Here is a 525,514-nt window from a genome sequence, read left to right as displayed (position 1 = left end):
CTCTGCTGATCGGGGGCTTTCGCTTCCATATTTTTCCCCGCACCTGAAATAAAATACACAGAGGGAGCGATTTTCCTGCTTGAATGTGCTTGCGTATTTTAAAAAATAAAATGCATCCTAGCAATGCATCCAGGTTTTAACCTATTTACTGAATTATAGGTGCAAATCTTCCTGCTTGGGAAACCTAGTCTGGGAAAGGGGGGGGGGGAGAGAGAGAGAGAGAGAGAGAAAGAAAGAAAGAGTGAGACAGAGAGAGAGAGAAATCAGGATCGGTCAAATCCAAGGTTTTATTTAATTTTTTTCGTAGAGAATGAAAAAATAAAGCCTTGGTTTTGATGGGTCCTGATTTCTCTCCTCCGCCAAACTAGGCTTCCGAATATCACCTCTCTAGAGAGAAGATGGCCAACTCCTCACGCTGCACCGACGTAGTGTGATTTTTGGAATATCTTGGCGTTTCGTAGGTGTAAACCTTCCTCCTATCGCGGAGACATCCTGCGTTTTACCGCATCCCTGTCCCACTGTCGCCACCCCGCGAAAATTCGGCCATATGATGAGTGTTTTTCGGGACTGAGCCGCTCTGCTTGCATTGCAGGAGGCACATTCTAGAAACCTGTGTAGGCTGAGGGGGTGGGATTGGAAATGTTGAAACAGCGAGATCCGTTTCGAGGGGGCTGGTGTAAACGCGGGTAGGATCCGTTTTATGAAGGCAGGAGCTGACTTTTCCCCACTCTTCTTAGGATGAGGGCCGTTTCTCCCAGGCGTCAAAACGGACAACAGGACAATGGACATCATGCGTTTTAGGTGATGGGTGGCTACCAAGGCAATCTCCCTTCCCCACCCTGAATACAGACTTGTTGTGTCTCCTCAATATGGACCCCTTTGCCTGCCATAGAACCGACCGTGTCCTTGCCAGACGTTCTGTGGTAGCGAAGTGTCCATTAAATGGACTATTTCTAAGCAGCTGGGGATTCTAAGCATTTCTGAGCAGTAGGGGATGCGTGGAACCTAAGCACGCTCCACACATCTCTTGGAAACTCTGGCTAAATCCTTGTAGAAATAAGTTATTGTCTACCCACATCTTAAAAAACAAAGGGGTGAGATGTAGGATGTGAAGACAAGAGTCAAATCAAAAGCAATCATCGTTTGTATAGGGTTAACACATCAGGGTTAACTCATTCACAAGATCACGGGTGTTTCCAGACAAGGCTTTTCCAGTGCCATTGCCTTGCCTCATTCACGGAGTTTTATGGGAGTCCAGACAATGACGTCTTCTACTCATATCCCATGTTTCCCCACCACTTCTTCCATCCCTTCCCGCAGATAATCCCTTAGGGGTGCAATCCTATGCATGTTGAGTCAGAAAAGTCCTGTAACTCTCAGCATTCCCCAGCCAGCCATGCTGGCTGCTAGGAGTTGTAAAACCTTTTTTTCTGTCTAAAAACATGCATAGGATTACACCCTAAGAACGAAAAGATGCACAGTGTCTTCTCATTGGTAGAACTAGGAGCCCTCCATCTTCTTTCACACTAAGAGTGCTTTCAGAAGGAGGGCTCCTATCGCTAACAATCAAAAGGTATTTATGCACACATTCTGTTTCTTCTTCCGTAGGGCAACAATCCTATGTTTGTTTAGACAGAAAAAAAGCCCTACAACTCCCAGCATTCCCCAGCCAGCCAGTCCCCATGCTGTCTGGGGAATGCTGGGAGTTGTAGGATTTTTTTTTTTTTTCTGTCTAAACAAGGATAGGACTGCATCCTTAATGGACTTTTTCTGTTAAGAAAAAAAGACCAAAACATGGTGGGTAAACATGAGAGGGCAACAACATCTGGACCACAGTAACTTTCCATGAACAAGGCACGGCAATGGCATAATAAAAGCCTCACCTGGAAGCATCCTTTGTTCACCCACTGTCTACAGGGCATGTACACAACACTGGGTGCTTCCAGGTGAGGCTTTTATTGTGCCATCATTGTGCTTCATCGATGGAATTTTATTAAGAAGAGGGTTCCAGATGAGGTCACTGTCCGCTCATTACCCTCTTGTGTCATCACACACACCACTTTTCCATCCTTTTCTTATTGCAGAAAATTTATTAAGGAAAAAAACAAAACAGAACAGGCGCACAATGTCTTCTGATTTGTAGTGCTTGGAGCTCTCCATCTGGAAACACCCTTTGTCATCAAATTGTCAGCCTCCTGTATTTTCCCCATTTCCTCCCCACCATATTTAGACAGCAGATGTTTAGCCTTGGGGGTGGGTGGGGGGACAATGGATCAGTAGTGCAATCTTCCTGAAGAGAGCAATCCTACCGGGATAGGCAGCTGCCTCCGAACTCGCAGGTGACCGCCTATCTAATGTAGGGCAGGAGAAGCGCAGCGGGGATCATCTCCTCTGAGCCTCAGCTGCCCTGCATTTGCAGCTAGACAGCGAATTTCGATTGTCTAGCCGCAGGAAGGCAGAGCGGGGGAAGCGGCTGTTGAACGAGTCGCACTGGCATTTCTGCCTTCCCCACCCCGGAATGCCTCCGGAACTCCCTGTTTTCGCTGCTCTGCACTCCTCTTTCGAGCACAGGGCCATTCCAACCTGCCTGCGAGGCAGTGCGGGAGTTGGGGGAGGTCGGTTCTCAGGGAACTGACCTTGGAGCGTGGGCTCTGAGGTCAGTTCCCCCAAACTGACATATCCTATGGCCGTCTAGCTGCTGTCTAGCAGCCATAGGATTGCTCCCTTAGGGCACAATACTATGCATGTTTAGACAGAGAAAAGGCCTACAATTCCCAGCATGGCTGGCTGGGGAATGCTGGGAGTTGTTGGCCATTTCTCTGTCTAAACATACATAGGATTGCGCCCTTCAATCAACTTGGCTTCCATCTTTTTAAAAGAGGTGATGTTTTGATATGTGCAGTGATGTGGGGGGGGAGGGGTGTCTGTTCCTTTCACCCTGCCTCTACTTAATGTAACTTTCACTATTACCTTTCCTAGCTGTGCCATTTCATCAGCATACTTTTTTAAAAAAAGAAGTGCTAAAACACCTTTTCACCTCTATATTTTTAAACATTTGTTGACTTATTCACACAATAGTTCTTAAATTAAAAAGTGCTTTAGCACAAATTTAAAATGTGGTTATTATTTCTTGAAACACCACAACACACTGTCTTTTCTGAACTTTCCTGTTGGCATCATTTTAGCACTGTGTTTTCCCCGATATTTCCTCAAATCTCCCCTAGAACATTTTAAAGTATATATAACAAGTTCCTGAAGTAATTCAGGGGGTTGGATTCGATGGTCTTATAGGCCCCTTCTAACCCTACTATTCTATGATTCTATAATTGCACGATTGTGCTTAAATATAAAACCACTTCAGCACAAGTTTGAAAACTGATTGAAAAACATTGTTCTAAATTTATATATTTATTTAATTTATGTCTCACCTTTCTGCCAAAAAGTGGCGCTCAAGGCAGTTAACAATAAAATAATTTTAACAATAAAATTTTAATTTAAAATTCAAATTAAAACATAACATTAAAACAAATAAATTAAATTAAAATACAGCAATAAAAGAAATAGCATCCAACCGATTAAAATGCCCTTCAGCAACAGAGCAGTTTATACACCAAATGCCTGTCTGAATAAAAAAACATATTTGCCTGGTGTGCTTAGATGAAATGTCCCTTCCTTGCCGAGTGACAATATCACACCCACTAGTGTGGACAGAAAATAGAAAAATGAACATACTTCCTGAAGTATCAAAGGTTTATTGCAATTCTGCGTGTAGCTTACAGCAGAACAGCAATCATTGGGTAGCTCTGGGAGCTACCAGTCCAGAAGCACCCTTTGTGTTCACTAATCTGGAATAACCACACACACACATGCACAACACAAACAGACACACACACAAGTGTTATATTCTCACAGCCCAACTCAACAGTATGACTTTCTCCCATGTAAGTGTACTGGGGTTTGTGGCTTCAAACCGCTAATCTGAATACCCACTCCTATTCAAATGCATGAAAAATGGGTTTAGAGTCACATTGATTCCCACTGCATTATAACTTCCCTGACTGGCAGTAGTGCAGAGTGGTTAGTTAACTGTATGGAACAGTATGTATTAAATAAACCTGACTATGTACCTTATATTGTGAGCATGTCAAGCAGATCCCAGGCAGCTTTGGACACAAATAGATGAGAGAAATTATGCAATTCAGAGAAATTATGGAATTCTCTTGGTGCCTTCCAGATGTGTTGGACCACAACTCCCATAATTCCCAGTTATTGGCCATGGGAATTATGGGAGTTGCAGTCCAACATATCTGGAGGGCACCTGGAGATTGGGGAAGGCTGACCTATAGTATATCTAGAGGCAAATGCTGCATATTGCCAGATACAAATAGCAAAGTGTGAGAAATCTGATCTTTGGAAATTCTGATACTACCTAACCTAAATCACACTTCCCAGACTAATGTGTAGATTTCATCCATTGTAAAAATGAGATTCTTCATTTGCCCCAGCTGGTGAGAGAGTATAACCAGAGATGGCCAGAGGCTATTGACAGGGGCAATACATTTGAAATATTTATTTAAATCATAGAAGATAAACAAGGAACCAGGCTTATGAGATAAAGACACAATGCACAAGAAATTAGATGAAAATAAAAGCACTCTGTATATCAATGAATTTTAGAAAAAGTATAATGCAGTAATTAAATGAAAAGTTAAATGTAGAACAACTTGGATTAAAGCATAAGGTGAAGAGCTATTACATATAAGGCTCGCAACATGCAAAGTTATCTTTATTAAGCCTTACACATCATATTTCACACTTCTTCAAATGTTGCAGCACAATTCTCAGCTCAAAAGTATATCAAAATGTATTTTAAAATGGGCATTTTGACAGAAAATACATGTAGAAATGTGTATTTTGATAGGTGCAATCCTATGCATGTAAAAAATCCTATTTTTAAGGTGCAATCCTATGCATGTTTAGACAGAAAAAAAAGTCCTACAACTCCCAGCATTCTCCCAGCCCTTAGGCATTCATATTTAAATATGTATTTAAATGCATGTTTTGGTGCAGATTTTTTTTAAAATTACAGATAATATGGATATAGGATAAAACAAACTTATGAGTGAACACTTGTGAAAGTGACACAGACTGTAAATATACTGATTCATCCATCCCTAGATTAAAAAAAAACAAAAAAAGTATAGGTCTCAAAGGTTTAATACAGTCACACCTTGGCATCTGAGAAAGAAAGGGAAAAAGAGGAGGGTAGCTGAGACACAGGTGCAGACTTTTGGTGGCAAAGCGAGAAGACAGTATAGCATGAGGAAAAGGCACGGGGGAGAGGGGTGAATTCACAAGAATTCAGAGAGAAGTGGCGGTGCAGTGGGAGAAGAGAGAGAGCAGGCTTTGGGGTTCAGAGAGAAAGGGGAGGGGGTTAACAGATAATAGTTTTAAAAATAAAACACTAACAGTGCAATCCTATGCATATTTAGAACAGTGCAATCCTGAGCAGATGTTAGGGGCCACTGGCTCCCTTTGAGGCTGTATGCTCATTGTATTTAGTCAGCCCAAGGCAAATGGATGTCTCTAATCCTAGTTAGCATGAAAGCTTATTTTGAATTCTGCATTTCCCCCAAGAAAGTAAAGACAGCAGCAGTTTGGTCTTACAACTGTACTGTGAGGTAGGTTAGGCTGACAGATACCGACTGTTTCAAGACTGTGGGATTAACAAGCTCTGCTTCATAAATCAGAGCTTGTTAATCAGTTTTCTTTAAATATAGGTTTTACAGAGCTCCCTCAGTCTGTACGAAGCCTCTTCCCACACCTCTCAGGCCAGTGGAAGTGGGGCTTGTTGCCCTTAACTAGTTCCCCAGATCCTCCCAGGAAGCACAACACACTTAGGGCGCAATCCTATGCATGTGTAGACAGAAGAAAGTCCTACAACTTGCAGCATTCCCCAGCCAGCATAGCTGACTGGAGAATGTTGGGAGTTGTAGAACTTTCTTCTGTCTAAACATGCATAGGATTGCACCCTTAGGCTGTATCTCTAGTGGCTCTTTCACGTTGTTACACTGACTAGACTTGACCACAGTCTTGCATGGAGGGCCATTTCACACATTCGCAGAGGCAAAACGGTATTGAAAAGGATGCTGGAGACCATTTCAATTCATTCATTAAAGAATTTCTAGACTAGTCTTTATCACTGATTCCAGAGTGGTGTAGCATTTGTCGCCTAACAAGTGTGCTTTATAATACACAGAGGGAGCAATCCTATGCAGATCAACAGTCACCTCCGAGCCCGGGGGCGACTGCCTATCCAGTGCAGGGCAGGAGGAGTGGTGAGGAGTGGATCTCCTCCCAGCTCCTGCTGCCCTGCTTTCACAGCTGGACAGTCAATTTTGGCTGTCTAGCCATGGGACCTCGGAGTGCAAGAAGGGGCAGCTGGATGACACATAGGATGCGTCGTACTGGCACTTTCGACCTCCTTGTCCTGCCCCGGGGAACACCCCGTTTCCCCCAGTCCGTGCTGTTTTCCTGAGCACGGGAGGGGGTGGAGGTCGGTTCTCTGGGAACCGATGTCAGAGCACAGGCTCCAAGGTTGGTTCCCGGGAACTGACCTATCCTATGGCTGTCTAGCTGCTGACTAGTGGCCGTAGGATTACAACCTTAAGGTACAATCCTATGTGGACACCTATGTGGATGACCTTAAGGTACAATCCTTTATGTGAACATCTAAACTTGTAAAGTATGAATGTAACAAACATGAGCTCATTAAAGGTACAATCCTATGCATGTTTAGAGAGAGAAAAACCTATAACTCCCAACTGGCTGGGGCGTGCTGGGAGTTGTAGACCTTTTTCTCTCTAAACATTCATAGGATTGCACCTTTAATGAACTCATGTTTGTTACATTCATACTTTACAAGTTTAGGTGTCCACATAAAGCATCATGCAGCCTGGAGCTTCCCTTCCCATCCCCTTCTTGCAACCCCTTGCACAAACCCTGTATCTGCTCTGGTGGGTCCCCCAACACTCTGGAATAGATTTGGGGTGGAGAGGGGGCTGCAGGGGGGAGGGGAAATTTGATCCGCTGGTGGAAGGATCTCATTGGATACAACCCAAGGAACCACATAAACAGTTTAACAATGCAGTCCTATTAGGGTGGACTCTTAGGAATTGCCCAAAAGAGGAAAAACATCACCAAAAAGTGGACACCACTTTGCTTATCACTTGCATATGCTAGATTATATGTAAAGATGCACATTTAGAAATTATCATTAAAATGTAAAAAGAAATGTCGTACATCTCACCATAGTGTGGAAGAATGTGACCTACATGCCTTGCTCAGTCTGCTTCTCAGGGGCAACTCCATAGCCCAGCTTTTCTTTCTGATGGTTCTGGATCTTTAAACCAGACTTGGGCTGGACAACCCTTCAAATAGGGGACTGTTTTCTGTGAAAAGGGACACATGGCTGCCCTAAGTCCTGTACATATCTACTCAGAAACAAGCCCCATTGAGCTCAAAGGGACTTACTCTCAGGGAAGTGTATATAGCTTGCAGCCAAAGAGTAAAATAATAGAGGTGCAGGCGAAAACCCTGTTCATTAAACCAAAGAATCTGCTTGTGTGAATGGGGTAGGAAAAGGAAATATCTCTCAGGGAGGGGGTGACTAGCTGTTTACACTTGTCATTGTAGCATCTGTGTGGCTTAATGAACTTCAGTCATTAATCTAAACCACAAGGCATGTAAAAATCACCTACTCGGTCTTGATTAAATCCCCTTGCTAATCAGCAACCACCATCTCAATGTATGTATGAAACAGTTCAGTTCTTAAGACCTTGTCGTTTTTGCTGGAGATACAAGTGCCGAAAGACAGTTGGGAAGAGGAGAGCTGTTGTTCTGGACCCTAGATGGGATTCCTTTTGGGAGAGGGAAGGTTCTGAGAGATGTATAGAACAGAAGGGGGAAGGAGTACCACAAATGGCCCCAAGGAAGAGGCTGTTAAAAAAAGGCCTACACATAAAAAAATAAGCAGGTTAGTGGCAATGGAGCTGTAGAGGAAAGGATTATATCAAATCCCACTTTCTGTGTCATTGTACCTTCTAGTGTTCAACATATGAAACAGATTATATCCTACTTTTTGAAACTGTGGCCCAGGGAACCTTGGGGATCATCTGAAGCTATCAGGTGTTTCTTAAAGAGAAAATCCGTAATGATGGGCACGTTTTTCTGAAAGTCATCTTGTGTGCAATCTGCTATCAATAGTTCCCTGCAATGTGCAGCCACAAGGGAGTGGCAGCAGGAAGGCTCAACTGTCCTGCTGGATAATCCAGGTAAACTGAGTATGTGCCCCTAGAACAGGGATGGACAGTAGGTAGATCTCCAGATGTTTAGGACTTCAGCTCCAAGGAGCCCTTGCCATCATGGCCAATGGTCAGGAAAGCTGGGAGCTGAAGTTCAAAACATCTGGAGAGCTATTTTCTGTCCAACCCTGCCCTAGAACACCTAAACATCTTCTGAAACACACAGAGGTTGTATTCGGATATGCAGGACTTTTTTGGGCAGACTAGCCAATGTGGAAAGGATTTTTTCAAGGCAGAAAGCTTGAAAACCATTGCCCTAAGCCAGGGGTGCACAGAAGGTAGATATTCAGATTTTGGGACCAACTCCCAGAAGCCCCTGTCTGAATGGACAGTGGTCAGGGATGCTGGGAGTTGAAGTCCAAAACATCTGGAGAGCTACTTTCTGCCCAACTCTGCCCTAAGCATCATGGAATTATCAGAACATAAAATAATGGCCTAACTACAATAAGAGAGATCAGGGGCCTTGACAGTTGCTCATCAACAGTTAGCACTGGGACATCAGACATGCAAGCACAGAGGTCACAGTCTTCCCAATTACCGTGAGATGTATTGTATTTCTATTTAAATTATAGCAATGATTTCTACATTTGCATCTATACACATACAAATATTATGTGAATCTCTGCTCTCTTTGGTCCCCCTTTTTAGTGACGTGTTTCCTCATTTTTAATGCATAAGTGTCCACCCTAGCAGCAGTCCAGGGGGAGAAGATTTAAACCTTTCCTGATCTAAATTGAACTCCTTCAAGCTGCTGGTTGCTCTGGAATTTGTATTTTTCCCCCAGCATGGCAACAGCAACAGGGACGTGTGTGTGTGTGTGTGTGTGTGTGTGTATTTTAGACTGGGGAAAACAGCCTGAGGGGGAAAGAGTTAAATCTCCTTTCTACCAACACCCTTTGAATTCAGAGCCTCTGACAAGTGTTGTTAAAAATGTTGGAAGACTCACAGATCAACCATTCAATGTATAGTTCAGCATTGAAAACCAGTGGTAAAATTACATGTACTGTTAGCTAAATTTGTCTTTATTCCAGGAGTGGGCAATTTGTGCCCCATCAGATCTTTTGGCCTGCAACTCCCATCACTCCTCACTATTGGCTATGCTGGCTAGGCCTGATGGGAGTTGTAGGCCAAGAATTTAGAGGACCACAAGTTGCCCACTTCTGATTATTCACAGTGAAGACACTGACTGGACTGATAATGTAAACTACGAAGGATAAGTGATTATCTTTATTTTACCTCACCCTTCAAAAGAACAACAATCCCCATTTTAGGGAAAAAAGACTGTCCACTCTTTTTCCCTCCCCTGGATCCCCCCCCCCAGCTTTAAATGTATGCATGTGAAGTTTTAACTGTCCCAGTTTCCATAACGACACAATACACTCGTTCTTCAGGACTGCAGCATCAATTTTTAATCATATCACATTAGTTTGGAATTTGAATGCATTGGTATAGAACTTTGGTTGCTATAACTACTGTGCAGTTAAATATACGTTTGATTTTGTGGTCACATATTCCTACCGCTTAAGATATATAACAGGTTTTGTTTGTTTGTTGAAATGTGCAGTTTACTTCATCCCTAAGGATCACGGTAGGTGACTCTAACACTCTCATAAATTTATGTTTGAAACCAGTTTTAAAAATGGAAACATTTGCACAAAACAGCGGGTTAGCAGGAGAACCATGTACATAACCTAAGGTCTTAGGAAGAAGAGCAGAATGATGTGGACAAAAGTCCACAAAAGCTCACCCCATAATAAATGTGTTTGTTTCTAAGGTGACACAAGACTCTTTGTTGGGTTTGCTGCAACAGACTAACGGAGCAACAGCTACCGTTCAACTCAGCATCGCCTGAGCTCTGCAACTGTAGCATTCTCCCGAATGAAGCACAGAGTGTTCGAGGATCGGGACATTCGCAGGGAGACCAAAATGCTTGTTTACAAAGCCATTGTACTACCAACCTTACTGTACGCCTGTGAAACACAGACCATCTATAAACGCCACTCCCAACTTCTCAAAAAATTCCATCAACGCTGCCTCTGAAAAATTCTGCAAATTACCTGGGAAGACAGACAGACTAATGTGAGCGTACTGGAAGAAGCAAAGACCACCAGTGTTGAAACAATGATTCTCCAGCATCAACTTTGCTGGATCGGCCATGTTGTTCGAATTCCTGATTATCGTCTTCCAAAGCAGTTACTCTATTCCCAACTTATGAGTGGAAAATGGAATATTGGTGGACAGCAAAAGAGATTTAAAGATGTTCTTAAAGCTAATCTAAAAAAAAAGTAATATAAGCAGTGAGAACTGGGAAGCTGTAACTCATGAGCCTTCCAACCGGAGGTCAGCCTATATTAAAGGCACTATGGACTTTGAAGAAGCACGAGTACAGAGTGAAAGGGACAAACAAGCTCAGCAGAAGGCACGTCAAGCAAACCCTCATCGTGACCGCCTTCCACCTGGAAACCTATGTCCTCACTGTGGGAGGCTGTGTAGATCCAGAATCAGACTTTACAGCCACCTGCAGACCCACTGCTAGAGATTAATGTGTTTATTGACCTATCTTCTATGAATCTGTCTAATCCTTTTAAAGAGTTATCTATATAGACTCTGTCTTTGGAAGACAATCTTACTCGGTCACGAGTGATCGCCATAATGATGATGATGACCCTTCTGGAAATCGTTACAACACAATAAAAGTGTTCATCATTGTCATTACATGCTTGTGTTGTACAGGCTTAACCCCAGCCATTCAAAGTCAGGCTGAATGAAAGTGGGGTGGGGTGGGGTGGGGGGAGTCTTGAAATGCTTGCAAAGGATACTGAAGCTTCATCTTTGGTAATCCTTCAGAGTCTTTAGGATTCCTACCTTTTAACCTGTCAAACTATGTCTCACTATATTGGGGTTGGGAAGGAATGAGTTGTTGTTGTTCAGTCATTAAGTCGTGTCCGACTCTTCATGACCCCATGGACCATAGCACGCCAGGCCTTCCTGTCCTCCGCTCTCTCCCGGAGCGTGCTCAAGTTCATATTCATTGCATCGGTGATGCTATCTAGCCATCTCATCCTCTGCTGTCCCCTTCTCCTTTTGCTTCAATCTTTCCCAGCATCAGGGTCTTTTCCAGGGAGTTTTCTCTTCGCATTAGGTGGCCAAAATATTGGAGCTTCAGCTTCAGTCTCTGTCCTTCCAATGAGCACTCAGGGTTGATTTCCTTTAGGATGGACTAATTTGACCTCCTTGCAGTCCAGGGGACTCGTAAGAGTCTTCTCCAGCACCACAGTTTGAAAGCATCAATTCTTCGGCGCTAAGCTTTCCTTATAGTCCAGCTCTCACAGTCATACATTACTACTGGGAAAACCATAGCTTTGATTAGACGGACCTTTGTCGGCAAGGTGATGTCTCTGCTTCTTACGATGCTATCTAGGTGTGCCATAGCTTTCCTCCCAAGGAGCAAGCGTCTTTTAATTTCATGGCTACAGTCACCATCTGCAGTGATCTTGGAGCCCAAGAAAATAAAATCTGTCACTGCTTCCATTTCTTCCCCTTCTATATGCCAGGAAGTGATAGGTGGTGCTGGGGGATTATTGCTCTGTGCCATGGCAATTGTGCCATGGGGTTCCACAGGGCTCTATTTTATCCCCCATGCTGTTTAACATCTACATGAAACCGCTGGGGGAGGTTATCCGGAGGTGTGGGCTGAGGTGCCATCAATATGCGGATGACACCCAGCTCTACCTCTCTTTCTCATCAAACCCAGGTGAGGCAGTGGCTGTTCTGAATCAGTGCCTGGGCACGGTAATGGACTGGATGAGGGCCAATAAACTGAAACTCAATCCAGACAAGACGGAGGTACTGTTAGTGGGTGGTTCGTCTGCCCGGCTAGGTGATATTCAACCTGTTCTGGAGGGGGTTGCTCCTCCAGGATCAGGTTCGTAGTTTGGGGGTGCTCTTGGATCCAGAACTGTCACTTGAGGCACAGGTGACCTCAGTGGCACGGAGCACTTTTTATCAGCTTAGGCTGGTATACCAACTACGCCCTTATCTGGACAGAGATAGCCTAGCTACCGTGATCCATGCTCTGATAACTTCTCGTCTGGATTACTGCAATGCGTTATACGTGGGGCTGCCTTTGAAAACGGTCCGGAAACTTCAGCTGGTTCAAAATAGGGCAGCAAGATTGTTAACAGGGACTGGCCTGCGAGCTCATATTACGCCAGTACTTTTCCAGCTGCACTGACTGCCAGTCCATTTCCGGGCCCGATTCAAAGTGCTGGTGTTAACATTCAAAGCATTAACGGCTTGGGGCCAGGTTACCTGAAGGATCGCCTCCTCCCATATGTGCCTGCCCAGACCTTAAGATCATTATCAGCGGCCCTTCTCCGTGAGCCCCTGCCAAAGGAAGTGAGGCGGGTGGCTACTAGGAGGAGGGCTTTTTCTGTTGTGGCACCCCGGCTCTGGAATGAGCTCCCTAGTGAGTTTCGCCTGGCACCTACATTGTATTCCTTTTGGCGCCAGGTGAAGACCTTTTTATTTTCCCAGGCATTTTAGCATTTTAGCTTTCTAAATTTTTATTTTTGCTCTTTTAAATCTGTATTTTAAACTCCTGCACTGCTGCTAGGTTTTATTGTGGTTGTATTGTTATATTGTGGTTTTAATGTTCTGTATATTTTAAATTGTTTTATTGTGTGTTGTTTGGTTTTAATTTTTGTGAACCGCCCAGAGAGCTTCGGCTATTGGGCGGTATAGAAACGAAATAAATAAATAAATAAAATGGGGCCAGATGCCATGATCTTCGTTTTTTTAATGTTGAGTTTCAGACCAGCTTTTACACTCTCTGCTTTCACCCTCAACAAGAGGCTCTTTAGATCCTCTTCGCTTTCTGCCATTAGGGTGGTATCGTCTGCGTATCGGAGGTTGTTGATAATTCTCCCGGCAATCTTAATTCTGACCTGTGATTCATTCAACCCAGCGTTTCTCATGATGTACTCTGCATATAAGTTAAATAAGCAGGGCGACAATATGCAGCCTTGTCATACTCCTTTCCCAATTTTGAACCACTCGGTTGTTCCATGTCTGGTTCTTACTGTTGCTTCTTGACCTTCGTACAGGTTTCTCAGGAGACAGGTGGGGTGGTCTGGTACTCCCATCTCTTGAAGGATTTGCCACAGTTTGTTGTGATCCACACAATCAAAGGCTTTAGCATAGTCAATGAAGCAGAAATAGATGTTTTTCTGGAATTCTTTGCTTTCTCCATGATCCAGCAAATGTTGGCGATTTGATCTCTAGTTCCTCTGCCTCTTTGAAACTCAGCTTGAACTTCTGGTAGTTCTTGGTTCACATACTGCTGAAGCCTAGCTTGTAGGATTTTGAGCATCACCTTGCTGGCATGCGAAATGAGCGCAATTGTATGGTAGTTTGAACACTCTTTGGCATTGCCCTTCTTTGGAATTGGAATGTAAACTGACCTTTTCTAGTGTTGTGGCCACTGCTGAGTGTTCCAAATTTGTTGGCATATTGAGTGCAGCACTTTAACAGCATCATCTTTTAGGATTTTAAATAGCTCAGCTGGAAGACTGTCATCTCCGCTAGCTTTGTTGTTACTAATGCTTCCTAAGGCCCACTTGACTTCACTCTCGAGGATGTCCGGCTCAAGTTCAGTGACTGCACTATCATGGCTATCAGGGACATTAAGATCTTTCCTGCGTAGTTCTTCTGTGTATTCTTGCCACCTCTTCTTGATATCATCTGCTTCTGTTAGGTCCCTGCCTTCTTTGGCCTTTGTCATGCCTGTCTTTGCACAAAACATTCCCTTGAGATCTCCGATTTTCTTGAAAAGATCTCTAGTCTTTCCCATTCTATTGTTTTCCTCGATTTCTTTGCATTGTTCATTTAAGAAGGCCTTCTTGTCTCTCCTTGCTATTCTCTGGAACTCTGTATTCAGTTGGATATATCTTCCCCTTTCTCCCTTGCTTTTCACTTCCTTTCTTTCCTCAGCTACTTGTAAAGCCTCATCAGACAGCCACTTTGCTTTCTTGCATTTCTTTTTCTTTGGGAAAAGAAATCTTTTTCTTTCTATTAGCCTTTGTCCTGCTTCATTTTGTACACCAAGGCCATGCTTGCCTGTTATACTGGTTATTTCTTGAATTCCTACTTTAGCATTCCAATCCCCTATGATGAAAAGGACATCTTTTTTTGGTGTTAGTTCTAGAAGGTGTTGTAGGTCTTCATAGAACCGATCAACCTCAGCTTCTTCGGCCTCAGTGTTTGGGGCATAGACTTGAATTACTGTGATGTTAAATGGTTTGCCTTGGATTCGTACTGAGATCATTCTATCGTTTTTGAGATTGTACCCCAGTACTGCTTTTCCCACCCTTTTATTGACTATGAGTGCTACTCCATTTCTTCTAAGGGATTCTTGCCCACAGTAGTAGATATAACGGTCACCTGAATTAAATTCGCCCATGCTTGTCCATTTTAGTTCGCTGATTCCCAAGGTGTCGATGTTCAATCTTGCCATCTCATGTTTGACTACCTCCAGCTTACCTTGATTCATTGATCTGACATTCCAGGTTCCTAAACAATATTGTTCTTTACAGCATCGAACTTTTTTTTTTTTTTACCACCAGACACATCCACAGCTGAGTGTCCTTTCGGCTTTGGCCCAGCCGCTTCACTCTTTCTGGCACCACTTGGAAATCCCCTCTGCTCTTCCCCAGTAGTATATTGGACACCTTCCGACCTGAGGGGCTCATCTTCCGGCATCATATCTTTTAGCCTTGGGATACGTTCCATGGGGTTTTCTTGGCAAGAATACTGGAGTGGGTTGCCATTTCCTTCTCCAGTGGACCACATTTTGTCAGAATTCTCCGCCATGACCTGTCCATCTTGGGTGGCCCTGCATGGCATAGCTTATGGCTTCACTGAGTTATGCAAGCCCCTTCGCCACAACAAGGCAGTGATCCATGAAGGGGAAGGAATGAGCAGGAGGACGTTAAGGGCTTATTGTGACCACAGTACAATCATGGGCATTTCATCACATTGTTGTCATTATTTTTATTATTAAATAAGGAGTGGGGAAAAAACATGTCACTAAGGACTAAATTACATGCTACGTTAAATATGTAGCGGCAGCTGATTTTCGTTCTTTTATTTACTTCTGTGTAAGCACAAGGGCCCCTGATCCAGATCAGGGCCACCAAACACAGGTAGGGGAGGTTTAAAACCTTCTTATCCAGCCACTTTTTTTCTTTAAATTTGCACCCCTCCCCATATGGGGGACTAAAAAACCGTCAGTGGGCACCGTTAGAGGTTTTCTCTCTTTTTTTAGCCCCCGCATGTTTTCCTAAAGGTGAATTTAAAGGGGAAAAAGCAGTTGGGTGGGACAGTTTAAATCTCCCTTGCCCATGAATCCAGATCAGGGCCTGGCATGCTTACCCAAAAGTAAATAAAAGAGTGAGATCAGTGACACGTTGTGTATTTAATGTTGCATGTAATTTAGCCCTAAGCTTATGCTCATTATAGTCCGTTGTTATCGTACACAGCAGTTTCCATTTTCAGAATGAGCAAGACCTGCAACAAAATGTTGCAGTGTGGAGTGCACTTGATCTGTGTTTCAGCTAGACAGTGCAGCATTTTTTCAGGATACTTCATTCATTCCCACTGCCAGTTTTCTGCCCCATCCCAAGCATTCTGTGGCCACTGAGTATGCTCAGTCCTCACTGGCAGTGGAGGCTGGTGGCTCGGATGTCAGTGGGGCAGTGAATCTGCTCCAGGTTTCAGTTAGAACCACTCAGAACTCTAAAGGAGCTATCCAAGGTATGAGGCATGTCTGCCTTTGTGAAGCACCAGCAAGAGTGTTGGACTAGGAGTCAGGAGATCCGGGTTCTAGTCCCCACTTGGCCATGCAAGCTCACTGGGTGGCTCTGGGCCAGTCACAGACTCTCAACCCAACCCACCTCACAGGGTTGTTGTTGTTGTGAGGATAAAATGGAGAGAAGGAGGATTATATATGCTGCCTTGGGTTCCTTAAGGAGGAAAAAAGGCAGGCTATAAATGTAAGAAATAGATAGATAGATAGATAGATAGATAGATAGAGAGTTCTGACTGAAACCCAGAGAAGATTTACTGCCCCACTGACATTGGAGCCACCAGGGATATAGGATGTCTTGGGGTTGTTCTTTGACCCCTTAGTTTTTTCCTTAAAGATTATTCTCTATTTCTGCAAACCTTGGGGTTCCTCAAATATGCTGATACTACCGTTTTAGTTTTGGCTACGCAGCTGTTATTACTCAGAACCTGGGTGGGCTAACAATAGAGTGAATATGGTATAGAGAATAACACCATTCCACAATTTTTTTTTCATAAATAGCATCATCATTTAGATGCCAGGCTAAGCTGAGTTCACTGAGTTTTATGGCAATAACGCTCTTTCTTGCAGCGACTACCTGTTAGCTGTCTTATAACTGTTATTTTTGTATATGATGACTATTGTCTGTTGCTTAATATTTATTAATACCATTTGCTATCTGAGATGCTTTAGTCATGTGTGTAAGTCATGGAATGACAGAGTACACTTTTTAAAAATATAAATCTCACATTTTGTTTAAAATATGTATTTTTGCCATTATTCTTTGTCATTTCCAGAATTCTTTTATTCTCATACCCATTTTTTTTAATTGTACAAAAGACTAGTTAAAATAATTTTGAAACAACAAAAAACCTTGTGGCACCTTAAAGGCTAACAAATTTACTCCAGCATAAGCTTTCATGTATACTGTCCACTTCACCAAATGCATGGTGTCGACCTCCAATTGGAAGATCTGTACCTATATTTGAGGTTCACACTTCATGCATCTGCTGAAGTGGACAGTGTTCACAAAAGCTTATGCCAGAATAAGGGAGCAATCCTATGGCCACTAGACACTGTCTAGAGGGCCATAGAATATGCTCTTTTCCAGGAACCGACCTCGGAGCCTGTGCTCCAAGGTCTGTTCGTAGAAAACCGACTGCCCCCCACGTCCACGCTGCCTCTGAGGCAGCGCGGAGAAGCCCCGTCCTCTGCGCTCGGAAGAGGAGCGTGGAGCGACTGAAAAGGGGTGGGGCTAGGGGTGTTCTGGGGCAGGGACCACGGAACTGCGTGTACGACACATCCTATGTGTCGTACAGCAGCCTCCTCTCCTGGTTGGCCCCCCTGAAAATGGCTGTCTAGCAGAAAATAGCAGGGCAGGAGAGGCGTGGAGGGAATGATTCCCCCCCGTACTTCTCCTGCCTTGTTTTGGATAGGCGGTAACCTCTGAGTTCGGAGGCGGCTGCCTATCTTGATAGGATTGCACCCTAAATTTGTTAGTCTTTAAAGTGCCACAAGACACTGATGTGGTTTGCTATAAAAAAGAGGCTTTCCTTTTGGCCAGTACTTCTCTCTCTCTCAAAGTATTGGCCAAAAGGAAAGCCTCTTTTTTACGAGGCACATGCTTAATGTATTTTAGTGTTCCTCAGATTAGAACATATCATTTCAGACAGTTGTTAATGCACTATACAAAATGAGAGAACTATATTTAAATCAGATTTACTTCCTAATCTACAAATCTGAGAATGCTTTTAAAATATGCTTAGCATGAAAGTCCCCAGCACCATATTTAATTCAAACGCAGGATTAACACATTTTATTGTGACGTCTCCAGATTTTGGAAAGGCTCTTGGGCAGGATACCCCCAGTAGGCCTCCTCAGTGAATATTCCCACCCTGTGCCCGCTCCAGATTTTTGAGGGTCCTTGGGCAAGGCACCCTTGATAGCCTCTGCCCCCTCAGGGAGTCTACCTTCTCACTGCCATGGTCACCAGCTACTACTGCTCCTCATCCTCCTTCTCATCACTGCCACCACTTGCTTGCTTGACGTGCAGAGAGCCAATGAACAAGTAGGCAATGGCATCTACTGCGCCTCCTTCTCGCCACTGTTGTCTGGGCCGGAGTAACAGGCAAGTGAACAAGGAGGCTGCAGTGGTGAAGAGAAGGGGCAACTCCAGAGGACTCTTACCAGTGGGCCCCTGCCAGGGTGTGGGCCCCTGCCAGGGTGTGGGCCCTTGGCAGGTGCCTGACCATGCCTACCCTTGATGATAGCTCAGTTCCCACCTCCTCTTCATTGCTGTTGCCCATCCACTTACCCTCTCTCTTTGGGCCCAATCTGCAGTTGCCAAAGAGAGAGAGGACATAGCAAGCTGGGGCTGCTGCTTGTTCTCTTTGATCCTGCCACCACTCACTTGCTTAGAAGGGGCAAGTCAGGCAGTGAGGTGAGGAGGAAGAACAGCAGAATCAGTGACTCCAGAGGTTGGCAGCGGGCCCCAGGAGGTGACCAGCAATGCTGGCCCTGGATTGCACCCAGGTATGCATGAAGAAAACAGAGTGGAGGACTGGGAATTTGGCATTAAGTTTTGGGTTTTTGAGCAGAGCCAGAACAGCAGCACGTCTGTGATGATCCAGTATACTCCAGCCAGCAAGGCAACTGGTTTCTCTTGCCTGGGCATGGGTCCAACTCACAATTGGCCATTTACATGTCCCTTCCAAAGCACATCTTCTGCATCAGTGGGCAGTAGTAATGGACATTGATCCAGACAAACAGGAAAAGAGTGAGGTGGCTTTGGATGTTATACAGAAGTGCAGATAAAAGGACACGCAACTGATTAATGTACAAAATGTTTCACATTTGGGGGAAATGTTTAGAGCAGCGGCTTGCATTTCTCCATACATGTTGATAAACTAGATGCCTAGGTTAGCTAACACACCTCCTCGCAAGGGAGATGCAAAAGTTGTCACTTTCAACATGACCTTGAAGCACAGAAACAGGATGAGTGACTTCCTCTCATTAGCATTTTAGGTAATGTCCAAAGTCACTCTCAGGCGCAGTATTCAGAGTCCCAAGTCCTTGAGCTTCCAAGCCAAGTCAGATATGAGCAACTTTGTCAGCAAAGCTGGAGGCAAAGCTGTGACAGCAGGCAAAAACAGACTTCCTGAATTCATCATCACAACAGCTCTGGTAGATGGCGTTTACAGCTTTAGTAGCACTACCCCAACAGTTGCAACATAGTCTACACCAGGATCCCCCAACCTTTTTGGACCCACAGACAGATTTGGGGATTTGAGAAACTGCTGTGGGCACCACCATAAAAGGGCTCCCAGGGAAGATGTGGTGCCCACAGCAGCCAAGTGTGAGCTAAAGAGGTGCAGGGGTGGAGGAGAGCAAGGCTAGGGAGGGAGGGGGAAACAAGAAGTCAAAGGGGTAGAGAAAGAGCCAAGCTAGAGACTAGGAGGAGGAGAAACGGTGAGCTAAAGAGATAGGGAGAAAAACAGTGAGGCTAGAGACCGGGGAAAATAGCAAGACAAAGGGGAGAGGGGAGAGAAAGAGCAAGGCTAGAAAGGGAGAGAAAAAAGACTGTCCTAACATTTTACAAAGTTTTAATTAAAAACAATATTTGGAAGGGGGCAGGAAGTGTAGAGCTTCATGACACTTTTGGAGGTCCCTGTAGGTGCCCCTGGTCTACGCAATGTTATTTATGTGACAAACTGGTCAAACTTGGCACAACCTTAAGCAATTTATGCTTTAATAACCTAACTTCCTGCTCCATCTGCCTTAGTTTGTCAATAAACCGGATGGACTTGTGCTGACAAATCCATAGAAGGTGGGGAAAATGGTAGTCATGGCTGACCTATTGTTCCTTGGTTCAGCTTTTGATATGACAAATGCAGATGGAGAGGGCTCAGGAAGGAAGCACAAGCATCTTGCAAAAGTTGCCCACCCAGGAGATGAATAAGCCTTCAAAATCAGTGGGAAAATTCCTCAGAGTTTTGGAATCCAATTGGCTCCATGAGTCTGCAGGGTTGGACTAAACAACCTGGATATAGGATATATTGGTTATTGGTTTGACCTAGAAAAGCTGTCCTTATTGCAATATGTACTTGATGATAGTACTCTTCTACCATACTTGTCTTAATGAACAAAATTACATACAATAGCATTCTTATTGTCTAAGTCTGAATGTATTGCAATGGTTTTGTATCCAATTCACTGTGTTATCCTCTTGTAGCTTTAGGGCAAAGTAAATAGGCTTCTCATTTATCTGAACTTCTCACTGGAAAATGACAGCAAATATTGCTGGATGCACTTGTAAACAGCTCTAAATACAATGGAGCTTAATTATTGAACTGTTGATAAAAACATTACAATGTCATATCACTAATAATTATAGTAAGAATTGATAACATATCATCTTGTACTCACCATACATTTACTCAAAAGTAAAATATGGGAGACATTGCCACAAAAAGAAAATAAACGTTACAGTCACTTTGGGGCCAAGGGACAGGTTTCAGTTGTCACCACTTTAGAAACATACAATGTGGACCATAGAAGAGCTGGGAACAGACTGTAATTTAGAGTCTAGATTCTAGACTTCCACAGGTTGCAGAACAATTTCATAACACTATTTATTTAATTAATCTGTGACCTGCCTCTGACCTATAGCTGAAGTGTAACTGAGGCATTAAACCAACACCAAAGAAGAGTGAGCCAAAATATGGTTTAAAAAGGAAAATTTAGAAAAACAAGGCCATATATTTAAGGAAATGGCATCAAAATGCCTCTTAAACTAGTGCAGGTCTGTGGTAAAGGAGTTTTTTAAAAATAAAGAATCCTACCAGAACCGGATTTGTTTCCATTTCTGCCTATTCCACATGAAACAAGAATATGCACAGCATGTGACCATAACATATGACAGGCGTGAGGAACCTCAGGTTCACAAGCTAAATCCAGCCCTCCTGGATTTCCCAGATGGCCACACCCCTTTCCTTTGGCCACACCCCCTTTCCTCACCTCCACCTCCTTTCCTCCTGCCATTTGGTGTTTCCCAGCTTTTGTGCAGTTCCCTCCCCCTTCTAAAAGGCTGAAATGCCTCTCCTAAGGCTTAGGTGCTGGTAGTCAGAGCTTTAAGCGACACTTTACTGGTATTTGTTTGCCCTTGCCCCTGCCCCTTTTGCTCTTTGCTCCACCCCCTTTGCCTTCGCCCCCCCCCCCCACTGGAACGCAACTCCTGAGAGCTTCTCCAAAGCTGAATTTGGATCTCAGGCTGAAAGCAGTTCCCCACCCTGGCACACAAGTTCACCCATTGCCCTTTTAATAAGGAAATGTGTAGGTGTGGGCCTTTCTGTGTGGAGGGTTTTGAGGAAGGGTATGTGCGAGTGTCCTTCCATCAGTCTTCAGAACGATCAACACCACAACAGTGGTGTGTCACTGCCTGGCCCAAAGCACAGAGATGGATAGCAGATGCCACCAAAACCCCACCCTAACCCGTTCCCTTCATTAGCTGTGGCTATCTTTTTGTTGCAGCAGTACCTCATTCATTCTGGCACCTGCTGACCTCCCACAATCCGACAAAGCTAGCTACTGCCACAGGAAACAAAGGACAGCTGTTTTAAAAAGATAGCTGCATCTGCGAAGGAAGATGGGTTGGTGTGGAGCAGCCGCAGCAACTCCCGCTACTTTTCCCTTTCTGAAAGCATTGGGGTGGGGGAGAACAACATGCCAGCTATCTCGGCACCGCAGCACCAACTGTTCTCACCGCCGGTGGAAGGTCCTCTCCTCTCTCAGAATTCCAGAACAAGCAGAGGACACCCCATTCTCACATTTCCTCATTAGATGGGCAGCTTGTGAATTACGACTAAGCTTGCCAAACCTGAAGCAGAACAAGGCGACACGCTACAGTTTCAGCTTTCTACTTCAATTTCTAATTCTGGACTGTAATTCTGTGTTGTCTTTTTAGCACACAGAACAGCACCATGGATTGTAATACAGAAATCATGACTTTTGCATTAGCCAATTTGTCATTGTAATTCTGAATCCCATTTTACTAACTTTACAATGATATAACAATTCAGCCTCAAGGGCATCTTTATTAAGCATTCCTGAATTCTGTTCTTCGTTTCAAGCCAAATTGTTAAGCTTTTATCTTTTCCTCTTTGATTTATAAGCAAGCAGTAATTACATGTGCCAACTCAATCATAACTGTTCCTTCAGAGATGTGAAAGCATTTGTAAAAATAGTTTCAGCCCCTTCCCTCTTTAGTAAAGTGGGTGTTCCACATACAGATATCCTGGGTTGCCAAAAAGGGCCAAGGAAGAGGGGCAAGAGTGGGGACCCCCAAGGTCTGCAAGAAACTCTTGGGTTTTGAAAAAGGGCTTCAGCTTTCCCCATATCTATTAGGGAGTGAGGGCTTCACATGCTGCCTCTGAAAGTTGGCAGCAGAGAGCAGTGCGCAGGAGTCAGCTCTCAGGCAGAGTTGAGAGCTATGCTGGCTGGGGATGAGGAGAGTTGCAGTCCCAACACATTTGGAGGCACCAGACTGGGGAAGTCTGTGTTAGTATGTCAGACTTGGAGTAGGGAGATGCAGTTTCAAATCACCACTCAACCATGAAGTTCACTAGAAGACAGAGGTTTTTAGCAGAACCGTTTGAAAAAGTGTAAGATCTCAAGTTTGTTCACTTTGTTCTGTTGTTGTTTTGTACAAGTGCAGACTACTCAGCTGTCCAAGATGCTCCTGACCCAACTATAAGAATGTCAATGGATCAAAGGGGCCATTTTGTCCAGTATTCAGTCTCCAGTAGCACTCAATTTCATGTGCCTTGGAGGTTCACTAACTAGCGCAGTGCACAAATGGCCTCTTGAAATTCTCTATGCTATTTCTGAGCAGAGAAACTAGAGGGACCATTTCACCAAATTTCTCCAGTGGGAGAAATTCTGCATTGGGGGGGATGTGGCTCACCATTATCAGTGGCGATAGCACATCTTTTTTCCCCTATGCTTTCTTCTTTTGGGTGTGTGTGTGTGCGTGTGTGTGTGGGGAATGGGGGTTGCTGCTGAATGTGGCAGCAACTATGTTGGCAGCCTGGCCACCATTTCGCATCCTTCACTATGACTCGAAACTAGCACCATTTGGCGACAGTGTGTGTGTGTATGTATGGTGGTGGTGGTATGGCAGCTGCCACAAAACAGGTAGTTGGAGAAAGTTCTGCAAAAATAAATTCTCCGAAAAATGCCTTCGGAGAACTTTCAACTCAGCTCTGCTCACAAACAGAACACGAGAGAGATTACCACCCTCTCCTGTTTGGCCCCAAGAGGTGGCAATTGGAGTCATAATGAATATGGAGAAAACATTTAGTAGTTGTGGCTAGGAACCACTGATACGGGTAACCTAAATTTGTCTCATATTTTTTAAAGCCATTATTAGCTCTTATGGTAACGAATGCTGTAAAGAATGCCATACATTGGGTCACATTGGCCTGTAATGTTAAGCCATATTATGTTAAGTGCATGCTGGGTCACCTGTTCCTCTGGCAGTGGCACAGCTCCTAGATCAGGAGTGTTTTTGTCCTTCTTGAAGCCAATGGTCAGCTTGACCTAGTGAAGTACTCACATCACCCCAGAACGTTTCCCTACTAATGTTCTGCATACTGTTCATGATTTTATAGACTTCTACCATGTTTTCCCCTTAGCTATGTTTTTCTGTAAACAAGGCCCTATCTCTTTAGCTTTTCCTTGTAGAGAACATCCTGCAACCCACTCAGCCATGAAGCTCTCTGGATTACCTTGGGCCACTCACTCTCAGCCTAACCACCTCACAGGGATGTTGAGAGGATAAAATGGTGATGCAGAACCATGTATATCACCTTGAGCTCCTTGGAGGAAATATAATCAAATATAAATCAATATACAACAAATTAAATAATACAGTTCAAAGACATTAGCTCCCAGGTAAGGGAGTACAGATTGCAGCCTTAGGATTAGTATATAGGAAACTATTTATTGTCAAGAAAAACTGGATACAAGCTGTTAACTTGTGTTTTGCCTGGAGTTCTGAATCTTTTCAGTCAGAAGAATGACTTTCTGGAACCCCACAAGGAAATCACTCATAGTTATGGTTATAGAACTGTCCTTACTATGTTAGGATTCTCCATTTGGCACACAACGCTTAAGCAAGAAGTTCACAGGCTGGAGATATGCCTGTATGTTCCAGCTCCAAGATGTGCAGCCTGTGATGTGGTCTTATTCTTGCTCTAGTCACCCAACTGAATTACCAGTGTGCTTAATGTGTGGCTGCCCTTGATGAGTAATTGGTCTAGAATGCTGCAGCCAGAGGTGCATTTTGGGGCTTACCTAGCAGGATTGCTCATATGCCTATTCCTTGGCAGCATCATGAGTTGCCAATTTCTTTATAGGTCCAAGATGTTAGCTTTAGCCTCTGAAGCCCTAGACTGAAACCACGCTACTCTAGGATTGCCTTCTTTCACATGAACCTCTCAAGAGATTCAACTCCATCCTTTGTTTCCCAATTTTTATGTTTTGAACTATTTCAGTGGGCATTCCTTCACAGCCTCTAAACAGCATGCTGAACAGCTGTTTACCATTTTTGGTTTTAGGATTGTATTTTAGTGTTTTATTCTTTGTTTGCACACTGATTTGAGTGTGCTTATGCACAAACGAGTGGGATAGAACTTCTGAAACAGTGCAAATAAAAAATAGTGTGGAGCCTTGATCAATGCTCTCAAAATGGATCAGCCATTAAAGACACAAACTCCTTGCTGATATCTCTTATTATGACAAACACAGAATGCAGAGAGTGCGGTAAACATGACCCTCCCTTTGTAAGAACTACCGATTTTCACAAGCTTTGTTCACTTTAGACTACGTTCCCACTCATTCTTTTATGTTGTCTAGAGAAGTTTTGGTATTAGGCCAACTTCATTAACCCCATGTACATATGGTTCATCTTGAGAGATACATAATCTTGATTTTAAAACTTTGTTAAATATAAATTCCAGGTTCTACACCTCAGTAGAAATGAGATTGTTGATGGTTTACCAGTGAAGAAGTCATCAGACCTGCTGTTAAGCATCTTGCATAGGTTACGCATCCCGTGGAGCACTAGTGGGTCCACAGAAGCTACTGATTAACTCTATTGACCTGTGCTATCTATATTTAGGATGAGAATGTTTTTCCAAGCCTTCTGAAGCAGATCTGCAGAAGTGGGCCTAGTAATGTATTTAGAAAAAAGTGAAGTCAGCTTTATGATGATTAGTTTAACTAAAAAGAGGCCTTTCCATTTCAGTGATAGATCACATAAGAAATTCAGTAGCTAACATGTGTAGTAGACCATCATCAGGGCTGTTCTCAATACACAACAGCCCACCGTGGGTTACTTAACCCACAGTGAGGCTGTGGCATGTGCAGCCCACCCTTTTGAATATACAACCCCCATCATGTCATGCCAATCTGGTGAATGTGGGTTATACGAACCCTTCGATGACCCATGGCCTGTTTTAGGGTTACACCTGGGCTGTTTAACCCTCGCATAACACATGCTCACTGGGTTCACGTGACACAACCCCGAAGTGCAGGTTGCATATTCAAAGTGGCAGCTGTGGGCACTGCAGCTCATCCAAACCTCATCATCGTTTAGGACATTTCCCATTTCCTTTTACTCAGAGCTATGATCTGTCTATTCTACAACTTCATCTTCCAAATAAAGCTATACTACAATGCAAAGATCCGAGTCACTGATTTAATTTTGTACAAGTCAAACTACACATTGTATAAAGATTACAAGTCTGTGCTAATATTCTGCTATCGTTGCTAAACTGATTTGATACATACAAGGGACTTTGGGATTTGATTCCAATTCAGTTGCATAAATTGCACTGGCAAGTCTAGTTTTAGTTAATCCATTAAGACTAGAACTTTAGCTCCAGTACATTAAGTTCCCATGTTGCCATCAATTTTAGGACAAGTAGTTGAACCTCGTATGTAGCAGTAAGAGGACAGCAAAAAGAACCACCAAAGACCTTGGGAACCAGAAATTCACGTGGCACCTGGAACCTTGCTCAAATGAGACAACTCTTCATGTTAGCATTATATTGTTAGGCAAACTGCACCATGCAAGGTTAGAGGACATTTTTTATTAGGTTGTCAATACTGCCTCAAGATGGTGAGAAAAGAGCAGAGAGGTAACTTTTGGCAAGTTATTATACAGCACAGATGAAGTTTTCCAATTCAAGCTTAATGTCAACTTCAAATTTAATCAGCTTTACAGGCATCTCTGATCAGTTCAAAAAGGCTTCCACGCACTTTTAGAAGCAAGCCATAGCCCATTAAACAAATTTCCATAATTTTTAAATAATGGAAATATTTAGGAAGAATTACCCTTTCCCAAAATTCTGCACTCATGTTTTTATATAAAACCCATTTTCCATGTCACAGCAGATTATTTCTGCTGCAACACTATTAAAAAATCAAAGATTTGCCCCAATTTCTACAAAAAGAGGATCTTCTCCTGCTCTCTGCCACCTCTGTACAACCTCACAGAAAGTTTTAGGTATTTCAAACCTTTGCCTTATTTACTTGGTTTTTAGGCCATTTCGTTCTGCAGCCAAACAGGCCAGCTTCTCCAATACTAACATAAAAAGACTTCTGGCCTGGCTGGCGTATAAATGTTCCATAATCACTTGAAAAGGGAAGAGAGTTCCAGTCTTAATCTTGTGAACTGGATCTTGAATGTGAGCGGGATTTTGAATGTGATCGTGACGGGGACTGTGACGCAGCTCTTTTGGGTGGGGACTCTGAACGAGCCTTTGCAGGTTGGTGCTGCAAAGGTGAATTGGAACGAGATCTGCTCCTTGATCTCGATTTAGACTTTTCTTCTCCTTTACCATTTTCTTTGGGTGATCGAGACACAGACCTGGATCTGCTGCAAGACTTCTCAGACTTCTCTTTGGATCTGCTGCGGGACTGTGAACCTCTGTCAGACTTCACCTTAGACTTGCTCTTTGATCTAGACTTTCTACTTTTAGATCTGGAACGTGAACGATCTTTGCTCCGAGACCTAGATTTAGAGCTTTTCAAAAGAATATAATTTTAATTAATTGCAATCCTACACACAAAAGCATCAACTAAAAAAGGTCAACTAGCTGTTAAAAATACCTAATGTACTGTTGGCAGTAAAACACTAGTAAAACTAAAGTTCTCACCGTGATCGGCTTTTTGAGGCACTACGGGATCTACTGCGGCTGCTCCTACGACTTCTACTACGTGACCGCCTTCTGGAACGTGACCTGAAGAAAAACCCAAGGTGTATTCCAAGTCACTATTACAGATAACTGGGCACCATACATCCCATTTCCCCTCTTAAAAAGCAGCACTATATGAACAGCTTTTTCTAAAAATTGGTAGTATATGAGAAGAATCATCTGGTTGTCTACTTTCAAATGATCATAACTTATTACTTAGTACTTCCTTTTATCTGTTCTGAATCTTCCACTAATCAGTTTCACAGGATGACCCCAAGTTCTAGTAATACAAGGGAGAAAATTGTCTCCCTATTCACTATCTTCATACCATGCACAGCTTTGTACATGTCTATGTCTCCCCTCACTCACCCTTTCTCTAAGCTAAACAGTCCCAGATGTCATAACCTTTCCTCGCAGGGCAGTTGCGCCAACCCCTTGATCATTTTAGTTGCTCCTTTCTGGACTTTTTCCAACACTACAATATACTTTTTAGATGTATTGACCAGAACTGTATACAGTATTTCAAGTGCGGTCACACCACAGATTCGTATAAGGGTGATATGATATTGGCCATTTTATTTTCGATTCATAGAATCATAGAATAGTAGGGTTGGAAGGGGCCTACAAGACCACTGAGTCCAACCCCCTGCTCAATGCAGGAATCCAAGTCAGAACATCCCTGACAGTTGGCTGTCCAGCCTCATCTTGTATGCTTCCAGTGTGGGAAAGCCCACTACCTCCTTAGGTTCCCTTCTTAACTATGCCTAACATAGAATCTGACTTTTTTCACAGCAGCCGCACACTGGGTCAACACTTTCACCAAGCTGCCCACCACAACCAAAGATCTCTTTCTTGATCAGTCACCTCTAGTTCAGATCCCATCAGCTTATATGTGAATTTGGTCTGCTTGTGTGAGCAGTGTAACACCTGAAGTGGTGACCACTGGAAAATTTTGGTAGCCACTTAGGAAATCTTCAAAAGGCACCAGCACCAACTCTAAAGATACCTTGATCTACTGCCAGAATAAGATCGTCTGTGGCTTGATCGTGGCTTGTCTTCAACCAGTCTGATCTTTCGTCCATTTATCTCCGTACCATCCAATTTGTCTAGAGCACGCTTCATGTCGGAGTAAGAACGGAATTCAATTACTCCTTCATTTGTGCGTTCTTTGTGAGCATCCGCATAGGTTACCTCACCAGCTTGCCTCATGAAATCCTTAAAGAGTAAATGAAATTATTACCCCCACTTTACAAACACCGGTATAATACTGTATTTATTTAAAACTCAGCAGGTCCAACTAACACATTTTAAAGTGGTCTTCCACAAACTTTATGAGATTCACAAAGAATTGCATGTCATAACTTGCTTTTTAAAAAGGCTTATATGTCAACCTACTTTCAAATCCTGCCAACTACATCGACTGGAAAGGTTTTCAACAATTAATCTGTATTCTGTACGAACAGGCGGTCCATATTTATCTCTTCCTGATGCTCTCCGACTGCTATATCCTCCACCACCTTTATCATACAAAGATACAAAGTTAGTAACCTTATATAAAAGCAAGTAAAAGTTAGTTTACTTTAACTTACAAACTGTATTTACAGGAGGACTTTAGCTTTCTAATCCTGCAACAAAATTTTCAATTCGCCATATTCTATATATTAAGGGCAAATCAAAGACTAAAATCCTACAAGACTGTGCTCCTAAACTCTGTTAGAGAGTGACTGCTCCTTTATTAGATTTACCTTGCTAAGTTTTATTTTACAGAACATTGTAAAATATAAAACTTAACTGATTACATGCATTTCTACATTTTACAAAAAGTTTACTAGTTTACACTAAGTACTTACATCACAGTATGAGGTATTTGGTGGTGGTTTGGCCACAACACACGCAAGGTAACAGTCACCTAGTTCAGTTTAACCAGTTTTGTCTAACCCTTGGAATCCTCACCATCACCCTGCGTCTAATGGCAAAAGGCTGCTGTCGTCATGGCTTCCGGTAAGGTCAGCCAAAGGGTCATAGGGCAAGGGTCACACAATGTATGGAAAAGCCATGGCCAATCAGGAAAGGCAGTCATCTTAGCCTCAGTGGACACAGCCTCAGCCCCACTGGTCACTTTTAAATTGAAACATCAAGGACTTGTTAAAAAGTTTGAATTGAACATGCAACAACTTTAAAAACAAACATACAAATTTGCAAGAAACCCACCCCCACCAATAACAAGCCATCAGAATAGAACTTTGTCTACCTTACTGCTCTTAAACTTCATATAAAATTCAACTAAGTTTGATGCATCCCAAATTGAGAAAAAGCAAAACAAAATGGGACATCATCACCATCCATTTTTCTTTAAAATCTCCAATTCAGTACCATCAGTATCTGTGGTGGTTAGCTACCACCTCCCACAAAACTTCAGGTTTGAGAATATGAAAGAAATTGTTTCTAAAGAGAAGCTTGTTTTAAAAGCAGCTGTAGGAACCTGTTTTAATTAGCATCTTTACAGCATGACAACTCTTTCCTCCTTTTGGGGGGGGGGGCTAATAGTTGTGCCAGATATGTTTAAATTAAGAGCAGTGAGATTTTAATATAAAACCCCCACCCTCTCCCGTGCTTTCAGCCCCAGTGATCTTTGCACTTTTGAGTGCAATCGGTTTGCTTAACCCCCACAAGAAAGCTTTCTGGGCTAGAGAAATAAAAGGGAAGTTTAAGCCCCTTCTGACAGTACAGCCCACCGTAACAAGCCCCTCATAACCTAGCGAGCCTTCTCCCAAGACACCCCTCCTACGAAAGTCGTCCCACGGGGCCTGTCCCTTCCGTCCCCGCTCCCACACCCGGGGCAGCCAGTCCCGCCCTCGCTCCGCCTGCTCGCCGCCCCCCGCCCGATCGCTCTTCCCTCCAACCCCCTTCCCGTCCCCTCCTCCGCGCGCCTGAGGCAGGCCGCGCCGGAGCCACACTCACTGCGGCTGCTGTAGCTGTAGCCGTCCCTGTCCCGGCGGGGGCCGCGGGCGTGCTCCACGATCACCCGCTCCCCGCACAGGTCCTTGCCGTTCAGCTCGTAAACGGCATCCTCCGCATCCCGGGAGTCCTCGAATTCCACGAACCCGTACCTGAGGAAGAGGGGCGGGGTGGGCACAGGGGAAAGGCGCTGTCGGTCACTCGGGCAGGGCAGGCCCGTGGAGCTCGCAGCGCGGCCCCGTCGCACGGTCCTCGCCTCAACGACGCCCGCGCCTCAGCCCGGGGACGCCGCTTCTCCACGTCCAAAGGAAGATACGCGCGTGCCTCGGGGGGAAGCCCTCACCCGCGCGTCGCTCCCTTCCCCTTTGTTCCCCCCGCCCGCGGGACAATGGGGGCAGGCCCCGTTGGGCCGCCATTTTGAACACGACGCCACGCGGCACGAGGGAGGCTCTGACAGGCCAGCCGGCGCTCATCAACGGCTCCCCCCGCCCGCCGGTGCCGCCTTCACGCCTCGGAGTAATCCGCGCGGAGCTCTGCCTGCCGCCTTTCCCTCACCCGTTTTTTAAGTCGACCTCGAGCAAGCGGCCGTAGCCGCTGAAGAAGCGCTGGATGTCCTTTTCCCGCACATGGTAGCTTAAGCGGCCGATATAGACGCGCGGCATCTCTGCGACCTAGAAAGGGAGAGAGGAAAGGGGGGGAAAGGGAAGACGTGAGATCCGAAAACAGTTAGCGGGACAGCAGCCCTGAACACTCACGGCTGCGGCCTGCTCCGCAGCACAATGGCGCCCAGCCCCCGCGCAGGCTTTTATATTGGTGGGCGGGGCCTGGCGCTCTCACCTCACCACGGTCAATAGCGTGCAAAAACGTCACAAGGGAGCCGGAGGCATGGCTGGGGAGAGAGAGGGGGATCGAGCACTGCGCACGCGCAGAGCCCCGCGCACGCTTGTCTTGGACCACGCGATGTCTCGCGTTGTCGACCCGGAGAGAAAGGAAATGTTGAAAACCACGTGAGGTTGCCGGGCCAGTCTTTTGCACGTACGTGCGCGCGCCGGGGAACACAGGCGCTGAGCTGTTAACATTTTTCCGTGCGGGCTTCGCTGCTGAAAACAAAGGCGGGAAAAGGAAAAATGTCTGGAGCGGCGACCCTGTCGTTTTGTTTTTGTTTTGCCTCCGAAGTTACTTATTTTAGCTGTATGGCTGCACTAAGGAAATCACTACATTAAGGAAATATTTCTCTAACCAGAAAGTCCTTGGAGTATATTTTAAGGATGCTCCTCCTTGCACTTACTTCGCTCAGGTTATCATCATCATTATTAACAAACTATATTTATGAATTGCATATATGAAATACATTTCTAAGCAATGTACAGAGGACAATTTTACCGTTATGGCAATGCCTGTTGGAAAACGTGGTTTTACTTGATGCCGAAAACCCAGGAGGTTATAATCTTGTGCACAGTTACCAAGAGAATGTAAAGAGGAGCCCCTGCTGAATCTGACCAAAGGTCTATCTAGTCCAGCGTTCTGTTCACATAGGCCAATGAGATGCTTATATGGGAAGTCCAGAGCAGGACATAAAGGTTATAGCAACCTCCTGCTTGTGTTCCCCAGCAACTGCTACGCAGAGGCATGCAGCCTCTGATACTGGAGGTAGCATGTTTATTATTTATTATTAACGTTTATACACCACCTGATTTGCTAAAAAGTCTTAAAGGCGATGTACAACTATTTAAAACAAATTTTTGCAACAATAAAAACAACATTAAAAACTACACATTTTCAAAGGCTAAATTTAAAAGATGGGTATTTCTAAAAGGGGTGCATTCTATAGCTTAGGGACAACACAGGCTGGCTAGGTAATGCTGGGAATTTTAGGACTTTTTTTCTATCTAAACATGCATAGGATTGCACCCTCAAGCTCCAAAAGTTTAGTGAGCCAGAACTTACCTTTGCAGGAGCCATGTTGATTCTTTTCCAGTAAGACTTGTCCATCTATATCATTGATAATTTTATATTTAATAACACTTTCCACCAGATTACCTGGAACAGGTGCTAAACTAACTAGTCTGTAATTGGACTGGACTCCTCTGGATCCCTTTTTTAAAGCTGGTATTACTTTGGCCACTTCCCAGTCCTGTGGTACAGAGGCTGATTTTAGGATCATGTTACATATTTTTGTTAGAAGATCTGCTATTCCACTTTTAGGTAAGAACTCTGAGATAGAAACCATCTGGACCTGGTGATTTGTTTGCTTTCCATTTGTCAATACCATCTAGAACTTCATCTCTTGTCACCACTATTTGTCTTAGTCTGTCACTGTCAGACTCTTCCTGTACAGTGAAAACACACACAAAGAATTCATCCAGCTTCTCTGTAATCTGCTTATCCTTGTTTAGTATTCCTTTAACTCCCTTGTCATCCAACAGTCCAACTGCCTCCTTAGCCAATTACCTGCTTCTGATCTATGTAAATAATGTTTTATTGTTGATCTAATGTTATTAGATATATGCACCTCAGAATCCTTCTTTGCATCCGTTATTGTCTGATTGCATTTTTGTGCAAGCTTGTGTTCTTTTTTGTTCTCCTTGTTGGACCTGACTTCTGAAAGAAGTCTTCTTTTCTTTACTGTCCTTTGAGAAGGGTAACTTCTTCCTGCTCCATCCTACTAGCTCATTTCCCAAACTTGAACAAGTGTGTTTGTGACTCAGTAGACCAAGAGAGGAAACTGCGGCTATATGGCCAGACCCCACTTATCAATAGATGTATGAATCTGGCTGAGTGTTTTGGGCTTCAAGAATTAATTTATATGGATTATGGTCCCTGAAACTTATCTCAGGTCAAATAACTCAAAGTGGTACAACAAAATATACATTTATTGCTCAATCAGTATTAGAGAACAAAACTATGCAATGATAAAATAAGCAAAACACATTATCTACAATGCAATTAACATGATCAGAATCATAATAGATATCGTGGCTAGCATGTTTCTCAGTAAAATTAAAGTTCTATACCTCTCAACCAACAAAGCAGCCCCCAAGAGATTTGACCCTCCTGAGTTTTCCTTTCAACTTCCTTTTTAACAATCCCCTCATTTGGGGGGCGGGGGAGAGAAATTTCATCTTTCAAAGTCAAATGTGACTGTATTGGACTTGCTTGCCAATTTTCCACTTATATATAATTTAAATTTGACATTCTTGTGGTCACTGTTTCAATAGTTTCAACACTGACTCCTCATTTGGCCTGCCAGCTCCTTGCTCAGGCCTTATCCCCTCTCCAGGCAGGGAAAAACTCTTACTGCCCATCAGTAGCTGTTTGGAGATAAGAGCGTTTCCCTGCTGGGAAGAAGTTGAGGGCCTGGGGAGGAAGCTGCTGAGTAATTCAGTCCTACTTACCTTTGAGGGTTGTCCTGCTTACTTCTGATGGTTGCTATGTAAAGGCTTGCTCTGCTAACTTGTGAGTAGACAAGCTGCTCATGCCTGTACTTCTGAGTAGATGTGCAGAGGCTTGGTATCTGGGATGCTATTTGAAAGTGCTGCTGAGTTATACATTCCAGCTTACCTCTGAGTACACATGTAGAGCTTGTCCTGCTTACTTCTGAATAGAGGTAAAATGGATAACAATAATATTTTGGCCATCCCACTTTTCCTTTGGCCCTGCCCACAGATGGAATGCAGCCCCTGAGACCTTTCCCAGATTGGAATTTGGCCATTGAACTGAAAAAGGTTCCCCATCTCTGCTTGCTGTTAGAGTACTGTCTAATTTGCCCATGCAGAAAACTTAAAAGATGTCAGTGTAAATGTAAGCTGCATTGCAAGACTGAATCTTCATAGACCTAGAAATTATATTGGAAACATTTAAGCCAGATATCAGTAGTTCAAAAGCTACAGGAGCAGAGCTAAGTGCCCATTATGAAATATCAGGTAGAGCAGGGATTGGGCAGAAGTTCTGTCATGACCTGTGATGGACCTGTGGCCAATTTCTGGTGGACCAGGAATTACTGGTTGCTGGGGGTCATTGCTGGAAATATGCAAAAGGTACAGAAATCATGAAATCCACAAGTCCCACCTCCTAGTTTTCATCAAATCACAATTCCTTGCCTTAAAAAAAAACAAAAAAAACCCCAGTTGCTAAAGGTGGATCCCAAAAGATAAAGAGGGTTTACTTTTAATTGGAGTACTGGGTGGGATTCTTTAAAAAGTTGAGCATGTAAAACTGAAAACAGCTCAGCCTCATATACTGTAGATGATCTAGCCTACCTCCAGAGTGTTACCCATTTTCTGTTCTTCTCAAAAGCAAAAGTGACATTATAACCCTTTTTGTTTTCATTCAAAGGTGCCTGGGTGTGGGGGCAGGGGGCAGGTTCCCATCCATCTCCATCTGTGGCTACAGACCAATGATGAAGTCCCCAGTTCTAATGTCTCCATCACTAAGCAGGCTTAGCTTCAGCCCCCCTCTCCCTGCCTGCAATATGGGAATGATAATAGTCCTGGCTTACTTTACAAGGCTAAGGATTACAGAGATAATGTGTGTGACATACTTTGAACACTTGAAACGTGCTAGATACGTGCTAAGTAATATGTCTACCTCATGAGAGCAGCCTAACAGAAAGCAAACCAATCCATACCTTGAAAGCATATGTAGGGTGCAGGCATATAGGACTTTCCCCCTCATACACTTTTGGATTTGGGGAGGGGGGATGTGTAGAGGCAGCAAGGAATATGCTACACAGAATGGTGGCAGAGTTTCCCCCCCTTATTTGTTAGCAATCCTCAGAATGAGGGTGGGTTGGGATGGATTTCCAGTGGCAGGAAGGAATGTAACTATGCAGGGTGTGGCTGAGACTTCTCCATTAGCACACTTCAACAATCCCCATATTGGGAAAGGAAGGATTTCCTCTAGTGACAACTAGGAATGTATCTATGCTTGTAGAATGCCAGTTGTACTTGCTAGATCTCTGTCTATAAAGCATTGTACAATCAGTGGTCCAACACCACGCCTGTCAGCCTCCATTGGCTGTGTTGGTTGGGGATGATGGGAGTTGTAGCCAAACAATTACTTGTAGTTGTTTTTTAGCTGGTTTAAATTGTTTTTAATTTTTTATATTAAAATTTTGATAATATTTTTTGTTATGTTGTATTTTTGGGTTGTAATTTTTATGAACCGCCCAGAGAGCTTTGGCTGTTGGGTGGAATAGAAATGAAATGAATGAATGAAACATCTGGAGGACACCAAGCTGGGGAAGGCTGCAGTGTAGCTTATTTAATTGGCTGATTGAAAGCTCAGAGCATTGGTGGTGCAGGAGGTAAGCTACCACACAAGCTGGCCATGAGAGGCCCTAGTTTGAGACATCTCTTGGTGTCTTTTATAAGAGTAGCGGTGAGAGTTTTTGACAGCACAATGTGGAAGAGTAGCATATTAGGATTGGATGGTAAGTAGTATTTTTAAAAGCAAACTATGAGTCCAACTATCCTCCCTGTCAAAATGAATTGTTTTCCGCGTGAAAAATGGATGTAGCTCCACAGTAACTGCTGGGTAAGATATTTGACCCTCCAGTCTTTGAGTTTGATTCCCCTTTTCTAAAATTTACAGCTTTTGAACTTTCTCCTGCAGTTTCTCTCCCTCCTTCCCACACACACACACTTTAAATACTTAAGGGTGCAATCCTATGCATGTTTAGACAGAAAAAAGTCCTACAACTCCCAGCATTCCCACCAATGCTGGGAGCTGTAGGACCTTTCTCTGTCTAAACATGCATAGGATTGCTCCCAGAGGCAGCAGTCCTATGGCCGCTAGTCAGAGGCTAGATGGCCACAGGATATGTCAGTTTCCAGGAACTGACCTTGGAGCCTGCACTCTGAGGTCAGTTCCTGGAGAAATGACCTCCCCGCACCCCCACTGCCTTGCAGGCAGCTGAGAATGGCCCCGTGTTCCGCACTTGGAAGAGGAGCATGGAGTGGCGAAAACAGGGCATTCCAGGGAAAGCGGAAATGCTGGTACGACACATCCTGTGTGTCGTCCAGCAGTCACTTCCCCCGCTCTGCTTTCCCGTAGCTAGATAGCCGAAATCAGCTGTCTAGCCACAAATGTAGGGCGGCTGAAGCACGGAGGGGATGATCCCCTCCGTGCTTCTCCTGCCCTGCATTGGATAGGTGGCCACCTCTGAGTTTGGAGGCAGCCACCTATCTCCATAGGATTGCACCCGAAACCTCTCTTTATATCCTTCTTAGTATTAAAATGCACCCGTCACTATCTTTCTCAGACATGCTGCTTCGTTTTGAAAATATGCAGCTCCCTTGGGTCTCTCTGTTTTTGTTTGTAACATCCAACTTTCCCTTTCCCAGAAAACATTAATAGAACATACTTTTTAATATCCTTCAATTTGCAGGTTTTATAGTTATGCTTCTAATGCTTCTTGGCAAATCTATGTGTATTAACTTCACTAAGAAAACCCACCAGAGATTCCCACAATTGTTACCTAAACCTCATAATGTGACTCCTGTCTCCCTGTTAATCAGCAACAACCTAATTGCTCAGCTCTGGAGAAAAGAAACCTGCGATTGGATCGTCTGGTACAAAATATGCTCATTTTGTGTCACACATCACAGGGAATGAGCAATTTACTAGCCTCAGGAGGCTTTACCAGTAATCTAGATTGGTGCTGTGCTATGAATAATCAATGTTTTCATATTTTCTGTATTACTTCTTCCACCCACAAACACTTTTACAGAGCAGTTATTAGTGGCCATAAGTTTGTAGCCTTATATGAATAATAAATACAGAAATCTGATTTTTCTTGCAGTCCCGTACATACTTATTGTTGGGGCCAAGGTCAGATTCATATGAACATATTTTACATATTGAAGGAACAGGAGTTTGCAGGCTGAAGTCAATCTAATCGATTAAGCCTGCAGTTCTACACTTCAGTTATACTAGATATAGGATTGGTGGAAGTTCTGCTATACTGGCAGTACATGAGTTATGCTGCTGACATGAATGATATGCTGGTGCAATGCTACACCAGCACATATGCTATATGTATATGCTTCAGCTCTGCCAAGCATAGCAGCCAAAATGCGATGGGAAAGGGGAGGAGCAAGCTTATACCCTATATACCTTCAGAGCTGGAACTTGCCCCAAACAACAGCAGAACGTCTTTACAATGACCACAGACCTGTTGTAAGGAAAGTTTCTCCCATTCAACTCAGTGGGGAGCAAAACAAAACAAAATCACTGCCTTCCCCTGCCTGATTGACGTCTTCCCCACACACATCACCATGACAGAGTATAGGGTATGGCACAAATTAGCATCCAATCACTGCACACGACCACAAGTAAACAACTTCCAGAGGGGTAGCCATGTTAGTCCATTGCAGCAAAAACAACAAAGAGTCTTGTGGCAACTTAAAGACTAACAAGTTTAGTCAGGTGCATCAGATGAAGTGGACAGAGGGACTACGAAAGCTCATGCCACAATAGATTTTTGAACTTTAAGGTGCTGCAAGACTCTTGTTTTTGCCACAAGTAAATAAACCCACACAGGAAGATCATCACTCAGATAAGAGGCATGCGTCATGGGCCTATATATCTCATTTTGAGACTCCAGACATGAACACTCAGAAGGTAAACCCCACTCCACAGCCACAACTGGGTTACCAGGAGAGAGTACCCCACACAGGTAAGCAAGGCAAGGGCAGGAACCATGCTGCAAAGCATAACTCTCCCAACTCCTTTGCTATATGTGAATATTGTGTCTTTTCTGAAATGTATCACTATGAGACACTTTTCTCCCAACAGCTAGGAGCAGTGCCTTCCATACAGGTTAAGCTCACCCTCCCACACAGGTAAGCTCTCTGTTAGCGTATGGAAGACGCTCCATTCTGACCATTGCAACTGCTGGCCAAGTACTTATGAGCACATTTGCCTTGCAGGATCACAGTCCAGAGACTTGGAGTTGTATCAGATGTTAGTCTAATAACTTAAGTCCCATTCATTTCAGTGGGTCTACTCTAAGTAGGACTAAGACTGGATCTAATCCATGGAGTGGAACATGCTGTTCTTGCACGTATAGAGTTCCACTACATCCCCCAAGCAGGGGTGGGGAGTGGGTGTCCTTACATCCACCTAAAAGCCTGCCGCGGTGGCTTAGTGGTTAAGACGCTGAACTGCAGACTGGAAGGTCGGCAGGTCAGCAGTTCGAGACCCGAGTGCTGCGTGATGGAGTGAGCTCCCGTCTTCAGCCCCAGCTTCTGCCAACCTAGCAGTTCGAAAGCAAGAAATTGCAAGTAGATAAATAGGTACTGCCTCGGCGGGAAAGGTAACAGCGTTCCGTGCACCTCGGTGTTCAGTCATGCCGGCCACATGACCACGGAAGCGTCTTCGGACAGCGCTGGCTCTTCGGCTTAGAAACGGGGATGAGCACTGCACCCTAGAGTCGGACACAACTGGTTGGGGACACCTTTACCTTTAAAAGCCTGCACTTAAAAAGGGCCTTTCTGTTTCCATTTTAAATGCAGGATCACAATGACTCCCTTTTTCACCCGCTTCCTTTCCCCGCTCCTTCTCCCTGTATCTGAGTCTTCCATTATCTTTCATTGATCTCGCTCCTCTTCTTGCTGCTTTTCCTCTTTTCAGGGAGGGAACTCAAGTGGAACACAACAGGGTAATTTGATAGCTCATTATCTGCGATCTATTTAAAAACGGAACAAAGGGCATTTAGTGCAGGAGATGCCCTGGAGGGTCTCGGCGTCATGTAAAGAGTCTGCAAATGTCCGTGAAGGAGCCATCTCAATTGCAGGATAAAAGCTCCCTGTGAAGAAAGCCAGTCTGGCTTCATTCACTGCAGTCTCGCCTTCACCTGTGGATGGAGAGGCTAAGACATGAGCACTGGCTGATAACCCAGATGGCAACACTCACTCTTCTCTCTCAGCTCCTCATAAACGCATGCTTTGCATCCAGGTGCAGGGACTGTGTTCTCCAGCTGTTGCCTATTATTTCTTACTCTCTCTGTATCCTTTTTCTCTCCACAGGCCTCTCTCTCACAAATACAGGACCTTTCCCCACAGCCTGTTCCATGCGGGCCATGAGGAAGATCCACTCCATGACATACAGCAATATCCAGGATGCTTCTGGCTGTTCTTCTGTTGCATTGTTAACCTACTGGTGACATAACACGCTCCTGCACCCTTGCACACTCCGTGACTGTCATCATATTTATAACATAGTGCCTAAACCCATTTAAGTCTGTGGTAACGATAACGATATCCATAAAACTACAGGCCCAGAGGTCCAGCATCCTTGTAAATGAACAATTTTCAATAAAAATGCTACAACTGTTCAGAAAGAAAACAACATTGAAACTGCTTCTTAAGATCCCCACTTCCTAGGGAAGAAAGAACAAAAGAAATTATTTCTCCTAATTCATGTTAACTAAGTAACACAGTCTGCCTGCACTTACTAATTTCGTGTATGATTTATACCTGAAGCTACTGTGAATGGCTGAGGCAACCCTCACAAATCTTGTTCTGATTAATGCCCTATTTTTCCCAGTTTCCTGGCATGAAAGTTAGTACCTCATTAAACATTTTAGAGACACTAGCATTCTACAGCATCAATTATATTTGAAAAAGGCCTTCTTTCTAGCTGTAGTCCCACCCCTATTCCTCCTCCACAATCGGGCCCTTTCAAAAATTAACGTGATTGTACGTTTGTGCAGGTGGATGAGTGGGTGGTAGAAACCATTTCTTGCTGTGCTGTTTTCCCGATCTAAACTACTTACAAAGTTGCTATTAGCCCTGCTGGGGCAAACATACACAACTATTCTCTCCTGCCCCCAGTGGGGTTAATAGTAGCTGTGTGTGTGATTGGGAGAGCAATCCTATACACCAATTACACGGGAGTGGGTGCTGATGTACACCACCACTACACCATATCCTCTGTGTGCTTAGCCTGTGGGAGGAGGGAGAAAAACACACAACCTGCAAGTACAAGAAAGGCATAAAAATGGCAGACGTCTGCAGCATCCAACAGGGCCGAGGCCATCAATCAGGGACTGTGCTAGCAATGATGGGTACCACACACAAAGGGAGCTAATGAGCTCACAGCAACAGGGGCACGCCCTCCACACACACCCCTTCACACACACCCCTTCACCATCACCATACACAGCATGCAAAACGATGCCACAACCTTCCCCTCCCATCAGTCCCAGTGGCTCAGGCAGCAATGACCCCACTACTGCCAGTTTGCAGGCCATCCTCACAAGCAGTGATTTGAGTTCCCTTGTGCTGCTTGCAATACCCATTTTGGAGCACATCACACAGGGAAGGAAGGAGAACCCACACAATGTAACACCTGCACAGCTCCCAGAGCAGGACCTCTGCAGACTAAGGGCTCCTTCACACGGAGCTTTTATCCTGCGATTGAGATTGCTCGTTCACAGAAATTTTGCAGGCTCTTTACATGACCCCATGACCCACCAGGTCGTCTCCTGCACTAAATGCCCTTTGTTCCGTTTTTAAATAGTTAGCAGATAATGACCTATCAAATTACCCCATTGTGTTCTGCTTCAGTTTCTTCCGTGAAAAGGGCTAAAGTGGCAAGAAGAGATCAATGAAAGATAATGGAAGACTCAGATACAGGAAGAAGGAGGGGTGGGGGGGAAGGAAGCATGTGTAAAGGGAGTCAGTTGTGATCCTGCATTTAAAATGGAAGCAGAAAGCCCCGTTTTAAATGCAGGATTTTAGGCTGATATAGAGATGCCCACAGCCTTCCTGGGACAAGGGTTCAAGACCCATTCAAGGAGGAAAATACTGTTTTTGACAAGCAGACAAAGGGTAATGTGGGGAAGAGAGACACAGCAAGACCAGCCACAGACAAATACTGACAGCAGCCACCACCACTGGCATGCCTGAAGAGAGGCAACCCTAGGGAAGAAACCTGCAAGCCAGAGAGAAAGTGCTGGTGGGGCAGGGCGGGAGCTTGACTCAGGTTGTGGGACTTGGTGGAACTCCACATACCTGCTTGGGGAGTTGGTGTTGGCAGCAGCCGCTCATTAAACATATAGTGCTGGGTACAGGCATCTCCCAGTTAGTGCTGGCTTTCAGGCATAGGGATGGGAGAACCAGGGATGTTTGAGCTCACTGAGATTCTCTGAACTTCACTTGGAAGCTTGGTTTGGCTTGTTCCGGCTTCATTTGCAATCTGTTTTTCGATCATTCTAACAGGCAAAGTGCACAATTGGACGGGGAAAGGTGCATATTTTGTGCACATTTTTTCAAAAGTGTCCCCCCCCCCGACTAAAGCAGGAAAGTGTGTATTTTTTAAAAAAGTATTTCAAAGTGCACATTTTCAAAAAAGACACTTTTCGAATGTGATTGCAAGTTCAGAAATATGCAAACATTTTCTGAAAAAATGTGCTGCTGTTTGGGATTGTGAATCGGGCATGTTTGGTTGATTTGTAAAATGAAACGAAATCCTCATACATCCCTATCGAGCCATTCCTGGAAGCCCTGAGTATCACCTCTGCTGCCACAGAACAGTCACTTGCAAAACACAGTGAAAACACAGGACCAGCCTCTGAAAAGCTCCTTCTACATCCCTCCTAAGAGCACTGTGATTGGAAGAAAAAAAGAGAACTCTTCACAAAACTCCCCTCCCCTCCTCTCCTCCCCTCTCTGCTCTCTCTGGCATGTTCCTTATACGGAGACCTTGTGGCTTGCAGACAAACTGTGTTTCTACCCCCCAACAAATTCCTGAAGTTTCAGGAGCACCCACATTCGCTTTGGGGTGATTTGGTTGACCCTTGCTTTGCTTTGGATGAATCCCAGTTCAGCCCAATTCAGCCCAGGATGCATCCAAACCTAATGCACACCCATATTTGGAGCCCCACCCACCCTTCTGATTGTTTTAAAGTTTTTTTTAAAATTGTGAGATCTGTGATCAAATATCCTGCATAACCTGTAGTTTGGCCCTAAGGAGCAACTACACGTCACATTGCTGCTGCTTATTAAACCCAAATGGTACATTCTCCCTTGCAAAGTGCCATTGGAGGTGGTGATTGGTCTAGGAGAAAGGAGAGAAGGAAATGCTGAACAATTCCAAAACCAAGAAGTGAATGCTAAGGTTCTGAAAAATGGCTTATTATTTTTAATAAAGCACACAAAACTCTCCTATTTCTTGTTTCTGATGTTTCTCGGTCATTGATTAGAGATAACAGAGAACGTTCCTCTTAGCACCCTGCTCACCATCTCAATTGGGAGGGTGAGTTGTGTACTAAGTGCTTTGCTCACCCTGCTTCCTCCCCAGCTGGGGAAGGTGCAAGGCAGGTGAAGTTGCCCAACCAAGGTGCCAGCTAGAGGAATTTCAGCTGGGGAATGAATGATGGCCGGGTGTTTGGCCCTGCCCCTGATGTCCCAGTCCTGACCTGCAAATATCCCAGTCATCTAGCCCCCATCCTAAATCAATTTCCCACTGATTTGGGTGAATCCTTCCCCTGCCGGTTTTTATTGATTGATTGATTGACTGCATTTCTATACCGCCCCATAGCTGAAGCTCTCTGTGCGGTTTACAGAAGCTAAAACATTAAATACAATATAAAAAGTTTAAAAGCCATTTACGAAAAAGCACATAAAAGCACACAGGCAATATACACAAATAACATATAACTAAAAACAACATTGAACTATCAGTCATAACTAAAGACACATCCAGGACCGATTAAAACTCATAATGTGCTGCCAAATGCCTGGGAAAAGAGAGAGGTCCTAAACTGGCATCTAAAAGATAATAATGTTGGCACTAGGCGGACCTCATCAAGGAGCTTGTTCCACAGATGGGGGGCAACCACTGAGAAGGCCCTCTCCCTTGTTGTTGCCTTCAGAAAATTACCTTTCTGCTGAAATTTATCCCAGATACCTTTACCCCCATCAGTGCAAGAACAAGTCTGGAGTCTTGTGGAAGCAAGGGATACTGGGTCAGGAGTGACTGGCAGGGGAAGCGATAAGCACTCTATCCCCTCTCTAGATGCAAATCGCCCCCTCCTGGGGATGCTTTGCTAGGGTGAGGAGAGCTGTCTAGGGCTTACATGTGCCTGCAGTTTGCTTCTAATACATATTTTATTTCCATTCATAGAGAACAGAATATTTCTGTTCTATCAATATGGGGAGGATATTTCCGACTTTCTATAACCATGGCTACTTCACAGGAACATAGGAAACTGCCTTATACTAGCTCAAACTATTTGTCTATCTAGTCTATGCTGACTGGCAATGGTTCTCCAGAGTCTTGGCCAGAGGTCTTTCCCATCACCTGCTACCTAATCTTTTTCTTTTAAAACTGGAGATGCTAGAGGTTGAACCTGGGACCTTCAGTATGCAGAGCATGTGCTTTACCACTGAGCTGCGATCCACTTCGTAATCCCATAGACATGTCTCAAAATACTCTCTCTCTCTCTCTCTCTCTCTGCACTGTCCACTGAAATTATTTATATCTATAGAACTGTGTAGTAGCCTATACATATATTTAGTGCTTTTTTCTTTTTTAAATAATCCGCCCCCCAAAAGCTTCCAATTCCAAGAGAAATAAGTGCGTATTATCTACTGGAAACAGATAAATGGCAGAGGGATACTGAACAGCAATAAGGGAAGCGCAAAGGGAAGCATTGAATGGGGCCGTTGCAGGGTATCCTTGGAACCCATGGGTTACTCATCCATCTTCACAAGGATTCACAGGCCTGCTGTTTGGGGAATGTCCAAATAAATTAATGGTCCCAAATCATTGATTAGTTCCACAGCTCTATTTGCCATCCACTGAATAATGAGTTCTGCTCTGCAGAACTATAAATTGCAGATCTGCAGCACAAACCTTTGGCCTGTGTCATGTTACAAGAGAGGGACTGCAAGCGGCAAGAATCTCGCAGAATAGGAGGAGGCTGGATGACTACAAGGATCATAAAAAGGAATTGCAATCTATCTCTCCGTTTCCTCTTAAAGGTGAAAGAAAAGCTCTGTCTGATAGCCAGCTGCAAGGCTGTGGAAGTCAGTAGTAAATCATAATTTGCTAGGCAGAAACAAGTGGTCTGGTAACCTTTATTAGACTCTCTTTATTGTCAGACCAATAAAAGATATCTCTTCCCCTAATTTGTCTGTTCTGCCAAGAACTAATATTTAGCTATAACTTATTGCTTATAATGTATCGTCAAACAGGGCTTCCTTGTAAAATCGAAGATCTTTTTTCCAGAGCTTGCCAGCTGGGAAAATATCCATTCATATTAGTACATCAGTACATTTTATATGAACAGAATATCCTTTATTTTCTCAACTTCTGCTATTTAGCCAAAGACAAATTTGTCAAGATAAGTGAGAATGTATTTTGAAGTTGCTTCCACTTGACTTTTAGGATTTTCTTCCAAACTGCAGTAGCTTTGGGACTGAAACTGGGCCACACACCTCGGGGTCAAGTTATTTTATAACATTAGCAACTGGATTCCTGCAGTTCGCTGAATGTTGGGCTGCTTTAGAAGATGGTACAAAATATGATGGCTAGATTATTGACAGGAACTAGTCACATGGAACATCTCTCACTAGTTTTAAAAGATCTCCAATGGTTTCCTGGCTGTTTCTAGACACAATTCAAGGCACTAGTGTTGACCTTTAAAGCCTTCTATGGCTTGGGATCTGGGAATCTGATCCTGAGTATGAACCTGCCCAAATACTGAGATTTTTGGAGGTGCTTATCTGGGTGTTTCTGCCTTTGGAGGTTGGCAGGTGCTTCTTGGAGAAAGGACCGTCTCTGTAGTAGCAGTCTAGTTACGGAGCTGCTTCTCCAGGGATGTTTACCCAATGCTAACCTTGTTAAACTTTAGGCGCTAGGTACATGTGTGTGTGTGTGTGTGTATGTATGTGTATATATATATACACACACGCACACGCACACACACACACATCCATAATTCTTACCAAACAGTGATTGATTTTTAGTGCCACATTTTTGTTTGTTAGTTTATTGCTGCTCTTCATATCTTATGCTCCTATATATAATTGTATTTAGAAATCTTGATTTTATGCTATTTTTAATAATGCCTGGTTTTTTATCTGAATTTGAAAGCTCAGTTGAGAATTTTGTCAAACTGAAAGGGAGATATAAGCGTTCTGACTAAATCTTCTGTGAAATTTCACAGGCAAGATGGGATCTTTGACTGCTCCCAGACACAAGGGTTCCTAGCATAAACAATCAGAAGGCATTGTGCAGCAGTAGTGTCTTCCTCTCCTTAGGGTGCAATCCTATGCATGTTTAGGCAGAAAAAAGTCCTACAACTTCCAGCATGCCCCAGCCACCATGGCTGGGTAGCGCATGCTGGGAGTTGTAGGACTTGTCCCCCTGCCTAAACATGCATAGGATTTCACCCTTAATGGGTTTTCTGCAGTAAGGAAAATATGGAAGAAGTGGTTATGAATGGAACACAGGAGGGTTATGAATGGAAGATAATATTCTCTGAACTTGCCTTAACTTTCTGTGGATGGGGCTGGGCAATTGCAGAATAAAAACCTCATCTGGAAGCACCCTCTTAAGTATGTGAGAAGGGATATTTTTTCCAGCCTCTTGCCCTGTAACTCTTCATTCTGACCCCTTGTCTCCCTGCTCCACTATACGTGGAACTGGGACAATATCACCTCCCTGTACTGCTGTACCCATACCACCACTGCAGGCACCTACTCCCTTCCCAAGGAAAAATAATACTGGGGATTCTACAGGTATCTTGAGATATCATTTGGTTTCCTCTAGTATGGTACGTACGCACATAGTTGGTTTTTTTTTTTGTCATGCTCAATTCTACAGGCATGGCAGAAGTGCCCTGGCATTGCTGAAGTGAGCCAGCTTGCTTTTAAATGTAGCCTAGCTATAGGCCTTGCTAATAACAAGGCAGCAGGAGATGATGGTATCCCAGCTGAACTGTTTAAAATCTTGCAAGATGATGCTGTCAAGGTGATGCATGCCATATGCCAGCAAATTTGGAAAACACAAGAATGGCCAACAGATTGGAAAAGATCAACTTATATCCCCATATCAAAAAAGGGAAGCACCAAAGAATGTTCAAACTATCGAACAGTGGCACTTATGTCACATGCCAGTAAGGTAATGCTCAAGATCTTGCAAGGTAGACTCCAGCAATTCATGGAACGAGAATTGCCAGATGTACAAGCTGGGTTTAAAAAAGGCAAAGGAACTAGAGACCAAATTGCCAATATCCGCTGGATAATGGAGAAAGCCAGGGAGTTTCAGAAAAACATCTATTTCTGTTTTATTGACTATGCTAAAGCCTTTGACTGTGTGGATCATAACAAATTGTGGCAAGTTCTTGGTGGTATGGGGATACCAAGTCATCTTGTCTGCTTCCTGAGGAATCTGTATAACGACCAAGTAGCAACGGTAAGAACAGACCACGGAACAACGGACTGGTTTAAGGTTGGGAAAGGAGTACAGCAGAGTTGTGTACTCTCACCCTACCTATTCAACCTGTACGCAGAACACATCATGCGACATGCTGGGCTTGATGAATCCAAGGCTGGAGTTAAAATCGCTGGAAGAAACATTAACAATCTCAGATATGCAGATGATACCACTTTGATGGCTGAAAGCGAGGAGGAGCTGAGGAACCTCATGACGAAGGTGAAAGAAGAAAGTGCAAAAGCTGGGTTGCAGTTAAACCTAAAACCCCCCAAGATTATGGCAACCAGCTTGATTGGTAACTGGCAAATAGAGGGAGAAAACATGGAGGCAGTGACAGACTTATATGATAAGTCTGTATGATAAAGGACAAAGAAGGCAGGGACCTAACAGAAGCAGATGAGATTAAGAAGAGGTGGAAAGAATACACAGAAGAACTATACAGGAAAGATCTGAATGTCCCTGAAAGCCATGACAGTACAGTCACTGAACTTGAGCCGGACATCCTCGAGAGTCAAGTCAAGTGGGCCTTAGGAAGCATTACTAACAACAAAGCCAGCGGATATGACAGTCTTCCAGCTGAGCTATTTAAAATCCTAAGAGATGATGCTGTTGAAGTGCTGCTCTCAATATGCCAACAAATTTGGAACACTCAACAGTGGCTGCAAGACTGGAAAAGGTCAGTTTACATTCCAATTCCAAAGAAGGGCAATGCCAAAGAGCGTTCAAACTACCGCACAATTGCGCTCATTTTGCATGCCAGCAAGGTGATGCTCAAAATCCTACAAGCTAGGCTTCAGCAGTATGCGAACCGAGAACTACAGGAAGTACAAGCTGGGTTTCGAAGAGGCAGAGGAACTAGAGATCAAATCGCCAACATTTGCTGGATCATGGAGAAAGCAAGAGAATTCCAGAAAGACGTCTATTTCTGCTTCATTGACTGCACTAAAGCCTTTGATTGTGTGGATCACAACAAACTGTGGCAAATTCTTAAAGTGATGGGAGTACCAGACCACCTTACCTGTCTCCTGAGAAACCTGTATGAGGGTCAAGAAGTAAGGATGGACGAAAGTCCCTTACCTTATCCCGCAGCTTGCTTCACGGTGGGGGGGAGGCGCTCCATCCCTCCCCCCAAAATTCTGGGCGGGGTGGGAGGCGCCCCATCCCTCTCTGCCGAAATTCTGGCTGGGGGGGAGGCGCCCCGTCCCTCCGGCCACGAATCTCGTCTCCTGCCGGGATGCAAATGTCGGCGGCTGTAGCTGCCGCCATTTGCGTCCCTGCAGTCAGCCGTGATAGGCTACATAAATCCTTACGTAGCCTATCACGGCTGACTTTGGAAAAAAAAAAAAAGCGCATACACAAATGGCGGCGCCCATGGGCGCCGCCATTTGCGTTCCTTCTTTGGGCACATGTAGTCTATGTAAACATTTACGTAGACTCCGGCGAAAATAAGGGCAACGTTATTTGCGTTGCCCTTATTTTCGCCGTAGTCTACGTAAATGTTTACGTAGACTACATGTGCCCAAAGAAGGAACGCAAATGGCGGTGCCCATGGGCGCCACCATTTGCGTACGCGCTTCCCCCCCTCAAAGTCAGCTGTGATAGGCTTTGTAAGGATTTACGTAGCCTGTCACGGTGTTTTTTGAAAATCTAGTCATGATAGGCTACGTAAATCTTTACGTAGCCTATCACGTTTGTTGTTGTTGTTTTTTTACTGGGAAACGGAGGTGGTGGCAGCCGGTCGGAAGACCGGCTGCCACCGCCGCTGCACCGCCGCCGCACCGCCGCCACACCGCCGCCGGGAGCCACCAGCACCAGGGACATTCTACAAAGGTAAGTCCCATTCCGGGGGGGGGGCAGGGGGGGCAGACCGTTTCTCCACCAATTTCGGGGGGCCGAATGCATTGGCATTTGGCCTTCTGGAGATTCGTGGAGAAATTCTCCGACATCCCTATCAAAAAGCAACAGTAAGAACCAGACATGGAACAACCGATTTGTTCAAAATTGGGAAAGGAGTACGACAAGGCTGCATATTGTCACCCTGCTTATTTAACTTATATGCAGAGTACATCATGAGAAATGCTGGGCTGGATGAATCACAGGTCGGAATTAAGATTGCCGGGAGAATTATCAACAACCTCAGATACGCAGACAATACCACCCTAATGGCAGAAAGCAAAGAGGATCTAAAGAGCCTCTTGTTGAGGGTGAAAGTGGAAAGTGCACAAGCTGGTTTGAAACTCAACATTAAAAAAACGAAGATCATGGCATCTGGCCCCATCACTTCCTGGCATATAGAAGGGGAAGCAGTGACAGATTTTACTTTCTTGGGTTCCAAGATCACCGCAGACGGTGACTGTAGCCATGAAATTAAAAGACGCTTGCTCCTTGGGAGGAAAGCTATGGCACACCTAGACAGCATAGTAAGAAGCAGAGACATCACCTTGCCGACAAAGGTCCGTCTAATCAAAGCTATGGTTTTCCCAGTAGTAATGTATGGCTGTGAGAGCTGGACTATAAGGAAGGCTGAGCGCCGAAGAATTGATGCTTTCGAACTGCTGGAGAAGACTCTTACGAGTCCCCTGGACTGCAAGGAGGTCAAATCAGTCCATCCTAAAGGAAATCAACCCTGAGTGCTCATTGGAAGGACAGATACTGAAGCTGAAGCTCAAATATTCTGGCCACCTAATGCGAAGAGAAAACTCTGTGGAAAAGACCCTGATGCTGGGAAAGACTGAAGGCAAAAGGAGAAGGGGACGGCAGAGGATGGGATGGCTAGATAGCATCACCGATGCAATGAATATGAACTTGAGCACGCTCCGGGAGAGAGTGGAGGACAGGAAGGCCTGGTGTGCTATGGTCCATGGGGTCACGAAGAGTCGGACACGACTGAACGACTGAACAACAACAAGAATGATAAGGCTAGAATTAATAATAGGAAAGAAGATATAAAATAATATATTTGATCAGCTATAGAGTGGGTTTAATCTTAAATGCTAATGTTTGATTCCAGACAAATTCTGAATTATAGCAAAACACTGGAAGATTTTCAGAAAATTATCACTTTACTTTGACCACCTGAAGTTCATATACATTTACTTTGTTAATCTACCAGTTGCCAGCAGAGAGCGCTGCAGCCAACACGTCATATAGTTCTATTTTCTGAATTGCTGGCACTCTGCAATTTTAGGGTCTGGTTATTTATTTATTTATTTATGTGTTCATTTAATTTTATCAAAACATTTATTAACTTCTTTTCAGCCATAGCTCCCAGAGCAGCTTACAAACTAAAAACATAAACATACAATAAAATCTAACAGAAATAAATTTGGCTAACATTTAAAAGTCCAGCATAAAAGGCACACATAAAAAAGGCCTAGGCAAATATGTTTTCTTCTCCAGTGGACCACATTTTGTCAGAACTCTCTGCCATGACCTGTCCGTCTTGGGTGGCCCTGCACGGCATAGCTTATGGCTTCACTGAGTTACGCAAGCCCCTTCGCCACAACAAGGCAGTGATCCATGAAGGGGATCCACTGGAGAAGGAAATGGCAACCCACTCCAGTATTCTTGCCAAGAAAACCCCATGGAACGTATCACAAGGCTAAAAGATATGACGCCGGAAGATGAGCCCCTCAGGTCGGAAGGTGTCCAATATGCTACTGGGGAAGAGCAGAGGGTATTTCCAAGTGGTGCCAGAAAGAGTGAAGCGGCTGGGCCAAACCCGAAAGGACACTCAGCTGTGGATGTGTCTGGCGGTGAAAAGAAAATCCGATGCTGTAAAGAACAATATTGTTTAGGAACCTGGAATGTCAGATCAATGAATCAAGGTAAGCTGGAGGTGGTCAAACATGAGATGGCAAGATTGAACATCGACATTTTGGGAATCAGCGAACTAAAATGGACAGGCATGGGTGAATTTAATTCAGGTGACCATCATATCTACTATTGTGGGCAAGAATCCCTTAGAAGAAATGGAGTAGCACTCATAGTCAACAAAAGGGTGGGAAAAGCAGTACTGGGGTACAATCTTAAAAATGATAGAATGATCTCAGTATGAATCCAAGGCAAACCATTCAACATCACAGTAATTCAAGTCTATGCCCCAACCACTGAGGCCGAAGAAGCTGAGGTTGATCGGTTCTATGAAGACCTACAACACCTTCTAGAACTAACACCAAAAAAAGATGTCCTCTTCATCATAGGGGATTGGAATGCTAAAGTAGGAAGTCAAGAAATCACCGGGATAACAGGCAGGCATGGCCTTGGTGTACAAAATGAAGCAGGACAAAAGCTAATAGAGTTTTGCCAAGAGAACAGGCTGATCATAGCAAACACTCTTTTCCAACAGCACAAGAGGCGACTCTACACATGGACGTCACCAGATGGTCAATATCGAAATCAGATTGATTATGTCCTTTGCAGCCAAAGATGGAGAAGCTCCATACAGTCAGTAAAAACAAGACCTGGAGCTGACTGTGGCTCAGATCATGAGCTGCTTCTTGCAAAATTTTGGCTTAAATTGAAGAACGTAGGGAAAACCACTAAACCTTTCAGGTATGACCTAAATCATATCCCTGATAAATATACAGTGGAGGTGAGGAATAGATTTCAGGGATTAGACCTGATAGACAGAGTGCCTGAGGAACTATGGACGGAGGTCCGTAACATTGTTCAGGAGGCAGCAACGAAATCCGTCCCAAAGAAAAAGAAATGCAAGGAAGCCAAGTGGCTGTCTGATGAGGCTTTACAAGTAGCTGAGGAAAGAAGGGAAGCGAAAAGCAAAGGAGAAAGGGGAAGATATATCCAACTGAATGCAGAGTTTCAGAGAATAGCAAGGAGAGACAAGAAGGCCTTCTTAAATGAACAATGCAAAGAAATCGAGGAAAACAACAGAATGGGAAAGACTAGAGATCTTTGAAAATTGGAGATCTCAAGGGAACGTTTTGTGCAAAGACGGGCATGATAAAGGACAAAGAAGGCAGGGACCTAACAGAAGCAAATGAGATTAAGAAGAGGTGGCAAGAATACACAGAAGAACTATACAGGAAAGATCTGAATGTCCCTGATAGCCATGATAGTGCGGTCACTGAACTTGAGCCGGACATCCTAGAGAGTGAAGTCAAGTGGGCCTTAGGAAGCATTAGTAACAACAAAGCTAGCGGAGATGACAGTATTCCAGCCGAGCTATTTAAAATCCTAAAAGATGATGCTGTTAAAGTGCTGCATTCAATATGCCAACAAATCTGGAACACTCAACAGTGGCCACAAGACTGGAAAAGGTCAGTTTACATTCCAATTCCAAAGAAGGGCAACGCCAAAGAGTGTTCAAACTACCGCACAATTGCGCTCATTTCACATGCCAGCAAGGTGATGCTCAAAATCCTACTAGCTAGGCTTCAGCAGTATGCGAATCGAGAACTACCGGAAGTACAAGCTGGGTTTCGAAGAGGCAGAGGAACTAGAGATCAAATCGCCAACATTCGCTGCATCATGGAGAAAGCAAGAGAATTCCAGAAAAACGTCTATTTCTGCTTCATTGACTACGCTAAAGCCTTTGATTGTGTGGATCACAACAAACTGTGGCAAATTCTTAAAGTGATGGGAGTACCAGACCACCTTACCTGTCTCCTGAGAAACCTGTACGAGGGTCAAGAAGCAACAGTAAGAACCAGACATGGAACAACCGATTGGTTCAAAATTGGGAAAGGAGTACGACAAGGCTGCATATTGTCACCCTGCTTATTTAACTTATATGCAGAGTACATCATGAGAAATGCCGGGTTGGATGAATCAGAGGTCGGAATTAAGATTGCCGGGAGAATTATCAACAACCTCTGATATGCAGACGATACCACCCTAATGGCAGAAAGCGAAGAGGATCTCAAGAGCCTCTTGTTGAGGGTGAAAGAGGAGAGTGCAAAAGCTGGTTTGAAACTCAACATTAAAAAAACTAAGATCATGTCATCTGGCCCTATCACTTCCTGGCATATAGAAAGGGAAAAAATGGAAGCAGTGACAGATTTTACTTTCTTGGGCTCCAAGATCACCGCAGACGGTGACTGTAGCCATGAAATTAAAAGACACTTGCTCCTTGGGAGAAAAGCTATGGCAAACCTAGACAGCATAGTAAGAAGCAGAGACATCACCTTGCCGACAAAGGTCCGTCTAATCACAGCTATGGTTTTCCCAGTAGTAATGTATGGCTGTGAGAGATGGACTGTAAGGAAGGCTGAGCGCCGAAGAATTGATGCTTTCGAACTGTGGTGCTGGAGAAGACTCTTACGAGTCCCCTGGACTGCAAGGAGGTCAAATCAGTCCATCCTAAAGGAAATCAACCCTGACTGCTCATTGGAAGGACAGATAATGAAGCTGAAGCTCCAATATTTTGGCCACCTAATGCGAAGAGAAAACTCCCTGGAAAAGACCCTGATGCTGGGAAAGACTGAAGGCAAAAGGAGAAGGGGACGGCAGAGGATGAGATGGCTAGATAGCATCACGGATGCAATGAATATGAACTTGAGCACGCTCCGGGAGAGAGCGCAGGACAGGAAGGCCTGGCGTGCTATGGTCCATGGGGTCACGAAGAGTCGGACACGACTGAACGACTGAACAACAACAACAAATATGTTTTCACCTGGAGCTGAAAAGAGAATAAGGACAGCACCTGGCAAAGCTGTCTAGGGAGGGAGTTCCACAAATGGGGTGCTACAACTGAAAAGGCCCTAGCTCTGGTCACCATCCACCTTACTTCAGGTGGTGGAGGGATATGGAGCAAGGTTCTGATACTCATCTCAGTGGAGGCTGGTGGCTGCGGTGTCAGTGGGGCAATGAATCTGCTCTGGGTTTCAGTCAGAACCAGTCAGAACTCTAAAGGATTTATCCAAGGTGCTTTGCACGCTGCTTTGCATCTTGGAGAGCTGCTTTAGAGTTCTGACTGCTTTTGACTGAAACCTGGAACAGATTCACTGCCCCACTGACATCACAGCCACTAGCCTCCACTGGTTCATCTTAAGAGTTGGGCAGGTTCATGAGGAAGAAACCATTTATTACATTTATATTTATTACGTTTACATGTTTATTCTGTTGTATTTACTATTTTTATAAGCTGCATTGAACTATATAAGGAAAGGTGGAATATAAATATTTTAAATAAATTCTTACATAAATATCCCACTTTTCTTCTATTGAACTCAAGGGGAGGCACATTGGGTTCCCAAACAATCTTCCTCTCAGGCACTGACCAGACCCAAACCTGCTTGGCTACAGCAAGGTCGCTATATCATGTGCTTTAAGACCAGGCACCTAAATGAGAGAACCCCCTTCCCCCTCCCCCCTCCCGCATTATTGTTCTTTCCCTGCTCAGCCATTTTGTCTGGGTGGGAGAAGGGGGAGCTGAAATCCAGTTTTCAGTTTTGTGTCAAGTCATTCTTCTAGGGATTCTCCACAGGCCCACGTTACCTGAATATGACACTTCTGCCTAGGGCAGCCACTTATAAATCACCAAAAAAGAGGACAATGATTTGCATAAAATTTACATATGGTAATACACATTAACAGATGAATATTTAGAAATTATTATTATTATTTAAATAGAAGTACAGTACATCTAATCATTGTGTGGAATAGGGCTGTGCAGGGACCCCCCGATCTGCCTTGGAGGCCGCTTCGAGGCTTCTGAGGTGGGCCCACTTTGCTTGGGATGCTTCGGTGGTGGGTGGACGACCTGCTTTGGCCTCTGGAGCCACAGCGGGGTTCGGATGGCTGAATTCCACTTCGGGCCACCCCAGCCATTGTGCCGTGTGAGTCCCCAGCTCCTTACCTGGGCCCTCAGGATGCGTGCCAGCAGTCTTCCTGTTCCAGGGAGTCACCATTTTTAAAATGGTGACTCCCTGGAACAGGAAGACGGCTGCCAGCGCACATCCTGAGGACCCAGGTAAGGAGCTGGGGGCTGGGCGGTGGCGGTGTGAATGGGCTTCCGGATTGCTCCAAAGCACCACTGAAGCTCTTCGGAGTGACCCGACCTGCTTCATGCCACTTTGTGCCTCCTCCACCTCACCTTGAAAGGGGCACAAAGCACCCCGCTTCAGCTCGGAACTTGGGCTTCAGGCTGAAGTGGTACACAGCCCCAGTGTACAAGTCTGTGACTGGTGTGCCTGCCTGTTCAGTCTGCAGTCCAGGTGCTAACTGGTGATGGGCAACAATTCTTATGGTTCATTGTCTTTAAACTGGACCTGGACTGGATAGCCCTTCAAACAGAGGAAGCCTTTGCATATAGGATTGTCCTCTGGCAGCCCTTCAAGTAGAGGACTGTCCTCCGTAAAAGAGGACACCTGGCCACCCTGCCTCTGCCGCTGCTCATTTCCTGATCAGCCATTTTAATTGATCTGGGAGAAGGAATGGCAGCACAACGAGGGTGGCTTACAGAGTGAGATCTGCTCTTCTCTCCTTCACACTCAGAACAAATGACCAGGTCCAAAAGAACGCAGGCTGCCATATGCCCTATGCCTCCCCCACTGTTGCCACTTTCAGATCATGTATGGCTGCTTCCTTTACCTCAGTCGTGGCCATTTTGCTGGGTGTGAAAGAGAGAAGAGTTGAGCACACAGTCTGTAAACTGCCCCAGTCATGCTACCTGTCCAAAATGGCTGGTGAAGGAAAAAGCAGCACTAGAATGAAGAGATCCTAAGGGTGCTTGCAGATGAGGCTTTTACTGTGCAATCGTACTGCCTCATCTACAGAATTTTAGCGTGTGTGTGTGTGTGTTTCCAGATTATGTCATCTTCAGTTTGTAGCCCTCCTGAGTTTTGCTACCAGTTCTTCCATCTTTGTCTTACCAGAAAAAAAGTCTGTTAAGGAGGAAAAAAGCTGCACGATGCCTTTTGATTGGTAGTGCTAGAAGCCCTCCGTTTGGGAGCACCCTGAATTCCAAATACCCTTTGGTAGGCAATGCAGAAGAGAGGACTGATTACTACATTGAAAAGTAAACTTGGATTTATTTAAACTTGGATTCCATCACATCGATAGGGTGGAGTCAATGGTCCATGGTCTCTGGGTAGTTTTCAGCAGTAGAGAGGTATAAGTAGGGCTTGCAACAAAATAATGCAGTGTACTCTCACCTCCTAGCAGGAATGCTCCTGTTCAGGGTTCCTACCAGCCACCTCTGCCCTCTTCTAGGATAATGTAAGCTGTAAGGTGCTCAAACAGGACATCCCACTCTCCCATCTACTTTTTCATGTTTTTCCCTCCAGCCGACACTAAACATTCTGTGGCTACTGAGCATGTGCAATGCTCATGGAGGTTTTCCCTTGGGTGGGGGTGCAGGCTCCTTAGGGTTTCTAAAAAAATATTTTTGTACCTCTGCAAACCTTAGGGTTCATCAAGCATTCTGATACCTCCCTCTTCTTTCTCAGTGGTCCCATTTTGGCTCTGTTTCCTGGTGGCACTCACCATCTGAGTTTGTTATTAGAGAGAGTGATCGTCTGTTAAGGATGCAGTTCCAGGTTACTGCCATCAGGCGACAGTATATTGAAACAAAAGCAAGACAAAACAAAAGCGCTCCTGGCCCCCACGATTGATGAAGGCAGTAATCCTTTTCTGAACAAAATGTGTTTTTTAAACATTGGATTGGATCCAGATCAGCCATTCCATGAATGGAAAGGGAGGTGATCTTGGCCAGTTCTTCTTGCAGCTTGCTGTATTGCCTCTCATCCTGCTCCACGGGGACCCCTAGCCCTCCAGAACAGCTTTTCGGTTGTCACAGGGGGAAGGAGAAATTGTAAAGATCGCTTCCCTTCCTCCTTCCTCCAGCATGAGTATAAGTGCAAAACATTTCTGGATCCAACCCGTTGTTAAATGAAGCCAATGAGTACATGTTCTGTCTCTCTTTTCTCTCCTGCGCTGAGCATTTCTCTTTTGTCTCCTGCGTTGAATGTTGTCTTCTCCGTTTCCCCCTTTTGCAGCACTAGCTTGTTTCCTTCTTATCCATGTCTGTTTCCCTATCCGTTGCTACATACCCTCAGTTGATGGATCTCTACTGTCTACAATACATCCATGTCACAGGCATTATCCAGTACGTGCCCATGACAGCCACACAGCCACACGCAACTGACTGTGCTAGCAATGGACAGGATGGGTGTCACATTTTCCCTAGCAACATGTCTTTGCAGTTTGAATGCTGGGAAAAGCACGATTGGCCCAACAGACGTACAAGTGTGAAGAAAGATATTTGGATTGTCTACAATATATGAGTTGCGAAGGCACTTCTCTTGCATATTCAAATGTGTGCACCCCCCCCCCCAGTAAATCCCGTCTAGAAAGACCTGATAAAATCAGTCATACAGAATATTGACTCTTTGGAAGAGATATATTCTGGTATATAATGTTATAGGTATATAATGCTAAAATGGGTGAAAATAACATGACTGTATTGGGGTGGGGGCGGGGGGCGGGGATCCATGATCTTGTTCAAAACACTCAGATGGGTTAACAAATTCAATTTCTGCAGCATTGTTGTTCAGTCGTTCAGTCGTGTCCGACTCTTCGTGACCCCATGGACCATAGCACGCCAGGCCTTCCTGTCCTGCGCTCTCTCCCAGAGCGTGCTCAAGTCCATATTCACTGCATCAGTGATGCTATCTAGCCATCTCATCCTCTGCCGTCCCCTTCTCCTTTTGCCTTCAGTCTTTCCCAGCATCAGGGTCTTTTCCAGAGAGTTTTCTCTTCGCATTAGGTGGCCAAAATATTTGAGCTTCAGCTTCAGTATCTGTCCTTCCAGTGAGCACTCAGGGTTGATTTCCTTTAGGATGGACTGATCTGACCTCCTTGCAGTCCAGGGGACTCGTAAGAGTCTTCTCCAGCACCACAGTTCGAAAGCATCGATTCTTCAGCGCTCAGCCTTCCTTATAGTCCAGCTCCCACAGCCATACGTTACTACTGGGAAAACCATAGCTTTGATTAGATGGACCTTTGTTGGCAAGGTGATGTCTCTGCTTCTTACTATGTTTTATTTTAATTTTGTGACCACGGGGCACAATTTTCAGGGGAAGTTACTAGGTGGGTGCCCATCCTGCACTGCTCCTAGGTTTTTTGTGGTTGTATTTTTATATTGTGGTTTTAATGTTCTATATATTTTATATTGTTTTATTGTGTGCTGTTTGGTTTTAATTTTTGTGAACTGCCCAGCTTCGGCTATTGGGCGGTATAGAAATGAAATGAAATGAATCAATCAATAAATAAAATTGAGACTTGGAGCAATAATCACTCAGAGAAGGGGTGTCGAACCTTTTTTGGCCTAAGGGTAGGATCTCATTTTGGAGAAGCTCTCTGGAGACCACATTCCAGTGGTGGGTGGGACCCCAGGCAAAAGTGTGCAGGGTTGAACAACTCCCCCTCCCAACTGCATTCTTTCCAATTTATAATAGGAAGCATGTCTACTCACAAATAAGCAGGACAAATCTATTCATGATTATTCAGAAGTAAGCAGGACTGAATCACTCAGCAGCACTTTCGAATAGCATCCCAAACACCAAGCCTCTCCATGTCCATCAGGCTCCATGCGGGCTCCATACCATCACAAGACTTGGCCCTCTAACCTGCCAACTGCTTGGGACCGCAATACCTGATGGCACACCTCTCCCAAAATGAACTTACCTATACTCTACGTTCAACATCTAAGGTCCTCCTCTGAGTGCCTCCTTCAAGGGAGGCTTGGAAGGCAGCAACGAGGGAGAGGGCCTTCTCACTGGTGGCCCCCCCATCTGTGGAATGAGCTTCCCGATGAGGTCCGCCTGGTGCCAACATTGTTATCTTTTTGGTGCCAGGTTAAGACCTCTCTCTTTTTCCAGGCATTTGGCAGCACATGATGAATTTTAATCGGCCCTGGATGTGTCTTTAGTTATGACTGACTGTTCAAAATTGTTTTTAGTTATATATTGTTTGTGTATATTGTCTGTGTGCTTTTATGTAAATGGCTTTTAAACTTTTTTATTGTATTTAATGTTTTAACTTCTGTAAACCACCCAGAGAGCTTCGGCTATGGGGCGGTATAGAAATGTAATAATAATAACAACAACAACAACAACAACAACAACAACAACTGCTGCCCCCTATTAGGCACCACTGGACTTCATCCCCTGCCTTCCCAGATCTAGCACCTGATCTGACAGGCAGCAGCCCTCAGCTTTCAGGCTTCATTTGCTAGAAGTTTTCACACAAAACCCAGGGTACACAAATGTGTGGTGACTGGAGGTAGTGCTGGTGGTGGGACTGTGCCAGCTGGCCCCAATCCCAGCTTCCACATGTTCATCCAAAGTTTTGCACAGAACCAGTGGACATAGAAATGGAACACATATAGACTCTTTCCAATGTGGGTCTCTGAAAAATCCAAGGTTCAGGCCATAGGTACAGAGCCTACATGTGTACATTTGTAGGTGTGTGGGCTCTGTGTAGAGTTGTGTGAAAAGGGGCTAATGTCTCAGGGCTTGATCCTCAGTAGCAGTGCTGCCTCCAGGTTTTTGAGGGCCCTTGGGCAACCTCAATGGGCCCCGTCCCTCAGTGAGTGTTATCTTCTCACCTCCGCTGTCATCGGCTGCTATTGCTCCTCATCCTCTTTCTCAGCATGGCTACCACTTGATCGCTCAACAGGCAGAGAGCCAGTGAACAAGTAGGCCGTGGCATCGACTGCTCCTCCTCCTCACCACCAGAGCAAAGAGGCCAGAGCAAAGAGGCTGCAATGGTGAAGACGAGGAGCAAGTCCAGGGGCGCTTGTCAGTGGTCCCCTGCTGGGGTGTGGGCCCTCAGCCGGGGCCTGACCATGCCTGCCTTTGACACTGGCCCTACTCAGGAGAATGGGCAACCCCATGCACATCACCAAGCCCCATGAAAGCTTTTTAGACTACTTGTCAGTCCTTCCCAGGAGCTCCCTGCTTGCTTCCCTCTGAAAAACAGAATATCTCCCTTTGACCCAGAGGATGGTTAGGCCTTAGCAACTGCCCAAGTGCAACATATCACAGAGCAAGTCCCCCCCCCCCTCCGCAGTATCACAAAATCAGACAAGGGCAAGCCTGACTTTAATGAGGGAGCAACTAATTTGGGGAAATTTTGTGACATTAAGGACTAGATAAACCATAACACATAATAAACATGTTGCCTCAACCCCAACCCAAGTTAAGATGCCACCTGATACAGGCCTGGATTGGGGGGCAGGATGGGGGAGAAAGCAAATGTAATATCAGCAAGCAAAATATTAGCCTCGTCAAGATGAAAATGTAATTGTTTCCCCTTCTGCGTTGCTGGTGAGGCTACAACCCTTTTCCAGGCAGTGCTGTCACTAACATTTATCATGAGCGAAATGCTAGCAGCACCTTTTTTCTTTTTCTTTTTAATAATGCTGGTGCCGTGGGAGGAAGCAAATGGAAACCAGATAGTTTGAGCGATAACGCGTCATTTGTAAACAAGAAGTGTGTCTCCCCGTGGATTCTTCCTGTGGGCATAAGAATGAAATTAGCCTGTCATGATTAAGATCTTTGTTGTCCCTTGTTGGAAGTAGAATCTGCATTGTCAGTTGCTTCTTGCGCACTTAACAGTGTAAAATGGGGAAATTTCAAATATGGTAGTTGGAAAAGAGAGTTACAGTGCAGTTCACATACACTTGGAAGTAAGTCCTACTATGTTTAATGGGACTTACTCCTGGTGTAAATCTACATAGGACTGAAGCCTTAGGCATTACACACAACGGCACTACAGAGATATCTGGGTTCAACTCGCTGGAGATGATCTACTGGATAAGGGGCATTCACTCTCTTTCAATCCAAGGGCCAACTTAAATTTCAGAAAAGCTCTCTGGGACCCACATTCCAGTGGTAGGTTGGGCTGAAGGCAAACGGGAGAGGGCCAAAATGCCAAAAATACTGACATGTTTGAGTAACTAAGCCTTAGGAGGGGCAGCATGTTTTAGCATGCAAATACCAGCATGCCAGCATGCAAATACCAGCATGCTTTAGTAACTAAGCAGCATGCAAATACCAGCATGCAAAAGACCATGCAAAAGACCAGCATGCAAAAGACCAGCATGCAAATACCAGCATACAAAATGCCAGCATGCGAATACCATCATGTTTTAGTAACTAAGCCTTAGGAGGGGCATTTCGGCTTTTTAGAATGGGGAAAAACTGTGCAAAAGCTGGCGAGGGTGCAATCCTATTGGCATGCCCATCAGCCTCGGAACATGGAGGCTGACGGGCATCCTATGCAGAGTGGGAGGAGCATGGAAGCGATCTTCTCCTCTGTGCTCTTCCTGCTCTACATTTTTGCTAGACAAGCTTTTTCACCTGCCTAGATGGGGATCTGTGGAGCAGGAGGGAAGGAGGCTGGGGAGGCTGGAGGATTCTTCATAAGCCGGCCTCCTAGTCCCCTTCCCTCCCCATCCACAGAACTGCCCCTTTCCCTCCTCTCCACACCAGCTGCACGGGGGAGGGGAGCTCAGACTCTTAGGTCCGAGGTTGGAGTGCTGTCTCTGACCTCAGATCCAGGAATCTGAACTATCCTATGACCCCCCTGGATGCTGCCTAGGGGCCATAGGGTTGCTCTCTAAACCACCAAACTATTGCTGGTTGTGAGGAAAGGGGTGGGACTAGCAGAAGGGGGTGTGACCATCTGTGGAATCCAGACTTGACCCAAGTGGGTCAGACTTGAGTTGAGCGCCTGAGGTTCAACACCCCTGCACTGGATTGTTTTCTGCTGCAGACCCCATTGAAATGAATGAAACTGGCATGAGTGCTTTTGATCAGGCCCCTTCCATTCAGCATAGATTGATCTGAGGATTCAGTTGAGAATCCATATTCCTGCTGGATGTGCTTGCTGTATCTGGTAATAGTATGACAGAATGAAACAATACATTAAAAGTAAATTTGGCCCTCTGGCAGAAGATAAGTATTAAGTGTACCTGCTGTTCATTTCATATCTCTTGATTCTGTACCTTTCAAAAGGATGTAGGCTCAATGTTCAAAATGGGGAGGAGAATGGGGTCTGCTGTGGTGATCCCAGCCTTTGTGCATTCAGCAGGTGTGAGCCGTGTATGGAATGAATACAAATCTATGTATGATCACTCTTCTGTGTGATCAAGAAACTTAATGGAAGGTGTGAACAAAGCCCTCTCTGTGATCAAGCCTGATCATGTGTACAGAGCCTATGTATGTAATGTAGGGGTGTGTGTGTAGGGTTCTGTTCACACCTGCTGAAGGAATAGATGTCAGGGGTGGAGACACTGGGTGCAATCCCACCGCCTCTTCCATGTGTTGAGCCTATGCATTTTTGGAGGTGTAAACAGGCTTGAGAACATAAGAAAAGCCATACTGGATCAAGACTAAAGGGCTACCTAGTCTAGCATTCTGTTCACACTGTGTCCAACCAGATGCCTATGAGAACCTCACAATAGGACATGGATGCAATGGCAACTTCCTCTGGTACTGGACATATTATATAACCTTCATGATGTAGCCCAGAGGTGTAGAACCTCAGGAAATGGCCCAGCTGGCACCCCAATCCAGCCTGCCCAGGTTACCCAGATGGTCATGCCCCCTAACCCTAGCCTCAGCTCCTTTCCCCCAATCACCATTTTTTGGGTAGTTTCCCAGCTTTTGTGCAGAAGCACTTTGGATAGCTCCTTTAGAGTTCTAATTGGTCGTGACTGAAACCCAGAGCAGATTTACCACCCTACTGATGTTGGAGCCACCAGCCTCCACTGGCATATCCTTCTGAAAATGCATTTGCTTCCTGGCCATTGCTTGGGAAGATCCGCTAATAGAGTGTGTTTGAGCCTGGGAGTCCTCTAGGGATCAGCAGATTCAGAGCTATTTCTGTATGGCATTATCAAATTATTTATTTTAATAATGTCAGAAATGCCATTTCTTTAAATTATATTTAAATGTTGGAAACCACCACAGAAATAGTTGCCAGATCAATTCCAGAAAGTAGAACAGAGCTGAAATGGAAAATGTGGCTCCAAAAGGGTTTACATGCCTTTAGAGATCTGTTCCATGTAGACTGTTATTCCAGATTTTTCTTATAACAGAGAGACTGCTTTGGCCAGAATTTGCTTTAAATTTTTCATTGTCTCTTTCATTGTCTGTTATTTCACACATATTACTTTGCCAGATAAGAAGCTCTAGTTATTCTCCTTTTCTCTTTGGGTGTTAAACTGTAAAATACTGTATCGGGCTAAAAATTTCCCCATGAAAATGACTCAGCAAAACTTTGGCACTGTTGTATAAATCCCAGAAAACTCAAAGTTGTTTTAAGTTGTTAAATTCTTGAGCTGAGGGTGGAGGAAAGCACAGATACTTTTTCACACTGAATGTTTGTTCCATTCCATCCCAGTTTCAGTTCAACAACTTCTACAAAAACTTTGCACAGGTACTGCTGATCCTTTAGCCTTAGGTATTCTTTTCATGGCTCAGATTGTGGGCCTATTACAAAACAACACCTGATGCTTCTAAGATCACATTTGTGACACTGATGTATTGTAATTCCAGTTCATGATGTGACTTCACAGTGTAGAATGGTCAAGAAGATGTTGCAATACTTTAACTGAATGGAGACGAGAATGTTGAAATTTCAGTATTTCCATGTGTCCCTCTGTCTGTCTATCATCTATCTATCTATCTATCTATCTATCTATCTATCTATCTATCTATCTATCATCCATCTCATTATTTATAGGGCACATTTAAGGGTGGAACAGGGCTGAATAGATGATTTCTGATATTTAGGTAAGATTGTGAGGCTTATTCGTGTCCTGTTCAGGATGCAGATCCACCCTTCATGGTGTGTGTCTCTAACTACCTACCCCCCAAAGTAGCACTAGAGAGATTTTCTGCAAACATGGCCATGAATCCAAAAGATATGCTTATTACTTAATTAATCATAATGAAGAAGCATCTTCCACAATACAGTTTGAGAGAGCTTTAACATTCAGGTATCCTAAAAGCCATATCAAAGATGAGCTCTTAACATTTTGGTTTGATAGCAGCAATCAGGACTTGACTTTTGAAACATCAATAGAGAGCCCTCTTTAGAACTGAAGCATTGGCATAAGGGGCTTTAACCCCAAATTAGGGTAGGCTCCATTTTTGATAAATCCTAGATTTTGCAGTACCAGAACTCTGAAAATTCAAGGAGTTGATAAAGGATGGGAGTTGGAGCCTGTGTTCATTTCCTAAGGGACGACATGAGTGCATTATAGCTATGAAATCACCAGCACTCAGACAGCAGATTTTATACACAGTTAATATGGTCAGTTCTGTGGCAGAAAAAAATTCTGTAGCAGGGTTACAGTTCTGCATCAAATTCATGCTGATTGATACAAGAAATGTAAATTAAAATGTCCAAGGATATATCCTCATCACAAATTTAAGCTGGTTTAATATAGTAACATGTTGTTAACAATTCCCAGGAAATTCTAGGAACATTTCTTGTATGAAGGATCTTTAACAAATAATTATTGGTACCCTCAACATATCACAATTCCCTGAATTCTTTGCAGGAGGCTATTACAGTTGGAAGTGGTATAAAACTGCTATATATTTCTAATGACGGTAAATCCCAAGTCAGAGGTAGGCAACTTGGTGGTGACCTCAAGATGCTTTGGACTAGAATTCCCAGAATCCCTCATTATTGGCCACACTGGCTGGGACTTTTGAGAGTTATAGTCCAAAACATCTGGAGGGCAATCAGTGCGATGGCAGCAGTTCCATGTGTTGAAACAAGGAATTGCTCCAATCCCATACAACAGGAGTGTTGAACCCCTTTCAGCCTGAGGACAAAGTTCCACTTCTGAGAAGTTTTCAGGGGCTGCATTCCAGTGATGGGTGGGGCAAAAAGGACAGGGCCAACGTATCAAAAATACCAGCATATTTTAGCTTAAATCTCTTACTCCCAGTAACCATTGTTGTGATTTTATTTATTGCATTTCTATATCACTTTTATGGGCAGGGCAACATGGTTTACAAAAATTCAGAAAACAAGAATGATAAACAAATACAAACATAGTAAAAAATTTTTTTGGAAAATAATTTTTATTCTATTTTTTATCTTTATAAATGAAATAAACAGTACCAACTACCTAGTTATTATCTACAGTTTCCAACAATACAATACTCTTAGGAGGACACAGCAATTACAAAAAAGAAAAGAAAAAAAAGAAGAAAGAAAGAAAAGGAAGAAGAAAGCAAGAAAGAAAAAGAAAAAATATAAAAAAGTTACTTAAAAGGATTAAGTTTAAACTCCATTACACACAAACTTCAAATATCACTCTACTTAAAAGTTATACCTATAACATTGCCAATATTACAATTCAGTACAGCATAGATAATCAACCTTACATTTCAGTATCATATCATCAGTCTTATAGCAAGGGAGCAAGCCTACAATCCATTTCCAAAAACCATATATTGCCCTTCAGTTAACATATAATAGTAAAGCTTAACAATTTAACCAGCCAAAAATATTACTAATCAAACTCTCATAATAATGATAGTAATAATAATAAAAAGGAAAGAAATTAAAAAGGATAAGAAATAATAACAAATCACTAATATATTTTATACTATCTATATTTTAGATAAAAAATAAAGGTTGGCGGAAGGATTATAAATAATCTTCGTTATGCTGATGACACAACTCTCCTCTCAGAAACCAAAGAAGGTCTGGAATATATGATCAAGAAAATGAAAGAAGAGAGTGAGAAGTTTGGCCTCTCCTTAAACATCAAAAAGACCAAGCTCATGTCCACTGCGAAGAATGGAAATATCAGCATAGTTGTTGATGGTTATGAGTTTGAATGTGTAGAAGAATTTATTTTCTTAGGATCACAGATCAATCATAGCGGTGAATACAGCCCAGAAATAAAACATCGAATTGTGCTGGGTCGCGCAACAAGGATGAGCATGAACCGAATATGGAAAAACAAGGACATCAGCTTGACGACTAAATGCAGATTAGTTTGTATCACTGTGTTTCCCATAGTTACTTACGGATGCAAAAGTTGGACAACGAAGAAACAAGATAGAAAGAGAATTGAAGTGTTCGAGCTGTGGTGTTGGAGAAGGCTACTGCGCATTCCTTGGACAGCTAAGATAACAAATAAGCAAGAACTGGAATGTATAAACCCAGACATGTCATTGGATGGAAAAATCATGAAACTGTGACTGACTTATTTTGGCCATGTTATGCAGAGGAACTCATTAGAAAAAGCAATTATGCTCAGATTGGTTAGCAGCAAAAGGAAACCTGGCTGCCAAAGAACAAGATGGCTAGATACCATCAAAATTGATACCAACCAGAGCATGGAACAGCTCAAAGAAATAGTACAAGCTCGGGATACGTGGAGAGAGATGATCCATAGAATCACCAAAAGTCGGACACGACTGAATGGATAATATCATCATATCATATTTTAAAAGGTAAAAAGGTGTCCCCAACCAGTCGTGTCCGACTCTAGGGTGCGGTGCTCATCCCCGTTTCTAAGCCGAAGAGCCAGCGCTGTCCGAAGATGCTTCCATGCTCATGTGGCCGGCATGACTGAACACCGAGGTGCACGGAATGCTGTTACCTTTCCCGCCGAAGCAGTACCTATTTATCTACTTGCAATTTCTTGCTTTCGAACTGCTAGGTTGGCAGGAGCTGGGACTGAAGACGGGAGCTCACTCCGTCACGCGGCACTCAGGTCTTGAACTGCTGTCCTGCCGACCTTCCGGTCTGCAGTTCAGCATCTTAACCACTAAGCCACTGTGGCCCCATATCATATTTTAGATAGTGTCATTTCTAAATCTATATATGAATGTATACATATCTATACACACACAAACAGGAATTTTATTACACTGTATATCATGTCTAATATAAAAAAAAGTAGAGGTAAGAAAAAGAGAAAAAAAGGGATATATACTGGCATACTGCCTGGACCTTATAACCCAAACAAATCCGAAAAATAATAGTAGTTGAAAAGTTCCCAGCTCATGAGGCTGGGGAAGATGTCTCCCGTGCCTTACTTTGAATGCCAACTAGTCAAGCCTCCACCGTTTCATGATTTAAAAACTTTTTCATCTGGCCTTAAAAAAAAATGCAAAATATAGCAGGGTATTTGATATGATATTGCAGATTCATTTGTCTTGCCTGATTTCTCACCTTGGTAAATTGCCTTCTTTTGTCAGCGATTTCTTTAGTGCAATCCGGAAATAACGTAACTTTGTCTCGTGTTGGCCCCTGCAAAAGTTCTCCCACTTCTCTTGCCAAGTGCAAAATATGATTTTTGTAGAAACTCTTGCAAATTGAACTATAACAGTATAGGCAGTCCCTTTGATGCCATGAACTGGGCCTGGAACATGGTGTGCATGCTCAATATCGAGTAAATAATCAGATGGCAGAGTGAGTAGCTCATGCAAAAATTTATCCAAGAATTTAGACAGACTTATATCAGCAGGCAGATCTTTGATACCAGGATACGCAGGTTCGCTCTACGAGTATATGCCTCCAGATGGGAAATTCTCGCAGGCAGGATATTATGAGAGGCATGCATAGCCATCTATTGTGCAGATACCTGGTCTTGGAGAGCATTAACCTTCAATTCTATCTTTTGCAAAGAGCTATTAATTAGATCCACAGCCCCTTGAAGGTTAGTAATAGAATCTTGGCCTGTTCTGCTAATTGAGAAGACAAAGTTTTTATCAGAGCCAGCAACTCCTCTACATCTTCGGCATCTCTAGAAACCTTTGCCAAGGGAGGGGCTGGGGGAGGTGGTGGTGTTCCTGCAGCTTTTTTCCCTTCCCCTTGCTGCTGCCATCCTCCTCTTCCATAAAGAAAGCAAGTAAGTATAATTACAAACAGTCACTTCAACAGATTTTGCAGGTCCTCAGATATTGTTGGTATTTTTAATTCATAAATACTTTTGGAGCTCGTCAGCCCTGAAGTCTCCTAATTTAATGTTCTATATATTTTAAATTGTTTTATTGTGTGTTGTTTGGTTTTAATTTTTTTGAACTGCCCAGAGAGCTTCAGCTATTGGGAGGTATAGAAATGGAATAAATAAAAAAAAAATAAAAAAATAAAAAAAAAATTATGTAGGAGTTTCAAAACAGCTTTGAGTAGATGACACTCCGGAAAACTGACCTTAGTGTCCAGCTCTTCTGCTGCTCCTCAGAAGGAGTTGTTCTTCCAAGATCTTATCCAGATAGCACTCTTTTTGTTGTTGTTGTTGTTGTTCAGTCATTCAGTCGTGTTCGACTTTTCGTGACCCCATGGACCATAGCACGCCAGGCCTTCCTGTCCTGCGCTCTCTCCCGGAGCATGCTTAGCTTCCCCTTTTAATTCCATGGGAAGATGAAAAGGTTTTTCAACCTTTTAAAAGCTGTTTGAGGGGGTGACCTGTGGAGCCTCTGCAGGATGCTTGCCAGGGCGACATGGCTCCAGCTGGAAGTCCAAACATAGTAAAATGTTAAAAACAACCTAAATGCACATAAATTTTAAAAGCCAAATAAAAAAGATGCATCTTGTCCTCCTTCCTGAATGCAAAGAGAGTGGGGACCAGTAACTAAGAGCAGCTCTACACCAGCCTAAATTCCCACATTTAAAATGGGGCTTTCTGCTTCTGTTTTAAATGCAGGATCACAATGGACTCCCTTTACATGGGCTTCCTTTTCCCCCTCCCCTTTCCCCCTCCTCCTCCCCCTTATCTGAGTCTTCCATATATTTCATTGATCTTGCTCCTCTTCTTGCGGCTTTTCCTTTTTCATGGAGGGAACTCAAGCGGAACACAAGCGAGGTAATTTGAGAGCTCATTCTCTCTGGTCTATTTAAAAATGGAATAAAGGTCATGTAGTACAGAAGATGCCCTGGAGGTTCACAACGTCATCTAAAGGGTCAAAACATCAGTGAGTAACCAATCTCAAAAGCAGGATAAAAGCTCCATGTGAAGGAGCCCAAAGCCTTAGGAGAAGCATTTCAACCTTTTAGAATGGGGGGGGGCACACACACAAAAGCTGGGCAGCCAACAAGTGATCAGTGGTTGGGGGAAATGGAGTGGGGCCAGGGGAAGGGGGCGTGGCCACCTGGGAAACCCTGATGGGCCAGATAGGGACCCCAGGATGGCTGGATTTGGCCTGAGGGCCTGAGGTTCTGCCCCCCGCCATGGAAAAAGAGTGTTTTGGTGAGTCCAATTTTCACATCAAAAGGAGTGCATGGGTGAGAAATACATCCCCACCACATAGCTCCCCACATCCCTTCACCTCAAGCACTTTTTGATATCACTTCTGGGATCAGAGCTCATCTGAGGAGCACAGCACTCAGTGGGATCAGCTGCAAAGAGACTAACTATGGGGTGGGTCAGGGTGGAGACCCATGAGCACCAATGTGTCCATGGACACTGCTCTTGGTACCCACCAGGATCCCTGGCCCTCTTGTTTTTATTTTATTAATTTTAGATGTTTTAAAAATAAAAATGGTTTTTAAAAAACTGTGAAGCTCTCATGCTGCAAAGTGAAGTGCTGGCCTCCAGCCCCATCTTTATTTCCCAGAAGGCCTCTGGGCCCCAGGGGCCCCCACAGGCATTCTTAGAAAATAAACATAGCGGGTGGCCGCATCCCAGCATTTTGTTTTCAAGTGCACCCAGCCACCCAGAAACAAGAAAAGGTAAGCTGACAGGTGGTAGTAGGTAGAGGGGGGCGCAAGAGGCAGTGTTTTGCCTGTGCTGTATGTCTCTCTGTTTGTATGTATGTTTCCCCCCTGGTTTGGGTGGGTAGGGGGAATGTTTTGCCTGTGCATATGTGTTTGTGTTTCTCTGAGCAACACCAGCGTGCCTTCTGTGAAATGGGTCTGTTGCTGTGCTGTGGGGGTGGGGACTTTGCCCTGTTCCATGGCAGATTCCATCATCTCTACAAGCCAGTGGCTCAAGCAAGGGGACATGGGGGTGTTGGCTGAAGTGGCTCCGGAGTACAGCAGGTTCAGATCCCTGGATAGCACCACGACTGTGACTCAGGGACCGTGTGCTCAAATTCAGGACCACGGAGAGCAGTGCTGCAGCCAGGTTAGACAAGTTACCCCAGCAGCACTGGCTCAGAGCCACTGGCTGGGCTTTATAGCCAGGCCAGGAGGGTCCTCCTGGGAGATCCAGCTCCTCAAACACTGCATCTGTTCTTTTATGGGGCCAGTTCCTTTCCTACAGTTGCCGGCTTCTGGGAAATGAGTGCTTTGTGACTGGCCATACCCACCATGCTCCCCCATGGCACCCTTTTTGAAAGAGTGCCCACAACACTCAAAATTCCAAATGTGCCCACTGACTCATAAAATTTGGGGACCCCTGAACTGTGTGTTGAGGAGAGAGTTCTGCATTCATCGCCTTACACATCTCTCTTGCTGTAGAAAATCAGATCTGAATGCCCCACCCTCACTTTCTATGTGATTGGGTCAGTTCTGGGTTTAAACACATGAAGCTGCCACCAGGATCTGACCTATAACCATATTTAGCAAGCAGTTACCTGCTGAGCTGACATAAATAGTTACCTGTAATAAACATATATTGATTGTATAGGTGGCATGCATGGTCATTTGAATATTTGCATCGTCATATTAATCAACCACAAAGACCATTGACATACCAACAAATAGGGTCAAATCTTCAGAGCTGAACAGTTCAGGAACTGGGTTGTTTGTAACTCCAAATTACTTCTGAAAAGTCTCTTGTCTCCTTGAGACCTCGTCTGGTTCCTCAAGTCCTTTCCAGCTCCTTACATCCTTGATCCAGCTCCAGCAACTTGCCCTAATCCTCTCCCATCATCCACCCCAATCCTTAGTCACTTTCTTCTGAGGATTCAGTTGAGAACTGAAGAATGGCTCACATACATACATTCATTCAAAGTCCAGTTTGGCATCAGCAGTTTGCATTTGTGGTTATGGGGCATTGCTTGGTTGATTATATTTCTAGAGTTTTGTTGTAGTAGACAAGACTAAACTCATATGTTGCAATGTTGTAACAGTAATCTTCTTATCATTCTCCTGTCCAAATCTGTAATAGGATCCTTGTAATGGAATCACCGGGAGAAAAAGCTATTATCTGCGCTGAGCTGTAGGCAGCTAGGTATGTGGAAGCTGAACTGGGGGTTGAATAAAGCAATGGGGAAGATCCACAAGAGGATCAATATGGAGGCAGAGATTGCTGGGAGCCAGAGACAGGTAATAAGCCTGGTCTATTCCCACTGGCCCATGGATTTGGAGTCACAGGCTTATAAGCAAGATGGAAGAGCTCCTTGACTAGGGAGGAGGACTAGTGCTAGAACCAGTTGCTAGGACAGAATTGCTGAAACAGCATGGGAACTTTTCACAAGGTAGCTACGGCAAGGCCATGTTATGCTAGATGAGCACTCCAGGTAGAATCCAACCCAAGTCCTATTTAGAGACCCATTGAAATGAATGGGACTTGTGTTAGTCATGACTAAGTTAAATATCATTAATTTCAATGGGTCTACTTTAAGTAGAACTTGAGTTGGATTCTACCCACCACCGCCTTTTATTTTTGAGATCCTGGGGGGGGGGGTTAAGGTGACAGTGCTCCTGTGGCCTAAGGAGAGCCCAGACACAGGTCAAGGGGTTTTATCCAAGTGTCTGGAATTGGCATAGTCCAGCAGGAGTAACCTTCATAGTTGCTGGCTCAGAGTCCTCACTACAGGGAACCGATTCTTACTGGTCCCAGCATTTGGGGTCTTCCTCTTCCATCCCATCCAACTCAGGCTCCTGGAGCTGGCACATCCTGACAGGTGCCAGATCAGCAATTCCATCACGCTGACAAGCACAGAGAGAACCAAAGCCAGAGTGAAAGAGAGCCAAGATCATCAGTTACGTAGTCCAGGGGTGGGCAGAAGGTAGATCTCCAGATGTTTTGGACTTCAACTCCCAGCACTTCTGATCATTGACCATACTGTCAGGGGCTTATGGGGGTTGAAGTCCAAAACATCTGGAGATTTAACTTCTGGCCACCCCTGATGTAGTGTATCCAAGGAGCAGGTAGTAGGAAATGGAAGCATGGCACCCAGGTTGATAAAGGCAAAGCTCAAGGCCAGGTGGATAAAGGCAAAGACCCAGGCAAGGGTCTAGCAAAGACCCAGACCTGATGTGGAACTATTTACAACCAGGCCAAGTCAGGGGGTGATCTCTCAGTGTAACTGTGTGGGACTCATGAAAGCAATATTGCCCCCTTCTTTCTTCCACTCTTGTGTTCTTGAGTGGCTCACCACAAGAGGCAACAGCACACATACCAGTAAGCTACTGGTTCATATCACTTGACCCTCCAAGTCCCCAGAATCCACGCCCAATTAAACCAATCAGTTTAAGCATTTTCACCCTTTCTGCAAAATGTGTTGTCTAATTTTTTTTTTGCACATCTTGAGAACTTCGAAGATGCTATGAGGCAGGACAAAGCAATTAATCATGCTGGAATGTGCGTCATAGCTTGATGAGTTGGTTGAATCATAGACCTTGCTTTCCTTTTTTAAAACACACATGCACACACACAAGAATTGGGGAAGGATGGAAGTGGCGCTTTCTCAGAGCACATATTTGGGTAAGTTTCTGAATGCCACCTATGACAACCCTTGCATACTTGCTGTTATGTATGGTTGAAAATGAGTCTACAGAATTCTTCAATTGCAGGAGGATTTTTGTTGCAGTCCCATTCACTTTGGTTCTTTCCCAAAGTGCACATTGTTTGTTTGCTGTGGGTATTATATCCCATCCTATAACAGAATTCCCAGGACAGCTAACAAAAGCAGATAAGTAATTTTGAAATATATCTAAGAACCCTCAAACACAACATTACCCAGCATCCTCCAAGAGTCAACTCCATCAAGAGTTGGCTGATCTAATGATTTTTGAACAATAAAGGGGTGTGGCTCACAAATCCTGGGATCTGCCACTCTTTGAGCTCTACTTCTTGGATTACTTTATTTCATGCAAAATCTTGTGCCATATTAAACAGATCCAAACATTTGCATGATCGATCTGGATAGGTTCCTCCCATGCTTCCTTTTCCTGGTGTTATCCTGCCCCCCTTTATTATCTATAGATATTTTGCACTGCAAAATATCTGCTAATTTAGGATACAAATGGGGAAGGAATGTGACTTTTAAAGTTCCTTTTTGTCAAATTTGTCACAGAAAGCAGGGAGCTAGGATGGGGATTTGCATGGTAGCATACCTTTCTATTTCAGCCCCACTGATTAATCAGGGAACAAATTGTAATCTTTAATTAAAGCTATAGTTGATTAATCTACTGATTAAATTAATTAAAACTTGCAGCCCTGCTTTCAATAGGGCTAGCTTCTTTGCAGTTATTAATCTAATTTGCATATCATTTTATTACTGTGGTAGCTGATGAACCATGACTTTTGGACAACGTCCACTTATTCTGATATTCTGATTCTGGAAACAGCCCAAAATGTGCCTTTGGTCAGTCCACTCAGAGGCCTTGAAATCACTATAGAAAACAGATTTGGGCTCCAGTTGATTTGCCTCCTTGTTTCTGGACCCTTGGCACACACTGTCACCAAGGCCAGCATTGGCATCCACCCTTCTTGGACAGCTGTTGGGACTCCGTGTACCCTGGCAAGTCTCCCTGCTACTGGCACCCCTGCTGACATGACCCTCCTGCTAAATGGCTGGGTCTGTGAGGCCATCTGCCTTTTTAATTACCCACAGTGTTGTGGAGCAACTGTACATGGGGGCCATTGTGGGTAAAAAAAAATGGCTGGCCCACAGTCACCTGCCACAGATCAGTCACCTGCCAGCAGCAGATACACCTGATTAGAGGCATAGGGAGCACAGATATAAAAGGGGGGCACTCTAGTGCATGTGGCCATACTTGAAGATGATGCTGATTGCCATGATGGTTTAAATCATATCTGCAGTGATGAGGACTAGAAGCATGAGTATATATATATATATATATATATATATATATATATATATTATATATAAAAGAGGCAAACTGGAATTCCTAGGATTCTAAGAGATGAGTCACCCATAGAAACACATCACTGGCCAACTCATCATGTCCTGTAAACTATCCATGTGAACTGCCTCTATTGGAAAGTATGGTGTTAAAGGTGATGCCAAGATATGAAAGCTCAGCGACAGTCTTCAATCTGTGATGGCTGTTTCATACATGAATGTGCAAACTCTGTCCTAATTAAATCCCACAGATGGCACAAAAATACTTTGAGGGGGCAGTGCACACACATTTTAGGTTGCTCACCGCCAATAAAGGTAGCAGGCATTCTACCACCCAACAATAGAGGAATATTCAGTTATTGATCAACTCCCAGAAATTGTGGTATTGATTCTGCTAGCGGACAGCTGCCAAACACAAAACTTAACAAGGAGTAATAGAGTTGGTGGACTCGTTATATCCAGTAGTGTGATCAATCTGCACAATGCACTGGGAAGCAGGGGAAAGGGAAAAGCAAAGTCTCAGCCCAACCTCCTGACACGTCCATCTCTCACTGCCACATTCCTCCCTGCATTGTTTTATCAGCACATTATAATGCAGGAAGAGTCCAGATTGGTACCTGCTGCTGTGAACAACTTTGCATCTTAATTCCTCTACTTCCTGCCTGATGGATCACTTGAGAATTCAACCTTGTTTGGAACTGAATCAGAAATAGGCTCTATTCCCTAGGGACTTGCTTTTTTAAATTCCAGGATGATTAGGAGGGCTTTCTGGTACTCATGGCATGGACTGGATCTGAGCTGCGGGTTGTTATTGACAGATATACCGTTGTGCACAATCACCTGAAATAGCTGACATTTTGGATTTAGCAGGCAGCTGAACATACAGTATTGCTGAGGAGGGTCCTAGCACCGACTGTCAGGAGACATTGTGCAGCTATCCTGTCTTTGTTTCCTTCACATATTTTTTTACATTAAGAAAAAAGACAACAAAAACAGTGGGCCAACACAGGAGAGTTGCAAGTTAAAGGTGACATCTGGATCCTCACTCCCTGTAAAATGTCTGAAATGAGGCAGGGTGATGGTGCAATAAAAGTCTCATCTGGAAGGACAGAATATCAGGGGAGCTAGATGGAGGAGAGTGATAGAGCACCTGCTCTGCAAGCAGAAAGTCCCAGGTTCGATCCCCAGCATCTCCAGGTAAGGCTAGGAAAGGATCCTGGCTGAAACCCTGGAGAGCCGCTGCTGGTCAGTGTTGATAATTTTGGACTAGATGGACTATAGTCTGAGTCCATATAAGGCAGCTTCCTATGTTCCTAGCTAAGAGACACTCACTACAGCAACAAGTTAGAAGAAATTCAGAGAATTATATCCCCCTCCCCCCCCCGAGGTCACTCCAGTACTGGTGTTTTCAGAGCACATTCAGACCCTGTGGAGGCTGGTGGATCGAATTTTGGTGGGGCTGTTTCAGTCAGAACCAGCCAGAACTCTAAGGTATTCAAGGTGCTGAATCCTATCCCCAAAATAGGTTCAGGACCTTGGATAGCTCTTTTAGAATTCTGGCTGGTTCTGAGTGAAACTCAGACTGCATTTACAGCCCCACTGAAATTAGAGCTACCAGCCTCCACTGTTCAGACCTCCTCCACCACACTTATATTTTATGTTTGTCTTCACTCTTAATTAGAAAATACAAGTGTGCCTTTTTAAGCAAGCAAGCTCTTGTTTCCTCTAACATGCAGAGGGAGGTGACAATAGAGTGACTTCACAGCAGAAGCTCAAGACCCCATTCTTAGCTAATTTCAGAACCTCAATCATAGCATTTCTTAATCCTCCCTCCCTCTTAAGTAGGAGATAAATCAGATCTCTATATTATCCTTAGGTAGAAATGATATTATTTTCACTACAGTATTATTTAGTTCCATAGCTTTTGATTCAGTTTAATGGATCACATAGTTAGACAATGAATTAAGTGAAAGGTATGATGCGTAAATGGACTTCTTTGCTGTCTTGGAAGATGTGACTAATAACAGTTTCCATGGTAACTAATGTATTTCATCAGGGGAAAATATGAAGAGGCGAATAATTTTAAAAGGCAGGACCCATAAAATGCAGAGCAAATAAACAAACCAAAATATAGTTTGGTCTGCTCTCTGTGGTGGATATACTATTTTCATTGCTTAGGAAAATGGATTTAAAGTTCATTCAGGAGGATGCATTTTGTATCTTAGAATGCTACAGGATTTGTAAGGAAGTGGGGTATGAAAAGACAGAAAACTAGCAGAAGCTCTGGAGAACAATTTAGAACAAACGTTTACAAGTATTCTATAGTAATGTAGAATTGAATGGCAGAGCGGCAATGCTGGAAGAAACCTGAAAATCATGTTACCTTCTAATGTGTGAGTTCCCATTTATTTAATTATTAACTAAAATATTTATAAATCACCATTCTGCCCATGTGGTCTCTCAAAGTGATGAACAATTTAATTATTATTATTAATTACATTTTTATACTGCCCCATAGCTGAAGCTCTCTGGGTGGTTTCCAAAGATTAAAAATACAATATGCATTTTTTTAAAGCATACAACAGACAGTATACACAGAGGCAACATATATTTAAGAACAACTTTGAGCAATCAGCCATCAGCCAAACCATAAAACAAATCCAGGATCAATTAAAAACTCAGGAAATGCTGCCAAATGCTTGGGAAAAGAGAAAAGTCTTTGACCTGGCACTGAAAAAATAGCAAGGTTGGTGCCAGATGGGCCTCAGACCTCATCATAATTGGGGGACCACCACTGAGAAGGCCCTCTCCCTTGAGCCACCCTTGGAGTGGCACCTGGAGAAGGACCTTAGATGTTGAGCATAGTGTATGGGTGGGTTCGTGTCAGGAGAGGTGCTCCATCAGGTATTGCAGTCCCAAGCCATGTAAAGCTTTATAGGTTAAAACCAGCACCTTGAATCGTGCTCAGAAACATACAGGCAGCCAATTTAGAACAGTAATACAATAATACAATAAAATCACAACAGAATAAAGGCAAAAATAAAGTGCTGTGTTTATCTCTCACTATTCAGCTTCATGGTATCACTCTAGGTTCCAGTATTATGGCAACAGGAGAAAAGTGTCTTTCTATCCACTTTCTCCACATGATGCATCATTTTATACACCTCTATCATGTCTCCTCGTACTTGCCTTTTTCCTAAACTAAACAGTCCCAGACATGAAACCTTTCCTCAGCGGGAATTGCTCCAGCTCCTTGATCATTTTGGTTGCCCTTTCCTGTACTTTTTCCAAGTCTATAATATCATTTTTGAGGTGTGGTGACCAGAACTGTACCAAGTTTTGCCACACCATAGATTAGTGTGTCCAAATTTTGTTCAGTCGTCTTCAAGGCAAACGTAATGTTCCAACTCTGTCTTGCATACTAATGCCACAGATTAATAATGCAAAGAATGAGGAGGACCTGGAAGCAAAAGCATCAGCAGCATAACTAGCAGAATGACTGGATGATTTTTGTGACATATGGAAGTAAAAATATGGAATGGAAGAAACTATGCTATTTTGCATGGCCAGAATTCAATTGCTTTTACTTCAAGAATGCCCATTCAATTTGAATTTGTGGAAAAAGTGTCTTCCAAGTGATCATTTTTCACAATCCATCAAAAGCCCACTTCATATGTTACACATTTTCTGTAAGTCACTTCCATGTAGGAAATAGAAGTAACCCACCTGAAGGTGCCACAAATAACTATTGTACATGTGGCTATTTTGCTGTATGTAACAGAAAAATGCATGCATCCATGCATGATTATCACACATAACATAAGCCAGGGATCCCAAACCTTTTGAGTTAGTGGCTACATTTGGGATTTTGAGAGAGTGTCATGTATACTCTCACAAAATGGCTGCAGTGGCAGGTGTGGCCATTTACAAAACATCCATTTCACAGAAGTGAGTACTATTATTATTTGCATACTATAGGCTGGCACTGAGGTTAAGGCAGAGGTCCCCAAACATTCTGGGTCAGTGGGCACATTTGGAATATTGTGAGTGTTGTGGGTACTCTCACAAAATGGCTGCCATGGGGGGGCTTGCCCATTCATAAACTGGCTACCATGGTGATCATGACTGGTCACAAAACACTCATTTTCCAGAAGGCAAACTGGTGAGACTAAAAGAAAAGTAACAAGTACAGGAGAGAGGTAGAGGCTGAGCTCCAAAACACAAAAACACTCTTCTGAACCCACCGTTTTCTGCTCCAACACCCAGTTCACTGAAGGCAAATTGATGAGGCTCAGAGCCAAATAACTTGGCCAAGAAACTAAGTGAAAGGCAGAGGTGGAGAATGACCCCAAATGTCAAATCATTTGAGAGTGAGCCCCAAATGTCAAATCACATGTTTCTGGCATGACTCAGGACTGAGAGCCCTCAGACTGAGAACCAGGTCCTGGACCTTCTCAAATGGGGCATCCACCTTGGATGCCAAACCCTATCCTCTTGATCCCCAAAGATGCTGCTGAGTATGAACCTCAGACTCCTCCAGTGAGAAGTGAGGCTCTGGGCAGCATTCTCCAACCAGCTCCTCACTCCCCAGCTCTTCACCACCTAGGAGAAGCCAGCAACTACGAGAAAGGGCACTTGCCTCATAAAAGAACAGATGCAGCTTCTGAGGAGCTGGAACTCCCATGAGGACTCTCCTGGCCTGGCTATAAAACCCAGCCAGTGGCTTTGAGCCAGTGCTGAGGTAACTTGTCTTACCTGGCTACAGTGCTGCTCTCCATGGTCCTGAGTCTGAGTATGGTCCCTGAGTCACAGCTGTGATTCTATCCAGGGATCCAAACCTGCTGTACACTGTAACCACTTTAGCTGCCATCCACCCCCATGTCCCCTTGCCTGAGTCTTGTAGAGATAATGGCATCAGCCATGGAACAAGACAACCCCCTCCCACGCATACACACAAAGCACAAAATCATACCCATTTCACAGAAGGTACACCGATGATGCTCAGAGAAACACAAACACACACAAGCAAAACATCCCCCACCCCCCAAACCAGGGAGGAAACATGCACATGCGTGCGCGCGTGCACATGCACACACAGAGCACACAGGCAAAACATCCTCCATTGCGCCCCCCCCCTACCTCCTACCATCTGTCAGCTTACCTTTTCTTGTTTCTGGGTGGCTGGGTGCACTTGAAAACAAAATGCTGGGATGCAGCCACCCGCTATATTTATTTTCTAAGAATGCCTCTGGGGCCCATATGGGGCCTGAAGGCCTTCTTGGAAACAAAGATGGTTCTGGAGACCAGCACTTCACTTTGCAGCATGATAGACTCCCAGTTTTTTTTTTTAATGTCTTATTCTTTAAAAAAAAATCTAAAACAAAATAACAATTAGGAGGACCAGGGATTCTGGTGCGTGCCGAGAGGGCACCACGTCGGAGACTCCAGACATGCGCAATTCCTTACATAAGATTGGCTTCCCTGTTAGCAATCTATGATGTGTGAAAATAGCCCTCAGACATTGTGTTGTTTCTGAACTTGCAATAAACATCTGAGAACAACTCCCTATGAATGGGGCTATCCAGAAAGCTGGTGCTGACTGTGAGTTAAACCTAATCCTAGGAGAGATGTGTCAGGGAAGATACTCTCTTTCTTGGAGATTCCCTGCATATATAAACTTGATCACTCCTGAATTGTTTCCATATTGTGACCTCTGCCACAATATTTTATTTATTTACTTTATTACTCAGATTTATATACTGCTTTCCAGTGAACTATCAACATGGTTAACAGAAATAATGAAGCCATACCATATAACAATAAAAGCAGAGTGCACAATTGGTTTACTCTGCCTTTACCACAAGCTGGCTCCCAACTTGGACAAATTCATGGACAATAAGGCTATCAATGGATACTAGCCATTACCTCCAGACAGTATTGGAGCCAGTATGCCTCTCAGTCTCAATACCAGTTGCTGGGGAACACAAGCAGGAGGGTGCTGTTGTGCTCATCTCCTGCTTGTGGGCTTCCCACAGGCATCTGTTTGGCCACTGTGGGAACAGGATGTTGGACCAGGCAGGCCTTCTGTCTGATCCAGGAGGGCTCTTCTTATGTTCTTAAGTTCGCATGCCTTTGTCAGTTTCATTTGATCTCACTCTGGATTCAGGCACACACTTCAGGCCTTCCACCTGACTGATGATCCCTTACTTGTTACACAGACAGACACCATGCATTTTATTCCTGCTTGTTTCCCAATCCTGTACTTTGTCCCCTCTTCATTTTTGCCTCTCAGTCTGTCCTCTTTCCTCTAACATTGGTCTCCTGGCCAGTTTGCCAACACAGTCTTGAGCTTGCCCACCATGTCCTTCTCATGGCCTTAGCTTGCTACTATCTCAATTTGAGCCCTAGAAATCCACCTCTAGCCTCTTGGAAGAGGGTAACAATTAAATGGGCATGAATTCTGGAGCATTCATTTTACTCTACAGATGGCCCATTGTAGCTCTGGCAATGGGGAAACTCATATTGACTGTGCTGACTCACATCCACTAAGGTAGGGATAAAGAACCTCCAGCCCATAGGCCAAGTGCAGCCCTCAGAGGATTCCCATCCAGCCCATTGAACCTCTCCTCTTCAGCCCCACCCTGCTCCCACCTTCTTGGTTTCTGCATTGGCTGCTGAAGGAGGTGCTTCTCTTCCTCCCCAGCCAGGATAGAAATGCAGCAAATTACAGGTGCTGGGGGCCTGATCCAGATTGGAACCCTGGTGAAGGGTGTAGGGGGCTTTAACCCTTTGCTTCCCTCTGTGGACCTAATCCGGATTAGGATCCCCATGCCTGCAATGTGCATTAGGGAGGGAAATCCCATTCTCTAGAGAGCAATCAACTCTTCTCCACAGCCATGTATGCATCTGTTCTTAAAGTAAAGCGATAGTTGGTATCAGCATGGCTGCCTTGGTGCCCTAATATAGCAAAGTTGATGAGGGAGAGTGGTTTTCTTGCATGGAGGAGAGGGGAATGTTCTCTCACTGGCACACCAACTCTGCAGGACATTGAGTGTTTTCACTGAAGACTTCCTGGACTGTGTGGATGTAAGACAGTTACAAAAGAAAAATTATTTCACAGGAGCTGCTATGAAGCTTGCCACACCACAGAACTTGAATGCACCCTGAATATCCAGGATAAGGTAGGATACACACTCAGTCAATCAACCCATCAAACCTAACAACTATAGGAACATAAGAAGCTGCCTTATACTGAGTCAGATCATTGGTCCATCTAACCCAGAACCGTCGACACTGACTGGCAGCAGCGGCTCTCCAGGGTTTGAGGCAGGATTGTTTCCTCGCCCTCCCTGGAGGTACCGGGGATTGAACCTGGGACCTTCTGCACACCAAGCAGGTGTTCTGCCACTGAGTTATACCTCCTCCTGAACAACTCACTCAAGGAGGTAGAATTGGCAAGTTTGCTATTCATATGACAAACCATGAAACCTTGCTTATTTAGATCAGGAATGTCTCTTGTTTGGCCCTTGCTGTGACACATGTTCACTTCTAAAATCATAGGACTACGGGCTGGATGCATCAGATCTCGCTTGACAACCTGTGTGATCTGTGGCAACATGGTTATCGCTCCACTAAAACACCTGGTTTACAGAGCCTTCCGTCTTCTGTCTTTTTGCCCAGCGGCAGACAAATATTTTGGCCACCTAATGCGAAGAGAAAACTCTCTGGAAAAGACCCTGATGCTGGGAAAGACTGAAGGCAAAAGGAGAAGGGGATGGCAGGGGATGAGATGGCTAGATAGCATCACCGATGCAATGAATATGAACTTGAGCACGCTCCGGGAGAGAGCGCAGGACAGGAAGGCCTGGCGTGCTATGGTCCAGGGGGTCATGGAGAGTCGGACACGACTGAACGACTGAACAACAACAAAAGACAATGTTTGGGCATCTATGAACTGGGTTGGCATCAGTTTGTAACTGCCATGAGATAATGTGTGACATCAGGTGTTTTATTTCTCCTGCTTTGAAGGCTCTCCATATCTCAGTTTCCTCTTTCCTGTGCAGCTAGATACTACATTCTCACTTAACTGCCTGGAATGATAAAGATGCATTTACAAAACACACACACACACACCCGGCCAGGTACTGAAATACTTCTCTCTCTCTCTCTCTCTCTCTCTCTCTCTGTATGCAGTTATAGCTCCCAGTGCCACTTCATCTGACACAGAGGTGACAGCTCCTTTCAACACTTTTTCTGAGATGCAGCTGGGTTGTCATATTGATGACCCCAGCTGATGTCGCCAAATTATCTCAGCTTTTGTCATGATCTCTTGTCATTTCATGATGTCTTGTCATTTTCTTTAATTTATCCATGCAGATGCCTCCTCCCTTCCCCTTGATAAACAAGAAAAACGAAATATTGATTTCCATGGAACGTTTGTAACATTTCTTAAGGGAGATTCTCCCCCTCTCCCTCCCCCTCTCCCTCTCTCCCCCTCCCCCTCCCCCTCTCCCCCCTCTCTTTCTCCCTCCCCTCTCCCTCTCCCTCTCCCTCTCCCCCTCTCCCTCTCCCCCCTCCCTCTCCCTCTCTCCCTCCCCCTCTCCCTCCCCCTTCCTCTCCCCCTCCCCCCTCCCCCCTCCCCCTCTCTCCCTTCCCCCTCCCCTCCCCCTCCCTCCCCCTCCCCTTCCCCTCTCCCCCTCCCCCTCCCCCCCTCTCCCCCTCCCCCTCCCCTCCCCCCCTCTCCCCCCTCTCTCATTCTTTACAGCTAGCAGAAATAATCAAGCTTAAATGATGGGACTGACAAAATGCATCTGGTCTAAGACTTGGACTGAGTGAACAATAATTTGGACTGGGTTGCAGTTTTCCAGAGAGAAGTCTGTATCTGGTGTTCTCAAAAGGCCATCTGGACCAAGAATCTCTGTGCTAAATTACTTCACTGGGCACAGAGGAAATGAGCTGAAAGATGCCAAGGTCAAGTAACTTGTTTTAGCTTACACAGGAAGCATGTGTTCTGGGCTTTGACCTCACTCCAGTTCAGAATCCTAAAATCATAAAAGTTGCAATCACGATGCATAGTACAGGATGTGAATAATTGGTTTAGAAATGAAGGGCTTTTTAGGCGATGGTGGAATCTTAGCACCCACTTCTGTAAATGCATATTCCTTATCTTAGCCCTTGTGCTTAAAAAAACAAACCTTGGTGCTTACAGCCTCCAAAAGGCTAAAAAAACAGAGAGGTGGAGCTCCAGGGATTTGCAGGGCCCTTGGGCCCACCCTCAGTGGGCCCCCTCCCTTGGGCAAAACACCCTCAGTGGGCCCTCTCTTCTCACCGTTTTTGTCATCAACTGCTATTGCTCCTCATCTTCTTTCTCATCATTGCTACCACTTGCTTGCTTGACATGTAGAGAGCCAGTGAGCAAGTAGGCAGTGGCATCTAATGCTCTTTCTTTTCACCACCACCTTTGACTGTCCAGAGCAGGATGCAGATGAATAAGCAGTTTGCAATGGTGAAGAGAAAAAGCAATGCCAGGGGGTCTCTTTTCAGTGGGCCACAGCTAGGGTGTGAGCCCTTGGCAGGTGCCCGACCATACCTACTCTTGACACTGATCCTGGGAAACGAAACGTTATGCCTAGTACTGCCTCCTGTCCCATCCTGTTTCATGCGATTTCATTCAAATCCCCTTTTCTTTGTTCCTTTATATTGCTGCCCCATATATGTCTCCTTCTATCTGCCAGAAATTCTAACATTACTATACAGGAGACTTCTCTAATGAGAATTAAGAAACATTTGTATACTGCTGGCACCATTATCTGCTTAATTAGCAAGTTTCTCCACAAACTTGGCATATTTGAGACAAACAGGTTACAGAATGTGGTGCTCATTAATGTGGACCTCTTCAGGGTTGGTGCAAGACATTTTGCTGCCTGAAGTAGAACAGCAAATCCGCCCCCCCCCCCCCAAGTCAGGGTGCATGCTGGCTGTTATTTTGGCCTGTGAGACAAAGATCCCATAAACACCTTTGTCTGGGAGTAAAAATACAACAATAATAAATTAAATAACTAACAATTTGCTGCCAATTCATATGACCCCAAAGCGGTTGCCTGAGGTGGCAACCACACTTTGCCTAATGCTAGAACCATCCTTCTTGATTCTATGCCCTACACCTCCTTGACTGTTTCTCCCATGAATCTTCCCAGTTCTTCTAGGAATCAATAAACTAGTTTGCCATTTACTGGTGGAAGTGCATTCAACATATTATTTTCATGTGAGCATAATCCTCTCCAGCAGAAGCTGGCTGTGCACTGTTCTGATTGGCTGCTGGCTTGTGGCATCTTATTTATTTATTTATTTATTTATTTATTTTATATCCCACCCTTCCTCAAAAATAGCCCAGGGCAGCTAACTATCTATATAAAACACAATATACCACATAGAAAACACAAAAATTATGACTGTAAAATCACAAATATATAATCCAATACAATAAAACCATCAACAGATTAAAACAAACAAACAGAGCACTTGCCTACGCCCCCAAAGCCTGCACAAATAGAATCATAGAATGATAGAATAGTAGGGTTGGAAGGGGCCTACAAGGCCATCAAGTCCAACCCCCTGCTCAGTGCAGGAATCCAAGTCAGAGCATCCCTGACAGATGGCTGTCCAGCCTCGTCTTGAACGCCTCCATTGTGGGAGAGCCCACTACCTCCTTAGGTAATTGGTTCCATTGTCATGTTGCTCTAACAGTCAGGAAGTTTTTCATAGAATCATAGAATCATAGAATAGTAGGGTTGGAAGGGGCCTACAAGGCCATCGAGTCCAACCCCCTGCTCAATGCAGGAATCCAAGTCAGAGCATCCCTGACAAATGGCTGTCCAGCCTCGTCTTGAAGGCCTCCAGTGTGGGAGAGCCCACCACCTCCCCAGGTAATTGGTTCCATTGCCGTATTGCTCTGACACTCAGGAAGTTTTTCCTGATGTTCAGTCGGAATCTGGCTTCCTGTAACTTGAGCCCATTATTCCGTGTCCTGCACTCTGGGATAATCAAGAAGAGATCCTGGCCTTCTTCTCTGTGACAACCTTTCAAGTACTTGAAGAGCGCTATCATATCTCCCCTCAGTCTTCTCTTCTCAAGGCTAAACATGCCCAGTTCTTTCAGTCTCTCTTCATAGGGCTTTGTTTCCAGTCCCCTGATCATCTTTGTTGCCCTCCTTTGAACCCTCTCCAGCTTGTCTGCATCCTTCTTAAAGTGTGGTGCCCAGAACTGGACACAGTACTCCAGATGAGGCCTAACCAGTGCTGAGTAGAGGGGAACTAGTACTTCCCGGGATTTGGAAGCGATGCTTCTATGAATGCAGCCCAAAATAGCATTTGCCTTTTTTGCAGCCACATCACATTGTTGGCTCATATTCAGCTTGTGATCGACGACAATTCCAAGATCCTTCTCGCTCGTAGTGTGGTTGAGCCACGTATCCCCCATCTTGTAACTGTGCATTTGGTTTCTTTTTCCTAGGTGCAGAACTTGGCATTTGTCCCTATTAAATGCCATTCTGTTGTTTTCTGCCCAGCACTCCAGTCTATCCAGATCACTTTGAATTTTGTTTCTGTCTTCCAAAGTATTAGCTATCCCTCCCAATTTTGTGTCATCTGCAAATTTGATCAGCATTCCCTGCACCTCCTCCTCCAAGTCATGAATAAAAATATTGAAGAGCACTGGGCCCAGGACTGAGCCCTGCGGTACCCCACTCGTTACCTCTCCCCAGCTTGAGAAGGTCCCATTGATAAGCACTCTTTGAGTCCGATTCTGTAGCCAACTGTGGATCCACATGATCGTTGTTTCATCTAGCCCACTTCGAGCTAGTTTGCTCATCAGGATATCATGGGGCACTTTGTCGAAAGCTTTGCTGAAGTCGAGGTATATGATGTCTACAGCATTCCCACGGTCTACAAGGGAGGTGACTTGATCAAAAAATGAGATCAGATTTGTCTGGCAGGACTTGTTTTTGACAAATCCATGTTGGCTTCGAGTAATCACTGCATTGTTGTCAAGGTGCTTCCAGATGGATTGCTTTATGATCTGCTCCAGAATTTTCCCAGGGATTGATGTCAGACTGACTGGTCTGTAGTTCCCAGGTTCCTCCTTTTTACCCTTTTTGAAGATAGGGACAACGTTAGCCCTCCTCCAGTCATCTGGCACTTCCCCGGTCCTCCATGATTTCTCAAAGAGAATAGACAGCGGTTCTGAGAGCTCTTCTGCCAGTTCCTTTATGACTCTAGGATGCAGTTCATCTGGCCCTGGAGATTTGAACTCATTCAAAGTAATGAGGTGTTCCTTGACCATATGCCTGTCGATCTCAAGCTGCAATCCTGCCCCTTCAGCCTGTACTTCGCCTTTGCCAGGGGGGTCATAGACCCTCTTTTGGGAGAAGACTGAGCCAAAGTAGGAATTGAGCACCTCTGCCTTTTCTTTGTCATCTGTTATCATTTTGCCATCCTTATTTAATAGCTGAACAACCATTTCTTTCCTCTGCCTTTTACTATGCACGTAGCTGAAGAAAGCCTTTTTGTTGTTTTTAGCATCCCTCGCTAACCTCACCTCGTTCTCCGCTTTAGCCTTCCTGACGCCATCCCTGCAATTCTGTGCTACCTGCCTGTACTCTTCCTTTGTTACTTGGCCTTCTTTCCACTTCCTATATGTGTCCTTTTTTGTTTTCAGGTCATCCCTAAGCTTTTTGTGAAGCCACATTGGCTTCTTCTGTTGTCTTCCACCTTTTCTTCTTGTTGGAATTGTTTGTGATTGTGCCTTGAGAATTTCCTTTTTTAAAAGTTCCCACCCATCTTGGACTCCTTTTCTCGCTAGCATTGCTTGCCATGGGACCTTACTGATCATTGTTCTGAGTTTATTAAAATCAGCTTTCCTAAAATCCAGGGTACGCGTTTGAGTACACTCGGCTTTTGCTTCCCTTAGAACCAAGAACTCAAGTACAACATGGTCGCTTTCCCCCAGAGTTCCTGTAACTGCTACTTTATCCACTAAGTCATCTCTGTTGGTTAGGATCAAGTCAAGGATAGCCGATCCTCTAGTTCCTTCCTCTACTTTCTGTAGGAGGAAGTTATCCACCACACAAGTCAGGAATTTCCTGGAGGGGCCATGTTTTGCAGAATTTGTCTCCCAACAAATATCGGGGAAATTGAAGTCCCCCATTACTACTACATCATGCTTCCTTAAAACATTGGCTATTTGCTTTTCAAAAGTTTCATCCTTGGCTTCTCCTTGATTGGGTGGCCGGTAGTAGACTCCGACCACCAGGTTCCTTTTATTCTTTGCTCCATTTATTTCAACCCAGATGCTCTCGATGGGGCTACCAAGCTCCTCCTCCTGTATTTCTGTGCAGAGATATGTATTTTTCACATACAGTGCAACCCCGCCTCCCTTTCTGTTCCTCCTGTTCTTTTTGAACAAGTTATATCCTTCAACTGCTGTATTCCAGTCATGAGAGTCATCCCACCAAGTCTCAGTTATACCTATCAAGTCATAATTTCCCTCCTGTATTAAGAGTTCAAGTTCGTTCTGTTTGTTTCCCATACTCTGGGCATTAGTATATAGACATCGAAGACCATGTGCTTCATAGTCTGGCTTTCTTCCTACATGTGTCTGAAGACTATTATTGGGCGCTATCAGCGCTGTTCTCTCCATTGCAGTGCATGCGCCTACGTCCATTGTTACCCCCAACATTACATCTCCCTTCCCCGTAGGATTCAGTTTAAAGCCCTCCTGATGAAGTTCTTCATGCTGTGGCCAAACACATTCTTCCCAGCCTTTGTGAGGTGCAACCCATCCCTAGCCAACAGCCCATCTTCCAGGAAGTATAGCCCGTGGTCCCAGAATCCAAATCTCTCTCGTCGGCACCACCTTCGTAGCCAGTCATTCACCCGGAGTATTTTTCGTTCCCTTTCTATCCCTCTTCTAACTACTGGAAGGATGGATGAGAAAACTATCTGGGCCCCAAAGTTCTTGAGTTTCCTTCCCAAAGCTTCAAAGTCTGACGTGATCTCTTCGTAGCTCCGCTTGGCGGTATCATTTGTTCCCACATGGATGAGAAGAAAGGGATACCTGTCAGTGGGCTTTATGAGTGCAGGCAACCTTTCAGTCACGTCTCTAATCTGTCCTCCCGGGAGACAACATACCTGGCGAGTCCACGGGTCTTCGCGACATACTTGGGTCTCGATCCCACGCAGCAAGGAGTCTCCCACTACTACCACTCTTCTCTTCTTCTTCTTGTAGGCCTGGGTTTCATCGCCTCTGTTTGACTGACCTTCAGCCTCTTGCTCACTCTCATGCAGGTTCCCCTGTGATTCTTCCTCTGCAGGCTGTCCTCCAGTCTCATCTGCAAGTACCTGGAATCGGTTCCACAGCTCCACCGCTTCCACTGGTGCAGAGTGGCGTCTAGTTCTTCTTCTCCTAACTGTCACCGTTTTCCAAGGAGTATCCTCTACTCCATTTTTCTTCACCTCAGCATTTCCCACTGCCTCATCTTGCTGTTGCTCTTCAAGCTTCTGGTCTGCCCTTTGCTGCTGTAGTTCCCCCATTCTGTCCAAGAACTCTTCGTGTTCTCTTATTCCCCGGAGGGTTGACAGTCGCCGCTCCAGTCCACTTACTTTTTCCTCCAGCAGCGTGATCAACTTGCACTTGTTGCAGGTGTAGGCCATGTTGTTCTCAGGCAAGAAAACAAACATTGCACACACCTTGCAGGTCACCACCACTGGAGAGTCTTGTCCTTCCATAGCCTCTTCTCCCTTTTTGTGTCTAGCTTTGTGATTGTTCTAGACTAGCCTGTGCCTGCTCCTCTACTCAGTAGAGGTTAAAAGCAGAGTCCCACTGGTGTGGAAGTGTGTGTTACAAGACAAATAAATGAAAAAAAGTTAGTAAAAAAAAAAAAATGTTAGGGGCCTCCCCCTTGACCTCCCCTGCCGAACTCCCCTGGCCAACTCCTGTTTGCTCCCCCTGTCCGCTCGCTCTGGTCGCTCGCTCTCTGGGAGCTTGCCTGCTTCTGTAGTCCCTGGACCAGCTGGAGCAGCTTGCTCTGCTCTGCTCTGCGCAGCTGGGAGGCGGGAAACAGACTGAAGCTTCCCGCCCAGTCAGCTGCTGGGAGTACTCAGGCCACACCCCTCCAATTCAGTTGGAGCTCTCAGAAGCTCCTGGTGAGCTCACAGCCAGTCAGAAGGATAAAGGGCAGCGCCCTGGGCTTCCTGCAACCCACTTACCTCTTAGCCTCTGTCTCCTTTGTCTCCTTTGTCTCTTCAACCACTGCAACTCCCCTGGCCAACTCCTGTTTGCTCCCCCTGTTCGCTCGCTCTGTTCGCTCGCTCTCTGGGAGCTTGCCTGCTTCTGTAGTCCCTGGACCAGCTGGAGCAGCTTGCTCTGCTCTGCTCTGCTCAGCTGGGAGGCGGGAAACAGACTGAAGCTTCCCGCCCAGTCAGCTGCTGGGAGTACTCAGGCCACACCCCTCCAATTCAGTTGGAGCTCTCAGAAGCTCCTGGTGAGCTCACAGCCAGTCAGAAGGATAAAGGGCAGCGCCCTGGGCTTCCTGCAACCCACTTACCTCTTAGCCTCTGTCTCCTTTGTCTCCTTTGTCTCTTCAACCACTGCAACTCCCCTGGCCAACTCCTGTTTGCTCCCCCTGTTTGCTCGCTCTGTTCGCTCGCTCTCTGGGAGCTTGCCTGCTTCTGTAGTCCCTGGACCAGCTGGAGCAGCTTGCTCTGCTCTGCTCTGCTCAGCTGGGAGGCGGGAAACAGACTGAAGCTTCCCGCCCAGTCAGCTGCTGGGAGTACTCAGGCCACACCCCTCCAATTCAGTTGGAGCTCTCAGAAGCTCCTGGTGAGCTCACAGCCAGTCAGAAGGATAAAGGGCAGCGCCCTGGGCTTCCTGCAACCCACTTACCTCTTAGCCTCTGTCTCCTTTGTCTCCTTTGTCTCTTCAACCACTGCAACTCCCCTGGCCAACTCCTGTTTGCTCCCCCTGTTCGCTCGCTCTGTTCGCTCGCTCTCTGGGAGCTTGCCTGCTTCTGTAGTCCCTGGACCAGCTGGAGCAGCTTGCTCTGCTCTGCTCTGCTCAGCTGGGAGGCGGGAAACAGACTGAAGCTTCCCGCCCAGTCAGCTGCTGGGAGTACTCAGGCCACACCCCTCCAATTCAGTTGGAGCTCTCAGAAGCTCCTGGTGAGCTCACAGCCAGTCAGAAGGATAAAGGGCAGTGCCCTGGGCTTCCTGCAACCCACTTACCTCTTAGCCTCTGTCTCCTTTGTCTCCTTTGTCTCTTCAACCACTGCAACTCCCCTGGCCAACTCCTGTTTGCTCCCCCTGTTCGCTCGCTCTGTTCGCTCACTCTCTGGGAGCTTGCCTGCTTCTGTAGTCCCTGGACCAGCTGGAGCAGCTTGCTCTGCTCTGCTCTGCTCAGCTGGGAGGCGGGAAACAGACTGAAGCTTCCCGCCCAGTCAGCTGCTGGGAGTACTCAGGCCACACCCCTCCAATTCAGTTGGAGCTCTCAGAAGCTCCTGGTGAGCTCACAGCCAGTCAGAAGGATAAAGGGCAGCGCCCTGGGCTTCCTGCAACCCACTTACCTCTTAGCCTCTGTCTCCTTTGTCTCCTTTGTCTCTTCAACCACTGCAACTCCCCTGGCCAACTCCTGTTTGCTCCCCCTGTTTGCTCGCTCTGTTCGCTCGCTCTCTGGGAGCTTGCCTGCTTCTGTAGTCCCTGGACCAGCTGGAGCAGCTTGCTCTGCTCTGCTCTGCTCAGCTGGGAGGCGGGAAACAGACTGATGTTTTTTCTGATGTTCAGCCAGAATAGGTCTTTAACTGGTGCCTAATGAGAACAGCATGGGAGACAGCCAAATCTCTACCAGAAGAGAGTTCCACAGCTGAGGTGCTGCTACCGAAAAGGCCTTGCCACGTGTGGTTGCCCCACAGGCCACATTCCTCAAGGCCACCACAAACAAAGCTTCCTTCGCTGATCTTAAATCCTGGGATGGTCAGTACTGGGGAAGATGGCCCTTGTAGTACCAGGTCCTGAGCCATTTAGGGCTTTGTACTTTAATACTAACACCTTGAACTTGGCCCAGTAGCTCACTGGCAGCCAGTGAACTATCATGAATCTCCCATCCCCAGAACAGGTTTTGCAGCATTGAAAACGTAATTCCATCCTTTCATTCAAAAATGGTTTGAAAAATTCAACAGCAACAGAAGGCAGGCAGGGAAAGAAAGGAGAGGGAAATGAGCAGCAGCTGAATCAGTGATGGAATTGCTAGTCAGTATGTGCGTCAAAGGCATCGTGAACCTGGGCTTGGAGGGGGGATTAAGAAATACTAAGATTTAGGTTCTGAAATTAGCTAAGGGTGACATTAAGAGATTCTGGTGTGAAGTCACTCTATCGCCACCTCCACCTCCTGCATGTTAAGGGAAACAAGAGCTTACTTGCTTAAAAAGGCACACTTGTACTTTCTGATTAAGGGTGAAGACAAACATAAAATATAGGTGTGGTGGAGGAGGTCTGAACAGTGGATGCCTAGATTTCAGTGGGGCTGCGAATCCACTCTTCAGTCAGAACCAGCCAGAATTCTAAGAGAGCAATCCAAGGTGCTGAGTCTATTTTGGGGCTATGGTTAAGCACCTTGGATAGCTTCTTTAGAGTTCTGACTGGTTCTGACTGAAACCCAGAGTGGAAGCAGTGTCCCACTTGTAGCAGCCATATCGGGGGTCAGACTAAGTAGCCTCATGCAGTCTCATGCGTCATGTTCTTGCTGAGCTCTTTCTCCCTTGAATATATTGTTGTAAGCTGATGAGACACAGGAATTCCTTATCTTGTCAAAGGTCATACAGTTGTATATCTTGTTCTCTGCTGTTCTCTTCTGTTCTCTCCTTATCATGGCTACCCTATAACCCAGTTCTTGTATTATAAACAACGGTGCTGGGAAAAGAAATGTTGAGGACTGCAACCCCACGCGGGAGGGGGAGGAGGAGCGGTTTCATATGTGTCACAATGTCTATAAAAACAATGTGCTGATGTATTTCGGGGCTTCTGGCTCTTTGGAAATGATTCCAGCCTTAAGCCCGCGCATTAAATAAAGAATCTCTTTTTCCTTCACTCCGTGGTCTCTCTGACTCTGAGTTCTGCAACACACTGACATTGGAGCCACCAGTCTCCACTGATTGCAACACAATAGCTTCCGTACTGAATATTTTCAGTATATTCAAAATATTGATATTTTTGAAGCAACTCGAGGGATTTAGGCCATAAATTGGGCAGTCTCCTGGATCAGCCTCAAGAAAATGAATGGGATTCCATAAATATCCTTTTGTGGATATTTATATGTGGAGTGAAACATCTCTCCTATTGACGAGTCAGGCCCATTAAAAATGAGTGTCATGGATGGAGACCTGGAATTTGTGTACCCCTCCAACCTCAGATCCAGCTATGATGAGGTAAATGCAACAGGGAGAAATGAGGATGGTGTGGAATGAGGTATGATCCAAGCTTGGGATTTTTCACTGCCACTAGTCCACTTTAGGCAGGCGTGCAGACCCTCTTTCAGTCTGGGGGGCAAATTCCATTTGGTGGGCATAGCCAAAGGAAAAAGGGGTGGGGCCACACTCACCCACCCCAAATACCAGCAAATTTTAGCTTAAAGCCCGTAGTGCCAGTAACTAAGCCTTAACTAAGCATTTCAACCTTTTAGAATAGGTAGAAAAATGCTACAAAAACTCTACATAACCACTAAACAATCAATGGTTGGGGGAAAGGGGTGGGCCCAGGGGAAGGGGTGGGGCTTTCTGGGGACCCCCAGAGGGCCAGTTCTGGCCCCACAGAGGGCCAAATTTGGCCCCTTTGCTGGAGGTTCTACACCTCTGATTTAGGGCGGCAGTGGTATATGCAACGTCTAGGCAAGGCGAGGGATCTAAAGATGGACAGGGATATTGATTCTGATCAAGAAAGGCTGTGTCTTACTGGCCTTTTGAACTTTGAGTCCTTCTGTCCTAGCTTGGCTTGGGTCTCCCAGCAGAGACTGGGCTGCAGTGGTGGTGCTGCCTCAAAGGGCTGGATCACATTTGGTAACATAAGGTCACATCCAATGAGGCAAGGTCACATCTGGTAAGTTAGGCGATGCAGGTGAGGTGAGGCCTTTCAGGACCACAGACAGATCACCAGCCTGATTTTAGGGTAGTCCTCCACACCACAGCTAACCCACTCAGCAGGGTCTCCTGAGTAGCAATTTCAGGGGGCTAGAGAGACTGCTATGAGGTGCTGAAGTCCACTTTCATCAGTGCAGTTGATTCACCATAAATCTGGATCCAACCTGCTGACTGGAACTCACCCTCAAAGAGCAGTTGTCTCAGCAACATACAGAGGCCTTCTGAGGGCTGGCTGGTCTGGACCTGCTATTAACCCCACCCTCTCTGAGGAGTTGTCTGTGCTTCTTAAAGGGCCATTGCCCAATTCTGCAGCCATTGGTTCCTACAGTGTGGGGGCTGCATTGAAGGGCTGCCCTCTGAGTCCAAGGAATCTAGTAAAGCCACATCCTCCAGCTTGGAAGTCCTGGAGTAGAAGATGATGGCTTACTGAATGGAGCCTCCCCCTCCTCTGAATTCCCCTCTGAGCCAGAAGTAGGGATGTAGAGATAGGGATGTCACGAATGCCTGGCTTGGTCCAGGAGGCTGGCAAACTCCCCCATGCCTGGACCCCTGGACCCTGCTCGCTGAGCCATGGGGCACTGATGAACCCAGTCACAGAGCGCCCCAGAGCTCAGCAAGTGTCTGGGAGCACCCCGGAGCTGTCGTTGCTGTGTGTGCCCCAACCACTCTTGCTATCTCCTCCTTGCAAGGAGTAGATGGCAAGAGCAGTTGGGGTGCGCACAGCACTGGGGACTCATCCTGCCTCCACTGGCTGTCAAGCAAGCACTTAACAGCTGGCAGGGGCAGGACAAGGCCTCAGTGCTGTGCACACCCCAACCACTCTAGCCATCTCCTCCTTGCAAGGAGGAGATGGCTAGAGCACTTGGGGTATGTGGGGTGCCAAGGACTCCGGCAGTCAAGCCTTTGTGCATGTAAAGCCCTTGTGTGCACAAGGGCTTGACTGCCAGAGTCCATGGCACTCAGAGACGGGGCAGCATGCACAACTTGGCAGGTGGAGGTGGGGCGAGCATGGAGGCTCACTGAGCAGGTCTGGGCCATGCGAGCAGGGGCAGCAGCTTGTTGAGCTCCTCTGTGCTCCAGACAAAGGTGAGTCTGTCCATCCCTATGTGCAGAATGTGTGAAATCCATTCTGTCTGTGTTTTGTGGCTAGAATCATAGAATCATAGAATAGTAGGGTTGGAAAGGGCCTACAAGGCCATCGAGTCCAATACCCTGCTCAATGCAGGAATCCAAGTCAAAGCATCCCTGACAGGTGGCTGTCCAGCCCCGTCTTGAAGGCCTCCAGTGTGGGAGAGCCTACCACCTCCCTACGTCATTGGTTCCATTGTCGCATTGCTTTAACAGTCAGGAAGTTTTTCCTCATGTTCAGCCGGAATCTGGCTTCCTGTCACTTGAGCCCATGATTCCGTGTCCTGCACTCTGGGATGATCAAGAAGAGATCCTGGCCTTCCTCTCTGTGCAACCTTTCAAGTACTTGAAGAGCGCCATCATATCTCTCCCCAGTCTTCTCTTCTCAAGGCTAAACATGCCCAGTTCTTTCAGTCTCTCTTCATAGGGCTTTGTTTCCAGTCCTCTGATCATCTTTGTTGCCCTCCTCTGAACCCTCTCCAGTTTGTCTGCATCCTTCTTAAAGTGTGGTGCCCAGAACTGGACACAGTGCTCCAGATGAGGCCTAACCAGTGCTGAGTAGAGGGGAACTAGTACTTCCCGGGATTTGGAAGCTATGCTTCTATTAATGCAGCCCAAAAGAACATTGGCCTTTTTTGCTGCCACATCACATTGTTGGCTCATATTCAGCTTGGGATCGACAACAATTCCAAGATCTTTCTTGCTTGTAGTGTTGTTGAGCCACGTATCCCCCATCTTGTAACTGTGCATTTGGTTCCTTTTTCCTAGGTGCAGAACTTGGCATTTCTCCCTATTAAATGTCATTCTGTTGTTTTCTGTCCAGCACTCCAGTCTATCAAGATCACTTTGAATTTTGTTTCTGTCTTCCAAAGTATTAGCTATCCCACCCAATTTTGTGTCATCTGCAAATTTGATCAGCATTCCCTGCACCTCCTCCTCCAAGTCATTAATAACAATGTTGAAGAGCACCGGGCCCAGGACTGAGCCCTGCGGTACCCTGCTCGTTACCTCTCCCCAATTGGAGAAGATCCCATAGATAAGCACTCTTTGAGTCCGATTCTGTAGCCAGCTGTGGATCCACCGGATCGTTGTTTCATCTAGCCCACTTTAGCTAGTTTGCTCATCAGGATATCATGGGGCACTTTGTCGAACGTTTTGCTGAAGTTGAGCTATATTATGTCCACAGCATTCCCACAGTCCACAAGGGAGGTTACTTGATCAAAAAATGAGATCAGATTCATCTACCTTTCATTCCACTGTCCACCCATTGACGGAATCAGATTTTTTCTGTTTCCAAATTTGCACAAATGTGCATGTGCAAAAATGTGTGAATTCCCCCCAATGTGCATTTCCACACTTTAGCCTATGGGGGAAATGCACATTTTTGTCTGTTTTTTAATTGTGTATTTTTCTATGATGAAATTTTCACAAAATGCAGGAAATTTAGAAAACTAATCCACCAGTCCACAGAATCCGCCCAACAGGGGGAAAGTCATTTGCTGCGGAATCCATGGGTTGGATTCATGAAAATCTGAACTCATTTGGTTCCGTTGCAGATTTCTCTGACATCCCTAGCCAGAGGGGGGATCGAGGCCAGAGAACATGACACCACTCTGTGCACATAGTATAGCTACATAGCACTGTACCTTTAGCAATTAGGCCAGATTTGAAGAGCAGAACCAGCAAGCAACCCTAGATTTCCAAGCAAAACTAGGAATGCTTTATAAAAATGTTATCTATTAGGAAATAGTGAACCATATAACCAAAATAAACAGGAAAAGTTTATTCACTGACCAAATATGCCCCCACACTGAGCAGAAGGCTAGAATATCAGGAGGAGAGGTGGGAAGTGATGCACTGATTTTCTAAGTGCATGGAATTTTGTACAAATATGACGATCCCCCCTCGCATCCTGAAGTGGTTAAAGTTCCCAGAGGGTTGTAACATGTGGTATTTCTGAACATGCAGTGCAGTTCTTCATCTGACAGAACACAGAAAGGCTCATTCATTATCTTCATCCTTTTGCTTCCATCTTTTGAGCTTTTATATTCAAACATGCCCTCAGATCTCTGTTGGAAGGGCCCCTGTTCTGCTTTTAATTTGCTGGTGTGATTATATGTAATTCCTGCTAAATTCTCTTCATTTCTGCAATGTAATTAAGCAGAGGAGCAGTCTTTGTTCTGCATTTGAAAAGCAATTAGTCATGCTTTTTTTTGCCTTCTTATTTGTTCTTTGTTTTCTTTTTTTAATTAGAGCTTTGTTTTTGGCTTTTGTCCCTAAAGCAGACTAGGGCATACAATATGTATCACCTGCAGCCATGCCAGGCTGCTTAGAAAGGGAAGCAAACACTCCATCTGTCTCATCTACATTAACAAGGGCCAGGCCGGGACACCTGTACTAAAGCCCTCAGAGATAATTGGTGAGACTTCTCTGATGGACTACTCCAGAAATAGGCAACCTGGTGCACTCCAGTCACTTTGGACTTCAGCTGACCATTGTCCATGCTGGCTGGGGTTTATCGGAGTTGTAGTCCAAAACAGCTGGAAGGCACCAGTTTGCTTATCCCTGGACTAATCAGTAGAAGGGGCAGATAGTGGATATCAGATAGCACAAGGCAGAGAGCTTGCAAGAAGGAATGAAAGGTAGGGGCCATAGGACCTAGGAGAGCTCCTTGGGAGCATAAATGTTGAGCCAGACCCTTTAAATACCATCATAGTAGGCCTAATAAATGCCCAAGCCATGACCCTCAGATATGAGCTGGAAGGTTCTTAAAGTGCGTAGGCACTTTCCAAACATCATTTTTTCATACACAGTCATGATTGTTGTTGCATGTTTAAAAATAAATACATTGCATGCCATATATAGTATAAAGTTGTGTGTGTGTGTGTGTGTGGGCGGGGGAGTTATTGCAAATCTCGCCCCCTTCTCTCTGAACTTCATCTGCCTATATTTAAAGTTAGGTTTGATAGGGGGTGTCATGCATCTGGGAAAGAGTGGGCAGATAAATCCATTGTAAAGCTTTCTTCCCCTTCAGATCACTGGATTTCATAAGCATTCACTGAAACTCAAGCCCATCTCATCTGTACTTAGATGTGTTTAGCAGGAGGAGTCTAGTCCCTCCATTAATGACAGGCCAGCCAGCTTCTTTCAGAGTGAAAATGGGGGGAAATACACAAGGATTAGCATCTCCACAGCCCTGCTTCCTCATCCATAAAATGAGGACAAATCCCATCTCCCAGAAGTGCTTCTAAGATTAATTAACTAATACCGAGAAAGCTCCTTGAAGATGAATATTGCTAGCTTAGTTTGTGGAATTATATGACACATTCACATACACATTATGGTCAGTGACTTGGGTGCTGTGTAAAGGGGAACTTCCTGTTTAGGGGAAAATAAGATTTTACCTTGAAATGATTAAGAACTTACCCTGTATGTGTGCATATATGTCTATGCAGATGGAGCCTTGACCATAGCATGCAATAAGGCCTATTATGAATTAAAGATCACAGTTCAGCAAAAATGAGCTGCACCTGCAACTGAGACCCAAAACATGGATGATGCGGAACACAGTGCTTCTGCTGAAAACAGCAGTCTTGGGTCTCTCCAGTAATGTTTAGTAGTCAAAGAAAACATATGCTGATGTGAACTCATCTCACTCAGCTTCCTCGACCCCTGCAAATGGCAGCCAATGAAATGGAGTGTGTGTGTGAGCCTACATGCAATAATTGTGTGTGTGTGTGTCTACATGCAATAATGTCACACCATTAAAAAACCTAAATGTTATTGGGAATAGGTACCAATGGCTATTAGGTACAGTAATAGGTACAGTAATGGCTATAAGTTCCTTGCAATGTATAGAATGGGCATATGGCTCTTTTTCATTGCAACTAATGTCTTCTGGGTTGTGTGTGTGTGTGTGTGCACGCACGTGGTGTGTGCATGTGTGCGTGCATACATATTTAGAGTCTCCATGACTTCTGCTGCCTGCTAAAACAGAGGGCAAGAGGAAGACTTTTCAAAAACTAAAAATAATTGACAGCTTGTTTCTTTGATTGAATACAATCCAACTTGACTTTGCACACATTGGAAAATTTGGTGAGAAAATGACAAAGGGTCAAACTACATGCTTAGTCATGTATGCTTTGTCCCTGGTGTTGGTTTGTTTTACAACGTGCAAGTGAGCAGGCTGCAAACTAAAGTGAAAGACCAGCATTGGGGGGGGGGGGTCTTAACCCTTTCCTCTTGTCTATTTTTCTGTTAGAAATTCCTATGCTGCTTTTTACCCCAAAGGGAAAAATACAGGCAGGTTGTAGGTAACTGTATTTTTTCCACTAGAAGCTTCAGTGGGGGTAGAATTTTTACTGGGAAAAATAGTGTGGGGGAAGAGTTATCCACCCCCACCTTCAATATCCCTGCTCAGTTTAAATTTAGATGCAGCCTGAATGAATGAAGTAATATTTCTATTGGCCTTCATGGATGCTCCAAATGATTTTTAGTTTTTTTTTTATCCACCACAGAAAAAAATGTGTGTCCAGACATTTTCAGTCAAGAAAACAATTTTTATGGACCTTAAACATGTTTTCTTTTGTATGGATTTTTAAAAACTCCATTAGAGGCTTAGTGCTCCCCCAGTGATCTGCTCAAGCATGGAAGCACTTGTGCAGACCTTTACTTGTTTGTCTAAAATGGCATACACCTGCACAGCTCGCCTTACTCCCCTTGGAGAAATACTGCACCATTTCATGGACTTTTCACTTTATTTTATCAGCCAAATAAAACATCTTTCTTTCTTTCTTTCTTTCTTTCTTTCTTTCTTTGCAGACTTTACAGACACTCTCTCCAGTGCTGCAGTGTAGAGCTGTCCCTCTTGAATTAACCCCCCCCCCCCACACACACACACCAATGGCAAACTGCCAACACATCGAAGCACTAGCTACAAAGTACGGATTACACATGCAGCCGAATGAGATGGCAGACTCATGAGCTGGTAAAATGGACTATGCCACTCCAGGCTGCAGGTAGGAAATGCAGTTTTTGAATGCCTGCCAGGCTTCTGCCCCCTCCTGATTTTTATTTTATTAAGATTTTTTAAATAAAAAAATAGCTGGGAGGCTGACATGCTGCAAACTGAAGTGCTGCCCCACAGCGCCATCTTTATTTGGGTTCAAAAGAATGGTCTTGTGTTTTGGAGCTCAGCCCGCACCTCTGCCCTGTACTTAGGTTCTTGGACAATTTAGTTTTCTTTTAGTCTCATCAGGTTGCCTTCTGGGAAATGAGTATTTTGTGGCCATCCATGCCCACCATGGCAGCCATTTTATGAATGGGCAAGATCCCCACCCCATGGCAGCCATTTTCTAAGAGTGCCCACAACACCCTTAACATTCCAAATGTGCCCATTGGCTCAAAAAGGTTGAGAGACTCCTGATCTGGCACATCTACATTACCCTCTCCATGCTGTTCTGTTATACTATTTGTGGACTGGTGTTTTGTTTCGTTTTCACACAGGAGAACAATCAAAATGGTTGAATCCCCCAGCAGCACTCTGAAGTGGCCCATTCTACCACCTCAGCATTCTACTACTTAATTTTGCTGCATGGGTAACCCAGAGGCCCGAGTGCATGAAGGCTTTGATCCCTTGTGCAATTCACACATAGGACTATTTTCTGAGTTCAGATCAACCTTGCTGGCACAGGACATCTGGCTTTTGCAATATGATGCCTTCCTTTTCTTTTTCACTGGACCACTTCACAGTGGTGGACAGTGCCTCTTGTTCCAGGATCAGGAGGTCATGGGGAAGCTTACACAGGCTGGGACGTAATGTCTTTTTAAATATTAAAAAAAACCCTCATGTCAAAAATGGAAGTAATCATCAGCAACAAGAATTCTCAGTGCCTCAACTACTCTGCAATTTCAGCAGATCTCTCTCCAGTCATCATAAACCAGTAAGGGGATGATTATCCTGATACTTGTCTGTCTAGTATGATCTGACTCATAACAAATCTTTTTATTCTACACCTAAATTGCATGAAATATTCATTGAGGAAGAGAAAGCGGGATTGACAGTCTTACGTGAAGAGGAAAAACAAACATATAGCTTAAAATGTGTGCAGCCTGTTCCTGTGCATGTTCACTTGGAAGCAAGTCCCACGGAATTCCAAGAGATTTGCTCCCAGGTAGATGTGCATAAGCTTTGAGCATCCTAACCCTATACAGGTCTGCTCAGAAGAAATTCTGACTGAATTACAGGGGACCGCCTTCACTTGTGTACACCCAGCCGCCTTCCTCTGTATATACCCAGCCACCTTCCCCTATATATAACTAGCAAACCTTTAAGAACTCCAGAAGAGGCCTTGCTGGTTGTTCTGTGGCCAATGGAATGTTGCCATCTAATATCTCAAAGGTAGGCCTTCTCAGTGGTGGCACCCACCTCTGGAAAACCCTCCCCCGTGCAGTTCGGGAGGCAGAAAATGTGGTATTGCTCAACAAGACTTTCTCGGCTGGTAAATAATTGCAATTAATCATATGCTACTCCATCTTCCCCTTCATGGATCACTGCCTTGTTGTGGCGAAGGGGCTTGCGTAACTCAGTGAAGCCATAAGCTATGCCGTGCAGGGCCACCCAAGACGGACAGGTCATGGCCGAGAGTTCTGACAAAATGTGGTCCACTGGAGAAGGAAATGGCAACCCACTCCAGTATTCTTGCCAAGAAAACCCCATGGAACGTATCACAAGGCTAAAAGATATGACGCCGGAAGATGAGCCCCTCAGGTCGGAAGGTGTCCAATATGCTACTGGGGAAGAGCAGAGGGTATTTCCAAGTAGCGCCAGAAAGAGTGAAGGGGCTGGGCCAAACCCGAAAGGACACTCAGCTGTGGATGTGTCTGGTGGTGAAAAGAAAATCCGATGCTGTAAAGAACAATATTGTTTAGGAACCTGGAATGTCAGATCAATGAATCAAGGTAAGCTGGAGGTGGTCAAACATGAGATGGCAAGATTGAACATCGACATCTTGGGAATCAGCGAACTAAAATGGACAGGCATGGGCGAATTTAATTCAGGTGACCATCATATCTACTATTGTGGGCAAGAATCCCTTAGAAGAAATGGAGTAGCACTCATAGTCAACAAAAGGGTGGGAAAAGCAGTACTGGGGTACAATCTTAAAAATGATAGAATGATCTCAGTACGAATCCAAGGCAAACCATTCAACATCACAGTAATTCAAGTCTATGCCCCAACCACTGAGGCTGAAGAAGCTGAGGTTGATCGGTTCTATGAAGACCTACAACACCTTCTAGAACTAACACCAAAAAAAGATGTCCTCTTCATCATAGGGGATTGGAATGCTAAAGTAGGAAGTCAAGAAATCACCGGGATAACAGGCAGGCATGGCCTTGGTGTACAAAATGAAGCAGGACAAAAGCTAATAGAGTTTTGCCAAGAGAACATGCTGATCATAGCAAACACTCTTTTCCAACAGCACAAGAGGCGACTCTACACATGGACGTCACCAGATGGTCAATATCGAAATCAGATTGATTATGTCCTTTGCAGCCAAAGATGGAGAAGCTCCATACAGTCAGTAAAAACAAGACCTGGAGCTGACTGTGGCTCAGATCATGAGCTGCTTCTTGCAAAATTTCGGCTTAAATTGAAGAACGTCGGGAAAACCACTAAACCGTTCAGGTATGACCTAAATCATATCCCTCATGAATATACAGTGGAGGTGAGGAATAGATTTCAGGGATTAGACCTGATAGACAGAGTGCCTGAGGAACTATGGACGGAGGTCCGTAACATTGTTCAGGAGGCAGCAACGAAATCCATCCCAAAGAAAAAGAAATGCAAGAAAGCCAAGTGGCTGTCTGATGCGGCTTTACAAGTAGCTGAGGAAAGAAGGGAAGCGAAAAGCAAGGGAGAAAGGGGAAGATATACCCAACTGAATGCAGAGTTCCAGAGAATAGCAAGGAGAGACAAGAAGGCCTTCTTAAATGAACAATGCAAAGAAATTGAGGAAAACAACAGAATGGGAAAGACTAGAGATCTCTTCAAGAAAATTGGAGATCTCAAGGGAACGTTTTGTGCAAAGACGGGCATGATAAAGGACAAAGAAGGCAGGGACCTAACAGAAGCAGATGAGATTAAGAAGAGGTGGCAAGAATACACAGAAGAACTATACAGGAAAGATCTGAATGTCCCTGATAGCCATGATAGTGCAGTCACTGAACTTGAGCCGGACATCCTCGAGAGTGAAGTCAAGTGGGCCTTAGGAAGCATTAGTAACAACAAAGCTAGCGGAGATGACAGTATTCCAGCCGAGCTATTTAAAATCCTAAAAGATGATGCTGTTAAAGTGCTGCATTCAATATGCCAACAAATCTGGAACACTCAGCAGTGGCCACAAGACTGGAAAAGGTCAGTTTACATTCCAATTCCAAAGAAGGGCAACGCCAAACAGTGTTCAAACTACCGCACAATTGTGCTCATTTCACATGCCAGCAAGGTGATGCTCAAAATCCTACAAGCTAGGCTTCAGCAGTATGCGAACCGAGAACTACCGGAAGTACAAGCTGGGTTTAGAAGAGGCAGAGGAACTAGAGATCAAATCGCCAACATTCGCTGCATCATGGAGAAAGCAAGAGAATTCCAGAAAAACATCTATTTCTGCTTCATTGACTACGCTAAAGCCTTTGATTGTGTGGATCACAACAAACTGTGGCAAATTCTTAAAGTGATGGGAGTACCAGACCACCTTACCTGTCTCCTGAGAAACCTGTACGAGGGTCAAGAAGCAACAGTAAGAACCAGACATGGAACAACCGATTGGTTCAAAATTGGGAAAGGAGTACGACAAGGCTGCATATTGTCACCCTGCTTATTTAACTTATATGCAGAGTACATCATGAGAAATGCCGGGTTGGATGAATCAGAGGTCGGAATTAAGATTGCTGGGAGAATTATCAACAACCTCCGATATGCAGACGATACCACCCTAATGGCAGAAAGCGAAGAGGATCTCAAGAGCCTCTTGTTGAGGGTGAAAGAGGAGAGTGCAAAAGCTGGTTTGAAACTCAACATTAAAAAAACGAAGATCATGGCATCTGGCCCCATCACTTCCTGGCATATAGAAGGGGAAGAAATGGAAGCAGTGACAGATTTTACTTTCTTGGGCTCCAAGATCACCGCAGACGGTGACTGTAGCCCTGAAATTAAAAGACGCTTGCTCCTTGGGAGGAAAGCTATGGCAAACCTAGACAGCATAGTAAGAAGCAGAGACATCACCTTGCCAACAAAGGTCCGTCTAATCAAAGCTATGGTTTTCCCAGTAGTAATGTATGGCTGTGAGAGCTGGACTATAAGGAAGGCTGAGCGCCGAAGAATTGATGCTTTCGAACTGTGGTGCTGGAGAAGACTCTTACGAGTCCCCTGGACTGCAAGGAGGTCAAATCAGTCCATCCTAAAGGAAATCAACCCTGAGTGCTCATTGGAAGGACAGATACTGAAGCTGAAGCTCAAATATTTTGGCCACCTAATGCGAAGAGAAAACTCTCTGGAAAAGACCCTGATGCTGGGAAAGACTGAAGGCAAAAGGAGAAGGGGACGGCAGAGGATGAGATGGCTAGATAGTATCACCGATGCAATGAATATGAACTTGAGCACGCTCCGGGAGAGAGCGCAGGACAGGAAGGCCTGGCGTGCTATGGTCCATGGGGTCACGAAGAGTCGGACACGACTGAACGACTGAACAACAACAACAACAACTCCATCTTACTATTCTGTGTTGTGCCTTTTTGTTGTTATTGTAGTTGAAATTGTTTATAATCATGTAAATAGTGATTTTTTAATATTTCTATGTAGACCACTTAGTGATTTTATTATATTAAGTGGTATATGAGTATTATTAATCAATAAAAAAAAATTAATGAGACTTACTCCCAGATAGGTGTGCATAGGATTACAGCCATATATGGGAAAATGTACAAATCTTCCCCCTCCCACAACTCATCCAGGTATGGCTGCTATTCACATCGGTGAGAGATCCTATTCACAGATTTCCTGCATCAAGTCTGTTTGTGCCCTTGCAAACAAAGAAACAACCACAGAGCTAGTAAAATTCTAAAGAACATCTATTTGAACCCCCTGTGCCCACCATTCCCCCACAGATTGGCCGGTAAGCCTCACATAGGGCCAACTCACATAACTTTCACAGGCGTGGATGATTATAACAATCCATTTGTTTTTGCAGCCCCCAGACAAACTGCAATAAAGTTTATCAAAAAGCCACCAGGGCATTTGGCTTGGTGGTCCATAGGTTGTGCAGACCTGGACTACAAGATAAGAGGCTTCAGGCATCCCAGGAGGGCTGGAGAGAATGGTATGGAAAAGGCTGTAGTGGGGTGTTAAGATTGGATAGGGAAAACTAGGTTCCTACTTTTCTAAATACCTTAAAAATTATATCCATCTTGGAATCTTCTTGTCTGACCCTCTCTTTAAATGGATGGTATTAGGTTCTTGGCATATTAAGGCAGACAGAGCTCTTCCCATAATTTTGGCAGTTAGAGAAGTGTGGCATATAATGTCACGTCAATTACAGTTTGACCAATTTTCCCATGCTAAATTGACTTTATGGGGAAATCCAGATTTAAGAATTGGAAAGAAAGTGTTTTTATGGCGGACGTAGACAGATCAAATGATCTTTACCTTGGATCAATTAGTGGGGGTTGATGATGAGTTCTTGTTATTCTCAACATTGCGAGATCAATTTCATTAGCCTGCTACAGTGGAATGGCAGTTCTTGCAATTGAAACATTTGTTGGTATCTAGATTTGGATCTGCTGCTGTTACTGCTTCAGAGTCTCCTTCACTACTGGAAACATTAATTGAAGCTGATCAGATATATCGACCTATGATTCACATTTATAAATATTTATTATCAATGAATAAATATGATATAAGAGGTTTACAGCAGGAATGGAACAGGGATTTGGAACGTCCTATTTTGTTTAATCAATGGACAGCCATTTTGGCATCTGTATCGGATATCTCAGCAGATCTTCGGTTACACCTTATTCAGCAAAAAACGTTTGTTTCGGGTCTATTGAATGACACAGCATCTTTTTAATAAAGATTTGTCAAATTCGGCTAACTGTTGGAGGTGTAATGCAGTCAATGTTTCTCTTATTCATATGTTTTGGAAATGCCCAATGGTTGCTTCCTTTTGGGAGGAAGTTATTATTCAGATAAATTTTGTATTGGAAAGCTTTTTAATATTTACTGATGTAAATGTTCTTTTAAATTACTTACCTGCTTCTTGGAATGTAGCACATGGTCAGTGTAAATGGATTTTTCATGCCCTTTTGGTTGCTAAAAGACTGATACTACAATACTGGAAGGATATAAGCTTACTGTCCATAATGCAATGGATGAAAGACTTAACAACGTCAGTGTCGCGATTCCCTTGGCCCCCTCTTTCCTTAAGCTCTCACAAACACACAAAAGGAGAGGCTTCAGTCTCACGCCTTTAATTCATTATTCACAGGTTCATTACAGATGCAAATCCTTGAAGACTCTCTGGCTATAAAGGAATGCCTCCATGGGATTCAAATGGGATCAACGAAAGTTGCCCACAGTTTGAAAGGGAGGCTTTCTGGCTAGGCTAACTAGGGAGGGATGTCCCACCCTTCCAGTGATGCTTCCCTGCACAGCCTCTCACGCATGGCTAACCGGTTTGACCATCTGAGCTCCGCCCCTGATGTTTCCCTCTTAGGTTTGTGTCTCTGCCTCATGTCTCTTAGGTCACAGTCCTCAAGCCCCTCCTCCTCCTGCTCACTGTTTCTCACAGAGGGGGTAAGGAGGAAGCTTCGTGCCTGGCCATCTGGGAGTTGGTAACCTGAGAAGCACGCCTACCCATATCTGAACTGTCTTGTGAAAAAGCCTCCCCCAGGTCTGGCTACTTCTCTTCTGAATCTGAGCTGCTAACTATCTCCCTGCACTCAGAATGAATCCTGACAGTTAGCAACATTTGAAAGAGTGGCATATAGATGTAACTTGCAAATGGACTTATATGTGGATATTTGGTCTGCTTTTACTGAAGTTTATGTGTAACCTATTTTTTTCCTTTTTAAAATCTTTTGAGAATATTAGTAATAATTCAAAACTGAGGGTTTTAGAATGCTATACTTTTTTCTTTTTGGTTTTGTTATGTTGTTTTCTCTTTGTTTTGTTTGTTGAAATTCACAATTAAAAATTGGTAAAAAATTATATCCAACTTCATCTATCTGTTCAAAATGGCTTGCAGCAGTACTAAAAACCAGTATCATAAAATTAGCACAGTGCTGGGGGAGAATGCATATGGGGGCCCTAAGGGGTGCAGCACCTGGGGATGTCAGAGAAACATGCAAGGGAATCAAGTGAGTTTCAGATTTCTATGAATCTGACCTGCAGATTCCACAGCAGACTGCTTTTTCTGTATTGCAGGGATTCCATGGACTTGCAGACCTTAAAAAAAACAAAAAAAAAACCTTTCTGGAATTTTATGCAAATGTAGTCATAGAAAAAATCTGTAAAATTAAAAAATGCCAGCTGAAAATGCACATTTCCCTCATAGGCTAAAGAATGAAAATGTGCATTTGGGGGGAATTTGTGCATTTTGGGGGGATTTGTGCATTTTCTCAAATGCAAATTTTTGCAGGTGTGAATTTATGCAAATTCAGGAAAATGGAGAAAATTGGATTCCATCAATGAGTGGACGATGGAATGAAAGGCATCCAGCAATGTATGAAACACAGATGGAATGGATTTTGCAAAATCTGTACATCCCTAGCAGCACCCTGGACCTCCACATGTTGCTCTGGCCTGAGCAGCACACTCACCCAGTTGTGTCTATAATGTAAGGACCATCTCCACCTATATTTACCTACCTAGTGACTTAACTCAACATCAGAGGCCCCTTTCTTCATTCTCCTATCATTTGAGACATGGTGGGTGGGTACTTAAGAGGCCTCATGGCACCTCAGTTGTGAAATGCACTCTTGAAAGAGGCCCATTTACTCCTGTTGCTTCTGGCTTTCTGCTGCATCATAAAAATGTGGTTCTTGCACAGAGTGTTCAGTAAGAGGCCCGTAGAATGATGAACAATTTAATACTGGTTAGGTTTTTTTAAAAACATTTATTTATTTATTTATTTATTTATTTCATTTCTATACCGCCCAATAGCCGAAGCACTCTTGATGGTATTTTAATTAATTTTAATGGTTTTTACTGATATTTGTTATTAGAAGACTTTTTTTAAAGACAAAAAGGCAGGATAAATGTTTTTATAAAGCCAACAAACAAATATTAACAGCTGCACAAATCAGCATGAAAATGCCATAATCATTTGACATAACCATGTCATAGAGAAGAGTAGACAGGAGAACATTTGATAGAAATGCTTTAAAAATAAAAATGAACTGGAGAGCAGAATGAGCTAGTTATGATCCTTGAAATACATGTGTGTGTGTGTGTGTGGGGGGGGGAGATACTAATCCAAATGGAAGTATTTGTAAATGTGGGATATGGCAGGGCATAAATGTAAATAAAAATATCATAGATTTTTATGCAACATTTTTTTAAAATAAAAGTCACATACATGTACATACATACTTTCTTTTGCACCATTTAACATTGTTCTTTTGTGTTGCTTTCAGTAATCTAACAGCTATTCAAATTTAAATCTGCCCCAATCTGTGGGATTGTATTATACTTTTATCCATAATTCATTCCCCACTGCCTCCTTCCCTGCATGGTGTACCTCAAGAACGTGAACTGTCACAGGCACCACAATCAATGAAATTGTCATATTAATTCAAACTTGCTTATCTGAAAACCGGATTAGCCTATATATTTGCCCTTAAGGGGGAAAGTGTCAAAGCTGCTAGGCAGATCTAAAAATAGGAGACATCATGGTCTATATTGATCCATTTGCTGAAAGCAGCGTGGCAAGTCAGGTGTTTCATATGTTTGGAGATGCAAAAATAATGACATGGTTAGAATCCTTTATGGGAAAGAGCTTAAATACGAGACAGCTGTCAAGGTAGGTCGAAATGCAGGGCAAACAATCATAGCAATGCCCCTTTAATTGCTAGCTCGGGATGGGCAGCTGACAGCTTCCAAATACTTGCGTAGCAATTTAGTACGCCGCACAACTGCAGGCTGCTTCATAGCCTTTCAACAATGTGTTCCTTGTTACATGGCATTTAAAATTGGGCATGTTTGCTCAGTGAACGCACAATCAGATGTAGGTTTCAGGTCCACCAAGGCGGAAATACTCACACAGTGCTACTTTCTGAAGGAGTGGCTGACCAGCGATGCTGCTGTGCTGCCTCCATTCATTTCAATGGAATCAGGCAGCATGGTGGAAGTCCTTGATGAATTTTACCATACTGCTACTCAAGCATTGTGGGTAGCATGGAAAACATCGTAATGATCAAAATGGCAAATAGAATAGTAGAGGTTATTAGGAAAAGTGACGAGGAAAGCAATACGGAAAACCCTTAATAAGGTTTCACTTCTACATGAAAAACACTTCCATCCAAGGTGTTCAGGATGAACATGTGGATAGGGAAAGTGGGGCTGCACATGTGAGCCCTGCTCATAATGTCCCCATGTACACCAGATCTACTCCTGACATTCTTGTCTGGAGTGGGCAGGTCTGAAGTGGGATTCTTCGCATGTTTGGCAGGATACGCCCAGCCCTCTCTGCGATCAGAACCCCTGCCTAGGGGGTTATCTAAGTGGGTTTAGCCAAATGTGTGAAGAATCCTCGTTTGGGGTGGGCAGAGATGGCAGAGGCAGGGGTTTTAGGGGCAGAGCCATATGCCGGTGGTGGGTGTGGCCAAAGAAGGCAGTGGGTAGGTCCTGGTCTGACGGTGGGTGTGGCCAGGACTGGCATCCCTCTTGCCCCTCCTCTCACACACAAACATAAATACACATGCACAGACATTTCCCCAACTTACTCTCATACATACACAAACACACACAGCCTCCCTGCCCCCAGCTCTCAAGCACAAATACATGGACACATGCTCAAGCCCAGGGCAGATGTTCTGCCTGTTTGCATCAGGGTCAAAAGTGGGGAGGGGGCATGAGCATGCATGCAAACCCTGCCCCCAAAGTCCCCACTCCCACCCACCCAGTCCCAAATTCTCCAGGTTGAGGGGGAGGTCTGAAGGGGGCTTCAATTTGTGTTGGGTTGAACACAAGTAGACGCCTCTGCATAATCAACTTTCTTGTGGGAAGAATCCCAGGACAGAGTGTGGCAGGTGAAGAAGAGCTAAGAGCCTGCAGTGGCTGGATTTTCCCTCATCACCCATACCAGGGCCATCTCCCATCAACTGCCCTGTGGGAAGGATTTTGGGAGAGAGAGGGAGGCAGATGAGGGTGACACCAGACACCTGCTCCTCTTCCATCTGGACCCTCCACACCCCAGGACAATTTCCACCCACTGCCCTGTGGGAAGGATCCTCAAGATCCTTGTAATAGGAATGTAATAAATAAACAAACAAACGAATGAATGAATGAATGAATGATTTATTTGCATTTGTTAATATTGTCTCTTGTGGTCTTATGATGTTTATGTTACATATAAGCCGCCTTGGTGGGATTTGTATCAGGAAAGGCGACATAATAAATGCCTCTACTGGACAGGGATAGCTTGGCCACAGTGGTACAGGTGCTAGTAACCTCAAGCCTGGATTACTGTAGTGCGGTCTGGGTGGGGCTGCCCTTGAGGCTGGTCCAGAAGCTGGAGCTAGTGCAGAATGCAGCAGCTTGGCTGTTGTCGGGAGCTGCCCCTTTTCAGCATGCAACTCCTTTGCTGAGGGAATTGTACTGCCTGCCTATTTGCTACTGGGCCAGGTTTAAGGTTTTAATACTAGTGTACAAAGCTCTAAACAACTTGGGATCAGGATACCTGACAGAGCACCTTCTTCTTTACCAACATGCCTGGTCACTGAAGTCATCAGAGGCCATGTTCCTGGTGGTTCCACACGGACCTATGGACCAACTGGAGTCCACCAGGAGAAGAACCTTCAGTGTAGTGGCCCCCCTTCTGTGGAATTCCCTGCCTTGGGAGGTCAGGCAGGCACCAACTTTGTGTTGCTTTTGGCGCATCCTGAAGACATTGTTATTTCAAGAGGCCTTCCCTGAGTGCCCAGCTGAGATTTATTAAGTTCAGAATCTGTTATTTTAAAATGTTTGAATTGTTTTTATTATGGGTTTTAGTCTTTTATCTTGTTGTTCACCGCTCCAAAATCTTTGATGTGGAGCAGTATATACATATTGTAAATAAATTCAAATAAATAAACAGGAAACCCTGTCTGTCTGTCTGTCTGTCTATCTATCTATCTATCTATCTATCTATCTATCTATCTATCTATCTATCTATCATATTTCTTGGCCGCCTTTCAAGGCAAAAGCCCTCCCGTGATGGAGTGCCCTTTATCAGGGCACTCCTCAGCTTTTCCCAAGACCAATCAGCTGGATGGGGAGTGGGTAGGGTGGTGCTTTGTCTACCTGGGGAGGCTAGTCTGCAGGATGACTCTACCTGTGCTGGCAGGAGCAGGGTCATGTGCGGGGAGGGCCCAAACAGCTGTTTGTTGGGCTGGCAGGAGCTGGATTTACTTTGGGAAGGCGGCACACAGGAGTCCTCATGTGATGAGGAATCCTCATGTCTTGGACTCCAGCTGGGAGTCCTCATGTGCTGAGGATTTCTCATGTGTTGAACTTCAGCTAGGAGCCCTCATGTGTTGGAGTCCTCATGTGTTGGACTCCAGTGAGGTTGTGGTCACCCCAGCCTCTAGCGGAGCAGGGAGGCAGCAAAACTTAACTGCATGTGTGGGTGCGAGGGCCAATGTTCAGCAGTGGTGGCTTGAACACCTGCTTTGGGTCATACTGAAGACCCCTGAGGGGTGAATGCAGCCCACAAACCACAGGTTGCCCACATGAGATACATAGTGGGGTGCTGGGACTTCTGGTTGGAACCAATGTCGCTCTGGCAGCAGCCCACGGGCTCTCTGTGGGAGCTTTCTCAAACAGCTTTTTAAAAGGTTGAAAAACCTTTTCATTCCCCCCTGGAATTAAAAAGGGGGGGCAAGGCAGCATCTGGATAACATCTTGGAGAAAAGTACCCCCATGAGATAGTGAGGGGGCTGGATTCAAGGATTATCTCCCCAGAGCTTTACCAATGCAAAAAGCTGTTCTGAGACTCCTATTTCATAGAAGAAAGCAGGGCTGACGTGTTCCATAATAATATATGCTTTAAGAAATATCAACAACTCCTGAGGCATGATTTAAGAAATATTAACAATATTTGAGAACATCTGAGGACCTGCAAGATCTGTTTGAGAGAAACATGACTACACCGAGGAGAAGAAAGGGGCTGGCATCACCACCAACTCCCCCTGTACCTCCTGTGTCAAAAGTTTCGAAAACAGAAGATATAGGGGAATTATTTACTCTGATAAAGACTTTATCTTCGCAATTTACGGAGCAAGCCAAAAGGTTGGATTTAATCCAAAATTCCATCACCACCCTGCAAGGAGCTGTAGATCTAATTAATGTGTCATGGCAAAAAATGGAGACGAAAGTTAATGAGCTAGAAGACCGAGTGGCAGGGAATGAAACTGTGACACAAGTTTGTTTTAAAAATGCCTCTGACAGAATTTCTCAACTGGAGGCCTTCACGCGAAGATCCAATGTACGTATTATTGGGATTAAAAATCTGTCTAATTATGTAAAATTGCCTATTTTTGTGGATAAACTTTAGCATGAGATACTCCCTATCCCATCTGATTATTTACTTGATATTGAGCAGGCATTTCGTGTGCCAAATGCTAAAGGGACTGACTATACGATCATAGTCCAATTTGCAAAAGTCTCCACAAAGAATTATATCCTGCGTTTGGCAAGAGAGGGTGGAAGCCTTTCCTGGAAACAAGATAAAGTTATGTTATTTCCAGATTACATCAAGGAGGTGGCGAATAAAAGAAAGCAATTTATCAAGGCAAAAAATATAGCAAAACAAATGAACTTACGATATTACTTAAAATAGCCTGCTACACTTTGTATTGTGCCTGAAGGTCAGATGAAGAAGTTTCTAAATCATGAAATGGTGGAGGCATGGCTTAACGTAAAAACGGGTGAGATTTCTGTTACAACCCCACGAACTGGAATCATTAAACAAGTTTTGTTAACTGTTTGTGTTTAGTCTACATGATCCAGGCTAGGTCAGAAGATAAATGATTATACATATATTCATTTATTCTCTTTCATCTTTCGTTTTTTCTTGCTTTTCTTTATATTTTGTATTTCAAAATAGATATGGTATGCTGTATTTAAATTTATTGTTTGAGGGTATATTGTGCACTTATATATTTAGTATAAAATATATTATTGACTGTTGAACATTTATTTTAAGTTTTATTATTATATAACTGTATTTCTTCTTATTATTATTAATATAGGCTACCGGGAATGAACTTTAGACCTATTTATTTGATATAAGATTGATGATATGATATTGAAATGTAAGGTTGTTTATTAAACTGTAAGATTGTTAAGGTTATAGATATAGTTTTTAAAATAGAATGGCATTGGAGGCTGGGGGGTATTAGAGTTTAAACTTAATTCTTTAAAGGAGAGGGAGAATGGGAGGGAAGGGGAAAGAATCTTCTTTTTCTTCTTCATTTCCTTTCCTCCTCTCTTTTCCTTTTCCTTTTTTTTCTTTTTCCTTCTCTTTTTGTTATTGTGGTGTCCTCATCAGAATATTGTGTTGCTGGGAAATTGTAGTATTGATCAGGTTGCTGGTATTTTTGGTATTGTTTATTTCATTTATAAAGATAAAATCAATAAAAATATATTCAAAAAAAGAGAGAGAGAGAGATAGCGGGGTGCTCTGAGCTGGTTGCTGCTGGCAGAACAGTAGGCCAGAATGTAAAAAGATTGCTAGGGCACAGTTGAACAAGGCAGAAGCTTAGCCAATCAAGCGGTGAATCAAGCAAGAGTGGAACGGTAAATTAAACCTATGGTTTTTATTATTATCAGTGGCATTACTTCCCCATCCCTTTTTTTAAAATGCGAGCTAAAATTCAGGGCAGCAGCCTGGATGTCTTTGAAGGAACCTCTCATGCCTCTGGTGTGTTCTGGGATGGCCCTTTATGCACATCCCCAAAAATGGGACTATATCACCCAAAATGAGGGCAAGAGAGGACACTCCTTTGCATGAAGTTTGCACATGCTAATTGATACGCATAGATGCACATTTAAAAATGATGACTATTATTTCAATTGAAATACAATACATCTCACTGTGTTACCAGGTGATGTGTGTGCCTGCAGCTCAGCCTGATGTGCAGGCGCAGCGTCAAAGCCCTGCTCTCCTTTCTTAGGGTTCTTCATCTTTAAACCAGACTTGGACTGGTTTTGTTGTTCAGTCGTTCAGTCGTGTCCGACTCTTCGTGACCCCATGGACCATAGCACGCCAGGCCTTCCTGTCCTGCGTTCTCACCCAGAGCGTGCTCAAGTCCATATTCATTGCATCAGTGATGCTATCTAGCCATCTCATACTCTGCCGTCCCCTTCTCCTCCAATCTTTCCCAGCATCAGGGTCTTTTCCAGAGAGTTTTCTCTTCGCATTAGGTGGCCAAAATATTTGAGCTTCAGCTTCAGTATCTGTCCTTCCAAGGAGCAGTCAGGGTTGATTTCCTTTAGTATGGACTGGTTTGACCTCCTTGCAGTCCAGGGGACTCGTAAGAGTCCTCTCCAGCACCACAGTTCGAAAGCATCAATTCTTCAGCGCTCAGCCTTCCTTATAGTCCAGCTTTCACAGCCATATGTTACTACTGGGAAAACCATAGCTTTGATTAGACGGACCTTTGTCGGCAAGGTGATGTCTCTGCTTCTTACTATGCTGTCTAGGTTTGCCATACCTTTCCTCCCGAGGAGCAAGCATCTTTTAATTTCATGGCTACAGTCACTGTCTGCGGTGATCTTGGAGCCCAAGAAAATAAAATCTGTCACTGCTTCCATTTCTTCCCCTTCCATATGCCAGGAATTGATGGGGCCAGATGCCATGATCTTCGTTTTTTTAATGTTGAGTTTCAAACCAGCTTTTGCACTTTCCTCTTTCACCCTCAACAAGAGGCTCTTTAGATCCTCTTCGCTTTCTGCCATTAGGGTGGTATCATCTGCATATCTGAGGTTGTTGATAATTCTCCTGGCAATCTTAATTCCAACCTGTGATTCATCCAACCTGGCGTTTCTCATGATGTACTCTGCATATAAGTTAAATAAGCAGGGCGACAATATGCAGCCTTGTCGTACTCCTTTCCCAATTTTGAACCAATCGGTTGTTCCATGTCTGGTTCTTACTGTTGCTTCTTGACCCTCATAGAGGTTTCTCAGGAGATAAGTAAGGTGGTCTGGTACCCCCATCTCTTTCAGAATTTGCCACAGTTTGTTGTGATCCACACAATCAAAGGTTTTAGCGTAGTCAATGAAGCAGAAATAGATGTTTTTCTGGAATTCTCTTGCTTTCTCCATGATCCAGCGAAAGTTGGCGATTTGATCTCTAGTTCCTCTGCCTCTTCGAAACCCAGCTTGTACTTCCGGTAGTTCTCGGTTCGCATGCTGCTGAAGCCTAGCTTGTAGGATTTTGAGCATCACCTTGCTGGCATGTGAAATGAGCGCAATGGTACGGTAGTTTGAACACTCTTTGGCATTGCCCTTCTTTGGAATTGGAATGTAAACTGACCTTTTCCAGTCTTGTGGCCACTGTTGAGTGTTCCAAATTTGTTGGCATATTGAGTGCAGCACTTTAACAGCATCATCTTCTAGGATTTTAAATAGCTCAGCTGGAAGACTGTCATCTCCACTAGCTTTGTTGTTAGTAATGCTTCCTAAGGCCCACTTGACTTCACTCTCGAAGATGTCCGGCTCAAGTTCAGTGACCACACTATCATGGCTATCAGGGACATTAAGATCTTTTCTGTATAGTTCTTCTGTGTATTCTTGCCACCTCTTCTTAATCTCATTTGCTTCTGTTAGGTCCCTGCCTTCTTTGTCCTTTATCATGCCCGTCTTTGCACAAAACGTTCCCTTGAGATCTCCAATTTTCTTGAAGAGATCTCTAGTCTTTCCCATTCTGTTGTTTTCCTCGATTTCTTTGCATTGTTCTTTTAAGAAGGCCTTCTTGTCTCTCCTTGCTATTCTCTGGAACTCTGCATTCAGTTGGATATATCTTCCCCTTTCTCCCTTGCTCTTCACTTCTCTTCTTTCCTCAGCTACTTGTAAAGCCGCATCAGACAGCCACTTGGCTTTCTTGCATTTCTTTTTCTTTGGGATGAATTTAGTTGCTGCCTCCTGAACAATGTTATGGACCTCCGTCCATAGTTCCTCAGGCACTCTGTCTATCAGGTCTAATCCCTGAAATCTATTCCTCACCTCCACTGTATATTCATAAGGGATATGATTTAGGTCATACCTGAATGGTTTAGTGGTTTTCCCTACGTTCTTCAATTTCAGCCGAAATTTTGCAAGAAGCAGCTCATGATCTGAGCCACAATCAGCTCCAGGTCTTGTTTTGACTGACTGTATAGAGCTTCTCCATCTTTGGCTGCAAAGGACATAATCAATCTGGTTTCGATACTGACCATCTGGTGATGTCCATGTGTAGAGTCGCCTCTTGTGCTGTTGGAAAAGAGTGTTTGCTATGATCAGCGTGTTCTCTTGGCAAAACTCTATGAGCCTTTGTCCTGCTTCATTTTGTACACCAAGGCCATGCTTGCCTGTTATCCTGGTGATTTCTTGACTTCCTGCTTTAGCATTCCAATCCCCTATGATGAAGAGGACATCTTTTTTTGGTGTTAGTTCTACAAGGTGTTGTAGGTCTTCATAGAACTGATAAACCTCAGCTTCTTCAGCATCAGTGGTTGGGGCATAGACTTGAATTACTGTGATGTTGAATGGTTTGCCTTGGATTCGTACTGAGATCATTCTATCATTTTTGAGATTGTACCCCAGTACTGCTTTTCCCACCCTTTTATTGACTACGAGTGCTACTCCATTTCTTCTAAGGGATTCTTGCCCACAGTAGTAGATATGATGGTCACCTGAAGTAAATTCGCCCATGCTTGTCCATTTTAGTTCGCTGATTCCCAAGATGTCAATGTTCAATCTTGCCATCTCGTGTTTGACCACCTCCAGCTTACCTTGATTCATTGATTTGACATTCCAGGTTCCTAAACAATATTGTTCTTTACAGCATTGGATTTTCTTTTCACCACCAGACACATCCACAGCTGAGTGTCCTTTCAGCTTTGGCCCAGCTGCTTCACTCTTTCTGGCGCTTCTTGGAAATCCCCTCTGCTCTTCCCCAGTAGTATATTGGACACCTTCCGACCTGAGGGGCTCATCTTCCGGCGTCATCTCTTTTAGCCTTGTGCTACGTTCCATGGGGTTTTCTTGGCAAGAATACTGGAGTGCGTTGCCATTTCCTTCTCCAATGGACCACATTTTGTCAGAACTCTCTGCCATGACCTGTCCATCTTGGGTGGCCCTGCATGGCATATCTTATGGCTTCACTGAGTTACGCAAGCCCCTTCGCCACAACAAGGCAGTGATCCATGAAGGGGAGACTTGGACTGGACAGCCCTTCAAACAGAGAATTGTTCTCTATAAAGTAGGACACTTGGCCACCCAAGATTGGGTTCGGTGCAGGGGCCAAAGTCAGTGAATAGAGTGATGATCCACGACAATTCACCTGAAAGCAATACAAGGAGATGAGGAACAACAGGGAGTACTGTTGGTGCCCTGTGCTGTTACACGCTTTTCCAAGCACACAAACCTGGTCTCTTTTGAGCAGAGAACAGGGGTGAGGAATCTATTTGGGGTGGGAGGCCAGATGACCCACCAGCCAGCCCTCTGTGGGCTGCATGGCATCAGGGGGGCATGGGCATGACCCCTAGGGATGTCCATCGCCAGGAAATCCATCTTAGTTTTGGCTTGACAAAATTCTCTGGCGTGCCCAACTCGGCTCACATTTGTGGGCTGAGCCACAGGTTTTTTCCGAACTCTGGGAACTTTTCCTTTATTTTTTTAATTTGCACAAATAGAGATGTGTGTAAATTCCTGCCACAATTTGCATAATTTGCGCAAATTTCAGCCACCATTTGAATAATTTCCACACATCCCAGCTGCAATTTGTGCAAATTATGTCAATTGTAGCTGGAATTCCCACAAATTATACAAATTGCAGCTGCAGCTTGTGCAAATCTCTATTTGCGCAAATAAAAGAAATCCAGAAAATCCATGAACTGGCTGAACCAAAGGAAGTTCGTCAAGCTCCACTCCACAGACGGATTCCTCCAGCATACCTAACGGCCCCTGACTTCATTTGGTGCCTGGCCAAAGTGCAGGATGGACCTCCGCCCAGCGCTTTGGCTGGGGGCCATGCTCCGCCGCATGTGGCTTTCCCAGTCAGGGAAGCCCTGCGTCATGGCTGAGGCACTGGGTCGTGATCCACCCAATATCTGGGCCGCAGTGGCTTCACATGCCCTGAGTCTTCCCCCATTGGGGAGGATGCAGGGCTGGTGAAGATGAACCAGACCTGTCCCCTTTGCACCTTCCAAGGAGAGAAGGGAACCGAGCCAGCTTGGCTTGGCTCTGCTCTACCTGGCCAGGGAATCCCCTCCCCCGGTGGAAAGGGAGGCAGCTCACAGGGGAATCCCTGCTGTGATCTCCGATTGGAGAGCACAGCAGAGATTCCTTTCCCTGCCTGGGAGTCTCCAGGGGGTGGGGCTTGGGGAGTTGAGAGGGTGGGGCCAGGGATGGAGCCCAAGCCCCTGTGGACCAGATAGGGAAACTCTTGAGGGCTGGATTAGGCCCATGGGCTGTAGGTTCCCCATCCCTGGCATAGAGGATTGCAAGCATAAGTCACAGGGCTCGTTTTATATTCTTACATATGTAATGTTTCTGAAACTAGCATCTATACCAGCTATTCCTTCTATAGCAGCTTGGCAGTGCTGGCTGCAACTACTAGCTAAATGTTGTATTTGACACATAGCCATTAACAGATGTAGTATTATTAGGTGGGTGTGATTTGAGCCACTATGCTGGACTATTAAAGAAATCATTTGCAAATTATGTTACTAAAAGACTAATGAAATTCTTTACGCTGTAAGTTCAGCCTGGTAGATGGGTCTCACAAAGCTCAATTTCATCTAGTTTCAAATATTTTGATATGAAACATGTTATTCTGACATCAAGAATGCTGACATTTTTTCATTGTCCTTTTTTGCTCTGAATATTTATCGAATTCAGTGAAATGTGTTGACCTTTCTGCTCTCTGCTCTACAACTGAGATGGACAAAACAAAAAAAAAACAAAAACCAGAATTTGTTCATAAAGAGCAGGCTCTAAGCTGAGCTGGAGAAGGCAGAAAACAGAACTAAAAACATTTTGGCTTAAAGTGATATGTGGTAGTTGAGGTGGTGTGGTTAGCGGTTAACACAATGGGATATGAATCAGGAAGTCCCCAGTTCAAATCTTGCTTCTACCTCACTAAGGCTGCAGTCCAATATGCACCTACCTGGGAGTAAGCCCCATACAACTCAGTGGGGCTTACTTCTGAGCAGCCATGTATAGGATTGCTTTGTAAGTGGCTTTAGGCAAATTGCTCTCTCGTGGCCTCAGTCCCCATTTGTAATATGGAGGTAATAATACAGACCTATCCTCTATGGCTGTTGTAAGGATTTCAACAAAATAATAACTGCAGTGAAACACTTTGGAAACTTTAAAGCACTGTATAAGCGTAGTGTTGTTGTCAGTTGCAACCATCACATAAGTTGAGCTTGGTTGTTTAAACATCCATAAGAATTTGGGTGTCATCCACAGAGCTTTAACTTGATTTTAAACTCCCAAACAAACCTATGCTACTCACTTAAACTGAATTAATATTCATTCCCTGCCATCTGGCTCCCTCTGGAGCCACATATGTGGTGAGGCCTTTGGAGATCGAGACTGAGGTGGGCAACTGCAGGAGGTCCCGGTGGCATTTTCTCTCTCTGCCTCTCTGCTTTTCTGCCTCTCTCTCTCTCTCTCTCTCTCTCTCTCTCTCTCACACACACACACACACACACACGAACTTGCCAATTGGCCACACTCCATGGGGTGCCACAAAGTCCACAGGACATCCCCCTACAAGTAACCCCCCACCCCGAAGAGGGGGAAATGCTGTTTTCCTGCCAAAATGTGGCAGCAAATTTCTCCACAGTGCTATAGAATGCCACAGGGGTTAAATTTAGCTTGTTCACAAGCTAAATTGAAAACTTCTGGTGCTCTGCAGTGGCTAGGGAGTGCCCAAAGGGCCAAATTTACCTTGCAAACTTGAACCCGGATTCCAACCTGAATCTAAGAACAATGGCAGCTTCTTTCTCAGCATAAATCTCAAATACAGATCATATTATCTCTTCCTACTTTTCAGCAAGTAGGAAGAGATCTTGCTGAATCTTGGTATCAATCTTGGTAAAACTATGATTAACTGACAGAAACTTCTGAAAGGGAATCTAACCATCTTGTTTATTTAGCTGTTGATTGAAACCCAGCTGCAAGACTGAGTGGGTGGGATATTAATAAGGTATAATAATGCTTTTATTAATTCTAAATGGTAGAGATGGAACCCTGTCTGCTTCCAATTTGTAAGCAAGTGAAACATGTCAAGATAGCAACCTTTTTATTGCTCCTAAACAATGAGGAGCCAAGGTGATACAATTTAGAATGTCAGGCTGTGGGAGGGATCTTTATAATTACACAGCCAGACTACAGCCCTATAACTGAGGAGCTATTTGAAAATAAGCCAGATCAAAACACAGCTTGAAAAGAATATACTAGAGGTTTTGATCCTGTTGTAAGGACTTTGTTGGTTCTTAAATCCCACTTGTATGCCAATGGCTGTTGGGTCACTAAGCATTATTGGTATAAGAAAAGTGTAATTGTTCTTGTTTTTTTTTAAGTTGTATAACTCCATCCCCCTTTCCAGCATTGTCTTCAGTGCATTTGGGATAGGGTTGGGAGCGGAGGAGATGAAAAATAATCCATTTTAGACTTTACAAAGAAGCATGAAGAACAAGTAGGGTGAATCCAGAGTTGCTGTGAGCTACATGCAGAGGGGATGAACAGAGCTCCAGGGAATTAGTTAGGGTTGGTACTAAAGGCAAGGTTAGTAGGCAGTCCAAAATCCAAACACAGCAAGTTCCAGAGAAGAACTCAGTGATGAGGGAAATGCAGGAGCTGGTACACAGATGTTGTTCTAACACTGCGTGCCTAGAACTGAAGGCTTTTAAGCCTGAGCTAGGGATGTTGGAGAAATCTGTTTGGCAGGGTGGAGTTTGATGAGTTTTCTTAGGTTTGTCCCCCCAGACTTTGTTCTAGTTCTTGCTGCCGCGCCTGACTCAGGCTGCGGTGAGTCAGACCAGTTCATGCATTTTCCAGGGCATTTTATGCATTTGTTTTTGCAAGTTCTGCAATTTGTGCAAATTTCTGAGTAAATTGTGCAAATGTCTATGGACAAATTTGTGAGCAATTTGTGCAAATCACAGCTGAATTTGTGCAAATGGCGTAACCAGCCATGTACCCAGGCAGCCATGTAAAGCAGCCATGTACCCGAGATTACAGGCGTGAATGGACAATTCACACCTGTAATCTTGCGTACATGGCTGCTCTATAGCTGCTATTTGCATGAGACGTCTTTTATGGAAAACAATGAACCGCTATTTCTACCCAACATGGCGGCTTGCTGGGACATTGGGTGCCCACTCATTGGGACCCTGCAGACCACCCAGCAGCTTGCCCAGGGAGCCAAACAGGGGTGGGTAAGTGGCAGTGGTTTGGCAAGCTCAACACGGGGCAGTTTAAGAGAGGCTTTAAGGTGGTTTAAGAGAGGCTCAAAGCTTTAAGAGAGGCATTTCAACCTTTTAGAATTTAAGAATTGCTACACAAACACCAGGTAACCACCAAATGAGTGAGAGTCTAGAGAAAGGGGTGGGGCCAGGAGAAAGGGGGATGGTCATCTGGGAAACCCCATATGCCAGATTAGAACTCCAGGGAGGGCCAGATTTGGTCTGAGGTTCTGCCCCTGTTCTAACATATCAGGGTCTGTGATCATAACATGGGTAGAACTTTCTTTCAGACCTTGAAGATTGAACATGGGAAGGTCTGAGCTGAAGGGGGTGGGACCATGGTGCCTGGAGACATAGGGAGCAGGGCCAGCGTGCATGGCCCCGACTCTCTACCCACTTGAAGCCCTCACACGTTCAGGCAAATGCCTAAACCGGGCTTGCGTGTAAAGAACAATAGACTCCAGTTTGTGTCAAAGACATGGAGAGCTGAATTTGCGCTCTGTAAGCTAACAGCATTGACGGGGAGGTGCCTCCCTGAAGAACTGATGTTTGGCTGCCTGTTGGAGTGTTGTCTCCATATGTGATCAAGCTGTATATCTGTATATAAACTGAAATATTACAAAACACCAAAAGTCTCCTGCAGCTTCCAAAGGAAACCAAACCCAGGTAAGCACTGTGTCCCTGGAATGTCTTATGGCTTAGAGAACAATTTTCCCTTCCACTGAAGAATCTGAACCACAAAAGGTTGATTCCCTGCGTAATTAATTATTCTAAGCAAACAATCAATGATACCAGCTCAGTCAATCAGTGGTAGAAACCTCACAGTCACGAGTGCAATATTATACACACATATTCAGGACCAGCTCAAAGTTCTTCCAGGCCCTGAGCATCGGGGTGTCTGTAGACCACCTTTCCCATAGCCCCCTCCCCATTGAAAGTCAACTTCTCTGCCATTACCAACAAAGAGAATAAAGCTGTGGGGGCCAAAATGCTGGTGGGGATGAAAGAAAACTCTCCAGCACCCAGCTCACAAAGAGTTAGGAGATTACCCATGAAGAGTCGGACACGACTGAACGACTGAACAACAACAACAACTGGGACAATCCCCCCACTTCTTGGTGAGCTGGGTAGTAGCAGATTTTTTAAAAACCTTTAGAGTAGGGATGCTGAACCTCTGGCCCATGGGCCTAATCCAGCCTGCAGAGGTTCTGTATCCAGCCCCTGGAGTCTCCTTGGGCTCTTCCAGGGGCAGGGCTTGGAGACTAAGCCCTGCCCCCTGGAAGAATCCCCACTGTTATTGCCAATCTCAGCCACTCTTCCCAGCATGGTGTGTGCATGGCATGGCTTTGCATGGCATGTACTACTCCCATGGGGATGATGCACACTCTGTGAAGTCAAGGACTCGCCGCCTCCCCACAGCACCAGCCATGTCCCTTTCTCCTTGTTGAGAGAAGAATGGAACACGTGCCTCTCACAGCATGAAGAAAGGCAACATGGGCAGGGTGATGATGTGCATGGGCATGGCCACACCCACTGATGTCATCTGGCCCACCACTGCAATATGGGTCTACACTCCTGCCTGATAAGCTATTAGTTGATTACTGTTTGGTACTTGACTCCGCGGTGCCGTGGTGGCTTAGTGGTTAAGACGCTGAACTGCAGACTGGAAGGTCGGCAGGTCAGCAGTTCAAGACCCGAGTGCTGCGTGACGGAGTGAGCTCCCGTCTTCAGTCCCAGCTCCTGCCAACCTAGCAGTTCGAAAGCAAGAAATTGCAAGTAGATAAATAGGCACCGCTTCGGCGGGAAAGGTAACAGCGTTCCGTGCACCTCGGTGTTCAGTCATGCCGGCCACATGACCACAGAAGTGTCTTCGGACAGCGCTGGCTCTTCGGCTTAGAAACAGGGATGAGCACCGCACCCTAGAGTCGGACACGACTGGTTGGGGACACCTTTACCTTTACCTTTTACTTGACTCCGGCAGCATTTCTCCCCTTTCCATAACATGTCAATTAATTCCTTCATTAACTCCTTTCCAGTCTCTGAGGTGGGGGCGGGGAGGGAAGGTTGTTTTTCCCCTTGCTTTGAGACATAGGTAGATTTTAAAACAGTTTTGCCTTTGCATACAAAACTCTATTGAACTTGCTATACCACAGGTGCAAAAAGACACAAGTTTGCTGTTCAATGGAGGGGTGTAAGGTTCCCAATTGGCATTTGGAAACAGGGCTGGTCATGGAACAGCTCTTCTCTTCTGAGCCTGATCACAGCGCTCCAATGGAACGGAGCGCCCAGTGCAAAGCACTCTTTAAAATTCTATGAGTGTCTTAGCAACAACACGACGTTCTGAAACAGGGTCACTCCGATTGACAGACACATGGACATTTGCCTGTTTCCCACAAAGCTTTGCACCACACTATTGTACAGTCGTGCTGCTGCTAGGGGCCAACTGAGGTGAAGCACCAAGTTCCTCCTGTGTGTGCATGAAACCGTAAAGTTCCTAAAGCACAAAACATTACAGAAGCAAAATCTTCTCTCCCAGACAAGGAGTTCTGCCAGGCATTTTACTACTGCAATAAGTCCATCAGGATAAAGTCAGCTGTAGCCAGTAATTGTCCTTATTTGCAACTTATGTTGGAATCTCCTCCCAGAACATGTAAATAGGCATTACATTTCTCCTAGTTTTCTTTCCAAAATCTACTTCCTTTTCTAACCTAGTTTTTAATACTTCCTCCTGCTTCTTATTCCAGCAATTGAGCAAAGTGTGCATGCAGCAGCTGCTTCTGACAAAACCCTCGAGCTTCCTCTTATTTTTTTTATGCTTTCTTTTGTTTCCTTTCCCTTTTTCTGTAAAACGTATTAACAGATGGAACATAAGATTCTAGACTTCAAAGAGAACAAAGAAAAAGATTCCTATAGAGAAAAATGCCATACAAATTAGGAATCTGGTCAATTGACAGAGATTCCATGCTTTGGTCAAGATATTTGTAATTCCAGTAACCCTGTAATTCCCCCCCCCCCAAAAAAAGCTAACTCCAAATCTAGATCTTTCATTTGCATACGTTAAACATGTCAGTTTGTTTAATTCTAATGTTACATGTGCCTTATCGCCTTCCTTTTGTTGTTTCTCCCTCTTGAACTGCTGTAACTAGAGGAGCCTTCCCTCGGGGTATAAGCTAGATCCAGACAAAAATGAGCACCAAATGCTAAAGTCAAGACTTTGCATGACAACTTACCTCCTGTAGCAAATAACAGCTTGAGGGGGAGGGGATTTTTTATCAGGACCATGGCATGGGCAAGAAGGGTGAAGCCCCTCTGCCTGCACACTGTAGTCTGCATGCTGATTGTGGTGCCCATGGCTGCAATTAAAAACAAACACAGATATGGTAAATGCAACATATAATCCCTTTTCAGGCATTCTCCCCACTTGTGATAACAATTGCATGAGTGGATGTGTGTGTCAGCGTTGTTTCTGAGCACAGGGGGTGGGAAAGCAGTTCAGATTCTGAAGGAGAACCACCAGACATGGGGGAGGTGTTTTCCCAGGCTAGACAGGACTGGCCCGGCTTCTCAGGTTACAATTGCCCAACTGGCTGAGGATGAGGTTTCCTCTTCCCACACCCCTGTGAGAGACAGCAAACAGAAAGAGGGGGAGTTTGTAGAATCGGATCTAATAGACACCAGGCGCAGATGTGGAGCAAAGAGAGAGAAGGCTGGGGCGGAACTTAGTCTACCCAATTGGCATTGCGTGAGAAGCGGCACTCAGAAGCCTCACAGGAGAGAGGCTCCTCCCTCCCCTTAAGTTAGGCTAGTGAGACCGCCTTCCTCTTCAAATGGCAGGCAACTTTCTTAAACTACCTTTCGAATCCTCCTGAAGGCATTCCTTTGTAGACTGAGAGTCACTAAGAATTTGCATCTGTATGTCCTTGTGAAGTAATGGAATTAAAAGCTGTAGATTGAAGCTTCTCGTCTGTGTTTGTCTTCGGCGTTGAAATAAGGTAGGGGCTAAAGGAATCCTGATGGGGGTGTGTGTTTGCTGGCCCCACTTGTGCCATTGTGTCTTCACCACCCCTCTCTCCACCATCCATACACTGGGGGAAGCTCTGATCTGGGGAGCCTGTTCTATGTCCATAGGCTTCCCTTGTGATTTAGAACCCTGATCATGCTGGGTTCTAAATCACATGGGGAACCTATGCATGGGGAACCTATGCATGTAGAGCAGCAGCCGAGGCTGGTGGCTCCTATGGCAGTGGGGCAGTGAAATCTACCCTGTTCAGAACCAGTCAGGACTCCAAAGGAGCTATCCAATGTGCTGAAGCCTCCCCCCCCAAATGGGTCCAGCACCTTGGATAGCTCCTTCAGAACTCTGGCTCATTCTGACTGAAATGTGGATTCACTGCCCTGTTGACCTAGGAGCCATCAGCCAACACTGTAGAGCAGGTCCCACACCTTTGGACCTGCCCTCAACACATGGATGGTGAAGTTAAAGATGTGATGGTGGGGGCAGGATTAGCAAGTGTGGCTCTGTCTTCTCCCACCCCCACAATTAAAACCATGTGAAGGAAGAATACCAGGAAAGGTGTGTAGTTTGCATTTATATTAACAGATTGTACATTTCATGTAACATTTAGTTTGGACATGTGTATAATATAGCTCAATGCATTCATACTTTCTACAAGAAACTGCTGGTTGAGCTCTGGAGGGGATGTCTGGTGTGTGTGTGTGCACGCGCGCGCACGCTTATTACCCAGTTATGTGGGTTGTCAGCTTGGTTTCCCACTTAGCTCTTTTCTCTCCCTCTCACACTAGAGATGTGGTAGCTACATTAGTCCCACCTCCAAGCACATCTGGCCACACATGGTCCTGTGTGACCAAGTGGGAGATGCCTGGTCTTTGAAATCCACCTGCCTGCCACTGGGGAGATTAAGGTAGATGAGCTGAAAATTACTGTTAAGGTGACATGATGGCTGTTGACAACACAAGTGGGCAAGAGGCAGATGCTGCTGAACAGACTCCCATTTAGTAGTAATATGCTTTTGCTGGGCAATAGGGACATGGCGGAACTCTTTGATTAATGGATGTTGCCTGAAAGAAGTGAATAAGCAAGCCTGCCAAAGCCTGCCAGAGTAATAAGGCCTGCAAATCTTCCCCAGTGCTTTGCAAGTGCTCCCTTCCCAGTGCACAGAAGCAGCGGTGGGATCTCTCAGGGACTCCCAGCACTGTGGCTTAGCCTGTCAAGGCAAAAAAAGGGCCATTTGTCTTCATAAGCCACAAAGTCAGGCTCTAAACAGCAGCCGGAGCTTCTCCAAAGGACAAGTGGCCTCACGGATATGATACAGCACTAAAATACCAATATGTCTGCACTCAGCTCTTGATTCTTCCACAGACTGTGAAGTCAAGGTATTTTCAGGTAAGGCACCAAGCTGGGATTTACCCCAGTTCATGTATGTCAGGGGTGGGGAACTGGTTTAAGCCTGAGGGCTGAATTCAGTTTCAGAGAAGTTCTTGGGGGCTGCATTCCAGTGGTATGGGTAGAGCCAAAAATACCCACCCACCCAAAATTTAACACCCCCCCCCCCCAGCATATTGTAGCTGAAAGCTGTTGCTGCCAGTAACTAAGCCTTAGGAGAAGCATTTCTGCTTTTTTACACTGGGGAAACAAACTGCACAAAAGCCGGAAAAATCACTAAATCATTGGTGGTTGGAAGAAATGGAGTGAGACCAGGGAAAGAAGGTGTGGCCAAATGGGGAACCCCGGAGGGCCAGGATGGGACCCCAAGAGGGGCAAATTTGGCCCCTGGGTCTGAGGTTCCCTACTCCAATGTATGTGGTAGTAAAAGTGATCTTGCAGTTTGGGGCACCTATGCTTTGGGTGCTCTACTCAACTGTTTTATATCCAACTGGAATATGAGACATGTTCACCCCTACTGGTTTCAATGGGGCTGAGTTCCAAGCCAAGCTAAGTGATGACTATTAGCTGCAAATAACACAGAGGTACCATTGTTTCTACTGTAGCAGATGCCAACATGGCTGTCCCCTTTCCCACCTGAGGTGGAGGCAGCAGCATGCCGGTTCAAGTGATGCTTTAGTACCTTTTTTAATTATTATTACTACCGTGGATGCAGTTTCCTGGAGTGATCCCACTCAGTCAGGGATCACATAGTTGTCATGTTTGTGTCACATAGCCAAATAGATTTAACTGGCTATATCATGTAGCCGATTAGATTTAATTGGCTACATGATGTTTCTGAGGGCAAACTCTGCCCTCCCTCCTGAGTTTACTAATGGGTGCGGGGGGGGGGGCAGCAGAGGGGATGGGTAATACTACTGAAAAAAGTGCTCTTCCAGCTTCCCTGTAGTGACCTCAGCTGGGCACTGTAACGAGAAGCATTGGGTGAGGTAGCTGAAACCACTGCTACTAACTCCTTATCAGCAGTGCCTCTGGGCTCCATCTTCGGCACAGTGTACATTAGGAGGCCGCAAAGGCATTGGGGATAAGGCTGTAGCTGGCTGGTCCAGCACTTCTCTTTACAGCTCTGGGCCATTAAAAGTGTCAGCTGAGGTGGACCTCAGTGTTTGCCCCACTGGGGACCTGTCTCTGGGACACAGTGCACAAACCCACATTTCAAAATAGTTCCTTGATACTTCAGAGGGACGCTGCCTTTGGTCAGTATTAGCACTTCTGTAGCACAGAGAATCCTATGATAGCTTTAAATGGCCTCTTCAAAATGGATGCTGTGAGTCCCTGTATATATTGCTGCTCTGTGACTGAAGAAAATAGGGGAGCAGGGGAAAGCATTGCTGTTCTTTTGTTTCCAAAGCTGTCCTTTTGTTCTTTTCTTTTCTCTTCCTAGGTCTCCACTCTTTTTGCCTGTTATTCCTTGTGATGAACAACTCTGCAATCTTCGTCTGACTTTCCTTTTACTTCAGCCAGTCCCAGGCAATTAGATGCTGCAAACCCACCAGAGGGCTTGCAAATATCAGCACTCTCAAAGGCGAGGCTGACGCTTTTCAAAGCAGCTGTCATCAGAGGGAAAAACAGAAGTGAAATTTCTGGCCTACTTGCCTGACAAGTAGAACTATAAAACAAACCTGAATCTTAACATCCTTGTTACTTTTTCATCCCTCTTTCGATGTATGTATGTCAAAGACGACCACCAGGGTCCTGTTAATTGGGACGGGCTTCAATGGGCTCCCGACATCTTCTTTCCCTCAAGTTATTAGTGTTAGAGAAAGAAATATTGCAGCCTTTCATTGCTGCAGCTTCCCTTCCCAGCTGCATAATGCAAACTAGGATCAGGTTATTAAATAATATTTTGTTGTTGTTGTTGTTAAAAATATTTTAAGCCTTCCTTCATCCTTATGGATACCAGAGCAGTGTGAAAAGGGCACGACCAAAGCTAATCATACCAAAATAAAATACAATAATACAACAAGAGCAAAACAATTCAGAGAGCAATTGTAAATGCTCTTTATGAGGAGGGTGGATCCTCTGCTGCTTCCAAAGCCCTGTCAGCTTGCCATGGTCACAGTGGTGGTGGTGGTACGGCTATTCAATGTAGCAGATCTTTCCGCCCAGTTGCCCCCCTCACTGAAAGCAGTGGAGGAAAATTAGTTATACAATTAGCTGTTGTTGCGGAGAGGGCCAAACTAGGACCTTCTCAGGGGAATGAAGGGGCTTTGGATCTGTTGGGCTTTCCCAGTGTCACTCTCTCACGTAGGTTCCCCTGTGATTCTTCCTCTGCAGGCTGTCCTCCAGTCTCATCCACAAGTACCTGGAATCAGTTCCACAGCTCCACTGCTTCCACTGGTGCAGAGTGGCGTCTAGTTCTTCTTCTCCTAACTGTCACCCTTTTCCAAGGAGTATCCTTTACTCCATTTTTCTTCTCCTCAGCATTTCCCACTTCTGCCTCATCTTGCTGTTGCTCTTCAAGCTTCTGGTCTTCCCTTTGCTGCTGTAGTTCCCCCATTCTGTCCAAGAACTCTTCGTGTTCTCTTATTCCCCGGAGGGTCGACAGTCGCTGCTCCAGTCCACTTACTTTTTCTTCCAGCAGCGTGATCAACTTGCACTTGTTGCAGGTCTAGGCCATGTTGTTCTCAGGCAAGAAAACAAACATGGCACACACCTTACAGGTCACCACCACTAGAGAGTCTTGTCCTTCCATAGCCCCTTTTCCCTTTTTGTGTCTAGCTTTGTGATTGTTCTAGACTAGCCTGTGCCTGCTCCTCTACTCAGTAGAGGTTAAAAGCAGAGTCCCACTGGTGTGGAAGTATGGTTCAGTTCACATCTTATGTGTGAACTGAAGATTCAGTGAAGTGAAGTGAAGATTCAGTTCACAACTTATGTCTCATCATTTCTCAGTTCCTTTGGGAAGTGTTTGGGTTTATATGTGGTGTCTGGACTGGATTAAAAAAATACTTTCTGTCTGATCTGTTATAGGTTGAATTTTTGTATGGCATCACATGGCTAGACAGAATGAACTAAATGCAATTATTGTTTCTGGTCGATTTATAACTGGCCATTGCTAGACTAGAAAGTATTTGTGGCAAGGGCTTAATGCATGGACTGACAAATAAAACAGCAAAATAGCTAGAAAAGCTAATGCACATTAACCAAAACGTGAATTTGACATCTGCCCCTCCTTTACCCAGGTTTTCCCCTATTATCTATTCACGCCTAGGATAATAAGCCAAATCACTGCCAAATCAGCTGTAACTACTGACTTAGCTAACCTGTTACCCAGCCACAATTAATGCCAAGCATGTCAGATTTATCACTGTTACTGTTACTTCTAATTTAGGAAGTGGATGCTGGCTATTATGTATTCTTGTATGAAGTAGCGTAAATAAAGACCCAGCTAGCACATGGATTTAACTCAGAAAAATAGAATAAAAGTTTATTATTTACAAGATGTCATTAATTAGCCTAAGCCTGCCTCCCTTTCCCTTTAAAGCCTCCCTCCCCATCCAAGATGGCACTCTGTCCAATTCCCCACCCTTTCGCTCCCCAAAACTAACTGACCAAACTGAAAACCAAGCCTCCTGAGACATCACTAGCTCTCCTCTCCCCCCAGGTAGAAATAAAAAAGGCTAATCAGATACAAGGCCCAGCCTGCCCAGAGTTAACCCTTTCCTACCTGTCCATTCATTTCCTGCAAAACTAAATACAGTAATATTAATACAATCAAGCAGATTAACCTAACTAGCAGGTGATTTTGTCACCGTGATCATTTAGATTTGAGAAGTGCGTTCATTTGTATTATCCTGACTAAACATTGAGTGCTCAAGAGATGCCAGTTTTAGGATCTGTTAGTTGGGAGCAATATGCAAAAATGTGCATTTGCCTTCTGGAAATGCCTGGTCTCTTTGCTAAAGGTGAGCAGCCTGGGAAGATCCTGACCACAAATCAGTGGGTCTGTTCTCCTATACCTTACTCTTCCAATGTTATCCTTTGTTAATGCTGCTGCATGTGCCAATACATTACTGTGTTTGACCCTTTTGCCTGTTTGCTGACTTGCTAATGGATTTGTACGGTAGCTGGCCCTCAACTGAACCTGAACCAGTTATAGCAGGACACCCTGTCTATGGAAGCAAGGTATTTCCAGATGTTTTACTGTCATATCCCATGATTAAGAGAGCATGGGATATTCACCTCCTCACATCCCCAGGTTCACTGGCTGGAGGGGATTAGGATAGGGCGGTGCTGGCAGGAGGGGAATGGCTCCCCCAGTTATGCCAGAAGAAAGCTCCAAGGGTGTAGATCTACCACTGGCGGTCTTTCTGCCAGTGGAAGGCCCCCAAACTTGGGGATGTGGGAAGGTCAGAGTTGGCTTTTGATCTGCTCATCCAAAGCCCCTTCATTCCCCTGAGTGCCCCAGGATCTGGCTCCATGAGCCTGGAGCTGGTGTAGTTCGTTCCTCCCAATGAATCTAATGGAACGGACTGAAACCAATAGGGTGGACAAAACAAAGAAGGACCCCCCCCATCTTCTACCTTGCCCCTTACGAAGTGACAAGGTTTTGGAAATGGTGGCTTATCTACCACGTTACAGACAAACATGCACACACACACTTCAGTTAGGATGGCTGGGTCTACACTTACTGCCTTTTTTTTGCTTCCAATGAGGTTTCACCACCCGCCTTTCACACTACACAGTAGCCGCCTCGAATTGGAACCAGAATTTCCCACTTCCATGCTCCCGCTTTCAATACCCTAATATCCCGGTATTTCCCCTTAATGTGCTCTGATTTTCTGCCTTTGCTACCATATCCAGTTGTAGTCCCCTCCCCCGCCTGTCCATATGCAGCGGTGTTTGTATTTCCCTCCTGTCCAATCACAGCTCTCGGCGGCCCCATGTCTTCTTCCGGCTACCGATCGCATAGCTTCCTCAGCAGCCCCTGTTTCCTCAGCAACAGACAAACGGCTGGATGTGCATGCACTTGTCTGATCTCGGAAGCTAAGCGGGGTCGGTCCTGGTCAGTACTTGGATGGGAGACTGCCTGGGAATCAGGCTTCCTGCCCTGAGCAGGGGGTTGTTGTATCCCTTCAAATGAGATTAAGTTTTACCCCCTCCTATCCCCTGCTCCGGATGTGAAGCTTCACAACTTCGAAGCTTCGAAGATCATGCCTGAATTAGAAAAAAAAATCATCATGAAGAAGCCCCGATTCTGCGAGGATAACACCTTAATTTAAAAAGAAAACATCCGAAGCGGGGGATAGGAGGGGGTAAAACTTAGTCTCATTTGAAGGGATAGAACAACCCTCTGCTCAATGCAGGAAGCCTGATTCCCAGGCCCATCCAACTACTGACCGGGGTTGACCCCGCATAGCATCTGAGATCAGACAAGCGTGCGCAGGAAAACAGCACAGCACTCGAGTGTGAACCGAGCTCATGCATTCGATGAACCTCAACGGGGAAAATGGGTGAGTGCGAATAATCACATTTTAATGCGAGAGCATTTAACCCGACAGGACACCGAATTCATTGTGATAGCGGGCGCAATGTAGATCGGCCCAATGTTTCTGCCCCTTGTGTTTTTAATGCGCTTAGCTATGAACTATGAGCTGCACTCAGAGGTAACTACCCTGCTATTGTTTAGATTGGGGTGGGCAGACTTCAGGCTTGCAGGATCAGTTTCATTTTGTCCGAGAACTCTAAGATCCACAAGCATGTGTGTTGTATAGATATTAGGAATAACTGCAAGAATCAGCAAGAATCCTCAAACACAACTGTTCTTTATTCAGCACACACAAAAGTGAGGGCTTAGCAGAAACTCCACTCACTGTTGCTGCTCCCAGTTCTACAGGACCTGCCAAGGTTCAAAAACAATAACTAACCCACTGTACCCCCTTGACTACATAACAATGTGTATGTGCAAAAGAGATACAGTTTGAATTCTAAGCCCAGGAATTTGTTTTAAGTATGACAAATGGATGTTGCCCACAGTCCTTCCACACACAAATCCACTCCTGGCTACCCCAAGAATTCTTCACTTCAGCAGTATAACTTAATGGTGTGGAGTGGGGGAAAAGACATATTGCTATGGTTCTTAAACAATCGGGAGTAAAAAATCCGTACTGATCTACTGCAAATCAGTCAGAAATCTACCAATAGATGCAATAGATTCTGGGTTAGATCTTCCCTAATTTAGGTGCTCACTTTAAATTTTGTCAGAGATAGTTGACCCAGAATAATTTCTACCCCTAATTTACCTTTAAGCTTTGTAAACAAATCAGGGGTTACTGAAATTTCATTTGTTGTTCTTGTTCTTTTTATCTCAGGATAACTTGCTATGTGAATAGGCCCAAACGTCCAAGCCACTAATCGGTGGACCAGTGGACCATCAGTGGACCAGCTCGTTTCATTTCATAGCCTCAGCCACTGAATTGAAAGAGCAAGGCCCCATCTCTATGGCACCACTTTGGACCCCCCACCCTTTTGCAACTGCACAGCAATGCAGCTTCGAATCTTCATGCCCTGTGATACACTCGCGATGTACTGCACACTTCCCTAAGAAACTCGCCGTGCCCTCCTTTTTTTGCCATTATGCTGAAATGTGCAGCTGTGCAGTCCCATGAGTGTGGGGGTGTGACACTTCAGAGGCTGTTTTATATTTGAGGGGCTGTGCTGTGTCTTTCTAACCCCTTTTAAGGTAAAAACTGGGTGTTTTGTTTTCCTTCATTTCCGCACCATCAGTTTGTCAGTTCCCCAGCCTGAGACTCTCGCGATGGTTCGCACTCGCAAGCGTGAGCGCTACGTGCCTAGCCATCACTCTGAAATGGTGTCTGGAGCGGTGATGTCCCCCCCACCTGACCCTCCCCAGCTCTTGGATACTGAGCCCCAAAGCAACCATTGCAAAGATACAAAGCTGGAAAACTGTGCGAAAGTGTGATTAAATATGAAAACGCCCCTCTGTGCCTCTGTAACTGCGCAGCTGCGAAGGGATGGGGGAAGCAAAGGGGTGTCGCAGAGTGACGCAGGCACTACACATGCCTACAACACACCCACTGTAAGATGTGAAGTCAGTTTGGGGAAGGAACAGATGGCCCGCAACTGTGGAGGAACCCACAGCAACCCCCCCAAATCATAGTAAAACGACTCCTTGGCACTCTGCTTTTTCCAGGCGAAAACCACGGATGGCTGCGAGGTCATGACTGTGTCATCTATCAGAGGGACCTCAACTTGCACCCGCCCCGGAGTAAAAGCACAGTGTAGATGGGGCCCAGATCTTCCTCTTTGGGAATGGTATCTTCCTGATTACTAAATCTGATTAAAATTTGCACTCAGGCTTATGTGCAGCTCACAGCACTTGTGTATGCTAATGCTTATGATTCCACCAGCCAAGATCTCTAATATCTTGTTTTATGCTGAGATTTGAAAGCCTCACAAAAAAACAACAGAACAAATGCAGAAGTGTCTTTTTGCTCCACGGAGCTCTTGACACAATTGTCATTCCTCATATGCATGCAGGACGTACCAGTGACTTTGATTGGTTGAGTGGATCAAAATCATTCCTAATAGATGCAATTAGCAAGCATCTTGTGTTTCTTAATTTAGATTGATGGTGTGCTGTCATGTGATATTAGTATTACAATTGACCTACCTTGACAAGCTCTTCCCTCAACATAGTGCTCATCTGAAAGATTTTCTGAACCCATGATTAACAGCTGAATCCTTATGTCTTTGTTCAAGTAAAAACAACATAGGCTTTATCTCATCCTCTCTGTAAGGTTGATTGATACACACACACACTGTTTTTCCACATGATGAGGTGACTTTTTGTTGTCACCTCAAGGTAGGGCTCTACAGGTAACTGTTAGAGGTCGAACATGTGTTTGTATCATACAACAACACAAGTCTGGGTTTCCTCAAAATTCAACATTCTTATGAGGCTGCCATAAGGAGTAGGTCAAAGCTTGAAGTCCAGATAAATAAGTTTCATTCCACTAGTCTAATCTACTAAATGTTTTTCTTTATCCAAGTAGGAGACTGTGAAACAGTTTACACATCCATGCATATGTACCTCTTGGTTCTCCACACTCTATGAGTGACAGCAGAACACTGATTCAATTAAAAACCAATATATCTGAAGTGAAGTGAAATGGAAGTTCTTTCTGTGGTGCTGGATCTGTGTTGGCCCACTAAAGCATGAAAGCCATCAATTGATGTTTCAGTCACCAACTGATGGACATGTATGTGTGGACCAGCCCTGTGTCACTTTGGAATGACTACACCTTGATAAAGCCATGTTATGATGACTAGTAATCACAGCCAGACTATGATACTTGGTTTACTGAACGTGTGTTGACCCACAATAGTAACACCTATTAAACAATAAGACTGGAAGCAACTTAGATTTCCTCTGAGAGATGACAGCAGAATGCCAACTTGCAGAAGAGAAACAAATCTGGCTGACAACCATTGCACAATTTGTGAACAGGAAGCTAACGATTGCTGTTCAGTGATGTGTGAAAGTACCTCTGCAGGTGAAAAGTGCTTTGGAAGAGCTACATGACATTATATCTGCTACAGGGTTATCTTTCCTAGTAGCATGAGCCTTGTAGGTATACCTGCTGTTAACCGTAATTAGCTTCTCTTTGCCTGTAGTTCTTGTCATAGATCTGGCTTACTGGTTTTCATTATCTGCAAGCCCTGTGTTCTTTGTAATTTGAGATTGAATCCTTTATTGCTCTCAACGTTCAGCCAAATTGTCTACTCTGCAACAGCCCACATTTTCTCTCTAGCCCAAACTCCCCGTGGACGCTTTCACTATCGTATATGCACGCTGAAGTGTAAAGGAGAAGCCTCAGTGCCTAACCTCTCAGTTTGATCATTTCTGGAGTGTAGGAAATGCTACACTAAGGATGGAGTAAAAAGATGAAAATATTGAGTGCTCATCCTCTATCTCAGGGGTGGGGAAGTTCAGGCCTGGGGGCCAAATCCAGCCCTCCTGGGTTTCCCCAGATGGCAATGCCCCCTTCCCCTGGTCCCACTCCTTTCCCCCCTACCACCATGCTGGCTGGGGAATGCTGGGAATTATAGGATTTTTTTCTGTCTAAACGTACATAGGATTGCACTCTTAAACTACAATAGGCTGGTGTGTTGTTGGTTTTTTGTTTTTTTGGCCACAACCCCTTTGCCTTCTGCCTCCTGCTTCACCCACCAGTGGAATGCAGACGCTGAGAGCTTATCCAAAATCCAAGTTGGCTCTCAGGCTGAAAGAAGTTCCTGATCCCTGTTCTACTCTGATGATTCTTCTCTGCCTCCTCCCCCCCGCCCACCCCCATGATGGCAGCTTCCCATGTCTCGGACTGGTAGACTACAAGCAGGGCTGGCTCAAAATGTTTTACTGCCTGAGATAGACAAGAAAGTGCCCTGTCCCCACATTGTGTACAGAAGCCAGTTGGATGGGCAATTGAACCTTGCTTTAACAATGGTGGTAGGATAATGTCCACCACACCTAGTTTTGGGGGCGGAGGAGAAGCTGTATGGCATACCCAGCTCTGTCCACAGACATAGGAAAACAGCTGGGGAGTTCAAGACGAAGAGCCAGGAGGCTGCCACTACTGCCTTCCAGCATCTCCCACCTGAGACGATCACCTCACTCTACCTAATGGTAGGGCCGGCCCTGACTGCAAGTAAGCAAACAGTCAGTCAGTGCCTGGCAAACAAGTGGCTGAGACCAAGTAGCCAGGCCCAGAGTTTGCAATGTTATGGGACCAGCTGTAGTCCTATTGGCATCTTGTGTAACATGGTCCCAGCTGAGCTGGTAGCGGCTGTGCCATCCTCTAGCCTCCTGCAGTGTTGTCATTGAAGTACATTGGAAAGCAAACTAGTAGCTCCTTTTCCTGGCCAAGCTATCATGATAATGCAGAGAGCAAGGTCCCTGCATCCTGCTGTTAGAATTCCTAATTCAATACCTTTTGCTGCCTTACACTGAGAGAAGCAGCTCTTCCTTTTGTATTATTTCTCCCAAATAGGGGAGAAGAGAGCCCACCGATGGGATGAGAAGGGAATGCAACCTTGGAAGAACATGCGTGTAAAGCCAAGGGGATATTAACTATCCTTGGGGCCATGGAACCAAGAAGTACTGGAAACTCCCACATTGATATGCATGGATTGAAAGAGCTTGGATTTTGTACCTCTGCATTAACAAGCCACATAAAAGCATTACTTCATTGCAAATAAATTGAAACCTTCTTCAAGACCACTAAGCAATTAAGGGCATGATCCTATGTATGTTTAGACAGAGAAAAGGCCTACAACTCCCAGCATGCCCTAGCCAACAGTGTTGGCTGGGAAATGCTGGGAGTTGTAGGACTTTTTTTCTGTGGGCTCCTTCACACTGAGCTTTTATCCTGCAGTTGAGATTGCTCCTTCATGAGCCAATGTTGTCCTGGCAGCATTCCGCAGAGCCTCCACGGGATGCTATCTCAAACAGCTTTTAAAAGGTTGAAGAACCTTTTCATTTTCCCCTGGAATGAAAAGGGGAGGCAAGAGCAGCATCTGGATGAAGTCTTGGAAGAATAGCACCCTTTGCAAAGCAGCAGGGGGGCTGGACTCCAGGGCTAGCCTGCCAGAGCTTAATCATCGCTCAAAGTTGTTTTGAAACTCCTATCTAATTAGGAGAAATAAGGGCTGACGTGATCCAATGTAGTTTATGGATTAAGAAAAACCAACAATATTTGAGGACTGGAGAGACCTGTTTGAAGAGAAGGATGGCTACGTCAAGGAGGAAAGAAGGAGCAGGATCTCCATCTACCCCCCCACCCATACCTCCCGTGGCAAAGGCTCCAAGAAACGAAAATACAGAGGAGTTACTTGCTCTGATAAAAACTTTGTCCTTGCAATTTGCTGAACAGGCTAAGAGGCTGGATACAATTCAAAATTCCATCACTGCCCTGCAAGGACTTAATTAACACTTCTTGGCAAAAAATGGAGGTGAAGGTTAACGAGCTGCAAGATAGGGTGGCAGCGAACGAGACTGTGTCACAAGTTTTTTACAACAATTTTTCTGCCAGAATCTCCCAACTTGAGGCTCTCACATGCAGGGCAAATATATTATTGGTATTAAAGATCTACCTACTGATGTAAATTTGTCTACTTTTGTAGATAAGCTTCTGCACGAGATACTCCCTGTGTCATCTGATTATTTACTTGATATTGAGCAGGCATTCCGTGTGCCAAATGCCAAAGGGACTGGTTATACAATTATAGTCCGATTTGCAAGAATTGCCACAAAAAATTATATCCTGTGTCTGGCAAGAGGGGGCGGAAGTCTTGTTTGGGGATCAAAACAAGAAAAAGTCATGTTTTTTCCGGATTACACCAAAGAAATTGCTGATAAAAGAAGGCAATTTACCAAGGCAAAAAACCTGGCAAAACAAATTAATTTACAATATCATTTAAAATATCCTGCTACATTTTGCATTGTTTTTGAAGGTCAGATGAAGAAGTTTCTAGATCACGAAATGGCAGAGGTGTGAGACGAAAACATGTGAGACATCTGTTCCAGCCCCATGAACTGGAATTTATAAACATGTTTTGTCAACTGGCTATGTTTAGTCTGTAAGATCCAGGCTAGGCCAGAGATAATTGGTCATATATATTCGTCTTTTCTCTCTCATTTTTTCCCCTTTTCTTTTAAATCCTTTCTCTTTAAATGGATATGATATACTGTACTTAAATTTACTGTTTGAGGGTGTATAGAAATGTGCACACCCATTTATATATCTAGTACAAAATATATTAGTGATGGTTGTAAGGTTGATTTTAAGCTTTATTATTATACAACAATATAAAATGTATTAGTGACTTATTATTTATCCTTTATAATTTCTTTCCTTTTTAAATTATTATTACTATCATTATTATGAGACTGGTTAGTAATATTTCAGGCTGGTTAAATTGTTAAGCTCTACTATTATATGTTAACTGAAGGGCAATATATGGTTATTAGAAATGAATTGTAGGCCTTCTTCCTTGCTTTAAGACTGATGATATGATATTGAAATGTAAGGTTGATTATCTACGTATGCTGTACTGAATTGTAATATTGCCAATGTTATAGATATAACTTTTAAGTAGAACGGTATTTGAACTTCGTGTGTAATGGAGTTTAAATTTAATCCTTTTAAGTAACTTCTTATATTTTTTCATTTTCTTTCTTACTTTCTTCTTCCTTCTCCTTCTGCTTTCTTTTTTCATTCCCCCCCCCCTTTTCATTATTGCTGTGTCCTCATAAGAATACCGTGTTGTTGGGAAACTGTAGATACTGATTAGGTTGTTGGTACTGTTTATTTCATTTATAAAGATAAAAATAGAATAAATGTATTTTCAAAAAAAGAAGAGATTGCTCCTTCATGTAAGTTTGCAGGCTCTTTACATGATGCCGTAACCCTCCAGGGCGTCTCCTGTACTAAATGCCCTTTGTTCCATTTTTAAATAGATCACAGATAATGAGCTATCAAATTACCCCATTGAGTTCCACTTCAGTTTCCTCCTTGAAAAGAGTAAAAGTGGCAAGAAGAGGAATGTGATCAATGAAAGATAATGGAAGACTCAGCTACAGGGAAAAGGACGGGGAAGGGGATGGGGGGAAAGGAAGCACATGAAAAAGGGAGACGTTGTGATGCCCTATCTAAACATGCATAGGATTGTGCCCTAAGTCACCCAAATTTCATTGGAAGGTGCCATTCAGTACCCCGGTAAACAGTAATTACAAGTGGGGCTGGCAACAAAATGTTGCAGCACATCATCCTTCCAAAAATGAGGGCTCCTCTTCAGGACTCGAGCCAGCCATGCCTTCCAACCAAGTGAGGTATTCCCTGTATGTCCAGCATCCACATTTCTGCCATACATAAGTGAGGTCAGCTGCTGCTGAATGAGCTCTGTGTTTCAGAAGCAGTGGGCTATCTTGTGCCTATATGGTATGTCCTCTGGCTTTGCTGGTGTCTTTTAATTTTTTTCTCCTAGACAAAAGGTAGATCGTCCATTACCATAATCTTTATTTCCCAGAGAACTTCACACTTGCACTCAGAGAAAATCATGCCATTTTACAAAGTAACTTGATCCCCCATCTCCCAAGGTGAAAACAGACTTTGTATAAATGCAGAGCTCCTAGAACATTCTTCAGCTACTGTGCAAGGCTGGCTTCCTGACTGAAATGACAGATGTGCATACCAGCGAATGGAATGCTGGCTTAGTCATTGGTTTTGCCCCTCCCCTCATGCTTCAGGCAGGCTGTCCACCTGTCATATCATATGGAATGTTCATGCCTTTATTCATTCATTCATTGGCTTACGTAAAAAAAAAAACTAAAAAAAAAAAACCTTCAGTGGGGCTTGTGGGAAAGGTTTCTTGGTGACATCGAGGCGGGCCAGCCAATCAGCACTGGGCTCAGCCAGCTTTGGCCTCAAACTTGTAGAAATTTCTTTTTCTTTTTTTCTTTCCTGAGCCCAATCCTGAAGAAGAGTTAACCCTGCGCTCCTCACTGCTCTAAAAGTATTACATGTGTGTTAGCTCCCAGCAAACCAAATGAAAATGAATTGGGATGAGAAGAATAAGAGTGGACCAGCTCAGCCATTAGACAACAGCTATGATGGCCAAATGCCTTTTAACAGAAGGTCAAATCAGGTGATCTTTTAAAATATATATTTACCAGGACCAATATCCCTTTTTAAAGAAATGCATCTTAGCCTATACATGCACACAACTTTCCACTGCACCTACACCACTTTTCAGATCTCAGTACAGATGCTGCTTTGGTTCAGCACCATTCCTCAGTAAACACACAACATTAGGAATCATTAATGAAACTAAATTGCTTAATGGCCAACAATGCATCAATTAAGCTCCACCGGAAAGAGATGGTTTTTGAAATGGCCAAAGGATACCCTCTAGATATGAGAGTCTTCACCAGAACAATGATGAAGAGTTCTGTGTCATCTTAAAGATGAACATGTTTATTGTGATGTAAGCTTTTGTAGACCTGGATTGGATTTTCCACTCTCAAATGCACATTGAAAGCATAAAGAAAATTTTACCGTTAATTACTTCCTAATCATGCTTATGGTACAGGAAAAGTGGTAATTAATCTACATTAAATGATCTTGAATATGTACCCTTAACAAGGAAGCCATGCTAGAGGAGGAAAGACATCTATCATTTTGGCAAAATTATGGACTATGTGTTATGAATCTATGAACCCAATGTGTTTTAAAACGGTTCCTTTCACTACCCTGTTGGAATATAAGCCATTATAAGGTTTCTTTGAACTTCTAAATCTATTTCCCTATTTCTCAATGATTGATTATAAGGGCATGATAAATCTCAGATGAAAACATGTGAGTTGTATTCCAGAAATGCTCTCTAAGGGGGAAACAATGGTAAAAACTAACAAAAACCACTGTGGTGACCTCTCCTAAATGGGAGATGCAAAGGTCAACTGCAGTAGATTATATCCCAGTTTCTCCCTATTGCTAGGTAAATGGCCTTATCGACAACAGCATCTTTCCCCACTGGGCAGTTCTCTGGGCCTGTTTCCTCTCATTCTACAACCAACAAGGAACAAATACACCTTTCATTCACCAAAGGCAGCTGTAAAGGACTTCAGTCCCTGGCATGAGTGAATGAGCTCTAAGAGAAGTGGGAAGCCGGCAGATCACCTTGTGGGTACTAATGAGCTTTGTGTTTAGAAGTCTGCTGTTTCCTGGTTAATTATTAAATAATACATTGTGAATGAACAAAATGTGGCTGATGGCAGGGATCCCAGTTGTGCACTCCCCCACTTTCTCTCTCTGTCTCTCTGTCTCTCTCTGGACTGCCGCATGTGTCTTTTAATCTAATGCTTTCCTTTCTGAGTGCCATCTCTGAAAGCTATCAGGATGTAGCTGATAATTCCAGAAATAGTTGCACTTTTGTAAATCCAGTAGACCAAGAGGTGATGTTTGATGCTGGCTTTCCTGAGTGCATTACACAAGCCCAAGAATCAGCATGCAGAAAGAGCATAAACTTGTCTCTAACAGCTCAATCATTTGTATTCCTTACCCAGTCCCAAATCCCCACCAGCGTTGCTACGGATTCTGGTTGGAGCCTATTTATTTCTTTGCAATAAGCTTAAAACTGTTTTAACCCCCTCGTGGTTATCCCAAAATAGTCCCTGGATTGTATGCCAGACTGACTTCTCCTGAAGGTTCTGCTTACTATTATTCCACCATAGCCAGATTGTCATCTTTACAGCTTTCCTCATGCCATCTGCATGCACGCCTTTTATTCCACTTCTTCCTCTCACCACAGAATTTATTTTTCGAGTGAATGATGGATGAGACAGGTTGGAATGCAACTCCCAGCTGCAAGAAGCCTTGAGGTGTAGAAGAATACACTCTGAAAATGCCTCTCTCATTCAGGGCCAATACACACTTTATCTGACAAATCCAGGCCACAGCCCCAATGAGAGTCCAAAAATTCAGCCGGCTGTGTTGATGAACCATACCAACAAACCAGTTTTAGCTGTTTTCATCCACCAGGAGCAGGTCTTTTGTAAAGTTAAGGGGTGTGTAAAGTTTATGAGCCCCTTCATGGATCACTGCCTTGTTGTGGTGAAGGGGCTTGCATAACTCAGTGAAGCCATAAGCTATGCTGTGCAAGGCCACCCAAGACGGACAGGTCATGGCAGAGAGTTCTGACAAAATGTGGTCCACTGGAGAAGGAAATGGCAATCCACTCCAGTATTCTTGCCAAGAAAACCCCATGGAACGTATCACAAGGCTAAACAATATGATGCCGGAAGATGAGCCCCTCAGGTCGGAAGGTGTCCAATATACTACTGGGGAAGAGCAGAGGAAATTTCCAAGTGGTGCCAGAAAGAGTGAAGCGGCTGGGCCAAAGCTGAAAGGACACTCAGCTGTGGATGTCTCTGGTGGTGAAAAGGAAGTCCGATGCTGTAAAGAACAATATTGTTTAGGAACCTGGAATGTAAGATCAATGAAACAAGGTAAGCTGGAGGTGGTCAAACAAGACTGAACATCGACATCTTGGGAATCAGCGAACTAAAATGGACAAGCATGGGCGAATTTAATTCAGGTGACCATCATATCTACTACTGTGGGCAAGAATCCCTTAGAAGAAATGGAGTAGCACTCATAGTCAACAAAAGGGTGGGAAAAGCAGTACTGGGGTACAATCTCAAAAATGACAGAATGATCTCAGTACAAATCCAAGGCAAACCATTCAACATCACAGTAATTCAAGTCTATGCCTCAACCACTGAGGCTGAAGAAGCTGAGGTTGATCGGTTCTATGAAGACCTACAACACCTTCTAGAACTAACACCAAAAAAGATGTCCTTTTCATCACAGGGGATTGGAATGCTAAAGTAGGAAGTCAAGACATAATCGGGATAACAGGCAGGCATGGCCTTGGTGTACAAAATGAAGCAGGACAAAGGTTCATAGAGTTTTGCCAAGAGAACACGCTGATCATAGCAAACACTCTTTTCCAACAGCACAAGAGGCGACTCTACACATGAACATCACCAGATGGTCAATATCGAAATCCGATTGATTATGTCCTTTGCAGCCAAAGATGGAGAAGCTCCATACAGTCAGTAACACAAGACCTGGAGCTGTCTGTGGCTCAGATCATGAGCTGCTTCTTGCAAAGTTTTGGCTGAAATTGAAGAACGTAGGGAAAACCACTAAACCATTCAGGTATGACCTAAATCATATCCCTTATGAATATACAGTGGAGGTGAGGAACAGATTTAAGGGATTAGACCTGATAGACAGAGTGCCTGAGGAACTATGGATGGAGGTCTGTAACATTGTTCAGGAGGCAGCAACTCAATCCATCCCAAAGAAAAAGAAATGCAAGAAAGCAAAGTGGCTGTCTGATGAGGCTTTACAAGTAGCTGAAGAAAGAAGGGAAGCAAAAAGCAAGGGAGAAAAGGGAAGATATATCCAACTGAATGCAGAGTTCCAGAGAATAGCAAGGAGAGACAAGAAGGCCTTCTTAAATGAACAATGCAAAGAAATGGAGGAAAACAATAGAATGGGAAAGACTAGAGATCTCTTCAAGAAAATCGGAGATCTCAAGGGAACGTTTTGTGCAAAGATGGGCATGATAAAGGACAAAGAAGGCAGGGACCTAACAGATGCAGATGAGATTAAGAAGAGATGGAAAGAATACACAGAAGAACTATACAGGAAAGATCTGAATGTCCCTGATAGCCATGATAGTGCGGTCACTGAACTTGAGCCAGACATCCTCGAGAGTGAAGTCAAGTGGGCCTTAGGAAGCATTACTATCAACAAAGCTAGTGGAAATGACAGTCTTCCAGCTGAGCTATTTAAGATCCTAAAAGATGATGCTGTTAAAGTGCTGCACTCAATATGCCAACAGATTTGGAACACTCAACAGTGGCCACAAGACTGGAAAAGGTCAGTTTACATTCCAATTCCAAAGAAGGGCAATGCCAAAGAGTGTTCAAATTACCGTACAATTGCGCTCATTTCACATGCCAGCAAGGTGATGCTCAAAATCCTACAAGCTAGGCTTCAGCAGCATGTGAACCAAGAACTACCGGAAGTACAAGTGGAGTTTCGAACTAGAGATCAAATCGCCAACATTCACTGGATCATAGAGAAAGCAAGAGAATTCCAGAAAAATGTCTATTTCTGCTTCATTGACTATGCTAAAACCTTTGATTGTGTGGATCACAACAAACTGTGGCAAATTCTGAAAGAGATGGGAGTACCAGACTACCTTACCTGTCTCCTGAGAAACTTGTACGAGGGTCAAGAAGCAACGGTAAGAACCAGACATGGAACAACTGATTGGTTCAAAATTGGGAAAGGAGTATGACAAGGATGTATATTGTCACCCTGCTTATTTAATTTTTATGCAGAGTACATCATGAGAAACGCCGGGTTGGATGAATCACAGGTTGGAATTAAGATTGCCAGGAGAATTATCAATAACCTCTGATATGCAGACGATACCACCCTAATGGCAGAAAGCAAAGAAGATCTAAAGAGCCTCTTGTTGAGGGTGAAAGTGGAGAGTGCAAAAGCTGGTTTGAAACTCAACATTAAAAAAACAAAGATCATGGCATCTGGCCCCATCACTTCCTGGCATATAGAAGGGGAAGAAATGGAAGCAGTGACAGATTTTATTTTCTTGGGCTCCAAGATCACCACAGATGGTGACTGTAGCCATGAAATTAAAAGACGCTTGCTCCTTGGGAGGAAAGCTATGGCAAACCTAGACAGCATAGTAAGAAGCAGAGACATCACCTTGCCGACAAAGGTCCGTCTAATCAAAGCTATGGTTTTCCCAGTAGTAATGTATGGCTGTGAGAGCTGGACTATAAGGAAGGCTGAGCGCCGAAGAATTGATGCCTTTGAACTGTGGTGCTGGAGAAGACTCTTACGAGTCCCCTGGACTGCAAGAAGGTCAGATCAGTCCATCCTAAAGGAAATCAACCCTGGGTGCTCCTTGGAAGGACAGATACTGAAGCTGAAGCTCAAATATTTTGGCCACCTAATGTGAAGAGAAAACTCTCTGGAAAAGACCCTGATGCTGGGAAAGATTGAAGGCAAAAGGAGAAGGAGATGGCAGAAGATGAGATGGCTAGATAGCATCACCGATGCAATGAATATGAATTTGAGCACACTCCAGCAGAGAGCGGAGGACAGGAAGGCCTGGCATATTATGGTCCATGGGGTCATGAAGAGTCGGACACGACTTAACGACTGAACAACAACAAAAGTTTATGAGAATTGTAGCTAAGCTCAGAGGGAACAGGGAATTCTGAGGGGGTGGCTGATGACATCAGCATCCCTGCTAATAAAAAAAGTGCCAGCACTGTGTTCCTGTGAGTTCTGACTCTGCTCCACCACTGGACAAACCTGACTACAGTGAGTAAGAACATAAGAAGAGACATGCTGGATCTATAGACGAAAATCCTATAGAATCCAGTATTCTGTTCCCACAGCAGCCAACCAGATGTGCCTGGGAAGCCCACAAGCAGGACATGAGTGTAAGAACACCCTCCCAAGAGTGCAATCGCACCTTTCCAGAGCTGCATACAGAGGCATACTGATACTGAAGGTAATATATAGCCATCATACTATCAGCCATCGATAGCCTTATCCTCCATGAATTTGTCTAATCTCCATTTAAAGCCATCTGTTTTTGACACCCTGCAATCTGGCTGATCCCCTCCTTTGAAACTGCCCTTGTGAAAGTCACTAATGATCTTCTCGCTGTCTAATCGTGGTGGATCAGACTACCAACGGCTACTAGTTAATATATTCCCTCCAGCATCAGAGGAACTATGCCTTCACATGGCAGTCGCTGGGGAGCACATGTCCTTGCACTAGTTGGCCACTGTGCAAACAGAATGCTGCATTAGAGAGGCCCTTGGTTTAATCCAGCACAGCTCTTCTGATGTTCTTACTGTCAAATCCCAAGCTCTCTGCTCTGTCCTCATCCCCTTTGACCTCTCTGCTGCCTTCGATACAGTTGATCACTTCCTCCTACTTGGTTCCCTTTACGACTTAGGTGTCCTCAGGGACTTGTCAAGCTGGTTCTTTGTAAAGTGCCATGTGCACAGATGGTGGTATACAAAATAGAGGTTCAGGAAGTGGACAATCTCACTTAGAGGAGTACATATCAGAGGGTATAGAACATGAAAGTATTTGGCTGTATATAAAATGCTGTTTGTTCCCTTCCTGGGAGCGTTGCAACATTCTTTGTTGATCCACAGCAGTTATATAGCTAATGCTAATAGTTACTCGGTAATGTATACAATGCCACTAAGAGTTAAGAACAACATGGCTATTACCAGTGTTATAACTAAAAATGACAGTATATTATGGATCTCTGTCTCTCTGTCTCTCTCTCTCTGCCTCTCCCTCTCTCATACAAAAATGCTTCCCCTGCATTCAAAAATTAAATCTCTTCTCACAATAAATGGACACTACTGTGTTTTTTTGTCTTATTGTGTCCACAGACTCAGAAAAACTTCACACGTTTCACATTTCCTATAAGGAGACAGCACCTAGCCTGCATGTAAATCATCATGTGTGATATTTATGTACATGGGCATTTCACTGTGTCTATGTGCCTTCATAGCATGTGAGAAAATTGTTGTTCCAAGGGCCATGAATCAGCTTTATCTGATACCATTCCTTGGACTTCAGATTCTTTCTAGAGCCATGAGACTCTCCCAGAAAGTTTTTGGGCTTTGTTGTTACAGAAAAATGAAGGCAGAAAAAGAGGGACATAGGAAGCCAGTTTATACCAAATCAGATCATTGGTCAATCTAGTGCAGTATTGTCTACAGAAGCCTTCCCCAAGCTGGTGCCCTTTGGATGTTTTGGTCTTCACTTTCTATCAGCCCCAGACTGCATGGCTGATGATGAGGATGAGAATTTATTAGTCACCTTTCTCTTAAAAAAGATTCTAGGTGACTTATAACAGAATTATTAAAACATATAAAATATAAAATAGCTAAAACAATTTCCATTGAAAATACCAAACATAATAAAACAACTAAAACGTTAGCATGGACCATAATCCAAACAAAAACCCATCATATGCCTCCAAATTCTTGGGAGTAGAGGAAAATCTTGGCTTGGCATTGAAAAGATGACAATGTTGGTGCCAGGTGGATCTCACTGTGGAGACAGGGGCCACCACTGAAAAGGCCCTTTCCCTTGTTGCCATCCTCCAGACATCCCTTGGAGGAGGCACTTTGATGCTGGGAGTTGTAGTCCAAAACATCTGGGAATGTAGTGGCTCTCCAAGAACTTTTCTACAAGAGGCTGTTAATTGGCGGTTTAATTGCTTTATCTGCTTTTGGTGTTGTCGCAAAATTGAGATCTCAGCACTACATGAGGAGCATTTCCTTTCTTGCTTTTCCACTACATAACCTCTAGGTGGCACTGTGGTATAGCAGAATAGCACAAATACACAAGAAGAAATCACACTTTCTTTTGCTTTCACAATTAAATGCCGCATTTTCTCCGCTCTAAAAAAACTTACTGAAAATGCTGGTTAGACACCGAAGAGAAAATGGAGAATCATAACATCATGTAAAGAACCCATAAACAATTGTGAGTAGAGAATGATGAGTGCATGATAAAAAGCCTTTACTTGGGACAGTGGAAAGGTATCACTCTCAAATTATTTCAATGACTGCATTCACTCAACACACAGTCAGTGTTTGGGTGTGGCTTGTTGTTGAACCGTGGGTTAGCGTGTTGTCCAAACCCAGTACATTTTCCACAGCGTGGCTTGTTAACTATGCAGTGTGGCTTATTTTTCTCAAACAAGCCACCTTGAGAACCCATGGTTTGTTGTTGGGTTGTTCAGGGTGGTTATCAAGCCACCCTGCAGTGGGTTTGGGCAACACGCTAACCCACGGTTCAACAAGCCACACTCAGCCACTGAGTGTGGGTTAGCGTGTTGTGTTAATCCAGCCAATGACTTTTCGTAAGTCTTCTCCACCCATGGACACAGATTGTGATTATAGACATATGATCCAATGGACCACATTCAAGCTATAAACCGTTGTGTTTCCTGCTTGTTTTAATTCCTTATTGAAAACACAAATATATTCAAAATTCAATGTTGCAAAGTCTCTGGACAGAGCAAAGGGTCCACCCCCACCCCCCAAATGATCACCCAGAGAGAAGGAGGTGATGGGGGCAGTGGCAAACAGGCTCGAACCTGGGCTAGCATGAGCATCAGAGCCCACTGGTGCTGATGCTGGTCACCATAGCATCCTTTCCTTTTTTCTTTCAAAGTTTTTTATAGTCAGTGGGCAGCCAGCTGGGTATATATGAGTAGTTCCAGCTGCTCGTTTAATTAGTTTTACTTTAAAAATATATTATCCTTTTCAGTAAGTAAATGGTGCATATTCTGAGTAAATGGGCAGCAGGAGCAAACTCCATTGTATTCCTGTAGTCATGATCCTGCGATATGAAGGAGTTTAAAATGCAATACACATGGCCATCTAAAGGGCCTCTCCATAAGAACATTAAGTCCAGGGTCCAATATTACCTAGCTCCACCACTGCAACAGCCCCTCAACTGCTTGACCCAGGAGCTTAGGACTGCTTCCTTAGGATTTTTTTTTTTTTAAGCGCATTTCTTTTTGCCATTTCAGAGACCTGTTCTGCTGGCTAAAGAAGAAAACCAGGGCTAGCTAAGTAAAATAAAACATGAAAAATGCAAAGCAGTCTCACTTCAGAGACAGCCTTGTCTCTGAATGATGGTAATTGGTCCATTTGTCATGTTCAAATGTCACCAGCACTCAGGCCTAATGGGAAGCACTGTCTCCTGGTTCCATTTTGGTGACGCAATGCAGTACATTAACGCTGGGTAAATCAACATCTGTATTGGCCCATTCCGGCTTTCAAAATGGCAGCTTCTCTCCTTTTTCTTCCTACTTTTGCTGCATTTAGTGCCCTAGATAACATGACAGAGAATCTTCCAACTGAGAAAGCTTTGCTGTGCAGCCCCAATGGAATGCTGTTGTTTAGCTACAGAAAGAGACTGCTGGAGTCTTTTGTTCCCCGATGGGAATGTATTTTAAGCAATATGATTGACTGCTAGAACTTCACCAGCCCCAGCCAGCATGGCCAATTGAGAGGAATGCTGGGAGTTGTGGTCCAAAACATCTAGAAGGCACCAGGTTGGGGAAGGCTGCCTTAAAGTTTATTTCATGCCAGTGATGTGCTAGGTTCTGTACAGAAGACAGAAGTGACCTTTTTTGCCTAGGGGGTTGATATTGCCTATCCACTCCCATTAATACAGGCTCACAGCAAAGTGAATGAAAAGCATCCATACACCTAGCAAGGCGGCATTCCCACCCACCCCCACCCCCACCCCCACCCCCAGCACCAGAGGCTGGTGCATGTCGCTGAACAAAGTGCATAGGAATACAAAATCACAGCCAAAGGAAGCGCTACTCCTCTGAACTCAGCGCAATAAGCTGATGATCCATCACTGGGTTTGCAGAATAAATAGCTATCTCTTTGTAATTTCCTGTATAAATGCCAGCAGCTGTGGGAATGCTGAACCTTCCTGAGCCCTTTAATCACATTTCCTTTTTAGTCACTGGAACTTACATGTATGGGTGCCATTAATATATTCTTCACTGTCAGCAGCTGGGAGACAGAGCTTGAGGACCACTCACTTGGCCAGATATTCACATACATCTGGAGCCAGTTGAGAATCAAATCCATTGGTCTCCAACTGATTGACCAGAATCTACATGTGGGTCATGCCAGTGGCACCGACAGTGTTCTGTCTTTCTGAAGAAAGAGAGACAGGAAACTGAGGAGGAACTGTATTTGGTTTGGTGGGTCACCATTGTGGAGAGCTCTCATCAGGTTTTGGGCATTGACAGACACCTGCCAAGACCAATGAGCCAGATTTGAGTTCACAGCGAATCCCTGCAGCTTGCTCCTCGTCCTCCTCGTCCTCCTCAGAGCACTTTGGGGGCCCATCTAGACTTAATGGTCTTATAGCCCCCTCCACCTTTAGATGGTAATCAGTCCTCCTGCCCATTCTGTCGAGTGGGGCCAGGGCCAGTGTTAAGGGTAGGCATGGTTGGGCACCTGCCGAGGGACCACACCCCAGCAGGTGCCCACTGGCAAAAGCCCCCTGGAATTGCTTCTCTCCACCATTGCAACCTGCTTGTTCCCTTGCCTCTTGCTCTGTCCCAGACAATGGTGGTGGTGAGAAGGAGGAGCAGGAGATGCCACCACCTACTTCCTAACCAGCTTTCTGCCTGTCAAGGAAGCCCATTGTAGCAATGATGAGAAAGAGGAGGAGCAATAGCAGCTAGTGGCACTGGTGGTGAGAGGTGGACTCACTGAGGGGCCACTGAGGGGGGCCACTGAGGGGGCCTTTCCCAATGACCCTCCAAACCCTGGAGCTGGCACTCAGTGGGGCCCTGGGTTTCTGCTCCAAAGTCCTGCCCTCAGTGAGCATCTGCTCTTCCTTGCTATTGCTGCCTGTACACCTGCCATCTCCAAGACAGCAAGCAATGAGAGGAGCAATACCTTCCTTGTCCTCTCCCTCTGGGAGCTGGTGCAACTGGGCAGCAGAAATAGTCATAAGGAGGAAGAGCTGGGACTCTCCAGGAGGCAGCCCCACTGACAGAATCTTTCTGAAGGGCCCCTTGAAACCTGGAACCACACCATGTGCAGATTTGCTCTGCAGTGTAAGCAAATCATGGCACGTGGGTAGGTCTCAAACAAGGGCCTCCAGTGGCCAGCCTTTAGTACCTCTCTCCTGCACCACTGGCACTAGAATCTGGAGGCCTTCAACCAGCCAGTCAGACTAGGCGCCATAGGACAAGGGACCCTCTAGGGTACAGTACTGTCTGAGTGCTGTCAGCTGATGGCACAGCCTGAAGGGGGTCAGATAGCAGGGCTGAGCTCTGTTGGCAGCAGTGTGAGTTGAGACAGGAACCAGGAACTGCACTAGGGAACTGGAGTTGAGGAATGGAGCCAGGAGGCAGGACTGAAGAGCTAGGCAGGATGAAAGGACGAAAGAGGAGGCAGGACTGAAGAGCTAGGCAGGATGAAAGGACGAAAGAGGAGGCAGGACTGAAGAGCTAGGCAGGATGAAAGGACGAAAGAGGAGGCAGGACTGAAGAGCAATCAAAGAATATAAGAACACACCAAAGCTCAGGTAGACCATGTGGCTCAAGCAAGGCATAAGTGAAACAGGAACCCTCTTAAGTGGAATGGGAAGCACGATCTCATGGCCTGCCTCGATGGGTGGAGTCAGTCCAGAACCTGAGGGTACTTCACTGCAGAGGTAGATCCTGTAACTTGCAGTTCAGGGTGGCCATGTGCCCTACTTTATAGAGGACAGTGCTCTATTGGAAGGGCTGGCAGAGGACAGCCCTCTGTTTGAAGGCATCCTCTACTTGAAGGGCTGTCCAGTCCAAGCCTGCTTTAAAGATAAAGAACCCAAAGAAGAGAGAATAGCAGGGGCCTTAAAGTCATCCATCCATAGTTAACACCTGACAGTAGACTGAGTGGGCACAGAGGTCACCTGATCACACTCTCCCCGCATTCCCATGGTGAGATTATTGTATTTCTATTCATTCATTCATTCATTCATTCATTCATTCTATTTCTATACCACCCAATAGCCAGTATTGCTCTCTGGGTAGTTTACAAAGATTAAAAACCAATAAAAATACATTATAAAGCCATTTACATACAAACATATAAACAAACAGCACAAAGGCACACATATATCTAAAACAATTTTAAACAGACAGAGGCACACATATATCTAAAACAATTTTAAACAGTCAACAAAAAGAAACATCCAGGACCGGTTTCAAACCTCATCATATGCTGCCAAATGCCTGAGAGAAGAAGGTCTTAACCTGGCACCAAAAAGATAACAATGTTGGTGCCAGGCAGGCCTAATCTGGGAGATCATTCCATAATCGGGGCCACCACTGAGAAGGCTGTCTCCCTTGTCTCTGTCTTCTGAGCCTCCCTCAGAGGAGGCACCCTGAGGAGGGCCTTAGATGATGAACGTAGTGTACAGGTCAGTTCATGCCGGGAGAGGTGCTCCATCAGGCATTGCAGTCCCCAGCCTTGTAAGGCTTTATACGTAGGTCAAAACCAACACCTATTTAAATTATAGTCATGATTTTGTGGGGTTATGGGTTTCTTCTTTTTTGGCAATGTGTAAGTGGATAACCCTGAACTCCACAGATGCTCTCATCTTTCCCCACAATAATTTTCTGCTATTTTGCAGACCATTTCTAGTTTTCCTTTTTGTTTCCCCTTTGCCCTTTTCATTCCAGACATTTGTCCTCTCCCTTTCCAGTGGTATATGTACAGTACATCATCTAGCGATGTATGGATTTTGTAAAATCGATTCCATCTGCGTTTTGTGGAATGTCAGGTGCCTTTCGTTCCATTGTCTGCTCATTGACAGAATCAGATTTTTTCCAATTGCCCAGATTTGCACAAATGCACATTTGCACAGATTTGCACCTGTGAAAATGCACCGATCTCCCCTCCATGGGGAAAAAACCCTCCAATGGGCATTTTCATACTTTAGTCTGTGGGGGGAATGTGCATTTTTGGCCAGTGGTTTTTTTTTTTATTATTTTAAGCATTTTTCTATGACTAAGGGAGGATCTACATTGTGTCTGCTAGCGCATTGAATTCGGTAGACTGGCAAGTTAAATGCCATCATATTAAAACGTGATTATTCACACTCACCCTGTTTCCCCGTTCCAGTACTTCATCGAATGCGCAAGCACGGTTCACACTCGTGTGCTGTGCTGTTTTCCTGCTCTTAAAGAAGGTGGCTCTTGTTGAAGGAGCAGAAACTCTTCCTGTTTCTGCTAATTCCCCGCCCACCGTCCCTCTCTTCCTCTATCCCTGTGTGTGTGTAGGGATGGCACGAACATCCTGTTGGGGCTTGAAACCCGGCAAGAAGTTGGCACTCCACCTCCCCCCAGACACCAGTTCCCTCAGCAAGAAGAGGGGAAGAAGGCAGCGCCTCTCGTCCTCCCCCCATCATTGCTACAGCGGCAGTGGTGCAGGAGAGGCTGGTCATTTCCTGTAAGTTCTCCTGGCCTTAGGGAAAACGACCAGCTTGTCCCTTGCCACCGCTGCTGTGGCAGGTGGGAGTGGAGGGAAGAAGGAGGCACCTATCCTCTTCTCCCCCCCACCTGCTGGAGGCCAGGGCGAGAAGCTGGGGGGTGTCTCCCGATGCTCTTTTCCCCGTGCCAGCCCTTGACAGCTGGAGAGAGGAAGAGGGGCAGTGGCAACCAATGCTCAGGTTTGGGGGGGGGCTGCTAGCGTCTTCGAAGCTTTGTCGCTTTGAAGACTGGCCTGTTTTTGTCTGCTGCTCATGAAATGACATAAAAATTATCTACGGACATTTTTATTGATGTTAGTCCATGAATAGTGATGACTGGCTGCCTGGATATGTGTGTGTGTTTCTTTCCGTGCTACGAGCATGGAGGGGGCTGTGAAAAAAATTACGCCTGCCTGGGCTTGCCTGGGCAAGTGTGCAGAGAAATTGGGCTGGAGAAGCTACAATTCTTCGAAGATTTGAAGATAATGTCCTATTTTATTTTATTTTATTTTTAAGCCAAAGCAGGGGATAGAAGGAAGTAAAACTTAGTGTCATTTGAAGGGATAGAACAACCCCCTGCTCAGTGCAGGAAGCCTGATTCCCAGATGGCCTCCCATCCAAGTACTGACCGGGGCTGACCCTGCTGAGCTTCCGAGATCAGACAAGTGAGTGCACACCCAGCCCTTTGCTTGTTGGTGATGAAACTTAGAGTACTGAGGAAGCTATGCAATCAGTAGCCGGAAGACCGCATGGGGGCGTTGAGAGCTGTGATTGGACAGGAGGGAAATACAAACACCGCCGTATATGGGCAGGCGTGGGAGGGGACTACGACCTTATACAGTGATGAACATGGAAGAGCAGAGCACATGGGTTGGAAATACCAGAATTTCGGGGTATTGAAAGCGGTAGTAGGGAAGCGGGAAATTGCAGTTCCAATACGAAGCGGGGATGGCGTAATGTGAAAGACGGGGGACAAAACCTCATTGGAAGTGTAAAAACGTGTAAGTGTAGATCGGCCCTAAGTTTGCATAAAATTCCAGAAGGTAAAAATCTGATCCACAAGTCCGTGGAATCCATGCGACTCAGAAAAAGTTAATCCACTACGGAATCTGTGGGTCGGATTAATAGAAACCTGAACTTATTTGGTTTCATTGCAGATTTCGACATCCCTACCATCATCCTCATTTAATTTTTGTAAAGAAAAAATAAGAAAATTGCCTATTCACTGCCCTGCCCCCACAAACAGTTAAATGTCCATTCATTGTGTGGTGTCTTACCTGGGAGTAAGACCCATTGAACTCAATGGGGCTTACTTCTGAGTAGACATGCCTTACTCTGTTTATTGCTAATAATCCATTCCTATTCTTTCATTGTCTGGAAAAGCTCCAATTGTGATTTTGGAAAATTTACATATAATGTCTTGTGGGCATGGCTTCATCAATGTATGATCTAGTGCCCAGTCACACATAGGCAAGGATGATCGGTGTCACTTCTGTAGCTATGAAAGATTCACTTCTGTAGTTACGTCTTCTTTTCTAATTCCCACTCTGTCTTATTTTCTGACTTGAGCATGAATTTCTGCATCAGGAAATAGTGACATTAACAGAATGGTAGTGGAATTCTTTTCTGGTAGAGATCCACCAAAAAGCCTAACTTCACTTGTAGCATGTTTGCAAGCCCTATAAAAGTATATACAGCAGAATATATATAATAGCAGAATAGACTGCTATTCTGTGATCACTTCACAGAAGGAAAGAGAGATCAGCATAATGTTGAATATCTCACCATATTTTATGGAAAAGTGGTCTCCCATATCTCTGGGAATGAAGCAGCTAAAAATAAAGAAGAACACATTTGCCTTATTCTTGTGTGCTCTTCTTCTTTTGCTCTCTTCTAGCAGTTCTCTTCCCTTTGATGATGCTCATCTTCCCTCATTTCCCTCTAACTTGCCTCTTTCTCTATATACAGAGGTCACATTTCTATTTATGCATTTTTTTCCATCATCCATCATCGGCACAGAGTAAGGACCACCTTCCCTCCCCGCCACTCCTGGGTTCATTAGTCACATGAGTGTCACTGGCAATTACAACCAGCCCACTCAGTATTCTGCTGCCCACTTTGCTCCTTGCCGGCTCCCACTGGTCGCACCTTACATGGCTGTTTTGCACTTGCTGAGCGCCCGTTACATGAAAAAAGGGAAGCGCTCGCCTGCCCGTCCCTGTGCCGGGAAAGCGAGAGTGACAGCTCAAGTGCAGCTTGCTTAGGAGGCAGGGCGGTGAGACATGCTCCCCCTTTCCCTTTGGTGCCACAGCAGACGTGCCAGCTGTCATGTCAGGAATGTCCTGGACCCTGCGTTGCACAGTGCATGCTGGGCTTCTTTGTCACTGACTGTATACAGGGGGGTGAAGAACACCAATCGGAAACTGTGTCGAGTCATCTCTCCATCTCACTAAAAGCCCAAGCATTCTTGAGCTGTACTGCCTTGACGTGTCTTGAAATACAGACTACTGTGCAAACTATAAGCTTCTGTTTCAGGGATTGGTCTACAGCCATCTTGCATCACTTAGGGTGCAATCCTATGCATTTAGACAGCAAAAAAGTCCTACATCTCCCAGCATTCCCCAGCCAGCATTCCCCAGCCAGCATTCCCTAGCCATTCACCAGCTCTTATTTATTTATTTATTCATTACATTTCTATACCACCCAATAGCCAAAGCTCTCTGGACAATTAAAACCATAAAACATAGCATGATCAAATGTAATATGGAACTTTTAAAAGTTTAAAACTACAGTGTGAAACCAATTAAAAAAACAACAAAAACCAACCAGCAGCAGTCTAAAGATTTAAAATACAGTAACATTTGAAATATTTGAAATATTTGAAGTAGGGCCGCGGTGGCTTAGTGGTTAAGACGCTGAACTGCAGACTGGAAGGTCAGCAGGTCAGCAGTTCGAGACCCGAGTGCCGTGTGACGGAGTGAGCTCCCGTCTTCAGTCCCAGCTCCTGCCAACCTAGCAGTTCGAAAGCAAGAAATTGCAAGTAGATAAATAGGTACCGCTTCGGCGGGAAAGGTAACAGAGTTCTGTGTATCTCGGTGTTCAGTCATGCCGGCCACATGACCACGGAAGCGTCTTCGGACAGCGCTGGCTCTTCGGCTTAGAAACGGGGATGAGCACCGCACCCTAGAGTTGGACACGACTGGTTGGGGACACCTTTACCTTTACCTTTTTAACATTTGAAAACAACAGAAACTGAAACTTGTGCAAACACAGCCCACGAGCAACTACTGTAGCCTGCCAGTCAGGTAACTGACAACACCTTGAGTGTGCAGCCCCAGGAAGAAAGCAACATCAGGGTTTTTTGTTGCTATTGCACCCTTTCATCTGTATTGTGGTCTCCAGGGCCAGATCTACACCTCATGTCATATTAATATGATCCCATCATGGTGACGCTATATCCCTTTTGCGCATTTGTACCTTGTAGCACACACAATGACATCTATTGTGGTATTTTGGATAATGCGGAATAAAAAGTGGGAAATAACATTAGAAAAGTGGTATACAGAATATGTAATTTGCCTCAACGGTTATCAGGCACTTCAATACTGATAAGAACATAAGAACATTAGAAGTGCCACGCTGGATCAGACCAAGGGTCCATCTTGTCCAGCATTCTGTTCACACAGTGGCCAACCAGCTGTTGACCAGGAACCCACAAGCAGCTCATGAGCGCAACAGCACCCTCCCACCCATGTTCCCGAGCAACTGGTGTACATAGGCTCGCTGCCTCTGGTACTGGAGGTAGCACATAATCACCGAGACTAGTAGCCACTGATAGCCTTCTCCTCCAGGAATTTGTCCAATTCCCTTTTAAAGCCATCCAAATTGGTGGCCATCACTACATCCTGTGGCAGCGAGTTCCATAGTTTAACTATGTGCTGTGTGAAGAAGTACTTCCTTTTATCTGTCCCGAATCTCCCACCAATCAGCTTCGTAGGATGTCCCCAGTGGGTTCTAGTATTTTGACAGAGGGAGAAAAATGTCTCCCTATAAAAGGCACTAGTGTAGATCTAGCCCTGGTGTGCGGTTTCTGTACTGGTGGGGCTGTGCTGTGATTGAGTGTTCAGTTCTATCATCTACACCAGGGGTGCAGGACTTCTGGCCCAGGAGCCAAATCCTGCCTTTCTATGGTCTGAGTTGTAATTAACATGCAATCAACTCACAGCAACAGAAAGGCTCTTTTTTGAAAGTGTCTCATGCATGACAGAAATATAAGAGGCTGGCTACTGTCTGGTTCCCCTGCAGCCACCGCAGCCTCCGCTTTCCACTCATTTCGATGCTCAGCCTTGTGTGGCTCTCTGAATCTTGCCCTTACAGAGTCTATTAGTCCACCCCCTGCCTAATTATGATTTATTACCTGCACTGTGAGACACAGGCAAGCAAAACAGCTCCCAGGCTGACGTGGCGCTCTGCTTTCTCCACCCCACCTTGCTGCACAGAATCATTAACTTGGAGTAATTTCCTTCTGGTAAACAGGGAGTGCGTGACTTTTCCTTTTAACCCCTTGGTGTACTGCACTTGGTGTACTCCGTAACCACGTTTGGAGAAGTACTACAAAAAACAGAAAAAATGTTGCAGCTATAAAGGGCTCAAGCAGGCCATTCTACCAGTAGTGGCTGGTGGTTCCAATGTCAGTGGGGTGGTAAACCCGCTCTGGATTTCAGTCAGGCCCAGTCAGAACTTTAAAGGAAGCATCTTGGATAGCTCCTTTAGAGCTCTGACTGGTTCTGACTGAAACCTGGAGCAGATTCACTGCCCCACTGTCATCAAAGACACCAGCCTCCACTGCATTCTACTCTCCTCCTCTCCCAGGGTGCGCTGTCCAGGCAGGACTTTGGGGCAAAGGTTGAGGCCACCACTTGGCAGAATGAGCCAGAGGGCTCCCAGTCACAGCAGAGCTGGCTTCAATAAACATTACCATCTAAAGAGCCCTCCCCTACTAAATCCACTAAGTCCGAAGTCTAAAGTTATCTCACTGCCCTCCACCTAATTTTCCCATTGTCTTTTCCAACGGACACTGAACATTCTGAGCATGCTCAGTCCTCATTAGGTTGTTTTGGGGCTGGGGTTGCCCCTTTTGGTGTGTGTGTTTTTTAATTATTGTATTTCTGCTAACCTCTGGGTTCCATCAGTCATGCAGATCCTTCCCTCCTGTTTCTCAGTGGCCCCATTTTGGCTCCAGTCCTGTCAGCACGGGGATGCTGAGTTCAGTATTAGAGGGAATAATTATTTTACAATCCGCAGCCATGTCTCCATGCAGCCTGATTGGGGAGTGTTGTGATAGAACTGACATGAGAGAGAACCAGCATTGGTTTTGCCAAGAGGGTAAAGCTTAGTTATTTCCAGGAGCAATTTAGACTGAGGCTGAGATCTGAACTTTTCCCTTATTAATATGGCTGTTGAAATTCTCTTTCTATAATAAGCTTATTAACTGTAGTTAATAAGACGGCACACTGAGACTATGAAGAGAGCCATCTAATAAAGGGCACCTGAGTCATCATATGCAGGGGCGGCTCTGGCTGATGGAGAAACTGATTGCAATTTGCAATGGATTTGCCAAGCGAAATACTACATGCCTCCAAATTAAGAAGCACACTAGGCTAGGGCACTCTAATTTTGTCAAGGTTAGTCTCCTTTTAAGCCTCATTTAGGCTTGGGTGAATGACTGGCTACAAAGGTGGTGCTGATGAGAGAGATTTGGATTCTGGGACCACGGGCTATACTTCCTGGAAGATGGGCTGGGAAGAATGTGTTTGGCCACAGCATGAAGAACTTCATCACAAGGGCTTTAAACTGAATCTTATGGGGAAGGGAGATGTAAAGTTGGGGGTAACAGTGGACGAAGGCTCATGCACCGCAATGGAGAGAACAGCTCTAATAGCGCCCAATGATAGTCATCAGACACATGTAGGAAGAAAGCCAGACTATGAAGCACATGGTCTTCGATGTCTATATACTAATGCCCAGAGTATGGGAAACAAACAGAACAAACTTGAACTCTTAATACAGGAGGGAAATTATGACTTGATAGGTATAACTAAGACTTGGTGGGATGACTCTCATGACTGGAATACAGCAATTGAAGGATATAACTTGTTCAAAAAGAACAGGAGGAACAGAAAGGGAGGTGAGGTTGCACTGTATGTGAAAAATACATATCTCTGCACAGAAATACAGGAGGATGAGCTTGGTAGACCCATCGAGAGCATCTGGATCAAAATAAATGGAGCAAAGAATAAAAGGAACCTGGTGGTCAGAGTCTACTACCGGCCACCCAATCAAGGAGAAGACAAGGATGAAACTTTTGAAAAGCAAATAGCCAATGTTTTAAGGAAGCATGATGTAGTAGTAATGGAGGACTTCAATTTCCCCGATATTTGTTGGGAGACAAATTCCGCAAAACATGGCCCCTCCAGGAAATTCCTGACTTGTGTGGTGGATAACTTCCTCCTACAGAAAGTAGAGGAAGGAACTAGAGGATTGGCTATCCTTGACTTGATCCTAACCAACAGAGATGACTTAGTGGATAAAGTAGCAGTTACAGGAACTCTGGGGGAAAGCGACCATGTTGTACTTCAGTTCTTGATTCTAAGGGAAGCAAAAGCCGAGTGTAGTCAAACGCATACCCTGGATTTTTGGAAAGCTGATTTTAATAAACTCAGAACAATGATCAGTAAGGTCGTTAGGGCAAGTGACTCTAACGAGAAAAGGAGTCCAAGATGGGTGGGAGCTTTTAAAAAAATGAATTCTCAAGGCACAATTACAAACAATTCCAACAAGAAGAAAAGGTGGAAGACAACAGAAGAAGCCAATGTGGCTTCACAAAAAGCTTAGAGATGACCTGAAAACAAAAAAAGGACACATATAGGAAGTGGAAAGAAGGCCAAGCAACAAAGGAAGAGTACAGGCAGGTAGCACAGAATTGCAGGGATGGTGTCAGGAAGGCTAAAGCTGAGAACGAGCTGAGATTAGCGAAGGATGCTAAAAGCAACAAAAAGGCTTTCTTCACTACGTGCATAGTAAAAGGCAGAGGAAAGAAATGGTTGTTCAGCTATTAAATAAGGATGGCAAAATGATAACAGATGACAAAGGAAAGGCAGAGGTGCTCAATTCCTACTTTGGCTCAGGCTTCTCCCAAAAGAGGGTCTATGACCCCCCTGGCAAAGGCGAAGTACAGGCTGAAGGGGCAGGATTGCAGCTGGAGATCGATAGGCATATGGTCAAGGAACACCTCATTACTTTGACTGAGTTCAAATCTCCAAGGCCAGATGAACTGCACCCTAGAGTCATAAAGGAACTGGCAGAAGAACTCTCAGAGCCACTGTCTATTCTCTTTGAGAAATCATGGAGGACGGGTGAAGTGCCAGATGACTGGAGGAGAGCTAATGCTGTTCCTATCTACAAAAAGGGCAAAAAAGAGGAACCTGGGAACTACAGACCAGTCAGTCTGACATCAATCCCTGGGGAAATTCTGGAGCAGATGATAAAGCAATCCATCTGGAAGCACCTTGAGAACAATGCAGTGATTACTCGAAGCCAACATGGATTTGTAAAGAACAAATCATGCCAGACCAATCTGATCTCATTTTTTGATCAAGTAACCTCCCTTGTGGACTGTGGGAATGCTGTGGACATAATATAGCTCGACTTCAGCAAAGCTTTCGACAAAGTGCCTCATGATAACCTGATGAGCAAACTAGCTCAAAGTGGGCTAGATGAAACAACGATCTGGTGGATCCACAGTTGGCTACAGAAGCGGACTCAAAGAGTGTTTATCAATGGGACCTTCTCAAACTGGGGAGAGGTAACGAGTGGGGTACCACAGGGCTCAGTCCTGGGCCCAGTGCTCTTCAACATTTTTATTAATGACTTGGAGGAGGAGGTGCAGGGAATGCTGATCAAATTTGCAGATGACACAAAATTGGGCAGGATAGTTAATAGTTTGGAAGACAGAAACAAAATTCAAAGTGATCTGGATAGACTGGAGCGCTGGGCAGGAAACAACAGAATGACATTTAATAGGGACAAATGCCAAGTTCTGCACCAAGGAAAAAGAAACCAAATGCACAGTTACAAGATGGGGGATACGTGGCTCATCAACACGACAAGTGAGAAAGATCTTGGAATTGTTGTCGATCACAAGCTGAATATGAGCCAACAATGTGATGTGGCTGCAAAAAAGGCCAATGCTCTTTTGGGCTGCATTAATAGAAACATAGCTTCCAAATCCTGGGAAGTACTAGTTCCCCTCTACTCAGCACTGGTTAGGCCTCATCTGGAGTACTGTGTCCAGTTCTGGGCACCACACTTTAAGAAGGATGCAGACAAACTGGAGAGGGTTCAGAGGAGGGCAATAAAGATGATCAGAGGACTGGAAACAAAGCCCTATGAAGAGAAACTGAAAGAACTGGGCATGTTTAGCCTTGAGAAGAGAAGACTGAGGGGAGATATGATAGTGCTGTTCAAGTACTTGAAAGGTTGTCACAGAGAGGAAGGCCAGGATCTCTTCTCGAACATCCTAGAGTGCAAGACACGGAATAATGGGCTGACATGACAGGAAGCCAGACTCCAGCTGAACATCAGGAGAAACTTCCTGACTGTTAGAGCAATGCGACAATGGAACCAATGACGTAGGGAGGTGGTAGGCTCTCCCACACTGGAGGCATTCAAGATGAGGCTGGACAGCCATTTGTCAGGGATGCTCTGACTTGGATTCCTGCATTGAGCAGGGCATTGGACTTGATGGCCTTGTAGGCCACTTCCAACTCTACTATTCTATGATTCTATGATTCTAGGCCCTCTGTCATGAGACTATTTTGAGAGTTTTGGCATGTAGAAAAAGTGGTCTTGTGAATGCTTAAAAACATGTTTGCAAACAGGCAATCAAACACTGGGTTGAGCTAAAGTGCAATGTGTCATGATTTGGACACATGTCATCACTTTCACAAAAACTGTTCCAGCACATCCTAAAAAATCTCTTGAAAAGTCTGTAGATTTCAAATTCAATATAGTTGTATGGACAGTGTTATATATGAATGGGCCCTAAGAGGTACCAATGGCCACTGACTGAACTTTCCGTTTTCCCTCTTGGGTTTTGCATGGAAAAGGGGTAGGTGAAATAATGTATGGGCCTTCACATGAACCCCTCATGTGTTCAATGAACACATGAGGGGTTCATGTGAGGTGTGGGTGGGGTGTGGGATTGTGCCAGCTGGTCACTCCCCAGTGTCAACATGCCCTCTGCTGGCTGTGTATTCAGCATTAATAAGAGAGGAGACCTGTGTATATACAGTCATACATGCATAGGGCTCTTCCATCCAGTCAGAAAACTGATTCTAGATTGGGTGGAGGAGTCCTAGGGGCTGTCCTCATGGGGGATTTGCTGTGAATTGGGAGCATTTTGAGGTCACTGGCAGCAAATGACATCATGGCCAATCTGCAGTCACTGCAGAGATTTCTGGTGGAAAAGCCAAATTTTCAGAGACTACTTTTACTCTTTTGTTTACTTTTACTTTTTGTTTTGTTTTTAATTCAGGTCCTCCATGCTTCTGGTGATGTGTGCCCCTATCCTCCACATTTACTTTGGCATGATATTCCTGCACAGGTGTGTGTCTTTTACCTGGCCATGACCTCACTGAGCCTTTCCAGCCTTCAGAATTGCCCTGCACTCCCATTTTGCCAGTAAGCCTCTATGATGATGCACTTCTCTGATGTTTGCCTAAATTGCATCTCCAATATTGTGTAAAGTCACTTCTTCGATGTTATGTAAAGTTGCATCTCTCATCTGACAAGGTTTTGGGCACCTGTCATTGCAAGCAAGGAGAAAGTGCCCAGAGAAGGAGAAAGGGGTGGTGGTGGAAACAATAACTCAGCAACAGTTTGCTGGAATGGGGCAAAATGGGGGAGGGATGCTCTCAGGGGGAGCCTTCAGGTGCTGCACTTGAGAACTGGGGATTTTGGCTTCTTAAGGCAAAAGTGCACACATTGGGAAACAGGGGAGAGAGGAATAACTCCATGACAGTTTGCTGGAATGGGGGAAATGTGGGTGGGTGGGATGGTCTCAGGGGGATCCTTCAGATGCTGCCCTCGAGAACCAGAGATTTTGGCTTCTCAAGGCAGAAGTGCACACATAGGGAAAAATGGGGTGGGAGCAATAACTCCGAGCAGATTGCTGGAATGTGACAAAATGTGGGGGATGCACTTACGGGGAGCCCTCAGATGCTGCACTCAAGAACCTGGGATTTTGGTTTCTTCAGGGAAATCTGCACACATGGGGAAAAATGAGTTGCTCTCCAGTCATAACGTAGTAGCAGGGGGGAGTCTGGATGTGGGCCAGAAAACAAGCCTGTCTCATTGGTTGAGCATACCCTGCCTGGTTAATGACATTCAGTTCTATTCCCCCCCCACCCAGAAGTATGTTCCTTTCAAGTGCTGTGTGATCCCTGAAAACCAGGTTTTAAAAGTACAGTACACTCGGCTTATCTTGCTTCGTGTGTCCTGACAGGCCAAAGCCAATTCCATGAAAATCCAGATAATATTCCAATGCACTTCTCAGTCTATTGTCATGAAGATCCTTCCCTAGACATGTACAACTATATGTGCTTGGGAACACTTCCTCACTTAATGCTGAACACATGGCAATGAAAGGGTATAGCCAGCAGGCATGTGGCCATTGGAGTCATGGCTAGTGAGTGCCATCTTGGTCCCACCTCACACATTCATTGAATTTATTTATTTATTTATTGTATTTCTATACCTCCCAATAGCCGAAGCTCTCTGGGCGGTTCACAAAAATTAAAACCAAAAAGCGCAGAATAAAACAATATAAAATATAAAAGCATTAGAACCACAATATAACAATACAAACAGAATAAAAGCAGATTAAATGAATGTGCAATGGGAGATTCATGTGAAGACCCCTTGGGTGTGAGTGAGTGTGTGTGCAGAAGGAGTGAGGACCTGCCGCTTGTTTTTATTAACAAAATATATCCACAGAGCAGTGGTGCAGCTAGGAAATTTAGACCCTGGACTTAAGGAGCAAGCTATGCTGGCTGGGGAATGCTGGGAGCTGTAGGACTTTTTCTGTCTAAACATGCATAGGATTGGGCCCTTAATGATCTTATAGGCACCTCCTTTAGACGTTCATTTGTGAAGCACACAGCTAACATTTATCTTTCCGCACCCCAACCTCCATTTCATGCTTAACAATTGCTTCTATGTTCCTGATTTGTAAGCCGTTTGCCAAACCTGGATTTTAAAAAAACAACTTTGAGCATGTGCAGTTTTGCATTTTAAACTCAATTAAATTATAGCACTATCATGTCTACAGGAATAAAACAGAGGTTGCTCCTGATGCCTTCATCATGTTAAAGAGGGACGCAAATGGCGTCCTGGACACCATTTGCTGCCCTGTTTTTTCACGTGATAGGCTACGCAAATATTTGCGTAGCCTATCGCGTGAATGAAAAGCTGGGATGCCATTTGTGGCCATAAAGGTCTTAGTTTAAGCTAAATGCAGCCATTTACGGCTACATTTACCTCAAACTAAGACCTTTATGGCTGCAAATGGCGTCCTGAACACCATTTGCATCTGCACTCAGTCCCCTGCAGCCAGTGATATGGCATGGTGGCTGTATTGCTGGCGCTTCAGAGCCGGCCAGTAGCTCTGCAGAATTGCCGTGGAGCAGAGCCAGCCAAAGAGGATTCTGGGAGGAGGAACGGATTGCCTCCCCCCCGCGGGCGGATTCCCCACGGACTGGCAGGTAGAGAATCCGCCCATCCCTAGATGCACTTCATTCCTATTTAAATCATAGTAATTATGTCTAAATTTGCATCTATACAAATAAATCAGCATATGCTGATTTTATGCAAAACTGTATCCTCTTTTGTCCTCTTTTTTCATGATGCATTTCCTCTTTTTTGGTGATGCATAAGTGGTCACCCCAAATACCAAGAATACTTGTTTGGAAATCAATGAAATTAACTGGACTTGCTCCTGAATAAAGATGGTTAGGATGGGTTCTGATTCTGAATCTTACTTCTACTGACTATAAGGACTTTCTGTTCCTTCTGACACGACTGGCAAGGCTTCAAGCTTTGGGAGAAAAGCAAGGAGCTTCCCCTCATGCTTGGAATTTCTTTCATATTAACTGAAGGGTAGGTGCTCAACCACGTATTGTTTGGAACAGCTGAAGCAAAGACAGTATGGTATGAAAGGCTGCCACATCTCTCCCCAGCATGTTGTGCTGAATTCTCAGTCTCAAAGAAGAAAGGCAGGAAAAATGGAATGCAGTAGACATTGATGGTGGTGGTGGTGATAATTTCCTTGCATGAGCAAATGATCAAGCAAGAAGCTATTTCCATGGCTCCTTCCCCAAGTTCTTGTGGCACAGGTAGGGCAAGCATAGAGCAATTAGTGGGAAATGCCCCAAATTAATGTGCTTTAATTACATAACTAGCAAGTGATTGGCATTGTATGCAAAACAAAACTGCAATCTTATATACCAGCCTTTCCTAACATGGTGCCTTTCAGATGTTTTTGACTACAACTCCTATGATCCACAGCCAGCATAGCTAATGGGAGGGAATTAGAGTTGTAGCCCAAACCATCTGGAGGGCATTACATTGGGGAAGGCTTCTATACCTAGTCACCTGGGAGTAAGCCCCACTGAATTCAATGAAGCTTTCTTCTGAGCAGACATGCATAAGATTGTGCTGTAAACTGCTAAAATTTTGTGAGACTGAGATCCCTAGGGAGGAGGCAGAGATGACTCAGGACAGTTTGATACCTTGGGCAGAGAAATGGTATCCCTCCCCGCCCACCACCCACCCCACCCATGGTAAAAATACAATAGACAAAATAACTGAATTTTTGCTGCCCTTTAATGGTACCCTCAAATCTGATGCCTGAGGTGGGCCACTTCAATCTGACTAATGGTAGGGCTGTCCCTGGGAAAAAGAGATCAAATGTTGGGAATTTGGTGGGTAGGGGGACCAGGGAGCCAGGTCTGGCCAAATACATTTTGCTGCCTGAGGCAAAGGACAAGAGGGTGCTTCATTGCAATCCACATGCAAAAGCAGACTGGACTGGTGGAGGAATCTTGTCTTCAACACTGGCGAGGAGACAGCATCCTCCACCACACCCAAAGGCAGCAGGCCAATATAGGGGGCGTAGAGCAAGCTGAACGGCACATAGGTCTCTTCTCCAGCACTTTGCTGCCACCTTCCCAGCATCTCCTGCCTGAGGTGACAGCTTCATGGTAGGGCTGGCCCTGCAGAGAGCAGAGAGCACCTCCACAGTGAAGCAGCATTTATGTGATGGGAACGGAAACTCAAGGATGGAAAGACGGAAAGCCATAGCTGTCAAACCCTAAAATCAAGGACACACACTGTCAAAATGAGGGAAACATGGACAAAGGACCCTGAAAGGCAGCCAAGAAATATTTTAAATAAATAAATAAGACAAAATGAAGGACACAGTGATGGCACTTTAGTCCTGGGAGAGGAAATGTCTGATTGCTGCATAGGGAACTGAGGTCTGAGGGCAAAATCTCTCATACTGTCTGTAGCAGGGGGAAGCAGCAGTCGTTGCTGATTGCTGGTGCTGTTTCTCCCTATTGCACTACCTATGTTGTGTCGGAGTTGGGAACAAAGGACCTTTCACTGTTTCCTAATGGCTGCAGTGTTCTGCAGCAGCTGCAGGAATATTCAGAGGAGTTTAGTCAGTTTCAGGCACAAACTGAATTGAGGCAGATTCAGGCACTGCCATCTTTGAGGCACAATGTTTTAAAAGGGGCTCAAATCACAAAGGTTCCTTAACATCGGGGACACATGAGAGGCACGCAGGGGGAGAAGAGGTGGTGTTACAAAGGAATGGTGGGCAGCATGTTGCTGTTCCTTGACAAACATGTCTGTCCTACAGTTTTTGTCTTCACAATGGTAACACTGCTGCTTCCCTTCCCTCCACAGAGCGAAACCGTCCAAGATTTCAAGAGAGTTCTGTGAGAATCTCGTTATTACTCTGTACTGGGCTGTGGGATGCCAGCTGCTACTACAGCTTTGTGCTCTTACTCTGCTGAAGTCAGGCAGAGGTTTCCTACCACACTGATAATGTTGTTTAGAAAAAGAAAGAAATTAAGGGCATGTTTAGATAGAAAAAAAAGTCCTACAACACCCAGCATTCCTCAACCAACATGACTGGCTGGGGAATGCTGGGAGTTGTAGGACTTCTTTTCTGTCTAAACATGCATAGAGTTTTACCCTTAAAACAATAAATCATTGCAAAAACAAGGGATTCACTGCATCTCACGAGGAAAGGCTCATCTTCCCATACCACACTGAACCAGATGGACTCTGCAGTCAAGTGTGGTTTTATATCGCCGCTTTTCATAAACACGAGAAATCCTAAGATGATTTACCAAGCAAATTAGCACAGCATTTGAAATCCTGAGGTTGGCCAGATTGATGTGTTTTATGTAACCTATTCATAAGTGGCACAGATGTAAAGATCAATGCCTGATTTGTTGTCAGAAAGTATGACAATAAATGACAAGGAAAATTACTACTTGCCCATTTCTTGAAAAGCCATAATGCTTGTCTAAACCCAGAATGCCTCTTCACTGTGTTACTTGCACCCCCTTTGCTCCTTATAAAAGTCTCCTTTGCTTTTCTCTGCACATGCTCTTCGCATGCCATAAAATTGGTTACCACTGGGTCTGCAGATGTCATTTTTCAGTTTGTTTAAAGTAGGCTTGCCAGATAGAGAGAGGAGTGGGGGGTGGGGGAGGGTAGAAGGGATCTTCTTGTTCATTCATTTGCCCAGAGGAAGCTCAGTGAGTTCATTTGAAAAGTATGTTCTAATGTTGCCATGGGAAAAGTAATATGGCCTGTAAACACCAGTTGCAACCATTTGGACAAGATTGGTTTACTATGGATTGCTGGCTAAATGTCCATTTCTCATGACTTGGAACAAGATTGCAGGGTTGGGGTCCAACTGAGTGAATGGGAGTTTATTTGTTCTATTCCTATTGCCAGGAGATTGTTTATAGGAGTAAAGGAGAAATTGTTTCTGATGAGGTCAATGCGTTGTAATAGCTCATTGATACTATAATCCTAGGACAAATTCACTTGGCTACGTTCCGAGCATTTTTCAGTCCAGGCCACCATTTATTTTTCCTGCATAAATTGAGCATGTATGTGGCAGTGCAAGCTGGCCATTATATTGCTGACTCGTGTGCAGTGAGAAAATCCTCACATCCCGTTGCACTCAGGTCAGTTGATTTTTGCCAATAAATACTTGTTAGGTGTGTGCACTGACCACAAGATTCAGTTTGGACCCTGATTCAATGATTCAGAAAACAGTCTGATTTGGCTCAAACTGATTCAGAGTCCACCCACTTTGACACAGGTCCAAATCTGAATCTCGATTTGGAAATCCAAATCTTCATGTTTCCCATTGTCAGGAGTGCCCTTGCTGCCTTCTGAAATCCTCAGGTAGCCAGAATCAACACACAGACGATAGGGCTCTTTTCCAAGGCTTTATTTCCATTCAACCTAATGACGCTTACAGATGCTAATTGTATGAGCCTAATGAGGGAAACTTAAGAGAGCTGCCTACTAGAGGTTTCTAGCCTTAGTGAATCAGTTGATCTCCGTTTGGAGGGTAAAGGTGGGAAGCCTCTGAACTTAAGGGCTAGGAGGAGAAAGTCCAGCCCTTTCGCGTGGGGCATCGGGGCGCAGCTGTTGACGTTGCGCTAAGCAGGCTGAGCGCCTCCTCTCGGCACCCTCCATCTCCCGCTTGTCCCTGCGCCGGCGCCTAGCAGCCCGAAGCTCCAGTTGTCCCTCCCCTGCCTGCCAGGGTTGCTACCACTCTCAGGAATGTGAGCAGGGAGGGGCTCTCCCTCCAGTAGCGCTTCTGAACAGTGCGTGGGTTCCTCTCCCACGGTTTCTATCTCTTCCTCAGAATCAGAACTGCTTTGGGGCTCTATGGGCCCCGATCCAACCCTGACACCCATTGACTATAACTGGAAATCAACGAATTGCTATATTTTTTCTGTTTGGCAGAACTGGATGAAATTTGCAGGCACAGTAGTGCTTTATGAGGGGATTATGCCTGCCACATTTCATACCAATGAGTACAGGGGGAGTTGTGCTATGTGCCTTTAAATTTTGATTTTATTAAAAAGGGAACGCTGATAACTTTTTTATTTCTTGGCAGAATTGAATTAAATTTGTAGAGATACTTGCTCCTTCTGAGAATATCATTTCTGCGATGTTTCAGATGAATCTATGCAGAGAGCTTTGAGCAAGTGCAGCATTTACACTTCAGAAGTTTTCAGAAAAAGATATGCTTATCTCCCTACATTTTTTGTGGTCAATGGTTATGAAAATGACATGCAGCACAGAGGTTGCCCTAGTTAAGAAACCTGCAAAATTTCAGAAGTTAGATGCAGCATTTTGGGTGGAAGACCGGTGTTCAAGGTTGGGGGTAGAGGTTCACTTTGGGTTTTTTTTAGGGGTATCTAACAGAGATGTCCCTAAGAAAGAAACTTGCAAAATTTCAGAAAGATGGGTGCAGGGGCTAGAGAGTGAATGAAAAACTGTTTGTTTGTTTGTTTGTTTTCTGCTCAATTGTGCACTGAAGTCACAGAAAGTACAACAGGACAGCTGTGGATGATGGATATGGAACAGCAATTGCCAGTTACTCCACACTGGGTTAGATGGAAAATGCTTTGATTTGTTTATGAACATATACAGCTGCCTTAGCATATGTGAACTAGGTTGTTTGTTCCAGCACATCTTTTTTTTCTCTTTTGTACTCAAGCAAGTACTACCAAAATGAATCTCCAACTTTGCTTATTAAAAATGGCTATGCTTCTCTTTACTTTTGCCCTCTGCCTACCAAGGAACCTTTCTGCTTTGAGTATTTGAAAACAAATCCAAGTAACCACTGGAGTTTATATTTTTAAAAATGAGGGATACTGCCATTACATGTTCATTTTCCCCAGCAGTCCTAGCTGTAACTTGAAACCCGCATGACACCTATTAGAGTCTCATCCATTTAAGCCCGCTACTCTTCCTTCATTCCATCTTAGGTCTCTGACCATGAAGACTTCATGACTTCAACAACGGGCTGGTTTGCATTATCACCATGAATTAAACAAGCCATGATGGCGTGCGCTGGAGACCATTTGCATAGTCACCCACCTAGGTGCAGTTTGTCATTTCGTCCAAACCTGAGCGGCATGGCTTTGTTGAAGGGGGGAAATACCCTTAAATAACCCATGGACTGTTGTCATCTAGTCAGCTTTCCCCCCACTTCTCTCCCAATCTGCTTTTTGTAACATCTTGTCTGATGATGAGACCTTGAGATCCTGAAAGCTTGCCCACCATTTTGTGCATATTTGGTTGGTCCTAATAACAGGATTGCCTGAGTAGGGATTTTGGGAATACTAGGATGGTATCCACCCTAGAATTCTTAAAGAACTCTATTATTAAGTTAAGAACTCTATTATTATGCAGATCATCCAGCAAAATCATCCAGCAAAAATATGCAACATGTCCCTAAGATCAGCTTCTGTCCCAGAGGACTGGAAGATGGCCAATGTAACACCAATTTTTAAAAAGGGGATCCAGGGGAATCTGGGAAATTACAGGCTGGTTAGCTTTCTGGGAAAGCATGATTAAAGATAAAATTTGTAAGCATATAGAAGGACAAGCCCTGCTGAAAAAGAATCAACATGGTTTCCACAAAGCTAAGTCCTGTTTCACTAATCCTTTAGAGTTCTTTGAGAGTGTAAGTGAACATGTAGACAGGGGTGGTCTGGTAGACACTGTTTACTTGGACTTTCAAAAAGCTTTTGACAAAGTCCCTCAACAAAGACTCTTGAGCAAACTTAGCAGTCATGAAATAAGAGGAGAGATCCTCTTATGGATCAGTAACTGGTTAAAGAACAGAAAGCAGAGAGTAGGAATAAATGGTAAATTCTCCCAATAGAGGGAAGTAAATCGTGGGGTCCCACAGGGATCTGTATTGGGACCGATGCTTTTCAACTTGTTCATAAATGACCTGGAATTAGGAGTGAGCAGTGAAGTGGCCAAGTTTGCCGATGACACCATATTATTTAGGGTGGTTAAAACAAAAAGGGATTGTGAAGAGCTCCAAAAGGATCTCTCCAAACTGGGAGAATGGGCATCTAAATGGCAAATGCGGTTCAATGTAAGCAAGTGTAAAGTGATGCAGACTGGGACAAAAAATCCCACCTTCAAGTGTAACCTGATGGGATCTGAGCTAGCAGTGACCAGCCAAGAAAGAGATCTTGGGCTTGTGGTGGACAGCTCAATGAAAACATCAACCTGCTGCTATAGAAAAGGCAAACTCCATGTTAGGCATAATTAGGAAAGGAACTGAGAGTAAAACTGCCAATATCATACTTCCCTATGATGTGACCACTCTTGGAATACTGTGTACAGTTTTGGTCACTGCACCTAAAAACAGATATTGTAGAGCTGGAAAAAGTGCAGAAAAGGGCAACTAAAATGACCAATGGGCTGGAGCAAATCCTCTATAAAGGAAGGTTACAACAGCTGGGATTGTTTAGCTGGGAAAAAAGGAGGTTAAGGGGGGACATGATAGAGATGTACAAAATTATGCATGGTGTGGAGAATGTGGATACAGAGACATTTTTCTCCCTCACTCAAAATACTAGAACCCACTGGGGCCATCCTACGAAGCTGATTGGTGGGAGATTTGGGACAGATAAAAGGATGTACTTCTTCACACAGCGCAGAGTTAAACTATGGAACTCGCTACCATGAGACGTAGCAATGGCCACCAATTTGGATGGCTTTAAAAGGGGGTTAGACAAATTCCTGGAGGAGAAGGCTATCAGTGGCTACTAGTCCTGGTGGCTCTATGCTACCTCCAGTATAAGAGGAAGCATGCCTATGTACACCAGTTGCTGGGGAACATGGGTGGGCAGGTGCTGTTGCACTCATGTCCTGCTTGTAGGTTTCCTGTCAACAGCTAGTTGGTCACCGTGTGAACAGAATGCTGGACTAGATGGACCCTTGGTCTGATCCAGTATGGCTCTTCTTATGTTCTTATGTATTTAAGGGTGAAGGAAAACCAGATTAGTACAGTAATCTTTCCCCTGCTCAGAAGCTCTGGAAAAGGAGATATAAGTGTTAGTATTGTTATTACAGGTAATGCACTGAACCTCCTAATTGTAAGCACAGTGCCGGTGTCTCTGAATCCTGAACTTTCAGGTGTGGTCAGATTCAGTCTGCTTTAGACAAGCCCCGCTTTAATTCAGATATCTCCTGCATCTCTCTGAATCAGCCCGATTTGGTTTGGGATTGGGATTTGGCCACTGGGTGCATCAGTTGCACACCCCTAGTACTTATGGCAGTCATGCAAATACACTTCATCCACAAATAGGCACTCTAGCTAGGAGAATCAGCACATTTTCATCCCCTGACATGTTCGCCTTCAGCTGCATTTTGAGGTTTGAGTACTAAGAAAATGTGACAACTAGCAAGGAGGTGAAGTCCTCTGGTAAGCTGCAGAACACCATATTTGGAACATAGGAAGATGCCTTATACCGAGTCAGACCCTTGGTCCATGTAGCCCAGTATTGTCCATGTCCACACTGACTGGTAGAAGCTCTCCAGGGTTTCAGGCAGGAATTTTTCCAGCCCTACATGGAGATGCTGGGAATTGACCCTGGGACCCTCTGCATGCAAAGCATGTGCTCTTCCACTGACCTATGACCCATGACTATTTCCTCCCACACTTGGAACATAGCTCAGTTTATTCCAAGCCCATTGCCAAGCCAAATGAGACCAGTTGCATTGCTGATGATGTCACTGGGAGCATGATGGGGTCAGATGCCTCCTCCCACCCACTCACACTCACATCTACTTGCCTGCCTCTCTCATGCCTTCCAAATCCCTTCCCCTGCTACAGCTGTAAATCAGGTATCAGGTGAGGAACATAAGGGGAGAAAGACACCGCTCTCCCACTAACACAGCAGCAAGGAAAGTAGGTGGGTTGCTGAGAGGGTTTGGAGGCACTGGGTGTACGGGAGGGAGGGGGAGCTTGGCTTCCTTTCCAGCTCAGACTCAAATCCATGCCAGAGAAGAATTCCCAGGACTGTAATGCTTGCCATGGAACTGAAGAAAAAACTATGAGCCACTGACTTTCATATTTCCACACCAAGAAATATGAAACATGGAGCTATCACTAGTGACATTCGAGGAATAGAAAAGCTGCCTGGAGGAAAGACATCTGGAACCCCTACAATGAATTAGTTACAGCTGCATTCATTGGTCTTCTAAGGACCATCTGGGAAGGCCCTTAGGGTATATTTAAACTACAAACATATATTGGCTTTAAACCACGTCAACTGCCTTAGCTTCCTCCAAAGAATCCTGGGAACTGTGGTTTGGAGAAAGTGCTGAAAACATTGCGAGCAATCCTGAACTCCCCTCACAGAACTACAGTTGCCAGGGTTCCCTGACAGGGCTGGTAGAGTGAGGTGACTGCCTCAAGTGGCAGATGCAGTGGGCCGGGAGTAGTGGTAAGGTGTTAGAGAACAGAGCTGTATGTGCCACGTGTGGCTCGGCCTGCACCTCCTAAACTAGCCTGCTGCCCTCAGCTGTGTGGGGGACTTGCCCATCTCCTGCCAGTCTGGCTGGCTTCTGTCTGTCTGTCTGTGGAATGGGGGAGCAGGGGTTCATCTTATCCTTCACCTCAGGCAGCAAAATGTCTTGGGCCAGCTCTGTTCCCTGAGGAGAGGTAGTGATTGTGAAACCAGTTTAGATATTCTTTACTTACAAACTATATGCATCATCACACAGCTGGGCAGTCCATCTTGGTGACAGAATATTCCTGCTCTGTCTAGGCCTGAATTTCCAGTAAGGCCATATTCTTCTGGCTTGCTCTCTTTGGTAGTATTTCTGGGAAGGCTCCCATAGCCCGCTCTACAAAATGATGCTTTCAGATCATTTTCTTGAGTGAGCACAACTGAGTCACACTGACCCTTATGTCAGTGTTTGTCCCTTACATACCACCACTGGCACCATATGTACGCAGCGTAATTACATGTGTGGTCACAAGTAATTGTGTTAATGGTCCAAAATAATTGCCGGGCATGGTCCAGTGACAGAATAAATAACATGCATTTGCATTTCAGATGGATGGTGAAGGAGGCTGATTGCTAGGGTGCAATTCTCCTCTGCGTATTTGAAGTAAAGGGGAGTGACAGGCTCTGTGGTCTGGCCCAAACCTGTGTGGATTGAAGCACTCTGGTGACATCACTGCCCTTGACATCAGCGTGACCTGTGGGCTTATTTTCTGCATCCCCGGCCATTAACCTTTCCCCCTCTGCCCTAATAAATTAACATTGGCTGCAAGGCGTTACAGAAGCAGAGAATAAACCCTAGTTATCTTGATCAGGAGTAGGGATGTACGAAAGTCACTTACCTTTCTGAAGGGTGACATTCACGGTGCGGGGGAGGTGCTTCGTCCCTCCCCCTGAAATTCTCTCCGGCTGGCTCCACTCCATGGAGATTCCGTGGAGCTGCCGGCTGGGACCACCCACAGCTGGACATCCGGCCGCTGGGCAGCCTGCAGGGACGCAAATGGCGGCTGCTGTAGCTGCCGCCATTTGCGTCCCTATATTTCACCATGATAGGCAAAAAACCCACAAAAAACAGCGAACGCCATGGGCAGCGGCTATGGCGGCTGCCATTTGCGTTCTCTTTTTTCTTTGCTGTTTTAGCCTACGTAAATATTTACGTAGGCTATTATGGGGGGGGGAAGGAATGCAAATGGCATAGTGGCCGCCATTTGCGTTCCTTTTTTTTTTTTCCATAATAGCCTGTCTAAATATTTACGTAGGCTAAAACGGCAAAGAAAAAAGGGAACGCAAATGGCGGCCGCCATAGCCACCACCATTTGTGTTCGCTGTTGTTGTTGGGTTTTTTTGCTGTGATAGGCTATGTAAATACTTACGAAGCCTATCACGGCCTCCACAGGGACGCATATGGCGTCCCTGCGTTAGCCGTGATAGGCTACGTAATTATTTACGTAGCCTATCATGGCTATAATGAGGAAGTGAATGGCGGCCACGTTTGCGAGTCAGCGCGGACGGCAGCAAGTAAGTGCTCCATTTCGCGCGCCTTTCGTGGGGTGGGGGGCGGGGGGCTTTGTTCCGCCATGGATTTCGGGGGGCTGAACGCACTGGCATTCGGCCTCACCAAGATCCGTGGCGGAATTCTCTAACTTCCCTAACCAGGAGTGGGGCCAGGTGGCACCGCCCAGAAGACTTATTAGTCTAATTACCTTCACCTCTCCTAGAAGATGCGAGCAACTCCTCAGGCGGGCATATCCTCTCTTCTGTGTTCTTCAAAAACACAGGGGCAAGTCTCTGCATTTAATCAGATCAAACGTCAAGAACAGCTGTGACAGTGCCTCTTAATGCTGCAGAGAAATCACAAGTCCAATGGAAAGCAGACAAACAGTAACTGAGGCATTTCACTGGAATTTGCCTGCATGGAGCTAGCCTATGAGTTTCTATTCCCAGAGCAATCAGAGAACTCTCCACTTCTCCCAAAGCTTGCACCCTTGAAGCAAGCTTCTGTCATGTTTTGACAGAGATGGGTAGAGTTGAGGTTTCTGATGCCAGCCAGTGTGTTCTTATTCCTTGGATTTCTTGGGATATAGAACATTCAAACTACCTGCGGGGAAACTTGATTTATTTATTTATTTGTAAAATGTCTTGAGGCAAAGGCAGACATGGCACATTCTCAGTATGACCGAAGAAGTATGAACACACACATCCTCTGCCCAGAAAACAAAATGCCTCAGAATGCAGCAAAAGTGTGTCTAAATCACTTCTACCACACTATATTATTATTATTATTATTATTAGCATTTATATCCCACGTTTTTTTCCTCTTGCAAGGAACCCAACTCCATTTTACCATCACAACAACCCTGTGAGGTAGGTTAGTCTGAGAGTCAGTGATTGGCCCAAAGTCACTCAGTGAGCTTCATGCCCAAGTGGGGACTAGAATCTGGATTTCCTGAGTCCCAGTCCAACACTCTGACCGCTATACTGCACTGGCTCTATATCATGAAATGTATGTGCATCTCCAGTCATAGCTGACTTTCCTAAAAATAGCCCAAGGCAATGTACACTTTTAAAAATACAACAAATTGATTTTGGTGAATTAAAAGTATTAATTAAAATGAATGTTTTTTCTGGAGGGAATGACTCTGTCAATCATCTGTCATTGATTACTATTGTTTACAAAGCTGGTAGTAACAGGGTTCAGATGCTGAGTCTTCGGGAGTTGGAGTGCAAGGAAGTGGGCATGAGTCCCTGGGAATGAGCCTTAAGAGGAAAAGACCATGCCTGGGTGGGCAGGCAGGCAGACAGCAAAGTATGGGTGGGACCATTGCTCAGTTGTAGACAACTTGTTTTGTATACAGAAAATCCATCAGGTTCAACCCTTGCTAAAAGGATTAGACAGCAGGAGATGGGAAAGACCTAAGGACTCTTGCCTGGGACTCTAAGCAGGAGTTTGGAAGAAGGTAGATCTCCAGATATTTTGGACTTCAGCTCTCAGAAGCCCCTGCCAGCATAGCCAATGGTCAGAATGCTGGGAGTTGAAGTCCAAAACATCTGGAGATCTACTTTCTGCCTACCCATGCTCTACAGCAGGCTTCCCCAATCTGGTGCCCTCCAAAGAAATGTGTTGGATTATAGGTCTCATCAACCCAGCTCATCATGCTGGCTGGGGATGATCGGAGTTGTAGCCCAACCCATCTGGAGGCCATTAGGTTGGGAAGGCTGCTCTAGAGAGCCACTGCCAATCAGCATGAACAATATAGGGCTCAATCGACAAATAGCCTTGCCTGGTTTATTTCCCTAGGAAATAGAGCAAGTCCATACAGGGCTTGAAGCAACTGTTTGTTTGCCCAGCCAAAGCCTTTATAGCTCTACCAGGCCAGGGGAATCCAAAGATCTACCTGGGTGGAAGACGTTCCTCTGGAGCATGGGAGCACATCAAAGCCCAGTTGCTCACCACGGGGGGCAGCAGAGCTCAGATCCATAGTTCTACCTCTGGTGTTTCCTGACAGTGTAGAAAGAATGAATGAACTGATTGCGCGGTTGAGGAAATTCCTCGTGTGCATATGTGTACATGCAACCCATGATTGCACAGCAGTCAGATAGACAGGGGTGGAATTATAGTAGTCAGGGGTGGACCATTCCTGAAGTCTTTCCTCAGAATTACCCATGCAAATTCTTCATTGCTGTGGAGTAGGTAGAAGTATGCTCTTCTCTGAATTTCAGAGCCATTTCGGGGGGGGGGGGGAGGCAGGCTTCTTTAAAGCTATATTTGGTCTAAAAGTGGCCAACAGAGGGAGACAGAGAGCCATTCTATGGGACTAAGTTCAGATCTATCCAACTGATTCTGTCCGGGAAACATCAGCTGAAACATCTAACTGCAGCTGCTGTTGGTTTTTCTAGGCTTCAGGCTATAGCAACTGCCAGATATACACTTCTGAAAGAATGTTGTGATGACAGGCAAGTCCTGCAATCCTAGAACATTGCAGAGTTTCCAGTTTTCATCTTCCCTCATTTACTAATGCCAGATTTAGAAAGTGAGCCCATTCAGCTTTGGATCCTCCATGAAGCACCTAGCTCACTTGGAGGACATGAATTAGTAATAATATCATTCATAATAACAGGAAGCTTGAAGCAACCTATTCTGTAAGTCACATCAACTTTTCCTCCTAAAGGAATGTCAGCTAGTGATGTTGGGACTTACTGATGAATGAACCTCCAAAATTAAGCTGGGTGCATAGCAAGAAGAGGTCCCATATGTGAAACTTGTGTGGGTACCTTCCATCACCTCTTAATCCTGTTTTTGAAAGTTCTGCTGTGTTTGGAATGAAAGCAGCATTGCCCAAATGGAAAAATTGTTTTGTGGGTAGGTTTAGTGTTGCATCTGGATTTAGAACTTATTCTAGTGTTTTGCATTTCCCACTTCTCTGAGTGACTGGACAATCAAGGAGGCAGGTTACACAGGGTTAGTTTCCTTGTGATAATGCAGGAGGGGTTACTGGATTTGTAATATCTGCTGATTTATACATATTCATGATGACCATGGAGGAGGAGGCAAGAATCCAAACAGACAGCTTCCTCCCAAATCAAGCAACATTTCCTTGGAGCTGCCCTGACTCCTCCTTGTCAGCCAAGAACCAAAACTCAGACTTTGGTCTCCTTCACTGGCTAGAAGACACCATATGAATATTTCTCCATAGGTAGGGAGATGTCACACACAATGATTTCATGTGGATTTCTAACAGTCACCATACATTTAATTGCCCTGTGAGTCAGGATCAAACTACACAATGCATTAAATAAGTAGCAGGCAGCTGACTCTCTTTTACTTACTCTAAAGTAAATGTGCAAGACCCAGACTGGATTGGGACAACCATGTGTTGGTTGGGGAGGTTTAGGTCCCCCCCCCCGGCACACGGTTTTAAAAAAATTAAAAGTATCAATTGCTGTCAACGTAGGCTTGGGGGGAGGGGAATAAGTGGCGAGGGGGGGGGAACTTCCATCTGGATTGGAGCCCAAGTCCAACATGCCTACTTTAGAGTAATAAAGAAAGAGAGGGTCACCTGCACACCACATATTTAAAATACTATGCAGCTTGACTCTGAATCTGTGTTCCCCGGGATAATAAGATGCAGGTAGGGCTCTTGTGTTTTGAACATAAGAACACAAGAGTCCTACAGGACTGGATCAAACAGTAATCTAGTCCACCATGCTGTATCCAACAATGGCCCAAATTTACTTATAAAATTGTCCGCAAGGAGCATGTACACCGACATCTTATGTTCAGCCAGTTGAGACGATCTATTAATCATGAGCATGTTTCAATGTAAAGAAGATAAGTGCCTGATAACGGTTGTGTGAATCTGGTGTTAGTGTACTGTTTCTGCACAAACATGAAATAGTGTATTTAATAGGGTATTTGAAAATAGGGTATTTGAGATAAACAATGCATCTTTCCAATTAGCATGTGTAACTCAACCACCCTGCAAACTCATAATAAAATACCCTGAACTGTTTATCTACATTCTACTCTGTCTCAGCCTTTTACCATCACCATGGTTGTCATCACTGTAATCCATCATGTACAGAATACTTGCACTGAATTTTGGTGGTGCCAAGTTAGCAACCCTAGCTCTGTCTGAGATCAGTTTTGGATGTTATAGAATGCAGGGGGGCTGGAAGCACAAGTGTCCCATGCTTCCTGTTCCTCACTGTTCTTCATGAGCTTTCCTACACAAGGCTGTTCATCCGCTGTATCTAATTTCGGTTTCGTCACAGAACTGAGATCTGAGCACTACACAAGGAGTGTTTCCTTTCTTGCTTTTCTACTACATAACCTCTAGGTGGCACTGTGGTATAGCAGAACAGAGCAAATACATAAGAGGAAATTGGGCTTTCTTTCTTTTACTTTCACAATTAAATGCCACCTTTTCCCTGCTCTAAAAAACTCACAGAAAGTGCTGGTTAGACACAGAAGTGAAATTGGAAGGTCACAATGTCCTCTAAAGAACCTGTAAACAACTGTAAGTAGGGAATTATGAGTATTATTATTTATTACATTTCTATACCGCCCCATAGCCGAAGATCTCTATAATTGCCTTCTGTAGAAAAGCCCCATATCAACTAGATGTTGTTCTCCTTCCAAGAAGATGCATAGGGTCTCCCCACATTTGGAGCCTGTGGATCTGACACAGGTTTGTGCTTTTGGTCTGATCATACCCACCCCACTCTATATTCCAGAAAATCTGAAAAAGCTCTCACTAGAATGCAGAAGGAGTCTGGCCATGACCTCATGGATGATGGGAAATCTGCACAGAAATGAGAATTGATTATTATCATTTCCTACATTTATGATCCCCCTGGAAGGAAATAGAATGAGCGCCTGTGAGGTTTAGTAATAACTCACAAAGGTTCTCATGCACCAACAGCCATCAGTTCAATAACATGTATCATATTAGCCAGACATTGAAAAAATATGCCCCCTTCCACTTTTTAGATGAGGTGACATAAATCACTGGAAGGAAGAAGTCCAGGTTGATACAGTGCAGACCTGATGGTAGCCTTCCCACCATGCCTCATGAAGACATTGGAATGGTTAAGGCCTACCAGTGAAAGAGCTTACAGCTATATCAGATCTGCATTGCTCCCACGCTCTCGCTGGCAAGCCACAACTGCCATGTAGAGTAGATTAGGACTTGTGCTGAAAGTGGTGGGGCTGTGCCCCAGACCATGAAGCCCACTGCTGGGACAGGTCAGAGGGTGAATTTCAAATAACATACAATGTCCTAACTGCTTTCTCAGCAGGCCAATTAATGTAACACTTGCTGGATACTTTTAAAAAACAAAATAATGGGCATTGTAGTTTTGGAGTCTCTTTTATAGAACGCATTGAATGGTTGTATGCAGACATCTTAAAAATCCACTTACATTTTTATGAGCTTCTGGTAGTCTGAAAGTATGGCTGTGCTGCTACTTCAAAACTGCCAACATAACTGAAAGCTCAGTTATCTGTGTCCTTTAAACAATAAAAAAGATCCTTTATGTTTCCACCACCCTTTAAACTACCAGCAACCCTGTGGGGTGGTAGAAACCATGGGATATGGGTTCATAAAGTAGTAGTAGGACAGGTGAGGGAGAAAAATGCTTCCCCCAAACTAGCAGAGGGGGCCATAGCTCAATGGTAGAGAACATGCTTTGCATGCAGAGGTCTCTAGTTCGATCCCCAGCTTCTTCAGGCAGGGCAGGAAAATCTCCTGCCTGAAACCCAAGAGAGCCGCTGCCAGTCAATGTTGACAATACTGGGCTAGATGGAGCAGTGGTCTCATTCAGTATAAGGCAGCTTCCACGTTCCTAACATACAGTGCCTCCAGCCCACCAGGATGCATGTTCCCTGAAAAACAGTAACTTATATTTTTAAAAAAGTAGTAGGATTTATTTAACAAGGAAGGGAAAAGGAGGGAAGAGGCAAAACAAACATTCAAATGAATAAACCATTTAACAATTTAAGTCCTTAAACAATAAAGTGGAGGTAACATAAGAAGAGCCCTGCTGGATCAGACCAAGGGTCCTCCTAGTCCAGCATTCTGTTCACACAATGGCCAATCAGGTACCCACGAGAAACCCACAAGCAGGACATCAGTGCAACAGGAAGGGAGTCTTGTAGTTATATGGTCCACAAAGGAAGGTGACTTCTTAAAACCTATCTGTAGCTGTGCAGTCCAGGAGCCAATCTGCACAGCCAATTTAATGCAGAGTGTGAGCACATTAGGGTTGTTCACAACAGACGACGCTGTCGCCAATCTGCAGCCACCCTGCAGCTTCCCTCTGGAAAAGGCGTATTTTTGGAAAGTCGTTTTAGTGTGTTGTTTTTCTTAAACTCGGCTCTGGAGCGGTTCCATTGATATGTGCTCCATCCCCCACATTAAATCCTGGGGGTGCCTATTTTTGTGACCTGGCTGTGACCTGGCAGTGACCTGGTCAAGGGGTGGGACCGCCCCTTTGCCTCCCATTCCCTCTTTTTTGACACAGGCTTCTTCCCATTTAGCACTACTTCCCATTCACAAGCATTTACCCACTGAGAATCTGTAGCGTCTTTTTCCCATTGAGAAAATCAGAGCCACACTGTTTCAACTCTTCAGAATAGTGTACTTCCTGCTTTACCCCCATTGAGAATCTGTAGTGTAATTTTCCTATTAAGAAAACCGGAGCTGCACTGTTTCAAGCCTTCAGAATAGTGTATTTCCTCTTTTTCCCATTGAGAAAATTGGAGCTGTGCTGTTTCAAGCCTTCACAGCAGCGCACTAGCTATCTAGCCTCATTTTCCTATTCACAATAGGGCAGTTTCATTCACAGAGGGGAAGGAGAGGGGGTGGCCAGTAGTGGGAGCCAGCAGCAGCGATATTTCACAGTATCGTTACTGTGATACACTAAAAACTAAAGAATATACAGAGGGGAGGAAGAGGGGGCCACCAGTAGCAGGAGCATGGACAGGGCAGGGAACAAGCCTCTCTCATTCTCTGAGCAGCATCTCTGTGGTTGATGACGTTCACTTCAGCTGGCAGGACTCTGCCCAACCCAAAGTCAGGCAGTTTAAAGTGCTCTTATGTGACTTGTGAAAGTGGGTTTTTAGGCGGTGTATACTCCGCTTTTCTTGCTTCAGACCAAAGCCGATTTCATGATAATCCTGAAAACATTTCTGCATGTCATCATAGGGTTGGAAGGGGCCTACAAGACCATCAAGTCCAACCCCCTGCTCAATGCAGGAAGTCTGATTCCCAGGCGGTGTCCCATCCAAGTACTAACCAGGGCTGACCCATGCTTAGCTTACGAAATCAGATGAGATCAGGCAAATGCAGCCATTTTGTTTCCATGTAGATCTGGCCCAGGACTCAGAAGTAACTTTTGGTCTCCGTTACTAACAGTTGGTTGTCAAGTATCTACTGAGTTGTAACTGTGGGGTGGGGTGGGGAATCAGAATGCTGCTTTCCTGGTGTTTTCTCGGTCTCCTGAGACTCTCAGTCTCTCTCAGGACCTCTCTTTTCTGATACTGTCTCTCTCTCTTCATAATTTCCTCAGAGCTTTCTTCACAGTTTCTCTCTCCTTTTCCCTCATCACAGTCTCCTCAGAACCTTTCTTCACTATCTCTCCTGCTTGAAGGCAACATCTTACTTTATGCTTTGTCAGTGTGAACAAATATACACATTCTGTCTTATGTCATTTGAGAATGGCACGTGTACATTTTAAATGTGTTTCTTTTTTACAGGAAAAGACACAGAAGCTGGGGGTCTGATCTTTTCCTGGGGACCATATCACCAAGAAAAGCTATAATTTAATCGTGTATATGTCATGCTCAAATGACATATGGAGCTGGGTTTTTTGGATGAATCTGGATTCCTGAATACTGAATGTAAAGTAAGAAGTGACCCTAAGTTCTATATGCCCCTGAGACCCAAACTAAATACACATCTGCCACCAAAAAGGGCAGCTCTATGTCTTCCTCCCTCTCCTTCCATAATGTCTGTCTACAGTTATACAGACCCATGATGTTGTGATGTCCCAGTGTTGCATATTCCCTTGCCCCTCACTGGCTGCTGCTGGTGGGCAGTAGCACAGTGGGCCATAGAATCATAGAATAGTAGGGTTGGAAGGGGCCATTGAGTCCAACCCCCTGCTCAATGCAGGAATCCAAGTCAGAGCATCCCTGACAGATGGCTGTCCAGCCTCGTCTTGAATGCCCCCAGTGTGGGAGAGCTCCCCACCTCCCTAGGTAATTGGTTCCATTGTCGTATTGCTCTAACAGTCAGGAAGTTTCTCCTGATGTTCAGCCGGAGTCTGGCTTCCTGTAACTTGAGCCGTGTCCTATACTCTGGGATGATCGAGAAGAGATCCCGGCCTTCCTCTCTGTGACAACTTTCAAGTACTTGAAGAGTTCTACCATATCTTCCCTCAGCCTTCTCTTCTCAAGGCTAAAGATGCCCAGTTCTTTCAGTCTCTCTTCATAGGGCTTTGTTTCCAGGCCCCTGATCACCTTTGTTGCCCTCCTCAGAACCCTTTCCAGCTTGTCTGCATCCTTCCTAAAGTGCGGTGCCCAGAACTGGACACAGTACTCCAGATGAGGCCTAACCAGTGCCGAGTTGAGGGGGACTAGTACTTCCCGGGATTGGAAGCTATGCTTCTATTAATGCAGCACAAAAGAGCACTGGCCTTTTTTGCAGCCACATCACATTGTTGGCTCACATTCAGCTTGTGATCGACAACAATTCCAAGATCCTTCTCGCTTGTAGTGTTGTTGAGCCACGTATCCCCCATCTTGTAACTGTGCATTTGGGGTTTTTTTCCTAGGTGCAGAACTTGGCATTTCTCCCTATTAAATGTCATTCTGTTGTTTTCTGCCCAGTGCTCCAACCTATCAAGATCACCTTGAATTTTGTTTCTGTCTTCCAAAGTATTAGCTATCCCGTCCAAATCTGATCAGCATTCCCTGCACCTCCTCCTCCAAGTCATTAATAAAAATGTTGAAGAGCACTGGACCCAGGACTGAGCCCTGCGGTACCCCGCTCGTTACTTCTCCCCAGTTTGAGAAGATCCCATTGATAAGCACTCTTTGAGTCCGATTCTGTAGACAACTGTGGATCCACCGGATCGTTGTTTCATCTTGCCCACTTTGAGCTAGTTTGCTCATCAGGATATCATGGGGCACTTTGTCGAAAGCTTTGCTGAAGTTGAGCTATATTATGTCCACAGCATTCCCACAGTCCACAAGGGAGGTTACTTGATCAAAATTTGAGATCGGATTGGTCTGGCAGGATTTGTTCTTGACAAATCCATGTTGGCTTCGAGTAATCACTGCATTGTTCTCAAGGTGCTTCCAGATGGATTGCTTTATCATCTGCTCCAGAATTTTCCCAGGGACTGATGTCAGACTGACTGGTCTGTAGTTCCCAGGTTCCTCCTTTTTACCCTTTTTGAAGATAGGGACAATATTAGCCCTCCTCCATAATATCACAACATGGGCAAGTACCACCAAACGTTATGGAGTAGGAAGGCGGGGGGGGGGGTATTTACATCACTGCTGTTTCCTGCAAAGGATGCATGATCAGTGTCTTGTCTAGTCAGAGCCTGAGTCTTGCAGTTTGAGGGTTTTTCAGTGCTTGTTTGGATTTATTTGAGTCTTTCATTTTCCAAATGCTGACTATGACTCTGCATGGGTTGAAAATAATGATGCAGTATCCTCTTTCCCTAAGCTGCCAGGACCCCTGGGCTGTGCAAATTGGGAGAAGCATTTTATATTTTGAAAAAAGCTTCTTGTACACAGAGCAAGTTTTCTGTCTTCACATTTTCTGCCGCCTTGGCTGCTTGTCTTGCTGCGAGGTCATGTGAGCCGCTGTTGCTGATTCAGGGACCATAATGAGCCTCAGGGGAAGGGGAAGAGAAGACAAAGTTGGGTTTGTTTTCACAACCCCCCAATTTCTTCTAGTTAATTCCCTTGTGTTTGTGCTTGGTCAGAGTCATTGGCTCCATTGCCAAGAACACCATCATGGTTGTTGTTGCTTAAACAAAAATGAGGGCGAGGATGGCAAAACTGACCCATCATAAAACTGTGGTGAAAAAATAAAGCGAGAGGATAGAATATTACTGCACAGCAAATATCCTAGCACAGGGGTCCTGTGGGCACATTTTTGACCTGTGGGCACATTGGGGAATTCAAGAAACCGCTGTGAGCACCACCACAAAATGCCTAATCAGTGGATCACCGCTGTTGCATCTATGGATCTTAGGCTGTGTCTTGTTCAGCAAAAACATTTGTTTTGTGTCTATTGGACACCACAACGTCTCTTTAATAAGGGATTGTCTAATTCAGTAATTGCTGGTGATGCAATGCAGCTAATACTTCTTTTAAACGTATGTTTTTGCAATGTCCAGTAGTTGCTTCAGGGGCAGGGGGGAGGTTATTATACAGATACATTTTGTACTGGAACAATCTCTTATATACACTGATGTTCACACTCTTTTAAATTATTTACCTGCTTCATGGGAATTAACAAATGGTCAGCATAAATGGATTAGAGCTGTGCACAAATGGCCTCATGAAATTCTCCAGTCTATTTGTGGGCAGAGAATTTGGGGGCACAATTTCACCAAATTTATCCTAGGGCAGGAGAAATTCTCCAACAATTTCTCACAGATAGGGCTCACTATTGGCAGGGGTTGTAGAACAGGTCCTTTTTTCCCTAAGGGTTTTTGGTTCATTGCACTGCTTCTGTAGGTGGCAACAGCATCAACTGTGTTGAGGCTTCCACTTCTGTGAGGCAGAATTTTGAATTTATTTTGGTGGTATTTTTGAGCTTACCTAATCACTGTGAGGCGGCCGAGGGTGCTGTGTGTGTTTTCTCTCTCTCTGTTACACATCTTTCCATTGCTCTGCAGCCTCCCAGGCCACCTGCACTTTTTGAACTGAAAAAGCCCCATGGGAGGAATTGCCTCCTGATGGCTTTAACTGAAGAGTGGGAAGCTGAGGAGGCTACAGGCTGCCGTAGAGATTATTGTACGATGACAGACAGGTCACTTAGGCACACTCCTCAGTTACCTTATAAGTAAGGTAAGCACAAGAACCCCAAACACAAACCATGAGAATGTCTCCGAAATTTCTCCTCCTTTGAATTTATTTTCGAAAGCAATTTCTTTTCTATCAAATTGAATGAGAATGGTTGAAAAAACTGTGGGAGAAATTTTTGGCACCGCACTAAAATGGATTCTCTGCATCCTTTTGCTAAAAGACTGATATAACAACACTGAAAGGTTAAACACTCACCTCCCGTAATGCAATAGATTGAGGACCTTACCATGCTTTTCATTTGAACTGATGGCATATAGACTCCATCTTCAAATGAATACACCGTTGGATATTTGGTCCACTGTTGTTGAAGCCTATGTATAATTGCTAGAAAGTTGTATGCATTTCATACACATCTCTGTATGTCTATTAAAAAAAACAGGATAAATATATATATACTTAATCGGGAGCCGATGGGCTCCATGTTGGGGATACCTTTGTGGCCATTATTGGAAGTGCCCACAGGTGCAGTGTTGGGGGGCCCTGTCCTAGCATTTGGCCTGTTTGCAAAGAAAGACCCAATGTGGAACCCACCTCAGCAATAATTTGGAACAGAAATGATGTCTAGCTAGATGTATTTGTTCTGGAGACGTGGGATAGGTAAAGACATGACCCAGGACTGTGGTTGAGACAAGACATTTGCTTCTTAAATTTTGCTTGTCAGGAGAGAAATGGTCTACTATTGCCTCCTTCTATGTTACCTTTGGGCTGAAGGAGCAGATACCATGGGGGGGGGGCTTCTTTCACTGTGGAAATAATATGGAAGATCTGGGACATGTGGAAGGAGCTCAGCTCTTCCCAGTGCCAGCACTGCCACTCCCAGAAACTATAGTGATACAGGGTGGGGAGGAGACACAGTGTGGGCTTGGGGGTTTCTTAGTGGCACAGGAAGGAGCCATGCTGGTAACCTTAAAGGGGGACTATAGGTGGAAGCATAAGAACCATGTGAACTAAGAGGAGAGTTTATTTTTAGATATTTCAGTGTATATTCTGCCCTAATCCATAGGCTCTAGGCAGCTTACAATAGGCTGGATCCAGACTTGGTCATAACTAACTGTCCCATTGATTTCAAATCTTCTCTACGCATGACCAGGTCTGGATCTAACCCACTGTTCTGTTTCGCACATGTCATGAAAAATGCACTGTGCTGTTCAATGAAAAGTATTGTATTTTCCTGAATAGAGAGATGATGAACTAAGTATCTGAGACAGGATGAACTTGGTATTCTTTGTGTAGTTCAGATCTTAAGAAGCAACCAAGCACAATGGGCGGGGGGGGGGGGAAGACAGATTAACAACTTGTGACCCTAACCCGCTAAATTTAATAGGATGTGCTTCCCAGTTGAATGTGCATAGGATTCCAGCCCAGCTGTGAATTTCTCATTGTTTTATGAGTTCATATTCACAAGGCCATCTTACCTTATCTTGCACTCTGTCTAATTAAATTCTTCCTTGTTTTGGACACACTATACATCTCTCCCCTCACTACTCTATATTGGTATATTAACATCTTCATTAATGCTATTTTCATTATTCTATTGTGAACTGCCCTGAGTGCAGAAAAAGCAAGATATCAATTATTAAATAAAACTAAATAAAAATGTTTTTCCTTTTTGAAAAGCCTATACCTCTGTTCAATCCTCATTTAACCTTCATATAGGGATCTCTCTCTCCCTCTCTCTCTCTCTCACACACACACACACACACACACACTTTTTTAAACATGGTGGTCAATGCACATTGGCACATTGCACTTGTGAATGCTCCAGTACCTTTCAGCAACAAGGTCTACATCCACCATATCCCGAGGCCAATAAAAAAAATGCTTTGTGAAGCAATTTGGGCAAAATCCACATTTTCACAGAAACAAATTAGCTCTTTCCATGGTACACGCAGTTAGCTTTTGTGGTGTATACAGGAACTGAAGCCGTATTAGTTGGGGGTGGGGTGGGTGAGTCCTGCTACAAGTAGAAATGAATGTCAGCAGTTGAGTAGGTGCAGGGCAGCCAGTGAGCAGAGGCTTGCTACCCCCCCTTGCATGTTCAATGGAGTGCAATGGAGGACTTGCTTACAAGTAGATGTTCATGACAACCACCACCACCCCAACACACACACATCTGTGAGGCAAGCAGGCAAGCAGGCAGCCGCCGCCACCCAGAGACTGAGCAGAATGAGGCACTGAGAACAGCGAGTGGAGAGCTGGCAAGGAGGGAGAGTGACTAGCACATTGTCTTTGATGTATATTAACTGCCCAATCAACAGGCTCCCCCTGCCCCAAACACAGGCTCAGTGAAGTGCTTCTGAATACATATTCATGAAAGTCATCCACCCTGGTGGCATCCACCCTTTCTTAGCTGCACAGCTTCAAATCTACAGGCATCCACCATTTCTCAGCTGTGCTCCTTCATAGCTGCACAGTTTCAAAACAGCAGGGCTGGCTCCCCTTCACCCTCAACTCTCAAGCTCAATGACTATTTAAAGTGAGAGGCAGCAACTGAGCCCATGTTCGCAACAGCGCAGTTTCAAAGCAGTAGGGCTGCTCCTGTATGCAGCAAAGTGGTAATGAAGACAATTAGTTACTTCCGGTTAGGCATGTTTACTCCTCTGCTCTCCCCACTCCACACTTCTTTCCCTCCTGCCAATCAGCACCACTTCTGCCAGCCAGCACTGAAGCCAGCTGAGGTTACATGGACTCCTGAATTGCACTGAAGCGGCTGTGATAGGAAAATTTGACACAAAATGAGTTTGGGGGGGAAAACCAGACTTAGGGCAAGAAAACCTGCTATGGATAGCAGCATGCATCATCTGACACTATTGATCTGGGGATGGAGTAGAACTGGAGTAAAAGCCCCATGTAGATGGGGCCCTGGAATACCTTTGAGGGCCAAGCTATGTGCTATGTGCAGCTTCATGAATCTTTTTTCTGACAGGGGAAAACTCCCTCTACCCAACTGATTTCCGTCTGCGGGGGGGGGGAAACAATACTGGGCCCCCATATCTTTCTCTGGTGGAGTGAAAATCAGCTTGAGAATGGCAATTTTGAGCAGACAAATGGGTGGTAACCCAATACCCTGCTGATCCTCTGTTCAACCTCAAAACAAACAAACAAACAAACTAACTAAAAGTAATGAAGGAACTACATGTAACACAGGGATGCAGAACCTCAGGCCTGTGAGGCCAAATCCAGTCCTCCTCAGGTCCCAATCTAGATCTCAGGGGTTCCACAGAGGGCCATGCCCCCTTCCCCTGGACCAACTCCCTTTCCCCCAGTCGTCTGGTGGTTTCCTAGCTCCTGTGCAACCTGCCCCCTGTCCTTTAAGGGTTGGAACTTATTTATTTGTTCGTTTGTTTATTTATTACATTTCTATACCACCCAATAGCCGAAACTCTCTGGGCGGTTCACAAAAACTAAAACCACAAAGTGCAGCATAAAACAATATAAAATATGAAAGCTTAAAACCAGAATATAACAGTACAACCAGAATAAAACCTAGCAGCAATGCAGAGACTTAAAATACAGATTTAAAACACCAGAGCTAAAAGATTAGGAAGCTAAAATGCTAAAATACTGGGAAAATAAAAAGGTCTTCACCTGGCGCCAGAAGGAGTACAACAACATAGGTGCCAGGTGAACCTCTCCTAAATGCGTCTCCTAAAGCTTAGTTGCTAGGAGTAAGAACTTTAAGCTAAAATATGCAGGTGTTTTTGGTGTGGGAGCCCCATCTCTTTTGCATTTGGCCCCGCCCCTTTTGCCTTCAGTCCCGCCCACCACTGGAATGCAGCCCCCAAGAGCTTTTCAGAAATGGAATTCAGCCCTTGGGCTAAAAAGGGTTCAACACGCTGATGTAACATGTAGTTTGGCTCCAAGAAGTAGACTGAGCCAGCATGCAGTAAATTGCAATGTGGCCATGTGACTCCCAACCCCAAGCCTGGCTCAAAGTGACAAAGTCTTCTGGGAAAATCAACACATGTTCACCCTTAATCAGTTAAAAACTGTCCATGTAACTAATATAACATGAGGTCCTCAAGTCATCCAAGTCCCAAGGAGCATACTTACCTCGTGAAGACCTGGCTGTGGGCGTTTTCTTTGGTTTGCAGTATTCTCCAACTGCGAGAAAACATCATCTCTAACCGTTTATGAACTAAGAAAAAAGTCCAGAGGTGGAATTCTCTGACTCTTTCCCACAAATGGAAGTTCAGCTCTCTCTTTACCCCCATGAGACATTCCTGTCAGGCTTCAGCACTGTTCTAATTGCCGGTAAAGACGGTCGTTCTGTCACTGGAGGGTTTAGTTCTAATCCCCATTGGCCCAGCAGTGGAGACAAACATAATCTCACAGTATTGGCTGAAGGCTTTTCTCATTAACTTCTTCCTAGACTGCCGCTAGCAGATGTTATTGAGTAACACATTCAGAGAAAGGGAGGTCTAGACCTCCTAGAGAAAGGATATCTTTAAAATATCCCCATACAGAGTCTCTCTTACGCCCAATAGCTATGACAGTTTGTGAGGTGCAGCATGAGAATATACCCGTGCGCTGTACAATTTTGTCTTTCCCCCCTTTCCGCTGGAAAAGTGGGTTTTGTCTTTGTCTTTTGCTCCTTGCTGCTTCACTTTGTCTTGGCCCAGCCCCATGCTCCCTAACTGCTGCACAATCAATAAAGAAAAATAAAACAAATGGTCCTGTCCACAGGCTAACGATCTAATGACAGATAAACCAAGAAGAAGGGACAAGAGCAAAGGATGGGTGGCAGCGAAAAATGAAATATTAGCAATGAGAAGAGGAAGAAGAATGAAACATGCAACATTGATCAGAACGACAAAATGAATACTAACACATGATTTGATATTGTGGTTCCATAATAATAGGAAGATGGAATCAATGGCAATAGAGCCGCGTGTGTTGAACCAGCCGTAAACGATTCAGTATGGTTCAATATGCTTCCAGATCGTGACTCAACATGTTTGTGTTCTACCCTTCCAAGCAGGAGCTTTTGAAGACTCAGAAAGGCTCAAGGGCTCAATGTTCACTGGAGCCCCCCCCCCCCCCCACACACACACTTCCTTCTCTTCTCGGTTAGAGTATAGTGGAGGCTGGTGGATCCTATGTCATTGGGGCAGTGAATCCATTCTAGGTTTCAGCCAGAACTCTAATGCAGCTATCCAAGGTGCCAAACCCATTTTGGGGATAGGGTTCAGCACCTTGGATAGTTTTTTAGATGTCTGACTGGAACCAAGAGTGGATTCACTACCCCATGGACATAGGAGCCACCAGCCTCCACTGTTAGAATGTGCAGTTTGCCAGTGCTAATGTGGCTCCATTTTTGTGTGTGGCCTGAGGCAATTGCCCTCACCATCAGCCGCTCCCCTAAAAACATAGTCTGCTTTTAAGAATGGCCTGGCAGAAGTACCCACCATTTGGCCTCGATTAGGATACCGATGTGCGAATTCAATAGCCTGAAAATCCCTGTAGGATTTGAAAGACTAATCAGATATTATGAAGGGACATGCGCACACACGCACACACACACACACACACATACAAGTGCTGCTGACCCATGGCTCTCCGCAGTAATGCCTAGTAAAAGAAACACTTGACACAAAGCCTTGGCATTCAGCTTTTCCCTATCCTCCTGCACACAGCAGCCAGTGAATGCTGAACATGATGTCACATCATACATTTGTTTTACTAGAAGTTAGTGAGGTGTTGCTTGGGGAAGATGCAGGGTGGGGGCAACTGGAGATCCCACATAGTGTCTAGTTGGGCCTGAGAATGTCTACGTGCATCTTTAAAAAAGTAAGTTGCTAGCCCTCATGGTTGCAAGGCAGAACCTTAGGAACTTCCTTGTGCTATCCCCCCTGTCACCCCTTTCCATACCAATCATTTCAATTTACTTGAACTTGTGAATCATGGAAGCAGAGTAAACTACAGGAAACTGATACAACTTCTGAGTTTTAATATTTTTTTCCTGTTCATAGAGTCTAGCCCTATCACACGTTATGCTCTCGTGGAGAGCAACACATGAGCAGGGAACATGGCCTTGCCAACTACCCCAACCTTGACATTGCACAACATGCTAACTCACACTCAGTGGTTGAGTTTGGGTTGTTGTTGAACCATGGATTGTTTGTTGAACGATGGGTTAGCATGTTGTCTGAACCCAGGACATTTTCCACAGGGTGGCTTGTTAACCACGCAGTATACTTATTTTTCTCGAAGAAGCCACCTTGAGAAGCCATGGTTTGTTGTTGGGTTGTTCAGGGTGGTTAACAAGCCACACTGCATGGTTTAACAAGCCACACTGCATGGTTTAACAAGCCATCCTACAGAAATTGTCCTGGGTTCAGACAACACAGTTCAACAAACCACCCATGGTTCAACAACAGCCCACAATCAACCACTGAGTGTAGGTTGGCGTGTTGTGTGAATAACCCCATTGTGGGCGCAATGAGTAGCCCCTCCTCCTGATGTTCTCACATATAATGTGAACAACTGTAGGGAGGGAGGCCTGCACATCATGGGAAGGCTTCCACAGAACCTGAAACCCTGTGCAAATGGGGTTCCAGGTCATGTGGAAGCCTTCATGTTTACAGCTGTATGCACAAATATCAGGGGGAGGGCCTAGTCAGCCCATGTGACATCAGTGGCATGATCCCTGCTCCTGTGTTGCTCTACACAAGAGTAATGATGCCTGAATAAGGCTCCTGAAGATCTTGATGGCAGATATTAGATGGGGGATGGCTTGGGGAAGGCACAGAGCATCTCCACAGTTCTAGAATACAAGTGGGACTAGAAACTAAATGTTGCAGTGTGGAGTGCCCCTGTTCACTGTTCTAGTCAGTCAACCAACTATGCCCACCCTCCAATGATACAACTTTTCATTCCTCCTCCTACCCAGTTTTCTGTTACCCCCCTCCATAACAGTCAGTCAATCTTTCATGGCCATTGAGAATGATCAGTACTTGCTGAGCTGTTTTTGGAGTCCCCCACCCTGCTTCCCAGGCTTTACTCCCCCCCCCCATTTTTTCTGCAAACCTTGGGGTTTCCCCAAGCCTGCTGATGCCTCCCTTTTGTGCACAGATGGTATCATATTGTCTACATACGGATCCCTATTTGGAGAACGAGTTTGCTCTTAGCATATCAGATTTGGATCATTTCAGCTTTCATTATAAAAAGAAAAAGGGGCTGGCCCTGAAAATTATCTGGGTAATGCCTGGTGAAATCCCAGAAGACATAGGAGTGACTAGTCAGGATTTCAAGGTCCGGGCTTCAAGGTCCTGAATAGCACTTTGCCCTTCCCTTGTCACTAACAGAAACAAAATAAATTATGGGAAAAGACCCAGTATACACACATTGGCTGTACTGGTATAAAGTATACAAGCTGCAGAATTTAGGTGCCTTGGTGCACCTACATGGTGAGGAGTTGTGTGGCCAGAGTCAAGTTCCTACCAGTCCAAGAATGGCTAGGATCCTATCAGTGAATCACTGGCTGACATCTCTATTCATATTAGAAAGCAATATCTCCCCTTATTTTATCTACCCTACCACCTGTGGCTGATTTCCTTTCCCAGCCTGCATTCTCTCCATGCCTTCTCCTTTAAATTGTGCTATGAAGCAGAGATCTTAGAAACAAGAGGCCATCATGCTTCTCCTACATTCTTCTGAGCACAGGAAAGAACATTGCTCAGGGGCACAGGTGGCCCTGTAAGCAGCCAGTGCATGTGATGGGTAGATTTTCAGTAGAGATGGGCTAACCTTAAATAAATGCACACTCGGGAGGCGGGGAGAGAGTTTCATGTATACACCCTCTCTTTAAAAGCCTAGTCTGTCTTTCTCTAATGTAATCCTATCATTCTAATCTCCCTATCTCTCATCGCCGTGACCTGCTCAACACGCTGGGCTTAAACTGCTTATTTTTCTATCCTATAAAAGATGATGATTTGTTGGGTTGCACTATGCAGGGAAGAATCATGGAGATCCATTGAACTCATTGGAGTATTATTTGGCAATTTGATGCAACCAAACTCATTTTAGCTGGGTTTACAACACCCCAAGGATGTGCTTTTGACCCATTCTTCCATCATTCAAGAGGCAGGAATGATGCCTGCCGCAAGCCCAAGCTTCTGCTCCACTCTGTGGTTTGCTGTCTCGTTTGCATCCATGTTCCTCGTATTTCTGCAACTTGAAAGACTCTGGCCAGATCTACACCTTGTGTCATGTCATTATTATTTATTTATTTATTACATTTATAGCCTGCCATTTTTCCTCTTTAAGAAATCCAAGGCGGCACACGTAATCCTCTTCCTCTCCATTTTTATCCTCACAACAACAACCCTGTGAGGTGGGTTGGGCTGAGAGTCTGTGACTGGCCCAAAGTCACCCAGTGAGCTTCCATGGCCGAGTGGGGACTAGAACCCGTATCGCTTGGCTCCCAGCCCAACACTCTAGCCGCTACACCACACTGGCTCTCTTATGATCCCATCATGGTAACACGACATCCCTCTTGCACATTTATATCTTGTAGGACACACAATGACATTTCCAAATAGTAGAACGTTCAAGGCAGCCTTCGCAGGGTATGTTTTCTTTGGAGGAAACCACAATGGAGACTTAGGGCATTTCTACACCAGCCTAAAATCCTGAATTTAAAACGGGGCTTTCTGCTTCTGTTTTAAATGCAGGATCACAACAACTCCTTTTTTCACCTGCTTCCTTTCCCCCCACCCTCTTCCTTACTTACTTCTCCCCGTAGCTGAGTCTTCCATTATCTTTCATTGATCTCGCTCCTCTTCTTGCCACTTTTACTCTTTTCACAGAGGAAACTGAAGCGGAACACAACGGGGTAATTTGATAGCTCATTATCTGCAATCTATTTAAAAATGGAACAAAGGCCATTTAGTGCAGGAGACACCTTGAACGATCACGGCGTCATGTAAAGAGCCCACAAACTTCCGTGAAGGAGCAGTCTCAATCACAGGATAAAAGCTCAGTGTGAAGGAGCCCTTAATGGAGCAGCAGAAACATCCAGAGCACAGGGGAAGAGACTGGACATCACCCTCTCTTGTCTCTCTTGGAGCCTTGAGAACTGCACCACCATGAGAGAGTGGAGCAGGGGAAAGATCTGCTGCAGGCTGTAAGAACTCTGGCTGCTATTTTCTGAACTTTTTTTTTTTTTTCCTGGCATAGCTGTTGCGGTTCGTAGTGTTTATTAAAGCCTTAATCCATAGGAAAGGTTTAGTTTACTGGGCTCTCGTTTACACACTACTGAAAGATAATAATTGACATTGTGTTGCAATGTTTGATTTTGCCTATTTTGTAATTAATCTGAAATGTTATTATGTTAGTATCAGTGAAATGAGTTGTTTATGATGTAATGAGGTCCTATTATAATGGTATATTGGTATGCTTTTTTGTTGTTGTACTGCTGTTTTGTTACCCGCTTTGGGCACTTTTTCTGGAAAAGCAGCATATAAATTAAATGATGATGATGGAGACTTAAAGCGTCTTTGTAACCATCTGTTTAGTTACAAAATGGCATCTCCATTACACTTTTGGAGGATACACAACCTCAGGTTCATGTCTTCTGAGCTTAACTGCCATCCCTATCTCCTCAAATTCCTATCCCTCCAAATGTCCTTTATATTGTGGTGGAGACTTGCAATTTAAAGGGGGGTGTGTGTGTGTGTGTGTGTTACACACATTTCCCATTAAAAAAAATAATGGATCCCCACTTAGAACAGGCACAATGTTTTAGGTTCAGATGAAATGACAAGCTGCAGTTAATAAAAAATGGAAGCAGACACATCTTCAGAACTCCTCCTAGCCATGCTAGAGGAGCGGGGGGGGGGGGTAGTGTATGAGCCTAAGGTGATCATAGGCTCATTCCCACCATAATAAACCCTGGTTTATTGTGACACCTGAATGCAGCCATTTTCTCTCTGCCTGTCTCTCTCATTTTTAAAAGTAATTGACTTCTTGCACAATATGGAATGAGCTTCATCCAGTTGACCAGATATTTGTTTAGAATCTTGCCTCTAGTTTTCATAAAGTTCGCTGTTGTGAAAAATGATTCCTGAGTGTGGGCTCAGGAAATCCAGTGCAGGTGAGCCAATTACTGTGGCTACTCAGGTAAGGTGGTTAATTCGCTCCTTTTTCTGGTGTGTGTGCATGCACGCACGCGCGCATGCACACACACACACACACTCATAAAAGGTTTACATCTCTGGTGGGGGCTGTGTGTGTAAGCTGGTTTCTTACGAGAGAAAAACTCATAGGAAAAGTGTAGCCATAACACGGTGACTGGCAAGGATAAAGGATAGGTTTGGGTCCCCAGACCCGGCACTACCAAGTGCCCCTGGCCTTGTTGTGAAGGGCTACAACCATTTCTACTCCCAAGACAGGGCTCCTAAGAAGAGAGATGAAAAACTTACATGCTTTTGAAACCTATTTCTCTTCTCCTCCTTGTCTTTTTCCTTTGGAAGTTTATGCCTTATGATTTTTTTTCTGGCAGGGTGTGAAAACAATGCAAAAAACAGTGGACAAGGCTGCAAGACCATAAGAACTCCCTATGCTAGACCGGAGCATCTAGTCTAGCATTTTGTCTCCAACAAGTGGCTAATCAGGTGCCCTTGAGAAGCTCACAAACAGAGCATGATGGAGTCATCTCTCATTGCTTGCCCCAAAATTTCATAATCAGAGGCATATAACCACTGTCATATATACTAATACCGATCTCAGTTCTTCAAGTAGCTGTTCTTCACACCCAACAGGGAGATTTAGCACAGTGATCATAGCCCAGTGGTAGAGCACATGGTTTGCATGCAAAAGGTCCCATGCTTGATTCCTGGCATCTCCAGATAGGGCTAGAAAAGACTCCTGTCTGAAGCCCTGGAGAGGTTCTGCCAGTCTGTGTAGACAACATTGAGCCAGATGGACCAGTGACCTGAGGCAGTATTAGACCACTTCTGGTCCATCTGAGAGAACCTCATGGTTTGCAGAAGTGCAAAAAATCTTTAGGAAAAATCCTAAAGTGGGGGACCCTCAAAACAGCGCAATGTAGACTGAACAGACTCAGTGAGCATGGAATGTTGACTGTCTATAGCATGTGTGTGTGTGTGTGTGTGAAACCAGGTGAGAAGGGGAATGGAATGGAGTGTCTGGAAACCTGAAGTGAAGCTCTCCACACTGCAACATTTTGTTGCAGGTCATCCCATTTGTTACCTCCCAATATGCAGATTGTATTATTTAACTGTCATGGCTAGGAGCTGTATATTCCCCATGACTATTTGCTCAATCCTTTTTAAAAACCACTGGAGCTACACCTTCTGCAATAAGTAGTTATATTGTTCACTGCTTGGGAATCTTGTTAGATATAGAGCAGTATATAAACTTTGTAAATAAATAAGTAATGCCATGTGTTAAGTATGCTTCCTTTTGTTATAAAAACAGACAATTTTAAGTCTAAATACAGGAATTTGCAAATGTGGTGGTGCCTGTTCAGGACCCTAATAAAGAAGCAGACCAGTCAAATAGCAGACAGAAATCTTCGGGAAGATTCTGTATGTTATAAGATGGAACAATTTATGTATTATGATTAGTTCCTTTGTAGGCATCATTGCCTTTGAAATTATTCTACGTTGACTGACTTGATTGTCTTTTTAAAGCATTTTGTTTTATCACCATTTTTACAGCATGCAGCTTTGACATTTCTTTATATGTCTATGATCTATTTTAAAGGGTTGCCTTTTCGTCAGCTTGTATCGCCACATCCTCAGTTTGGCAGGTATAGTACTTCTGTACAATATCCACAGTGTTACTGATAGTACAGTGTTCTGCTGTGTCCCACTGTCATTAGTTTCAAAAATTAAAAGGCCCAATCTCTTTACCTTTTAACCCATACATATTCTTCATATAGGACCAAATCAGATGTGATGTTAAATGGGTCTTTGCACTTGATATGCACATTTCTTAAAATGCAAATAGCAGCCTCCAGGGAGAGGAGAATGGATGCCAATGGGGGATTTCCTCCCAATGCAAAGATCAACTTCAATGGAGCAGTTTTTGTCAGGGCCACAGTACAAGAGAATAAAGGTAACCCCACACACACCTGTTGCAACCCTGATAGTTATTATCACATGCACACACACACACACACACACGGTTGCTATTTGCATTTTTAAAATGTGTGCATTTAACACATTTCATGCCTTTAACATCACATCTAGTCTGGCTCTCAGTTTGCCCTTGCATGGTGTTTTCCTTCTTAAACTAAGTCCCAGCGTTTGAAGAAGGCTCTGCCTTTGGGGGTAATTGTGGGACTGCCCTGATAAAGTCAATGTGTTATTTTTTTCTGCCCCTCCAGCGAATCTGCAGGTCCCTTGACACCATTCCACACAGCAGTGTGTTCTCAGTTTTATAGCTAGCTGGGATGAGGTAAGGACCTCAGGTGTTCAAAATGTACAGGGAGGTCGCCATGGTTGGTCGTATGTCATGGACGGTATTGCAGAACTGAAAGGTTCTGCGCATAGTTGCATGAAGGGAACTCTGCATGAAGGGAAAATGGAAAATGAAGAGAACTTGCCTTCCATTTGGTATGTAAGCTGTGTCCCTGAATGTTGCCAGTAGGAAAGTGCGCAGTTTACTTCAACAGTGTCCAATTGTTCACTTCAACAGAGTCCAGCTGACAGGCAGTGGCCCAAAAGGAGATAGAGCAATTTCAGGACACCTGATTATTCAAATTAGAGTTCTTCCAGTTTCAAAGTTTAATTTGGAAGTAACAATGGCCTTGAATATAGACTGGGGGAAATGGGATCTTCTGTGCTATACCTTTAAATTATCCCATGCACCAGGCTATGAGGCAGCCATAGTTTCCCTCTGCCTCCTTCCCTATCCACTATGATGAGCAGGGCTTGAAGTGTCCAATACAGTGTTTGAGCAAGGTGAGCGGGCAGGGAGAGGAGGAAGAAGAATAACGGGAAGAAACCACAGCTGCCTCACTTTGTGCTGCATCCACAAAGATCTCTGGATTGCATTCTGGCAGCCCTGTTCCTGAATGATGGATTGGTACTTTCTATCATGTCATGGAGCCTTTTAGATAGGTTAGAGGGCTGCTGCTGGTGGATGTTGATGATGGTGTAACACAGATAATAAGTGAGTAACAGCCACATTATAAGGCAAGGAAGACAAATAATTCCCAACGGTGTCATCCAAATGGTGGGTCCTCTTAGTGCAAAGTTTGTCTTTCACAACTATAGGCTTTTGGTTTAATTCAGTCTATTCTATTTTACAAACAACTCCTTTATTTCTATCATTCTTGATGTTAAAGTAGCAGCCTCTGAACCTTGAAGAAGCTTCTTTGATCGATACAGGAGTCAAGAAGAAAAAAAGGATCTCTTAAATTTTACTTCACTACCTTCTAGTGCCAAACTCAGATTCACTGTAGGTGGTTCTGTGAACACAGGCTGGCAAGTATGTCCTGTCCCAAATGATGGAGGGTGGGGGGCAGATTAGGAAGCAATGTAGTCCCGCTACTTGCCACAAGGTGGCTTGGGCTCCATTTGTAAGAAATGTGCTGCTAAAATTGGGTTTACAACTTTTTAAGTCTAAATACAAGCATTTCTCATTCAGACAAAGGAATTCCTAATTCAGGAGACAAAGAAGCCTCTGGTAGGGAGTGGCTACACTCAAAACACTTAGGTGTGACAACTGTAAATCATCTGCTTTCACAAATCCAACAGCCCTTTTCTTTAGCACTTCTTGAGGGTGAACTTCCGAAAATTTCACCAGCCAATTTTGGGTGTGTTAAGCAGCTAACTGAAGACACAGAAGCAGGCAAGTGTAAAATGTGGCCACTACAAATTATGGTCAGGAGGATTCAGTCTTTAAAGGTGAACTGTAAATTCATGCAAACCAAGAGATATCAGAATCTCAAGTAACAGCAACAACAGAGTTACTTGACATGAAGAGAAGGGTTTTCTAATGAAGACTTCCTCATAGAATCATAGAATCACAGAATAGTAGGGTTGGAAGGGGCCTATAAGACCACTGAGTCCAAGCCCCTGCTCAATGCAGGAATCCAAGTCAGAGCATCCCTGACAAGTGGCTGTCTAGCTTCATCTTGAATGCTTCCAGTGTGGGAGAGCCCACCACCTCCCTAGGTAATTGGTTCCATTGTCATATTGCTCTAACAGTCAGGACGTTTTTCCTGATGTTCAGCCGGAATCTGGCTTCCTGTAACTTGAGCCCATGATTCCATGTCCTGCACTCTGGCATGATCGAGAAGAGATCCTGGCCTTCCTCTCTGTGACAACCTTTCAAGTACTTGAAGAGCGCTATCATATCTCCTCAACCTGGTGCCCTTAGAGGCTGCAGCTTGTGCAAAATATGGCCGCCAGATTGATTGTGAGGACCAGAGGGTCTGAATGCATAGCGCCAATTCTGAGCCGCTTGCACTGCCTGCCTGTATGTTTCTAAGTCCAATTCAGGATGCTGGTTTTGACCTATAAAGCCTTCCATGGCTGAGGATGAAATACCTGATAGAGAGGCTTTCCCGGTATGAACCTACCTAAATACTACGATCATCATCTGAGGCCCTCCTCCAAGTACCCCCTCCAAAGGCAGTTCAGAGAGTGGCAACAAGGAAGAGTACCTCCTCGGTGGTGGCCCCCCAATTGTGGAATGCTCTCTGCACTAGGCCTGCCTGGCAGCAATATTGTCATCCTTCTGGCACCAGGTTAATACTTTCCTGTACTTCCAGGCATTTGACAGTATATAAAGTTTGTATAGGGCCTGGGATTCTTTTGTTTATTGTAGAGTGTTTTAAATTGTTTTGTAAACGATTTTTATATTATGCGTTATACTGTACTTTTAAGGTTTTAATTTGTAAACTACCCAGAGAGCTTTGGCTATTGGGTGGTATAGCAATGATAACAACAACAACAACAACAGCAGCAATACAATAATGCTCCCATAATTCCCCAGCCAGCTTTAGTCCAGCACACGTGGAGGGCACCAGGTTGGGGAACGCTGTTCTAATGTATCACTAATAGGGATGTCAGAGAATTCCACGACGGATCTCAGTGAGGCCGAATGCCAGTGATTCGGCCCCCCGAAATCCATTGCGGAACGAACCCCCCGAACCCCCCCCCACGAAAGGTGCGCGGGACAAAGTCCCCGCTGCCCCCACCCCATGAAAGGCGTGCAAAACGGAGCACTTACCTGCTCCCGTCCGCGCTGCTTTGCGAATGGCGGCCGTCCTGTGGCCGCCATTCGCTTCCTCCTCTTCAAGCCATGATAGGCTACATAAATACTTACGTAGCCTATCACGGCCAACGCAGGGATGCCATTTGCGTCCCTGCAGAGGCTGTGATAGGCTATGTAAGTATTTACGTAGCCTATCACGGCAGGGGGAGGGAAACCCCAGCATACGCAAATGGCGTCGGCTACCGCCATTTGCGTATGCTGGGTTTTTTTTCCCCCTGCCGTGATAGGCTACGTAAATATTTACGTAGTCTATCACAGCTCAATACAGGGACGCAAATGGCAGCAGCTACGACAGCCACCATTTGCGTCCCTGTAGGGCTGCCCAGCGGCCGGAGCTGGCCAGCAGCTTCGTGGCTTGGCCACGCAGCGGAGCTGGCCAGGCAGGATTCTGGGGGGAGGGACTCCCCCCACCGTGGATGCCCCTCAGCGGAGCAAGTTAAGGGATTCGTACATCCCTAATCACTAACTGCTACCTTTTTGTTTCTGCATTGTATATAAAAACAGATACAATTAAAAAGCAGAGGGTGACTAATTGAGTTTGTTGTCCCACACTAGATAACATAGTGCAGATGAAAATTGCTGAGATTTTAAAAAAAATGTATACAGGCAAAGACTGCCAGCTCCAGGTTTTGGAGTGCCTTGGGCAAGGCACCCTCCATGGGCCCCTCCCTCAGTGAGTCTACGTTCTCACCACCATTGTCACCAGCTGCTTTTGTTCCTCATCCTTTCTCATCATTGCTAGCACTTGTGTGCTTGACAGGCAGAGAGCCAGGGAGCAAGTAGGGAGTGGCATCTACTGCTGCTCCTGCTCAACACCACCATTGTCCGCACCAGGGCAAGAGGCACGTGAACGAGGGAGGTGAAGAGGAGGAACCATTCCAGGGTGTTCTTGTCAGTGGGCACCTGCTGGGGTGTGGGCCCTTAGCAGATGCCCAACCATACCTACCCTTGACACAGGCCCTGCAGGCAAATGTAGCAGGCAGAGCTGAATTAATAACTGTGTTGCTCAGTATGCCCTGGGACCTTCCTAACTGGGCTCCATATTTACAGAAATTATCAAAATGCTGCTCCTTTAAAAATAGCACAAGTGGCTGTTTTCTCATCATGTGTGACATAAGGCAGTGGTCAAACAGGATTCTAGTGGCAGGGGGAGTTAGAATACTAAGGGCTCCTTCACATGGGGATTTTTATTCTGCAGTTTACAGGGCCTTCTGCTTCTGGATTCTTTGCAGGCTTAAGATCGGCTCCCTTACATGGGCTGACACAGGCTTGGGGGGGGGGGCTGCCTTTCTCTGCAAGTTCTTGTAGCCTCTTCACCACATGCTTAGAATTTGCTGCCTCTCTTTGCTTGGTCTAGGAATTGTGGGGAGCGGGGGGGGGGAGAAAATGCTGAGGGCGGGGGATGCTGTGTCAGAATTCGCTATGCTTTTTCTTTTTCTTCTCATCCCGCTCTCTCCACTGAGGTAGCAGAGACAGCACCCCAGTCAGAGAGGATGACCCAGAATATGTAATATCAACTCCATATTACGTGTTTATTCTGCTGTTCTCCCAAAGAGCTCAGAGCAGCATACATGTCTCCTTCTATTATAGAAAAACCCTGCCAGGTAGTTTAGGCAGAGGAGAGAGAGGAGCGGGGTGGGGGGCGGGGGGGAGAGACTAGCCCAGAGTATCTTCCCTTCTTCCATAATGGAGTAGCTTATCATATGGAGCCACCCTATATTTACCTCATGGCACTGTGGTTATAACAGAACTGTTCAATTTCACACAGCCATTAAAGTGGATTTACATTTAAATACTGCGTTATCTCTGATCTTTTAAAAAGCCAGATGAAGGTTAAAAAAAAAAAAAACCCAGGAGACACCCTGGTGGTTGATAATGTCACGTAAAGGACCCATAAGCTGCCATGAGTGACCAATCATGAGTGTGCAGTAAAAGCCCCATGTGAAGGAGCCCTAAGAATGTAATCCTATGTACATTTACCTCAGCTTAAGCCCCACAGAACACAATAGAACTTGCTCTGTAAGCCTTCAGTTCTATCCACTTACTTCTGAGTAAACATGCTTAGGATCATGCTATAAGGCTGGCAGTCTAACTGAATATAACTGAAGTCAGTGGGATTTACTTCCAAGTAAACATGCATCAGCATCGTGAAAGTTGCATGAGGACCAGAATAGCTTTGGTCTCTATACTGCAGAAGATTCACGCTCTCTGTCCCTATTTCCCAGGGGGCAATCCCCATGTTCTCGTCCCTGTGACTGATAAATCATGGTATCCATTGTGAACCACCCAAAGAGCTTTGGCTATTAGAAACAGAATATAGGGTGGAATAGAAATGTAATAAATAAGTTAAATAAATATCCCTATTTTGTCACACTTTAGTGGAAGCCTTGTTAAAAATATGTTTTTGTTGCTAGCTTTGCTACTCTTCATGTTTCAGCCCCACTACTCCAGAACTATAGAAATTAAATCTCCACATGGCAAGGTGGATGCATCTTGTCTACCTATGCACATGCATGAACATTAAAGCATTAAAATGCCTGCAATTTAATGTGCTGGTGAAAGTCCTTTTGATAACCGATCTTAAGACAATGACTTTTTTCCCCTGTCAAGTAAATCTTTAATGAAAAGAACAAACACCTTATTGGCTTTGAAATCAATAGAAGATCTGCTGTTGCAGAGTAAAATGAATACAGCATGCAACAGACAGAATAGAGCCTTCAGCAATATATAATGGAGAGTGTAGGGCTCAGGCAGTGATCTCTGGCAGAAGAACAGGAGTCTACTTGGATGTACTCCCTTTATATGTCATATAAATTGTCTTTTTACTCTTTCATTAGGTATTGGGATCTACTTAGGCCATTTTACTGTAGATGTTCCATAAGTGTATCGATTATAGACTAAATAAGGATGATTAGTGAATTCTGTTTTTCTTTAGCGATCTTGATTTATTATATGTGTTCTTTTTTTTGTTGCCTTTATTTTGTTAACTTTATTATGAAATAAAATAACATTTCATGAAAAAAAGAAATGCATCCCTATTTTCATTTGTGAAATGTTGAGAGGGTTTGCAGAATCTCAGTTGACCTTCCCCAACCTGGTGCTGGCATTCTCCAGATGTGTTGGACCACAACTCCTATCATTCCCAGACAGCATGGCCATTGGGCATGATGGAAGTTGTGATCCAACATATCTGGAGGGCACCAGGTTGGGGAAGGCTGCTCTAGCTATGGCGTTAGGGAGATAAAGGACAGATGGCTGCCTCTGAATGACAGCGTGAGTGCAGGCCAAGGAGAAAATGTGATGTTTGAGGCCAAAGAGGTGTCAGGAGGTTATCACAACCCCCTCCCGCATCCTTTCATCCAACACTAGAACTTGGAACAGAAGTGTAAAACATGAAAGGCTGTCACAGAGAGGAAGGCCAAGATCTCTTCTCGATCATTCCAGAGTGCAGGACATGGAATAATGGGCTCAAGTTACAGGAAGCCAGATTCCGGCTGAACATCAGGAAAAACTTCCTGACTGTTAGAGCAATACGACAATGGAACCAATTACCCAGGGAGGTGGTGGGCTCTCCCACACTGGAGGCCTTCAAGACGAGGCTGGGCAGCCATCTGTCAGGGATGCTCTGACTTGGATTCCTGCACTGAGCAGGGGGTTGGATTCGATGGCCTTGTAGGCCCCTTCCAACCCTACTATTCTATGATTCTATGAACATAAGGTGGTTGCAGAATGTGGCTATTCAAGAAGTCTGTCGCTGGTCATAACAAAACATGTACTTCAAAAGCCTAGATTATTTTCCATATGAAAATAAACATTTTAATTCATTGAATTCCTGCAGAGAAGATGGCATAGCAAGAATATTTCTTGTTCTGTAGGCTGGCATGCATCTCCTGGTTTCTTTAAAACTGCCATATCCTACAATTCCAGATGTATGAGTTCACTGTAAAGATTATTCATAATTATACTGTAGTATCATTACAGCTGCTGGCACTATGAGTTCTATTTCCTTGCATTAGAGGTGTGTGCTTGTTTTATACATCATTGCTTTAGATTTCTGCTAAATCCTCATATGTTCATCCATTTCATATTCATTTGTAGAAGAATGTAACTATTCATATGTAGCATTTAATCTGGTGCATTCCCCAGCATGGATTGAACCTCACCTCTGGATCAACAAATGATCATTATCAAGTCAAACTGGGTTACCAAGTTATCAGGGGATGGGAACAAAGCACCACAGCCATTGTGGTGCAATATATAGCATGCTGCACTTGACGATGAGAGATATGAGTTTGATTTCCTAGTTTGCTATCACCTCATTGGACATTGCTCTTGCATAACTTCAGTCCCCATCTGTAAAATGGGCACGTGAGTGATGTAAAAGAGTTGTGAAGATAAATAAGAATGAAAAAATACCCCTGTTCAGGCACTCATTCAACTAGAAATGAATGAAAGGGAGCAGGGTGGGGCAGGGGAACTGGGATGTGTTTGCTGGCCTTGCCACACATGTAAAGGTCCTGTGTGCACAGAGCCGAAGTGTGCTGTTCATTTTTCCAGGGTATGGACTGCATATACAGGAACCCATGTATGTCTGAGTGAATATGCAGCCCCGGTCACCCCCTCTTTCACACATTCCAGTTGGATGCCTGAACAGCACATTGGTGGTACTTTTCATCAAGAGTCATCAAGTAGTGGTCAGAGCATCCATTTGTGATTCTCTGTTAGTAAACAAAACAGGAGCACTTCTTTCAAATAAAACTTCTTCATCATCTAATATGCAGAAGCATCAGCTTCTCATAGCAATTTCTATAATCAAGAGTATAACAATAGGAATTTCTCAAAGTAAAAAGTCCCACCCTTTGGACTATAATTGTGATATGTGCAATCAACAGAAATGTCCTCACCCTATGTGAACTACAAAGCCACCTGCTTTGTTGTCACACATGCAGAAATTCTTTAACATTTACCTCTTATTCTTGATGTAACTCTTGTTGATTGCTGTGAATGACATGAGCAGGCCACTTGACCAAGCAGCCTTTTCTTTTATGAATATTTTCACTACCTGGGTCAATCAATTCTCTTGATTGTTTCTTGCAAATGTTCTGTACAGTTGTTGTCCCCCATCCAAATCTAAAACCCTTCCTTGTTCTTGGGTGTGTTTGTTGGGGCAAAGGCAGGGCAGCTGAATTTCCAGGCTGTCATTTCTAGGCTGACAGCCATGGCTATCATTATGGAGTAGGCACAAGGTAGGAGAAACCAAATGACCATTCCCTGAAGGAAGGACAATATGCATGCATATGTCACCATCAATGCACACATGCCAGCCTTGTGAGCCGAGAGAGTTATTGAAGAAAACCAATGGCTTTTGTCCAATAATTCTCTAAGAAAGCTCATAAAAACAGCTGAGCAAATTCTGCATTGAGCTGAAGAGCGTTTGCTCACCACTAATGCAGAATGGTCTAAGAGACTTCAGAGGCAAGTCATTTTCCCTTTCTCCCTCAGTTTCCCATCTGTAAAATGGGAATAATAGTGTATCATATGTATATTGTGAGGTCCAACACAATATTGCAAAGCGCTATGCAAATCAAAAGTAGAATTTACTTGAATATCATGGAACAGAACCTGCCTCTTCGATTGCAGCTTGACTGGCTTGGAAGATGCTAGCTCAAAACTCAGTTTATCCATGGATGCACTGGGTGGTATTTTATTTTTTAAAATATATATATCACCTTTTCATTTATCAGTAGGGTGACCATATGCATAAGAGGACAGGGCTCCTGCATCTTTAATAGTTGCATAGGAGAGAGAATTTCAGCAAAGGGTAGCTTGCATGACATTCCCTGCTGAAATTCTCTCTTTTACTCAACTATTAAAAGTGCAGGAGCCCTGTCCTCTTTTGCAGCTGGTCACCCTACCTATCAGGTAACCTTGGGTAGGTCATTTCAGTCTTAGTTTGTAAGATGGGAATGTTAATAACCCATCAAAGTTGTTATGGTTTTAAAAGAGATAAAGCTTGCAAAGCATTCTGAATATTAAAAGGCACAGTGGAAATTATTAATAATAACCCAATAGTTTCCCTGTTAGTCTTTCTACCCCAGTGCTGGGCAACTTATGGCCCTCTGTATGTTTTGGCCTCACCATTGCTAGCTAGGGCTGATGGCAGTTTTAGGCCAAAACATCTGGAAAACCACACATTTCCCATCCCTGTTCTACACATAGGGTTGGTTCCAAATTTAGTCATACTTAGACAAGACCCACTGAAATCAATGGGACTTAAGTTAGTCGTGACTAACTTAAGTCCCAACAATTTCAGTAGGCCTACTCTAAGAAACACTAAATCTGGAACCAACCCAATCATTGTCTGTGTTTGTGCACATGTGTAAGAAGTCCACATTCCAACTAACAATAGTAGAGTTTTAGTACCATTGAAATCAGTTGGATGCAATTAACCTGTCCTCAGTGGAACCTTTAAGCATCCCTAACTTTAACTGGATTTTATCTAATATGACCACTTGTTACTCATTGGCTAAGCATGTGACCTTACCTCCTATTGGACAGGAGCTGTGAAATCATTAATGACTGGAATCACACCCCTTCTTCCCCATGCGCACCATGTTGTGACTTTTTATATTCCTTGAAAAGTGATTGCTCTGTTCTTTCTTGCTATCCCCCAACATCTGGATCTCATGTGGCTATATCCAAAGCTGGCAGTCCTCCAGTGCTCATTAGATTGCACAATGGGAAGATAGCACTTCCTAGAGCAATGCCAGAAACTAGCTGAAACTAGTGAGGCAGGTCAATGGTGCTCCCATCTGCAAGCTCCACTGATTTGTTTGTTCTGGAAACGCTAGTCTCCAGTTGCTCTAGGAGGTGCAGGCTTCCCATTGCACTAGCAATCATTCCTGATAGCACAAGGGCAGCTTTGGATACTGCCCCATGTAGACCAGATAGGGTACTATCAGTAATACTGAGGAACTTGCAGAAGAATTGTGCCAAGCAAAAAAGCTTTGGGGGAGTGCATGCTTTACAGCAGGGGTGGGCAACTTGTGGCCCTACAAGTACTGCTGGCCTGCAAATCCCATCATGCCTCACCATTGGCTATGCTAGCTAGGGCTGATGGGAGTTGCAGTCCAACAACATCTAGAGGGCCACAAGTTCCCTACCCCTGCTTTACAGGATCGTGTAGATATGCCCAAAGGACTTGAAACTCTTCTAGGGCTCTCTGGATTGTCCTTCATTATCTCTGACTTTTCTAGCTTCTGAGCCTGAGACTCTACTGCAAAGCATGGAAAATATGTCCACAAATAAGGGTCAGTGAGCGGCTCTCTTCTCCCTGTTGGCAACTAGCTGGAGAAGCTAAACAAAGGGTCTTTTCATGCCTTGTATAAACAATATGGAGCAACGGAAGGTTATTGCATTGCATCATATCTTGAACAAGCAAAGCCAAGGGTTCTCCAAATAGCCAGCTGCCATCAACGGACATGAAATCACCCAAGACTGGGTTTTTAAAGGTGTCCTGTGCTAGTCTAGTAGTGAGATGCAGCAAGGAGAGAAGGTTTAGCAGGACTCTTTCCCAAATGCAGTCATCATGCTGACTGAAGATGATGGGAGTTGTGGTCCAACACATCTGGAGGACAGGGGCAACCAGGTTGGAGAAGGCTGCACTTCTGCATCTGGTCTTATTGAACCACTTGACTGGGGGATTAGGCAAATTCATAGAGGAAGACAAGGCTCTCAATGGCTACTAGTCCTGATGGCTGTATGCTGCCTCCACTATCAAGGGCAGTAAGCCTCTGTTTACCAGCTGCTGGGGAACACTAGCAGGAAGGTGCTATTGCACTCATGTCCTGCTTGTGGGTTTCCCACAGGCAGCTGGTTGGCCACTATGTGAACAGAATGCCAAACTAGACGATCCACCGACTAGATGATCCACCTCTTCTTATGTTCTGACTGCTTTTGATGCAGAGATGTAGTGGAATGTTCTCTGACTAGAAAGAGGCAAGGTGAGAACAGGGACTCTTGCAGTGAAAAAGCAGGCAGACTCCTCTGAGGGTGGGTAACTATGCAAGTCTAAGCATTAGAAGTGGTTGAAGGATTCAATCACACCCAACACCAACAGAAGACAGAATGGCTTATCCCCAGTAGAGGTTGATTGAAAAGAGGAAAGACCCAGAGCAATGAATCACACGCACGTGCAGTGGGCACTGTCCTCTGTGGATGGGCATTCTGGGCTCACAGGCGTCTTTAATGATTTCGTGGGTTTCTTTCTCATGGCACACTAACAGTTTCTTCCTGGTGCACAGTTGGAGAAGTGGGTCCCTGCAATAAAATGTTGCAGTGGATCCGTGGTCCCTAATGGGAACGCTCCTGCTCATGGTTTCAGAAGCCTCAAAAGTGAACTTTGCACACTTTGGGGCTTGAAGAGGATGCTTCACACACACACACACACACACACACCATTTCCATACTCCCGAAACTTTACCCTGCTGCACTATATAGTACTAAAGGGACTGGCTACCAGTTCTGAACCTGAACACTGTGGTGGGGACAGATTGCATGGGGAAAAGAGAGCGGGGTTGTTGCTTTTTGAACCTCACAGCATGCATTCCCTCAATCCTAATGCTCACTTCCAGGAAACAAATAAGTTGTTAAGGGCTCAAGCAAGTCAGTTCCCTCCCTCTTCTCTGTTTTACATTTTTAAGGCACAATCCTATGCATGTTTAGACAAAAAAAAGTCCTACAATTCCAATTCCCAGTATTCCCCAGCCAGCATGGCTGGCTGGGGAATGCTGGGAGTTGTAGGACTTTTTTCTGTCTAAATTATTATTATTAACTTTTCTATGCCATTCCATAGCCAAAGCACTCTGGGTCGTTTACAAAGATTAAAAACCATTAAAATACATTATACAACGTGTAAAACCATTTACATAAAAACCTATAAATAGGCAGCATTCACAGAGACAATATATAACTAAAAACTATTTTAAGCAATCAACCATAAGACAAATCCAGGACCTGATTAAAAACATGCATAGGATTGTGCCCTTAAACTGGTACCTTCAACAATTTATGGCTCAGCTGCTAACAACCATAGACGTAAAGTTTTGACTAACACCATCTGCCCAATTTTCAGTTCCCTTAGCCCCCTTCTTTCTCCTCCCCTGGAATGGAAGTGAAAGCTGCCCATCAAAAACAATGGAGAAATCCAGGATTTAAGTATAGGTGTAACTGGGCAGCAGCATGTCTCACCCCAAACAAAACATAGCAGCAAAGATAAATTTCTGTCTTTGGTGTTCAGTGTGAAGTGAACCCAGAGGTTCCCTCTCCAGACAATGAGATACGTAATTAGTATATTCTTATAGCTGTGCCCTCAATTTTCTATAGGTACTAATCACTATCTTATTTTGGCAGGGGGATGGGGGGGGTGGGAGGGTCTGTTTTCCTTCCAAAAACTAATAGGCTCTTGTCCAACCGAGTTTATTATTAGTGGGAATGATGCTGCTGCTGGCGATGGTTTTCGTCTGTTGAAAGTAACTGGCAAGGAAATTGTCTTGGTTGTGCATACATAGTTTTTGGGAGGAAACGTTTCACTAACTGAGAATGGCATTTTGAGACAACACACTCCCCCCCCCCCCCGTGCAGTAGAAATCTTCATAGCTATTAGGGCATGATCACTATAGAACTGCAATGTCCTGTCCTGACCTAAGAGTGAAATGTAAGTTTGGTAAGGCAGGGCAGGAAGAATGGATGGCAAACGTCCTGCTGAGAGACTTGGAAGAACTTTGGCTTTGAGGTAAGGGAAAAGACAGCATTGGACACGATTGAACGAGCAGCAGTAAGTTCTGCTGGGAATCAGAGGAAGAATCAGCTGATGGCAGCCTTTGGTTCAAAGAAGCAATTGGTAAGTACAGATTGCAAAGATACAGAACGAACTGCAGCTTGATGGCCACTTCTTACAATACCTTTTGTACTCAACAGGATGTCTGAATACAAAAGACAGGCATTGCTCTGAAGAATATATTAGACAGAAGTATGCACGTAGAAATCACATTTCTCTTTGAAATACACAGAAACAGAGGGGTGATCCTTTCCTGCTTGCCAGTCATGTGTATTTCAAATGGATTCAATCATTCATTCATTCATTCATTCAAACATTTTACACTGCCTTCTTTTTTCTTTTCTTTTTTACTGTTTTAAGCAGTTTACAAAACAAGAAAAGTACCATTAAAGCAAATAACATAAGGCACTTCCTCAGTGCTTAAGATGCATTTAATCGATGTACTTAGGTGGGCAATATTTTCATTACGATCAACCAAAATCCCACAAAATGTGCAAGCTTTTGAGTTCTCTTCATCAGCCCATCTGATGAAGGAAACTCAGTCCTTCTGTTGGCAGGGCCAAAGATTGATTTGGTGTGGTGCTGTGGGCAGGGAAGTCGGTGGAGGCTAAACTGTGAGTGTTGCCTTGTGGTTGAAGGGGAATGGAGCCTTTGGTGTGGGTCTCTCTTTGGGGGCAGGGCGAGGGGAGAGTGTCTTCCTGGTGGTAGATTCCTGTACCACCTAACCTAATGAAGAGTTCTGGAGAACTCAAAAGCTTGCACATTTTTGTGGAATTTTGGTTGGTCCTAATAAAGTCATTGCCCAACTGTGGATTTTGATTTGTTTCCCCTCATGGAGCAACATGGCTATCGTTGTTGTTGTTGTTGTTGTTGTTTTATCAATCTGTTTGTGTACCTTGTTAGAAGCATATGATAGAAATGCCACTGCTAATTTTTAAAAGATCAGGTGAATATTTTCAGTGCTCTTTACAAGTGACACACTATCCTCCGCTTTTACTCTGGGTGTCTCTACATGAGCGATTTATTGCACTCTTGTGCTTGGTCACTCACGGAATTTTGCAGGACCTTTACATGACGTCATCAGCCTCCAAGACACCTCACATGCATTTCCCCCTTTACTGTGCTTTCAAAAAGATTGGAGATAAACTAGTAAAAAAAAAAAAAGTTAACGGTGCCATATTGGCAGTGTGTAATGCTGGCTTAGCACCATGAACTTGCTGAGGAAGGACTTTCTTTGATTCAAACCACTGGTCTCTCTATCGCCCCTCAGAGGGAAAAGGGAGTAAAATGCCTTCCTGTAACGAAGGGAGACAGATCTGAAACCCCCACACCATCAAGCTTAGAATCAATGTCCTCTGTTGATTCAGAGCAAGCCATTAAGTTCAATGGGGCTTACTCCCAAGTAAGTGTGCCTAGGGCTGCCGGGAAACAGTACAGCACAAGTTAAGCATGAAAGCAAGGCTCCTCCACCCCACCCTTTTTGTACACATGTCAGGGAGGGAGGGAAATGCTTCCTGTATGCAAACTGTGTGTCTGCTGTGTAAAGAAGCCCATCCTAATCCCACGAAGTACATGAATGCAGAAAGCCCTGGAAAGGATACGGGTTTTTCTGCTCAATATAGAGATATCCTCTGTATCTGTTTGTCTCTGTGTTTGTGTGTGCGTGAGATTGCAGTACTAATCTGTCTTGGAAGTTGAAACTTTCCCTAGTAAGAAAGATACCCTCCAAAAATTCAATAGACTTGTACTCGCAACTAAATTTTAGCTTCTTTTAAATTTAATTTTAGTTTTTATTTTTTATTTTTTAAATTTCTTTTAATTTTAGAGTTTCTCTTTGAAGCCTCTTTGTTAAGTGTGGTGACTTTGAATTTAACTGCAGAGTGGCTTGGAAGACTGAAGTATTCTCCTTACTGACTTCTGAATACTGGCCTTTTAATGTCAGATTTATGTCCATTTAGTCTCCTCAGTAGAGAGTAGAGAGTAGAGACTGGCCTGTGTGTCCTAAACAAATAGGCATCGTTGGCAAGTGATGGCATATATCACAATGGAGGATGTGCAGATGAATGAGCCGCCACTGAGGGTATGGCTGCACGTCAATAGTAGTGTTGCCTGAATAAATATGTGACAGAATTAGCACTGAGGTGGGACGGTGTTGCAGGGCCTAGTCTCTTGGCTTCGAAAGAAGGTCAGCATGGATCTTATAGGTGTAGGAATAATACTGCATGAATGTCTTTTTTAAGAAGTCGCCTGGAATAGCAGCACAACACAATGCTTTGTATAGATTTTGTATAGACCAACCTTCTCCAAACTGGTACCCTCCCGATGTGTGGGATTGTGACTCCATGCTGGCTGGGGATGATGGGATTTGTAGCCTGCTACATTGGGAGGGCACCAGGATAGGGAAACCTGGTCTACACTATTGTAGAATAGCTGAAGGAAGCTGCTTTATACCAGGGGCATCTCTCCACCAGCCTAAAATCCTGCATTTAAAACACAGCTTTCTGCTTCCGTTTTAAATGCAGGATCACGACTCCCTTTCTCATGTGCTTCCTTTCCCCCCTCCCTCTCCCCATATCTGAGTCTTCCATTCTCTTTCATTGATCTCACTCCTCTTCTTGCTGCTTTTCCTCTTTTCATGGAGGAAACTGAAGCAGAACACAATGAGGTAATTTGATAGCTCATTATCTGCAATCTATTTAAAAATGGAACAAAGGGCATTTAGTGCAGGAGATGCCTTAGAGGTTCAAGGTATCATGTAAAGAGCCCGCAAACTTTTGAGAGAGCACATCTCAATCACAGGATAAAAGCCCTGTGTGAAGAAGCCCTAGGTCAGACTACTTGTCCATTGGTCTAGTTCAGTATTATATTCTCAGACTGGCAGCAGCAGTTCTAGTTTCAAGCAGAGGGTTTTCACATCACCTGCTAGTGACCCTTTTTAAACTGGAGTTTTTAACTGGGATGCAACCTTGGGCCTGCTGCATGTATAAGCATCTGCTCTCCCACTGAGGTATTAACCTGCACTTCTGATGGATATGTAAATGTTCCACATGGAAGGTAGCATACGCAGCAGGTTCCCTCTCATTTCTTCTGTTCTGTAGTCATAATGGCGAATCCTCAGTTAATGTGTGGACCATCCTGCCAAAGTAGAAGGGAACAGGATAGTTCCCACTCACAGAGACCTTCATGTCTATGTGAATGTAGTGTGTTGAGTGGAAAACTCCAGAGGGAGAAACTGGTTGAGAATTTAGAATAGCATTGATCCTCTGCTATTTTCCGGCCCAAACCTCTTTGCAATTAGACTTATGCTTAGAAAAAATGAATGAAGATTGCTGTTCAGATTTTTGTTTAATTAACAGAGGAGCCAAACAAGGTTGGTTTGTTAATTCTCCTTCATGCAGTCTCTGTGTTAATTAGAATTAATTATGTTGGCTGTGATTGCAAGTGCAGTCATGTGTACTTAAGTCTCACTGATTTCAATGGAAAATCTAGAAGTCATTGTGAACAGGGTTGCAGGGATTTGGTGTCAAAATGTATCCAACTTTAATGATGAGAAATTTCACATTAGGGCAGCAAGCTTTACAACACAATCCCATACATGTTTACTGAGATGTCAACACCACTGAGTTCAATGTGAGTTACTCGCTTGTAAGTGTGTATTGGATTGCAGCCTTCATTATATCAGCTTCCACATTTCAGGGCAGGAGTATGAGCGCACGTATCCCTTATGTATACTGCACACTAACCCATCTATTGGTTAGCCCACAGCATGCAACAAGGAGAGAGCAGAACTGAGCAAGGCACACTGCACAAAAGTGTTTGTTAAAATGTTAAATCAAATCACACATTTTAGTGTGGCAGCCTGAAATCTTGGGGATTGTTTCATGAGTAAGCTGAAGAAGTGGGTCCTCATTTGGACCCTAATCAAGGAAAAGGATGCTCATCATTCTTCCAAGATTTTTTTTTTGTTTAAAGAGCTTTTGAGTTTGAACATTGGCCACAGAATCTGTCATATCCTATTGGGATACCCTTGGCAAAGCTTCAGTAGATATAAAGGGACTGACTTGTGAAAAGCAATCTGCTCACATTCTACAGGAGAAGCAGAAACATGTGTGATTATCTTCTGGAATTTTAACAGGAATATTGGACTAGATGAAACGATACTATTGACTTCTAGCATCACATCCCAACACTATTGGATTGACTGGTAAGAATAAAGATGATTCTATGCCAGTCTATGGCTACATTTGCCTTCCTTGCAAATTTGCAGAGATTATAGATGAATCATTCTCAGCATTATTTTTATTTAAGCTATTTTATCCTGAGCTTGCATATAATTTTATATCTTAGAATGATTTCCCCCCTTTTTAAAATTTAGGTATGGTTTCATCTTAAACTGTGTGGTGTGTTGATGCATTGATAGCTACAGCTCTTTGTTTTGAACATCTCATTTGTAGTGCCGAGTCTAGTGTGTTTAGGATTTGGCATAAGGGTTTTCAAAGACCCTATGAAGGGACAATTCATCCCCTAGTGCAGAGCCCATAACTTGAGCTTAGGAATACAAGCTGTCTTTGCTGTCCAGTGTATGGTGCTCCATCCCATGCCCTTGTATAGCCTCTTGTGGAACTCTGATGTAGAGTTCTTTCCTGCTCTTATACTCTGGGCCATATTGTCATGCAATAATGGAGACTGGTACACATATGCACCAGCCCGAACTGGTATTGGGGTGGAGTTGGAAGCTTTTGTGTGCCAGTAGGTTTGTCCTTCCTCACCAGATATAAGATCCTGCTTCAGCATCAAACTTGCAAATTTGCCATTACAATTTAAGCCAATCCACAGGATCACATGGTAAAATCAATTTTCTATTAATGTACTGCAGTGTTTGAATCTTGGTGCATCAATCCCAATGGAAACTAGCAGAGAAAAGTCAAAATCCTCACACTTCACCCCATCCTCACACTGTGCTAGGTCAGAATGCAGTTGTTTCATCCTCCTGCTGTAGGCTTTGAAGGAACTCATTTGTTAAAATCTTGCACAGTGGGTGCTTCTAGACTGAGTGCTTTTATCACTACCAATCAGAAGGCATTGTGCAGCTATTCCGTCTTTTTTTCCCATAACAGATTTTCCATCGTAAGAAAAAAAGATGGAAGTAATGGGAAAACACGGGAGGGTTATGAGTGGAAAACAATGGGGCTGCCTTCAGGAGCGATTTAGTGTGAAGTTAGAGCAGTCTGAATTCCTTTGCGACAGATGACATTATCACCAATTTGCTGCCAACCAGCTGCTTCCTTCTTGAAAAGCTGCATTTTCTGAAACTCCTTTTACTCTGACTTTTTTTTTTACTAAAAGCAGCTCCCTGGAGGTTTTACCACAGTGTGGCATGCCCCCTGCTCACATTAAATCCTGAGTGTGCCTCTGTGACCTGGCAGTGACATGGTCAAGGGGGCGGGACACCCCATTCCCGCTTGTTTCCCCAAAGGAAGTAGCTTTTCCCACTGGGAAAATCCCCAGGAGCGCAGCAGCGACCCCTCACATTACCGCAGTAGTGGGGATACACATTTGCCTTAGGTAGCTTGCTTTTAATCTTTAACATACCCCCCTTCTGTGCATCTTTACTCAGAAAAAATAAATCCCACTCCCTTGTAGTGAAAGGGTTAAAGGCTGACTTAAGTAATTTCCCCTAAAGCACTCTTTCACTTCTGTGATGCTCTCTTAAATCGCTATCATTATGTTGTGCTTCTTTGATGTTCTGTTGTTTCTCTGCTCTTATGTAAAGTCCCTTCTCCACTTTATCACAGTAACAATCTTTCAGATTTATGGGAGCTTCTCATTGTGAGCAGGGAAGAGAAAGGGAGAAAAGGGGTGGGGTTGGAAGCAATATCTGCAGGGCAGAGTGCTGGAATGGGACAAAATGTGGGGCAGCTTTCAGGGGGAGCCTTCAGATGCTGCACTTCAGAACTGGGGATTTTGGCTTCTTCAAGGAAATCTGCACACATGGGGAAAATTAGCTGCTCTCCATTCATAACAATGTAGCAGCGGGGGGGGGGAGGAGCCTGGACAGGAGCGGGAAACAAGCCTCTCTCATTGGTTGAACAGCCCGTGCCAGTTTGATGACTTTCAGTTCTGCCCCCCCCCCCCCGAAGTATGTTCCTTTCAAGTGCTGTGTGACCCCTAAAAACCAGATTTTAAAGGTACGGTACACTCGGCTTATCTTGCTTCGTGTGTCCCTGATGGACCAAAGCTGATTCTGTGAAAATCCGGATAATACTCCAATGCACTTCTCATTCCATTGTCATGAAGATCTCCCCAATGATGTCTCTCCCCCCTGTAAAATCCCATGGATCAGGCAGTGCAATGGCATGATAAAAGCCTTGTCTAGAAGTACCCAGTGTGTGGAAGAAGGCTCTATGACTTTGTGTTTTTTTTTAATGGAAGTACATATAGATGAAAAGAAAGGAAATTAACAAAAAGCCCTGCAGACTTGGAATAAGCAAAATGACTAGTCTCAACTTTATCTATAGGCTCAATACATCATGTGAGAGGGCAGGGTGTGAACATTAATACCCCCCCTCCCCAAATGCATAATTTCCTTAATGGGCATGTTATACTCTGGTTGCAGAATGTAAGGGCCCTTAAAGTGAGGAAAGGTCATTTGACTGTTATTAAATCAGCAGCAAGAGATGCAGCATGTGACTGGGTACAATTCAAAAATCACATGCTGGTAGAGAGAGATCACAGTTAAAGTCAGATTCTGTTCCCACATTTCAAAATGCAAGGTGTTTTGGGTTTTTAATGCCTCTTTACAGGGATGCACAAGTTTCTGTCTCATATGGTAGACTACTAGAAAATCCCCTGATTTCCTGTAGATTGGTTTCAACCCATAGGCGGCACCAGCATTGTTCCTGCCAAGATTTGTTGAGTTTGACCTGAACTGCCTACACATTGTTGCTAAACATCAGATCAGCCCAGGTTGTTACACAACATAAGCTGCATTTAACACATTTAAATTATGGCTTATGATTTTGTGCACAGATAAATGTGATATTAGATAAAATTCATTATAACAGGCACTCTGTTGCATACATAGCTTGATAGTTGATCCAACCTTGGATTGCAACAAGAAAATAATAATAATAATAATAATAATAATAATAATAATAATAATAATAATGGTAACAACAATACATTCCCAGATTTACAAGAAAGCATTCCATTCTACCAGTGACATGGCCAAAATGAAGAATATCATGGCTATATCATGAAGAATATCATGGTTTTCAGAAAAACATTCTGAAAGCTAGCTTGGTTAATCCTCTCCTGGAACACTTGTGCACATGCTTATACTCATGCCACACTAGAAATATGCTGCAATCTGAGAATGTGGATTCAGGGCAGGCTCCTGGCAAATGACATTTGTCCACTGCTGAGTATAAGCAACTGTTCTTCTCACATAGAAATAACCATCATTTGCTGATCTATGAGGAATGCTAAAAGGAGAAAGATGGAAGTTGTATTAGACAAATTCATCACAAAGAGTGCTACACTCGGTTGAATACTCAACCTGATGGTTAATCCAGCCTGGAATTATGATGATTGCTGTAAGAGTGAAGACATGCTAGTACAACCATATTGTGTACATTGAGCAATATAAATCTGCATTGTCCTTCATGAAGTGCGTTCCCAATTTAGTTGAGCAATTTATTCATCACTTTCAGATGGAGTACTATGGCATTTTTATAGTGCACAGCAATACTGGGCAAGACTTTTTAGCAACCAGTTGGACCTGCAGGTGGAGTTGGTGGTGTCAGTTAACATTTAACTTATGTGTCAGTTTCCTCTCTAATGCTCTGCTCTAAAGCATGGCTTTCTTTTTTCTGAAGAGGTTTCTACCATCTATTCATTTTTCCAGTTAAGTTTTACTGACTATCATAGCAGCAAAGCAACCTGCTAGAGCTGTTGGCTTAGTGAGGAAACAGAATCCTGAATCTTCTTAGTCCAGATGATCTCTGCCTTAAGGCTCATTATACTACTACACCAAAAAGACAAAAAATGAAATAAACAATCCATCACAGATGGCTCCCCTTCATGGATCACTGCCTTGTTGTGGCGAAGGGGCTTGCGTAACTCAGTGAAGCCATAAGCTATGCCGTGCAGGGCCACCCAAGACGGACAGGTCATGGCAGAGAGTTCTGACAAAATGTGGTCCACTGGAGAAGGAAATGGCAACCCACTCCAGTATTCTTGCCAAGAAAACCCCATGGAACGTATCACAAGGCTAAAAGAGATGACGCCGGAAGATGAGCCCCTCAGGTCGGAAGGTGTCCAATATGCTACTGGGGAAGAGCAGAGGGTATTTCCAAGTAGCGCCAGAAAGAGTGAAGCTGCTGGGCCAAACCCGAAAGGACCCTCAGCTGTGGATGTGTCTGGTGGTGAAAAGAAAATCCGATGCTGTAAAGAACAATATTGTTTAGGAACCTGGAATGTCAGATCAATGAATCAAGGTAAGCTAGAGGTGGTCAAACATGAGATGGCAAGATTGAACATCGACATCTTGGGAATCAGCGAACTAAAATGGACAGGCATGGGCGAATTTAATTCAGGTGACCATCATATCTACTATTGTGGGCAAGAATCCCTTAGAAGAAATGGAGTAGCACTCATAGTCAACAAAAGGGTGGGAAAAGCAGTACTGGGGTACAATCTTAAAAATGATAGAATGATCTCAGTACGAATCCAAGGCAAACCATTCAACATCACAGTAATTCAAGTCTATGCCCCAACCACTGAGGCCGAAGAAGCTGAGGTTGATCGGTTCTATGAAGACCTACAACACCTTGTAGAACTAACACCAAAAAAAGATGTCCTCTTCATCATAGGGGATTGGAATGCTAAAGTAGGAAGTCAAGAAATCACCGGGATAACAGGCAGGCATGGCCTTGGTGTACAAAATGAAGCAGGACAAAAGCTAATAGAGTTTTGCCAAGAGAACATGCTGATCATAGCAAACACTCTTTTCCAACAGCACAAGAGGCGACTCTACACATGGACATCACCAGATGGTCAATATCGAAATCAGATTGATTATGTCCTTTGCAGCCAAAGATGGAGAAGCTCCATACAGTCAGTAAAAACAAGACCTGGAGCTGACTGTGGCTCAGATCATGAGCTGCTTCTTGCAAAATTTCGGCTTAAATTGAAGAATGTCGGGAAAACCACTAAACCGTTCAGGTATGACCTAAATCATATCCCTGATGAATATACAGTGGAGGTGAGGAATAGATTTCAGGGATTAGACCTGATAGACAGAGTGCCTGAGGAACTATGGACGGAGGTCCGTAACATTGTTCAGGAGGCAGCAACGAAATCCATCCCAAAGAAAAAGAAATGCAAGAAAACAAAGTGGCTGTCTGATGAGGCTTTACAAGTAGCTCACGAAAGAAAGGAAGCGAAAAGCAAGGGAGAAAGGGGAAGATATACCCAACTGAACACAGAGTTCCAGAGAATAGCAAGGAGAGACAAGAAGGCCTTCTTAAATGAACAATGCAAAGAAATCGAGGAAAACAACAGAATGGGAAAGACTAGAGATCTCTTCAAGAAAATTGGAGATCTCAAGGGAACGTTTTGTGCAAAGACGGGCATGATAAAGGACAAAGAAGGCAGGGACCTAACAGAAGCAGATGAGATTAAGAAGAGGTGGCAAGAATACACAGAAGAACTATACAGGAAAGATCTGAATGTCTCTGATAGCCATGATAGTGCGGTCACTGAACTTGAGCCGGACATCCTAGAGAGTGAAGTCAAGTGGGCCTTAGGAATCATTAGTAACAACAAAGCTAGCGGAGATGACAGTATTCCAGCCGAACTATTTAAAATCCTAAAAGATGATGCTGTTAAAGTGTTGCATTCAATATGTCAACAAATCTGGAACACTCAACAGTGGCCACAAGACTGGAAAAGGTCAGTTTACATTCCAATTCCAAAGAAGGGCAACGCCAAAGAGTGCTCAAACTACCGCACAATTGCGCTCATTTCACATGCCAGCAAGGTGATGCTCAAAATCCTACAAGCTAGGCTTCAGCAGTATGCGAACCGAGAACTACCGGAAGTACAAGCTGGGTTTAGAAGAGGCAGAGGAACTAGAGATCAAATCGCCAACATTCGCTGCATCATGGAGAAAGCAAGAGAATTCCAGAAAAACGTCTATTTCTGCTTCATTGACTACGCTAAAGCCTTTGATTGTGTGGATCACAACAAACTGTGGCAAATTCTTAAAGTGATGGGAGTACCAGACCACCTTACCTGTCTCCTGAGAAACCTGTACGAGGGTCAAGAAGCAACAGTAAGAACCAGACATGAAACAACCGATTGGTTCAAAATTGGGAAAGGAGTACGACAAGGCTGCATATTGTCACCCTGCTTATTTAACTTATATGCAGAGTACATCATGAGAAATGCCGGGTTGGATGAATCAGAGGTCGGAATTAAGATTGCTGGGAGAATTATCAACAACCTCCGATATGCAGACGATACCACCCTAATGGCAGAAAGCGAAGAGGATCTAAAGAGCCTCTTGTTGAGGGTGAAAGAGGAGAGTGCAAAAGCTGGTTTGAAACTCAACATTAAAAAAACTAAGATCATGGCATCTGGCCCCATCACTTCCTGGCATATAGAAGGGGAAGAAATGGAAGCAGTGACAGATTTTACTTTCTTGGGCTCCAAGATCACCACAGACGGTGACTGTAGCCATGAAATTAAAAGACGCTTGCTCCTGGGGAGGAAAGCTATGGCCAACCTAGACAGCATAGTAAGAAGCAGAGACATCACCTTGCCGACAAAGGTCCGTCTAATCAAAGCTATGGTTTTCCCAGTAGTAATGTATGGCTGTGAGAGCTGGACTATAAGGAAGGCTGAGCGCCGAAGAATTGATGCTTTCGAACTGTGGTGCTGGAGAAGACTCTTACGAGTCCCCTGGACTGCAAGGAGGTCAAATCAGACCATCCTAAAGGAAATCAACCCTGAGTGCTCATTGGAAGGACAGATACTGAAGCTGAAGCTCCAATATTTTGGCCACCTAATGCGAAGAGAAAACTCCCTGGAAAAGACCCTGATGCTGGGAAAGACTGAAGGCAAAAGGAGAAGGGGACGGCAGAGGATGAGATGGCTAGATAGCATCACGGATGCAATGAATATGAACTTGAGCACGCTCCGGGAGAGAGCGCAGGACAGGAAGGCCTGGCGTGCTATGGTCCATGGGGTCACGAAGAGTCGGACACGACTGAACGACTGAACAACAACAACAACAACAACACAGATGGCTAGCTACCGTTTCATTGTCAGGGTTCTACATCAAAGGTTCTCTGTGAGTGGGTGCACTCTTGCACATATGAGACACAATTCCCTCAATGTGTTTCAGGGAGAGAGGCTATACAGTGTGTGCCTCCCCCCCCCCGCATACCTTCCACAAGCATTTATGTGTTTGACTTGGTTGTACTAGATGACAGAATGTTTATTGGCACTGTCCAGCTCTTCCCACTGTCTCTCAATTTTCAGTCAGAGCAGCTCACTCTCTACGCTTTATGGTGTAGAGCAATTATGTTTGTCATGGGTACACAAGTGTGGGTGTTTCTCATCAATCACATTAAATATTGTAATGAGATGGGGGGGCAGACCACCTTTTGGAGATCCCTAACAGCCCTGCGATTCTTGGTTGTAAGACTGAGGTTTGGTCAGGATAAGGTTAATGGACATAGTAAGACTGAGATTATGTCTCTGGCAGAGCGATCAAATACTCTGTGTTTGTTACTGAGATGTCTCTGACTGCCGGGATGGGCTGTTCTGGAAGGAGAGGGCCATTTGGAAATTAGGGTTTACTTTCCCCTCCCACACTCCCTTCTCTGGGATGAGGTCATGAAGCTGTATATCTGTGAAGAAGCTGGCCGTTTTTGGAAGAAGATTCAGACAGAGTCAGATGGCTGAGTATGAGCTCTGCAACAGCATTTTTGGTGCAGGCTTGTCTCCTGGGAGATCCAATGTGGGAGCAATGAACTTTGGGACATCTGTTGGTGCACTAATGCAGCAAACCTCCACTTATGCTCAACTTGTATATATGTGAAAATAAATAATTTATCACAGAAATGCCAGAAGCTTGCAGAAACTCTTTCCATGGAAATAAACCCTGGGTAAAACACCCCTGGAGTTCTCACTGCTCAGAAAATTGGGTGCAAGTTTGTAATGGTATGACTGACATACATGTGTCCTTAAACACCCACCTGAGAGACCTGATCTGGCTGTGGCTCTTTGACACATGTCCATGAGTGCTTAGGGATGCACATCTGTCATTCTTGTGTGCCCGCTGTGGGAAACACTAACATATTCACGGCAAACACAATTAAGAACTTAAGAAGAGCCCTGCTGGATCAGACCAAAGGTCTATCTAGTGCAGCAATCTATGCACACAGTGGCCAACCAGATGCCTATGGGAAATGTACAAATAGGACATGAGTGCAACAGCATGCTCCTGCTCATGTTTCCCAACAACTGTTGTACATAGGCATGCTGTCTCTGATAGTGGAGGTAAGATATGGCCATCATGACTAGAAGTCATTGATAGCCCTATCCTCCCTCCATGAATTTGTCTGATCTCCTTTTTAAAGCCATTCAAGTTGGTGGCCGTTGCGACACTTTGTAGGAGTGAATGCCATAGTTTAACTATGTGCTGTGCGAACAAGTGCCATGTAAGGTATAGAGCTGCTCTCCAGGTTGCTGTGTAAGATTCATGACTGGATCTCCCAATGTGTTTCTTCTTATGTTAAAACACTACAGTGGGCTCCAACTCTGGAGGAGTGATGCTGGAAGAATGTGTGTATCAGTGGAGGCGGGTGGCTCCGATGTCAGTGGGGCACTGCATCCACTCCAGGTTTCAGTCAGAACCGGTCAGAACTCTAAGGGAGCTATCCAAGGTGCTCCCACACCTTGGATAGCTCCTTCAGAGTTCTGACTGAAACCCAGAGCAGATTCACCACTCTGACTGACATCGGAGCCACCAGCCTCCACTGGTATGTATTTAATCCTTTCTGCCTCCCATTATTTTTCTGATGTAAATTTCACCTCCCTGCCCTCCAAGCTACTATTAACCCTGAAGGGGAGGAAATACAAGCACAGCATGGTACAGCATACACAACCATGTGTGAGCCTGTTTGCGTGCAGTGTTGAATGCTGGTACTCTGCACTGGTGGAATGCCCAAATATTATCATTGTTACTTTCTGAGGGATAGACTAGTGTGGCCCTTGTCTTTCCAATGCCCTCCAGGGCTAGGATGAATCTGACCACTGTCACCTGTTGTTATATCACCTTTTATGTATGGGGGGGGGGGGCTGAAGCCATTTTTCTTGATATGGTCTTCTGTACTGGATATGCGTGAATTATCCTCATGCACTTCAGCCTTTTTCTCTTCACCCTTGAACTATTTACTGACAAATAGCTTGCATGGATGCTAAAGGGAATAAACAGTGCAATAAACTTCTTTTACACATATGCACAGATGGCTGTATTGATAGGGTGCTGGAAGCAGAATGCATGGCTATTTTGTGTAAATGGATAAATAATCCCCCATGTTCTGTTTTTGAAAAAAAGGAAGTGATCATTTACTCAAAAGAGGCCGATCCTCATTAGTTTTGGGACCAAATGTATTTAAGGCTTATCTAACGATCTGGATATGAAATTTGCATAGCACTGTGGAAAACGTTAATAAATTGGAATTAATCTCAGTCTATCTATCTATCTATCTATCTATCTATCTATCTCTATTCATGCATTACGATACGTGGTAAAACTCACCACATGATCAGGAACTGTACTGTGCTGTGCTGAGTAGCCTCGCCCCTGATGTCACGGCATAACATAGCCCCGCCCATAGGTGTCTACACATACAAGGCGAATGCCTGCAGCATGGGGGCCTTTGAACATACAGTTGTACACACATAGGCTTCCATGTGATTCGGAAACCTGCGGCCCCATTGCTGCTCATGTGGTGAGTTTCACAACTTACCGTAAAGCGTGAATAGGGCATCCATCTATCCATCCATCCATCCATTCGGGCATTATCTATCTAATGCATGAATTATCTATCTAATGCGTGAATAGGGCATCTATCTATCTATCTATCTATCTATCTATCTATCTATCTATCTATCATTATTTCTAATCCACTTTTAAGATGCAACCCGCTCAAGGCAGCGTACAAGATAAAAACCATACAAAGTGATTAACAGATTGATATGATTAATCATTAATTAATGATAAATGTAAATTGGGTTTTAATCAGCACTGCCTTATTCAGTACCATAGTGCTGCATCCTGATGATGTGGACAACGTGCTTGCAGCAATGCGACCAACCACGTGCCTGTTCAATCCCTGCCCTTCCTGGCTAATCAAAGCTAGCCGAGGGGGTATGACTGGGTGGGTCCAGGGAGTGATAAATGCTTCCCTTCAGGAAGAGTTAGTAGGCAGTAGTGCGGCCACTCCTGAAGAAGGCCACTCTGGACCCGATGGTATTCGACAACTACTGCCCAGTCGCAAATACCCCTTTTCTAGGGAAGGTACTTGAGAGGGTCGTGGTGGACCAACCGCAGGCATTCTTGGAGGATACTGATTATCTAGAACCATTCCAGTCTGGGTTTCAATCTGGTTACGGGACTGAATCAGCCTTGGTCACCCTGATGGAGGACTTCTATCAAGAGAGGGACAGGGGGAGTGCAACCCTGTTAATTCTGCTCGATCTCTCATTGACTTTTGATACCATTGACCACAGTATCCTCCTGGATAGACTCCGTAAGATGGGTATTGGAGGCACTGTGTTACAGTGGTTCCAGTACTATCTACAGGGCTGATTTCAGACAGTAACATTGGGTGATTTTTCCTCGGCCCCTTGGCAATTGAGCTACAGGGTTCCACAGGGCACCATCTTGTCCCTAGTGTTGTTTAACATCTATATGAAGATGCTGGGAGCGGATTTGGAGCCAAATGACACACAGCTCTATCTCCTTGTGACATCTGAATCAGGAGAGGCCATGTAAGTCCTGGATCAGTGCCTAGACTCAGTAATGGGCTGGATGAGGGCCAATAAACTGAAGGAGAATCCTGGCAAGATGGAAGCCCTGTGGCTGAGTGGTTCCTGGGTCTGGGAGATAGGCTCATTGCCTATTCTGGATGGGGTTGCACTCCCTCTGAAAGATCAGGTTCATAGTCTTGGGGGTACTCCTAGATCCATCACAGTTGCTGGAGGACCAAGTGGCCATGGAGGCTCCGAGTGCCTTTTTACCAGCTTCATCTGGTTCGCCAGCTACGGCCTCTCCTGGATAGGGATAGCTTGGCCATGGCAGTACAGGCATTAGTAACCTGAAGACTGGATTACTGCAATGAGCTCTATGTGGGGCTGCCCGTAAGGTTGGTCTGGAAGCTGGAGCTAGTGAAGAATGCAGCAGCTCAGCTATTGTCAGGAGCTGCCCCCTTTCAGCATGCAACTCCTTTGCTGAGGGAACAGCACTGGCTGCTTATTCACTACTGGGCCAGGTTTAAGGTTTTGGTACTAGTGTATAAAGCCCTAAACAACTTGGAACCAGGATACCTGAGAGAGCACCTTTTCCCTTATCAACCTGCCTGATCGCTGTGGCCATCAGAGGGCATGCTCTTGGTGGTCCTGCATGGACCTATGACCTGATTGGAGTCCACCCAGAGAAGACATTTCACTGTGGTGGCCCCCTTCCTATGGAATTCCCTGCCTTTGGAGGTCAGGGAGGCACCAACATCATGTTGCTTCTGGTGCCTCCTGAAGACATGGTTATTTACGGAGGCCTTCCTTGAGTGACCAGCCACGGTTTATCAGAACTAGGTTTGTCAGAACTCTGTTTCTTTAAAAAGATATTAATTATTTTAACATGGTGTTCTTATTGTTTTATCCTGTCTGATGTTCACCACTCCAAGATGTCGAGCAGTATACAAATATTGTAAATAAATGAATAAAATCAGTGATCTGCATTTACCCAGGAGATATGTAGCGTGCAATCCTATGCATGTTTAAACAGAAAAAATGCTACAATTCCCAGCATGCCTCAGTCAGCATGGCTGGCTGGGGCATGCTGGGAGTTCCAAGTAATACATAAGTTCTGTTCTTTATCCAAAAGAAACTGTGGTTTTCATTAAGTATTCTTTGAGATACCATAATATTTTTTCTAGGCAAGGTAATTGATTCAAAGCTCAGGGACATTTTACACATTATGTAGGGCTAACCTGGTTCCGATCCAAACCTGGCTTACTCAACACATGCCTGTATGATACACATAGTTGCAAATATGTTTTGGTCACATCCATAGTTTACATTTTTAGATGTACCCTTAATACATGACTGTATCCTTGAAATATAACTCTACACTTTAAAACTTAATGACCCAGTTCAGATATAACCATCTTGGCATGATAAACCATGGTTTATATTGGACTGAAAATGTGCATTGTGCCCATCTGCTCCTTCCTCCTTTTTCTCACTCACCTTAATGCAAAGCATCTGGGGGTTTTTAAACCATAGTTTCCTGTTACATATGAACTAGGAAACTGTGGTTCAAAATCTGACTACAATCTTGGCTTACAAATCAGCATCAAACTGTGATTTGTAATCCTGGTTTGTAAATCAGAACTCATGGGCACAATCCTATGCTGAAGATCTGCTGGCTGAGGGGCTCATTTCACAGACCTAATGCATAGCGCACTAAACTCGTAATGCATTCCTAGAAGCCAAAGCTAAATACTCAGATGATAAATTCAAATCAATATATGAAATTCTTCCTTAGCCTTTCTAGGGGTATGTGTGTGTGTTGTGTTGCCCCCTTAGGATTACCAGTCAAAATGCTGCAGTGATAGGAGAAGCCATGGTTTGTCAAATTCTAGATCCGCCACTTGAAACCTTATGCCCTTTTGATCCATTATATCAAAGGTAGTTCTAAATATGTTTATGCTCTATTGTTAACGTTAACAGTATACCATTGGAGAAGTGGCACTGACTTAGCAACACCTGTTACTGGCAGCTAGTCAGGAGCCTGAGGCCAAAGACAAAATAGAGACATCACATTTTGCATATCAATTGACAAATATATTATGCAATTGATGCTGCATTTGCATGGCCATCGTCTCCATTTTTAGCACTGAATCTCTCAATCATATGTTTCCAAGTGTCCATATGATTGGATGATATTTAAATTATGTAAATGATTTCTGTGTAAATATAAAATGAAATTCTAGACTAGTGCTGGGCTGTGACATATCTCTCTTTCTCTCTCACATACACACACACAAACACACACAGCAACAATGTTCACATTTGAACACATTGTTCTCTTTGACACCAAAACATGCAAGTGGTACATGAAAATGAAATCAATGGAATCCAAACAAGACACTTGTGAGCAGAAACATATTGATTGGGTAAATGCCCAAGAGTGGAAATGGCTTTCGTTGTATTTTGGTACCCCGAATTGTAAATAAGTGCAAGTGTCAAGAGATCAAATGTAAATATATCACAGAAATGCAATTCTGATGTAAAACTTGAACTATGCTTTTGTTAGCCTTTAGGGTGCAATCCTGTAACTGAAGAATCACTGGTTGAGGGGCTATAGGATTCGGTGGAGAACTTACTATGCCAGTGGAATGCCAGACACACCCCTGCCATGACAGATACACCAACAGAACACATTCCACCAGTGCAACCATTTGTCCAGCGAACATACATATGCAAACAGCTGAAGCAGGGAGAACTGTGGGCAGGATGGGGACACGCACACAGGGATTTGAACACATTGCTAACACTCGTCTGCCTAGATCTCTAACACGTACTTCACCTTGGGACTTCCAGACACCCAATACTCCACTCCAACAACTGGGGGTGCCAGGACAGCACTCCACACAGGTAAGCAAGGGAAAGGGGAAACCGTGCTGCGATGTATGACTCCTGCAATTGTCTCCCATTTATTTCTTCAGCCCTTTTGCCACATGTAAATACTATGTCTTGTCTGAACTGTATTGCTCTAATCCCCCCCCCCCATCAGTAGCAAGGAACAGTGTTCCCTACACAGAAGAGGCACTCATCCTGACATGCCAGCAAGCCCCACTTCACTCCCACAACTGGGGCGCTAAGGTAGAATTCTGATGCTTGACATCCATAGGTTCCTTGCCTGCTTCCCACCCTGTCCCCTTTATTGTCCTGGGCCTCCCCACCAATGTCTGGGTGTGGGGCACATGTGACAAATTTTTCCCCTAAGGGGCAGTGGTGCAGTGGAGCCAGGACTTGCAGGATCCCTCTAAGGTTAGCTGAAATGCTGGGGGGGGGGGGGTTGAGAGGGAGAGAGAGAATTCATTTTCTCAGCAACAATAGATAGCTGTGAGCTGTTCCTGTTGTAATGCAAAGTATTTTGGGGTGGCCTGGTTGTGAATGGGAAATTAAGACCCAATAGCTTTACGAAATACCTGATCTTGATGGCGGATGACAACTTCTAGAACTGGTTTGTTGATATGGATCAACACAGCACCTTGAATTCTTGGCCTTTCCTTGGGGGTGTAGCTATGGGGGCTGTCATGATGATCACCTGCACTTCGACATTTACCCCTATGCCACTGCCTGGGGGTATTTGAACAAGAGTCAACGGGATTATGTGTGCATTCCTGCATTTGTCCTTGCAACTGTACCAACCATCCCCTTTTCAATATTTATGGCAACCAGGAAAGAGAAAACAATTCTGATGTGGATTTGAACTGTGCATTTCTGTCTGCAGACTGCAGACAGAGTTCCCTTGCATGTGGCTGGGTTTTATGTCTTTCTTCCATTGGGGGTGAGGGGAGATAAACTCTCTTGCCCATGGGGAAGCTTAGAAACAGCAGCCTCCAGAATGTGCTTGAATAGACACTGCCACAGGGCACCCTTGACTGTACCCGCTGTTTAGTTCTTTCTGTTTCTTGCATGTTAGGGGTGTAGCAATGGGACAGACATTTTGCTTGGCCTGCATGAGTTGGCGCCCTTTGTGTCCATGCTGTGTGTGGGCGCCCTCACCGGCCTGAGCCCTGATTGGTGGGCTTTCTAGTGTTTTGAGGGCGTGTCGTTTTTATGCGGTTTTTGTATTTTCTCAGCAATGTGTTTTTCCCTGCACGTCCCGGACTCAGCGCACATTTGATACGGCGGACACTCCAATGGTGTATCTCTTGTTGTTGTTCAGTGGTTAAGTCGTGTCCAACTCCAGCATAATGCGAGTATAGGATTCCTCTGCCTCTCATGAAAGGTGGAATAGTAGTACACTTAGGGTGCAATCCTATGCATGCTTAGACAGAAAAAATATCCTACAACTCTCAGCATTCCCCAGCCAGTCATGCTGGCTGGAAAACACTGAGAGTTGTAGGACATTTTTCTCTGTCTAAACATGCATTGGCTTGCACCCTTAGCAATTACTACATTTTACCAGTGGTTAACATTGCTTCCTATTAACCAGTATTGCTTGCACAGCCATGGGTGGCTGTGTCATCCAATAACAGAGGTGACGGAAGATGTGAAGAAGATGGCAGTGCAAATCCACAGAGCTCACTGGGTGGGAACAGATTTCATAAATACGTTTTAACTCGCTTTAATTCTTGTAAACTGCCTCGAGCGTCACACATTTTGAAAATAAAGTAACTACCCTTCAGCGTGACCTACTTTACAGGGTTGTTAGTCTAATAAGGTTGCAGTCTTTAAAAAACAACCCTATTTATTCAGAAGTTTTTTAAAAAAATGCATCCGAGGGAATCTATTTCAGATTGGGATACAAAAATTATACAGACGCTGCAAAGGACTTTTAGGCCCTGAAGAAAGGGGTATGAATGAAACCAGTGTTTGATGGTTATACAGCGGTACATCACCTCGGGATGTAATACAGCACCCCCCCCCATAGTGAGATTCCGCCCCCCCCCCGCCCGTAAGTACGACGGTAACCTTAAGAGCCAGTCACTGAGGTGCGTGTGTGATTTTGGGGCGTGTCCGCGTGCTTACCTTGGTTTACGGAACAATGAGAAAGGCGCTGCTGGGGGCGGGGTTATCGCCTTCGCATCTCTCTGACTGGCAGGGGGGGGGGGGGAGAGGCTGGCAGCGGACAGGGTTCGCCCGGAATCGCATTCTAACCCCTTTAAAACTGTCGCCGCTGCCTTGCTTCACGCACCTGGGATGCGCGAGCGCAGGGCTTGAGCGGGCAGCTCCGCCGGATGCATCTCTCGCAGGTGCGGTGCGAGCTCGAAACCAACCTCCCTCCCTCCCTCCGCCGCTCCGAGGCCGACTGCGTCTCCTTTGGGAGCGGCTCGCCTCCCTACGCAGCGCCGGGGGGACGCAGGAGCTGCTGGCTGTAGCCCGGGCAAAGGCTGTTTCGTTTCACAGATGATAAGTCTCGCTCCCCCCTCCCCGCCCCCCTTCCCTGGGAGGCTGGTTCCGCCGCTCATGACGTGCCTCCCGCGCTGAGATCCCTGCCCTCCCGCTTTCCAGCTCACTCATTCCTGCCTCCTCCTGCAGCTGCTTTGCATTATATTCCCCCCCCTTTCCCCCCTCCCTGCCGCCGCTTTCCGAGACAGCCCGATTCATTTTGCTTGCTGCTAAAGAAGGAAGAGAGCAGCGGGGGGAAGCGGCCGCTTTTATCCCCCCCCCCCCCCGCGCCATCTATTTTTCCATCTGCATTTTTTAAAATTAGCATTGCAACGCGACTGTGGCAGCCCTTGATTCTCCTCGCCAGATGAACGTCTCCTTGGACAGTTGGACATCTTGACTCGCGATTACTCTGGGGGGAAGAAAAGGTTAGCCGTGACGACTATTTCCCCCCCCCGTCATCCCCCCCCCCCAACTCCCGCGATGGCATCGTTTGCTTTGCTTTTCCTCCCACCCTGCTTGCTAGCCGGATCCAGTCGGGGGCAATCGGGTAGACGCCCCAGCTATGCGGAGCCAGACGGGCAGCGAGATCACGTGGAGGTCTCTGTCGAGTTCAGCGCTTGCAGGGGGTGGGGGTGGGTGAAGGGAGAGAGAGATCGGGAAGGAAGGAGGCGATCAGATCACGCGTGTGTTTCTCCCAATTTTATACAATCGACTTCTGTTTTCCCTCTGCCCTCGCCGCGCTGCTCTCGGTAGCCACCGTGTCCAGGTGACATTATTTTATTTGTCACATGCTTGGATTCCTCTCGATCCTGATCCCGCGCCGCCTTTTCGCTTGTGCAGCGCCCCCATCTTCCTCCCTTGCACTGGAGAGGGGTGTGTTCCTTTCTTTCCTCCCTACGACGAATCAGCGCCTCTCCCCCCCCCCCCTTCATTTGCTGCTGCGTGCTAGAAATAGGGCTGGAGAGGAAGAGAATCCGAGGCAGGCATTCAGGTGTAGCGCTGGTGCCCTGTTGATCCTCTCTACCCTTAAAATACATTTTTAAAATCGATATTTAAAATCCTTGATTCCCCCCTTCTTCTTAGGGGTAATCTCTCTCTCCCCCCCCCCCCCCCAATCGACCTACATTCTTTCTTGCCTCTTGAGTCTTGAGGTTTAGGAAGGGCTTGAACGGCCGGGTGGCGAACAGCGTTTTGTGTCAAGAAAGCGAGCGAGCGAGCAAAGCAGCTGTTTGCTGGCTCCCACGACTTCGCCGCCGCTGGCTCAGGAAGTCGATCAAAGGGCGAATCTTGTATTCTAGTCCCTGTGTGCGTTCCCAATTTTTATCTCCGAGGAGGGCGGAGCTGTGCACAGGGGGTGTGTGTGTGTGTGTGATTTAAACCACTGCTCGTTCATCGTGAAAGACGGTCTGACTAATACGTGGAGGAAGTCGGAACAAGGAAACGGGTGTGTGTGTGTGTGTGTGTGCGCGCGCGCGCGCGCTCGCGTGCATCGTCTCGATTTGCAGTTTTAAGCGCGCCGAGAGAACTCCTTTTCTAGATCCAACCGACTCGGTTTGGTTCCCCGTCAGTCGAAGAAAGGGGGACTTGTGGGTAGGCTTCCGCTGTAAGGTCTCGCTGTCTTCGAAGGGCGTTGCTCTCCTCCTCCTTTCTGTACACCTGGGCAGGTGTTCTGCTAAGCGAGTGCATCCCTCGCAAGGTCAGATGGCGCTGGAAGTTCAGTCCTCTTTCCCATAGCTGAGAGACGCCGGGAATCTCAGCTCGGCTGCCACGCCCAAATCCCAGCCTCTGTGGTGGCTGTGATCGGAAGCCTTGAACTCCGCATGGGCTTCGAGCTCCATTCTAGAATTAAGCATCACCTGTTGGAAAGCCGCTTTTCCCCTGAGGTTATACTTTTTCGGTTGGAGGCTTGTTTACTTTTTATGAATAGTCATGATTTAACTCTGAATGGATGATGATGATGATAATAAATATATAGCAATAACAATTGGCTCAAATGCCAACACTCCCCAAGGGTTCCTTGTGGTTTTAAGTGCCCAAGAGAGAGAAACCATCGACTTGGGTAAAGTGGGAACGCTGTAGCGTAAGGTTGTTTGTTCAGAAGTAAGTCCCCATTGAGCAAAATGGGGCTTAGGCTTTGTTTGCAACCCTAGGCTGTAATCCTAGGCACATTTCTCTGTCCGTAAAGACCATTAAGTACAATGGGATTTACTTGTGAAGAAATGTGCGTAGGGTTGGTTTTATGGCTTGTTCATATGCAACACTGGAAGACGATCTAATCAATAACGATGAGAGATTATCATTTCTTTAGAGTTATGGATTGAAACTCGGCAGTGGAGAGCAAGAGGGCTGGCAATTTATTCACCATTCATTAACAGGATAAACTGCTGACTCTTGTCCTTCGGATGCCGCTTCATATAGTGATGAGGTACTGTTGGAGTATTGCTATATGTTACTTGATAAATGCTGTATAACTAACATGTAATTGTGATAAACAACAAAGGGTCTAGTTGCATCTGAAAGATTTAACGCAGTTATTGTGGCAGTGTAGTCCACAAAAGCTTATGCCATAATAAAATGTGTCAGTCTTTAAGATGCCAGTTGCTTTGTTTTTGCTGCTACAGACTAACACAGTTACCCATCTGGAAAATATGTAACATGTGAACAAACCAAGAGATCACTAAAGGCTATACTGTAGGAACTTGCCCAGAAAAAAGACTGAGGCAAGTTGCGGAGGGAGCCAACCTATGGCTGCTAGACAGCAGCTAGATAGCCATAGGATATCTGGTTTTCCGGGAACTGACCTCCCCCCACTTCTGCGTTGCCTCAGAGGCAGCATGGAACAGTCCTGTGCTTCGCTCTTGCAAGAGAAGCGTGGAGTGGCTGAAAAGGGGCATTCCGGGGCAGGGAAAAGGGGCGTTCCAGGGTGTCGTACAGCAGCCTCCTCCATGGCTAGACAGCCACAATCGGCCGTTGAGCCAAAAATGCAGGGCAGGCGAAGCATGGAGGGAACGATCCCCTACGTGCTTCTCCTGCCCTCCATTGTATAGGCAGTCGCCCTTGAGTTTGGAGGTGGTCGCCTATTTGCATAGGATTGTGCCCTTAGTACACTGCAATTCCCTCTCTATCTCCTGTTGCATTTTGACATTCATTTTCCTGACCTGCAAAGCCCCCAGGGCAGGAATTAGACCACACCTCTGTTGTGCACAGCCCCTCATATACTGTTGTAAATGAATGTTAACAAATAATAGAATTTATCTTATGTAAATGTTTAATTTGTTGCTGATCTGTAAAATGTTCCTGAAGGATCTGTTACTGACACACTTCTGATGCTGAGGAATGCCTGAGAATGAATTAAAGCATATCAACCAAGTGGCTGACTTTGCTCTCATGCCACATAACTCAAAGTGGCTATGTGGAAAATGCCTGTGAATTTTGTACCTTGTGCTGTGGGCAAACTGGACAACGTGCAAACAGTCTGGAGAAGTGGACTTGGTCTGAGGTGGTGGTGGGGAATCCACCATTGGTGTTAACATTGAATTGAAGATGTTCTCCTAATGCCTAGTAATAGGCCTGCTGATGTTCAGAAAAGTAATTTACGTGAAACATGAGTATACAGGGAACTAAAAATGGGTCCCTATGTATTTCTGTTTCTTGAGTATAATCATGTGGCGAGAAGTGGAGTCTGGTGATAAGCATTTTCTTAATGGAGTGATTAGGTAGTTGATTACCATGAGTAGTAGACATTGAGCTTTTTCCTTTAACATTTCTGCTATAATGAATTCATTCTGGTTTCCATTATGGCATTATTTAAGGCTGGCATTTCACATATTCTCCCTTGTCATATAACATTTGACAAGGGAGAATATTCATATTAATTTTCTGTGCAGATAAAAGTTTAAAGCAGACAGCATGGTGTTCTATGTGAAAGCAGCTCATGCAGTATAAGAGCTGAAGAGTTATTATGTCACTTGAATACTATCAGAGTTTTAATTTTTCTTTTGTTTCAAGCCTTTGTGAGTTTCACAAGTTGTTTGATTGCAGTAGCTGAGCATCTTCAATCCAGATGTCTTTCACTTTTTGCTGTAACAATCTGATGGTTTTTATTTTGATTCCAGAGACACAAAATATGTCAGTGCCTGAAGTTACACTACATCACTGGACCACTTTAAGAACAAATTTTGGCAAATTGGTTTCTGTACCTTTGATTTTGTAAAATGCAGCATGATGATGGGATCCCTGTGGTACTTGGCTGTATATAGGAGCCAGATCTATGCTGGTTTCTGTCATCACTATGCTCTTGAACAAACAGATTTTTTTTTAAATCGCAGTAGCCATAAAGTAGGCAGACCTAATGAAACAACAGATTTTGAGAATCCTGGTGATTGTAAAAGTCAACTCTCTTCATTGCCTTCATTCAGTATTACATGTCATAAGCATTGCAATCCTATATCTGTCTCCTTAAAAGTAAGCTCTATTTAGTTCAGCACAAGTGTGTATAGGATCGCAACTTAAATGAGTTAAAGTGATACCTGTATCACAGGTAACTGCTATTGGAGCAACTTGTCTCCTGCCATCTACTTGTGTGATGTGCTATAGTTTGCAATCTTATAATTCCTGTTTATATTCTTTGAGCTGATCGGTTGTTTTGGGTGTGGTATGATGGCCTTTGAGGCACTTGCTGGCATTATGGCTTTGTTTCTGGACACCCCTTTGGTGGCTTTTCACTTATTTCAAGCATCATGGGAAGCTTTTGTAAAGGAGAGGGGAAGTGAATGGAACGTGACCTGTTAATGACCATGCGTCCACTGCTAAATAGGCACCCACAGTCTAGAGCCCGATGTGCTATTGCTGCTACTGTGTAGACTGAGCACATGGCATTTCCTGCTTTCTTTTCTTTGTGTCTTGCTTCCCTGGAATCTGTGGAAGACTGCTTTTACCTGTCAACGATGTTGCTACCTTTTCCCTGCTATGGGGTGCGCAGTACACCGCTTCAAGCAAGGATTTAGTTTAGCAGCTCTTGTGGCACTGCCTTTTGTTGTTGTCTTTAAACAAATTAAGAGTTATCAACTTGAGCAGGGGGAGAAGCTGGAGTGTGTGTGTGTGTGTGTGTGTGTGAGAGAGAGAGAGAGAGATTTTTAAAAGGTCGGCATCCTGAGACATCGCCCTACCTGCAGTCAGTGGCCTGGAGCCAATTTGTTTACATAGGTAACTCTTTGGTATGAGCATTCATTCTTAGAAGATGTATGCTTCACTGAACTGTGTTGAGTGAAGAGGGAGCCCTTGGTAGTGGTTGTAGGTGATAACGGCATGCATGTATTAGAACAGGCACTGGTGGTGATTCCTCCTCCTCCCATTTGGACACAGTGCACAGCCAACATCCCACCACACATTAGCATAAAGAAGAAACTGACCCAAGGATGGTTCTGTACCAGGGATGGGCAGAAGGTCGATTGGGATGTACTGGTAGATCTCTAGGTAATTTGCAGTATATCTCCAAGGGTTTCTAATTCCCAATACTTTAATGATAGCAAGGGAAATTGCAAGGGAAAAGCCCCAACAACTCTGCCATGGCTGGTCTTGTGCTAACTGCCAGTCTCTCAGTCTTAGTGCTCCTCATCTGTAAAATGGGAATATTAATTAGTTGCCTTTGAGTGGGTCTTTCTGCAGCTCAGTTGGCCAGTTTTAGAGTTTTGTGTTAGAATCTCTGGTAACTCAGATGTAGATTTGTATATATCACAGTGTATGGTTCATCAGATGTAGCAGATCATTTGCTCGGGCCTCTGAACCACCAGTTTGTGTCTGTCTCTGGTAAGGATATATGAAAAATTTGTTTCAGTTTGTTTTGGATCAGGATTTACCTAGTTTGCACCTCCTGGACCAAACACGGATTCAGACATAATCTGTGGTCAAAGTCTGTACATTTGCAATGTGATTCACAGACCAAAAAATTTGTGCAGTGTGATTCGTGGACCAAAAAAATGCATTTGACAACATATATTCATTTGAAAAATGCACATGGCAAAAAGGAAACTTCTTAAGATAATGCACACAAACACTTTAATCAATGGAAGAAGAATGCTTACATTTCAAAGACGTGCACAATTGAAGCACGCATCTGGGGAAAACATTCATGAAAATAATGCATGCATTTTTATGCGAAAAGAAAAAAGATTGCAATCTGATATGGCCAGAGATGGAACGAGCTTCAAGGTAGAAGCTGGAGAACTTCAAGCTTGAGTTTTGCATGTACACACATCCTTAGGCTCTGGTTGGTAGATCTCAGAATTTTGTTTAAAACCAGAAACCAAAATAGACCTCACAAGCCTGAAGTCTCCCCACCACTCGTCTATACCGCTCAAGGCAAGCTTAATTCTCAGTGGCTTGGGCCACTGTGTGTCTGGGCAGTACGGACCAGGTTTAGCCCCTAACCCATGGTGTCCCTGAGTGCGCTATAGGACACTAATGCATTGAGGGCAAAACTTAGCATCCACATCTGGCAATGGCCTGTCCCTCGCCCTCCTGGCAGGGATGCGTCATAGGGATTTTTCTCTTGGATCAGGGTGCATCTCCTGCAAATTATGAAAGCACATGTATGAATCTGACAGCTTTAGCTGAGCAGCCATTCTCGTTGGAGCAGTTGGATGGCTCATGCATCAGTGGGTTTCCGCTGTATTTGCCATCTCCCTAGGATCTTTGCAGTGGACACACCCTCTTTTTCTCCACCCTGCCTATCATAATGACAGGCATTTTGATAGTAGATATAACTTTGTACCTGGTAGCCTTTTCTGGCTCTGAGCAGAATGAGGAATGTGAGCTACTGTGATAAGCTGCTGCTTCTGCCCAGGCCACTTATCTTTTGTGCTTAGTGTGCCCCCTCTGTCACCTGAGCCATTAATGGTGGTGAAATGTTCCTCTGTTCTGTTTGCAATCTGTGTTGCGTGTATTGCTTTAACAGCAACTTCGGGTAGTAATGGAGGCATTAAATCAGACATTTTCTATAAATAGGGTTGAAACATTTGCGATCATTACTGCTGCAGTGGGAGCATGTGCATCTTGAGGAAGGTGTACCACTGACACCGTGAGACTCTGTAGGCTGGCTTTTGTAGTGAGTACACAACTCAGTGACCGATTAACTCTTGGCTCTGAGATGCCAGCCAGTGGGTCTGTTTTTTTTCCTTTTGTTGTAGAAGAACAGTGATATTTTATGTATGTGTGTGTCTTCTTACTGACCCCTGTGATTTCCAGGGCAGGGAGTTGCATTCCAAGGGCTTTCCCTAATGAAAGAAGTGACTTTTGCATAACTGATTTCCATGGAATTAGATTTCCACTCTTAAAACTGTGGTTTGTCAACTTTGTCTGAGCCATTGGCAAGAGAAATGTTTTGTGCACTTTTTTCTTCTAAGCTACAAAGGTCATTTGGAGACTTAATTCTGATTCTTGCCTTTGGAAAATTTCTCATGATGTGTTACAGTTCTTTGAGAGCTGGGGTTGCTGGTGCTAATGGTATTGGCTCGGCATTCTCACATTCTTTCTTAGGGTAGTAGTAGAATCTCTCTGGCCAGCTGCATAATTTGCTTTTCACCAAATGGAAGTGTTAATGTTTTGTTACCTGCAGAATAATGTCATTGCTCAATATGATCCTTATGTGGCTTTGGGGTATGTTTAGTGTGCTAGAACTTTTACAAGAGAATTTTGTCAGTTCTATATCTGTTAGGCCTAATTATAGGCTTTTCCTCTTTGGAGATGCAAATTCCTTCCCAACATAACAGGATTGTCCCAAATCCAGAGGCATTGATAAATGCATGTGGCCTTCTCTCTTCACACTGTTGAAGGAGGCAACTTTTGTACACCCACTAGTTTCCCTTTCATTGAAATGAATTGGTTATCTCCTGCAAGTGAAAAGCTCTGAGTTGGTATTAGAAACCCCATGCATACAGAAGTTTCTGTTCTGGAGTGATTGTTTGGAATGATGACATAAAAGTAGAGTAGAGATGAAACAGAGAACATTTTCCCCACTGAACTGTGTTGTTGGAAGTGTGTGTCATACACGCATGTGCATACATTTTTACTCCATAGAAGTCCACACTGTGCCTTTTTATAGAGCATGCATAGATGCTCTATAGAAATGTATGGAAGCACATGTATGAATCTGACAGCTTTAGCTGAGCAACCATTGTTCTCGTTGGAGCAGTTGGATGGCTCTTGCGTCAGTGGGTTTCCACTGTATTTGCTGAATAAAGAAAATCCCCACCCAAAACATTGTTGCCCATAATCCTTACAATCTGCATAAATGCTTGCTTGTAGGAGCCCACTGTTGGTTTAGGGCTGCAGTTACATTGAGGAGCCCAGACTCTACGCTGCAGAGAAGACTGTTAGCCATGCTCCTGGGAAGTATGGAATTTGTTAAATCCATTCCATCTGTGTATCACAGGTTGTCAGGCATCTTTCATTCCATTGTCCATTCATTGATGGAACTGGATTTTTAAAATAAGAATTTCATTCTGTTTTTCACTAATTTGCATTAATGCATATGAACACAAATCCCCCTCAAAGTGAAAAACTGGTCTGCCAGTCCACAGGATCTGTGTGACTTGAACGAAGCCAGTCTGCTGTGGAATCCGCAGGTCAGATTCATAAAAATACAAACTCATGTGAATTGGTTGCAGATTTCTCTGACATCCTTACCGTACTCCTTGTATTAAAGCCAATGGAGACAAATGGTAAGCCTCACTCATGGAAGCGAACACTTCAGCACTGGCCCGAGAACATCTCCCTTGGGCTTTTGCTTGCTAAGAAGGATCCCTAGATGAATGATTTAATTCATGCTTGCCTTGATTGCTAGGTACAAAAGTATGGTTCCCCTTCTCTGCCATATGTGTCTTCCAGCAAGTCCCCCCATCTGACTATCTGTAAGTCTTTCTATAGGCAATTCTTCTTCTTCTTCTTCTTCTTCTTCTTCTTCTTCTTCTTCTTCTTCTATACCTTGAATACTTATGAACTCTTACTACCTGGATGGCTGAAGCACTTTAGCAAGTGTTTGCTAGTCATGGTCATAACAACAGTAGTGGTGCACAGGAATAGTAGGGGTAAACTCATGTACAGCTAATTGGCTTTATTCCATGGATGGTAATTCCAGTTGAACTATTCAGAAAGCCACTAATTCTGTCTCTACTCATAACTTAAATTTGACAAATGAGTTAATAAAAAACCCAAAGTACTTGGCAGAATCAAATGCCTCCTCTCATCTCTTTATTGCTCATCATATGTACTCTTCTTCCCATCTATTGTACCTAAAGGGGGAGAGCTGGGGTGTATATTCTCCAGTGGTATCTGGTGTGGATCAGATGGGAGTGCAAATGCAGATATGCAGGGTGGAGCAATCTTCTGCTGCACAAAGGAAAGGTTGTTTTCCTTCTCTCTTCACTCTCCCCACACTTTCCTTTTTTAATTTGAATAAATGGGGGAGAGATCAAAGGCTGTCTTTTTTTTAAAAAGCTTCGTTAGGGGCTCATAATAAATTCATGACCCTGTCCGCCCTGCCTCACACTCTGCCTGTTTCTGACATGACACCTTTCAGTGGATATTTCTAGCTTTGATTTCTTCCCTTGTGCAAGATGGTGAACAGAACTGCATCTTCGTGGATGAAGAGCCATTTGTGGAGCCATTTCGTTACAAGCAGGGAGTGGACAGGAGGCTGAGAGGAACCCCATTGTGCATTTTAACCACACTTCCCTTTGTAATAGATTAATCTTGTTTGTTGTCATTAGTGTTGCTGGAAAACAGGGCTGGCTGAGACAGAGGCAGCCAGGTATGAGCCTGTCAAGGCTGCCTGTCTGTAGGGAAGCATCTGAAGTTGGAAAGATGTGAGCTTTGAAGGAAGAGGGGAAACTCAGCCAGCTCCCTTCTTTTTCCATTGGAGGTCTGAAATGTCAACATTTGCTTTAGGATGATGTAAATGTGAAGAGGCAGACCTGAGGATGCTGAGAGAGCATTGTTGGTTATTTCTGATGCTACTGTTGGGGGAAGATGGATCTAAATGAACAATGGAAGCAATTAAAGTGCTCTAATTAGATGCACTATTGATCTGGCACCATTTCTGCTGGCAAGAGTTTCTGTCGATTTTGGGTAGCATGGCATGCAGCTGGGCACTCTGGGCTTCTACAGGTTTTTCTCTCCTGGAGGAATCTTACAATAAAAAGGGAGTGATAATCCTTGCAAACTCATTTAGTTATTTAACAAATTGTGATAAGCTGCTAACAGTAATGCCTCTCAGGGATGTTTAGTTTCTCTCAGTTCTTTGAAAAAGCTAGATATTTTTCCAGCTAGGCACTAGACAAGAGATAGCTGGCTCATCATAGAGCTAAGGTTTTCTCAAAGATATTTCTCATCTCAATGACTGTCCCCAACAGAAAACGTGCCTGTATGTTGTCTGGCTTCACAAAGAGGACTCTTCAGTATCTCTTCCTTCCTCCCTGCTCCCTGGGTCTTTCCTCTGTTCTTATATCTTGCCCATTCTAACATGAGTAGAACCTTACCTTATCATCTGTAGTAGTATGCAGCACAATGTCTTTATGTGAGGGCTGTTATTTGTGTGCCTTTGAAAGTATGTAATGCAAGGATCAGGCAGGCCTCTTTGGGGTGGTAAAAATTCATAGGAAGCTGGATTTATTGTGAGTCGAACCATTTGGCCCATCTAGCTCAGTCTTGTCAACAATGAGTGGCAGTAGCTCTTCTGGGTTGAACTTCGCACCTTTTGCATACAAAGCATATGTCCTACACAAGGGTAGGCAACCTGGTGCCATCCAGATGTTTTAGATTACAGTTCCCATAAACCCTGAACATTGGCCATGTTGGCTGGGGCTTATGGGAACTGTAATCCAAAATATCTAGGGGGCACCAGGTTGCGTATCTCTGCTCTATGCAGAGACCATTCACCCGTGAAACCCTTCCTTTTTAGGAAATTTATTTTAGCAATCTTGCTTAAATTTTGACAGCACTTCTTTCTTTCTCTAAAATGTCTGTGGCATGGAATTAAGGGTGTTATGTTTTATTGGGGTCTGTACTCTGAGCTACCTCAGTTCAGTTCTGAACAAGGCCAGAGCAAACATTTTAATGAATAAAATGTTTTATTTTTATTTCTAGAGAAATTATGAAGCCATGGATGAAGCCATATCTAGAGTGTTCATACTGAGCATATGTATGTCTGCCAGCTATGCTGCAAACGTAGTGAGGCATAAGTTGTGTGTGTCGGGATGAATGACTGTGGCCTATATACTAAAAGGACCATATCCTGAAATATTCCAGATGATCTCATTTTTACCAGGGCTGGTCAGGAAATTAGTTTGGTGTTTTCCCCATGAAGGAGAGCAATTTAATTTGAAAATTTTAAAAGCGTTCTTCCTGTCAGATTTTCCACTATGTTTGAGAGCGTTTGTTGATTGTGGAGGAACCAGTGCAGCAGACCCAAACACTTCTTCAGACTTGTCCAGACCAAAACTACCACAGAGTTTATGGAACTCTCTCACCCTCCTTGTCAAAATGCTTCGGCTCTTCACCCTGTCAGTTGAAATGGCATTTGGCTACACAGTATAATCACAACAAAGTTTCCTGAGAAATTTGTGTTTGTGATGAAATTTTCATTTCGAAGGACATTTATTTCATTTATAAATTTATATAAATTAGCAGCTGTAGTTATTCCACTATTTTCTTGCTACATTGCACTCGCCAAATGCGGCGCACGAGTGCAGTAGCTCCATGTTTGTATCTTTTTTTCTGTCCCAGGCAAAAGTCATGTATAGTATCCTGGTATATCCTGTAATTTCCCCACAACTGGAAATCTCTACTGACCTCACTCTTGCTAGCTAGCTACTGCAGAGAATTGCCTCCAGAACAGGTAATAATTTCTCATAAAGATTTTCCAGGAAGGCATAATTGTCCCCCCACCCCACCCCCTGGGCTGGTGATCTTAGAAATGTGCAGTTAAAAATTAGTCGGCAATATATTTTTTTTCTCTGTCCAACTCCTCTTTGGGGCCTGTGATGTGATCAAGTCACCAGCCGGCAGCTTGCATGGTTAGCTGTAGCATGGTAAATAGCTATTGCCACATAAAAATAACTACCATGACGTATTCACCACATTAAATTGAAACTGACCATAACAGAAATCACCCTGTAGTTACTTCTTTTCTTGTTCATATCAAAAAAGTAATATGTGAATCAGACCTTGGTGAGAAGAAACAAGATGTCAGAGGTTTAGAAGAAAGTGTGCTTTTAAAGGCATCCTTTATTGCAGGGGTACAGAAGCGCAGGCCCAGGGGTACTAATTTGGCCTAACGGGTTCCCCAAAGGCCATGCCCCTTCTCCTGGCCCCACCCTCTTCCCCCAACCACCTATCTTTTGGTGATTTCCCAGCTTTTATGCAGACTTTCCCCATTCTAAAAGGTCAAAATGCGTCACCTAAGGCTTAGTTACTGGCAGTATAAGCTAAAAATATGCTGGCATTTTTGGCCCTGCCCTTTTGTCTTTGGCCTTGCCCACCACTGGAATATGCCCCCCCTCCCCAGGTTCTCTGAAATGGAATTCAGCCCTGCTGCACCCCTGCTTTATTGTAATATAAATCTCAGGGCATAGTAAACCTGATACCTGAATAGTGCAGAACTGGGTGAAATGTAGAATTTGTTGCAAATACACAACGGCTGGAGGGTTCAGTTCTGTTTTCTTTTTTTGTGAATCACCGAGAACTACCGGAAGTACAAGCTGGGTTCCGAAGAGGCAGAGGAACTAGAGATCAAATCGCCAACATTCGCTGGATCATGGAGAAAGCAAGAGAATTCCAGAAAAGTGTCTATTTCTGCTTCATTGACTACGCTAAAGCCTTTGATTGTGTGGATCACAACAAACTCTGGCAAATTCTGAAAGCGATGGGAGTACAAGACCACCTTACCTATCTCCTGAGAAACCTGTATGAAGACCAAGAAGCAACAGTAAGAACTGGACATGGAACAACCGATTGGTTCAAAATTGGGAAAGGGGTACAACAAGGCTGTATATTGTCTCCCTGCGTATTTAACTCGTATGCAGAGTACATCATGAGAAACGCCGGGTTAGATGAATCACAGGTCGGAATTAAGATTGCTGGGAGAATTATCAACAACCTCAGATACGCAGACGATACCACCCTAATGGCAGAAAACGAAGAGGATCTAAAGAGCCTCTTGTTGAGGGTGAAAGTGGAGAGTGCAAAAGCTGGTTTGAAACTCAACATTAAAAAAACTAAGATCATGGCATTTGGCCCCATCACTTCCTGGCATATGGAAGGGGAAGAAATGGAAGCAGTGACAGATTTTATTTTCTTGGGCTCCAAGAACACCACAGACAGTGACTGTAGCCATGAAATTAAAAGACGCTTGCTCCTTGGGAGGAAAGCTATGGCCAACCTAGACGGCATAGTAAGAAGCAGAGACATCACCTTGCCGACAAAGGTCTGCATAATCAAAGCTATGGTTTTCCCAGTAGTAGTGTATGGCTGTGAAAGCTGGACTATAAGGAAGGCTGAGCGCCGAAGAATTGATGCTTTCGAACTGTGGTGCTGGAGAGGACTCCTACGAGTCCCCTGGACTGCAAGGAGGTCAAATCAGTCAATCCTCAAGGAAATCAACCCTGAGTGCTCATTGGAAGGACAGATACTGAAGCTGAAGCTCAAATATTTTGGCCACCAAATGCGAAGAGAAAACTCACTGGAAAAGACCCTGATGCTGGGAAGGATTGAAGGCAAAAGGAGAAGGGGACGGCAGAGGATGAGATGGCTAGATAGCATCACTGATGCAATGAATATGGACTTGAGCATACTCTGGGAGAGAGCGGAGGACAGGAAGGCCTGGCGTGCTATGGTCCATGGGGTCACGAAGAGTCGGACATGACTTAATGACTGAACAACAATAACAACAACGTAGCCCATGTGCTATAGACGGCTGCCTCTCCATCCATTTAGAGCTGTCAAGGAAGGCTTTTGAGCAGCCAGTGCTCGTTAATCAGGCGCCTGACTTCTACCATTAATGATCTAAACAAAGGGCCTAGGTGAAAACAATTTGGGATTACTTGGCTGAATAAGAACATAAGCAGAGCCCTGCTGGATCAGACCCAAGGCCTACCTAGTTCAGCATTTCGTTCCCAGAGTGGCCAAACAGATGCCAATGGGAAGCTCACAAGTAGGACAACCCAATGTTGTTTTGTTTTTTTAAAAAATGAATGAATAACCTCTAAAATTGCCTTGGGTGCTCAGAATTGTGTCAACATACTTCAGAAATAATCATCAGACTTTCGTTCCAGTACACTGATCAGGGATAGTGTCTGTCTGCATCACATAAAATCATGGAAGGCGAACAGTATAGGCTGTGTTTTCATTCCTGGCCCTATCCAGAAATCTGGTGTAATGGATTGAGGCTTTATTTTATATGTCACTCCCTTTCATTTCTTTCTTGTGCTTTGGTGGATACTGTTGATGTGTCCATCTGTCATCAGGCCTACAAATGCGTGTTTGCAAACTGGAGTAAAATGAGTAACCCACAGAACAATATTTTTACTGCTGTATTCTGTGAGTTGTATGTTAGTATTTTTCCAACAGGGCATGGAAGTGATCACTCATTCAGGAAGAGTGCCAGGCTGTGGCAGCATTTGGGTAGATCATGGTAGGCAGGCAGGCATGTACCAGCCCCTCGCCCTCAAGCTATGCTGCTGTCATTGTCCAGATAGCAGATAAGGCCCTCCAGTTGTGAATTTGATTGTTCTTTGGGGTAGGCCTCCCACTGATCCAGTCACCCAGGGGCTCAATACTTCCCATCCCCATGACTGCAGACCCCTAGAGGCAACAAAACCAGGCTGGGAGTTCAAGCCCATGGTTTGCCACAATACATAGCTGATTGACTGTGTTCAGCTTGATGGATCACAGGCCATACAGGTGACCTTTCGGGAGAAAGAAAATGCATTTGTGTGTTCTGGAGTGCTTTTTACTCCTCTCTGCTGGAGTTGTCAAAATGGCAGCCACAGTTCTGATGTAGAGGGAAGCAAATACTGATAGGGTGACTTGTCTCTGACCCCTCATTCACCGCATTCCTGCATTTTCTTCTCCTTTTGACCCTCATGCTCCTTTCCTCCTTCTCCAAGTTTCAAAAGCTACTTTGATCCTGTGTTGTGCTCCTTTGGAAGCTTCAGCTGCGTAAGGGTGGAGGCTGCCATGAAAGCAAAAGCTCCCCAGCAGAGGCGCAACAAAAATATTTGGGGTTCTCTACCTTCCTGCACTTTGCTGATCACTTGGCCTTTTTGGGAAGTGAGGCTCAAGAGAGACAATTAGCACAGGTTATTAGCCAGTCTGCCTTTGACTGAGACAATAAGTCTCCCTCAACAGGAACAGTGACTGAAGGGAGATGTCTACAAAGAACAATAGCTTTGAAAGGTGCAGCGTTAATTGCAGGTCTATGTGATGAAAGAGTAGCTTGTTCTCCCACTCTTAACACGATCGGGAAGGGTGATAGGAAGAGCCTTTAATCTCCTTCACAAACTCCCATGAGTTATTCCACTACCAGTGTATCACTGAAATCCAGCAAGAGGAAGATGGGCATCCCAGTTTCCACTCAGGGTCACTGCACACGTGACATTAAACGTACATGGCAATAAGGGGGAAAACGTGTGTACTGAATGATGCACTTTCCCCACACTTGTATTTAAGGAAAAATGGGCTTTTGTGTGTTTAAGCATATGGGTATGGTTTCCCCTACACAAATACGCACCCCCCCCCCACACACACACACACCAGGTGTTAACCAGCCATAAGCACATACAGTACATGCATTTTTTCTCATAGTCGTACAGGCCTGGAGTTTGGATATCATCAGCGCACATAAAACATCACACTGATGGCAGTGGCTCTGCTTGTGGTGATGGAGTGTAGTGTAGGGAAGCAGGGTGGTTGCAATAGGTCCAGTTTCAATTGCATCTTGGCCAGAGTATCCTATCATCCCTCCTTTAGCTGTCTGGTAGCTCTTCCCACCCTGTATTTGTAGGCAGATAACTTGTTCAAGATAGACAAGCACCTTGAACATCTCCCACTGACCTAGTTCTGACAAATCTGTTCATAGAGTCTCCTTCACTCGGATAATATCCATGGACCTTGTGCTGACATTTCCTTCTACAATGTGCCATCTGCCCTTCATGAGTGGAAAGTTTGGTCCATACTCTGCACCCCCACTCTTATGTGGAGTGGCCACCTCTGCAGACTCCTTTATGTCAAGGTCAGCTCCAGGGCTATTTCTACTTTGTACAGAAATTCCACTAAGAAACCAGGGTGTCCTCTTTCCTTGATTGGAAAATACCCAGAAGTGTTTGGGTTTTTTTTCCAATCAACCTACCCCTAAACCACACCCACTCAGAAGAAGATCTCCCATTGTGCTCTGTACTTTGTCCTACTGCTGATACGCATGTGGATTCAAGAGTTGAAAGGCAGGTAAAACTGGCTTTCTCAGCAGTTTAGCACAACTTTAAACAAGATTGTTTCTAGGAGTTCACACATGGGCAGCTGCTTACCCCCTATGGCCTCATAAAGACTACTTCAGTTTTTTCGCTCATAATTCTTGAACTGAGCGAACTACAGGTTAGTTGTTCCCCTGCTCCTCTAGTGGAATGAACGTATCCTACAAAAAAACTTGCACTGCCAGATCCAAATAGCAACAGCTGCTGCACTTAAAACACAGGATAATCTCACATAGGAGCATCGCTTTCAACACAATTGCTTTCTGGTGGGCTTCTTTGTCTATGTTTTATGGGTACGAGATTGCAAGGCTTTGGGCCCACTTTAGCCCTCAGTGGATGCATTTGCCCTGCTAAAGTCCCTTCAGTGAATTCACAATCAAGACAGTGTTTGAAATGGGACTTTTGTGCATGTTTTTCTGACTCGGGATAAAGCAGGTTTGAATTGTTAAGGATGATAAAATCCCTTTGGAAAGGGATGGTATCAAACTTGGGTAATGTACGCTTCCACTTTCCCTAGGAATGAAGCTACAAAAGGTAATAGTGGAAGTGGCTCATCAGGTATATACACTTTGGTTGCATCATGTTTCTATACTGGTGCAAACAGACCTGTGTCACTTTACAGAACCTTGTGTCAGTTTTGCACTGACCACGCAATAATGTGCACCTGGAATGCAGACAGAGACTGCTGTGCCGGTATCTTCTCTGCAACAGGTATTTGGTGTAGAATCATCTTGCTCCATGTCATTCCTGCTTCAAGAAGTAAGGTACCTAGAGACTCCTTCCTTTGTTTCCGGATGTCTCAGAGCAATGAAAGCAGAAAGTACAGATATAGTTGTAAGTGAAGGTAATTGATCTTTTAAACTGTGGACACTGAAATATAAATAACATTAAGGATGGTATCTCTTCCATTTTGTTATTTATTTATGTCTCACCTTTGATGAAAGGTGGCTAACAACTGCTTTAAAAGCAACCCAACAGATGCAAGTAGAACAGCAATAAAACCTTAAACGGAAGCAGCGTTCAGGGCAATCCAAATCAGTCATAGCACAAGATGATTAAAGCGTACTGCATCACCCAGTGCCAAAAGCCTCCCCAAATGGCTGTATATTACTTTTAACCAGATGACAAAGATTCACAATATTAGGGCCAGGCAAGCCTCCCTGAGGAGGGCATTCCAGAGCAGTGGCGCTGTGACTGAAAAGGCCCTGTGGCTTGTGACTACCTGCTAAACTTCAGTTGGTCAGGAGACATGTGCAGGACAAAAGGGACATACAGGAGAAGGTGGTCCTTAAGGTAACCAGATCCCAGGCTCTATAGGAATTGAAAGGTAAGAACCAGCATCTCAAATTGATCCCTGAAATGAGTAAGTAACCAGTATGGATGACACAGTACTGGGGTTATATGTTCTGTCCTACCTAAAAGATATTTCCTGTGGTTGGTCGCTGAGTTGAGCCGATAGTGGATGCAGTGTCTGTCGCTCCCTCTAACAGCAAACTCAGTGGGCAAGTGCTGACAGGACTGCAGCCAAAACAAGGCCACTGGGAAACCATATGAAGGCATCACTATGCTCAGGAGAGCCCCAAGGTTTGCAGAAGTTTTATAAAAAATTGAGAGAAATGCCATAAGGGGTGCACCCCACTTAAACAGGCCAATGAGGACTGAGTGGGCCGCAGAAATTTGAGTGTGCGTGTGGAATGGAGTCAGAAATGTTGTTATACTGTATTTTCTTGTCCTTGCCGTGTATGTTGCTATGTTTTTAGAATACAGTTGGCAGGCTTTGTTTGTCCAAGAGAACTGGAATATCAGGAATTGCGGGGCCTGCTGATCAGATAGTGACTTGTACTGCACCTGCCCTGTGCTGTTGTCAATTCTAGGCTACCTTCAGGTTTTTTCTTCTTCACTGTTTTAACATTCTGGCATTTATAGTCAGGGTGATGTTCTGGAATTCTGTGCAAACACAGAATTTGGAGTTGGGCAGAAAATTCAGCATCCTGCAAATTCAGCTTTTTGTTTTTACCTCGCACTTCTAGTTCCTACAGGTGCAAAAATGTGTCAGTTGCACTGATTGAAATATATTTGCAGAGCTTGAACTTTGGAGGTTGGGCAACAGGGGTTCCCAGGCTAGCATCAAGGGTAGGCATGACTGGGTATCTGCCAAGGATGGGTATCCCCTGGAGTGGCTCCTGCTCTTCACCATTCCAACCTTTCTGCTCACTTGCCTCTCACTCTGACAGTGGTGAGGAGCCGTAGATGCCACGACCGCTCGCTCTGGGGCTCTACCTATCGTGCAAGCAAGTGGGAGCAATTATGAGAAAGTGGGGGGGAGCAATAGCAGCTGATGACAATGGCAGTGAAGAGGTAGATTTGCTGAGGGAGGGGGCCCTATTGTGGGTGTCTTGCCCAAAGGTCCTCAAAAACCTGGCATTGGTGCTGCAGGGGTGGGCAACTTGTGGCCAGATATCTAGATATTGCTGGACTGCAACTCCCATCAACACAATGGTGAGGAATGATGGGAGTTGTAGTCCAGCAACATCTAGAGGGCTACAGGTTGCCCACCCCTGGGTTAGAGTAATAAAGAGGAGGGAAGGTCAAATTGCTGTGAGAACAGGAGTGGCTGTGCAAGAAATCCATAGAGGAAGGAAAGCTGATCATGGTTGCACTTGGGATGGATTGTAAGCTGAAAGCAAACATTTTTCCTTAACAGTGGGTTCCTATCAATCTTTGTACATGTCTTTGGTAAGAACACATGACCAGCAAAGACTGGTCTTTGCTTGATAACAGCAATTGTTGGTTTATGTACTGTTGTACCCAGGATGTCATATAAAATTAACCCTTAAAGCTAAAGATATTCTAGTGCAAAATCTATACTGTCCTGATCTTTTGTAAAATGACACTACTTGTTGTTGTTGTTGTTGAAAGTTTATTTCTGATCCATTTTTTGCAAGAAGTTTAATTGCAATTTCCAATTTCTCCCCACCACCCTCCCTCTTCCCAGCTCTATATTCTGTGTTTTCACTTGATGAATATTACCTGTTACAGTCTGATTCTTATAGAAAGGGGGAAAGTGGGAGGAGAGACACAGGGAGTGGGGAAAGGCAAGGCAGAAGAGGGAGTAGAGAGAACATGATGGGAAAGGGAATTGGCTTGTGTGGTATACTCCAGTTGCACAGGTTTTTTATTCCACATACAGCCCTATGACACTCATTTTAGAACTGCACCATCTGGCCTCTGTACAGAGAGAATTTGGATATACAGCCCAGCTAACAGGTTGTAGTTATTCTTTCTGGCCTTGTATAAATTCTCTCCTTCCATGAAATACAGGCTAATGTGAAAATCAGGCCATTCTGGGGTTCTATTTGTATTGTTTCAATCAGGTTAAACTTGTACAGGTTGCAAATGAAAGTGTAAGCTGTGCTGGGAGGCTCAAGAACAAAATGGGGTCCTTTGTGGCTCCTGCATTGGGATCTGTAATGACCCCGCAGGCCAAATGCTGCCTTCCAGAACACTTGGGTGACCACATTGTTTCCCCTGGAACAGCAGTGGTGAAGTTAAAGTATATAATGAGGAGATAATGGCACACAGGACAGATGGCCTGAAAACTGGAATGTGATTAACAGTTCACTGTGTAGGCCAGAAAAGTATCCATTTCATTTGCTGGAGATGATTACTACAGTCAGTCGTGGGGAAACAAATGTATACTTGTATCATTTTCATAAGAGCACATCTGATGGTAAATGTACACAGAGAGCTGATTGGCAGGCTGAAGAAAGTTCTTTTTTCCCATTCAGCTTTTGTCAATGCAAAGTTGCATATTCACCACATCCAGCCATGATTCTAGTGAATTTGCAAAGCTGTAGGAAATGCGGCAGTGGTTCCATTCATGCTGCCTAGGACTTGTGGGAGTTGTAAACCAAAACATCTGGAGGGCATTGCAACAGGAAAAGCTGTATGAAGTGTGGATAACAGCTGTGCCACATTCCCAATGTATGTATGTGGGTGTCCATAGCAGAGTTCCCCAACCTTTTTGGGTTGGTGGGCACATTTGGAATTTTGAGAGTGTTGTAGGTGCTCTCACAAAACGGCTGCCATGGGGAGGTTATCCATTCATAAAATGGCTGCCATGATAGGCATAGCCAGTCACAAAACACTCATTTCTCAGAAGTCGAACTGCTGAGACTAAAAGAAAAGTGACTTGGCCAAGAACCTAAGTAAAAGGCAGAGCTGGGGATCAGAGTACTGAAGCACAGAACCACCTTTTTTGAACCCAAATAAAGATGATACCATGTACTGGAAAGCAGCACTTTGTTTTGCAGCATGCCAGCATCCTCTTTAAAAATGAAATGGATTTTAAAAAACCTTTAAGAAATATGAGAGAAAGCAGGAGGGGCAGAGAGCCTGGTGGATGCCAAGGGAGCTGTCTGTGGGCACATTGGTGCCCATGGGCACCATGTTGGCGACCCCAGGCCTTAAGGATACATGTTTACTGCAAGGGACACTGGAGTATTCATGGTAAATGTGATTTCTGCTTGTGGTGTTCAAGTATCAGAGGAAATCCCTGAACTTGTAAAAAATAAATAAATTGGGAAGCATATTAACAGTGACAGCCTGCACAGGAGACATAATTCTGGTGTGCATGTGCGTTTTAAAACGCATTAAAAATCTTCCAACCTCTCTCTCATTTTCTCTCCCTCAGTGTCCGAGCAGTGTTTGAACGGAGATAAAATTGCCCAGGACAGCAGCTGGGGACTGGGTGAGTTTTCTCTAAGTGTTTAATTGCCCTTCCACTTCCTTGAATGAAAGATCACCAAACCAACCCCCCCCCCCGCATCCCCAAGGCTGAATGGTCTTACTATCCTTTTTAACATTTAAGCAACTGGCTCATAGTTTACTTGTTTCCTGGTAAACTTAATCTGAAGTGCACTTTGTGCAGCAAAACAAATTTGTAGTGTGTATGTACATCAGGGTTACACTGGTGTTTACCTGCAGTAAACATGTAAAGGAGGGGTGGGCAATGTGTGGCCCCTACTTCCCACTACTGCCCCTCAAAAGTTGTTTTACTTAATAAAAAAAAAAAGTGTCCAGAATGGCCATTCCCCCCCCCCCTTTTAACCCCTTTGGCACTCCGTAGCTGCTCTGTTTCTTCGGCTATTGGGTGGTATAGAAATGAAATTAAAAAAAATAGATTTAATTTTTTTTGGTGCTGCAGGGCAGGGGAGCTGCGGCCATCAGGTGCAAGTGTGTAAAAATGGCCCCTGGACCTCCCAAAGTTTCCCTCCCCTGATGTAAAGCATGGATGACATACACAAGTCTTTAAATATTTATGGTTAGGCCTGTGCTGGTGAGGGATGAGAGAGCCATTTCTTAGATTTGGACTATTTCATTTATTTTGGAATTCTGTTCTCTGTGTATGTGTTAATCGCCTTCATCTTATTGAGTACATTCTGAATTACAGCCCTAAATCCTCAGTCAGTACACCTTCATTCTATTCTGTGCATAGCTAACATTTGTTTAGTAACAGCATCTCCTGAACCTTTGATCCACCGCTGTCACAAGGAGAAAGCAAAGAGATGCTGGCAGGCAGCTGCGCACATGAACTTGGAGAGAAAGCCGCAGAGCTTTATGTGGAAGTTGTGTTTTCCATGATATGTTTTGTGTGTTCTGCAGCTTACGTGTGAAGGACAGATGCATGCCCTTAAATGCCCATATCCATATGCCTGGGAGCCCTGAAATGCATGTATCAGGGGTGTTGAACTTCTTTCAGCCTGAGGGTTGAATTCAGTTTCACAGAAGCTTGGGTGTGTGTGACTGTGTGTGGAATTCCAGTGTGGATGGGCAAAAAAAGGGCCAGGCCAAAGGCAAAAGTGGGGGCAAAATACCAGAAATACCAAAAACACCAGCATATTTTAGCGTAACGTTCTTACTGCCAGTATTTAAGCCCTAGGAGTGGCATTTCAAGCTTTTAGAATGGAGGAAAAAAACATGCACAAAAGCTGGGAAACCACTAAACGATCTGCTGTTGGGGAAAAGGGGCCGGGCTAGAGGAAGGAGCAGGGCCAGGGGAAGTGGGTGGGGCTGTCCGGAGAATCCCAGGTGGGCCAGATTGGGCTTGAGGTTCAACACCCCTGGCATATGTAGTGTGTGTGTGTGCGTGTTTAAATACACATGCCTGTGCATCATATGTTTGCTGTGGGGAAAACGCCAGTTGCTGCATAAAGTGTGAAGCTGTTTATTGAAAGAACCTTTCCCCTCAGTCTACAGACCAGCTCTTCCAGGTGGACTCTCGGCACTTCCCAAGTGATCTGCAGATACTTCTCAGGTCTGCCTAGGTTCTGGCACTAAGATCCTCTGCCGGGAATGCTTGCTGAACGATAGTATCGTGCATCGGTATTTACAGTTTGGATGAAACGGAACCTGGCAAAATTCCTTTGGGTACGATGGGGTTTGTGCCACACTTCAGAGCAGGAGGAAGGTCCCACAGGTGTGTGTGTGTGTGTGTGTGTGTGTGTGTGAGAGAGAGAGAGAGAGAGAGAGAGACAGAGACAGAGAGACAGAGATGTAGTAAGTGCAGTCTAGTCAGGGCAGATAAATATCATGCTAGTGACATAAGGGAAATCCATATCTTTGAGGAGAGCTATAAATGGGTCACTGGCATGGAAGGAGATAAAATTCATGTATGCGCCTCAGGGGCTGTAGATTTTTCTCTCCGAACAGGTTGGCTTGTAAATTTTTATAAGCAATTTCTGCTCAATAATTCCAAGGGGCTTGCTTTGTATTACTGCAAGGCTAGGAGGGCATGCTATGTTCTGTATTTTTTCCCCTCAACTCCTCCATTGCAAGTAATGACTGTTATTGTGCCCTTTTCAGGGCAGGGGGGAAGTTGGACAGAATGAAAACAAGGGAGTAGCATCCGTCTTCTTCCATTTTGTATGTTGAGTCACATGTCTGTCCATCTAAAAATTATTTCTAGGCCACCTTTAAGTGTGGAAGCCTCTCAAGGTGGCATACGAGAAAAACACACACGAAGTGGATACACTAAAAGTCAGTAAAAACATATTCGATAAGAATCCATAAAAACAGATTACCAATTAAAATCATTAAAAACCAACAGCCCAGATTTATGGGTCTTCAGGGCTTTCCTGAAGACCTGCGAAGGAGGGGCCTGACAAACCGCATGATTGAAGTTGATTCCAGAGATGTGGGGCCACCACTGAGGAGGGCTTCTCCTTTGTGCTCAGCAGACTAACTGCCCTTGGTGGTGGGCAAGAGAGAAGGGCCTCTGTTGATGACCTCAGAATGTGGGCAGGCCGGAACAGGAGATGCCTGAATGTGGGTCTAGACACTGCATTTCCTACAAAGTTCTCTTCCCTGGGGATGTCATCCCCTAAACTTTGGCTGTGGATGTTTAAATGCACTGAAAACAAGACATACTTCCAGCAAGTTAGCAGAAATAAGAAAAATGAGAGGTAAATCCTAGGAAAACCCTCCTAGAGTGGCCAGGTAGCCGGCCAGATGGGCAGCTAATAAATCTAAGAAATAAATAAGTAGGTTTCCTTCCACTTCCTCTAGTTTTTTTTTTGAAGGACTCTTTTTTTTCTTCCTAATCACCTCTTACATCCTCTATGGTTGTATCTGTCCAGACAAAGTATACTTCGGCAACTTCGTCTTAATCAACCCAAAGGGAGAGACTGATATTTCACTAGAGGTCTCTGACAACCACAGTTCTAGAAAATTGTTGCGTCTCTCCTTTATTGCTATTTGCTAATTTATGCTCACTGATTTTTACCTGCATTTTTACCTGCATTTTTTTAAAAAAATCACATTTGCTCTTGACAATATGTTGCAAGGATAGTCAAAGGAGAACTTTGACGCCCATCTCTTTGCGTGCTTTCTAGCCTTGGTTCAATCTCACACTGTCAGGGTGGACACAGCCCATAGAATCCCAGAGTAGTTCTGATTCTGAGGAAGAGCAGTCGCTCCTGGGAGAGGAGCGCGCTCCTCTTTCCCAGGGCCAACAGCTGACGGAGATTCCTCCCACCAGCATTCCTAGCTTAGATAGCAGTCCTGGGAGTGACAGAGCGCGGGAAGCAGACTTGATGGACGTGCGACGCTGATGCAGAGAGCGGCGCCAAATGGAGGGCGCAGAAAGGAGGCGTAGTGCCCAGTTGGCGCGCAAACAATGGCTGCGCCCAGAGGATCCAAGGGAAAAGGGGAGGGACTCTCCCTAGTCCTTAAGTTCAGGGGTCTGCCAGTAATTCCTTTTCAAACGGGGACCAGCTGTTCCAACGTAGGGCATAGGTACTTTGCTGCTCATATCTAGTTGCTAACAGTAGAGTTGTTAAGTTGTAAAAGAGGAATAAAGCTTTGAAAAGAATCCATTTGTCTGTGTCTGGACTTGGCTACTAGATTAGACTGTGAGAGGTCTCCAAGGAGCCCTTGACACACATATTGTAAGAACCCCATAATTGCATTTTGAAAACTGTGTCTTGCCTCTGACCTGTTCTCAGACCTGTTCTGCTAAGGTTAAGGTGGAGATATAGCACTCTGTGCATCAGTGATCCTATCTGGATAGTGACAAAGCTGAACGATCGTAACGGGGGGGCATTTATTTCATACATGACATTTCCACTTTCATCTGCATGTAGCTCACCACTCCTTCAGATGCTTTGATCCGTCTTTGCCTGCTGCTGAACTTCTGGCTGCTGGCTGCAGGGTTTCTGGCAATGTTGCTGATGATCATATTCCATAACTTTAAACTGAGTTATAAACTGAGAATTCGTTCATCAACTACATGTCCACTTTCTCAGGGGGAAATTGCCACGTTGATTCTAACAGGGTGGCTCCTAAGTATGCCCTGGGGTGGCTTTCTCCCAGCCAGGCTCACTTCCTGAGCCCATGCCCACCTGGGAGAAAAGTGACACTGGGGAGCAGGAAGGTAAGATACCGGTGGGTGAGGGTTCTGCACGCCTTATCTGTGTGTCCCCTTTTGCTCTTAAAATTGGACAGATATGCCTGCTTTATACGTCCTCCTGATAGGTCAGGGCTTAAACATGCAGATCTGCCAACATCAAGACTGGTCTGATGGAAGCTCTAAGCTTATATGTTTGTAGATTTGCATATTTGCAAGCTCAGTTGTCTCAGTGATTAAGATATTTCAATGGTCATATTATTTTAAATTCCCCTCTTTTACTCAGTGTCTGATTGTGTGTTAACTGGGTCAGCTGGAGCTTGCTTAATGTTTGGAGTTTCTCTTTTCCTCAGATTCCAGCCTGTTTCCCGTTGCTAAGGCAAGCAGCAACAGCAGAGGAATACAGTTAACACAATTGTTGGAAGACAGTGTGAAGGAGGGGGAGTCTTTTTTTCTGTATATCTTTGGATATATGAAAAGTGCAGCAAACTCTAAGACTAGGATCCGTGTGTCAGATCTATAATTTGAGCCTGGCTGCAGGCCCTATGATTGAAGTCTTTTGTTGTTTGTAAATTTCCCAATTTGTACAGCGCGCTTAGTTTCACCTCAAGGTGTGAGCATGTCAGCGAGGGAAAGAAATATACATCCACAATAGAACTAATTTGACAGTCACCCTGTCAGCCTGGGGGAACTCCCAGGAAATCTGCCCCAATATCTCAGCTGTTGCAGGAGAAATGAAATATCCAAATGGCCTGAGCTTGTATCTGAGAAGACAGGCTTCCTTGTGTGTTTGGCTTTCCATCATTGTGTGCCTTTGCCATGGTGAAGTGTGCGCAAGCTCTGTGCATGCATGCACACACAGGCATATTTATTTATTTATTTATTTATTCATTCATTCATTCATTCATTTCATTTCTATACCGCCCAATAGCCATATTGCTTCTGTGGGCCCTGCTGTTGTGGAATCTAATGCCACGGGGGCCCCGTGCTCCTGTTTCTTTTTTCCTTTTAGTCTGCTTGCCACCTAGCACAGTGTTTGCTTGGGATCTCTCACTGTGGTACATCAAAGTAGAAACATGCTGTGCAGAAGGAATGCTATTTTATGATAGCAGGAATGTTGTGCAGATCCCCAAATCTGGGGATTTGGAAGGGGGTTCCTTGAAGTTAATTGTATGGCAGGAAGCTTGTCCCATTGGCTGTGTGTGGGGGTAAGGTAAGTAGCAATGTGTGTGGTTGGGGCTCCTATTGGGGGAAAAAAAAGCATGAATTGAACAGTCACCACATTCCGCTGCCTTTAAGGAGAATTGGACAACCTATTCTCCTAACTGGTAGGGAACCACTGTGGTGACTACTAACCTATCTCCAGATAGGGTCACAGTTGGTGTACCAGCCTAAGCTGGTAAGAAGTACACCTGGCCACCTGAACTTCCCAACTTAGCACCGAGGCCAGGAGAATCGTGTGCATCTCACATTGAGGTCCTTTGGTCTTTATATTTTGTCTCTGGTTTGAGTTCACATAAACTTTAATAGGTATTGCATAGGGAAGAAATATCACTGAACAGTTGAGATGGTCTTTATGCTGTACCCCTTTAGGCTGATGGTAGATGATGCTATATTTTAATTAACTCTTATATCAAAACTTCCTCCTTGTGGAAAGCAGATGTGCTATGGAGAAGGTTGGCTTAGCCTTCTCTAGTGGGATAGTTTTCTATATGCATACAGGTTTTGTTTAGGTGCAAGAACCTAGTGTTCAAATGTGGGCCCCACACTCCAGTCTGAAATGGTACAATCCAGGAAAGGCTGTGCCAGCTATTTCTGAAAATGTCTTTCTGTGAAAATGCAGGAGATGCACAGCGTAAAGATGGAGACAGGGTTCACACTGGCATGCGCACACACAACTACATTTGTGCAGTTATAAATGAATTCAATTCCCTCAAAATATGTATTCACTCAACTATTTGCTATAATAAATGTACACAATCACTTGAATCAGAAACTGACCGGACTTAAACTTATGTTGTGTCTGAGGCAGCTTGTGAGAATGTGAGCAAGAAGCCCTATCCTAGTGAGAGATTGGATGTGACAAGGTATGTTTCCCATCTTGATTTTGTCTGCAAAGACCTCATACGAAGCCCGTCTTGATTAGGGTTTTTAAAATCAGCATTTCAGGGTCCCTGAAAGGAGCAGCGTGATGCTTGTATCAGTGTGCGTATGAGTCTGTTTGTTCTCTCTCTCTCTCTCTCTCTCTCTCTGACTTCCTTCTACCGGTCCAGCACAGCTAGTATAGTAATCTCTTATGAATATCTTGTAGAACTTGTGACTATGTGTCTGTATATCAAACTGGAAAGAGGTAAAGAACAGGCCTGAGTCTCTTTGGTGTACTTTTTCCGAGACTGTGTCTCTTGCTGGTAAAGACACAGATGAAGCACTTGTTGTCAACGGAGGTAAATGACAGCTTTGATATCTGCAGTTGGATATTGCAGATTTCCTGACACGGTGGTTGGCGAGATGGTTCTACAGAGCAGTTGCAGGCTGCGGTCAGTGATGTTTTAAGATTCCTGGATTGGTTAGGACGTCTTCCTTTTTAAAGTCTCAAACGGATGCTGTACTTTCAGACCAACTTTATGTTTGATTTACAGGTTCTACACCACTTCCTTGGTTTATGGAGGCTTCTCTTGTAGGCCAGAGTGATGGAAAAGCCCAATTTGGATATAAGGACAGAGGAAGCTTATTTACAGTGAGTCAGACCATTGATCCATCTAGTCCAGTATTGCTGATGGTGATTGCCAGTGGCTGTCCAGGGTTTCAGGCAGGACTCTTTCCTAGCCCACCTGGAGATACTGGAGAAAGGAAAAATGGATGGGGCTGGATATTAGGATGATGTCAAAGGGGCTTTGGGGAGGAATCCCACCCATTGGCTTGGCCTGGGGGGCAGAGTCTAGGACCAGTTTCAAGCAGCCTACTGTGATCAAGCAGCCTGCTGTGGCCACATTTAAGCCACAGTGGGCTGTGGCATGGATGGACAGCCATTTTGAATATTCAAGCCACGACCGTGGCTTGTCATGTTGCCTGAACCCAGAGAGGGTGGGCCGTTGGTGTGGTTAAGAAACCACCCCCAACCCTAAAACAGCCTATGTGTTCTGGGTGGTTTCTTAATTATGCCAACAACCCACGCCCACCAGGTTCAGATGACACAAGAAGCCACAGTCATGGCTTGAATACTCAACAGCTGCCCAGCAGATGCTGGCACGCGCGTGACCCACTCTGGCTTAAATAAGCCATGGTAGGCTGCGGTGATCATGCAAACCCGTGTTTCCTGTGTCTCTTGCCTCTAGGTCTGGAAGACCTCTAACTAGTTGTTTGTAATATAGGGTTGATCTCTGTTGCTGTTATTTCCTTGGTTTACTGAGGAGCACCTCTGTGAACTCTAAATAACTTCCTGCTTCCTGTCTTAGTTTTTTCACTTTTGTGTTGAATTCAAACGTAGGTCTTGAGATGGAATGTTTTGGTGATCTAGTGGTGCTAGAAGTGGTCTTAAGTGTTTCTTAGTGATATTTTAGAAGGGTGTTTTAACAAAACTCCCTATGCCTCGAGACTCTGCCCCAGCCATACTGGCAAAGTGGAAGATCTGTCTCATTACTTATTCTGTTGCCCTATTTATTCCCAAATTCATTCTAAATATTTGCATCGTGTTCTTGAAAAAAAAGTCCAGCTGGTCCGATTTAGACAGAATACACTTTTTGTTTACTTCCAAAAGAAAGACAGTCTTATTGGCATTGGCCAGTTTTGCTCTCACAGCCCAATCGCATAGACCTAATTTTATGACCTTGCAGGAAATTAAAAATTAATATGATTTGTTTGATTTATTTTATGTGTGTTTTATCTTTGTTATTATTTTGCTGGTTGTAACCTCTGGTTGAAACAATAAAAGCTTTGATTGATTGATATCCTGGTGATGAAGCTGTGTGATCAAAGTCCCAGAACTTAATGAAATTCAGAGTGAATCAAACTGGAGCCTGTTGTCTGTATATGCTTTGTAGATATTGTGTAGTATGCAAGGTGTGATTCCCCCCTCCTTCCCCACCCCCATTCTATATGACTGTTCTAGCTGAAGTATAGGGTTAGAAGACAATTTCTTCACTTTTGGGGAGATCATCTACCTACAATGAACAGATATTACTTGCCTGTCTACACGTGGCATTTTTGTGAAAATCTTTAGTTTTGAACAAATAAATGTGGCTGACTGACTTGTCTGTCCTGCTAAACAAATCCACACTCACTTTTGCCCCAGGTCCATGCTGACAGGCCAGGTTTAGATGCTTGCAGCTTCATAAACCATGGTTTACATGCCGGCTTTGGTGCTTTTATTCTGGTTTGCATTAAGCAAGAGTTTCTCATTGTGTTCAAACTGGGACATTCTGGCTTAACAAACTAGGGTAATAAATCAGGATCTACTTTCAATATGTTCTAGAACTGTACCTTCATTAGGTTCGTAGTATGTTCTGCCTTATAGCCCAGCAGTGCTACTGCTATCTGGTTATCTACAACCACAACCTCAAATAAATGGTTGTGGAAGTGGGGTCTTCTGGGATCTGTGTTGAGGGCCACTACCTCTCTACTCCCAGCACCTTTGAGTCCATGGTCTCATCCCTCGAACATGAGCTGTTTGAACTTGGGTCATGACACCTACCTATTTTGAGTTCGTATTTTGCTACAGCTGGTTAGCCTCTTCCAATGGAGTGTTCCAGGATCAGGAGGTGTAAGGGAATGATGTTGCAGTTGGCAACCCAATCTACTTGGAACCATATTATTTTGTTCCCCATAATGAAATTTCTTTTTGGTGCTTGCTAAAAAAAAATTATGTGCTCTCTTTACCATTTTTTTCTGCTACCCACAGAACAAGTTCACATTTTTTCCCCCGCAACTCTCCATATTTGTACTGTGCATGCTGCTTGGGTTGCATTCCCTTCTCGCCTCCCATTTTTTATAACTATTTTGGATGCAAGTGTTTACGTTTTGTTGTGGTATACTCCCCTTCCAATCAGCTGGGGGCTTCTCTTTCTGTTTTTCATGTTTTTCCCAACCATAATTGCATTGTTCTGTAGAATAGCCTTCCCTGACCTGGCCCCCTCCAGATGTGTTGAGGGATGCTAGGAGTCCATCTAGCTAGGATGCTAGATGTCCAGCACATCTAGAGGGCAGGCACCAAGTTGGGGAAGGCTATTCTGTAGTGTTCTCTGTTCTTTATTTCTGATATTTTCTTGTGGACTGTACATAGAGATCCCACTGTCTGAACTTCTAGGCCTTGAATCATGTCTTGGAAGAATTCAGCTGTCCTGCACTTTACCAGGTTTTTCTGCAAAGTTAAATACATTCCCTCAGCAACTACAGCTCATCTTCATGTGTCTCGAATTCCACACGCTGTCTGGTCCCTTATCAATGAATCTTTAATATGTCCAAAATTGTGACTGACTGACAGCATCTATGAAGTGATGCAGTTCTCAGTCAATACTTCCTCCTGTTGTTTGAAAAAGAAATAGTATATTGGTATATGGTATATTTTCCACTGGGGTTGCAGTGAGCATAAAAACAGCCCGTTATTGCAGCCAGGGTATGCTGCATTTAGAGAATATCTGAACACAATGTTTCTGTTATCCATCCTACCCCTTCTCTAATCAAGTACCAAAAACAGTGTAATTTTCACAGCTTCCTCTTTATCTGCCACTGCAGTGTTCACAAACAATTAAACTGAGCTTTCCAGCTCTTCCATTCCTCAGCCAAGTTCTTGTGTTGCAGGTTCTAATGATTGCTGGTAGCTTCAACTGCTCCATTTTTTCTGCTCTTTCAATCTTCTGCTGTATACTCAGTTCTTTGTTGTTGTTGTTGTTGTTGTTGTTTCTTCTGTGAGCACCATTATTTGAAAACTGCTAGATTGATTAGGAAGTCTTCTCCTTTAAAGTATGAAACATACAGTGTATTTTTCAAACCAGTTCTTAAGCATTTATCTTAAGTAAAGGTTCTACAGAGCTTCCGCCATCTGTGGCCTCTCTTTTCCTAAACCAGAGAAAGTAGGAATTGCTCTTAACTGGCTCTTCCCAAAAATACAATACTGCTAGATTGATAGTGGTCCTCTTCATAAAGTTACAGTGGAGCTGCCTGGGTATCTAAACATGGGACTGTGTATGTTAAATCTATTTTACTTTTCTTCCAAGGAGCTCAAGCTAGCATGCCTGGCTTCCACACATTTTATCCTTGTAATAAGCCTGTAAGGTAGATTTGGCTGATAGATGGTGACTGGCCCAATAAAAATTAAAAGGATGCAGAGTCAAATATCAGCATAAATACAAAGCAAATTGCTGAAGAACCAAGACATTCCTTTGGGTGACTGCCTGTTGTATAGTGCTGGCTTTCTTCCTTCTCCCCAGTTACATTTTCAGAATTATACAACAATCACAACACTTCCATAATTTTTCCATGTAAGCAATTGGCACAAAAAAACTTTGAAAGTTTTCCGGTGCCATTCACTCTATCTGAAATGATACCTGGTTTAATATAATGTGCATATTATTTGTTCACAAGGTGTGCACATCCTGCTCTTTGTAAATGTTCAGATTTTCAAAAGTGAAAACATCCTATGCCGGTGTCTTAATAATGAAACTGAAATAATCCTGGGCTCTCTTAAAGCCTTCTAAATTTTAAAAGCACACTGTTTCTGTGTTTTTCGTCTGTGAAATCAATGGGGGCGAAAAGAGATCTTGCAGCCCTTAATTAAAAAAAATACATACTACCTGTAGGCCACCTTTGTCCTATTGTATACTGAAACGTTCTTGGTAGGATGTAATGTGTAGGCCTAAATGCTCCAGCCACACATCTGTTCTTCAGAAGTTCTATAAAATTGCTTTGGCTATTGGGTGGTATAGAAATGTAATAAAATAATAATACTCCAGAAGCAGGGCCAGCCTTACCATTAGGTGGAGGGAAGCAGTCACCTCAGTTGGCAGATTCTGGGAGATGGCAGCAAGGTGTTGGAGGACAGAGCTGTAGACCATGCAGCCTGCCCTGAGCCCCCTAAGCTAGCCTGCTTCCTTCAGGTGTGGGAGACAATGCGGTCCCATTGTCAGTGTTGAAGAAAGTTTCACCTGCCAGTCCAGTCGGCTTTTGTCCATGGAATGGGAGAGGGTGTGTTGTCCCTTGTCTTGGCCATCAAAATGTCTTGGGCTGGCCCTGACTGGAAGTGACTGTTGAGAGGTACTAGGTAATTGGGGGCAGGATGGTTGCTGAGGAGTTGCAATGATTGGCTAGGGATAAAGGTTAATGGTGCGTGCCTGATTTTTAATGACTTACGGGTTTGTTTAAATAATTTGGGACTGGTGTTGCACAATAGAAGCATTTCCTGCATAATCTGAATATTTATGCATAATATGTTCTGGCTTCCTTGACACCAGTAAGGCTATCCTTTTTTGATTAAATGCAAATAGCTAGGAGCTACGAACTTGTCTGTTGCTAGTGGGAAGGTAAGAGAAATCTTCTTGAAAAACATGGTCTGGGTTAACAAACTCAATTGCTTAATTCCCTCAGCCCCTTCTAATGTAATCCAAGTGTCACTCTTCATGGTGTTTGCTTGTTCCACAGCGGTTCCTGATGACAGCCAGCTCCCTATCATGTGGTACCCTACAGGGGAAAATTAGATAAACTAGGGGATTAGCAATAACATACACCTATCAGGCAGGTGCATACATGATCATCCATTTCTGAGCTGCTCTGTTGTTCACTTTCAGGATTTTTTCAGGTAAGTCCTTTCTCACTAACCTTTTAGAGTTCTTTGAGAGGGTTAATAAAGAGGTAGACAGGGGTGATCCAGTAGACATTGTTTACTTGGACTTCCAAAAGGCTTTTGACAAAGTCCCTCACCAAAGACTCCTGAGCAAACTTCACAGTCATGGAATAAGAGGACAGGTGGTCTTATGGATCAGGAAGTGGTTAAAGAACAGGAAGCAGAGAGTACGAATAAATGGTAAATTTCTCCCAATGGAGGGTAGTAAATAGTGGGGTCCCACAGGATCTGTATTAGGACCAATGCTTTTCAAACTGTTCAGAAATTATCTGGAATTAGGAGTGAGCAGTGAAGTGGCCAAGTTTGCAAATGGCACCAAATTATTGATGGTGGTTAAAACAAAAAGGGATTGTAAAGAACTCCAAAAGGATCTCTCCCAACTGGGAGAATGGGCATCTAAATGGCAAATGCAGTTCGATATAACCAAGTGTAAAGTGATGCATGCTGGGGCAAAAAATCCCAACTTCAAGTGTAGCCTGATGGGATCTGAGCTATCAGTGACCGATCAGGAAAGAGATCTTGGGATTGTGGTGGACAGGTCGATGAAGATGTCAACCCAGTGTGTGGCTGCTGTAAAAAAAGGCAAACTCCATGTTAGGCATAATTAGAAAAGGAATTGAGAATAAAACTGCCAATATCATACTTCCTATACAAACCTATGGTGTGGCCACACTTGGAATACGGTGTACAGTTCTGGTCACCACACCTAAAAACAGATATTGTAGAGCTGGAAAAAGTACAGAAAAGGGCAACTAAAATGATCAAGGGTCTGGAGAATCTCCCCTATGAGAGAAGGTTACAACAGCTGGGATTGTTTAGCTTGGGGAAAAAAGGAGGTTAAGGGGAGACATGATAGAGGTGTACAAAATTATGCATGGTGTGGAGAATGTGGATAGGGAGACATTTTTCTCCCACTCAGAATACTAGAACCCAGGGTCATCCCATGAAGTTGACTGGTGGGAGATTCAGGACAGATTAAAAGAAGTCACACAGCACATAGTTCAACTATGAAATTCGCTACGACAGGATGTAGTGATGGCCACCAATTTGGATGCCTTTAAAAGGGGGTTAGACAAATTCCTGGATGAAAAGGCTATCGATGACTACTAGTCCTGATGGCTATATGCTGCCTTAATATCAGAGGCATTGAGCCTATGTATACCAGTTGCTGGGGAACATGGGTGGGTGGGTATTGTTGCACTCATGTCTTGCATGTGGGTTCCTGATGGACAGCTGGTTGGCCACTGTGTAAACAGAATGCTGGACCAGAAGGACCCTTGATCTGATCCAGCATGGCTCTTCTTATGTTCTTTTGTTCAAAGCAGGTATAACATAACTACTGTTCCTTGAGAGCAGAGAAATTCCTTTTTGTTTTTGGCCCAAGTGATACTATGAAATTGTATTTCTTAAAGTTCCAGTCTAATTCCATTTGGCTCCCGTGTATTTTAATGCAAAATAATATGCTGCACTCCAGATCTTTTCTCTCTCTTACGTAAGTTAAAATATTTCTATGGATACCTAAGAGCCTTAGATAAAAGGTGCTGTCAACTGTGTTCTTATTCTTAGTCAAACTAGATGAGAATCGGAAGATCCATGACCAGATCTCCTATCTGTTTCTTTTTAAAGTGTGTGTGTGAGAGCACGCATGCGATTGGGCTCATGGTGCTATGGGAGGGGATATTTAACCATTTTCCTGATCTAATCCCCCACCTGCTATTTGCCCCTTGTATGGACAGCATTTATGTATGTTTTCCAAATGGGCAAATAGCAACTGTGAGTGGGGAGGGGTTAGATCAGGAAAACAGTGCCCAGGGAAACACTTATATCTCCCCATCTGTGACACTATGGTCCTAATTCAATTCCCCCTTCTCCATGCAGCTGCTTTTAAAAAGTCATAGACCCAGTCTCATCCTGTCAGATTTGACATGGGGTGGGGGTTGGAAAATTCCTTAAAATTCTGGAGTCCTGATTTGGGGAACAAGGGTAATTGTGTGCATTTCGCTGTTGATAATAAAGCTTTCCACATGAAATGTTAAAGCATCAGTTCTGCACTTGATTGAAACTGCCTCCATCACTCCTCTTCTCTGGGTATTTGTCCGTTGGTTTTATATTTTTGGTTGAACCAAGCTGAGTGATCCACTGCTGCTGCTGTTCCAAGCTGAAGGAGTCGTAATTGCATCCAAGGCAATCACTTGAGCAATTATTTGCACCTTGGATGGTGCTGATGTTAAGTACTTCTCCATCACACCTCTTTTTGTTTTTGGTGCATGGATGATCATGCCGCTGTTTCTTCCGTTTCCTGCATTTTGGAATAATAGGTGGGAGAGTGCAGGTACACTGATTGTGGGTCAAAGGGAGGAAGAGGGGGCTAACCCATTGAGTAGCAGGAGGGCATGAAGAAGAATGCTGCACAGGCACGAGGCAAAGCTAAAGAGCAGAGGTTTAGCTTTGCAGGCACACTCCTTTTCTCCCGCCTGCTAACAAGCTTGGACTAATGCGATGTGTGCCTCCGTGCCTGCCTCATTCAACGCTCTCTGTGCATCACCCATTTGGAGCTGTTTCTGCTGATTGTAGTCTGAGCTTTGGACTACTGTTGTGACCATGTAACTCCAGTTTCCCTTAGACTAAAACCTGCTGCTTTTGACCTCTCAAATAAGAAGCGGCAAACTGTGGTGATGATGATGATGTGAGATGCAAGGGCACGTCTGTAGGATAAGAGCAGGATAAGACACTAATAAACTGGAGCTGGCTATGAGTACACACTTCTTTAGAAAAAAGGAGCTGTATGCTTGCCCTTCTAACCCAAATTTTATTCTCCAAGATGCCATTTAATCTCTTCCTTGCTCTCTAGACATACTGGCCTCTTGACTATGGAGGCTGGCCACCTGAGGTTAGCTTTTAGCTAACAGTGAAAATGCCCTTTGAGCATTATAGGTATTGGTTTATTCTCTGCCTTCCTGTGTACATACAGGAATAGTTAAGACAAGTGAGTAAAATGTAAAATAGTTAAAGCCAGTGAGTAAAATTTAAGATGACGGGGGGGGGGGGGGGAGGCAGGGTTGGTGGTTTCAACCTTCATAAAATTGGAATGGTTTCACCAATCTTTCTGGAATTTATAGGTGCAAGAAAAAAGAGTTGGTTTTATATATTGTAAACATTTCAGGAAGATTGGTGAAAGTTTGAGGGAGAAAGAGCAGTTTAGGGTAGTTCCTTCCTCTTAGAAGGAACCCTCTGATCTCAGAGGCTTCTGAATATCTGGTGCCCTGGTGGGCTGTTGTCAGCAGGGCAGGAGAAGTGATGGAGGTGATTTTTACCTCTCTGCCCCTTTTTTTTTTACAAATTTTTCCTCTAGATGGGCCTCTGAAATTGTATCCCAACTTTTCCGTTCTCCTTCCCACTCACTAGAACACCCCCTTCTCCTTCCCTCTGAAAGACCGCAGGAAGCATGTAAGCCCAAGGCTGCTTTGAGTGCCTTTGGGAAATAAGAAGGGATAGTTGAATTTCTGTATGGTAGTCTAGGTGCAAAGATTAGGAAGCTGCCATATGCTTTGACTTTCAGTGAATGAACCCTGTTCCCAAACCCACATGCTTATTATTAATATTTTGTACCCCACTTTTTGGTTCGTAGAGCACCCAGAGTGGCAAATCTAAAAGCAAATATGTTGGGGACATATTTGCTTTTCAAAAACCAAGGAAATGCAATGATCAAAAAGCCTGCTGGTTTTAAAGACCAGAGTTAAGGCTATCTCTTGTTGGCTCAAACTCCCCAAAGCCAGGAAATGGGAAGCTAAGGCTGATACCCTAACAGACGTAACCTGTGATCAGTCATGATGTTGTGCAATGTCGCAAATTGTGCTTGCTTACAGCTTACCCTCCATGCACCCATGCCTTTTCTTGATCTTTCAGGCCAAAATCCAGATGGGGCGGATGGGGTGCCTGGAATCAGCAAAGATGCCCCATACTGCTGTGGTCTTGTATTGCCTTATGGAGCAATCATAAGGCAATACAGCAAAACCGGAACAGCAAAATTGCAGTGTAGTGGCTTCTCTTATGTCCATATGAAAAGGATAATATGTGGGTTTTCCTGTTCATAGAAGGGAAGGGGCGAACTTGCATGAGCGTTCTCTTCTGTTACTCTGCTCATGTGAATAGATTATTCACATCAGCAATTATTTACAGGGGTTAGTTGACTGCAATAACATCTGTTCCTGCGACCAGGAAGGGGGGGCATTCTCTCTGGGGAAGTCTGTCAGGGGGGAGTGTGTGCCAGTGGTAGGCAGCACCAAAACCAGGCAGGATCAGAGCCACCATTCTCTCTCTATATCCACACCCACACTCCTCCATTCTCTCTGTAACGCACACCCATCTACTCTACCATTCAGCCATTCCATTCATTTTGAGGCAGGGACATTGTGGGGTGGAGGTACCCCACCCCTTATAGAAACATTGCATAGTATATATTATCAAAAAGGCAGGTCACCAAAAGCTATAGAAAGCATCCATGTTGGAGGTTTTTATTTTTGCAAGTAGCATAACTCGGTGTACAGAGAGAGGAATGTGGAACAGAACTTTACCATGTCTCTGTAATGTGACAGATAGACAGCAAAAAGCAGCTCCTGGTTATGGGTAGAAGCAACGTTCGTCCAAACTGCATGGGAGAAAAGGCTTTACAAGACAAGTTTGCACCCAAATGTCCAATGAATGAGATACATCCCTTTAACTTTTTTTTTTTTTTTAGTTTACCTGGATTCCAGTTGTAATAATGCAGACTTCAGTTGAGTTTATCAGGTGAATTCATCTAACAACCTAACCCAGTTCTGCCAAATTTACCTGAAAGCCAGTATGGTTTGGAGAGAATACTGGACATGGACCAGGGGTAACTTGAGTACAAATTTCCACACTGACATGAGCCTGACTGGGAGATTTTAGCCCTCAGCCCAACCTGTTTCCCAGGGTTAGGATAAAATAGGGAATCGTAGGTATAGACTTCCCTGTGTTGTTTGGAGGAAGGGTGTGATTAATGTACAACCTGTTTCATAATTTCCGCAAACCCGATCTTTCTCTTCTCTCCCCTGCCTTCTTTCTACCGCTATTTAAACAGACCTCGAGCAATTTAGCTCTTCTTCTTTTCTTTTTTTTTAAAGCCATAGACAGTATATTGGGGCAAAAGATTTCTCCCCACCCTTTCAGATTAATTGAGAAACAATGTCATTCTGGTTGGCATGCAGTAGCTTGAAACCGCATACAGAGAGCGGGACACTTGGAATTTAGATATTAGGAAAAGCAGCATGGCTTGGCGGTCTATTTTTATCTGATTCCAGCACTGAAGAGCTGGCATGCTTCACAATCTTCAGCGAATTTTAATTGAACTCAGCACCCCCATGAAGGAGGGATAATGCTGCCTTGCTTCATGTTTGAGGAGCGCAGATATAGAAAAATAACAGTCTGTATCAGAATACATTTCAAGCCTGAGCCACTGGGGTTATCCTTCTCATCCTTTCTTAATATTCACCGCTGGAATTGCATTGCTGTGTGCAGAACTGAGGATCAATTCATACAAAACTGTTTTTGTTCTATACCCCACCTTCCTTGTGAATGCTGTTGTGTGGGCAAAAGCAACATGAGACCAAGGCAATTACAAATCTGGTTAGCAGCAACTTCTTGGACTTCCTCCATTCCCAAGCCACCATCCTCATAGACATTTCTGCTTGTTGTCCTTGCGATAATCCTGTAGTAGTGGTAGTAGTAGTAATTATTATTTACATTTCTATACCGTCCCATAGCTGAAGCTCCCTGGGTGGTTTACAGAGATTAAAAACCACTAAAATACAATATGCAAAGTTTTAAAAAACATTTACATAAAAACACACAAATAGACAGTACACACGGAGACAACATATATCTAAAACAATGTTTAGCAATCAACCATAAAACAAATCCAGGAGCTGATTAAAACTCATCATATGCTGCCAAATGCTTAAGAAAAGAGGCCTTAACTTGGTGGCGAAAAGATAACAAAGTTGGTACGAGGTGGGTCCCGTGGGGGAGATCATTCCATAATTGGGGGGCCACCACTGAGAAGGCCGTCTCCCTTGTTGCTGCCTTTTGAGCCTCCCTCAGAGGAGGCACCTGGTGGAGGGCCTTAGATGCTGAATGTAGTGTACAGGTTGGTTCATGTCGGAAGAGGTGCTCCAGCATGTATTGTGGTCCCGAGCCATGTAAGCCTTTATAGGTTAAAACCAGCAACTTGAATTGAGCTCAGAAATGTACAGGCGCTTCATACATATGTTTGCCAATATGAATACATGTGTATAGATAAGTTCATTGTGTGAATCTTTCCTCAGTTTCTAAGGGATCACTTCCCATAGATTGGATCAGTGTCTTTAGAGTACCTGAGCACTGTGGAGGGAGGGAGGGAGGGAGGTACAGCACAACAGGCTTCCCCAACCTGATGCCCTCCAGATGTTGTGGATTTCATCTCCCAGCCGCTCCAGCCAACACAGCCAATGGTTAGGAATCCAGGGAGTTGTAGTTCAGAATGTCTGAAGGGTACCAGGCTGGGGAAGGCTGCACCAGAAAAATGTTGTTGCAGCCTTCCTCTTCATTCTTTCTTGAAAGGCAGCCCAGTAGTTAAGAATGGTCTTGCCTCAAAGAGTCACTTTGAGTATATTTGGTTCCCCCTTTCCTGTCATAACAGTTGCCCAGAGTGAGGTGGAGATGGACATATGAGAAAGACTGCTCCTACCCCAGACCTGGCTAGCATAGTGAAAGGTGGGAATTGGGGAGGCCATGTAGGCCAAGAACTTCCAGAATAATAGGAAGAAGGAACTGCAGCCACACAGACAGCATTGTAAGAAAGGGGGCATGTGTGAGCGCTGGTGTAGGTTGAATGGAATTTGGCATTCAATTTGACTGATTGCAGAGATGCACGTAGTTGGACTATTTATGACATAAATTGATCCCTTGGCCAGAATCCTTTTACGTTAAATAAGGACAAGCCCTCATCATTTTGGTGGAAGAGCCCATCTCATTTCTAGTGCATTTGAGAAGAAGTGCACACCCATGAGTAAGGCACATTGAACACCAGGAGGCTTACTTCCCAGTAGACTTATGTAGGATTGCACTGTTAGTGTATTTAGGGAAGACGTGTGGACATGTGCCTTTTTAAGAATGTTTTTGAAGCTTGCTATGTTGGGCTTCTGAGGTGTGCAGATCCTGCCCCGTGACAAATCTACACTGCAGCACTCACTCCCCCCTCCCCTTTTTCATATGTGATGTGACCTTTCTTTACCCTGGTTATGGATCTGGTATACATGAAGAAAATCAAGAAACTTCATGCATGTTTGCAGAATGAATGAGAGAATTTGGAGTTCCTTTAGTGCCTTTATGGGCCGCTCCTCTTCATAGTCAATGCACGTGGAAGAGGCTCTGCCTGCCCTATCTACATGCATTCACTGAGAGCTCAATCCTATCTGGATAATCGCCAGCCTCTGAAATCAGAGGCTGTGACTATCCTGTGCAGGGCAGCTGGAGCACAGAGGGGATCCTCTTCTCTGTGCTCCAACCACCCTGCATTTTGGCTAGATGGGCGATTTTGCCCATCTACCTGTGGCTTCGAGAAGGGGGAGGGAAGGAGCCCGGAGCCCGGAAAGGAAGCTGTGTAAAGCAGCTTCTGCGGTCCCCTCCCTGTGCCTGGGACTTCCCCCCTTTCCCCATCTTCACACTCCATTTCTGAGCATGAAGACATAGCTAGTGTGGAGAGAACTGCGCTGGCTACAAGGGGGAGGGGAGTGTGGTTTCTGGGCTCTGAGGTTGGAGCCCTGGTTCTGACTTGGATTCCTGCCTTGAGCAGGGGGTTGGACTCGATGGCCTTGTAGGCCCCTTCCAACCCTACTATTCTATGGTTCTATGATTCTATGATTCTGATCCCAGAAACTAACAATCCTGTGTCCTCCCAGATGCTGTCTAGGAGGCATAGGATTGCTCTGTGAATGCCTAAACAGGCCCCCCCCCCGCACTTGTAGCTATATAGGGGAGGGGGTATAGGTCAGTTATAGGGCATGTACTTTACATGCAGAAGGTCCCAAGTTCAGTCCCTGGCATCTCCATTGTAAAAATTACAGCAGATGATGCAAAAGACGTCTGCTGCCTGTCAGAGCAGACCAGGAGCGGAGAACCTCTTTCAGCCCAAAGGCTGAAATACATTTTGGAGAACCTTTCAGGAGCTGTATCCTAGTGGTGGGCAGGGCCAAAGGCAAAGAGGTGGAGCCAAAAATACCAGCATATTTTAGCTGAAAACATAAGAATATAAGAAGAGCCCTGCTGGATCAGACCAAGGGTCCATCTAGTCCAGCATTCTGTTCGTTCAGTGGCCAACCAGCTATTGACTGGAAACCCACAAGCAGGGCACAAGTACAACAGCACCCCCCCCTCTCTTATTGCCAATAACTAACCCTTAGAGGCATTTTTCAAATTGGGAAAAAAGCTGCACAAAAGTTGGGAAACCAACACATGTGGCTGGGGGAAAGTGGGTGGGGCCTGGGGAAGAGGGTATGGCCATCTGGTGAGCCCCAGTTGGCCGGCTTTAGCCCAAGGGCCTGAGTTTCATCGCTCCTGGAGTAGATGATACTGGGGTAGATGGACAGTCTGATCTGGTATAAGGCAGCTTCTTATGTTCCTATGCATGGGGGGCCTGTTCAGGTATTCACATAGAGGACTGGTGACATGATATCTGAAAAAGGCTTCTGTACTTCCTTTTTAGAGCCTGAGTGAAAATCTGCTAGAGAATCTGATATATAATTAGATATATAGTTAGCTCTATAGTCTGAGTAGCTTGCTTACCTGAGAGGGGAGAATGGGGCTGTCCCTGAACTCTTCTTGCTTTCCTTCGTCTTGCTCAAACTCTCCTGTCTCTCTTGACCTTGCAGTTCTTTCGTTTCATCCTTAAGAGCAGGATTTAGTAAAGCACCCATGTCACTTTCTCATCTTCCGAGGATGAAAACCCCAGGTGATGGATGCTTCGTTGTGTAAAGGGATTGGATGTGAACTGTGTTTGGCTTCTGTCCTAACAACAAGGGCCGGTGGTTCTCAACATTGTGAGTAGGCTGGTGAATCTTGAACCCCCAGAGGAGTGGTCTTGATGTGCAAATGTTATGGTTGTAGGGAATATACAGCATAGACCAGCATTCCCCAACCTGGTGCCCTCCAGATGTGTTGGACTGCAATCCCCATCATTCTCAGCCAGCATGACCAATGGTTGGGAATGATGGGAGTGGCAGTCCAGCCCATCTGGAGGGCACCAAGTAGCAGAAGGCTGGTATAGAGTATGAATTGGAGTCCAAACAAGATGTGGATTCATAGAATCATAGAATAGTAGGGTTGGAAGGGGCCTACAAGACCACCGAGTCAACCCCCTGCTCAATTCAGGAATCCAAGTCAGAGCATCCCTGACAGATGGCTGTCCAGTCTCATCTTGAATGCCTCCAGTGTGGGAGAGCCCACTATCTCCCCAGGTAATTGGTTCCATTGTCGTATTGCTCTAACAGTCAGGACCTTTTTCCTGATGTTCAGCCGGAATCTGGCTTCCTGTAACTTGAGCCCATTATTCTTTTAGGTCTGGGGATTTGAAGGGCAGTTCACAGTAGGAAACTGTGAAGAAGATAAAGATGATGAGTAGCAACAAGAAACTAGATTACAGGAACGTCTAGTGGATATCCTGGAGGTCTGGGATTCTGCACTAAAAATATGTCCCAAATATTCCAGGCAAAAATATTCTATTTGAATAATTCTGCAGAAATAAACTAATTTGTCAGTAGTTTTTATTCCTCCTCCTCCTTTTTAAAGAATTGTTTTCAGGAGGAGGGGTTAGCATGGAACACACACTGGCTGAGTTTGCATGATCAGGGAAGGAAAGTAAGCCCATGACTTCTTCTAGGGTTGCAGGGTTGTTTGTAACCCACCTCCACTGCCCACCCATGCCAGGCTCAGACAACATGACAAACCATGCCCAGCAAGGGTAATTATAGTAATTGTACAGAATGCAAGCAGCACGTGCAGGGCAGGAAAATAAGCTACAATGGCTTATTTTCCTTCCTTAACCCTGCAGACCCAGTCGTTGAATGGAACCTCAGCTATTGCCTAATAGAAATTCCACCTAGCCCACCTTGGGTTTCTAATTGTTTAGTAGTACTGCCCAGAACTGGCAAAACAGCTGAAAGCTAGTATGGACAGAAGTCTGTGAGCTAGGCAGTAGTCTGTAATTCAGATTTTGCCTCAGCCATGAACTCAATAGGTGGGCTTAGGCAAATCAGTGTGTCACAGCCTCAGTTCCCCCATCTGCAATATGTGGATAATATTGGCTGAATGCCTTTTGCCAAGATTACTGCCAGGCTACGGATATGTATATGAAGTATCTTGAACACTCAAAATGCTATATAAATGCTAAATAGTTTTAGTATTACTTCTGATCTTTAAATGTGTTCTCTTAATGAAAATCCTTTTGGTTTCTGGGATAGCTACTGAGGTTCTGAGGCCATATTTTGTTCTCTGGAATATTACAGCCAGGTAGATCTGCCCCACCCCTGCCCCCAATCTTTGGCCTCCAGCGGGCTCATCATGAGTCTATCAGGGCTTTGGGGTCCTTTATTTGAAGCTGGACTATTGCATTAAAGCAGATGCCGTGTGTGGATTGCCTTTGTTTCTGCTAGAATCTTAATGTCCCTGAGAAATGGTCAAGAACTTACTATTCCGTCTCCAGTTAAAAGGCAAGCCTTTTCTCTTTTTAACATGTTGATGATGTGAGTGGGAATGTGAAAGCGTCTGACCTTTTGGGCCACCTAGAAGTAGGGATGTGTGAACTCACCCCCATGTGAGTTCTCCGGGCGCCTGCCCAGCCCCTGCCCCCGCTCGCCAGTCTGCAGACCACACTTGAGCCCCTCCTGTGCTCAGCAAGCAGCCCGCACTCATCATGGTGGCCTCATCAAGCTCTGTGGTTGCCATTTTTTGAAAAATAAAGTAGCGATTGCAAATATGCACATTGGCAAAAATGCACATTTTCACGCATATGCAAATACGTACATTTTTGCGATTGCCACGTTATTTTTCAAAAAATGGAGACCGTGGAGCTCGATGAGGCCACCGGGGTGAGTGCGGGCCGAGTGCGGGTAGGAAGCGAGCGGGTGCAGGGGCTTGGTGAGCGGGGCTTGGGGGTGCAGGCAGAGGGTTTCCACCAGATTACTGGACGGAATTGGGCACTTGACCCATCCCTACCTAGAAGAGGATGGGAAAAGACTGTTGCTTGACAGACTTTCCATTAAGGATCAAAACAGACATTGCTTTACATCTGTGTCTAGCATCTATGCCTTTTGTTCATTTTTATTCTAGATTAGGTGCAGGGGGCCTGATCTAGAACTCTTTAAGAAAACAACCCCTACCCTACCACCACCACCACATACACCAGGGTCCTCGTCTAAATTGGGCCTCCTGCACCTACTCTAGAGTAAAAATGAAAAACAGCAACAACATAGCTGCTAGACACAGATTTTAAGTAATGTCTGTTTTGGGCCTAAGGTGTGTTGTTGATCAGGGGACACATTAAAGTGAACAGTTGAATGTTATCTGCCCTGCGCAGGTGTTGCGGGGAGGGATCATCCACCACCCCACAAACACAGCTTGACACCCTTGAGTGAACTGGATAAAACAAAACAAGAATTTGGAAAGTGCTCTGTATACTTCCAGAATGACAGATAAGTGTGGGTCTGCAACAAGCGTTACAGTGTATGCCGAGAGTCCCTGTTCAGGACTCCAGCCAGCCTGAAAGAGGAGCCCAATGTGCATGCTTTATATAGCAGTGCAGAGGGAGCTTTCTGGAGAACAGGAAAGGAAAACTGCATCCTTCTTTGCCGCCTCCCAATATCCCCATACAGTGTGGGATTTTCTTTTAACCTCCATGGCAGAAATCCCCCCTTCCAAGATATTATATATGTTAGGGGCGAAAATAGCCCAATCCCCTTCTTCACCACCCCAACTGATACCCTCAATATTCCATGGCTCAGCTTCTTCAACATAGGTCCTGAAAGCCACCGAACATAAGGGGCGGGGGCAGGGGGCGACTGTACTCTGGGAATTTCAGATTTCCTTTTTTCTTTTTAATTCACAAGCGTGTATACCTGCTTGCCCTGGGAGCTTCCTCCTAAGTATACAGCAACCATTACCTTACTTTAGAGGTGGCCCTATTTCACTTCCAAACTAATAGGCATGCTTCCACCCAAGTTTGCTATTGGAGGGGAAGTAGATGGTGATGGTAATGATAACAAGGAATTTGGATCAATGTGGTAGGTCATGCTAATATTGAATGGGGTCCCTCCACTTTTGGCTTCAGAGGCTAGCATCAGTAGGCTACTCTTTATGTTCAGAGAACTAGACCAAGAAATGGGATACTAGATACAGAAGCACAGTTGGAGGGAGAAGCCATCAAAGCCCTCTGTGGGATGTGCAAGGCCCAGAGAAAACACATGAGATTTAGAGGTCTGCAGTCAAACACTGCGCAGTACTTGCTTCAGGGCTAGACCAAGATATTTTGCTACCTTAGGCAAAGGACAAGATGGCACCCCTCTCTTTTTCATATACTGAAGATGACTGGGTTGGTAGTTGAATATTACTTGAACACTGCTAATGGAATAGTGTCCTCCATCATACCCAAGGCCAGCAGGCTATTTTAAGGGTATTGGACAGACATGTGACACACAGCTCTGTCCTTCAAGAGAGGGAGTGGCTGGGGGGCTCAGGAGAACATGCCAGGGATGTGCTGCCGCCCAGTATCCGCTGCCTGAAGCAGTTGCCTCACTCCACCTAATGGTAGGACTGGCCCTGACTTGCCAATTCACCACCATCTTGCCCTACTTCAGTGTGTAATTAGGCCTGTATTGTGACATGGACCTTCAGTAAGTCTGTCCCTCCACATTTTTACAGAGTGCCTGAAGACCTCTTTAAAAAAATATATCCAGGTAATTTTCTGTTCTCCCCCTCCCCGCATTGCAGTTGTATTTAATTGGGTTTTGTAATGTGACTGCATTGCTTTTTATTCTATTAGAAAAACAATTGCCATTGCCTGGGTTGCCAATTAGTGAAGATGCTGTTTACATGAATTTGTTGATCTTCATTTTGGAAGTAGGCAGTTTAAAATGTCTTAAATTGGAGATTTATTTTTATTTTTTTTAAGAGACCTGTGCCAGAAATGAGATTGAAGTCTGTGTGGGAGAGAGTTAGAATGGGATAATGGACCCTTTCAATAAACCCTGGTGTCTCTTGAGGCTCGTTGCTGCGTATGCAATCTCTGGTTCTGTGATCTCAGGTAATCAGTAGTTCCCAAGATGAGTGGGAGCGAATGGAGAGGTCCATTCAAGGCTCATGCCAGATCATGTGATCTATTAAAATTGCTGAGGAGTTGCATCCGATACTCCCAGTGCTTCTGTAAACACCTGGCAGTCTTTCAGCTGGACAAGGGAGCCATACCATTAATAAGCTTCAAGTCTGCTTCCGGGGAAACCCAACATAATTTCCTTCCCACCCTACAATTCAAGATGTGAAAAAGTTCATTTTCCACAGCAGAGGGAAATATATGAATCATGACTCTCTGATGAAAAGGACGAGAGGCAGAGAGAGAGAAAGGAAGGGGCTGCCATAATCCTATTATGGATTCAGTGTGGCTTATTCTGCAAAAGATCACTTTGCTGCTGCTAATAAGGCACCGTTGTCTGGGTTTCCAAGGTAACGAAGGCTTTGGGTCTATTAGGAATCGCTATTGGCTTTGCAGTTTATCTCTCCCTCTTTTTCTTTTTATTAAAAAAAAAAGCACACACACCCTGCTCTGCTTTTTCCAGCGTGTGTTGTTAAGTAATGGAATGATCCCAGCTATTGTCACCAGCAGACAATACTAGCTGTGTAATGATGTGGCCATGCTTAGCACATCCAAAGTGTCTTTCAGCAATGGACCTCTAAAGAGCTTATAGTGGTTGGTGTAGGGCTGTTTGTCCATGCCACTATAAGGCAGATCTAGCGTAACCCTTGGAAGCGGTATCTTTCCTTTGCGATCATATTGTCATGAGTGTCCCACCAATGCTCAACAGCAAGCAATCACAAAGCCCTGTTCAGGCAGAGTGTAGCCCTGTTCAGGCTTTTGTGTGAGGGCTAAAGGTGTGTACTGGGATGGGCTGTGCACATCAGCCCTGTCCCCAGCATCTCTGGGTGCACTGACCCCACCTCCCTCAGTTCAGCCCCTGGTGTGTTGAACTGGCAAGGTGTATGAGGGATTCTACTCGCATTTGTTTGAGAGTGCCTCCCCTTCTGACCTTGCCAGTTCAACATAGCAAGGTCTGAAAGCAGGGCGGCAGCGCATCTGGGGCTGTGCACCCAATGTGCATGGCCTATCCCAGTACACACTGTAAGCCCTTCTGCATTTAGGTGAATGCCTGAACAGGGCTAGTAAGGTAACTGACAACATGATCATATTATGCCAGTACTTTCTCATCTGCACTGGCTGCCAGTCCAGGTCTGGGCCTGATCCGAAGTGCTGGTATTAATATTCAAAACCCCTAACGGCTTGGGGCCAAGTTATTTGAAGGATCATCTCCTCCCGTATGTACCTGCCCAGACCCTAAGATCAACTTCAGTGATCCTTCTCTGGGAGCCCTTGCCAAAGGAACTGTCAGGAGTGCCCTGGCAGCCTCTTTCAGTAGACTCCAATAGCCAACTCAAGACACAGACAAAAGGATCCTTTTCAAGGCTTTAATCCTTTTACAACTTAATGACTCTTTCAGATGCTAATCACCAGCAACTAAGCAAGGAATAGCAGAGTGGCCAATGCTCCGAGTAGGCAGTTGATCCCCGTTTGAAGGAGAGTCACTTGAAGACCCTGAACTTATGGGCTAGGGAGAGATCTTCCCTCTTTCCCTTGGGTCCACGGGAGGCGGCCGCTGCTTGCACGCCAAATGGGCGCTACGCCTCCTCTCTGCGCCCTCCATCGCTCGTCGCTCCCTGCATCTGCATCGAGCGTCTAGCAAGCCCCGTTCCCGCACTTTCTCACTGCCAGGATCACTATCTCAGGAATGCCGGCAGGAGGCATCTCTGCCAGCTGCTGTGCCTGTGAGGGATGAGCTGGCTCCTCTCCCACGGATTGCTGATCCTCCTCAGAATCAGAACTGCTCTGGGGTTCTATTGGCTTAGTTTCCACCATGACAGGAAGTGAGGTGGGTGGCTACTAAGAAGAGGGCCTTTTCTGCTGTGGCATCCTGGTTATGGAATGAGCTTCTCAGCGAGGTTTGCCTGATGCCTACATTGTGCTCTTTCTGGCGCCAGGTGATGACTTTTTTTTTTTAAAAAAATTCTCAGATATTTTAGTCTTTTAGTTCTGTTATTTTAAATCTGTTGTATTTTAAATCTCTCCATTGCTGCTAGGTTTTATTTTAGTTTTACTATTATATTGTAGTTTTAACCTTTTAAGTTTTATACTGTATTTTATGCTGTATGTTGTGGTTTTAATTGTTGTGAACCGCCCAGAGACCTTCGGCTATTGGGCGGTATAGAAATGTAATAAATAAACAGAGTAAAATGTTGGCTCATTTTCAAAAAATGTAATGAGGCAGACATTTAAATAGAGGACACCTTCAGATAGAGAACTGTCCTCTGTAAAGTGGCCACCCTACATCCCTCCCTCACAATGATCCCACTTAGGATTACTGTTTCCACACTGCCCAGCTGATGGCTGAGCAGTGGGCAAAGTAGGTGGGGAACCCTAGTTCTGACAGGCCACACAAAAGGCCTGCAGGCCACCAATTGCCCTTATGTGACTTAGGCCAAAATAAATTTGTTTTTGCTGCAACAGATTAACTTGGCTATCCCTCTGGAAATAGATGGCTTTGGTCAACCAAAGTACAAATTTCTGAAAATGAGACAACCAAAGCAAATAGCCAAATGTTTTAAGGAAGCATGATGTAGTAGTAATGGGGGACTTCAATTTCCCCGATATTTGTTGGGAGACAAATTCTGCAAAACATGGCCCCTCCAGGAAATTCCTGACTTGTGTGGCGGATAACTTCCTCCTACAGAAAGTAGAGGAAGGAACTAGAGGATCGGCTATCCTTGACTTGATCCTAACCAACAGAGATGACTTAGTGGATAAAGTAGCAGTTACAGGAACTCTGGGGGAAAGCGACTATGTTGTACTTGAGTTCTTGGTTCTAAGGGAAGCAAAAGCCGAGTGTAGTCAAACGCGTACCCTGGATTTTAGGAAAGCTGATTTTCATAAACTCAGAACAATGATCAGTAAGGTCCCATGGCAAGTGATGCTAGCGAGAAAAGGAGTCCAAGATGGGTGGGAGCTTTTAAAAAAGGAAATTCGCAAGGCACAATCACAAGCAATTCCAACAAGAAGAAAAGGTGGAAGACAACAAAAGAAGCCAATGTGGCTTCACAAAAAGCTTAGGGATGACCTGAAAACAAAAAAGGACACATATAGGAAGTGGAAAGAAGGCCAAGTAACAAAGGAAGAGTACAGGCAGATAGCACAGAATTGCAGGGATGGCGTCAGGAAAGCTAAAGCTGAGAATGAGCTGAGGTTAGCAAGGGATGTTAAAAACAACAAAAAGGCTTTCTTCAGCTACGTGCATAGTAAAAGGCAGAGGAAAGAAATGGTGGTTCAGCTATTAAAGAAGGATGGCAAAACGATAACAGATGACAAAGGAAAGGCAGAGGTGCTCAATTCCTACTTTGGCTCAGTCTTCTCCCAAAAGAGGGTCTATGACCCCCCTGGCAAAAGCGAAGTACAGGCTGAAGGGGCAGGATTGCAGCTTGAGATCGATAGGCATATGGTCAAGGAACACCTCATTACTTTGAATGAGTTCAAATCTCCAGGGCCAGATGAACTGCATCCTAGAGTCATAAAGGAACTGGCAGAAGAACTCTCAGAACCGCTGTCTATTCTCTTTGAGAAATCATGGAGGACGGGGGAAGTGCCAGATGACTGGAGGAGGGCTAACGTTGTCCCTATCTTCAAAAAGGGTAAAAAGGAGGAACCTGGGAACTACAGACCAGTCAGTCTGACATCAATCCCTGGGAAAATTCTGGAGCAGATGATAAAGGAATCCATCTGGAAGCACCTTGACAACAATGCCGTGATTACTCGAAGCCAACATGGATTTGTCAAAAACAAGTCCTGCCAGACAAATCTGATCTCATTTTTTTATCAAGTAACCTCCCTTGTAGACCGTGGGAATGCTGTAGACATCATATACCTCGACTTCAGCAAAGCTTTCGACAAAGTGCCCCATGATATCCTGATGAGCAAACTAGCTCAAAGTGGGCTAGATGAAACAATGATCCAGTGGATCCACAGTTGGCTACAGAATCGGACTCAAAGAGTGCTTATCAATGGGACCTTCTCAAACTGGGAAGAGGTAACGAGTGGGGTACCGCAGGGCTCAGTCCTGGGCCCAGTGCTCTACAACATTTTTATTAATGACTTGGAGGAGGAGGTGCAGGGAATGCTGATCAAATTTGCAGATGACACAAAATTGGGAGGGATAGCTAATACTTTGGAAGACAGAAACAAAATTCAAAGTGATCTGGATAGACTGGAGCGCTGGGCAGAAAACAACAGAATGACATTTAATAGGGACAAATGCCAAGTTCTGCACCTAGGAAAAAGAAACCAAATGCACAGTTACAAGATGGGGGATATGTGGCTCAACCACACTACAAGCGAGAAGGATCTTGGAATTGTTGTCGATCACAAGCTGAATATGAGCCAACAATGTGATGTGGCTGCAAAAAAGGCAAATGCTATTTTGGGCTGCATTCATAGAAGCATCGCTTCCAAATCCCGGGAAGTACTAGTTCCCCTCTACTCAGCACTGGTTAGGCCTCATCTGGAGTACTGTGTCCAGTTCTGGGCACCACACTTTAAGAAGGATGCAGACAAACTGGAGAGGGTTCAGAGGAGGGCAACAAAGATGATCAGGGGCCTGGAAACAAAGCCCTATGAAGAGAGACTGAAAGAACTGGGCATGTTTAGCCTTGAGAAGAGAAGACTGAGGGGAGATATGATAGCACTCTTCAAGTATTTGAAAGGTTGTCACAGAGAAGAAGGCCAGGATCTCTTCTTGATCATCCCAGAGTGCAGGACACGGAATAATGGGCTCAAGTTACAGGAAGCCAGATTCCGGCTGAACATCAGGAAAAACTTTCTGACTGTTAGAGCAATACGACAATGGAACCGATTACCTGGGGAGGTGGTGGGCTCTCCCACACTGGAGGCCTTCAAGACGAGGCTGGACAGCAATTTTTCAGGGATGCTCTGACTTGGATTCCTGCATTGAGCAGGGGGTTGGACTCGATGGCCTTGTAGGCCCCTTCCAACCCTACTATTCTATGATTCTATGATTTGATTCTACTGTCAGCTACCTCAATAAAGCACATGAGAGTCTATGTGTTCGGCTCGGTTCATACAAAGCTGGGAAAATAAGCCACAGTGGCTTATTTCCTCAGTTCTTTGTGCTGCTCGGATTAGCATAATTACCCTTGGCAGTACAGCTTGTTGTATCATGCAAACCTGGCTAGAGTGGCTTGTTGCCACGGTTAACAAGCCACCCCAGAATCCCACAACAGCCCATGGATCTGGGTGGCTTGTTAATCATGAGTTCACACAACACGACAAGCTTGTTATGTGAACCCACCCTGGCTGAGTTCACACAACACGACAAGCAGCACTACTGAGGCTAATTGTGCTAATCCAGGTGACACGTGGCTGCTGCATGCAGGGTGGTTAACAAACCATCATAGCGTGTTAACCGCCCTGCGATTGTGTGCACCAGGACTCTGATTTATCATGGAGGATGAAAGCTCTGCATGTGTTAGCATACTCATTTGATGGTATATTCCCTTAGTGCAGATGATGATTTGTTCAGTTTGTATGCTGACTTGATTTCAAGGCAGGAGTGGGAGTTCTCTGACAATTGCCTATCTGGTTGCTGGCTATGCCTGGACCTACTTAGCTTGGGATAAAGAACTGCACCAGCCATCTTCAAGCCATTCAGAGCATATGTGATATGATGAGAAACATATTAATATTATCATCTATTTCTGTAGCACTCATATTATGCAAAAGTATTGCCATTTTTATCCCGTTCATTCTTCTATCAACTGTACAATAAAGATTATTAATACCGAAGGCCATGAAGTAGGTATCATAGCTGAATAAGGGATCTTTTTTATACTGTACAAATAGTGTACAGCAGGGGTCCCCAGTGTGGCACCCGTGGGTGTCGTAGCACCAGCGGGCATATCCAGTGGCACCTGCATAGCTCTTCACTCTCTACCCTCTTCAAAAAAGAAAAAAATTAACAAAAAATGGAAAAATGTTAGGGCACCAGGTTATCCTTCCTGTTCCTGAACCTTCAGCTGATCAGCTGTTTGGCAAGCAGGAAGAGAAAACAAGGCAGAGGGGAGAGAGAGAGAGGCTATAGACTAGGAGTGGGGGGAAACAGTGAGGTAAAGGGAGAGAAATAGCGAGGCTAGAGCCTGGGACTGGAGAGAAACAGCAAGATAAAGGTGTGAGTGGGAGAAAGAGAGCAAGGTTAGGGGCTAGGAACAGAGAGAAAGAAGAAGGCTAGGAAAGGCGGGGGAGAAAAATAGCAAGGAAAGGGTTTGGAGGAGAGAAACAGTGAGGCTGGGAGTGGAGCAGGGATGGGGGAGAGAGGAAGCAAAGGGGAAAGGTCTGTGTGGACTGATGAAGATTGGCCCAGGAAGCAACTCTTTCCATATCCTCCTTCCACCCTCTAGCCTCACTATTTCTCTCCCCACACCACCTCTTAAGTAGCCAGGCTGCCACCAAAAAGGTTGTGGACCTCTGGTTTAGATTAAAGTAATCACAACTGGTTGAAGTTTTGGGTCAGTTATCTATAGGGATGGGTGAATCTGTCAAGCTCAGTCTTGTTCAGGTTCTCATTTTTCCACTGCTGGTCTTGTTCCATCCTGGTTCTGCATAGATTATGAGCCTCCCCCCCCACGTACTAATGTGTATGTATTTTTGTTTGCATTTTTGAAAGTGTGCAGAATTTTTACATGCGTTTTTGAAATGTACACATTTTTATATGCATATATCCATTGACTAAAGTTTTTTGGTGTGTTTTTTGAAATGTACACATTTTCTGTGTGCATTTTTCTAGTGTTGCATTTGGGTCTGCGTTCCAGTCCAAGAGGTGCGAATTGAGTAACCTTGTGTAAAAATGTAAACCCAAAGTATTTCTCACCCATCCCTAGTCATCCAACACCTCAAGGTGTCTTCAGAGGCCTGGTGCGGATGTTGAGCTAGCTTCCTAATTGTGGGGCTCTTTTCCCTATCACAGTCCCTGGTTTCCTTGTACCTTTTGAAGAGATTGACAGCCTTTCTAACACTCTCTGAACATTTGTTTTGCAAATGTAGTGTCCTTTTGTACTCATCAACCATCTTTCATTTATGAGAAGTGGCTGCCTGGCCTGCTTTGTCAACATTCTGTGTTCCATACATTTTGGGGCATTGAAGAAAGCACTTGAATGCTTCCCCTCCACCTGTGTTAACTGTAAATAGCATCAAAGGTGTTTCACTCCTCATACAGATATGTTCACCTTCCTGTCTTGCATCTTTCTTTCCTCCCTCAATCTCCACCTGCATGACTGCATGACCAAGACTTTCAGACTACGTGCCATTTAAACAGTCTAATAGTCATTGCTGATTGTCAACTTTGGGATTCACAAAATACTGCTGCTGCTCTGGGGGCTGAGTTGAGGCAAGGCCATACTGATAGAGGGCAGAAATTGGAAGAATCTGATAGGTCAAAGCCATAGCAAGAACAGAACCTGGTGGATTATGGATAGAGTCTGTTAGATTCTGGAGGATGATTACTTCAGTGGCTCTTCAGACCTCAGTACTGGTTTTACTGGACAAGGCCCTAAACATACAAGCTAATTGGAAACCCTACTGCTGGTGTTATATCAGTGTTTGTCAGTAGTACAATGGGCCATGCTTACAAACTGCTGCACTGACAAATGAATAAATAGGTCTGGTTGCAAGGGCTGCTCTTCTAGTGCAGTGTGGTGGCACTGGCAGTGCTGGCAGTGAATTATTATGCTGGCAGTGAATCAAGCCAGTGCTGGACATTAATGTAGGCTATCACAAGTGATGCACTGCTATTGCAATAGCTGGCATTGTAGATGTGATATGGCAGGGACTGACAAAGTTCTGAAGTGACACAGGAACTGGTAGAGAGGGGGTGTGGTGGGCATGGAATTGGTGATGACTCATAACTGTTGAGCTGGGGTGGTTCTTTCCATTTTTCTAAGTTTGGTTCTGGAGGTATGTGTTGGATGTGATTCTCTGGGTGTATTCAAATACACATTTTAAAATGCTAAATTGACTATATTCCTGTAGTTGTTCGGCACTTACTGGTTTACTTCTGTGCTTTCGGTGTGCTACAGAAATTATTGGGCCACCTTCTCCCTTTCCACACTGACTGACAAGCTATCCTAGAGAAAATGGCCATTTTCTGACATGGCACTAAACCATGATTTAGTGCTATGTGGACAAGCCTGAATGAAGTCTCGGGCTTGTGTGCTTCTGCTTCCTCTCCCCTGTCCATTTTCTCTGTGGTCGGACGTAACCAGGATTAAGTTTCACGTCTTGCAATACTTGGCTTGTTGTTACATACAAACTAGGAATCGTAGTTTAAATCAGACTCTTAATTTATTAAATTATATGAATAACCCATGTTTTAAATTTGGGTTATTTAGCAACTGAATAGAGTTTGTTTTAAACTATGATTCCCGGCTCATACATAACAATCCAGGAATTGTAGGAACTGAAATTAAATCCTGCTATGTCCTTGTCCCAGCCGTGTGAGAGGTGGAGAGCGAAGGGAGTGTATCTCTCAGGAGCACAAAGGCTCATCCATAATCATGCTTAATTGTGATTTAGCATTGTCTGCGAATGGGGCCGTTGAGTCTTAGCAGAATGAAGAAATGAAGTGGTACTGGCTTCCTAATGGTGAAATCAAAGTGGGAGGGAAGATTTGCATTGGGAGGCCCCATACTAAGTTGAATGTTTTCAGTGCCTGTTGAAATTGGGCAGGTGCACATTCCCACTCTAGATATAGTAGTAAAAATTGCAGACATAGTTTTATGTTGCTAGCATATAAACTGCACCATAAATTTATTTCCTGACAAGATAATTTATGTTCCCGTCTACCCATCCAGTCCTGTGTTCTCTGATAGAATAACACTCTCACAGCTTCCCTAGAATAATAAGAAATTAAGCATTAGTCTTTGGAGTGCATTTATTGTGATGATTTTTCACAAATGATGCTAGAAAGAAGACTTGTTAGTTATTTCTGTATTGTATGTGCCTGGTTCTTTGCTTTGCTCTTGTAATGTATTCTTTGAAATTGTTACTCCTACTTCTTCCCCACCCTTGTAACTGACTGTGTGCATGCGCTCTCTCTCTCTCTCTCCCTCTCTCACTCACTCACATACACACACACACACACACACTTGGGAAGATGAAAGTGTGGAAGGATTAGGAGCAGGGATTAATTTAAAATTGGTGTAAGATGCTGGTTTTCTTCTAATTAAGTCCTTAACCCTCCATCGATAGAAAAATGTACCATATCAATCTGCTTTTAGGATCAAATGTAGCCCAAGAAAGCCATAAAGATTAAAATACCCAGGGGAATGTTTTATGTGTGACATTATTTGCAAGTAAAATAAATCATACCCTCATTGAGAAATTTCCTTTTCCAGTAAAACAATATTCTTTCTTTCATTCATTCATTCATTTCATTTATATCCCGCCTTTTTTCTTCCCTAAGGAACCCAAGGTGGCATACATAATCCTTCTCCTCCTCCATTTTATCCTCACAACAACAACCCTGTGAGGTGGGTTGGGCTGAGAGTTTGCGACTGGCCCAAAGTCACCCAGTGAACTTCCATGGCCAAGTGGGGACTAGAACCCGGATCTCCTGACTCCCAGTCCAACACTCTAGCCAATATAGTTGCAAAAAGGTCATTGGTCATCTTGACCCAGTCAACAACACCCCACAATGTAAAGTACATAACACCTAAAACAATGCTGTGTGAGATCCAACTGACCCCGCCATTTTTTAAACATAAAGCAACAAATTGTGCTATTAACGTAGATACTGTTAATAATTATTACATAAGTATGCCAATGCAATAAGCATGAATTGAGAATTACCTGTAAGAACATCTCATAAACCTTTCAGCTACAGCACGTGCTGCTCGAACAGTCTATGCACAATCACCACATTTTACAACTGCATGAGTAGGACAATGAGAAGGGCAGGAAGCGCATTTTTGCTGAAATTTTCTTTCATTAAGAACGCACAAAGAGCTGTGCTAGATCAAGCCAAAGGCTAATCTTGTCCAGCATTCTGTGCCCACAGTGGCCAACTAGATGCCTATGGGAAGCCCACAAGGAGGACATGAGCCCAGTAGCACCTCCTGCTGATGTTCCCCAACAACTGACATTGAGTGACATACTGTTTCTGATCCTGGAGGTAATATATAACCAGCACGACTAGTAGCCATCGATAGTTTTATTCACCATGAATTAGTCTAATTTCCTTCTAAAGCTATCCAAGTCATTGTGCAATCCACAGTGATGGCACCTGCCTCATTTCTTGGTGTAGGCAGTGGCAGCCCTACCAATTCTGAGGTTGCCTTTCTTGAGATCCAAGGCAAATTGGCTATGTTTCTAGTCTCAACCCAAGATTTGATCAACTCCAGACCCTGGTCTAAAAGCAAGAGCCTTCTTTCATTTATTTATTTATTAATTTATTAAATTTATTAATCGCCCATCTGACTGGTCACCCAGCCACTCTGGGCGATGTACAACCCACCATAAAACAATTTAAAACAATAAAATTTTACCATAATTTTTTTTTTTTTAAATACCCTAACCCACCCCAAATGCCTGCCTGAACAACCACGTTTTTAATGCACGATGGAAGCTCATTAAAGAGGGGGCATGATGGAGTTCCCTAGGGAGGGAGTTCCACAGAGTGGGGGCCACCACAGAGAAGGCCCTCTCCCTCGTCCCCACCAGTCTAGCTGTCCTGGCTGATGGGACAGAGAGAAGGCCATCTGAGGCTGATCTTGTTAAGCGGCCTGTCTGGTGTTGCTGGAGGCGCTCCTTAAGATAGGCTGGGCCGGAACCATATAGGGTTTTAAAGGTCAAAACCAACACCTTGAATTTGGCCCGGAAAACAACTGGTAACCAGTGCAACTCCTTCAGCACTGGAGTGATGTGATCTCGCCAGCGGCTGCCTTTAATCAGGCAAGCCGCCGCGTTCTGTACCAGCTGCAGCTTCCGAACCGTCTTCAAGGGTAACCCCACGTAGAGCGCATTACAGTAGTCTAAACGAGAGGAGACCAGGGCATGTACTACCGATGGGAGCAGATGGTCGGGAAGGAAGGGGCGCAGCCGCCGTATCAGATGGAGTTGATACAGCGCTGTCTGGCTCACAGCTGACACCTGAGCCTCCATGGACAGCTGGGAGTCCAAAATGACCCCCAAGCTGCGGACCTGGTCTTTCAAGGGTAGCCGTACCCCATTCAACACCAGGTCAACATCCCCCAGCCTCCTCTTGTCTCCCACCAAAAGTACCTCGGTCTTGTCAGGGTTCAGCTTCAGCTTATTCCTCCCCATCCAGCCACTCACCATCTCCAGACATTTGGACAGGGATTCTACGGCCAACCTTGGTGAAGATTTAATCAGATTTAATATTCATTAATGTATTAATGTAACATTAATACATGTCAAAACATTTTGAGATGTTTACTCCATAGTAGGTTGTCTAGCTTCCAAACACTATTGGTATTTAAGCAGGCAAATTCTGCTATGTTTGAAACACTTCTACTGGTCACCATTTGATCATGCATTTGGAAGTATATTTGGAAACCATCTGGTCACAGGTGTCCACACCACCTTTATTATAATAAAAAATAATCTCAGGATTGGATTTGTGTTCTGAGGTTGCTGCATTGTTATGCATCTACAAAAGAAGAATCACAGTCCTTCCTTTCTTTGACACATAATTTAACAAGTGTCGAATCTTCCTGAAAATAAAAAATGCTGCTGTGGAATGCTGATGCTGCTTCTGATTTGTGGGGAAGGAACTCGAGGGATTTCTGTGTGGCTGGGGGGTTTCAGTATGCCAACCAGAGTCAGGGTTTCTAAGCTAATCCTGTGGATAGTGGCACACTGGTGAAGAAGCTAGCAGTTGTTATATTCTGTCCAGAACCCTATAAATGTGTTTCTCAGCCACTGTCTGGTCTAAGTTTTTAGCGGCTGGAATTAGCTGATTACAATAGTCATCTATAGGTCCTTGATTGAGAGTTGCCATTAAGTCACTCACCTGAGGCAAGAGGGATATGCCACTGCCCTCCCAATGCCTCGCTCTGGGGGATCCTGCCTCAGTGAGGTGGCCATGGCCGTGTGAGGTGGCCATGGAGACCTCCTGTGCTGCTGTGACACAGGTGGTCTTCAGGAGTGCTTTGCCTCTCTACAATGCCTCTCCTGGAGGAAGGCCTCTCTCAGAGACTACCACAATTCCTCTCTCTGAAGAAGGACTTGGTGGGCTGTCCTGAGAGAATTTTGGCTGTTGGGTGGTATAGAAATTGAATGAACGAACCACAGAACCATAGTGTTGGAAGCGGCCTACAAGACCATCGAGTCCAACCCGCTGCGCAATGCAGGAAGCCTGATTCCCAGGCGGTCTCCCATCCAAGTACTAACCAGGGCTGACCCTGCTTAACTTCCGAGAAGTCTATTGATCTACAGAACTCCTGTGTGTGGCCTGGTAGAGAAAGAGGATAAGTAGATTACAGACAAACTGGCTTAATGGCCATTCCCTCTCCTTAGGTAGGGGTGTTGAACCTGTCAGGAATGAATCTGAGTGTATGGAGATATCTGGCAGCTCAGATTCAGAATCAGAATGGGAACAGCAAGAACAGAGGGAGGCACTCTCTCTTATGAGCCCGGATATGGCGAGACTTTCTTCCCAAGTCCTTGACACACAGATGGCCCAGCCTAAACTGCTCCCCCATTCCTCTACCATGAGAACTCAACTTTCGGAGGAGGAAGAGGGCGAGGAGCATGAATTGAGGGATGCTAGGGTCCGTTGCAGAGTGAAGCGGGAAAAGTTAGGGGCAGGGCTCAGACACTGTGCCAGGTTGGCGACTCGTGGAAGCCAACGTAGGAGGGGGCTACCCTAAGGAAGGGGCATCCCTGTGAAGCAGGTCTGGCCGTGAAGTTCATGCTCTGACTGCTGGCGACTTCTTTAACATTTACTTCATATCTTTTATTGACATTCATAGATGTGTGGATTAGTTGGTTCTATGCAGCCTGAGAGTTTTCTAGAATCTGCATTTGTAAAGAAGCTAGTTGTTAACTAATAAAATAGTGTTAGCCTGAAGCCTTGTTTCCTGAAGTGTGTTGATTGCGAAGGGAGAAGCTGTAGGAATGTAACAGAACTGCTTTCAGCTCAAGGGCCGAATTCAATTTCACAGACGCTCTCAGGGGCCACATTCGAGTTGCAGATAGGGTGAAGGCAAAAAGGGATGGGGCCAAGTTACCAAAAAATACATTATAGCTTAAAGGTCTTCCTGCCGGTATCACTAAGTCTTAGGAAAGGCATTTCCACCTTTTAGAATGGGGAAAAATGGTACAAAAGGTGGAAAACCACCAAATGATTGGTAGTCAGGGGAAAGGGGTAGCCGGGCAGGGGGTATGGCCATCTGGGGAACTTGAGAGAGCTGGATTTGGCTCCCAAGCCTGAGGTTCTGCAACCCTGCCCAAGGGAAACACTGAGTGGGGCTAGGAATTTCTAGTAGAGAATTCTGTGCACTTTAAAAAAAAGTTTATCTTAAGGCTCACCTCCTCCCATATGTGGCTGCCCAGACCCTAAGATCATTCTCAGGAGTCCTTTTCCGGGAGCTCCTGCCAAAGGTGAGGTGGAAGGCTACCAGGAAGACGGCCTTTTCTGCTGTGGCACCCGGGCTGTGGAATGAGCTCCCTAGAGAGGTTCGCCTGGCGCCTACATTGTTCTTCTGGTGCCAGGCAAAGACCTTTTTATTCTCCCATATTTTAGCATTTTAGCTTCCTAGCCTTTTTGCTTTGGTGTTTTAAATCTGTATTTTAAATCTCTGCATTGCTGCCAGGTTTTATTCTGGTTGTACTATTATATTGTGGTTTTAAGCTTTCACATTTATAGTGTTTTATGCTGCGCTTTGTGGTTTTAATTTTTGTGAACCGCCCAGAGAGCTTTGGCTATTGGGCCTTATAGAAATGGAATGGAATGAATGAATGAATGAATGAATATTAAAAACAAACTGCAACACCCAGGATTCCTTGGAGTAAGCTGTTCTATAAAACCAATATTTGTCTATGGTGTTGTTGTTGTTCAGTCGTTAAGTCGTGTTCGACTCTTCGTGACCCCATGGACCATAGCACGCCAGGCCTTCCTGTCCTCTGCTGTCTAGGTCCAAATTGTTCCTCTTTTCTTTCCTGCTTAATTACAAAAATGTCTTTAAAAAACTGAACTCTTCCCTCCTATTTTTCCCCATCTGTATGAAATAAAATGGCGGCTATTGCAGAAGTTAATGACGAGGTGGTCTAGTTACCTACTCAGCTGCCTTGTCTGTCTTACAAGCCTGCAGAATATGTCCATATTGCAATCTCTGGCTCCTTGCTGAAAATAAATCTACTAAAACAAAGTTAAGCTTTGTGTGAAGAGGCTTGAGGGATATGGATTCCATTGTTAGTTAAAAGAAATCAATCCACCAACACTTATTTGCAATTTTGAAAAGCCCTGTTTGGTCCAGCTCTTACAAAACAAATGAATGGGAGTCTAATAAACCAGGGGTTTATCAACAATGGGATGCTGCTGAGAGCCTGAAGCTAAGACTGGCTTTAAAAAAGAAACTTGATCACTGATAATATTTCAGTGCTTATCTTAAAGGAATATACGCAGCTGTTGAGGTGGATTCTGGTATTTTCTAATTAAAATAAATTATTTGAAACAGCTTGTGGGAAAGAAAGAAGCAAGGCCCTGATCCAGTAGTTCCGGTGCACATACAGGGACAGTGTGTGTGCACAGACTATAAGAAGGGACTCCATTTGCGTACTAACATTGGACCTATTCCTTATATCAAAGTGAATGTGGAAACCCTGGTCATTTTGAACTGTAAGCTGGGCAGAAGCCCAGTCAAGATTAACATGACTGTGGTGCATGTGTGTAATCCATAATTAAAACATATGGTGAAGTGGCTCGGTGTTGGGTTTAGAAAATGTGGGTATCCCAGTTTCAAAGCCCCACTCAGCTGTGAAGCTCATTGGTGGCTTTGGGCAACTCGCTAAGAAAAAAAGTCCTACAATTCCCAGCATGCCCCAGCTAAACATGCATAGGATTGCACCCTAACTCTCAGCCTAACCTACCTCACAGGGTTGTTGTGAGCTCTGAATTCATGCAGTGTAACAGATTAAAATTGTCAATATGTCTATACTGGATTCCATTTTCATTTTCTTCAGCCTTGTCCCAATGTTAATTCAGTGTTGTTTTAAAAAATGAAACATTTTCTCCTGAAGCCACTGCTTTGTAAGGTGGTTGATGGTCTATTTGTCAGAGGATATATACAGATGTTGATATTAAAACATTCTTCCAACAGAAGCTGGGTGTAAGAAATCAAGTCTGCTTATTATTTTTTTACTACTTATCCCACATCTCCTATAAGACCAATGAAAGTTAGCATCTGCTATAAACATAGCTACAGGCAACTTACCTCTTGCTACTCTGAAAGTTTTGAAATATGAGCTGGTCTCCATTGTTTAGAATAAGGGGCTACATGAGGAGATTGTGGTGTGTGTGTGTGTGGAGATGATGTGTATCGATGATAGCTATCTAGAGATGTGAAGGCAGTATGATAGGGGCAGTATTGCCTGTGGTACACATGCTCATTTTTCTGTCCTGCTATGGTCTCTAGTCAAAAAGATGTTGCAGATTTTTGAAGCACTACAGAAATTATAAATCTGTACAATTCTCTGACCAGGGAAGGTTCTCTGCTAACTTGCAAAATTAGTTTTCCACTTGCCCATTACAAAATGAATCTTAATTTATTTTCAAGGACCAGGTGAGTGCTGGGCTCCAGTTATCGGATTGTATTTGACCTTAGAGAATGGCTTTCAGTACAGATTTACCATATTGGCCAAAATGGAACATTGGGCTAATTAAGTATTTTTAAAAATGCCACACATGAAACCCCATTATAGGATTGCACTCCTGGGAACATTAAAGGATTACAGGTGCTTCCAACTTTACTTTTATATCAGTGGCTGCATGAGTCATAGAATCATAGAATAGTATGGTTGGAAGGGCCCATAAGACCATCGAGTCCAACCCCCTGCTCAATGCAGGAATCTAAGTCAAAGAGTCATAATAGTTCAGTGCAGCCTCCCTATTTGGAACCAGTATACCTCTAAATTTTAAATGTGCTGGACTAGATGATCTGTGGTCTGATCTAGCACAGGCAGTTCTTATGACTCCAGTTGTTTGTTGATTGCCAGGGACATGTCTGGAAGGGTCAGAGGTAAGCACTTGACACATGAATGGTGGAGAAGATTCTAGTAGCTTTACAAGATCTGCATTTCATACCCTTTTTAATGACATGACACATATCAATATTTATACATTGTAATCAAGAGATAGTTGTTTGTGTACTTATACAATGCGAATGTAATTAAATGTTTTAAATTATTTTAAATATGTTTAATTGTACGTTCGTTATATATTTAAAATATTTAAAATATGCTAAATATCATTACTCTTATTTTTTTATTACAAACCATTCCACTTGGCGTTCCGCAGTAGTATGTACTTTATTTCTACTTCTTTAAAACCTAATTTTAAATACCAGTTCCCAGCTGTTCAAAGTTTTATTATAATATTTTGAATTTCTCAAAAACGCTGTCAGTTTGTTTATTTCTACCTAGTCCCCCTTTTTTTGTAGTAATGGAGACCTACAAGGTCTTGGATTACTTCTCCAAATTTTCACATATAGTATTCTAGCTATTGTAAAAATATAGCTCCGGGATTTGTTTCTCAAATGGGACACCATTTTTTTCAGAATTTAATCAGCACACCAATGGATCCCTTTTTAAATTAAGATAAAATATTTAATTAATTACACCCAGCACCATCCTCCTAATATCTAACCACCTTTCCACACTCCCACCACATAATGGTAGAAGTCTCCTTTCAAATTTTGACGTATCCAACATGTTCCATCTCCTTTCTTATAAATTTTCCTCATTTTCCAGGCTAAGTGCCATTGTGTGCATATCTTAAAACAGTTTTCTCTGTACTGAACTGCCATGGAAAAAGTGAACCTCGGGTATGTGCAAGGTTCCACACAACACCTCATCTGTTATTCCTCTTCATAGGTCTTTACTACACTTCTTCACAAAACCAGTTTCACCTACATTCTGACAATTCAATCTCATAATTTAGCTAACAACTTTTTCTCACCTGCTATGACTGATTTTCAAATTCTGTTTTCTCTCTGTTCATTTTTGTTTCCATTTCAATTACCTGAATATACTGAAAAACTGGTTTTCTTCGTTGCATTGCTTCACTCACCTGCTCATATGACATATTATATTTCATGGATGATAAGGCCATCAATGACTACTAGTCATGATGGCTATCTGTGATTTCCAGTACTGCAGTATGCAGGAGGGTGCTATTGCACTCATGTTCTGCTTGTGGGCTTCCCATAGGGAGGTGGTTGGCCACTGTGGGAACAGAATGCTGGACTAGATAGGTCCTTTGTCAGTTCCAGTGTGACTCTTCTTATGTGCTTTAACTGTAACTTCATAGTTACCTGTTTCTTTCTCTTTCCACATTTCAAATTTTCCAACTGGCCATCTAAATCAAAATTACCATAATTAAGCACTGAAGCCTCAGAGAGGTAGGTATAGAAGTAACAGGGAAACATTAATTGAACAAATTTTATTTGGAGAGGGAAAAATAGGATATTTGAAATGGGTAGATAATCCCTTTTTATATACTATGTTAAAATTTTGGAAGGAATGGAAAAATAAATTCTGGAAATATTCCTGTTGCTTATATTCTTGCTGCACCCAATTTTTCCCCATGTAGATAAAGAAGAGCAATATGCAAAATGGAAAAAGAAAGGAGTTTATATATGAAAATAAAACCCCTCTCACTGTAACGAAATTAAAAGAAAAACTTCAGGGGATGCAAATCAATTGGATTCACCTTCATCAAACTTATTAACTTATTACGAACTCTATAATAAGACAAAGTATGATTAGAAATATGATGAAATGTAAATGTATTTTATTGGAACATATGATTAATACAAATGTATTAGTCTCTAAAATGTATGCACATGTCAGGTGGATTGCACATAATATGGGAAGATGATACTGGGATAACAATAGACCAAAATAAAATGCTGAACAATAATGCTGATGGGACAAACCTGTCTGGTTCCTCTAACTCAGAGGCTTCCGATAGCACTCCAGTAATTAATAATAATTGTCATGGATTTGGATATATTATATCCATCCATCCCTAGAACCTCTTCCCCAAATCAAAATGTTTTAACATTCCTTTAGGTGTACCCATTCAAGACTATCATAGGCATTTTCTATATCTAAAAAGATGTATGCTGCTGGTATTTGTTTTTTCTCTATATTTCAGTGATGGCCAAGGGCCTTCTCATATTTAATGTTAAAGAACAGTTAACAATATTTATTTATTGCATTTATTACATTTCATACTATTATATGAGCTTTCTGAACCTTTTCTGGCTGCTTCCCAGATGTGTACAGATAAATGTAAGCTTCATTGTTAGAACTGGGCTAACAGTCCAGAACTATTGTTCAAAACACAGACCTCTGTTAGAAGTAGGGCTGATCTGCTCAATGAAGTGCATGTAGAATTGAATTCTGAAAATGCAGTAGCTCTTTAAAAATGGAGGGAAAATGGGATATCGGGATATCAGGAGCTAGGTTCCATTGCTGTTACTTTGTTACTTTCTTAGTACTAAATTTAGTTGCATGATGTAACTAACATGGGTGGCTTAAAATAGTGTAATTTATTCACATTTTCTGAAGTTGCTAATTTTTCTACAGTGCCCTTGTCACATGGCAGTTGTAATCTTGCTAATTAAAGGAACAATAATTTGTTTATATGCTAGTGTACTAAAAACGGGATAGTTGTAATTTTTAAAGACCTTTCTTTTCAAATGATATGTCAGCCCTCTTTTTTGTCTCCAAAAGACATCTATTTATTTTTCAGCATTTGATTTGCCATGATTAGCACATCACATTGTTTTCAATCTTTCCAACCAGACAACTAATCTTATTTCTGAGGTGGACTGAAATGAAGTCCAAATCATAGCTACCTTCTAAAAGGGAGAAAAACAAAGCTGACCTAAATTGGTTTTTGTACAGCTAAGTCCAGCCTCCTGCTGGATGTTGTCAAACTGGCCAACGTGTAGAAAGTGGCAACCAAAATGGTCAGTGGGCTGGAGCAGTTCTCCTAGGAGCAAAGATTACAACACTTGGGGCTTTTTAGTTCAGAAATAAAGAGTAAGCAGGGGACAGGGGACATACACACACATGATAGAGGTGTGTGATGTGAAGAAAAACGTTTTTCTCCCTTTCTCATAACTGTAGAACCCAGCATCATCCAATGAAGTGGAATGATGGGAGATTCAAGACATATAAAAAGGAAGTACTTCTTCACACAGCACATAGTTAAATTAGGAAACTTGATACCACAAGAGATAGCTTTTAAAGGGGATTAGACAAATTTATGGTAGATAAGGCTATCAAGCCAACTAGCCATGATGGCTATATACTACCTCCAAGAATAGAGGCAGCATGTCTCTGAATATCAGTTGCTGGGGAACCACAGTGAGAAAGGGCTGTTTCCCTCATGGCCTGCTTGAAATAGGCATCTGGTTGGCCACTGTAGGAAACAGAATGCTGGACTAGAGAAGTCATTGGTCTGATCCAGTAGGGCTCTTATCTTTTTAATTTGTAGACACACACACACACACACATTACCACAGCATATGCACTTTCATTTTTGTCACTTTACTTTTGACACGTGCTGGGTTGGTATGGTGAGAAAAAATAGGCTGAAGACATTTGGAGGCCTGATTATTTGGAAAGCAGCAGTGTTGAGGCCTCTACTGCTCTTTCTTCAGCAGAAACATTTTGGTTTTCTCTACTGAAAAGGAGCACTGGTCCAATGAGAAAAAATGTCACTGACTGCAACAGTTGGTTTTGGGTACCACTGGAAGCCTTGCAAGTTAAAAGTTGACTGGGACTTTTGGGGTGAAGGCAGGTAGGACAGGCTAGTTGTCCAAGAACATAAGAAGCTGCCTCATACCTGGTCAGGCTACTTTTCCATCTACCCAAATACTGTCTGTTCTGACCATCAGCGCTTCTCCAGGGTTTCATCTTTCCCATCATCTATCACGTGATCCTTTTAACTGGAGATGCTGGGGATTGAATCAGGGACCTTCTGCATGTGCTCTGTTATTGGCCCATGATCTCTCTCTGAGCTTTCCAAGCTGTAGATTAAGTCGAAGCTGGATGTGCTGGGGGAAAAATATTCAGCATGGAAGAGGATGAATACATAGCCCTCCAACATTTCCCAGATGAAAATAGGCATGGTTGTATATGCATAATGCTTATTCTCACACCAGAATTCATCTACTTCCTCTTGCATCAAGGCTTGTCTATTGTATGTTCTGTTTGTTTTACCTTGTAATAGCCTGTCTGAAGCAAGGTGTATTAATAAGCTCACTGTGACAGTTTCCATTTTAAAAACAAAGAAACTTAAGTATGTTTGAACACTTTATTGATCTTGCAGTGGATGTGTTTATTCTAGAATAGCTGTAACTTGTATACATTCCACCACATTTATTATCTGAGAAGGCAGTTATTAGGGGAGGAAGGAAGGGAAGCGTGTGCAGTCATTTTGCGCCTATAGGTGTGCATTTATTATTTAAAAACTATTCATTGTGCCTTTCCATGCAGTCAAGGTTAGGATGCAACAAAATAAAAATAACTTACAAGTGAAAAATCCAAGTTTAAAACAGTAAAAACTATTAGTAGCACCAGAAATGCTAATAGCATCAGTCATAATTACTTGGCATAATCACAGTGCCTTAGCCATTCACTCAAAGCCTTGCAGAACAAACTGCCATTACATCTTTCAAAAGCAAAGAAGGAAGTGTACATCACTCCATAACCTTGGGCCCTGGTACTTGCTCTAAGGAGGGAAATGGAGCAATAACTTAGCAGAAGAGGGGGCCTGTGCACTCATGTCATACTTGTGGGTTTCCCACAGGCAGCTGGTTAGCCACTGTGTGAACAGAATGCTAGACTAGATAGGCTGTTGGCCATATCCAGCAAAACCCCTCTTATATTCTTAAGATCTCAGGTGTTGGGGGCTGTGAGAGTGACTTCCCTAAGGCCACAACAGACATTACTGTGTCTAGCCACAACATCTGTTTTCATTTTTACTGTAGAGTAGGTGCAGGGCCCCCAGTTCAGATTGGAACTCTAGTATGGGGGTAGGGGGCTTTGAAGATCCAGATTGGCCCCCCTGCACCTAATCTAGAGTAAAAATGAACAAAAGATGTAGCTGCTTGAGAGATTTATGTAATGGCCCCTAGTGAGCTTATGGAAGAGGTGACATTTGAACTTGGGACTTTCTGATTCAGAGATTAGCCTTGATGTTCTAACAGTCCTCAGGAAGGAAGCCAACCCTGAGAATCATTGTTCCAACTGTGATGGAGAAAGCAGGAGCTTCTTCCCTACAGATGTTGGCATACTCAAATAATGGGAAACATGTATGGGATCAGTGGTGCAAAGCTATTGTTGAAACAGTTTTAAAAAATATGTATTTTGCTCTTCTGAGCTGTATGAAATTAGAAACAGACTGGGGCTATGTTGAAGGCATCATAGGAAGAGAAGCATGGCGGTGTTCCAGTGAGCTAAAATGCTGCTCCTGTCAGGGGAACGAAAGCTTGGGAAGGTACAAGGGTTGAGGTAAATATTCTGGGGGAAGGATGGTTGCTAAGCAACTAGCGAAGGTAGAGATTGCTTGTTGTCAGAGGCAGTAGCCTCTCAACTGCTGTTTGGATACCCGGAGTATTGTGTCTGCCTGGTTAGTAAATGACCTTAATTCAGTTGATATATTTCTTACAGCTTAGCTAGGCGTGGTTTTCCTTTGTTGGTATTCAGTGTGTGAACACTGTAGTTGCCTGATCTGGGCAAATGGGCAGTAGAGAGCTATATGACTTGGGAGATAAATACTGAGTCCGTCCAAAATGCAAAGCTGTCTGAACTCTGGTATGTATGGTGAAGCTTGGTCAGAATGGGAAAATCCTGACATATTGTGAACATGAGGAATGTAAAAAGGGCTTCCTGGACAAAAAATTCATCTGTCTGAATGAGCAGAGAAGAATATGGAGTGAATTTTTGTCTCCCCAAGAAGAAGAAGAAGAGGAAGGAGGAAGGGGGGGGAGAGGAAGAAAGAAGAAGTGGTTTATTTTCATGCTTGAGACTTAAGTAATCTCTGAGTTTCTGTATCACTATTTATGAGAATATCTGATCATAAAGAACATAAAAGCCGTGCTGGATCAGACCAAAGGCCTATTTAGTCCACCATTCTGTTCTCTCAGTGGCCAACCAGATGCCTATGGAAAGCCTACAAGCAGGACGTGAGCACAATAGAATCCTCCTGCTTATGTTCCCCAGCACACTGCCTCTGATACTGTAAGTAGTAGCCATTGATAGCCGTATCTTCCTTCAGAAGAACTGCCTGATTCCAAGTCATTCTACTTGTCCATCTAGCCCAGTTCTGTCTTCTCTGACTGGCAGTGGCTCTCCAGGGTCTCAGGCTGAGATCTTTCCTATTGCTTTCTCCCCAACCCTATTATAACTGGAGATGCCAAGGTTTAAGCCTTCTACATAGAAATCATGTGCTCTACCACTGTGCTCTGGGCCCTCATTGGTTTCTCATTGATCATGGTTATTGTGGAGGACACAATGTCCAGGTTTGCATGATTACTACCAGCTACAGTGGCTTGTGGTGCATGCCAGAGCTCCCAGGCGGCTTGTACATATTCAAGCTGCAACTGTAGGGATGTACGAAAGTCACTTACCTTTTCGAAGGGTGACATTCGTGGGGGGGGGAGGCGCTCTGTCCCTCACCCCGAAATTCTGGCTGGGGGGGGAGGCGCTCCGTCCCTCCCCCTCCGAAATTCTGGCCGGCTGGCTCCGCTCTGCAGGGATTCTGCAGAGCTGCCGGCCAGCTCCGCCAGCGGCCGGACATCCAGCTGCTGGCTAGCAGGGACGCAAATGGTGGCGGCTGTAGCTGCCGCCGTTTGCGTCCCTGCAGTCAGCCGTGATAGGCTGCGTAAATGTTTACGTAGCCTATCACGGCTGATTTAAAAGAAAAAACAACAACGCGCGTACGCAAATGGCGGCGCCCATGGGCGCCGCCATTTGCGTTCCTTATTTTGGCACGTCTTAGTCTACGTAAACATTTATGTAGACTAAGACGGCAAAAATAAGGGAACGCAAATAGCGTAGCGTCTACGCTATTTGCGTTCCCCTTATTTTCGCCGTCTTAGTCTATGTAAATGTTTACGTAGACTAAGACGTGCCAAAATAAGGAACGCAAATGGCGGCGCCCATGGGTGCCGCCATTTGCATACGCGCGTTGTTGTTTTTTCTTTTAAATCAGCCGTGATAGTCTACGTAAACATTTACGTAGCCTATCACGGTGTTTTTTAAAAATCTAGCTGTGATAGGCTACGTAAATCTTTACGTAGCCTATCACTTTTTTTGTTGTTTTTTTGACTGGAAATGGCGGTGGTGGCAACCAGTCAGAAGACTGGCTGCCGCCGCTGCCGCACCGCCGCCGCACCGCCACCGGCGGAGCTGCTGCCGCCAGGAAGATCCGCCCAAGGTGAGTCCCGTCCCGGGGGTGGTGGGGGGTGGCAGACCGTTCCGCCACCAATTTCGGGGGGCCGAATGTGCTGGCATTCGGCCTCCCCGAGATTCGTGGTGAAATTCTCTGACATCCCTACGCAACTGCAGCGTGTTGTGTCATCTGAGTCCGGCGTGGGTGGGGTTGTTGGGATGGTTAACAAACTACCCAGAACCTGTGGACTGTTTTAGGGTTGTGGGTGGTTTGTTAACCACACCAACAACCCACCCCCTCTGGGTTTGGATGATACAACAAGCTGCAGTCATGGCTTGAATATTCAAAATTATTGCCTGTCTGCACCGTAGCCCACTGTGGCTTAAATACACCACGGTGGGCTGCTTGATCTTGTGAACCGTCCCAATGAAATAAAAGCATTTGTGATATGAACGAGAATTATGTCCAGTGTAAATGCTTACATTTCTTCACACAACGACTGAAGCAAGAACTGATTCAAGGCTTCGGTGTAAAATAATAATACCCTTAGCCAGTGAACTAAGGCAATTGAATGAAATGGGACTATATATCAATCGCATAAATCAGGGCTCCAAGTCATTCTCTCTGTTTTGCCTCTGTCTCCCTACTTCTGTAATGGAACTTCTTCTCCTGGCTTAGTGCCTGTAAAATGTTAAGATGCCCTTTGATAGAGTTGGACATTATAAGTAGTACAGAAAATGAGACACACAAAAATATTTACACTGATGATGGTTTGTGTGGCCAGATATTTCCAAGACTTCTGGAGAGCTCTGAAGCATGCAATACTTCTAGAAATGCACAGTCCCTGAACTATTTCTTGCTACTAAGAGTAGAATCGTGGAGAGGCCTTGGCAAAATTGTGAAGCCAGGGATCATGCCAAGATGGCATCAGGATGGATGGCATGGCCCTGGGACACTTAGAAGGATCTGAGCTCTGAAGCTTTTTCATTTGTGACACTCTTAAGAAGGTTACAAGCTGCATATTTGAGGGTTCCCAGGGCCAATGCAGGAGCTTACTCAATTCCCTGCTATGTGCCCTGACTGGTATTGGAGACCTTTGAGAGTGCTGTGTCCGATGATGGGGGAACCATGGATTAGGAGCCCTTTAGGACATGTTGTGATTTCTACTTACAGTAAAGTCGTCCCTTTTAAAGTGTGTGTTAAGCAGTGGTGGTGATCCTAGTGGGTTTTTTAAAATTATCATTTTAGATTAGGGATGGGGAACATGTGGCCCAAACCAGCATAGCCAATGGTAAGGAATGATAAGATTTGCAGTCCAACAACATTTGGAGGGGTGTATGTTCTTCATCCATTTTGGATAGATGTGATTTTAAAATAAGCAATCTGGGGAGGCAGCGGACCGGATTCCTGTTCCCAGCTCTTCTGGTATTGCAGTGTAATATGGGCAACGCCATCTTTCTCCCCGTGCTTTCATTTTTGCATGGATTCTGTCTCCAAAGACTCCACTCATTCCCTTGCCAGTGATGAGTAGGACACTTCTGCCTCGGGAGCGAAAGCCTTGTTCCTTGGCTTCATGAAAATGCAGGCTGTCATTTCAGCTAAGAAAACAACTTGATCTCTCCTGGATGCAAAAGCAGATCCTCAGCAGTCACCTATAAAGAACTGCCTGAAAAGATAAAAGTTTAAACTATATACATAATAAATAATGAGGCAAAGAGAACCCTGTTGATACCTAAGGGTGGAAGACGGTAGCAATATTGTGGTTCTCTTACCAAGTGCAGGAGGCCAGCCGGTACGGGGAAGGTTCCACCTCCGGGACCGAGAAGGCAGTCTCCAAATTAACTTCCGGAGGAGGCGGGGCCTTCCCCATGTTCACCAGTTTTGACTTCCTGCCTCGTGGAAGGAGGCAGCTTCTCCTAGCACTTGTGTGCGAGAGCAACTAAAAAAGAAGAAGAAAGAAGACGAAAGAGAAGAGAACGACTTGTGGTCGCGACACGGGGGAGGTGACCGCTCCTCTGGCACACAGAGGGCCGGCTCGTGGTGGGGAGAAGGACCTGCCCCCCCAGGGCTTCTTTCCCTCCACTGCACAGGTGCCAGGGAAGCCCCAGCACGCAAGCCGTGCAAAGCAGGAAAAATCTTCTGCCGCGGGTCAAGGCAGGTGCCACTATCAGCCCCCTCCCTGCCAGCATGGAGTGGCAGAGAAAAGCCTCAACAGGTGCTGGGGCCTGTGAGGGTCAGTGGCAGCATCCTTTGCGCCCCCCCCCCCCCAAGCACAGGCAGTCTGGAGAGGGAGTCTGACGATGACAGGGGAAAGCCTCCCCTCGGCTCCCCTCGTGTCCCCCCTGTCCCCCCCCCCGATCAAGGGACTGAAAGGGCGGGAAACCCAAGGCAAGCCCCTAAGGCCCATGCTTCCATTTCGAGCCTCAGGAAGGGCGGGAAATGGGAGACCCACCTTCCCCATCGCAAGAGACCTCCATCAGTTCATGCTCCAAACGGAGACGCAGTCGCACCCCCACCCCCTGTGCCCACTCTAGGGAAAGTAGGCAGAGGGGAGGGAGGAAGGAGGCCTGGGGCGGATCCCGCTCCTCCTCAAGTAGGGGCCCCTCTGGAAGGAAGTGCACCAAATCCTCGTCTCCACCCACCCAGAGAAAGAAGATGAGGAAACGTGGAGAAGGGAGCTGAAGGGCCAGATCCCCTTCCTCATCCCCGGCCTACCTCTCCCGACTCCCAAAGTTCCAGATCCCTTTCCCCCAGATCAAGCTCACCAGAGTCTGAGGGGGGAGATGCCTCAGAGGGAGACAAGGCCAAGGAAAGCCCCCAACAGGGCCGTCTTTTCCCTGTGGAGGCATTTCCCAGATTAATTTCCAAATGCCTTAACATCCTGGAGCTCACAGACCAGGAAGAAGACATGACACCCCTCCAAGGTAGGGCAAAGAGGGCAGGGGTAGTGGCGGCCTTTCCATCCCCCCCCCTCACCCAAATATGCCACTCCCTCTAAGTCTGGAAGAGGTTCTACGCAAGGAGTGGTCTAAGCCAGCTAGATCTAAGACACTCCACCGCCACTGTGAGAAGTTCTGTTGCCGACAAAAGGATGCCATGCAGGATCTAGTCACCCTGAGAGTAGACGAACCAGTCGCAGCTCTCAGCAGCAAGGCCCTCCTGACCTCAGAGCAGGACGAGCTTCCCTCAGACCAACACGATCGAAGGACTGAGGCAGCCCTTCGCAGTGGCTTTGATGCCTCAGCTACATCCATGCGGGCAGCGACCACATCTACCATCGTCGCCAGGGGCATCTTCATGCTGGCAAACAGTCTGCTCCAGGGCAGAGACCTTGGGAAGGATGCCCGTGAAACCATACAGGACATGGCTATGGCAGCAGCGTTCCTAGCTGATGTGTTGCTAGATTCCTTCCAGCTGGGGGCAAAGGCCACAGTAGCCAACGTCGTGGCAAGAAGAAACATCTGGCTATGCAGCTGGGGGGTGGACACCAAAACCAAATCCAACCTGGCAGGCGTCCCCTTCTCAGGTAAGCTGCTGTTCGGGGAAGCCTTAGACAAACTGCTGGTAGAGACAAAGGACAAGAAGAAAGCCTTGCCGAACCCAGCAAAGAAAAAAGACAAAGTGCTTTCAAGCGAAGCCCAAGCCTTTTCTTCCCTTCAGGCTACCCTTTCCCTCCACATACGTCCCTAGGGAGGGAAAAGCCAAATGACAAAATCACACTGGGGCCAAGCTGAGCAACCTCAGAGCCTCCCCCGGCACGCCAAGACCACCAGTTCAGTATGACTCACCGCCCCCCCCCCAGTCGGGGGATGGCTGGGGGACTTCTCAAATGCCTGGAGAAGTGTCTGCTCAAACAGCTGGGTCCTGGAAATGGTGACGAGGGCTACTCTATAGAGCTGCAGTGGCCACCCAGGGAGCGCTTCTTCAGCTCCCCCATCGGAAGGACCCAGCTGGGCATTTGAGGACTCTCACAGCCATACAACATCTCCATCAGATCCAAGCCATTGAGAAGGTGCCTCGGAAAGAGAGGGGACAGGGTTTCTTCTCCCTCTTCTTCACAGTCCCGAAGAGGAACAGGGGGACCAGACCCATCTTGGACTTGAAGAGGCTCAATCGCTGACTAAAGAAGCAGAAGTTCCAAATGGAGATGCTCAAGTCCATAAAGGAGAGCCTCCAAAGAGGGGACTTCTTAACCTCAGTGGGTCTGGCAGAGGCCTACCTGCACATTCCCATCCGGCCATCTCACTGCAAGTTCCTGTGCTTCAGCTACGGAACAAAACAATTCCAATTCAAGGCTCTTCCCTTTGGCCTAGCCACAGCTTCAAGAGTGTTCACAAAGATCCTCCTGGCCCCAATGGCCTACCTGAGGTCAAGGGGCATCGAACTACACCCCTATCTAGACAACATTCTAATCCGCTCGTCATCATGCAAGACACCAGTACCACTCTTTCAATCCTACAGTCTCTGGGGTTCATAAGAGCTCCCTGTCACCCTCACAGTCCATACTTCACCTGGGGGTGACCCTGAACACAGCTGTGGACATTATGACCCTATCCCTAGACAGGCAGACTACAGTAAGCAGGCTGGCAGCCCGGATCCAGACCGAAAAGAAATCCTGCCTCAGAGAGCTGGCAAAACTGCTGGGCATGATGGTCTCTTGCCAGGACACAGTCCAGTGGGCAAGGTTCCACGCAAGGCCCCTACAGTCTTGGCCTTCCAGATGGAAATTACAGCTAACATCAACCCGGTGGTGCAAGTGCCAGAAGTCTCTCACTCTCTATCTTGGTGGGCACACCCACCCACCCTCGCAGGGGGGTCCCCCCATCCAGGCTCCGTCGTTCACCACCCTGACCATGGATGCTTGCCTCACAGAGTGGGGGGCTCTCTGCAAGGGCCACCACACCCAAGCCTATAGACCACGGAGGAATCTCGCCTCAGCATCAACCTACTGGAACTGAGGGCCATCCACTTGGCATTGAGGCACCAAGCTCCGCAGTTAGAGTCCCAGGATGTTCTGGTCAGAACAGACAGCGTAGTAGTGAAGGCATACTTGAACAAACAAGGAGGAACTCGGTCCAAATCCTTTCAAAAGGAGGCCATGATGCCCTTCAGGTGGGTGCAAAAACATCTCCGCTCCATCAGGGCGGAGCACCTAAGGGGCGTGCTGAACATCCAGGCTGACTGGCTCAGCAGGACATCTCTAGACCCAGGGGAGTGGTCTCTCCACCCAGTCACGTTCATTTGGCTGACGAACCAGTTAGGCTGGCCCTGCATAGACCACTTTGCATTCCAGCAGAATATCAAGCTCCCCAGATTTGCCACTCGCTACACCACAAGAGGCCCTGAGTTCACAGATGCCCTGATCAACAGGTGGCCCGGAGGGCTTCTGTATGCCTTCACTCCTCTACCCCTCATCCCGAAGGTGATCCGGAAGCTGAGAGACCAGTGGGCGGATTTGATCCTGATAGCATCCAGTTGGCTGAGGAGGCCATGGTACACCAACCTGGTAAATCTATCCACAGCCAAGCCTCTGACTTTACCACCCCGACATGACCTACTGACTCAAGGCCCGATCACACATCAGGACCCAGGTTTCCTGAAACTAACTGCCTGGAAGTTGAGCGGAAACTGCTAAGGACCCAGGGCTACTCTCCAAGGGTGGTTTCCACCCTCCTAGCCTCCAGGAAGTCCTCCACTAATAGATCTTATGAGTGCACCTGGAAAGCTTTCATCATATGGGCCCACACTTCAGGGAGGGACCCACTATTCACCAGCATTGGAGATATCCTGGAGTTCCTCCAGGAGGGCTTGTCAGCAGGCCTTAAAACTAATACACTAAGGAGACAAGTTTCTGCCTTAGGATCCATCTAGGTTCTCACCCCCACATCAAGAGGTTCCAGAGGGCGGCTTTACTGATCAGTCCTCCCCCGGTGGGGAGGTTCCCCACATGGAGCCTCAACACTGTGCTCAAGGCACTGTCCAAAGCCCCATTTGAACCCCTAGGGGCTGCCACCCATAAGGTGTTGTTCCTCAAAACTATTCCTTCTGGCTATCACGTCTGCCAGGAGGGTCTCCGAACTGGGGGCTCTCTCAGCGGAAAAAGGGGCTTTGCATTTTTCACAGGGACAAGGTGGTTCTCCGTCCAGACCCATCCTTCATCCCCAAGGTGAATTCGGACTTCCACAGAGCCCAGGAACTGGTCATCCCATCCTTTTGCCCTCACCCTTCCAACCCCTAGGAAAGGGAGTGGCATACCCTGGATGCCAGGTGGGCCCTTAAGTTCTATCTAGATAGAACTAAGCCCCACAGGCAACACAGCGCCCTATTTGTGTCCTTCAGACCATCCTCCTTGGGCAAGAAGGTGTCAGTAGCCTCTCTGGCATGCTGGCTTCGCGAGTGCATTGCACTGGCCTACACCTCCAGGGGCTTAACAGCCCTGGAGGGTATATTGGCCCACTCAGTGAGAGGGATGGCCACATCAGCAGCCTTCTGGGGTAGAGCTCCCCTTGAGGAGATCTGCAGGGCGGCCACATGGTCGTCCGTGCATACATTTACACATCACTACAAAATCAATCTGTTTGCCTCTGCAGAGGGTGCCTTTGGCAGGAGGGTCCTCCAGAGGGTTCTGCAGCCCTAGGAGGGGGCTGGCCTAAGGGATTGTTGACCAACCCAGAGATGAACTGCTTTGGCACAACCCCGTACTGGCTGGCCTCCTGCACTCGGTAGGAGAATCGGAAATTCTTTACTCACCGGTGAATTTCTGTCCTCGCCGAGTGAAGGAGGCCAGCCAGGCCCGCCTGGGTCGGCCTCCTTCTAGGCGATTCTTAGGATAGGCAGGCTTTACCACAGTTGCTTCCTCAGCCTGATTGTCAATCAAGGTTGGCAATTGAAGTCCATCAGGACGAAGGGCTTCCAAGGAGTTTCTACGATTTGGAAGACTCAACTGGCGAGCATGGGGGAGGCTCCGCCTCCTCCGGAAGTTAATTTGGAGACTGCCTTCTCGGTCCCAGAGGCAGAACCTTCCCCGTACTGGCTGGCCTCCTTCACTCGACGAGAACAGAAATTCGCCGGTGAGTAAAGAATTTCCGTATCTTGGATGGGCAACACATTGAGCGACTGGAAAAAGCACATGGCCGAATTTCACCACTTTCATCCATTCCAGTGATCATACATAAGATAAGTCTCCCTAGTCATTGTGGTTGCTAAGCTTTTGACTGGTGAAGGCTCATAGCTCTAACAATAATATGCTGCAGTAATGCTTCATATTGTAGGCTGTGACATTGGAGCATAAACATGGCAGTAAGAATGCAGTTGTGCTCATTCGGTGGATATGGCAAATTCCATTCACAGTTAAAGTTGCAGTAACCAGTGTGGTTTAGTGGTTAAAGTGTTGGACTGGGACTTAGGATGTCCTGGTTCTAGTCCCCAATTGACCATGAAGCTCACAGGGTGACTTTGGGCCAGTCACTAACTCTCCGCCTAACCTACCCCACAGAGTTGTTGTGAGGATAAACCACCTTGGGCTCCTTGCAAGAGGGAAAAAGGCGGGATATGGCTGTAATCAATCAACCTAGTGGCCTACAAATATTGTCAAACTTGCTCTAGTATTTCTACACCATGATTGATTTCCCCCACCCATTCCATACGGTCCTGAGAAGTGTTATGTCAGAATGCAAACTAGATATAGATTGTTTACACAGGTGAGAATTTAGTCTCCTCAAAAACTCTGAGAACTCTGGGCAGATTTTACATTCTGTTGTAGTAATATTTTCCCCACTTGATTCCTCTGGTATTCCTCTGTGGGAGAAAAAGATTGCATTGCAATTGGTCTCCTGCCCCTGTAGGTGCTTTTTCACACAATCTGATGTTCATTCTGGTATCCCCCAGTGAGCTCTGCTGACCTGTCCCGTTCCAGAAATGAGTGTTTTGACTCGTTTCCGAGGTTGCTTTAGGAAGCGCTATTTTTTTCTTGTACTGGCGCAACAGAATGAGCAGAGGCTCATGGGCAGCATTGGATTCTGCCCTTACAGCACTATCTTATGCATCTCTACTCAGAAGTAAGTCCCATTGAGTTCATTTGGGGCTTAATCCGAGGTAAGTGGGTATAGGATTGCAGCCCTAGCTGCTTTTGTGTGTGCCTATATGATGCTACTTACAGGTTAAATAAAGGGGCCTTTCTGTCAGTCAGAAGTGTTGTAAGTACACGGCTTCATACCGCAGGGTCATATGTCTGCTAGCTGCCTTGTTTGTGCATGATGGGAAGCAGATGTCCAGGCTCCAGGCAACTGCTGACATGCTACAAATACATAATTACCTAAAAACACATGCAACACATGTCAATTAATTGTTAGCCTATTAGTCTTCAACAGCTTTGCCAAATCCACTCAAGCAAGTTAAGAAGCCTGTGGTCTTTGCATGTACTTGCCTGTTGTGTCTTTGGAGCCAAACTGTACATGGTGGTATACTCTTACAGCATTTTCACACTTGCCAAGAATCAGGTTAGATGACTCGGCAAGGCTGGGCGACCACACGGCTATAACTTTGCTCCTTCCAGTGATGGGATGTGGGCCGTGATACTCCACTTCCACTCCAAATTCTATATATGGCTCAGTTCTCCTGAGTGCCAGGACCAGCTAACTCAGCTCTCCAAGTGCCATTCCTTCTGTTGCCAAAACAGCACTATCTATTGCACAAGAAGGAGGCATCAAGGTTTGCAGAAGTACGAAGAGATCTTTAGGAAACAAGCCCTTTGGGGGGGGCCACACAAATAGCCCAATGACACTGAGTATGTTCAGTGGGTATGGAATGTGGATTGACTGTTGATGGGGAGGAGAACAGAAAACTGGGGAGGGAGAATGGAATGGAGTATCCTGGAAGAGGACATGGCTGGCTGGAACCTTGAACAAGAGCACTCCACGCTGCAACATTTTGTTGCAGGTCCTACTTGTCCCCTCCTAGTATTTTCTCCACCTTTGGGAATTCCTCTAAGCCAGACCTAAAATACTGCAGATTAATGTGTTCAGCTTAGGATAGAAGAGCAAAGATTCTAGAAAACAGCAGTGTTTTCTGTCAGAATAATAGATGATGATGATGATGATAGATGATAATGGCTGCCTTCAGTCTCAGTATTGGGAAAAAGGCGGGAGATAAATAAATATAATAATAATAATTATTATTATTATTATTTTGCAAATATTGATTCAGGAGCTTGGCTGTCAGGTGAGACTACACCCTACTGGTGAGGTCTGAGGCTAGAACTTGTGTGTGGTTTGTGTGAGGTTTCTGTGAGAGAACCAAGAAACTGCATTTTACTTCAAGAACATTTCCGTCCCACACGGACATAGGTGTGAGATAATATGATTGCGTTTGACTTGGCCAGGTTTGAGGGAGTCCCAGTGAGCCCCTCACCAGGGAAATGAAGATAGTGGCAACACTTCTCTGCTGAGCACTTGGCACTACTCCGCTGAGTGGGACCTCCTGTCCCACCACCTGCAACCTCCTGTCCCCGCTTTAAACTTGCCAGCCCAAGTGGGGAGGGGTGGTGGCCTGGAACTCAGCGGAGAAGCACCGAGCAAAGCAGCTGAGCTGGACCCGTTGCCAGGTGTATTACCCTAGGATGCTCTTGGGCAATGCAGCATACGCTGGGGCTCAGAGGCATTCTGGGGAGATAAGGATGGATAGTGGCTGGAGCTGCTTTTCCTATCATGTCTGTTCAGAATGCCAAGCACGCACACATATGTGCTGCGTCTGCGTGCACACACACGCACATGAAACTCTGTGTGTGTGTGTGTGTGTGTGTGTATGATGACACATTACAGTCATCATACATGCACATGCACAGAGTTCTGTTTGTGTGTGTGTGTGTGTCTGAACGAATGTGTGATGACTGTATCGACCCCAGTTAGCACTGGCATTTGCCTCGCTATGCTAGCTGCTGATGCTGGGTGGCGGGCCTGATTAGACAGGAGACACAGATTACAGTTCTGGGGACTACATTTCCAAATGCAGCCGATCTGTAAATGTACTCTGTCAACAAGTGCTATATAGTATGTTGATAGAGCATAATAAATAATAATAATAATAATAATAAATTGTTTACTACTTTGAATTTGGAAAACATGTGCATCTCAAGTAGTCTCAGTAATTCGATTTGTAATCTTAATATTTGCTCCAGCTTCCTTCCTTTTCCTTTTGAAAAGCAACAGGCTCAACTAGGTTGGCATTAACATGACTGTTCAATTGCTTTTATTTTTTCATACTGTATAACCAAGTCTGCAAATCAGATTTCTATAAATTCTGTTTCCAGTATGATAGTTGGTTCTACAGTCTTAAAAAGACTTGGTCCAATAAAAGATTTTTTCCCATTGCACAATAGTACTGAAGGTTTTCACAGCTGATGAAATGTTTGCCCCCACCCCTACTTCCTACTTGCCTCAGTTAAATAACAGAAAGAAAAGAGAGGGTTTATTGATAAAAATGCTTTAGATGCTTGAAGTCATCTGAAAGATAGAGCTAACCCAACAACAAACCTTGGACAGTTGTTGGGTTAACTCTGGATTGTTTGACCCATAAATAATCCAGAATTTCTGGGTTCACATGTCACAAAACAATCTAGGAATGGGGCATTCCTGGCTTGTTAATTAAAAGCAGAAATGATGAGACGCACTCTGCTCGTCCCCGCAATTCCTGGGTTAAACAACCCAAGAATTCCTGCCATAATGTGTGAACCAGGTCAGTGCCTTTGAATAGAAGTTTGATCTAGCCCTATGTGTGATCCTTGCTAAGTATGGGCTGCTAAGAGCACTTCTTACCACAAATCAGGCAACAGTTCTGCTTACAAACCTGCTGTACCTGATGAAGAACTTGGGTAAGTATCAGTGTTAACACTACACATATGCCTGTGCTCTAGATTTATATAGTTGACTCTTTTGGGGTGATCCTCATCCAAGAATTCTGGAAATTGTAGTTTTTTGAGCTGGATATGAAATTCCAATAGAAACTCCCCAGAAACCTTGCAGAACCCAAAGCCTAAGTGTTTGTAACTATGTTTGCTCTCTTTCATTGTGTTATTCTTGTGTACTTTCATTCCTCCCCTCCACTGCCTCTCCTTGCAGTGGGGCCTGTCTGCTTACATTACTCTGTAAAGTGCCATGAACACTGATGGTGCCACATAAATAATATCTCCAGTTTCTTGGGATCTTAATGAGTAGACAGTACAGCTAGCTCAGCCATACAATTCTCCACTTGGGTGAGTATCAGCTGCTCTGGGCATGGAGTCAAGAGGCATATGGTACCATTATCTACCCTTTCCAGACCTCATGCTCCACTCCTTCTCACCACAGAAGCTACACTTCTCTTTGTCTCTCTTGCTATTTCTGATTAGAGCATACTACAGTGGTTGCATATTCAAGCATACACTCATGCGTGCACTCTCTCTCCCTCTTATGTGCACACACAGTTGTGGCATGGGTGTGGCTTTGACTGGCACATCAGAAAGTGGTACCCTTTCTGTCAGTTCTATCTGGAAACGAAGGCAAGCCAATGTTATAAGTACATTTTAAATTATTTTTCTTCTACCACTGTGATTCCCAAACAAACTAGGTAAGGGGAGGACTCACTTTTAGGACATCTTCCATGTGGCCATTTCTTGCCCCTCTGGAATGTTAACTGTTTCATAGTCATATGTACTGTGCTGCCAGTAAATTCAACACTAGGCAAAATGAACACCAGTGATATATCCGGGCTTTGGACTTGATGGCCTTTTAATCCTTTCCCTACCGTATGAATAGATGGTATCAGGCAATCCACCCCCAACTGCCATCCACCCCACCCCAACAACCCATTAAATTACTGATTACTGATTATCTTGACACATTTCAATCTGGGTTTCGTCCTGGTTACGGGACTGAATCAGCCTTGGTCGCCCTGATGGATGACCTTTATTGAGAGAGGGACAAGGGAGTGCAACCCTGTTAATTCTGCTCGATCTGTCATTGGCTTTTGATACCATTGACCATGGTAACCTCCTGGATCGACTTGTGGGATGGGTATTGGAGGTGCTGTGTTACCGTAGGTAGGTTCCGGTCCTACCTACGGGGCCGATTTCAGAGAGTAACATTGGGTGACTATTCCTTGGCCCCTTGGCAACTGAGCTATGGGGTGCCGCAGGGTACCATCTTGTCCCCAGTGTTGGGACAAGGCTTCCCCAGGCTTCATATGACATTTATATGAAGCCTCTGGGAGCAGGCATTAGGGGGTTTGGAGCTAAATGCCATGAGTATGCTGATGGCATGCAGCTCTGTCTCCCTGTGACATCTGAATCAGGAGAGGCTGTGCAAGTCCTGAATCAGTGCTTAGGCTCAGTAATAGGCTGGATGAGGGCCAATAAACTGAAGCTGAATCCTGGCAAGCCCTGTGGATAAGTGGTTCCTGGGTCCAGGAGAAAGGCTCATTGCCTGTTCTGGATGTGGTTGCACTCCCTCTGAAAGATCAGGTCTGTAGTCTGGGGGTATTCCTAGATCCATCATTGTTGCTGGAGGCCCAAGTGGTCACGGCGGCTTGGAGTGCATTTTACCAGCTTCAGCTGGTTTGCCAGCTACGGCCTCTCCTGGACAGGGATAGCTTGACCATGGTGGTACAGGCGTTGGTAACCTCAAGACTGGATTACTGCAATGCGCTCTATGTGGGGCTGCCCAAAAGGCTGGTCCGGAAGCTGGAGCTAGTGCAAAATGCAGCAGCTTGGCTGTTGTCGGGAGCTGCCCCTTTTCAGCGTGTAACTCCTCTGCTGAGGGAACTGCACTGGCTGCCTATTCGCTACCGGGTTTCAGGTATTAGTACTAGTGTACAAAGCCCTAAACAACTTGGGACCAGGCTACCTGAGAGAGCGCCTCCTTCTTTACCAACCTGCCCGGTCACTGAGGTCATCAGAGGGCATGTTCCTGGTGGTTCCACATGGATCTATGGCCCGGTTGGAATCCACCAGGAAAAGAGCCTTCAGTGTGGTGCCCCCTTCCTGTGGAATTCCCTGCCTTTAGAGGTCAGGCAGGCACCAACATTGTGTTCCTTCCAACACCTCCTGAAGACGTTATTTCAAGAGGCCTTCTTTGCATGACCAGCTGTGGTTTGTTAAATTCCACTTTATTGGGGGTTGTCTTTTAAAAAAAAAGTTTTAACTCTTTTAACCTGCTGTTTTATTCTTTTACTGTGTTGTTCACCACTTTGAAATCTTCTGATGTGGGGTGGTATATAAATATTGTAAAATAAATAAATAAATGGATTCTGGACCACCATTTCGAGAATCGCTGCTTGACTCCTGTGGGAGTGCTACTTTACTATAGCCGGTGGATAGTTATGCAGGATGCTGAACAACTGGAGTAACTGAAACATGGACATTTCTGAGTAGTAGTGATTCCCAGTGCAAACGTAATTCAACCACATGGCTTCGTTTCAGTGCTGTCTGCACCAGTTCAGAGCACTGCCATTGTGATGAAGAGTTGCAGAAGCTGTGGGAGCAATGGCCTTTGATTTTCCCTGACCCCCCCCCTTTTTTTTGTTGCTTTTGGCTGCTCTATCGCAGCACCTCTTTATATATATTGATATTTTTGATCTGAATATCAAGTTGGTCCTTACAGTAATCCAAAGAGAAAAGGCAGGTAACAGTGCCGGTCCTAAAAGACAAGTAGAAGACAAGGACAGAAGACTTTGGCCCAGTTCATGTGATGACAGGGTGGTTAACAAACCACCGTCACTTGTTAACCATCCTGCAGGTACAGCTTGCGTGCTGGGTAATTTGCACAATTACCCTCACTGGGTGCAGCTTCTCATCTCAAATGAACTTGGCGAGAGTGGCTTGTTGGGGTGATTAACAAACCACCCAGAACCCATGCAAACCACCCAGTTGTAGAATTTTGGGGTGGTTTGCTAACCACCCTAACAAGCCACCCTCTCTGGGTTTGGACAGCACGAGAAGCTGCAGCAGCAGGGGCTTGAATTTGCAGCCCACTGTGGTGGTGATTGTGCGCACTGGGTCAAAGTGGAAGACACAAAATGTCTACTGCAAAAGAGCTTGAATGCCCAAGGAACTAGGCTGAAACTGCACATTGCCAGCCAACTCATGAGTGCCTAGCTCCCATTTCTCTGATGCAAAGTACTGTCAGGAAGGGGGTGTTTGGTAGGGGAAAAGTAGAAGGCAGGAGGAGGGTGTTCAGTATTTACCGTGCAATTCCTCCACCCTACCCCTTGCAGGCAGCCAGATTTGTGTTTTCATCACACTTTGCAGGAAGGCTGACTCTGGGAAATGAGTTATGTGCCAGGGTTATTCAAATTATTGTGGTACAAATTATGTTAAATGAGTCTTTACATTTAACGTCCATGTTTTTTAAAAGATGTAAATAGCAACTGCTATAATGAATAAATTATTGGAACTGCAGCTGGAGGAGAGGGGTGTGCACAATCCTTTTTCCTGATCTTGTAGTCCTGATAAAAATCACTCCTCTGAAGCTGCTATTTGCATTGGAAGAAAAGATTACAAATAGCTGCTTTGGAGGACCAGTTTTTCTCCAGGACCACAGTGGGGAAGAATGGCATAAACGCCAACGTCCCCACCTATTGCAACCCCACTAATTATCAGCTCCCTGCCAGCAGCACTTTTTGCATTTAAAAAAAACATGCGCTGTATCTACTTCGTCCCCGAGCAAGGTGCAAAACAGATTTCAGGTTGCACCAAGGGCCATTGGGACTGAAAATCACTGATAATTTTTCCTTTGAAAATATAAACGCCAGCAGTAACTCAGATCTATATTTGTTTCAATGGGTTTTGCACTGTAGGTGACTATATAGCTATTTAAATAGTGAGACTTTCCCCAAGAGCATAGTTGTACTCATTCTACTAACAGAAGGCTTGCAGGAACCATCAACAGTTTGTGATCAGCCTGCAGAAATTTAATATAATCTGTGCAGATGCTTAACTGGGCCAAAAAGAAATGAAAAAAGACACAGTAAGCAAAATTCCTTTTTCCTAAGGCTCAGTATTAATGGTATAAAAAGCATGTTTATCGCTGTAGATGATACTTTACCCAGCTATTGTCAGAGGGCTTAAGCTGCAAAGAACACTAGAAAGAGAGCTGACTTGACTAAATGTTCTCAGAATACTAGGCAATGACTTTTTTGTTTCCACCATAAGCAGGCTTGCAGAGATAGCATTTGCCCTGGTTCCCAGTTCCTCTGTTCCCGGTCTGCATACAAATTTGGCCTGTGTGAAAAAGCCAATTCAAGCTTCTGAAAAGCCCAACAGCAAGAGAGGTTTTGCTTTCAACCTGTAGGAGATGGAACCGAATACACTCATAGCTGTAACTCATTTACAAGGCCCTGGTAGGTTCATGCCAGCTAGCTCCGTTGCAATTGCTGCTTCATGGAAGCAAAGCAAAATGCTGTAGTCTGGCATTTCCTGGTGTGTATACGTTTGTGTTTCTGTGTGTTTGGGGGAAAGAGAGACTGGCTGGGCTACCTTGTAGTACATTCCCATAATTCCACCTCCCCAGTTGGGCCTTCTGTTTGTTTCAAGTAGCAGGTGAAATCCAAGACCACAAGGACCTATACCACACGTTCACTCATATGCACATGCACAGACGTGGGCTCGTGCATGCAATGGGAAACAGCTAGAAGACAAATCACTCTGCAAAGCAAAGAGGGAAATAGGAATTTTCAGTAAGTTGCAGAATGCTGGGCTACACAAGTGAGAGCAAGCAGCGTCTCCCAGTTTCACAGAAATGATAAGCTATCAAAACTATCAAAGAAAGTGAGCCCCTGACTGCGCTGCATTTTAACCTTAGCTCAGGACTCCTCCAGGGTTGCTTCCACACTAGAGCTGTTTAGTGCTGCCAGGGCATTGCTTTTCAGCAGTTAGATGTACGTGGAATTAGAACAGAGTTTAATCAAATATAACAATTCCCCACAAGCACTTAGTATAGTACTGTATTATCAAGCTGTGCCTTTACCCATGGCCAAGATCCTCACATATTTACTCAGCAAAGATGTATTTGTTAGGATAATTTATATTCTGTCTTTCCCTTAAAAAATAAATAAAATGCTCAAGATAGCTAATTATACATTCATTAAAAATTCAAAGATGCAATCAAACAATTATCCTAATTTGAGTTTTAGCAACATTAACTAAAAGTTTCCTTGTAGATATTTAGCCCATTTTATTGTTTCTTAATGGGTGTGGGTGGAGGATTAGTGGTTAATTCAATAGCCTCTCTTGATTGTCTGTTGAATACCCTCCCTTGATTGCCCCAAGGTCAGTTTCTGTTCCCTGACTGGTGAGGAGGCTTTTTACAGAATCATAGAATAGTAGGGTTGGAAGGGGCCTATAAGACCAGTATTCTTTTCATTTTTTAATAACAAAATAGTAGTGGTGTATTTTTCCTATTTTAAAAATGAAAAGTAAAAAAGAGGCAACCAATAACAAAAGCTTCCCATAGAGCAGAATAGAAATTGAGATTGGAGTAGACAAGAGGCTATTAAAGGGCAATTAAAAGTTTATTCATCACTAATTCCTCCGGCCATGTTCATTATGATACAATAACATGGGCTGAATCTATAAACAGAAAACGTTTAAAAGCACAGGAGGCCTTAAAAACCTCAATAGTGTTTTGTCTATTTACATTAGACAACCTGGTGCTGTAATTTGTTTTATTAGAAAAATATCGCCACAAATTCATTGCTTCCAACAAAGTCCTTTATCTGGAATTGCCTTTGTTTACTCAATTTTTACAGAGAACCTGAAACCCTAAAACAGCCCATGGCTTCTGGGTGGCTTGTCAACCCATCCTGACTGGGTTCACATGTAACAAGAAGCTACAGCATGCCCCTGCCATGGCTCAAATATTCAAAATAGTGACCGCCACAACAAGCCGCATGGGAAAATTCATCCATGGTGGTTTCTCATTATGTGTGAACCAGATCACTGACTGGCAGTGGCTCTCCAGGGTTTCAGGCAAGATTCCTTCTTAGGGGCTGTTCACACAACATGCTAACCTACACTGAATAGTTGAGTCTGGGTTGTTGTTGAACCATGGGTTAGCATGTTGTCTGAACCCAGGACATTTTCTGCAGGGTGTCTTATTAACCACCCTGAACAACTCGCAACAAACCATGGGTTCTCAAGGTGGCTTGTTCGAGAAAAATAAGCCACATCGCATGGATAACAAGCCACCCTGTGGAGGCCTGGGTTCAGACAACACATTAACCCACGGTTCAACAACAACCCACACTCAACCGAAGAGTGTGGGTTAGCAGGTTGTGCGAAACCATTCTTATTAGCCTTACCTGAAGATACCAAGGATTGAACTTGGGATCTTCTGCATGCAGAGCATGTGCTCGACAATTGAGTTATGGCCCTCCCTCCCTCAAGTGACTCATAGAATAGTAGGGCTGGAAGGGGCCTATAAGACCATCAAGTCCAACCCCCTGCTCAATGCAGGAATCTAAGTCAAAGCATCCCTGACAGATGGCTGTCCAGCTTCATCTTGAATACCTCCAGTATTCTCCAGTATGGAGAATCATACTGCATTCATACTCCAGTATGAATACCCACCACCTCCCTAGGTAATTGGTTCCATTGTCATATTGCTCTAACAGTCAGGAAGTTTTTCCTGATGTTCAGCTGGAATCTGGCTTCCTGTAACTTAAGCCCATTATTTTATATCCTGCACTATGGGATGATAGAGAAGAGATCCTGGTCTTCCTCTCTGTGACAGCCTTTCAGGTACTTGAAGAGCGCTATCATATCTCCCCTCAGTCTTCTCTTCTCAAGGCTAAATATGCCCAGTTCTTTCAGTCTCTCTTCTTAGGGCTTTGTTTCCAGTCCCCTGATCATCTTCATTGCCCTCCTCTGAACCCTCTCCAGCTTGTCTGCATCCTTCTTAAAGTGTGGTGCCCAGAACTGGACACAGAGGCGAACTAGTATTTCACGTGGTCTTGAAGCTATGCTTCTATTAATGCAGCCCAAAAGAGCATTTGCCTTTTTTGCAGCCACATCACATTGTTGGCTCATATTCAGCTTGTGATCTACAACAATTCCAAGATCCTTCTCACTTGTAGTCTTGTTGAGCCAAGTATCCCCCATCTTGTAACTGTGCATTTGGTTTCTTTTTCCTAGGTGCAGAACTTGGTATTTATCCCTGTTAAATTTCATTCTGTTGTTTACAACCCAGTGCTCCAGCCTATCATTCCAGCTTGATATGCTGGAATGATAGTCCCTATCTGTTTCTGTCTTCCAGGGTATTAGCTATCCCACCCAATGTTGTGTCATGTGCAAATTTGATAAGCATTCCCTGCACCTCCTCATCCAAGTCATTAATAAAAATGTTGAAGAGCACTGGGCCCAGGACTGAGCCCTGCAATACCCTGCTCATTATCTCTCATGCTCTACAATATACCATAAGAAATGCTCAGCCTTTAAATAATACAAGAATAAAAAAGGCCAGAAAAATTGTGTAGAAGTGGGTGTGAATAGAAAGGTGTAATTTAGCACTGTTGTCATGGATACTGTCCAGTTATTGCCCTCAGAACATAAGAACACACACTAGAATGGGAAAATAATCACATTTTTCTAGTTCCTTAATGCTGATGATTATGATGGCAGAATCCGGAAGTTGTTAGGTGTGCCTACTCAAGCTGGAGCTCTTCTCCTTAAGATGCAAAGCAATCCCACTGGGGCAGCGGTACATAAACTAGCCTAGTACCCTCCCCAGTTGTTTGAACCATAACTCCTAGCCTCCTTCACCATTGGCCATGCTGGCTAGGGCTGATGGAAGTTGTAATCCAAATGATCTGTATGGAACCAGATTGGGAAAGGCTGGTATAACCTATCAGGAACTCAAGGCTGGAGCCAACACACCATTCTGAAACAGGCAAAACACACACCCTTTTACATTTGCTGGGCCTGCATGGAAAACAGATTGTAGCTCCCTTCCCTCATATCCCTTCCAAGGTAAAGCCTGACTGGAAGGTTCAAGACAGCCGGTATGGATTCTAGATTCATGTGCAGTCTTGCCAAGTCATCTTTGATTTTTTCTTGTCTATTGCCAAAATCTGCCCGAGTTCTTTAGATGCTTGTACAGTATTTTTTGTGGACTGTAGTGACCCCTAGATAGAGGTGGTCTACTGTTCATACAGGCTGGGGCCTTGGATCTTTTCCTACCGCTGAATGCAGAAAATCTCACTCTCCATTTCTCTTCCTTCCTTTCCTTTCTATTTAAAATCTCAGCTCTCTTTTCGTACATGTGATTTCCTTCCAATACATGGCATTGTCTCTTTCACTTTCCATCTCAGCGAAACAAAAAGAAATCATGTCCCTTTCTTTAAGGATAAATAAGGAGCATATCTACATAAGGGTCCAATGGTCCCAAGGGAATCCCATTTTCTGGGGACTTACCATCTGCCTGACAATGCAGTGGGGAATGGTGCAGGGCTTACTCTCAGTCCTGACTCCACAAGTCTTACAAGGGAGAGAGATCCAGAAGGCTGCCCATGACAGGGGCCTTATATGAAATTCACAAGTTGGCCAGCTGGAGGATGAAAAAAGTTGCTAGCCTGGTGACTTGAAATTAGGCCAAGAAACCAGATCTTTCCTCTGAACAGGAGGATTCTAGGCATCATGGCAAGAAGGAGAACCACAGAGGATGGGAGAGCCAGAATCACGCACACACTCGTCAGTTTCACAATATTGGAAGAAAGAGGAACTGAGTTTGGGTAGGAGGGTGAGCAAAATGATGATGATGATTTTGTTGTTCAGTCGTTCAGTCGTGTCCGACTCTTCGTGACCCCATGGACCATAGCACACCAGGTCTTCCTGTCCTCCTCTCTCTCTCGGAGCGTGCTCAAGTTCATATTCATTGCATCGGTGATGCTATCCAGCCATCTCATCCTCTGCCGTCCCCTTCTCCTTTTGCCTTCAGTCTTTCCCAGCATCAGGGTCTTTTCCAGAGAGTTTTCTCTTCGCATTAGGTGGCCAAAATATTTGAGCTTCAGCTTCAGTATCTGTCCTTCCAATGAGCACTCAGGGTTGATTTCCTTTAAGATGGACTGATCTGACCTCCTTGCAGTCCAGGGGACTCGTAAGAGTCTTCTCCAGCACCACAGTTCGAAAGCATCAATTCTTCGGCGCTCAGCCTTAAGCTGGCCCTCCTGCATTAGAGACCATCCCAGCTCTTACTGCCCTGACTTGTTTTTTTAATCCATCTACATCTGCCCTTTTGTACCACTGTGTTTTTGACGCATGGTGCTGCGCATGGTGTTTTTGGCGCATGGTGCTGTGGTACTTGTAGAGATGGGCGAACGAGTGATGTTCCAGTTTGCCAGCATTCTCCGAACATCATCTCACCACTCATCTCATGCCCAATTCTCGCTCGCATTTGCGATCGCTGCGGGAAACTTGCGCAAATCAAGCAACAATTGAGCGGGAGAGTTGCACAGATCTCCCCAGATTTGCTCAGATTTCCTCCATAGACTAAAGTGGGGCAGATGCAGTCTTAGGAAATTTGTGCAAATCAAACTGGGAATTGGGAACGAGACTAACGCAAGCATGTGTTTGACAGTGTGCGAATCTTTTCAGTGGACACGTGCTCGCACTTGTGTTCAGAGCTTGGAATGGGGCAGGCACGCTATAACATACGTATGCATAGTCATGTAAATGTTTTGTGTTAGGGTTGTAAGATTTTATCCAGGTAAGTTAGGGTTAATGGAATGTTGGTGTGTGAGTGAAGAGAATTCTAAGGGGTTTTAAAAAGGAGAGTCTTGACAGTTTAATAGTCAGATAGGGTTTTGGGATTCAGCTAATAAACATCTAGGGATAGGAGATTGGGTGGTGGTTTTAGAAGGGGTAGGTAGGTAGGATAGGACTAAGAATAAGATAATTAAATCTTCTCTATATACCTTGTATATAATTCAATTTTATTTGTTTTATTATTTATGTACATTCCACATGTCAGCTTGGTTTGTTAACGCTGCAAAATAACAAAAACCAATTTCCTTGTTACTACATCTACATCTGTTGAACTAAATCAGTTAACCCAGCAGGCATCTCTTTGACACAAGGTGAAAGGGCTGAAGCTTTGGGATTCAGTGTGCTCAGAGTGGAGGCAGACGTCCTAGGGGTAACCCAGAGATAGGAACGTCAAACACACATGTTTTGCAAGCAGAAACGGAATTCTCTAACATCCCTAGCCACCGGGAAGGCAGGCATCATGGCTTGGTGCATCACAGTCTTGATTAGGAGAGCTGGGCTGTCTGCCAAGCCTGAAGAGCGAGGTGCACACCTGTGAAATGTTTTTGGGTCAGCTGCATGCATAAAAGCACAAAGCCTGATGGGAGAGAGGATCAGGAGAGGCAGGGGGTAGGAAGAGACTTTTGCAAGGACCTACACATCTGCGGTAGGCACTTGTCTCTCTTTGAGCTAAATATCAATAGACGATTGAATAAAAGAGCCAGGAACAGAAAGAAATGTTTTTCTGCTTTTACTGCAGAATAGGTTTTCTGTTTTTCTTTAGAAAAAATAGAAAGTGTTGATGTTCGCTCTGGATGTGTGTATGTTTGTTTTCTCCCTAGCTGGTTTGCTTAGCACTGGCTGTTTGCTCAAGCGTTTTCGATCATTTTGCTTCAGGCAGCCCAAATAAGAGAATGCTGGGAAAAGCACTGAATCATAGCCACTGTGGTTACATATTCAGTCTGGCTCTAGGCCAGAATTTAAAGCAACAGAGTTTCTTCCTTTTAAAAAAGTTTTTGTAACCCCTTTAGTAGGATATTAATTTAGGAATCTTAATTCCCTCCTTTAGTTATGTATTTCCATCTGCAGTATGCAGACACATACAGGGCAGGACCTAAAGTAGTTTTAAAGAAGTAGAAATATATTTTCATAGAATCAAAGAACAGTAGGATTGGAAGGGACCTACAAGACCACCGAGTCCAACCCTGGGGGGCTCATGGCATTGTCCTCTTTCTTTCTTTCTTTCTTTCTTTCTTTCTTTCTTTCTTTCTTTTTAAATGTTTTTTTATAGCTGACTTCAACTTCAATCCCAGTTTAATCCAAGGCCACCAGAACCTATGGCATCTATGGACCTGTGCTTTAGTATTCGAAGTGGATTCTCCTGTGCAGAAGATATCTTTACCAGGCCTTCACAACTTGTGACCTACCAAGCCAAATGCACCCCATTAGCCATCTATTGTGATCAGCCAACCTGTTTCTGCAATCCCAGGCAGGTGATAAAGCTACTCTTTTTCAGGCAGCCATAGATGGCTAGCGGGCTGCACTTGACTGGATGCGTCACAAGTTGTACAGGCCTGCCGCATGCAAAATGCTGCAGAAATCTTACGCCGTGCTGGCAAGGAGCTGCATTCAGCATCTGGAGTGCATGCTCTGACTATAACTCCCTCCATGCATTGATCAAGTGAAGGGGGCTTCTCACATTGAAGGTGCAACGGGGCTGCACTGCTGGTCCTGCGCCTGCCACCCCACAGCTTTCCCACAGCTCTGCCTGCAGTGTGCATGTGTTGAGTGTGGGAGCCTACACACATAGTGCTCTATGCAAGCCAGAAATTTGCAAGCCAGTTCATGTAGAGGTCTGCATGGGTAGAGATCTTGGCACATAAGTTTCCCTGCTGCAGCCATCCATGATCAATGTGCGGATGTTGGGGGCACAGGCAGGAAACCCATGCAATGTGGGGGGGGGCAGCAACACTGCCATGCTGCCCCTTCAACGCATGGATGCCCCTTTGCATGATTATCATGTAAAGAGGGATCATGGCAGTGCCCAGTTAAATGGGTTAATGTAGTGATTCCCAAATTGAAGGTTGGGTAGGGTAATGTGCCATGAGAGGGCTGAAGTGTGCTGGGTTTTATCCACCATTCTATTCTCTGTTGGTGTGGAGAGTAGGACTGATTCCTTCGCCACTTTCTGTGTCACCGGGGGGAGGGAGTAAGGACGCATTAGGTATCCCTGATACAATCTCCACTGTAGCTGATATGCATAGAGCAATCCCAGAAGCATATGGCTGCATTCCGGAGCCCATATCGGAAGTCCTGGATGGAGCCTACAATACAGAGGAATTGTCCAGAGAGCATGGCTGCATTCCTGAGCCCAGATTGGGAAAAAGGAAGGCGCTTAGGATGCCAGGATGCAATATTAATTGGAGTATCCCACAGCTACTAAGATTGAAGCAATCTGTTCTGGGAACTGGTCAAGAATGGGTGGATGGATGGATGGATGGATGCATGCATGCATCATGTAAGAATGACGGCTCCTTCTGGGTTTAATCCAGGAAGTTGGCAGACGACGAACAGGAGAGCACACCAGTGAGGAACAGTTCAGGAGGTTTAGATTGTCAGATACTTCCTCTCGAAGAGTGGCAGAGACATTTACATTACCTATTTGGGTCTGACAGTGACGAACTAGGCAGTCTGCAGTAGGTTGATTGAAGCCTGCCCCTGCTGGGGTCTGGGGACCACTCACTACAGGATTTTAAATGTAAACTGAAATTCAATTTTAGCCAAGACCCCTCCAAAGAATTTGGATATTGAGATGTGTTCCACGTAGGCCAGGAGGGAGCTGCTGCCTTTGCTACAAAGCCTCTGAGTCATCGAAAAGAGCTGCTGGTTGCCACCAGGAATACAAATGATGGGCTCCTGCATAGGTTACGATTGCAAGGACACAGTGAAATTTATTTTGCAGTTCAACCATATTGGCATAGCCAGAGAACAAGGAAGGAAGTTTGTTCATTTCCAGCAATGTGGAAAGAACTCCTGTGTGGGTGTTGCCTCCTGTGGAGATGCTGTTTGTCGAAGCCAGTTCTTTAAGTTGCTCCATTCCTCAATCCCAGGACATTCCAACCACAGCTCTCACTGGATAGCCATGCTACTTGGAAAGAACTGTTTGGCAGCAAAAATTGGGATGGTTTCAATGTCGTAAGCATTAAGGAGAGAGCATCCCGCTATCTTTGCCCAGAGATCCTAGAATCCCCATAGAAAAGAGCCAATTCAATTAAGTGTGAAATGTGCATGCAATAGTTGAGGGGTTTGCTACTGCTGGCCAGTGTCAGAAACCGTTCCTGATGTACATTCAGGTGTGCTGTAGCTAATAGGTCCTGATGGACCACAGGCAGCATGCTAGGGCATGGATGCCTCACTTTAATGGCATCTGAGCAACATGCTTCATTTGCTGACAGCCTGGTATGGCAGGGGACTTTGCCATCCTGCTCTGGGTGGCAGAACAGAGGCTGCTCACCAGGAGAGTTTTCTAAGGTGACAGATTGCCTTTGTACAAAGCAAATCTGCAGGCTTTTTGGAAGGCAGATGATGTGCGTGGTGAAAATGATAATCGTCGCTCCTGTTCTCTTTCCTTTGCAGAACTCTTTGCCGTATATTTTGTGCTTTGCTTCCCAACAGCTTCGGGAGGCAGGCCTCTGCTATCTCCCTTTCACAGATGGGAAGCTGAGAGGGAGAGATTTGTTAAAGGCCAGAAGAGTGCATGGTATCAGAGGCGTGTTGGTGGGATTCTGCCCCAGAACCGGAGCCTAGAGGTATCTTTAGGAATAGAGGCACAGCAAATTGATCAGTCTTTGCAGAACTGAGCTGTAGATCAGTGCTGGCTCTAGGTTTCGGAGGGCCCTTGGTCAAGACACCCTCAATGGGCTTCTCTGCTTCAGTCAGTCTGCCTGGTCACCAGCACTGTCTTCAACTGTTGCTGATGTTTTTCCTCATTACTGCTACCACCTGCTTGCTTGCTTGCTTGCCAGGCAGAGCGGCAAAAGCAGGCAGTGCCATCTACTGCGCCTCCTCCTTCACACCACCACCTTTGTCTGGGCCAGAGTGAGAAGCAGGTAAACAAGGAAATTGCAGGGGTTCTTCTCCATAGGTTCCCTGCTAGGGTCTCGGCCCTCAGCAGATGTCCGGTTATGCCAACCCTTGATGCTGGCCCTGCTGTGGATAACCCAAGCCAGTACCGTAACCCCCAGGCAACAATCAGGTGCACGCAATTCCGGCTCTGCAAAATGGGTCAGCAGTTAGGGAAACAGGCAAGAGCAAATCAGGCAGGCAGGCAGATGGAGTTTCAAGAAGCAAGTGAGAATAAAGAACCAGACAAGTAGGAACATTCTGGAGGCATTAAACCAGCAGCCATTCCACCTGAGAGGCTGGGTCATCTTCTTTAAAGCGTGTCTGGATTTTCCAGGAAGCTTGCCATATAATCCCAGCCAATCAGGCTGCAAAACACCAGGTGTGGCTCAGGCACAAAAACAAACAGAACCAGAAAAAGCTAGCCTGAGGGCTTAATTCAGCCTGGGGCTTTTAAATCAGGGCTTCTAGCATGATGTCCAATGTTCTGTCAACTGAACCATGCTGGCTTTCACTTTCCACTTACAGTTTTCCATCAGACATCTTGCTTCCTTGTTTCTCCTCATCCCCAGTGATCTATAGCAGTCTTCCCCAACCTGGTGCCCTCCAAATGTTTTGGACAACAACTCCCATGATCCCTGGCTATTCAACATGCTGATTGAGACTGTTGGGAGTTGATGTCTGCATCATCTGGAGGGCGTCAGGCAGGGGAAGGCTAATATATAGCGTATGATTTGGTTCCTTGGTGTCTTGTGTCCTTAGACAACCAGCTAAGCTGAGAGTTGGTCTATCTCATCTGTACCTAGTTTGGGACATAGGGTTTGACTCTAAGCAAGAAAGCTTCACTCATGATCACTCCCAGGTTTGACAGCAGATAATGGACCAAATAACAGACAACCTTTTGCTACTTTATGTATGAAAAATACTCCTTCTCCCTTGAGCCTTCTTTAATTCAGACAGCAGTCAAGAGGTCAGACAGCTCTGGCCTGAGAAAAAAATGCATCTGTCCGAACTGATTCCTTCCCAGACAGCTTTTTTTCTCTGATGGGTTCAGTAGATTGCTGAGTCATTGGGAGCAGCCTGACTCAGCTACTGCTGTCTTTCTCCTCCTCCTTGGCTGCTGGTTTTGTAATTAAAGCCATTAGAAAACAAACCCAGGCTTCCTACCCCCCTACTGTGCTTCAGATGACCTTGACATCTCTGTTCTCCATCTGTCCTGTTTTCCCACATTCTCAGAGTACATAATTTCCTCTGTGCTTCTTGGATATTGTGATCTTAATTGCCCCATCAGTTGTCCTGTGCCAGTCCAGCTGACTCGTTCAGCAGCTGGTGATTCTGTTCCATATCTTCTTGTATTTTTTGCTTCAGATTATTTATTCCTTCCCCCATCTTAACATGGCCTGCTTATATCTTTCTCCTACAAGCTTCTGCCATTCTGAAAATTCAGAGAGAGAGAGAGAGAGAGAGAGAGAGAGAGAGAGAGAGATTCCCTTCCACCCTGAAGGCACACTAAAATACATGGGTTTATCTGTTTTGCTCCTGAGAAATATTCTTGGGAGTTCATTCTGTCTCCTGGCTGTATTTTTATATATGATCTTGCAACCCAGCTAGCTTTAAACCAACCAGAGCAGTTCTGGGTGATGGTGTTTTGTTTTAAATGCGCATCACCTTTTACAATTATCTTTAGTTCTGCTTTACAGTTTGCCCCTGCCATTTATTTATTTATTTATTTATTTATTTCTATACCGCCCAATAGCCGAAGCTCTCTGGGCGGTTCACAAAAATTAAAACCAAACAACACACAATAAAACAATTTAAAATATATAGAACATTAAAACCACAATATAACAATACAACCACAATAAAACCTAGCAGCAGTACAGGAATTTAAAATACAGATTTAAAACAGCAAAGATAAAAATTTAGAAAGCTAAAAAGCCTGGGAAAATAAAAAGGTCTTCACCTGGCGCTGAAAGGAGTACAATGTAGGCGCCAGGCGAACCTCACTAGGGAGCTCATTCCAGAGCCGGGGTGCCACAGCAGAAAAAGCCCTCCTCCTAGTAGCCACCCGCCTCACTTCCTTTGGCAGGGGCTCACGGAGAAGGGCCGCTGATGATGATCTTAAGGTCCGGGCAGGCACATATGGGAGGAGGCGATCCTTCAGGTAACCTGGCCCCAAGCCGTTAAGGGCTTTGAATGTTAACACCAGCACTTTGAATCGGGCCCGGAAATGGACTGGCAGCCAGTGCAGCTGGAAAAGTACTGGCGTAATATGAGCTCGCAGGCCAGTCCCTGTTAACAATCTTGCTGCCCTATTTTGGACCAGCTGAAGTTTCCGGACCATTTTCAAAGGCAGCCCCACGTATAACACATTGCAGTAATCCAGACGAGAAGTTATCAGAGCATGGATAACTGTAGCTAGGCTATCTCTGTCCAGATAAGGGCGTAGTTGGTATACCAGCCTAAGCTGATAAGCCATATTTGCAGATGACAATTTAATTAAATGTATGTAAATTTCAAGGTGCCGATGGTCCTTTTTCACCCTTTTTAGGGAAAACTTTGTGCTGCCTGCATTTCCAGGATTCTGTGGGGTTCATGGCTCCTTCCCTGTGTGTGTCAGCAATATGTGTATGGCATTGTTTGCAGCAGACAAACAAATACACACTTTTCCTAAGAAGCTAATTTCCTCTTTCACACTGCTTCTGATTTTCTTCTTTAGTGGGACTCAGGGCTTGCCCTGTTATGCAACAGGCTAAAGTGACTTGCTTTAAAAAAAATGTTTCCAGAGATGGATTATTTGGGGCTCTGCTTCAGGCTGCAAAATGTCTTGGGCTGATAACTGGAGGGACAGATCTCAAACCTGTATAGTATAGTCCAACCAACTTGAGGCATCTGCAGAATTGCTTGGGAGTTGAAATGGCTGCAGTGGATGTGTTTCTCTCTCCCTTTTTCAATCCTGTGGTGAGGGGAGGAAAATTTGAGGTGGAGGGGAGTAGATTTAAACTTCCCCTACCTGTATGGTTGTTGTTGTTGTTGTTGTTGTTCAGTCGTTAAGTCATGTCCGACTCTTCGTGACCCTGTGGACCATAGCATGCCAGGCCTTCCTGTCCTCCACTCTCTCCCGGAGTGTGCTCAGTTTCATATTCATTGCATCGGTGATGCTATCTAGCCATCTCATCCTCTGCCATCCCCTTCTCCTTTTGCCTTTAATTTTTCCCAGCATCAGGGTCTTTTCCAGTGACTTTTCTCTTCACATTAGGTGGCCAAAATATTGGAGCTTCAGCTTCAGTATCTGTCCTTCCAATGAGCAGTCAGGGTTGATTTCCTTTAGGATGGACTGATTTGACCTCCTTGCAGTCCAGGGGACTCGTAAGAGTCTTCTCCAGAACCACAGTTCGAAAGCATCAATTCTTCGGCGCTCAGCCTTCCTTATAGTCCAGCTCTCACAACCATACATTACTACTGCGAAAACCATAGCTTTGATTAGATGGACCTTTGTCAGCAAGGTGATGTCTCTGCTTCTTACGATGCTGTCTAGGTGTGCCATAGCTTTCCTCCCAAGGAGCAAGCATCTTTTAATTTCATGGCTACAGTCACCGTCTGCGGTGATCTTGGAACCCAAAAAAGTAAAATCTGTCACTGCTTCCATTTCTTCCCCTTCTATATGCCAGGAAGTGATGGGGCCAGATGCCATGATCTTAGTTTTTTTAATGTTGACTTTCAAACCAGCTTTTGCACTCTTCTCTTTCACCCTCAACAAGAGGCTCTTTAGGTCCTCTTCGCTTTCTGGCATTAGGGTGGTATCGTCTGCGTATCTGAGGTTGTTGATAATTCTCCCAGCAATCTTAATTCCGACCTGTGATTCATCCAACCCGGCGTTTCTCATGATGTACTCTGCATATAAATTAAATAAGCAGGGCGACAATATACACCAAGGTAAACAAAAAGGTGAGGATCATCTGCATGCTACACATTTAACATAGTATGTAGTTTTAGCTTGTATTCTTATCTAAGAGCAAGGAAGGGACTTTTTTTCTTTAGACTAAGATTTGCCATTTGCTGGTGGAACTACCCAGCTCTCTCCTGTTTTCAGATTTTGAATGCAGATTTAAAATAAGATTTTAATTGAAGTCACCCCCTGTGACAGATGGCAGTGCTGTGAATAATCTGTATGCCTCTGGGTGTCAGGCAATACTTTCAAGAACAGTCCCAAGCACTGAATGCTTTCTCTCTGTGTTCACTTGTGAGAAAATATTATCAAGAAAATATATAATCAGTATGATCATCAAAGCCTCCCTTGTTACCAGAGAATGTAATATTTATTTTGACAATACATTGACAGGCAATTGTTTTTTGAAAACCCTTTTGTGGTTTTGACAGCTCTATGAAAAGGCCTTTGATGAAGCAAGCAAAATTTGTTTCACTTAAGGAGTATGCCTGCATGACTTGTAACCCACCCAATTGAATGCAGCCCACTAACCATATATGGCAATCTAAGAGAGGCTTGAAGAACCTCCTGGGTTTGCTGCTTGCCTGAGACTGCAAAATTCAAGACATTGTTCAGCACCTGGAGGGAAGATGCACAGTGAGCATCTCCTAGCTTGGAGCATCACAAATTGTGCCTGTCTGACTTAAAAACATATTAAAATAGATACTTGTGTTAGCAGCTGCATTTTAAGTGGTGGTGTTGCCTTTGTCTCTGCTGGGTGAATAGAGTCATTAGGACCCAGCTTAAACTTGTATCTGGGCCAAAACAGACATTATTTTAAATCTGTGTCTAGAAGTTACATCTTTATTCTTCATTTGTACCCTAGAGTGTGCCCAGGGGCTCTGATTTGGATCTTAAAAGCCTCCCCTGCTCCCCATACTAAGGTCCCGATTCAGATTGGCCTCCGTGCCCCCACTCTAGAATAAAAATGAAAAAAGCTGCTAGACACAGATTTAAAGTAATTTCTGCTTTGGCCCTCTGTTGTTCTTTCATTGCAGGAAAACAACAGGGGCAAGTTCAGGAAACAGGAGAATTGTAGCTAATGGTGTAGTGGAACCAGGACTCATAGGGACGCAGAGTTGGCATTTTTTTATTAGCAGGGATGCTAACATCACCTGCCTTCCGCAGCCCCCTCAGAATTCCCTGTTCCCTCTGAGCTTAGCTGCAGTCCTTATCATGGGGCGGGGGATGAATTTTGCCAGCAACAATATATTGTTCCCTGTTGCAATACAGAGTATTTTGGGGTGGCTTGGTCTCAGGAGGGGGCAATTAAGACCTATTAGCTTTACAAAAGTCCTGCTCCTGGGGAAAATGGAAACTGCTAGAACAGGTTTGTTGATATGGATCAACCCAGCTGCCTTAAGAATTGGACTCTCTTTGGAGGCATGGCTATGGGGACTGAAATGATGAGCACACGCATTTCAAAATTTACCACTACACCACTGGTCACGGCTCAGAGGCCAACAAGAGACAATTTAAAGACTTGCAGCAAGTTGGTGGGAGGCCTGAGAACAGACCCCAGGAATCCTGTTCCATAAATCGACAGCCCTCCGTTTCTAGATTTTTGATTGGCAGTTTCCTGATTGCTTATCCGGTGAATGAAACAGCACCTGCCAACGTCTCGATGAATAATTCCTGCGGTGCCCTTGGAGAGATGGTAGAACTGTGCAAGCAAGGCAGAGAGGGAGATTTTCTTTGATTGAAGGAAAGGGCAAGGTTTTTTAAAAAGCATATCCTGGGAATGATTCATCTGTCTTGCACTCCTGACCGTGCAACGCAGCTTGACTCGCACTGGGACAGTTCCATCCTTCGTCAAACTGTTCAATACTTAGTATGCTGCTATGGTATGTCAGCCCAGAGTGACTGATGCATAATAGCCACGTGCCTCTTGAGTCAGGCACACTGAAGTTCCATCAATTTCAGTGAGGCTTAAGTGTGCCTAAATTTGCACTGGATTGTGGCCCATATTTATATCATGATACGACTCTGCTTAACGGTAACCAACGACCACTTAGGCCTGCCTGCCTTACCGTGTCCACATGTTCAAATTAAGCCCAAATCAAATTGTTCTGGTAATTCAAAGAGTGCCTGATTTTTTTTTTGTTTATTTATTACATTTCTATACTGCCCAACATCCGAGGCTCTCTGGGCAGTTCACAATAATTAAAACTATAAAATACAACATGATAAAACCTAATATAAGACTTTAAAAGCAGCATGTAAAAGCAGAGTAAAACCCAACAGCAGTTACAACCCAGGGAAAGCCTGGGTGAAAAGGTGCATTTTTAGGAGGCGCTTGAAAGAGGCCACATTTTCTGCCTCCTGAACAGCACGGGAGAGGGTTTTCCAGAGAGTGGGTGCTGATACTATTGTAGTTGACATTATCAAAAGTTATGAATTTAAATGGCATTGGTTTCCAGCCACTTAGACTGCAATCTTATACCCATTTACCTTGGAGTAAGCTGCATTGAATTCAATGGAATTTCCTTTTGAATAGACATGTATAAGATTGAATTGTTACTTGAGATTAGGAAGTAGCTTAATTGAGATTTAGTTAACTACACTAAAACCCAGGTCAAATTAAGTTGCTACAAGCCATTCTTTTTCACAAGTCAGTGTCCATTTGTGGTCTTCAGTTTAGTTGAACTAATTCGATAAAAACTAGCAGTGTGGTTAAATTATGCCAGCATTGATTTCATCTAAACAAGGTCCCAGCTTCCTCCAGTTAGAAGGTTTAAAGCTCAGAGGACTAAAAACCTTTACTCTGAGAATTCTTCTGTGAATTTTCAATTTAGCAATTGTGGTCCATTGATCCTAAAGGACAGAAGGTGCGCAGTGTTTGATCCAACCAAAATTAAGTGTGTTTGTCTCATTAATTTCACTGGGAGAGATTTTTAAGCACATGCTTAAAATTGGAAGCAACAAAAGTACTTTGTTGGATAATGCCCCATTTAGTTAAATCAGGACTGGCCCAAAGACATGTCGCTGCCTGAAGTGAAAGACAAGATGCCCCCCCTCCAAATTCCACAAACAGAAGCTTACAGAACTGGCAGCTAAATCTTACTTAAACACAGATGATGGGAACAGTGTCCTCTGCCACACCTTAGCGGAGCAGGGTAGTTTAGGGGGGTGCAGGTGAGGCTGCATGGCACCGACACAACTCTGTCTTCCAAAACCTTGCCACCATTCCTCTCCACCCAGCACCTGCTACCTGAGGCAGCTGCATAGGGCCAGGCCAACTATTAGGCAGAGTGAGGCAGTTGCTTCAGGCATCAGATGCTGGGAGGTGGCAGCAAGGTGTTGGAAGACAGCTGTGTGCCAAGCAGCCTGCCCTGTGTCTCCTAGCCTGCTGCATTCAGATGTTGGGGAGGATGCTGCCCCATCACCAGTACTGAAGAAAGATTCCACTGCCAGTCTGATCAGCATTAGTTCATGGAACAGGAGGGGGCGCCACCTTGTTCTTTGCCTCAGGCAGCAAAATGTCCGGGGACAACCCTGCAGTTGCCTCACTTTGCCTAATGGCAGGCCAACCTTGAGTTAAATGATATCTCTTCCTAGATCAGCTTAGGATGGAGTAAAAGTATGCAAAAGAATGCATTTCACGGATCTTTGGTTCTGCTGATGAAGAATTCCATGAAACTTAAGTTCTTTGCTTAGTTCTGTAGCAATCTCTACTGGCCCTTTCCGAAAGAATACCATTCTGACTACATTGTATCTCAGTGAATTTCAACAGAATGTATGATTCTCTGTTTTTCATGTTTGTGTGATCTCAGAGGTGGCTTCATCGGTGATGTTATTTCTGCTATGTATATCCATCTGCAGAACCTTTGGGATTAATTGTTGTTGTTGTTCAGTCGTTAAGTCATGTCCGACTCTTTGTGACCCCATGGACCATAGCACGCCAGGCCTTCCTGTCCTCCGCTCTCTCCTGGAGTGTGCTGAAGTTCATATTCCTTGCATCGGTGATGCTATCTAGTTGGGATTAATGCCTTGGTGTAAATGTAAAGCTGTTAGTCATAATCTCCTGGCATCATCCCAAACTGCAACGTGTGGCATCTCATCTGCAAGAATGAAATTTGTCCACTGTCAGCATTATGTGAATGCATAAATGAACAGTGTCTCTACTCAGCACAACCACGGCCAAAAGGCAATAATGAACACCAGAGCTTGACTGGCGACACATTTAAATGGCTCTTCTTGTGCCCAGGGAACACAATCATTTCTGACCACAAAGCAGGCCTCGCGAAGGGGATTGTTCCTGCCCTACCCTGTTCGGTTTATGCTGCATTGAATTAGAGAGCCGAGGCCATGGAAATGTCAAGTAGGAAAATTAATGCAAAATACGTAGCCATTTTAATAACTGCTCAGGCAACACAGATGCAAAATCCCACTAAGGAAAGAGAATCTGCTGGTGGACATTAATTTCTATTTCCAGATCTAAATAGGAGGAGTAGATCGGATGTTGCATGCATTGTGTGGATTACAGACTTTTATAATGTGCACAGAAGAGTCACCTGTAGAATTTCATAACCTATGGATATTCATATGGATTCTCAAGTCCTTGTAGCAGACTGCAGGAGATAAATGAATATTCTTCAACTTCTATCCTAGGCTTGTAAAGAATTTCCACTGAGCCCTGCTGACAAATCTGTCCTCTGTGGGACTGTTTTTAACATTCCATCCTTGTGCTGTTAAAATTTCCAAGAGCTGGGTCAGTGATGTGCTGACCCTGTTGATTACATTATTCATTTTATTGGGTCCATGAGTGCATACATTTTATAAGCATCTGTAGGGAAGGGTAAAAGCCAAGTGAAGTAATTCTCTGTAGACACTTGCAAGTGTGTATCTGCAGACTTTGTCCTGGACCCGGGTTTAGACTTTATGTATTGAATTATGTAAACAAAGCACAATAAATATGTGGCAAAGCACAATGAGTGGAAGATGGGTGGGGGGCTTAGTAGCCTCTAGACCAGGGATGGGGAGCATCTGGGGCTCCAGGTGTTGGGCTGCAACTCCCATTATCCATCATCATTGGCTATGCTGGCTAGAGCTGATAGGAGTTCGAATTCAACAGCTGGAGGCCCACACATTCTCCACCCGTGCTCCAGATACATCACAACTAGGTAGATATGCAAATGGTAAGCTGGTTTCAGTAGAGTTGTCACCAAATTTTGCCTCAAGTGAAGATGCAAGAAGTTTGGGAGAAAGCAAAAAGGATTTCAATAACAGAATTAGTAAAATTGCTCTGCGTGATGCTTTTCATCTCTGATTGTCTCTACTTGATGACTTCTTCTATAGCTGGTTTAGCACTGGACATAGGGGAGCAGCACCCCACAAGGACTAGTTTTGCACTGGGTTAATTCTTTTTGAACTGCACCATCCATACTGATTCTGCCAAGATCCCCTCTGCCCTTTGGAACAGCAACTCGATTTGGCACAAGCCCAATGTGGCTTGTGTGGGTACAAGAGGCTTTGGTACTAAGACCCAAGTTCTTCATGTTCATGAAGTAGATCCACATCGTAAAGATCCATTACTACCATCACCGACATAAGCAAGAATGGATCAGATTTTCAAATTGGTTGAGTCTTCAGCAACATACTATTCTGAATTTCTTTTTCAGGCTTATCCCAAGTGTGTCTTTCAGGAAAGTGCAAGATGCATTGATGGCTTGCTAAATAAATGGGTACTAAGCTTTTGCAAATTAGCATGTGCAGCTGAAGGAGTCTTGCTGCATTTAGCTCCATCTGGCTATTGCCTTTTATAAGATTACTTACTTGAAGAATGTAACCAGATAGTAGTCCTAGGTTATAGGAATCTGGAGGCAAAGGGCCACAAATTCGTTCCAGTAACATTCATGTTTTTTTAAAAATAAAAAGCAATATTGTCATAGATCTGTGGTTCCTACATAATTCTCAGTAGCATACGTTTTACTAGATTTTTCTTTGCCTATCTGTGGTTTCCTATCCTTGAGAAAAGCTCAAGGGTAATGAGATTCCTACAGTATTTGTCAGGTAAAAGCTTTTAGTATCAACTTGCACTATCATGGTTTCTTTTCCCTGTGTCACAGCAGTTTTGCCAAGTCCTTCACAAAATAGCCATAGCTGTTCTCAATTAGCTGACCATGCAAAAATAAAAGGTTGGCCAGAATATTACTTGGCACTTTTGGTGGGCCATTATCAGCCTTAAAATTAACTATGGGGGCCGTTCACTGTTTTAAATATTAAGAGCTCCAGTTGGGCAAAGAATTGTACAATTATTTTACCAACACCAGAAACCCAATCACTTGTGGTTTACTTGGAGAAAATGACAGTGTAATCCCATATATGTCTACTCAGAAGTAAGCTCCATTGAGTTTAATAGGACTTACTCCCAGGTGAATATGTATAAGAGTGCAGCCTAAGTTGCATGGTGATACATTACAACAACACTCCTGTTCCTTGAAACTTTATTGCACCATGTTTCCCATTATACCAGCTCTGTCAGCATTAACATAAACAGCCAGTTATCTGAATGCTTTATTTTAGTTATTTAATATATTTATATCGCTCTTTTTAGAGATATGGCCTCACAAAGCATTACAAGCTTCCCACACATCCAGGAGAAATGAATAGGTTAGGTTCAAATCAAGGCTTGAGTTAAAGCAGCCCTCTGAAACCTGCATGCTACAATTTTACTTTAGTGGATTTTCTGGGGCAACACTGTCTCTCTGCTAGGAGAACACTGCTGTCCAGTTGGACATTAAGATGTGACATAAGGTGGTAGCAGTGACTACTCTTCCTTCCGCCTATGCTTTTACACCCTGGATACTAATCAGGAGAGATCATTTCCAGAAAAGGGATGCAAGTGAAATCAACAAAATCTGAAACTGGTTCCAATAAATTCTGGAAAACTCCCAATTGCTCCTGTTGGTTTTCAAACTGTATTTCAGGGAATCCTAAGGTTGCTCGAAAGCTTTTCATGTCAGCAACAGCAGACAAACCTCCTTGAAAGACAACTTTCTCCTACTGTGGATTTTCTCTTTCTCCCAGTTCAGATTCTGGAAGGGCTGAATGCATTCTAGAGTAGTGGTTCTCATAATCCCACATCGCTTAGTAAACATTTTTTGTTCTTCAGATCAAAGCACATGCATAACTCATATTTAAATAACCAAAGCCTTACCTTTTCTTTTGCAATGGATGTGTCTGGTTTTGTGATCAAAGTTCTGTGAAGTCGGGTGCAATGCTATCAGCCTTAGCCTCAGGTCACATTCAGCATCCATCCTGCTTCTGTATTTGGAGTTACAGTGAGTGTCGACCTATCCAGCCACGGACCATAGTTTGATAACCTGTGTTCTAGACTAGAGTACGTTCTCAGTTCACATAAGACAGTTGTAAGGCCAAACAGGCCTGGCTGGTATCCCACATGAACAGTGTGTGCATCTTTATGACATTCCCAAGAGTCCTCTGCAATGCAGGGGGAGCCGAAAGGGGGAATTTATGACAGACACTCAAGGCCAGCTCCAGGTTTTGGAGGGCCCCTGGGCAAGACATCCTCAGTGGGCCCCTCCCTTAGAGAGTCTACCTTATCACCATTGTCACCAGCTGCCCTTACTCCTTCTCTTTTTCAGCATTGCTACCAACTGCTTGCTTGACAGGCAGAGAGCCAGTAAGAAAGTAGGCAGTAACATCTGCTGCTGCTCCTTACCACCGCCACTGTTGTCTGGGCTAGAGAGAGAGGTGGGTAAACAAGCAGGTTGCAATGGTGAAGAGGAGGAACAACTCAAGGGGGCTCTTCTCAGTAGGGCCCTACTGGGGTGTGGGCCTTTGGCAGGCACCCAACCATGCGTATTCTTGACACCAGCCCTGCAGACTCTCAAGTGTTCCAGAGCAGAAAAGTGATGGGAGAGAGTTTCCTGAAGACAAAGGGGTTTGAAAATAACAAGAAGCCTCCTGTGCATCTTGACACATAGAAGAAGGAAGTTCAGCAGATGCAGCTTGTCCTTTGTGTTTGAGAAAAGCTGTACCCACTGAAATTCCCTCTTCTACACATCCAGTGAAGATGCTGGCTCCTTGTCCTCTCTTGCGTCGGGCCGTTCTTCTATTGTGGTGGGTGTCTTTGGAAAGGTGTCACTTCCAGAGTGCCTTCTGAGGAAGCAGAATTGAAGGCTGTATCCCATTCCCACACATTAGAGCCTGCGTAGGGCATATGTGATGCATACAAGATCTCTGGGAAGCATGACTTACATGGCAGCTCTGGGGTCTTCCCAGCCAACACCACACCACTGGATGACTCCATAGGCAGGAAGGCCCAACTCCAATTCTTCCTGTGTAGGCCAAAGCCTGCACAGAGACTTGTAAGCATTGGTGTGCACTGAATTGGTACTAACTCTAGAGCGTCGGGGTGGGGATCTGGCAGGCTTGTTAGAAATTCCATGGAAATGTATACACAGCATTTCTCTTTAGCTGGGGTTTAGTCACTCTTCCAGAAAAACTATGCCACGTGAGCATGCTCGTAGGCTTAATCCAAAAAACCTTTGCAGGAATGTCAATTGTTGCCTAGATTCATCCCTGATACTGAAATAGTGATCCACAGGTTCTTTTGATCTCGAATGAACATCAAGGGATTAGTTTTCATGACTGATCTGAAAGTTGCTGTGAATTAAAAGTGTGCATTTCATGCAAGCTTTTTTCTCTCAGGATATGGCTTCAAGCAGATCCAGTGGAAGAGGGCTGTTGAACCTCTTTCACTCCGAGGGCTGAATTCAGTTTTGAAGACGTTCTCAGATACCCTATTCCACTGGCAGGTGGGGCTGAAGGCAAAAGGAGGCGGGGCCAAGAATACCAGAAATACCGGCATATTTTAGCTTAACTCTCTTAGTGTCAATAATGAAGCCTTAGGAAAGACATTTCAACTAGAGCGGCGTGCAGATGGCCTCTTAAAATTCTCCACCTTATTTGTGAGCAGAGAAATTTGGGCGACAACTTCACTGAATTTCTCCAAGGGGAGGAGAAATTCTGAACCATTTCTCCCAGGTAGGGCTCCCCATTGGCAGGGCATATAGCACAGCTTCTTTCTTTTGGGGTACGGAGTTTTTTTGGGTGGGGGTTGTGCTGCAAAAGCATCAGGCTGGCCCCCAGTTTGCATCCACTGCAATGCAGGTGGGGGCAATGTTGTGTCTAGATCCAGGGATGAAATGGAGTTAGTACTCTGCCGAAATCTGTCTTCCAATTTCCTGAATTTTTCTCCTTCCATGAAAGAGGCTTCCCTTGTTCTGCCTCATTCATGGTGTTTTATCATTTCTTGTACTGTTTTTTGAGCTTACCTAATCATGGCTAGCCTCCCAGGCTGCCCGCACATCCTGATCTGAAAAAGGCCCATGGGAGGAATTAGCTCATGGTGCTTTAAACTGGGCTTTAATTGAAGTGTAGGAAGCTGAGGAGACCACAGTCGGCTAGAGAGATGATTGTACAATGAGAAACGGGGCACTTGTGCTCACTCCTCGGCCACCTCTTAAGCAAGGTAAGCCCAAGAAACCCAACCCCAACCCATGAGAATTTCTCTGAAATTTCTTCACCATTGAATTTCTTTTTGAAAGCAATTTCTCTTCTGTCAAATTGAATGAGGATGGTAAAAAAAAATGTGGGAGAAGTTTTCAGCACAGCACTAATTTCAACCTTTAAAAATGGGGGGGGGGAACTGCACCAAAGCTGGGAAACCACCAAAAGATCACAGGTTGGGGGAAAGGGGCCGTGGCCATCTGGGGAATCCCAGAGGGCCAGATTTGGCTCAGGGGCCTAAGGTTCAACATGCCTACAGTAGAGATTCAGTCTTTCAAGCCTTGGTTTTTATTAAGGAAGAGAATTACATGAAGGAATGTGTAATTTCTGCTGTTTTTCTTTGAGCTAACAGTACACTGTTCCTTAGTGGGGGGTGGGGGGGATACATGAATTTCACCCTGAGATCACGTGTAGCAAAGAAATTCCCAGTCATTCCAGAGGTGGTACTCGCTAACTCAGCACTGTTAACCAGAAACAAAACTCAGCCTCATCCTACCGTTCCTAGATGCTCGCTACGGCATGAAGTTGTCAGTGCATTCTTATGCTGTCTTATTACTGGAGCCACTATTTATGTGGCCATTATTCAGTGACTGCAAAATAGCCTCATTGTCACATTTATGAAGTTACTTACAAGTGCTGTATTTGCAGCAATGTCGCATGTGACTTACGTGAGGGGACTGTGTAATGGCCACTTCCCTGCCCTCCTACTTCATAACCATCTAGCTAACCTAACATTGAAAGGGTTCCCAGGTAATATTTGGTGGGGCAGCAGAAGGAAGAGACTCATTCTGGTGTTTCCCTAACAGAGGGAAAGCACACCTACCTACTGGCAAAATCAGGTGCCTGCCAGACAGCTGAGTTTTACAACAGAAGCAATTTGCTGTTTATTTTTTTTACTGCGGTTCAAACATATATGGCAGCCTTTCCCAACCTGGTGCCCTCCAGATTGTTGGACTACAAGTCCCCAGCCAGCACGGGAGTTGTAGTCCAACACATCTTGAGGGCACCAGGCTGGGGAACGCTGATATACAGGTTTCTATATACACGAACATGTTATTGCTCCATTTGTAAACTTGGAAATGTTACACTTGAAATATATCTTGTCCAAAAGAGTTGAGTGATGATGACCATTAGGCTTATTAAGAAATGTCTGTGTAAGAAGCATTTTTTTAATGTTCTAAACCACTTTAAAAATTCTCAGTATTATTTCTCAACCTTCCTGGCCAAATCCACATGGAGAGCTCTCCTTTTTATGTGACATAGTTGGAGGTCCTAGTTAACTTTGGTAACTAACTCGTAATTGTCTAGTGTTGTACCTTACTGCAGACTGCAGTTGTGTGAATTTCTAATAATTCCAACTGTTGCCGTTTTGTTGTTGTTGTTGTTGTTGTTTTTGCATCACTAGGGACCAAATGCATGCACACACAAATGTGATTTGTTTCAAATTTGTTCTTTACTTTTGTTACTGGCTCAGTTGAGCTGATTCTCCAAGCTGTGGTTCCGGAGGATCAAGAACAAGCTGTGGATTTGCGTGGTCCCTCCTCCCCCTCCCATACAGCTTTCCTCTCTATTTACTGGTTAGCATGAACCATAGTTTGCCATGATGTGCAAATCATCAAACTGTGGCTAGTATTTGCCTTCAATTCAAAGTAGAATCAGCAACCCACTTTAAGCCATGTTGTTGTTGTTTGAGTTCTTGAAGGCAGGCACTAACCATACTTTGCCGATTCAGGTATCATGGCAAACCTATGGTTAAAGCTAAATAAGAAACTTGAGAAGGAAGATGCATGAGAGGCTTTTTTCCTGTTCTCCAGACCATGAGTTATCCCTGTAGGCACTAGTGGGGCATCCTTGGCTAGAGCATTGCTCAACCGGGGTGCCACCACTGGAAAGGTCCTGTCCACAGGTGCCACCCATCTGTCCACTGAAGTCGGAGCAGAGCTTCTGACGTTAAGTTCAAGAACAGGCAGGTTCATACAGGCACAGGTAACACTTCAGATACCCTTGTCCCAAGCTGCATAGGACTTTATAGGTCATAGTCAACACCCTGAATTGAAACCAGAAACAAATTGGGAGACAATGAAGATGTTTCCACACTGGCGGGATATGTTCCAGCTAGTCTAGATTGATTGCTGTAGTCCTACCCACGTTTCAAAGTAGTTTCTAAGGATAGCCCCATGTATAGCAGTAATCAAGGCCTGATAGTACTAGGACATGGGTAATAGTAGCAAGGCTATAAGATGCCACAGTTTACACATCTGCACTATCTTGAGGATTCATATGTTGAAGTACAAGCAATATAATGCTCTGGGATTTCTTTAACTCTGTATATACTACTGATCTGAGATCAGTTGCTCATATTGAGCCTAAACAAGGGTGTAATGGTGCAGAATATGGAACTGCAGAACAGTACACCAGTGTAAAGGCAACCCCAGAGTGGAGATACATTCAATCAAGATCAAGTGCAGGAGCTAAGATGTGGTAGATCAGACCTGGCAGTAAGGCTGCCGAAGCAAGTGACCTATTGGAAGTCCAGATTGTGGTGTTGGTGTAGGTGCTTGTCTTGGACTGTGGGCGAGGTGTCTGAGTAACCAGGTAAGTTGGCCTGCTTAATGGGGTTTTGGGCATGCTGGGGCTTTTTGCTGGGTCCCAAGCCTCTTCAGATAAGGCTTCCGCAGGTTTCAGGTCAGACCAGCTCTTGACACTTGAGCATACCACATATGTTAACAAGACTTTTCTTTGATGAGTGCTTTGACATTCTCTGCTGAGAGCTAATGTTGCTGGTTGAGAGTTTTAGCTGATGAGCTCATTTAACCACACAGTTCCCTTCATGATAGTGCTGGCCATTCTTACGATGTATTACTGTCCTGCTCCTAACAATAAGATGTTGTTTTTCTATACCCATTGTGTTTTGGAATCATGGAGTCACATTGGAAGATCATCTTTTATTTAGAAGCCAGGATTCTTATTTGGAGGATAACACCAGGATCTGAGGAATAACCCCCCAAATTATTTACTTACAATTTTGAAACCTCTCATTTGACAATGTTAAGTAAGGGACAAAGCAGATGTGGTAGCATTTGATTTGCTTTTTGGGAGGGGGCTTCTCCAGTATATATTTGTGGAACATGTAATGGCACATGTCAGGGGCACATATCATTGATGTCTGAAACATCTTTGGATAATGAGATCAAGACGAGTGTGAAGATTAAAACCAAGGCCATTTCTACGCAAGGCATTTATCGTGCACTCATGATGGTTTACTCACGGAAGCCCATGGGTCCTTTTCACAATGACGTCAACCCCTGATGCCTCTCCCGTCGTTTTCAAGCGGGAATCCGCCATTTTATAAATCACTGAAAATGCGGTGATAAATCTAAATTGCACAATATAGCAGTGCCATCTGCTGGCGGTATAAATGAAACATGGGAAAGAACCAGCAAAAATAAAGGGGGGGGGGCATGTATTGTGCCAATCGTAAACCCACAAAGTCTGTGGAAGGCAAAGCCCCAGTAAGGCTGCAGGATTTTTGCTTAATGTAGAGAAGCCCCAAGATTTAATGGCGACGTTGTACACCTGTTGGAGCAAACGTAGACAACTTGGTGTCCATGGGCATGACTGTGCCCTCCAATCCCTGCTTAGAGAGAGAAAATGTCCTACAACTCCCAGCATGCCCCAGCCAGCCATGGCTGGTTGGGGCATGCTGGGAACTGTAGGACTTTTTTCTGTCTAAACAGGCATCGGATTGTGTCCCAAATTTCTTACTGGCAGCTGAGATTACTTCAATCCAGCATGCAGGCCTCTACCTGTTACCATCTTCTTTCCCATGAATGCCTCTGGGCCACACATGGAGCTCAGAGACATTCTTAAGAAATGAAGATGGTGGGTGACTGCAAGCCCATGCTTTCATCATCAACATGCCCATTTTGTGGTGGTGCCCAAGACAGTTTCTCCAGTTGCCAAATGTCCCCTATATTAGAGGCCTGGTAAGGAAACTCCCAGGCTCCTTCCCCCCATTGTTTTTGCAGCAGTCTATCCTGCTGTTGGGAGGAGAGCAAGCAGCTATTTGTTCCCTGGAGACCTCCCTGAAATGAGCCAGATGTTTACAGCTTAGGGAGACTGAAGGAGGGGGGTGGATCGTAGGCTCAATGAACACCGCTGGGTGCCTAACAAGCATTCCTGCTATTAGTCTAAAGCCATCTGTTAATTTGTGTTAAAAGAAGGAAATCCCCCAGGGGTGGGAGAGAGGGAGGGAGGGAGGGAGGCATCACCGTCACTGAGGCTCTGGCCTGGCAGTGCGGCGGGGGTGGGATCCCAGACTCTCTTCTACTGGCAGCTGTGGACTGTGAGGTTTGCAGCGACTGCAGTATGCATCAATCAATGCGTGGGGGTGTTAAAGTTAGGGAAGAGGTTGCTCTGCAGAAAGGAGTGCGTTGCACACACAGCACCAGCCCGGTCGAGAGCAGTGACAGAGCAGAGATGGGGAGCGTTTGCAAAGGTAGGACTGGCTCAGCTAGGCAGGGAGGGGTGGTGGTGGGGGAGAGGGAAGGAAGGGGGAATACTGGAGTCTTTGTTTTTGTAGTAACACAGGCTTTCTCCAGAGGTTTCTCAACCTAGTCGTTTGGTGTCCAGGCAAGAGCCTCCCCGTCTAGACAGCGACACATCTGGGCTTGAAGTTCCCCAGAGAGCCCCCGCACCATCGTAACCTTGAGCCGGTGTAATGCAGTTGCTCAAGCCTTTGCTGCGAAAGAGACAGAGAAGGGGAAGACCTGCATTTCTGCTTATTGCATACAGGTTTTTTAGAAAGGGATGCTGCAACCTGTCTCTAGTCCTGCGTGGTTCCTTATGGCCAGTGGCATTGATGAAATGCTGTGCTATATTCTGGAAATGACAGGATAGGGTGCACGTTGAGCAGAGTTTTGCAGCTCTCCCCCCTGCCTTGTGTCCAGATTACAGGTGGGGCTGGGGAAGAGGTTGTGTTCCTCTTAACTACTGTTCCTAGAAGTCTAGAGGGGGTGAAGATGTGACTAAAATCAGGACATAGGGTTGTGGATTCCATTAAGGAGCACCTACATTTTTGCACAGGATTCGAGCATGGCTCCTCCCCTTAAGAAATGTTATCTTGGAAAGCTAGGCTATTCAGGAGGAGTTATTTCACACACAGTAGAGCTGGATTAACTATGATGCTTCATACACTGTAGAGTAGGGCTACAGTGGGGCTGGGGCCACTGCTGTGTTGTGAGTATCTGAAAGCGCATTAGCGAGAAGAGGGCCTCTCACAGCCTACTCCAACCTGATGCCCTTCAGATACGTTAGGCTACAACTCCCATCGTCCCCAACCAGCACCGCCAGAGAGTAGTCCAACACATCTGGTGGGCACCAGGTTGAGGAAGACTGCCCTATGGAGTCTTCTCAGCCTGCATTCATTTGAAATGGCTCAGAACACTGTTTCTATTCTCGGCAGTGTCACAATTTAGACTTCTTTTAGGGAGGATTGCCAATACCTCACACTGAAAGGTCTTGTGATTTTAATAATTGCCTGGTGGGAAGTGGGGGGTGGGGAGGGGTCGATGGTGGCTTTTGTAGTTTGTCTCCTCTGTGCAACATCGTGGCAGAAGAGAGCACACATCTGCAAAATCTCTTTCTGCCACGCAGTCCTTTAAGACACAAATTTAGCCCCAGTCACGGGGCACAAGTAGCATGACCAGGCACAATCTTTAAAAAAGGATGAGTAAGTCAAGGGAAAGGTGCCTGCCTGCCTGCCTGCCTCTGTGCCTGTATTATAAGCTTTCTGTGTCCTGTTGGAGAGAGTGAGAAGCATATTAGTCAGAGACAAGCTGACCAGGCACAAGTGAGGACTGGGATCCTATATCTTTTTAAAGTTGTGTGGAAGAGGGAGGTGCAGTTTTTCCTTAGGCCTCCATGACAAGCGCGCCTGTCAGACTGTTCACTTCTGAAGGCACAGGAGCCCAGTCTTCCTCTACAGCCAAGTCACTCTGTTAAAGAAGCATGAAGTTGCCTAATAGCGTTTAGCATAAGGCTCTCACAGGGGTTGCCTGGTTGTAACGTAGAGATTGTGCCTATCCCTTTTTAACAGTCCCTCAGCTATGAAGAAGAATGAACAACCAACCTTTTCCCAACCTACCTCTCCCTCAATTCCTTCACCCACCTTCCTCTTCTGCCTGCTGGAACAAACAAGACTCCTGTGTTACCCCCAGAGCAGGTGGGAATGGAGGGCGGGTGAGGAAGGATGAGTGGGGAAGCTGCAGCTTCCATCTTTCCTATCCTCTTGCAACATGGCACCCCAAAACTGTTGAGCCAATGTTGATACACAGTGGGTTCTTCTAAGGAGAGTTCGCATAAGTTCCAGCAGTCTGAGATAGCTTCATCCCAGGAATAGAGAGAAGTATGAGACGGTTGCTTCAAGGGGACTTTGGGGGTAAGGTGTATTTTTCATACCCATTGAAAGTATTGATTTTGGCATCTGGGCTGAAACATGAGCATATACTCTGTTCAACACTGATCCACAGGCTCCAAGGAAGAGGGGTAGAAGACGGAGGATTTACAGTGGAAGGTTAATTTACATGGGGGGTGGTTTTCTGAAGGAGTACCTGGGGCAAGCAGAAATTCAGATACAGGAGAGAAAAAAGGAGAAAATAGAAATGGATAGGAAAGGAAAAGCAGTTAAAGACTCAGATCTGGCATCTTCACAAATATAAAATTGTATTTGATGGAACAAAACCAGGCTTTACCAATGGGGGGTCTGGCCCAAATAATGTTGCCAACTTAGGCCTTTTAACAGCAGATCGACACACAGAATTTTAGCCGGTGTCAGAAAAAAATTCATCTGCTTTATTGCTATATGTCAGGAACAAGAGCAGGACCAGTTAAAATTCTGGCAATGCCCAGCACAAGTAAATTCCAGCATGTTGAGACTTTTGTAACATTGGCTTGGGGATCATCATGTTCTGTATGTATATGTCGGGCCTAGAAAATGAAAGCTCTCCCTTAACTTTCTTCTCCGAAGTGCTGTCTTCCTGCATTTCCAAACATTTATTCGTAGCAAAGAGTGTGGTATGTTTGCTTTCTGTTGTACAAAGTTCAGGCATGCAAAGCTGCTGGTGCTATCAATTAATTTACAGATGGATAGCCCCATTGTACAAGCAGCCAAACACAGGGCAGGGTATGGCTCTCGTAATTTGAATGTTTAAGCAGAGGCAGCAAATTTTACATCAGGTCACAGGACCCAGTTTGTGCCCTATTTAGGTTTCTTTTTAATGTTTTCTGAACCAGTGGAATTAGCACATTTTCTAAACCAGGAGAGCAGCACCCTGCTGTTTAACTATATTTAGATATCTTCCATCTTTCCTGTGTTGGGTGTTGAAAATGTTTTTGTTCGCTTGCTTCACTGACCAAGGTCGATTAGTTATCTAAAGCAAGGGTGGGCAGAAAGTAACTCTCCAGATGTTTTTGACTTCAGTTCCCAGCATTCCTGACCATGCTGGCAGGGGCTTCTGGGAGTTGAAGTCCCAAACATCTGGAAATCTACCTTTTGCCCACCCTTGCCTAAGAATATCACTAAATAAAATGGTGGTTCAACTGGGACAACTGTGGACGTCAAGGTAACAAACTAGATGAGATGGAGGGAGGCCCATGACTGGATCACTGGCATTAAAAAAAAAAAAAAGGTTAAAATTGCATGTTGGGTATGTGCGTGTGATTTGTATTGTGCCTACAATAATGGAGGTGGGGTTTACACTTTTCCCCTCACCATTTTCCTGCTTGACACCCACCCACACCCCTAGCTGTAATTTGTCCTGCAGGATAAAAAATAGTAATCACAGGTCTCTTGCCATCTCCTCTAGTTTGGCTGCAGAAGATGACTCATCCATCTTTCTGCATCGCAACTGTGGGCTTGTTATGGCATAACACCGGAAATGGGGCAAAGGATAGAAAGTGATCTTAGTCACTCTCTCTGCTTTCTGGAGTTGACCGAATTTTTCACTCATGGTAACAGAGGTCAGGCTGTGAGGGTTTCGAAGTATATCCAAGGTCTCATGGTCAGAATTCAAAAGCACTGTTGTCATGGATCAGAATCAGTATTCACTTGTCACGTAGAGGTGGAGCCATGGCTAGAAGCTACAACTGACAGGAACAAGACAGATCCTAGGAGCAGTGCCTTGTCCAGAAACCAAGCAGGACACTCACTGGGAGCAAAGGCATTTGCATGGGATAGCTGTGTAGTTTCAGCCAGGTGTCAGGAATTTCCCATTGAACCTTTGTATGGGTTCCATCCAAACTTTGAAGTACAGCCAATCATGAACTAGACTGCAGTGTGTCTTGTTGAAAGATGATCTTACTTCCATCTTGTCCTCCTGAGTCTTGTGGTCCCTAATGTCCATAGCCCATTGGCATAAGGAAGGGGAGGGCAGAAGGTAGATTTCCAGATGTTTGGGACTTCAACTCCCAGAAGCCTCTGCCAGCATAGCCAATGGTCTTGTATGCAGGGAGCTGAAATCCAGAACATCTGGAGATCTACTTTCTGGCAACTCCTGGCTTAGGGTACTTGATAGTCTGAAGTTTCTTTATTTGAAGGCGGGGGCGGGGAGGTGTTTCCACTATTAACAGAGCAAGGATCTTGCTAACTGGCCTTTCCCATCTGGGCCAGGTGGGAACAGTATAGTAAGGCTCAGAATGGAATTCTTCTCTTTGAAATAAGCAAGGACCAGAATAGTCTTCACAGCACAGGGAACTAGTAATTTTATGTACACGCTCGGCTAGGAGCTGACCTTCCAAGTGAAAAGGTGGTTGAGATGTACAGAGTATCTCTGCATGGAAAAGAGGAGCTCCAGGGTCTTGACTCCAGTCTAGTCCAGTAGTAGTAAGTATCCTACATACTAACAGCAAACTCATTATCCAAGTGTGGATCCTTATCTAGCAGAAAGGCACCATTCATGCATAAGAGGGAGGTATCAATAGGCTTGGGGAAAGTGCAAGGTTTCCATAAATACAAAAACACATTTTAGTGGGGGGAGGGGGAACCCTAAAAAGGGGAACCCCAAAACAGCCCAATGAGGACTGGGCATGCTCAGTGGGCATTGAATGCAGACTTAGTGATGGAGGGTGGGTGGTAAACTGGAAGGGAGGGGGAATGGAACGGAATACCCTGGAAGAGGTATGGCTAGCTGGAACCCTGAATAGGAGCACTCTGTGCTGCAATGTTTAGTAGCAGATCTCACTTGTTCACTGTAATTGCAGGCTCCTAGGCCAACCAGTAGGGCAGAGAACTGGGGCCATCCACAGACAAGGAAGAGGGTTCTTCATACTTGGGGTACTCCCCAGGCCTGCAGAAAAGAAATTCGTTAAAGGAAACAACCCACCCCCACCCCCTGCTGAAAACTCTCTCAACAAGGCCTGAACATGTGCAAAGCACTCTTGTAGGAGCAGAATGTTAGAAACACTTAAAAGCTCTGGCAGTGACAAGTCTATGTGCCTGTGTGTGGAGACTGACAGAAGAGAGACCAATTTCACCCCCTCGTTCGGTCTTCAAATAACAGGGGGACAGAGCACACGGCAGGGAAGGAAGGGGAAACCCCTTGCCTACTGTATTGGTCAGTTTGGAAGCTGGCTGCACAGCCGCCTCTCCGTCCCCATCCTGCCCCAGTCCTCTCACACCAGTCTACAGTGCTGTAGTGGCAGCATTCATGGTCTGGGATGACTCTGCTGCTTGCTGTGCTTCTGGCACCCAACTCTCTCCTGCTGCAGTTCTGCTCCGGAGCTGCACGGCCAGCCCAGAAACCTCTCCCTCTCAATAGCATTATCATACTTAGGTTTGGGACTGGCAACTGCAGCAGTTTCTGTGTGTGTGTGTGTGTGTGTGTGGTCACATTGGGGACCACCCCCACTGTCCTCCTCCTTCCACCACTTCCCTCTATCCCAAATGATTCCTTCAGAGGTGAAGGAAGGCTTAGCCCCGCCCTGCCAATCTGTGTATTCAAGTAATAGGATTTATCTGCCTGTCACAGCAGTGTGAACTCAGCAACTTCTGCAAAACCGCTGTGAACGTAATCCAGTTTATATTTGCCAGCCGGTGAGAGGGCAGCCTGTATCTCAAAGCTGGAGCCTGCAGGGCTTTTTGGCTTTTTTGCCTACGGTGGCCAGAGGCAAAACAGAACAAGGCTCCTGCATCTTTTACAGTTGTGTAGGAAAGGGAATTTTTCATGACAAGCCACATCTGCCGAAATTCCTTCTTCTACACAGCTATTAAAGCAGCAGGAGCCCCCGTCCTCTTTCAGCTCTGGCCACTTTACTTTCAGCGGGCCAAGGCTGTGTCTGCAGCAGGTTCTCTGAGCTGAAAGCTTTCCTTGTGCAGGTTCTCTGCACTGAAAAGGCTTGTTAAGATACATATTCAGGGCCGCAGGAGAAGGAAGAGACAGTACCTTGTTCATTTCCTTGAGCAGAATTGTTGACTTCTTCAGTCTGGCAGTCTGCAGTGGTGCTGTGGACCTGAATGCAGCCTTTGTCACTGGGCCTCAGAACGTGCCCACGCCAGTGTCGGTCCTAGACCGTGCTTGCCACTACTCATTGCTTTTTTCGTTTAGTTTTTGCAAAGCCATCTAAGCCCAGTGTGCATCTGTCAGGTTCAGTTGGATGCAGCAGGAGGAATGTGGACTTTGGGTCTCTTGTTATCATGGAGGGCTTATTGTCTGGCCCAGTACATCTCCAGTCCTTTCTTCCTCTCTATCCTGCCAGTGTTAGCTGTCTAATTTATTTTTCAAATCTGTGCAGTCCTAACCCTTCTTCCGAAAGCTCATAGCTCAGGCAGAAAAGGCAACAGGTCGGCTGTGCCTTAGGGCAAAGTGGTCTGTGGATATATGTGGGAGGAGCAGTAGGGCAGACTGCCATAAGAATTCCCCAGTGGCATGGTTGCCACTGGGGAGATGGCAGCGCTGATGGAGAGCGGTGCTTTGGATCATATTCATCCCAGCATGACACCTTCCTGCATCTCAGTGGGTTGGGGGAGAAGCAAGCAGGCAGTGGACTAAATTGGAAGTGCAGAGGAAGCCTTTTGTGAATTAACTGTCCAGCCCTCCTAGGACCCAAGGACATTCTCTTTTTAATGCACGCTGAACAATGGCCATGGAATGTTACCACAGGAAACTCAGTGGGACATTCAGTGGGCAAGGCTGCCCTGAGATCTTAACGGTATTGGGCGGTATACAAATGTAATTTTAAAAAGGCAAGCTTCTGAATGCAAGGTCCCCTCTTGAGTGGCATGCACTCCATTTTGTATCTGTGAGAAAGGAGGTGCAATTGTGCTGATGATACTGTGTGTGTTGTGAGAACAGAAGAACAATCTGAGGGTGTCCTGTGCTTAACCAGGAATTATTTATTAATTTGAAAACACCCTGCAAGATGCAAGGCACACACACTCAAATACCAGTGCAGTAAACTTAGAAACAAGCCACAATTCTACAGTCCCTTACTCCTAAGTAAGCTTCATTGAACGGAGAAAATATGACTTCTGAGAAAATATGCACAGGCTTATGCTGTTAGACTATCTTTCTGCTTGTCATTGAGCCTAGCTAAGAACTCCTTTGTGGCTGAAATGATGATGCAGCAACTTATTGCTGCCTGAAAGTACTTGCTGCAAAAACTGCAGTAAAACAACTTCAACTTAGGAGTGCTGCTACGAGGCATTCTGCCATAAAACAGTACTGGTGAAAAATGCAGTAAGATACAGCAGCTGTCACTTCATCTGGAGCAATTTTTTATGTTTCTCCTATAGTAGTGTGATACTGAAGGGTGTTGTGTCGTGACCAAGGGTGCAATCCTATGTCCTTGTGTAGACAGAAAAAAGGTCCTACCACTCCCAGCATTCGCCAGCCAGCAATGCTGGCTGAGGAATGCTGGGAGTTGTAGGACTTTTTTCTGTGTAAAGTTGCATAAAATTGCACCCTAAGAGTGCAAGCTGTGATATCCCCAATTCAAACCTTGCCTCAACCATGGGCAAGCCTTAGACAAGCCATTCTCCAGCAGCCTCAGGTATACCAGTCTGTAATATGGACATAATAAAAGCAGCCTACCATACAGAACTGTTGTAAGAATTACGAATGTGTGTAAAATAAAATATAAATGCCAGGAATTATCATTAGGATCCAAGGAAAATGAACGACATGCAAAATAAGCATAAGAAAGTTAGTTTGGGCAGTTTTCCTTATCCCCAGCAATACCTCTGGAAACATGCTAATTTTCATAATATATATATTGATAGCTTTCTGGAGTTTGTCCTAAAGAATTAGAGATACAAAACAGGGAAAATTATACCTTTTTATTGGACCAATTTCTTTTGAAAGACTACAAAAGTACTGAAGGTACAGAGGATTCTTCCTGAGGTAAAAAGGCAGCTAGTTTTCAGGTATTACCTGCCATCTTATAAAGTTACCAACATTTACCATTTTTTAATGTGTCACATTGCTAGTACCTGAAAAGGATGGGAAGCTGAAAGAAAATGATCATAGAAGAATTTGCTTTGTTATTGTTTTCAGAGCTGCACTTGTATTTAACAGTAGAATCCTATGTGTGTTTACGCAGAAGTAATTCCCACTGTATTCAGTATGGTTTACTTAAAGGTAAGTGTGTTTAGGATAGCAGCCTAACTCTTTGTTACAGATTTTCCATTTAGCAACTCTATAGCAGGTGTTCTTAGGATTCCCACCTGGCTGGTTGTAATTTGGCCTGACTGGATTTATTTAGTGAATCAGTTTGATTTTAAAACAACAAAGAGTCTCTGAGAACAGTCCTATGGGTAGATGCCCAATGGACAGAGGGCTCTGACACTAGAACCCTCTGCCCATCCTAAGCCCGGCAAGCGGTTGTCGGCTGGGCAGGAGGAGCGACCCAGGCTACTTTTGCGTCTCCAACCTCCAAAATAGCTTTTTGGATTAGTCGGGCCTCCGTGACCATCTCTTTTTTTCCCCCTGATGGAGGCAGAATGGGAGCCCGCAGATCCTTGGCCTCTCCCCTCTCCTCCCTGGCCCACCCCCAGCACCCATTTCGTTCCTTTCCAAAGTTGAAGTCATGACCTTGGAAGAGGCAACTGAGTGGAAGGGACTTGTGGGAAGATCCACAGTCAAATCTCCACCACCAAGATCGGAGCTCTGCCTCCTGCCTCTAACAAGGAGAACAGCTGCATCCTGTGGCCCCTCAGACTTTGTTGGGGGGACCTCGGATGGCTTTCTTGTGGCACCTTAAAAGCAGCTTACCCAAGCTGGTGCCCTCCAGATGTGTTCAGCCCCAGCTGTTGATGGGGGCTGTAGTCCAACACATCTGAAGGGCAGCAGCTTGGCTTAGGCTGCCTCAAAGACAACCATTTATTTCTAGTATAAGTTTTTGTGGACTATAGCCTACTTCCACAAAAGTTTATGCCAGGAAAAAAATGTTAGCCTTTAAGGTGCCACAAGACTTCTTGTTGTTTTTGCTGCGTTACACCAACAAGGTTACCCCTCTAGAAGATGACTTAAAAGTTGCCCCTGATTATTTAGCTGACATTGTTTTAAGAAGTGTGAATTATTTTAAGTACAAGTACTTACATAAACTGGGTGGTGGGCACCTAGGGTGGCCAGGTGTCCTCTTCTACAGAGGACTGCCCTCTATATCAAGGGCTGCCAGAGGATTGGTCTTTATTTGAAGGTGTCCTCTGTTTGAAAGGCAGTTCAATTCCAGTTAAAGATAAAGAACCATAAGAATTGTTGCCCATCAACAGTTAGCATCCGGGCTGCAGACTGAACAGGCAGGTATAGATGTTACCGGGTCATAGTCTTCCACACGATGCTGATATGTACTGTATTTCTATTAAAATTATAATAATAATTTCTAAATTTGCATCTATACATATAAATTAGCATATTGAAAATTTATGCAAATCACTGTCCTCTTTCATTCTCTTTTTTATGATGCATTTTCTCTTTTTGGGTGATCCAAAAGTGACCACCTAGCACCATCTTAGAAGAGGCATTTCTCCTCTCATATACAGGAGGATAGGTTGCCTGCTACACTTACTAATCCATCATCTAAAAACAAAGAAAGTGTTTTCTTCCCTTCCATATTGTTTTTATTCATGTGCAAATTTAATCAATCAAGGAACCAATTAGCACTCATGATCAACTAAGAGTTTTTAATTAGAGAGAGCTGTAGGGATCTGCATTTGGAGAGAGTGTTGCTTCAGAAGCTGCAAAGGACACTTTTCTTCAGAGATTTCTGACACTCTGGCTTTTGCTATCTATCTTGTAGGCATAAGCCACATGAATGCATAAATCAAGCAAGTGTGTGATTTATTTCAACAAAGTTTTACAGCCTAATTTGGCTGCTCATCCAGGGAGGGCAAACTCTCTTGCTCTGTATTTCTTGTCTGCCTAAAACAGCCTTCCCCAGCCTGGTGCCCTGCAAGGATGTTGGACTGCAGTCACCATAATCTGAATCATAGCTGGGGATGGTGGGAGTTGTAGTCCAACACATCCCAGCCAGCATGGCCTCAAAGAATGTGTAAGTACACTAATGGCACTATCTCTGCAGCAATACTACTATAGTTGCTTACATAATGTAGCACAATAGCATTGTGAGGAGCCCCTGGAATATGAGAGGCACAGTTTTCTTCACCTGCAATGGAACGCATTAGTAGCAACTCCAAGAAAAGCACTGGAAAGCAGCAGGTTCAGGAAGGCTCATATAAAGCGTTCCAGTGTTCAGAGTGCTTCATGTGCATTATCTAGTTGTAATCTTTATAACAATCCTGTAAAGTAAGTCAGTATTAGTATCTTTTATACTGCAGATGGGGGGCGGGGGTGAAGCTGAGAAGTAGCGGCTCAGGGCACCTAGAGCATTCATGGCAGATGTCATTGGAAATATATAGCTGAAAGAGTTTACCCTGAAAGAGCGCAGCTACCCTTGCTAATTAATGAAACTGGTTCCTTGATCTTTCATGATCTATTCTGGATAGACTCATGGAATATAAGGACAAGTTTCTGAAGGTGAAAAGATGCAGAAGAAAACAGCAACTACACAGAACGATGTCCAAACTCTGCAGTTGTCACTAGGGAATTAGAATCCAGGGGAAGGCAGTGTTTTGCGAAAAAATAGTAATTTGCAGAGTAAGATTATACACATTCTGTATTTTTATGCATGCGTTCACAATTCTCTGTGTGCATGCATCTATGTGTATTCCAACATGATCATTCATGTCAGTGGAGACATTAGTCTGGTTCACGTGATCAAACAACCCAAGGTTAACAAACCATGGGTTTTTGAGCGCACTCGCTCCCAACTGCTCTCCTGCTTCCATTTTGCTGAAGAACCCAGGAACCCAGGTTGTTCGCCATGATGTCCAAACCCGGAACTCTGGGTTATTGAGGAAGAAACAACACATGGTTTGTTGTTGGGTAAATCGCTTGAGTTGTTTCTCTCTCAGCAACCCAGAGTTTCAGGTTTGGATGTTAGAGCAAACACCCCAGGAACAGGGTGTTCCTGAGTTATTTAGCAAAGCGGAAGCAGGTGAATGAAAGACAGCCAGCATCCTTGCTCACTGGCTTGCTCCCAACTGCTTGCAACAACCTATGATTAACAGCCCATGTGTGAACCGGGAACAATGTGCAGTGATGTTTCAGCAGGGGTGGGGGAGATAAGTCCCTATCAAACATTCCCATGTAATTTGTCTTCAAAATAGTTTTGTTGTATAATTAGAAGGCACCGTTCTGCTGCTCTGTCCTACCGTGTCCTTTCTGACCTAGCTCAAGCCATGTCCAAATGCAATTAAGAGGACATCCTAATGTTGGACCCTTTAGTTCTAATTGAAAATTGAGGAAAGCCCCTGCCCTGCTTGTTTTTGATACTCTAAGCAGTTGTTCACTTCCACAGGCCAGGAGGCAGTATAAAACTACCTAAGACAGCTCTTATGCTGCTGTGGTTGTTGCTATGGCATGCTGTTTACTAATGTAAACTGTCCTTCTGATGAGCCGTGTCAATACTAACACAGTTCTCAGGGATGTCAACTGATGTTCTGTTTTGAAACACTGAAGATGCAATGGTATTGTGTGCAGGGATTTATTGGCTCCTCTTATTGCCATAGGGCTGATCCGGGGCATGAGGGGGAAAACTGAGGTGTGAAGAGAGGCTATAAGAAAAACAAAAGCTTATACTAATCTGTGTCTTTTTGAGCAAACCAAGTCAAGAGAGTTCTTTAAAATCTAGCTAATTGGAATACAGGCATTGTCATGATGATACCATGATTTCTATCCATTTTAATCTCCCCATCTGGAAATAAAAAGTTGCCCTTTGATGCCATTTCTGTCCAAGAAAACTGAAGCCAGGAGAGGTTTCTTTGCAACACACACAGATTGAGGCATAAATCTGAGCAGGATCTTGCTTGCTTTGCCATATTTTTAGGGGCACAAATTCTTAGTCACCAAAGGGCATGGTATCCACGCTAAACCTTGCTCCACTAGCCCTGTGTATATATAGTGGGGCAGAAATGCATCAGGCTACCAAGGGTCCCCAACCTTTTGGGGGTTCATGGGCACGTTTGGAATGTTGAGTGTGTCATGGGTTCACTCATGAACTGGTGCCTAAGTTTTGGTTTTTTTCCTTCTCCCTCCCAATCCCTTTTCCTTTTAGATTGCAAACATGAGGGCAGGGACTGTCTTATTAATAACTGGAAGCCTTTTTTGATTGAAGAGCAGGGTAAAAATGCTATAAATAAATAGGGGGGGTTGCCCATTTATAAAATAGCTGTCATAGAGGGCATGGTGATTCATTCCAGCAAATTGGTGAGACTTAAAGAAAAGTAACTTGTCCAAGAACCGAAGTACAAGGCAGGCCCTGAGCTCCCAAACACAAAAAAAGATGGCACTGGTGGCAGCACTTTGCTTTGCATCAAGCCAGACTCCCAGTTTAAAAAAATGTTTTAATTTAAAAAATCTTAAGAAATAAAATAGAAATTGGGAGGGGCAGGGAGCCTGGTGAACACCAAAAGAGATTTCTGCAGGCACATTGATGCTCATGGGCACCACGTTGGAGACCCTAGGATCGGGCTCTGAAATTATTTAGAGGCTTTGTAAACTCACAGTGCAAAACCAAAAACTCCTTTTGGGGAACTCCTAGTCATGGATCATGAGCTGATAAGAATTGCTGACTCCATCCAAAAACGACCAAGTCCAGTGCTACCTAGTAACTAAACCGTATAAATGACACTATCCTCACTTTCCTGACTAAGTGGCTATAGAGTTGCAGCACTGACTATGCCAAGATACTCTAGAACTTAAATGGCGGGTAGTGCATTCCTCCCTCATACAGACTTTTAGGGCACAATACTATTGATTGTGCCCTTGGTGACAGGAAGCCCCTGAACGTGGAGGCATCCAATCATCCAATGCAGGATAGGAGGAGCGATCATCACTTCCCAGTCCTTCTGCCTTGTAGCGAGGGTGCTTTGGAGGGAGAGGGAAGGAGGTTGGAAGAGGCTCAGGATAACTTGTATCCCGGCCTCTCCAGTCTCCTCCTCTCCCCACCCACTGGAACGCCCCCTTTCCCCCCTGTCTGAGGTTGAGTTTCTGACCTTGGAGAGGCAATCAGTGCCGTTCCCTCCACGCTGGCTGCGAGGGGTCAGGGGACGGGGTTGGATCTCCGATTCCCCCTTCCAAGGTTGGAGCACTGTCTCCAACCTCAGAAGGATTTTATGAGCAATCCTTTGGTCGCTGGGATGCTCTGCCAGGAACTATAGGATTGCTCCCGTGATCTACAAGAGTAGCCATTTTAGTCTGTTGCAGTAAAAATACGAGTTTATGGCTCCTTGAAAACTAACAAAAGTCAAGGGCCTATGGCAGCTCGTGCCACAATACAGTTCTTGTTAAAGTCTAAATTTATGGTGGCATGAGCATTCACAGGTGCCTCAAGACTCCTTTTTGTTTTAATTTCTGTAGCCTTCATCCACTTTTAGGCAAATGGTTTCATAGAATAGTAGGGTTGGAAGAGGCCTACAAGGCCATTATTGTAACACGGATAAGAAAGCCGCAAAGAACCAAACTCAGTGTAGCTCTCCGCACCCTGATCTGTGCGGGCAGAGAGAGCTGTGAGGAGGGTTGTTTGTCAGTGTTTTGCAATTCCTTGTCTCACCAGGGCCTGCCAGCTGCCGATGGCTGACTCTCTTTAGTGTACCATGGGCTAAGCCTGGGTGACTGGAGCTGATAAAAACCAGACACTCATTATTAATGAAAGACGTTGATTGTGGCAAGAGCTGGAAGGAATGGGAGAGAGCCCAAGCACCACAGAGCAGACTGGGCTCGATGCTTGGGGACGTGGGATGGACAGAGATGAAAGCGGCTTGCACAGCCTAGGCAGACAGATGGGTTGAGGGGGAGAGAGGTTGGCTGTTCTTTCTCAATCAGGGGAGGGGGGACCTCCGCTTAGAGGCACCCTGAGCCTTGGGAAGATGAAATTGGTTGTGGGAAATTAACCCTTGCTTGTTTCAACTCCTAGCTTTCCTTGACAATGTGAAAAGAAACCGGGGCTGCATGGAGCAAATTCTGTCAGTCTTAAGTCTTGCTTAACATGGTAAGAAATGCAGTGCAAGTGTGGCCAGGTATACATGCTCTTCTCTACAACAGGCTTGAAGGCTGCATTAGATCTGTTCTGCCCCAACTGGGCATTGTGTTATTTGTGATATTGACCTCTAGTCTTTGCATTTAGAATTGATGTAGTTTGTCCTTTATAGATCTATCAGTAACTGATGAGGCCTTAGTATCTGCTGTCATGCCTTGATTGGTTGTTCCTAGGAGGAACTTCTAATCCTGTTTGGGCTAGTACATCCTCAGTAGATGCAAACCCTCTCTCAGGTCTGCTGTGGTCCTGAATTGCAGCCTGGAAGGCCGGGCTTTGCATTGTCTTTTCACTTCACCCACACTGTTTATTTTATCTCAAGCTGCTTCAGCATCCATTTATCTGTCTTATACAGTTAAGTATTGATCCTCTGCATTTATTAGCTGTTTGCTGTTCAAGATCTGTTATCAATAAAGTTGAAGACCGATTTACAGGGAAGTGTGGACTAAGTGTGAGTTTAGCTGCCTGGATAGACACATAGCCCGCCTTGCGTTGAGGTTGGAACAAGATCACCCAGGCCTCTTTTTCTTCCTCTCTCCTTTCTGTTGCCTCTCCCCACACCTTTCCCTGGTGCTTGATGGGACAGCTGGTGTCTGAATTGTGGGTGCCATATTTCCTTATGGTCCCTTGTATGCCATGGGTGTCCTAAGGGAACATGTTGGCCACAATTGGAGCCAGTGCATGTTAAAGAGGTGTTACAGAAATAATATATGATTATTTCTGTAATCATACTATTTCTGTAATCATTTTATGATGCACTGGCCTTACTACTGCACACTGTCTTTATAATGAATGTGCAGTGCAGATTGTGTGGGTTGATATGTGGTTTGTTGTCCTTTCAGCCACGGTGCTGGTCTCATCAGTGGCCCTTTCTTGATTGTTGTGGCTGTGAGCAGAGCCTCTTGAGGCTGTGTGAATTGTCAGAGGAGAGGGCAGTACCAAGCATGCCCAGGGCTATCCTTTGATCAGCAACAGATTGATCAAGCATAGTATTGCCACCTGGGAGACACCAGGAAAGGAGAACTTGAAGTATAGAGCCTAGAAAATATAACTGTGTCACCTCCCCAAATGCCATGCCCAAGGATCAGTGCCTAAAATTATGTGCCAAGAAAATAAGAATAGAGTAAATTGCTCTGAACTTGCTTAATTTGTATATGTCTATTATCCAGAATCGAATACTGGGATTTCCAAAGAATTTTGTGTATTTTCCCAAGGACTGCAAGAACAGTTCATTTGTTGTGGGCAAGGAAGAAGGGGCTTGGAACTGAGGGACTTTTAGCTATATGTGAGTGGGGGTGGGGGCAGAGGAGTTGGTTGCTGGAACTCCTTGCCCCTGACCATTTGTAGCATTCCCCTGCCTGAAACAATGAGGGCTAGAAACATTTTCTTAAATGAAACTGAAATCTCAGGAAACCAAGCTCTGATCACAAGTCCAGATTGTATTTAGAGGACTTGATTTGAAATAGTCACAGTCCTATCTGTGACGATCACATTTTGTTGATAAATACCACCCACAGCCCCAGATCATAGATACAAAGCCATGACTATAGTGCTCTGACGTTTTGCTTGTGCCTCCTTTGGAGGGCAGTTGGAAGGAAGCATGTTAAAGCTGTATGTGTGGGTGGAAGGAACGAAGAGGAGAGCATCTTCTGGGTTTATTGCTTAGAAATAATTCCGATGCTTGCCATTTCAGAACACTCTGACAAGTTTTCCTTCTTTGGAATGAATAATTCTGTTATTAGGGCTTTTGTAGGTTGGTGTGTAGGAGAAGAGCAAAGACTCCCTTTGGGGGAGGATCAATCTCTGAAGAAAAGGATTTTTCTTTGTCATGGAAAATATGCAAACATTCTTTCAGATCTGTAAATCAAGAGGCATTGGCCAGAGTGCTTCGCGAAAGATATAAGATACTGAATTCTGTACTTGCTAATCATAACAAAAACGCTTGCTCACCACCAGCCATCAGAATTAGAATCTACAATATAAACAGTGAGCAGGCTGTGGTTAAATTTGGAAGAAAATTGCTGCTCTCTGCACAAGTGTCTCGTGGAAAAGGTGCAAGACTGCTGCTGAGCTTACTGCTACTGCAGAGTCACTCTCTCCTCCCTCTGCAGGAGTGACTGGACATCTAGCCAGGGCCGGCATCAAGAGTAGGCACAGTTGGGCACTTCCCAAGGGCCCACACCCCAGCAGGGGCCAACCAATAAGAGCATTCTGGAGTTACTCTTCCTCTTCATCATTGCAACCTGTTTGTTGACCTGCCTCTTGCTCTGGCCCAGACAGTGGTGGTAGTGAGAAGGAGGAGCGGTAGATGCTACTTGCTTACTGGCTCTCTGTCAAGCAAGCAAGTAGTAGCAAAGATAAGAGAGGGGTTGAGGAGCAATAGCAGCTGATGAAAATGGCAGTGAGAAGGTAGACTCACTGAGGAAGGCGCCTTGAGGGTGTCATGCCCAAGGGCCCTCAGAAATCTGGAACCAGTACTGATCCATGCCTTCCTTCAGCAGCAGGAGGCTGTTTTGGGAAGGGTTAGCCAACGTGCTGGACTTCATATCCCTTTAGTGGGATCCAGCATGGCTCTTATGTTCAGTAGTCCTGACTGTGGTTGGAGCTCACACAGTTGTAACCACCAGTCTTTAGCCTGGGGGAGGGCTTTAGGGAATGGTTAGGGCCACCCATCTGTAAGGATTCCATGACAGGGACCAATAAATAGAATATTCTTTAGCATGGGAAAAATTCCTATTCACCTCATGCCATGCACCAGAAGAGATTTCTCCCTGTCCTAATTACACTTATAACCCACCCGTTGTCATGGGGAGCATCGTGGTACCCCCACCCTTCAGGATTTCATGATCATCTGATGCCTCCCACCCAAGTATTTGGGGGTCTGCAGATATGAGGAGTGCCCCGCTACTGTTTTAGCACTGTGTGTATGGAGAGGATACAGGGCTGAGGGTGGGGTTAATTTGAAAGGTGAAAGAGGACTCCATCTGTGGAGAAAACAGAGTGATGTGGCTGGGTGGGTCATGATGGCATGGTTGGAATGTGGATGGAGTCTGCATTGGTGTGGAGTTAAGGAAACAAGGGAGAGTGGTGCTGTTGGGGAAAAGATGAGATCCTTGGAGGGAAAAGTTAGAAAGAAATTTGCATACTTTCTTCTGCAGGGCTTTCTAGGTTGTCTCTAAAACCATAGGGCAGTTCCAACACGGTTCTATTGCTAATGTAAGTGACGTTGCGCTCGTGTAATCTCTCTCTAGCCAATGCCAATTGCACTTGCTGGCACTATTGGCTTTGCGCTAGAGAGAGTTAATGCTAGTGCAGTGTATTTTATGGTAGTGACAGTGAAGTGGGGTTGGGAAAAAATTGTTTCAGAAGTTCATTACTAACAATGAATCGATGCCTGTTGCAAATACAATATTATGCAAGCTTGGCAGTTTCAAAGTTGTGATTAGTATTTTCCAGGTGATCATCCCTAGCAAGTATGTGGGAGAATACACATATGTCATCAAAATACATATATGTGTCTGTGAAATGGAACTAATAAGTAACGATGGCAAAACTGACGGTGCCCAAGAACCTCAGAGGAAGAGACTTGATCTCTGTTGGAAGAGAGGAGTGGCTGTCAGCATATCATGCACAGTTCTCTGGGCTGCTAAAATTTATTAGTGCAGCCTTCCCCAACCTGGCGACCACCAGATGTTTTTGACTACAACTCCCAGCATCCCCAGCCAATCATGATGACTGAAGCATGCTGGGAGTTGTAGTCCAGCATACCTGGAGGGCACCAGATTGCAGAAGGCTGAATTAGTTTGTAACAGTTTTCAGTAGCTTTTGTTTTTTTTCTTAAATGTAAACAGTGTAAAGAAAGTACATGTTTTTGGCTTTACATTTTTACAAGTATATAAATAAGAAATCTACATAATATAACATTTAAAAACATTGTATAAACATTTAAGGTGTGTTTTAATTTTTCCCTTCAAATATTTCAAGTCAAATACTTGTGGTGTATTGGGACAAAAAATTAACATGGGGTACTTTTAAAGCTCTGTTTTTAAATACAAGTAACATTTAGTCACGCTAAATTAGATCGCTCCTTAGGGCAGGGGTGGGCAACTTGTGGCCCTCCAGATGTTTTGGCATACAACTCCCATCAGCCCTGACTAACATAGCCAATGGAAAGGGTTGCTGGATGTTGTGGCATTCCAGATGTTTTGCGAGACGCCCACACCTGCTTTAAGGTGTCCGAAAATTTTTCACAGCATACTGAAAAATTTCCAGCGCAAATGACCCTATGCAAATTAGCCTAATTTACATAGACATTTTTTTCCAGAAAATCCACATTACTGATTAGTGGTAGAGTTGCATTGGATACTGCCCATAAGTACAGTGGGGGTATATTTCCCCCATTGCTCTGGGTGGGCTTTTGTTTTCAAGCTGTAAGCTTCCCTAAGCCTTTGTAATATGACAGGATAAAGATCTAAGTAATAAATATTGACTAGAGAATGGTTTCCTTAGGGCACAATCCTAGGGAGATGGCCGTAAGCCTCCAAACTTGGAGGCTTACAGCCATCCAGTGCAGAGCGGGAGGAGTGACAGGTGAACTTCACCTCCATGTTCCTCCCGCTCTGCATGTCAGCTAGACAGGTTTTTTCACCTGTCTAGCTGAGGCATTGGGGAAGGGGAGGCCGAAGGATTCTTCATAACCAGTCCCCTCCCTGCCCACGGGAATGGCCCCTTAACCTTCCCTCTGAGGTCATTTTTGCGACCTTGGAGAGGCAACTGGAGTGGTTCTGTCAATGCTGGTTGCAGGGGGAGGGGGAGCTGACACCAACCTCAGACACAGGAATATGAACTATCCTATGGCCCCCTAGATGCTGCCTAGGGGCCATAGGATTGCTCTCCCCATGTATTTATTATTAAATTTTATTCTTGGCCTTCCTTCAAATGGTAGGCTAGATGGTCCCTCCCTTTTATTATTGCAAGTGCCCTCTGGGGTTCTGAATGTCACTCCGTGAGCTTCATGACAGGGACTGAATCTCTCCAAACCTAGTCCCACGCTCCATCCACTAGAGCTCTCTCTGTGTTTGCAGTGGTGGTGGTGGGCATCGCAGACATACATCTACATGAAAAGAGTGATTTAGTTTGCAAAATTAAGTACTTGAAAGCTATGGTGTGCCAGACTTCCTCTTATCCATACAGCCTTCCTCCTGTCCTCACTTGCCTCTTAATCACGAAGAGATTATACTAAACCCCAATTAAAATACAATGAGCCAGGCACCCAAAACTTGCAGGTTTGCTCAAAATGCATGTCATATCCGCCACACTGATAAAACCTAAGGTCTTAACTTTCTTCAATCAGGCAGCTTCCAAAGGACTGTATATTGGGTGGCTTTAGGATAAAACCACAAAACTTGATTGGACTGACTAACCCCACAGTTATTGGATTGGTGGGACTCCATATCAAGCTAGACCTCGAGGTAGAAACTTACATTAGAATGAGACCATCAGTATAACAAGCAAAATAATAATAACCTAGATCTGGATTCCTTAATAAAAATATATGAAGAGTTTTGAAGGTGGTGACATGTGGAATCCCTTCAAACAACTTAAATGGACGCCAAATAATACTAGGTTGTGAAATGATCAGGGAATTACCATCTGCTGCTCAGGGACAAAAAAGATGGCCGGGGCCCAGTATTTTTCTGGTTATCTCATTATTTTCTTTTGCCTTTGTTGTTCAGCTCTCTTCCTCTAGAGATTACGAGGCAACTTTAATGCTTGATGTATAAGTGTGTCAATGCTCAGTATCACATTATTATTAAGTCTGTAGCCTCTGAGGCCCAAACCACATGTAAAGGTAGAAGAGCTGTATCTTCAAAGACTCCCTGTACTGATTGCTTGGAGCAATCTATTATTTATGGGCATTTATATTCCACTGAAGATAATTAGAACAGCTTATAAACGATAAAATAACTAACGATAATAAAAACAATCTTAAGGTAATATAGCAGAAATAAGAGAAGAAGGCAGCAGCACTTTTTCTGAAATATAAGAATACTGAAGTATAAAGGGCCAATAGCCTGAAATAAACTCATCTTACCTGCCTGTCTGAAGGCCAGCAAAGACAGAGAGCCAGAAAACCTCCCTCGTGAGGGTGTTCCACAGTTGCAACAGAGAAGGTTCTTCCTCTTGTATCCACCAGCTGCAATTAGAAATGTAAAGGCCCAGAAATAACTGGACACGTGCTGTGCTGTGCTGTGCTTCAACAGCCATTGAAATGGAGGACTGTCCTCTGTAAAGGAAGACACCTGGCCACCCTAGATATAAAGGAGATACACTCTAGGTGTAAAGGATAACTCACCACAGGAATGCTGTTTCAGTGGCAGATTGGTGACACACATTACATGTAGATGCCACAGGGTTCTTGTCCTGTTTTGTGTTTCCTCTGTATTTTTGCCGCAACAGACTAACATGCCTACTCTTCTGGAATAAGTGTTTTGTGGATTTCAGCCTCACTGTCGAAGTAAATGAAGGAGAGAACAAAGTATGACACTTAAAAGAGCTGTCTAAAAACTCAGTGTTTCAAAGATGATACAGAGGCGATATTTAGACTCTGGGAGGCTAAACTGTCCATTGCATCTGTCAATCACAGCTACCAGTGTGGGCAGCAGTATTTTCTATGTAATGTGGGCAGATCTTCAAGACTTCCCTGGCCCTCAAAATCAGCGAATGGCACCCCCTTTTTCCAGGATTGATAGGGAAAAAATCCTAGGTGCCATCATAAAAATTAAGAGGCTGGGCACCCTGCTGTTTAGGAGATAGATAGATCCCAACAGTATGAAGCAGTACTCAGTTCAAAGATAACAGAAAGGTAGAACAAAACATAGGTCTTTGAGTTGCTGTATATATGAACATACTCCACTTGAGAATTCCCAAGAGCAACACAATGCATGTGATGCATCATTTATGATGGCACACTTCTGTGTAAATTGTGGCTTTTGCCTGCAAAGTGCTTGCAAGTGGTGACCTGGGAAATGGAGCAGCACACACATAAACACACACCCTGGCTTGTGTGCATTTTTCGAGCTAACACTGTGCTCCTATACCAAATGTGTGTAGGTTTGGTACTTGGCAAATATTTTAGTATTTTCTGGAGAGCTAAACAGAAACACATGAAGTAGCCCAGCACTCTTATTACAATGGATAGGATGGGTTAGATTTTGTAGAGTGTCATATGAGGGAGAATGTAGAGACCGCATTTTTAAAAGCTTCTCCCTTTCCCACGCAGAGTGCTTTTGCGTGTGTGTGATAGATAGAAATGGATCGATGTCATTGTGGTGGTTGAAACCAAGTCGCAGAGGTGCCAAAAATGCGCTCCACTCAGAAAACGGTCTGTCTCTTCAGCTGCCAGGGGCTAGTGTCTGCAACACGGAATATCAGCCGTGACAACTCTATTAAATGAATTCTCTTTCATTTGAACTTTGTGATTAAAGCTCACAAGCAGTCCTTCCTCTGAGCTGTGAGTATCAGGGCTGGGGACTTGGGCAGGGGGAGGAAGCAAGGAACATGTGCAAGAGTCAGGGATACAGACAGCAAAGGATGGAGGGGGAAGGACGGGATTGGAAAAACAGGGCAAAGGCGCAGGAGAGGAGAGGGGAGGGGGGCGGTTTCAGCGGAAGACAGGCTGACAGGGAGGAATAAAGGATAATGACAGACCGAAGGGAGCTACGAGCGCTATCCTACAGAACACAGTTTGTATTGCTGGGAGTCTTCCAGCATCCATGTACCATCTCAGAGCAGAGAAAGAGCAAAGAGCCAGGAAGGAGGGGAGATGGAGAGGTGATACTGAGTGGCAGGGGAAACTGCCGCCTAGCTTAGGTCAGCAGGTAGGTCGCTCAAGCATCTCCAATCCAACTGCTCTTTCCTTTTGTACACCTGCGTGTCCTTTCCCTTCCCTGGTTTTTAGAAACTTGACTTCTGTGTTACATTTTTTGATACTGATTTGGGCAGTGGAAGCTGGTGGCTCTGATGTCAGTGGGGAAGTGAATCCATTCCAGGTTTCAATTAAAACCAGTCAGAACTCTAAAGGAGCTATTCCGCAGGGTGGCTTGTTAACCATGCATGTGGCTTCTGGCAGGTTCTGATTGAAACACGGAGTGGATTCACCACCCCACTGCCACTGGAGCCACCAGCCTCCATTGGATTTGAGGTTTGCAAAAGGATAAAGGAGAATGGAGGACGCATCCCTTTTCCCCTAACCCCTCCAATCATGATCTGGGGATATAGCCAAGTTCCAGAAGGTGAGCAGCCCAGGCGAATGACACTGGCCCACAACAAAGGGGCCCATTTGTAACCCTACCATGTGATAAATAGCCAAGATGGCTAGTGTGTCCAGGTGTTCTACTTTACAGAGGACAGTCCTCTGTTTGAAGGGCTGTCCTTCCCAAGTCTGATTTAAAGATAAAGAACCATAAGAACAGAGAGCAGGGGCCCTGAAGTTGCTTCTTGATCAGATGTTTATAGGCCTGAGTATCTCTAAATGCATCAAACCTTAATTGAGGTCTCTGGAACAGTAGTAATTTTGGAGGGCCTTAGACTGCATGGATATCCCCCCTCCAACCCTGCCCCCCTTCATATCACAGATATTGACATTTTCCGCAGGGTGGCTTGTTAACCATGCATGTAGCTTATTTTTCTCAAAAAGGTCACCTTGTGAACCTATAGTTTGTTGTTGGGTTGTTCAGGGTGGTTGACAAGCCACACTGCATGGCTAACAAGCCACCCTGCGGAAAATGTCCTGGGTTCAGACAACACACTAACCCACGGTTCAACAGCAACCCAAACTCAACCACTGTGTGTGGGTGAGCATGTTGCGTGAACAGCCCCAGTCAGCCCAGAGAGCAAGGGTTTTACAGTCTTAATGGTTTTCCGGTTGTGTGCTAGGAAGCAGCTCAAGGATGGGACTAGAGAGAAGGGCTGGCTCTGGAGGCAGCAGCATGGTTGTGACTGGTGGTGGTGATGGTGGGAGAACAGGAAATACAAATCATGGAAGAGAGAGAGGAAGGTGTACAAGGTCTCCTACCCTAACTTCCAGAAGCACTTTTTTCTGGCAACATCAACAGACATACCCTGTACATTTTCAGAGTTTGATTCAAGAACCCTGAGAGCTAGGAACATGTTTGATAAAATTAAAGGTGAAATTCAAAATTAAAGGCAAGAAACAGAGAGGCTTGCCTGGTTCCTCCTTTATGGTCATTTAGCACCAAGAGAAGACCTTTTTATTCTCCCAATCATTAAAAATCCTGTTTCAGTGCTTTCAGATCTTTGCAGTTTTATTTTGCTGCTGCTTTTGCTTTGCTTTTATGTGCTGCATTGTTTTTGCTCTCTGCTGCTGGTTTTATCTTGGTTTTATTATCTGCTCTTTTTATCGCTGTCCATTGTTTGTCGTTCGTTATTAATTTACCTGTGCACAGCCCAGGGCACTCTGGTTATTGGGCGGTCTAGAAGTGCAATAAATCATAAATAAGTAAATTCACCAGATGCTTCTGTGCTAGTTTCACACAGTTCTGTGCAGGCATGATTATGTCACAAATGGCTATAGTAGTTGCAAGCCTGAGAGAATAAACTCCTACAATAGCGGAAAAATGGGCAATGTGGAACAGTTGCCCCCAAATGCTGTACGGTATTGAGATCAGCCCTGAAATCTGCTGCTTTAGTCCCTTTCTGAACTACCCAGTGCCACCCCAACCCCCCAACACGCCTTCAACTCTGTTGATATGCTGGAACAGTGGTGTAGTGGTAAATTTTGAAGTGTAGGTGCTCATCATAACAATCCCCATAGCCATGCCCCCAAGGAGAGGCCAAAGCTGTGTTGATCCATATCAGTGGGCACAGATAAATTGAAAACCATCCACCACAGATCTATATAGAGAGAGTGCATCTCAAGATGCTGGAAAATATAACTTTATTTTCAATAAAGCCCAACATATTTCAGCCCTGATATTTTTAGGAGCCTTCTTTAGGGGCTATAGTGGCAAATAAATTCAGTACAAATTGCATATACTTACTAGCTTTAAAATCACCTTCTGAGAACTCAGAATGATAGATCTCTTTAACTCAATTACTGGTAGGTAAAATTATTAAAAACATCATATTAAACATCCTATCCCTTGGGTGTTGGCAGTCAGTCCCACAGGTGCTAGCAATTTCGGAGAGATAAGTCAGGGATCGTTCTGGGTTATCTAACTACATAGAAAAAACCCAGGGAGCATCACCAAAGAAAAAAGCCTCAATTATAGTAGAGGAAAGAAATCTAGTTCTTCTTTAAGGCCTTGTGAGGCCAAAGTTTTAGCCTTAGAATCCACTCCATGTCCTGTCTGTATAGGGACTTATTTTCTGTGTTTAGTTTTTCTGCTGCCCAGAACCTCTCATCCAGTGCAGTATAATGTGTTGTTTTGTAAAATGATCCAAGAAGTCATACCAGACTTCTCGTTTCTGATGTTGCAAAAATGTCTCCCTATTCTTTTCCTGAGGATCCTTGATAACATTTCTTACATGGACATAAAATTTCTTACATGGACACTGGATAATATTTGCCACATTACGGGTGTTAACATGTGGTGAACTGTCTCAAGGAATATTGTTTACAGGATCCTCAAAATCCGCCATTTTGCAGGTGCACCTAAAGTAAATGCAGTGCCCATAAGGATAATAAGGATAATAACCCTTAGGCACTGCTGTACCTGGTAAACGGTATAGATGGGTCCGTCTGTTCTCACTAAATTCACTCCTGACCAATCTCTCTCTCACATTTCTAGTTCTCTTTGCATTACAACAGGGATAGCTCACAACAGTATATTGTTGCTGATGAAATTCATCCCCTCCCTCAAGCTATTGTGAGCATTGCAGCTCAGAGGAACAGGGAAGTCTGAGGGGATGGCAGATGACATCAGCATCCCTGCTAATCAAAAAGTGCTGGTGCTCTGTCCCTGTGAGCCCTGGCTCCTCTATAACACTGTACTTGATATAAAAACATACGAAGAGCCATGCTGGATCAGAACAAGGTCATCTAGTCCAGCATTCTGTTCACACGGTGGCCAACCAGCTGACCACGGGAAACCCACAAGCAGGACATGAGTGCGACAGCACCCTCCCGCCCATGTTCCCCAGCAATCGGTGTAGATAGGCACACTGCCTCTGATACTGGAGGTAGCACATAGCCATCAGGACTAGTAGCCATTCATAGACATCTCCTCCAGGAATTTGTCTAACCCTCTTTTAAAACCATCCAAATTGGTGGCCATCACCACATCTGGTGGTAGTGATTTTTTCTGCTCTTGAAGCCCAGAAGCCCGCATATGATTTTACGAACCTCCTTTGCTTCTGATCCACATGGCGCAGCTACGGTAAGTCTGAAGCCTCCGTGTGTGTTTGTGTGTGAATGCTCTTTTATTCTGCAGCTTCCCAGCTGCCCTGCTTCCTCTCAGCTTCAACATGAAAGGGTAGCCCAAGGCCACACAGCAAGTCTATGACTGAGCAGGGATTTGGAATCCAGCTCCTCTTGGTCCGAGGCCAGTGTTCTTTTCACTCGGTCCAGGCTGGGCTCTAACAAGGCTGCCGTTGTTTTTGGATGGTGTTTTCCTGGTACTGGCTGTTAGTCTGAGAGCTTCTGGCCACTGTGCTACATCATCAAGGGCTTGAAGGGGCTAGATTTATATGTGAGTTTGGCCCTTCAGAACGAACCATCGAGACTGAGAGCACCGTGTCTCAAGCTGACTGTGTTTGCTTGGCAGGGTGGCCTTGGCCACTCTGGCGGCAACCCCAGCAGGGGGTGTGTAACCTGTCACTCTTCCTTGGTGAAAGGCTGAAAGTTCACAGGAGGATACTTCTGAAGTAATGTTTTCCTCCATGGGAGAGACTTTGCAATTTATTTTTGTGGAGGAATACATGTAGGAAACAATATATTGGAAGTGGGTGCTTGCATTGATTTTCTCCCTTCCTCCTCCAGCCTCCTCACAGAATATCAATGCATTGAGCTGGTGAAAAGCTAATATCCTCCTCTCAGATATTAAAATCCACTTGGATGACTAATTCTGCTTTAATACTTTGCCACGTATATTTACCAAGCAACAGAGGGCCAGAATTAAACTAGGAAGATGGTAAGACTTTCTGCCTAAACTGGGGAGATACATTTATAGCTTGCCCAGGCTTTGATATCAGCCTCTGAGGCCCTGCTCTCCAGCCTGTTGATAAAAGATGCCAGGCTGACCAGTCCCAGGGACAGGGCTTTTTCTGTGGTAGCCCCATGTTTGTGGAATCCCCTCCCCCCAGAAATGTGCACGACCCCATCATTATTGGTTTTCAAGAGAACTCTTAAGACATTTTTATTTCAGTCCACATTTTATTAATTGCTAATTAATTAATTCATTAATTGGTACTGAAATTTTGCTGCAGCATTCCCCAACCTGGTATCCTCCAGATGTTTTGGATTATAACTCCTAGGATTTCTGACCATTGACCATGCTGGCTGGGGAGTTGGCAATGGTTTTAATTTTATGGTTTTATGTAGCATTATGTCTTGTTACAGAGTCCGCCCACCCAAGACTATGTACAAATGTGCCCCGACAGGCAGTTTAGGAACTAGTGGAGGAAGATAATACTCCCTTCCTTCCAACTGCTTTTCCACTTCAAATCACTCTTCGCCTTGTTTTACAGGTTTGGGGTAGCAACCTGTGTTTGAAGATGTAGCATCTCGCTGTCACATGTAGTTCCCCCAAGCCCAGCCTTTGCGGATATAACAGCTGCTCTTCACGTCTTGATTCCTGCAGGAAACTCCAGTAGTTTTTTCACATCAATTACACAATGGGTCAGTTCGCATGATCGAAATAAGCCACCATGGCTTATTCAGATCACAGCATGATTTGGCTCCTGGGCCTGAGGTTTTGTGAAGTGCAAGTTCCATAATCACTGCCTGGGCATGGCTTGTTTTGTCACCGGAACCAGGCAGCATGGCTTGTCAGAGGCGGAACCAACCCTCTAATAATCTATGGGCTGTTGTAGGGTTCTTGGAGGGTTGTTTCTCCCTCCAACAAGCCATGCCACCTGAGTTTGGACCACACAGCAAGCCACACCTGGGCAGTGATTATGTGCCGTGATTTCAATAAGCCACGGCGGCTTTATTTTGATCGTGTGAGCCAAGTTAACATGTGGGTCTAATATACATGGGTAAAACTTTTTAAAAAGCAGTTTTAATAAGCAAACATACACCTTGTGGGCTTATATTAGGGGTGTTGAACCTGTTTCTGCCCAAGGGCCAAATTCAATTTCGGGCCAGCCCCCGGGGGCTGCATTCCAGTGGTGGGCAGCGCCAAAAAATACCAGCGTATTTTAGCTTAAAGTTGTTACTGCCAGTAACTAAGCCTTAGGAGAGGGATTTCAGCCTTTTATCATGGTGGCGGTGGGTGGGGGGATGTGTGACTCCACAAAAGCCACTAAATGGTTGGTGGTTGGAAAGAAAGGGCTGAGGCCAGAGGAAGGGGGCTTCACCATCTGGGGAACCCCAGAGGGCTGGATTGGGGCCCCAGGTGGACCTGATTTGGCTCGTGGGCCTGCAGTTCTGCACCCCCTGGCTTACCTGAACTTGTGAAGCTACCTCATATTGCCAGACAATTGTTTTATCTAGTCCAGTATCGATTATACTGAGTGGCAGTGATTCTCCAGGCAGGTGTCTTTTACAGCTCTGCTACCTATGATCCTGTGCTGGGAGATGCCAGGGATTGAACTTAGGCTGTTACATTTTCAAAACACATGCTCTGCCACTAAGCCACGGGGGGCATGTGCTCTCCCACTAAGCCACAACGATTTTTTAGATCTTTTAAATGAGGAGGCTCAGTTCATTGTTAAGAGGAAGAAAGGGCAACTACCAGTTCTGACTGTGTGGGTTCTCTTTGTGTCACCAAATATTTTCAGAAGCGTCCCATCTGACTTGAGCCACCCTCCCTTCTTTCAAAGCAACATCCTGTCCACGCCGGGATGGACAGTACCTCTGTGCTGACCTATAAATTCTTGAGTCACAATCCAGTGATCGTTTCTATATAGCCTTCCCCAACCTGGGGCCCTGCATATGTCTTGGACTACAACTCCCAGCACTCCCCAGCCAGCATGGCTGAGAACTGCCATCCAATACATATGGAGGGCATCAGGTTGGGCAAGGCTTCTGTATATCCTTCCTTCATCACCATCCTGCCCCTTGAATCAAAAAGCGATTTATAGCCAAAAAGAAATCTATAGCCATACTTTCCATGGCTCAAGCTTCCTCTGTTACTGTTGCCAGCCCAAGACTGCATTTGAAGTGAGGAGGTAAGGTGATGAGCATAGCTGTATTATAATTTAAAAATAATTTTAAAAGGTTTTGGTTCCTTCCCTTTGGGGAATAGCCCTTCAAGGGCTGTCTGCAATTACTCCTTTAGAGTTCAGTGCTCAGCAGATCTCTGTGAACTACAGGTCAACATAAAGCATGCTCAAAGGTTAAGGGTACAACTGGAGACATGCTTCAGGCAGAACAGACACCAACTCTTGGAGAACAACTCTTGGGGTTAAATGGCGCTGGTGACACATTTCTGCTGGCTGGTTGACTGGGTAATAGAATGGCAGATGAGATTAACTGCAAACAAAGTGATGCACATCTGGGCAAAAAGTTCTAATTTCATGTATTACTGTCAGGGCCTAAATTGGCTGAAAGCGCCAAAAGACAGATCTCAAAATCTCTCTGACCAAAGCCAGCTCAGTGCTGTGGCAGTGGGGAAAAAAAGCAAATTCATTCTTGGGGATTATTAGGAGAGGGGCTGATAATGAAACTGAGAATAACAGTGTTCATAAATCTATGAACCAACAATATGCAGAATACTGTGTGCAGTTCTCATCAATGGAGGCTGGTGGCTCCGATGTCAGTGGGGTGGTGAATCTGCTCCATTGTGGAAGCACCTTGGATAGCTCCTTTAGAGTTCTGACTGGTTCTGACTGAAGCCTGGAGCGGATTCACCACCTCACTGACATCGAGGCTAGCAGCCTCCAGCAGAAAGATATTGCAGAGCTGAAGCAGGGACAGGAAAGAGCCACTAAAACTGGCTGGTGGGTAAGGGGGAGATGGAGCCTTCTGATGTTGGGGCTTAGTTCAGAGAAAAGACAAGGGAAGCAGATGTGTTTCTAGTATGTCCACCATGTGTCTTACTGTGAACATTAATGTTTGAAAAGCACACACAGGAGACACAAAGCAAGGAAGCATGATTTGATTCAGATCCCTGGCATGTGTTCACTGCACATTTGACAATGTTCATCTCCCCTTCAGAAGTTATGGTGTTCACTGCTTAGACATGCAGTTCCCCCACTAGAAACACAACTGCTGCCTAAACTTTGAAGCAGTTCTCAGAGGGAAGGTAATAGAAGTTTATAAAATTATTTGGGAGATGGTGAAGATAGAGAAATTATTCCCTACCTCTCTAGAGGCATGCGAGTTAAATTAATTGGCAGTACGTTCAGGACAAAAATACCACTTTAAACAATGTATAATTAACTTAGGAGGTTGTCACAGGCTGTTGGGAAGGATGTCACTAGCATAGATGACTTTTTTTAAAGGGTTGCAGATTCATGAAGGATAGGTCTATTAATGACTAATTGGCACCTCCATGTTCAGAGAACTCTTTGCAGACAAAGAACATGGGATGGTTCCTTGCCATTCCTTTTTATGACCTTCACAGGGGCATCTGTTTGACCATTGTTGGAAACAATCTGAGCTACATGGACTTTTGTTCTGATCCAGTAGGTACATTCTTACATGACAGCATATTGAAGATGATCTCGTTTGTTGGATATTAGTTTGTAAGTTTCACATTTTGAGCATGTAGCCTTAAATGTGCATTAAGCAACCTATGTAGCCTGTCCGCACTGAGGAGGGGAAAACTGATTTTTAAAATCTCCTTTAGCTGGTTCAGCTCTTGTTGAGATAGGATACTTAGCTTTAAGCTGGTTAAGCTAACTAAGCTGACTGATGTGAGCCTGTGCTATCTGCTGTAGTTGACTTTAGATAGCATAAGAAGACTTTCAGGTTCTCAGTCTGTTTCTCAGTAAGACAACAGGTTAAAGCTACAGCCCTAAGCCCAATTGCTGGAGGGTAAGTCCCATTGAACTCTCTGGGGTTTACTTCTGGATAAAAATGCATAGGATTGGGTTGCACTAAGGACATCTTTTCTCTTAAATTAGATAAATGTGTTTGCAGTAAGAGAAGAGCTGGCCATTTAAACATGTAACTTTTGTGGCTTAACAAGACACTGATCCGGTTCGCACGATCAAAACAGCACGGTGGGCTGCACTGTGTGCCAGGCAGGATTTGAATATTCAGTGCCGGGCCACGGCTTGTCACGTTATGTGAACCTGTTATGCGAGGGTTGTTTAACCCTCACACAACCCCCACTGCTTGAGTTCACACGACACATGCTGCAGCCAGGTGCTGAATATTCAAAATGGCCACGTGCCACAGCCCACCGTGGCCTAAGTGGGTATCTCCTCTCTGATACTCATGGAGCATGGTTAGTCTCACCAGCTGATCAAAACCTATCCAGCTTGCTTTTAGGCCTGGGGCTGGGAGGCAATGGTAACATCCACTTTACCTTCCACACCTCTCCCAGAAGTCATTTACAAGTGCAACCCTATAGATGTATACGTGGAAGAAGCCCAGTGAGCTGAATGGGACTTACTCCCAGATAAGTGTATACAGGATTGGAGCCTCAGTCTACTTCTTAGTTGATCAGCCGACCCTCTGCTATATTTTCTCCAGGCAGTGCTGGCGTATGCTTAGTAGTCATCCACCCTCTTCCTTCATAATCAGCAGAAATGTATAATATGGTGGATTTACTGGAATTGAGTTGTCTCAGATGGGTGTATTTATCACTGCAGCCTGGCAAACCATGTGTTATAAACACTACTTCAGCATGTGCTGATCCATCTGACTATATGCACCTCAAGGTCATTTTCTTTGTCTGATGCTAGTGGTGTGTTGTTATTAATTTAATTCATTTAGGGCCCAGTCCCATCGATGGCACCCTTGATGCTTGTAAGCCTCTAGACTTGGAGGCTCACAAGTATCTAATGCAGAGCAGGAGGTGCAGCAAAGGCAGTTGTTGCCTTCAATGGGCCTCCTGCTTTGCATTTTAGCTAGATAGGCTTTTTTACCTGTCTAGCTGGGTGCTGCGGAGGGGAGGGAAGGAGGCTGGACAGGCCTTGGGATATGGTGTAACCTGTGAAAGCAATTAGGTGGGCGGACTACACACAAGATGGCCTTTTCCACAGTGGCCCCACACCTCTGGAATAAGTTGCCATTGGGGGTCCACCAGGCTCCATCATTGCAGGCTTTTAAGAAGGCCCTGAAAACACACTAGTTTACTTCAGCCTTCCCCTGATTATGTTTTAGCAGACTGAGTTGTGGCTGCAATTGTCTGTTGAAAGATTTTGTGTTTTTGGGCTGGTGTTAGTTGCAATTTAGAATGTTTGCTGTTTTTATTGTATTTTTACTATTTTTAATACCTCATTGGTTTTTATTATGTGTTTTATTGTTGTATGCTGCCTTGGGCGGGCTCCTTCACTGAAAGGTGGCCAAGTAACATTTTAAATAAATAAATAAGCACGGCTTCTCTATATTTCAATTGCTCTATGAAGCAACAAAGTGTTTCCCATCAAATGCACAGTGTGTGGGTCTTATACAGAGTTTTATTATTATTATTATTATTTAATTGCACAGGCCTATAAGATCCGCCCTGGGTACTTGTAAGCCTCTGAGCTCAGAGGCTTAGGAGTAATGTAGAGTGGGAGGTGCCTTGTGCCTGCCCATGGGAACGGCCCCTTTCCCTCCTTACAAGGTCACATTTGTGAGCATGTAGAGGCAGCTGGTACGGTTCTCTGTGCTTCGGCTGCAAGGGGGAGGGGGAGGGGAGTGTAGTTTCCTGGCTCCAAGGTCTCTGACCTTGGAGCCAGGAATCTGAAATATCCTATGGACCCCCAGGTGCTGTCTCTGGACCATAGGATTGCTCCCTACATTTTTTTTAATTTACAACACAATGGTAACAACAGACAAACACAAAAAGCAAAAAAAGGGGGAATTCATATCATGAAATATATCAATATACATTAATCATTAACATCTCCCTTGATATAGGGAAAAGGGAAAAAAAGAAGAAAACACAAGGAGGGGAAAGGATTAACATTTCCATTTCAAATATATGCATTAATTTAAGCAGCCCATATATCTAAATAATCATCCATATGACTTTGATGGTTGTAGGAGATATGCTCAAAGATAGCAAGAACAGTAAGATCTTCAGTCCACTGAGTGATAGGTGGCAGGTGTTTTTCCTTCCAAGCTTGGAGTATAAGTCTCTTTGCAATGGTAAAGGCTTAGGATCATAGAATCATAGGGTTGGAAGGGGCCTACAAGACCATCGAGTCCAACCCCCCTGCTCAGTGCAGGAAGCCTGATTCTCAGGAAGTCTCCCATCCAAGTACTAACCAGGGCTGACCCTGCTTAGCTTCCGAGATCAGACGAGATCTGTTAATCCCCACATCACAGGGATGTAATTTAAAAGTGCATGTACATCCGGTATTATCACAGATTTTTTCAAGAACAAAGTTTATATGAGCAATGACTTCCAACCAAAAGAAGCCACTGCAGGACATGCCCACATCATATGCCTCAATGAGGCATTGCCCTCATTACATTGCCAGGATCTAGCAGAGCTAGCCAGCTTTTTCTTAGCAAGCCTCTGTGGTAAAAGTTTCTTTAAAGCAGTCTGTCTCAATCAGGGTTTCCAGACACGTGTACAGGGGTGTTTAAACATGCATGTATTCATGTGTGTTACATATACATGTTTGCAGTGTTTGCTGCAAAAACACTAGTTTATCATATTTGTTTCTTACAGTAACCATCATGTGTAAATCTGCCATAAGCCTATAACGTTCACTCTTTTGTGATGTTCATTCTCCAGTGTGATGTTCATTCTCCAGTCCCCTAAGCAACTTCTACCGAAATGAAGCAAGGCAGATTTCGGTGCCTCTAGTATACAGAGGGAATTACTTGAGGCCAATTCAGGGTTGTTCAAAGCAATAGCAACAAAGATCTGAATGCAGGTGCTTGCTCATTTTAACAAGCAGAAAGACTTTGGACAGGGTGTAACCGACCAATGGAATTCTGTGCTGCAGGAGCTTGTCAGGCAGAAAAGAATCTAGGTTTTAAAACAGTGGGCGGTGTGTGTGTGTGTGTGGGGGGGGAGTAATCTGAGGCCTGCTGACATGTGGAGCCACACAAATGAAGATAACTATTTGGTTAACCAAATTTCATGCTCCAGGGCACAGGTTGATGGCATGGGCAGGGTTTGTCAACACCATTGTGCTCGATACACAACCATGCACATCATGTGAACAAAGGGAGGTTAGAAGAACTAGGCAAAGGCTGGGTGGGGAAACCACCTCCACAGAACCCTCTTTCCTTCCCGTGAATTCTAGATTAATGACATACTGCACATCAGCACTAGGAAACTTGGAAGGATTTAGTTAAAAGGCACGGGTCGACAGCAGGGCAGGCACTGGAGCAAGCATGAACAGTTTTTAATACTTTTGCATTTTACTCCCATGGTAAATCTGCTTTGCTTCAGAATGGGCTGGTTTACACGTCACAGCAACGTTTCCTGAGTTGTTTAACCCAAGAATTGTGGGGTTCTTGGGTTGTTTTGTCATGTGCACATCCTGGAACTCTGGGTCATTTATGGGTTAAACAATCCAGGGTTAACCCATCAACAAACCATGGGCAATTGTTTTGGTTGAACCCATAAACAACCCAGTGTTTTCAGGTTTGCACGTTACAAAACAACCCAGGAACAGGGCACTCCTGGGTTGCTAATAGAAAGTAGAGACAACAAGTTCGTGGCTTGCACACTCTGCTTGTCTCCACAATTCCTGGGTTAAACAACCCAAGAATTGCTGCTGTGATGTGTGAACTTGGTCAATCAGTCTCTCTCTCTCTCTCTCTCTCTCTCTCTCTCTCTCACACACACACACACACACACACACACACTGATGTTTGTGCTGTTCTTTTTACCTTTGGATGCTTCCCTCCAGAGACATAGGAAGTTGCATTATACAGAGTCAGAGCACTGGTCCATCTAGTGTAGTATTACATACACTGACTAGCAGTGGCTTTCAAAGATCTCAAACAGAGGTCCCACCAGCTATGGTTCATTTATTTTGGGTGCAATCCTATGCATGTTTAGACAGAAAAAAGTCTACAGCTCCCAGCATTCCCTGCCAGCCATGCTAGCTGGGGAATGCTGGGAGTTGTAGGACTTCTTTTACTGTCTAAACATGGATAGGATTCTGCCGTTAGTTAATTAGTTCATTTCTATACTGCCCAATAGCCAAAGCTCTTTGGGCAGTTCACAAAAATTAAAACCACAGTTCAGCATAAAACAATATAAAATATGAAAGTTTAAAACCACAATATAATAGTACAACCAGAATAAAACCTAGCAGTAATGCAGAGATTTAAAATACACATTTAAAACACCAGAGCTAAAAGATTAGGAAGCTAAAATGCTAAAATACTGGGAGAATAAAAAGGTCTTCACCTGGTGCTGGAAGGAGTACAGCGTAGGCACCAGTCAAACCTCTCTAGGAAGCTCATTCCACAGCCAGGGTGCCACAGCAGAAATGGCCCTCTTCCTGGTAGCCACCTGCCTCACTTCCTTTGGCAGGGGTTCCCAGACAAGGACCCCTGAGGAGAATCTTAGGCGATCCTTCAGATAACCTGGCCCCAAGCTGTTAAGGGCTTTGAATGTTAATACCCACTTTGAATTGGGCCAGGAAATGGACTGGTAGCCAGTGCAGCTGGAAAAGTACTGACGTAATGTGATCTCATTGGCCAGCCCCTGTTAACAACCTTGCTGCCCTATTTTGCGCTAGCTGAAGTTTCCAGGCCATTTTAACTGGTGATGCCAGAGATTGAACCTGGAACCTTCTGTGTGCAGAGCATGTGCTCTGCTACTGTAGTATGGCCCCTCTCTCTTGCTTAAAAGACATTGTTAAGCTGTAGACGCTTGGCTCTTGGCAAGATCAGGGCCACTGTTACATGCCAGTTTAGATTAAACAAACAACTAAGGATGCCGATAAGCAGACTAAGAATAGGCACTCTGTAGGTTCTGTCTGCTCCACCTGATCACAGGTGACTGGAGGAAAGCAGAATCTGAGAGGAAAGCTAATGGCCCACCCACATAGCAGTCCAAGCAAGGCAGAGCAGAAGTCTTTCAAAATTTATTCAGGCCAAGTAACTGCAGAATATATATAAGCAGGAGTGACCCACCACTGGCGCCTACAGTGACATCACTTCCTGTTGTAGAAGGCCCCGGTCTCCAGCTCCTTGTGGGAGCATTTGATTCACCTGCATCTACAGTGGATCAAGAAGTAAGGATCCTAGTATCTTTCCTTTAAGGTTTTGAGGGTCAAACTAGTACTTCTTTTTTAGGTAAAGAAAAGCCCCATATGGAATTGCACACTACGTATTAAATGTAACATGGACATGTCATATTAATTGATTGATTGATCGTTTGTTACATTTATATTCCACCTTTCCTCCAAGGAGCCCAAGGTGGCCTATATGAGCCTTCTCCTCCTCCTCTCCATGTTATCCTCACAACAACCCTGTGAGGTAGGTTGAGCTGGCCCAAAGTCACCCAGTTAGTTTCTTGGCAAAGTGGGGACTAGAACCTGGATCTCCCCAATCCCAGTCCAACACTCTAACCAGTACACCACACTGGCTCCCTGCACCACTTCATATGCAAGTAATATGAAAGTATTTGCAGGCTCTTGAACTCCCTGCTGAGAGAGTCTAGGATAGCGTCCTCTTTGCTGTCCTCCCGCCAGTGGGCAAAGTTGTTTTTATTCAGGCAGGCCTTTGGCACATCATCTGCTCTGCTGCTGAAGGGGGTTTTAACTGGTTGGCTGCTGTGCGTTCTTTTATTGTTGTGTTTTTAATTTATTTGTTTCTGTACTATGTTTTAATTACAATGTTGTTTTAATTCGTTTTTTATTGTTACCTTCCTTGAATGCCATTCTTTGGCAGAAAGGTGGGGTATAAATTGATTAAATAAATAGTAGTGATTCATCCCTTAAATCTGCCACTGTGTTGGGAAACAAGACGGCTGAGGCTGTCTTGTTATTTCCATAATTCCTTTCTACATTTCTCACCTCCACTTCCATAACATGGGAGTCCTGCATATTATGCATGGCTGCTGCTGCTCCATCAAAACTCTGCTCTCCCTTCTTCCCTCCCTGTGTGTTAAAGTAGCTGGAGGAGCAGAGACAGACGAAAAGACAGGGAATAGGGTGAAGTGGGGTGGGGAGGAGAGAAACAGACAAGAGAATCACAAGCTGCCCCCTTCCTCAATTCCGCAGCATATTTAAAGGTAGAGAGGGAGTCTCCAGACTGCAGACTTGGCAAGTATAGCAGGTAGACAGACTTCTTTGGTTGCAGAGCAGAAATGTTCGTACTGCTGTTTTTGAAGCGTGAAGGTAAAATGTTGCGTGGGATCACCAAAAAGCGCATTTTAGGTGAGTGTAGCACACAGTATGTGTGAAGCCTGTTGTGGGAAGAGGACACAGCATGGTGGTTTTAGTGTGTGAAATCTCACCACAAAAGTAGCCTGTGACCAAAGCATTTTGGGATAAACAAGGGCACCTCCTTGTGGGTGACCAACCCAAACAGGGAAGCCAGGATTCTCCTCCAGAAACTGACATTGTTATTCTCTCTGTGTGATTCCCATGAACTTTCTGTGTTGTATACAGCTAGCTACCTGTTAGGACTGCCAGCTGAACAGGGGTGGAAAACATGGCTTCACCATGTTTTTTTTTTCTTTTTCTTTTGTGCCAGTTACCAGGAAAATAAGGAACGAGGCTGAATTTAAAAACCGGAAAAAGCGGCACACCTTGGGTAAATAGACAACTTCTTTGCTGTGTTTCACACCTGGCCCATAAAATAACAACTATATTTCACCTGCAGAGCTACCAAACCTTGTGGGCTCCATTCCCAGCTCAATTCCTGGGCCCATTCTAAGCTCTGCACACTAGGTCCCACCAAGGCACCTGAATTTTGGATTTCAAGTATTAATAACCAAACTACCTGTGTGCCACAATATCTGAATGGTTGCCCCATTGCAATAGTTGGGAGTGAATGGCATCACGTATTCCTTAACTGATAACTGGATTCAATAAGAAGGAATACATCTTTTGGTTATGGAGCAGTGGTTGTGCTGATTTTATTCACCTTTTACTTTTCTGCATTATATATATAATATACACATACATATACATACATACACATGAATGCACACACAGAGCGAGTGTGAATGTAGAAATTCAGTACAGGAGGGCAGCCAGATATGGAAGGAAACTGTTACGCTGGCATTGCCCGATAATAGAAAAAGGGCTTTATGCAAAATCTTGGTATCTTTGTAGCAAAAGCATTAATTTTTTTCAATGAGAAAATGGGATTCATCAATGTCAAAGGTGTTCTTAAGAAAATGTTGCCCTGGCTTTCATTCTTTTTTATGGGTTGTCAGTTGTTGTTGTTCAGTCGTTCAGTCGTGTCCGACTCTTCGTGACCCCATGGACCATAGCACGCCAGGCCTTCCTGTCCTGCGCTCTCTCCTGGAGCGTGCTCAAGTTCATATTCATTGCATCCGTGATGCTATCTAGCCATCTCATCCTCTGCCGTCCCCTTCTCCTTTTGCCTTCAGTCTTTCCCAGCATCAGGGTCTTTTCCAGGGAGTTTTCTCTTCGCATTAGGTGGCCAAAATATTGGAGCTTCAGCTTCAGTATCTGTCCTTCCAATGAGCACTCAGGGTTGATTTCCTTTAGGATGGACTGATTTGACCTCCGTGCAGTCCAGGGGACTCGTAAGAGTCTTCTCCAGCACCACAGTTCGAAAGCATCAATTCTTCGGCGCTCAGCCTTCCTTATAGTCCAGCTCTCACAGCCATACATTACTACTGGGAAAACCATAGCTTTGATTAGACGGACCTTTGTCGGCAAGGTGATGTCTCTGCTTCTTACTATGCTGTCTAGGTTGGCCATAGCTTTCCTCCCAAGGAGCAAGCGTCTTTTAATTTCATGGCTACAGTCACCGTCTGCGGTGATCTTGGAGCCCAAGAAAGTAAAATCTGTCACTGCTTCCATTTCTTCCCCTTCTATATGCCAGGAAGTGATGGGGCCAGATGCCATGATCTTCGTTTTTTTAATGTTGAGTTTCAAACCAGCTTTTGCACTCTCCTCTTTCACCCTCAACAAGAGGCTCTTGAGATCCTCTTCGCTTTCTGCCATTAGGGTGGTATCGTCTGCATATCGGAGGTTGTTGATAATTCTCCCAGCAATCTTAATTCCGACCTCTGATTCATCCAACCCGGCATTTCTCATGGTGTACTCTGCATATCAGTTAAATAAGCAGGGTGACAATATGCAGCCTTGTCGTACTCCTTTCCCAATTTTGAACCAATCGGTTGTTCCATGTCTGGTTCTGACTGTTGCTTCTTGACCCTCGTACAGGTTTCTCAGGAGACAGGTAAGGTGGTCTGGTACTCCCATCACTTTAAGAATTTGCCACAGTTTGTTGTGATCCACACAATCAAAGGCTTTAGCGTAGTCAATGAAGCAGAAATAGACGTTTTTCTGGAATTCTCTTGCTTTCTCCATGATGCAGCGAATGTTGGCGATTTGATCTCTAGTTCCTCTGCCTCTTCGAAACCCCGCTTGTACTTCCAGTAGTTCTCGGTTCACATACTGCTGAAGCCTAGCTTGTAGGATTTTGAGCATCACCTTGCTGGCATGTGAAATGAGCGCAATTGTGCGGTAGTTTGAACACTCTTTGGCGTTGCCCTTCTTTGGAATTGGAATGTAAACTGACCTTTTCCAGTCTTGTGGCCACTGTTGAGTGTTCCAGATTTGTTGGCATATTGAATGCAGCACTTTAACAGCATCATCTTTTAGGATTTTAAATAGCTCGGCTGGAATACTGTCATCTCCGCTAGCTTTGTTGTTACTAATGCTTCCTAAGGCCCACTTGACTTCACTCTCTAGGATGTCCGGCTCAAGTTCAGTGACCACACTATCATGGCTATCAGGGATATTCAGATCTTTCCTGTATAGTTCTTCTGTGTATTCTTGCCACCTCTTCTGGAAGTTAAAATATGTCACTTCGAAGTGACATTTTGAAATGGGAAAAATGTTATTTTGACATGTGCAAACATGTCACTCCTTAAATAATATCAGCTTATTCATTTCAACATTTCAGTCTCAAAAATATATTGTTCATTTTGACAGTTTTGTTCCAATTTAGTATTGAAACTGTGGTATGGAACAGAACTTTGCAGTGGCCAAAGCACTGGAGAGCTGGTCTCCTGGCCAGTTCCAATTGTATTTGCCTTGAAGGGCAATTTTCCCTTTTCCCCTAGTTCGGCAATGACTCATGTTTCCTTAACTTGGCTTCCTTTATTGTTAGTAGTGATGTGTTTATAGCATTATAAAAGTGTAAAGTGCTATTCAATTCTTCTCTTTTTGTCAACTTGTTAGTAACTTGATGTGTCTGGATGGGGTGTCCCTCCCTGTCCACATTTGGCCTTGACCCCACCACCACTTTCCCCTGAAGGAATTCAGCTTTGACTTAAAAAAAGTTTCCCCAACCCTCTTATACATGAAAAGTATGTGCTATGTTACTTAATACACTGCTGAGTGTATTCTTGAATATCTTCCCAAGATTCCTGGCTGCCACCCAGCTAGTGTGATCTCTTGCTCGCTGCATACTAATCCTCCCTACTTGGAGCTTCATTTGCATCACGTTTTCATGAAATTCCAGAAATGCATACCATGCTATCTTGAGATGGGGTGGTAGTAGTAAAAATGCTGTTCTCCAAACAGATTGAAGTCTTGCTTTTTCCCCTTTCCTTTTCTTTTTTAAAATTCTCCAGCCTGGCTGGGCCCTAATAGAATACAAGCCACAAGCTGACTGAGGGCTAGAAAAGATAGCGCAAATAACATGGACTCCTAAGAGGCTCTTCCACCCACCAGATTGAGTTGGGGAGAAAGATGAGAAGTTTCAGAACAGACGAAGTCAGACAGGCTGCGCTTGATGTCAGTATTTGGGTGTCTCTTAGGAAAAGGAGGCACCTAATGTGAAAACTCCTTCTCAGCATGTCTGGATCTTGTTTTTCATGAGCCTGTGCAGGCTCCTTGATGACCTACTGTGTTGTCTGTACCGTCACTGGGATGGAACCTCAGAGCTGGGCACCCATCAGCAGTGCTAGTCGTTTGGAGAAGATGCTGCTAGCTTGGCACAGCAACACCACATTAATCTGTGTCCTTATGTGCAACTACATCTGCCATCTCATTAAGCCCGGATGGCAATGCACAGCATGGGAGCAGCCCAATGGCTAGAAGTCAGGACTCCGCAATCAGGGTGTTTTCTTTTGAATGCTAATATCCAATATGAATTGTATTTCCTTGGAACAAGGGAGGGGAAAGACTGGGTGCTGCATGCAGTCAGGCTGTAGTCTTTGACACCGACTAGACTAGACTAGACTAGACTAGACTAGACTAGACTAGACTAGACATATGAGGCTGCAGTTCCCTTAGCCCCAGAGGGAAAGATCTGGCTTTGTGTAGTACACTGAGATTGTGTTGATATTCCTTCTCCTCTGCTTGAGCCTCTAGCAGTGGTGGAGAACATGTGGCCATCCAGATGTTGGACTGCAACTCCCATCAGCCCTAGCCACCATAGCCAATGGTGAGGGATGATAGGAGCTGCAGTCCGGCAACACCGGGAGGGTCTCCTGTTCCTCATCCTAGCTTGATAGCACTCGCAGATAGGAAAAGTATTTGAAGTTATAAATGTCTGTGGCAAGAATTCAGTAGTGTGAGATAAACCTAAGTGAGTTAGCAAGCATCCAGGAGCATTGTGTCTGATTTTTGCATATGAGTGTCTTGGGGGTGTCATGTAAATAAATATATAGGCACTGCAGGAGTTTGATCACCTTGGCCTGAAACATGGGATGTGTGGGGGACTTGTTGCCCCCCCTGCAAACATTGTTTCTGCAAACAGCCATCTCTGTTACCCACTGAAATTTAGCCCAGGTTGGCTGTAAACATTCAACCTTTTTATCCCCCCAAATATAGTGCAGATTGGCTTTCTATATAGTATTACATCAAAGAGTTGATTCTGCATGGCATAAATCCATGTCATATTTTCCTAAGTTGTATCTTTAAAGAAGCTGCACCTTTTTTCTGTTGAGGGCTGCATTCCATTGGGGGGTAATCTGTCAGGAGCTGACTGCATGCCAGAGGTGGGTGGGGCCAGAGCCAAAAGTAGGTGGGGCTGCCCCTTCTCTCTCTTTCTCTCTGACCCCCCCTTTTATTTCTCTCTCTTTTTAACATTCCTTCTCTCTCCCTCTCCCTCGTGCCCCCCCCCCTCCAGTAGATTGCTGGGAAACAAATACATTGCTCTTGTCAGAGTTCTGAACTCATTGCTTACAGAGGGCTTTTGCAATTAGGCCAAGGGCTGCATTTGGCCCTTGGGCCGTAGGTTGCCCACCCATGTTTTAGACAAATGTGTTCATCCTGAGCAAGATAGCATCTTGGTTTCTTCTCTACCTCTCGAGTGTTTCAGAATATAACTCTGAATATAATTGTTGAATGCTTTTGCTGTATAGAATGCTTTTGCAATCCTCACTGTATTTATTCTTACAGCAACCCTGTAAAGTAGCTTATGCTGTGAGTGTCTATCCCACGGTTACCCAGAGTAACACCTAGTGTTGTTGGAGCAAGTTTTCAAAAATAGGGGGTGCCCTGAAGCTGAGTTGCTTGTTCTGAGGAATGCCATGAAGCTGGGGCATTTTAAAAGATGGGGTATTAAGCACATAAGAAGAGCCAAGCTGGATCAGACTAAGGGCCCATCTAGTCCAGCATTCAGTTCACACAGTGGCCAACAAGCTGCCCATGGGAAACTCACAAGCAGGACATAAGTGCAACAGCATCCTCCCGCCCATGTTCCCCAGTAACCGGTGTACATTGACATACTGCCTCTGCTATTGGAGGTAGCATAGAACCATCAGGACTAGTAGCCATTGACAGCCTATTCACTATGTTCTCTGGGATTCTGTTTTTTGCACTAAGATCTCTACAGCTATCAATGGCTAATAGTCCTGATGCCTCTATGCTACCTCCAGTATCAGAGGCAAAAAGCCTACTTACACCAGTTGCTGGGGAACATCGGCGGGAGGGTGCTGTTGCACTTATGTCCTGTTTGTGGGTTTCCCATCGACAGCTGCTTGGCCACCATATGAACAGAATGCTGGACTAGATGGACCCTTGGCCTGCTCCAGCATGGCTCTTCTTATGTTCTCTTAACTTAAAAGAGCTACAAACAGAGTAGAGCCCTGAGCAATGATAAGTGTGACTATCGAGCCACTCCATCAGGAGTTGTTTACTACAGCATCTCAGTAGGGTGGAGTGTTTAAGACTGGCCTGCAGTGTCCAGATAGCTGATTCAGCGATCATGTAGATTCCATTTGAAAGCCTCTTTTAGTGGAGTTGCTGTGTGCCCGACATCACTAGGAAGCATATGTGTCTCTGCAGGTTTGGAAATAAATTGTTTCCATAGCCAGGATTGCACATTTAATCCCTGGTTCCTCTCGTTTTTACCTTTGCAAATGCAGAATAATTAGTAACCATGACGACAGAGACGGGCCCAGATTCAGAGGTGAAGAATGCCCAAGAGGAAAGTCCACAGCAGCAGCTAGAGGCGGCGGCCAGTGGGCCAAACACAGTGACCAGCAGCTCCACGCCCACCGCAAACAACCAGGAAGCTGAGGCTAACGAGAAGCCAGGAGCCCCCGGTGATTCTAAACATGCAGAGCGGGTGAGTGAGTTGACTGCTGAGAACACAGTGACTAGGATGGAGCCCTGGAAGGTGTTTTCAGTGCTGGGGCTCAGTCATTGGGCATGTGAAGTAGTACATGGGGAGGGGCCATATAGCTCAGCATTATAGAGCACATGCTTTGCATGCAGAAGGTCCCAGGTTCGATCCCCGGCTTCTCCAGGTAGGGCAAGGAAAGAATCCTGCCTGAAACCCTGGAGAGCTGCTGCCAGTCATTGTTGACAATATTGGGCTAGATGGACCAATGGTTTGACTCGGTATAAGTCAGCTTCCTATGTTCCTATGTATAGAAGAGAGTGCCTTTGAGCATGTCCAAGGTGAGGTCCCATTCACCTGTCTATTTGGGCCCATTTCAACTGCCGCTTTGGCTTTCCAGAACCAAACTGATCATGCGCATTCCAGTCATTACATCTGGAGGTGGGCATGGATAGGCTTTCTGCACTCAGTTACAACTTTAGCATGTCAAGGTATTATGGCTGGGTGCCAAAAGCTGATCTGGAGTCAAGCTTGGTGTGGGGCAGACAGCAGGTCTATGCTCAACTCAGTCCGCAGCAACAAAGATGAAAATCAGCACAACATGACCAAAAACACCTGCCATGAACCGATGAAGAAGCGCTGAGTTATCTCTCACTGCTGAATGACAATGGCCAACTGCTGCCGCGGGTCAGCCAGATTCACATGTCAAAGAGAATAGGCTTTAGGCAGGCTTAAATCCTGGCATCCCTTGTTTTAGAATGTATTTTTTATGGTGTTTGTAGTCTGCCTTGCCAGTAAAATGTTCAAAGTGGCCAACATAATAGAAAATTGCAATAAAAAACAAGTAACAGCAAAAACAAGGAGACAGAAGATAAAAAAAAACACTTTAAAAACCTAACTGGCTAACTATTAAAATGCCAGGGAGATTAAAAACACACCATTAAATATATAACTATTGTTTTTCTAAGATGCTAGGATTTCAGTCTGCCTAAAATCTATGCTGTCCACCTGGGAATACTGGGTGTGCCATACTTTAAGGTGGAAGTGTATTATGCTTCCACTTTAAAGTATGGCAAGAACTTGGTCTCTTTTATGAATACCCTGACCAACAAGGTCGGTGCCTCCATGTTTACTCCCATGCAGGCTAGACTCAGAGCTAAAACATCCACCCACATGGTTCCTCTTACAGTGTGTTTAGTATACCATGTAAGTGGTGGGCCTTCTAAAGGGAACTTTTACTCATGTGTGTGGATGCTAATGAGAAGCCACAAACCTTAGTGACATCTGAAGATCTGAGCTGGGTGTGGGTAGTGCCAAGAGTATCATTGCTAAGGCTTAATGTGGGCCAGAGTTCATCAGTGCTTAGATCTGGAATGTGTTTTCAGTGTAAGGGGTCCAACCTTGGTGATGTGAAGTAATAATAAGGAAGATGTTTCCTTGGAGCATGTGCAATGTGAAGCCTCATTTGCATTGCAGTTTTAGGGCATGGAAACTGAAGCGTTGATCTCTCAGAGCCAAGCCATAGAGCAACATAGAGACAGCGGCAGCAACTGTGCCAATCATGTCTGTGTAAAGGGTGTCTCGGTGTAATCCCAATCTAAGAGAACTCCACTTTCTCTCAGACGTTCCTTTCACATCCTCCCCCCCCACACTTCTCCTTCCCCTCTCCTGGCAGAGTGCCTTATCACCATAGAAATCATTACTACCGGTCAAGAGTGAAGCTGGTAGACAAAGGTACCAAGATGATACTTTCCCACAATGCACCTGGTCTTCCAGACTGGGAATCAGCCTACACCTTTCATCAGCATGGAGTTCACCTTTTCAAAACAGCATATTTCTACAGCCTTTGAGAAGCTGGGTGTTAACTGAATATTGGTGTGCCCCTTGCCACCTGCTAGATATATCCTCCCCACTCTCAGCCCTATCCTTTTCTCTCAGCTAATATTGATTAGAGACTGCAGGAAAACATCATGCACATCAACAATTCCTTTTTAACCACCGCCCCATTTCTTTGCTCCATTTTGTAGAACTATTCTGTGTTCTCTAGCATTATCCTAGAGTCCATCAGCCTTGCAGCCTCCAACCTAATCCCAGGGCTTCTAGTTCATTTCCTAACTGAAAAGTCCAGGTTTGACTGTTCCTAGATTTGCTTGCAGAATCCCCTGTGTGGGAAATGCACTTGTCCCACCTGGAGGCCATAAGATAGATGGACTGACTAAGCCATTGCTCTAAGTAAGCAACCTTTTTGGGCCATGAGCACATTTGGCAATTTGAGAAACTGTCCTGGGCGCCACCACAAAATGGTTGCCATGGGAGAAGGACAAGCAGCCTGTCCCAAAGGCTGAGGACAAGGCAGAGGTGGGGGCTGAGCCTTCAAATACTAAACAACTCCTTTGATCCCATAGTTTTCAGCATAAACAGACACCTATTTTACAGTATTCCCAGCTGCCAGTCAGAAAATATGTTTTAAAAAGTGGGAGGGGTAGGGCTCCTTGCTGGGCACAGAGAAAGCTCTATGTTGCCTACTTCTGCTCTAAGTTGTCTGAATTTATTTATTTATTGATTGATTGACTGTATTTTTAATTTGCTTCTCAGTCAAAAAGGCTTCCAGAGCAGCTTATGTATAATCAGTAAAGCAAGACAGCCCCTGCCCCCCAGGCTTACTGTCTAAAAAGAGAGCCAGTGTGGTGTAGTGGTTAGAGTGTTGGACTGGGAGTCAGGAGATCTGGGTTCTAGTCCCCACTCGGCCATGGAAGCTCACTGGGTGACTTTGGGCCAGTCACAGGCTCTCAGCCCAACCTACCTCACAGGGTTGTTGTTGTGAGGATAGCATGGAGAGGAGGAGAATTATGTACACTACCTTGGGTTCCTTAAGGAGGAAAGAAGGCGGGATATAAATGCAATAAATAAATACACAAACAAACAAACATGAAGGAAAAAGGAATGGGGAGGGAAGAGGGGGAAAAATAAGTCTTTCAGCAGGGCTGGTGGAATCTCCCTCTCATCTCCTTCAGTACAGCCTGTTGGAATGGCTGGCAGTGGAGACAGCTGAGGGAGAATGCATCTTCATGGAGGTGGTCTTTAGCAATGGTCCCATTTTCCCCTCTTATCTCCTTCAGTACAGCCTGCTGGAATTGTGGGACAATATGACATAGAGTCATCACTGAATTGTTTGTAGTTCTGGTGCATCTTGAAATGCTCTTTTGAGGCATAGTGAAGAAGAGTACTGTAGCTTCTACCCTCTGGTAAAACCAGGACCTCCAAACCAGGATTATCAGCATCAGGGTGCACACGTGCCGTGGGAAAGTCGCAGTTTGTTTTCCATTTCACATGGCTGAGCAGCCTGCAGCACTGTCTTGTTCCTGCTTAGAAAGATGCGTGGGACCATATGGAAGTCTCATAGTGGCGGCTGCCCATCTGCTGGACAGAGATTTAATTCTTCCTTAAACTTTGTTTGTGTACAGGATCCCTATTTCTCCCCTAAAATACAATGATGTGGAAGGTGTAACTGGGTAGCATTACCTTCAAACAGTGCTCCAACCCTGAAAACCATAGTCATTCTTCCCTTTGTATTTTAGGAAGTTCCTTTAGTGAGGAACTTCTACCCTTGCATCTCATTCAATATGCCAAGTTCGGAGAGAAATGGACAAGCAGCAGAGTTAATGAGTGTGTTAAAGTGGCCAGAACAGTCATATCCATGGAGTGGCCAGGTCAACCAGGTCAGGCCAGGTCAAAAGAACCTTCAGAAAAGGTTCTTTTCTGAAGGAGTGAAAAATAGCCCTTGGCATGTGAGGAGCTAGCTGGGAGGCCAAAGGATGTCTAAAAAGCTGTGTGGATTGAGTAGGGGAAGAGATAAACATTTTTTGTTAACTCTCAGATGCCATGTCACCTGCCAAACGTCAGCTCCATCTGATATACATGGAATTATCTGGACTGATTCTGAACCATCTGAGAGCAATTCCTGTTTGACAGAATACGTAGCAGGTACTTGGTTGCCTGAGAAAATGTGCTTGAAGCTACTTGTAGTTGTCCAGAGCTGATTGAACAGGATGACCAAGATACCAATCATAGTGAAAGTTCATGTACGGTTCAAAGCGAGTTCTTTAAAGGGGGGGTGGGATCATATTCCCCAAGATCAAGCTTCGGGGGTGGGGGGGAATCGAGAAGAGTCCACCATCTCAGGTTCAAGAAGTGGAAGGGTGCCTGCACAACAAGAGTAGCATGCTGTTTCCTTACTTTGCAAGTGTCCCATCCATTGGGAAACAAGAACTTGCCACAGAGACTGCTATAACGAGTCAGAGGGAACCTCTGTGCATGATCCTGTCTTGCTCTCTGCTTTTAACCATGTCAGCACCGACCTGTATCAGAGGCAGTGAGCCTACGCACACCAGTCGCTGGGGAACATGGGTGGGAGGGTGCCATTGCACTCATGTCCTGCTTGTGGATTCCTTGGCGACATCTGGTTGGCCACTGTGTGAACAGAATGCTGGGCTAGATGGACCCTTGGCCTGATCCAGCAGGGCTCTTCTTATGTTCTTATGACATGGTTAAAGGCTGTGTGCACTGCTTTTAGACTGGCAGATGCCCCTGTCTCTGAAAAACATTAGGTCACCCCAGAGTGCTGCTCTTCATTGCAGATCTCTCTGAGGTGACCTCTCATTTCCCGATGGGAAAGATACCTGCAGGGATGATAGGAAAAAATGGCATGTGAAAAAATGGCATGTGATTTTCCTGGCCTGTACCATTTCTCATTGGTTGCAAATGCAAAGTGCTGTACAAAGGGTGGGATAACACGGAGCTTGTGGGCCACGTGTCACCTCCCCCAGCCTCTGGTACCCCTGCCGTGCCACTGAAATTCAGTGGTGCAGCTACAAACAAACTGGCAGCAAACTCCTATGTAGGCTTAAAAGGAGGCTTAAATGTGTTTCTTCTAAACCTCTGTAACAGTTTGCCACTACAATTCAGCGGCAAACGGCCAATTATTTTTCACTGCTGCAATGCCACGTTTTGCCATGCGACAGCAGCAGAAGTGCAGCCCACAGGGGAGAATGGCCCTCGGACTGCCCCAAAGTTTCCCACTCTGGTGCTATACCATGTCCTATGTGAACTCTCCCATCAACTCTTCTCAAGAAATGAAAAGGATGACTGCCAGGTACAAAGCAGTGATGTGCCTCACAACCTGGCACAGGAAAGAGGGGAAGGGGCCAAGAAAGCCCAGGATGGAGATGGTGTGTGTACCACCTGTTGGCTATCCCTGGCTCTGAGCAAGGCCCTCAGCGGTCCCAAGACCTCCTGTCTCTGGAACTTCAGCAACAAGTTAGGAAACTGGCCACTCTGAGGATCTGGCTGGGAGCACAACGTGCTCATGCATTAGAAGATCGGCACTGTCATCTCAGGGAGAGGCTCTCATGTGATGCATTTATGTATAGTTTTTCACGGTCCATCTGCCCATTGATTCAGAAGGGCTCTTTTGCCAGGAGCATCAAATGAAGCTTTGGTTGAGTGAATGCTGTGTTTGTATTATGGAAGGCAGTGAGCACTGCCCAGCAAGTAGGACGTATCGACCAGTGTGTCAAGCTTCTCTCTCCAGGTAATTCTGTCAAATTCTGTAATTCTTGCATGGCTAAAACCAATCCTCGGCCAACCCCCTTTCCCTCATGATGCTTCTGCCCTGGGTTCTACCTTCTCTAGCTTCTACCTGGTGAAACGGAGAACCCCCCCCCCCCCACACACACACAGGACATCTGCCTCCTCTGGGTCAGTTGTCCTCACTGACACACCAAGCTTCAGCCCCTTTTATTCTCCGGGTTAAAGAGGCACCTAGTATGCCTCACTGGTTCCCTCCACCCAATACAGGAGAAGTAACAAAAATTTATTTAATACAAGAAGTATATTATTATCAATCAAACTATGCTTGGTCCTAACCTGCCTACCTACACTACCCCTTCTAATCCTGTTCCCAAACCCCCAATCACTAGAAGTAGCTTCCTCAATCCCTAAGGCCCTATATGACTTCTAATCCTCAGATCATTCCTTATATAATCTCAGAATCCACACACACACAAGCCCCTCCCACTTTTCACACTCTCTCTGTCTCTCTATTAACCCTACCTGGGTCACATTTAACAATTCAAACAGATACATTAATATAACAGGCATATATTACACACGCGCTCCCCACCACCCTTAGGTTCTTCTGTGTCAGACATGCCTCTATTAGTGTAAGACATGCCTCTATTAATGTAAGGGATTAGAATTGCCACAAGACCAGCTCTAATCATAGCACTGAGTGCCAGACCGATGTCCGGAATACCACTAATGGGAAGGGCCTCACTTTCCTAGCCACTGTGTGGGCCGAAGTGTTGTCGCTAGGGGGGCTTTGTCTTTCCACTGAAAGGCACCCCTTTGGGAGAGTGTCAATCCATTGGCATTTTACAGTGTTCTGATGCTGAATCTTAACAAGAACTAATTTTTGCCATTAGGAATTATTGTGCCTACTTATGACATCGTCTTTTGCTTTCTGGGTAGTTTTTATTTCTTTTTCACTGTGGAAGTATTCAGATAAAACACTGCTGGGCAGCAGCATAAAACCACAACCAGAGAGAAGCAAGATCACGGCTGTGTTGCTCAGCACTTGGGCAGGGGGAATCAACGTGTTAAGATTGCTGGGAGAATTATCAACAACCTCCGATATGCAGACGATACCACCCTAATGGCAGAAAGCGAAGAGGATCTCAAGAGCCTCTTGTTGAGGGTGAAAGAGGAGAGTGCAAAAGCTGGTTTGAAACTCAACATTAAAAAAATGAAGATCATGGCATCTGGCCCCATCACTTCCTGGCATATAGAAGGGGAAGAAATGGAAGCAGTGACAGATTTTACTTTCTTGGGCTCCAAGATCACCGCAGACGGTGACTGTAGCCATGAAATTAAAAGACGCTTGGTCCTTGGGAGGAAAGCTATGGCCAACCTAGACAGCATAGTAAGAAGCAGAGACATCACCTTGCCGACAAAGGTCCGTCTAATCAAAGCTATGGTTTTCCCAGTAGTAATGTATGGCTGTGAGAGCTGGACTATAAGGAAGGCTGAGCGCCGAAGAATTGATGCTTTCGAACTGTGGTGCTGGAGAAGACTCTTACGAGTCCCCTGGACTGCAAGGAGGTCAAATCAGTCCATCCTAAAGGAAATCAACCCTGAGTGCTCATTGGAAGGACAGATACTGAAGCTGAAGCTCCAATATTTTGGCCACCTAATGCGAAGAGAAAACTCCCTGGAAAAGACCCTGATGCTGGGAAAGACTGAAGGCCAAAGGAGAAGGGGACGGCAGAGGATGAGATGGCTAGATAGCATCACGGATGCAATGAATATGAACTTGAGCACGCTCCGGGAGAGAGCGCAGGACAGGAAGGCCTGGCGTGCTATGGTCCATGGGGTCACGAAGAGTCGGACACGACTGAACGACTGAACAACAACAATACACGTGATGCAAACCTTCACCTTTGCATGGATGTTGTTGCCTTTTCTTTTTTTCTGCTAGCCGTTCTGCATAGCTAGCACTGCTGTATCAACCCCCGGAGGCCTCTGGCCCTGAGCACTGGAAAGGCTCCATAGATCTCCATACCTCAGTTCCTACTATTCATAATAAGATTGATTTATAAAGCATTTTCCGATCTAAGCACCGTGCCATCAAATTAATAACAAGGACAGCCCCTGCCCACAGGCTTGCTGTCAGAAAACCAAGATAATTGGAGGAAAGATAATGGAGATGAAAGGAAGAGAAGCAGAGAAGAGTAATTGCCACATGGTTGCCCAATTGAAGAATGGACCATAAGTCGCCTCTGGGCATAGCCAAAATACTTTTGTTTTAGGGGCTGGGTGTGCTGTTCCAGTGCGCTCCGATGCCAAGCTGCACGCAGGCTGGATAATTCAGGCCTGATTAATCTGCTAGTCCACATGGCTTACAGAAACCAGTAGGGATGCCTTCTTTTGTAAGAAGAGAAGTCTTATAGTGATGACTCCTCTCATAATGAGTATTGGGGTGTCTGGGTAGGCCGGGGATGAGAAGGAATTACTCTTCATGCGATTCAAATTATGCACCTGGTTGTGCTCTGCAGCGCTAAACAGTGGGAAGTTGCTGGGTGGTAGGCATCCCCCTAACCCAGCATTCCCCAATGCAGTGCTGTCCAGATGTGTTGGACTACAGCTACCATCATGCCCCTGGCTGGGGATGATAGGAGTTCTGGTCTGATGCATCTGGAGGGTCTCAGGTTGGGGAAGGTGGCCCTAACCCAAATGTTATGAGCCAATGTCCTGTTTCCTCAACAGAATCTGGGTGCCTAGATAATAAGGCAGAAGTTCCCTGCGTGAGTGGAGAATAGCAATGTATGTGTCTCATCCTTTCTTCCTCCCAGGCTGTGGATATGGATGAAAAGGACTACAGCGAAGCAGATGGGTTATCTGAGAGAACCACCCCCAGCAAGACCCAGAAATCTCCTCAGAAAGCCACCAAGAAGCTCAAGAGTGCCATCTGCAGAGTGACCTTGCTTGATGCCTCCGAGTATGAGTGCGAAGTGGAGGTAAGCAAGGAGACTCTCTTTCTTGGCCTTTTAAACACACTGGTAAGTTTATGTGGATTGTACACTACACAATACCATCAGCACTGAGCAACCTTTCTCTGGGAAGAGTGCCTGCTAAAATGCACATTAAAAACACACACCCCCGATCAATGTGCAAAATTAATTAATGCTTTCATTTCTGCCAAAGAGGTGTGTGTATGTGTGTGTGTATGCGTGCTTAACTCTCCATAGGGATGCACATGGAAAGCAGGTGTGAGTGACTCATGCATTTCTAAGTGTGGGCTGCCTGCTATTTGTGTGTTATGGTGAAGATGAGGTATAGGCAGTGTGTGTGTGTGTGTGTGTGAGTGCACGCTTGTGAAACTGTGACTGGGATCCCTCAAGGAGGAGAATATTATTAATAGCATGCAAGCGAGAAGATTAGACTATTATAAAAGCTTGCAAAGCCTCATTTCCGTGGCTACCTGTCCCTTCATTACTGCGGATATTTCCACTTTCCTGCAGGATGGAAAGATATCCAAGCAGTTGCTCACATCTCTGTAGAGATTGGAAACATTGCTCCCTACCAAGATGACGGAGAGCAATCCATTCTTTACTTGGATGGTGAAGAAAAGTGTGTGTGTATGTGTGTGTGTGTGAGGGTGTTTTTGAAAAGCCTTGATGGGAGACAAAACACACTTTCCCTCCACTGCTGAACATGAGTGCAAGAGAATCTGCAGTGGAAAGTCTGACTTCGCTTCTTATTTCTTATAAAAGTGAACAGGTCACAACCTGGGAAGCCTTGATGTGGATCAGTCCCTGCTGCAGACCCCCTTGCCCACTGAGTCTACAGTGGGAAGCATGTTTGTTCCCCCTGTAACGTTTTTACTAGATTATTCCCTCATCATCTCCTTATCCATACAAGTGAATTCTGCTCTTCCTTGCAAGAATGGATATCCACAGATATTTTGGAGCTTTAGATGGGTTTCTCTATTGGCCTAGGGATGTTGCCTCTGTCATCTGTTATGGCTATTACTGCTCTTGCTTAAAAAATCTTCATGCTCCAGTATAATAATCAAAGTAGCCAGTTTTATTATATCACTTCAGAGGTTTTGCTTAAAAATGTAGCACACTTTCTTATTTGGATAAATCTTTTATAGAATATCTGTGGCCTTTGTATTTCTGTTCTGCTACAACAACCACTCTTTGGGGTGGGGGTGCGGGGTTCCCCTCTGTTTTATTTTATTTCCCCATCACTATGGGCAAGCCTATACAATAAAAATAAAGGCTAAATACCCATGCAGCTTAGGGGAGGAGAAATACCCATTATGCACCATGTGATTCCTACTTGAATGGGTACAAAGAAATGTAAGACTTTTCCATTGTTCTGGAACAGCAACAGTAGGGCATATGTGTCACAGAATTGTTGCTGTCCCACCATGTACAGCAGGCCTAGGCCTATGCAACTTGTGACATCATGTGGGTCTCAGAGGTATTCTGGAGATCTGAAGGTGGCAGGCATCCTCCCTTCTTACTTCTTTTGCAGCATGCTGAGCCTTAAAATGATGATGACGATGATGATGATGGTGAAAGAAAAATTTGGAAGGAGTAGGAGTCCTTGGAAGGGGTAGGAGTGGGAACTTCATTGGAGAAGGCAGCTCTAGTATATGAGAGGATAAATTGGGATGTAGGTCATGTTAGGAGTTGACTATAATGTGATTCATGTTAAAATGGGGTTTGCTATATAGAGTTGAACCAGTATGTCTCAAACTGGTGCGGAATGGGGCAGGGGAAGAGCCAGAAGAGTTGTAAACTATTTTAGGATGCAGACCTATGCAAGGTTAAACAAAAAAAAAGTCCTACAGCTCCCAGTATTCCCCAGCCAGCTGACTGGGGAATGCTGGGAGCTGTATGATTTTTTTCTGTCTAAACATGCATAGGATTGCACCCTTACATTCTCATTGGTAAGGAGAATTTGGTTGGAGGAGGTTGAGGAAGAAGCAACACAAGGATGGAGAACCGCCCAGAACTGTCTTGTGAACTGCCCAGAGAGCTTTGGCTAGTGGGCAATATGGAAATGTAAGAATGAATGAATGCTAAGCAGATATATGCAGTGCTATTTCAAAACAGAGCGTTAAGGAAGATAGAAAGTTTACAGGGTGTGCAACTGCATAAAGTCATAGAAAGATTGCACTCAATCACCTCTTATGATCCTTTTTTTTTATCCTGTGATGCAACTAAGTGATTGCATTCGTCATGCACATGCATTGTTAATGTCATTTTTCCTGACAAAATATACAGAAGCGGCAATCATGAAAGACCGGTTCTTGCTTCTCCATGTGGTTTATACCTGTGCATCTGTACCAGAGCATAAACAGTATCATTAGAAGTGGCCTTCAGTATTACCTTGTTTCACAGAAAAACACAGAAATTAACAGAAGTGGGTGTCACATCCGAAACTGGCACGGTGGGGTATCTTTCCTCTTCTAAAGCACATATGCATAAGGGACTGGAGTAGCAGCAACCACTGCGAGCGGCAGAGTGAAGTGAGAGAAAGGGAGGAGATGATGACAGAAGAAGGGAATTGGTTGGTTTACTCTGTAAGTTGAATAACACTGTTGGAAGGCCTTGGCTCAAGCCACTTCCCTCTCAAGCCACTTCCCTCTCAAACTTTGCTGAAGAAGTAATTCTGTCATGTCTGTTTTCCTCCTTTGTGAGCTATTCATACTGTTGCCAAAGATGTAAAATGCCCCCTCCCCACTGTCTGCTAACTTCAGTGTAATTAATTTTGAGATGTTCAAGCATTGCTTTCCACTTAGGGCCATGGTAGTTATACATTAACCTACCAGTTAAGGCAACATCTTTTGCTGGGCCAATTCAGTGTGGGAAGTGTGGAAGCAATGTAAGCATCACATGTTGCCCCTTCAAGAAAATACTGATGAGAGAAAAAACATAAAACAGACTCTGTGTGTGTGTGCACACATGTGTGCCTTTGAATATGCAGAGAGAGAGGGAGAGAGCGTGCGCATGAGCCCTAGCATTATGTGATGAGTTATTTGCTTGCATAAAGTGCCTAAGCATGCAGACTGGTTGATTTTTTCCACATTAGTGCAAACTGGTGTGTGTGTGTGCATGCAGGATATCATTTGACCTCTTGCACACAAACAGGTCACCACATAATGGTGGCTGCCACATGGCCCTATTTAAAGCAGTCCCTGAGTTGCAACTGTAATATGTGCAAGGCCGTATGAACAAAGGGAGACCAGCCAACTCAGTAAGAGAGCTGAGACCTTTCCAGATGTTAGGGCAGGGGAAAACACAGATTTATTTTTAGCTTTATTAGTTCTAGCCTCAATGCAGTACAAGTGGAGTAAGGTTTATTTTATTTATTGTGTATTTATTTTTTACATTTCTAATCTGCCCAAATACCAGTGTTCTCTATTCTCATGTAATGAATCCATGGGATGACAGCATTGTTGCAGGAGGGTTGCCTGTTTTGTTTCTTTACAAAATCATGGGAGCTATGATCTCTAATAAAAAGCTAGCCTGCCTAAGCATAAATAAGTTAGATGCTTCATTTTTTGCATCAATCCTTGATTGGTAGTTGCATTTACTGAGCACCTAGGGTTTTTTTTGCAGGGGGGTAGACATGGGTTTAGGTCCTCTTTATACTTCCAGGCTGAATTGAAAGACCTAGTTTGCACGATCATGGAGGGGAAATAAGCCACGGCAGTTTATTGCCTCTCCTGCATGTGCTGGTCAGATGCCAGCGGGATTAGCGTAATTACATCTAGCAGCACAGCTTGTCATGTCATGTGAACCCATGACAATCCGTGCTGCCGGAGGTAATTATGCTAATCCCCCTGGTATGCGATTGGCACATGCAAGGACAGGAAATAAGCCACAATGGTTTATTTCCCCTCTGTGACCATGTGAACTGGGCCAAAATGTTAGTTATAACCTTTAAATCCCTAAAAAGGCCGGATCTTGCAAATGTTAGAGGGCCTTTCTCTCTGTGTCAACATTAAGATCTCAAGTAAATGTCCTGCTTTATGTTCTTTGTACTACAGAGGTACAAGGGGCAGGGATGTACAGCAGGACCTTTTCAGGAGTGGCCCCTGCACTGTGAAACTCCCCCAGATTCATTGTTCACTGAGTTTTACGATGGTTTAAACTTCTGTTCCTTCTGTTTAAACCTTAGTGGTTGAGTGTAATGAACTTCATTTTACTGTTTTATGTGGCATGTTCTGTTGACTGCTATTATGGATGTTTGCTTTAATACACATCGGAAACTGCTTTGAATGACCAACTAAATGAAGTGAAATAAAGGACTGAGAGGTGAAAAGGATCAGAGCCAGTCTGTGGCTTTGATCTCTGCATTCCAGCAGCCGGGCTCTTTAGCTGACATCTCTAACAGTGAGATGCTGAGAGTGAGCTTTACTTACTTCAGGGGGGTCAGTTGTTACAGAGATGAAAGTTCTCTTAAGCAAAAGGGAAAGTGAGATCAAATAGAGTAGATTATTAAAGGAACTTTCAAAGCTGGTCTTCAGAGGCCTGAAAGGGCTCATGAAATTAGTTGTCTCTGAAGACTCTGGTTGATATTTTCCCATTCAAGAACACAGAAAGAGATCTGTGTCACTCTGCTACTATTAACTTACCAACAATTTAGACCAGCCTTCCTCAACCTGGTGTCCTCTAGATGCATTGGACTACAATTCCCATCAGCCCCCAGCCAGCACAGCCAATTGCCATGGTGGCTGGGGAAGGTGGGAGTTGTATTCCAGCACATCTGGAGAGTGCCAGGTTGAGGAAGCCTGGTCTAGACACACTGCACTGAAATGAGGATCCCTGCCAAAACACCTAACCATGTGCAGGATAGGAGTATGAGGGGTTTGGGAGCAGGGTGGCAGTGAGCTGTGGCACTGAGAGCGGGAGTTTTAGAAGGCTATGGAGAAGAGAGGAAGAAGAGATTGGGATGATTTAGGAAATGCTTTGTTAAAGACATGTTAAGCCACAGAGGTAAGCCTCAGAAATGGGGCAGGAGCGAGTGGGTATTCTAAGCACAGGGCAGGACAAGGAAGGAGAGGAAATGAACTGAAATAGAACAGAAGCAAGAAGTGGATATAACTGGCAATGAAGGATGTTATTTGTGTACCAGTTACTGGTGGAGGGCTTTAAAACTAAGAACTAGAACGGGGTGGGCAACTTCGGGAGGTTTAGGGCCATTTTTGCCCAGCAGACCCTCCCACCTGCAGGACCTGTTGACCCCAGAAATAATTTTCTACGTGTGTGTGTATGTATGTATGTATGTTTATTCGGTCAGTCACTTCTGACTCTTTGTGACTTCATGGACCAGCCCACGCCAGAGCTTCCTGTTGGCCGCCACCCCCAGCTCCCCCAAGGTCGAGTCTGTCACCTCTAGAATATCCTCCATCCATCTTGCCCTTGGTCGGCCCCTCTTCCTTTTGCCTTCCGCTTTCCCTAGCATCAGCATCTTCTCCAGGGTATCCTGTCTTCTCATGATGTGGCCAAAGTACTTCAGTTTTGCCTTTAATATCATTCCCTCAAGTGAGCAGTCTGGCTTTATTTCCTAGAGTATGGACTAGTTTGATCTTCTTGCAGTCCAAGGCACTCTCAGAATTTTCCTCCAGCACCACAGTTCAAAAGCATCTATCTTCCTTCACTCAGCCTTCCTTATGATCCAGCTCTCACAGCCGTAGGTTACTACGGGGAATACCATTGCTTTCATTATGCGGACCTTTGTTGTCAGTGTGATGTCTCTGCTCTTCACTATTTTATCAAGATTTGTCATTGCTCTCCTCCCAAGAAGTAAACGTCTTCTGATTTCCTGGCCGCAGTCAGCATCTGCAGTAATCACTGGGCCTAGAAAGAAAAAGTCTGTCACTGCCTCCACGTTTTCTCCCTCTATTTGCCAGTTATCAATCAAGCTGGTTGCCATAATCTTGGTTTTTTTGAGGTTGAACTGGAACCCAGCTTTTGCACTTTCTTCTTTCATCTTCGTCATAAGGTTCCTCTGCTCCTCCTCGCTTTCAGCCATCAAAGTGGTGTCATCTGCATATCTGAGATTGTTAATGTTTCTTCCAGCAATTTTAACTCTAGTCTTGGCTTCATCAAGCCCAGCACGTCGCATGATGTGTTCTGCGTACATGTTGAATAGGTAGGGTGGGAGTATACAACCCTGCCATACTCCTTTCCCAATCTTAAACCAGTCTGTTGATCCGTGGTCTGTTCTTACCGTTGCTACTTGGGCATTATACAGATTCCTCAGGAGGCAGACTTGGTATCCCCATACCACCAAGAACTTGCCACAATTTGTTATGATCCACACAGTCAAAGGCTTTAGTATAGTCAATAAAACAGAAATAGATGTTTTTTCTGAAACTCCCTGGCTTTCTCCATTATCCAGCAGATATTGGCAATTTGGTCTCTAGTTCCTCTGCCTTTTCTAAACCCAGCTTGTACGTCCGGCGATTCTCATTCCATGAATTGTTGGAGTCTACCTTGCAAGATCTTGAGCATTACCTTACTGGCATATGAAATAAGTGCCACAGTTCGATAGTTTGAACTTTCTTTAGTGTTTCCCTTTTTTGGTATGGGGATATAAGTTGATCTTTTCCTATCTGTTGGCCATTCTTGTGTTTTCCAAATTTGCTGGCATATGGCATGCATCATCTTGATAGCATCATCTTGCAAGATTTTAAACAGTTCAGCTGGGATACCGTCATCTCCTGCTGCCTTGTTATTAACAATGCTTCTTAAGGCCCATTCAACCTCACTCTTCAGGATGTCTGGCTCTAGCTCACTGACCACACCTTCAAATCTATCCCCGATATTATTATCCTTCCTATACAGATCTTCCATATATTCTTGCCACCTTTTCTTGATCTCTTCTGCTTCTGTTAGGTCCTTGCCATCTTTGTTTTTGATCATACCCATTTTTGCCTGGAATTTACCTCTGATGTTTCTAATTTTCTGGAAGAGGTCTCTTGTCCTTCCTATTCTATTATCTTCTTCCACTTCCGCGCATTGCTTGTTTAAAAATAATTCCTTATCTCTTCTGGCTAACCTCTGGAATTTTGCATTTAATTGGATATATCTCCCCCTATCACTGTTGCCTTTTGCTTTCCTTCTTTCTTGCGCTACTTCCAGTGTCTCAGCAGACAGCCATCTTGCCTTCTTGGTTTTCTTTTTCTTTGGGACTTTTTTGTTGCCATATATATATACACATACATACATACATACATACATATATATATATATATATGTGTGTGTGTATATGTATGTATGTATATATATATATATATATATATATATATATGAATGAAATGGCATCCATAGCTGCTATGGCACACCAAAAGGGCCCAACTTAGCTTATTTGTATGCTATATTTGACCCTTTTGCAAACAAGCTAAATTTGACCTTTTGAGCGCTTCACAGTGTTACGGATGCCATTTCCCCCCTAATAATTTTATTTATTTATTTTGGGGGCGATGGGGGCTGTGTGTGGCTCGCAGGTCACGTGTTGCCCACCCTTGGACTAGAATCTTAAGATTGATCCAAAGCATTGTGGAAAGCAAGTACAGGGACTGAAGGAAAAGGATGACATGATGATAGCAATGGGAGAGAAAGATGAGTTTAGCCAAGGCTTTCTGATCTGACACGAAATAGGTGTGACGTATGTGGCAGTTTCTTAATCAATGTCCTTCCTCCTGCAGGCAGCTTAGAAAGCAGCATTTTATTATCTGCTACCAAACACGTTATCAGTTCTTTTCTTGTTCCCTGCTGTTTAGTTTTACAGTTCAGGTTGTCACTCAGGAAAGTTGATCTCCTGAACCTGCTTTTGATTAAAGAATAAAAAAGAAGATACATGTTTAAATGCCTAAATTGATTCAGTGCCTTTTGCTGTGCAGGTTAATGAGGAGTCTCTGCATGCAATGCAATGCTTTTGTTGGAAAACATTAAATGCTTTATTTAAAAAGGCTGCTGTTAGTGTTTATTACTTCTTGTTGATATATACCATTTATCCCCATTCTAGGAACCTACATGCTTGCCTATCAAGATTTAAGATCAGGCTATGAAGCGCCGGTTTTTAACATTTTATTTTAAATCATCGTGTTTATACAACCTGCTTGTGGGGCCTGCATCAAGCAGGAGGTGGGACTACATGGCCAACTCTATCATTCTGTGAAGTTCTGATATGCTCCAGGAGAACAAGGAAGGATTGTGTTGGATTGCATGATCAAGCAAAGGGGCCCCAGTTTTGCCTCTGCCCTAAATAGCAGGCTTTGTAAAGAAGATAATATATTCCAGATGGGCCCTTGGCTTTTACTCTTATGTTTGTGTCTTCTGCAGAAACATGCCCGGGGTCAGGTGCTCTTTGACATGGTCTGTGAGCACCTCAACCTCCTGGAGAAGGATTATTTTGGACTCACATTCTGTGACTCAGACAGTCAGAAGGTATGTTTGGGTGGTCCAGACAGAACCCTGCGCGGTGTCTATTCAAGATGTTGTGCTCAAACAGGACTTCCCCTTATGCTATCTCTTACCATTTCAGAACTGGCTAGATCCCTCCAAGGAAATAAAGAAGCAGATTCGCAGTAAGTAGCCAAAAGCATGAGTACTTGAGGGCTTACTATATCTTTGCTGACTGGGCCTCTGCCCTAACCTCATTACATATATGGATGGGAACTGAGGAAGGTAGAATACTCCCCTACTCCATAAGATACCATTTGTACACACCTCAATTGTTGCACTGAAAGGATTTCCCCAGGAGATGTAGGGTGCTTCCAGACAAAGTTATTACCATGCAATCGCACTGCCTCATTCATAGTATTTATGGAGGGTCAAAACAACAGTGTCTATTTGTAAACCTCCACTGCTTTCCCACCACTTTTCCATCGTTTTTTTTTCTACAAATATATGTTAGGGAGGAAAAGATGGAACAGCTGCCCAGTGGGCCCATTTGCATGTAACGGCAGTAAATCGTAGGTTAATTAACACATTCCACAGCCATTTTGCATATTCAACCAATGATTGGGTCAATCAGCAGTTGCTAAGTGATGTCTGAATCCGGACACTATAGGCTAATCATGGGTTGAACAACCCACAGTTAACCTAACTACTAATTGTTTAACCCACAATAAACCCATAGTGTCTGGGTTCTCACATCATGTAGCAACCTCCGAGCGGAGGATGAATATGCAAAATGCTAACAAAATGCAACTGACACACGCCACAGCAAATTGTGGGTTAATCAACCCACAGTTTGCTGCCGTTATTTGCAAACTGTGTCAGTATTCTTTGATCAGTAGCGCTAGGAGCCATCCATCTTGGAGCACCTATAAAGGAAGCGAAGAGAGAGAAGAATCCATGCTAACTGGAAAATAAGATGGTACACCTCTAATCTCTGAGAGTTTTTCAATGCTTCCGATTCCCACTAATACCTGTACAAAGTGATTCAGTATTCTGGGAAGAAGCAGCAACATTGCATGCCTCTTTGTGCTTGTGCATAAAGTATTGGCCTTGAACATGATGCCCTCTTTCGTCACCATTTGCAGAGTGGGAATAATAGCAAATGCAAACCACCATCCAAAGAGATGTAGTGAGGAATCTAATGATGGTGTAAAGCACATTAGATGAGAGGACCGCAATCCATCATCATAATGTATTCTTGATTAAACAAATCCAAAATGATTATATAGATCCTTTGGAAGGACTGTAGGCCATTCAGATGAATGGGACTATACTGTGTCCCTGTACAGACATGTACCAGATGGGCTGCCCCGTCAGCTTTCTGTGAGGTGAGTTTTGTTACGGTAACCGAGGGTCAAACTACACATTACATTAATTGTGTAGCATGTAGTTGAAAATAATATTTTTTAAAACTCTAAAGTAAGCACACAACCCTCAATTTGGATTGGAACTACTGCCTACCAGGAGGAGAAGATTAAATCCCACCCTCCACGCACAATTTTTCCTGAAATCCCCCCCCCCCCGGAGGGGGGTTAAAAAAAAGAGAGAAACCCCTCCATTGACACCAATGATAGAGCTAGATTTACTGCTTCTGAGACCTTTGTTTAATGCATATTTGGGGAGAGAACCCAGCTGTGTCTCTGTCCCTCATTCTCTAGCCCTGGTGCCCATCCACATTTAGAGATTATTTCTGCTCTTCAAAGGAGCTTCAGAGAGATCCCCCTTAAGAAAGCCACGGGCTTATTCTCAGCACTGCCCCTTTACATAAGATCATAGGAAGCTACCTTAGACTGAGTCGACTCTTGGTCTATCCAGCTCAGTATTTTGTCACTGACTGGCAGTGGCTCTCCAGGGCTTCAGGCAGGAGTTTTTCCATCCCTACTTAGAGATGCTGGGGATTAAACCTGGGACCTTATTCATGCAAAACATGTGCGCTACCACTGAGCCACAGCGTCTTCTATAGGGGCCAGACGAAATATTCTTGAAATCAAGTTTATTTACTCCAGAGTAAGCATGCGTGGCCCCGATTCAAATCAGGATTGTGGTGCTCTGGGAGGGGGGTTTAAGCTCTCCCCGCCCCCGCTTTTGTCCTGAAATTACACACACACACTCATTGGGGGGGGGGGGTAAAAAAAAGAGAAAAAAATGCCTCCACTGGAGTCAACGGAGGTGTGTTTTTCTTTTTTTTAACCCCCATTTGTGTGTGTGTGTGTGAGGGGGTGGAATTTCAGGACAAAAATGGGTAGAGGGAAGTTTAAATCCCTCCTTCCCAGAGTGCCATAGTCCCAATTCAAATCGGGGCTGCTTGCTTACTCTGGAGTAAATGAACCAATCATTCATAGCTCAGCTATGTGTGACTACAAGAATGTTTTGTTTGGCCCTAAGCCCATCAGAGTTGGAGGGTTTGTGTGTCAAGTAGCTATCCCAGAAGGGCACAAGTGGACAGCCTGAAATCCCTTTCATAGATGTGTACGGTTGGAAAAATCCCAAATATTGTGTGGCCTAATCCATAGGTAGGACTCTCCTTCTACCAGTCCCACGGATCAAGCTCCAAAATCCAGACCACAATATGTATCAAAAGCAGAGCGCTGTTATGCTGCAGAAAGGTACCTGCAGTGCAAATAGATTCTGACGATTTAATCCACTCAGGGCGGAGTGTGTGTGTCTCAGTTTTGTAACTGAGGTCCGGTAAAGCAAGTGTTGCCCGCTGTAACTGAGGTCAGGTAAAGCAAGTGTTGCCCTCATAAGCAGGCAGGAAAATGTGGGACTGGGCCTTTGGCACTATCACCTTCCTCACTCCTTCAGTTCTAAGAGAAGGGGCATTCCCTCTTTGGGAATTGGCTTCTAGAATAGCGGGCTATGGGGTGGGTTTGCTGTGCAGTGGTTTGCACAGATGCTGCGGGAGCTGGGAGGTCTTTCCCCAACAGCAGGCCCTCTGGGAGATATGAGCTTGTTTCCATGGCAACAGCAAGTTGTGGTCTCTCTGTGCAGCGAAGGCTGTTCTGCTGTGTCGTAGGTCTTCGCAGGCAAGCGCACCCTGCCGTTTGCCTCGGCCATGAACATCCAGTCAAGCAGAGATCCCTGCTGATTCTGAGGCGTTTGTCTTTTTCAGAGACACTGATAGTTTCCGTAGACACCTGGAGGTTGGGAGGCTGGGAGTGTGAGGCAGCCCAAATCATGGAAACAACAACGATTAGAGATGCTGGGTGCATGTTTGAGAGGTGCCACAAACAGATGCCTTAGCTAAGTATGTCTAGTCCGTTATATTTTTCTGTTCTCCCTCTTTCCTTTACCCAGGCGGGCCCTGGAACTTTGCCTTCACTGTCAAGTTTTACCCACCAGACCCTGCCCAGCTTACAGAGGACATTACAAGGTGAGTAAAAGCAGATACCTCACATTAGAATAATAAAATCATAGAATCATAGAATAGTAGGGTTGGAAGGGGCCTACAAGGCCATCGAGTCCAACCCCCTGCTCATTGCAGGAATCCAAGTCAGAGCATCCCTGACAGGTGGCTGTCCAGCCTCGTCTTGAATGCCTCCAGTGTGGGAGAGCCCCCCACCTTCCTAGGTAATTGGTTCCATTGTCGTATTGCTCTAACAGTCAGGAAGTTTTTCCTGATGTTCAGCCGGAATCTGGCTTCCGGTAACTTGAGCCCATTTCCTGCATTCTGGGATGATCGAGAAGAGAGCCTGGTCTTCCTCTCTGTGAGAACCTTTCAAGTACTTGAAAAGCGCTATCATATCTCCCCTCATTCTTCTCTTCTCAAGGCTAAATGCCCAGCAATTTCAGTCTCTCTTCATTACCCCACCTTTCTCACATTACCCACCTTTCATTCAGTGGTCCGAGGATCTTACTGCTGTCCTTACATTTGAATATATATCCTATAGCTGTCAATCTCATTTGGATACCTATTCTACTCAGATATATTAATGCATGTATTTAAGATACGATGTTGAATTTTTGCTAATGTTATACTGACATTTTTTGTTCTTTCTTTTTCTGTTACATTTGCAAATTACAAATAAAGCTACACACACACACACACACACACAAATATATAAAGAAAAGAAGGGAAAGTGTTGGGCCTGCAGCCCCATACCCTCGCCCTCTGTCCCAATCACCCCCTGCTACCATTTGGCTTGACAACAGACTGCCTTCTTTCCACTGGTGGCCAAGAGAGGTGACAGCAGTTGAAGATTGGTCCCAGGATTTGCCTCCTTCTTCAAAAGCAACCGAATAGCATGCCCAATCCCCCAGCTGCCCCCATCCCTTATAGGGGCCACTGGAAGCCTGCAACCTGGTATCTTCTTCCAGAAGCAAGGAATTGGTCCTAGTAATCACTTGTCGCCATGAAGGGTCAAAGGGGAGGGAAATTTTGGATTTGACCCCTTGTTGCTTCCACCTCTCTTAGCTGGCAGAAGAAAGTCACCTATGTTTGAAACAAGTAATGGCAACAATGAGAGATGAGTGTCTTACGTTCTCTTGTTGGAGGACTGCAGCCCACCAACCAAATAACTTGGCCTGCCAGGTCCTTAATAACACATATGCTTGTCTCTCTCTCTTTTCCATCTCAGGAAAGCAGCTAAACTTGGATGTTTATCAAGCTCCTGCTGGACTTTCAGGCAAAACAGGCATTACTTTAAATCCAGGTCTAGCAGCTATGTCCTTTTTCTCATTTTTCCTCTAGAGGAGGTACAGGGAGCTGATCCAGATCTGAAAAGCCTCCCCTACCCCTCCACGCTAGAGTCTCAGTCGGATCAGGGGTCCTGTGCCTACTCTAGACTAAAAAGGGGGGGGGGGAGACATAATTGCTAGATACAGATTTAAAGTAATGCCTGTTTTGACCTTTTCTTTGGCTTGGTGGTTCAGATTCCTGTCATGCATTTAAAAGTTTTCCAAGTTTACGGTGTTCAGAATGGTGAACGCAGTCTCAGATGGCACCAAAAACATGAGGTTTATCAGATCCCTGGTGGCCGGTTGTATGTAGCTGGTGGGCTGCATTTGGCTTGGTGAGCCAAAGGTTGTGCAGGCTTGCCTTATTAAAAGGGAAACCCGAACCATCCCTTAGTAAATGACTGCAAGAAGATTACTCTTCATTATGGACATTCCTACTGCTTGACACTCTCCCCTCCCTAGATACTACCTGTGCCTGCAGCTCAGAGCCGACATCATCAGTGGGCGCCTGCCCTGCTCCTTCGTTACGCATGCGCTCCTGGGCTCCTATGCTGTCCAAGCTGAACTGGGAGACTTTGATGCTGAGGAGCATGTGGGCAACTATGTCGGTGAGCTTCGTTTTGCTCCAAACCAGACGAGGGAGTTGGAGGAGCGTATTATGGAGCTTCATAAGACTTACCGGTGAGTATGTTTTCATTTTTCACAGGCTGTGCTAAAAGCAAGCAAGATCTGGGGAACCTGCCATCTCACAAAGAAACATCGCACAACCTATAATTTTGTGCCCCTGTCCTATAAAAGCCCGGTTACAGATAATGCCAGCCCTTTCCCCATCTATCAGCGGTTGATCGTTTACATCGCTGTCATTTCTCCCTTTTCTTTCAAAGGGGCATGACACCTGGCGAGGCAGAAATCCACTTCCTTGAGAACGCGAAGAAGCTTTCTATGTACGGAGTTGACCTGCATCATGCCAAGGTACTCTGAGCATGAGGATTCAGAGGTCTAGAAGCACACAGCTGGGAGGAAGCCGTTGCGCCTGAGGTCTTCTGCACACAGCTCTTCCCCCTCTTTCGAGGCCTGCCTTAACCCGCGTACTCTCTGCTTGTGTCTCTACTGCAGAATGGTGGGCAACATGCAGCCCATATGCGAACCCCCCCCCCAGCATTTTATGCAGCCCCCAGCATAGAGAAAGACAAAATGGGTAGGAGGGGACAATGTGGGGGGAGGGGCTTTGGGGGCTGGGTTCCACCCCCTGGCACCATCCAGTCCTCTGGACCAATTACAGTTCAGCACCCCTCTTCTAGAAGATGAACTGAGTTTCAAGCCATAGTTTTAGGCTCTGCAAGTACAATTGCACTGCAACCCACAACTCTGGGTGCCTACCTCTTTCCTGGTAGCAAGTTCATCAGCACTCTGCTCTCTCTTAGTGCAGAATTTGTTGAATGGGCTTTGAAGAACTTGGGGTGGAATGTGGGAGATGTCTCCAACCCCCACTTTGCCCAATCTCCATTGCAGTATAAGTTGCAAGCAACAGCTGCAAAACATATACTTTTGCAGTGGGACCGTAGCTCAGCGGTAGAGCTCATGTTTTCCAAACAGAAGGTCCTAGATTCAGTCCTTGGCATCTTCAGGGAGGACTAGGAAAATATCCTGCCTGAAACCCTGGAGAGCTGCTGCTAGTCTGTGTTGACAATAATGGCTTAGGGCATCTTTACACCAGCTTAAAATCCTGCATTTAAAATGGGACTTTCTGCCTCTGTTTTAAATACAGCATCACCACTGACTCCTTTCACATGTGCTTCCCCCCCTCCCTTCTACCCGTATCTGAGTCTTCCATTACCTTTCATTGATCTCGCTTCTTTTCTTGCCCTTTAACTCTCTTCATCGAGGAAACTGAAGCAGAACACAACCGGGTAATTTGATAGCTCATTATCTGCGATCTATTTAAAAACAGAACAAAGGGCATTTAGTGCAGGAGGGTCACAGCAGGGTCATGGCGTCATGTAAAGAGCCCACAAACTTCTGTGAAGGAGCAATCTCAATCGCAGGATAAAAGCTCCCTGTGATGAAGCCCTTGGATTGGCCAATGGTCTGACTCAGTATAAGGCAGCTTCCTATGTTCCTAGCTGTTGGCAGGCTTATGCCTTTGGCGTGAATTTTTTCCAAGGGCAAGAACCTTGTTTATGAGTTCAATGCAAGTTCTAGTTCTAGAAAGTGAGTATCCCCTCCATGAGAGTCCCTAATGGTGAATATATAGTTTAGACCTTGCTGTGGTGTTTTAGTCACTGCAGTGGCTAGTAAGCACCTCCTGCAGCTTACTACTGGAGCTTTGCTACTTTGTCCTAAATGCTTAGACAAACATCGGTTGCCTACTGTAGTGACTTGGGGAAAATATGTAGCCATGCACAGATGCAACCTGTCTCTGCAAGCATTTAGAATCACAGAAGGCATACAATATGTCAAGCAGTTTAGTACCCCCTTCCCTAAACCAAGATACCTCATACCTAAAGCATCCCTGATAGCTTTCCAAGAAGAATGAGCTGCCCTGCTACTCCTCATCATAAACACCTTTCCTCCAGCCTAAGCTGGGAAGATAAAGATCTCCTTTTCCTGCAGCCAGGGCAGGGGACTTGGCTCACCAGTGGAGTCTGTGTTCCTCGAGATGCGTTCCTCTTAGTATATCACGATATGAGTCTGGTGGAGGCGAAGGCAGGCAGTGGCTCACTTAAAATTTGGGAGGGAGAAGTATTGACCTGTCCCTGCTCCTCCACTGCTTTACATCCTTGCAATTGACTAGTTTAAAAATAATAGCTTGGCATTGGCCAGCAGGCTTCTAGGATTTGCTCGGAATAGCCTTCTGGCTTTCTACTGGTAGGTTTTTTTTACGTACTAATTCAACACTCTCTCTTTTATTTTCTGTGATGGCTCTTGTTCAGGACTCGGAAGGCATTGACATCATGCTGGGAGTTTGTGCCAATGGCCTTCTCATTTATAGGGACAGGCTGAGAATAAACCGTTTTGCCTGGCCCAAGATCCTCAAGATTTCATACAAGAGGAGTAACTTCTACATCAAAATTCGACCTGGTGAGGTAAGCATCTCCTGTTCGAAAGAAAGAAAGAAAGAAAGAAAGAAAGAAAGAAAGAAAGAAAGAATTATTTAGCAGACACTTTACTGGATAATGAGGCATGAATCAATTCCTGGGGAGAATCTGAATGGTAGGAAAGTCCATTTTCTCATCTGGTTAATGGGTGTTTGATGGGTCTACATATTTTGGCTTGTCTTAATAGCTGACCATTATTTGTGGTTGCCACTTGTTCCTCCTCTCTCTTCAGTCCTCTGGCATGGGCCAGAAGATGGATGGAGCTGTTCTTTCACTTTGCACTGGGCTTTGGAAAACAGGAGCAGGGAGAGGGACTCTTGTTGTTTATGTCTTCTTTCAAGCCCAGCGCACAGTCAGACAAGACTCTGGCTCTCTTCTGAGTTCTCTGCAAACAGAGAGGACCTGGGATGAGGGGATCTTTTCTTTACACCAGGCTTTGGAGAAAGAAAGTGACAGTACACGTATCTCTCAATGCTTCATTCTTCTGTAGCACCTGGGTTCTTGATGCAAAGTGAAGGGTGGATTCCTCCCTTTCCTAAGTTCTCTGTGTGTGCCAGAGGAGATGGGGAAAGGGGAAGGGTCTTGTACCTTGCATGGTGAAAGAGTCCTCTCCCTCCCTCCCCTCTTGAGATTTCTGCAATTCACAGAGAAGTCAGAGGAGGGGACAACCAAAGTGAGAAGGATTGTCACCACCGGCAACTCATCAACAGGTTTAATTCTATTGCCAGTGGCTTGAATCGGTATAATAGATTTTTATTGCACTACATATGTTAATTAGCTTACCTAGTGCCTGGATGTTTGTTACTAGCAACAGCTGCACTTTAAATGATCACTGTTAATAATGAGATTGTCACCATCAGTACTTTCTGCACTGAATTTCCTTGTGATCTCACTGTTTACAGTTCTTCCACCATCACCACCATATGTACTGTATAAAAAAACCTAAAACTCTCATAATACTCTATGCATCTGATGAAGTGGGCTATAATCCACAGAAGCTAATGCCAGAATAAATATGTTAGTTTTTAAAGTGCCACAAGACTCTTTGTTGTTTTTGTATATCAGGCTTTCTCTCCCTGAGAATTCTGGTGCTTTCAGTGGTACTGCTTGGTAGGAATTGAACTGATTCTTGGTGATAATGCCTGGTCTCTGTTTCCTGCATTTTCAGTATGAGCAGTTTGAGAGTACTATTGGCTTCAAGCTGCCCAACCACCGCTCGGCCAAGAGACTCTGGAAGGTTTGCATTGAGCACCACACATTCTTCAGGTGAGATGGGGAAATTATGAAGGCTTTGCCCTACACAATGAGGTGCAGCAGATTCAAATCCCTCCTCAGCCATCAAGCTCACTGAGTAGCATTGCACAGTTCACCATCTCTCAGCTTAACCTACTTTGCAGGGTTGTTGTGAAAATAAAATGAGAGAAAGGCATTACAGCTCACCTGGAAACCTAAATAAATTTAGGAACAGGGCTGGATTAACTATTAAGCTAAGCAAGCTATAGAATAGGTTCCTGCCATATATGATCCATATTGTGGGATGAAAATCTGAAGAATTCCAGGCATGGGCTCTTTTTAACACACACACCACAGCTGAGAATGTTGCTATGGTTGCATTATTGCCTAACAGAAAATTGTGCTATGTTTACATGCTAGTGGAGGTAAAAGTGTGATTTCATGGTCCATGGTTTTTGGTACCCAGAATATGGTTCCACGCAGGACTTTTTTTTTCTCTGGCCCTATGAAAAAGGAAGTGAGAGGTCATTAATTTTATCTGTCCAATGAGATGCTGTTCATTTGTATTTTCTCAGTAAGTGTTCAAGGAGTCAATTCATATGTCACATTCAGCTTCTGCTTTGTGCTTTTTGTACTGGCGTGACCAACTTGCAGCCCTCGGCCTGATTTCAGATGCCCTCTGCAAACAAGCAATTCAGACCTCTGGCAAAAGAGATCTGTCCTTTTCCTTGCACCCCACTGGGTGGGGAGGGAGAGAGAGAGAGAGAGAAAGGGGGCGTCAGAAAGAGAGTGAGAGTAAGAAAGGGATGGGCCTGCCCACCAGCAGCATGTGGCCCCCAACAGGTTAACCCCAAGGGAATGTGGTCCTTGATAGAAAAAAGATTGTTTACCTTAAACAGATCATATGAATATGGTACTCTACTATGAGTATGAAGAAGAGACCTATGTAATATCTCAGATTACAAGTTCTTACTCACAGGAGTCGGTTTCATGCGCTGCTTGTGGAAATTGTTCTATGATATTTATTTATTTATTTATTTATTTATTAGATTTATATACTGCTTACCGTATTTAAACAATATCTCCCATGATCCATTCTCAGATATTATGCTGCTCAGAAAAATAGATCACAGTCACTTAGGCTGTAAAATGTGCATGTCAGTGGCCAAATGGAAGGCACAGTTCACCCTTTTGCTAGTGTTCATATTGGGGAAGACTAATTCTATCCAACAGTGTTTCCTTTAACTCTACTGATGCATCAGTCATAATAGTCATAATAATCAGTCATACTTATTTCTGGTACTGGGGACATGTACCACCAAGCAGAAAACACACAAATACCTGTAATGGTTTCCTCCTGCCACTGTACAACTTCACACATAGGTGTATGTACAGCACTGACTCTCTGCTCTAGTAGGGAGGGCAGAGTTACTAGTCATTCCCATGAGGTTTTCCAAGCACCTGTAGGTCTGTCTTCTCATCAAGCGCATCTTATGGTGAGGTTCTATATATAGTGTCCATCTACAATTTGTGCAGATGCAGAATTGGTTATCTGGTGCTCAATTCAGCATCTTAACATCCATTTTTAAAGAGGGAAACCCTCCAAATTTCTATTCCATGGCTATAGAGATGAACCGGAGATGCGTGAGTAGTGCCAGATAAACTCTCAGAAGCCAGATGTGGGCTAACCAAGTCATCCAGTAGGCAGGAATCTGATTCAAGGCTCTGCATAGTTTTGTCCTTTCCTGTGGTTGGCAAAAGCAAATGCATGCAAATCTGCCAAACATTCAGATTAAGAGAATTTGGATTCATTTGAGCACCCAATATAGTCAGAGCTAGTTATGGCTATATTAGACGCTGTTTCTGAAGTAGTTGTCCCCACACATCCTTTGCTCCATCCCTCTCCATCCCTGATGGATGGGACACTTCCCAGAGGCATATGAACTCTCTTTAAGAAGCAAAGTTTTTGAGGCATCTTTTTCTATAATGTCCTGGCCTCCCACTTCACAGGCTTTCCACTTCTGTCTTCATCTGAACCATTTCCTGTTCTGAGAGCTCAGTCTTTTATACATCAAGACACATTCCCAGATCCTTTGCCCTGTAGGTTTCCTGTGACATCCTTTCCCCATTAATAGTCACTGAAAAGCAGCTGGCAGAACATCTGTGGTTGCATGTAGAAGCATTGTCTACCTAGAAAACAACAAAAGTCAAGGGTGACTGGCTGTGGGTTTCAGTGTCACAATGCAAGAAAGTCTTCCCATGTAGAGCTTCTCAGAGTCCTCTGCAATTGGTCACATTCACGAAGCTAAGGCCTCCTCCTTAGGAGAAGGGAAAAGCAGATGAGAGGGAAAGAGAACATGTGCTTGGGCGGGGGGCAGAATTGTCTATGCCTCTAGTGCATAACAAAGAAATGCAAAGGAATGACACTGTGTCAGAATTCAGCTTACGCTAGGCTTTGGCAAAGCTGCGGGGCCGGACTTCAGTCTGTAGCAGACAAGAGCTAATCCAAGCCACAGAGTAATGCAAGGCGAAGCAAAGTCATAGAGACAACTAGAATCTGTAAGACTGTAGGGCAAAACTCAGACAGGAGGAATGGGAGACAGGCACATGGTAAGGGATCAGTAATATAACTGACACGGAGACAACAAACACAGTAGATTGAGATCTACTGGTAGATCTCTAGATAATTTGTAGTAGGTCTGACTCCCATTTATTTAACAATAGCAACACCAAAAAAGGCTTCCCCCGCTTCTAAATTAGCTGCTGAAATGCAGAAAGTTGGGGGTGGGGAGCCACTGGCAAGCTATACGTCTCTGAGCCTCATTGTTCCCTAGCTGTAAAATGAGAAGAGTGCTGGCACAATGTATTTCTTTAAAAAAGAAAAAAAATTGCTAGGATGTTTTGCTTGTTGTGTATCTCTCAGCTTCCACGTTCCTCATTTATGTATCAGTTGGTTACCTTGGACCAGGTCTTTATGGCATTTTGCTAACTATTTTTTGAATTTTGTATTAATACCTGATCTGTAGTGACTTAGATGTAAATTTGCACTTGTATGTGCAGGTCATCCCACATGGAGTGTAGGAGGTAATGGGCTGTGCCACCATTTTATACCTGGCTCCAATTGCTGTAATTCGGGGTTCTAGTGTTAAAAAAAAACACCCAGTAGCTTTAGTAATGAGTCATCTCACTGTGGCATATGCCCTGGTTCAGAGATTATGTCAGACTGTATTATCAGAACGTTGGCAACCACTGATCACTTGTCCGCTGTGTATACAGTCAGATTTCTCTTACAACCAGATACCATCCAGTTCAGTACTTCACCCTGATATGGGTAATAACAGAATTCTAGTTCTTAAGAAACTCTCTCCCAGACAAGCTTTGGCTTGTTGTCCTTTACTACAAAGTATTAGCGTAACAGTACTAAATACAAGAGTTTATGTATGCATAAATTCAAACACATGAAACATCTAACATCATTCTTAAACAATGCTTCTAAGCAAAGTCAAGTACATTTGCTAGTTCTCAGTGATAATCGATATTAAGCTTACCAGGTTGATTCTATAGGCAACACGTTAAAGAAAGCTGATCTTAAAGGATATCTTCCCCTGTTGCATGTTCTGAGTCTTCTTTTTGGATGCTATAAAATATGTCCAAAGTATTTTTACTACAGGTAATATTTCTTATCCAAGAATTCCAAAGATAAACTTTCTATTTTAAATCTTCATATGTCTAAATAAGGTTATCGAATTTTGAAGTTTCTTATCGAGATTGATGTGCATACCTACAAACTTATGTAAACGTTTTAGCTTTCTTTGACATGTTACAGGTATGTTTTTGACACAAACATATTTACTTGACATCATCCTGTCTTGTGAGCTTGTTTTTGTTACGTATTTATGGTCTCCAGTGAGGCCTCTTGGTCACTTAATTGATGGCCTGTCTGACCTAATAACTTTATGATACCCTACTAAGTGAAAGTCGTAACCCTAAATTTAGCATTGACACCTCCTTATCTGGATTCCTTTCTAAACAGTAAAAGGGTATTAATGATTGATTTCTAATGGCCTGGTATAATTGTCTCTCATCTGGCAAACCTCAGAGATAAGACATTTTAATTACTTTTAGGTGAGAAAACCATACTGTGTGGTATTAGGCACTGAGTCCCGTTTTTAATTCCAGAATTCTCTCGGAGGCATTTGATTATAGAATTTCCTAATCGAGCAGCAGGGGTAAGATCATGCAAATATGAAAGATTTGCCTGATCTGCCACATCACGCTCTGAGTGGAGCCATTACTCAATGCAGATGGCTTCCTGTTTTCCAATCTTATAGAATGGCCTCTGACTTATTGGACAGGGAGTGAAATACAGCCAATTGGACATCTTTGTAGACCAAGTATATCCACTAGGTTTTGAATTAGGTATGGAGGAATTTTTATACAGTTTGCACGTCCTAAACCTGTTCATGACCTGGAACGCACTTGCATGCCGAAATCTGCAATATTTATTTATTTATTTATTTATTTGATTTATTAGCCGCCCATCTGGACAGCTACCCGACCACTCTGGGTGGCATACAATATGAATAACAACACAAAATACAACATAATCAACTGACCAAAACAACACTGCTCTAAAAAAAACCCTAACCCACCCCAAATGCCTGCCTGAACAGCCAGTTTTTCAAAGCCCGGTGGAAGCTCATCAAAGAGGGGGCACGGCAGAGGTCACTAGGGAGGGAATTCCACAGAGTGGGGGCCACCACAGAAACTTGCATCGCTTTGCAGAAGTGATGTAGATCATGACACCAAAAATGTGTATATCAAGAAAAAGTGTGCCTAGAAATGTGTATATTAGGGGAAAGTATGCACAAAACCTCATTATATTAGGGGGAAATCATTTACAAAAAGTGCGCACACTAGGAAAAGTGCATACAAAAATACATATATTTGGAGAAATACACATGAAAATACATAGAAATTTTCATAGGCCCTATTTTTGCTGAATTCGCAAACTGATGCAGAAGTGGGCCAAAATGAACTTACAGTCAGGAAACTGAGAAACTGTGCAAAATTGAAATTGAAGAAGTCTAGGGTCATTCCTTCCCCCACCCCCTCCACCCCCATACACACTTAAGTGAGTTTCTGTTTGCAGTGATGGGGTGGGGCCTTCCAGTGGCTTTTCCTTTTATTTCTTGGTTCTATCTCACTGCATCACATACAGTACTGTCTGTGAGTCTTTGCCTCTGCATTATTGAGGCCTGCCAGAGTCTCAGCATGGAGTGGTTGTAAATATCTTAAAACCCAATTTTAAAAAATCCTCAAGGGGTTTATACCAACCCTATATTTGCTCTGATATAACAACAGATGTTTGGAAGCAGATGTTGTCATAATAATGTAGCCTACTAACAGCAGATATATTTACAACAATGTACACGCATTGTCCCCAAAGACCTGTGTCAGCAGATGTCTACTTATTAAACCAACAAAATGTGCCAACGTAAGAATTGCGCATAGCCCTGGCCTTTGCTCCATACCAGTTTAGCTATGACTCTGCCCCCACTCCACTCCCCATCCTCCAGGCATTAACATCACACGAAATAATCAAGGAACATGAGGAAGAGATCACTGTCTCAGTAGCTCTGAAAATCAGAATGACTCTGTTATGTATAGTGATGCCTATGACTGCAAATGCTGCAAGCGGTTTCTGCTGGGTGGAAGACGCAACATATGTGTGGGGTGAGGAAGCGCATCATTTAAAATGAATAGCAGAAGTTTAGGAAGCTGAGATAGTATTGCTGCATTGCCTTGAGAGGGTTTTACCCTTAAAGGTGGCCTAAAACTAATTTAAAATCATAAATAAATTGAAACATAAAGGCCATTCTACCCATTATACAAAAAGAGGTGGCTGACTGAGAGGCTAGAACTCTAAACTGTACCACTTCAGACTGGGGGTGGGGGGCAATCATAAAACTAGTGCATCAGACAGGAAGGTTTAATGTAGCCTTTTTCTCCAATATGCTAATCTGTTATAAGTACAGAGTCATTGATATAGGGAAACATTTAAAAAATGTGGCTCTCCCTGCATTATGGAGCAGAGTTTAGAATTCTGTCACTTCAGTCTGCTTCATGTGTAGCTGCGGTCTAGAATCTTTAGCAGGGCAGAAAGGAACACAGATGCATTAAACTTCCAGATGATCAGCCTCATTCAGTGCAGCCTAGGGTAAATAAAATGTCCTTCCATCAAAATTAGGGCATCAAAGATTGATTGAAGCCGGGTTTGATGCTGCAAGTTGGTACATAATTAACTTGCAGAAAGTTGCTGTGGCACCTAAGAATCACCATCAGTGAAGGATGGGAACCTATTGACTGGATAAGAATCTTGAAAAAAAAATATTGCATTGCCTGGAGACTGTACATGTGATCACATGTTTCATCTAATAGTATTTATTCAGGAAAAAATGGCTAGATCAGCCTTCTTCAAACTTGTGCCCTCCAGATATTTTAGACTTAAACGCCTATCACCTCTGATCATAGGTGATACTGGCTGGGGCTGATGGGAGTTGTACTCCAGAGCATCTGGAGGGCACCAGATTGAGAAAGACTAGGCTAGATAGTTATTTGGCATTAGATTCCAGGGATAACATTCCAATATGGCAGGCTGTGGATTTTGCAACTTTGATCAAGATATCTCTCCTACCTGCTCTCCTTTTGTATCAATGCTGGCACTTTGCACTCTGCTACTGAATGGCATACTGATCCATTACACCTTTCTTTTCTTCTCCATTTTACAGGCTAGTGTCCCCGGAGCCTCCTCCAAAGGGCTTCCTAGTCATGGGTTCCAAGTTCCGCTACAGTGGACGAACCCAGGCTCAAACGCGGCAGGCCAGCGCCCTGATTGATCGTCCTGCCCCATACTTTGAGCGCTCCTCCAGCAAACGGTACACCATGTCTCGCAGCCTCGATGGAGGTATGCCCCAAATTGGGGAGGGGGAGGGAGATTGGTTTCCTGGTGGGCATGGGGAGGCTTTTGTTGAAAGAATTGGGGCCACATACAGAGGTGATGGGTGGTGGAGGGCTAGCTCAGCAAGTTTATTATGTATTGCTCTTGGGCTCTAGAGCAGTCTTTCTCCAAAATTGGGGCGGGGGGGGGGGGAATCCCTCAGTTAATCACTAGGAGCCCTTTGGGTGAATTGCCAGGCTGCCCACAACGGGGCAATGCAATGCAAGGGATAATAAGGAGATAATGCTGAGCAGTGGCTCCCAAACAAGGACAAAACCATTGGTGGTCTTTAGAATGGGGACCACAGCTTTTAAGGAAAATTCTTTCAGACATTTGAAAACCTTCATTCTTGAAACAGAGCCCAATTCCAAATACAATGGGAAACACGGTTGCACTGGCACTGGTTTTTTGCTGTTGTTGCACATAGCTCTGATCTTACCTGCTCACAGACAGATTACTCTTGGGGCAATGTCAGGCTATGACTTATTAACAAATGATTCTCTGATAGAGACTTGTCCTCTTGTGCAGACATATGTTCTTGAAGGCAGCTGATATTAACAGCTGCTTCCAAGGCCCCATAAATGCTCCTCTAAGATCCTCATTTTTTGCACAATGATTGAAACTAACGAGTGTCTGAGAATATTGATTAAGAGGTAGATGCTATTGTGGGAAACCAACCTCTCAGCAATAATTAGACACATACTTGAGAAGGCTGATATAGAGCAGCTACTAGATCAAGTTCCCCCATGACACTACTCACAGGCTTTGTTCTTTAATACTTGGTCAATATTGGAGCCCAGATGAAGAAGCTCCAGAATGGACAGATTTTTCCCTCTCCAGTCTGATATGATTCCATTAGCACTTTTAATGGATCTCAGCTTGAGCAAGGCACTAACTCAACTTCTGCATAAGAGAGGTTCTTTTTTCTTTGGGTGTTGGGGAGTTTTCTCTTCCTCCATGGCTAAGAAAATTATGTGCCCTAAAGCAACCCAGCTTCTATTCTTTGGAGAATGACACAGTGGGAAGCCAAGGACGGGAGTGTAAAGCTGCCTCAGGAAGGGATGGCTGCGCCAAACAGAATGGGGAGTGAAAGGGAAACTAGAATAATCGAATGGCCTCCATTCACCACATCCCTGCATGTTGCATTGACCCCTTACACTACTGTAAACTGTGGAACCAACTGGAAGTAGATGCAGGAGCCCCACTTCAGATTTTGGGGGTGGGGAGATGGCAGCTACATTGCCAGCAAGATTTAAAGGTCTGCTGTTAGTTGTATTCAAGATAGGATTACAAACAGAAAAGCTGTGTGTTTAAGAACATTTATTGTGGTTATTTTTTTAACACTTCATAATAATTATAGCAATGTTATCAACATGGATTGAACAGTCACACTTTCATTTTTAAGCAAAGGGATTTGTGCCTTTGCAACGCATTCCTAATTCCTAGTACTACAGTACATTAGAACAAGCTTCAGCTATTGGGTGGTATTGAAATGTAATAAATAAATAAAGTCACTGTGCAGAACCAGTGAGCTGACCAGGGATATAGGTACTACTAATAAATACTCTGAAATAGGAAATGTCTGAAATACAGAGGAGTGGGTCACGCCGCTCACTTCTGCCTTCCATATATAGCACCCTTGATTGTGTCAGGATTCCCTTTTTGCCCGACTGAGAACTCCAATAGCCAAATCAACACTCAGACAAGAGGCTGCCTTTCCAAGGCTTTAATTCCATTTACCCTAATGAGGCATACAGATGCAAATTGCTAGAGACTCACAGACTACAAAAGAAACAGCCTTCAGGGAGTTCAAAGGGAAACTACGAAAGTTGATCTCTGTTTGGGAAAAAGGCGGCAAGCTCTCTTCACTTAAGGGGAGGGAGGGGAAGATCTCCCCCTCTCCCGTGACACCTCTAGGCGCAGCTGTTGACGAAGTTCAGCCCCTGCGATTTCCCGCTTGTGCCTGTGTCTAAGAGTTCAGGTTGTTCTTCCCTCGCCTCCTCCTGTTCGCTGTCACTCCCAGGGATGTGTGAAGGGGGGGGGGCTCTCTGTGCAGCTGTGCCTCTGAAGCCTGGGAAAGTTCCTCCCCCACATGTTTTATTTATTTATTTATTATTAAATTTATTAATCGCCCATCTGGCTGGTCACCCAGCCACTCTGGGCGATGTACAACATACCATAAAACAATTTAAAACAATAAAATTCTACCATAATTTTTTTTTTAAAATACCCTAACCCACCCCAAATGCCTGCCTGAGCAACCACGTTTTTAATGCATGACGGAAGCTCATTAAAGAGGGGGCATGACAGAGTTCCCTAGGGAGGGAGTTCCACAGAGTGGGGGCCACCACAGAAAAGGCCCTCTCCCTCGTCCCCACCAGTCTAGCTGTCCTGGCTGATGGGACAGAGAGAAGGCCATCCGAGGCTGATCTTGTTAAGCGGCCTGTCTGGTGTTGCTGGAGGCGCTCCTTAAGATAGGCTGGGCCGGAACCATATAGGGTTTTAAACGTCAAAACCAACACCTTGAATTTGGCCCGGAAAACAACTGGTAACCAGTGCAACTCCTTCAGCACTGGAGTGATGTGATCTCGCCGGCGGCTGCCTTTAATCAGGTGAGCTGCTGCATTCTGTACCAGCTGCAGCTTCCAAACCGTCCTCAAGGGTAACCCCACGTAGAGCGCATTACAGTAGTCTAAACGAGAGGAGACCAGGGCATGTACTACTGATGGGAGCAGATGTTCGGGAAGGAAGGGGCGCAGCCGCCGTATCAGCTGGAGTTGATACAGCGCTGTCCGGCTCACAGCTGACACCTGAGCCTCCATGGACAGCTGGGAGTCCAAAATGACCCCCAGGCTGCGGACCTGGTCTTTCAAGGGTAGCCGTACCCCATTCAACACCAGGTCAACATCCCCCAGCCTCCTCTTGTCTCCCACCAAAAGTACCTCGGTCTTGTCAGGGTTCAGCTTCAGCTTATTCCTCCCCATCCAGCCACTCACCGTCTCCAGACATTTGGACAGGGATTCTACGGCCAACCTTGGTGAAGATTTGAATGAGAGGTAGAGCTGCGTGTCATCCGCATATTGATGACACTGCACCCCAAACCTCCTGATGATAGCCCCCAGCGGCTTCACATAGATGTTAAATAGCATCGGGGAGAGGATGGAACCCTGTGGCACCCCACAAGTAAGCGGCCACGGGTCCGAAACCTCCTCTCCCAGTGCTACCCTCTGGTACCTGACGGAGAGGAAGGACCGGAACCACCGCAATACAGTGTCTCCAATGCCCAACCCCTCCAGGCGGTCCAGGAGGATACTGTGGTCAACGGTATCAAAAGCTGCTGAGAGGTCGAGGAGAACAAGGAAGGAGCATTCACCCCTATCCACAGCCCTCCTCATATCATCCACCAAGGCGACCAAGGCCGTTTCTGTCCCATGCCCATGCCTGAAGCCCGTTTGAAATGGGTCTAGATAATCAGTTTCTTCCAAGTGTGCCTTCAACTGCACCGCCACCACCCGCTCAATCACCTTGCCCAAAAATGGCAGATTTGAGACTGGGCGAAAGTTGTTCAGAACTTGAGGATCCAAGGAGGGCTTCTTTAAGAGCGGTCTTATCACTGCCTCCTTGAGGGCTGATGGCATCACTCCCTCCTCAAGGGAGGCGTTCACCACCGCCTTGATCCCCTCACCCAGTCTCTCTCTGCAGCTCATAATGAGCCAAGATGGGCAAGGATCAAGTAAGCAGGTGGTCGGCCTTACAGATGAAAGCACCTTGTCCACTTCATCAGGAGGAAGAAGCTGGAACCGATCCCACAAAACTGGTTTGCCACAGGCCGCCTCTTGCTTACTAACTGTATCCACAGCGTGCAGAGTAACACACCTAATCTGATCAATTTTATCTGCAAAGTGCCTTGCCAAGGCCTCACAGGAGGCCTTAGAATGCTCCAGTGTTGCAGCTCTTCCTCAGAATCTGAGCTACTCCGACACTCTATATGCTCAGAGGCAACCCTGACAGATTGGATGACTCCTCTTTTGATGTAGCAAGGTTTCACATAAATGGTCAAACTGCCTGTGAGCCAATTATTGCACAGTGAGCTAAGCAAGAGGTGGTCAAGCCCAATGCAGCTGAGTAGGAATATTCTACAGTTGTCCATGACAGAAGCCCCAAGACTCCAAGGAATAGAAAACAAAGATCAGAATAAAACTTGAATTATAGTGTTGGTTTTATGGCAGTGTGTGCTGTGAGCCTCTGAGGTGCATGCCAAAAGAAAAGGCGGGAGGGGGCAGCTCTGAACTCTGGAGACTGAATTAAATCTAGTATTAGAAGCATGTACCTAACCTGTAGGAAACAATTCTGTCCTTGCTTTTGGCTGGACTCATTGGGACAAAATAGGGCTGTTCTGGCTCTCTCTCTCCTATGCAGAATTCTCCCGCCCAGCTTCAGTCAGTGAGAATCATGATGGAGTGGAGTTAGACAAGAGAGATGAAGACAGCAGGTATGGTGGAAGGACGCGGTCTGAGGCTGAGGACGAAGAGGTGACCACCCCAACGAAGATCAAGGAACTAAAGGTACAACATCTATATTATGCTTGGAGAAAGGCTTCAGTCATGTCTGTGCCTGCTGTATAACAGCTTCCTCCTAGGAAGGTGCTGCAGAAAGCAATGATAATATCTATCTATCTATCTATCTATCTATCTATCTATCTATCTATCTATCTATCTATCTATTAATTTGAAACATTTCTAGGCTGCCTTTCAGGGCAGGAGCCCTCCCAAGGGGGCATACAGCAATAACATTCATACAACGCCTATAATAAAAAACCGATGCAGTAGTAAAACCAGCAAATGTTCCAAAAAACTACAAACACCAGCATAAGACAAAATTGGCATTACTTTGTTCCACCGCTACCACCCAATTCTGCGAAGAATGCTTCCCGGCCCTATGATATGAAATAGTCCCCATCACGGAAATGACAGTATATGGTTTGTTCTGAAATTCCCTTGCCATTCCCAGAAGTGTAACTATGGCTTCTGTTGTTAAACATCTGTTAGCTTGGGGCCAGTGCTCTCCAGGAAGCCAGTTATCCTTGAGAATGAGAGTTGCCCCATTCCTGTGGTGCATGCCATAACTTCCTTTGGTAGCAGGAGAAATATTTTGGTGTTTGCTTCTCTGTGACACAAGTAGTTTTCAGCTTGTGTGGCATCTCCTCGGCTAGTCAGAGATCTGTATCCAATTCCAGCTATTTAAACGGAGCTTTGCTGGTTTCCCTTTGGCATCCAGAAATATAAACAAAGGTGCTGTATGCCCAGAGTGTATTCTGGCAATCACAGAGGCACATCTTTACATGACATGCTTTCTGTGACACAATGAATTCCCCATGTTTCCCCTCAAGAAGCCTTTGGGGAAGAGGAGCTTTGCTCTGCATATTTTGTAGGGTTCATCTGGCATATTGTTGCTTCAATATCAAGAGCCTTTCTGTAAATCTGGATGTTCATCCCCTTCTTGTTTGGAACTACTGCTTTTGATGACATCAGGAGCAGGCCATATCCCACAGGCATGTGGATGTGTCCACACACACACACTTGCTGAATCACTCTAAATTCGTACACAGACTAGCTTGGAGCCTGTGTATTCCAAGGTCCAGCCCCCTGCTCTTCCACTTTTCTGACCAAATTTTAATGAAAAGCTGGACTTTCATGTAGTGAGGACAAAATGCTCTTGGCTGTATTCAGAACTGGGCTCTGCAAACTAAGCTATTTCCCTGCACCCAAATGAATGTCGCCTACTAGGCCTCTTTGTCCTCTAGTGTGCCTTCCCTGCCATCAATTCTCTCTTCACAAAGGGAGCATTTTTCTTGGGATGGAGGGCGGGAACTGGGAAGGAGGGCTGGTGGTGACAGAAACCCAATATATGATAAGCCATGCCTGAATTCTGAGGAATCTGAGCTTGGCTCATAATATGTGGCATCGTGTCTAATTAATTAATTATTAAAAGATTTATACCCCACTCTTCTGTCCCATGGATGGGACCTCTCAGATCACATTGTGAACATCCCCCCATTCCCAAATTCTTCTCCATCAGTGGATTCATGGATCATAAGCTCACTGGTTTCCTAGCTTACGGGGGTGATGGTGGTGGGAGCCTAAACCACAGGGAGCCCTTTCCAGCACTGGCGATGTCCTGCTGAAAGCATGTGGTGTTGTGGATGATATTTTTCTTGGCTCCCGAGTTAAAACTGCAGTGTAACGTATATTATGAAGTTCCCTTGACTGACCCTGCCAGTTACTTTCCCTCCCTCCCTCCCACCTCTTTTTGCATACCAGACGGAACAAGAAACCACCCCAAGGCACAAACAGGAGGTATTCTCTCTCTGGAATGTCTTAACTCATTATCAGTGCGTACTAGTGTTCATCCTCTGTAAAAATGCAAATGACATTGTATGTGCCCCTGTTTACTGGAATACAAGATGCAACTCAGACCTGGAATAGGGGACATTCCCCTCTCACAATCTTACAGACAAACTTTGATGCTTAATTGCAAGGGGAGTTCTTCTCTGGAAGCATAAGGTGCATCTTTTATCCCACTAAGTAAGTCATTCCCCTTCATCTTGTTCCTGTGAGCAAGAATCCTCCTAGCAAGCAGTAGCCAGGTCACTTCAGCTACTTGCTTCCTGGGATATCATGCCTATTTTGTCACCCAACTGACTCTTTCCTGCATTTTCTTGGCATTCCATTGTCTTTGTTTCTTTCATTTTCCGGCCCTGATATCCTCAGGTAGGAGATGCTTACTGAAGATGCAGAAATAGGCTTGACAAGAACTTACACCCCTGAATCACAAGTTGGAACATCTGCATCACTGTCCCCATGTTGGTCCACTGTAAGCCCAAACTGAAATTGGGGCTTCCACCTAATCCAGCTAAGTTGCTAAGTAGCAGAAAGCAACATTACAAAACTGTCTGCCATTTTTCTTTGAGTGATAAACTTGATGCGACTATAAATGCAATTGCTAGGTTAAGGATAAGAGTGTTGTCATATCCCAAGGCTGTTGCAGTACCTTGTACATGGCTGTGAACAAGAAGTTTAGAAGATTCTTCATAACTTGACACAAAGCTTATTTTTTGCAGATGAATTCGACTATGCAAAGCTGTTACTTAGCTTTTTTTCAGAGCAGAGCTGCAGGGTTCCCATTTAAATAAGCCTGAATCACATGGGAAAGTTTTTGTTGATTTTTAGCAGGATTGAATCAGGTTCTAGATCGAAGCTGGAAAACAAACCACTGTCAAAATAAAATGCTTTAGCTGCATGCTGCATTTGTCATGCTAAACTTCTTGTTTTCACTGTAAGCCACTGGCTTACTGCCTGGCTATTCCCACAGGCTCCCCCCACCCCACCTCCCTCCAGCTTTCTCCAAGCACCTGATTTTCAGCGCCGGCTATTGTTCCCTCCATGTTGTCTCATCATCCATTACTTCTGCATGTTCTATACTGCAACCCTTAATGGTCCTTATTTACAACCTCACCAGCACATGAATGGGGCAACAGGCAAACTGCTTCAGAGATTCACATCATTCAGGTTCTTTGTTTTTCGAGCTCTAGGGCAATAATTCCTAAAATGTGTTCTGTTGCATGACATGAGAGAACTGCTGGTCTGCCACAGGACATAAATTAAGCCAGCGATCCTGTAACCACTTACCAGGGCCATTTAACTCAGCAGGACATAATTCTGAGTAAACATATACAGGATTGTACTGTAAAGGCTTCTTTAAGTACCCATCCACAGAGGAGGCTGCCTGCTGCATCTCTGCATGAATCTGGCCTTACCTCCTTCCAGTCAGTCTCTATGCAGGTAAATAATTCTACTGTATTTCCGCACAGAATGTAGTTTGATCATTCATTCTCTTCCAGTGCAGAGCCAGTAGAATTACCAGCCCTCCAGAGTGGCTCTCACTTGCTTCTCTGCATGAATAACTGCTCTGGGCTTGCTTCCTTCCCGTTGGGAGTCACACCCAGAACAGTGACTCAAGCAGAGACACAAGGCGTGCACTCCTTTGGGGGCAGGTAATTCTTAAACTTACACACTCCAACAGAAAGCTTTCAGTGTGCCACCAATTTTAATACCCAGAGAAAGAGTGTGCTTTAGCAATCACATATTTGGGAAATGCTGCTCTAGGGTGAGGAGAATCGGGGCAGCTGATTGCTTTTTGTGGTACTTGGATGGAGCCTTGAAATGCAGAGGAGGCTTTCATCCAGAATATAACAAAACTGTTGGGGAATAGGACCATTACAACCTAAATTTGTATTTGAGTTGGGCATACATATTTAAGATCTTCCTGTCTTTGAATCAGTTTGCCCAGTCCAACAGAGTGGAGCTTCACTTAACCACAGGAAAAGCTTTATAAAAGGGGATGACTTTGGCTTAACTGCTGGTCCTGAGCCCAGCTTTACTGTAAGCCAAACCTAGATACCCTGTTTTCGATCATTTTTCTATTTGGAATAGCCCACATCCAGTTCCTGATCCACATTTCAAATCCTTGGCCACTGCCATTTCAGCCACAAATGATGTCCTGAGGACACCTAGTGGAAATTACCATAGGAGACTGAAAACACTGGATAGGAACAGATCTGGCTGTCTCCTAGCCCCTAAGGCTGTTAGCTCTGGAATGACTAGTCTTCCAATGGAAAAAAATTAAAATGAGGCCCATAGAAGCCAAGGAAGAGGATTCTAATGTAGATTACTGTGATATTTACTTGAAAAGGGATAGGAATTGCCTGTACAACTTTTCAGGAGGGGCTCTTTGACCCTGTTGAGTGTTCTTCAAGGATAACAGAATCATTCTTTATTCAGTTCAGTGGCAGGACCTGTCTTTCAGGACTACTCATCATCCCCAACTGTGGCTTAATTTAAATTCAGTCACTAAATTCTGTCAGGAGATTTCACTTCCCAGAAAATAAGGCCTTCAGGATTCTAAACTCAGTGAAGCCTCCACCTCACAAAACATCACTTGTTGCCCCACTCATGTTCCCACCTCTAACCCTCTCCTCAGTAGTTACCTTCCCCTCTCCCTCCAAAAGTTTTTAGACAAACCGGAAGATGTTTTACTAAAGCACCAGGCCAGCATCAATGAGTTGAAGAGGACACTGAAGGAACCTAACAGCAAACTCGTGCACAGGGACCGGGATAGGAGACTGCCTTCCTCACCTGCCTCTTCCTCACCCAAACACGAGGATGAGACACCAAAGGGAACTCCAGAGAAGGCCAATGAGGTTTGTTTTGCTGTTATCCTCATTATATGAAGGTGTTGTCTCTTGCTTATTACGTTGCCATGCACTTGTGCTGTTTATAATACATATTTGTGCCTTTAAAAGTTTTGTACTTGATTCTGTATCTGGTCTGCAGCAGAATGGAGTCAGCCTGATCAGTGGCCATGTGGCGTTACCTCGACTGTTTTTGAAATCTCCCCGGCCTATATGGTCAAGCATTGTTCATTACTACATGGCTTGGCTGTTTATGTGTGGCAAGCACTCTGTTTTGTGTGACTTTAAAATAGCGATGTCTTCAGTTCTAGGCAAATATACATCTTAACAACAGGATTCATTTTTCCCGGTCTCTGCAAGGATCTGCTTTATGGGGAGAAGCAATACCTTGGTAGTCCGTGAGCACATATGTTGCATGCCAAGGCCTCAGATTCAGTCCCTGGCATCTCCTGTTAAAGGAATTGGGTAGCAGGTGATGGGGAAGACCTCTGCCTGGGGAGTCACTGCTATTCAGAGTAAGCAGTACTGGGCTAGATGGGCCAATGTCTGACCTGGTATAAGGCAGCCTCCTCTTTTCCAATTCTAGAATAGCTGTCAAGCCTTTTGTTTGTGAAGAACCAGCTACATTCATCCTGTATGTATAAAAAACCATTGCTAAACGATGTCTGAAATTGTATTCATACTAGTAATCTTCTGATCTGAAGGCTATGAGGGCTTCTCTAAGCGGAGATCCTTGATATGACTATTCATGTTGAACCAAGTAGAGTTGTGCATTGAAATGGTGGCTCTGGCAGTCAAGGTATTTTCAGGGTTGTCAGTGTCACATGCTCTGATTTGACATGTGCTTGTCACACTCAGACCTACCCTAGGTGATCTTGTAATACAAGCAAGACTAGGCAGGTCATATTTCAGTCTGGGGCTTACATCGGGTAGCTACTCACCACTACACCTTTTTCTTTAAAGCCAGGCAGATGGGAGGTTCCTAGGAATCCACAAAGAGTCAGAACACATGAGTCTACATACACCTTCCTTGATAGAGCAGGTGGCTTCAACCCACTCCCTGTCCTTATCTTTATTAGGGTAAATTGCAGCAAACCCAGGAGTCCGGAGAAACTTGAGATTTGGTGAGATAATTGAACCTGTAGCAAGAATTATTAGACAAAAATACAGATGGGGGGGATGTACTGTATAGCATGCATATCAAAAGAAACATAAAATAGCATATCTCGCACTCCGAGTTCAACATCGATGTTGAACACCACAAGTGAGAATGCCATACTTAAGTTACAAAATCTCTGTAGTTACACAGACTATATCGGGGGAGTTGAAATGTTACAGCTGCTACCTGGAGGCTGCTGGAAATGCTTCCCCAATGCCTGTGATGGCAGCTCCATGCAGGGGGCTGAAATGCTTGAAAGCCATTTGCCATGTGAATTATTCCAAACACGTGGCTCCATGAGACTGAGATAATCCACAAGGTGACTTGCTTTCTAGTATTAGGGTTCCCAAATGAACTCGCTGCCATGTGGGAAATATATGTAGCAACTTCCATGTGGTGGCTGTTCTCTTGGCTTTCTCAGAGATGGTTGCAATTTAACGGGGAGTGTCCACAAAGCAGGCAGTGAACACCTTGAGTCATAAAAGACTTATCTCTTATCAAGGGAAGTATTATTTTGACAATGGAGTGGCGTTATACTCCAGATGGAAGGAACTATCTCTAGGTCAGCCTTGCCCAACCTGGCCCCCTCCAGATGTGTTGGATTGCAGTTCCCATAATTCCCAGGCAGCATGGGAGTTGCAGTCCATCACATCTGGAGGGCACCATGTTGGAGAAGGCTGATCTACATTATCTTCATATAAGGTCTAAATAGTGAGGTTGACCCAGGAAAAGGGAGCTCCATATTAAAAATCTTGTCAGCATAATTTCAGGCAGTATTGCCAAGCTGTTTCCAACAGCAAAACTCAGACTGAATCCAAAGAAAAGGTGAGAACTTTTCCAAAACAGGATAGCAGTTATACGGAATAGAGATGTAGATGTATGGATACTTGGCACTTAAGATTTTGGTTTGAGTCTTATGATTTTGGTAGTTGTACTGATGCCTGTCTTTCTCTATCACAAGAGTTTTATTGTGGATCTGTTTTATTCTACATGTGATGCACCAAAGCCAAGCTGATATGGGCTTGTCTTTTTATGGGTGTTCAGACTAAATGGAGGAGGTTGGGCTAGAACTTTATTTGATTCTACTGTCTACCCCTTCCAAAAACACATCCTGAAAACTGCACACTTATAAAACACCCACTTATTAAATGAAAACCTCTTGTGATTTTAGGGAGCCAAAACCAACATATTACAAACCATTGACGTTGGCGAGAGTAGAATAGTAGTAGAGAGACAGAGATGAACATTTGACCTTTGTGGAGTTGGTTTGTTTTTATGAGCAGATATGCCACTAACATTCACTTTCTTGTAACTCCTGCTGATTCTGTAATGGGGAAGACTTTGGTGCTTTGGACAACTAAGTCAAAGAAAGATTAAACTGGAGCACAGGAAACCTGGAGGTATCAGGTCCAAACGGATAGTGGCAGCCATGTTAGTCATTCATGCATCTTCCCTGTTCACACACAAATGGATTTTTACATCAAAAGGGATGCGTGGATGAGGAGAACTGAGCTCTATCCCACTTACCTCCCTGTGCTCCTACCCAGGATACATTTCTTGCAGCTGAGCTCCAATAAAAGAAGTGAGCCAGGATGGGAGAAAGGTGCCTGAAAGTGCCGGAAGCAAAGGGGCATAATTAGGTAAGGTGAGAGGGTTGAGTTCCTCTCATCTGCATGCTTCTTTTGATGTTAAAATTAGACATCCCCCAATCCCTGATTTATACATGAACATGGCAGGCAGGTGAATCAACAAGCATGGCTGCTCCCATCATGTCTAGTTTGGCCCTTCAGTTGAACAGTATTCTTGGATAAGAGGGTTGCATAGAGCAAGATTTGTATGAGGCAGAGCTTAAACCTTTATCATGGAAGTTGGCTAGATCACTTTGTGTTCGAGTATTCCAGCAGAGAGCAAAAGAGCATGGGGTAGCAAGTTCATTGGTTGCTATTGTCACTGACATAGAGAAGGTGGAAGTTGAAGGAAAGGGTGTTTTTCCAGAAAAGTTGTCAGATAAAGAGTGTAAGATCAGAGTGAAAACTCTTGGTGTGGAGTATATTCTCCATACTTTATTTACTATCTGTCTCTTTCTCTGTCTCTCCCTGTCTCTTTCTCTGTCTCTCTTTCTGTCTCTTTGCCTTGGGGTCTTGGGTTTCCCCTGATGAAACAGATGTCAGAAGAGGATTCTCCAGAGGATCTATCATCTGAGCATGGAGCTGCCTTAATCATGGAGTCTTTTACACAGAAAAGCCTTGTTTCTTCTCCTGAGGTTATCGTCACTCTTTCAATTTCTCTTTCTCTTCTGTATCTGCTTCTCTTGTCGTTTCCTGTTATAGTTGTTAGAAAGATTTGAGCTGCAATCCTATACACACTTACCAAGAAGTAAGCCCAATTGAACTCAATGGAACTTACTTCTGAGTAGACTAGTATATGATGGTGTTGTTAATGACAATTAATCAGCCAGATTTAGCCATACGAGGTCAGTAAATTAGGGCTTTATTTTGATCTTCTCTCAGACAAGAAATTCTTATTCCACCTAAGCCAGCTGTCCTTGGTGTAAGAGTGTTAAAGGCAAACATGGGTTATTATAGAATATTGTCCTGGCTATGGTATGTTTAGACTCTCCTAATGACTTTGAGTATAATGTTTTTTTGAAAGTGGACCTTAACCTTGTAGCCAGTACTTGAATAGGACAACTGCATGAAAATCAACTAAAATGGTAGGCAGTATTGGTAATTTGTTAATTGTTTAATTCATGTATATCCTGCTTTTCCACCAAAATTGGGTTCAAGGCAGCTAATGGAGGTGCACACATCCATGATGAGCTGTGTAAATCAAAGGGTCCCCCTTGGCTGCTTATTTTTCCAAATGATCCCATTGCTCAGCAACAAAGATCTTGATTATCTGAAGAAAGACACATAGCTCAGTGGCAGAGCACATGCTTTACGTGCAAAAGGTCCTGGGTTCAACCCCTGGCATCTCCTTGTAGGACTGGAAAAAGCTCCCATCTGAACCATAGAGAGGCTCTGTCAGGCACTATAGACCTAGGTGGACCAACAATCAAGATAAACAGGTTTCTCTGGGGGGAAATATATATATATATATATATATATATATATATATATATATATATTTTGAACTGTCTGTAGCACAAGCATAGGGTACCCCTGGCCTGACAGCCAAATATGGCCTATGGGGATTCTCTATCTGGCCCATCAAGTTTCTTCCTCAGCCATGCCCCTTCCCCCTGCCCCAGCACCAAGAGAGGGGAAAAGGGCTTATTTCAAATCTGTAGCACATAGGAGACGAGCCCTTTCCCTCTCAGCACTGGAAGTGAGGAAAGGGTTTATATCCAATCTCACAGCGCTGAGGCAGGGAAAATGCCCACCCTAAGCTGATTTGCTTGGTTCAGCTGAGGAAGTGGGGCTGGGAAGACTCTCTCTCTCTCTCTCTCTCTCTCTGTGTGTGTGTGTGTGTGTGTGTGTGTGTGGATGTCTGTGGGAGTGAAAGGAGTGGGGCGGGGGAGCAACCTAGCAGTGGCTGTACTCCCATTGGGCAGTGACCCTGCCTACTTTGGGCTATAACTCTTTATCTAGCATGTGGCCCCCTGATGTCCTGGCCTGGGGTCAATTCAGGCCTATGACTGAAAATGGTTCCCCATCTCTGCAGCAGTATATTCCACTTAAAAGGTACCTCAGTACTTCCCATGAAATAGGACGGCCTTTGGTGGTTGTGTATAAGGCTAAATGATGTAGACAGTTCTTCACTCAGTGGACTACATTAAGTGGATTTATGTAAGGAATGACTTCATGTTTGGCCACCCCATTTTGCCAAATACAGAGGCAGATCTATTTGGATGAAATATGTTTTAGAAATACAAATCACCAAGGCCTTCATTATTCTAAAGAGACATCCATTTTGGTCAGTTCAGTTTTCAGATGTTCAAACACAATGGTCATGTTTCTAGAAATGCAGAGTAAAATAAAACTTGAGACATCTGGTGGCAGAGGCAGTGAACAGCCCTCCCACAACACAGCAAGATAGTTCTTCTCAAATCTTCTACCTAGCATGAGAAAATTAGGCTTTTTCCCCACATTTAAGCAGGTATTATCTCAAGTTTACTTTTGTAGCCTGGGTAAATTATAAATAGAACAATCAGGGACATAATACGACCAAACCATTGGTGCTTAGACCCAAGTATAATTGTAGCTTTCCCCAACCCGGCACTCTCCAGATGTTTTGCTCCACAACTCCCATCATCCCAGACAATTGAGCATGCTGGCTGGACATGATGGGAGTTGTAGTCCAAAACATCTGGAGGGTACCAGATTGGGAAAGGCTGGCATGGAGAATGTCTAGAACACGCTGTTGCTTGATACACTTTCAGAATTACAGTGGCTTGTCCCAGTTGTAGACTGTCCGATATAAGACTTATAACTCGGGCATTGAAATGCCCAGTTGTAGTCTGACCCAATCATTGCTTCCACAAGGAACATAGTAGGCAAATGAGTTCAAACTGCAAGCTAGTTCCCTGTGGACTATCACAAGCACTGAAACCCCTGTCTTGGAATGGAGAACAAGCGCAGAATTCTTCTCAGTTCTGAATGTGCTGGCATAACTGAATTCCTAAAAAAGGGAGTATAGGACTTTAACTGCATTGTTGTGGCCCAAGGCCAAGTTACAGAGAAATTCATTGCATTTTAGAAAGCAGTGAAAGAGAGGACAGTGTGAGAAAAACTATATTATGGAGAGGTGAGCAATCGACCCAAAGTCATTCTGTAAAGGGCAGGTGCTCAGGTAGCCTCAGGACATGGCAATAAAGGCACCTGCTAAACTCCACAAAACTTGATTTCCAGAAGGGGGGAGCCTGATATTGACTAGGATTTGTGAATGAGTGTGGGTGAGTTGCTGTTTGCTGAAGCATGCATTAATTCATTGAAACCATATATTCACCACATCCGCTTGTTCATCTGAATAAGCATCAAAGCTGGCTATACTTTTGGCTTCTGATTGTATGTGTACTGGTCTGTAGGCGCACTCATTGCCCCACACATTACCTCCAATCAAGAGCCTCCACACCCAAAACTCTGGCATCAGAGGAAGACTCCATGGCAGTTCTCAGTGCAAGGAATAGTGGGTTGGATTCAGACTAGGTTAGTTGGACTTGGGTCCTGTTGGAATCAATGTGAAAAGGTAGTCGTGACTAACTTAAGTCCCACTGATTTTAATGGGACCTGTGCACAACTAACTTAATCTGGATCTAACTGAGGAACTCAGGATGTGGATGTAAATAAACTGTTTTGATGGCTTCTTAAAAAAAAGGGACCTCAGCCCAAAACGTGTTTAATAGTTTGAATTCCTATTATAAATGCTATATTTAATTAGAACTGACTTAGGATGCAGGAAAGTGGCCAGGTGCTCTCACAAAAGCAGAACTGGTTAGTTTAACTGCTGCAAAATTAGCGTGTCTTTGTTTTATAATTACTGGGCAAGTGAATCAGGACACTCAGCTTGTAGCTGTTTGTCTCCATGAAGAAACCCAGAAGATCATAACTGCAAAAGGATAAACTGCTCATATGATTTGTGTTGGTTGCAGAGCTCTTTTTAAGAAAGATGGGACGTGGAGGGAGAGGTGTGCATTTAATAGTTCAGTCTTTTGCCTGATGCTTGGATGAAGTGGCTGATCTGAAGTAGGATTGTTTGAGAAATTCAGTCTTGGCTAATTCCTGTACAAAATGTCCTGACCAAACCTTTTAGACTCATATGCTGCTCAGAACTTAGCTCTCCAACAGATTTTGCAGGTCTCAAGATATTGCAATTCTTGGAGGTTTATATGTATCAAAGTATAGATTTAAATATGTATTCAAATACATATTTGGAGATGACTTTTTATATTTACAGATTAACACAGTAACAGAGTTATTGGTAAAAATATGCAGAGGCCAGAAATAGACAGGCCTGTCTATCCCTAATCTGAAACACTATGGGGCAAAGCAGGACTGATTTCACGTTTTAGCTGACATTCGTGTCGACCTTTCATACTTGCAAATCAACATTTGATATATGACACACTTGTACTTGCACTTCCTTGCGCAATTGAAGCATTTTTAAAGAGCAACTTTGTATGAGACTGTGTATATATAATGTTTGTCATCAGGTTCATTACATGATCCCTGATTGGTTAGGGCCACCCATGTGACCATTCCAAGAAACATTGTCTTCACTCTAAACAGCTTTGTTCCCCCTTAATGACATGAGCACTTAGCCAAATATGATAGGTTACATAGGCCCTGTTCAGACGCACATTGGGAAAGAGTGCTTAGGCTAACCATGGTGCATGGTGATTACATCTAACCACTGTGAATGCTACTGCCACACGTGCAGGTAACCATGTTCCACAACATGGTTAGACTAACCATTTTCTAGCCAACCTCTGTGCTGCAGGAATTGACAGTCCTCTGGATGGGCAGCCATGCATCCCAGCAGCCATTGCTGTTGGCCATTGTGGTGCTTGGGGCTGTCAGCCATTTTGGTGCTTGATGCTGTCAGCCATTTTGGTGCACAACTACTCCTTCTTTGACCGCTGTTGCTATGGAGCTCTATGGTAGCTGTCAATTAACCACGAAGGCTGTTCAGACATCACACTAAGCCTTGGTAGAGCCCACTAACCATCCCACAGCAAGTGGTTAGTGAACGTGGTTAGTCTGTGGTTAATAAACCACCATGGATGGAACAGACACCTATTCAGATATAACACTAAGCCAACATGGTTAGCTCAAAACTCCTAACCATCATGACTTAGCATGATGTCTGAACAGGGCCACTGTGTTGTGATGTAATCACATTCACTGTGTCACCTCTGATTAGCTGGGATCACTCTAGAAAACAGAAAGAAGCTCTAACCAGGGGGAATATTTCTGATCCCCCTGAAAACACTACTTTGACTCCCAAACTGCAATGGGTAAATACTTAGCATTAGTAGATTCAGTGATGATAGAAATGAAAGCAGGTTTTTATGGAATTTTTCATTTAAGTTTTTTAAAAATATATGTTTAATGGGAAGAGGAAAAACAGAGCTCCCTGTAAATGTTTTGCTGTTGGAAATTAATGCATTTGATGTACGTTTCCATAATACTGTTCAGGCATACAACCTGTATATGGTTGGTAATTCATTCTGTGCATACATCCTTAGCTACACTACTTTTACCCCATAATTGCCAGCTAGTATTGAAGTGTATTGTAATGCAGTTCAAGTCCCAGGCTGACCCACGTTACAGCACCACAGCATGACTTTGGAACAAATCACTTCCGCCAGCATCAAACCATAAGCCTTTGGGAGGCTACTTGAAAAATCTCTCTCTTGCAGTTCACTCTTTTTACCCATTAGCAAATCAGCAGTAACATTTCCAAGCACAAACAAGAGATTTAACTAGCCAACAATGTCCTGCTGTATGTCTAGTGTTCACATTATAAAACCTAATGCATAATAGCAGGGGCTTAAACTAACTCTTTGTCACCCTTCCACCACCATTCCCCCAATATGTGCTCTGTCTTTGTGCTTTCTTCCAGAGAGATGACTGAATTTAAGCACTACTGAGATTGTCTGATGGGTGATGAGTTTGGATGGCATACACTGCATAAAATACCAATCACTATGTATTAATACACAGCATCCTCAGTGTTTAAGCAGTTTGGTACCGCTGTGTTATGCGGTGCACAAAATAGTAGGCTTCCTTTTTGCTGCCTGCTATACTTTGCTGTTCTGCCTTTAAAGCAATTTGTGTAGCAGTTTCCACTGTTTACTTTCTTAGCCTTGCCTTCCTCATCATAGTCCCCTCAGCTGCTTTTTCTGAATGGAACTTGGCTTGGATTCAGAATTGCTGAGCCTTTGGACAGAAATTGTTGCTTCTACTCAGGTTTCCCCCAGATAAATGTGAAGTTGCAAAAGTGTCTATCGCCCAGAAAATCTTAGGATGCTGCTAGAGCCTATAAAGACACTGGGCAGTACTGGGTCTTCAGTTGGAGTCTTGCTTTTGGCTCTGAAGGTCAAAGGATCCCCCTAAGCTGATGAATTTTTAGTGAAATGATGCACACAGTTGTATTGAGATATAATAAATCTAAGCAAACCTCACTGGGGAAATCTAGACACCAAGGGTTGGACCCAGCCTTAGCAATATTTAGAATAGATCCAATGAAATCAATGGGATTTCAGTGGGTCTGCTCTAAGTTTGACTATGGCTGGATTCAACTCAAAGGAAGAAAGCCTGAGATTTTGGATATACATACAAAAAGATAGTCTAGGAACTTGATATAACAACTTATAAAGTGATTTAGTAAAACCAGTACAGAATGTATATATGACTGTATACTACAGTTAAGTTTTGGTGTTTAGATGTGCAAATAATTAACAAGATTAATTGAAATCAGCATTAAAGCATCATATACCTTGCGTTCAGTTCCATCATATATATTAATTAAAACCAACACAACGTTCTCCTATAAATATGTCTGTAATTTAAAAAATATATATATATTATTGAGAATTCCTGTACATTTCTTAGCCAAAGTCTTTGAAACAATTCAAAGAGTTTATAGAAGCAATTCTAACTGAAGGAAATATGAACTTTTTTAATACCCAAAAGCTAAATAATTTCCTTTTGTTCTTACAAAGATGCATATAAATCTGATCAAACTGCACTGGGATCATGTAACTGAAAACAAAGTCTTTGAACAAATGAATCTTACATTAGAATTCTGATTTTTGATCATGAGATCTTGCATGTCCAAAACTTTTATCCAATAGTGAGAATCACACAATTATTATAATATTGCTCACATTTATGGGAAACTTTTGGCATCAGGCATTTGCAACTGGAAAGAGGGAACTGCTGTCTGTTAAAATTAGTTCTCAAGCCTAGCCTCAGAACTGAGCTTTCAGATTTCAGCATCCATTTAGGCAGTGTCAAACATTTGCAGGCATCTACCTGAAGTTGTTTCCTGATTAATGATGATATAGTTTACTTAATACAAGTACATTGGCAAGACTCTTGTTTCATGTTTAATGATCAGCTGTTCAGGTAATTTATGTTTAATACTAATTCTTCTTGCTCCAATTGCAATGCAGGGTTCAGAGCATTGGGTATTTATAGAAAGAGAAACTTCTGGGCTGGAAGAGCTAGCAATAAAACAAATGATTGAGACCCAGAAAGAAGAAGCACATGCTGGTCCTTCAGAGAAGCAAGAAAATTTGGACTTATCAAAAGTGACCACTGCAGTAGGGAAACCTAAAGGAGCAGCAAAGCAGGAGGAGGAAGAAAGTGAGGAAAGCAAAACGCAGATTTGCAAAAGAGCTAAAATGATAGCCAGTCCAGAGGATTTTGAATCTTTATGGGAGGATGAAGTGTATGAGAGAGAAGATAGAAAACACTCTTCTGAGACAGACAGTCAGACAACTGAGGAGAGAGAAGAGGAGAAAGACAAAATAGTGGCAGTGATAGTTGCCTCCACTGAACCTGAGGAGAGAGAAGAGCACAAAGACAAAATGGAGGCTGTGGTAATTGCCTCCATCGAACCTCAGCAGAGAGAAGAACAGAAAGACAAAACAGAGACAGTAGCTGCCACTGAACCTGAATGGAGAAAAGAGCAGAAAGACAAAATGGAGACAGTGGTCTTCACCAAACCTGAGCAACCAAGTGGCCCTGTTAAAGGGTCAACAGAAAAGAGTACTGAACCTGAAGGTTTCCAAGCTGAAGAAAGACAAAGATCTGTCTCTTCTTGGCCAGAGTCTCCAAAACAAGAAAGCAAAGTTATAATACAAGAATACAGGACTGTTCTGACAGTCTCAGACAAGGAAGTATTAAAAACTACCTCTGATTCTGTTAAGTCTAAGGTGAAACTGAGTGATAAGACAGTATCTTCTGCTGCAGAAAGGATAATCTATTTGGGTTCTGAAGAAACAGACGAAAAAGATAATGAGACCAAGAAAATACCTGATAGAGAAAAGGATTGCTCATCTGAAGAAAGGCAGGAAAACCAAACAGAGCTATCCAACGAAAAAGAGAAGAGTGCTATGCTTGCATCAGTTGCAGATACAGGGGAGATGGGGGGAAATGATGAGTTCCAATCCAGTTCTCCCACATATGCTGAAGGAAAATCAGAGGTCAACACAGCAATTATGAAATCTGATCACCCTGACAAAGATACAGAGGATGGTAAAAAGGTACATCCCATAGAGCAGAATACTTCTGAGAAAAAGGAGAATTCATCAACTGCAGAGGAAAGGGTTTCTGTGGAGCCAACTGATTATGGAACCAAAGATTATAGGGAATCCAGTGCATATCATTCCTTAGAGGAATCCAGCCAAAGGGCTTTCCACTTATCAATGCCACAGTTAAAATCTGGATCACCAACAAAAGAAGCAGATGTTCAGCTCTCTTGTGGGCAACAACAGAAAGTTGATGAAATACACAGCACTGTCCTAGAAAGTGAAGAAGAATCTGACAAGAAGGAGACTGACATTGCCACAGAAATAGTGGGCATGAAATTCAGAACTTCAGAAACCCAAAGTGAAAGAAATAAGTTAGAAGAAAAGGAAACTTCTCAAATACTTCTTCAAATGGATGCCATAGAGATTACAAAATCCATCATGGATTCCTCACCAGAGCAGCTTTCCTGTACTACAGGAATTGCAGGTGGAGAGCAACAAAAACCACAAGACACAAAGACAGGAGAATTAGCCCAGGATGAAACCCTTGATTCAAGCAAGCCCTCCCAGGACAAATTCTCTGAAATTAAAGAGCCAACCCAAGATAAGTGCACAGAATCAGAAGGATCCACCATGGATAAAAGCTCTGAATTGGAACAGTCAGCTGAATATAAGGGCCCTGAAATGGATGTTGTAGCCAGAGGCAGATTCCAAGAACTGGAGGATGCAGCCAGTGCCAACAGTATTGAAGTGGAACAGATGACCAAATATAAGCCCCCTCAGTCAGAAGAGTCCACTAAAGATAAATCATCAACTTCAGATAATCTCACAGGATTTAAAGAGGCAGCTGAGGATGGATCCTCTGGGGCTGAAGAAGCAGAGAGAGATGAGCTCAATGGATTTCATAGGCTGGCTAAAGATAAACTCCAACAATTGGATAAACACGCAAAAGTAGCTGAGGATAAAATCCCAGAAATGGAAGGCACAGCCAAGGAAAAACACTGTGAAGTGGAAGAGCTGGCCAAAGATAATCTCAAAACATCAGAGGGTATAACTCTAGCCTCAGAAGAACTGGCTCAGAACAAATCCTCTAAGTTGAATCTGGTATCCAGTGATAACATTTTATCTGAGACTGGCTCTCCTGATTCTGAACCTCGAGAATTGGAAGAGACACCCCAGGATAAATCTCCTTTGAAAGAAGAAACAGAGGCAACACATGCTGTCTCTTGTAAGACTGGGTCAGCAGAAGAGAATGAAGAATGTTCAGAGCCTGCTCACACCACAACACAGAGCAGAGAAGAGCTAAAGACTTCCAGCAAGAAACAGGAACTAGATCTGGAGCCACTGAAGCTCATTCTATGTGGCACAGACACTACTGTTTCACCTCAAAAACATAAGGGTATAGCCCCACATTCAGAGAACAATTGGGGCTCATTTGAGCACAGAAGTGAGACGAACCAAGAAATCTCTGTAGCTTCTAAAATCAGGATGTTTGAACAAGGTGAAATGTACAGCTCACTTTTTGATGAGCAACTTACAGCCCTTAAGAGATTCCATGAGAGTTGCCCTGGCACTGAGAAACCAAAGGATCCACCAAAGATGCACATAGAGCTACAGAAGGGTATGCTTTCAGAAAACAACTATACAAAAGTGAAAGCAGCCTTGGGCCCTTTGGATAGCAAAGCAAAGGATCCCAGAGGTGCACAGGATGTAACCTACCTAGGTATTGCACAAGGAGCAAGTGAGGGAGAACCATCTCAGCCTTCATCTTGGAAGGAAGATATTTCTGTTGGATCAGAGCAAGGGGAAGGAGGAGGAGATGCTGAATTGGCTTCTCCTGATTCTGGCTGTGAAATCACTTTGGCCGAAGCTGTGGTAACTCCCCAGATGAACTGTCCCACTGGAGAGTTCATAAAGCATGTTGTGTGACACATCTTTATGCATAATGTGCCATGGCTTCAAACATGGCCGTTGACTGAGAGCTGCTGCTTGCATTCCCTCTCCTTTCTGTATGTGCGTGTGTCCTGGCTCAGTTGCTGAATACAAACCACCTGGCCCAGGCAGCTCATCAGCTTTTGGACTGTTATTTTGTGTGTCTGTGTGTGTGTGTGTGTGTGTGTGTGTGAGTGAAAACTCCTAAAGGTTTGGCTACCTGGAGAATGGCAGCTGCTAACTTGAAACCAGGCAAATGAGTATCGTGAATGGAGTTGCACAATGGTGGGGCAGGATGACATGCTGAGAGCTTTGTACCGTGCCCATACCTCCACGCACACACCTAGCAACAACATTCTCACGCTTCTAGCTTCTTCTTGCATCTCTTAATTTTTGATATCCCTTCTTGCTTGGCTTGTGAGCCCTCCCTTTCTCCCCTGCCTTCCACAAGCTAGTGGCTGGCTGACAAAATAGCTTCCCACTGCTCTAATCAGGCACTAGCTGAGTTCCTTTCTGCTCCTTAAAACTAACCCCTTTTCTCTAATCTAGAGCAAATTTCAAGAGCCAGCTTGGGAAGAAAAGGATTTGTCAGGCCCATCAGTAAAAGCCTCTCCGAAGGAAGAGAGTTTAAAGGCTGCTGTTCCAGTGGCCCCTCAGGTCTCAGTGCTGTTTTACTAACTGCTTGTTTTCATGGTGTAAAAGCTCACCCTAACCAACAGAGAGCCATGTGCCACCACCTCCTTCCCCTGCTTACTGAGCTGCTATATATATATATATATATATATATATATATATATATATTTGCTTGTATATATATATATACTCTCCTCTTCTGTATGTTTTAACTATCTTTTCTCATACCTCTCAACATACCAGAATCCTGGACAAAGCAAGGCATAAGGAGGTGGGACATCATAGCAGCTAAATTAAAGGATAATGTTTACTTCCAAGGGGCCAATCCAAACCCCACTGGTGTCATAAGGAGACTCTCCATTGACTTGAATAACGTTTGAGTCAGGCCTTAACAGAGGAACATTTTTAGTGAATGAATCATTCAAGGTGTTTTGCTATTGTGCTGAAAATGTCTATAGGCCAATGTGAGTGAAATTTCCACTCTGATGCCGTTGAGAGGTATGTGTAGCCTTCAAGGGGAGCTAGGAGAGAGAGGTCCCTTTGTTCTGATTTTTCTTGTCAATTACACTGATTAAAAGCATAGGTCCAGAAAGTTAATACTTAAGGGGTTTCCTCTGATGGAATATAGACTCCAGAGATGTGAGTGCACACAACACAAGCCCTTTCATACAAATGCTATGTTCCCTCAGGATAACATTGACTGTCCCTTGCACAGATTTTAAAACAAACCTTAAAAACTGAAGTGAGGTATAATCAAGACATGGGCAGAAAAGTACCTAATGACCTGATCTCAGTGAAATTGACAAACTTCCTTGCTTCTCCTGCAATATGTGCAGCTGACTACTCTTAGCCTTTGTCTTTTCCCCACAATCAGACTTTTTCTCTTCTTCACTACCCCTTTCCCCTTTCTAGTGCTCTTTTTCTGACCATCTGTGAGAGTCAGAGCTCTCTTTTTGATGTCTTACGTTTGCTGTTTTCCACACACTTTCAATACAAGTACCACTATACCCTGTCATTTCTTTGGGGCTGATGTTTTCAAGGTCTTGGTTTTGTTTTCTCTTTGCAGTTTTGCAAGTAAAATTAGAAACCCTTTCCCTTCTCTCCTCCCTGCAGATAATTTGCTGTGAGAAAAGTTTTGGTTGTCATGCTTGGGGTGTGTTTGATACTCTTTCTATGATGCTTCCTGTTCCCTCCCTCTCTCTCTCTCTCAATGGATCCAGATGGCTCTAACCTTTCATTCAGCACTTACAGCCTTAGCTTCTTTCCTTCCTTTTGTCTCATTCAGAGAGCGGGATTGAGGGAGGGCACAGAGGAGAAATCTAAGCCACCTCGGCACAGGGCTCCCGAAAGTGACACTGGGGATGAGGAACAAGACCAGGAGAGAGACTCGGTCTTCCTGAAGGACAACCACTTGGCCATTGAGCGCAAGTGCTCAAGTATCACCGTCAGCTCAACTTCCAGCCTCGAGGCTGAGGTGGACTTCACAGTCATTGGTGACTACCACAGCGCAGCCTTCGAAGACTTCTCCCGGAGTTTGCCTGAGCTTGACAAGGAAAAGAGCGAGGGAGAAGCAGAGGGTCAAATTTCTTCTGAGGAATCTGACAAACCAGCTCCCAGGGAGGAAGATGATATCAAGGATGGTGATAAGGTTCCCCAAGTAATCCCAGAAGAGGTACAAAAGGGAGCCATGGTACACAGATGTGGCTAAGTGTACTCATTTACAGTGTTGTCTGTCTTGGCATTTGCATTGCTTGATTGATTGTCCATTTCACACCTTTGGCAGAACAAATCTATTTCCAAACAACAACAGAACATCTTCTGAAGTATTTTTACCTACCTTCATAAATGTTGTTGTTGTCTTGAGTGCATGATTGTTTTTGACATCCTAATGCATGTTTGTCCTGTAAGTGACCTTATGCATCTAACCATGAAGTACCATCATACTTTAACCCACTGTATTTGTCTGGCTGTTCAACCATAGCTCTAGGGGTGGGTTTGGGTGTCCTCTGTGTTGCATGAACTCAAAAATAACATGTACTGAAGAAACTTAATTTCTGTATAAATTGTGACTACTGTTGAGATGAGCAGCTTTTAGGAAGATAGCTGAGTGAAATGACAACAGTTTATTCTGGTTTTCTTAAGTTGGATGGGTGGAATAGTTATATTAATTCTTAATATTAATAAGAATAGTTAAATTAACTGTCCACAGACTAACTGAAAAATAGTGATCAAAACAAAGAGAAAATACTGGGGGAAACAATACTATGCCTGGGAATCTTGAATTCAGTCAAATGTTACAGATTTGCCAGAGCAAGCCTCACATAAGACACTTGACTTCAGTATTTTAGTCCTGTTAATGGAGCCCTCTTACTATAAATCACTGGAGTTCTTACCTTACTTTTCCAGTCTGAATTTTAATTGCATTCTCCGAGAGTATTATCTTCACTGGAATCCTTTACTTCATCGCTGTGGCTTAGGTTTTCAGTCAGTCCTCCCTGGTGTTTAAAAACCACACATGCCCTTTGCAGTAAAAGAATTATTGAGCTCAAGCTAAGCAAAGACTATGCTAGAGTAACTTCATGCCATCCTACAAGGTGCAAAAATTAAAGTGTGGGGGATTTTTGTGCACAAAACAGCATTTTTGTGCAGTTAAATAGAGCTTGGACTGTTGCTGAATTCTTTTGTTCTTTTGGTAGTCATCAATTGTGAAAACAGAAACTGTGAAAAAAGCAGAAGCAGAGGCCTCTGTGCAGCACAGAATCATTGCAACAGAAATTACACAGGTAATTCTTAAATTCTATTCTGTTGCACTCTTGTGTTTATTCTGCAGCATAGCACTGAATAACTCCATTGGGAAAGCATCACACTAAGATCACATCTGCACTGGAAGGTTGCTTTTGCTGAAGTGCAAGGGATAGTATGGCATACTTTCCAGTTCGTTATTCTGACAATACAGGACTCATTGATATGCCTATTGTATGGTGTGTTTAAAACACTGCAGTCCTTTCTGATACCTCTAAAGCATTAACAGCCCAATCGATAACCAAGTGTAACTCCAATATATGGAATGGGACTAGATTGATGTAAAATCTTTACTGAAGTAAAAGAGAACAAATAATGTCTTTTTAAAGACTGCAGATTTCACTTAACCTGTATCTTTATCGACACACCATGTTTTCCCTTTTCATTTTCAGGTTGATGGTACCACCACAGGTGGAAAAGAAACAATAACCACTTCCCACATTGTCAGCACAGAAACCATATCAACGACCTCAGTAAGTAGCCAGGAGGGGAGGCTGGTGGGGCCAAAACTCATTTATGCCCCTCAGAATTACAGCTTGCAACAACATACTCTCTTACCTAGTTTCTTCCTCTTTTGCTTATGTGCCTGCTTGTTCTGAGTCATGCTGGCTTCTCTCCGGTGGCCTTATGTCTTTATTTCCAATAAGAATTTTCCTCCTGATTACAGTAAGCCTATCAGTATCACCACAGAAGTTATGTGTTACAGCAGAAACAGATATATGGTAAAGATTTACCATGCACATATTTCTTCCATGTAACATGTGAGACAGCAAAATGTTTTTCTAGTGATGTACAAACGTACTCCAAGTGAGTTCATTATTTATTCAGAAAATAAACTTGTTATGTAGGCTTGGATGAGCGTTCTTGCTCAAAGCAAACTCTTGTTCCATGTAAATTAGCTTTGGCACATGTGCGATATCAAAGCGCATTTTGAGAGCTGTGGTTTGGAATCACATAGTGCCTCCTTGGAGCCAGAGCTGTGGTGGCAGTGACAATGACAAGGGAAGCTGCTAAGGAGACTATAGGAGAACTAAAAATGTAGTGGGGGGGCAGTGCCGAGTCCTCCTCCTCCTTGAGAAGCTGCAGTGGTAGTGAGGAGCGAAGTGGCACCGGATTAGGCAATAAAAGAGTTAATCCAACCAATGCAGCGCATGCGCAGAAATGCCAGATTAGGCAAGGAAATGGTTAATCCAACACCGTGCATGTGCAGAAGTGACATTGTTTAGATAGAGACTACGCATACTCAGAAGCTTGCGATCTGTTCTGAACGTAACAGTGAATTTGTAAACGGCCGGTCCAAGCTCGTTAAAAAAATGAGGATTATGAACGAGCGAGGTTCAACCAGTGAGCAGACTAATTACAAAATTTGGTAGCATCACTAGTTTTTTCTACCATGTATGCATCACAGAAAATTCTTTGGGGACCCAGAACTAGGAATGGGGGAGAATTTCATTCAGTTTTCATATTTATGCGAATTTAACAAATTTGCACGTCTCAAATCAATATGCAAACGAGAATGCAGTAGTTGCACTTCTCTGGATTTTGCTATAAAGTCCCCCAAATAAAGAATGCATACAAAAATGGGTATACTAGGGGAAAGTGCACACAAAAATACATATACTAGTGAAAAAAATGTACAAAAAGCCATACAAATTTCCGTGTGTGTGTGTGTATACACATACACACATACATACAACCACGCAAACTGATGTGAAAACAGGATGGAAAAAACTGAAGGCTGGAATAATGAGAAACCAAAACTGATAAGGACAGTATCCAGTCCTTTCCGCACTAGTGGGACCCACTGCTAGCACAGCAGGCAGCTATGCTCATTTCCAAAATGGGGCAGAGCTTGCAGAAGGAAGCTCCACTGACCTGTCTCAATCTGGAAATGAGTGTTTCCTCTTGTTGGCCCTGGCTGTTCACCATATGCTTATTCATGTTGGGCACACGGAGAAAAGCAGGTTTTGTAGCTTCTTCACATATTACAAGGAAGAAACAGATACTCACTAAATCTTTACCTGCACCTGCTTCTGCTGTAATGTCTGTAAAGGCCCTAAGCGAGTCTAACTAGCAGCTGACTTGCAAGTCTGTACTGAAAACATTTAGGAACAAGCATAGGCGACAACTATGTTTGCGTGGCTCAAGTAGGGGGTCACCTGTAGGGAAGGTATGTGTGGTGTGGATGGGTCGGCATGAAAGGATCCTACCTAATGACAGGAAAGTTGTGTAGGTTTGTCTTTGAATGCCTTCCAGCTCTGTAATTCCAAATGCTATTTCTAAAATATGATGTGATATATAAAGATAGAAACCTGATGCTGTGTGTGTGTGTGTGTGTGTGTGTGTGTATGGGGGCAGGGACATGCTGCTATGGAGTGTTACTCCTATATCATGGGTTATTGTTGTGCTGCTTCAAAATTGCAGATATGATCAATTGGGCATTTACACATAAGATTCAGTTATCTATGTGGGTGGTAGACAAACAAACCCTGCTAGCAGGAGAGGTAAAGACAACAAAAACTGGAGGAACAGACTTTTGGCGAGGCATAATCCATTGACATGTAAGGACCACCTGCTCCCATATGAACCTAGCTTTTTGTTGAGAGCCAGAGAGTCCTTTTCAGAGGTTTTCCCAACCCTCAAAGCATAGGCAAATTGTGACCATAGATAGGGCCTTTTCAGTGGTGGCATACCTGCTTCTAGATACCCATCCTCAAGGTACCTTCTCTGTTGTGTTTCAGGGACCAAATGAAGACTATTTTATTTTTCAGGCCTTTTATTTGTTTTGCCGTTTTTGCAATTTCTATAGTTTATAATGATACTCTTTACAATAAATGTTATAGATGAGATTGTTTTTCATTTATCCATTTTATATTTTTGTTACCCCAAACTGGAAGGTGGAGTACAAATGTTTTAGCAAAATAAATAAATGTGTAAGCACTAGGTTTGCTTCTAATTTGGCAGGAATTAAAGTCACATATGAGGTGCAGAAGATCCTGTGGGAATGTGGGGGCAACACAAATATTCTGAATGGCATTAAGCAGCTACATAAACAAGCCCTGGATGCCAGCGATTGAGAATCCCCCTCATTCGTTGAACTCCAGGGTGGAGTTAATGGTTATAGAGCAAGTGTTGCCCACATGTGACAGAGTTAGAGGATGGGACTTCTTATGGTTTCAGTTAAGATGTTTCTTGACTGCTGTTGCCCCTTGTCGATTTGGTTATCCCCATACACCCCAGCTCATGTAAAAACTGTGTGTTTTTTAGGATCTTGGCACCAAGCCTGGGAAGGGCACAACAGAACTTCGCTCCATCTCTCCAGTAAGTGATTTTATATTTGTGGGTCTTTGAGGAATAGATATCTTGAGAGTGTTGGTATACATATAATGCCCGACAGCCCTGCCACACACACACACACGAACACACAGAGAGTCGGCATTTCTTGAGGCATCCTCCCATCTTCTTTCCAGCATCAGTAATGGGAGAACAAAGTTCCATGCAATTTTGAATCACAGAAGCAGTAGGATTGGTGAACTATCTCCAGTTGGCCCAAGGCCCTGTAAGCCCATCAAAGTGGTATGACAGATCTTGGTATTGGAGAATGATTAAGTACATATGAAACTTTTTTTTAACTACTGGAAGACCACTAAATCTACTGTTGTAGTCATTCTTGGCTGCCATCAACCCCCAGAAACCACATACATACTCACACACACTTGCGCACGCTCCTAGCAAGCAAACCACCATCTGCCCTTTTAATCTGACTCATGCACTGGCTACTTAGCAGCTACTCGTATGATGATATAATTAAATTTGTCTGACTATGGCTGACAGGAGCGCTGATCTTTTTATCATGCTTGTGAATGGATGTCCCTTTTTCACTCAAGAAGGTTAGGGCTTTAGTTTACCAGCATGGTTCCTTCTATGCATACTGCCTTTTGCAGAAAACACAGAAGAAGCAGGAAGCTGACATTAAAAGTAAATGTGACTGTCATTCCTGATCTCCACTGTAAGGTTGTATAGGTCTGTTACGGTGCTCTTTCCACTCATTAAGATCTACCAGAGCTTCTCATTTCAAGTAGTGAGACAGTGCAGAGCCTTCTTGAGTTTGACCCCAACATTATGTATCACCTTACCTAGAAAAGCTCACTAGAACCTGTTCATGTAGGCCTTTCAGAAGGTTGCTGCTGTTTTCCTCTTCAGACAAGCCTGCCAAGAGATAGAGTGAGCTAATCTGGGCAGATATGTAATTCTGTATGGTACATTTGAATTCTGACAATGACTCTATATTTTAATGAAACTGTTTTAAAGAAATTTGCTCCAGTAGATCATTGTTAGCTGCTTCAGATGATAGAGAGAGTGTAATACAAATACACTCAAACGAACATACATAGTACTAGAAAAGATAAGGATCTATGGAGCTGCCGTATACAAAGTCAGACTCTTGGCTTATTTAATACCCAGTACTATTTACTTTTGACTGGTAGTGACTTGTCCAGGTCTTGGGGAGAGGCCTTTCCTATCCCTGCTACGTATTGGATCCTTTCAATCTGATATGTCAATAATTGGACCTGAGAGCTTCTACATGCAAAGCATTTACTCTCACTGAACTATGGCCCTCCTTGGCAAGGAGCACACTCCCCCCAAAATGTCATGAAGATGATTGTTTTTCTATGATAAGCCCTTGCCCAAGACCCGGAGAAACTGGCAGTTTGCTGACATGGATGGTGCTTTGCATGTTTTTGTAGATCACCAGTAGTGCCGTTGGGAAAGAAGCCTTCACCAGCCTTTTTGGTGCCACTGCGGAAACCCTCTCCACCTCCACAACAACTCACGTTACCAAGGTAAGACCAGGGCAGGAGAGCTGAATATCAGAGCACCTCCTGCAGTTAAGGCAGCCTTCCCCAAGCTGGTGCCCTCTAGATGTGTGTTGGACTACAATTCCCATAATCTCCATCATGGCTGGGGATGGTGAAGTTATAGACCAACATATCTGAAGGGCGCTCGCTTGGGGAAGGCTGGTTTAGGAAGTGACCCAGTTCACACATAGCAACCCATGGGTTGCTGGGGTTCTGCAGGAGTGAGAGAGTGCGCTGCTTCCCACCCTCTCACTGCTGCTTCTGCTTTGCATCCAGTTTAGCAAACAGCAGAGAAATATCCTGTTCCTGTGTTGTTTGCTGCAACGTCCGAACATGGCACTCTGAGTTGAGGAACAACTCAGTCTTTAAGCCACTGTTGGTTGTTGGGTTAAAATTCTGGGTAGTTTGACCCTAAACAACCCAGTTCCAGGTTTGGATGTTGCAGCAGACAGCCAAGGAATGCCTGTTCCTGGGTTGTTTGCTAAAGCGGAAGTGGTGAGCACATCACCCTGACCAACCACAGTTTAATTAATTAACCCATGGGTTGTCGTTACATGCAAAGTGGGTCAGTGTGTGCTCATGAAACCTACTTAACATGAGAAGTGGCAAAAGGTCAGTTTAATGCATTTTGCTCAAAGAAAAAGCCATGTTGAACCTATGCATTGAATACATTTTTCTCCTATTTCACTTTTCTTATAGTTAAATTACTTATGCAATTTCTTTGGGTGGCCTTGAGCAGTCCTTATTTCTTATCCCCAAAGTCCATAACTCTAAAAAGGGAATAATTGTGATAGACCTCACAGATTTGTTGTGGTTGAGTGAGACAAAAGGTAACTTACAAAGCACTTTACACATTGGAAGTGCTATATTAATTCGGAAAATGTGTTATCTTCCTCATTCCAGACTGTGAAAGGAGGCTTTTCTGAAACCAGAATAGAAAAGCGAATCATCATAACAGGAGATGAAGATGTGGACCAAGACCAGGTGTGAAGGAAATCTGTATAAGGCTGTCGGTAGTTTACAAAGTTCTTAGGAAGCTTTGAATCCCTATATTGAAATGTTAAGAAGGCCAGAATCCCCAAATTCTGCCCTCTTCATACAGTTTGTTCCAGTTCTGAATACAACAGAGATAGTGGTAAAGATGGGAGTCCCCCATATTTGTATATAGCAGACCCCAGAACTGATCACCCTTGTGATACATTGACCTAGTGTCACAATAACATAAGGGGGGGGGGGATCATAGCCAGGTCCTGTTCCAGAGGTATACATGCATAGCATTTTCCTATGCACATGTATGTATCTACATACGCAGATATCCTGAGCATCTTTGATAGCATCATTCATACATTAGAATGAAAAAATTGTTGCAAAACTGTGAGTTTTCTTTAACAATGAACAGAGTTCTGTGTGTCCTCAGGAAAATTCCTTTTTTTATTATTCCTACATGTTCTTGACTTGTTGTCTGCTGAAGTGAACTGGTATTAAATATTCAGTGTTTTCTTTCCATAGGCTTTGGCTTTGGCAATCAAGGAGGCAAAACTGCAGCACCCTGACATGCTGGTAACCAAAGCTGTAGTATATAGAGAAACAGACCCATCTCCAGAGGAAAAGGACAAGAAGCCTCAGGTGCGCAGAGATGTGGGAAGGTGTTATTGTATGATGTAGCAACTAGTCAAGCAACATGGGAAAATAAATAAATGATACAGAAAGTCAGTGCTTTCTAGCTGCCAAAACAGGCAGAGCTGTACTAAGGGAACAATGTCCACTCTCAAAAGAGATCAGGCCCCTGTCCTTCATCCACACCAATATGTGAATGGGTGCTGCTTGACTTGGACAATGATCATAACTATGGTGGCAAAGGCAAAGTTGTGAGCAATGTTAGGTGGCCATGTTGTCTGTTCAGGTTTATTACCAAAAAGGTTAAGTGCAAGCCTTCTTGCCACAGAATGGCACAAAAAGTGGTTTTCAAACTGTTGGACTGGGAGCCGGGAGATCCGGGTTCTAGTCCCCACTCAGCCATGGAAGCTCACTGGGTGACTTTGGGCCAGTCACAGACTCTCAGCCCAACCTACCTCACAGGGTTGTTGTGAGGATAAAATGGAGAGAAGGAGGAAAATGTAAGCCGCCTTGGGTTCCTTGCAAGAGGAAAAAAGGCAGGATATAAATGCGATAAAATAAAAAATAAATTTTTGAATTCATATCAGAGGTTTCTGCTTGAGCAGATTGGTACCAGTGGACAAGCTGCCCAAGCAACAATTTGCCCATAATTACTGACCTTGTCCTGTAACTTGCCATGCAAGTGTTGGGCACTTTCTACAGTGCCCAACTGTGCATCACACAGTGCAACAACTATAACAAACAGGCCTGGCCGGTGCCTTGTGATAACTGTGGGTGCATCTCAGAATACACTCCAGAATCCACTGTGATATGTAGCAATTCCATAGCTGATATGCAAGGTTTCCCTGTCAAAGAGAGCTTCAGCTATTGGGTGGTATAGAAATGTAATTAATACATACATAAATTTGTGTGGAAAGGATTTCTACAGATTATAAATCTGAGAACCTGGTGCTCTTGATGTAACCAACCTGCAGCAGGTGGTAGTGCTGCTACCTCACTTGATATACCTAGATGCCACTTTAGATGCAGTGCTAGAAATCTATTCACGTTATTGCAGCTAAAGCTGCCCCTCAGAACTGAAGTGCCAGAGTCAATCTTGCTGACTGCCCTGATAAAAATGGTACATCATACTCACTGATTTGTTTATTTACTTCCATTCTCCTTGTACAGGAATCTTGACCTTCGTGTTTCTAGAAGGTGGCATCTCTATTTTAACTTTCGAGTAAAGAAGGGGCCTTTATGCTGGATTCCTCAATAAGACATAGAACGTCGTGGCTGCAAGAATAATGTTGAGAGACAAAAAAATAAAAATAAAAAGGAATAGCAAATATATTATATATTATATATACAGGAAACAAAATGCATCCTTGCACTGCTGCTATATGCTGGAGATTAATTACAAACAGCAACATCAGCAACAAACAAAACCAACCACCTCTTCAAATAAAATGGAGAATTGACTGGACTGATCTAAAAGAAAAAAAAAACCATGATGGTAATAATATTATTAACAATACAATAAATCACCATTCTGCATGTTACATTTAAAGGATACATAACTCATTTGTTGCACACTGAATGGAAAAGCAAAAATGCTTTGCAACAAAGCAAGATATCAACAAGCAAAACAAGCAGAAGTACAAAATGATTCCCTGCATAGGAAAGAATCTAAAACCATTCACTTGTATAATTCTTGTTTAATTATTTTCTGATTTGGGATGTGTGGTGATCACTCTTTCTCTTCACTCCATGCTACTTCTGTTGCTTCATTTTTTGGGTTCTCTTATTTTCCCAACCCCTGTCCTTTTTTTTTAACCTTTCCTCCCTATATCCAGTCCCTTGTTCTACTGAAGATAATTAAGACAGGATTTCACCTAAACAAAACAAAACAAAATGATATGTATATGATTTCTCATTGATCAAAGTACAGCCTGTAGAGGTTTCATATGGATGTGCTTTTAAGTTATGTATATTATATATAACTGGGAGGGTGGGGAACGATATTAAAACAAATTAAACAGTGCTGATAAGTATGACAATGACATTTTTACATGATAATTATTTGTTTGACTGTGCTTAATGTATTACGAGATTCTTAGATCATGCCGATAGCCCATGAAAACAGAGCAGGAAAAAAATCACTAATTCTCTCTGGGGATGGTATTTGTCTGTCACTAACCTGGCTGTGCTCTTGCAAAAGGGATTGGCATTGTGACACAACAGTGTTTGTAATTGGTTGGTTGGTGATAAGGCAGCATTCAGCACCATAGGAAGGAAGACAGAATGGATCAGTGTTACTGCAATCCAGTTAGAGTCACTAAAACATGCCAGTCCACAATCTCTCCCTCATCCTCTAGGCCCAGGAAATGGAGGTCACCTTGGGGACATCAGCTCAGGTTGCTTAATCATTCACAGACTTTCGGTATCTAGAAGTCTTTGATCTCTCAGACCTAAATGTCTAGCCGGAGCAAAGCTATTACGACCTGTGTGTCAGTTCTTCAAAACTACATTTAGTTCCAAACCTACCCCCCCCTAGCCCCCGCTTCTGGCCATAATACTCCATCTTTAGCTCCATGCCTGAAATGGGTCTGACAGCTCTTCAAGGAAAGTGTCCGAGCTGAGCAAGGAGGCATCCCTGTCCTGCTCCCTGCATGCTCCATGAGTCTATTTTCCATGATCACACTAGATTCTGCAGAGAATATCCAGCGGGTGGGGAACCAGGCTGAAATAGTACCGCTCCCTTTCACATACAATCAATCCCTACGCTTGCACAGACTAGAGCCAGGGTTTATTAATGAACAAACGACACACTGTTTCTTGAAAGTGCATCCATCCAGATTACAGAAAGTTGTGAAGCTTGGGAAGACAGGCCAGTGAACACCATAAGGGCAGACGCTGCTCAGGCGTGAGGAAGGCGCTAAATCTAACTGCTGTGCTACTGATGGAACCTGAAACTTTGATGTCTTACTTTATTCCTTTCCATTAATTGTTTTCATCTGCTTCATGAAAGGGGGAGCTAGAGCAGATGCAGAATGTAAGGGGGAACATAACCAAAGTTAGCCAGTTTCCAAGTGGAACAGCCAGTGGCTCCAGATGTCAGAGGCCAACAAACACTGCACCATGCTTGCCTTTTATCTCCCCTCCTCAAAACATATTTGATACTTGGAGAAGAAGGACGTCTAACTAGTGCCCGCAATTGGGATCTAAAGAACTTATGGAGAAAGGCCTACCTGAGTACAGTCATTGCGATAAGATGGGCAAATCCCATGCAGTAAACTGCCACTGTAAAAAGCACTGGGCCATTGGTCATTCCAGTTGTCTGCTACTATGGCTTCCAAAAATTAGATCTGCTTCTGGCATGCAGGCATGTCCTAAGTAAGCATTGAGAGCATAAACACAGACTTTATGCTATAGGAATCATTTCCATTTCTCATGTATCCAAACATATGCTTCTCTGAATTTTATGTGAAAAATATTCTTTTTTTCCACCTCCTGCTGCTCTTCAGGACCACATGCTACCCCAGAACCAAAAAGTAAAGAAACACACACACATACAAATGAAACACACAGCACTCCAAATCATTCTTTAAATCAAAAACTTGTGTTTTCAGTTAAAAATGTAACCCAAATCTAGGGGAATCGTGGTGGCATCATTATGTTAGGCATTATGCCTGTTCACATTACAAGGGCAGGGAGGAAATCTCCCCTCCCAAACATCGCATTTTTGGATTTCAAAACAAAATCATCTCAAAAGTCACCACTGAGTAGCTAGATGGAAAGTATGATCCCACTTACCCTGGTATGTACTGGGATAAGTGAGTCTGCCACTAAAACCTGTGGAGGTGAACTGCTTCAAAACCAACATGTGCAAGACCAGAATCCAACTCTGGGTAATCAGAGGAAAACTAAAATAGACTTGTTTCTTTGGATTCCTTCCACAGCTTGTCTGATGGGTAGCCATTAACAAAAACTAGATTTTTGTTCACCTAGCAAGATATGGCTTATATATAGAAATCTATATAAATATATATATATAAATATATATATAATATTTATTATTTGTGGTAGTGTTGAAGCCATGCATAATTTTTAAGGTCACAGTTTCCTCTCACCTTGATCACCACTATTGCTGCCATCTGATATAGCTGGTCACTCTTCTTTCTTTCTTTTTTGGGGGCTTTTCCACTGAAGGGGGTGGGAAGTGCAACTGCTTGTTTGCAACAAATCCCACAAGTTGATTCCAAAACCGGCCAGCTATTGCATGGACTAATAATATTCATAATTCTCTTTTTAATTTGAGAAGCACCTTACCAACCAACTACAATGCCCTCTCATTCCTTCACTAATTCCTCTGTCCTCCTCGCTGCTTCATTCCTATTTTTGTCCCCCACCCCTTTCAATCATATCCTCTTTCAGTGCTTGGTGGTGTATGCGTGTGTGCTCACTGTTCTTGTATTCAATAAAAGTGAAATAAATGTGTTTGATGCTCAACCACTTTGTGGCTTGCACTGACTTTTCTCTTAGAAAGGAGGGCAGTGGAGACTCTTGAGGGGGCTAGCTCGGAAATTCAGGACTCTACATTAAGACATGAGCTGTTGGCACACTGCGCGTGAGAGGATGGAGACATTCTATAGAAGGATGCAGGCCTAACTGTGAAGAGCTACTTGGAAGATAAGAATAACAGAGTTCGATCAATTCTAAGTCACCGTAGAATAAGCCCTGCCCTAGCTGTCTGCACTCATGCACTAAGTCCATGGCTTTCCAGCTTCTATTGTTGAGCTCACCTCTTCCCCATGCCTATCCTTTGTCCTCCGTTGCTCATAATTCTGTTGCTATCATTCCCATTTGTCTGTCATATTTCTAGGTGCCAGTATGGGTACTTTTATCCCAGGGGTGTTGAGCCTAAGGGCCAAAAACCGTTTCAGAAAAGTTAGGGGGGGGGGGCTGCATTCCAAAGGGGGAAAAGGCAAAAGGGGACAGACCTCAAAGCAAAAAGGGTGGGGCCAAAATACAAAAAAACCCCAGAATATTTTAGCTTAAAGCTCTTACTGCTAATAACTAGGCCTTAGGAGAGGCATTTCAGCTTTATAGGTTGGGGACAAAACTGCACAAAAGCTGGCAAACCCCCAAATGATTGGTGGCTAGAAGAAAGGGTTGGGCTGGTAGAGGGGGCATGGCCATCTGGGGAATATTGGAGGCCCATGGGCCTGAAGTTCTACACCCCTGCATGATTCCTGCATTCTGGTTCTTTACTCTTTGAAGAGCTCTGTATGTGGGTGGGAATGTTGTGCCGGAAGGCTTTTAAGTAGAAACTGCCAGGCCTGCATCTGGGGGGAAACCCCCCCATCAGTTTATAGAGATTACATACAAACAAGAACCAACATAGGATGTTTTATCCCTGTAGGGCAGACTTCCCCAACCTGGTACCATCCTGATGTTTTGGACTTCACCTCCCATCAGCCTCTGCCAACATGGCCAAGGGGAAGGAATACTGGGAGTTGTCACCCAAAACATCCAGAGGGCACCAAGTTGGGGAAGGCCTCATGGGTCTTGACTCCACAGCCAATGCAGATTATCTCACCAGGTCGGCATCTGCACCATGCCTCTGGTGAGTGGTCTACTTTTTAGTGTGTTTAAAAGTTCTGTTTTTACAATTACACACTTAAACAAGAATACATCACCTGGTTAATTTTTTTTTTAAACAATGCTTGTTTTTAAACTGAAATACTGCTCTAGGGAGGGTGCTTTGTGATGTCACAGTCATCCAGCCAATCAGTGCTCTGCATAGCCCCTTCTGCTTCCAACTGTCAGAACTTGCTTTTCCTGAGGTTGATCCTCAAAAGAAGTGTATGCGTGTGACACAGCAGTGCCGTGAGTGTACTTTCTAGAAAAGGGTGCCTCCTATTTTTACGCACAACGTTCAGTCTAGAACTTGGTCCTCTGCAGCCAAGGTTGGAATGGATCAATGTGAGAAATTCTGGATTTGAGTTTAAAATTAATAGGGTAAGGAACGGCTCTTGCCCATAGCATATTTATGCACAACATCTTTATGTTCTCATTTCAATATGGTTTGTATATGAATGTAACAAAACACATCTGTTATAAATGTTCCCTTTTTGTTTTTATCCACTTAGGATAAATTTTTTTGTTTTTATCCATGTTTTTATCCACTTAGGCTGCAGTCCTAAGTGCATTTACTAGGAAGTCAAGATTATTGAAATCAGTTGCAGTGGTGGGGGTTGCATTCAAATCAGTATGTTTAGGAGAATAACCACCATTACCTGATAAGCTGTTCTAGGCTTTGCTGTTATTAACACCTTTCAAACAAGGCTGCTCTCTCAGACGCCAAGGTGTCCTCTATATTCAGTCATGTGATGCAAAGTAACATGTCTTGCAATTTCTTTTGCAAACCTTGGAAAGGAGGGAAAAACTGACACTTAATCATTTACAAATGTTACTTAATTTAGGGCCCCATCACACAAGCAGAGAATTCCACATCAATGCCGGTTCTTTCCCCATCCGGTATCAATGCAGGACTGCGTGGTTCTTTTTAGATGGCTGTCCCCATCATGTTATTTTTCATTTCTTTCCTTTTCACGGGGGTGGTGATGCCGCACAGAGGTGCTTGGGGTGTTGTGATAATTCCTCCCTCATTCCTGCCGCTTTCCCTCCCCTTGCACATTACTGGTGGATGGGGACTGACATGCAGACAGCCCCACCCACATCTCCTTGGGCCCCCTGCCTCCCTGTTCAGTGTTTTTGACAATCTCTGCCATTTACTCAGCTATTTACTCGCTGGGAATGCATAGCAGGGGGGCATCCCAGCAGGTCAAAAGCACTCTGCTGACCTGCCACTCTGCCACTCCGAGTGCCAGCTCTGCCACTCTGCCAACAAGGCTCTGTCGCCTTGTTCAGAAAGCTGCAGGCTGAAAATGTCAAGGACCCAAAATGGCACAGGCGCAAGAAGGCGACACGCCCCACAGCCCTTTGTCATCCAAAACAACTGCCCACGCTAGGGGAGAAATACACGGGAAGGTAATGGCGCTCCATTTGTGCATATCTGGGAAAATACCACATTTTTTCCATTTGAGAAAAACATGGGATAGGTGGGTGGAAATGGTGGGATAATGACTGGATGACGACGACGACGTCCTGTAATGGACCCACACAATTCAGTGAATGGCCAGTCATGAATGTGCAATAAATGAGGTGTAGAGACACCCTTACGTTCATAACCATGACTGAGGCTGAGAGAAAAACATATGACAAGACATTTGCAACAAGATGCCCATAGGGGAAAGGTCCGGTATATTGATGTAGTAACACACAGGCTAAGGCAAGAGTCCCCAACGTTTTTGGACCTATGGGCACATTTGGGAAATTGAGGAACTGTCTTGGGGCACCATAACAAAATGATTCCCACAGTAGATGTGACTAGTCATGTAATGGCTGCCATGGGGGCCTAGCTAGTCAAAACTGAGCTAAAGGAGTGGTTGGGGGGGAGAAATACTAAGGCTAGAGGCTGAGAGGGTGGGGAAGATAGCAAGGCAAAGCGGTAGAGGGAGAGAAAGAAGGAGGCTAGGGATGGGGAGGGTTCCTATATGGGGAGAGTAGGGAGAGAAAGACCAAAGGGGAAGGTCTGTGTGGGTGGAAGATGGGTAGGGCCAAAAAGCAACTTTTCTGCCTGCCTGCCTGCCTGCCTGCCTGCCTGCCTGCACACAGCTGATTTGCAGCAAGTGCAGGAGCAGGAAGGAGAACCTGGGGATCTAATGTTTTTCGAAATAAAATTTTGAAAGGGGCAGGGAGTGGAGAGCTTTAAGGGTGCCATTGGAAGTCCCAGCGGGTGCCATGTTGGGGACCCCCAGGCTAAGGAAGTATTTCGCTAGGTTACAGTGCGATATGACAGAACTCTACCTTCTTCCACTATCCCATCAAGGCACCAGCCTGTGTTGTGCATAGTGGATGAAGTCCTGAACTTGGAGCAGGGAGACCCAGATTCAGGTGTTTGTCTAGCCTCTCTGGGTGACCCTGGGCTAGTCGCGATCTCTCTGTCTACTTTACTTCACAGAGTTGTGGTGAGGATAAAATGGGGGAAGGGGATAATGTATACCCCTGAACTCATAGGAATATTTTATTTTTTATTCATGTAAATATTTATAAGCTGCCTTTCTGGACCACGTCCACCCTAAGTGGCAATCACAATAGAAGTTTAAAAATAAAGACACAATAATATAATATATTACTTTAATATTTTTAATACAAAAACACACAGCAATAGATGAAAATATCTTTCTGCCAGTATAAAGAACATTTCCAGTAATAAAAGAGGAGCAGCATCAATAAAAACATCCATTAAAACTGTAGATTTTCAAAAAGATAATAGGTGGAATAAATAGATGGGATAGCAACATATTAAAACAACTCAAGAAAATACACCCAGCTATCGCATTGGAACCATTTCAAGTAAGTAATATCACTACGTTCATAACTGAGCAACACTACATGGAACCACATTTTGCCCATAACTCTACTGAAAGAGAGGGAAATTATCTGCTCCATGGCTTTTCACATACCCTGTCAGTATTAGAGAGTAGTTAAGGGTTAAGAAGGGTTTCAGGAGATACCCTTAGGACTGGTGACTAGTCCATATGTAGAGGCTGTTCCTAATGTAATATCAGAACTGCTTTTGTGGGGTTTGTCTGTCACAGCTTCCACACTTTGCAATTGTTGTGGCAAATCATGCTATACATTCTGGTGGTCCATGTTTATAAGGACCTGTTGATAAAGGACATTTAAATATGCATGAGCTTAGTTTAGCTTTGTTTAGGGCACAATTCTATGTGGAGAGGTGGCTGCCGCCAAACTTGGCGACTGCCTATCCAATGCACTGTGGGAGGAGCATGGAGGGGATTGCGTCGCTTCCGCTGATTTCGGCTGTCTAGCTGTGGGACGTCGGAGCGCGGGGGCGGGGGGAGGCCAGACGATGCATAGAAAGCATTGTACCAGCACTTATGCACTCCCCTCCCCTGGAAACACCCCCTTTTGCTCCACTCCACGCTGCTCTTACAAGTTCGGCGTTCGGGGATGATCCGTGCTGCCTACAAGGGGGGAGGGGTGGCTGTTCTCCGGGAACCGACCAATCCTATGGCTGTCTAACCACTAACTAGCAGCCATAGGGTTGCGCCCTTAGACTCTAAACCAAGGGTGCAGAACCTCTTTCAGCCAAAGGGCCGAATTCTATTTTAGAGACGCTCTTGGGGGCCACATTCCAAAGGTGTGTAGGGCCAAAGGCAACAGGGGCAGGGCCAACACCCCCAAATGCCAGCATATTTTAGCTTAAAGCTCTTACTGCCAGGGACTAAGCCTTAGGAGAGGCATTTCAACATTTTAGAATGAGGGGAAGAACTGCACAAAAGCTCGGAAACCACCAGACAATCGGTGATTGTGGGAAAGGGTGTGGGGTCGTGGGAAAGGGACACAACGTTTTGGAGGCACCTGGAAGCCTGGATTGGAACCCCCAGCCTGAGGTTCTGCACCCTTGCTCTAAACAATGCTAAGTTCAGTTCATGTTTATTTAAATGTCCTTTACGAACAAAGCCTTTACGAACCATGGGCCACAATGTATAGAATTATTTGGCACAAGAATTACGTAGTGTGGAAACTCCTAAACTTTAGACTATTTTCTATAGAAAATGCTGCTATTTTTAAATATTGTAAATGATGCTAAACATATGGGGCAGAGCAAATAGACACATATACACACATGCATGCACATATGCGAGCGAGAGAGAGAGAGAGAGAGAGAGGAAAAGGACATAGGCTTGATCCTGTTGTCCAAGAGAAAGACAATAGGTTTGGTCTCTGTACCTCGGAGGAGGAAAAGAACTGGGAGAGAACTAGGTATGGTTCCTTTCTGGAGGGATGAGTGAATATCCTTCTCTTCGCTGCTCAGGACAGGACCGGGCAGGGAGCAGAGGTCAAAAATTCAGCAAGGCCGAGCCTACATACATATGGCTGTACAGACAAAGGCACCTCCTGATCATGCAGGGCTCCTGTTCACATGAGGGGTAAGCAACCTGGTGCCCTCCACTTGTTTTTGACTGCAGCTTCCATCAGCCCAACCAGCATAGCCAATGGTCAGAACCTACACCGTAAAGCTGTATGCTCCCTGTTCAGTTCTGTTGCCAAACACAAGGAGGTCAGAGGGGGAAAGCCAGTGGGCACAGTGACATTGCAATTGGGGATGGAGCCAGAAGGCAGTGCTCTGCTCCTCCTATGGAGGAGTGTTCAATCAGTGTTCAATGAGTGTGCCAAAAAGCACCTGTGAAAAGGGCTTTAGTGGGTCTGTGTTCTCTCAGCCCAAGCACTGCAGCTGGAATCTTGGCTATGTACTGGCTGCCTATTAGCTCGACCTCCTCCTCTTGCTCCCCAACCCCTCTGCAAAGGCCAACACAGCAGCTGCCTCTCAGTGCTAATAGGACAAACCCACTCAGGTGCCAAGGCGGCCTAAATGATCACATAGCTCCAGTGGAGGCTGGTGGCTCCAATGTCAGTGGGGCTGTGCATCCACGTTGGGTTTCAGTCAGAACTCTAAAGGAGCTGTCCAAGATGCCAAACCTAATTTGCAGATATCCAAGGACATGGACCTTGGATAGCTCCTTTAGAGTTCTGACTAGTTCTGACTGAAACCCAGCACAAATTCACAGTCCCACTGATATCGGAGCCATCAGCCTCCACTGCCAAGTTCACTCAGGCTCCCCTTCCCTCCTTTCCCACCTGTTCAACCTGACTAAATGTTTGGCTCCTACTCCCTTGCCCTACATGGCACACTTGAGCAGCCAGGCCTGCTGCCTGCTCTTGGATGAACAAGGCAGGAGGGGGACAATGGCAGACGAATGCAGGACCGTGTAAAAGCCAGAATGGCCCCTTTATTTAAAAAACAAAACACCATGCCAAACACTATGGCATGTGTTAGAGACAGCTGAGAACAATATTTTAGGCCAGAAACCCTTGAAAAAGTTTATTATTATCAACCCCTTAATACCCAGATCACATACAGAACAGAGCAGAATGGCCTGGAACGGCCACTTTCAAATGAGCCAACTCAACCAAATTCACCAGTCACACATGACTGTCTGGGAGGGATGCAATAAACCACAAAACCTCCACGGAAACCACATTCAGATACCTGCACTGGGCAACAGTCAATATTCTAAAAAAAACAGCCTGGAACGGTAATTTTGAAGTGTCGCAAATCAATCAAATTCATCAGCCACATATACCTATGTGGGAAGGATGCAATAAGCCACAAAACATCCACAGAAACCACATTTGGATACCCATTCCAGGCAATAGTCCACATTCTCAAAAAACATCCAGGGGCAGCAACCAAATTCACCACTCAGGTACCTGAACATGGTTTCTGTGGACATTTGGTGGGTTATTGCATCCCTCCATGTAGTTATGCGTGACTGGTGAATTTGGTTGGTTTGAGTCATTTGGAAGTGGCTGTTCCAGACCATTCCATTCTGTTCCGGATGTGTTCTGGGCATTAAGGAGTTAATAATAATATAATTTTTCAAGGGGTTCTGTCCTAAAATACTGCTCTCAGGTGCCTCTAACACACGCCATAGTGTCTGGCATGGGTGTTTGTTTTTTAAATAAAGGGGGTGTTCTGTTGTGTTCCAGCTTTTACACGGTCCCAAGCAATGTTTTGTGTGCACAAACATTCCTGTTCGATTTCTTGATATATCCAATGAAAAGGATAGCAGGGCTGAGAAAGAGTTTGGAGGGTTTTGTTTTTTTTTAAGGGGGGGCGGCGGGGGGTGGGTGGGAACTGCACAGAACTTGAAGTCTTCCCTGACATTTTAAAAGCTGTCGTGTATTTGCTGTTTTGGTTTTTGCAGTGGGTGCGTATGTGGTCCCCTTAAAAATCCAAGAATTCAAGACCAGCCTCCCTCAACCTGGTGCCCTCCAGATCTGTTGGTCTACAACTCCTAGCATCCCCCAGCAAGCATGGGAGTTGTAGTCCAACAAATCTGGAGAGCACCAGGTTAGAGTTGGCTGGCTTATACTATGGGCGATGGCTTAATTACAAAAACGGGAGGCGGCTGAGGCTCCTGGAAGGCATGTTTATGGAACATCCGTAGAAACCGTTGCTCTGCTCACGGCTTCTGTTTTCCTCTGCCCATGTGTAAGTGCATTCTTTGCTATGAAACTGCTGGACGAGTTCTGACCTGGGGAAGGGAAGCTTAAAAATTGCAGCCTTACCAACAGAAAAATAATAATAATAAATCCTGTCGGCTAGTACCTACCACTGCCTTCCTTTTGTCAAAACTGCCCTGCAATCAGGGGAAATCTCGCTCCATCGACCAACAGTGCCTCCAGCCCTCAGAACGGAACGCCTTGACGTGCAGCCGCGGGAGCAAGTCGGGACGCGTTCCTACCGGACCGGAAGTTGTCCGTCCGTCTCCGTAGTTGTCGTCCTCTTCCCAACGGAAATTGCCGAGAAGTCTTTTCTGAGGCTCGCCAGCGCCTGCCTGCCTGCGTGAGGCGAGAGCGGTTTCGGCGTCTTCTCCGCTTGGGTGGGTTCCCTGGATTTGCGCTCTCTCGCGAGTCGTTCGTGGTTCTCTTAGGTGGGAGCTGTGCCGCGTCTGCCCACTCCCGATCCATTTATTCCTATCTTTGAGATCTGGTTGTGCTCCTCTACCCGCACCCCCCCCCCCATCACGCTCGCACAGATACTACTCTAAGGGCGCAATCCTATGCATGTTTAGACAGAGAAAAGGCCTACAACTCCCAGTATTTCCCAGCATCTTTGCTGGGAGTTGTAGGCCTTTTCTCTGCCTAAACATGAATAGGATCGCGCCCTAAATATGTGTTTCGCAGCTACGTCGTCGTCTTTTGTTTTTTGCTCTAGCGTAGGTGCAGGGCCCCCAATCCGGATCGGGATCCTTGGGTCGGGGGTAAGGGGGCGTCTAAGATCCAGATCGGGGCGCCCTGCGCCTACTCCAGAATAAAAATGAGAAGAGACACAGCTCTTAGACATACACTTAAAGTAATGTCTTTTTTTTTCTGTCTCTGTGCCTTCTCTCCCATGCTGTGCAGTATTTCTGTCATGCCTGTATTTTATTCAGTGCCCAGCCTGCTGACCCTATATATAAATGTTTAGTACTAGTAGAAGTTAAGCGACTATTGTTTGTTCAGAGGTACTTCTGATCTCCTCACTGATAAGCTGTGTGGAGAAAACTCTTTGGAAGAGACATTCCACATTATCAGTTTTTTTTTTCTAAAGCTGTCCCCTCTGCCATCATGAAAGCATCCAGAACTTCATAAAGGCAAATCTTCTAAAACTCTGGACACCTGGTGGCATGGGTCTAAATTTTTTTGTTGGCCTTAGTAACCAAGACCAAACTGTGGTTTACTGCCCCTGATTGCTTGCTCAGTCAGTTCACTCTGGGCGTTAAGGCCAAGCGGGGCCCAAGGAAGCACCACCTCTCTCTGTCTCCCTTTCCCATCTGTTTGTCGCTCAGGCCGATGTACTCTGGGCACACCGGCCAAGCAGGGACCAGTGAAGCCTCCCATCTTGTCATGCTTCAGACAGGGAAAGCAGGGCTTGCTGGTCGCCTGTCTCACAAAAATGTTCTGATTGCCTTGGCGATGTACCAGCCAAACCACTCCCATCCTTGGATCTAGACAGAGGGCAAGGATTGCCCTGCAATTGCTAGGATGATCCCCACTCCCCTTTGCAGCTCCAAAACTGGAAATAAAAGTGGGGCAGTGATGGCTTGGTGGCTGTGGTGAACAAAAATGTAGAAGCCTGCCTGTTGGGACTTTGCCAATTGCAGGTATATTTCTCATAATCTGGGAGGTTTGAGAATTGTGTTATTGGGGCAGTCAGCCTCCCTTTACACCAGGGATGGGCAGCTTGTGGCCCTCCAGATGTTTTGGCCTACAACTCCCATCAACCCTAGCCAGCATAGCCAGTGGTGAGAGATGATGGGAGTTGTAGGCCAAAGCATGTGGAGGGCCACAAGTTGCCCACCTCTGCTTTACACTGTGACAATGCTCATATCAGTGTGGTGTAGTGGTTAGAGTGTTGGACTGAGACCTGGGAGATACGGATTCCAGTCCCCACTCTGCCATAAAGCGCAGTGAGTGACTTTGGACCAGTCACTGACTCTCAGCCTCACCTATCTCACAAATTTGATCTGGGTTAAAATGGAGAGGAGGACCATGTACACTGCTTTGGGCTTCTTGCAAGAGGAAAAATGGTGGGATATAAATTTATTTATTTATTTATTTATTTCTATACCGCCCAATAGCCGAAGCTCTCTGGGCGGTTCACAAAAATTAAAACCAAACAACACACAATAAAACAATTTAAAATATATAGAACATTAAAACCACAATATAACAATACAACCACAATAAAACCTAGCAGCAGTACAGGAGTTTAAAATACAGATTTAAAACAGCAAAGATAAAAATTTAGAAAGCTAAAATGCCTGGGAAAATAAAAAGGTCTTCACCTGGCGCCGAAAGGAGTACAATGTAGGCGCCAGGCGAACCTCACTAGGGAGCTCATTCCAGAGCCGGGGTGCCACAGCAGAAAAAGCCCTCCTCCTAGTAGCCACCCGCCTCACTTCCTTTGGCAGGGGCTCACGGAGAAGGGCCGCTGATGATGATCTTAAGGTCCGGGCAGGCACATATGGGAGGAGGCGATCCTTCAGGTAACCTGGCCCCAAGCCGTTAAGGGCTTTGAATGTTAACACCAGCACTTTGAATCGGGCCCGGAAATGGACTGGCAGCCAGTGCAGGTGGATAGTGCAGCTGGATATAGTAATAAATAAAAATAAATATCATATTGGCATAGTGTAGTCAACTATAATTTGTTTTCCCCTCCTAGACTTTAGTGTTGTGGTGTGACCACAGAGATGGCAGAAATGCAGATGGATCAAGACCTGGCCAAGCGGCTTTTTTTTGAGGGTGCCACAGTTATAATTTTGAATGTGCCAGAAGGAACAGAGTTTGGTATCGACTACAACAGTTGGCAGGTGGGCCCCAGGTTCCGTGGAGTCAAGATGATACCCCCAGGTATTCACTTCCTTCACTACAGCTCTGTTGATAAGAACAATAGGAAAGAAAGTGGTCCTCGCACTGGATTCTTCTTGAACTTGCAACAGCGTGATCTGCGAGTGCTGCACTGGGACCAAGTCAAAGAAGAAGTGGACCTCACCCCAGCATCTGAGAATGAGACTGAAGCAATGAGGGCCAACCTTCAGGAAATGGACAAGTTTCTGGGTCCTTACCCATATGACACTCTTAAAAAATGGATCTCCCTCACTAACTTCATTAATGAATTTGTGATGCAAAAGCTGCAGCCAGAAAGCGGACAGATATGTGCCTTTTCAGAGGTGCTGCCTGTTTTGGCTGGGAAGTATACTAAAGACCGAATTGAACAGAATCTGCCCCGGTATGACACAGAGTGCAAAAGCTATGCAGAAGGTCTTGCTCGGCTGCCCAAAATGCAGCTGAAAGCTGGCACTGAGATCAGATTCTCAGAAATACCTAAGCAAATGTACCCTGAAGGTGCTACACCTGAGGAAGTTACCAGGCACAGTATGGACCTCAGCTATGCCCTAGAGACTATTATTAATAAACAGTATGCCAGCAATTCCCAGGATGTGCTTGGTGAGTAAACCTGCCCTCACAGAAGTTGCTGTCAAAGTAACACTTGGGTATCGCATTCTTGGGTAAACATTTTTGAAAACGTAATGCCTGAACTGTAATGCATACATCTGTTTTGGATTGATATACAGTTTTCAGAGCCACTTGCAGGTGTTTTCAGTGCTTTTGTCTATTCTTTGATCAGGTGCAAGCTGTGTTGGCCATTTTTGTACTTTGGAAGGGGAAACATGTATCTTGGCAAGTAGGGCAGTTGCAGCTTTCTTCCCAGGCATAGTATTGTTCTCAGCCCAGTGCATATGATCATGCAGCTCATGATAAGATATCCTAAAGCAGGAATCTTCTCTCCCTCCCAGTGCTCATTAGACAACCATGTTTGAATAACAAAAGATAGCAAGTGAATTTAGGCTGCCTAAAGCTTCTCACGTGCAGTATTGGTGACCCCTTGTGGTAAAGCCTTGGCATTGCTCTGATAGACTTAAACAAGGTGGCATCCATTATTTAATGACTTATTAGATAAAATCTGCTGGTGTTCCTCATTAGCGGTACCTTAATTATCTGCTCCCACCCTTGAAAACAAGGAAAAGTAGGCATTCACTAATGCTTACTCTAGAGAACATGGCCTTGAATAACATCCTATGAGTGTCATGGAGTGAGAACTATGAAGACAAGCTGGGATGACAGTGGCCTCCTTGGAATTGAACCTTGAGATATTAGTAATAACTCTAAACTCCTTTTATTTCTGCTGACAAAAAATTAAGAATGTTTGACACTAAACGTAGGTGCTGTAAAAACCATTTAATCATCTCCAAAAATAATGAAGATTTTCACACATTCTTAGGTTAAGCTATTTCTTCTTTGCTGATTTATCTGCATTATATGTTGGCCTCCACAAATCTGTTTGCAAAGGGCAAGTACTGCAGGCCCTTTGGTGAGAAGGATGGCCCACAGCTCTCAAAGGTAAGAAAGAGAGGACATCACTCCTGCTGTTTCTTGATACCCCAGCGGAAGTGTGAGAAATCTCTGGCTCTTCCTCAAGTGCTCTGCACATGCCAGAGAGCCGTGACGTGGGGGACCAGGGGTTAAACACAAATAGATGCTTGATAGTAAACCCATCCAGTATTTGTGGCCCCTGTTCATATGGTTTATTCTGTTTTTATGTTTCCTTTAAATGCTGTAACCCAATCAAGTAAGAAATCTAGGCCATTAATACAAGTTATTTTTAAAGGTGTATAAGTATGCACAGAAACTTTAATAGAGCATCATCTTTACCTGGTGAAGGGGAGAACATACAAATCAAAATCTCCCATACTCCAACAACAATTGTGGCCAGCCTCTTGGCCAAGTGTGCCACATGTCAAGTCTCAGCCATGCTCTAGTGCCCACTACAGTACATCCACAGCATCCTGAATCTTGGTGTAGTTTTGCCATCTACCAGCTTTGGCAGGGAGAAGGGAGTAGTGCAGCACAAGTTAGGCAGGCAAGATTGCACTCTTTACTCTGTTCCAGGACTTCACAACTTGTGACCCCCCCAGGACTGCCAAACCCAGCCCACCAGTCACAGATTGTTGCCTGCAGAGTGCTCGATATCCCTCTTGTTCTTTGCAATCCTTGGCATATAGCCGAAATAGGTCCATGGATGCCCTGGTTTACCACCATATATAACTGTTGGGCTGTGTTCACAGATTGTGCAGCCCTTCTTTGAGCTATAGTGAGGCATGCAGGGCGTCCAACTCCTGGCCATGTGGGCCACAAACAGCTTTCTCACTAAATGAATCTTGACTGAACCTTTCTAGTAAAATACATGTTCCATTTGCTTCTTTTCATATTTGACTGGCCCAAATACAGAGCCCCTCAGATGCCAGAGGACTGTTAAAAGCATGCTTGTAGTTGCCAAAGTGACAGAACAAAAATGGGTGCTCTGCAAGATGTGTCTTCTCATCTTGCTGGCCAAGGCTGTTGTATGTGCCACTTACCACAGATTGGTCACTTACATACTACAACAGCAGAGGATACACCAGTAAAAAAAAAATCACCATGCTTGTTCTTGTAACTCTTATTTTCTGCAGCCAAAACTGCATCAGCTGTCACACTCTGAAAATCAGTTGGCAAAGCTGTGATTATTTGGCTGTCTTAAATAAGTTCTCTCATGCATATAGTACTAACAGCTTTGTCTTTGTCTCTGTTGCTTTGAAAGAAGGAAGGGAAGAGGATGGGTCAGTGCATGGAATAACTTCTGCATATAAACAAAACGATGCATCACCCTCAAACGAGTGTTCCCTGAAGGAACAGATTTGTAGTTTGCAGGTGCTTCTTGATCCATCTTTGTCACTCAAAGCACAGATTGCTTCTGTGGCATGGAGCTTAGCCTGGTACACCAGCTGCGAACCAATCTGGACAGAGCTAGCCTGGCCTCAGTTATCCACGCTCTGGTATCTACAGGTTAGAATACTGTAATACACTATATGTGGTACTGCTTTTGAAGACTGTTTGGAAACTGCACTTAATGCAGGATGCGGCTGCTAGATTACTTACTGGGACTGAGCATTATGATCATATTATGTGCCTGCTGTGCAGGCTCCCAATCCATTTCCAGACCTAATTCAGAGTTCTAGTTTTGACCTTTAAAGCCCTTCACAGCTTAGGACCAGGTTCACAGAATCCTTGAATGCTCATCTGTCTCCATATGTATATCTACCTATGATACTTAAAAGATCTTTTAAGATCTTTGGTAGAGGGTCTCTTGTGGGTGCCCCCACCATCTGAGGTGAGGCAGGTGGCTACCAGAAAGAGTCTTTTCACTGGTGGTGTCCCAGTTGTGGGACACTCTCCCCAGAGAGGTTCGCCTGACATCTATCTTACTGACCTTTTGGTGTTAGGCAAAGACCACTGTTATTTTCCTGAGCTTTTAAGATAAAATTTTAAGCCTGACGAATGTTCTGTGCTGCTTGTTGTAGCTTTAGTGTAATATAGATATATTTTGCATTTACATTTACATTTTGTTTTCTTTCCTTTGTAAATTGCCCTGGGAATGTAATTGAAGGGACCTACAAAACTAGGTATAATAAATAAATCATAAAAGCAATGTACCCTTTAGTCATACCACCAGAATTGAAGCTTTGTGTTTTGTTTTCTTCTTGTGTTTTCTTGGTGGGACTTTTCCAGGGGAGTTGCAGTTTGCCTTCATCTGCTTCCTGATTGGGAATGTATACGATGGGTTCGAGCACTGGAAAAAACTCCTGAATCTCTTATGCAGGTCAGAGGATGCCATAGTGAAGCATCAAGCCTTGTTCAGCAACCTCATTTCTGTCCTATATCATCAGCTCAGTGAAATCCCAGCTGACTTCTTTGTGGACATAGTCTCCCAAGACAACTTTTTAACCAACACCTTACAGGTAAGGGAGCTGGTTTTGGTATTGTGTACCAATTGGGGAGCAACAATGTGAAGTACTTTCCCAAGTTCTGGGCAGAATCCAATAGGGCACTTATGCCCCTTCTGATTCCTTTCAACTTGGCAAGCTGTGGGTTCTGCCAATTCTGTTGCCTAAGCAGGATCCACTGCTTAGGCAAGGGAGATTTAGTGCTTCCTCGGGGAAGCCCCAAAACAAGTGATAATGCTCGAAGGAGGTAGGTAGACGAAGCTCCCTTATGCGAACTCTGCTAATCTGCCTCCTTCCAGAAACAGGCATTTGGGTTGCCCCAGAAGTGCTAAATTGCTGTTGTGCAAGCAGCCTCCACTGCTTGCTCAATGGCATTGGTGGGCCATTAGAGAACTGGTGGAGGTGTAAGCACCCTGTTGGATTCTGCCCATTGTATGGATATGTAAAATGCAACAGCAGATTAAGTTGCAACATGGAACTAAGTTGCAACTCTTGCGACATGGAAATGTGTGATTTATGTCAGAATGGCAGATTTAAAAAAAGATTAAAGCATAACCCAAAAAATGTATCCCAATCGAAATAAAATTGAGGATTTGTCTTGGGACAGAACTAGATATAACAGTAATTATGGTCCCCCCCACCCAACAATGGCAATCCTGTGTCACATTCTCCCTCCTCTTACAATTTTTTTTTAATGGGATGTATGATATGTCATTGTCACGTGCATTTTTCTTCCCCAGCTTCACAGTATTGGCTGTTATGGGGCAAGGGGGCTGAGAAATGCATAACATAAATAACATTACACATTTCCCTAACTATACATGAGGGTGGAGGGGGAGATACAGTATAGGGTTGCCCCTTTCAGCCAGCAGCACTGTAATTGCAATTGCATCTAGAGTTGGCCTTATTAAGGTTTGCTCTTTGAAGCAGGAAACTCCTTATTAAAGAGCACTTCAGATCTTTATTCTAAGCAGTAACTCATTCAGAAGTTCCGTGGGGGCTTGTAAGCCTGATTTAGTACCCTCATGCCCTGCTGAAGAGCTTAGATATACCTCTGTACTTGGGTTTACAGTCTGAGGCCCTAGGGCATTTTGGTAGGTATGCATTTATTCTATATCATTGTGGGAGCACAAGATAGATACAAGTTAAAGTGCTTTTGAGGAGGAACAGAATCTTTTGACTTTCCCTTTGTAGGGGTTCTCTACTAAATCATACAGTGGAGTCATGCACCAGTAAATGGAGTGAAAAGGTCATCGTGCAGAATATTTCCATACTACCAAAACAGAACACAAGAATTCCGAAATTGGTTGTTATTCCACAACTTTGAAAGGGTGATGGCAGGTCTTACTGAAAGTATTCAGTGAAATATCAATACACACACTTTTTTGGGGTAGAACTGAATTGTACCTCACTAGATGATCTCAGCATGTATCCTTCACTGTTTCCACACCAGGGCAGTAATAAAAAGTTCACAATATACCACAGCAGCAGAGGGATGTGCCATGTCCAATTCAACAATGTTTTCATGTAGATTCGCTGCATATTCCCATGTTGATTTGTTGCAATTGCTTTTGAATTGTGATGTTGACAGCTGCCTTGAATATGCTAATGGTGAGGCAGGATTACATAAAATCTTAAGTCTAAGGTATGCCTTTCAGATGCCTGCCTAGCCTTTGCCTGAACATCTCAAATGAAAGCTATACCACAGCCTCTGTGAGGCAGCTTAATTTCTGTCTTGGCCTTTTCCTGACCGACACTTTATAGTCATGCTTATAAAACAGTTCGTTTCATTGTTGCTCTGAGCAGCTCAGACGGAGTAAGTTCTTGCATGGTGCATGAGTACTGCCTTTGTTCCTGAAAAACAACCTTGGAATAATGTTTGAAGGCATGCCATTTTAAAATAACTGCCCAGTATCCAGGGTGCATGTGTGATGTGTTATATGCACAGAGGAGTCGTCAACTTACCCATCTATTTGCATCTCTTCCTGTCTCAATCGGTGCTGCTCCAGAGGGTCCACAGACATCGGGGCCAGCTTTTGAGGGGAGGGGGGACGGGTAGGAAGGGTTGCTGAAAGCCCCAATGTGTGCATGGAAGATTGAGCATGGACTCTTGGATCTTGGCCATAATATTTAGCTGTTCTGTGTTGTTCATTCTGGACATGGCTCCAACAATCTTGTCAACAAATTGAAATTCATTCAGGCTGTATAATAATTATAGATTGCTTCATTACAGCTTTGAGGCTGAACAGAAGCAGTACAATTTTTTTACCAGACAGCTGGAGGAGACATCTCTTAGCGGCTTTATGACTGTTATAAACAAGTGTTGTTGACAGCCGGTGGGAGATGACAATACTCAAGTATGCCATTAAGAGCACAGTCCTAAGGGATTGCCTCTTGATAGGGGCCAGGCAGGGCAGAAGGGGATGGAGGCCAAAATGCCTTCAGTTCCTCCTCTTCTGTCCTCTTGGCTCATCTAGCTGACCTACCTTTCTATAGGCAAAACGGGTAACGAGAGGCTTTATTTGATTTGTACCCCACCTTTCTTCCAAGAAAAATGGCACTCAAGGCAGCTTTAGGATCCTGCGAATCCTGGCTTCCCCTTTCTCCCCTCCCCCTTTTCCCTGTCCCCAAGCTCTTCTGAGGCCACCATTGCAACCTTGGAAGAGAAGTCAATGTCGTACTTTCCGCAGTGGCAGCAAGGGGGAGGGGGAATGGTCCAGTCTCAGATTCCCCTTCTTGAGGTTGTAGCACTATCTACAGCCTTGGGTGGGAGGATCTGCCATATCTTGTGGTCCCTGGGATGCTCTCCTGGGGGACCATAGGTTTGCTCTGTCACTAAGTATGTGTCTATCTGTAAGACCAAAGAAAATGTTAGCCTGCTATTGTTTCTTTATGGAGGCTTAGTTAAAGACCTTCCAAGAAGTTAACTCTGCAGAAGACCCTTTTTTAATATCTCAGCTGTTCCTCCTTTTGTTGTCATTTTAAACCAGGCGAAAGCTCCCAACAAAATATTGCTGCGTCTCAAATAGAGATGTGAAGGCCTGGAAAAATTCAGAAAAAACATGTTTTTCTGTGTTTTTTTTCTGAAAAATTGAACAGCTTTGGATTATGAAATATTTTCTTTTAAAATTTAAGACAAAGTGTTTATATATTGTTACCCAGCCTTTACTCCCCCAAAATGTTTTCTAAACACTATGTAATAACAACACTTTTGTAGAAATGTAATAAAAAGCTATGTAACAAAAACACTTTAATAGAAAGACTCAATATGTAAAATGTCTGGAAATAATGATGCCACGGGGGAAAATGTTTCTTTAGTCCTCTGTAAGATTCCCAGCATAGTTATTTCGTGCATTCCTTATTAAAATTGTTGATCTAATATATATTTTACTGATACACTTTAACGCTCAGTTTCCCAACATGTGAGTAGAGTCACCATTGTGCATTCTTGACAGCTTGGGTTTTGTTCTATAGAGTCCTGTGTTTCTGAGCTTGTTCTGGTTAAATTCTGTAACGGTAGTTCTAATCTACTCTAAATGCTGCTTGAGGCTGATGGGAGCTGAGGTCCAAAATATTTGGAGGCCACAAGGTTGGGGAAGGCTATCTTAAAGCAACAGCATGACTTTAGATCTATAAAGAGCACTAAAAAAATAAGTGCTTATTTTTCAGTTTTTCCCTAAACGTGTCTTTTTCCACAACCCCCCACCTCAAAACTGTTTTTTTCATGGCCCCAAAATTTCTGGAAATTTTACATCTCTAGTCTCAAATAGTCTGGTGAAGTGGACAGAGTATTTGACTTGGACCACTGAGATCTGGCTTTGGATTCCTGCTCAGCCATGAGGCTCACTCAGTGACCATGGTCATTCCCCATTTCTCAACCCACCTTACAGGGTTGTTGTATAAATAAAATAGAATAACTCCCATGTACAGTGCTGTGAGCTCACTGGAGAAAGGGCAGTTTACATATGTTAATAGCATTGCAACAAAGGAAGGATTTATACACGTCTGTTCACAAGCAAGGCAATTCAAGTTACTCCTATACTTTTTTGTATGCACGTTGTTCCCACACTATCAGTGAGGCTTTAGTTGGCTTCCTACTCCTTATGAGGAGAGGTATATAAATGCTATTGAGCTATGATGTTAAACATGACAGTGCTGTTGCATTCATGTCCTGCTTGTGGACTTCCCACAGGCAGCTGGTTGGCCATTGTGTGAACAGAACGCTGGACTAGATGGGCACTTGTTCTGATCCAATATGGCTCTTCTTATGGGAATTATTTGTGAAGCACTCCCATGGCTTAAAATGTAATATGGGAATATGTATTTACTCCTTTATCTCAGGCTTTTAGTGCTCACTGAAGTTTCGGAGGTGTTACATTTATAAATGTTAAGATCAAGTTCTTCTCAAATTGAATTCCTACTGAACCATTTCCTACCTCTTTATTCCAGTGACATGCATGCTACATTTCCCTCTTATCACTTTATGGCTGGCCCAAGCATAGAGCTCCCTGAATGTCAGTGTGTTAAAAGTGTGGCAAATTGGCAGAGTAAAAATGGCTTTACCACAAAATATGTTTTCTCACCTTGCTAGCCAAAGCTGTTTTACTGTTGTTGGCTCTTTTGAGCCATTGTTGTTATGAGTGGGAACTAGATATTCTTGTACTTCTTGCAGTAAGCACAAAATATTTAGCTAAGCTTTAACAGGAGCATTCTTACTGATAATGATGCTTTAGTCTCAGCTGGAAGTACTCTGTACCATGAAATTTGAATTTTTGTTCAAAGAAGGTTATGCAATTAGTAATGTTAGTAATTGACACTAAATTATATAAACGTTATGCCCTGTTAATAAATTATAAACACATGGACATGGGTTAGTGGTCTTTTTTAAAGAAATAAAGCTAATGATAGATAAAGATTATTGGAAATAGAGGTTTGTGACTTGTTGTGAGAGGCCTTACAGATTGGTGGGATGGCAGCAGAGGGAAGGATAGGTAAACCATGCATGGTAGGGTTCTACAGGCAATACAGAACCTTTTGAACCTGTAAAGGAGGAGCACATCAAACAGGGCACAGAAGCTGCATTCCTTGAACGCTGAAGTCTTTTCACAGACACTGTCTGCATATTTTTAAACATATTTCCATAACTATAAGAGTTAGAAACTTGATTTTAAAATGGTGACAAAACATTTTGTTGCGTTTTTACATTGCTGCTTTGTATCTTTTATGGAAAAAAATATTGAAAAGAAAAGAAAGCAATGTTATCAGTGTTACGCATTAGTGCTCAGATCCTGCAGCAGATGCCAACTTTTTCTTAAAAAAAACCCAAAACTTTTTATTCTGTTTTTTATCTTCATAAATGAAATAAACAGTACCAACAACCTAGTTATTATCTACAGTTTCTAATAATACCGCAAATGCCAACTTTTTCACATGCAGAAAACTATCAGCCCTGTGTAGTAGAGAGAAAAATAGTTGCTTAATGTTTGGTATCCTAGCAGCACCTAGCTGATTTTTTTAAAAGCCAGCAGCTGGGCTCTAACCCACATCAACTTCATATGTATTTTACAGTGCTAGTGAAAGGAATGAAGCAAAATTACAGCTTTCCATTTTCTAATGCTAGGATTACTTCATAAAATAAGGATTTTAGTAGGAACAAGCACTTCACACTATGATAAACAAGGGAAAAATGACTGTCATGCACAAAGCAATGAACCACACAGTTATTTTCAGTGTGTTCTCCTTCTGTCTGCAGGTCCCCCCCCCCCCTTTTAAAAATATATGCTTTCTTTGTCTCTTACAAGTTCTGTCCTTTACTTGATCCTGCAATGGAAATGTCTTTGCTTTTGGTCGTCAGTCTGTTGCCTTGGAAATGAATTATGTGTAACAAATTTAGCACAGTAGCAAAAGAGGTTAGCTTGGTGATCCAAGTTCTTGTTTAATCAAACACATATGTGATGGATCAAAAATACCAAGAAGAAAAAACCCATTGTCTGAAAAGTTAATGGATTTGTATGAAAGACAATGAGAAGTTCCTTTAAGAATAAGGGTTGATTCTACGGATGAAATAATCAATATAATCAATCATATTAATTGATAAGGAACCTTTTGATATTTTCTAAAACAAGGTCCCCCCTCCCCCAATTAATGAGTTAGCTGATCTTTTTTAAAAGTTTACCTGTTTTTAATTGAAGTGCTTACAAAAATGGTGGGTGGCAGGTGCCTTCTTAGATGCATTCCTCCTCTCTTTCACAAGAGAATGTGTCTTCTAAGATTGTCCCTGCTGTGACATAGGTGTGTAGCCTTGCATTTAATAATCGACCTCCTCACCAGTGCCAAGGAATTCCATGCCAAGGAATTCCATGCAGGTGAGTGAGAGAGCAGGCTGACAGAGGAGGGGTGGATCACTCCATTGCTCCTTCAGCTTGCTCAGTTTCCATGCTGACCATGGAGGAGGGGAAGCCACTTCCTCCAGGCTAGCACAGAAATGCAGTGATGGCAGAGGAGAAATGAACTGCTCCATCCCTCCTCCACCAGCCTGCTTGGCAGAAGGCAGGGTTGTTTCTTCTGCCTTGCTATGAGGCTAGTAGCCTTTGTTTCCATGCTGATCATGGCAGAGAGGAAGCTTGAAAACACAAGCTGCTTGCCTCTTAGCTGGCTATCAAAAAATTTGCTGACTATATAAATGGACTTATATTTGGATATCCGGTCTGCTTTTACTGAAGTTTATGTGTAACCTATTTTTTGCCTCTTTTTTCTTTCTAGAATATTGTAGTATTTGAAACTAAGGATTTTAGAATACTTTTTTTTTTTTTTTGGTTTGGTTATGTTCTCTGTTTTGTTAAAATTCACAATAAAATTGATTTAAAAATTTGCTGACTAACTTTTGTGGGTTTATTTACAAGACTGCATGTGTGCATCATCTGAAAATAATGTTCTGTTATTTTATTCATATGGAGATTGAATCGATAATAAATGGACAATTATTTTTTTAATTGTATGCAAGCTCCAGTTATTTCAGGATAATTTGTTCAAGCATTAAGGGGGATTGTTAAAATGGACATGATGTGAGGTTTTAGTTTCTGCACAACACTTCTGAGCCCTGTTTCTTCTGCATCCAAAACAGATTATGAAGAATAACTGGGTACGGCTTGGCTCAGTTGCTTCTTGAAGTCAGAACTCCAAAATCTTTCAACTTCATTGTGGATAAGTTTGTCTGGGTAGTATCAGGACGTCTTAGTAATTTATTAAGTGCCTTTGGGGAGTGTTTTAGGGTGGGGTTTGTACCCTTGGCATTTTTTCCTTTGTTAGCATATTTTGTGTGTTTTTATTCCTACCAGTTCTCCCCCATCCAACATCCAAAAAAAGAGACAGCAATAATTCTGTTGGTTTAATTTAGTAATGCTTGCTTAGGAGAATGTTTTGCTGATGTGAAGTTATGAAATGGAGGACTTGGGCACCTTTACTTGTTTAGGAAGTTGCTTCTTCTGTTCTCTTAACTCACTTATGTGTTTTTCTAGGTGTTCTTCTCATATACTTGCAGCCCAGTTGTGGACAGGACTCTGAGGAAGAAGGCAGAGCGATTTAAAGCCCATCTAACCAAGAAATTCAAGTGGGACTTTGAGGCTGAGCCCGAGGACTGTGCACCAGTGGTAGTAGAGCTGCCAGAAGGGGCCCTTATGGACTGAATGAGAATCTCCCTCTTTCTGTTTGTCTTATGTATTCTTGTACCTTCCTTGGTTCTGCAGTCATCCATTTGACACATACTTCATATCCTATGGTTCTGGTTCATGCTTCCTCCATGGAGGCAGAGCTGAGAAATCCAAGAAGAGAGCAAATGTCGTTCCTGCTGGAAATAGATACAGACGTTCTAGAAAATGAGGATTAGATTACATCTGGATTGTACACCAGACAGAGTTATGTTCTCCAAAGGCTTGTTCTGACTTAGTTCTTTTGTCACTGCAGTCTTATATACATTTACCTGGGAATCCCATTGAGCACAGTGGGGCTTACTACTTTATAAACAAGCATAGGTTTGCACTGTGTGACTCATGATGGACACGTTTCTGTTTGTTGCAGAACCTAATTTGAGACAATAGTGTTTCTGTCTTAGTTTGCTTATTCTTCAGTTCCACGCTTTATAAGTGGGAAGGTGGTAAGCTTGAATGGAAAGCTGAACATCATTTTCTAGCATATGCCTGAGCTGAACAATGCTGAATAGAAAGATCTCATAAACACTGCAAATGGAGTTAGCCCACACAACTCAAGCTTGTCATTCATTGTAAATCTTCAAGGTTTTGCTTTGACTATGGACTTTACTGGTAGAGTGTTAGGATGTCAGACTCAGTGTGCTAGAATTCTTCCATTCCATCACTTTTACCTTCATATCCCACCACACTCTAGCTGAGCAGATGATTTCCCTACCCTTTTCCTGAGCAACAGAAATTCCCAAAGGGAGCAAATGTGAAGTAAAAGAGAAATTTCATATCTAATAAATGGTGGTATCCTTTCTGAGCTGTTACTAAAAAGCTGCATTCATTGTTCTCATGTCTCTTTACTTGCATACTTAGTCAGGACAGCAAGGACTTTCTCTTGTTACTTCAGAGCAATGAGAATGGGATAAAACAGCCTGCAGCAAGCACACTACCTGTTATCTAATGCTTTCTTGGGGTGCAAGATGCTGCTGAATTTTTCAAACAAGAATCCCTACTGTGTAGGGATTTAGCTGTTAGTCTTCCTCGTTCCTTTCCAGGCTATTAGGTTCCCTCAAGTGCTGATATGTATCTAGCAAGATAACCTGTGTGTTAGTGTTCAACGCACAATAAATCTTCCTGTATTAGGTTTTCTTACAAAATGTCCCTGAAGTCTTTTGTACATGAAATAGTTTAACAAAGATGTGTGCTTGGTTACTGTTAATACTGCTATGATGGGGATTAAACACTGTTTCTCATATTTGCCACCTTTAAAGTAAAGTGTCTTTCTCATGCTCAGACACTATAACTGGTGTTCAAATGCTATTGAACTTTATTTTAGTACAATTTACTATTTGTTAGCTGCAGAGCCCATGAGTTTCTGCCCTTCATATACGCAAAATCAGTCATAGAAATCAGATACAAGAGGTCAGTCCTCACTTAAGCCCGGATGACCTACCTTTATGCTGTACGCCTGGTGTCTTTTAGATTTAATGCTAAGCCATAGTTTAACATTATGTGCAGAAATCTGCTCCCCTTTCTTCCTCGGGCATGGCTGTGAGGAGGAGATCAAAAGCATTAGCTTCTGTTTTCAGCCAATTGTGATTGCTGATGTGTTTGAACAGTTTGGGACAAACTGGTTAGATTTAATTATGGTCTGCTTAACAAACCAGGATTGTAAACCACAAAATGAAATTAGCTTGCCCAGAGAAACTATACTTAAACTTAGTTTGTCCCAGTTTTGTTATGATGACAAACCACAGTTAGTTGAAAATGGAAGCAAATGTTTCTGATCTTCTCGTGCCAGTACTAAAGGAGAGAGGAAACCACACAAGCCTGAGCCTTGTTTATATACTACTAAACTGTAGTTTAGTGTTGTGTCTGAATGTAGTCAGCATATGTGTTTACACTACTAAATAGGAGTGTGCCCAGATTCTGTGGTAGGTACTTTGAGATGTATTGCAATTCTATGTACATTTACCTTGGACTAAGTCCCATTGAACAACCTTAGGGTTGTGCTGTAAATCAGTTTTTCAGTGGCTGGGTGGGGAAGAAAGTAGCCCCTCTGTCAGGGTGTTGTAATGTTTTTATAGATATGTATGGTGCAGCCATATTTAAAATATTGTGTATAATTTTGGTTGCCTTGTCTCAAAAATGCTATCGAAGAGCTAGAAAAGTTACAGAAAAGCGCAACCTGAACCATCAAAGTGGTTAGAGCATCTTTCCTAAGAGACTAAGGGGGAAAGGGTTTGGGGGCCCTTTAGTTTAGAAGTAAGATGGCGGAGGTCAAGACAACAGAAATTTATAAAATGATACTGTCAAGGAAGTGGATCAAGAGATATTTCTTACAACACTAGAATGCATAGTCACCCAATGACATAAACACAAATAATTGATGGGAGTAGATAGGCCCTAGCCAGCTTGGCCAATGGTCAGGAATTATGGGTGGTGTAGTCCAAAACATCTGGAGGGCACCAGGTTTCCTACCCTATTATTTAAAGTAACAAAAGCACTTGATGCAGCTTCTTTGGGGACCGTAGGTACACCACCATAAGTTCCTTCTTTGTGGAAGAAGGGGTGGGGTATAAATGAAATAAATCAGCATTCCATACTCTGGTGCCCTCCAGATGTGTTGACTACAGCACCCATCATCCTATGCTGGTAGTTGTAGTCCAGTAAATGAGGCTAGGAAAGGGTGAAGTGCACAAACAGCACTTTGCAAAGAACCACGCACCCTAATAGGTCATAATTCCAGGTAATTTCTCATACAATTTTACTGGAGTAGAAATATGTTACTTCAATCAGTTGGCAGAAATTTTACACACATGGGCTTGCACCTTTTTTTTTTTTTTCAAGAATGCCCATTTTCCACCTTACTAGTCTGCCAATTTAAAGATAAAACTCAGATGGGTTTGTGGGCCCTGCCCCCCTGTAATGCAAAAATAGTGTGATGTGATACCTCACAGAAGAGGGAAGAAGGAAAATAAACATTTGTTTTTATTTTCCTTCTCAGTTTTCAAGTCAATTGCACTCAGACAAGGGCAATTGGACAGAAACTTAGGGTGCAATCCTATGCATATTTAGACACATGCTGGGAGTCATACGCCTTTTTTTCTGTCTAAACATGCATAGGCCTGTGCCTTTAGATAATTTTGCCCTGTCTCTTTCATGAAACCTCTGGTGAGGGTTACATGTTCAATTTGACCATCAGAATATCTGAATTCTCCATCTGGCTTTTTCCTTCAAGTCTCACGCTTACTTTTCTCTTCGGGTGGTAGCATTCCATTAGAGTTGTGCTACGGGGTTTGGAGGAACTGGAGGTGGTGACGGCCGACAGGAAGCGCTGGTGTGGGCTGGTCAATGAAGTCACGAGTCGGAAGTGACTGAACGAATAAACAACAGCAAAATGGTGTTTGGAATAGTGTTGCGGCTTCATCAGGGATACTTCACAGGGTTGAAGAATTTTCAGTCTACCTAGTAGGTATGTTGTGAGGATATGTTCTGCACACTACTCTTATGTTTTGCTGGGCTCATTTGCTTAGGTCCTAACTAGATGAGATAGTGGAGATCTGTGATCACATCTCTCTGTCTTTGCAATTAGTCGCTGTTGGGGGCAGTTCTAAAGCAATGTAAAAGCTAGACCTGCCTATCCGGTCTGGAGCCCTCCAAATGTATTGGATTACAACTCTCATCATCCATAGCTGGCCTAGACCAATTATCTTCCTGAGCATTATCATTTCTGGACACCACATACAAAGTCTTATTTTCTTACTGAATGCAGTTTGCATCCCAACAAAGACACTATTCCAATGCCAAAATGTGTACACTCCTAGAAAAAGGCAAGGGCTGGAGCACTAGGCGAAACAACTTTTATTGTTTTTATTGCATTTTGTGTTTATATGACCATTTATAGTCCCATTTATTGTACACTGCCCTGATATCTGTAAGGATTAAAAGTATAGAAAGCTCATTTAAAGCAATTTCTTTGCATTAAAACATTGTATTATCCTTTCCTAATTTTAAGTCAAGAGGTAAGCAATCTACCCTAGCTCTTTTTGACCCTTGCTCTTTTTCTGTTTTATTTGATAACTAACATTAGCCTTTTCAGGCTTTTAGGCAATTAAAACTAGCCTTTGCACTTTCCTACATAACTGTTTTACTAAAATTTTAGCTAACAGAGCATGCCTGAAGGAACTTCAACCCAGGATCATACTATGACATAAATAGCACTGAGTTGCATAAGGGACTGTTAATAACAGAGACCGCATTAAGGATTGGTAAACAAATCCCACAGTAACCTTCTGGAATATTCTAAATGGGAGAGTGTGGTCAATATGGTAACTGGATACATGTTAAAATTCCCCAATGAATGGTTTGGAATTCTCTTTCGCCTACTCCTCTTCATGTCCCTGCAGGGGACAGCATGATTAACTTGCATGGATGGTTTTGCATAAATATGAGCTGCAAAGACTGGCACTGAGGCTCAGGAGCTTGCAGAAATAGGTTGCCCCATAGAGGCATTGCTATTCAGGTGCTAGGGCTGAGCACACTGGCTTCTCAGTGGAGCTTATCTTCAGCTTCCAGGGGTGTTCATCAACTTCAGCTTGAAGGGCTTTGTGGTCCCCTGGAGGTTGGGAACAAAGTGGCTGCACTTGCATGTGTCACAGAATCCTCACGAATTGAATTGGCAACTGACATCTGAAATTTCTCTAGGCAAGGAGGAAAAGGAGCAGAGATGGCTCAGATGGAGGGTTAATTTATAAGCAGCAGAAAACTTCCATCCAAATGTGACAGCTGTTTCCATAGGCCAATTTAAACACACACACACACACACACACACACAAATATACTTTTCCAGCAATTATTTTAAACACCAAATGAACTGGAGGTCCTGTTTTCCTGGAATATGGAAAAGTGTTTAGTATTTCAAACCAGTGTTCCAGAAACCTAACATCCTTGGACATCAGCTTAGGTATGTTGTATTTTCACATAATAAAGTCTGTTAGAGTGTTCAAAATGTTCACATAATCTCAGTACCGATCCTAGCAACAGAACATGGTACCCTTTGGCCAGCTACTGGCATCCCACCAGGATCCACCAGCACTGTCTGCCCTGGTATGGGCAGGTAGGCCTGTGAGAACTCATGCCATTTTACATTTCCCACAAAGCCCCCAATGTAGGGTGGCCATGTGTCCTCTTTTACAGAGGAGAGTTCTCTATTTGAAGGGCTGCAAGAGGACTGTCCTCTATTTTGAAGGTGTCCCTGTGTGAAAGGCTGTCCAGTCCAAGTCTGGTATAAACATAAAGCATCAGAAGGAAGAGCTGGGCCTTGAAGTTGCTCATCAATATCACCTGGACAGCAGACTCAGCAAGGCACACTGGTCACCTGGTCACACTCCTCCATGCTATGGTGAGATGTACTGTAGTTCTATTTATAATAACTCTACATTTGCAGCTACACATATAAATTAGCAAATTTTATGCAAATCACTATCCTCTTTAGCCCACTTTTTTGGTGATGCATAAGTGGCCACCCTAGCCATTTCCCCGATTGAAATAAAACACACATGAAGCTATTTGTCGTGTGTGTTTGTGTGTGCATTTAGATAGGGAAAATGGCACTGAGGAAAGGGTTACATGCCTTCTTTCAGCCTGGCTGCACCAATTAGATTTGGGGGTGCTTTGATAGTTTTAAAAAAATCCACAGGATATCCTGTTCCCAGATCTCCTGCATGACATCTAGTTTGGCCCTCATCCCACTGCATGCCATTAGATTGTTACGTATTTGCTTTGTTTATGCATGCAGAAAATAAAAGATACTTTACAAAAAATGTTATTTCTACTTATACACATGAACGTGCCATATAGTGTTAAAGGAACAGCACCAGGTTGTGACAGTTTTCTTTCCGGCTAGCACTGTGCTCCCCTGACATTTTAGTTACTATCAGCATTTTTCACTGATCATAATTATCCCTTTTCCGCTGAGGTAGCTTAGCACCAAGGCTATTCTGGCCAGGGTGATGGAGTGATTTAGTTATGGTCTACTGTTGCTCACTGGAATGTCAGTCTCGCTACCAATACACTTTCCCACCTTGTTGCTTTCTTGGCATTAATTGCAGCAAGAGGATACTTTCAGCAATTGTCTAGTTTGTGGGGCCAGAGCGCTTTCAATGCCTTGTGCAGAGAAATCAGCAAGAGCAAATTGCTTGTTACCATGGCAACAGCCACCAATAGGGGAGAAGGCCACGGTCAGAGTAGTTGCTACTAAAGTACTAGTACCTCTTCCCTTTTCCTTCTTGTGTCTGAACAAGGAAGAGTTGAAAAGTCATATCTGTGTATCTGTGTCAGGTACAAATTAAAGCTGGAAAAGGTTCAGGAACGGGTAACCATAATGGACAAGAGGCTGGAGCAAATCTCCAATGAGGGAAGGTTACAACGTTTGGAGCTCTAATTTGCGGGGAGGGGAAGCGAGTAAAGGGGGCCATGGTAAAGGTGCATAAAATTATGCATGGTGTGGAAAAAAAATGGGTAGGGAGACCTTTTTCTCCCTCTCTCATAATACTAGAACTTGTCATTCAATAAAGCTAAATGGTGGGAGATTCAGGACAAACAGACGGAAGTACTTCTTCAAACAGTGCATAGCTAAACTATGGAATTTGTTTCCACAAGACTGGGGGCCGATCTACATTGCAACCACCATCGCAATGAATTCAGTGTCCCGTCAGGTTAAACGCACTCACATTAAAACGTGATTATTCACTCTCACCCATTTTCCCCGTTGCAGTGCTTCATCAAATGCGTGAGCTCTGTTCACACTCGAGCGCTGTGCTGTTTTCCTCCTGTTTTGCTGCGCGCACTTGTCTGATCTTGGACACTAAGCAGGGTCGGCTTCACAACTTCGAATCTTTGAAGATCATGACCGAATTAGAAAAAAAAACATCGCGGAGAAACCCCGATCCTGCGAGGATAATGCCTTAATTAAAACAAACACACATCTGGAGCGGGACATAGGAGGGTGTAAAACTTAATCTCATTTGAAGAGTAGAACATTTTTTCAAATGAGATTAGAACAACCCGCTGGTCAGTGCAGGAAGCCTGATTCCCAGGCGGTCGCCCATCCAACTACTGACGGGGCCGACCCCACTTAGCTTCCGAGATCAGATAAGCATGTGCACATCCAGCCCTTTGCTTGTTGCTGAGGAAATGGGGGCTGCTGAGGAAGCTATGCGATCAGTAGCCGGAAGAAGACATGGGGCCGTTGAGAGCTGTGATCGGACAGGAGGAAAATACAAACACCGCTGTATATGGACAGGCGGGGGAGGGGACTACGACCGGATACAGTAGCAAAGGTGGAAAATCAGAGCACATTAAGGGGAAATACCGGGATATTAGAGTATTGAAAGCGGGAGCACGGAAGTGGGAAATTCCGGTTCCAATTCGAGGTGGGTACTGTGTAGTGTGAAAGGTGGGCGGTGAAACCTCATTGGAAGCGAAAAAAGGCGGTAAGTGTAGATCCAGCCATAGTGATGGCCACCAACAAGGATGTCTTTAAAAGGAGATTAGACAAATTCCTGGAGGAGAAGGCTATCAATGACTACAAATCTTGATGGCTATGTTCTACCTCCAGTACCAGAGGCAATATGCCTCTCTATGCCAGTTGCTGGGAGACATGAGCGGGAGGATGCTATCACCCTACTTGTGGGCTTCCCTTAGGCATTTAGTTTGCCACAGTGGGAACAGAATGCTGGACTAGATATGCCTTTGGTTGGATCCAGTAGGAGCTCTTCTCATGTTCTTAAAGACATAGCTGGCTGTAAAGCCTAGGGGTTTTTTTTCCCCCTTTCAAAATGAAAGCTTGAGAAAGCTCCATGGGAACAATTAGTGATTAAATGAGGATAAAGAAAAGGGAAGTAAGCTATTGATCTAAGTTGAGGTTTTTGAAGATAAGGAATGATAGTCAAGGCAGTTTTTTCATCTCAAGCAATACAGTGGTATGCGTTATCCTTCCCATTTCCATATGCTGCCAGGGGGCGGGGGCAGGGGGAGCACCCACTTTGAGTCACCCAGTGATAACATTTGTCTTTTGTGTCCTCTGTGAAGAAACACTAGGCATTTAGAAATGGCAGGTCAGAGTTCCTAATGAGCAAACACTGATTTTAGCTTACAAAGTATCATATTCAGTAATGGGTAAGTGCTTGCAAATCAGTTGATGCGACAGCATAAGTTTATATAACAGATGCACTAAAAATGTGTTGGGTTTTGAGCAGCTGCTCCATAGTGAAGCAAGCTATACACCAACAGAATCGCTATTCAGTCCCAAACAGATATACCCACTTGAAACTGGAGGACTGTGGGATGAGGCACCTGGACAGGGGGATAGAATCACAACAGACCTCCATGATTCTGACTCCCTACCCCTCAGGTCTTGCCTGCTGCAACATGGAGAACCCAGGGGAGCAAAGCTGGAAGTGATCTACTCCCCTAGTCTGATCCAACCAGGTCTCCATGATACTAGCCAGGTCAGCACTCTCATCCAGGATCAAGTACTGGATGACAATTGTTCATCCAATAAGCAAATACTACTCTTCTTGTATGCTTTATCTGTTAACTCTCAGTGTGACATTTTTGTTGCTATTGTTGTTGATGGTGGTGATTTTGCACCTAAAGTCTTCCCACCTCCCTAAACTGGCACTGTAGAATTTTAAGAATGATTTTTTAAATAATGCTGCTGGATGTCCATGTCACTGACATTAAAAAGACTTTGTATTTGCAATCTCATGGGAACCTCTTAAACACATTAACCCACCCACCCCCTGGTGTACTCTCAGCTCTGGATTTTAATAGGTTTATTTCATTATTGGGTATACACTGGGTGTGGGCAGCTCAATGTGCAAGAAATTCTTGCTGAACAGATTTAGGGCTCAATCCTATGCATGTATTGACAGAACAAAGTCCTACAACTCCCAGCATTCCCCATCCAGCATGCTGGGAGTTGTTGGACTTTTTTGTTTCTAAACATGCATAGGATTGTGCCCTAAGCATGCAATCCTATGCATGTTTAGACAGAAAAAAGGCCTACACTTCCCAGCATTCATCAGCCAGCCATGCTGTCTGGAGAATGCTGGGACTTATAGGCCTTTTTTTTGTCTAAACATGCATAGGATTGCACCGTTATTCATTTATCCAGTTCACTTTCTTAAGTCTAGTTCATATCATGGCGTAATGTTCCCCAAAAGGCTTTCATTCATTTTACTCAACGAGGACGAGACGTTTTTATAATGAACAGTCTACAGTATTGTTACAATTATCCAAGAGCCTGTGCCAGTTTTACTCTTCTCTCTGTAAGATGTTCTCTGTGGGGAAAGGTTATATAAACAGCTAGACTGCAAGAGAAGTCCAATTACATTTCTGTTGAGAGCTGAAGTTATAGGAAGGGGGTGTAAATGAAAGAGCACATTCACAGGTATTTTGGCCACCAATGTTTTGAGCTACCAGTGTCTTACCATGTTCCCATTTTGATGGTGTAATTGTTCAGGCTGCAATGCTACTTGTAAAAATAAACCCGACCTAAATTTTTCTTGAAGCCAAAATATAGAATCAACAAATTAGAGGGCAGAATTTCAAAAATGTATGTTGTTCAGGATGACCTACAAAGTTTCTTTCAACCTGATTCTTTAAGCTGAAAGGCTATTACCTCACTCCATGAAAAATGTGTCCCATACACATCCTATGGGAGACAGTGGTTATATAAGTGAAGTCAAGATTAAACTGAAGCTCGATCTAGGTCAGGCTAAAATGCTTCTGGTCAGCAGCACTGCCAATCTGTGAATAGGGATGTGGTAACTTTGGGGGAGGGTTGCAATCCCCTTGAAGAATCAGGTTCACAGTTTAGATGTGCTCCTGGACCTGGCTTTGTGTGTGGATTCTTTGGAAGCAGCTGTGGCCAGGAGTGCTTTCATACAGTTTAGCCTGGTTCATGCACTGTACTCATTTTTGGAGAAGGTGAACCTCACCATGGCCACACATGCCTTAGTTACATGAAGACTGGATTGCTGCAACACATTCTACATAGGGCTGTCTTTGAACAGTTTTTAGAAACTTCAGCTGGTTCAGAACCCTGCAGTGAAAGATTTAACTGGAGCTAGTTTTTTTTTAGAGCATGTGATTTCTCCTTTATAGCAGCTTCACTGGTTTTACCCATTTCTGGGTTCCGTTTAAATTGCTAGTTGTTGCCTTAAAGCCTTAAATGGCTTAGCAACAGGATACATAAAGGACCATCTCATCCCACACGAGTCTGCTAATCCATTTAGATCAGAAAGGGAGTCCCTCTTGTGGGCTCTTCCACCATCTGGCGTTCAGTCAGTGGGAATGTGTGAAAGGGCATTCCTGTGCACAGGCTATGGAACTCCCTGTCCCAGGAGATCATGCCATTGCCTTTTGAAAACCACCTTGTTCCAGCAGCTTTGGCTTGATCTATATTTTGTCTGGCTCCCTGATAATGTTTTCTGTGTTACGGATTTTTTTTTTAACTTGTTGCCTTGTATCTGTTTTTAATTGATGGTTTTATATTTTGGTTGTAAGCTACTGGAACATACGCTTGTTAATATAAATGTGTGTGTTGGAATTTGTAAAATGTGATCAGGTAAGTTAGGGTTAATAGAATGTTAGAGAGTGAGTGAAAAGTAGGAGGGCCTTGTGAGTGAGAGTATTCTGAGGTTTAAAGATAGGTGAACTGACAGTTAAATGGTTAGATAGGGATTAGGGACTGAAGCAGTGTACATCTAGTGAATGGGGTTTGAGGAACAGGATTTAGAGGGGTAGAGTAGGTAGGCAGATTAGAACCAAGTATAGATTGATTAATAATAGTATATATAACTCCCTTTGTGTTTAATCAATTTTGTTTTTATTATAAATACAAAATCCCATGTGTTAGTTTGTTTTATTATGCTACCAGATTTTTTTTTAAAGCCCCTATTTCCTTGTTACTTCTCCTGTATTGGGTAGAAGAAGCCAATTAATCATATTGGGTGTCTTCTTGACCCATAAAAGGGCTGAAGCTCTGTGTGTCAGTGAAGACAACTGACCAAAGTGGAGGCAGACCTCCTGAGGGGTTTTTCAGTTTCAACAGGTGGAAGCTGGAAAAGGTGTAACCCTGGAGGAGGGACATCACAGCTACCTTGGGCATCTTCAATCTGAACTGGAAAAGTGGGGTATTAATGTTGTAATAATATCAGTGCAGTGATGTCATTCAACTTGGGTAGTGGCAATAATGGACGTCATTTAACCAGTAATTAGGAGGTGCCTGATTGAAGAATTTGTTCATAAGTTTGGATGAAAGACGTGGCAAGAATGCAAATAAAGCAACTGTGATGGGTATGCAGGAAAATTTGGTATATCTTTCATCATCATCATCTTAATATTTTTAATAGTGGCACTGGGTATTTTAGCGGCTGCATGTTCATTGCTTGTATGCTTTATTTCATTTACTTATTAAAATATTTTCATGCTGCTTTTGATGGACACCGCAAGGCAGTGTATGATACAAAAGTTTTACAAACCAATTTTAAACAACAATGAAGTTATAAAACAGATCAACAGAAAACCTGAAAGTGGAATCAGCTGTGAGTTCCTCATTAAATGCTGAGCAAAACAGAATACTGCCCCTGAAAAGTGAGCAATGAATACGCTAGGGAGAGAGAGTTCTACAATCATGTTACTGCACAGAAAAGCCCCCTGTCCCAGATTCACACCAACCTAGCCTTTTTCAATGGTGGGACATAAAGCAGGGCCTCAGAGGAAGAGTATAGATTACATGCAGGCTCATCTGCACGTAACTGGTCTTTCAGATATCCTGGTCCCAAGCCATTTTGGGCTTTATAAGCAAAAACCAACACCTTGAATTGGGCCCAGAAACTAATTAGTAGCCAGTGCAACTGCCTTAGGACCAGTGTAATATGGTCTGTAAAATGTATTACAGACAATAGTCTAGCTGCAACTCATTGGACCAGCTGAAGTATCCAAACATTCTTCAAATGCAGCCCCGCCCCTTGAAGTGTGTGTTGTGGTAGTCCAAATGGGAAGTGACTAAGGCATGAGTCACTGTGGCCAGATCTGTCTTGTCCAAGAAAGGGTGCAATTGGTGCACCGGCTGAAGCTGGGCAAAGGCATTCCTGACCATGGCTGCTACCTAAGCATCCGGGAGTAATGCTGGGTGCTGGAAGATGCACATCTGTTCCTCAAAGGAAGTGTAACCCTATCCAGAACAGATTGTATCCCTAATCCTGGGTGAGATTGTCTACTGATCAACAGAACTTCTGTCTTGTCAGGATTGAGTAACAGCTTGTTAGCCCACAGCCAATCAATTACTGCATCCAGACTTGGTTCATGATTTCCACAGCCTTGTTGGCATTGGTTGAAAGACAGAGAGAGAGAGAGAGTGTCAGCCAGCCAGCCAGCCAGCCAGCCAGGTGTCATCTGTGTAATGATGAGATCCAACCCCAAACGCTTGGATAATCTGTCCCAGCAGCTTCATGTAGATGTTAAAGAGCAAAGGGAATACAATAGAGCCCTGAGGCACCCCATAGGGCAATGACTGGGGGGTGGGGGCAGCAACAATCCCCTAGCAACACCTTCTGGGAACGTTCAGCCAGAAAGGACTGGATCCACTGTAATGTGGTCCCCCCCCCCCAAGTCCCAAATTAGCCTACTGTCTCAGGAGGATGCCATGATCAATGCTATTGAAAGCTGCTGAGAGGTCCAGCAGAACCAACAGGGAGACACATCCTGTCTAGGCATAGAGCATCTACCAAGGCAACCAGGGCTGTTTCAATCCCAGAACTGGGCCTGAATCCAGACTGGGAAGGATCCAAATAATCAGTTTCCATATTGTTACCACCCACCCTAGGACCTTCTTCAAAAAAGTAAAGATTGGAGACTGGCCAATAGTCATCCAGGATGGTGGAATATAATGTCAGCTTCTTCAGTAATGGTCTTACAACTGCCTCCTTTAGAGAAATAGGAACAACACCCTCCATCAGAGAAGCATTCACCATCTCTACTAACCAGTTGTCCAGTACTTCTCTGGCAGCTTTTACTAGCCAGGATGCACAAGGATCTAACAAGCAGGGAGTAACCTTTGGTCCTGCAAGGAACTTGTTCCACATCCTCAGGTTGAACAAGCTAAAACTCATCTATTAAAATTAGACAAACAGAAGTCTCAGTCTTTTCCCTAACACCTGCTGTTAAGGTGGAGTCCAAGAACAGCTGTGAGCAATTTTATCAGCCAAGTATTTCTCAAACATGTCACAGTGGTTTGCAAAGGGTTCCCCTTCACTATTCTGGGATCCAGAATGTAACAACCCAATTCACCTCCTTAAACAACTCCACTGGACAACACTTTGCTGATGCAATAGTGTCAGAGAAGGGTGTGTTTTTTGTTTTTTGTTTTGCTGCCATCTCTGCCACAGAGTGTTTGGTCACCTGTGTTTGGTCAGGTTGGTGCTGGCTGAGTCTTCTTCACTGTCGCACTAGCTGTCTACCCAGGCATTTCATTGTCCTAAACTCCTCAGAAAACCAGGGGCCTTGGGCTCTACAAAATGAAAGAAGGGACTTAGGAACTGGATATGGGGGCCTACACTGAAGTGTAATCTGGGACTTTGTGTGGCTCTGGCTCAAACCACACATGAATACTTGAAAAGAATAAGAGAGAACCCCAAGCCAAATTGTCCCACTCCTGAGCTATTCTGTAGTCCAGAATGTCTTCTGGTCCACATGCTAGCCAGGCTCTGTGTAGTCCTAAAGTTTAATTCCCCTGGAAATATAGTCACCACTGGTCTCTTAGCATCTCATGGCAGCAGCCACTACATTCAGAGGTGCAAGGAATGTCAAAAGGGAACCCAGCAGAAAGGATGAGATGAGCACAATATGTTGAACACAGCAGCTGGGCCCCAAGTTTTGCTAGGGTTCTACTTTGTAACATAAATTAATCTAGCGTTGCCTAGGAAAAAAAAGAAAAGAAAAGAAAATGACATGCAAGCTTTTCATTCCCAATCCTGTGTTTAACATTTCAAGGCCACATTCTTCTTCATGATATAGAAGAAGGAAAAAAGAGTCTCTTGTTGATTCCATCTCTTCTGGTCAAAATTACTCTGATTTATTGATCCTATCTGGAGGAAGCAAGGAGATCTTTGCTATTGTTTTGTACCTGTCTTCCCCTTCCCTTCCCCAACTTTATCTTAATCTGCTCCTCTACTGATGAGATAGTAAATGAATCTGGGGGTAGATGGATGACTGCCTGGAGTGCCTTCAATTTATCATGGGAATGCAACAACTCCTCTCCTGACCATGGGTTGATTAGAGCTAGTAATCAATAAGCATTGACCACCAATGATCCTGCTTTGCTTTCTGACTTTTGAGGAACATCCCAGACAGTTGCACTTCATCAGTCCGCTAGCTTGCTCTCCTGGTGCATTGACAAAGATGTGCAGGCAGGTGGCAGCACATCCCTCTGCTTATGCTGTTTGACTTTTCTCTGATGCCCTCTTGGAAGCCTGTGGGCTTGAGTTAATATATGCTTTCCTAAAATCTCATCACTCCATCTCTGCATAGTGTTGTGCTCACACCAAGGGTTGAGAATCTTGCCTTCCACCGACATAGCACCCTTCATCATTTAATGTAATCAATGGTAGGCCCTTGCTAAAGCACCTTTTCTGGGCAGAGGGAACAGAAGCGTAGCTGTTTATCAGAAAATTCAGATGTGAGAAACAAATACCAAATGGTTTTGCTGGAAGTGATTTTACTCCTGTCAGCTCCCATTTCCATGCTGCATGTCCCAACATGGATCCAGCTGAAATGGATTGTAAATTCACTTGGGAAGGAAATAACTCGTAATAACAAATAAATTTAAAAGATGGAACATTGGAAGTGATTGGGTAATACCCTTGCTGTTGCAGTATTGAGGAGAAAAACATATGCCAAACTGTGGTAAACCTGTATTTATAGCCATGGACTCCAGCCGAATTCTCTCTCTTCTTGCACCTGGGAGATTCTCTGAGAAATGGGGGGTGTGTGTGTGTGAGGGGAATCCTAGTGCATTTACTTGATGTATCAGGTAGAGCTGTGCTAAAGGAGTGAATGTGTTGGTATGGTGCACAATATCTTGTATACTTTGCTAATATGAGACAGGGTTGCTATGGATCATCTGTTAGTAATATTGGACTCAAACGTTTGCCACAAGAGACAATGACAATGCATGGCATTTTCCTAAGCAGAAGCATGGAAAATGTCTCAGGGTGGGGGTGGAGGGGAATAGAAAAGCCATTCATTTGCCAGAAACAACCACTGGCCTGGTGGGACTGAAACAGCAACCCCCTGGGACATATTAAAAGCTGTTTTTAAAACATAGAATTACATTGGGACTGCAGTGAAATGTGGAAATTTGTTTAATGTTATTCCTCAGTGGTCCCAGTATTTTACTCAATTGCTCACTAAGAAGTAATCCTACTCCCTGTGTTCCAGCCAATTAGTGCAAAGGCACTTAGATGTTTGACAAACCCTTGAGCAGTTGGCATATTTTTTATTGTTATTAAAATGTTTATTTTATCCACATTTAAATAAATCAAAAAGGTTGGTCCAGAACATCTTAGACTTCCTGAGTTGGATCCAGACTTCATCATACTTAGTGAAAACCCACTGGAATCAATAGCACTTAAGTGACTCATGAATAACTGGAGTCCCACTTATTTCAATAGGTCTACTTTAAGTATGACTAAGTCTGGTTCTGTTGCAGAACCCAGAGTCAGAGAGACCACGGAGTGAAGGAAAAGGAGTTTCTTTATTTAACGCGCGGGCTTAAGGCTGGAATCATTTCCAAAGAGCCAGAAGCCCCGAAATACATCAGCACATTGGTTTTATAGACATTGTGACACATATGAAACGGCTCCTCCTCCCCCTCCCGCGTGGGGTTGCAGTCCTCAACATTTCTTCTCTTAGCACCATTGTTTATAATACAAGAACTGGGTTATAGGGTAGCCATGATAAGGAGAGAACAGAAGAGAACAGCAGAGAACAAGATATACAATTGTATGACCTTTGACAAGATAAGGAATTCCTGTGTCTCGTCAGCTTACAACAATATATTCAAGGGAGAAAGAGCTCAGCAAGAACATGAAGCATGAGACTGCATGAGGCTACTTAGTCTGACCCCCAATATGGCTGCTACATTCCCCCCTTAAATGCATAATTTCATTACAATTATAGCATTTCTGATAACTATACAAAGCTTTTTGTGACATACATATTACTTAGTTGGGCTATTAGAGCATAGAGGGCAGCAGTTTTACTAGCTGAGACATAAAACAGATTGGTTAAACAGCGCATAAGACAAGGAACGCAGAGACATAACAGTATCTCTATGAACAACACTGGTAGAATTAGGATGAACAATGCTTTTAAGCCAGCTAAGATCTGGAAGCCAAGGGGTTAACTAATTGAGCTAATTGTTTTGTCTTATTGTTTTGTTAGCTACTATATTGTGCAGCTTGTTGATCTGTTCATCTACAGCATTGCCATTATCAGTTAAGTTAAAACAACAGAGCTTTTGGTGTGTCTCACAACTTAAATGATGAAGAAGGAAGAGGTAATCTATACCATTTTCTAGAACTGCACCTCTTAGATCACGCAACTCTTTATTTAACAATGACAATGCTCGTGAGGTGGCATTTATGCTTTTGGCTAAGCTGCAAGCTAACCGGTTGATCTCCAGACTATTAGCCAAGGCTAAACCTGGAACCCCAACCAGTGACATTGTTAAGGCCAATTTTTCTGAGTCAGAATATAACTGCACATGACTATTATAATTTTTAGTTAGTTGGAGTGCTCGAGGCTGCCGTCGATGGATTTTCTCGGGCCACAGGGGAAGAATTGGCACCAGTTCAATTGGCGGCTGAGGCAACATGGGTGGTTATTAGACAAGTTGGCAGGAATGAATGACCAAGTGCGGGAACTACATGTTTAAAACCATCCATGAGGCAAAAGTATGTGGGCATCATTAAAAGATATGTTTTGAATTTTATTACAGTGGAAGGGGGCCAGGGATAGCTTTATATTTTCTGGAAAATTTTTGACAATTAAGCATTCGTGCACATGTAGCATTTGTTTCAGCAATGATGGGGTAGAGTGAACTCTGTAGGGGGTAGGATCTTTGCAGCCACACCCCAATTAGCATTTTGGGAATAAGTTAAACTTACACCATAAACTCTTAACATGGAATCTTTTTGAATTTTCCTAGGATGTCTACAGACAGGTATTAGGCAAGAGCTAATAAGCCTGTTTGCACATATACCTCTTGGCAAACAAAAATGTTTTACTTTTGTGATGTTAGCCAGGTGAAGCCAGTAATTATCAGCAAATCGCTGGGACAAACTTTCCCTTTCAGGGGCTGGCCCCCCTTTTTGCACCTTATTAAGGAGACACAATGCAACACTACTAACACTACAACACGCATGTTTGATCTTCTTTGGGATCTGACCGTACGCTGGGCAGCTATTCACCTGGCAAGCTGCAGTAGGGTCTAGTCCCCTTCTTCAATTCTCCAGTTGCAGGTCTGACCGTACGCAGGGGGACAGTCTCCCGGTGTGTCCACAGTAAGGTCTAGCCTGAGTCTTCTTACTGCTTTTTTAGAATGATTTTTAAAGGATTTTCAGGATTTCTGTTTACAGTCTACTTTCCCCCTCTTGCTCTCTTGACTCGTGTCCAATGTATCCAGGGTTTAACTCCAGCTGCTTTCATAGCTGCGGGGGTGGAAAGTATGACAGTTTTCAGTCCTCTCCATCTGGGAGTCAAAGGGTTATTTTTCCCTCTTTAACTCATACTTTAACTCTTGGTTGGAAAGGATGAACTTCTGTGATGGGAATGGCTTATTTTATAAGACAAAGCGACGCTGGGCTTGAAGAACTTTGCTCAGTGTTTGGACTTCTTGTTTAAGGCTAACGTTTGCTTGCTCTTGATGCCACTCCAGTGTCAATCATGAAGTCAATGTCATGGCCCCTCACAAGCTGTCTCCCTCTTCGCCCATTCTGGCCCCTTTGGTTTTCTCCTTTGTGTATTTGATTTATTTTATTTGGGCATTCATGCCACTAATGTCCATCTTGTCCACACTGGGCACACTGGTTCTTTTTTAAGAATCTTCTGCCTCTGCCGGGTCTTCTTCTTTTCTTTTTTCGTTTACGTCTTCTTGGGCCTCTGGGTCGAGGGGGGTGTACTGGCGATAGGCATCTGAAAGATGCTCCAAGTATGCTCTGGGGCCTCGGTGGCACCTTGCAGCACTTTAGACACTTTGGTCATATTAATTGACTTCTTTATACCTGCCTTTATGGCTTTTAACAGCAGGGTTTGATACTGGGTGAGGCGCTCTAGCCCCACTTGTGTTTTGGGATTCCAGCGGGGGGGGGGGGTTACTTACAAGGAGACTTTATTGGGTAACTTACAGCACACTGGCGTACTTAATGGTTGGATCAGACAGCTTCTCTGAACCACGAACTATTGGGCTAAATGGGTTTTATACCATACATGTTACCCATTAGGCAACACAACACTAGCAAGCATTTTCAGCATAGGCTAGAAGTGTTTGGTTCTCAGGCACAGCTTCCTGTAAACAACTTCGCTTCCCAAAGTGCTTGATAACACTTTTATTCATTAGTATGGGAAGACAATTTTTTTCTCTTTCTTTTGCTTTCTTTTTGCTGATCTGCCTGTATTGCAGATCATGTTTCAAACTTTTTACATAACATTTTCTGCTCCATGCACCAGCCTTGTCTCTTTATTTGTCTTTTTCAAGTTAAACTCACTTACTTAAAGCTTTCTGCCTTACACTAGTCCCAATGACACACATTTGGGATAGGCTCTTCTTCTCCTTCTAGTTACATTTTCTTCATCTTGAGGAACTGTTACATTATTGTGGCTACTTTACCCCAGGTAATAAGCTCCAGGCACAATCAGCTGCTTTTAATTTACCCTGGGGGCAACTATGGCCATGCTTCTTTTCTACAAATGTTTTTTTTCTTTGCCTCTTGACTTTTCTTTTTTCTCCCTTCTCTATCTGTCTTCTACTTTCTCTATTTCCTTCTTTTCTACTTGCCTTTGTCTTTTCTCCTTGTCATCCATCGGGAACCACACTTAGTATCATTTGGAGTTGCAACTAACACTAATCTGCAAATATCACATATATTTTATGATATCTAAGAAATCATAAAATATACACAACAAACTTTTTATGCAATTTAACACAATGAATGGAAAACACTTTTTGCATGGTAAGGCATGATGGAGCATCTCCAGCAATCATACTGCTCTTCTGGCTGAAAGCTCAGGGCCCATTAAAATCAAGGGATGGGCATACCCACATACGCAAAGAGTTCTAGGTCACCATTTTTGCATCGGCAACTCTATGCTGCATGAGTTCTAGCAGAAGGAAATCTAAAAGTCATAGATCAAACTCAGCCTGCTGTACACTGAGCTGACTACAAACACAGACACACGGTCCACAGCGATGAGAGTTCAAGTTTATCAAAAGCTTCACAGCACTGTCCATGGCAAGTCTTTGACAATTTAAAATTTTAGTTCATGTGCAGAGTGTCTCTAAAAAGCCCAGATGATGATGGAGGCAAACAGAGAAGGCTCTGGGCAATGAAGATGCGATGTTTCCAGCAAAGGCTCTCCACTTTTGCATCAGTTTAAAAAGGGAAAGTGTGGCCCTACACCCCTTCTGACAGACAAGGGCCTTTAACTTTTTAGCAAGGCCTCTGTCTAAACAGAGCGGCACAGCTCAGCTCTCTAGCCGTGACGCTTTAACTTGGGCAACTCTTCTGTAAATTTTATTCTACTTCTGTCAGGTTCTCACAGACATTTTAAAAACTTACTCTTTTTTTCTCTTCTAACCTGGTACACGAAAGCACTGAAACACTGAGTGCCGAAACTCAGGACGCTGGGGGGTGATGGGCATCGCCTTATACTTGCATTTTTCAGGCAGCCATTAATCTTCGGGGAGGCGGTGGGGTGATTTGCAGGACTTCAAAGGCAAGCTTCTCTGTTTGTTTGTATTTGTAAATCCCAAGCTCAAAACAGGACATGATGAGGTACAGGGCAGCCAAATTCTTGCTTTGGCATGGGCAACAAATAACTTGGGTCAGCTTTCTTCGCTGGGGTCTCAAACAGGAAAACAGTCTTAATTTAAAGTTGTAACATCACTGACAGCGTCAGCCAGCCAGCTACACAGATCTCATTGTTTTTTAAGACAGTTGCTCCAATATCTTCTTTTCTTCTCAATCAGGTTGAGTCTCCCAGTTTACACGGTTTATTGAAGCTTTCAAGAGCATGGTAGTAGCGTGATTTTGGCTTGGCCAGGAACATGCTGTCTGGTTTCTCGGTCTCTTCAGCACACACACTTAGGCAGTGTAACACTGGACACTTCAATCAGTGAGATTTCTTCATTGCAGGGAATCCCACGGCAAAAGCTTAATGGTTACGCTTTTCAGAAATCATATAGCCGATGGTCAGTAGCTACAGGCTCTATGCAATTCTAACACAGTTCAAAGCTAAACACGGTTACCTTGACAGAGATCTTCAACATGGTCTTTCCACTTCATTCTGCTTTGGGACTGTCTTATGGCACACTTTTCACTTGAAGAGGGGTCTAGCCTGTGCTCTGGGGGCTGATTCTTCACCTTTATTTTCTATTTTGCCTTCATTTTCTGGGTCTTCATTTTCAGTTTCCATTTCTTAGGGATTTCATCTCAATTAGGCGAGGTGATGATGTTGCACAACTCAGAACGTTGTGGGCAATTTTCCTGCCCCCCCTCTCTCGGCGCACTAGGCTAACAGCTACTTCTTCGGCCTTACACTCTCACGCTCCCACGCTTTGTTAAAAGCCAGACTGTCCTGCAACATTTTTCTAATTAACAGCCTCAGATCTTGTTCTTTTTTTCCTCTCAGATCGACCTTGAGCTTTTTGCTGTTTTCTCTCTCTATTCTGAATCTTTTTTTAAAAAACCTTTTTCCTTCTTTGTTTGACATACATCTCAAGGGGGTGCAAGTCTTGAGCAGTAGACGAGCTCGCCTCCTCTTTTTTGTGAGAACACATCTTTTTAAGGGTCACTGCCAATTTTATTAAATCTTCTGCCCAACACTTCAATTCTTCAGTTTCTTTTATTAATGCTGATTGAGGTATAAGAGGGGAACCTCCCGATCCCATAGAGATGAAAGTCTCGGCAGACAATATCTGGGAGTTGAGGACCGTAGCTGAAATCGGCGAATTACTGCTGGTGGGGCTTGAAACTGATGGCGACAGTTCTAAGTCAAAGCGAGGGGCAATGCCTCTGTAGGGGGGATGGCAGGGGCTCAGGAGCCACAGGATCTGGATCTCAATGGGGACATGTCACAGTAACATGGGCCCGTGGTGGAAGCAGGGCATAAGCAGGTGGAAACGCTGTTAGCTCTGCCAGATCTTCACACGGGGCTTCTAACACTGGTTGTAATTTCTTTTTGGCCAATTTTTCTTTTCTGAGCACCAAAACTTTTGCCTGGGATTCTAGGCATTTCTTTAGCCATGGAGGAGAAGCGCAGACTATGGAATCTCACGAGTTTATGTAGGGAAATTGGTCGGGGTGCCCAGGTCTCCCAACCACAATGGCATATACACGGCTGATTTTGCTGGGCTCTAAAGAGCCTTTAGTAGGCCATCCTACACCAAAAGACGGCCACTCTATTTTACACAAAGTCTGCAACCGTTGAGGATTCATGGGGGGGTCCCCATAATCTCCACTAAAACCTTTCTTAAAATTTGCTAGCATACATCCCAAGGGGGTGCAAGGTTTGCTTCCCCCACCACCCATAGCCTCCCTCCTAAATTGAAGACAGACACAATTAGGGAATGGGAATTGGTCAGTGAGTAAGGGGTCTCACTGGCCGACACAAGAGGATTTTACACACCACGCACTTTGCTACTGGCCTGGGCACCTGGACGGTCAACGGTATGCATCAGAAACCGCAGTAGCCACTCACACAATCATCAATCTCTCCACTGTATCCATATGTCCCTGCCACCCACTTTTCCCACTTTTTACCAGAGCGGAAAGCGGCTTCCCCAGCTTCCTCAGCTTCCTACTGAGTACTGGTGTGCTGGGTACTGGCGCCCACTCGGGGGTGTGATCAGGCCCCCCTTCTACCCGCAAGGAGTAGGTTCTTTTGTATATGTATACCACCAACACTGTCCTTCTTCATAAGGCGGGGCCCTCTTTTTTTCTGCCCAGTGGCCTTTCTCCCTAAAGGCGGGGCCCTCTTTTTCCCATATACTTGCCTTTCTCCTGAAGGCTTCCAATGTGGGTTTCAACTCAATTGCAGCTGCGATACAGGCAGGGCTCAAGTTCCTTCCTCCGCTTCCCAAGGTTCTCTTGCTGCTCGCTGCCGATTGGGCGATCCCGGTGCAGGCTTTCTCCCATTCACTCGACAAAAAGGTCGGTGGCGCCAAGAAAGGGAGGCATGCGCCGAGCTCGTCTTCCCGGTGCGGCGATCAAGAGGAGGCAAATGCCACCTGTCTGGCTCAGAGCCTGCCACATCCAAGTCACGGCACCATTTATGTTGCAGAACCCAGAGTCAGAGAGACCATGGAGTGAAGGAAAAAGAGATTCTTTATTTAACGTGCGGGCTTAAGGCTGGAATCATTTCCAAAGAGCCAGAAGCCCCGAAATACATCAGCACATTGGTTTTATAGACATTGTGACACATATGAAACGGCTCCTCCTCCCCCTCCCGCATGGGGTTGCAGTCCTCAACATTTCTTCTCTTAGCACCATTGTTTATAATACAAGAACTGGGTTATAGGGTAGCCATGATAAGGAGAGAACAGCAGAGAACAAGATATACAATTGTATGACCTTTGACAAGATAAGGAATTCCTGTGTCTCGTCAGCTTACAACAATATATTCAAGGGAGACAGAGCTCAGCAAGAACATGAAGCATGAGACTGCATGAGGCTACTTAGTCTGACCCCCGATATGGCTGCTACAGTTCCAACCCATTGTACTGTATTGTATTTATTTATTTTCCCTACCCCATCTTACTGGCTTTAGCTATGCACAAAGTTCAAATGATCACATAGGGGATGAGGACCAACACCCATTTCCTGGTACGGTTCAAATGCAGTGCTTAACTACATTGTATTACACCAGATTCTACAGGTTTCCCTTCCCAAAAAATTTTTTGGGAGGCAGCAGTGTTCAGTGAGCCAGTTTGCTAGGTGAAAGTGCCAGTGGCCATAGCATATCAGCAGAGAGCAGGGCCATTCCAAGATATCCTGCTGCCTGAGGCAAAGAACAAGACAGTGCCCCCTCCCATCCCATGTACAAATGGATGGCAGTCAAATCTTTCTTCAGCACTGTCAATGGGACAGTGTCCTCCACTGCACCTGAAAGTTGCAGGCTAGCTGAGTGGGGTGCAGGGCAGCCCTTGTGGCATCCAGTTCTCTCCTTTAACACCTTGCCACAACCTTTCAGCATTTGCTGCCTGAGGCAACCTCCTCACCCTACTTAATGGTAGGGCTGGCCCTGGCAGAGAGGAAGGTATTCCTGCCTTTACCTTTCAGTGTTAGAAGACAGTGATGGAGCAGTCGGGTGCAGGCACCTGTCTCACCCCTTGTTGAGGTCCCAGGTGTACAGTGATGTCTGATTAGCTTCATCTACCTCATCAGCAATGGTATTAAAAACTTGTCTGTAAAGTGAAAAGTGGGATATCTATGAAAGGTTGGCTTGAGACAGACAGCTGTCTATATTTGCTCAAAATGTCACATCCTTAGGGAACAATGAAAAATTTGATACGATGAGTAACTGTTGAATATAGTGATTTATTGACTGAGGTGATTGCTTGACTTGTTGGAAGATGGGATGGGATGGGATGGGCTTCTGTGACAGAGCAGAACACATGAAATGGAGGGACAGAGGTGTGGGGGGCCTTGCTCTGATGCTTCTGAAGTAAGAAACCTAGATGAAGAGCCCCAGTGATGAAGTATCTCAGACCCAGTGACGAAGTGTCAAGGTAAAAATAAGTCTTTTAGCATGCATGCTAAGCCCATTTAAGTTTCTCAACAAGGCAAGGAGGCCAGGGCAGTCAACTCTTTCCTGCCTTTTCCTAATAAATAACTATAAATAAATTCCCCACATTCTCCTAGTAAATAACTTAGTTTTCCAGGTAAAGAAACCCAATAATAACAATAAGAAACCAGTTTTGAAGGCAGAAAGCCACCAGGGGTGTGGGGGCTATCCAGTGTATTGCACTGAGTGTCACATGTGTGACTATCTGCCAGCTGGACAGAAGTTGTAGATGTGTGCTTGGTGTAATGATCACCTCGCTCTCAGGAGTTCATTCCTTTGAAGCCAAGGTTGCTGACCTGAAGAAGCTGAGAGAGGCAGAGAGGTTGGCAAACAAGACTTTCAGAGACTTAATAGCTATGTCCCAATCCCTGGGTGACAGCTCTTCTGTTGTTACAGAGAATGGGAGTCCTGAAAAGGAGGGCATCATTCTGAGGAAGAAGGAAATGATCCCTTAGAAGAGACTCATTCCTCGGAAGATAAACAAATATCCTTTCATGCTGATGATGTGCCTTGTGTGTGTGTGTGTGTGTGTGTGTGTGTGTGTGAGATTTGATCATTAGACACAGACAGCAGGGTTTGTGATGGGCATATTGATAACATGGTAAATTGCCTGCCTTGTGCAAAGATTACAGATATCACATGCCATCTAGATAGCTTTGTAGATAGTGCTGAAGTGGAGTCAGTGATTGTGGTCCATATTTGTACCAATGACATGGGGAAATGTAGTTGTGAGGTCCTGAAAGCCAAATTTAGGTTGCTAGATAGGAGGTTGAAATCCAGGACCACCAAAATGGCTTTCTCTGAAATGCTACCTATTCCATGTGCAGGGCCAGCTAGACAGGCAAAGCTGAGGACTCTGAATGCATAGATGAGATGGTGGTGTAGTGAGGAGGGCTTCAGATTCGTTAGGCACTGGGGAACCTGTTGGGACAAGCTGAACCTGTAGAAGAGGGATAGACTCCACTTGAACCAGAATGGAACCAAACTGCTGGCACTTAACATAAAAAAGGTGGCAGAGAAGCTTTTAAACTGAACCCTGTGGGAAAGCCTACAGGAGCTGGAAAGCATCCAGTTTGGGTTGATCATCCCTAGGGGATGAAAAAAAATGTTTCCAATTGCCCAAATGGAGATGGAGATGGAATAGGCCTTGAACTTACGGTGATAGTCACAGAGGTCTGAGGACCATAGGAAAAGATGCACATGTCAGAGACATCTGGGGAGGGACATTGTCTATAGCTGTTTTTGTGCTAGTCCTAGAAACCTCCAAACCAAGATGGGAGAATTGGAGTCCCTAGTTATAAAGGAGAGCTTAGATATACTGGGCATAATGGAAACCTGGTGGAAAGGAGAGAATTAGTGGGATACAGTCATCTCTGGATATAAACTCTATAGGAAGCACAGGAAAGGACATACTAGAGGAGATGTTGCTCTATATGTCAATGAGGGCATAGTATCAAGCAGACTAGAAAACATAAAAGGGGCAGACTCCTCCACAGAAGTGACAGTACCAGGCTCCAAAAGTAATTTAGTATTAGGGACATGCTATCATCCCCCCAAACCAGAACGCTCAGGGTGATCTTAAGCTGGAAAATGAAGTCAGGGGAGCATCCAAATGAGGAAGTGTTGTAATAATGGGTGACTTCAGTTAGCCCCACACTGACTGGATAAATGCATGTTCCAGTTTGTGACAAAGAGGTTAAATTTCTTGATGCCCTAAATGACTGTTCCCTAGAACAGTTGGTCATGGAACCGACCAGGGAGGAGGTGACCCTAGATTTAATCCTAAATAGTGTTGCCCAGGACCTAGTGTGAGATGTGAGTGTTGTTGAACCAGTTGGAAACAGTGACCATAGTGCTATCAGATTTAATATATATTTAAGTGGAAAATTGCCCAGGAAGTTCAACACAGTCACATTTGACTTCCAAAGAGGAAACTTCTCTAAAATGAGGGAACTGATTAAAAGGAAGTTGAAAGGGGAGTCAAGAAAATTAAATCCCTCCAAAATGCTTGGAGGTTACTCAGAAACATAATAATATATGCTCAGCTAGAATGTATACCTCAGGTTAGGAAAGGTAGCACAAAGTCCAAGAGGATGCCAGCTTGGTTAATACACAGTGACAAGGAAGCCATTCATGAAAAGAAGGTTTCCATCAGAAAATGGAAGTCTTACTCAAATGAAGAGAACAAAAGGGTGTACAACTGCACAAAGGAAATGCAAGCAGATAATAAGAGAAGAAAAAAGCATTTTGAGGAGCATATCATTAACAACATCAAAGCCAACAAGAAAGGATTGTTTAAATATATCAGAAGCAGGAAACCAGCTAGGGAGGCAGTTAGACTGTTGGATGACAACAGAGTTAAAGGAGCACTAAAAGAGGATAAGGAGATTGCAGAGAAGTTGAATGAATTCTTTTCATCTGTCTTCACTGCAGAAGATGTAGAACAGATACCTGTGCCCAAATTGATGTTTTCAGGAAGGAAGTCTGAGGAACTGAGGCAAATAGTGGTGACAAAAGATGAAGTTCTCAGCCTTATTGGCAAACTGAAAGCTAATAAATTACTGGGCCCATCCTAGAGTTTTTAAAGAACTCAAATGTGAAACTGCTGATCTTCTAACAAAAATATGTAACATGTCCCTAAGATCAGCCTCTGTACCAGAAGACTGGAGACTGACCAGTGTAACACCAATTTTCAAAAAGGGATCCAGGGGGGATCCGGGAATTATAGGCTGGTTAGCTTAACATCTGTTCCAGGTAAATTGAGTGAAAGCATTATTAATGATAAAATTAGTAAGCGTATAGAAGAACAAGCTCTGCTGAAAAAGAATCAACACGGCTTCCGCAAAGGTATGTCCTGCCTCACTAACCTTTTAGAGTTCTTCGAGAGTGTCAATAAAGAAGTAGAACAGGGGAGACCCAGTAGATATTGTTTACTTGGACTTCCAACAGGCTTTTGACAAAGTCCCTCACCAGAGACTCCTGAGCAGTTATGGAATAAGAGAAGATATCCTCTTATGGATCAGTAACTGGTTAAAGAACAGAAAGCAGAGAGTAAGGATAAATGATAAATTCTCCCAGTGGAGGGATGTAAATGGTTGGGTCCCACCAGAATCTGTACTGGGACCAGTGCTTTTCAACTTGTTCATAAATGACCTAGAATTAGGAGTGAACAGTGAAGTGGCCAAATTTGCGGATGACATCAAATTATTTAGGGTGGTTAAAACAAAAAGGGATTGTGAGGAGCTCCAACAGTATCTCCCCAAACTGAGAGAATCGGCATCCAAATGGCAAATGCAGTTCAATGTAAGCAAGTGTAAAATGATGCACTTAGGGCAAAAAAATCCCAACTTCACATGTATGCTGATGGGATTGGAGCTGGTTGTGACTGACCAAGAAAGAGTTCTTGGGTTGTGGTGGACAACTTGTTGAAAAGGTTGACAAAGTGTGCAGCTGCTGGTGAAAAAGGCATGTTAGACATATTTAGGAAAGTAATTGAAAATAAAACAGCCAATATCATATTGCCCTTATACAAATCTATGGTATGACCACACTTGCAAAACTGTGTATAGTTCTGGTCACCATATGTATGTATGTATGTGTATATGTGTGTGTGTGTGTGTGTATATATATATATATATATAAATATAATAGAGCTGGAAAAAGTGTGGAAAAGGGCAACTAAAATGATCAAGAGGTTGGAGCAACTCCCCTATGAGGAAAGGTTACAACACTGTATGTATGTATGTATGTATGTATGTATGTATGTATTTCATTTATATCCCACCTTTCTTCCATCATGGAACTCAAGGTGGCTTCATGTGCTTCCCAGGTGGTCTCCCCTCCAAGCACTGACCAGACCCAAACTTGCTTAGCTTCAGCAAGGTGGCTGAATCATGTGCCTGTTTAGCTTAGAGAAAAGGCAAGTGAGGGGAGACATGATAGAGGTGTACAAAATTATGCATGGTGTGGAGAAAGTGGATAGGGAGACATTGTTCTCTGTCTCCCATAATACCAGAACTGGAGGTCATCCCATGAAGCTGATTGGTGGGAGATTTAGGACAGATAAAAGGAAGGACTTCTTCACACAGCACATAGTTAAACTATGGAATTCACTACCACAAGATGTAGTGATGGCCACCTATTTGGATTACTTCAAAAGGGGATTAGACAAATTTATGGAGGAGAAGGCGATCCATGACCACTAGTCCTGATGGCTATATGCTACCTCCAGTATCAGAGGCAGTATGTCTATTTATACACATTGCTGGGGAACATGAGTGAGGGTGCTATTGCACTCATGTCTTGCTTGTGGATTTCCTGTGGGCAGCTAGCTGCACATGCCGATCACCTAAGAGATGTTCTCAGGGTCCAAGAGACCCCTAGAATAGTAGGGTTGGAAGGGGCCTACAAGGCCATCGAGTCCAACTCCCTGCTCAGTGCAGGAATCCAACAAAACAGAATGCTGGACTGGATGGACCTTCTTATGTACTTATGGTCTTAAATAGAAAGCCCCATGATCAAACAGAGAAATATGGGAAATATGGGTTTGTTGAGATGTCCCACAAACCAGACCTCCCTCCCATGGCCAAGAGAGCACCCGAGACTGCACCATTGGAGCCTCCCAAGCCATGTACAGGGACTTTGTATGGTGGTTATGTGCCTTTTTTCTTTTTTTACTTTTTACAAGAACAGTCCTCTATTTGAAGGGCTATCCAGTCCAAGCCCTGTTTAAAGATAAGGAGCCATAAGAAGGGAGAGCAGCAGTGTCCTTGATGTTGCCTGCCAACCACAGACTGAGCAGGCACACAGGCCACCTGGTCATAGTCTTCCTCACTATGATGAGATGTCTTGTATGTCTATTTAAATTATAATTATTTCTGAACTGGCATTTATAGATATAAGGTAGTGTATGCATATATAGTGGAAACACGGACAACCATTGTATTTCAAGGAGTCAGTGGCGAATCGGTTCTCCTGCCCATATGTAGAGTGCCTGTTTGTTGAGCTGATGAAGGGCAAGGGGGTAGCTCTGTTGGTTCCCAGGGTTAAGGCTGTTGACGCTGTGCTTGAGCTTGTAGATAAAGGCTTTGGCAGAATATCAAAGTTAGCTACTAATTGCTTCGAACGGCTGAGAAGACTGTTACGTTCCAGGCTGGCAGCTTGCCCATTATTAGGGTCAGTGCCCCATCCCACCCGCCCTCCTTTGCAAGATGTATGAAGTCATGAGACCATGTCCAGAATGGGAGGGAACAAGGGGATCATATATGATTCCCTGGGACCCTCCCAACTCAGGACCTCTAGGCAGGCCAGTCCTGAACCGGTGCCGTGGGCCAGGCCATTATGGGGTTATGTTTGCTGCTGACTCTTATCTTGACAAGAGTACAGGGTTCCCAGTATCTGAAGGAACATATGCTTTATGCTTTCAATATATTGTCTTGCTTTTCTTGCTTTATCAGCCTATTTTAGCTGAATAAACTTCTTTCCTTCAGCCATTAATGTGTTCATTACCATATCCAAAAATAATAATTGCTTATTGACAAAACAATTGGCAAAACAGCATATGTTATGCAAATCGGTGTCATCTTTTCTTTTCTTTTGGTGATGCCAAAAGAATGCCCCCCCCTTATGGGGGCAATGCATGAGTGACCATCCTTCTTCTCCCTGGAATATGGGATCTTGATTGAACTGCTTCTCTGCTTCCAGACCCTGGTGTGCAGTATTCCTTCCTCTCTCATGGCTGTTCTGTTCATCTGCCCCAGAATTCCATTCAGCTCCTATCCTGCCTGGAACTGTGCCTCTGCTCTCATGTGCTCCCATGGCCTGATGCTGACAGGATTAAAAAACTAAGAACAGTCATCCATTTCCACAAAGCAATGTGGATACAGCAATGGGAGTCAGGTAAAGAAAAACAGTTTTACGCTATGCAGTAGAAAGAAGTGTCCTAATCATCAGAACAATTTAGCAATAAAGCTAGCTACTTAGAGAAGCTTTGGATCTCTTTTCTCTGAAGCTTTCAAGAAAGGCTGGACAGGCATGTCATGGGCATTGAGATATAAAATGTTTGATTTTAGGATTTTGTGTGTGTGTGGGGAACTCAATGACATCTGAGTTCTTTTTCAGATCTAAGATTAGATTTTGTGTTTCTGAGATCTACCCTGTGATTCTATAGGAACTATAGCTTGCTAACATTTCTTTCAAAGTTGTATGAAAACTATTTAAACTTTGGCCTGGTTGAGATGTAATGATCCCAGCCTGACAAACCATAGTTTACTGGACTGCAAACAAGCCATGTGTTTCCATACTCCATCCTTGCCCCTAGAATAGTAGGGTTGGAAGGGGCCTACAAGGCCATCAAGTCCAACTCCCTGCTCAATGCAGGAATCCAAGTCAGAGCATCCCTGACAGATGGCTGTCCAGCCTAGTCTTGAATGCCTTCAGTGTGGGAGAGCCCACCCCCTCCCTAGCGAATTGGTTCCATTGTCGTATTGCTCTAACAGGAAGTTTTTCCTGATGTTCAGCCAGAATCTGGCTTCCTGGAACTTGAGCCCATTATTCCGTGTCCTGTACTCTGGGATGATCGAGAAGAGATGCTGACCTTCCTCTCTGTGACAGCCTTTCAAGTACTTGAAGAGCGCTATCGTATCTCCCCTCAGTCTTCTCTTCTCAAGGCTAAACATGCCCAGTTCTTTCAGTCTCCATAGGGCTTTGTTTCCAGTCCCTTGATCACCCTCTTCCCTTTTGCCTTGGAGAAAATTTCCTGGTTTCTTGATCACAGTTCCCTGCAACTTCTGAACTGGGGAACTGTAGTTTTAGAATTCCCAACAAACCAGGATAAAAACAGACACACACACAGGTTCAGATCCTGGGCATTATTTAGAATGCAATCCTGTGCAGGATTACCAGAACTGAGCCTCACTATGTTGAAAGGGGTTTACTCCATAGTAAGAGTGTTTAGGTTTGCAGCCTTAATTGTTCTGAATCATGATCCTGAGGCTCCCTGTTTAACTTCCTGACTGTATTGCCAGATATAGCTTGGATGTCTTTGCAGGGGCAGAAACTCTTTGGTGTAGTGCCTTGCATGTTTATGTAAACATGCCTTCCTACGTTCCTTGTGCTTCCTCCATTTTATGCTGGAGCGCAATAGTTGTGTGAATTTCTGTAATTAATTCATTATATATTGATACAAATATTTTATACTTTTATCTTCTTCTCTCTTTGTTTTGGCCCTGTAAGCCACCCTAAACTTGTGGGAGGAAAATTGACATAAATAAGTGAACCCTGCAGGGAAACATTATAGGCTTTTTTGCACCTTAGTGTCCTATAGATCTTGCCTTTTGTTCTATAAAAATGACTTGTGCTACCATTTTTATAAGTTCATTTTAAAAACTGGAGATAGGTTTCTAAAGGCAGAAATAGCCGTTGGGCAGCTGGTGTCAACTGAAAGCGGAATGGGAATCTGACTGTCATCTCTGCCTCAGAATAGCTGTCCTTCTGCTGCTCCCCGTCCACTGGAGATGTCAAAGCAAACCTTAAATACAGCTGTCTTGAGTGGTCATGGCCCATGTTGGGGAGAAAGCAGGTTATATTTTGCACACAGTTCTGCAAATGTTGGATGATCCTTCCAGAGAAGGTGGACTTTAGGCTGAGGTCATGTCTCTGACATTTGACGGGTCTGCAGGGTGTCAACTCTCTGTTGCCATATAATGATCTTGGGGAGAAAGGAATGTGGGACTGAAATGATGAAGCAGTATGTGAAGTACTGGAGTTTAGCAGCAACTACAAAGGAACACAAAGGAGAAAACCTCAATGCAATGATACGCACTCCTCTGCAGATCAAGCTTACCTTCAAGGGTGGGGCAAGTGGAATTAAGGAATCAGCTTGGCAATAATGAGAAGCATGAAAGCCAGTGTGGTGTAGTGTTGGTCTGGGACTGGGAAGACTCAGGTTCAAGACCCCACTTGGCCATGAAGCTCATTGGGTCATTTGGGTGACTTTGGGCCAGTCACTGATTCTCAGCCTAACCTACCTCCCAGGGTTATTGTGAGGAAAAAAATGGAGAGGAGGAAGGTCACGTATGCCACCTTGGACTCCTTGGATGAAAAGGCAGGATAGAAATGCAACAACAAATATGTGTTTTTCTTAGGCCATCCATCCTACTCTGTACCCACATTCCTGGGGGGGAATAACCTGAATGTTATGCTTCTTATAAGGCCAAATAAAATAGACAAAATAACATGTTTTGCTCTGATAGAACAGTATGCTTGGGAAGCTCATCTGTAATTTTAAATACTGCTTTATAAGTAGTGTATGCGCTCCAGGAAAGAGAAGAAATATGGCAAAAATGGCAACCCAATACAAGATCAATAAATGGCACAGTTGAAAAGACAACCAGCAACTCTTCACTGTGTTTAGATACATGGAGAAATGTTTTCCAGAGGGGTAGCCATGTGAGTCTGTTGCAGCAAAAACAACAAAGGGTCTTGTGGCACCTTAAAGACTGACAAATTTATTCTGGCATAAAGTTTTGTAGACACTGTCCACTTCATCAAATGTATGAAGGGCTAACCTCAAATTGGCAGATTTATAAGCACATGCTGGGGGGTGGAGTAGTCCCCTGACTGCACAGTTTACACCTCCCCCTCAGCATGTGTATGCCAATTTGCGGCTAACAGTTCATGCATCTGCTGAAGTGGACAGTGTCCATGAAAGCTTATGCCAGAATAAATTTGTTAGTCTTGTTTAAGGTGCCACTGCCACAAGACCCTTTTTTGTTTATGGAGAAATGTGTTGTTTTGTCTGATCATATGCATATTTATTTGGAAGTCTTTGTATTCAGAGGCCTGGAACATTTGGAAATAAGACTCAGGATTCATACTAAGCTTAAAATATAGAATTTTATTCTATAGTTCCTTGCTTACATGCGTCCATAGGCAGGCTGCTGTTCTTCCTTCCAGAATCTTCCTTGCCCTGCCAATCTAGTATAAGTCCTGGGGTAGACTAGGCTGTGATTAAGCCAGCTCATACTGAAATTCTGGCCTGGACCAAGGAAAGGATCTGCCGCAAACATTAGTAAGTCCCACTGGAGTCAGTTAATCTTTCAGGTAAGGCAACATAGGATTGCAGTCTTAGAGAATAAAATCCAGATTTTTAAAATTAAAGGCTCATAAACTGGACCTTTTGGTAAGAGAGCATTTTAGAGGGGAGCACAATTTAGGAACATCGGAAACAGCCTTCTACCCTTGTAGGGTTCAGCACTTTGGATAGCTCCTTTAGAGTTCTGGCTGTTCAGACAAACCCAGAATGGATTTACAGTCCCACCAAAATCAGGGCAACCAGCCTATGCTGAAAGAAGGTGTAGTATGTGCTGTGACCCAGGAAAAGTATAAGACATTTTTAGATAGTAGGGGAAAGGGATGATTTTCCACTCCATTTTAGCCTAGGGCATTTATAAGGTCATAATCACAGGATGGGAGGGGGAATGGAATAGAACGTTGGTAGTACAGCTCTCTGGTGGAATGCCAGCATCTCAACCTTTTTTGATCTTGATGAGCCACTATAGGGGGATTCTGAGGGGACAGTGTAAAAGAGAGAAAGATGGTGAGGAGAAATTCTGAGGAGACTGTAAGGAGACAGTGATTGGGAAGAGAGGTTCTGGGGAAACTGTGAAAAGGGGAAAATAGAGACAGAAAATAGAGGCTGAGGAGGAGGCTGAGGAGGAGGCTGAGTCAAGACCAGGAAAGAGAGCAGCAGCATTCTGCCCTTCTCCCAGTTACTGGACAGAAGAACCTCTATGTCACCAACTGTCACCAACTGAGACTTAAAGTTGCTTCTGAGTCCTGGTCTACACAGACAGGTTTTAAGAAAAACCTATCTTTATGGAACATAATATCACTATTGGATTCCCTTCCCTCCATTTTTTGTTGTTGTTTAGAGACTTTAAATCGTTTGTTCATTTGGATGTTTGTTTTGCTTCCTTGCGCCTTTTCCTTTTCTGTTAAATAAACCTTTGTTCTTAGTTTTATATGTTACTCACTGATTTTCCCCCACCTGTTTTCAGGGAACAGGGGTCCCAGTGGGCTGTAGGCACTGCATGCTAGTTTGGAGTCAGGATCTTTCTCCCTCACCCACTACTGTATCATGGATGATATTGGTTGCCAGTTGGGTACTTGTAACATGGGATGGTAGCTTCAGTTGCATGATAGCTTCAGTTGCACAGACTCCATGTGCCTATTCCAGCGAACAGACAAATCTGTTAAGTCCTCTATTAAGTCCTAAGTCCTCTATTCTGCCTCTGACAGCCATCCAGCTCCAAGGTAGTGGTGCAGATGGAATGGACCACAGCATAGGACACCATACCATATGCGTATTGCCTAAATAATGCGTCTCTTAAGGGTCTTTAACAGCTGAACTTTCCTAGCATTCCGGAGCTTGAGTGAACATGGAAAGCCCAGAACACCACATGTTAAACTGAAACATGTCAACTGTTTATATTTAAATAGATGGTCTCAAAGTGACTGAACAGTGCTGTATTCAAGCCGGCTCTACAGCAACCTTCACCCATATGATACTGTCCAGACATTTTGGACTTCAACTTCCCATAGCCTTACACAACATAGCCAATGGTCAGGAATGCTGGATGCTGCATCCCAAACATCTGGGAAGCACCAGGTTGGGGAAAGCTGCTTTACAGTCTCTGGATGCTAGCAGTATATAGGCAGTCACAAAAATGAAAATATATATTAATGGGCTTAAAGTTATTTAGTTAAATGTGTTGGCTCCTGCCTTCATCATTAACACAATTGGATTCAAAACAGAGAGCTACCACCATTTGGGAATGAACATCATTTGAAAATAAGGTTTGGCCTATTATTGAAGGAATTGACTCCTGCACTTTATTTAGCCCTGATTCATATGCTGCTGATGTAGTATGTGTTAGGGGGAGGATTTCTGTTTCAGAAATAGTTTCTCCTATTGCTAAAGCTCCTATTTTTTTCTGGTAGTAACTGCTTCTAATCCGCCCACTGGCTCCTTATTCTTAAAATGTGCACTGCAAGTTAATTTAAGAAGGTTATGCTGCAAAAAACAAAGACACGCATGACATTTTCTTGATGGCCTGACTTCATAAGAAAGGATAGGCAGCAGGTTAGGTAGCAACAGGAAAAAGATACGGGTAGGGGTGTTTTTGTATATACAGATCTACCAGGGACTTAACTGAAATGAGTGATGATGTGGCAAAGTGGGAACTATTATTCTTATACTGCTTTTTTAAAAAAAAAAACCAAACCCACATATATAGGGAGTTTGTAACCTTTCATGCAGCTCATTTTGTACCATTACAAACTATGTCCAAAACTTAACAATTAATAGAGAAAAATCTTCCTACATTCAGAAGCCCACTTCACACATACATCTTCTTCATTACTTGCTTACAACATTGAATGGGTCATCACAATTATGAAACCACAGCTGGAATATCTGCAGGTGTAAATCAGGCCTGAGATGGAAAGGTGGGTCTAATTAGTGACAGTGGTAGACTGCTGTTTTAGAACACGGTTTGTTGCCAAGGAGATCTAAAACAGTTTGCTGGTACAGCCCTGTCATGACACAGACTGAGGCACCCTCATCAGGTGGCACAGCAGGAGGAGCTACAAATTGCAGCACTCCCCCCAACCCCCGTTCCTGCCAGGAGGGGCCACCACTGCCCCACCCAACACTTCCAGTGGGTGCTCTTGAGAGCCCCACCAGCTGCTCTCCCTCTGTGGCATTTGCCACAGCAAGAGAATGGCTCTCTGGAACAGTCATCCGACCTCAGTTTTCCTCATGTCACGTCGTACCTCCCCTTCCCCTTAGCTTTGCTACTGCCACTGTGGTCAGAAGCAGCAGCCACAGGGTCCAGCAGACCAAGCTCTTGCAGGATCAGGCTGGCTGAGCGGTGGCTGGGGGAGGGGAAGGGGCATACAGTGGCAGCAGTGCAGGTTCTTGCTTCAGGCAGCAAGAGACCTTGGGCCAGGGCTGGCAGTTTTGTATGCAATTTTATTCAGAACAGGTGGGTGGGAGGGGGTGCTGAATCTTTCCCCTTGCACCATCCCCCCAAATCCCTCCTTCCAGTTTCTTCTCTGGGCCAGACTCTGTGACGGGGGTGCTTCCAGAGAAGGCTTCTATAACACCAACACCCTGCCTAATTCACATTATTTTATGAGGGGTCCAGACAATGTTCTCCTCCTCTCATAACCCTCCCAGGTTTTCCCACTGCTTCTTCCATCTTTTTTCTTGCTGCAGAAAATCCAGTAAGGAAAAACAAACAAACAGAAGTGCTGCACTCATGAAAAGAAAAGAGAAGAGAAAAGAAGAGAAAAGAAAAGAAAAGAAAAGAAAAGAAAGGGGACAGTACTCAGCAAAATGTTTGCATACCTGTTCTTCATGCACACATATGCACGGGCACACACACACAGTTTATTTATTTATTTCATTTCTATACTGCCCAGTAGCCAAAGAGAGAGAGAGGGAGAACAGACTGGCAGTCACGAAGCACAAGCAGTTGCCTGAACAGGCAGACTTCGATCCCAACTATGTATGTATAAGCCCACCTCAGATGATAGTTAGAGTAATTACATTATACAGCTTACTATAATAAAATTTGTCTTTAATTCCAACAAACCAAGAGCTGAGTTACCTCTTGATGAGGACAGTGTTCCAGAAAATTCAGATGCAGCATTTGATAATGATCTGATGATACAACTTTATCTTGCATGAGTAGCAATGAGGAAGCATGGAGTATGTGAAGCAAGGACGTTGGGGAAGTGTACCTCTTTAAGCCAGCAAGGGAGACTGAGAGAATAGAATTAAATCTCATCTCACTTAAGCAGTAAGGAGGATGGATGAGGAGGCAAGGGGTGGTCTCCTATTGGATGAGATGGAAAGTAGGGGTGGAACGTTCGCTGCCTCATGAGATTTGGACCAACCTAAGAAGATTATTTTGTTTCCCTTGGTGCTTCTTTGGTTAAGTCTGAGTTCCAAATAATGAATTAAATTTTCATCTGTGTGAATGAGCATACACAACCTTTTTTTTCCTTGTGGGAGAAGTAGCAGTATGGTGTAGTGGTTAGTGTTGTGCTGGGACTGGGACGGGGACTGGGTAGACCTGGGCTCAAGTCCCCAGTTGGCCAAGAAGCCCACTGGGTGACTTTGAGCCAGTCACTGACTGTCAGCCTAACCTACCTCACAGGGTTGCTGTGAGTATAAAATATGGAGGAGGGGGATCATGAATGCTGCCTTGAGCTCCTTGGAGGAAAAGGTGGGGTATAAATGTAATAAATAAATAAATGAATAAGCCAGAAAAAGAAGAGCGGGGACCGGCCTTCTCATGTTGGGGTGTCATTATTGCATGATAATGATGTAGAGATGGCCTATCCTGGAAGTAGGGGGTTATTTTTTGAGGGGAATATGTGAGACTACATTTCTCAGTGTGCATTTTCAATCTTTTTCAGAGGAAAATGGGCACACTATTTTATACCAGAAAGGAGCCAGTGATTTATAGCATAGTGTAAACTCAACGAGGCAGCATCCTTAAGGACTAGCAGCATGTATCTCTGGAGGGGTGTCAATCCTTCCTGCTCACATAGAACCTAATAGTCCATATCTCCAATGCTGTGTCCTGGAGGAAGAGAAAGTGTTCCATGAAAAAACCACAATGTGTTGTTCATTTAGTTAATATAATATTTTCAGTTTGTTTGTTTGAATTTTCACTTTGTTCTTCCCCAGCCCACAAAGCTTCACTCCCTGTTGTGCCATGTGCCACCTCTTTACTCCCATGCCCCACTCCCTACATATCAGGATCAAAACCACAGGAGACCAGGCAAGACAGTAACAGAGGCTCCCTTTTCACCGCACAGCAGGGAAACCTTTTATCTCTGATCTGCTGCTGTTAGGAGATAAGAGCTTTTGTCTACTGGGAGATGGGGCAGGGCCTGACCAAGAAGCTAGCAGGCCAGATGGGGAAACCCTGCCTGCTGTATTTGGCACACTGGCTAGAAGTTCCCCATTCCTGCATTAGAGCTTGGGAAAAGTGACTTGCCTTCAGCTAAGGGGAAGGAGTGTGTGTGTGTGTGTGTGTGTGTGTGCAAAGAAACTGCAATCTGCAGTTTGGAGGAGGAAGAGAAAGCTTGAAATTGGCTGAAAAGACCGTAGGGTGCAGGGTCTCTCTCCCTATGGAAGTGATGTGATAATGGCTCCAGGTATGAAGGAGCCCCACCAAAGTGACTTCTGGCCCTCTCCTCTCCTATGTCAGTGTACCCTTCCAGTGGGCTTACCTCCTAGTAGTAGCAGGGGTGGACAGCAATCTGTGGTGGGCTGCTGGGAACCACTTGCTATGTTAATTACCCATGATACCCCTGAAATAGCTCTGAGGCATTTTAAAATTGTGGGAAGCTGGCAGAGCCAGCCATCTGGTGCAGAGTGCCCAGGACCAATGTCAACAGTGGGCCCTGCTGGGCCACTGTAGCCTTAGCAGCCGCCTGAGAAGGCGGACTGCTGTTGCTGGCCCTGAGCTGATGACAGGTAGTGGATCTGCTACGTTGTAGGAGTTCCTGCTGTTTGCCTCCACTTAGGCTCTGCTTGTCCATTGAGAAGTAAAGCACGTGGTGCTTTTTAAAACGGCAACACCACAAGTATCTCTCATCCAAAGGAAATGAAACCCAAGTAGCACCACCCTTTGGAACTTCTCACTGCTTGCAGAGGTGGGGTACATGCAACAGCAGGAGGCACATTTTAGAAATAAAATACATGGGGTTATGTTATGCCGGGACGTGGGGCAGACATTTTGGGGAAGTTTTTTCCAATGTTTAATCTTTCTGCAAAAAATTGTCTATTTCATAAGTTCATTAGTAACAATGAATGTATGCCAATTGCAAATACAATATTTTTTGGCAGTTTCAAAGTTGTAATTAATGATTTTCAGGTGATTATCCCTAGCAAGTATGTGAGAGAATACATATAAGTAACTGAAATACATATATGTCACAGTGGGCTGGTTCTCATGATCACCACAACCCAGCCATGGTGGGTTGCACTTGCAGCACATGCTGGCAGCAATTTTAATTTTCAGTCCCTGGCAGGGGGTTGCCATGGTTTGCTATGCTGTCTGAACCTGGACAGCATGGCTTATTGGAGGGGGAAACAACCCTCCAATAACCCTACATCAGGCCATGGATTATTGGAGGATTGTTTCCCCCTCCAACAAGCCATGCCACCCGGGTTCAGATGACACAACAAGCTGAGGCCAGGGCTTGAATAGGCAACCTGGTGCCCATGGGCCCTGTGGCTCGTCATGGCTTAAATAAGCCACAGTGGGCTGCGGTGATCGTGTAAACCAGGTCAGTGTGAAATAGAACTAATAGGTAGTGGCTGAGAAACTCAAGATGCCCCAGCAACCTTAGTTGAAGAGAGTTAAATGTTGAAATAGATAAGTGGCTGTCAACATATCATGCACATTTCTTTGGATTGCTAAAATTAATAAGTGTGTCAACAATTTTCAGTATCTTTTTTATTCTTCTTAAATGTAAACAATGTAAGAGAAGTACATGCTATTGCCTTTACATGTTTACAAGTATTCCAGTAACATTGTTACATGATATAACATTTAAATCACATTGAGGGTGCCTTAATTTGCATGGACGTTTTTTCTGGAAAACCCACATCACTAATGTTATGTTTGAGGGGAACATGGGAAGAGCCCTGCTGGATCAGACCAAGCAGGGACTATCTAGTGCAGCATCCTTTTTCCAACAGGGGGCAACCAGATGCCCCTGGTAAGACCACAAGCAAGACATGAGGACAATAGTCCTCTCTTGCTGTTGTTCCCCAGTGTCTGATATTGAGAGATATGCTGCCTCTGGTCCTGGAGGTGTATATAGCCATCTTGACTATTGGCCATTGATAGCCTTACCGTCCATGAATTTGCAGTGGCATTATAGAATTGGGTAGTGTGGTGTGTGGAGTTGTTGCTGTTTTTAGCTAAAACAGCAGAGAGATGTATGGCCCGTCAGCTCCACTGCAACACTTTCCTTCCTCTTGCTGCTAAGCAGCTTTCACCATGCAGGCAGATCCACCAGCTATACAATCTGCTTTGTTTGGTGGCTGGCTCCAGAACTGCCCGCTGCTGGTGAGGACCGGAATGCAATGCCTATATCCTCAATTAATTTCCCACTCCCCAGTTCGTGCTTCCTTCAGATTCACAGGAGGGACCTGACTCTCCCACCCGCAAGATGTTGTTTGTATTTTTGCTTTGCATTTGTTTTCTTAACAAGATGAAACGTTTAGACATATGGCCATTGATTGTGTGAGAAAGGGAAAAGACTGATGAGAGGAGCGGTACAGAACACTGCTCTGCGTACATTTGAGCAGTGCTGGAGAAGGCAGACAACATCACTCACCAAGTATTAATATTCATGGTTAATCCAGCCTAACTTCGTGCAAAATGGTTCAAAGCAAAATCGCTTTATCCAGCTCCGTAGAAGCTTTTTGTTAGTCCAAAGAGAAAATCAGGTTGGCATCTTTCTGGATTATAGTCTCCTAGCAGATTTATTGTTACCAGCTCATCAAATGAGAACATGGCCTGGGAAGTTTGGATTGCTGATGGGGTTGTAGGGCCCCACCCAGTGGAGGCTGGTGGCGCCGAGTTTGGTGGGGCTGTGAGCCCATTCTGGATTTCAGTCAGAACCAGCCAGAATTCTAAAAGAGCTATCCAAGGTGCCAAGCCCTCACCCCCAAAGAGGTTCAGTACCCTGGATAGCTTCTTTAGGGTTCTGGCTGGTTCTGACTGAAATCCAGAATGGATTCACAGCCCCACCAAAATCAAAGCTATCAGCCTCCACTGGCCTCACCATCATAATCTCTCAGGAGCCACTGGGGCTACGATAACCAGGAAACCTTAGCTATGTTCACAGCTTCCCTCATGTAGTGAGCTACCAGGACTACAGTTTGGAGCATCTTCCTTGGCAGTAAAGTGTTCTCAGGCTCTGGATTGGGCCTGCCCCTGCCCACTGACTAGCCATTGGTTCCTCCATGGCAGGAAGAGCTATAGAAAGGCTTCCTGTTTAGCCTGGGTCTTTGCCTGGGTATCAATAGTCCTCCTTGCTCTGGTATGTTTTGGTTTGCTCTTTGCGCTCTGACTCTCTGAAACAATTCCTGGTTCCACTCTGTCAGCTGCTTATGGCTCAGCCCTAACACCACCTCTGATTACTAGAACCAGCTGAGACTCCTCTAGCTGCCTGCACCTATTCTCTGCTCTTTACAACCCCCTGAGGTACCTACCGCTCTCAGGGATGTCCTTGTTCTCTTTGCATGGCTTTCCATGTCATTTACTTCAGCAGAGCTGTAGGGAAATGGCTTGGGGTGCCCACTCGCAGCTGCTGCTCTATCACGAGGTGTTCTGTAATCATTGTGCTAGTAAAAAGATCCGTTGTTAATTTTGCTGCTGCTTTTCTTCTCATCTCTGCTGCTGCTGAACTCTTTAAAAATGTTTTTGTTCTTAGATTTTCAAATGTAGCCTTTGAAATATAGGACAAGGTCATATATTCCCCCTTCTCCAAAGCAATTTTTAGTGCCAGGACTCTGCCACTGTGCATAACAATGGTGTTTCTGAAACACTTCACACGCATACACTATGGGAAGTCTGCCCTGCGGGGGGGGGGGGGGGAGAAGTTACAAGCAGTGCCTGAAATGGCTGCATGCAGTTTAGCATTTCATTTCAGAAGAATGGGGAGGGGGGAGGGAGTTGTTCTCAGAACAGAGAAAGATCCAATCCATTGGCTACTCTTGGACACACTTCTCCACAAAGGTCTACTAAGTCATCCATGCACCAAAATCTAATAATAACATGGCCTAATGTTAATGAGACCTAGGAACATGTTTGTTTATTTATTTCAAGGATGGGGAAACTTTTTCGGCCTGAGGATACCATTCCCTCATGGAGAACCTTCCGGGGCTGCATGCCAGCAGTGAGCAGGGCCCATACCAAAAGTAGGCAGGGCCAGAGCCACCCCTCACTCTCTCTTTCTCTCACATACACTGAACAAATTGATTCAGGCACACACCAGTTTACCCTCCTCAACCATCCCTCCACCTGTCCATTCAGTCCTCTCTAGGGTGGCCATGTGCCATACTTTACAGAGGACAGTTCTCTATTTGACGGGCTGTCTGAGGACCCTCCTCTGTTTGAAGACATTCTCTGTTTGAAGGGCTGTCCTATAAACATTCTGGTTTAAAGATGATGAACCCTAAGAAGGGAGAATCCAGGGGCTTTATACTTGCCTATCAACAGCATGGGAAGGAGAAAAGGGGTGGAAGTAACTCCGTGTCTCCTACTGGCTTAAAGCATGGGAGAGCGGAGAGCAATTTAATTCAGATATTTAATTCACCCCGACTTCCCCTGAGAGAGGGAGCACATGAGGGGAGGTGTTTGCTAAATGTGCCTAGTTGGAAGTAAGCTATGCACATCCATTGCACTTGACTGAGCAGTTTCATTCACAGAGGGGAAGGAGAGGGGGTGGTCAGTAGCGGGAGTGTGGACAGGGTAGGGAAAAAGCCTCTCTCATTCGCTGAGCAGCATCTCTGCAGTTGATAATGTCACTTCAACTGGCAGGACCCCACCCAACCCCAAGGTAAGGTGGGTTAAAGTGTTCTTGATGAGTTGGGAAAGCAGTTTTTTAGATGGTGTATACTCCGCTTTTCTTGCTTCACGTGCTGCTGAGAGACCAAAGCTGATTTCATGAAAATCTGGATAAAACCAAAAAGCATGTCTCATTCCATCTCCATGCTGATTGTCTTCCATGCAGACACACATAACCTGGTCACAGTCTTCCGCACTCTGGTGAGAATATTGTATGTTTATTTAAATTGTATAAATTATTTTTAAATGTGCATCTATACTTATAAATTTGCAGAGGAAAATTTTATGCTAATATGTCTCCTCTTCTTTCCTTTTTTGATGGTGATTTCTTCTTTTTTGGCAATGTGTAAGTGGCCACCCTAATTTCTTTCTCTTTTCCCCCTTCTCTCCCCCTGTACATTCCCCCCCCCCGCCAAGCTGCCTTTCCTCCTCAACTCTGCCCCTCCCAGGTGCAGCATGTGAAGCTTTTAAAAAGCTCCCATTGGCACAAACTGAAGAGTTTAAAAAACCTAATTCCTGCATGGGCACAAATCTTGTGGTTTAGATGATTTGAATGAGGAATTTATTGGCTGGCTTTGCCTCCTGTGAAATTTAAATCAAACCTAGTAATGATTTCTAAATTTGCATATATAGATATAAATTAGAAAATGCAGTTTTTACGCCCCAAATATTTTAAGTGCCTAGCAATGCTGCTGGCTGTAGGTATATCCATGAAACCATTTTTAATGGGTCTTTCATACATGTAACTCATGGGTGGTCCCATAATCTGGAACTGTCCTGCATCCATTCACAGGATTATCAGTTTCATATGCCAATATAAGTCCAAGTGTCAATTTTATTTGATCTCTCAGTTTTCAAAACTGTGAAGGCTTCAATTTTGCTGTGAAACTCAAAGGAAGTTATCAGAGGTGATGCAAAGCAGTGGCTTGGTATGTTTCAGACAGATGCATCTTTTAAAAATAACTCAATCCAATCTGTTTTTTTCTCCAAGATTGTAAAATGGCTAGTCTGAACTTTGTAACAAACCAATGAGCAAGTGGACAGCTGAAAACACTGATGCCATGTACGAATGCATGAATGAAGCAATCAGTGTATGTTCATTGAGCTGTGTGACCTTTGAGCAAGATACCTACTTGCATTTCTCTGTACCTCATTCTCCTTGCTTGCCCTTCCCCAAGTTAAGAGCTGAAAGCAACACAGCTTCCATTTATTTGAATTGCTGCAGGACATCTAAACCATTCAAATAGTAATACATTTATATGGAAAAGTACAGTGGTTGCATTCTGTTGCTGCATAAGGGAGAGAAATGTTTTGAGCTTTGAATAAATGAGGTGTGGGTAATAATGAGGCTACCGACTCTTATTGCATTTGCAAATCATATTTCAATGTTTGTTTCTTTCAACAAATATCTGGGTGGATTTTGATCTTAGAATACCTTAGCGGTTATTAATTGGACTTCTCGTAATCACTAATGTTATAATTTGCAAATGGAGATTCATTGGCTGCAGTCAGCTTAATTCTGCAGTGGGGGAGCCCGAAACAGCAGCTAGGATTTAGCCCTCTGTATGAAATTTGTGCAAACACACTGATGGAGATTAATTGCACCAGTACGGGGCAATGATTAGGAGATCCTAATCATTAGCTCCTGCACCAGTACGGTGCAATGATTAGGAGATCCTGATCATTAGCTCCTGCACCAGTACGGGGCAATGTCCGTAATGAGTATGAGAGGGAAAGGTTGAGGAGGAGCTAATGCTGCATAGGATCTTTCAACTGCTTCACAGCAATGGCATTAAGATTGCATAAGGAGTGTCATTAGCTACCTTAAGCACCATTTTCTTGGTGGGAAGGTGGGTTACAAATCAAATCAATCAATCCAGGACTGGAGATGAAAAGAAGAGTCACTGCAGCTCCAATCTGTAGTAATTGCTCTGTGCCTTGTCCTTAATACAGTGAAGTGCTGGGAAGATCTGGCACCATTCTCCTCGCTTACCACTT

At 44.4% G+C, this 525,514-nt stretch overlaps 3 protein-coding genes across 14 annotated transcripts; 2 read left to right on the top strand and 1 right to left on the bottom strand.

The window, feature by feature from the left end:
* Positions 1-26,337: 26,337 nt before the first annotated feature.
* On the bottom strand, positions 26,338-31,203 carry SRSF6 (serine and arginine rich splicing factor 6). The gene is made up of 6 exons (XM_084853920.1): positions 30,978-31,203; positions 30,426-30,574; positions 28,860-28,981; positions 28,471-28,679; positions 27,426-27,509; positions 26,338-27,292 (listed from the first exon to the last, which is right to left on the bottom strand). Exons 1-6 carry the CDS (start codon positions 31,082-31,084, stop codon positions 26,929-26,931), a joined length of 1,035 nt encoding a protein of 344 aa, XP_084710046.1. The 5' UTR covers positions 31,085-31,203; the 3' UTR covers positions 26,338-26,928.
* Positions 31,204-232,011: 200,808 nt separating this feature from the next.
* Positions 232,012-455,501, top strand: EPB41L1 (erythrocyte membrane protein band 4.1 like 1). Of its 12 annotated transcripts, XM_084853918.1 has the most exons (23): positions 232,272-232,487; positions 253,279-253,335; positions 382,423-382,482; positions 388,253-388,455; positions 396,858-397,022; positions 405,375-405,479; positions 405,577-405,619; positions 408,792-408,867; positions 410,634-410,852; positions 411,056-411,143; positions 413,105-413,257; positions 414,438-414,535; positions 421,294-421,469; positions 425,922-426,067; positions 430,570-430,761; positions 445,960-446,346; positions 447,371-447,457; positions 447,869-447,949; positions 450,744-450,797; positions 452,225-452,320; positions 453,239-453,319; positions 453,845-453,961; positions 455,123-455,501. In XM_084853918.1, the coding sequence occupies exons 4-23, from the start codon at positions 388,267-388,269 to the stop codon at positions 455,129-455,131; spliced, it is 2,562 nt and encodes an 853-aa protein (XP_084710044.1). In that variant the 5' UTR covers positions 232,272-232,487; positions 253,279-253,335; positions 382,423-382,482; positions 388,253-388,266; the 3' UTR covers positions 455,132-455,501. The 12 variants fall into 12 exon arrangements, with proteins under 12 accessions (XP_084710042.1, XP_084710044.1, XP_084710043.1 ...); XM_084853916.1 differs by lacking the exon at positions 382,423-382,482 and having other exon boundaries at positions 232,012-232,487; XM_084853910.1 differs by lacking the exons at positions 232,272-232,487; positions 253,279-253,335; positions 382,423-382,482 and adding exons at positions 345,213-345,315; positions 441,030-443,984.
* A 10,954-nt stretch (positions 455,502-466,455) lies between these two features.
* On the top strand, positions 466,456-482,011 carry AAR2 (AAR2 splicing factor). The gene is made up of 4 exons (XM_084853905.1): positions 466,456-466,536; positions 468,861-469,645; positions 472,805-473,034; positions 480,537-482,011. The coding sequence occupies exons 2-4, from the start codon at positions 468,889-468,891 to the stop codon at positions 480,702-480,704; spliced, it is 1,155 nt and encodes a 384-aa protein (XP_084710031.1). The 5' UTR covers positions 466,456-466,536; positions 468,861-468,888; the 3' UTR covers positions 480,705-482,011.
* Positions 482,012-525,514: the final 43,503 nt, after the last annotated feature.

This window comes from Heloderma suspectum, chromosome 4, assembly GCF_057233095.1.
Source record: "Heloderma suspectum isolate Gila_16-S chromosome 4, 16-S_ref, whole genome shotgun sequence".
NCBI classification, from domain to species: Eukaryota; Metazoa; Chordata; class Lepidosauria; order Squamata; family Helodermatidae; genus Heloderma; species Heloderma suspectum.
This window is presented reverse-complemented; position numbering and strand designations above follow the sequence as displayed.

Coding starts and splice junctions, on each gene's coding strand:
- SRSF6 (XM_084853920.1), bottom strand. CDS start 31,084: ATGCCGCGCGTCTATATCGGCCGCTTAAGCTACCATGTGCGGGAAAAG. Junction 28,982..30,425: donor CTACAGCTACAGCAGCCGCA/GTGAGTGTGGCT, acceptor TGTATGATAAAG/GTGGTGGAGGATATAGCAGT. Junction 27,293..27,425: donor GCCTCAAAAAGCCGATCACG/GTGAGAACTTTA, acceptor TCTTTTGAAAAG/CTCTAAATCTAGGTCTCGGA.
- EPB41L1 (XM_084853906.1), top strand. CDS start 388,267: ATGACGACAGAGACGGGCCCAGATTCAGAGGTGAAGAATGCCCAAGAG. Junction 411,144..413,104: donor TTGACCTGCATCATGCCAAG/GTACTCTGAGCA, acceptor GCTCTTGTTCAG/GACTCGGAAGGCATTGACAT. Junction 443,985..444,590: donor TCACTTTGGCCGAAGCTGTG/GTAACTCCCCAG, acceptor TCTCTAATCTAG/AGCAAATTTCAAGAGCCAGC.
- AAR2 (XM_084853905.1), top strand. CDS start 468,889: ATGGCAGAAATGCAGATGGATCAAGACCTGGCCAAGCGGCTTTTTTTT. Junction 469,646..472,804: donor CAATTCCCAGGATGTGCTTG/GTGAGTAAACCT, acceptor GGACTTTTCCAG/GGGAGTTGCAGTTTGCCTTC. Junction 473,035..480,536: donor TTTTAACCAACACCTTACAG/GTAAGGGAGCTG, acceptor GTGTTTTTCTAG/GTGTTCTTCTCATATACTTG.